Source organism: Takifugu flavidus, chromosome 11 (genome assembly GCF_003711565.1).
Source record: "Takifugu flavidus isolate HTHZ2018 chromosome 11, ASM371156v2, whole genome shotgun sequence".
Taxonomy (NCBI): domain Eukaryota; kingdom Metazoa; phylum Chordata; class Actinopteri; order Tetraodontiformes; family Tetraodontidae; genus Takifugu; species Takifugu flavidus.
The window spans coordinates 4,463,979-4,898,542 of record NC_079530.1 but is presented as its reverse complement, the minus strand read 5'-3'; the positions used below and the strand labels follow the sequence as shown (position 1 = coordinate 4,898,542).

Genomic DNA, 434,564 nt, shown 5'->3' with positions numbered 1-434,564 from the left:
GTAACACTGCAAACTTTATATTAACTTCTGCTCTGAAGCGTGTCAGTTGTTAATTAGGTGATGTTGTTAACGAGTCTGGTTCAAACTTTTAAACAACATGTTTTATCAAGGGCCTCATTCTAAAAGTTAGTGTTTAATTATAAGAATTATCATGGAGAATTCTCATCAGTCATGAAATGAATGTAAAAATAGTTGTGAATAAAGTCCAGGTCCCTCCAGCTCTGTGTTCCTCAGGGTTAAAAAAGAACAAACATGCTCAGATAAGACCTACCGGTACAGCCTATGTCCATGTCCATCATTTATCCTATGATGACAAAAAACGGACTGACAAGACTCCTGATCACATCCTCAGGTAGGTTCCATTTTAATCTTCTATGAAATGTTCCTTGAATTTCCCTCTGGATCAGTCAGACTCTTGCTATGTGGGGAACTCCTATAGGTGGCTCCCAGGAACCATCTCTAGTTCTCTGATAACATCCAGGATTCAGATGTCACTGACATAAATGCATATGTTTAATGCAGACCAACAAGTTTTCTGAGAAAGACTAATTATCAGACACATGAACACATATTGGTGTTTACAACTAACAGGCCTGATTCAGCTGGAACGTTATTGAAACAATGTTTTTCAGCGGCACTATAGAAGCATTAATGACAGAAATGAATGCAAAATGAAGGAGAGGGAGAGAACTCATGAGAACAACTGAGGGGCCATCAGCAGTATTTTCCTCTGGTCAACAGCTTTCAAAGGAAAGCGCACAACCATCCTCTCTGCTGACCTCTAAGCATCACCATGGCAACACTCTTTCCTTATTGCTGGACGTATTTTTGCTCAGTGCTTATTCTGTTTTGTTCTGTCAAAACACAACCTCTAACTAATGAAAGTCTACAGTTTTGATATCAGAACTCTGAGAATCTGAATCCTTAACATCACACAGCTACTTGACATCAGGTAAATTACACCATATTCACCCTAAAAACAGATTTTAAATTGGTCTAGAGATTTAGTTTAAATGTGATGTGGCCGGTTCAGTAAAAGCTGTTTCCTTTCATGCACTTTCAAAAGTTTTGTCATCTGAGGCTTGTTTGATTCTTATAACATGAGAACGGCAGCCGTGTTTGGAGGAGCTAATCTGCAGGTGGTTAACACTTTGTTTGTTATAGAACATTTCAAACAACCCTTTTTTATATGTTTCACTGAACGAAACAAAGACATCGCATGCGTGCTGCATGTGACACCACCCAAGGTTTCCAGGCTGGTCAGTACAGTGGCGTCTTCCTAGGGGCTGTGGACCACTGTTGTTCCTGGTGTGTTGTATTCAGTTTTGCCCATTCAGTCAATAGAAGCGTGCACACAGGTGAATTCAGTGGGAAGGTCGGTGACAAAAAAAAATTGACACATCAGTTCATCAAAGCCACAGGAACTCCGGTAACATTCAGCAGTAAATAAAATACTGTCAGCAACTCAATTACCACACTGCTCTAAAGATGTCTGTGTGCTGTGGTGCACCTGTAGCAAGAGCAGCAGTCTTTTTGCGTGGTTTGCTCCTGTTTGACTCAAAAACAATCCTATTTGAAGAGCAATCAGCTGTCCTTCAGTTAAAACCTTACCGACCTCGCTAACCCATGTTTACTGAAAAATGACCTCTTAAAGCAGGCCCCTTAGCTGCTTCCAGGCTGTTTCTGGGTGCAGGAATAGTCAGCCTAGTCATCAGGCTGTCCTTTCACAAGCTCACGTCATCTTGAATTATGAAGATTCTGTGAAAGAAATGCTGATGAATGAGAACCTGCAGTTTAAATGTGGTGCCCTCAGCGTAGAGGATTTGTAATGAACTGCCAAAAACACCATCTTCTACACTTCAGTCACCTGCTGAAGTTCAGCCTGTCAGACCAGGAGGAGATAGACCTGCCAAACAACATCCATCTCATAATTCCTCTGGATAACTCAGAGAAAAGGTCCATGGAAATGTTTGTTAAAATGGAACAAACATATGCCGGCTGTGTCCCGCAGCCGAAGCAGCATCTCCCACCAACATTTAACTGGACCTCTGGAGATGTGAAGGCACCAGTTTGGGGGTATTTGTAGGCTGTGTTAGCTGAGACCATGTTTGCTCCCCTGGTTAAGCATGTTGTAGCAGCAGCACATTATTTCCAAGTTCTGCCACAGAATTGTCTGTTTTTGGTATCAGTTATTTGTCAGAGTTCGTGTTCTGTGTTCTACTGGCTCCCAAATTATTCCTTTGAAGTGACTGTGAAGCTGTTGCCGTGGCGTCCCTCGGCGCTACCCCTCTCTGTCTTGATCTCTTAATGTCTCTTTGTTTCTCGTCCTCCCTTTTCAGAGATCATTATGTTAGAATTATTGCTCACTAGTGCTCCGTTCACATCTGTCCTCCTGCACCCCCCCCCCCCCCCCCCCCCAAAAAAAAACTGGAAAACACAAGCCAAACACTGCTGCCTGGAAAAGCGTTTCATAATCAACAAGAGCCTCAATAAAACTGGAATCATTTGCAGAACTGTAATTAAAGCAGGAGTCTGATGAATTCCATTAAACATGAAGCTGAAAACAGCAGTTTTGCTGAGAGGAGACGTGTCAGAATCATGCCACAAGCAGCAGCAGCGATGGGGCAACGTGTGTCCCACACCATAGATGCCTTATAGATGACTTCACATACTGTATAACCTCAATCAGCTCGGGTCTCTGTCCACCGGTCTCCTCATTGAATTCTCCACCATGTCCTTGGGTGCTACTACTGCACAGTTTAAATTGCCCCTCTGGGATCAATAAAGTGGTTGAACTGAATTGAATTGATGGAAAATCTCTGTCACATGACCTGTGGAAAATCAGGGTGAAAGCTCGAAAAACCAGTGGAAACCGCAGTGACACCACAAATGCGGGTTCCTCAGAAGACCTTATAGCTGCAATGGCAGATACAAAAATCATGGTCTGAGTCTGGGGAAGGTAGAACCTCTTCCACCTTGAGCTCTTTTTGTCAGGCTGAATTATACAGGAAACGCAAAGTTCAAGACGACGCCTTAAAAATGTTGTTGGTTCAGGAGAGGGCGTTTCATGCACAGGAACATGCTACCTGGTCCCTATGCCCTTGGTGGGGAGGAGAGGGAGGGAGTTGTAGCTCTCCAACCTGTGCTGATGAATATTTCAGGAAGAAAAGTTGTGCCTCGTCTCTCTGCATCAGTTCATGGTGACTGTTATTCTCACACACTTGCACGTACAGCGCAGATGCTAACAGGCTGGAAGATGGGGTGTCGGGGCTGCAGAGGACAGCTAACCTTTTTATGCTGTAACACAGGCTACAGGAGGAAGTTAAAGAGAATAAAATCACCTCTGAAATCAAGGGAGAAACTTCATTTAGAGCCCCACAGTTCTTATTTGATAAATGAAAAGGCTTCTTTGTCATCCGCTGATTATTTTTCATGTTCAAATTTGCATCTTTGGCTTGTGTTTCTGCTTAAATAGAGTAAAGAAGGAAAGAAGATCCCATCTGTTTTTCAGTGCCATCCATCTATGGTAAATCTGCACCACTCCCAAATCAGGCTCAGTGATCCAAGCATGAGTAATCATTTGCGTCGTCATTATTTTCTTTTCTTCTCTGCCATCAAAATTGATATGAAAATGATTTTGTGAGCTACAAAGTCTGTAAAACCTCCAAACACGATCAAACTCCCGCAGGATTACACACACCAGCAGCCTGTCAGCCGACCCCTGACCGCTTTATAGAAAACAAATGTAAAATCTCTAACCAGAGGAACCCTGATGGCTTCTCTGGTGATAACGACTGGCTTCTGCTGATCTGCGAGAGGTGCTTACACAACGGTCCGTGTCAGCAGCATTAACAGCAAACACTGTGCCAGCAGCAACACATCCATTTAATTATCAATAAACTTAATCAGTCAGTAAAACATCCTCGCATCATCATTTTACAGGTAGAGAAGCTCCAAATGTGAGTTTGCAGAACATGCAGAACATCTTCTGTCAGCTGCAGAAGTCTCAAGTAGCAGCAGCCATTTTCTCTGTCTGACGGATTTGTTCAACCTTCTCAACACCTTCATGTCTTTCTAGGAGGATTTCTATATGACGACAATAAAAGTGTTGGCTTTTCTTTTGTTTTTGTTGTTGCTTTGCTTTTTTGTGTTTTTCCACAGTTTCCTTGAAGTTTTTTTTATCAGTTGCAGAGGAAGAATTGCAAACAGAAGAACCCATCAAAACCCTGCATTTCTATATAAAAAAAAATCTGAAATATTCAATTTCTATTAGAGGCTTGCAAATGCAGCTCACCTGTCAGTTGGGTGGGGGCTGAAACACAGGTGCTGAGTCATTCCTGACCTTTCACAGCGAAGGTCACCTCAGCAAGTCACCACGGTCCAGCAACTCTGCTGTCAGTTATCATGTGGACGTGATGGATGGTGAGAGGCCTTACACAGACGCGATGTGGATTTCCTCCTCTTTCTTGTGGAGTTGACACTCATCTACCTCATCCGCGGAGGCACTTACTGCCTGGCGTCACTCTGTATCAGTGAAAACATGTCACAGGTCGACCTTTCCCACGTGTGCGGCATCACTGATGACGTAATAGTGGCCAAAGCAACAGTTTCATTTTAAACCTCCATTTCATTCAAGCAATTTAAGAACAAAGCAAGTTTCCAGGTTTGTGCAGTCAAGCAGTGAGATCTCGTCTTGAACTGGGAAGAGATTTTATCAAGGCTGGAACAACATTTTACTCAGATTCTTTACTCGATCACGCAAAGGTTCATTCGCTCTCTCTGGTCCTCCTGGCGAGTGGTGCTTCATTACCAAAAAGGCCCAGTTTGGCTCATGTTGACAGGTTCTGGCACAGCAGATCCCTGGTCTGATCCTTCACATTAGAGCATGCATTCAGAAGGTCAATGTCTGCAGCACTCAGCTGAGATTGACCTGTCACAAACCCTCTGGATAAATCCAAGGTAGTTTTCTCTGTCAACTGGACTGGGTTTCTCTCTCTTCTCTCAGTTCAGAACTGAAGAAGCCTTCTGGATAGACGGCGAAACGTCTTCAAGAGAAGAAACCCAGTCCAGTTGACAGAGAAAACTACCTTGGATACAATGACCTGGATGATTGAGAATCTACACAGACTCTGGATAAATGAGCTTTTAGCTTCTTCATAGATCTCAGCTGAGGCCAAGTTTTGTTGATGTTTAAGGAAATATCAAATGTGACGGGGTGCTGTAGCATGTCTCCCAGTTTCATGTCCTCTGTCAAACATCCACAGAAGGCAAAGGTGCTCAGCAGTTCTCCCACAGGAGAGGAAGCTCGGTGTGATTGTGTCTGTCCATCAGGCAGCACCTCGTTTCCCACTCGTATAATCAGACTGTTAGTGTTTGTTGACACCACTTTGTGGAGGAACATTGGAAACGTCTTTGCGAACGAATGAAGGTTCATAGCAATTTAAGCAGCAAACAAATTGAACCATTTTCTGTTGACGCCTCCAACCTTCTCTCAAACAGCTGCTGCTGGAAAAAAAAACCTCCACTGGATCTAAACTGGGAGCCACATCCATTATGGATCTCCACCGAGTCCCTGCTGTTGTTGAGGGTTTTTCAGCAGATGCGTTTCTGAACCTGGGATTTGATCAATGTAGGCCAGGTAGGACACCACAGAGGTGATGGAAACACCTGCCAACACCACAAAACCGGCTGATCTGTTACTGACAAACACTCCCTGAAGACGTGGAGCTCCTCCTGATCCCTCCAGCAGAGCTGAGCTGAGGAAACCAGCCAGGAAGGAGCCGTTAATACTGGGGAATCCATCTTAGAGCAGCTCTTTTGGCTCAGTGTGATCTCATCATCTTCACATGTACAGTAAGGATTCTCATTCCTGGGGCTTGATAATCTACAATGTCCTTGGTTTGGTTTAATTCCTTTCTTTACCTAAAAGTATTTTTAAAAGGTCTAATAACAGTAACATCTGTCACATGTGGACACTGGATGTGACACAAATTAAAAAATCAAGTAATTTCACATCATAAGTTATAGCTATTTTGAGAAAAAAATGAAGAAAAATGATTACAGACTGGTAGAACCCAAAAATCAGACTCAACACAAACTTGTGAATGCAGATGGTTCTGATCCACTGAGGTCAGAGTTTTTTAAATCCAGAGGTCAGAAAACACAAACCAGATTCGGCGTCAGTTGCTCTTCTTAAAGGCTAAATGGAGCATCTTTAGTCTTCACTCACATTTCTTTATCTTGACATTAACTCACCTCAAAGTTTTCCGCTGGAGTCTCAAACCCGGCCAGACAGCATAGTGATAAAAATTTATCACCTATTACCAAATGTCAAAACTCGAAGAAACTCAAACGAGCAGAGCCTCAAAAGCAGAGTCGTAAAGAGCAAAAGGCTGTAAAGACACACTGAACGAGCAACGCTCGGTTTTCCCAGCTAATTATTAGGCTCTTAACATTAGAAAACATCTGGCTGGACTCTGCAGTCATAACTAAAGATATCTCATCATCTGATTCAAGGATCAAAAGGAAATGAAATCAGCTCCTCTATGTCTATTATTTAGAAATAACAAACCCAAACAGCACGAGAAAAGAAAAAAAGTGCAGAGGTTTTACATTTAAACTGGAAATGAAACTGGAAATTATATAAAAGGAAATTGATCGATGGGCAAGAAACATGGTTCCACAGACTAAACATGGTTCCACCTTCTCATTTATTTATTTAGACCCCAAATCTTCCAGAACTAACCAATGTATTAAAAGTCTCATGTTTTCCCGTCACACTGTTAAATATTTTAAACAGCAGATTTTGGTAGATGACGAGACATGAGATGTTGCTGGAGGCTTCCGGAGCACCAGCTCCTGATGGTTCTAACCCTGAGCAGCTTCTCAGAATGTCTCCTCAGCAACAACCAACCTTCTTCAGACAAGATCAAGTTCAAGTACGTTTACACTAGAACACCTGAAAGATTATCGGGCTCTAGAGGGAACCTTCCACCTCCAGAGGTGACCTTCCAAAAGGTTTGTAGGTGGAGGGTTTTCAGCTCACGTGAGCAGGCATAGACCACACATAACCGTAGAAGAAGAACTTTGAGAGTGGAAGACCCAGTCCATGCTATCCACTGTATTTTAGTTTTGTAGTTGAAGGTGGCTCCTAGAAGTAACCACCACCACTCACCATCTCGACCCACTATAGAACTTTGGCGTTGTCGCTGTCGTTTTGAAAATGTGCACTGTTGTGATCACGTGCTTCCTTACACGTGTACCATGCCTGGTTCATTACCGCTTACTACTGGTCTGACACGTGTACTACATGACATTTGTTGTGTGTGTGTGTGTAACAGTTTCACAATGAAAATGTGTAAACAGGGCCAAAGTGACCTGCCATTAGCTCTTGTGAACACTTGAAAGATTTGCCAGAGGAGAACGTTTGGCCTTCAAGAGACATATTTCAGTGTCGTGCTACTACAGAAACATGTCACAATATTTTTATCCTAACTCCGCCATGTTGTTGTCATGGTTGCTGTGTGACAGATCAACTGGCAGAAACTTCTGGTGTCTCAAACCTCTCCTGTATGGGCGTCCAAGAGTTCATTCAACACTTCACAACATCCAGCATTTGTTTCTGTGTTTGTTTGCTTCTGCTCCAGGTCATTTTGATGTTACTCTGTGGCTGTTTAGCGTTTCCAGATTTAACTGCCACCAACCTGCAGATCTGAGAGCTGATGGACTCCAGTGCGCTGAGGGAACCAGGAGAACCTGCTGGCCCATCGATGGCTCGCTTACATGACTAACGAAGATGTAAGTATGCATGACCATAATAATTTGCACACACTGCAGGACATTTTCCTCTCTGCTCAAACCCAGAATGGATACGTCAAATGTCAGCGGGATTGTGAAGGAGCAGGATTTGTGGGGAGTTTCAGTCGCCATGGTAGCAGGTATTCAGCTGAACCAGTTCCATTAAATCACAAGTGTTGTCATGCAGCCTGACAACTGGCAGCAAGGTTTGATGGAAAAAAGATTGAGTTCTTAAAACAAAACAACATAAATATGATTATTTTTACTGCAGGAGACTCAAAATAGTCATTTGAGAGTTTTTGATATGTCTGTTGATAAATAAGTAAAATATGAAAGTTTCATGAAATAAGAATTTTTAAAAACTTAATTTACAAAGCCTTTGTTTTAATGGGTTCAAACATTACTTACGAAAGCTGAAGAAACCTGACACAGTGTTGGAGAGCCACTGTTTAAATGTTGGGGATACGCTTCAAAATAATAGTGTTTCAGATTTGGGGCTCCTTATCTCTGCAGAAGCTGCAGAGCTCAACTTAACTTTGTTTTTCTGAAAAACACATTTATTACTTGGTCAAATGGAACTGTTGACAGAAACAAATTTGCTTAAAAGATTTAAAACAAATAAATCAACTGTATTGGTTTGTCAATTGTGATTACAAATGGCTCCAGCACGTCATTAATGTAATTGGCTGCGATGGTTAGTCACCATGAAATCACATGACATGGATATTGGTTCCTTCAGCGTTGCCCAACCAAGCCAAAGCTGCCAGCAGCAGATGCGTTGTGGATAATCCAGCCTCCATGTGCTGCCAAGCAAAATGAATGTATCACAAAGGCCATATCTGCTTCTGCAGCAGCGATTTTTATCTCTTATTAAGCAGCTCCTGTGTGGAAGGATGTGCTGGAGTAGGACCCTAAGAGGTCCAGTTTTAGATTTAAAACACACTTTTAAGATTCCTGTAAATTAATGAAGGTATAAAAAGAAGTGGGTGTATTAATTATCTCCACTGACAGAGGTTTGGTTGGAGTCATGATTTAATGAAGCAGGATGAAAAATATTTAAGAGGTGCATGAAGAGACCAATCAGGCCAACTGTGGCAGCTCTTGGCAAATATTGGAGGCATGAAGGTTCTGGGTTCCAGCTCGAGATAGAATTGATGAGGTGGAACCATCGCTGCCTCTCAGCAGGTCCAAATCTGCATGACCTTGTTAGTACATGAAAAAGAGTGAAACTGGGTGAAATCAAATCCATTTTTAAATCGCTTTCAACCCTTATGATGGACACCTTTTTCAAAAATAAAGCTAATTTTGACCCGAAAATTTTACTGTTTACGACCGATCCTTTGCAGAAGGCAAACTGCAAAATTCCAGTTGCCAGATGAGGTTTGAAGACGAGTTGGCTTTTAAGCTTTCTGCTGATCAGATCAGCCGATATTTCGCATATTAATTCACCAATCCAGTCAATGACGTCATTTTGCAACTTTTCACTTTCAGTCTGAAAAAGGTGGTCTCAATCATCCCCAATTAAAATCTGAATAAAACGCAAGCAGACAGTTTCACAACCATGTTTTATTTTCACAAAAACTCTGCTTTTCTGTTTGGCCAAGAGCAGAAGTTTCTTTCTTAATCTGGATCAATGGGCAGCACTTCCCATCCACCAAGACCAACCTGGGCACCCACAGGGGCACCAGAACAATCTTCTATAGATGACTTCAGACAGGTCAGCTGTGGAGGTTCCTCATCTTCAACCTTCTATTTTATTTCTGCCTGAAAAAGTCTGTTTTGCAAACAAAGAAACTACAAAAGAACACTTTTCAAAACTTAAATTAGAAATAAAATAATTCTGCATGGCTTTTCAGACCATTTCAATGTTCAACCACCATCTAATATCACTGAAAGTGCTTCAGATTAGAAAAGCCTGTTTTTGCCTTTTCATTTGCATAAAATTGTAGTGTCACTTTTTCTCTGCTTCTCACAAATATTGCACAATAGTGAAGTGAGCAGCTGATAAATAGGTTATAATAAACCACGATGCTACATCTGCTAATACAGGGAGACTCAGATGAAATGAGGAGAACCGTGGACCTGAGGTCAATCAAGTATGAAAGTGAAGCTTTTCACTTCAAATCCTTCAACATTAATCATCGAAACATTAATAATAGTGTTTGTTTTCATTCAGGCCTCAATGTGGGCCACAAGAGGCAAAAACAGACTAAAAAGGTGCTAAAATGGCTGAGCAGAGCAGTCCAGTGTGAACAGGATTTTTATCAAAGCAAGCCTGGTATATATGGGGAAACCGAGGACTTGTGCATAGATGTGTAGCAGCTTTACAGGTGAGGTTACATTAACGTCTTTTCATATAGCCTCAGCTCAGACTAGACTGAAGGGAAGCGAACCAACCACAGACGTTTGTTTGACTTGCTGTCAAAAAAGCTTCACTTTTTCTACCTTCCTGCCTAAAAGTCTGTTTTTTGCTAACTAAAGAGAGTCAACAGCGAGTATTAGAATTGATCGATTAGCCCAGTTGTGGTTTTGTTGTGAGCAAGACTGATCAGCTTTCCTGCTCCACCATTGATTAGAGATAAGGAACGCTGCGGGAAAGAACCATAGCACCGCTTTGCTTTCCCTGGCACGGCTTTGCCTTTAGCCTGTGGTCCCACTCACACACACACACAACACACACAACACACACACACACACACACACACACACACACACCACACACACACACACACACACACACACACACACACTCTCTCTCTCTTTGCAGACATACTCTGGCAGCCAGGTTTCTGGAGGGAGACACACACACTCAGTCAGGCCCACAAACACGCGCAGCGTGGGGCAACATTGATTTCCTGTTTGGCATTACTAAGCGGTGAGCGACACAGCTGAGGGGATCAGGGTATTCTCTGGACCTCAGGGCACACAAATAAACAATATTCTTCCTTCCACTCCTCTCTTATGAACACCTTCCCAACGTTCCACAGGCAGACACCCCTGCCAGAAACAGCTTATCTTAATCAGATCAGCCCTGCTCACTCATCTCCACATCTCATATTTCCATATCCTTTCCACTTGATCCAACTTATTATCTTTCTCATCGACCGCCTGCATCTTTCTGTTTCCAATATCACCTAAATAGTTTTTAAATGGGCTTGGTTTCTTGGCCGGTTGATAGGATGTTTTGGCACATTTGAGCAGCCCAGTGGGTGAACCTGTTTATCAATCACAAGCTCTACACGTTCAGGGTGGATCCATCGGTGCTGATTCTGGTACATCAACAGCCTTGTTAAATCTACCAAAGCTACACAAACGCCGTTGAACGGGAAGTGTGAGCCAAAGTATGCATCGCCTCGGAGTTCCACGTCTCTTTGAGTTTGGTCTGTGCTGCTCTGCATGTGAGCTGTCTGTGTCGCTGGTGAGTCCGGATGTGTGTGTGCCGTCTCTGTCACTCTGGCTGTGTAGGCTGCGTTACTGGGAGCAGTAGACCGGACAGTGCCAGAGGCGTACACCAAGCGGTCACGCCGCATGACAGAGAAGAGAGCAGAGTTGCTGTCAGAAGGCCTTTTCAACACACTGCTGCTCTCCAATCGCCTAAAAAAGGCTCAACACAGGAGAGATAAACACAAGTCTCCAAAAACTCCCACAGAAACGCCACTAAACCCCCCCAAAGGCTCTCCAAACCTTAAAAGTACTGCATTTATACCTTTGATGTTCCTGCTTCTCAAAGAGATGTGCAAGAGTGAAGAGAGAAGAGAGCCGAGACGCACGCCAGACAGCCGAGGCACTAATGAAGACCTGCCAGCTGATGTCGCCATGTGTGAGACGCAGAGGGAGACGCATCAAGGCGCGCAGCAACACAATCACCTTTTTGATGTGTCAAACCATTCTGACATCCTATTCTTCATGAAACAGATTCAGTTTCTCACAAACGGAACTTGAATCTGACCCTTTTGCTGACATCGTGTGAAGAGAATGATCTAAACTTCTTTTGCATCAGAGATTTTCTGCCAAATGGATGTTTAGGCCAATATTTCCATTTGAGGTGCCCACGCCTGATCTGGAACACTGCACAGTGAAGCAGAAACCTGTTCCCTTTCCTCACCTGCCCCCCCCACACACACACACACATATAGATTCACACCTTTAAACCATCATGTTATTTTCCTCCAGGTCTCCAAAACACATCTAAGAATTTACTCTCAGTTCTGTTATTTCACTTCTATTTTTACATCCTTTTCATCAGCACCCATCTTTCCCTGGGCCTGCTGTTGCACGGCCAGGGTCACGTTCCTGCCACTGCACCTCTATGTCAGAGTTCACCACTGTGTGAGTATCCATGTACAACATATGACAGTAGCCAGTGGGCATCAGCAAAGAAGAGAAACAAGAGACAACAGACTTTTTGGGTGAATGTTTCTCACAGTGTAGCAGCTCCATCGTGGATAGATGTGGAGAAACATTCACATATAAATTTATGAGCAGTTCTGGAGGAGAACTGTCAGTCAGAAAGTCAGAAACCACAGAGCGCCACAATACCAGTATCAATGACACGTGCAGTCCCTGAACGCTTCATGTGTTTATTAGCTTAGTGAAAGCTGACACTCTGAATATTAATGTCAGAGTGATTTTGACTCCATTTGAGCTCCTGGGCAATCTTCGGCATCCTGGATGACCCTTTGGGCACCTCCTGACAGGGCTAGTCCAGGCTGGAGCTGGTCCCCCTCGTATCCCTGGGAGGTCTGGATGTACTGCGAGGCTTAAGCGGCGAAGTGCCACACAGACTTCTTGGGTGCACCTGAGGTTCAGCGTGAAAGGAGGGGAGGCCTCTAGAAGGAGGGGGCAGCTGTCTGGGCTGGTTAGCCAGAGGCACCAATGAGCTCCCTGACTTGAGAGAAGAAACACCACTGGTGGTGCCTGGCTTGAGTGCAGGCAGAGACACGCGCTTCTGAAGGCGAAGAGGCTGCAGCAGGCGGGGGCAGGTTGAAGCAGCTGGAGTGACAGACTTTTGGAGCATTGCGGTGGGCGCTCTCCACTCACTGTGAGCTCCAGAACCTGGAGTGTCTCTGGTACTCTCCTCCCGTGAGGCTCCTGGGCAGCGCAGACGCGTGTTTATGAGACCACTCAGTTTGTGGGGGTCGACTGGCCCAGTCACGTCCACCAGAAAGTGTCCGTCAGGTGTGTCAACCTCTATATGGGTTTCTCTGCCTGGTCTGCTCTTTCTGAGGTCACTGTGGCCCTCTGTGGGGGGAGTTTTTACTGCTCTTCCCTGGTGGAGGTGCTCGCTGAGGTTGGGGCTGAAAGGCTGTAGTATTTGAGGCTGTAGAGAAGAAGAAAGGGGGATTAGAATTCTGAAACGGCAATGAAGCATCTCAGGAGGGTAAAGTTTACAAGAGAAGAAGTGATTTTCTTTTTGTTTGAATACCTGAATCACAGCTTTTATTGACTTCTTTGTTTACCCTTTAATAGGGAAGCTATTTCAGGACTGAGAGCCGTAGCAAAGTCACAGAGGAGCCCTGAATCAGCATTTACAGTAAAAACAAGCAGAGAATGACCTTGACCGTGTGTGTGCCTGGAATCTCTTGAAGTCCTCCAAACTCATTTTCTGATCGCTGCTGCAGAGACGCTTCAGGACAATCAAACTAAGAGCTATGATGGCGACTGGTGTGGATGCAGAATCATCTAACAGAAGCCCTCAATTCAGCCCCGAGGCAGCTTCTGTTCCAGTGGAGTTCAGCACATTCAAAAGTAACTAAGTAACACAGCTGATAATTGTTCAATAAGTAAACAAGCACAAACCGTCTGCAGACAGAGCTGGTGTGACTTTAACACCTCCACCAGCTGAGATGGTTTTGCTCCACATAAATGAGCATTTCTGCATGAATCACCGCAACAAACTGAGGGAAATCACAGGTATGCTTGGACACACTCAGGTAGAATCCTGATGGCTACAGGTAAAATATATAGATCTGTGATGAACACACACCAGAGGAGTGTTTACGAGTGTTTCTGGAGACCTGTTAGGACTCAAGTGGTTGATGGAATTTCAGGGATCTGTCGACAAAGTCAAAGGATTACTGTCAGAAAGGATATACTGCCCCCCCCCCCACACACACACACACGCACACGCACATACACACACGCTCAGACACACAGATCCAATGATGAACACAGCAGAGGTCAGAACGTTTTGTGTGTTTTTATCACTCATCTCTGCTGAGGGGAGGCAACTGTCCGGGGCCACAGCTCCATCTCCTGGCCCTTTGACCATTACTGCACCCACAGCTCACGCAGACGCTGCCATCACGTCACACAACAGAATGATGTCTTTACGGTTCACGAGTAAAGAGGTGGTTTATTGCAGCGCGGGGCAGGATCAATTGACTCAATGCTTGGTGAAAACATGTGACTCACTGGTTTCAACCTGTTTAAATCCTGTGACTGATGCGGAGAATAGCTGAATGCAGAGAAGATCAAGGCTGTTTCAGCTGCTTTAGTTACTGACAGTTGCAGAACACTGCGTCTGAGGTCACCATGAATGACTGTTTACATCCACAGCTGCCCGGATCATTCTCAGCTCTCTATTTAAAAAAAAATAAAAAAAAAAGGAAATAGCTTGCTAATGATAGCGATGCTTTCAACGGTAAATGAGCATTCTGGCCCAGAAATGCACCCATCTGAGAAACCTGGAGGATGTCAGGCAATCAATCCCCGACCCCCATTTCTGAATCCATCAAAAGAAAGGAGAAAAATATCAAAAACCCGATGGAGGAGGTGAATTTTTCCTCTTCCGTCTGCCAGAGGACGATGAGAGTATATGCCTGGCACTCCACCTCAAAGCTACATTAGATTTCATAGCATCTTTTAATATTGGTGGTTATAAAAATTGATTTAGGCTGTCTTGTGAATTTATTAAGCTCTGAAAGGAGAACAGCATGATTATGTAGATCGCTCCTTTCCTTGTTTAATTGCTTTTGATAGGGGAGTTAGAATGAATGAAAGAATAATTGCACATGGGTATTCCTCAGCACCGTTTCTATTTTAAAACAACCTCGTCACAGAGACAATCATCAGAACATGCACAATGTTTTCTGCAGAGTTCATTTGGAAGAAAACCCAAGGAAAATAAAGAATATGTGGAAAGAATAATGACATTTTAATGTACTCGACAATAAATGAAATATGGGAAATTCATTCCAAATGAAAGCAACACTAAGACAGAAGAAGATCAAACTGAAGGCAGATGACACAAACACACCAAAAACATGCAAATGCAAACAGAGACGAGCATGCTTCTGTCATGCCGTGTCAGCAGGGTCTTGCTGACTGCTTGTTAAAGAGAGAGGTACTGTACCAAGCTGTGTCAAAGAAGTACTGCACTAGCTGCTCCACTCCTTGTCACAAGCACCATGTGCGCAGAGGCAGAGGTGAGAGAGAACATTGGACATTCAATTACAGTCACAGAAGCAGAGGGAAAGTGTTTCAGGGTGGGTCGGGGGGCAGGAAAGCACTGGCTGGGCATAAGAAGATATTTTATATGCAGGACTGAGGTAATGTGTGTAATATATGTTGCCCGTTAGCTACAGAACCATACACTGTTCTGCACAATACTTTAATACACCCTCAATTCTGCCAGAATTTGCCCTCTAAAGACTCCTCTGATTCATTTAGAGTCCACTCTCCCAGCAGGAGCAACCTAATTCAGGGCTTCCTCCAAACTAGCCAAACATCAGAACACGAGGCTGCATGTCGGCTGTAGCTTTAATTCATTTTCATTTTTACGACTACTTCTCCCCTGCTGTTTATCTCCCACATTACAGGCATTCCTTTGATGGACTGTGTTTTTCTTAATTAGACTCAGTCTGTGTTCTCCAGGAGAAAATGGACTACATATATGACACAGGCTATTAATAAAATAAAGTGCAACTGAAATTAAAGTAGCCTCAGACTAACTAAAAAAAGAAATCAGCACTTAGATGGGTGAGGTTGTTAAGCACACACTGATGTTTCAGCATTCCTGCAGTTAAATTCACTCTTACCACCTATAGAAATACCAGGTTGACTAGTCCTACGTTATCTATGTATTTGTCTTTGTCTCATACATGCCATTGCCTCTGTAATATACTTGAAGGTGCAGTCATTGGTGACCTTCACTAAAGGCATGAGCCAAAAATTGTCCCACATTACTCTAAAATGAAGTCTGAGGTTTTTTAGTCTTCTAGTTTTTTCTTCTCTTTTTCAAAATAAAGTGTTTCCAAGCAGGTTACAGTTAGCAGGAAGCGTTATGATCTGAAATGATGAACAGCAGAAGAGGATGTTAGTGACTCACTCTGTCTGCGCTGGAGCATGCCGGCGCAGGTCAAGCCCTGGTGCTGTCCCTGCCATGGGGAAAGCAACTGGGTGGGAAGCAAACCCTACATAGAGGAAAAGACAGAGGACAAAAAGCTCACACAGGCACAGAAAACACACACTCTAGCATGGTGTTATTGCATTATCAGTCAACACAGGCAGTTAAACCATCATGCATGCGTGTTAAAGAAAGACCCGACACATGAGGTGGACAGCGTTGCTGTTCATAACCATCATGGCTCCCAATACAGAAGAGATTCAACTCAGTCCAGCCGCTTCAAAACCCTCTTTGCAAAGCTGTTGGAAAAGAGGAGCAGTGAATTTCTCTGATCGGCCCTCATCCATGTCCTTTCTTGAACGCCAACAACTATTACAGCAGGAGGTCTGAGCACAAGACTCCCACAGAGGCTTCATTTTCAGAGCGAAAAACCTGAGGCACGGAGAACGGGAACCATTCTGAGAGAGCACAGCAGCTTTATTAGACCTTGGCTGCAGGTTAGCCGGTCAATTTCTGCCGTTTTCCTTCATTGTAAATGTCAGGGTTTGACTTGAGCAGAAATAGAAAGTGAGAAAATGAGAATGTTACTCTTATAACAATGCATCATCACATTTATTTTCATTTGGAGAGTCTGTGCTTTTGTAAACAGCTGTAAGCTAGCATACACAGAACAACCTTCATATGGGACTGGCTAAAAAGATGACCGCGCCCACCCAGATCCACAGAATTCCAATCTTTCAGACAATCGGTGTACTTTGTCTGGCTGCTATACAGATTATGCAACTGCTGCTGGGAAGACAACCCAAACCGCCATCTAATTACAGGCTGTACTGCCACTTCTTTAGAGTATTTAAAATGAACCGCAGATCTGCCTCTGCTTCCATCAAGGCCTCTGCTGGAACCCCTAAATCCACTACAGCTTATCTGGTTTTGTTACAGCTAATACACCAGGTTGAGATGCAACATCTAATTTTACTGACTCTGTGACTCTCCAATTAAATCTGTGTGTGTTCGTGTGCATGCACGCGTGTGTTCATGTTTGTGTGATAGCTGTCAGTGATGCAATAGGGTAGATTGGGTGGGTGAATGGGTACTGTTCTTTTCTTCTCAGTCAGTTTCTTCATCCCTTCTATATTCACACTGTCAGTCTCACAATGGAGGAATAAGAGTGAAAAACACAGGTTAAAATTGAGCTTTACAGCAAGAAATGAGAAGAAAATACAACCAAAACGATTAAAAAGACATGAATGCCAGTGATTATAGAAGAAGTGGATGTTTAAATGGCAGGGAGGGAGTAGGAGGATGCTGTAATTATCCTCTGCTGCATGTTGTGTTGCCTCACTACAGTTTCACAACAGTTGTGCACTGCACGTGTGTTTATCTGGCTTATTAAAACAGTCGATTGTTTAGCCACAAAAGACACAAAATGAGACAGAAACACAGACAAAATGTTTTCTATTGTGTTACCTCTGAAAGCAGCACAGTTCTCATCATTCTGTGCTCTACAAAAGCAAATAAGGCAACAGAAATCCTGCTGAGGTGACCTGCTGCAGGTCCTTAAAACCTGTGGAGGTTGTGTCTCCCCTTCCTGGTGGGGGGGGGCAATGTGTAACTCAGCAGCTGTGTGTGTGTAGAGGGAGAAGGTGCTAATGTTGCCAGTGAGCTTCCACAGACGGTGGGAACGTAGTGCCTCTCCAACAGAGGAACTCAAATAGTGCACCTGGAGACGGTGAGGATGAACAACTCACATCAAAACATCAACTGCTGGAAGGAAAAATGGGCATGCACAGTAGCACCTCGCTGAAACTGTCAATCGCCCTGTTCCTGTGTCAAAGGTCATGAGGTTACTCTGATGTTAAACCCTCGAGTTTTCCCTGGAATCCTTCTCTCAGCTGTTGGCAGGTTTAGGCCGGATCTTCGCTCAGACCTTCCAGTATCTGAATGGAAATTTTAACCTTTGGGCTACTGAAAAGGCAACTACACATCTTAACCAAAGCTATAATAAGATATTTTGACATCAGAATTATTCTTGGCTGATTCTTCCAGCTTTGCACTCAAAAACACCAGCAGAAATCAGGAGGCTACACCACAGTTGTGGTTCAGCAGCAGTTTAAATGCCAGAGAAGAAGAAAGTCAACAGGAAGGAGCATTTGAGGGCATCAGAGAAAGAGAAAAAGAATAGACTATGACAGATAGGGGGTACGTTTGTCAGAGCTCATGGTTGTGTACCAGGAAAAGTAATCATAAAGCATACTCCATGAGCATGTTTGTGCCAGAAATTGAGAAGTAAAAAGCTTTGGGGAAGATGGAAAAGAGATGAAAGGGAAACTGAGGAAGGGAATTTCTGAATAAGATCTTTTCAAAAGCACTAACCCTTCAGTCAGAGCAGTGGCGAGCACTCTGACACCGTCTGAAATACACAAACACTGACCCTGGTATTATATTGTCCTCGTTATGTCAATCATGGGATAAAAATCCAGGAACAGGATTTTTGGTGTGACGGGTCATTTCAGTTTCTGAAAAGTGCAAATGCACCGACCATTTTAATGCTACGTGAGAGAGGGCAGAACTGGGTCTGAATATCTGGTGGAGGCACGATGCTAAAGGAACAGCTAGAAACATGAGTAAACAGCACAGGGAGGAGTAGGGGGGGGCTCCTTTCTGGTTGAGTGAACTGAACCAGTCTGAACTGGCCTCGCTCCCCTGCAGTGTGTAATTCTCAAGCATAATGACGCTTGTGTCTTTAGAATCATTTAATTATAAAGTTATAACTGTTTCATTGTAGACCAGTTGCACTCCCGTTCAGACTCTGTGACCCGCTCATCTTCTGTTAACCTTTTCTTTTATTACTGGGGGCACTGTGAGAAGCTGCCACCGTGGCGATAACTCCCATCAAGCCCAGCTGTGCTGGCTTTGATTGTTGCCATAGCAACTGTTAAGCAGGTAGGGACCTTCTTTTCCTAATTGTTTGCGAGGTTGCAAGCTCCATTTTTTCCTCATGACTAAAAAAAATAACGTATGAATGTTTAGACCCGCTCTGTGTATTTCAGATAAACCTGGCACCGATCCTGCCGACTGAAGCTTCCTCCTTTGCTGTTTTCACTTGTCAGTTACTAATATTTTGTGATTTCCAGCATTAGAGAGCAGGTCAGTGTGGGAGTGTTTCCCAGATCCTCGTCTGTGAGTCCTGCTGCGTAGTCAATAATCGGTTGCCTTGAAGCGCGCTATGATGACATGATACTGAACACGTCTTTGTCCACCTTTTACTCCCTCTCTGTGTGCCTCTGTCTCCTTCTTCTCTCACTCCCCTCAGGACATCATCAAACATCATCACTCACCTCATCAGCCAAGCCAAACAGGAAGTGACCCTCCAGACTTTGTGCATATAATTACATGCCTTCAACACATGTTGCACCTGAAGCAGCAAATACACGGACTCACTGTGTGTTTTGTTGACCTCCAGTATGTCTGGGTGGCCTTGTCATAATGATGCTGCTTCCGATTGTCCGTTTGTCTTTCACCCTGGTGTAGAGAGGAGGGCGCCCTCTGGTGGTGGCAGTGGCACCTGATCTGCTGACCTTGAGGAGGCTGAGAAAAAAGAACAGGCCAGAAATAAATATCAGTCACCCTCTGCTCCATATTGGTCTTAAACCCAGCATCACAAATACATTTTATAAATACTGCTTAAGGTTTTATCAGATTGTGGGTAAATATGTGAAAAGATAATCATTGAAGTCGAGCCTGTGCCAACGTCTGACAATTGGTTTTAGCACATTGACTTCAGATCTACTTTTCAAACCTGTATCGACACCTTGTGCATGAGACCATCTTAAATATACTTTGAATCATCTGGAGGTTAACATCTCTGTTCGTGCATACGCAGTATAGAAAGATATACTTGGTTATAAAAGCTGTGCTAAAACCTGACAGGTGTTACTTTTTGTAGCCCGCCTGGAAATCTTCTAACACTGCAGCCCATAATGATGAACTCATGAGCGCTACATAGCAGAAGCACCATCCACTGTCAGGACTGGGAAATCAGTTTTCTATCATAGATGGCTCTACTTTCCTCTCTCTCATTATTTCTTTTTTCTGTTCTTTTCACATTCTCAGCCCAAGACACACACAGATGCAGACAGAATAGTCAGCCACATGCAGCTCCACCAGTGTTTTCTCATTACTTCAGTATATTCAGTTTCACTTTCCGTCTCTCAGCAGTTTCACTCCTCTCTCGACTCTCTGCAGTATTTCCTATAAACCTTATAAGATAAACAGCAGGTACAGCAGAAACAGAAATGATGGATGTTACACCTGCTTATTTCCACAAAGCTGTAATTTTATTTTCCCACCACCACAAATTCAGACTTAATCACAGCATTTAAATGTGGATTTTTTTTGGTTGGAAAAAGAAGTGAGTAAGCCTCCCAGCAGGCTAAACTCTACTTACCACTTATGTTCTAAACTCCTCAGCATGTCGGCTCTTTCAGCCTCTACATAAACTCAGCAATCTAAGCATCCCTGTTTCCTTTGTCTGCCTGTGGAGGATGATGGTGCAGTGATGCTGACCTGCAGAACCTGCTGTGGGAGGGAGTCCACTCTAATTGGAGGTATTGTGTGCAGCAGAGCCGGAGATCGGGCCTCTCTTTGACACGTTGGTATTTCTCGATATGGCTGAGGTTTAAATAACGTTCTCGTGTATGACGTTGTTTGCTAACAAGGGGCTTTGTCAAAAACTAATTAACGTTATAGTAAACAAGGGGTGATCGGTGGGCAGACAGAAGATGAAGATAGGAGCTAAACTCCATGTATGGCGGTGGGATGGATGCAGTCTAAGATATATGTCACTCCATAAATTAGCAATATACCCATTACTGGTGCCAATATCCACCTTTTTACCAATTATAGTATCTGTTTTTTATTTCACTGCTCATGTCGCATAATCATTTGATCAATCACACATGCTCTTTCCTCATGCTCCTCTCCAGCCAGGCCTGAAAGGTCAGACGATATTCTTCCACGCTGAAGTTAAAAACACCAGTTGTAGCTTAGTGCTAACCCCCAGGAGGCAGACTGCACATGATACAGGCGTGCAGTTTCAATACACAGTGACAGCTAATGTGGGATCATCAAACATTGTTGGGGTCGGAACCGCTGGGACGTACTCGTGTGTTCACTTAGCTTATTATTTGTAACCTCATCGTTTCAAGTCTGTGGCGCTGCTAACATGTCAATTCAAAGGATTCACTGGCACTGTGACTGTACAGCGCCACCTGCTGTTGGCAGATTAGACTCAGTTCACATTAAATTTAACTTGATCTGACAACTGTTGAATTAAATGTATGAATGAATTAAATCAATTAAATGAACATATTACATACAACAAACATATTTAGTCTGATTTACAGTTCAAAGTAAATGTGCTGCTGGAATTTAGATGAAGTTTTGTGTTTGTGTTCTGAAACGCCAAAAAAATGTAGATTTTTAAAGCAATTGTACAGCAGATCTCGAGAATAAATACGATTTGTCTTGAATGTACTATTGTTTCCAGGGAGGTTATCTATGCAGGACAGACTTTCCTCCAGCACTTTTGCTTCCTCTGTGTAAGATCTAATAAAGCTGGACTGATGGAGGCAAAAGATAAAGGAGGGCAGCAGCCAGATAGGTGGGACAATCTCAACTTGACAGAGGGTGAAACGTCCAAAGACATCAGACTGAAACTGTGTGTAACCACAGTAATGATTTATCTGGAGGTAATGAATTGTCATCACATCCAAGCTCCGCTCCTCTCTCCTTCCCTCTCCTCCCCCTCCCCAAATATTGTAGCTAATCGTTTTTATGACTTCCTGTTGGTCTTTAATACATTCCCCCCAGCGAAAAGTGCTGGGAACAACAAGGGGAGCTTCTGTTTTATCTTGATCCCGGAGCAGATCTGAGCCAGTTACTGATCCACAGTCTTTATCCATCATCTATGATACTGCAGACCCCCACGCTATCAACAGCTGCTCCAGGAATCTGATGCTTACCTGTGTGACTCTCATTTATTGGAGCCATTATATTTGGTATTCTAGGTTGACCAAAAGCCGCATGCACTGAACTGGTAAACGTTCCTTTGGTTCAACAATGGTTCTGGGGTTGTTGCACCTCAGCTCTGCCTTTGAGACGGTGGATCATGACATTCTATTGGACAGACCCAGGAATCACTTTGGTGTCTCGGGTCAAGTGCTCATGCGGTCAGGAGGTTTACAATGTTTTCTTTCCTGTCAGGAAAGAGTCCCTCAGGGTTCTGTCCTCGGCCCATTGTTATTTTCATTGTATTTGGCACCGCTGGGTCAGATCTCCAGATGTTTCTGACTGTTACAGCTGTTATCCAGGAGAAACTGTTTGGAACTGGTTTTGAGCTAATTTCCCATTTTATCAAATTTATCAAAAACTGAAATGACTTTCATTAGATGAGCTAAACGTAACCAACAGTAGGAGCACCTCGGTCTATCTGTTGATGATTGTTGTATTTACTGTATGTCCAGGACATACTGTATGTTCTTTTGACCTACATGTAAAGGAAAGGTGCTGAGATTCTCATACATGCCTTTGTAACATCCAGGCTGGATTACTGTAATGTCCTTTTATCAGATTTACCAAAGAGAAGGAAGCTTGCAGATGGTTCGGAAGGCACCTGCTCGTATTCTAAACATATCAGACCTGTTCTGGCCTGATTGCACTGGCTCCCATTGCAGGTCAAAGCTGATTTCAAAGTGCTTCTTGCCTACTTATAAATTAGTAAATGGCCACGCAACAAACGTCTATTTGCTAGTTCGCTTCTCACTCTCAGGGGCTGGGACTTTTAAATGTCCCGATGGTAAAGAAGAATTCTCTGCTGAGCAAGTTTTCTCATCCCAATATTGCACCAATGTTGTTGAAGAGTCTTCTAAAAGACATTAGGCTGAAGGGTCTTGTGCTCTTTACATTTTTTTCTGTTTTCTTTGCATTGTTTTTTACCATTGTAAAGCACCAAGATGGAAAGTGCTCAATAAATAAATGTATTATTATTGTTGTTGTTGCTGTTACTATTATTATTACAGGTGTTTTGAACTCACCATTTGTTCCTGTTGTTGTTTAAGCTGATGACACTGCAGAGTGAGCTGAGCGATGGTTCCATCTCGACTCCTCAGCTCAGCTCTGAGCATTTGCACTTCCTTTATCAGCTCCTCAAACTGAAGCATGCACACGTGCGCGCACAGACACACAGACACAGACACACACACACAGACACACACACACACACACATATACACTGTAAGGCTGGGTACAACAGCACAATCACTTAGCTGCAAAATGGGTGGAAAAAATGATACCTGTGATGTGGTGTTGTCTTCAATCTCCACAGGAACATCTGGTGGAGAGTCTGTATCCTCAAGCTGGAAAAACACAGACATGAGCAAGGAGACATGGGCGCGCACACACGCACACACACGCACACACACACACACACACACACACATGCAACACAGTCAGTTGGATCAATGACAGCTGGCCTGAGGCTTGCCTGGAAAGCAAATTTCACTACTCTGGAATAAGTGTGTTACCCACAGCCGACCCTGAACTGGCAGCCACTGATGGCAGATACATGAGGTACCGGTAGATGCCAGAGATGTTTTCAAACATTCTATACATTAAAAACTCACTCGGGTCATAAAAGATCTTCACTAAATGACGCAATCGTGCTTCATCTGCTCAAAATGCTGCCACTGCAGAAAAGTCTCAGTGGCTCCATGTGAAGTTAGACTGTAAAACTGATTATTTATCTCTTTCTGTAGCAGCTTGTTGAATCCAATCTGCAGCTATGTAAGTGAGTGCAGCATCAATCTACGTCTACACCAAACCCAGGTAGCTTCAGATGGCTGCTGTACTTCTGCAGAGTAAAGTGAAGCTGTGTTAGGATGCTGCAGGGCTCATTTCCCTCCCTTCAGCTAAATGTAATATTATAAAACTACACAATTAAAAACAGACTCACTAATGGGCAACACAGACAGACTTTCTCCTGAGGCTACACGTGAAAGACTTGGGACTAATTGCAATGAGCTCAACCACATCTAAAAGGGACATTTTACTCAAATGTAAACATAAATATTGTTTTCCTGTTGTAGGCAAAGTCATTTCTTTTCACCGGTGCATTAGTGAAGCGTCCTCCAGTGTTTGTTTTGGACAAAGGGAGTTTTTTTTTCATCTTTTTTTCTCCACTGAATCTTTTATAATTTGCATTCAACATGTTTTATTCACTATGTTTTCCAATGAACAGGCTTTAATACACCCGAGAATAATCCTCAATATTGTAAAGTGGACCTATAAGAAGGGCTTGTGTTTCAATAATAAATATTTGTTTTTAATGAAGGTCATTGAATAAAAGGCTGGTTGAGGAAACAAACCAGCTATGTGTGTTCTGCTCCTCTACACAGGGTCCCAGTCCTAATGTGTCCCTGCAGTCAGGTGCAGGTGCTGCTTCATACCTGCAGCAGCATTTTCAGCCTGAGCAGCTGGTTCTTCAGTGAGTTGCAGTCCTGGGTCATGTATTCCAGAGTGAGTTCATCCACCACTGGCGTGTAACAAGGCTGCCTGCCATCAGAAAGCCCCATCTGTGGCTGCGCAGAAACCTTGATGCCATCAGAAGCCTGAAGGACCGGGGCCCTGAGACAGTAAAATTACATTTTACAGTGAATGTGAGATTACCATAAACAGGGAGTTTGTCTCAATCATATAAATCTACTCAACCTGCGATCAGGGTGGAGGTGATTTGGTCCGCTCCTGCGCTGGCATTTACGGCGCTGCCCCTGCTGACTGCTCCTCTCCACATGTTCAATATTAGACATCCCGTCAGTACCTAACAAATAATTTGCAGTATGAAGAGCAAGAATGTGTCTCAGAACAAATGGATCTGTGTGACAACACTGAGATGGGGTTAAAAATCTGTCTCAGCTGTTATTTGAAGAGAAAATGACTGTAAGATAGAATTCATGTCTGTTTTTACCTCTGTTTCTCTGGCTGCCATTCAACAACACACACGTACGCATACACACACATATACACACATATACATATACACACACACACGGAGCAGGAGAATGCAATCATCCATATTTTACACTATTTTATACTGTAATGAAATTGTGATCTGAACTCTTCCTTCTCACCACTCTAAGAAAACACATCACATAAAAACAGAGACTTAGCCACAGAGTGACAGGCAGCTTCACTTCCTACCAGGAGAAAGGACACATGAAACCATGCAGCTGGGAAATGATCCATGACCGCAACAAACTGACGATTAATACAGCACAAGACCCTTGAGTTTCTTGTGTATGCTGGATAGTTTGTGAACTTTCAAGGACAAAGAGGAATTAAAAAGAAATGAAGAAATGCTGAGGGACTTAGAAAAAAAAATCCAACAATAGTGTTTTATATACGTTACCCAAATGTCACTAAATAATACAAGAGCGGACAGCCAGTTCCATTCTCAGCAGAAAACTCTGCATTTGTTCCTCCTCCTCTCAGAAAATCCTCCATATAGAACAGATTCAAGGCAAGTGGAACTCAGAGTGGTGTGAAAAGGCTCCTCGTCCTGTCAGCTGGTGAGCAGTTAAAGGGCCAGAGAGAAAAGCAACCCAGCACCCGCCCTGCCTGATTCTGTCGTTGTTGACAGTCTTGTTTTTCTGGGAACTCCCTAGGAACTGGTGCTGGGGGGAGAGTCTGAAGCAACTGGAGCTGAGCTGTGGTCTGGCTGTTTTGTGCTGGATAGAGACCAGCTGAGATGACTGGTTCCTTTCTATAATAAAGCAGACAGACTCCTGTCGGGGACCCTACAACTAGATAAGAATATTATATTGGACAACCCCCGTCCCCATTTTCTCCTCTTCTCTTACCCACTTCCTGTTTGGTTGGAAGGTCAGGGTGTCTTGAGGAGGGAGAAAACAGCCTTTCCTGTCCTATCTTTAAGGCCTGGTCTGGTGGGAGGGGTCTGACTGGACAGTCTGCCCTGCTTATGAGACTCACACTGGTCATGATCTCGCCTGCTATAAATACAGCTGCCATGTGAAGAGGAGTAGGAAGGAATGTCAGCCCACTCCACATTCATGTCACTGGAACAACTGAATACAGCCTAATCCAACACATACAGACCAAAAGCTGCTGAGTTCATACATTCATAATGCTTAAATAGCCGAGTTATATGAACCGAGGCATCTGTGCATCTGGTCATGTGATTAGAGCCACGTCAGAGGAGGTGGAGGTAAAGGAAGAGGTGTTTGAGGTGGTGGTGGTGGAGAAGAATGAGGTGGTGAAGAAGGAGAAGAAGGAGGTGGTGGTGGAGGAAGAGGAGGAGAATGAGGAGGAGAAGGAGGAACTCCAGAGCATTGTAAGACTGGGAGCTCATAATAAGCAGTAAGCTGTATATTCAAATATTTTAATGGATTTGGCAGCAGCAAATCTCCAACAGACGCACATTTATATCACTCAGGTCATTTTCAGACATGTATTATTATCGCTCACAGAAAGATCAGACTTTGGATTTGCATTCATTTACAATTACAATCAGTATCTGTCCTATAATGCAAACACAGTGACCTCCAGCCATCAAAGCTGAAAAATTTATCACACAAAAGAGCAACTCGAAGGTAACGAGTAATTAGTAGAAGAACAGAGCGCCCGTCCTGGGTACTAACCATGGGGTCCATCCTCTGAGAGGTCCACATCCAGCATGAGGTCATCATCATCCAGCTGGGCACTTCCTGGAGAGTCCAGGTTGTTCAAGATATCCTGAGAACCATGAAAATCTACTGTTAGTAATTAATGTAAGATCATTCAGGAGCGTTGAGCTGATTCAATATGCGTCCGAATTCATCAAGCCAACCAGAATGAGCTGAATCATAATCAGCTGTACAATCCATCATATCAGCCTTTAAAATGTTATGATGGCTGCAGATTTGTGTGTCATTAGTGACTCTACTCCAGCGACTTTATCTCTCATCAGCCAATACTTTCTCACGGCATATATCAGAGATCTGTAAAACCCGTAATTATGGGTGATATTTCTGAACAGGCTGACAACACGAACAGCCCCAGAAAAGGCCGTTAAACTGACTGCTGCACTGCCGTCTGGGAAATTATTCAATGGAAAAATACCCAAAAGCAAACGAATGAATTGATATTTCAAAGCTTTGTTTTTCAAGGTAATTTTGTGCTTCATGAAAAAAATGACTGGAAGACATAAGCATAAAAATGTTAATTATTGAAAACCTCATGCGTTGCATAATAAGTGAGTACTCTGCAGTGGTTAGGGCTTAACGGAGGAAACATCAAAGGAATAAATCACAAATGCTGCTTCAGTCAAAGAGAAATTACACAAATGCAGGTGGACATAGAGCCGTCTCATCTGTCCTACTGTCTGGTGTCAGACGGTTGAAGCTGGGCCGTTGTACCACCATTGATCTCCCACCTTCAGCCTACATCCCAACATTTGGATGCTTAGAGTTTATGTAACATTCGTCCCTCAAAGCTGTTCTGCTACAATTGGAGTGGTTTCAGACAGGACTGAAGTGGGACAACTGCAACACAATGGGAGCAGAGACAGGAGATGACTGTACTGATGGGCACCATGGAAACCATGGAAACATGGGAGAGGATCAACCAACTGTACAGGGTTGAGGATTTACGATGCATCAGCTTGAACAATCAGAGTTCCCCTGTAGGACCTTAAATGAGCATGTCCTGTGTCCATCTCAACATCAGTTTGAAGCAGTTTTAATGCTTGTGTTGGAGGAAAGATAATGATTTTAAGGATGGGATGGTTGGTTCTTCTCAAGTTATTGGCTTTTTGAGATGGTCCATCACTCACAGACTCCCACTGGTTTCGTGTGGGAATAATAATCCCGACTGTTGATCTGAACCTTCCAGAGTGCTGAAGTACGGTAACTGCAGCATGTCACAGTTACTTCCTCCACAATCAGTCCTGTCTCTACTGCTCACCTTCGATGTGAGGGTTTGGATTCCAAGACATTCAGACTAATTTCCTCATTTATATCTATTTTTTCTGTCCTTCATCCCAGCATCATTCGCAGCTTAATCCCGTCTCTCACGTTCATCGAGTGCCTCCCAAGGAAATTACATTTCACACTGGCAGCACACAATAGCTCAGAGCAATGGAAAAATCAGGATAATCTCTCAGTTGGGGGGAGGGGATTCCCATTACTGAGAGATCCACTCCAGCAATGGTCTCAGAAAACAATTGTGCCTCACAGCTATCGTAACATAACATTAAAGGTTCAGTGGACGTGATATTAAATTCATTCTGTCACAAAGAATCCAGACTGTGTTGTGTAATAACACCTCCCAAATGGACATGACACCATTAACCTGCTTTCACACATATTCACACACACGCATTGTAATCTGACTTCAAACTGGATTTGACAGCTAACCCACTGGTTTTCATCCATCCAGCAGCCATTACAACCATCCTACCATCTTGTGGCATCCTATCCCATCATAACAACAGATGAATCTTTTAACACACTGCTGGAACATACAGAAACTTTCTAAACTTTGAAAGCTGAGCCTCAATTGTCCAGAGCATCAGTACAGACCTAGAAAAAAGGGGAAGAAACATTACTGCAACTTTAATTTGACCCTTTCTGCTCCGTGAGAGCAACTTTTTGAAGTATTGAGGAGAAACTGGCTGAATGTAAAAGAGCATCATGACACACAATCAGCAGTCAGCTCATTTTCACTTCGGGAAATAAGGTAAAATCAAGAAGTGTCAGGGAGAAGTTTCAGAGAACTGTACTTTTTATTCTTCAGAGTTTACGCGTGAAACTTCTTCTTTCTTTTGCATGTTGTGATGAAGAGCGCAAAGAACTGATTATTAATGACAACATTTTCAAAATATTGATGAAATAAACATTCCAAAAATGCCTTTGAGCTGGCAGCAGCACTGGGGAGAAGAGACATGACAGCGGTTTAAACTGTCAAATCATCACATGAAATAATAAAATGCAAAAAGGGAAAGTTGAATTAAATGCAAAGGAATTCATTACAAAGCCTCTACTGTAAGGAGGGAACAATACAATTTAATGTGATCCTCTGAAAACTGCCACCTTCACTACCTTCGTTACCATCGGCTTGTCTTTCCTATCTGATGTTTCCATTTATATGCAAAGTCCAAAGAGGTTTAGAAGGCAGCATGATAATGTAGTATAATAACCCAGCACTGCTGTTGGAGCCTTAGTGAGTCATTAACAGAGATGATGGAAAGACTGTTGTCATCTGAAGATGCCTCAGTCCTCAGGAATAACAAACACCACCTCAGAGGGCTTCTGCTGTGCTTGTCGATTCCAAATGAAGACAAACAAAACTAGGTGAGTTGAAGTTTTATTAATGTCTGCATACAGGCTGCATTATCTATACATGGCTGGGAAGCCCTAGACAGGAAGCGTAAGTGCTTCACTCATTTACACTCTAATAAACTCGCCTGTCTCAAGCCGAAACCACAGAAGAGCACAAACCAAATAAATCAGTTAAGAGGCAGTGGTAACTCATTTGTAAAGAAACAGAGGGGACTAGCCAATGGATTGTACCCTCTGGTGTTTGGCATGAAAACAGAGGAAACAGAGGAATGGAATGCCAAATGGATTTTTGCAACCGACAAAAGAAACAGAGGTCCAAAAGCAACAGTACACAAGAGTCAAAACTTCAAAGAGAAACTCAACACAAGGCAGTCCTTTAGGTGTTTCACTGCATGTACGTGCAGGACTGTTATTTTAGAGAAAGAAGAAGAAGAAAAGTTTAAAAAACAGAACCCCATACTACATACATAACCCCCATTACAAATTTAGGAACGATGCCTTGACTGTTTTCTGAGGTAATTGCCAGGCTGTTGGCGATTGATACGCTCATTTTGTAATAAAGTGAGAGGCCACCAGACATCATTTCTACGTCTGATGATGCCTGGCTTTGGTGTGGGACAAAATTGTGTCAAAGCCAGAGAAAAATGAGGAGTTACTGTGAGAGGAGGCCTCCATTTCACAATGCCAATTTTGCAAAGCTGCTACTGTACCAAAAGGCATGGCGCATCATGGGAATGCTATTATCAGCTCAGGTAGCCCACTCCATGAATTTGTACAGTGGCATAAGCCTGCAGATAAAACAGAGCTGGGAAAATGCAGGAACACACAAGCCAGGAAAAATGCAAAAGTGCGTGCGTTTCTGCCCTCAGAAGGAGTCACAGTGCCCCCAAGTGGAAAGAGTTCGTCACTGCAGCTGCACGGCCAAAACAAGCCCGAACAGCTAATCTGTCGTTCAGAGCTAGAAAACCTGCTCCATCATTTCATTTCCTTTCTTAACAGAAGAATCTGCTCTGTGTGAAAAGGAAGAATGAGAAGGAGGCATCAACAGATGCAAAAGAAAAATGTGACTCCAATTACATGAAGCAGGCTCATTTCCTCTAATCAGATATATGAGTAACGTGTTTGAAAGGCTGATCTTCACACCAGAAATGGATTCTTCTTCCTTCCCGATAACCCCTATTTTCACTTTACTTCCATTTCCTTTATTCTCCGTGAGGCAAAGCATTTTCACTTCTTATAGTGAGTAATGTCAGTCAATTTGTTCCATCTAACCAGGTGAGATTTTTAAGCTTTTTAAATTATCTTTCTATATTTGTTTCAGCCAGGAAACCAAGAAACCTCAAAAAGGCCTCTGAAGGTGTGAGAACCAGCCAAAATGTCCTCATTTTGCTAATGTATATTCTGGTCCCCATTATGTACAGTAGCATTTACAATAACACGCACTGTAAAACCGTTGAACCGTTACATGTGATGAGGGTCTGTGTCAACAGCAGAGGTATGAACAGAACACGGATACATACACACACAATTGCACAAATGCACAAATCATGTTACATAACTTTAAGTCCAGTAGATTTTAAGCTCTTTAGAAATTCCTGAGATCAGGTGCTCTGCAGAAAAACTTTGTTATTTGCTTCGGTAAGTTAAAAACCAGTAAAAAACAAACAAAAAAAAACACCATTTACTCATCAGAACCCACCATTAATTTGAGTGAGACAACTGGTCCCAGTTTGGACTAAATGCAAAGTCACCAAACTCACCAAGCTGTTCAGCTCTGAGTTATCATAGCTGCCACACTGATGTGTCCCGTTCCCCATGAAGGGCTCCAGACCATCTTCATCCCACATGTATGTCCCCCCTGAGCTGTTGGAAGGGGATAGCTCCACAGATGAAGCTTGAAGAACATCACTCAGATTCGGGGACAATAACAGTGGCCCCTGGGAGTCTTCCATGGGACTTTCTTCTTTATAGCCTGCAGAGAACATGTCAAGACAGGATAAAAGTTTACAAAAATGACATAGAAGTGGGGCTGAGATTCTCACAGATGAAGTTTTTCTTGCCTTCCAAGCCCATATTGTCCCAGTCAAGCGTCCCACTGTGAACACTGTGAAGGCTTTGAGTCGTGTTTTGAGTGTTTCCACTGTCAGGCAGGTCTCCATCACTGAACACATCTTCAGCACTGTAAAAGTCATCTAGGAGCGCTTCATCAGCGTCACCTTTGTCTAGTGATGAGGCCGAAGAGAAGGACATTTCCTCCAGAGTCTCACCTGCTGCCAGTCCACAACTCTGAGAGGGCACGCCACTCTCTCCATCTCTCTTCTCCCCATCTCCACAGCTTCCATCAATGTCACCTTTGAAGTCTCTTTTGTCAGCTTCAACAGTCAGCTCGATGTCTACTGCTGATGGTGTTCCACACTCAGAAACAGCTGATGGTCCTGTTCCTTTGACCTTCCCAAAAAATAAAGGCTTCTGCTCAGGTTTGACCTGCCCTGGTCGAGTCAGCCTGTAGCCAAAAGACCCTGCAGTGTTTCTCAGTGACTTAGTGAGAGAACAGCTGGGCAGCAGGTGCTTCTTCAGAGCAGTGGGAGTACTGGGAGAGGGTGGGATTGAGAGGGTAGGCATAGAGGAAGTACCTGAAGGAATTCGACTGCACTGGAGTGCTCCACCTAAACCTCCAGAACCTCCAAGGGTGCCATTTACAGCTCCAAGGCCTAACCCAATTCTACCATTGCTCAGCTGGGGAGGCCTGAGGAAATTGTTCTTAGGAGGCCTGAGCTGAGTGTTAGCTAGAGGCTTGGCTAGCTCCACTGCTCTGTTGAAGGAGAAAGAACGCGTCATGGGCTGACTGGTGGGTGAAGGAATCTGCTTGAAGTGGGTGAAGCTGTTCGAGCGAACCATGTTGTCCACTGGCAAGAACTTTAAGCTGTCACTAGACTGGGAGAGACTGTCCTGAGAGCTGCTTCTGAGGGAGCTGGACCCCAATTTAGGACGAACGAGGCGAGACTCTGATCCTGTTGGTGCAGGAATATTGGAGCTATTGTGATCTATTTTTGCACCATCCATTGAACTTGGACCCATTTTGCTGCCAACTTTGGGACTCATCTTCAGGGATTGTTTGGGAATGGCTTTTGGACTGGAAGCAGCTAGCATCAAGGAACCTGATCTCTTCATCTTGGGTGTTGCTGGAGACCCATTCTTTGCCTCCTTCACACATGATGAAAGTTTAGCCTTGTCTTCATCCTCAAGCCAGGTGGGGGTAGCAGAGATAGCTGGAGCTCTCCCTTCATCCCTTTTCCATTTTAGGGAGAAAGAGGAAGCAGGGATCGCACTATTTGGACATGTTGCTGGAGGACTGGTCTTACCATCCTGGGCAGGTGTGACCACCTGTGCAGAACCATTAGATAAAGCGCTGCTGCCACCACCCGAGCAGCGTCCACCAAACTTAGGCAATCTGGATACCATGGCAGACCTGAAGGATGCTCTTTCTTCCATGAGATGCCAACAGCAGCATTGAGGAACTGGGAATCACACGCAACTGGGGAAGGATAGAAAACAGTCAATTACGAGGCTTTGTGGGCAAAATTCTCTAATTAAAATAGACCTTTAATTTCACACATATAAAAACATGCTCTGCAACAATAAATTGATAAATAAAAGTGTCTTGGTGCTGTTTACCTGCTGAAGTGGGTACATGTGTGCTTCTAAAGAATGCCATTAGCAACATTAAGGTTTAATCTGAAAAGCTTACTTGCTGCCTTAAAGCTTTTATATGCTCATGTGAGGAACACAAAGACTCCTTTTAACTCTAAGAAGCTCAATTATATGACGGAGTTGATCTCTGCTGTTGTAAAATGATTTATTGAAAGACAAAAACTAAATCCACAACTGTTAGGTTCAAACTGTTCATATACCAATGCTGTAACTACTTATTATCACTCCTGACCAGAACCCTGTGACCTACTTTAGCTGATGTTCTATCACCTCAGGATAGCAGGAGACAACCTGACCATCCATCCCCCATTTTCTCATATGTTCCTTTTGTAAATATCATGCTTGTTTTATCCTGTGACGCTTATGCTTTATCATATGACGCTTACACTTAAGCTTATTGTAATCTTACATGTTCGTGTGCTAGTATAAAAATAAACCTCGCCAGGGCCCACACTTGTAGCTCACACTGCAGACGTGTGGTTGCCCTTGCAGCAAGTAAACTGAAGCTTCCATCTCATTCCGCTGATGGCAACAGCACAGGAAGAAAACTGATCACTTTCTCCCCAACAAAAACTATGACCTAAATTATCTGCAAAGTGTACAGAAATAAAAGGTTTCTATGGAGCCTGAGGCTTTTTTTATCCACGGCCTACAGCTGCCATAGGGATGAATATGAATATGCACAGAAGACTGGACAATTCTTGAGGGACATAAGAAAACCAGTATTGGCAAGATGAGCATTATCTGGATAGTAAGTGGGATGTGCCTGAAAAACCTCACCGGGCTGATTTCATCAGGCATCCCATTCCCAACTACATGCCCAAACCACCTTATCTGGCTCCTGTGGATGAGGAGGAGCAGTTCTACTCCGAGCCCCTCCTTAAAGATCGAGCTTCCCACCCAGACATCCTGCAGGGGAAACTGGTGTCGGCCGCTTGTGTCCGAGGATTCAAAGGAGAGGGTAGCAACATAGATCAGCTGGGAAATCACTCAGAAAAGCTTGGTCTTCTGATTTACCTCCTTCTTTACCACAACATAGTCTATATCAGCGCTGATTCTTCCCTCCCTCATGATTCCCAACATCCTCTACTTGGGCCATGACCCCAACGTCTGACCTGGGGATTTCATTTATTGTAAGTAGACCTTGGGTGGAGTGACTGCTAGCTACATCCATTTGAAGATGATGATTCATGATAGTACTGAGATCAGGAAGAGAGGAGCAGCTCAGCTCCAGAACCCTCACACATGCAGATTGTGTCAGGACTGAGTGCTGATTAAGATTTCTAAAGTGGACTAAATGTGTCTGATGTGTCAATAGCGGAAATCATACATTGACCTCTGCTGCTGCATTTAAAACAGAAGGGTTAGAGCTAATGCTGAACACACTGCTGTCAGAATTTATTAGCAGAATTTATTTAATTAAAAAAGCTTTAGCTCCTGCTCCAGGTGCAGGTAACAGAGACTTGGTCTATTTTCTCTATTAAAACCTTCTGATTTGCACTAAATTCAAAAGTGAATCATTGAAGCTTGTTTTGATGTCTGGCACAAAGGCAGATAGTGGGGCAATAATCCACTGGTGCGCTCAAGAGGTGGGGGAGGGGTGCAGAGTCTCGATGTGCCCCACATTCCCGTGCATAGACACACGTGTCTGCAATCAAACAGGCTGACTAACCACTGCTGCACAAGTGTCTGGCTACGCCACCATCCTAATCTGCTCCATAAACACACATGAAATCAGGTCAGCGTGTGTATTCACTTTAACCAAAGCTCCTCTGCCCTGGGGAGGGGGCGGTCACGGGAGTGAGAGCATGTCTATGTGGGTCTAATCGGTACCGATAAGATCTGCTGTCAAAGTCAGCCTCTCGGAGTTCGATGACCTTAAACTGCTCCAGGCACATACAGTATTTGCTCTCATCCTTTCAAGTAATGGTTCAATATCTCTTACAATATTTACAAAAACAACAAATTACAAGGATAACACGGATACAAAGGTCAGCTCAGGAGGAATCAGAATAACAAAGATCCCATCTCACAGATTCAGTGGTGGAGCGGCAACGCATCTGAGCCATCTGCCCAGCACCCATATGTGAAAGTGTGCCACTCCCTGTGAACAAACATCCCAGAGCCTCAGGAGAGCTAAACCAGCGGCTCCACTGGGCAGCAAAGGAAACTCAGGCTCTGAAATGATGAATTTTGCATTAAGAGAGAAAAAGATGGAAGACAGCCCACGAGTACCACAGCTGGGACTCAAATATTTTCCAGAGAATGAATCAACTAAGCAAGTCAGATGTTGAAACACCTTCAACTCATGGCACGAAGGTTGTAGGCTCCAGTCCTACATGCATGAATAAAACACTAAAAAACTGGTGTCACAAGGAGGTCCAGAAGGTCAACGGGATTCAGTGATCTGATCTAGCAGAATGAGCTCATTCATTATTCTTCTGGCAAAGGTTCCAGGTTCAACTGTGCATAAACTCAGGAGAGATGTCTTCTTCAGTGGGTGCATGCAGATGGAGCAGGACAGCCTCAGGGCTTCGACCTGTCAGGTCACAGAGTCGACACATAAATGGAGATGATGTGCACGGTAAAGGAACGCTCAGCACCGTTTCTAAACGGGAGGGCGTGGTTTGTTTTCTGCCAGCTTGGTCCTGATTCATGATGTGATAAAGAGCCACAAACAGCATAAAACTTCTTCCCGGGACCTGCCAACTGCAGGAGTCAAAGCAGTTGATGTGGATGTTAGAGTCAGAGGATCCATGGTAGGCCTTCCATGCGTGATCACACATGATCAGATTTGGAGGGCTGAGGACAATCCCCCCCCCCTCCCCTCCCCGGGCGTTCTAGTGCAACTGAAGCACAGAGTTGATTCATTTAGTGGCAGGTTTACGTGTTGGTGGAAGAAGATCTGGACTAGTCATCAGACAGGACAGTACTGGGCCACGTCACGATCCCGGAAGAGATTAAAAAGAGAGACATTAATGCAGACTAATAGGATGAGACAAGCATGAAAGCAACACTGATACCTATTGAGTGAAAGCAATACTGGGACAAGCGGTGCTGATGCATGACGACCCAGATTTGCCAAGAGGCTTTGCTAGTGCTGTTTACCAGTCCAGAACTTGAAGATCAAATGACAGGGACCAGTACAGCCACCAACATTAAGGTGCAAAGCAAAATGATGCAAGTATCAACGTGAACTTCCACAAGCACAGATGAATAAACCCACTACAAGTCCAGCTTTCAGGGCTGGTAAGCTCTGGTTCAGATGAAAATGTAGCATGAGGAGTAAATTAGAAGAAATTACCTTATTTAAGAGATTTTAGGATGCCCGATCATTCATCTACATCCCGGAGTCAACCATTACGAGAAGAGCTACATCCTGTCGAATGACTCTGCACTTTGTTGCCTCCCTCTTCTAAACTGAAAGTAAGAGAGTGCACGAACGACGGCAGCGTGCAGCAACAGGAAGACGCTCTCCAGAGGTCGGCCTGTGTGCTGTCTGCCTCTCTCCTCGCACGTCTGTGGCAAAAGCTGTGTGGGTGGAGACAACAGAGACTTTGTGGATGTGTTAAATATTTGATAGAGCATCTTTTTGGAGTCTTGGTCACAAAGCTGAACTGGGATAAGATTTTCAGGGGCCAAATGAGGAGAAGCTGCATAGTTAAAGGTTTGTTTACAATTAACTAAAAGCCAAAAATAAGTGATTCTTTTTTAAGTTTAAACATCTCTGAATATCACACATGACATGGAAATGAATGTTGCCTCTTCATAAATTACAGCAACTGTGTAAATATGTGCTAAAACCAATGTAAGACCCACATCACATTTTCTAGAACACAGGATGATCCACCAGAATTACAGGAAAACTAAATCTTTGATCAATGTGGATTCTCAGAAGAATAAAGGACAGAACAACATACAGACTGTAGCTCTGACCCTCCTCTCTAAGTTTAGACAAGCCTTTAAATGATCATCTCTTAAATACTTCAGTTTCCTTTCTGCCCAACTTGTTTCATTCTATTAAGAGCTTTATTAAAACCTTTCCCTTCATTCTGCAGCAACATTTTAGTCCACCAACTCATTGGAGGCAACAAAACTGCCTCTGCACCTGCCTGCGAGTGCAGATTTCCTCAGGGTTTAGTGCTGAGGTAAACTGATGTAACTGGATGGGACTCTCTACTCAACACACACACACACACACACACACACACGCACACACGCACACACACACACACACAGACGCACACACGCACGCACGCATGTTATTCTGGGTGAAACATTAGCTGAGGAACAGTCATGAAAACAGAGAAAATCAGCATGTGCACTTTTTTGAGAATCTCAAACTCTGTTTTTTGACCTTTAGTTCCTTTAGACCTTTATCTTTAGTTTAAGGACCTTTTCACTAACTTAGAGGTTTCATAATGTTGGATTGTGGTTTTTCATTTTAAACAAATACTGAGACAGCAGCCTGTGTGATCCCAAGGCCACAAAGACTCGATCACGAGACCACACAACTCAGGAGGGATTACTGAATGGGATTTGACAGAGAAGGAGCCTGGTGAAAGTTTAATCCAGTTAGAACACCCGACCTGTACATAAACGTACTGTAAAAACACATATCAGCTGGTAGTTGGATGATTGGGCTTCAGCTTAAATTATAATACTGGTTAATTATGATACTCAAGCAAAGAAACTGCTGAAAGTATCACCATAACTTACATCATCAAGCTAATAAAGTCTAATTCCTCCCAGGCAACATTGTGCTCACGGTGACATCTGTGCAAACACACTAAAGAGCACAAAGAGAAGAACAGCCAACAATCAACACAGGATGCCATGAATGAGCTGCACGTGGGTTTACTGTGCATGTGGACATTTCCTGTGCTGGTTATTTTATTTTAGCAACCTTTGCAGGACAGTGCATTAGTCTGCGTTAGCGTAACTGAGAGCCTACATGCTTTTTGCCCACATGGAGCTATTCCAGGACCTGCAGCATCTGTGTGCATGCTCAGGGACGAGCATGCACTGCACACAGATAACTGATAAGCACGACTAATTATAGCCGTGATGACCGACCACATAGGGAGAGGCAGGCCCAAGGAGGATCAGGGAACAGTCAAAGTCATAGCAGGTCCGTAGCCTCAGAGCTCAACACCAGTCAGTGCACAGGTGACGTCATCAGCATGCAGGTCAAAAGGTCGGCCAAACGTACACAAATGACTTACAGGTGACATCACTGTCAAACAGGACGACATACAAGTAGGAAGAATGTAAATCCCCCCCCCTTAGCCTTTCACCACACGCCTGTGGGACTTGCTGCCATTGTCATATAAGTAATGAATTGTTGTCTCTGTTGTTTTAGGCAGCTTATAGTGTCCCGCAAAGGTGCTGGGGTATGCACAAGTGCTATCTTTCTACATAGATTAAAAACAACTGGCGCTGATGGTCAGAGACACCCTGGAGGGAAACCCCCTTGCTATTAACTGCTGTCTGGGAGGTTGGGGCTGTTGAAAGGCAGACTGGCATAGATGTTCAGCTGTTGTTGGATGGTCAAACTGTAAACACACCCTCAGCCGGGGGAGGGGGGGGGCTCCAAACCTTCTGCAAACAGGTGCTTAAAGGGACACACACAAATTTGCATATCTGAGTTGGCATCGTTGGTGGGAATGCACCTCAGGGAGGGAGGGGGTATATTAAGGGGAGTGCATCACCCATTACCCTGACTTGTACTGGCGCCTGATGTCAGTCTGGGATGGAATCCATGTAAATTTAAACTCCAGCTGTGGAGAAAATGAATCCTCATATCTGAGTCTGACTTGCACAGAATGTATAGAATATTTAGGTTAAATATGAAGCTCCCAGCAGTTTAAGGCTGAGGTCATGAGGACACTTTTTATCATCACATTTCCCATTATGAGGTCCCTCAGCAGAACCTCTGCTAATAAAAACTTATATAATCTTACTTCTCATCTGCCCATTACGTAAACGGTCGTTTTTATTCACGGAAGAGTTAGTTTTCCAGATCATGTTCCCACCGTGGGGTGGGGTGTGTGTGTGTGTGTGTGGGGGGGGGGGGGGGGGGGGGTGATTAGATGTTATAAAACATGGCCTCTGACATGCAGGAATATCTGCATCTTTATTACAACCAAAGGGACAATAAAACACACTGGAGCTAGCACTTACCTGGATTCTGTCGTTAGGAGCCTATTTATGATTATGATGGATCAGCACAAACATGCTGAAAGTAAAGAGCTGAACAATGCAAGAAGCAGCAAAAGGTCCCGTTCCTGTTTAAAATGTCCAAATACACTTTTCTAGCCCATAACTGTGTCAATCTCCTCCGCTTGAAGACCGAAATCCCGAATGCTGTGCACTCGATAAAATCCTGGCGAGAGTCAGGTCAAAATCAGCGAGTTTGAGGAGAATTTCTCCCGGTTCCGAGCGGCGGCTGGTTCCAGTTTAGTGAACAAAACAAACCAGCGGGGCTGCTGGTGCCTTAGCCCGGAGTTGGTGTCACACAGTCGAGAACAGCCGATCAAAGCAATATCCACCTCAAAAAGGACAAAAAAAACCCGAATACAACAGCTAAATGCTGGTAAATCTTTACTTCAGAACAACCAGCATGGGGTAAGTGACCACAACAGGCGGCCCGACGAATAAACTGACCCCGGAGGGGCGGAGCGAGACGGCGGCCCCTGCAGGCCGAGTGGGCCCATAACAGGCCTGCCGTGCATTTGAAAATAAAAGCGCCTAAAATGTTACATTTCCAATTGTTTACATTTTTTAGGCTTCATTGTCCAAGGAAATCAAATGAAAAGGCAGTTAGGAACTAAATGTCATCAAATCTTTTTGTGTTGGATACTCAAGGAAATAAAACTGCTGTTAGCAACTTAATGACAGCAAAAACTCATTATTCGGCAATAAGAAGAGATAAAGTCCACCGTTGAATGTATGAATGCACAAAATTTGCCGATGACTGACAATGACCGCCCCCGCCCATTCTGGAGAGAAAGTAAAATATTTTCTACATCCTTTGGGCACAAACTTTCAAAGACTTAGATGGTTTATGCATACAGAAGCCTACTAGAATAGCATGCTTCCTTAATGAGAGCAACTGGGATAAGGAATTTAGAAATAAGGAAATAAGATTAAAATACATTTAATAGAATTCCTAGAGAAAAACTGCACTGCAGCCACACGGGGCAGCACTTGATGATGCAAACATCAATTAGTTTTAAAGCAGATAACAGACAGTGTGTGAGAGGAACTAATGCGCCGAAATGAGTGACCCCCTTTCTCCTTCTTCACACTCATTTAGTATTTCTCTCAGCCTTTTTGCCCCTTTAATAATAGTCACTTCAGATGCTCCCTTGGGGCTTTTGGCAAGATGAGTAGAGCAGGAGGGGTCAAAAAAGAGAGATTAAGGGGAGAAGAAGCGAGAGAGCCACAAAGAAACCTGAAGGTAAACAGACAGAAGAAGCTACAGAGGTAATGTGGAGGGTTTTTTTTCTGAATTGTGGGTGATTGTATCAAATCTAAATACAATCAATCAATAATTTTAAATTCTCTTTTGCAAATGATTGTGTTCATCATTTGAAGCGGCTTCATGCTTTGGTGATACTTTTTTTTCAAATATATTCTTCCTGCAGGGAAACCATGAATTCATGCTTTTTCTTTACCTTAATTCTTCTGCTTGGGCTTCAAATGAATGTTACTATATAATTCCCTCATATTTGCATATCTTGAATAACAGTAAAGCTGCACACAGAGATGGTGTGGAGGCTCAATATATCCAGTATTTTGGGTCATATGTGCACCTCTTTGCCAGCTGATGTGGGATTTGGGGGCAGATGTGGACCTGGCAGTGATTACAAAGTTCCTGGGAAATATATAATTTAAACAGTATCATATAGAACATATTCCTGACCAGTGTGTGTGTGTGTGTGTGCGTGTAAAAAACCCCGGGGCCAGCATAAACAAACACAGGCTGAAGAGAACCTGAGACCCTACATTGGCAGAGTCGATCCTGGTAAGACTGAAATAAATGTATGTTCTGTCCATGCAGCACAGACTTGTAAATGCAGGAGACATTTAAAAAGATGTTTTCAGAATTTTCACAATCCCACACTCTACAAACACAAGTGCATTTTTGCCTTTTAACCACCTCCAGCGTAGCCTAGAATGTTCACCAATTAGTCATTAAAGCTGAAAACATCGAACCTGGAGACATGAGAAATGTGCCGTCACTTCCTTGTGTGTCAGAAAAGCTGTGAGAGCTGCTGAGATGCCACAGTCCAGTGGGGTCTTGGTGCCAGGTCATTCAGAAAAATAGAGTCCGGATCCCCAAATATGTTTGTCCACAATCATGTCCAAGGTAAGGACCAACATATGCAACTAAAATCAAACATTTTAAGGTTTAATTATCAGATCCAGCAGTTCATCAGAACATTCTGTCCTTACATGCACTGGCCCATGTTCTCAGCCAGGGGACGCCAGTCTGCAGTGTTCTGGGAAACACCTATGCAAATGAATGTGTGCTGCACAGAGAAGCCTGCAGAAAGAGATGTCGGATTGGTCTGGCTCACAGAGGAGCCTGTCTAGGTAGCTACACAGAGCTGATCAACACCACAAATCCCTCCCTCTATGCACTTCTGTGTGGAAAATCAGTCCCATTCTCTCCTGGAGCAGTCCCGAACTGGTTCCTGCTCCTGAGTCGTGTGGGGAAGTCCTACTCACCTGGTGCTTCATCCCAGCGCTGCCTCAGCCACAGACAAAGGACCCAACTAGCTCAGGTATCCATTGTCTGCATGAGTAGGGCCAGTCATGGTGCTGCTGTTGCAGGTGTGTCTGTATCAAAGTGAAAAATAGAGAGGTATATAACATGAGTGATATAATATACTTATTATGACCCAGCTCTACCCACCAACTGAACACCAGACTCCAACTTCATGCTCCAACTTCATACACGATGTGGTCAGTACTTACTAAATCATTCAGAGAGATGATGAGGAAAGGGATGAGCTCATATCTACATTGACCTTTTGCCCTCCAGGAGTATTATGATTAAGAGATTCTAGCATTTTATCAGTACGACAAATGATATCCAGTTGTTTGGATATGTTTTGGGATATTTGTGTTTGAAACATTCAACAACGCAAACAAAGCACAATGATGGTTTATTAGCACTTACATTTTGTGTTTTTCAGGAAAGGTTCACCATGTTGGACAGGAACAAAGATGGAACATTGAGCCGTGTAGACCTGAAGAAGATGACTTATAGGACGATGCCGCTGGAGAGTTGTGCAATGCTCTTCTTTCAGTCAGACCCACCTCCCACCACCCCAGTAACACTGCAGGGTTTAATTCCTGGTTCACATCCTATTAATTCAGTTTTGACACATTTGCCCCTCTGAATATAGAGCAGCATGATAACACGACACCTTCAAACACACTGCTGCTGCTCTGCTGTGTATTTGTCAACGTGTGCGCGACACATTGGCTCTTATAGGAACCTCCATCTTTCTGCAGCTGAGCTAGCTGAAACATGGAGGGTTAAAAATGTCACGTTGGGATGTTTGAGCTCTGCTTTGAGGCACTGATGCACCACCCACCATGCTGTTCTCTCTGCAGGCCCTCCATACATTCAGCCAAGCCAACATCCACTTCCTCTAACCCTTTCTCTCCAGTCACATGACCATTCCCTCTTTCCACCATTTACCCTCCTCTACACTGGAGGGTTTCATCTTCCTCTTGACTGGTTTCCTCCAGTTTCGACTGGACTGTTCTCCACAAACACCACCACAGCACTCACTCAACTCACTTTCACCCGTCTCATGGTGTCCTCCTTTCATTTCATCCTGTGTCTTTTGTATCTGTCCTCCCCCTCTTTTTCTCTGCCAGTCTGCAGTGACTGGTTTTGTGGGAGTAACACTGGCTGCTTCAATGTCAAGCCATTCCCAGCAATGATAATGTTTATTACCTGCTGGGTGTCCCGCTGCTCATGGACGCACACAAATGGAAGCAATACCCTCCAGACTCATATGGGGGAGATGAATGGATGGTTCCGACCTCCCTCAGCCAACTGGGTTGTGTTTACAGATCATGTGACCATAACAGGAACAAGAAGGTGACCCTGCAGCAGTGGACGACCTGTCTGGTGGATCGAACGGAGGCCTGGTTTCACAGTTTTATGTGCTAGTGGAAACTCTTTGTTGTTAAAGCACAAACAGCATCAGATAGTCAGAGGGAGTTTTATTGGGAATCAAGGACTAAATGAAATACAGTCTTTGAATTTAGTGAAATTAGTTTCCGTTTCCTCCCCAGCAGTGAGGATGGGCTCCCAGAAACTGTGTCCTGAAGTCAAGAATACCGCCTCTAAGATGGACTGAAGTCTGGAGCTGCGTGTTCTGAATGGACTGAGTAACGTTACAGCTAATGACTTTGATCACAACTGTCAGAAACATGACAGCACTTGGACATTTTCTACTTAGCAGACTGACAGAAGAGGCTCAGAGACTGATGAGGTCGATGTATGTGATGAGCGTAAAGACAAAGAAAGAGCTAGAGAAGAAGAGGATGTAACCAGAGAAGAGAACCAAAGAGATCATGTGAAGAGGTGAAGGCAGAAGATGCATCATAATATCCCACAAAGAAGGGAGAGGAGAGGACAGTGGACGAGTGAAAGAGGGGAGGGGAGGAGGTAATGCACTGAAAATGAGAGTACAGAGTAATGGAGTGATACATAAAAAATGGATCAGAAATGAGGGAAAGACTGAGAAGGGAGAACGAGGGAGGGAGGGGGGGAGATGGAGAGAGGGGGAGGTGAGAGGGGGGGATGGATGGAAGAGAGAGGGAAGGGGAGAGAGGGAGGGGGAGGGGGAGGGGGGGAGATGGAGGGGGAAGAGAAGGAGTGGAGGGGGAGAGACAGAAGGGAGAGAGGGGGAAGGGGAGAGAGATGGATGGAGGGGAGAGGGAGAATATTTAAGAATATTTTGTACAGGCCAACTTTTAATTGTATGAAAAGTGACTTAAATAGGATGATAATATCACAAGACACTCTTTTCCTCAATTGCATAAACTACAATATAAATTTAAATTGCAACTCTTGTTGTAATATATGAAGCTTGATACAGATAAATAATAAAAAGATATGTTGTTTTAGTCAATTCAGTTTTATTTACAACTGGAGCAAAAATAATCTTATAAAAACCTTTCTACTTTGAAAAAGTGCAGTTTGAAGTCCAAACTGTAATTGAATTTAAGAGGAAATCCGTTGTATTTTTTCTTTTGGTGGCAAATCTGGAACCATCATCCCTCACAATTGTTGCAACAAGCTTTCAAGCAAATTCATCTTCATTAAATATAAACTGTATTTATAGATCATTCATCTTCATAACCACACAATGGGCATAGGCAGGTCCACCCCTGGATGATTCGCCAGTTCATCGCATATAATCATTCGTTGTGGGTTCGGTACCTTGCTCAAGGGTACCTCAGCAGTGCTCTGAAGGTGTTTTGGAACTTTCCCCTTCCTTGATTTGTCTGTACTGGGGCTCGAACCGAGAACCCTCTGCTTCTCAGCCCAGTTTCCAACAGATTTTTTTTTTCTCTTAAAATCAGTACGACGGCTAATTTAGCAGCACAATAACGAGATATGTTGCAGCCTCCATTTAGTGAATCAGAATGCCTGAACTGTCCTCGACTCATTCTTGACTCACTCATCATTTGAACAGAAGAGCAATGGTTCTCTTCTCCTCAATGTGCTGTTTTATGAGGAAATCCAGTCTGGACAACCTGGACACATCCAAGCCCTCCATGGGTTTACCAAAGGTCTTCACAAACTCCAAAGTCTTTGAGTGAAAGAGAAAGAAAAAAAAAATTCAAATTTGAACTGTAATGTACATGTGGTATGTTTGTAGCGAAACAACTGTCTCATAAATCTCATAAATCTCACAATCTCAAGTGTCTACAGGGCCGCTGCATGGTGACATCATACACTTGCAAACTGTAAACTTGCTTTTCTTCCTCTAAAACTTTCTTATTCTGAGCAGTCATAAGCAAATTTATGTAAGTGTACACACATACATACACACACACGCACACCTTCATTCTGGGAACATCTTTGTTCTTTGGCTTCGTGGTTGCTTTGAAGGGTCTCTTTTTGATTTTCTTGTTCTGCTCCTGGACCTTACTGGTGTTGAACTGCTGCTCATTCCCCACCTGAACCAGGTGACCATCAGAGGCTGTGTTTGGAATCTGCTCAGCATCCATTCTCCTCAGGGGCCCCTCTGTGGGAGGCAGCACCTCATATTTTGCTGGGATGGCAGCTGACCTAAAACACATTTATGTCAAACAATTGAGCAAGAAAGATATCGGTGAACTGATTTATTACACCTAGATCACACATAGAAAGCAGCTTCCTGGATGATGATTATGATGATGATGATGATGATGAAGATGTCGATGGTGATGATGGTGATGGTGATATGGTTTGGTTACCTTCCTGTTGGACTGCGCTCCTGGTCTTGGAGGAAAAGTTGATTGTCCTCTTGTTGAGTCAGGTGTCTGCTTATTCTGGTATGGACTAAAGGCTGTGCTGAGGTTGTGGATAGAGATGTCTGAGTGTCTTTGAGCTCAGCTCTCATCTCTGGGACTTGGAGCTGTTTAGGTAAATGATACAGGCTGAAGGACAGGTCCTGCTGGTTCTCTCCTCGGTTGAGCTGAGCGTCCTGTTGGGATACAAGAGCCCTTTAAGATGGAACAGCTACAGTAGCAACACAGTTTAAACCAGGAAGAGGTTGTGAAATGATCACTGTGACTCTGTGACCATCTTTGTCACTAAATACTCTTGTAGTTGAATTAGGAATCCAGGGAACCTATTAACAACTTTATCTGTCAATCACTAACTTGGGAAACAGTCAAATAGATAAGGCAGAATACAACAGACTTGATATTCTGCACACCCGCACACACAGACACACACACAAACGCACACACCTTCATCCTGGGAACTTCTTTCTTGTCTTTCGACTCCTTGGTTGGGACAAAGGCTTTCTCATTTATCTTCTTGTTCTGCTCACAGATCACTTTTGCATTTTCCTTCTGTCGTCTCATCTTCTCAGCCTGACAATGGTGAACGAGTGAAGCAGATTATAATAGATGGTTAAATAAACCCAGCCAGCTCTCCCTTTACAACCTTCTGTTGTGTCTAACTGCTCCACCACCAGATTTCTCATGGCTGGAGAACATTAAGGCTGGTTGGTCCCCGACAGCATGTCAAAGCCTGAACAGGCCAAGATGCATGAATGCTGTTATTCCACCAAGTATTACTACTGTGTTGTTTAAAAAGAAATAACAACTTGCTTTAGTTTATTGTTTAAGGTCTGAAACGCTGGACCTATTTCAGTATTTGGACCATGTATCATTTTCTGCCAATGAATGCCCCTAAATACAAAAGGTTTTAATTGGAATTTGGGAACCATGCTGTCATTAGTTTGTCTGATGAAATGAAAATGGCTGGTTTTACTCAAACATGGAGAGCATCAGATGATTTTGATATCAGGGTCACTTTCTCACGCAGAGCTTCATAAACAAACCTTTATTGCCGATTGAATCAGAGACTGTTGCTTTTTCTTCATCCAAACTAAGTAACCATCAGAGGCTGTGTTTGGATTCTGATCAACATCCGTTACCCTTAGAGGCCCCACTGTGGGTGGCAGCACCTCGTATGTTGCTGGGATGACTGCTGACCTAAAACAAATTAACAAGAAAGACAGCGGTGCGATTTATTACACCTAGATCACACATAGAGAGCAGTTTCCTGGTTGATGATGATGATGATGATGATGATGATGATGATGATGATGATGATGATGATGATGATGATGATGATGATGATGATGATGATGATGATGATGATGATGATGATGATGATGATGATGCATTACCTTCCTGTTGGAATGTGCTCCTGGTCTTGGAGGAAAAGTTGATTGTCCTCTTGTTGAGTCAGGTGTCTGCTAATTCTGGTCTGGACTAAAGGCTGTGCTGAGGTTGTGGACAGAGACGTCTGACTGTCTCTGAGTTCAGCTCTCATCTCTGGGACTTGGAGCTGTTCAGGTAAATGAGACAGGCTGAAGGACAGGTCCTGCTGGTTCTCTCCTCTGTTGAGCTGAGCGACCTGTTGGGATAAAAGCCTCTGAGAATTTAGAAAGAGCTCTAAATTCTCAGAGGCTTTAGGCTTTATAGATGAGTGTTCAACAACTTGAGAAAAATGGAAGTAAAAACCAACAATTGATTTAAAATCACCATCGTCAGGCTTAGAAAATGAGACGGCAGAAGTAATTGATTTAAAATCAATTGTTGACTCATTTGGACAATGCTGATGATGCTGTGTCACATGTCTCCAATGATCGCTGTAACAGACATGCTCAATTGTCCTGCACTCAAAACACTTTTCCAATCAAGACAAACCAGTGAAGAAGTTAACAGTTTCAAACCTCAAGTGATTCATTTGTGAATCAGAAGGTAAAGAAACAGTTAAATTCAGCAGCTTGTCTTGGCTCAGTTGAATTAAAGCTTGAACTCTTTTCAAGGTTCTTTCCAACTTTCCCTGATGGTATTTGGGTTGAACCTCCCACTGCTGGGCAACAACACAGTGGTGATGCTGAAGGCTGGCTGAGCTACAGATTCCTGCTTGATGGTACGTGGTCACATCACACACTTACAGGTGAAAACATTCTTTGCTCTGTCTCAGCAGTATTTCTGTATTTTAGAACACACACACACACACACACACACACACATACACACACCTTCATCCTGCGAACTTCTTTCTCGTTGTCTTTCAGCTCCTTGGTTGGGATGAAAGATTTCTTATTTATTTTCTTATTCTGCTCACAGATCACATTTGCGTACTCCTTCTGTCGTCTCATCTTCTCAGCCTGACGATAGTGGAGTGAGAGAGGAAAGACACAGAAGCAGATTATAAAGGGCTTAGATTAGCCAGGTCAGCTCTCTTTTTGTCGTGGTCAGCTCTCTTTTTGTCGTGTCCCCATAAAATGACCCAACACATTAAGCCATTCGTTGCACATTTACACATATTATTCACTAATAGCTTTTTTGTGGAGATGAACAGAGTTCAGTCTGTTATAAAAACAGGTCAAAGATGATCACTTTATACCACTGTAAAGTTCTTAAAGCATTGATAATCTCTTCATAAATTAAAGGTTATCACCATGACCCAGAGAGACACCAAGATGTGAAGATAATCACATTTGATAAAAAAATATATCTTTTTTAAATCCCACTTGTGTTAACATTTGATGTGCCTGAAAATTTGAAACATCTAAACACTGGACAATTCAAACAGCAACGGTACTTCTGCCCCAGCGTATATATTTTTTCATGAGATATTGCATTTGAGGCACAGGCAGAAAATCTAGATTTGTTGGATCTCACCTTGATGCAGTTTGTATTTCTTTCCATGGTTGCTGACTGAACCTAATATAAGTATTAAAGTGGAGATGCAACACTGCGTAATCTAGAGGTTATATTGTATGTTGCTTAGAACCAAAGCTTAGGCCCCTGAAAAAGTTTCTTTGATCCTTTGTTTGTCAGACATTTGGGCCCATAATATTTGAGCCCAAAATTCTACACAACAAAAGTTCCATGAATACCCAGCGAAATTTTGACAGAAAAATTAAAATGACAAAGTTCAAGAGAAAATGTCCAGCAGTTCATTTGAACGTTGTGTCCTTACATGCATTAGCTGACATATTCCGTCTGGGGGCGACAATGTAAAGCATTTTGCCTTTCGGAGGATAAATACACCGAGGACCTTAACCGGTTTTTATACCGTCTTCTGGACTGGTTTCTGCTCCTCAGTGTGGGGAAGTCCTACTCACCTGGTCCTCCATCCCAGCGCTGCCTCAGTCACATAGGGTCAGTCATGATGCTGCTGCTGCAGCTGTGTCTGTATCAACAAAAATGCATGAATGTTGTTATTCCACCAAGTATTTCTACCATGTTGTGTAAAAAGTAATAACATCTTGTTTTATTTCATTATTTAAAGTCTGAAACACAGGACACTGTTTTGGTATTTGGACCATGTATCATTTTCTGCCAATAAATGCCCCTAAATACAAAAGTCAAAAAATATAGAGATGTATAACATTTGTGATATAATATACTCTAGATTATTATGACCCAGCTCTACCCACCAACTGAACACCAGACTCCAACTTCATGCTGCTATGGTAGTATTTCATTTCAGTTGAGTTAAAATCTATATTAACACAAATCCTTTAGTGGCAAGTTTTAACTTGTGTGGTTACACAGAGAGCCAGACCTCAACAGCCCACACATATAAATAGGATGGGGTCAATACTCACTAAATTATTAAGAGCGATGATGAGGAAAGGGATGAGCTCATATCTACCTTCACCTTTTGCCCTCCAGGAGTATTAAGATTAAGAGACTCGTGCATTTTATCAATATGACAAATGATATCCAGTTGTTTGGAAACTTCTGTTTATCTCTGATACGAGTTATTTAATCTGGATTAATGAGAGCTCCCCTTTCATTCAGACGGGCCCAATCGAAAATGACACTTTTACGAGTTGAAATTTATGAAGCAAAAGCTGCTCTCTACAGCATCAGTACAGTGAGTAACACTGCTGGGTTTAATTCCTGGTTCACATCCTGTTAATGAATTCAGTTTTGACACATTTGCCCCTCTGAATATAGAGCAGCATGATAACATGACACCCTCAAACCCACTGCTACCACTCTGCTGCGTATTTGTGAACATGTGGGCAACACAACGGCTCTTATATGAACCTCCTGCAGCTGAGCTAGCAGAAACATGGAGGGTTAAAATTGTGACATTGGGATGTTTGAGCTCTGCTCTGAGGCCTCGATGCACCACCCACCATGCTGTTCTCTCTGCAGGCCCTCCATACATTCAGCCAAGCCAACATCCACTTCCTCTAACAACTTCTCTCCAGTCACATGACCATTCCCTCTTTCCACCATTTACCCTCCTCTACACTGGAGGGTTTCTTCTTCCTCTTGACTGGTTTCCTCCAGTTTCGACTGGACTGTTCTCCACAAACACCACCACAGCACTCACTCAACTCACTTTCACCCGTCTCATGGTGTCCTCCTTTCATTTCATCCTGTGTCTGATGATCTGTCCTCCCCCTCTTTTTCTCTGCCAGTCTGCAGTGACAGGTTTTGTGGGAGTAACGCTGGCTGCTTCAATGTCAAGCCATTCCCAGCAATGATAATGTTTATTACCTACTGGGTGTCCCGCTGCTCATGGACGCACACAAATGGAAGCAATACCCTCCAGACTCATATGGGGGAGATGAATGGATGGTTCTGACCTCCCTCAGCCAACTGGGCTGTGTTTACAGGTCTTGTGACCATAACAGGAACAAGAAGGTGACCCTGCAGGATTGGATGACCTGTCTGGTGGATCAAACGGAGGCCTGGTTTCACAGTTTTATGTGCTAGTGGAAACTCTTTGTTGTTAAAGCACAAAAGCATCAGATAGTCAGAGGGAGTTTTATTGGGAACCAAAGACTAAATGAAATACAGTCTGTGAATTTAGTGAAATGAGTTTCCGTTTCCTCACCAGCAGTGAGGATGGGCTCCCAGAAACTGTGTCCTGAAGTCAAGAATACCGCCTCTAAGATGGACTGAAGTCTGGAGCTGCGTGTTCTGAATGGACTGAGTAACGTTACTGCTAATGACTTTGATCACAACTGTCAAAAACAAGACAGCACTTGGACATTTTCTACTTAGCAGACTGACAGAAGAAGCTCAGAGGCTGACAAGGCCGATGTATGTGATGAGAGTAGAGACAAAGAAAGAGCTGAAGGAGAAGAGGACGTAACCAGAGAAGAGAACCAAAGAGATCATGAGAAGGGGTGAAGGCAGAAGATGCATCATAATGTCCCACAAAGAAGGGAGAGGAGAGGACAGTGGACGAGTGAAAGAGGGGAGCAGTCTAAAGTGTGTTTAGATATGGGAGGAGGTAATGCACTGAAAATGGGAGTAGAGAGTAATACATAAAAAATGGATCAGAAATGAGGAAAAGACTGAGAAGGTAGAGAGAGGGAGGGAGGGGGAGAGACAGGAGGAGAGAGAGGGAGGGAGTGAAGGAGGGAGAAAGAGAGGGAAGGATGGAGAGAGAGAAAGAGAGAGACAGAGAACAGCTGAAGACATTAAAAAATGCAAGAAAAAGTGTGAATTCTGGTCTTAAAACATGTTCCCCCTCTGTCTCCTTCTGTTTTCTATCTCTGTCCCTCCTCTGGTTTCTGCTTGCTTCTGTTTTTGGATTAACTTGTTCAGGCTGACAGATCAATAGGATTCCAACTCTGTGGCTCTCTGGCTTTTAATTAGCATCAAATTTATTATGCCTGCAGGATGATGGGGTGACAGAGAAGATGAAGGAGGCATTTCTGTGTATGACATACAGATTGAGCGCAGACGGGACTTTGAAGACAGCTGACTGCCCCAGTTCTCAAGAGACTGGACATCATCACAAGTCTTCTGTCCACCAGCAAACATCTGTCCCACAATTCTTCACCTTTTCAGGAAACAAGAACAAAACAAATAACCAAAATTGAGCTGTTGGAGCCACCTGGGTGGTCTGGCACAGCTTAAACACCTCCTCCCTCCTCAACCATCAATCTTTCTTTGTGTGGGATTTCCAGGTTACCTCTGAACAAGGTTTTTTTAACATCTCTCCATTAACCTCTCCCTACCCCAACCCCCCACCCCTAAACAGACAGGGTGGGTGCAGATTCGTCCACCTTTCCCATCTCATTTGAATATTAACCTCACCTCCATTGTCCTCCTGTGGCCCCTGATGGTCTGATCTTAACTCTCTCTCTCTCTCTCTCTCTCTCTCTCTCTCACTCACACACACACACACACACACACACCACACACACACACACAGTGACTGACAGCTCAGGAGCAGATGGTGATGACATGTTAAAAATAAATATTGCCGTTAACTCGTCGTGAGCCAGCACACCCCCCCTACACACCCCATCTCCTCACCATCAATCTCTCTCATTTTCACATCCTCTCTTTTTCTCTCTCTCTCTCTTCTATGCTACTATAGGCTTGCTTCTAATAACAGCCAGACTTGCAGTTTCCTTGTGTGCATTTAAGCCTAAAGAAAATTTTCTGTTACCTTCTGTGCAGAAGGACTTGGTCAAGCAACTGTTGATAAATTATGAAATGCAACACACGAGGAGTGGAGCTGTGGGCTCAAAAGAAATATTGAGGCCAGTCAAGATGGCGGAGAACCAGGGAGCAGTTGAATGTGCAAGCTGTGTGAGCATTTGCCATCCATCATTTCCAGCTGTGACAGATGTCAGACAGATGCTGAAAGTTTGAGACGTTGGTGTGATTCTAAAATCATCTCGTCCCCACAGACAAAAGCATTATAAAATGCTGTAGGATGTACATCTGTGCTAATCTCTGCGAGGTTAATCACTGACCAATCTTCAAAAGGAGCAGGCATATCACCCTCAGCCAGTGCACCGACTTTCACAACTTCTCTGGGACTCTAAAGTGGGCCAAACAGAGAAAGTTTCAAAGAGAGTCCAGCGGCTCTAAAGGCTCTGAAGGCTGCAGAGCTGACACGTTTATTAGGAGTGAAACCTTTTTATTCTTCTTTAAAGTGATCTGGAAAGTGTGTGTGTGTGTGTGTGTGTGTGGTGTGTGTGTGTGTGTGGTGTGTGTGTGTGTGTGTGTGTGTGGTCAGACAATATTCCCTCAGGGAGGAGTAGATTCCATTCAGAGTGACCTCGATAGTCCTGCTCTGAAGTACCTGCTGAATGGGTGAGAAAGGCCTCATGAGTGAACGTGCAGGGGGAGCGTGCACAGAGCAGCTCCCTCATGTTATTGATTAAACAGCCCAGAAGCAACATGAGGCCCACCATTGTGTGGAGATGAGAGACACCCCCCCCCAGACCTGTGAGAATTACACTTGACCTATACGTGGAGGACGTGTGTGAAAACAGAATCACTATTATGAGCTCACTCTTCCTACAGCACAGGTTTGATAAGAACATGAGAGCAGACCAAGCCCGAGACTTGCAACAATATATTTGTTTTCATACTTCATCCTTTGTAAATGACGTTAAAAGGTCTTATATTTACTGTGAATTATTCTAAGGCCAAATAAATGGAAAGCGTGTTTTAGTGTCTGTCGTCATGTAGTAGTGCTATAAAATGGCTGACATCAGTTACTGTCATTGTAATGTGTTCAAAGAACCTGCTAGAATGTATGAAGATGCTCTTCCATTCCAGTCAGCAACCCTACCCCCCCCCCCAAAAAATACAGATGCTTTCACAGCAGCCAGAGAACAGTTAATGTATTTAAGTTTTACATTAGTGCTCTCTCTCTCCCTCTCTCTCCCTCTCTCCCCATCCTCTCTCTCTCTGTCTCTCTCTCTCACCACCCCCATTCAGCGACCTCACTCACCCACTCGCTCCCTCACTCTCAGATTGCACACAAACGCACACAATCACACATGAGCCCATTTGAATTGCAAGTGAGCGAGAGAAGAGAAGAGAAGAGAAGAGAAGAGAAGAGAAGAGAAGAGAAGAGAAGAGAAGAGAAGTCCATGTGGAGTTAGTACTGGGAGAGCTGGGAGACCTAAACAGACACCTGAAGTGAAGGATTGAGCGACAGAACTCTGTGAGGGACGAAGGAGTGAGAGGAGCACCAGGAAAAAAGCTTCTATAGCTTTTCTTCTCCTCATCCCTGGCTGTCATCCCTCTCTCAATTTGATCCCATCCCTCTCTGTGCTGCAGGTAAGAGATTTGCATCCGTGCATGGCTGTGCTTTTCCTTGTAGAGCAGGTGAGTAAATGTGTGCGTGTGGGTTCCGTGTCAACTTTTAAAGATGAGTTCAGCAGGTTTGTCTCAGCAGGCTCACTTTCACCATCATTGCAACACGTTCTTGCATGTTGGCCGATAACACCTGCCTGTATATCGATGAGTCTGTTGACTTGGAAAAGGCTGAGAAGAGCCATATGAAAGAGGAAGGAAGGATTTAAAATGACAGAAGTGAGTCAGGAAAAGATGGCTTGCACACAGCTTTGAGAACAGACGATAAAAGAAAAGGCATTTCATTTAAATGCAAATGTGGCGATCCAGTAAAATCATATCTCCACTTCATGATACCCTGCCATCATGCCATCAAGCCTCCCAGCCAGTCACAGTTTGAGGGGACAACAGATCCTGCAGGGACCACCCCCATGCCATTTAATCTGCCCCTGCCCACAGATAACAGAAGGCAGATGGTCCTGCTAGAGCACAGGCAGATACCAGATAGCCGATACAATGTATCCCTCCCTCTGAAACCTGCATCAACTTCTGAATCAGCGGACCAAATGAAATGAGGAGCTCAAACAAAGACAAGGACACAACGAGAGAATGAGAGCGACAGAGACAGAGAGAGAGAGAGACAGAGAGAGAGAGAGAGAGAGACAGAGAGAGAGACAGAGACAGAGACAGAGAGACAGAGAGAGAGAGAGAGAGAGAGAAAAGGGTTCAAGCACTCTTAATTAAATCCTAAACAGTATCCAGAATAAATAAAGTCCTGGGAGGAACCTCATCAAAAAGAGAAATAAAGCTCTGACCATCAAAGTCCTGAGCTGCTGTGTTTAGAGGGGAGTCAGTATTTATTTATAGAGGCTGGTCGTTAACTTCACCGCGCTCCCTCTCTCCGTAAGACCCAGCCTTTTTTAAGATTTATGAAAATTCTATTGGCTATAATTTGCTGAGGAGCCACATGCATATTTCATCTGGAGACTCATTTTGAAAAGACAAGCTGCCCTTTTTCATGTCTTCATCTTTACAGAGAATGAATGGGGGGTGCGGGGCACGGGGTCGTGCAGCCGTCTGCTAACATCCACCACAACTAATGCGCCGAATCCTCCAATGTTTTCTTTTCCTCCTCTGATTCATCCCCCTGTCGCACTTTCTCCTCTCCCCCCTCTCTGTTTTCTTGCCTGTAATTACTCCACAGCCCTCCCTTCCTCCTACACCCCCCAGCACACAAATTCAATCTGTCTCTTCCCCTGCACGGCTCCCAGTTAGAGCTTTACGCGTCGCTCGTTCTCTCTGCGCAGGAATAATGAGCAGCGCCACTTTGTAGCTGCGTGACAGTTTGTGAATTTGGATCTGGAAGCGCGTCAGGGCCCAAAAGGCTCAGATGTACGCTTGTCTTCATGGTCCCACTGTGGTGTCATCTGATCTTTAGGGCACAGCTCTGCACAGCACACCTTGTTAGAGGGGGGTTGTCTGTAAAAACTGTTTGACTTTGAACAAAGGTGTTTTATCTGAGGACAAAGCACAACACTGAAATCTGTAATCATCCTGTGGACGTTGAATCACAACAGCATCTCCTTATAGAAACATGCACAACCTGAGCCAATGAGCATAGACTAAAGGAAACAATGTGGTTTCCCTCTGTGCATCGCAGTTATGATAATGGCATGATTGTATTTGACAGCTCCATTATTATTTTTTCAGCTAAAGATAATTTTACAGATATTTTGCAGGACAGATCTCAAAGTGCCATACAAGAGGAGTGCAGTCGTGAAGAAGGCGACTTCCGACTGATGTTATCAGGCTCACACTTTGCAAAATGAGTGGTTTGTGAAGCGGCTGTGAAGCTGTGCTACACACGAACAGGCACACACACACCCCAGAGTTACAGGGTGCTGATTTCTTTCCCGACCATGAATAATTCTCTCTGAATACCACAGGACGTTCCATCATATCAGTGAATCAGCAGGGGCTGCAGCTCTTTAGCGTGTGGTTAAATGTGAGTGTGTGGTCTCCAACAGGCTGCCAGCGCCACTCTGACCTACCATCATATGTTTTCAGACGCTGACGTGGTGACCCTGAAAGATCAAAGACTATCAGAAATGGCTCCGGTGCCCATGTCCTGGTGCCTTTTCACACTGGTTTGTGGCTCCTGGTGGCTGCAGGTACACTTGGCCCCGGCGCCTGAGAATGAGGTGCCTCTTCGTCCCACCACATGGGTCCAGGAGGGAAAAATCACCCCCATAACTCTTCCTAAAGGACGCACTCGCAGGTAAGTTGAACCATACAAATGATCCTTGATGAGTTTAATATTATATTTTGTGATAATAGTAAATCTTTATGGAAATCTGCAGTGCCTGGATACACACGATCATCAAAAGTGGATGATCCATTTATATATTTATGTAATTCAATCCACTAAGATCTTGCAGCGACATTAGCTCACCCCATCTCTAATTACTTCATATAGTACTGGAAAATTACTCTAAAACTGACTGATGTTACAGTCAATTTCATGAGTAAGAAAACACATAATATAAAACTGAAGACTTCTAGATTGTTGGTGTTAATATTTAGCCAATCATACAAAAGTGGGGAAAAAAACAACTTCTATATCTTTAAAATAACAAATGACAGCTGGGATAGAAAAGCCCTTCAAATGAGGCAGGCAGTCTGAATGAAGGGCTACTTGAGTCAATCGAGCTGTGGGAGTAAAACAATAAGACAGAAATAGGCTGGGCAACCACTCCAGCAAATAAAGTCTGGGAACAATGAATAATTCACTGGAGGTCTCTGGTCTTCAACAGGCTTGTTGGGTTCAGGCTCATATCCAAATTCTCACATATAAACTGTTTCTCATGGGGAGAAGTTAGGGATAGAAAATGATTCATTGTGAGAAATGTAACCCAACAAAATGTTACAGGTGAGGGTTGAACAGAATCCGAGAGCAGGCCAGGACAGTGGTAAAATGGTCCGAATGAGTTTTACTGTCAGGGGAACACACAAAAAGACAGAGGCAGTCTTCCGGGACTGCAGGGAGCTCAGGAGTCAGCATCTACCCTTCACAGGTCCACCAGTGAGTCCTCAACCAGAAGCAGTCCCCCTGGACTGCAGAGATCTCGGGAGTCCGGCGCGGCACACTCTCCAGCCCAGCAAACAGCATGAAGACCTCAAACGTGCCGGAGAGACACAGAAGACAGAAGCAGTCCTCCTGGACTGAAGGGAGATCGAGAGTCAGCGTCAGCGCTTTACAGGTCCCAAGTGAGTCCTAGAACAGAAGCAGTCCCCCTGTACTGCAGAGAACTCAGGAGACAGGCTCTGCACCACCCAGGTCCAGCAAACAACATGAAGACCTCAAATGTGCAGGGAAGACGGACCAAGGGAAGACGGACCAAGTAAAGCCACACACAACGCAAGCAACACAACACTCCCACCACCAATCTACAAAACACACACAACACTCTGGCGCTGATGGGCAGACCCTCCCTCCTTAAGTAGGCGACCAGATGTTAATTGCCCACAGGTGCGTCTGCCTGCAGTGCCAGCTGCCGCCAATCGAGCTCCTCCACGCCCCCTGGAGGAAAAAACAGACACAACCCTGAACCCCAACACAAAAACCATAACGTCACGACTCATCGCAGGAAAAGATCCTTCAAACTTTTTGCTTTGGGTTTGTTGTTGTATCTGGTAATATTTGCAGCTTATCTTCCATCTGCAGAAACAAACAGACAGCAGAGTTCCCTTAACTGAGCCAAACCAGCAAATATTTCTTTTATTTATTAATTTATTTTATATTTCATAAAACCTCAGGATTGGACCAATTTGCTTTGCTGTAAATCACATAATGTATTTTTCTTTTGGATTGTCTTTACACTACTGTTTTAATTGAAAATTGATAAAAGGTAAATACCCATAATTTGTGGTTGCTCGATCTGAGTAGAAGCGCTGCATGCTACTAAGGTTAGCTAGCTAAGCTAAATATGGGTTGACTCCAATGATTATTTCCAAACATCGGCTGTTCCTTACCATGAAAGTACAAAAGTATTACAAATAAACAACATGAGGGCTGTTTCTTAGCTAGTTAAGACCCAAACTTAAGGTCTTCTCATCACATTCACATTTTCTTTTCACTTCAGTTTTGAGTCAGAACCACAGGCACTGATTCCAGCACCGCAGACAAAAGGAAAGCAGAGACCATTGACGACATTATGGCTTGCGTTCTTCAGCAACACAGTGAATGACCAGAGGAAGGATTTAAATCATTCTGCTAAATAAGCTGTAAAGCACCCATGAGAGTGCCCAGTGTTGCACATCTGTTCGGAAATGAAGGCCATCTGCACAGAATCAAGAATAATGGTGCTCACAAGACACCAGCTCAAATATTTATTACCAAAACCTCATTCAGTCAATGCCCAATTTCCACTGAGGAACTCTCTGCAGACACTCGATGAAGCAGAACACGTTTTCAAAACAGGAAGATTTCTGTTGTTCACATGTTAGACAGAGGGAAACTGACTCATGAGTGACGGAATTTAAACTAGACTGAACCATCATCCTGTCAATGTTAGATATCCTTTAGTATGCAAATCTGTTAAACATCCAATTACATCAGATTTTATGCCGAGCATGCTCCCAACAGGCAGATATCCATCTGAAGCCTGTCATGTGAGCCCCAGGTCACCTCTCCTGATCTGCTATCAAACCTCCAATCAGCCTGCAGGCAAATAGGATTCACAGATGCTTCAAAAAGCTGTGGCATTAAAAACTGTAGAAAGAAAGAAAAGCAGCTCCCAACATCAGCAAATCTTCCATGAGCTAAAAGGATGTTGCATGGAAAGATAAGTTTCTTATCATCCATCGCTCTGCTGCTGAATCAGGCACTGTTATGTTTCTGACCACATCCTTGACTGGGCTACTTCTGACTGGTTATCTTTCCTGTCTCCTCTACAGGCTATACTTCACCCTGAAGAAGAAGGCCTCAGCAATGTCTGTGACCGTCAGCCCCTGTGGCCCCACAATTGAATGGAGCCTGTCTGCCCGCACCCTGAAGGACAAACCCTTCAAGATGCAATGTGAGCCAACTATACCAATCAGAATCTGCACCTCCAGATATCCTCGCCTGCCTGGCGATCATCAATTAATCCGGCTCAGCCTAGAAGATCAATTAGATATTATCGTTGCACATATCAGATACAGATTAAGCAGAGGGCAAAGTTTCCACAAAAAGACATTTGAGTTAAATTAGCAGCAAAACAAGAGTGAGCTCATATAAGATACAAGAGTTATTTATTTATTTATATATATGTACATATATACGTATATCACTTTCTTTTTTCCAAACACACAGTTTTTTTTATTTTATTATTATGGTCATTTTTTTTAATCCATAAAGATGGTCAGGATAAACTTGTAACCAAAGAGATACAAAAAATAAAAATCAGGGTTAGAAGCTAAATGCAAACTCATAAAACTTCCGACCTGAAGTGACCCCAAATATCCTGGGTGAAACAAATGTTCTGGAGTGCTCCACAAATACTTTTCCAACTTAACTAACAAGCTTCTCTAGAGAGTAAAGTAAGACGATAAAGTTATAAAATGACACATTAATCATTCAGAGGCTGAGCTCATGGTCCTCATCACCAGACTAAATTATTCACTTTGATTCTGACACATTTGGTCTCATTTGAGGAGCCATGTCTTTTCCAGATGAACTGGGACAACAACTGGGGTTTCTGCTTGTGTAATGGCCAGTTGTACCAGTATGAGCTCAGTGTATGACAGAGGGGCCATGGGACGTTATAATTCTATCACATCATATGCTGGTGATTTTAACTGAATTAGGGACAAATTCAAATTTAAATGCAATGGTTTCTGCAGCAATTGGGTATCTTGGAATAATTGGCGCTTATGATCAGAAGGCTTCCTCCAACTTGTCTTCACCCAGCATGTTATAGAAAAGCCACATAAACTAAAATAAACCCTCAATGAATAATACATCTGGCCTCTCTTTTCTTTTGCTGTTAAATGTGAACTCATTAGCCTCTCCTGAATGTGCCAACTGTGCAAGAGGATTAGCACAGCATTAGCTTAGCTCAGCCTAGCATAGATACTGAAATCAGAGGAAAGGCTGCGTTGATGGCAAAAACGTTTCCAAATTTAAAATACTGGAGCCTACTAATGGTATTACTTGAACAGATATATTTATTTTGTTTGCTATATTACTGAAGAACTTAATAATATTATTTTAATAAGTTCCTGATGTGATCTGTTAGGGAGCACCAAGAAGAGTAGCCCTGAGGTCTGGTGGCAAGGACCAGGAACTGAGGAGAAAATGCACAGCTTTACAGGCCACACAGATGACGCCTACAGGGGTCCTTCCCACCCCCACGCTTCCATCTACATCATGAGGCTGCGATCCAAACTGCAGAACACCAGAGCCACAGTGTACCTCCATGAAGGTCCGGAGCCATCTGGCACCTTCCCTATGCTGCCAGCAGACCCCCGTGTTCACACCTTAGGTGTTGGGATGACCAGTGTCACTCTCAGCTGGGTGCCCAGTGCTTCCATAACCAGCCACACACACACACAGAAAAGTTATGACTACTGTGTTTTCGTCAACTCTCAGCAAAACTACCCCAATCTCTGTGCTGCACGAGAGAGCAGGAGGAAGGAGAAAGACCAGGGGCAAGGAAAGAAAGCAAAGAAAGGGGAAGAGACTGTTTGGCCCATGTTAAACGAGTGGTGGTGGCAGCAGTGGGACTCCGAAGCACACAGTCCACCTTCTACCTCCTCTGATGATCTCCATTGTGTGTGCCAGGGGACAGAGAATGTCTGCACCATCTCCGAGCTCCTGCCTGACACACAGTATTACTTTGATGTCTTTGTGATTGACAGGACAAACAGGACCAGCGTAGCTTACTGGGGGACATTCGCCCGAACACATGAAGAGGCGCAAGCAGCAATCACCACTCTGAGAGAGGGGGAGCTAAGGTGGGTAAGCTTCAATGATAGAGGCTCCAAGTCAGAACAGTTCTTTACTTTTCGTCCTCGGGGCCTGCAGCAGAGCGGCCTCCTGACCCTGCAAAGTTGTGGCAGAGATGAAAAGATCAAGGTGACCGTGTCAAGTAAAAGTCAGATTTTGACCTCACAGGCTGTGACAGGAGATTTGGTGCACATTTGGCTCAATGGGAGTCCTTCATATCTCATCCATTTGGAGAGAGAAGGAACCACCTCATCCCACATGTCCACTGCTCTGCCTGGAGGTCTCATGGCCTCAGTCAAAATGCAGGTGTCTTCAGCCTACCACCGCAGAGGAGTCCCATCTCTGCCCACCACCCTGCAGATAAAATCATTCAACCGACTGCGTGGTTGCAACAGCGTCACGCTGGCCTGGATGGGCACAGAGGAGAGAAGTCTCTACTGTGTTTACCGCAGAAAAGTTGGATTGCTTGACAAAAAGGCGCCAACAGCACCATGTCTGGGGCCGGAGTCCCGCTCTGATACTGAGAGGGTCCTCTGCAAGTATTTCCAGGAGCTGAATCCTCAAAGGGCAGTTACTACAGCTGTGATTGGAGGCCTGGAGCCAGGGGTGGCCTATGTGTTTGATGTCTACCTAATGAGACGCTGGGGGATCCCTATCAAGTATGCCAGTAAGGTTGTGAAGACCAGAAAGGAATGCTGAGCTGCTGCCCTCTACAGGTGGTTTTCAGACTGTCCCTTTTCAGGGGTTAAAAGCATCAGCCATGGATGTGAAGACTGGCCATGAGAGCAAAGCTATAGCAGTGTTGTGGACGACCGTTACCTGGAACAGGAGATTCCTCTGGAGAAGCGACGGTAACATCCAACCTTCACTTGCAGGGTTTATGCGAGAAGCCACGATAAGGATCTGCACACCAGCAAAATGTGGAAATCATTTTCCATGTTCTTGTCATTTTGTTTTTAATTGTTGAAAGTGATGATGTGCCAGTTGTCCAAGTTCTGATTCTATGTGTTAGTATGAAGGACAAATGGGGTTTGTAATAACAGAAAGTCAACACTAAACAACAGAGACTGTGCCAAATATGCACCAGAGACAGATGGGGCGATCACTGGATAACAACTCAGAGGGCGTTTGCAGGCAATATCAGCAGTGCTGCATATTGTACAGGCTTATAAAAACAGATGGGCTCTATCTACAGACGCTCAGTTCAAAGTCAGTGTGTGTCTTTGTGTTCTGCAGTCGCATGAAGAGTGAAAAAATATATATGTTTCTCATAGTTTTTGATGTGTATTTGTGCTTCAAACACACCAATAAATACTTGGGTATCTGTACATACAAGACTGAATAATTTCTTTATTTTGCATTGAAATTTCAGGGCATGGGCCAGCTGTATGCCCCATCTACTGTATGTTGAACTCGATCAGGGTGCACTTTGTAAGACAATATGTAAAAGATTGGAGCATTTTCTCATATTTGTTTGCCCACCTCTGCAATTCAAATATCTGCAATTCAAATATCAATCAATCTATCAATCAGTCTATCTATCTATCTATCTATCTATCTATCTATCTATCTATCTATCTATCTATCCATCCATCCATCCATCCATCCATCCATCCATCCATCCATCCATCCATCCATCGCCATTTTTTTATAACGTGAGGCACCAACAATGACAACCAATGGGGACGAGCTTCCGATAGACGTAAGCACGCCGGATACGACTAACAGACCAGCGCGCCAAATAGATGTTGCACAACAACAGAAGCAACAAAAAAACGGAGCAGAAACCAGAAGAATTCAGCCTCCCTTCAGTTTACCAACCGTTTATAGGCTCAGAGACAGTTAGTGGGTGTGAGTGATCAATCTGGGACTAACGTTCGCTAGATGGTCAGGATGGGTTTACTTGAGCGGTGCCTGGAGCTTTTTAAGACCTCAAACCTGTACGAGGTCCTGGGCGTCAAGAAGGACGCGGCCGAGGGAGACATTCGCAGGAGCTACTACAAAGTGTCACTGAAAGTGCACCCGGACAGGGCTGCCGATGACCCGCTGGCCACAGAGAAATTTCAGGTCATTACCGGTTGAACGAGCACAAGCTAATGTTTGCTAGTTAGCTAGCTGTTTTGTCTTACATGAGCTGCTATAACTCCTGACCGCTCACCAGGCTATCTTAATTCTGCTTCTTTGCCTAATATTCATCTTCATTTCCGTCAATATGCCAGTTGGATATTATTTTTTTAGCACATACATTAGAGTCAAATCACCCGCTGTAGTGCTATTGAGTCAAATGGTAGCGGTGGTTAACACAGTTGTCTTTTTAAAAATATGCAGTATGGAATATCTCACTCCCAGGCAAATGTTTGCTCTGTAGCCTGCTAGCCAGAGCTCCTCAGAAATGAGTTGTTGTGTTCTAGGTCCTGGGGAAACTCTATACAGTCCTGAGCGATAAGGAGCAGAGAGCTGTTTATGATGACCATGGGCTGGTAGACGAAGACTCTGACATCCTGCGTCAAGATCGCTGCTGGGAGGACTACTGGAGACTGCTTTTCCCCAAGGTACCTCAGGATGCCAGGTCTTTTTTCAATCATTAAGGTGTCACGGGATGCAATGAGCTGTTTGTCTTCCAAAAATGTTAGTTTAGATCAGTTTAATCATTAAACTGATCTAAAATGTTCTTAGAATTAAACTTTAATGCTTTTACTGTCTTCCATCTGTCCCATAGATCACAGTGCAGGACATCCTTGAGTTTGAGAAGACATATAAAGGTTCTGACGAGGAGAAGCAAGATGTTCTTCAGCTGTATTTGCAGCATAAGGGAGACATGGATGCCATTACAGCATCTGCCCTTTGCTGCACCCAGGAGGATGAACCCAGGATCTGCAGCATCATCCAGGCCGCCATTGACGGTGGAGAGGTAAAAGCATTTGCAGCGTTTAGTCGGGAGAGTGAACGGAAGAAAAAGGCTCGAAGGAAAAGGGTAAGCACCTTGTTAATTTTAAAGCTGTATTAGTTAATATCTTTCAGGTTTGACTGATTGCAGTTTTGTGATGGGATCTGATGTTCCAGGCTGACAGAGAACAAGAAGAAGCAGAGGAAATGCAAAAGGAATTGGGGCTGTGTGAGCAGGACAACAGCCTTGTGATGATGCTGCAGGTATCCAATGTGCATACATGTTTATGAAAGGAACAGTCAACTTGATTTTCATCTAATGAATGGAAAATTATGTTTTTCCAGCAACGACAGAAGTCCAGAGAGAATAATTTTAACAGTTTCCTGTCTGACCTGGAAGCCAAGTACTCCAAAACCAGCAGCAAACCAAAGAGAGGAAAAAAGTAACAACTAACAGGCCTCAGTGGTGGTAGATTGAAAATCTTTACAACAGTCAACTTCAGATTTCCAGTTAGAATAAAGTTCATGGCCAAGGAGCTGTTTTCAGTCTCAACCAGAACTTAAATTATAATTTATTTTCCTTGTCAAACTCCTTATGCATTCATATTTATGTACACCCGCTTTTTAAGTCATATATAAAGTATCTGAAAATATTTTCAAGCTTTGTCTAGTTGTTGTATGGCTCTTTCAACCTTCAGAAATGAAATAAATGACCCAGTAAAAACATTATGCGCTCAATAATAGAGAGCAAATGTTAATTCAGTATTTATACACAAACCAATAATTTACATTTTTCTGCTGTAGCACTATAATAGTGATTCTTTTCCAAACCTCATTATTCCATTTTCTGTGCAAGGTTGGAGGAGAAAACAAGTAAAAATCAAAAAGGTGGCATCTCTCCACCTATTGTGCAATTACAGCAATGAGAAGCTCTGGTTTGATTGATGTTGGTTGAATTGTTATAAAAGATACAGTACCAAACTCCCTGATGTCACATAGAGAGAGAGAGAGAGAAAGTGCACATTTCCTGTCCCCCCCCATCTGGGGACACCAGTCATTACCTGCTGTCATGTACTGGAACAACACAGCGGAGGCTAATTTACAGTATGTTCACTGAATAAATGTACCCATTCATTACATCCTCACAACTGGTTAATGGGGTTTTGGCTGTAGCAAAACGTTGAATTGTGACATAGAAAAATCTGCTTTTAGCAAAACGGCAGTCATCAGTAAATAAACCACGTTACTGCAAAAATACAGTGTTGAATGAAAAGATGGATGGCTTATAAAGTGTGAGTAGGGATGGGGATCTACGGGGGATGTCTACTGGTTCGGGATGAGACGCCTCCGCGGTTGTAAGCGCGCGGTGGGACAGACACGGGCACCACAGGAGCTGTGAAGAGAAGAACTTTCACCACAACCAGCCGACATTAAGAGTTCTAGAAGTTTCGTCAGCTGCTGATTTCTCCTGACCTGGCCCAGGAACCTGTGGATCCGGCTCCTCCTCGTCCTGGATGGGCATGTGCCCCAAGGGGTGATGGGAAAACGAGTCCAAAAAGGATGAGCTGGTGATGCCAAGACTGACGCCAGTCACGCCGATGCCGAGGGAGTCTGGCAGAAAGATTCAGGACCAAATCCATATTTGATTCCTGTCAACAGCTTCTGCGTGACTTTTGTTCTTATCATTCAATACTATATTTGACCGATTTGAATCCCTGACCTGTGGCCACAGACGCTCTGCCTGGCCGCCCCTGGTTGATGTTGTCCAGGACTGTAAAGGACCGCCGGTATGGGGTGTCGGACTGGAAAGAAGAGGTAGTCAAGCACACGATGCTTCGTGCATACAGGTTGGAGTGGAGGCTGAGAGCATCTTACCCTGTAAGTGTGAGTAGTGTTTGGACGAGAGAAGATGTCCAGCAGGTGGTGGCGGTCTCTCAGTACCACACCACCAGCCTGGTCGTTCAGAGCACTGTGAGCTCGGCTGCTGGGACCTTTCTGACGCTGGGGCAGCATGAACATGTGATACTCAGGTGGGGTTTAATGTAATGTATGTTATTATGGCAATGTACCATACCTGTGCAGGTTTAGACTGTTGCCCTAACTGAGACGTGTCCAGGTCACCGCTGCTGATGGGGGGAAGGAGCGTATTCCTGCTTAGTGCCAACAAAGGGGATGCGAGTCGGTCACTGACTGTAGGTCTGTGCAAGGAGACATTACAGATGTCTGACAGTCATATTTTGACTCAACCCTCAAGCTTCATTATCCAAACCCATGATCATAAAGTCAACATGCAGGTTTCCAGCAGAATTTTAACATTACGAGCACTGACACAGAACAGTCTCTATTCTCTGTCACTTGCGGCTCATCCCAAGTTCTGCCAGGAAGCTGCTATCACAAAGGAACAGCCAAAAGGCAAAAGCTGATAGAGAATCAGTTTTCAAAGCCTCTCAGTCTGCAAGGAAGAATGCAAACGTGCAAAGAGGAAAAACAGCTGGTGTCGGGTTGACAAGCTTTCCCATGATACCTCACTTACAGTCGTGTCCCACGGATGACCTCATCTATAGACCCTGTAAGACTGGAGCTGGGAACCAGTGGTAGGAGGGTTCGGGGAGGAGGATTTCTGCGTCGCGCAGACTGAGGTGGCCGGGACAGCGAGGAAGAGCTCTGCTCCAGGGATCGCCGTGGTTGAGGTCTGCTGGAGGGAATTGTGTTGGAGCCTGATCTGTGGCCCTGCCGCTCTTCTGTGTCCCTGTATGAAAAACAGAGCTTGTACTGGTGTCTCACCAAAAGGCTGAACGCTGCCAAACAAGGTGTTTACCCCAGGAACAGAAATGTGTTCAGCTAGCGATGGAAACCGGATCTATGAATCATTTTCAGGCCCATTTAAGCAAATAAATGTGTTGTTTTTTTCCAGGTTTGGCCCCTGTGCTTAATGGTTAAAGTAATGTGTCCATACTGGTTTCTGTCCAACAGGCTCAGGTTCCTCTGCTGAAGGGGGATACTGTGGATCACGATGAGATCGTTCAGGTTGTGCTGAGTTGTAGAGGCTCCAGCTGGGACCCTCCCAGCCTGGGGGAGGGTACAGAGACAGATGGATGGTGGAAGGAAAAATAGACAAGATAGAAACAGGATAAGAGAAAAAAGACAGAATAGAAGTTATTAGTTATTAACGGCTACTGCTCACGTGGTCAGGTATTATGATGAATCATTAACAAATGAAAAAATTTCATGTAAAAGAAGCAACTGAACAAAAAGGATACTTAGAACAAAATAAATAACTACCAAATCAAAGCATCCCAACATTCATGTTGTGAAAGAAACATACAGAAAAACAGAGAAGCTCATGTTGAAAATGACTTGGGGTTAACTAAAATGGTAAAACAGATGCTTTCATGTTACTCGGTGGGCACGACCACAAATATTCTAGAACAGAGAATGAGCTGCTATGAACAGCCATCATTCTGCTCCAAAGGGAGGGAGTTACATACACTGGAAGGCCTTTTCTGCTTTTTGGATTTCCGGCTGGATTTGTGCTTTGAGCCACCTGACTTTGTGTTCTTTAAGGGAAAAAAGGCAAAAGGAAAAGAAAGTGTTAGCCACAGAAGGAAGAATGGTGAAGACACTACAGGATGGAAACAGGCATGAAAAGAAGGGGTACATAGAAAGGCACCAGGGACAGGAGGAAGAAAAAAAGAGTGACACAGGTTCATGTACTGGAAGTACCAAAAGTCAGAGCCCAAAAGTCAATAAAGTTTATTAAACTGTGGACAGACAACATTTAAATATAAAAGTTACAGACAAGCTCAATTAGAGAGCAGGGTGAGATTTGAGAATTCACTAGTATCCGTATAAACAATCACATTATATCATATATACAATGTATATGGCAAGTACTTGCGCCAGTATGCGTTGTGTTGAGGTTTGGATAGCAGTGAACTTAAAAAACAACATGAACTAAAGTTCTCGACTGACCCGGGATTTTAACAGTGACAAACACCTATCCGACTAACCTGGAAGTGCTGACCAGCAGTGATCGGGGGCACCCTGCTGTGGCCAACCTTAGGTAACATCGTAGGCATCATGGAGAGCAGCATGAAAGAATTCTGAGAATCCTGTCGCGCGGGGTTCAAGCTCCCAGAAATCTTGTCTTTGGCTGCCGACCACACGTATAATTCAAAAACAGGTTTTAATAAATGCAGATTAGTTAAAACACCTACCTGAGGTGCAGGATTCCCACTGGTGCTGAACCAGCTCCTTCATCCAGCCCACCAGCTGCTGCCACACGTCATCAAACAGCAGATCCAGCACAGCTTGGCGATGACATCGGTACGGTGAGACGGGGGGAAGACAGTGATGCCGGTGAGCTGACTCTAAATTATCCTGCTCACACTCATCATCCCTATAGAAGAAGGTTAATATAAAAAAAACCTGCAGCCAAAGCTGTGAGCACATGTGTGCCATAAGAAGGGGAGATGGGTAGTTCAGTCTCAAGTATGATGTGGATTACTTACAGGTCCCTGCTATCAAAGGCCAGGTATTCCTCCATTAGACCTTCAATTTCAATCACTCTCTGCATATGTTGACTGTGGGAGCCACTAGAGGAGCCGTCAAACTGTGCTGAGGAAGACTGTAGAAACGCCGCTCGCCTGCCCTGCACATTCAAGCTTTTCCCAGAACAGCAGCAAATGAACAGGGGTGAAAAGCAGTTCTGTATATAATGAGACATTGAATAGTTGAATAGTTCACACATTAAATATGCCTCAGATAATCTATAATTTATGAATCATTAGATCAAGTTGATTTTTTTCTTGTGGTGCTGAAATCATTAGCAAAAACCCAACAGCAAATCAGAAGAAATGTCTCAGAATGCTTTTGTCTGGAAAACTTTTTAAAAGAGAAACAATATTTCCCCATCATAAACACAATATGAATGCAGCCACTCATTGCAAAGAATACTGATGGATATAAAGAATGAGCCTGAAAAGATATGGTATATACAGCACTGATGGGTTAAATGTCTTAAACGGCCAGGGCAAGCAGGAGCTAGCTGCAGTTGGCCCAGTTGACACATCAGAGCATCTGGGTAAAAGAAAAACAACAATCCTCCACAACTGATCCATAATTGATGTGTAGCTGTCTTCTGTCAAGAAACGACAGCTACACAGAATACCGCTCTGACCAAGCAAAGACATAAAGGCAGTAAAACATCATTTAGGCTTGTTCAAATCAGTGCACACTGCGACTTACTCTCTAATGCCCTTGTCTTTATGTGGGCTCCACGTACTGCTCCCTTTGGCTGCTGACATGTTCTCCAAGCTGCTCTTGTCTGAAGTAGCGTACCACTGGAAGCCCTCATCACCAGGACACACCACCTGAGTCCCCACAATCCTGACACACACCTACAATAAATACTACAACTAAAAAAAGTCAAAAGATTGGTAGAAAACTGTGGGTAAAATACCGAAGATGAGGGAAGCGAGTGGCCCACTGCTGACACTCATCCTGCAGTCCTTGGAGAATCCCAGCTCCACCGCCTCTCCCCTCATACAGCTCTTTGTCAATCTCTTCAAACATTTGCTGCACCTGCCTTGACGCTGCTTTGTCAAACTCCTTTGGGAAAGACATAAAAATGATCTAGTTATTTTCACATATGCAGATTTTCTGCCTGTCTGTTCATCGGTTCAAACACATGAATGCAACTTCCTTTTTCTCAGCTGTGCATGTGTTGGTCACCTAACCGAATTGCTTAATTACTGTTAAAAAAAACGGAGGACATGCAATGAGTAAATTAGCCTGTTTGATGGTCTTTTTTTCTTTAAGAGAAGCAGCTTCAGGATAACAAACTAAATAAATAATTGAGTACTGTAAACGTTTTGCAGCAACATCAAATGCTGGTAAACACAACATGAAAACTGACTACGGTAATCCCCATCAGAGTCTGAAAATAGACTGACTGCAGAACACAACACAAGTCACATAAGCTGACTATAGGTGGTGCAGACTTACATCGTAACCCCAGGAGAACACAGAACTCCTCTCTGTAGAGATGCCAGTTCCAGTGGAACTGCGAATACCAGACCAGGACTGATTGGAGTCTACTGAGATGATAGTAGGACAATCAGAGTGACCTGAGGCAGCAGACGTCTCTGAGCTATAGTGCACAAAAAGAAGATCAGCTTTACTTACATTTTTGATTTTAATTTATTAGCATTTCACAGAAGTTGAATATTCTCACAAGTGTGTAATTATCTATTATTTGGATTGCATACGGAAGGAGAGAATGCAAGATCTATCAATAAACTGTTTCTGGGCGTTTAGTTTAACATAAGATGGGCCGTCAGCAGTCGACTTAAGATAGTGTAACATTACTGCACATGTACACAAACACTGTGTTTATGCATGTTAGAAGCAGTCTGATCACATCTTCACCCAACTCTGGTGACGTCCTTGTTGACTTGTGTGTAGAGACAGTTGGACCTTGTTACCTGTTGTGAATGGAGCCAGTTTCCTGTAGGTCATGGAGGTAGTGCTGAGAGGTTTGGCTATCATCTGCCTCCTCTGGGAGAGGATGGTTGTCGAGTCTGCTTCGGGATAACCCACGACTGCATTACAAAGACAACTTTAATCAGAAAATGCTCTTGTTGCTCTTTAGAAGGCTGGTTTCATTCTTACTGTAAACAAAATATATAAAAGGCATCAGGTGAAGGATAAAATTCATCAATCGTTATATTTAATGTCTTGTCATAGTGTTTACTTACATTTCAAGTTTGTGAGATACTGGTCGTCTGTTGTATCGAGTAATCATTCTCCCTCGTGTCCGTTTCACAAGCTCAAACTCGCGTCTTTTCGTCCTCCCTTCGGGTCCTTGGCCCATCGGCAATAATTAGGACAGGGATCTGACATTTCCTCTAGTCTGGAAAGAAACGAACTGCGAGGAAGCTGGACGGGCTTTGGGCTACAGATACTAAGAGTTTATCTAGCTGTTGCAGTTAAAGTAAGAGGCGGTGGAAAATAAGCCAACAGTCGTTCACGTTACAGATCAGATGAAAAACAAGGCACGGGCAGTGATGTATCAAAAGAATTCAAAAATAATTATGATTAGATTAACATATGTGGATTCAATTTGTATTGCGTTAGGTCACCAATGAAGTATACATCCACCATAAAACGTATGGATACACCAGGAGAAGTATCGATGGCTATCCACCTTGAGGATATTCTTTGCTAATATTAGCACCACCGACACGAAAGCGGGTGCCATGGATACGCAGCGTCGTGCCCCGTGGCCCCACGGGAAATAGATTTCGGAACCAGTCAAAATGTTAGTTCCTTATTGTCTGTTTCACTACAATTCCCTTTATCCATCACGATCATCCTATTGTGTCGTTGAAGTCTTTCCGCTTAATTACTGGGAACGATGTCTTTACCAAAGAAAGAAGGTAAAAAATCAATAAGTCATTTCTCAGTTGGTTTTCCTGAAATAAAACAGAGATTAAGTTGTTTTCTGTGCCAAAAATATGGGTAAAAAAAGTACCAAGTTTTTCCACTTTTCGAACTGCGACAATTGACCTGGCGGAACCATTACTTGTTAGCTTGTGCTAGTCGAGCTTAATTCAGTGTAGGATCCAAGCAATAAACGACTGATGGCGTTTTAGGAACGACTTATGAAATCTGCTTTCTCCTATCTTCATTTTCGCTCCGGGGACTGGCGACTAACGACCCTACATTTGAAAGCAAGGCAAGGTATGACGCATTGAGATGTTTAGAGATTTCTGGAATACCAACGGTGTTTAATTCTTTTTAGTTAGCAAATACCGTGCTGTGTGAGTTAATACTCACCTGTTATACGAGCCTACTTATACAGTCTTTTCTGCCATTATTTGTCTATTTATATGTCTAATCTGTAACGTGGTGCTTTTTTTTTTTTATAGCCGTTTCTAAACAATTTAAATGGACTTCCTGCAGAGGACAGTGGTTGTGGAGGACATGGTCCAATACAAACTATTTTTGCTTCAACCAGACGGTTCAGACGTGACAGAGGAACGCCTGACACATTTAGCAGAGGAGATTTTAGTCAAGTTTGCGCCACTTTTGGTTCAGTACATCTGGCAGAATCAGCCATTCAACCTTACGTATCATTCTGAAAAAGGTATAAATAGGTCATTAGAGAAACTTCTTTATTAATATTACATTTATCTTGTCAAATTAAACCCGAAAGTTTATATTGGCAGGAGGCGTCCCCGCTCACATTGGAGGAAGCACTCAGTTTGGAGAAAATGTAGAGGATGAATGGTTCATTGTTTACCTGCTACTGCAAATAACAGAAGCGTTCCCTGAGCTGGCAGCAAGGTAGGGTAAAATGTGTTTTACTTTTTCTTCATCTTTTAAATCAATTAAAATTAATGGTTACCAAAATGCAGTGCTTGAACAAGAAATGATTTCTGCTTCTGTGGCCTATCTGTTGGCAAAGAGTTGAAGACAATGATGGGGAATTCCTTTTAATTGAAGCAGCAGATTATCTTCCCAAGTGGCTGAATCCAGACTCCAGTCAAAATAGAGTAAGCTTACTAAATGAAACAAGAATTGTATTTAATATTATTTTATATAGAGTTATATAGTTTTTGTCATTTCTTTTAACAGGTCTTCCTCCACAGAGGTGAGGTACATATTTTGCCTTGTCCGTCCAAATTCAGCACAGTAGGATTTTCAAAAGATGTGGTGCCCAGTCTTTCACAAGCCCTTGCAGAGCTTTGCTCCCATCCACATGTCTGTCAGGCAAGCCCTAAGATTTGTTCTGCCCTCAAGAAGCGATTAAAGGGGTAAAAACCTTTTTTAGGTTCTTATAAAATCTATTTGTATAAACTTAAACACCATTAAGTGATTTCTTATTATGACTATTGATAAAACATTTGTCAAACCACAAGATTTTTTTGCCTGTCCAATTTCATGATAAAATATACAATTGGCATTATATGATTATATGAATGCTTTTACTTTCCATTTAGGTACCCTGAGAAGATTAAAACTGGCCTCCACCAAGCCCACTGCTTCATACCTGCAGGTATTGCCATGGTTTTAGCACAGAGACCACAGCTGGTTGCTCATGCAGTGTCAGCATTCTACCTGCGAGATCCAGTTGATCTGCAAGCCTGTAGAAGCTTCAAGATATTTTCTCCAGAAACAAGAGTCCTCACCTCGGTAAACACACATTGAGTTGAGCTTTAATACATTAAAACAGCTTTGGGGAAGTGGCTTTTATGCATTGTGACCTTATACGTTAATGCCTATGTGCAGGTGACGTTCACGCGTTGTCTGTATGCTCAGCTGCTGCAGCAGCAGTTCACTTCAGATCGTAGGAGTGGATTCACACTGCCTCCTCACTCTCATCCCCAGTACAGAGCCCATGAGCTTGGCATGAAGCTGGTGAGTTACCCTGATTTGTAACACATTTTGTTCAATAATTTGTGATTGGCAGTTGTAGTGATGTCTTTGTGTGTACACTCCACTCCAAGGCCCATGGCTTTGAGATCCTGTGCTCTCGAGTTAGGCTGCCTTCATCGGAGCCTGATGCTCCCATCAGTTGTAACCCTCAGTGGAAACGCTTCCTGGAGAGTCTTAAAAAGAATGACTACTTCCAGGTTTGTCTCTCATTTGGAATGTTAAAGTCACATGAAAGGGAAGCTGTTTACCCAACACCAAAGCACCCAGTGTCGGGCCTCACAATGTTTCTTTTCTTGTTGTCAAATGCAGGGTGAACTGGAAGGCTCAACCCGTTACAGAGAGCTGATGAGATCTGCAGAGCATTTCTTTAAACAGTCTGTTGCCTTTGAATCAAGGTGAGGACTGTGGCTGTGCACATGTATGAGCATGTGACCTTGTCATGTTCGAGGTTGAGCTCTCTGAGTGCATTCTGTTTACACGTGTTCTCAGTGCCTTGTCCCCTGGTGAGGAGATTCTCCTGTTGATGCAGAACGGCCATCCATTGAACCTGGAAGAACTAAAGGAGCGAGAGCAACAGCTCCCCCAAGAGGACGGTGAGTCAATTTGTCCATCCAAATTGAGTGATGTAACTGATTAAACTTCAATGTAATTTTATGACAATCCACGTGCTTCTACCTTTTATGTCCCATCTTGAATGTTTGAAAATTGCATTTCAGCACATTCCCATTGTTGTGTCTATTTGTTCTATATAGTTTGTTTATTTTTAAAAAAATTACCCTCTTAAGAATTCCCGTTATACCCCGTGACATGGCTCCTCCTGATTTTATTTTCCCATAATTCGTTTTGCTCTATGTCCTTTGCCAGATGACAGTTGGCTGGAAATCACAGCTCAGGATTTGGATCACTTGCTGCAGGAGAGGACTGGAGGGAGAGCTGATGCTGCCAGCCAGAACTGTAGTCTTACCCAACCCACCCAGCAACTAGAGGGCACAGAGGAGAGGAAAGGAGAAATGGAGCACATAAAGAATGAGGAGTGTGGCTACAGCCTTATCGCAGTCAGTCAGGGGATGAAGAAGTTCCTCGACACCATGTCATCACATGAGGGTGCTGAAGTGCCATGGTGAGACAGATAGAGAGACAGACACAACTATTGTGGTCAAAAGATGTTTTATCTTTTATCATCTTGTTTTCACTGTCCTGGGAGAAGTACTCAGTTCAGGTTTCTTTCTGTTTCAGGGACAGTTCTCGCCAGTCTTTTAATTTTGACCCAAACTCCATGGCCAGTGCCCTGGAAAGACTGTTAGGTATGCAATATGGAAAATATGACATTCATAATCTTGGTTACATTTCTACCTCATCATGTTGTTCTATTTTCTTTACAGGTAATGAAATGGAAGAGTTAGATTCAGATGATCTAGATGATGATGATGAAAGTGATAAAGAGCGGGAGGAGGAGACTTCCGGTGACACAGAGCAGAATGGGACAGAAACTTTAAATGACCTCAGAAGTTACATGGACCAAATGGATGAGGAGCTGATGAGCACTAAAATAGGACAGAGCTTCACTGTGACGGTAAATGTGTTTTTGATTCTGCGTGACTGCAGCAGCCTGAACTGCTCTTTATTTTGGGTTCTATTTAGTTTCACTAAACTGTCCACATACAAATCTCTGCTCCAACTGATAATAAACATGCAGGACTCATCCATTGTCTTCTATTAAGCTGATATTTGTCTTCTCTCTGCAGAATTCTAAAAAGACAGACTTGGACAATAGTTCCCCTCATCTGCCTGTTAACAGTCCCCCCACACAGGGAGGGTCAGAGCAGAATGAGGAGGAGATCCGGCCGCTTGATTTAGACGTCAATCTGGTCACAAACCTGCTAGAGTCCCTCAGCTGTCAAGCAGGACTGGCTGGACCAGCTTCTAACCTCCTGCAGAGTCTGGGCATCAACCTTCCAGCCAACTCTGACCCGTCATAAAGGACAACTGCTGGGTCATGAAGCTGCAGTTAATGAGGAAAAGCACTTCTTAGATTTAAATCCAGTGGTTTTCTTTGAGGGTTCCTCCATATGCTGCAGTCCCTCTTGACTAAACGATGTCCTGGCCAAATAACAATTTCAATTTCGGTTGTTCTTTTTGCTAATTAAGCATTTATGTTTGTTGAAATAAATATTTTGAATGAAGATTTCATTTCACAATTTTTTTTCACATTACAAATGTCAGTTCCAGTAACTGATCCTTTGTCCTCTAACAGTCATCAGCAGTCAGTATTATTCAAGGATAACCTTCACAGAACTGGGTTTAAAGTTTAACTAGCACGAAAAAAAGACTTCAAGTCCCCAAATTCCCACCCATTTTTTCTTTTAAGGGATAAAATATAAACTTGTCTGTCAGTATTAACTCTACTGAGTTCTGTGGTAATTTTTTACCTCAGTCAGGATGTTCTGATAACATCTAAGTGCTTCTGGGAAAAGCTTAAGGTACCACTGAGAAACCAATGCCCAGGGCAACAACAATGAATATCAAAGAAATACCAACAGGCCATAATTGTCCTAAATGCCCACATGAGCTTGAAAGCTGCATCTCTTTTAGCATTAAGCTAAATAGGCCTTCAGCTAGCATCGCCCTGTTTGTTAACTTGGGTTGTAAAATTAACATTACTTAACCTTTATCGCTACATCCTGACTTTCATTGTTGCTGTGCTTCATGATGTTTACTCAACTGGACCAGCTCTGATTGATGAGGTGCTTTGACCTTCATATTTTTTATTGTTCATAGGTCAGCTACTGTCTTGACTTTTTAAACCTTTTATTAAGGGATTCGTTAGTTTCCGCAGTTGGGCAAGAGCCATAGACAGAGCCACAACATGGTTTGTAAATGTCCAACATTGTGGTAACATTCTGTATTCAAGCTCCACAAAGTGCAGATGTCAGTGGTAGTGGTACAGCCTCCTGTCACAATGCACAGACCCAAAAAGATGCGCTGCTCAACCTGTAGCCAGTAATTGTTAGTGAATTATGGATTTGACTTTCCTGTAAAACTATAGAAAGTGAATGAAGGGCCTCATTATCTGCCTTGCCGAATGGAGCACTGCAGCAGCAAATGGAGAGATGCGCAGAGCTGACACAGCGATGGTGAGGTTCAGCACCATGCTCAGCAGCAGAAGAGCAAGCAGGTAGCCCAGAAAGAGCAGACTGTGCCAACTGCTGAGACTCAACACCCTCCAGGGACCATCTGGGTGCAGCAGCCACAGCAGGCCCAGCACGCAGCCCTGGGTGACCAGCTGGGCATAATAGATGTCAAACATGGAGGCTTGAGAATCAGGAGGCTGCTGGTGTTCTGCCTCCAATATTTTGGCCAGAAAGGTCATAAAAACACTGTGGAGCAGCACAGTAAGAGGCGCATACATGTAGTCCAGAGGGTGGATGCTTGTCAGTTCATGGGAGACTGCAGAGACAGACAGGAGGAGGGGTTATAAAACTTCACTGGAGTTGCAGAACCATCTTAATTTTCCATTTTTACCTGTGAGAACAAAAGATGTCCCACTCAAGATGAAAATCAGAACAGAGGTGTGGACAGAAGGCAGTGAGGGCAGCTTCAGGAAGAAGCTGAATCCAACGGTTGCTAAAGGTAACAGAAGCAGGCTCTGTGTGTAGAGGCCAGAATACAAGCTGCTGGCTTTGGCCCACATGACCAGAACATCGTGAGTGCTGAGACAGATGGCAGGCACCAGCATCTTCTCACCCAATGACCTGGAGTAAGGCTTCAGACTCACCAGATCCAATACATGGAGAAGATTTAGGAATAAGAGAGACACCAAAACCTAGAAAAAATGGTCGGATGAGAGGAGGGGACAAAGGTCCAGATTCAGAGCTGACAGAGCTGAAAAGAAAGAGAAGAAAAACCTGCAGCAACCACAAATTCTAAACTGTCCATCCAACAACTTTCGAAAGCTGAACGAGACCATAAGCAACAAACAATCCTCCACCTTAGTGGCGTATCTGTTTTAGTCAATTCACCAAACTATAATCTGGAATAAAAGAGCATCTTCTGAATTCGCTGTCCTGCCATTTCACTTAGACCCATGAGACTTTGAATGAACTGCACTCTCACCTGACTCCGCATTTGCATGGCTCAAATTATGGTAAACCAGCCCCCTGGTTAAACATCTATCAAGTACCAGCAGCAGCACGTACTGTCCTTTGAGTTTAAGCAGGCACACAAACATCACTGTGGAAGGCGCAGAAGTAAATGCCCCCTCTCAGCTCAGGAAAAGATCAGGATTCCAGGAGGAGATGAATAATTACACACCAACCTGGGCAAAGCTGAGAGCCACCGAGTATGGGTAGTGATACTGAGGGATGAAGATGCCAAAGACGAAGTTCCGCAGTTGATCAAACAGCCCATAGGTCAGCATCGCCACCAAACACAAGGTGGGAACCAGAAACTTTAGGGTGTGTAAGACCGGCTTTGCCTCCATGTTTCTGAGCTGCACACAAAAATGCACATTGAAAGTGAAGAAGCGTTTGCTATAATCTGATCCCGTCTGTGGCTGTAGACAATCAGTTCACCCAGTTCCAAAAAAAAAGGAACACTGAGAAAGTCAGGACTACCTTTTTAATAAAGGACATGCTGTCATTCTGAGCGGAGTTTGCTGCATATTTATTGTCTGAAACATCCCTGAGGAGGGAAGAAAAATAGTATTTTACTTAGTAAATATGTAACCAAATCAAGCTGTTGACAAAGGAACAAAATTGAGCTCCCAGTTTACCAGTGGCTGTTAGAACATGGATATTAGATGCACCCACTCTATAAGCATCGTATTGCATGAACAGATGGCTTTTGACTGGTTCTCACCTGATAAATGAGCTAATATTGTTGTGATGTGATCTTCACTCCTTATTTCCAGAGGTCCTGTCTGCTACGCATATTAAATTCAAAATAACTTTGATCCATTTTTAGAAAGAGAAATGAATTATCTTCCACACTCATTAACACAGTGTACATTTAATGAATACGTGTAGAATTTGCCTGTTGCTGCCGCTGCTGCCTCCGCCGCTGCCACTGCTGCTGCGTGTTGTGCCTGACCACAGATATTCCCCCACCCCTCTGCAAACAGACCCTCAGCACACACCCTCAAGCTTTACTCCCCGCCACTAACTCATATGTTTGTATTTTATTATCAGCTGTACGTTGACCGTTCCAGGGGGCTATTCACCAACACGGGCTTTAATTCTTTATCCATCAACGGACTCATCATTAAACTTCTCCATTTTCAACCCTTTCTCTCTTTATACTGTGCTTCAGAGGTAGAAATAGGTTTTAAATGGATTGAAATGATTTCCATATTGTTTTGTTTAAACCAGCTCTATCATTCTATACCATAATTAGATGATCATAGTTCTAAATACTGTAATAATATTTAGTGGACTTCATTTTAGGCCAGATAGCAATATAAATGAATAAAGTATGATGATAAATGCTACAAGCAGAATCAGGTTGTTTCTATGCTGCTAGAAAAGAGAGACGCCCAGAATCACTCACCATGAGAGAGCTGTCCTCGGGCCTGGGCTTCAGCTCCGCTTCTGTCCCAGTTGGATGTTGTCCAGGAGTTGGTTATAATCTCCACAGTCACTGTGCTGACGGTTCTCTGTGGAGAAGGCTCATCTTCTTCCACCTGGACTTTGACCCCCCTGAGGACTGTTTTACCAGATGTACAGAAGCAGTCGAGCGGAAAGTTATTTGAAGAGAGAATCTGAAACAAGCCCTGCATTGTTTTATTCTTTTTTTTCCTTTTTTTTAACATCTTTGCTACTTTGACATCTGTCGTGGTAACAACAGCTGTATGTTAATATTGTTGTTGTCCACCAGGCAGAGCCAGTTCTTGCTATTGGTGAACTCAAGGACTGCTCAGGGCTTGCAACCCAACAGAGGGCCCCACAGCTGCAATATTAGCTGTGGTTGGTGTTTTTTGGCATTCTGAGGTTACATTCTTTGAACCGCACGGTTGCACAATGAGTGACGTAAGTATGGTGGGAATGATTGACAGCTCATTAATGAGAATATCAAAAAGAAGCTGGAGTGGCCCCTATGATGGATGTCTGACTGACTCCACACCCGTATGTTATACATTATTAGTAGTTTTATTACAGGCCTCTAATTAGAAGTAAAAAGTTTAAATAAATATTTTAAGGGTTTGATTTTAAATGATTTAAATCATTGGGCATCAATCAGTTATCTTAGTTTTGTTTTATTAACTAGTCCAATGTGTAAATTAATGAAGGGAACTCTAATAAAGTAGGGCAGGAAACTCTTAAAATTGACAACTTTTAACTTAAAATGGACACTACATCCATCCCTATGTTTAATATCGAAACAGATTAATTTTTCTTTTCTGTATTACTGCACCATCACCGCTGTTAGACAATAAGAATATGCACTCATAATTTAATTTTCCTGATAACCTAAGAAGAATTGTCGGTGCACCAGCAATTCTAAAACATTTTGAAGGTCCAGATGGTTATCCAGTGGGACACTGGTGATGAATAATGACTTATATTTTAGTGTTGCTTAGATTTCACACACATTAACATAGATGTTGGTCTGTTGTATTTTCTTAATTAAACACTCAAAATCAGTTTTATTTGTTAACGGATTGAGGCTTAGTGGCTGAGCTCAACCTATTTAATTTTAACTGTAGCCTGTTTTGCTCATGGACTGTGTCAGATTTTGGGGGCCAAACAACAGCTTGCTTGAGGCCCCCACAAAGCCAGAAAATGCCCTGCCATCAGGCTTTGGTCTGGTTCTATTTATCTATCGTGGCAAGATCAGCCCCTGTGTGACACATACCACCGTCAGAGTGAGGAAGTGGCTGGAAAAGGCTGAAATCAAAGAAAAGAACAGGCTCTGAGCACAAGGGTGATAGAAGCTGGGATTGATCACACCAGGCAAAATCCAGGGTAGCGGCTGCGCAAAAACTGTGACAAAGTCCAGCACATAGCAGCAGGCTGTAAGATGCTAAGCAGGTAAGGTGCACATGAAACATCACAACCAAGTATCTGCTACAGTGTACAGGAATATTTTTGACAGGAAACTCCAAGGTCAAAGTTGGTCACACCTCCAAAGGTGGTGGAGAACAACTGAACTAAGATCTGGTAATACAGACTGACAAGCAGGTGACGCCAACCAGCCAGACATTGTGGTGGTGTTGGATGTAGAAGTCGGAAGCGGAACCATAAATGATAGAGTCATACCGACTTGGACATTGCCCAGGACAACAAGGTCCACGTCAAGGGTCAGGGAACTACCTGATGTCAAATTGGCTACTGGAATAAGGCATTTGTGGAGCAAGGCAGAGAACATGGTACTGATGGAGTGTTACTACAGGAGTAACCCCAGTGAGTACCTGCAGAGGACGTGGGAGAAATGGTTGCTTCGAAACCCCACGTCCTCACTGACTAAGAAGCGACTCTTAGCTCAGTGTTTGAATATTCGCAATAAGAAGTTGCTATCACAGCTAAAGATTGATGAGGCACAGCTTTGTGCCTCATCCATGGTACAAATATGCTACGGCAAGGGGGAACCAGGATGCCAGGTCAGCTTGGGGGTGGTTTCATCATCACGCCTAAATATCGAGATTGGGTACAAATCCCTAATGACAGATGGACTCAACACAAGGGCAGCTGACCTGAGAGAGAGAATAATGAAGTCCTAACAGGCTAACAAACAAAGTACCAGACCAATCTCTACTGGAGGACACAAACACGGCACTGTCAACCATCCCTACCACTACTATCACTGAGACCAATCAGCTGATGTAACAGTAATCCTATAGATGCTTGGCTATAGGATGAAGAACATGAACAGCCAGAAGGAGCAAATGGCACCATGGAGGAGAAGGCTAGAGGCAAAAATCATGGTGGCACGGAGAGAAGTCAGCCTTCTAACAGAGCTGAGTAGAGGCGTGAATCTAAGGACAGAGCTGCCCAAGAAATATAACAAACTGTCCACAACTTAGGTACTAGAGACTGTTAAGGAAAGGCTCACAGCCCTGTCTACCCAACTGAAGAGGTACACAAGAGAAGTAGAGGCAAGGAGAATAAACAAGGTGTTTCTCATCAATCCAGCAAAGGTCTACTCTCAATGGCAGGACAACAAGATGACAACAGACCCCCCAGAGCTGAGACTGAACAATACTGGAAGAGTATCTGGAAGAAAGAGTCAACACACAATATTGCCCAATGGCTGCATGACCTACAGACAGAGCACAGCCAACTTCCAGAACAAGACCCAGTAGTCATCACCTTAGCTGTCATCCCAACAACAACATCCACGTGTCCAAAAGGAAGAGCTGGATGGCACCAGGGCCCAATAAGATGCACGAGGCTGACTGCACTCCATGGATGCCTGCACAATACCATCCAACTACCGGCCCATAACTTGCCTAAGCCCCACATGGAAGCTCTTATCAGGCGTCATAGCGGCTAAGATCAGCAGGCGCGCGCACACACACACACACACACACACACACACACACCACACACACACACACCACACACACACACACAAACACACACACAAACACACATATACACGCATACATACATACATACATACATACATACATACATACATACATACATACATACATACATACATACATATTGTTATATATTACATACATACATACATACATACATACATACATACATACATACATACATACATACATACATACACATTACACAGTAGTATTGTTCATTTTCTGTATTATTTTATAATACACATTTATCAATTAAACACAAATCTCCAATTTCAATAATGATTTAATTATATATCCAGCTACCTGCTGTGACCTTGAGTGAGGAATGATGAATTAGAAACATCGACACTCTCAGACAAATACAACGCTGGTTTAATTTAGAACTTTTCATTTGTCTAAAGTAAAAAAATGGGTATCATACTGTCAACATCATCAGGAGAGCCACAGGGAGGATCTAAAACTGCAGGTTAGCAGAAAAGTATTTTGGGAAGAGGGGGAAGGATGTGAGCAGTGTACAATTCAGCATGACAGAGTTTAATCTGCATCAATCAAAGATCTGTTTATTAGTAGTTTAAAAAAATGTTTATTGCATTTTGAGGTCAATGCAAACAAATGGATCTTGTGTAATTTTCTAATTACCTTGCGTCTATGAAATTTCCCAAATTTGTCTTTGTGGAAGAAAAAGGAGCGCAACGTGGAGTTAATTTGGGTGAAGTAGGGCTCCTATTCTGCGCTCTCCTCCATCAGCTGTCACAGCCAGCTACCACGTGACCCTTGAGAGTCCTTAACCATTACTGAGTTTCCAAGGCCACCGACTAAATTAGTCTGAGTTTGACGCAGGGTTCACAGCTAGGATAGTACATATTTTGTGTGTTTAGGTGGTACTTTGTTGATTTGAGAAAACGAAGCCTCTTTGCCTCTGGGATTAGCACACTCTTTTAAATGAAGGCCAAGTGTTAAACAGCTAATGCATCTGCCACATTACATATTTGAGATGGGCGTCGTGCTGTCCAGGTAAAAAAAATGTCTATTTTCTTTACATTTTTAAAAGTTTTGGGCTTGAGTTTCATATTTCTTCCTCCTCGTGTCTGTGTGTGTGTGTGTGTGTGTGTGTGTGTGTGGTGTGTGTGTGTGTGTGTGTATTGGAGCAGAGTCAGTAACAGTGGAAGAGCAACCTACAGAGAGCCTGTCGACGTGTCTCAAACAGTGCACAGCAGCATTTGTGACAGGGAGGTGAACGGTACTAACAGTGACTGTTCCTCCGTCTCACCTTCAGGGAACAAAGGTAAAACACTCCTGTATTTAACTCTCTTTCTCACACACTCACACACACACACACACACACATTGCCACACACAGCATCTGTGATTTATGTGCTTGCTGATATTGTGAGACAGAGGAAGTGCTGGTCCCAACTCTTCCAGAAACAGCCTGTGTAGAGCGAGGTTACATCACCCCGCAGCAAACCTACAACCTGCTGAACGCTGAGGAGGGCCAGCCCGCCTTGTTCGACCCACATTATATTCTGATCCTGGACTGTCGCAGCGCAGAACAGTGGGTGCAACAAAGGTCCACCTTTAGAGGCAAATGTGTTCAGGGGGGCAACTGTGTGTTGAATGTGTGTTTGTGTGTGTGTGTTAGGTACAAGGAGAGTCATGTGGTGACAGCGCGGGCGGCTGTGACTGTGATCCACCCGGAGCTGGGCTGTCTGATCGGCTCTTTGGAGCTACAGAAGTTTTCCATCATTCTACTGTATGCTGAGGAGGGATCCAGCCCAGGTCAGCAGAAGACCACACTCAGAAAACCAGTGCTGTTAATTTGTCTTAGACTCCAGTGGCGAGCGGCGGCTGGCTGTAGCCTTTTGCTTTTCTGCCCTCTGACAGTTCCTGTGTCTTTAACAGTGGGCAGTGTGAAGGCCAGGAAGGATTCCCCAGAACTGCAGAGATGTTTCTTCCAGCTCAGTGCTTTAGGAATGGACCCTGTCATCCTCCTGGGGGGATTCTCAGCATTCAGCACCCTCTACCCTTTTCTCTGCACACCACGCATGGTCCTGCTGGAGACAGAGCGCCACACACTAACCATCTACCCCTCAGAGATCCTGGAAGGAGCTCTGTATCAGGGTTCTGTGGCCCAGGCCTCTGACTATCACATTATCAAGAATCTACACATCACACACGTGGTAAATGCCACTGCCAACTATCCCAACGCGTTCCCCAACATGCTATGCTACCTGAGTCTGCACCTGAGTGATGACTCCCAGCAGGACCTCGTGGAGGCCCTGCCGCTGGCATCCAGGTTCATCAACATGGTGCTGAGTGCCGAGCCTGCCGGACGCGTTCTGGTCCACTGTAGTTTGGGCAGGAGCCGTAGCTCAGCTCTGACACTGGCCTTCCTGATGGAGCATCGGCACTGGTCACTGCTTCATGCCCTGCGCTGGCTGAAGGAGAGGAGGGCCTGCACGGCCCCCAACATCAACTTCCTCTGCCAGCTGCTGAGCTATGAGGAGCAGCTTTTTGGGAGCAGACTGACCTCCCTTGAAGACATCCGTCGATGATACATTTAAACCTTAAAAAAAGAAAAAGAAAAAAAAAGCCAGATGTATAATAATGATCCTACAGTTTACATACAGTGAATTGTCTAAAAATCTTAAATCCCATTTGATACTGAAAGAAAGACTTAGAAGATGTGTTTGACATCACTCTTCAGTATTTCTTGCTCTCTGCCTCCTGTGTGGATGCTACAGTCCCTCTTGGTGTAAGTGATAGTTCTGCTTTAAGATTAAGATTAAGATTAAGATGTACTTTATTCATCCCCGTGAGGAAATTGAATTGTAGTAGCAACCTATACAAAGTATAGAAACAGAATAAATAAATACAGATAAGATTAGAACGTTATAAGCATATATACAGCATATATTATAAGCATATATGTATATAATATATACATAATATAATATATACATATTATAAGCATATATACATAAATATAGAATAAAATAGAAATAAAATTACAACATAAACATTACACAATGATTGTTATTGGCTGGGTTAGGATGAGTTATACAGTCTGATGGCGGACGGCAGGAATAACTTCCTGTACCGTTCCTTCGAGCAGCGAGGCTGCAGGAGTCTGCTGCTGAAGCTGCTTCTCAGTTTGTCCACTGTGTTATGGAGGGGGTGGGAGGGATTGTCCATGATTGTCCGCAGTTTCAACACCATCCTGTCCCTCAATCAATTCAATTTATTCGTTATCTCTGGAGCCTTTCAGCAGCAACACTCATGAGGTCAGATGTTTTAAAACCTGCACAGAGAGAGAGAGAGAGAGAGAGAGAGAGAGAGAGAGAGAGAGAGAGAGAGAGAGAGAGAGAGAATCTGCTCTGGTAAACAGCACTGAGGTTAAAATTTGTCGACAAACTGGCAGCAACACGCACACGCAGGCTTACCTCAGCGTGCATGAGCAGAACCCCCCCTTCCAACTTTCTACACAGCTCATAGCCGGGGGGGAGGATTTTGAGGAATGTGGCCAACATGATGACCAAAAGGAGTTTTTCCCGAAAGAAGAACGAGTTTAAACCTCCGAAGGTTGAATCAGAATTGGAAGTTAAAAAAGAAAAGAAAGTCATTAAAAGGACACTAAACAAACGTGGAAGTTTGCTTTTTTTTCCCCTCTCCATCATTTCACTTAAACAAGCCGTCACATCTGCCCTCGCTGCGGGTCACAAGCAGCGGCTCCTCCCATCGTAGTCCCCGGGGTGGAGGAAGAGGAGCCTGGGCGCGTGTGAGCAACTGCACGTAGCGTTCAGATCGGGCGTTCGTCCCAAAAGCAGCAGCATCGCAAATACAGCGAGGAGCCCGAACCCTAGGAATCATCCGACAGGACCCCCACCAGGTAAGCTAGCCCGGCTAAGGAGGCTAAAGCGGGTTAGATCGAGGTTCGTCACGCGTATAAACCGAGATTTAAAAGGTTCATCACCCCAAAACCGGTTTATTTTAACGCTAAATCGACGAAGGGACAAAGTAAATAGACGAGTCGTAAAGCTTAAAGATCCGACCGAGCTGAAATGAAGTGGACTCAAAGCGGTTTTACAGATCATTTGATCTTATTTTTCAACTTTGTGCGTAACATCAGTCACATGTTCTGTTTCTGAGCGAATGTGTGCGAACATATTTGTTTCTTACACTTTAAAAAAAATAAAATAAAAATAAGGATCCAATCATCAGAACTTAGTTGGCTCCATCGAGCCGCTTCTCATTGATTTTTAGGGGCTTTCAGAACCGGGACGAAGTGGAGTCCATCGGAACTGTTGTGAGCAGTTTTCTGCGCGGGGAGGGGCGAAGACGTGGCAGTCCTCGTCCACATCCACGTCCTGCTGCTCTCAGCTTCTGTCCCCGGTGGACCTGCAGAACTGCTGCCGGTTCTGGAAGGTTCCACCGCTTTTATCAAGGGAAAGTCTAAGGAACTGTTTCAAAGGAACTCATGAAGCTTTAAAGTACAATGAATTATGGAGTTAGAAAAAGGTACCAGCCTTTTGTTGTCAACCTGAACGTTGATAGTAAAATGAAAGTTAATCTGGGTTATTCTGGTTCCTTCCTGCTGCTGGGCGGAAGTCTCAAAGTTATGGATTGTTTTTGAGTCAAAGGCAGAACCTGCCTGAGCCTGTTGTCTGTTTCAGTAAAAAACACATTTGCACATGGAATGCACGCCCTGTGTTTGGCACCTAGGTGCACAATAAGTGTTTATTTTAGGAGAAAAATCATCCAATCATTTTTCCACTGAGCTGACTTGAATACCATTAAATAAAGGCATTCCTGAATGAAATGGCTTGCTTGAACATTTAAAAAAAATCTGCAGATAAGTATAAACCCAACAACAGGATGGATTCACTCGTTGGAGCTGTTGTCAGTGTTGCTGCAGCCTTCACCTGCATTCCTGCAGACACCTGGACGTCTGCTGGAGCAGCATATTGACACCACCAGGAGCTGCTGTTTCATCTTGTGCATCATAATGGATGCTCTTCTTTCTTCAGGATGGCTGCGTGGTGTTGGTGTGTGTTGTTGCTCAGTGGTCTGCAGACCCTCTCAGCCCACGTTGACTTCTTCACTTCTATAGGTAACAAGTGTTTCCTCTGGTCTCTCACATGCCTCTGCCACCTGCATGTAGAATTCTCCAGCAGTCTGACTAACGATGCCCTCCGTCATCTGGTTGTCATGACGAACTTGTCTGATTTATTTCATTCAGGCCAGATGACAGACCTCCTGTACACAGAAAAAGACCTCGTCACCTCTCTGAAGGACTATATCAGAGCAGAGGAGAACAAACTGGAGCGTGTTAAACGGTGCGATTGTGTACTTGCATTATATGTGTGCATGTGTGTGGGCGATATGGGAAGAGTTTAAGGTTGCTGATTTTATCACGTCCTTAGAGTCACATCCCATTTGTCCTTTCTGTGATAGGTGGGCTGATAAGTTGGATTCATTGTCAGCCTCAGCCACACAAGACCCCGAGGGCTTCCTGGGACACCCCGTCAATGCTTTCAAACTGATGAAGAGGCTGAACACGGAGTGGGGGGACCTGGAGAACCTCGTGCTCAGTGACACCACTGATGGTAGGAATGAAAAAAAACATCCCAGATTCATCTGTGCTGAGAGCCAAGAAAGTGGACTTTCAGAAGCAGGGATCTCTGTAACTGCCTCGTTGGTCTAATGTATGTCATGTATGATGTGGTCTTTTACAGTATATCACCCTTTCATGCTTTATGTACTTCACAGGAAGGATTTAGTGGGAAATGAGCAGATTACTACATTGTTTAGCATTAAGAAACCATCATAGAGAAAATTGTTTTCTCTGAAGTGTAGCTAGTACAAAATAATATTTTACACTGTGTTTATCATCTCTTTCAGGATTTATTTCCAACCTGACCATTCAGAGACAGCATTTCCCAACAGATGAGGACCAGACAGGAGCGGCTAAAGCTCTTCTTCGGTTACAAGACACCTATAGGCTGGATGCCAACACCATCTCTACAGGAGACCTTCCAGGTAATACTAGTACACATGGCATCTGCATGGAAATATATGTTTGAGGACATTAATAATAGTAAAAATGGTTTCTGTGCAATGCTGGGTGTGAAAGTATTGGTCTTTGACCTGTTCCCTGTCTTTTTCTTCCACATTAGGAGTGAAACACAAGAGCCAAATGACGGTTGAGGACTGTTATGAGCTGGCTAAAATAGCCTATTCAGAAGCTGATTATTACCACACTGAGCTGTGGATGGCCCAGGCCCTGAAACAGCTGGACCAGGGTGAAGTGTCCACTTTAGACAAGGTGACCATCCTTGATTACCTCAGTTACGCCATCTATCAGCAGGGGGAGATACAGCGAGCCCTGGAGCTGACCAAGAAGCTTCTAGAACTGGGTAAGCTTTTAGGAGTTCTTGCTTCAGTCATATTACCTGAATGACACCAGTAGAAATGTTTAGTAATCGGTTTTAGATCATTACAGATTTAGATCTCTGTGGCTTTTCTCTTCCTGTGCACTGACTGAAAAACTTGGAAAAATTCAAATAAAAATAAAGTGTGTTAGGAAGAAAATGCATCTTGCCTCAGTGTTACATTGTGCATTTCTTTGACGTTTAAGCTTTTAAAATGTTCATTTTATTCCTCTTGAATATTAGCTGCATACTGGCAGGTGTCATTTAATTTACATCAACTTGAGAGAAGAAAAAACAACTTTTACCCGTTTAAAAATTGCCACACGAACACAAAGTTCCGCCACTAGGTGGCAGAATAGTCAAGCGCACAAACCTGGACTGAACATAACCTTCACAGGGTTTTGTATTCTGTGAATATTATATTAAGTTTACCCATGTTGCGATGTGGATCAAATTTGTTGTGATCATCCTCTGTTGTTCCCATTGCTCCCACATGTTCACAGATCCAGAACATCAGCGTGCCAAGGGCAATCTGAAGTACTTTGAGTTCCAGTTGGAGAAGCAGCGAAAAGATGCAGAGGAGGAAACTACTAAAGAGAAGGAGGAGCGAGAGGAACCAGACATCACTGAGGAGAAGAAGAAGAAGAAGAAAAAGTCTCAAACCAAGAGCACCTTTCAGTTGATTCCAGAGAGAAAGAAGTATGAGATGCTGTGTCGTGGTGAAGGCATCAAAATGGTGAGGAAGGGAAAGAAGGAAGAAAATCATTTGATCCTCGGAAAATTGGTTGTTCCCACTCTGACTCTGCTGTTTCTCGCTAAATTAGACTCCCCGCAGGCAGAGCCGCCTCTTCTGCCGATACTATGACAACAATCACAACCCCAAGTATGTGCTGTCACCTGTCAAGCAGCAAGACGAGTGGGATCGTCCCTATATTGTACGCTACATTGACATCATCTCCGACAAGGAAATCGAAACAGTCAAAAAACTGGCAAAGCCAAGAGTAAGTCATTTCTCAGTTCTTGTCTTAGTTTGCCGACAGGAATCGTGTAGATGTGTAAGTGAGCATAAGCTGGCTCCTCTCACATCTGGAGGGGTGGGAGGTCAAAGCTGTGAGGCTGGTTGATATGATGCAGACACACATATGCATGTGTGTCTGCGTCCTGATAAATCATGTCCCTGGCTTCACAGCTACGCAGGGCCACCATCTCCAACCCTATCACAGGAGTGCTGGAGACAGCTTCATACCGGATCAGCAAAAGGTAAGACACAGCCGGGGGCCACAACCTTTAGGTCATATTATTTCACCCCCCTTGGTGTCTCGTCGACCTTCTCCTCTGTATTCAAACTTGACTGAGGTCAGTTGCTCATGCTTGCAAAGTTTGGTTCCCAAAATGCAGAAGATCAGTTTAGGTTACTGAAAGATTTTGTCTGTAAAATATATTTAGAAGTGGTCCCTCCCCCCAAAGAACCCCTAAAATAATAATAATAACTAATTCAAAAATGTAAAAATAATTTTTTTTCTAAAGATCTGGTGAGCCAGGTGAGCTGCTTTTACTACTAGATGATTTAACATACCTGCAGGGTTGTATGGGGGCCTGAAGGAGGGAGAGTTGTTGATTAGAGAATTGATTTTTAGGGTTTGAAACAGATTTGAGTTTGAGCATTGAGAAACTCTTAGGCCCTCTTGAGAATAACAATAGTGACCACATGTCTCCCTCTTCCTCCTGTTGCTTTCCACTTGTCCACTTCTGTGTGTCCTCCTTGTTTTCCTCTCTTTGTGCCTCCTTGTCACCCTCTGTCTCCCTCTGCTCGGGGGAAACTGCTGTAGTTAAGGCGAGCCACGGTGCATGACCCTCAAACTGGGAAACTTACCACAGCCCAATACAGAGTCTCCAAGAGGTAAGGGGTCACAAGTTATTACAGTGCCCTTCCCGCAGACTCAGCCCCCTCTGCATCTTTCTCTGTACTCCAGCTGTAGTATTTATTCTATGATATGCTCAATAAAAAGCTCCAACCTGGAGAGATACTGTTAAAGGAGGAGTGAACGTGGTTTAGTGTGTATATGGAGCTACATAGTAGTATATTTATGACCAGGGGCAGCAAATCTTTGCCCAGCCCATGCTCCCTCCCAGGAATTAATTAACAATTAAAGTATTAAATCTCATTATAGGTGCTGCAGTTTTACTATTCTGTCCTTATGAGCCTCACAAAAAAGATTATGAAACAGGAGATTTTTAGAAAAATTCCGCATAATTGGGAATCTGTATGAGCCAGGACCCTGAGCTGATTGGAGAGTCTGCATCATGGGCCGTTTTGCTCGTTGTCCGCCTTAATTCTGTGCATGACTTGATGAGTGTTGTGACGAGATGAACGTGCTCCACATCCTCTTCCTCATGTTGTATTGCAGCGCTTGGCTTACTGGCTATGAACACCCAGTGATTGAAATCATCAACCAGAGAATTGAAGATCTCACAGGCCTGGAAATGGATACAGCTGAAGAGCTGCAGGTAAATAGAGTTAAAACAAATAATAGTCAGGGAGCACTGACACGTGTTCCTTATGTCTATTGCCATCCTGATTAATGCAACTATGACATTTTATCATAATTTTTTCCCTGTAGGTTGCAAATTATGGTGTTGGGGGTCAGTATGAACCTCACTTTGACTTCGGAAGGGTGAGAACTTTAGTGATGCAGAAGTACAGCAGCTGTTTTAATTCAAGAAACTGATGGTGATTCTCTCCTCTCTTTCCCCCTCTGTCTCTCTTTTTCTCTCTGCATCTCCCTCTTTCTGTCACTGTCTTTCTATCTCCATCTCTCCCTCTCTGTCTCTCTCTGTCTGTCTCTCTGTCTCTCCACAGAAAGATGAACCAGATGCCTTCAAAGAGCTTGGCACTGGGAACCGTATTGCAACGTGGCTGTTCTATGTGAGAATATTTTCAGGTTTCAAGACCATAGCAAATTAACAAATGGATAAATTCTGCATACAATCCAGCTAAACCTTGTACAGTTAAAGCTCTATTAACTAAAGAATTCCTTCAGGTTTCAGCAAACTTTAATCAGAATTAGAGCATTTGTCCTGCAATGATTTAAAGGTCTTTTTGAAGGAGGTGAAGGAGGAACTGTAAGTTGTGACAAGAGCCACCCAATCGTAGGTTAAGTGCTTTTATATTAGTTTCAGAAGCACCTTAGCTATAATCATTTAAAATATAATTAATAGCTCTGCTCATCCTGCCCACCCTGTTAGCAGGTTCAATGTTGGACTCGATGTTTGGAATCGGGTATCAAAAGGACATGTGATGAACAGTGGGAAGTCCAAAGAACAATGTTTGATGAGTACTGAATCAAAATCATGATGAAATTACTGGCATGAATTAGACACTGCTCTCTAATCACAGACATACAGCTGGATTCCTCAGTGAGACATCCTTGTGTTACACATCAAGCCTGTGTCTGCTGAGTATGGTTCTTTTGAACCAGCAAACTAACGTCTCATTTAAATAAAGATGTGTTAGCGTATGAAGTCTGAAATATGTATTAAAAACTGGAAATCTGACTTCTGTGGTTTTTTTCACTTTCACTTTTGTGCTGAGAAAGTTTAGTTTGCAGTCTCTCTGTCTCTGTTGTAGATGAGTGATGTGGCAGCAGGGGGCGCTACCGTATTCCCAGATGTTGGTGCAGCGGTATGGCCCCAAAAGGTAACAGCTCACAGTCCTGTTCTTATAGGAAAGTGTGTCTGACTTTAACTGTAACAAACATGTGTTGCTCTGTCGTCTTTCAGGGCTCTGCAGTGTTCTGGTACAACCTGTTTGCCAATGGGGAAGGAGACTACAGCACTCGACATGCAGCATGTCCGGTGTTGGTTGGCAACAAGTGGGGTGAGTTCCAGTTTATAACCATGTAAACATAACCCAGGCCAGGTCTGGTGTTTTGTTTCTGAGGTTAAAGGAGCACTCCCGTTTTCCTTCTGTCTCCAGTATCAAACAAATGGATCCACGAACGAGGACAAGAGTGGCGGCGACCTTGTGGCCTAACTGAGAATGAGTGATGGGAAAAAAAACCTCCCACCCCCAAACATCCTCTTTGCTTCCTTGTGAACCATCAGTGAACAAAAACACTGTTGCACATCAGAGCTGATACCTATGAACACATTAGAGTATTTGGGTTCATGTCAAACCCAGTTCTGAGACACACTTTTGCCTTTTTCTGACGCTGACTCTTCTTTGTGCACATATGAACTCTGTTGTGATGCTGCCAACCTGCTTTCCTCCACTAGTGAAGTCCTCAAAGCGACAGTTTACGTTTTTTGTTACATTTCTGTCAGTTCAGTAATGCTCTGTTATTTAAATTCACAATTTCCAATATGTGGTCACTTGAGTAACAACACAGTTGTTTTGGATGGAAAATCATGCTTCAGTTATGAAGCTAATTTAAATTGATGTGGCTATAAGTACTTGGTTAACTGTTTGTCAAAACGTGGAATTCCAGTTTGTTCCAGACTCAATTTTAACTTTTTGATCGACTCATTGACCTGAAGGATCAACTCTACCAAATGTGTAAAGGGGACAAGTACACTCCATAATGCACACCTTTTAAAATACAACAGTAAAACAGTGATCTTATGATGCAAATGAGGAAGAAAATCATTATTTATGTCACAAGCCAAGTTTTTTTATTCTGAAATGTAAGTCTGAACTTATTTTTTTTTCTATAATAAATCTATTTTATACATCTCACAAGGCCCTTTCAACACGTGTGTTTAAGGGTAAGGGTGTGTGTGGGTGTGTGTGTGTGTGGGGGGGGGGGGGGGCATCACGTGACTCTTCAGTACTAATGACGCCGTCGCGTCTTGATTTGGGACAACCGGGGACTGACATCTGTCGGGTCAGGAGGACAAGGGCGAGTCAGAAGACACCAGCCAGGAAACAGCGAAGCTGTCGGTGAATTGAGAACTTTGAGTCACAATGATGATGATGATGGAGAACACGGTGCATTATGATAATGGCTACGAGGACGAGTACATGTTGCAGGAGGAGGAATGGGACCGGGACATGTTGCTGGACCCTGCCTGGGAACAACAGCAGAGGAAGGCAAGTCTAAGGAATACTTTGCAAAGTTATCCATCACGCATTCTTTACAGAATAGAATTTGACACATATTCTTCTCAAAGTTCAATTTAAGTGATTTTTTTTAAAAAATATAAAAAGACATAGTTGATTCAGTTTATGTACAGAAAGTGGAATTTCCGGCATCATCGTCCAGAGATTGTCGAAAGAGGGGTGCACATCCGGTAATCTGTTTCAAAATAAAGCGCTTAATGGCCAACGTCTTTTATTAACCTAGTAAATACAATAAAACTGTTTCATTCACGGTGCTACTGCCATCATCTTTTTGGCTTTTGGTCGATTTGAGAACACACCTTTTTGTACGGTAGTCGTAGTTCGTGGAACCGGAAGTGTTTCTTCTTTGCAGTGCGAAACAAAATTAAAGTTGACACAGTCGGTGGTCAGCGACCAGGGTTGGGAGGCTTGCTGGGATGCGGTGGTGGGTACCCGCTAACAATAGCTCTGCCTTCCTGCAGCTCTCCGGACTGCTGCCTCTCCACTGATACGCCTGGAATGTGAGCTGTCAACAGATGCTTCTAACACATGATGACGCTCTCGGTATTAGAATGGACGCTGCATCTAATTTTAACCCCAGACCCAAAGGCATTATTGTAGGGTTAATCCAGTGTCCTTGGTTTGGAATTCTTTTGTTTATAGAAAGTATGAAGAACTACTCTCTTCCATCACACCAGCTCAATATAGCCCCTGCCTTCCATACTTGGTTTTAGGGCTTAGAAACAGTTGGGTTATGCCACTACACTAGCCACAAAAGAACGAAACCCACAACCCTGTGTCACCACCAAAGAAATGACAACATTTTGTTTTGTTTGCTCAGTCCAAAAACCCAAGGTCCGTGGTTTGTCCCCACAGCCGTTTCTACTATTTTTGTTTTTAATGATCATAGTTTGGAGTTTATAAGCTGTCCAGAAGCAGCTGCTTAGGACAGCCCAGACTGACAAATGATGATTGCAGTGAGTAACACTGGCATAGGGTTTCTTTCTGGCTCTCTAGGAGCTGATGAGGATACTTTGTCCCTGACCAGGATGTTATATATACCTTATACCCCTGCTTTGCATCCCCACACAGCTTTTGTTTATCCATCAGGGGGAACTTTCAGACGCCAATTTCAAATAATACCCTCAAACTTTTTTCTGTCTCCTGCCACGATGCAATAGTCTATTTCAGTTTTAGCAGGCATGTTAGCCTCCTCACACTGTGGTGGGTTCATGCTGATTGATGACCTCTCTTATACAGGTTTATCAAGAACACTGGTGAAGTCTTTGATGTTGCAGAGGGTGGTAATTCTGTACTGCTGGGCTCCTCTAATCAATAGGCTGTTCCTCTAATCAATAGGCTGTTCCTCTAATCAATAGGCTGCTCCTCTAATCAATAGGCTACTCCTCTAATGAATAGGCTGTTCCTATAATCAATAGATGTCTCATCTAATGAATAGGCTGTTCCTCTAATCAATAGGCTGCTCCAGTAATCAATAATCTGTTCCTCTAAACAATAGGCTGCTTCTCTAATATTGGGAGGGGGGCAGGGGGCCATGTGGTTACACAGAGGGCAGCAGCTCATTGTTACGCACTCTGATTGGGTCTAGTAATATGAAAATATCGAACTGTCAACCAGAAAAGGTCCAGTCCACAAGCAAAGTTGTTAAGCCAGTCTTGTCTGGGGTCAGAGGTCAGACGCCTCAGGATAAGGCCCAGTGTGACCTGCACGTGCACATCTCCTCATTGTTTCATCCATTACTGTTGGCAAAAGGAGCAACACGGGACAGAAGTTGCCACTAAACCTGTGACATTTCCACTCACGTTGATGCCCTGAATAGTTTAGATATTTCTCCTGCAGGTCTGTTATCGTGAGGCTCAGCAGAGCAGTCTAATTTTAACACCTTCTATCAGCTGGAATGTGGTCTGGAGCTTTATCCACACAGCCCTCCGATGCTAACTGTTAAGGAACTTTGTCAAAATAACACAAAGGATCGACAGTTTCTCAAAGTAAATAATGTGGACAGTGTAAGCTAACAAGCTAATTCTGACACAGAGCAGCAAAGGTCAAAGGTCAAAAGTGATCTGTTAAAATCTTGTGTATGTTTTCATATTGTCATTTCATTCTTTGGTAAAGAGGCAGCAAACGTACTGCACATTTAAGCCCTGGATGGTTGAAGATGACATAAAAAGGTTGGTCATGTGAAACTCTTTGTGGTCTTAGACCTTTACGGCCTGGTGCAACTCCCACTTGAGGAAGGCTGGAACTCAGATTGAAAATATTGAGGAAGATTTCAGGAATGGACTCAAACTCATGCTACTTCTGGAGGTGATCTCAGGTGAGACTCCAGCTCTTTACTGATACATCAGCAATGGGACAAACTTCTTATGTTTGTCTTTCTTTATCAGGAGAGAGATTACCCAAGCCAGACAGAGGAAAGATGCGTTTCCATAAAATCGCTAATGTCAACAAAGCTTTAGAGTTTATCTCAAGCAAAGGAGTAAAACTGGTTTCTATTGGAGCTGAAGGTATCAGAATCTCTCCTCGTCCACTAGGAATTTTTGTAAATCCCAGCGCGATCATCACATTGAGCACTGGTTCACAGCTTGTTGACCAAGATGGATGTTTTCCTTTCAGAGATTGTGGATGGAAATGTGAAAATGACTCTGGGAATGATCTGGACAATCATCCTCCGCTTCGCCATTCAGGACATTTCTGTAGAAGGTGAGAGCCTGAGCTTCAGCATCTACCTGATAGAAATGATTTTGGTTGCGTTACAGTTGTATGTTTTCTTCAGAAACGTCGGCCAAGGAGGGCCTACTTCTGTGGTGCCAGAGAAAGACTGCCCCCTACAGGAATGTCAATGTTCAGAACTTCCATGTCAGGTAATGGGACTCATCAGTTAGGTATCTCATTATTTTCTTCATGCCCGTAGCTAACCATAGCTATTCTGGACAAGGGATGATACATATCAGGACACATTCTAACACTGATTTGGGTTGATTTGGTACACCAGACATATTTGCTGAAACTGAACTTCAGCAGCTCTGCCAAGTCGATACGTCTGAACTGACGTGCTGTTCTCTCTACTCATCATCCCGGTAAAGCTGGAAGGATGGCCTGGCCTTCTGCGCCCTGATTCACAGACACAGACCTGACCTTCTCGACTACTCTAAGCTCAACAAGGTGTCATGTGGTGTCACTCCTAACGGGGATGCTGTGTCTCTAAACACTAATGAATGCTTCTTACAAATTAACACCTGTGAACAAACATGAACATATGGGATGTCTCAAAAGAAGCAGTTTGAGTTCTTGAGCTCTTTCATTAGAGGAGTCAGGAGGAGCCTGTTTGCCCGATTAGAGAGTCAAAAGACACACAGCAGCATGTCAAAGTTCCTCATGGTGCCATTAAGTGTCCAGCTCGTGACAAGTCAGCAGGTGATCCCTGTAAGAGTATATACCCCTCAGTGTAAGTGAACAAACAGATGAGGGCCTCAGTGAGCTTTTGTTGCATTTCTGGTGTGACACAATGAAAGAAATAATGTGCATGTTTATGCTTCAGTGGTCACAGGAACACGAGCCAGCTTCTTCATTCACTGGTTGTCCAGAGTGTTTCCCAGTCAGCGGCTGTCTGCTCCTGGCAACCAGGAAAACATATCAGAAATGACTGTTGCAAAAATGACTGTCCTTATGTGTCAGAGAGACAGAGAAAACAACAAAATGTAATGAAACAAACTCCCATCACCTGGTCTCATAAATATTCACACATCCACTCACAGTTTCCAGATCTGCTCTTCCTGCCTGGAGACAGTTTTCAGTAGCAGGCAACTGTTAAGTCTGGCTCCAGGTGAATGTATTTGCTAAGCCTGCAGTTTTATAGCCAGCTGAGATGGCACACACACACACACACACACACACACACACACACACACACACACACACACACACACACACACACACACACACACACACACACACAGGCCTTGGGGCATCCTTCTATCCCTCTACCCTTCCATCAGTTCATTCAGTCATCATTTTAACTCCCCACCCTTCCACTCATCTCTCTGTCCCAGTATCAGTCTGGTAGCAGCTGGTTCTGTCATGTAATGCCAGCTTCAAGTGGGACAGTGAGGGGGACAATAGCTGAAGCATGATAGCATGATCCTTTTATTCCCCCCCCCCCACACACTCATCCACCTCACTGGCTTTTTTTTGTGTGTGTGGGGGGGGGGGGGTGCTATAAGCTGTTGTTTTCTTATGGTCTTAAAAACAGGAAGTCATGGCAGTGGGAAGAAGTTATCCTTAGCTTTACCTTAGCCAAGTTATCCTTAGTGGATACAATGAATTAACAAAAAAAAACAGGATTTTTGCCAATTAATGTCTTTTCTAGGTCTGTGCACAACAGTTAGATCTGTAACACATGCACGTGCAGTAGGTGAGCAGGGAGTGAGACGTGTCCACCATAGCACAGAGGTCAGTGTGGTGGCATTTTAAGTCCAGGATTGTTCTGCAGTGAAATTGTGTTTCCTTATATAGGATGATCCTCTGGGCAACCTAAACCTGGCTTTTGACATAGCAGAAAAACACCTGGACATTCCCAAAATGCTGGATGCAGAAGGTAACTCAGGTTACAGTTAAACCTGTTGTGTGCAAATCTGACCTGACATGTTTTTTGGACAGATATCATTAACACCCCAAAGCCCGATGAACGAGCCATCATGACCTACGTGTCCTGCTTTTACCACGCCTTCGCTGGAGCTGAGCAGGTGACTAATTTCACTTCTGAAATTTGAGTCAGAGAATTTGGACCTGGTATTCTAATTCCCTTACAATATACGCATATATGAGTTTAGGCAGAGACGGCTGCTAACAGGATCTGTAAGGTGCTGGGTGTCAACCAGGAAAACGAGAAAATGATGGAGGAGTACGAGAGACTTGCTAGTGAGGTAAATGATGTCCCTCTACACCAAAAACCTAGTAACTATGACAAGATAAGACACAAACTCATAATCTTTGCTGACATGCTGTTATCTCAACACGGAGGTCTCTCAGTGCTCTTGGTCTTCACTTGTTATGTTACGGTTTGACACTCCAGCTGCTGGAGTGGATCCGCCGCACCACCCCCTGGCTGGAGAACCGAACTCCTGAGAAGACGATGGCAGAGATGCAGAGGAAGCTGGAGGACTTCAGGGATTACAGGCGCCAGCACAAGCCCCCGAAGGTGCAGGAGAAGTGTCAACTGGAAATCAACTTCAACACCCTGCAGACCAAGTTACGCATCAGCAACCGCCCCGCTTTCATGCCCTCCGAGGGCAAGATGGTATCGGTAAGCCAGAGTTTTATTATTCTTGGTCATTTACAACTTGTGTTTACTTTTTTATGTGACACATTTATTTTTCACATCAGATAACTAGAGGATATTGGAAGATTCAGCTTGTTTACTCATTCATTTGTTTAAATTCAGGACATAGCCAGTGCGTGGCAGGGCCTGGAGCAGGCAGAGAAAGGCTACGAGGAGTGGTTGCTCACAGAGATCCGCAGGCTAGAGAGGCTGGATCACCTAGCTGAAAAGTTTCGCCAGAAGGCAACAAATCATGAGAACTGGGCGAGCGGTGAGATATATGACTTCATCTCTGATGTTTTTGAACGTCTCAGAGTTTGCCTTTAGCTGTGGTTTGATTTCCATTTCCTGTCTAATCGCCAGTCCAATTTGTCTCTTTTCATGCATCAATATTCAGGTAAGGAAGTGTTCCTCACCCAGAAAGACTATGAAACAGCCACACTGACAGAAATCAGAGCATTGCTCCGAAAACACGAGGCCTTTGAGAGCGATTTGGCAGCACATCAGGACAGAGTGGAGCAGATTGCTGCCATTGCACAGGAACTTAAGTATGTACTCAATTTAACAGATATCAGCACTCCTGTAGGTAATATATGCATATTGGCTCTGCAAACACACAATGCTACAGAGCCAGAGTGGGTTTGATATTCTAAATGTCCAGGAACACACATTTGGCTGCATTTTACTTGGAAGAAATGTTGGAAGGTAGATTTTGACTGGCGCTACAGGTGATATATGAACCCACCTGTTCTCAGAGAAGTGCTCAGCACTTCAACTCATCCTGAGGCCTGCTGACATTTTCAATCAGCACTCAGTGAAGAACAGCTGCCCATCGTTATCTGTCTGGATCCTTTCTCGTATTTAACTTGTGCTCATTTGGACAAAGACAACATTTCAGCATTTCGGAGAATGGCCATTATGTTTTCTACAAGGTATGTGATGGTATTTTTTCTAAAGTGTACATGTTCTTTCTTTGCTTATATTTTAACATCCCTCCACTGACTCTGGTTCTCTGACAGCCAGGTGCTGCTCCTTTCACTGCTATGCTGGAATGTCCTCTGTTATCCTGTTAAAACAGGTAAATGTGTATCTTCACTGACATCATCATTAATAACTGGAGTAGACCTGTCAGTTTTTAATGATCTCTTAGCACAAATTTCTCTTGTTTAAGGCTGGATCCCACAGGAGTCTAATATGGGTGGTGCTGCTAAAATGGCATTTTCTGCCCCCCATGTTTCATCATGGTTTCCTCCTCCGCCTACTGATCCAGATCATCCTGCCATCTCGTTCCTTCATGATCCAGACCCAACAGGAGTCCTCTCGAATAGCAACTCTAATATCGATAATCCATCTTGGTGGAATCCAGTCCTCAGTTTTGATGTAGTCAGAAATTCTGCAACTCCAGATTCTGCCTCCAAAACTTCTCACTACTCTGTCACAGTTCTACCCCCTCCCCCTCCATACATACCCAGGGAATTTGAGGCCTATGTGGGTAATTTGAAGCATGGTAATTCAGAAATGGAAGCTGAGGAGCAAATGTTTAGTTCTTTTGGTCCATCTCCACAACCTGTCTTCCAAGCTGGAGAGTTGAGTGAGTATGAATCCATTTTGGAGTATGGACATGAAAAGAGGGAAACGGAAGAGGAAGTGTTCATGCCCCATTACTCATTTCCTTCACAAGGCTTTTGGGAGTTGCCAGTAGTTTTTAACTCTGCCAGTCCCATGCACTCATCTTCTCAATGGCTTCAAGCCAACTTAAAATACCCCTTCTCTGGTCCAGTGGCCCCCCGCATGCTGTCTCACTTCCATTCAATGTATGACGGATTCTACTATCCAAAGGATTAACATAAAACATGCAACTGGAAGGCTCTTGGTGACTTACTGAATTCAGATATATGGTGATGTGTTCATGTGTCTTCTGAAACTAATAAAATCCACTCCATATAGATTTCAAGGTCTTGGTCATTCTATATATGGATTTTATCTATTTATTTATTTATTTTTATATATATATATATATATATATATATATATATATATATATATATAAATAAAAAAAAACTGGAGAACCTTTGTACCTTAAGACATAAAAGTGATTATTATGACCTGGGCTTCCAATCCATCATAATCAAAATTAAGTTATGGATAATATGGTTTTGGTTTGAAACAAGTTTCTGAAAGATCTCTAAAATACTTCTTTTGAAAGGTGGTCTAATAAATTTAAGTTACTTTGTAAGCTGTGGAAAAACTGGATAAATGTATTATTTGTATCAATATTGAGTTGTATAATGGTCTGTAGTTGTATAACGTTGGTGCAGTTTGATATAGTAATAATCCCCCCCCCCCTCCAGTGAGCTGGATTATCATGACGTGGCTGCTGTGAACCAACGTTGTCAGAGCATCTGTGACTTGTGGGACAAGCTGGGAACCCTAACCCAGAAAAGAAGAGAGGCACTTGAGGTGAGGCAACAACTGCGGCTGTGAGTTTCACACCAGGAGTGTTTCCATTATTGTATCCTTCCCTCTCATCATGATTGTCTTGTCTTTACAGTTCTTGCATGTAGTCTGTAACTCATTCCACAGGAGTGCTGTTGTATGATGAGCTTCAGTTAACCCTCCCAGGATTTTTAAAGAGGGACTTCTGAGGGTTTCGTGTTCCTTCTTTTAAGAGAGTTTGTTTTCCAGGCGTAGATGTAAACGTGAGATTTCTCAATGTAGTTCAGGGTTATATTTGTTCCATAAACTTTTACAAAGCATCATGTCAGTCTTTCTTCTAGTTTGAATCGCTTTCCTTAATGCAGCATCTCCAGTGTCATTAGCTTCCACAAATTCCTATTGAACCAGGGTTTTTTAGATTTCATCTGAACATTGACATTAAATCTGCCCATCACAGAATAAATTTTGTAAATGAAAGTGTTCCACCCTTTGTTCAGATCATAGGAAACACAACTGAAGTTGCATCCAAGGGCAGTTGAATAAATGGGCAGTGTAAGCATATTTAGACACCTGTCATTGAGATGTGAGCAATGCAGGCCAAGAAGAAAAAATATTTGGATCCCCTCTATATTACCTGACCCTGATAGGATAGTGAATTGGGATGGTGAAGGAGGGGATAAGGTGAAAGAGGTGTTGAAGTCCTGCCAGTAACATCACTGGCTGGAAGCCCACTTAGCCACTTCCTCTGATCCATGTTGCTCATTTCAGACGAGCACATGTTTGAGGCCCTGGGAAAAGGGCCAAGCAGCAGGTCTGAATGACAGGGACAGGTCTGTTTTCTGTCCATCATCCCCTCCACACCATCCCATACTGAGGGTGGGGTTAGTGAAGCCATATCTGTGTAATGCACCCTGAGATTAGGCCTCAGAACAGGTGAGGGCATGTTTGTTTTAGGAACTTTAGTGAGAGATGTGACGATGGCAAATTATTAGGCTGATTAGGGATTCTGGGCTGGGTTGGGGCTTAAAATGACATAATTGATATTTGATACATGTAATCCTCCCAGAGGACAGAAAAACTGCTGGAGACCATTGATCAGTTGTTTCTTGAGTTTGCCAAGAGGTCTGCCCCTTTCAACAACTGGATGGAGGGAGCTATGGAGGACCTGCAGGACATGTTCATAGTGCATACTGTTGAGGAGGTCCAGGTGGGTATCCATTTCACTCAAGTGTAGCTGGATGGTTACAGCAAAAAGCAACATCAACAACCTTTATCATTCCAGAGTCTAATTGCAGCTCATGAGCAGTTCAAAGCTACTCTACCTGAAGCAGATTCAGAAAGACAGGCCATATTGGGAATCCACAACGAGGTGTTGAAAATTTCCCAGAGCTATGGCATCAAGGCCAAGATCGTCAACCCCTACAGCATCATCACAATCGAGGAACTTCTCAACAAGTGGGAAAAGGTAGCTTTAACCCTCACATGCAGACAGCGACAAAACACGCAGCTGACGATGGATGCATCAACCATAAGATGGGAATGTTTATGGGTTGCGTACATCCCCTAGGTGAAGAAGCTAGTTCCTCAAAGAGATAGTGCCCTCCAGGAGGAGATGGCCCGCCAGCATGCTCATGAAAGGCTGAGACGTCAGTTTGCTGCTCAGGCTAATCTCATTGGACCCTGGATACAAACGAGAATGGAGGTCAGACCTGCTGGCATAACACAGAGACACAGTTCAAATTTAATCTCAAAGCAAATGATGTCCAGGACTGAAGGCAGCTTCACGGTTACAGTGGTGTTCTTTTTGCATGTGCTGTCCTCGTAGGAAATTGGCCGATGCTCCTTTGAGATCGGAGGCACTCTGGAGGACCAGATGACCCAGCTGAAACAGTTTGAGCACGTCATCGTAGCTTACAAGCTCAACATCGACAAGTTGGAAGGAGACCATCAGCTCATTCAGGAGTCACTGGTGTTTGATAACAAACACACCAACTACACCATGGAGGTCCAGTATTCTATTATACAGCTGAACATTTGATATCATGTCAAGCTTCGATGTGCTCAGACTTCTACTGCGTCTCCTCATAAACAGCACATCCGTGTGGGATGGGAACTGCTTCTCACAACCATCGCTCGTACCATCAATGAAATCGAGACCCAGATCCTGACCCGTGATGCCAAAGGCATCAGTCAGCAGCAGATGAATGAATTCCGGTCGTCCTTCAACCACTTTGACAGGGTACAGCCCATTTTCAGTTACCTTTTTGAAACATCTGAGCTAATGAAGCGGTAGCAGAGGGAAATATAATGATAACCGTCAGTTCAGAAACTGTCCTGTAAATGTCAACATTATGAAGTTGTTTAGTTGTTTAGTAAAAGTCTCATTAAATTCAACCCTGCTGAAGAATTTAGATGCAGCCACTGTTAAACTGGCTCTATTCTACACTTTCATATTCTCTTCTTTGGTTTCGTACTACAGAAGAAGACTGGAGCTATGGACACTGATGACTTCCGAGCCTGCCTCATCTCTATGGGTTACGACCTGGTACGATACGATAACTGTTTATTACCCTAATTACGACTTGTACAAACTGTCTTGGTATGGTTTTGCGAACTTTGGTATGATGGTATTTGTGACATAATTTTCCTGCACCTTATCTTCAGGGGGAGGTGGAGTTTGCTCGGATAATGATGCTGGTGGATCCAAACGCTACAGGAATCGTCTCTTTCCAGTCTTTCATTGACTTTATGACCAGAGAGACTGCAGATACCGACACTGCCGAGCAGGTCGTGGCATCTTTCCGCATCTTGGCAGCTGACAAGGTATGTGAGGGGGTGTGTGTTATTGTGGCTTAGCGGCATATGAACAGATATTATTAGCAGAGGCTAATCTACTTTGTTCCAGCCGTTATTGGGCTGTGGCATGTTGATTTATGAAGTATAACTTTGCTCATATGCTTAAAATGGCAATGGGAGCTTGTCCATTTTCTTTCTGCAGCCCTACATACTCGTGGAGGAGCTGAGGAGAGAACTCCCCCCAGAACAAGCAGAGTACTGCATTCTGAGGATGCCAGCCTACAGTGGCCCTGGAACACCACCGGGGGCGCTAGACTACACTGCTTTCTCCACTGCCCTCTACGGGGAGAGTGACCTTTAACTGGCGACAAAGCCAAAGATGGATTAAATATGTCAGATGAAATGCAATAGTTTGTTGATTAGTTCTATGGAACTTTTGGATGAAAGTCAGGCTGCAATATAAATAAAAAAAAACAACCTTTCTTGGACATGAAAGCCCTAATATTGGTCATGTACTAATTTTCAAGGAACTGTTTATGTGCCCAAATATGAGCAGTAAACTGCATCACTGAAGGTGTAATGGTCACTTCTAAAAACATGACTACCATATAAAAGCAGAAATTGTCATTGAAATTTCCCATCAGTATCTGTATCTGCTCAAATGAAGTATTGAAATGTTATTTAGGAGTCAACCAAAATGTGCTCAATTTATATTTAATGCCAAAGATAGTTAAGACTATTGTGCTGTTCAGACCTTTAAGAACAAAAGTCAAATGTCTTGTGCTTTTAGTTTAAAAACTCAATGATGTGTTGAGCATCCAAGTTAAGATATAAACAGATTTTTCTGACCAGCTGAACAGTTTACTGGAGCGTATTCACTTTCAGGCTCAGCTGAAAGACACTGATAAATATTTCACTGATATTTTTTCCTAATCTGAGAGCTTTCATTTTTTTTCTCTTGAGGCCTGTGAAAATCATGGCTCAGTTCACAAATTCATTGCGTTAAACTTTGTACTCGAGGCAAATGGTTTCATTGAATAAAATATTTGACAAATTCCAACATATTTGTCTTTGCATATCATTTCCTAAAAACCTAATTTTTATTCATTTGTATTCTCAACAGTACTTCAATTTGAGAGAAGTGTAAAAGGTTTAACATTATTTAACCTCCTTAGACCTTATGTCCTATGGGAACATATGGGCATAAATGTTTTAGGTTTCAGGGTGTTAAATTGGGTTAAATAAAAAAATGACGTTTTAAAAAATATCAAATCTGAAATCTGGTGTGACTTTTAGAATATTACTGTAAACAGTTTCTCTGAATGAAGGAAAAGGTTAGCACTTTTGAGGAACTTTGATGCATCAAATGAACTCTACTATAAGTTTATTATATTGTCCTTTAGTTGTTTGTAGGTCTTTTTTTTTAAAGAAAATACTTTTTAAATCATGCTGTGTGCTACCATCAGGAAAGACGTGACATCAGTTTATCTGTTTGTGTCAAATTAGGCAATAGCTGCACCAAAAGGTTTAGGATTCAAATAATTCAATATTCTTTAATTATTTCTTTAAAATAATTTAAAAAGCATACTTGGACTAATAACTAGTTTGAATAATCTGCAGATTGTGGTATTTGTAAAAGCAAGGAAAGCCACCAAATATAGATTATTTTAATATTGTGTTCTGGGAGAGCCTTTGAGATTGAGGAAAGAGAAATTTAATTTAGACAGAGGTTTGAGTGGGACATGCCAACAACTACAATTTTGACTAAATTATGGAAGTTAGGCGATTTCAGAACTGAAGAAGCCTTCTGGATAGAAGGCGAAACGTCTTCAAGAGAAGAAACCCAGTCCAGTTGACAGAGAAAACTACCTTGGAAGTTAGGCTAATACAATTTCAACGCAATGTGTGTGAATGATTTTCTTATTAATATAAAACCTCTTCATTTAGCCCACAAATGATGAAAAACCCATGCTGACTGTCATCTTTTATAGGATCTCACTAACCACAGACCCCGCCCATACTTCCGCCATGTGGCCACTCCTCCTTAACTTTGGGTTTTTGCGCGCTGCCTCCAAAAGGAGTTCATCTTTTCTATTCTGCGCTGTTTGCTTCAAATAATGTCTCACTCTGGAGAAGCGGACGAGGAATTTCAATTTCTGCGGACAGTAAGTCAGACATTTTCAAAAGTGTTTTGCTTTAATAGTGAATCCTAATAGTGCAAAGTAGCGAAAGTAAATTCACTAAGCTAACTAGCAAACCCAATTAACTGAGTTTATTTCCTTTTTTAAACAGCTTGATTCACTATAAAATTACATAAAGTTAGTTTGTAAACACAATTTTTTTTTACCTTTATCAACTCACTGTGGTATATAAAGATAATATTAGGTTTATATAAGTTTAATTCATTTTCATGTTATCTACTTCAGTCACTCATTTTACCAAAATCAAAAAAGAGCTAGTTCATTATCATACGTTTATGAACAAATAATTTTACATAAACGTAGGCCAACACTATATTGCATTCCTTACTTATTCCTTAAGTTTTCATTCCACGCTTTTGTGTATATCTATATATATATCTATATATAGATATACATATATATACACACACACACACACACACACACACATATATATATTTATAAATTATAAATTATATATATATACAAAATCTAATTTATATAATTTATCACATTGGATTCATACAAATTATTTAAAATTGGTTGGCAGCTACTGATTCCAATTTAAATAGCATCAGTAATCTGTGATTCACAGCTGACTGATGCTGTAGCATCATTAAAATGAAGTCATTTTGTACTGTCAGTTTTAAATTTTTTCATCATTACTTTAAGACACTTGTGTCACACTGTCTTGAAGCCTGTTATCCGTGTCAACTGATAAGTTCAGGACACTGAGAGCGTGTGTGTTGATGGAAGACACGTACACACACACACACACACGCACACACGCTACTCATGTAGAGAGTAAGTGAGCATAGAGCAAACAAAAGGACAAAATAATTTTGTGAGTCAGTCTGAAATCCTGAAGATACATCATTAATACATGAAATGCTTCCTATTGGAAATTGTTCAACTTAAGTGAAAAGTTCTAATTCTTGATGAATCCTGTCATCAGGTTAGTCAGCAAATAACAATAAAAATGTTATGAAATGGATCCTGTCAAAAACTGCTTTTGAGATACAGTATTTGCTATTTTGATGTAAACAATTCCAATTACATTGGGTTAAAGGCCTCCTTTTTATGTTTTTTGAGCAGTAGAAGAATTTTCTACTGGATAAAGGAAAATAATGGGTTGCACAGTTCACAACCAGTGAAGGAGGAACTAACACAAGTATGTTTTAGATTGTGTTTCGTGACTTTAGACCAAATATATACAAGAGGAGCTTGAGGCTGACCCATTCTGCAGTTAATGCCAACAAGTGTCCTAAAGTTGGGGCGTCTGCACGTTGGACTGATTACAGAATGCCGCTGATATGATGAGTGGGATGTCGGGTGAATCTTGGGTCAGACATGCCATATCTTCCTTAAATGGTGGTGGATAGCTGGGGTACAATAGGTGTTGCTGTCCCTGCTGTCATCTCTTGGGCCTTAAATAGATGCAGGATACAGCTTTTATTTAGGACACAGAATTAAGATAACGTTTAGGTCTAAAAAATATTTGTTGAGTAGTAATTTTGGAGTTTGCACTTCTCTCACAGGGGGATGAAGTGGTTCTGCAGAGTACCTTCACTTCACAGGGAGAACATGTAAAGATTTGCCTCGCTGCAGAGGGATTTGGTACCAGGCTCTGCAGACTGGAACCCGTTTCAAACTGCAAGGTAAAAAGCTTGTAGGACATATATTCAAATATACAAAAAGGATCATGTCTCAGGGGGTCAGGTCAAAAACTGAACCTGTAAATTAAAGAATTTGGTAAAGGGTTAAAACTGGAAATCTGATAGATTGCAGACTTGGCTGATCTTATCTTCTTAGACAGATTTCAGTTTCCCTGACCAAAATCCCAATTAAATCTGACAGACAGAAGATATATAACAGGCTGTTACCTGCTATTAAATACCATTAAAATCTATATTTTGGGATATTAATGTTATAAAATTTTATAAACTTTATGCCCAGCTGTTGTAGTTTGATCATAGACTGTACAATGGGACCAATGGGACTGTATATGGATAAAGTGATTTTCAGCGTGGAAGTGACTTTATGTGCAATGCCACCGATATCCGTTGGGGCTCCAGAAAATCTTAAAGTTTGGCTGTTGGTGATCCAACCCATTCTTGTGCATTTGAAGAAATGTTCATTAGTGAAGATAAAAGTTTGACATGAAAATTTTGTACAACATACTTTATTTGTGTTGCTAACCCATGTGTTTTTATTACTATGCAGTGCTGTGAGCAACTGTGGCTGATTAAATGTGCTATAAAACTGGATTTGATTGGATACAAGCAGTTCAGTTTTTTGTCTCGTTCATTTTTGCGTGCAGTTGTATTTCTACTCCATTGTTCATTTGCACTGTTTGTTTCCACGGCTGGTAATTGTCAAATGGATGTGAAGCTACATAAATAACCAAGGTAGTTTTTTCTATGTCAACTGGACTGGGTTTCTTCTCTTGAAGATGTTTCGCCTTCTATCCAGAAGGCTTCTTCAGTTCAGTACATAAATAACACATTTATTGTTTCTTTCTCACAGAATGTTCCACCTGACATGTCTGTGTGTGGCTTCATCCTGGCTAACTGCCTCTCTGTTAGAGCTCTACAGGAGATGCTGTCACATACTGAGCATTTGGCTGCAGAGGTGAGACTGTATTCTCACACAACAGAAAACTGCACGCGATTCACCCTGCTTAGTTCTTTTCTTGTTCTGTGTATTACTGATATAGAAGTATTTTAAATTATTTGTATGAGAGAGATTAGCAGATCCAAAGCTAAATAGGGGCAAAGCAGCAGTTTGCAAAGCAAATGGAAAACAATACTTAAGTGAGAAATACAGGGATCACAAGGAGGATGAAGATAATTGGACTTCATTTGACATGGAGCTGTCACAGGCTGGAAACACTGGAGAGGCGAAGTGGAAATTTGGACAAAATACAAGAGAGAAGCATAACTACTAGATAAAAGAAGAATCCCAGATGGGAAGTGAGACCAGGAAAATCACACGTACAATTCATGACAAACCAAGAAGACTAATACTGTTCCAACGCATGCATTCACTGGTATTGATTACATTTTACCATATGAATTTAAGAATGCATCAAATCTGATTATGTTTCCTGCTGACACAGTTATCAGCTGGAGGAAGCCATCGTACGCTTCTGTATGGCCAGGCAGTGTTGTTCCTGCACTCAGACAGCAGCATGGTCAGTCAATCTGACACAACGCTGAGACAATTTAAGGTTTTCTTTGGTTGGTTTACTGAATGTCTGTGGATCTGCAGTATCTCAGCTGTTTGTCATCTTCTCGGTCCTCAACTGACAAGCTGGCGTTTGATGTTGGTCTGCGAGAAGAAAAAGGAGGTATGAAGATGAATAGAGCTCTTGCTTTTGTGATGGTGACAATATAAATGACGATATAAATCTGCAAATAGAAATACTTGTTAATGATAATCTAAGTTTTGCTCAAGAAGCCTTAAACACTTTAAACTTCCCTAAATGTGCTGTCTTTCCTGTATGTTGCTTAGGTGAGACATGCTGGTGGATAGTCCACCCATCATCCAGACAGAGGTCAGAGGGTGAGAAAGTGCGTGTTGGAGATGACCTCATACTGGTTAACATGTCCTCAGAGAGATATCTGGTGAGTCAGAGCAGCCATGTCCATTTTTAGGTTGCTCCATAAAGAAGCTGCTTGAAATATTCAACTGTTTTATGTTTCAGACTAAGTTCTCTCTTCCCCCCGATTACAGTGAAACCTTGTTTATTTTGACAGCCATCGCTGTCATAGAAAACTCAATATTTGTTAATCATGATTTGTTAATCAATCGATGAGATCTTTGGTGATGTTACCACTCTGTTTGTCTCAGCATCTATCTGCTGGTTCAGGATTTGACAGCAGAAGTGTGATTGACAGCCTGAGCGTTAATGCATCCTTCCAGCAGACCCTCTGGAGCGTCGCTCCCATCTACTGTGGAGGTGGAGTTGCTCAAGGCAGGTTTAACAGCTGCTTGTTGGAGCTAAGTTATGTGGTAGTGTAAGAGGTTTGAGTCATTATCGTGTGGAGATGTTGTAAAACAGATGGGATTCTTGTAGTTCTGTAAAGGAAAAAAAACATTCTTTTTCATGGAAATTACATCTCTGTGTGTTACTGTTCTAGGATACCTGAAAGGTGGAGACACATTTTGGCTCCACCACAGCCACAGTGATGCATGTTTGACCATTCCATCTACAGAGCAGGGAGAAGAGCCACAGAAGTGAGCTTATTAAATCTGTGTTCCCTCACTTCTAAAGGATGCTCTCCTCATGTTGTTGTTTGTTTTTAGGGTAATGCATTATGAAACCGAATCAGTCTCCTGCCATGCCCGCTCCCTTTGGAGGTTAGAGACTCTACACGTTGTGTAAGTGTTGTACAACTGCAATCAACTGATCTTTCCCTTTATCAGTAAGGTGTTAGTGAGCAAAACCCTGTTAAAAGTGTTAAAAACCTCTTAATACTCCTGACATTAATCAGTTGGAGTGGTAGTCACACATACTGGGGACAGCCTTTCCGACTGTGCCATGTGACTACTGGGAGGTACATGGGCCTCACAGAGGAGAAAGGTCTACATTTGGTTGACCGGGACAAGGCTGACGTCAAGACAACCTCCTTCTGCTTCCGATCCTCAAAGGTAAGAAATACATGGAGCTTTCACAAAGATGATGTGTGTCTGGAAACTAAAAGGTCATTCGATTTTTTCAATAGTTCATCAGTTCAGGATCAGTTATTTACTCCAGAATAATATCTAACTCCAAATGTATTCACAGGAGAAACTTGATTCTTGTGTAAAGACTAATATTGATGGAATGGGGAGCCCAGCGATCAAGTACGGCGACTCCGTCTGTTATGTTCAGCATGTGGACTCGGGACTCTGGCTCACTTATCAATCTGTTGATGCTAAGTCCTCACGCATTGGCACAACTCAAAAGAAGGTATTCCTTTAAGATGATCAAAGTGATTGTCCAATAAGCATTGATCCTTATGCAAATCACCACAAATATTTGTCAGCGGGCCATTTTGCACAGTGAAGGTCACATGGATGATGGGCTGAGGCTGTCTCGCTGTCAGAGGGAAGAATCTCACACTGCCAGACTGATCCGAAGTGCTTCTCTTCTCTTTACTCACTTTGTCAGGTACATTTTATCTGAGGGGTAACTTGTAAATATGATTTAGCTTCCTGTCTATGAAAGCAAAACTATGTTTTCAGTTACAGCAATGACATTATGTCTTTATTTCTTTCTTAGGAAACTGGATAATTGTACTCATGGAAATCACACATCTGTCGGTTTAACAAGGGAGCTATTAGGACATAGTCTTCAGGACCTGATCAATTATTTCCAGCCTACAGTGGAGACATTAGATCATGAAGCTACACAGCACACCATGGTGGTACTAAAGAATCGACAGAACATGTTTCAGGAAGAGGTGACTCTCAATGTGAATGAATGGATGAGTGTAATATGTTTCTTACTGTTATAAATGAATCTTCTTTTCAGGGCGTGATAGATTTGGTTCTAGATTGCATTGATCATCTGCACCAACACATCGGTGCCTCTCAGTGGGACTCAGAAGAGGAGGTGGAGACCAGCCTCAATGGCTTTTACAAATTACTTGGTGAGCTCTAATGATTTACTGTAAATAAAGGACCTAAACCTGTCTCTTCAGCACATGCTAGCAACTAACGTGGAAACAAAATGCACTCTTAATTTTCCTTATTGGTTTCTGTTAAGTTCTAATTCAATCCATTGTTTTAAGAGAGTCACTAAGAGAGGTAAATAAGTCCTCATCTTGAGCGTCTTTGTATTTCCCCTCTCAGCCGTGGTGCTCCGGGGGAACCGTGTGAACTGTGCACATTTTTCCACTTCTATAGACTGGCTGATTAGCAGGCTGGACTGGCTGGAGGCCTCGACCGGTCTGTTGAATTTCTTGTGTTTTCTCTATTTTCTCTCAAATTTTCCCATAAGATATTAAACACTTTACAACTACAGCTACGCTGTGTACACTCCAGATAAAAGTTTCTCATATATATTATTTCTGTTATTATTAGTTAGTTGTCTGTTGTCATCCTCAGGAGTATTGGAGGTTCTGCAGTGTGTTCTACTGGAAAGTCCTGAAGCTATCAATGCCATCAAAGAAATCCATATTCACTCTGTTATCTCTTTTCTAGAGAAGCATGGATTCAACCACAAGGTGGCATTTTGAAGCTTTTAGCATAGCTGAAATAACAATCATGAAATATCTTTTAAGTTACTGTCTGAAGAAGTGTCTCAGTATTGATGAATGTTACTAGTGTTTACATATGGTCTCTGAATTTAGAGTCTGAAATCCAATAATCTGTTATTATTGGAATATTATTACTGTAATAAAATGTTTTTCTGGAAATGAACATACCTGGTTTTAATTCTGATGCTGTCTGTAGCATTAATAATTATGGTTGTTGTGTGTTTACTGAGTAGTTGTGTTGAGAAGTACTGACATGTTGTATTGCAGGTGCTGGAGGTGCTGTGCTCTCTGTGTGTGTGCCATGGTGTGGCAGTGCGGTACAATCAGAACCTCATCTGTGACAAACTCTTGCCAGACCGAGACCTGCTGCTCCAAACACGCCTGATAAATCAAGTGACCAGGTGCAATTTCAGTGTATTTCTTTAGTTCTGCTCTGAGCCGTTTCATTTTAATCATGCTTCAAATTTAGTTTATTTCACAAAAATGCATCTGCCGATGTTGCGTTCTCTCCTTTATTTACAGAACCAGTGATAAATTGAGGCTTCTTCTCATACTTTCTCATCTGTTTGGTTAACCAAGTGCTCTTTAGCAAGTGTGATTGCAGCCATTGTTAGTTTGTGTCATTGAGACTTCAGAGTTCTGCACACATTTCTCCGGTTTGGTCTATCTAACTGAATTGTTTCCCCTCATAAATATTTATCTCTCAGTCATTGAAGGTTTCTCACATTGAGATGGTGTTGCTGCATGAGAAGTACACACTTTATACTGCTGTGCTTTTCTGATTAATGTGCCCCCCCCCAAAATGGAACGATGCATTCCATTGTCATAAGTCTGTTTTGGAAGCTGTTTTTATTTATTACATGTTATAATGTTTTATTATATTATGTTTTATTTATGTTTGTTTATTGTGTTTATTACATGTCTTTATTTACATCGGGGCACTCTGGATGATACCACAGCATGAGGCCAAATATCTTCTTATTTCTTGGTGACGACTCGGCCCAGCATCGAAGGTGGTACTATGAAGTGGTTGTGGATGACTTGGATCCCTTTGTCACATCTGAGCCTACGCATCTGCGCGTGGGCTGGGCCTCCACTGAAGGTTATCGCCCCAGACCCTCTGGAGGTGAAGGCTGGGGAGGTAATGGGGTGGGAGATGATCTGTGCTCCTACGGCTTTGATGGCCTTCACCTCTGGTCAGGTAGAGATTCAGGATATTGAGAACAGTTAGATGATCTGCTCAGAAGTTAAAAGATTGATGACTGATGGCGGAAGGCATCTGCTGAATTGCAGGCGGTGTGGGACGCAGAGTGAGCTCTCCCTTCCCTCATTCACTGAAAGATGGTGATGTTGTCAGCTGTTGTCTTGACCTCAGTGCTCCCTGCATCTCCTTCCGAGTCAACGGTCTTCCTGTGCAGGGCATGTTGGAAAACTTTGTTGCTGAAGGTCTTCTCCATCCTGTTGTCAGTTTCTCTGCTGGTGTTAAGTGAGTAGATTCTCTTTATTTAAAAAGTAAACATGCCCCAAAGATAATCCACACTAGAATCTTAATGAAGCACATTTTCATATGCCATGAGTTTCATATGTTGCCTCCAGTCACCCTGGTTCTTCACTCCTTGTCTTTTTTTGGACATCAGAATACGTTTTCTCTTCGGTGGACAGCATGGAGAGTTTCGTTTCTTGCCCCCACCAGGTTTCACTCCGTGCTCTGATGCTCTGCTCCCAAAAGTAAAACTGACAGTAGAAGCATGTCAAACACACATTTTAAATCATGGAGAAGGACAACATGATCTTTTTGGCCCCTTGATTCCTTCCACTCCAGTGGTCTTCATTCCTGCACCAGTAGACATCAGCAAAGTAAAAATTATTGAGATTTTCATTGAAACATAAAAATTGTTTCTAATTGCACATTGATTTAAATACTGCCAATAGTTATTAACCAATTTTAAATTTAGCGCTTACATTAAAATACAACATGTTCTAGTTGAATAACATTTAAATGTTTTACCATCATAGGTGCCATTGCCACCACAGCTTGAAGACATCCGGGAGAAAATGGCTGAAAATATCCATCAACTCTGGGCAATGGATAAAATTGATCTTGGATGGACATTTGGGCCTGTAGGAAAACTATTCTACTGTACAGTTTAAATACTGATTAAAATGAGAATACTGCCAAAATACTGATTAAATTAAGTTAAATAAAACAATTTCCCCACAAGTATGGAAAAGGTTACTATAGACATGGGTGGTCAGAAATATAAGCTGCCATATGAATTACTGCTTTCCAAACACCAATTCAGCTTTGTGCAGTCAGCTGGCTTCCCAACGGCACCTGAACATTATAAAACAGGGACCGGCAACACACTACAGTATTGACAAGGGCTGCAAGTGTTGCTAATGAGGCTTTAACTCCTTAACACAGTGGAAGGTCACAATGAAGAGGAAAGTGTTACAGTTTTTAAAACACCAATATGATGCATCATTCCAAGAACAAGGAAAGAAATTAAGAAGCAAGCTTGAACAAGCTCAACACAGGAAATCATATCAGGGTGCATAGGCATTGTAGAAAGAGTATTTTTAGGGATCATTTGAAGACCTCTGCTCTTAGTCTAGGTTCATGTTATCACTGGGCTTTAGAACAATGGCCAAATGCATTCATCTCAGTCCTATTAAAACTCTGGCAGGTGCTCAGAAAGCATGAAGTTTGGACCAGTGGGAACAATCTGCAATGAGAGAAAGACTAATTTCTAAAGTCAGTTGTGGCTCAGACACTTGACTCTTAACGGCTCCGATCAATTTGATCATCTCAGTTTTGCTTTTTCTTGTTTCACTTCAGTGCCTCGATAAAATATCTTAACTTTCTGGACATTTTGTCTTTGTTATATTAGAAACTGAACTATAAACACTTGTTAATGGTCACTTCCACTTTCAATAGGGGAAACCTTTAATTTTGGTGAACCTGTTAGGATTAAATGTTAATTTAACTTCAACCAGGTGAGAGATGAAGTGAAGAAGAATGATCCTGGTCTGGTGGAGTTCTCCAAGTTGTCAGAACCTGAGAGGAACCAGAACCTTCATATTGCCCAGGATACGCTCCGGTTGGCTCCTCTATTTGTAACATACCATAGAAACAACTTTAATTCCACTAGATGTTTCTTAATTGTGATGCTCAGAAGCTCCATATGTTGTGTAGAAAGGAGCAGGGTCATGTAAATACTAAAGTTTGCATGATTTAAAAAAAAGAAAAAGAAAATTAATCTTTCTCATTTGATTTTTACTTTTTAAAGAACTCTTCTGGCATTTGGTTTCCGCATTGGATTTAATGAAGATCACTCTGAAGACAGAGTCAAATACATATCACTGGCTGCAAAGTATGCACCTGCACCAGCTCACATGTTCACTGTTTTAAATATCAGAAACATTTCAGAGAGTTTAAATGTGTGTGCCACTTTATTCTTTTGTTAGGTATGAGCAGCCCAGTGGCTACAGGCCTGCCCCAGTAGACCTGAGCCAGGTACGTCTTAGCTCAGATCACGAAGAGGTGGTGAGACTGTTGGCAGAGAATGATCACAATATTTGGGCCAGAGAACGTATCAAACAAGGATGGACCTATGGAACCCAACAGGTTTATGTTCTGTGCCATTTTTACTGTTATCCAGGTAGTGCTGAAGAAAAAGTTAAATTTCTTTCTTTCATAGAGTTTCTTCTCTTTCTTTCAGATAGTGTTTTAATAGCATTTGCAGTAAAATAAATGCACATTCCCACAATATGCTAACACATGTTTGATTTTCAAATGAAATCTACTTTTTTCAGGATGTCAAAGCAAAGCGGAGCCCGTGTCTTGTCCCTTACAGCTTTCTCGATCAAAGAACAAGGAAGGTGGGCCGAGACCGTGTCAGAGAAGTGGTTGGTACCTTACTAGCCTTAGGTTACAGCCTGGAGACCCACAATCAGAAACAAGGTTGGGCTCAGATAGAAATGTCATGCCATTATTTTAATTTAATATACTCTTATTAACTACAGCATAAGTGGAATTGCATAGCATTTTAGCATTGGTTTATTACCCACATGTTCTCCAGTTAATGCAACAGTTCAAACCACTTTACAGATAACTATATTTATATTTCTGCTTCCTGATTTCACAGCCTCTTTATCAAATCCATGTCTCTTCTCTGCTGAGAAATGTAGAGTGTTCAGACCAGATAAGTCACACACTGTATCCACGGGAAAGTGGTACTTTGAATTTGAGGCAGTGACAGCGGGGAAAATGAGAGTTGGCTGGACCCGACCAAGCTGCACTCCAGACAGAGAGCTTGGTTCAGATGACCAAGCATTTGTTTTTGATGGATTTGAGGTATGGTGACAGTTTTTACTGCCTCATTGTATTTAGTATCATTGTTAAATGTTATTAAAATTGCAAGACCCCAAAATATGGATAGTTATTTTAGTTTTTAGATAGCTATTTTACAAGCTTGAGAACAGATTTGAGACATTTCTAATTTGAAGGATGAATTGGTGACACTTTTCTCACCTTGTGCTTTTATAGATGTATGACCCTGACTGTGCATGAATAGATGCATTTACATGTTGTTCAGGGGTTCCATTTCAATTTCCTCATACACCAACTAAGTCCATTCTCAGCTCATTGTTTTCTCATTACTTTGTCCCTGCAGGCATGAAAAAGCTTAACTATGTTTTGAATACCACAAATTTTGTGTTTTCTCTGAATGTGATTCTTTACAAAGGGGAGCCAATCCTTATTTATGTGGTTACACAATGGAGACATTTTTTCTCTGTCATGCTAAAATGAGCCTTTCTGTTATTCAAGGTTGTGGTTTCAGAGAACCACTGTTTAAATGTTCCATACCTTTCGTTTTAAAGACACACATAAAAGTAAAAAGTCCAATCAAAACACTACAGTGTCTTTGATATGATGATTAAAACATAATCCTAGAGGTCCATTTAAACGGCCCTTATCTGAGGCTGTAGTGTTCTTTCTTTCTTTCGTGGAAGGAGTGCGAGCGGGAGAGAGAGAGAACGAATGAAATACTGTGCAAAAACGCGTTTCCTATTTCTGTGTGAGTGTGAATGGTAGTGAATATAGTTTTATTTTCTGTGTGCTTTGTATTCATTTATTAGTTTAGCGAGTGTGTGTGTGTGTGTGTGTGAGTTTGTGGGGCGGCCGACCGCGTGCGGCCGTCATGGCGGCGAACGCCAACTTGACCGGGTTGAGCCGGAGACACGGAGTGAAGGTGGGAGCGGGCTCCGTGCTCAGTGTGGAGGAGGTGGCTCTGGCTGTGGGCCAGGAAATCGGTCACGGCTCCGTGAAGTCCGCCGCCCGCATGAACAGGGCGGTGGTGCTGTTCGTAGAGCAGGTGGAACAGGCCAACATGTTGGTGGAGACAGGGATCACCGTAGGGGGGCAGTTCGTCCAGGTGACTCCGCTGACGCAGCCGGCGGCACGGATTACCTTGTCCAACGTGCCGCCGTTCATCAGCGATGAGTTCCTGGCGAAAGAACTGTCCCGACATGGGAAACTGGTGTCTCCAATTAGAAAATTACTATCGGGCTGCAGGTCGTAGTGTCTCACCGTAGACAGGTGCGCGTGATTCTGAACAGCAGGGCGGAGGAGTTTAATTAGCGTTTTGTCGTCCGTGTGGGCGACTTTGATTACGTTTTATTTGCTACCTCCTCTGCCCTTAAATGTTTTAACTGTGGCGAGGAGGGACATCTCGCCAGGGCTTGTCCGAGCCGCGCCGTCCCGGACGCGGTGGCGGCGGAACCCGTTCCGGCAGCGAGGCGTCGGCGGTGCGGTGCGGTGCGGTGCGGAGGGGGCCCCCGCTGCTCCGGACGGCGCGGAGATGGAGTCGAAGGCGGAGGGAAAAGGGAGTGAGTGTGTGCGTGTGACTGAGGTGAGTGGAGAGAATGAAAATGTGGAGATGGTGGTGGAAGTGACTGGCGAGAGTGGTGAGGCGGGGAAGGAAATGGATCCAACTGGGGTGGCATTTGAAGTGTTGGGCGGGCTGGGTGAGACTGGTGATGGAATGAGTGAAATAAGTGAACTGGGTGAGGCAGGAGAGACGGGGGACATGGGTCAAACCGGCAAACAGGGTGTAGCTGTAGGTGACGTGGGGCAGGAGACAGGTGAGCGTGGGGTGCCAGGGAAAATGGCTGGCGAGCTTGGTGAGGGAGGAATGACCACAGGTGAGCAGGGTGAGGTGAGCGTTAGCACAGGTGAGCTGGGTGAGGGAGGTGCAGGTACAAGTGAGGGCAGCGGGGGTGTCTGAATGGTGGCCAGCTCCCGCAAAGCGGCGCAGAAAGCAGAAAAATGGAATGAACGACGGTGGTGACAGAAAAGCTGGACGGCTGGAGGATGCAGCCGCTGCCACAGATACCAGCGACCAAGAGTACACGTCCGATGCCAGTGAGCTGTCGAACACGGTGGCGGACAGCGAGAGGGATGACTTGTACCCCCAGAGCATGATCAAGAACTTTCTCACGAAGACCAAAGGCATGAGGGGCCCTGATTTGGGGATTTACTTCCCCGACAAGCCCCTGTTCATCCAGTCAGCCGGCCATTGGATCAAACACAGAGCAACGTCGGACCTGACTGACCCTGAGATCTTCAGGCTGAAGAAGCACATGGGCAAAGCCAGGAAACAACTGAGAACTGTCCAACAAGAGCACCAGCTTGTAGGCCGACTGGCTGGGAAGGGATGGAGCCCCCCCCTGCTGGAGCCTGCGTGACAGGCCACCGTTGTTTTTTCCCTCTGTAGGATCCTACTATGTCAGACCAGTGCCCATTTCTGTTCCGGGCGAGAGACAATGTTTTTTGTGTGTGTTTGAATGTTGTAAAGGACACTTTTGGATCAATCGGACAGTGGAAAACTCCTTGTGGAGTAACTAGTTTTTGTTGATTCTATTTATTTTGTTGTTAGCACTGTTTTTTTAAAAGTGTGAATTTGTGTAAATAAAGTGTTTGTGTAAAAATCAAAAAATCTTTCTTTCTTTCTTTCTTTCAAAATTCAATGTGATATTTTGCTCTTGACTCCCTCTTTCTGAACTCTTGGTTTTCATCGTGTTCAGGCGCAGTGGTACCATCAGGGCGCCGACCCGCTGGGACGTCCGTGGCAGAAAGGCGATGTTGTGGGTTGTTTGGTGGACATGGATGAATGTACCATGATGATCACACTGAATGGGGAGTTGCTATTTGATGGCAGAGGCTCAGAACTGGCTGCCAAAGACTTTGAGATCAGTGATGGTTCGTTGTTTAAACAATGTAGTAAAATGAAAATGAATCATAAACACAGTTTCTTCTTTCAAAAGAAACAACCCCATACAACCCAGTTATTTTCCTTGGTGTCTTAGGGCTGTTGCCAGTGGTCAGTGTTGGAGTGAACCAGGTGGGGAGGCTAAACTTTGGCCGCTGCGTGGCTTCTCTTCAGTACTTCACTGTCTATGGCCAACAGGAGGGATATCACCCATTTGCTGCCAACATGGCCAGAGACCCAGCTCTGTGGATAAGTTGGCAACAGCCTCAGTTTAGCTCAATAATGCCCGATCATCCCAATGTACAGGTAAGATATTTAGGCTAGAGGCTTTTATTCTAAAACTTTTTTAGTCAATGAAGGCCCACTCTCATAATTGCCTAATTATCTATTTTCATTCATATTTTCATTTCAAATTCCATTTATTTCCCCTGTTCTTATTTTAAATTATTTTTTCCACTTTATTAATTTTTGTTTAGTGTCCTTGAGTGTTCAGAAAGGCACCTTAAATCAAATGTTATTTTATTATTATTTAATAAGGATTGTTTATGTGCTGTTCAACAGACCAAACTAATACTTCTAAATGTTATTCAAGGTCACCAGAGTCAATGGCTCAGTGGAATCTTTATCCAGCCTGAGGGTCTCTCAGCGGTTGTGTGCGCACCACAATGGAGGCAGTGAGATAAGCTTTTTCCGGCTCAGCATGCACATTGAATGTGCTTCTGTCCTCGTTAGCCCTGTGGGGGGTGTCCTTCCGATAGCATCCAACTCTCTGTCTCCAGGTTAAAATGAGATTATATTTGATATCTTATCAAATATGTTTAAATCTCAATATGCTCTGGAACCTCTGAAATATCCTTAGCATTGCTACAGATGTTACAACAGTAATTTTAATATTTATTCAGATTATGGCTGACATTGTAGCAGTGTGACCTTGATGCTTGGTTCTGTTTAATCTCCCATGGGTCCGGCTGTAATTAAATCTTTTGTCCTTCTAGGAAGGAAAGAACTGGAGGAGGTGGACTCTGACTTTGAAGTGCTGAGGAAGTCGGCCCTGACTTTTGCTGGTTCGAGAGATGAGCTCAACCACAAGGATCATAATCAAGAAAAAACATCGAGACTTAAGCATCGGTAGGGCGTAAAGTAAATAAATGTAAACATTAATCAACCATTATTGGGAATGAAGACAAAGACAAACCCATAAAATTTGGATCCAGTCACACAATAATGTACAGTATATGATTACATTTTATATGGATGCAGCTCGTGCAGTAGTAAATATGAGGATAGCACAACAGCCCAGTTAGTCTTCATTAACAACCAATTTGTTTGTATGTTATAAATCATTGTTTTTTCTTCAGGTTCATGCTTAAAAGGAGCAAACCTGGACTTGTAAGCAGCAACTCATCTGCGCGGCTTCTGGAAGATGTTGTAGTTGATAAAGACAACTATGAGCAACTTATCCACAGCTCAAGAGTAAGGCTTCATTTTAGCTTTACAAATAAATTAAAAGTTTAATGGCAGGTCTATTTGTCAGTTTAGATAAAACGAACGACCTTTGTGTTCCAGTATTATTACTCAGTTCGGGTCCTTCCAGGCCAGGAGCCTTTCAATGTGTGGGTAGGTTGGGTGACGTCAAACTTTCACCAACATGAGGCGACTTTTGACCCTGACAATGTTCATACGGTAACTGTGACCCTGGGAGATGAGAGTGGTAAAGTCAGAGAAAGGTTGGTTTCCTGCACCGCTGCAAGTCTGTTTCATTAATGCCTTGTCCTCTCACACCTGACAGCCTGTGTTCTGCTCTTTGACTCCAGTTCGGCATCATGTGGAACATTAATGACCTTTTTCCACAGCGTAAAGCGATCTGTCTGTTACATGGTCTGTGCTGGAGAGGCAACAGGCCTCTCTCAGAGCCGCAGAAGTTCAGGGTTGGAGATTGGTTGTTTAATCGATACAGACACTGGACTGCTCACCTTTACCTCTAACGGAGTGGAGATGTCTACTTTCTTCCAAGTAGGTCTCCCAAGAAACTATTTGATTGGTAACAAATTGTGTCTTTCTTACTCCTCCAAATTTCCCATTTCTCTGTTTCCATTTTCATTTCATAAATATGAATTTTATACTGCTGATCTGGGAAACTAAACTGACAGATGTGTATAAAATTCAAAATTCTTTGAACATCCTTAAGTGTGATCATGTGTTTTGGGTTATTCTTGTGTTAAATTTATCAAATGATAGTAAATATATGAAATAAATGTCAAATCCATAAGCATGCTGAGGCGTACAACAGTTTTTTGTGGTTGTAAGTTTCTAATGTTAAGTTTATTTCAGTCCAATTCATGTCTGTTAACTCCATTTAAAGCTTATAACAAGATATATGTCTCTGTTTAACAATAATGATTGAATTAATCTGGACATGTTTACTGCTCAGGTGGAAGCCTGTACCAAGCTGTTTCCAGCTGTGTTTGTCAGACCCACCACCAACAACATGTTTCAGTTTGAATTTGGGTGCATAAAGGTAAATAATTATTTGCCTTGTCTGCTTGATATGTAATGTATTCTATTTTTTAAAATCGGATTAAATATTCTTTACATTTTGGCTTGTTATAAAAAAATTTCATGATTTATGTTTTAATATTTCATTTGTCAGACTTTGTTTGATTTTGTTTCTTTCTTTATCCAGAACGCGATGCCACTGTCTGCTGGTTTGCTTCGCAGTCAAAGGTGTAACACTGCTCCCCACTGTCCACCAAGGATCCAGGTCCAGCAACTCAAACCAGTTTCATGGACAAGGCTTCCCAGCCAGGCAGTGAAGGTGAACGTGGACCAGCCAGATGTTTACAGAGGATGGAGAATCCAATGCTCTGAGGCCCTGCAAGCCATGAACCTTCAAATTCCGGATGAAAACAGGTGATACATATGAATAATAAGTATAAATCAAATTTATTATTGCAACAGTGAATTATTAAAGCTCACCAATAATCACCACCTGGACCCTCTAGACTTTCCTCTTTGTTATTGATCCACAATAAACCTGTAGATGCTCCTCTCCCGTGCCAAACATTGCTGTTGTGTTGTATTGTTGCCTTTTATTCCTCTTTAGTTTGGAATTTGACACTTTGGAGTTTTAGACTTGATTCCTTCTTTGTAGATCTTAAATATGTGCAAAGTTAACGCCACTTTGAATTAAACCTCAGGAAGCATCTATGCTGAAATCCTCATTTGTTGTGTGTGATAAACTATGTTTAGGTCTTTTGACATTCTGGAGCTGTCAGAACTGGAAGACCTTTTGACCTTTCATCACCACACTCTCCGCCTCTACTGCTCTTTATGCTCCCTTGGAAACACCAGAGTCAGCCATGCCATTTGCAGTTACATGGACCAATCCCAGATCCTTCATGCCATTCAGAACCCTCACCTCCCTGGTTTACTGCGCTCTGTGTTTTACGAGTTACTCATTCAGGTTAGTCTTGCTTTGAGTTTATCGTTTTTCACTGGATCCAATTGAATAATTAATATTCTTGTTCTTTAGGTTCACCTTAGCAGTCACACTACAGCCTACCTAATGATGAACCATGAATACATTGTCCCAATGACTGCAAAGGCTAGAGATATCACCCTTTATCCCAGCTCCTTTACTGGTGATAATGGTGGAACTGGTATTTCTAACTTCAGCCATGGCACATCCCTTAAGCCACAGATGCATTCCTCATCTCCTTCTTTTGTCCAAATTTATGAAGGAAATTATGCAGCTGAAATAGCCCTGGAGGACAGTCCAGAATTTCCCCTGGATGTGCTGAAGAACCTCACTGTACAGATGTTGACAGAGGCAGTAGATGTTCTGCGCCAGAACCTCAGAGATCCAGTAGGAGGCAACATTGAGCTTTTGCTGGTTCCTTTACTTAAACTGGTCTACTCTCTGCTGGTTATGGGAGTGTTGGAGGATGAGGATCTAGGGAAAGTACTAAGACTACTAGATTCAGGAGTCTTTTTTACAAATCTCCAAAGTCCAAAGGATAAAGAAAAAGAAGTTGAATGTGATGATGAAAAAGAATATAGTGATAGTCAGCAGCAAAAGGAATATGACCATAAAGTAGGACTTCTTCAAATGAAGCTTCCAGAACCTGTCAAACTTGAAGTGAGCAAACCAAAATTTCTTCCAGATTGTTTGAATGTTTTAAGCTAACTGATCTTTTCTCAATTTCATTCCCAGCTCTGTCGCCTGCTGTCCTACCTGTGTGATTGTCAGATGCGCCAGAGAGTTGAAGCTGTGGCTGCTTTTTCTGACAGTTTTGTGGTTCAACTACAGGAGAACCAACGCTTCCGCTATAACGAGGTCATGCAAGCTCTCAATATGTCTGCTGCTCTTACTGCTCGCAAGACCAAAGAGTTCCGTTCACCTCCATGGGAACAGGTTATGAGAATATCATTATGATAGTCATATGATATCATATATCATTATGATAGTCAACAGAAGTTGTGAGCCTTTAGTTGTAATGGGGCTGGACATTTTGTGGACTTAATTCTTTAGATCAATATGCTGCTAAGATTCAGAGATGATGGGGTGAGCTGTCCTTGTCCAGTGGAACTCCAAGAACTTCTGCAAGAATTCCATCATCTCCTTAAAACACATTGTGGTAGGAAATATTATTGGGGAGAGATTACCCTTAAACTACCACAATGGAAATGCTATTTCACAGTTTTTTTTGTGTAGGTATTGAATCAGAGAGTGATGGAGAAGGTGAAGAGGTTGCTGAGGCATCAGTGAAAAATTTACTTCTCAGTCAAGTGGCGAAGGTCATTGGATTGAAGCTCAAACCCTTTGAAGTAGCTGAGAGTAAAGCTGTCAATACTAGTAAGTGTGGACCATAGCCTTTTCTTCGCCATTCTGATTTCTAAAGAGGAATCCATCATATTAGGAATGCTTGAAGTACATATTCATATTTATCTATGCATGAAGAACACAGATGATTTTGATTGATTTTATTAGGATGCTGGTACATTTTATTTGTTCACTCATCTTCAGAGACTCTAAAAGATCTGATCTCTAAGACTATGGTTCACTGGTCTCAAGAGGCTAAGATGCAGGATCCAGAGCTGGTTAGAGCTGTCTTCTCACTGCTGCATTGCCAGTATCAAGGTCTTGGGGGCCAAATGGCAGGACCACTCTCCAGGACCTACTCAATCAGCCTGACTTCAGTGGATGACACCATGGCGCTCCTGTCCTCTCTGAGCCAAATCCGCTCCCTTTTATGTGTCTGCATGGGAAAGGAAGAAGAGAAACTTATGATCAGGAAACTGGGGTAGGTGATCGTTTGCTACATAACATGATGCATCCTTTGATGAGACCTGGCAGGGTCATCCTTGTTTTATTGTATTTATTGTGTTATGTACAGGGACATAATAAATAACAAGGTTTTCTACCAACACCCTGATCTAATGAGGACATTGGGAATGCATGAAACAGTAATGGAAGTGATGGTCAATGTTCTCGGAGAAGGAGAATCAAAGGTGGGACACATGTCAAGCTGTTTATAATAACATTGTGACGTAAAATTGTGACATTAACAGTGTTTATTCTCTAAAGGATTTAGTCACAGGAGAGGAATACCAGTAAAGTAAAAAACATTAATTCAACTCCAGTTAATTCTGTGCTGTCTTTCCTTGTGTTTATGTTGTTTTGACAGGAAATTACGTTTCCAAAGATGGTTGCCAGCTGCTGTCGATTCTTGTGTTATTTTTGCCGTATCAGCCGTCACAATCAGGGAGCCCTGTTTGATCACCTCAGCTACCTGTTGGAAAACAGCAGCGTTGGACTTGGTAGTGTTCACAGAGCTAACCAAGCAGAATACACATTGAAGATGGTTTGTGGACAGAATAAATAGGTTCACATGTGATGACCTCTACACATAAACACAGAGAAAATGATTCATTTAGTGAATTTTTAGCTGAATTTTTCAGTTGAGCATTGAGTTATTTCTGCATCACAGTTTTATCTTTGTCTCGTAGCTTCACCGTCCATGCGTGGTGCAACTCCCCTGGACGTTGCAGCAGCGTCTGTTATGGATAACAATGAGCTGGCCTTAGCACTGACTGAGTCTGACCTACAGAAGGTGATTTTACTTAAACCCATCGGTTTCAAAAGCTGACTGAAGCCATTTGGTGTCTCTCTTACATCCTTTTCCTCCACATCCCCCCAATAACAGGACTAATCACTTTGATCTCTGTGCACCTTTTAAACCCCTTCGTTGTCTGTACTATCCTATGTTCAGGTTATCCAATATCTTGCCAGCTGTGGACTGAAAAGCTGCCCAATGCTGTTGGCTAAAGGTTACCCTGATATTGGATGGAATCCTGTGGAAGGGGAGCGTTACCTGGACTTTCTACGCTTTGCTGTCTTTTGTAATGGTAACCTCGTAGTTTGATTAATAAGAAGCTCTGTGATCACTTTTAAACTTGACAACTTTCAAGTATCAAAGCATGTTTCCATAGTTGTGTTAAGATCCACTCGCTCAACCTGAATGCATTTACAAACCTATTTAAAGGATACAGCAAGTTCTTGTGCTCCAAACAAGAATATCTTCAGTGTGCATGATAACCTCTATGGAGTCTCTGGTATTGATTTCTGTTGTTCTGCATCAATGCCCAAGAGTCAGCATTTACCTTCATTCACTGCCCTTGAGAACATTGACTGCCAGCTTTTATTGGCTTTCTATATCATGAGTCAAATAGCTTTTTGAAATGTACTTTTTATACCTATGAAACATGTGTGTGGTACATTTACATTGTATTATTCATCAAGGCCTCCCATTGCACCAGAAATGGGAAAAACCTGTTTCTCTTCTCTCCATTCCTTCATTACAGGTGAGAGCGTAGAGGAGAATGCTTATATGGTGTTGAGGCTACTGATACGTCGACCTGAGTGTTTTGGCCCTGCCTTACAAGGAGATGGAGGAACTGGTCTCCTAGCGGCCATGAGGGAGGCCATCAGAATTTCAGATGACCCATCCATTGACGGATCTTCCTGCCCACACCAGGCCAACAGAACAATGTCAGTAGTCAACATTTGGATGACTTTCATGGTGGAGGAGTTGGCACATTCTGTTCAGTTCTGGGGTCAATTCCAGCTGTCTAATATGGAATTTGTTCTTCCATTACTGTGTGAGCTTTTTTCTGGGCACTACTGGTTTTCTCCTACAGTCAGTTAGGCTTTAAATTGGCCCTTGAGTGATGTAGTGATAATGCGTTGAGGGTGTGTACCTGCCTCTCACCTCCTAGTGTCACAAGGTGAGAGGCGGGTGTGTACACCTTGTGATGTGGCTGTTGTCTGCTTTAAAGTCTTTATTAATGGACACTGAGCAGTCGAGTACCAACTGGAAGATTAGCACAAAGTGTGCACACAGTACTGCAGCTCAGTTATGATTTACTCTCAGATGTCATCAGGTTAATTGTTGTTTATCAGGACAAGCAGGGAATATATTATGCTGGCTAGAATAGAGCATCAAGTTCATTTTTTCACAAGCTTTGACCATTCTGCTGATTCCTCCAACAGAGACGTTGTCCAGGACAGTGGCGATGACCTCATTCATATGGGACATGCGATCCTGACCTTCTACTCAGCCCTTATTGACTTGCTTGGCCGCTGTGCTCCAGAGATGCATGTGAGTGTTTTCTCAATGTCTACAGCCTTTCTACTTAAAAACTTACTAATGCCTGATTCAGTAAAGCCCAGTAGAGAAATACAGCAAATGACATACATTCATTAAAATACATTTATATGTTTAGCTAAATACTCCCAAAACACACATGATGAGTAATCACAACATAAAACATTTCACATGTAAACTTTAAGGGAATGCATTAGAATTAAGTCAAGGTTTTTGTGAAATGCTTAGATTTAAGAAGTGATTGATTGAATCAAGATAGACAGAAAAACCTTTACTCTAATAACAGCTTCATTTTTAATCATAATGAAAAATATGTAACGTTTTTTGTCCATAATTTGACATCTGTAATTCAATTATGTATTGAATGACACATAAAAGAAGATATTTTTATATTTTTCATTAAGTTTGATGATTATGGTTTTTTGCTCTTATCTCAAACATCAATATATGAAATTAATCGAACATTTCATGAGATCAAAGAGGTATCTGACTCGAGCTGGTTTGACTGACTTTGTTTCAGTTGATTCAAGGTGGGAGAGGAGACGCTCTCCGCATCAGAGCCATTCTGAGGTCACTTGTGCCCGTTCACGACCTTGAAGGCGTCATCAGCAGCTCCTTCTGTGTCCCTTCAGTATCTAAAGGCAAATTAAAATGATTGACTACACAGCATTCTAAAATGCTGCTTTTGTCATTGTTACTAGTTAATCTCACCAGGTAAATTGAAGAAAGAGGAGGATACGTTTCTGCTTCACAACTCATCACATTAGATGACACTGATAAGAAGTGATTTATGGTTAAATTCTGCCTGATTTCCTGCCGTTTCCCTAATGGACACCCCCTAAAGGGATCAATAAAGTACCCTGATTCTGATTCTGTTGCTCAGATGTTGATCTAGGGATCATGTAACTTTGTTGTGCTCAAAGTTACTCTACTTTTCATTTTTATTTACAGATGGTTGTGGTATTGTTGAACCCAACCTTTCCACGGTGTTTTGTCCGGATCACAAGGCAGCAATGGTTCTGTTCTTGGATCGGGTTTATGGCATAGAGAAACAGAGCTTCCTTCTCCACCTAATAGAAGTTGGGTTTTTGCCGGATCTTCAGGCAGCTGTCTCTCTTGACACGGTAAGGAAAAAAATATTCCATTTAATTACTCTCTCCACATGCTCGAAGGTCACATTTTAATACTAAGCAACAATTTTTGTCCAGTGGTAAAGCTCTAGAAGGATGAGGGACTTTAGAGGATGTTTGGAATAGCCAGATCATTCAGCTGTGTGGTTTGCTGCTTTCCTGATTTGTAGCATTGTTGATAAAGCAGAGGTTCAGCACAAATCCCATGTTCCTGCTCTGATCAACATCCACAAGGTGTCAGCAAAGAAGTGCTGCATATGTGTAAAGTAAATGTGTGATTGAATTATTCCAGTTTACTGTAACTTTTGTAAATGTTATCCTCCTTTTCCCCACGCTGCAGGCTGAGTTGGCATCGACTGACATGGCTCTTGCCCTCAACAGATACTTGTGTGCCAGCGTGCTTCCACTGCTCACCAAATATTCAGCCCTCTTCTGTCATCTGGAAGATCACATCCTACTGGTGGATTCTCTCATTCAGGCCATTTACAGCCTCTCTAATGCTCTTAGCTTGACAAAGGCTCAGAGAGACACTATTGAAGACTGTTTACTGGCATTGTGCAGGTCAGATTTTAAGTCAATGTTTAATCTATTGTATGAACTAATTGTCTGTAAAGTATGTATTAGCCATTTTCCCCTGTCCAGTTACAGCACATTATCTGTTCCCTGACCTCAAATGGCTGAATTTATGTTGAGAAATGAGGACTAGACAAAAATCCAGCAATCACAGCTGCACAGTCCTTATCTATCAATTCTCTCTTTTCATGACTAAATTCAGTGAGAGTTTAGGTTGGTCAAACCTTTTTATGGCTCTCTACTGAGCCCTATCTTTGTACTGTATTTTTCTGCTCATCTGGTTAACTTTGCTCTCACCGGTATCCTCAGTAAACTGCAGCCATCTTTGATGCAGCCTCTTCTTCGACGGCTTGTTTTTGATGTCCTTCACTTGACAGAATACAACAAATTGCCTCTAAAGGTGATGTAGAAACACATGCTTCAGCTTAAAAAAGTAAAATATGACAGTTAATCATGTTAAAATTACATATTTTGCCTTAATCTACCAGCTTTTGACTAGTCACTACGAGCTGAGATCCCAGTACTACTTGATGGTGGGAGAGCTGAGCCACCACAGTTTGGCCTCTGAAGAGGAGCTCCATTTATCTCAGAAGTTGTACTGGAGTGTGTTCAAAGCCGTGAATAAGAAAGTAAATTATACCAAATATCTTTCTACACACAGATCATCTAAAAATGAGCTGACAGTGTAATCTCACCATGCATTCAAAGCATGTATTTTAATCCCCCTCAAAGTCTGTTGCACCAGGAATGTGTTTGATTTTCTCTTGCTGGTGTTTTTCACCCTGTAGAAAAGGGAAAGATGTAGTGGAAGATGTAACATATCTTAGACATTTTTCCTTGCATGAGTATTTTTCACAATTACTGCGCCCGACTGATTTAGAACATCAAAGATTTCAATTCATCAATCAAATATGCACCAAATTTGTAAGGGGGCAGGGGGTCCTGCCTCCAGACATAACATTCCTGAGTTATGGAACACAACTTTACGCAAGGAGAGTACGGTAACAGCTCTATTCTCAGTTTCCACCATTACACTCTGCTTTGTTTCCAAACCTCAACTGCAGCCGTATGAGCCTCAGCTGTTCAGGCTGTGTGTCCAGTGTCTGGCGGCTGTGGCCAACGCTTTGCCTCCTGATCACAGCGACACTGGTTACCAATCTCAAGCTGAAGGAAAAGCCTCCGCTGACACAGATGGGCAGTTTGACCCCCAGCCTATTGATACCTCCAAGTAAGACCATCTCCATGGATACTGATTGATTTTTAGATCAAAATAAATTCATGATGATCTTCCAGATTATGAACATGAGATTGCATTTTTTGGGCTGGATTTAATTGTGGAGCTGCCATTTTTATTATTAGGTGTCACTGTCTCAATATGCATTTTTTTAAAAAATGTGCTGCATTAACTTGATTTCTTTCTCTGTTTGAGTGTTTCTGTGCCAGAAAGATTAGAGTTTATAGTGAACAAGTATGCAGAGCACACTCATGAGAAGTGGTCACTGGACAAGGTACTGCTGCCAAATTAAATATATACTACAGCCTGTCAGAAGTGTTGGTAAATTTGGATATTGTGAGCAGCGTTTTTGTAATAGTATGTTTTTGTGGTAGTTTGCTAATGGCTGGGTCCATGGTGAGCAGCTATGTGAGAACAGCAAAATCCATCCTCTCCTCAAGCCATACAGAGCTCTCGCTGAGAAGGTACAGAATCAGTAGGCCTGTATGTCAGTCTACACATATCAAAACAGTTCAACCATACTTTCATTCTGTCCTTGTCTTTCTCCTGCAAGGAAAAAGAAGCATATCGCTGCACAATCAAAGAGACAATAAAGAGTATGTTGGCCTTTGGGTGGACCATAGAGAGGACCAAAGAAGGAGAGGCACGTGAGGTGCATACCTGCACACGCAGAGTCTCTCAGTCTGGACAACAGGTATGAGAACTGTACTTTACTGGGCTTCATAGCACTTCTCTAAGTAGAAGTTTTCTAAATTACACCTTTTTTTTGTTTTTGGTTCTAGCTGTCATTTGAAGGAGCATCAACATTCAGTCCTAAAGCCACAGACATGAGCACCATCACCTTATCCTGGGATCAATGTGTAAGCGTTTCTCCTTTGTTTCTTTTTTAAAGAACAGCGAGCATTTAAATATTATAATCTTTATAAATGTATAGACCTGTTCATGTGATCATTATTAAAACTAGTGCTGCAAATGTGCATAAAATAATACTTCTCTGTTTGGTCTATTTCTTTGTGAAAAGACAATGGCTGAACAGTTGGCTGAAAATTACCACAGTTCCTGGGCAAAAAGGAGGAAATTAGACTATGAGACTAGAGGTACTGTGTCATTGTTTCAACTGTTCTGTTATTTGTCCTCTTATTCAACCCTTGGAACCACAGATCAGCTAACAAATATTTATTTGTGTCAGGAGGTGGCGGTCATTCCATGATTGTTCCTTATGATACCCTGACTGCCAAGGAGAAGACCAAATTTAGAGAAAGGGCCCAAGACATCCTCAAGTTCCTTCATCTTAATGGGTACACTGTGTGGAGGCAAGTACAGAATGAGCTCATGGCTGTAGGAGAGCAAGGAGGGTTTGAAAAGTACATGAGTTCACCCGTTTAGGTCAAAAGAGTCTTAAAGTTCATATGTTTCACTTTGACTGACTCTCCCTTTGACAACACAGCCAGTAAACTGTTTTATGAATGTAATAATTTGTAAGTTATTAAACTATTGAAGAATCTGAGATGTTTGTTGAAGCTGTTGCTTTGAAATGTTTGATGTCACTGTTACCACAGGGATCGGAGGACAGTGGAGGTAGACTTTCCAGCTGTGGCCAATTGCTTTGGCTCCACTCTGCTCAAGCAGTTTCTTTCCCACACTGAAAATGCCCAGGAGCACATGCTGGAATTGGGTATGATTATAGTGTGCATGAATGCAGACTGAGAAAATAATCATGGCTAAACAAAAAATGACTTCACGGGACCTTTTTGATCATTTGTGACAATTTGTGACCTCAAAACACAAAATTATTTATAGATTATTTTCAGATCAGCTCCGTGTATACGACTAGCAGAAATAAAGTCATGCTTCCCTTTTTCAGTATATCTCTGTACAGCAACATCTTTTAAAGTGTTACATGCATTGACTTCTTAACTGTTTGTTTCTATTCAGAGGTGATGCAAGCCAGAGGACAGATGTATAAGGGGGAGCGAGCTCCACAACAGCAACCAATACTGTTTTTCTACAAGGTTAATCTCAGATTAACACATCTCTAAACTCCCTAGAAATCACCTTTCTGTTCAGTGTCTTACATTGATTCAATTCTCTTCCAATTTAACTTCTCATTGGCCTTTTTGCTTCATTCCAATTATGTCATTTAATGACTTTTGTTGGATGACTGCCATGGGCAAACCATCTAAAATAAAGCCATCATGGCTGTGTAATATAACCATTTGTCATCGATTGCCTTCATAATATTGATCAATGCATGCAGTTCTGCATCGCAAATGAGGAAACTGGCCTCTTTATAATTCCTGGGAGGCCCAGAGTCAGACCCTTTCAATCAGGACTTTGACCATGTCACCAGCCAAATCTCAGAAGCTCCATAACCTCTCAGCCTTTCATGCTTGAATATTGAGCATGACATATTTAGCCTGTTTCTGCCAAGGTTAGCTACTTTGTCCATCATATAAACTCACTCCAGTTAACTTACAATACAATCGCCTTTGTAATTATAGCAAAAATCATTTTAAACAAGAACTATTCAGATGCCTAATGATAAGCTGTATTTGAAATAAAGCAGCAGTTAATTAACCAGGAAGCTTTTTACGTTTATTTATTAAAAATGTAGTTGATGCTGGACTTCTCTCTGTGTTACAGGTTATCCTACCTCTTTTGGAAGAGTATATGAGAACCCACCGTCTTTATTTTCTGTCCTCCTCTATGAGCTCAAGGGGTATAAGAGGCCATGCGTCCAACAAGGAAAAGGAAATGATTGCTAGGTCTGTAATATCTCTTCAGGGTTACTGACACTGTTGCACATAGTCATTCACAATTTCCCTGCAATATTTGATCTTTTTCTTTGATCCATTTCTTTCTACAAAAGAGAACTAGTTCTGACATCCCTCTGATTTCATGCCCCATATTCAGCCTCTTTTGTAAGATCGCAGAACTCATCAGACACAGGCTGCCACTCTTTGGTAAGGATCATGATTAAAAGGATCTTTTTTCACTAATAATATTTTTCCTAGTTTACTCTTTGTCTGACAGTGAGTGTGTGTTTTTTATCTTTATTGTGTCTTCTGTACTTTCCCAGGGAATGATGCCTCTACGCTTTCAAACTGCCTCTGTGCTTTGGCTCAGGCTCTGGATGCCAGGTAGCTAGTAGGCACTGCTGTCAGTCTGCTTAAATTGCTTTACTTGCTGTCTCTGTGGTCCCATCGGTGTCACATCAGCACATGACAGATAAGATGACTGTTTTAATTGAGCTACTGAGCGCATTGACTCCCGAAGGACCGTTCCTCTGATGCATGACAGTAGGAGTATAATCTTGGATTTGCAGTGATTGCTGTCATTCAAACTTGTCTGTTTAGAGCTTTTAATTGCTTTGATTAAAGATTATAAAAAAGCACTAGAACCAAATAACATTTCATTCATTAAGCATTCATCATCTGAGTCTGTTTGTTAGAAAGCAACATGTATGCTATTATTTGAGAGAAACGCAACATCTAGACCTTATAAAGTGTTCTTTCTTCTCTAGAACCTTGATGAAGTCGGCCCCGGAGTCTGTCCACTCGTCTCTGAATTCATTTTTTGAAACATCTGCAGCTGATCTGGAGATGACTGTGGAAAACCTTTCTATGAACATGGCTTGTCTGCCTCAGATTAGGAACCAACATGCTAGAGGTGCTGCCAGAGTTCTCAGCCACACCAGCTCTGTTCTCCTTCCTATGCTCACTTCACTCTTCCAGCACCTTGGCCTCCAGAACTATGGAGGAGACCTCCTGGGTAATGGCTTCCTTGTTGTGCACCTGGAAATACCAACTTTAACAAGATAAAAAATATGATATTCCATCATTTGGCTTGTTTGCTTTCATCTGTATGTTATGTAATTGGATGAACAGCTGGTTTCCACACCCCTGAAATCACACAGGAGCTTCTCTCCACATTACCCTGCCATATCTTTGAACTGCCTTTCTCATGGTCACAGAGCAACAAGAGCACATTTTCTCCTGACCAGCCAAGTTTCGGTCATTTGCAGAATCTGCAGCTGACCTTCCAATTCAGTGTCCTTGGTGTTTCGTTTTGATCTGAAATTCAAGTTTCTCCTTGTTTTTTCAGTAGGGAGTATCCAGGTTTCATGCTACAGGATCCTCAACAGCCTCTACACGCTTGGAACGACCAGCAGCCTCTACATGGAAGAGTAAAGAATAATCCTTCTTTATTTGCACCGTTACTTTGCTTTTGTTCATTTTTGTACTTGTGATTATCATCGTTTTATGAATTTTTGCAAGGACCCAAATGAACAAAAACAGACAAATCCCTTTCACCAAAGTCTTTTAAAAGCAAAGAATATCTCACAAGCATTAACAGAATTTCTCCTCAGTGAGACAAAGCAAAGGGCCACAAGGTTCCATGACACTGGCCAAAATTTAAACTGCTCCATGAAATGCAGACTATTTAGAACTTGTATAGTAGAAGGGAACACAGTCTACATACACATATGCATACATACACACAGGTATATGCATGCAAGGTTAGATAATTGGGTATAGGTGAGAATGATCAGGGCCTGGAAACATGCAGGAAATCAAAGAGGAAGAAACATGAGAAACTAAACCAAAACAGGAAAATATCTTCAAAACATCAAGACCTGCAAAAATGCGTCACACAGGCTACTGTTGTCTTATTCATCTACTAGGCTTGTATCAAGGTTATTAACGCTAAGCTGTGGAGTTCGGACTTTAGTCATGTTCTTATGTGCTAACGCAACATTTTTGTGCAGGCAGAGGCCAGCAGCAGGTGCTTGTCTCGCAGCACTGACAGGAACTTTTCCTGTATGTTTCCTGGAGCCAGCTCTAAATCAAAATAACCCTTACTCCATCTATAATACCATATGTGCCTTGGAGAGAGAAGGTATCTGTTTTAGCCTTTTGTAGCCCATTGAATCCGATTTCAAAGCAAAATCCTGAAACCCAGTCTGATTCTCTTTTAGAGCTGGGGCTACCTGATCATGTGGAGGACGTGTGTCCTCTCTTGCCTTCTCTGGAACAGGCTTTAAGAGATGTGAAGCAGCTGGCTGGTGCTGGGGCTGGAGCTCGCCATACCCAGTACATTCATGTCACTGAGGTCATTTTACCCATGCTGTGCAGCTATATGTCTTTTTGGTGGTCCTGGGGACCAGAGGGACATCCGGATAGCCCTATGTGTACCTCTGTAACTCCTCACCATGCTAGTGACCTACTTGGACATGTCCTCCGTATTATCCACAACCACGTGGGCACCAGTCAGGGTGACTGGATGAAACAGATGGCAGGTATTATTGGTTATGTAAGATACTGGTGTGGATTTCAGAAATACTTTTAAATTTCTCATCATTACTGTGTCCGTTCCTCTCAGTTCACTGCCTGTCAATCATATGTCATGGTCACTCTGAGCTCCTAAAGACTCACTTCCTGCCACTAATGGGAAAACTGAAAAAGAGGGCAGAAAGTGTGCTGCTGGAGGAGGAGCGGATGAAAACAGAAGGGGGTGATACTTCTGAAGCAGAGCTGGAGATACAGCAGAAGTTCATGGTGCTGGTGGCCGATCTCTATGCTTTTTACCCCCTCCTTATTCCATTTGTGGATTCTAATAGGTAAAGAATCATAAAAATGAGTTTGATTGCTAAGAAAAACAGCTCCAAAACAAGTGTTTCATAAATTTAATATGAACCTGTAATTAAGTTCCAAATAAGGAAAATTTCACTTATCAATGTCTAATTCTGTTTTGATTAATCTCTGAACAATCACTTTAATTGCAGATAAACAACAAATCAACCTAGTACTCATTAAACAGCTAGGCCTGCGCATGTTGGCTGTTGTTTTGAACATCATTCACTGGATGACGTTTTTTCAAGCAGTAAATTGTCTATTTTCAAATTCTTCTTTTTGATCTTTTTGAATCCCTCAACATATTCTTAAGCTGCCACAGTCTTCTTTCCCAGACAGCTCTTTGCATGTCATCATGGTGTCCACTCCTACTTCAACAGCTCTTACGTGCATAAAGACGATAGAAAGATTGTAACCACTATTTGAGCACATGTTTATATTCTGTTCTTTTATATGTTTTATCCTCAGAGTCCACTGGTGGAAGGAGTCAAACCCAGAGGCTGAGCAGCTGTTTCTCATGGTGTCAGAGGTCTTCATATTCTGGGCAAAATCTCATGTAAATATTACAATTTGTATACCTCTTCCTTTTTTATAAATCCACAGTACTTTTCCTGTAAATATTTAAAGTGCCTTTAACTGACAACAGAACTTCAAGTGGGAGGAACAGAACTACGTGGTCCAAAATGAAATCAACAGCTTGCTTTTCTTGGTCAACAGCGACAGTTTGTCCAAGGTCAGTCATTTTCTAATTCAGGGTATAGATGTTGTGTTGTGTTCTCTTCTATCGTCGGTCGTCACTAGTGCTATGCCTGTACACTATAAAAACTATTTGTAATTTTAATAAGTGACATTAAGCAGATTTTTTTTTTTTTTACAAATTAAATACTATTGTTGCTTTTCTTCATGAGATTGTCATTGTGAGACATGAAACCTGATGATAAGCTGTGAAGCCTTCATGGCATTAATGGGTCAAGGCTTTTGTTATCTTTATGGTTATCAATATTTAGCTCAACCATGAAAAAAGGAAGATGAAGAAAAAGGGGGATCGTTATTCCACACACACCTCTCTCATTGTGGCCTCCTTGAAGAGGTTGCTCCCCGTGGGACTCAGGAATTGTCTCCTGAGCGACCAGAGTCTTATAACATTGGCTAAAAATGGCTTCGCCCAGGTCAGTTGCAAATGTGAACACACACCGTTAATGCTCAACTTGAAGACAAAACCTTATAAAATGGTTAGTTGGTTTTTGTGATGGACTGTGATGTTAGGAGATTGTGTTAACAGTGAGTGCCTTTAAATGTCTCTTGAGAATTTAATGATTTGCGCTCTTGATTTGCTCAGAAAAACCCTGAAGATGAAATTCGAAAACGCATTTTTAGCAACTTCACACAACTTCAGAGTCAGGTAAAGACCAGCACTGTGCTTTAATGCCTGTTTTATCAGAATATTACAAATATGTTTGGGAACTAATTTAATTTGTTGTGCATGAAAAACATTAAATTAAAGAAAATAATCATTCTCTTTTGTATCCCACACAAGTGGAAATAAAACACAAGAACCCAAACTGCATAATATCCCCCCTACAGTCTGAAGGCAGAATAATTGGGTGATAAATCAAACCTCTTCAAACCTTTTTCACCCATGTTTAATAATCTGAAGTTAATTTGTTATTGTCTGCCCAAGAGTCAGAAGGTGTAGTTCATATTTTAATAACTCGTTAAACTAGGAAGCAAACATCCAGATTTGTTTGACCAGAAGTGAAATTATTCAAACCACAACATTTGTTCCATGATTTGCTGGTTCTATACAGGAAAGCGAATGAGAGCAACAACATGTTTCTTAAATGCCAACAACTCCCAACCAAACTACCCAGTCCATGTTTTTAAGTTTCAATATAAAGTAGGTCTCAGTAATAAGATGCCATTAAACATAAAGATTGTTGTTTTTATTAGGATCAAAACATTTTGAACGATAAAACACACGATGCAGAATATGGACGACAGCGAGGGACGATCCCTGATGTCCAAACGACTGTAGAGAAGATTTTGAACATGGGTCGAGTTTTGTGTTACCTGGATCAGGTGAACCTTTTCTTTAATTTAAAAAAATACTCATTGATATGGTTTCATTGTTCTGTCAAATCTTCATTAGAACTGTTAACCCGTTGAAAACCTCAGAAGCTTCTTTTCAGCTGTGTCTTTTTGTCCTGTGATTAGGTTGAGCACCCACAGAGAAGCAGGAAACCCACCAGACACAAGATCTTATCTAAACAGAGGAAAAGAGCTGTAGTGGCCTGTCTGAGGATGGCTCCCCTCTACAATTTACCTAGGTACAGACTAGCACACACCAAAAACTCTTTTATTTCATGCAGAGTCAGTGTAACTGGTTTGGTCTTGGCACTCCCCATCACTGTCACAACAGAGGGATTAATATCCTCTGTGAATGATCTGTGGGTCTGAACCTAGGAAAGAAAATCTATGAACGTGAGGAACAAAAGGTATTTTTGGCTGTAAGGATTGTATTTTAAAACTAGTGGCAAGTTTAAAAAAGGAAAATCGTGGTTAAAAAAATAATCAATTTGTAGTATCCCGTGAACTAAAGTGTCTGTGTCGTCCTGTACTGCTGCTCCTTTCTCTGTCCTGTATTGACCTTCACCTGGTGGTAATTGCACAGATGCAAAGATATTAGTTTGCAATTTATTATCCAGGCACAGGGCTGTCAATCTCTTCCTCCAAGGCTACAATAAAACCTGGATATCAACTGAGGATCACAACTTTGAGGAGAAGCTTGTGGAGGATTTAGCCGTAAGTGCAAAAGTAAGTTGCATTTAAATTATTTCAGTAACATTATCTGTCTGTGAGGCTAAATTTGATCATAAAAGATCTCTGGACCTTGATCCCTAAATCCTCGTTGAAAGGACCATTTCCTTCTCTAGGATGATTGAATTCTGTGGTTTCCACCAATTTATTTTGTAAATTAATAGATAGTAAAATGGTCTAATGATGTTCATTATGCATTAACAGGTTTAAAAAGGAGCTCTTTCTTTTTATTTCTAAATGTTTTTGTTCTTTGTTAACTGTTTTAAAACTGAAATGGGCGCCTCTGCTATGGTCTGGAGCAGGAGAAGAGAGCAGCAATGGAGTTGTGTGGAGGTGGGAGAGAAGAGGACGACAGGGGAGACGGTGCCAAAGCCATCGATCCTCTCCTGCAGCTCATTACACTCTTCGGTCAAACTGCACTGATGGACAGACGGTGTGTGTGTGTCTGTGTGTGTGTGTGTGTGTGTGTCTGTGTGTGTGTGTTTCTTGTAGTGTTTCATTGTAAAAAGGTCAGTAGAGTAAAAACCTACTTTCATTTATTGTTGCTCAATCTCATTTTAACTTAATCTTTAAACTTTCCCATTAATTACAAAATAGGCCAGAAACATCATGTCTTTTCAAACACTTTCAACAGTAGTAAAACTCATCATATTTTAATGCTTTCCAGTCATAACTAATAGTTTCAATTACTGTTGAATTTTATAGTTATTTATGACCTTGAGCAATCAGGAATTCTTTAGACCAAATGTTTATTTTCTATATAAACCCAGGATTTATTTAGCAGTAATATCAGAACTGCATAGGTGTTCTTGGTCTTGCTGCCAGAGAGCAACATTAATTTATCCACGTCTCTTATCAATAGAAACACATCAGTATTTCGTGCGTCTTCACTGCAGAGATGTGATAAGTGAGATTCCATTTGTTGTGATCTGCTCAACCTGTTTAGTTTAACTGGGCAGACACAGACTCTGACTGCTGGGACTCATCTACAATGTTGAGGAGCATGTTAAATACAATACATAGATAGTGTAGAACCACTTTCAGTCCCTTGCATTCCCCTTTTTTTATACAATTGCACTAATCCTATCTGTCTTTCCATCCACAGTCAGCTTGAAAATGGTCACCTGTACCAGTCCTATGCTGCTATTATGGCCAAGGTTGTCAAATAAAATATGTTTCAAACTGTTTTATTCATGATGATGTCTAAATTTACAGCTTCATTGATTTTTTTTTTTTAACTCTTTCTCTGTTTTATGTTGACTGTTGCAGAGCTGCCACAGAGAGGACGATGGTGACAGTAAAGAGCAGGAGCTGGAAAGCTTTGAAGTGAATTTCTTTCTTCTTTAAAAATTGCTCTTATTTAATGTAGCTGTACTTTATCATAAGCCTACATGTAAAGTAGACATTCAATCAGTACATTTGAAGTACAATGAGGTTGCACTAAACATTTTTCTTGGGAATTCCAGGAGAAAGAATTGGAGAAGCAAAAGCTGTTGTTCCAGCAGGCCAGGCTTCATCATCGTGGAGCTTCAGAGATGGTCCTGCAGATCATCAGTGCCAGCAGAGGTAGGAAACCTTAAATACCAAATACCCTCCATTTTTGAGATGCAGTTGTGTCGCTGTGATGAAAGTATTCTCAAGAGGTCTGACCCATAGTAGTCAGTCAGCATTACTCTTTACGTCCTCTGATTGGACAAATGTCTCTTGTCCTCAGGGTTCATGGGCTCTGTGATTGCTCCTACGCTCAAGCTCGGAATCGCTCTTCTCAGTGGGGGAAACGCTGCCGTTCAGCAGGTACAGTCCCAGGGATGCAACAGTCTTTATGACATTATCATTTTTAGATTAGTATAGTAATCTATACTAGCGATCTATTAATTTTATATATAATGTTGAATTACTAGCGTCACCTAGGTAGTAAGTTGTGTCAGGTAGATAAGATTCATGACAAATTAGCCACTAAAACATCTTGGAAGAATGTTTACATCTTAGAAAATGTTTTGATGGGCAAAAATGAAATAAATTTTCAGTATTTGCTGTTTGTTACAAGCTGCTCACCTGAGGTAAAACGTGTCCTCAGGTACGATAATCTAATGAGAGTTGTGATTTTTTTTTTTGAAGAAAATGCTGGTTTACCTGATAGAGAGGCGAGACCTTGGCTTCTTTCAGAGCACGGCTGCACTCATGCTGTCATGTAGGTGAGTGACTGCAAAAGAAAAAGGTCTGAAGAGAAGAGAACCCTCAGACCTGTTCTTTTTTTCACGTGTCCGTGCATGCGTGCACTTCTGCTTTCAGCGTTCTGGATCTGAATGCATTTGAGAGGCAGAACAAAGCAGAAGGATTAGGCATGGCCATGGATGAGAGCTCAGGTACTGCATTCATATGGAAATCCAAAAGGAAAATACATTTCTGTAAGGCCAAGTCCTAGGCAGCAGTCAGCTGTGAGATTCCCATCCTTGAATATTCGTACACACTCTGAGTTTGTACCACACATCACCATCCTGCTCTTTGCCTTTCTCAGCCACTGGCCACCTTCACTCCATCTTGACCAGATTTTTTTCCCAGCAGATAAGGTGATGCCTGATAAAGATGTCATCTGTGACCTTTTCCGTTTCCTTCAGCTGCTTTGTGAAGGACACAACTCAGGTTATTTTCCCAACATGCATCACACAGATTTATTTACACTTGACATCACATGAATTAGGCCTTTTCACCTTTGCACACCCACCCTGGTCCAGTTTCTCAATATGAGCTGTAAACACATTTGAGTGTTTTCTGGCCATTTCTGCTGGATTCCTGACACATTTACATTCTCTGCAACCTCATGACTTTAAAATCACTGAATTTGGAGCAAAATCTGAGTCGTAATTGTTCCACACGCATTAGTTCTCTTTAACTTCACATCCACAGATTATTATTCTGCTCTTTATAATGCATTTAATATTCCTATCTCTTTTTTGTGACTCAGATTTCCAGAATTACCTGAGAACACAAACAGGCAACAACACCACAGTCAATATCATCATATCAACTGTGGATTATTTACTGAGATTACAGGTAACGAGTCATGACTGTTTATCTGACTGTCCAGGGAATACTTTTAAAACCACATTGATAGCTATAGTGGTGACTGTGGGAACAAGTTTAAGAGTTTAATGGGGATTCTCTGAAACTTGATTCACTTTCACTTAATTCAGTGGCTGGATCAATCCCTGAGCTGAACCTTTTCTGCAGGAGTCCATCAGTGACTTCTACTGGTACCACTCAGGAAAAGGTGTGATCGATGTTCATGGGCAACACAACTTCTTCAAAGCCATAGGAGTGTCCAAACAGGTCTTCAACACACTCACAGAGTACATACAGGTCAGTCAGTTTTGATGTACCCTGTTTTGTGTCTAATGTGAGCTCTAAAGCATAAAAGTTGTCTGCTGACTGGATCTGACACGAACAGCTCACACCAAGACTGTTTTCTTCCAGGGACCCTGTGCTGGGAATCAAGAAAGTCTGGCTCACAGTCGCCTGTGGGATGCTGTTGTGGGATTCCTTCATGTCTTTGCTCACATGCAGATGAAGCTCCCTCAGGTAGAATTTAACAATGTGCTTTATTTCTTCATACTATTCAGCACTACCAACATCCTTTTTTACAGTGTAATTTGGCAACAATAATAACATACAAATAAAAGAGGACAAACTGAGACCCAGTGACCCAGAAAGTCTTGCTGCTGCCGTGAAACCGGATGTGAGCTGTTGAGCTGCTCATTACTTTTCACAACAGTTTAGAAACAGAGTTTCTGGTACTTAGCCCTTCAAGTCCCTTCATCCCCTAATTCTTGATCCTTTGTCCACTGATCCTAAATTCTAATCGAAGTTCCAGTTTTGTTTTATCCATCTCAGAACAATATCCGGATTAAATCCAGTCCCCTTCCAGTCTAACCTGGATTTAGTCTTCGATGTAGTCATCTTCTCCAGCTAAAGGCTGTTACATGCTTTGCAAGAACATGGACATTTGTTCATTTTCTCAACATGGTGAGAACAAAGCAAATCTCAAGGCCAGGACATTTCTTACTTCAACAGAAACCCAAGTGTAAAATTTCCAGAAAAGTCCTCTTAGACACCTCCCAATGCTGCACACATCATGTGTATTCTTCATATGTACACGCTGGTCAGCCTTCGCAAATCTGATACACAGGAATCGCCATCATTTGTGCGTGTGTCTCTCTTAAGCACAACAAAAGCACTGCCAGGTTCTGATGGTCAAACAATAGTTCTCGGACACCAGGCAAGAAAGCTCGATGAATCTGATGGAACTCCCAGACCAGGGCTGCAAGGACAAAATGAGTGAGAAGTAGTTAGCAGCCTTTAGACTACTGAAGCTTTATTCTGTCTCACCTACAAACTCCAAACCATCTCTAACTCCCCTGTAAGAACAGTCCTTATATAGCACATTTAATATAATGTGTAATCCATTACCGGTAAAATGATACAACAGTTGTGTGCAAATCGTATGTTGTATTTTCTTTTTGTCTGTACAGGATTCAAGACAAATGGACCTTTTGATAGAACTCTTGGACTTACAGAAGGACATGGTGGTATTTTTGCTTTCGATGTTAGAAGGTAAATTTAAGCTTCTGTTATCCTCGTTGCCAGTTGTTAATAAATCTGAGGCTATAATTTAGATAATTGTTATACTCTTTCCTTGCCACTCTCTGTCTTAAAGGGAATGTTGTTAATGGAACTATTGGAAAACAAATGGTGGACATGTTGGTGGAGTCATCAGGCAATGTTCAGATGATCCTTAAGTTCTTTGACATGTTTCTCAAACTGAAGGATTTCACCTCATCAGATGTCTTTAGGGCATATGACCCTGATTTTAAGGGTTGCATCTCCAGAAAGGACTTTGAGAAAGCTATGAAGAGTTGCAAACGTTTCTCTCACACTGAGACTCGCTTCCTTATTTCCTGCATGGAGACTGACGACAGTGAGGCTGTGGATTATGTGGCCTTCGTGAATCGATTCAACGAGCCAGCTCAGGACATCGGCTTCAGCATCGCTGTTCTACTGACAAATCTGTCAGAGCATATGCCCAACGATGCCCGATTAAGGACATTCCTGGAGGTAGCAGAGAGCATACTGACTTATTTCCAGCCTTTTCTAGGACGTATTGAAATTCTTGGAAGTGGGAAGCGAATGGAACGCGTCTACTTTAGAATCAGTGAATCCAGCCGCACCCAGTGGGAGAAGCCACAGGTCAAAGAGTCCAAACGGCAGTTCATTTTTGACGTTGTCAATGAAAGTGGGGACAAAGAGAAAATGGAAATGTTTGTGAATTTTTGTGAAGACACCATCTTTGAGATGCAGCTTGCTGCCCAGTTATCTGGATCTGGAAACGAGGAGAGGCGTGTTGAAACCAGGCCAGAGACGGAAGATGGGCTGGATAGCAAAGGAATATCTGTCATTTATCAGTGGCCGTTACTGATATCTGCACTTTCTGTCAGACACGTCAAAACGCTGATGAAGATGACTCTGAAGGACATTTTTATTTCAGCCATTTTCCTCCTCAGGTTTGTTTTTATGGCTCAGATCAGATGTATTTGCATTGGGATTCGCAGCATCTTGTATGTGCTGTACAGGGCTTTTCTAAGTGGGGAGCTGATAGAGGGAGCTAAAAAGGTGAGGATCTTGGAGATGCTGGGTGGGATCCTTGAACCAACTCTTGATGAGGTCACCGGAGGGCCGAGTGGCGATCAGCTGAGGAAATACTCCTGCAGTCTGACTTTACAGGAGGAGACAAGTGGCATCAGGCAGGCAGAAGGTGTAACCTCCACCAGAGACATGGATGGACTATCCAATGTATTTGGCCTCAAAGTAAAGAAGGAGGGAAGCTGTTACAGACTGATAGCTAAAGACCTTACTGACAGTCTGACAGACCTGTTTACCACAACATCCGGAAGAGTTAAAGCTGCTGAGGTACCTGAGAAGCACCAAGAGACGGTATGCTTGATCTGATCAATGAAAAAACATCATCTTGGTGATAGCATATTCCTCCTGTTCCTGTTCAAATGTTTAGACTACTTTGTACCATCCTTTCCTTCTTTTATGATTCCCTCTTTGAATCCTAGACCCACATTTACAAAGAAGAACAAACAGAAGAGAAAGGGACTGACAGAAAGTATGTTTGCTTTTTTCTTAAATCCTCAATAATCCTAAAAGTGGACTCCAGTAACACATTTAGCTTTGCTGACTTTAAATGCTTCAATTACAAAACAATTTAAGAAAGATAAAAAAATATGTCTTCTTAATATCTATTCTAAATCCCCTGACTCTGTTTGCAGAGGGATTGACATTGAGAAGAAATCTGAAGTCATTATGATGGAGCCAAAATGGAGAGCCAAGAGCCACCCTCAGAAGTCAGAAGAACCTGAAAACCAACAGTCGGCTCTCTGGGGGATCATAAGCACCCACAACAAGAGTATGCTGGTAATTGTCAACAACAGACTCTAAGGAGGAGACAGCAACAGATGGACATGCTTATTTATTTATTCTCTTCATTTGGATCTTCATCTTGCAGAATTACTTTGCAAGGAATTATTATAACATGAGAGTGTTGGCTCTGTTCGTCACCTTCGCAATTAATTTCATACTCCTCTTTTATAAGGTGAGTGCATCAATTTGATTGCAATATTTGTATTATGCTGCATTTGGTATATAATTATCTTCATCGAAATAGTTGTATAGATACTTTGACTCTTTTTCACCTACTAATATTACCCCATATTCTTCCCAGCGGCCTCCTCCGGGGCTAAATGGCAAATGTAGATTTTTCCAGTCTGTTCTGGGTCTGTGTCTGGCCCCCTCCCACCAGGACATACCTGGAACACCTCCATAGAGAGAAGTCCAGGCTGCATCCTAATCAAATAAACCCCTAAACCCCTTTAACTGACTCATCTCAACATATAGGAACAGCAGCTCCACTTTGAGTACTTCTTGAGCTTCTTGAGCTTTGGTCACTGTCCACAGCTCATGACAGGAGGAGGGTCAGAAGAGAGAGACTTACCCTATTCATCCTCTTGTTCTCTTCAGTTCAACAGGTGGTTAAATCATCTGCATCCCTGTAAAAGTTGCACCAGTCTGCCCAGCAATCATCAATATTTGAACCCCTTCAATTCAGACAGCAGCAACTCTCTGACAAGGGGGTGGACAACCCACGGTTTTCTGTCTGAGAACAGCAATCTTGGACTTAGAGCAGTTGATCATCATCCCAGCCACTCACCAACTCCACTGACAGTATTTGAAATGTTTTAGTTAACCTAAAAGCCTGTTTGGATTAAACCCTTCCCTATTTTTGGTGTCTGCTTCCCAGGTGGCCTCCTCGCCCACAGCACACGTAGAGGGAAAGGAGACGACACCTCCTTCCAGGCAGGAATCATATTCTGCTGGTGATGAGGATGAAGAAGATGGCACAGTTTATTTTGTTCTGGAGGAGAGTAGTGGATACATGGAGTCATCCCTCCATTTCCTGGCTGTAGTGCACACGATCATCTCTTTCTTCTGCATTATTGGTTATTACTGCCTCAAGGTACCACGAGCACAGTCACAACTCCTGAAGGTCTTAATGGTGCAGACAGAATGACTAATGTAGAAGAACAAAAATTACAATCAAGCACAGATTAAAGAGGCAAAGTATCATTAGTGCATCACTTGACAGGTTCCACTGGTGATCTTCAAACGTGAGAAAGAAGTAGCACGAAAGCTGGAGTTTGATGGATTGTATGTCACCAAGCAGCCCCCTGAGGAGGACATCAAAGGGCAGTGGGATCGACTGGTGGTTCACACACCGTATGTTCAACAAGTCAGATCAGATGTTAACATTCGCAAATCTGTAATAGTTCATAGCTTATACTTTTTTATTTTTTTAGATCCTTTCCAAGTAATTACTGGGATAAATTTGTGAAGAGGAAGGTAAGAGTTTTTCATTATTACTTCATTGTGCCGTATTTTTTTAAATTAGATTAAGATTAAGATTAACTTTATTCATCCCCGTGGGGAAATTGAATTATAGTAGCAGCGTATGCAGAGTAAAGAGACAGAAAAAAAAAATACAGATAAGATTAGACTGTTATAAGCATATATACAGCATATATTATAAGCATATATATATATAATATATACATAATATAATATATACATATTATAGGCATTATAAGCATATATACATAAATATAGAATAAATTAGAAATAAAATTACAACACGAACATTACACAGTTATTGTTATTGGCTGGGTTTGGATGAGTTATATAGTCTGATGGCGGACGGCAGGAATGACTTCCTGTACCGTTCCTTAGAGCAGCGAGGCTGCAGGAGTCTGCTGCTGAAGCTGCTTCTCAGTTTTTCCACTGTGTTATGGAGGGGGTGGGAGGGATTGTCCATGATTGTCCGCAGTTTCAACACCATCCTGTCCCTCACCACCTCGTCCAATTTATCAAGTCTACAGCCAACAACAGACCCTGCCTTTTTGATGAGTTTGTTGAGTCTGTTAGCATCCTTTGCTTTAATGCCTGTACTGCAGCAAAGAAGATTCTGCTAGCCATGACAGACTGGTAGAACATGTGGAGCATCCTGCTGCAAACACTGAAGGACCTGAGTCTCCTGAGGAAATAGAGTCTGCTCATGGCCTTCTTGTAAACAGCATCGGTGTTTGTGGACCACTCCAGTTTATTGTCCAGCTGGACACCCAGGAACCTGTAAGATGGGACTATTTCCACATCTTTCCCACTAATGCAGACTGGGGAGGGTAGGGACTTGCTTTTTCTGAAGTCCACCACCATCTCCTTCGTCTTGGTCACGTTGAGCTGCAGAAGGTTCTCCCTGCTCCACCTGACAAAACTCTCCACAAGGTCCCTGTATTCATCCTCCTGTCCATTCTCCACACACCCGACTATGACTGTGTCATCCGAGTACTTCTGGAGATGACATGTCTCAGAGTGGTACTGGAAGTCAGCTGTGTAGGTGGTGAACAGGAATGGGGAGAGCACAGTTTCTTGAGGAGCTCCTGTGTTGCTCATCAGGGGGTCGGACACACAGCTCCGCAGTCTCACAAACAAGATTGCCCATGTTAACAGTTTTGCGCCTTTGTGATTAAGTGACAGTAAACTACTGGTACATTAAATTCAACGAACCATTTAAAGACGGTCGTATTCAGTTACCACAGCTGGTTTTATTGTCTCCTGATGTGCATCTCTTTCAAATTCCTTACACAGCTTCCTTCTTTTGTTCTGGCTCTTAGATAAATAACAGTTGGTCTTGGCTGATCACTGATAATAAAAAGGATTCTGATAATGATTGTCACTAAAATTAATATTGTGGTGAGCCCATAATGAATGAAAGATAATATTTCCTCTGATCCAGTGTTAAAAAGGGATTTCAGGTTTAGTTCTGAAGGCAATAGGAGCTGTAAGTTCACTCTGGGGTGGTCACTTCTCCTCACATGATTACTGACATTTAAAGCTCTGCACTGTATTGTACAAGAGCCTGCAGTAAAACAGAGCTTCAGTACTTTTAAACAATTCTAGTAATTGACTTTACACTTTAGAGGGTGGAGATATTACCTGCTGTATGTTTAAATGTATAGAAATGCAGTAAAAGTATGCGTCAGGCTCTAGCTTCATATAATTACCGGTAAACATTTTTGACAAATAAGTTTCCTCAAACATCAGCATCGCAGAGAAGACAAAGTCTGCATCTGTCTTTTGATCAAATACAATTTTACCGCAAATGTAATGAAAAGATAAATATGAATGTTGTTTTTGCTGTCAGGTGATGGACAAATATGGTGAATTATACGGCTGTGAGAAGATCAGTAACCTTTTGGGTCTGGACCAAGCTGCCTTAGACTGCAGCTCAGAGAGAAAAGGCAGGAAGAGGCTCAGAAAGAATACTGCCTGGAGCCATGTGTGAGTAGGACAAATACCCATATACTCCACATACTTACACACATTTAGACAACACAAACACGCTGTCCTTTTCAAATGGACTGAAATTCTGGCAGAGTCAAAGCATAAAAGAGGTCTGTTCTCATGATTGTTTGTGATGGCATGCCTGGAGGAGAGTTTCAACATATCTCTGTGGACCTAAACTGCTAGTAATATGGAAAAATGATCCACATGATGAACCACTGAGACCATACGTGCTCCTTACAGCTGTTTTATAGGTTTATATGTTTTGAATTATGATTGTGCTTTTTAGTGAGCAGGACAGAAACAGACAGAAGACGTCCCAAAAACGTTTTCTACTGACAAGACAGAACATTCAGAGGAGAAGCAGTAGAAGAGGCTCTGTAGCCTCTGGATAGAGGGGTGAACATTTTCCAAGGATCTTCAGTATATGTGCTGATACGTTGAACTGTATTTCAGATTCAGCTCTGTTGACATGAAGTACCAGCTGTGGAAAACAGGAGTTGTGTTCACCGATAATGTAAGTTTGTGATGTTTGGTCAGGCTTGCTTTTTTTCTCCTACAGAGATTAAGATCAAGGTTTCACTTCCTGAAATTTATGTTAACAAACCGTATATGATGAAGAGCTTGAGCACAGTGTGTCAGAGAATTTAGGACTTTTTCCTCATTTGTTCAATCTCCTATTGTGCTTTTTTTTATCCACACAGTTTGACAGTAGCAGTATCCCGAGATTCTGCCTTATCTAAAATACTTTGTTTATCTGTCCTGCTGATGTATACTCTGTGTGTGTGTGTGTGTGTGTGTGTGTGTGTGTGTGCGTGCATGTGTGTGTGTGTGTGTGTATGTCTGCGAATGTATGTATGCATGTGCGCTCCCAGTCCTTCCTGTATCTGGCTTGGTACATGATCTTGTCAGGTCTGGGTCACTATAACAACTTCTTCTTTGCTGCTCACCTTTTGGACATTGCCATGGGGTTCAAGACACTTCGTACCATCCTGTCCTCTGTCACCCACAATGGGAAACAGGTGGGCAGAGTGTGTGTCTGTTTGTGTGTGTGTGTTTTGGTACTATTTTTATATTATTATATTTGTCTTATAACTGGCTACGGTATACTCTTATTTTAAGGCTTTTATTCAGAATCATGAGAAGATATCTCCCACCTTTTTTAATAACATTCTAGTTGGTCCTGACTGTGGGGCTGTTGGCTGTGGTTGTGTACCTCTACACTGTTCTGGCCTTTAACTTCTTCAGAAAGTTTTACAACAAGAGCGAAGACGAGGACACTCAAGACATGAAGTGCAATGACATGTTTACGGTACCTTTTCACAATGAAACACACACACACACACACACACACACATTTAAGGGGAGGGAGTGAGCCGCTGGGCTGTGTTGAGTTCTTCTGCAAACTCTGCCACACACCTTATTTCTACCTGCTTGGATTGAGAGGGGTTCAGACAGATTCTGACAGTGATCCCTATTGTTGGAGTTAGCGTTGCCTCCTAGTTCTCCCCCACTTTTCATTAAAATGATGGACAGCCCCTCAAGCTTTACAATTGTTCTTTGTTTGGATTTTCATGATATTAACACCCCCACCCCCTGCCTGGTTCGAGCAGACTCCGCTCTGACTCCGCCAAGCTCCTGATTGTGAAGCAGCAGCCTTTGAATAAAATGTCACCAGCATAGGAGGCTGTCGGCCCTTCACTTGCACTCTCTATTCAGAAACAATTACGAGCAACCTCTTCTGCAGCGTTAGAGCAAACAGTCTTTCAGGAGAGAATATCTGCCTGTCACACACTCTGATAAGCAGCTTTCGGTAAATTAAGCAAAAGTAATTGTGATTCATTGACACTGACTGACTGAAGAAGCTACTTCGTTCAAAAAAGGCTTTTAAATAACAGGTTTAAAGTCAGCTGTTCCATCACGACAGATACCTGGAAATAATATCTGTGGTGAAGAATGGGGCTCTGGCTGCATAGAGTGCACAGAAAGGTTGTTCGTGTTCATTTTTAAAATTTCCATCTATTGGAGACGGATATAAAAACACATTAAGTTAATAACTTTTCTTCCTGCAGTTTGATATCTTCCAACTGGAAACATCCTCTGAGTGTGAAACTGAAATCCTCTTAGATTCTTCGTGCTTTCTCCATTATCCTGTCACCTTTCTTGAGGACATGAGAGTAGAATACCTCTGCCTGTATGTGCAGTATGAAACATGAAATATCTTTTCTTTTAGTGTTACATGTTCCACATGTACGTTGGAGTTCGTGCAGGCGGGGGAATCGGGGATGAGATCGAGGACCCTGCTGGAGATGAGTTTGAGGTGGAACGCATCGTCTTTGACATCACATTTTTCTTCTTTGTCATTGTAATCCTGCTGGCCATCATCCAGGGTGAGGTTCGCTGTTTATTTCAGGGCTCTGTTTCAGAACCCGTGTAACACATTTTTTCCCAGACACACTCTGCTCACCTTGCTCAACTAAGTTTTGCAGCAGCAGACACTCAGGAGCACCACTGTAATCTCTTTTAGGCCTGATAATCGATGCCTTTGGAGAGCTGCGTGACCAGCAAGAGCAGGTGAAAGAAGATATGGAAGTGAGTCTGGCAGAGACTGACCCTGAGTCTGCTCATCACATGGTTTATCACTATTATAAATTAGCAGAAAATATTTGGTAAAAGCTCCTGTTTCAGCTTATCTCTGACAGGACATCTAACTTTTATTGCTTTGAGTCAATCATTTCATCCTCATGGTTGATATATGTCAATCAAGCCATTTGCGTGCGCGGGTACGTGGCGTGCGGATGCAAGGTTGCACAGCGTTGTGTCAGATTTAGAGGAAAAACAGATAAATGTTAATTCAGCTGGAATTTAGTGTGTGTGAAAAGATTATCCTGTGTGCACAAGATTACCTGGACACATTTGGCTGCATCACCTGAACCTATTGTGCTGACAGACTTAATGAGCAGCGGCTCTGACCTTGTTTTGCTTTTACGCATGAACCCCTCAGCTGTGCAGCTCTGGCAGGTATGAACAGAACTCGTAAGGAGGTGAAACACTTTGCATTAGTCAAAGTCATTGCTTTGTTTCCTGTATGTTAGCTGGCTGCCTCCCAGTATAAATTTTCTGTTGACTTTGCTGGAAAAAACTTAACCGTCACTTTGAGGTATTTATAACATATAAATAGGTCCAATACCAACAATTAAACAGGAAGATTTTGTTTCACTGTTATGTCCAACTTGCAGAAGCTTCATGTATCAACAAAATGAAGTCAACACAATCAACTATGGACCAGATTCTCTTATGTAAAAATCTCTCTGATTATCTGGACTGATAAACCTGTTTGTTTCATCTCTCCTCCTGCAGACCAAATGTTTTATATGTGGAATAGGAAACGAATATTTTGACAAGGTCCCACATGGTTTTGAGACACACACCCTTCAGGAGCACAACTTGGCCAACTACCTGTGAGTATACTCTCCTCATCATAGTTAAACTTCATGGTTATTTCTTGTTTCACACTATCAGGATAACATGATATCCACACCTTTTACACACAGGGCTTCTCCTAACTTTTTAAATAATACCCATACATTGGTCTTGCAACATATTGGGAAATAAGTGTAATAAAACAGGTTTCCAGCAGCTCTGATTGAAAAAGATAAAGTTCTGGCAGCCACATACTGCAGCAGACATGAGGAGATTGAAGCCTTTCATTGTGAGCTCCATCCAAACATATTCCTATAAACATTAAGCAGAATGGAAACTAAAGCAGAAACACAACAGGAGCTGTTTGGTTTTGCATTTGTGATGAAAATCCTCAGTATTTGTAATCTCTTGCCTCTGAGGGAATTTATCCACCATCACCACAGTCACACGTTGGCCCACAAATGATCTCTCTTTACATGGAAACTGCACACATTCGGTAGGTGACATGCGTTCCAATTTTGTATTCTTGCAGATTCTTTTTGATGTACCTGATTAACAAGGATGAGACTGAATACACTGGGCAGGTAGGCTGTTCCATTATCACCCGATTAAGCTCTTTTCCATGTACACCTCCAGTGCGTCTGGTTGACCATTGAATCCCAGAATTAGCTGTGCTGATGACAAAACTCTATTCTAACCTTTTCCAGTTAGACAGAACATGTATTCAGTCCTTCAAAAATCAGATCGGTCCCGACAGACACATTATGATGATAACTGTGCCAGCCAGACCCCTGATTATACTTACCCATTTCACTCAGAAAACATCCCATGTGGATGATTCAGGTTGAAGCAATCAAGTGTTTAAGGCCTTGTCTTTATTTAGTGAAATTTTTTTTACATTTTATCAGAGCGACACCATTTTCCTCCCCCGCGTCTGTAGCCTGCAAAAACAGCTCAAAATACACTTTCATTTTTTTGAAAATGTCTTTTAGAATTTCTCCAATTTCATTTCTACTTTTTTTTTTTAAATCATCGAGGCAAAAGGGATGCAGCCTGAAAAACTAAATGTACTTTATTTAGAACAGGTGTAGCTTCTAGCTTTATTTAATGTTTTGTTAACATTTGTGACATTCTTCTCATCTTTCCCAGGAATCCTATGTTTGGAAAATGTACCAGGAACGTTCCTGGGAGTTCTTTCCAGTGGGAGACTGTTTCCGAAAGCAGTACGAAGATCAGCTGGGATGATGGGAATGCAGAAGATTTAATTACCTTTAATGTGCCACGTCATTGATACCGACCTCACCTTCATGTATTCACACCTTAGAAGCTGATCCAGTTACTCCTGAAAGACGGAGCACTTGTTTTTTTAATACATATATTTGTGTCTTTTGTCCTATAACTCTTCCACATCCTGCTGACTGGATGCTTCTGTTCCAGTAAACAGACTTTCTCACCTTTTTGAGACCCTCTTGCATCTTTGTCGCTGTCCTGCTCATCTTTCTGGTCCTCTTCCTCCTGCCTCTGTAGCCTTCTGTCTCCTGTTACACCATCTGAATATAGATGAAATATTAGGACCCCTGCTGTTGGCAACAGGATGTCTTTGGGGAATTCTCAGGTATAATTCAGTGATGGTAGCGTGGCAGGAAGGTGCTGTGATGGTAGCGTGGCAGGAAGGTACCTGCAGAATGGAAGCAGCCACGTACTGGTGCAAACACAGACCTAAAAGAACTTTGCTGCTGGTATGTTTGCCTCCTGCTTTTTGCTTGTTTTTAGGTATTTAAGCTTCTGGTCAGCTCCCTGATCAATTCCTAAAGATTGCTGTGCATGTGTGTGCACGCTCAACACCCATTCTTAAATTTCCAATTCTTTTGCTCTGCCCAATGCTGTTTCCTGGTGCATTTGTGAGATACTGAGCTTTAAATGTGCAGCTCCAACCTCTTCATTTTCCAAAGTCCTGATTCATATCATGCAGATGGAGATGCAGCACAGACGCTCCGACACTTGTGAACTTCACGTTGGCTTGCTTGTGTCTTTTTAAACCGAAGGAAAAAGCCCAGATGGAGCAGCAACCCAGTGTCTCAGAATACTTTTGGGTTCATGCTATTACTACAGAATAATACTAAGAACATCATAACCATTCATGAGGATCAGAGCTGATATCTCTGGAGCGCTCAGGGTCTGAAGGCCAGTCCAGTAGTTGCCATGTCAACCTTGGCCCAGAGGTTGTACGACAGTGGGTGAAAATCTCATCATTTGCTCTATAAGAATAAATCCTGTGTCAACATCGAGCTCCTCTGCACTTTCATCACAGTAGTACAGTGGATGCTGACCACACTTTCACAGCTCGACCCAAACGTAGAATAGCATCTCTGCTATAGATCTCCTGCGGTTAGCGGCTCTGGAGGGTGTATACATGTTGCAGCATGAATGTTTTTATTTGTATTATTCATTCTGTTTTCTGCTTCTGGAATTTGTTCTGGGTCGTGTCGTACTAACACTGAATAATTTGTACCCACAGGAAGGATTTTCTGTGTCTGTCACTTTCTCTGGTCTGTGCATCTCTTGCGCTACACTGATGTAATATTAAGCTCTAGACTCAGCTTGTGTATTTTGTTGGCTGCATGAAAACACTCACGGTGATGGTGGGATGATAGAAATGTCTGTAGGACATTTGACACATGAACCAAACATATGCATGAATGATGGGCTGGAGTTGTGGGTGATGGTCAATCCATCACTCAGTCCATGTAGCTGTTAGCTTTAGCATCAAGCCAGGAGGCTCTGTTGGGAGGGGCGGGGTTCCTGGGTGGCACAGAGCAGCTGTGTATGTGCCGAAGACGTCATTATTATGGATCATGTGTAAGGTGGCACGCGTGCACATCACACTGAATAGTGCCTCAGACACTTGAAATTGTCGGCAAGATAATATGAGCTGTAAATCAATAAAAGATGACAGGAGAAGAGAGCAGCTGTTGCTTTTCTCTTGAGGCCACAGGTCCTAAATGAAATAGCAGTCCTTTTTTGTACCAGCTCTGGTTCTGCTCAGTTTTTCACTGCAGATTCTTTTTTCTTGCTTTTGTGATTTCAAATAAGTTGGCTGTTGTATTGTTGTAAACCCAAACATCCCACCTGGTTTTATTCTATAAATGATTAATTTCAGCTGCAGTATCTGTTTACAGCCCTTCTCCCCTTTGAGATTGCATTAAGAATAAAGCAAACGGACCACTGTCGTCCTCAGGTGCTCCAAAACTGCTCATTTATTTTTCTCACCTTCTCAGACCTGGACTCAGTCAGGTGCATCTCATCACATTTCAATCTTCTCTGTCTGTCTTAAATTGGTCAGAAATGGGCTAATTGGGTTGTATTGCTGATTCATCATTTCCACTGATGCAGTGCTGGTTCTTTATGCTCCTCTAGTTCATTATTTCTTTCTTATCTCTTTAATTTAATGTCAGGATGGTTCTTATCTTGCTATGCATGTAGGAGGAGGAAGGCTTCATCTATTGGAGCTGCTAACCTCAGGATGAAACTTCATCCCTATAGATGACACCTACACCTACCGTCCATGCATTTTTAATGCATAATGAGTCCAGCGGACCTGGGGAAGAGGCAGGGATACGGAGAGGGGAACACCCTCAGGAAGTGTGCCACTGAGGAGCTGCAGCACTAAAATAGATGCTTTAATTAAGATCCTCTTGTAAGGAGCCAAGTGGCCTTGGGAAACGTGGATTGTGATAGGGTGATTCTCAGTTTTGACATGTGCCATCTCATTACAACTCTAATTTCATGTAGAGCAACTGTTTTCAAATGAACAAGCATCACTGGTGACGAAAATGGGACAGAAGAAATTACCATTTAGATTGGACTGCTCCATGCCAGGAAAAAGCCAATTACTCAATGAGTGTTTGGTTTGTAGGGAAAGGCAACAACCGAGTGTTTCCATTGGAGCACTTTGATTCCTGTGTCACACCGACAACATCATCTTTACCCAAATCTTCACATAAAAGAGCCCCTGGAAGGAGACAGAAGCTGCTTTGATAGCTGACTGTGGTGCTCCAGCTCTCAGTCAGCCTGAGGACATTTCCCAGCCAGGTGGAATTATGTGCATTTAGAGAGATCCAGTCTGAAGGGAAGGTGTTTATGGGGGAATGATTTGGCTTCATATCTGCACCTGGATTTCTTTGTTGCACCGGAAGGGTGAGATTAGCCTGAAGCAAAAAGAGAAAGAACATCAATATTGTTTCATTATTATTGTGTTCACTTTCTGAAGTCTCTAAGCTAGTGTCTCAAGTCTGGCTTACTTTTAAAGGAGACTCATAAAATGTTTGTAGTCACAGCTGTGGAGACCTCTGCCTCTTTAGCTGGTGTGTGTGTGTGTGTGTGTGTGTGTGTGTGTGTGTGTGTGCGTAAACTGCATTTCAGGTTTCTGCTTACACACTAATTAATACTGTATATCGCCATCAGTGTGTATTGAATTTTCCATCATTTTCAAATATGACCCATATTCAAAATCAATGCATTTTGCTGTCAGGCATGTTGATGAACAAGCTCATGTTTCAGCAGTAGTTTCATTATTAAACATTTGTGTTACTTGGTTGGTTTTCTGGTATCTGAAAGGTGGGGAGTTAATCATGGAAAAACACCTCGCTGCTTATATGAACAACTTGTGTTATTGAAGCAGGTGCCATTATTATACCATTATACTGTAAATGGGGGAGCAGTGGTGGGTTCACACACAGCTCGAGCTTGCGTGTATGTATTTTGTACTGATGGTGACCTCTGGTGGGTGTGTGACCTGTCCAGGGTGTGAGCCTGCCGGGGTAGACCCCCTTCACCCTCTGACCCTGACTCTTTGGTTCTAATGTGTCCCTACAGCTCACAGACAGCCCTCCACCTCAGTGTTTTCAATATTTTAGTATGCACGCTCATGATAATTCTTGCCGACAATTTCAAGTGTCTGAGGCACTATTCGGTGTGGTGCAGTGGGCCAGATGTTGGGGCATGCATGGACCAGTGTGGAGCGTCTCAATACTACCTGGATTGACCCCCAAGTGACACAGATAGGACCAAGGTCACATAGCAGGTTTAATTCTCCCTTTCTAGCTGCTCTTATTTTAGGCCTGTTCTTTTTTCTTTTTTTTTAAATAATTATGTAGCTATAAAAGGGTCTTCCAATTTTCAGTTAGTGACTCAGTATCTCGGTAAATCCATGGAATTCTTTCTAAAGAATTTATAGAACTGGGCAGAGTTCCTTATGAGGTTTAGTTTTTATTATTAAGACTTTGGCTGAGGAGACGTCAGAGGTTCTGAAAGGCAACCATGTGGAGACCTGTATGAAGGACGACTAAACTCCTTTTGTTCTGCTGCCACCTCTGGAAGAATAGACTGAGACTGATCTGTAATAAATTCTTGTCTTTTTTTGAGTCTGAGCTCTAATCTGTGATTCAGAGATGTTAGTGTCACAAAGAAGCTGTGACAGCATTGACATCTGACACAAACTGACTTTGTGCTTTCTTCCTGTGTGTTTGGCTTGTTTCCACATGTGTGACATCATCACTTTAACACACTGAACCGGAGTCAGAATTCCAGTCTCTCTCAGCTGTCCTGAAATCAAAAATCTGGATGTTTTCTTCTTTAAACTACAAAAATAAAAGCCGGGATTGAGAGACTGAAAAACACTTATTGATGAAGAGTCACCCAATTTTAAATGTGTTTATAAAATCTTCATTATAAAAGCAGCCATCAGTCCTGTTTGGTGGTATAAATTATTCATAATATTTAATTATTTGGCTTCCAGGAGCATATTTGCTGCACCTCATTTTCTGTTTATGGAGATTATCCATGAATCTGAACTCAACCCTTTTCTGCCCTTTCCTCATCACCTCCTTCCATTAAATGTGCGCACATGTCAGCGCCCACCAACAGGCAAACCTGCCTTCTCTGATTCTTTCTTTTTGTGCAAATGTGACAAAAACCAGTTCAATGTGTGCATCGTCGGCCATGCTTAACTCTGAATCCCCCCTATTTCATTTTCCCCATTTCAGGTGACTGGTTCCAGTCTGCTACTGCATCTGGAACTGAGCTAGAGGGAGAGAGGGATAGCTGACTAACTTACATTTTTTAGCTAAAGCTGTCCTACTGTAACACATATAAGTTTGTAATCTGTTCTGGAGGAATCAGTTGAGGGTGAAACTGAAAAAAAGAAGCTGATTAAATGTTGTTTTCATCCACAAGATTCTTTTCAGGGACATTGTGTCAGAGACATTTAGTAGCTAAGATCAGAATGTTTCCCCTGAAAACTGGAGCTGCTAACTCATCCTGTCAGTTGGTCAGGATCCTCCACCACACTGATGAGGAGTGAAGCCCTGCCTGCAGACAGACAGACAGATAGCTAGATGGGGGGATGTGTGTGTGAGCGCGTGTGTGTGTATGTGTGTTTCAGACAGATAGCCTCGACTCCAGCAGTCAGTGAATACATCAAGTTAAAATGCCGGGACGCCTCTCCCCTTTAATCCCCTGGCTTCATAAATTAGGACAGACATGGAGAAGAGCCAAATGGCAAATTTGTATTCTGCCTGTCTCCTTTTTCTCTCTGCTGAATGTCATCTGATGCTGTATTTGGTGTCAGACATATGCTGGTTTTTCAGTCTACAGCAGAGGACGAATGAAGATGGAGAGGAGACTCCACCAGACTGAGTAAATAAAGTGGTTTCAGCTCATCCTGAGGCCACTAATGTCCATGTGAGACTCAAGGATCCATGTCTCTGTTAGCACTTCATTCAGACCCACACCCCCACTGTTGGTCAACAATTCCCTTTCTTACTCCCAAACTTCACCCCCTCTTGTCTGGATCCTTTTGTTCAGTGTAAATCAGCCTCCCACGGACAGACTGGTCTGCTTATTGGAAAACTTCAATTACCTTGACTGCTGATCGATGGCTCATATCCTATCAGCCATTCTGGATCCCTATTGTTCATGTATCTCCCTCTATTAGCCTTTGCTGAGGGTTCACCCTTTTAGAAGCTGCAGTGTTGTGTGTTGATTACAATTGGGATCAGAAGAAGGCAGCAATGTTTGGATGCATCTGTTCATGTCTGAGTACCAACACAAGCTTCTTTTAACAGTATTTTCTCTTGACTCAGACATGTAGGGGTGCACAGGACCCCAAACTTTCTGATTTTAGCTAATTGAATTGTTAGCCTGTCAGCAGAAATGGCATGATTATGATTGGCATGGAGGAGGATGAGAATTTAACTGCTAGTCGTTGCAGTAATTGTTTCCTCACCCGGCTCAATTAAGATGGAGGGTCGCAGCTCAAGTCTCTGTACGACGATATAATATAATAATAACAAGCACAAACATCCCCAAAGGCTTCAGCAACAACAACAAACACACGCACAGTGTATTCTCACTGAGGTTTTTAAGCCAGGTGTTTACAGATGAGAGGGATGCGTTTCATTATCACGAGGAGCAGATTAATTCTTTCAAATTTTATCCCAACATAAACATTTGCTCTCTTTTTTTAAAGTGCTGCATCGTGAGGACGTCCAGTCACAAGAGCAGACTTGACAGTTGTTAAAGACCAGAATTCATGATAAATGAGCAACAGCTTGGAAACACCTTACTGTTGAAGAGGAAGTTTCTGCTGCTCATTTCTCAGTTTCAACCTTCTCCAGTAGGATTGTTGGCAGTTGACTCAGTTAAACAGTTTGGAAGTTCTTTAGCGTTACATCGCTCCATCCACGATCCCATAATTGGTGTGATCCCAGGTGTGAGAGTCGTGTGTTTGAACACACGTGTGCACGTGGCGTGATGCGCTGTCAGGGTTCCAGAAGGTTTCCTCCACTTCATTGAGACATCAGATGGTCTCATTGATGCTTCCAGCTGCCTGTCAGACCATGTTGAATCATTTTCGAGGCTCTGCCACATTCAGACTGCAGCTCCTGATATGTTCCTCCAGTTTTTTCACTTTATGGGTTGTCTTTTGTCATTTGATCGGTTTGAGCCGATTTGAGGGTCATCAGTTTGGGTGCAGATTTCTCTACTGAGACTAGTTTATATCTTGTGTCTTTGCTAATGAGCTAACTTGAATTTGATTAATTGTTTTTTTAGAATAATTCAGGCTGCTGCCAGAAGCCTTCTCGTCCATGGCCTTAAGAATCACTTACGGGGAAGGAGCCAGAAAAGATGTGGCACCTTCACCTCACACTACAGCCCTCAACTTCAGAGACAGGAAGTGAATACATTGTTCTGTGAGAATATCCCAAAAGTCCTGTGGTTTTCCCTTTTTCACTCAGCCGTCTCTCAGTTTATTAGCAGAGGACGGTGATGAATAGCCCGTCAGTTTTAATACCCTCAGATGGTGATGATGTTATGACTGTGTTCAGTAACTGGAATCGACCCCTCAGCTCAGTTTTGACACGTCGTTCCACATCTGCAGCTCATGGTGCCTTCACGTGGCGTCTGTTGAATTATTTATCAGGGAAATGTGTGTAAAAGTGTCCCCGCTCGTGTTACCCAAGGCTTTTTGTGTTTTATAAATGTATGAATATACAGCTTTGGTGGTCTTGTTGCTTTTATCTTAAAAACAGGATCATCCAGTCGGCTGTTCAGGCCATTAAACCCAAATTCATTTTATGCATTTAGTCTCCCTTGATCAGAGCAAAGCTTTGACCTATGGGGCTCCACGGCTGGTGCCCGCCAACCTCTGCTGGACCCAGAGTCCACGTTTGGCCCCGACCTGAAGTACCGTTAGGACGTTTGCAGGAGGTAAAGACTGATGAAGGGAAGTAACACAGCACTGGCGACTCCCGTGTTTCTTCTCTCATAGCACAACTGTTGATGGGGCCACGTTTCTGTTCCAGGGTGGTTCTGCTCTCTGCTCTCAGAATGCTGGTCTACTTGTGGTTCCCAGAGTCTCTAGGAGTAGAATGGGGGGCCGAGCATCAGGCTAGCTATCAGGCCCCCCTGCTATGGAACCAGCTCCCTGTCCAGGTACGGGAGGCTGACTCCATCTCTACTTTTACGATTAGGCTTTAAACCTACCTCTTTGAAAAAGCTTATTGTTACTAATTCTGTAGTTCCAGTTATTATCATAGACAGACAAATTATAATACTTAGGGGGTCGTCTAATCGTTAGGTTAACATTTTAGTTATGCTGTTATAGGCCAAGGCTGCCGGGGTCCAGAAACATGATCACCTGACAGGCCTCTGTCACCCCACTGGGTCATGGTTTCCTCTCCTCTCCTCTCCTCTCCTCTCCTCTCCTCTCCTCTTCTACCTATTCTATCCTCTACCTGTCCTCCCCCTTCTCCTCTCTCTCTGCCCAGCCGGCCATCAGCAGGAGGGTCTCCCTACATGAGCCTGGTCCTGCTCAAGGTTTCTTCCTGGTAAAGGGGGGTTTTTCCTTGCCACTGTTGCTTGTCTGGGGTTAGGCCCTGGGATTCTGGAAAGTGCCTTGAAACAATTTTGATTGTAAAAGACGCTATATAAATAAAGATTGATTTGATTTTGATTTGATTATGTGTACTTGTGAGCATTGCTTCTATCAAAGACACATTGGTGTTTGTAATTATGATGGAAATCTCCTTGGACACACAGGATGAGTCGTGACTGTAATTACATGTTTGTAATTAATACAGCTGCTCCCAATGAAGAACTTCTTTAATAGCAGGAAAAGTAAATAGAGAAGAAGAGTTTTTTTTATTCATCAGCAATCTTTCCAGTAATAATGGAAGAATAGCAAAGGATGAAGCTGTTCTTGGAGCCACATGGATGAGATGAGAAGGGATCAACTTCAATTTCGACTGTAATTTGAAAACTCTAAATTCATGTAAATGCTTCCAATGTAGATGCTGCAAAACTTTGTTTTTGTCATTATTTTCTGCAGAACGAAAGCTGAAATGGGGATTTCTCCTGGATTCCTCCCAGACTCTCTACTGCAACTTAGACTCTGTGTGTGTGTGTGTGTGTGTGTGTGTGTGTGTGTGTGTGTGTGTGTGTGTGTGCGCGCGCGCCTGAGATGACCTGTTACTGGTTCTCTCAGCATCTCCACAGCCTGATTGACTGAGTGAATACATGAATTCTTTATTGAGTCACTCTTTTAATTCATACTAACAAAGCAAATATAAATGTCTAGAAATTCCCAAAAGCCGTATTTCTGTGTTTTATCGCTTGCTGTAGGTTACAGATTTAGATTTCCAGTCTTCAGGCAGACTGTTCCCACAGGATATATGTGTCTTCTGCTTATTAAATGTTCAATATTCTCAGATAATGTATATTGCCTGATTCTTTAGGCTCCCTTTCGAAACTATAACGTGTTTCTTTTCCTCCGTCATACGTTTGCTTGTTCCCCCTCACATGACCTGAAGAAGAACCTGGTGCAGACACCAGGCTGCAGCCTTAGACACTCCATCATAGGTCTGTCACAAGTCAGAGGGCTGATGTAGAACCGTGAGATGAGGCAGATGAAGAAAGCTTACACAGGGAAAAGCAGAATCTGGCACATCCTTCAGGACAACCACAGCTCCGAAAAACTGTCGGAGCTCAAATTCCCACCGCCTTTGAATCTAGTTCAGGTCGTCATGAGTCACGTGATTCCACAGCTCATTCTGCATCGCATCTCTGTGTTTCCACAAGCTAACCTCTGCTAGAAATCCATTTACAAAGCGCTGACATCACAAAGTCTGTCTCCTCAAGCTAATGGTGCGTGATGCAGCTTTAAGCAGAGCTCTGTCTCCCAGTCCATCACACTGGAATAATGTAGAATTATCCTGACCTGATTAGTCCTGCATGAGGAGCTATATGAGCCCAACATCCAGGACCAGATGTGGGGGTTATTAGCTCCTTAGATCTGATTGTACTGCTTCAGAGAGATGAACAGTCAGTTTAGGAGCTGAAAGGTTTCCTTAATTGCTGCCTTTATTTACATGAACTTTCTTCTGCTACCTGATGTCTATGTCGGAATTTTAGAAGATTCAGGATCCATCAGTAACCTGACCAGAAAAGGAGGAGTGTAGTGCATCTTTTAATTTTCTTCCAGGACATATTTTGGAGGTTTCCAAACCTTGTTACCGTCATCATTTTCTCATTTTTTCTCGTTAGTCCTATCGGTGTTGCCCAGCTGGCCGCAGGAGCTCTGGCGGCCCTGAATATCTTCATAAAAAAAACAAACATTTGGTGTCTTTCATTAAAATCTGGAGATCCTGTTTAGCAAGTCAGTTGTCTGCATGTCATTAGGAAAGGGTGGAATGGTGATAGAGAGGATGCAGGGCAGCATGTGACGAGCTGGTAGATGATCTGCAGCATATTAATACAGAATAAATAAGACCTTTATGGCTAGCTGTGGAAATCGGCCAGTTTTGTGCTCCGAGTCAGAATCCAGCACAGTCTGTCAAAGCTCTTAGCCTTACTGCTGTCTCAGGCGTGGAGAAGCTTCACTTTCTCTCGTGTTTTGGTGAGACAGGAAGTGCCAGCTGGCTGGATTTGGCTGCACAATTCTGTTGTGAAATTTTGCAGAGTATTAACATTTGACTTTCAGCTGTTTTGTGTTAACTATGCAAAGCTTATGGGGGATTTGGTTGCTTTATCTAAGGGGATGTTCCATAACAGCAATGGTGCTAATTAATTAGCTTATGCCCTCAGCATAATTAAAGCTCTTGATAATCTGTTTGAATGGCTGCTGGCAAGTGACATGGAGAGTCTGTATCAGGGGATTTGCTTTAGAACGTGTTAGCAGCTTCTCACTTTGATTTGGGGGTTGTTTCACTTAATGTGACTTGACAAAACCAAGAATCTGCAGGAGGGACGGCGGGCGTCATGGAAGTTCTTCACCTCCAGACTGACGATGAAATAGACTGACGGTCAATAGAAACACAAAATGATTTTGTCCCAAAGGGTCAGGCTGAATTTGTGTCCTGAACGATACCGATGCAAGGAAGTTTCATTAACAAAGATTTTAATATCAGGATCTGAAGCTTCGGCGGCTGTGATGCTCAGGGGAAGACATTTCCCTTAATGCAAATGGAAAGAACTATTAGTGCACGTCAGCAGCTTGTGAAAGTTTCTTCTGTGTGAAGATCAAATATTGATGCTGGAGTTTAATGTCCTGGGAATAAATTGGCTGCAGCTTTGAAAGCCAATTTAAAATAACAAGAATACAACTTTACAAATGAAAAAGAGAAGCCAAACTGCACCAGAGTGTTGAGGAAACAGGAATGGAGGCAGCATTGGAGCACTAGTGCACCCAGACGCAGCAGAAACGTCCATCAGAACAGCCACGAGGCTCTGAAAAAAAGAAACTAATGTATCATCTAACTGTGACCTGTACTTTGTAACAAGAGATGAGCTAAGCGGCATCAAAATTATTTTTTGTTGCCATAAACCTTTTTTAATATCAGAAGGGGGTGGGGCTTCACCTCTATTAAGACCACTCTAATCACAGCTGAGCGGAAATTTGATTGACGGCAGCCATTCGTCAGCATGTGTCGTCTCTCCAGTCTGACAGAAGCACTTTATTTTTTTCAAATTTGATTGCGATTCCTCATTGTGACAACACTGGACGAGCTGTCACCACAGGCTGTTGATCCTTGAGCAATTACCATCTGATTGCTCCCCCGTGGTTTTTCCCCAGAAATAAACCCGACTCAAACCCAGTCCCGGCTTGGAACATTCTGACACGTGGAGCTGGGTGTGTTTCCAGTAATTGCTTGTATCTGACTTTGGAATCATGCACAGAGCAGTAATGAGAAGTGCTGCAGCTTTTATTTTCAGCAGCTTTGATGGTGACGGATTGAGCGGATTCTGTTGAGAGTCCAAATAGTTACTGCAGTGAGATGGTGAGAGGCTGATGGCGTTAGATGAGGAGTGAGACTGGGATCAGGGTCCACGTCTGTCAAGATTCAGAATCTTTTGAACATAATGAGGCTACATTCATTTTACTTTGAGCCAAAGCAGAAGAGACACAGATGACAAAGCAGCAGATAGGAGGAACTCCATGAATAATGCGGCTCATCATTGGTATTCAGACGCAAGGGTTCTAAGGAGGAAGATCATGGACGTCCATACAAAAGCTTCGGGTGTTGGCTGCTAATTATATTTCCTGAGAAGAACGTGCTTCTTAAATTGACCCAAAAAACCTTGTGGTGATCTTCAAGACAGTTTTCTTTTCATATTAAGCAACAGTCTGGGGTCTTTAGATCCTGACCCCCAACAAGCATAAGAGGCAGAAAAAACTCCTTTTAACATGAAGAAACCTTGAGCAGGACCAGGCTGATATGGAGATGCTTCTCCTGATGGACCTTTGGGGGAAGGAGGAGAGGATCACACACATACAACATCCATACATTAGAAAATGTAGTAGAAAATGTAGAAAATTTCCTAATTTGGAGGGGAAAAAGTCCAGATGGTTTGAAAGGTATTTTTACTATAAAGGAAGAGAACTCTTGGATTTATTGTGTCGTGTAGGATAAACGTGTTTTTGTGAGAAGCTGAAGTGACCTGATTGGCTGTGTTTGTTGTTTTGGGCTTCTGCTCTATGTTCAGCCATGATTTCCATCAGCACTTACTCTTACTTTTACCTTGTGGGAAAAACCTCTTTCCTGCTTCGCTTATCGGGATTTTCTGCTTATATCTGAGAGGCCAAAACTCCATTTTTCAGGTTAGTGGAGACTTCTGACAGGAGCTGTGCAGACGAGGACGTGTGAAGTGCAGAGAAGGCTGTGAAGTTGCTGGCTGTGGTGACTCGGTTATCGGGGTGTTGGTGCAGCCCTTGGATCAGACGGTGTGAAATTGCAGGAAGGTGAACGTTGGGGCTCAGCTTAGCAAGTGTGAGTATCAGTCCTCGTAGCAGGTTCACTGAAGGAGAACAGCTTCTGACTGGGTTCCCTTTATATTCTGATACAGAAATAAAATATATATCTTTGCAGCTCCGGGCTGCAGCTGAGAGCCAACGTTCCACGTGTCATCTGCAGTCTTTATCAGCACGGTTAGCTTGTTAGCATGGGTGGTGCAGTCAAGGCAGAATTAAAATAAATGCACTTTAATGTCAATATTAGCCCTAATCCTACCTGCCACATGTTGGTTCATACTGTATATCAAACTGCTATCACATATAAAACTACATAGATTATTTTAATACCCCCAAATGGCCCATGAAGCTATGGGAGAGTATACCCAGCATGGACACCAGAACAGTGAGTAACTCAATCAGCAGCCCCCAGGCCGTCCTCCTCATACATCAACAGACACCAGATTATGTAAGCCTATGTGAATGTATACACCAGCGTCCAGGAGAAAATTGTTTTCCCCCTCACCAACTAGAAACAAGGTGAAGTAGAAACCTTCTGTTGTAAATGTTGGAACGAGGTCTCAAACTTGTATTTATAGAAATCAGACAGGAAATGTTGGGAGATGGTCTCAGAGAGTCTGCAGGAAGCCCCAGGCCTCATTTCACAGGTTCCTGCAGCCAGCAGTAATTTACTTAGACATTTTCCTCCAGCATTAGACTCACTCCTTGTCTGAATTAATTAATTAATTAATAAACATAACGTCACAACGTTCTTCACTGGCCTGAAATTCTTTCAGTAAAATACTGTTATGTCTGACTGTCTGTTATGGTTTGTGCTTGTCTGATCTCAGCCAAGGATCTGAGATGATCTGTTACTGTTCACTTTATTTTTCTAAATTAATTGCGAATTTAGTTACATTGTCAGATAGAAGAAGGGAAACATTAAAAGACAGCAAGTACAATGAGGTTCTTTATTGTGGCATCATTTTAAATGTCAAAGCATTTTTTTTCTGATTATGAATTAGAAAAAGATGCCGCTTTTTCGACATATCTAAATGTCACATTCCTTTATTAAGAGAATGATTGTACACTTTGCGCTCTTCTCCATCGCGCCCCTGAGTGTCTTGAATGAAGGTGGAGGATACTTTCCTGTTACAGGGTGTGCCACCTGCCGGTGCGTCACGGCCGCTCTGGCCAATCCCGACGCGTCGAGCCTCCGTCCGCCCATGGATCCAGCCGAGCTCTTCACGTCACCGTCCAAACTCCAGCTCGGAGAGCAGAAATTAGCGAGCCTCCGCGTCTGTGGACCGTCAGAGCTTCAGATGAGTCCTCACCAGACCGCTGCGTTGCCAAACGCGGACGCGCCACAAGTTCAACGGGAATGCCAGTTTGCACCTTCATCCCTCCGTCGCCCTATGAAGTAAAATAGGTAGGTTGAGAAAAGACAGTCAAATTAAAGTTTGGAATATATCTTGGTCACAGTAAAGTCTTTGTTTAGTGCGCTCCAAAACAGTCCCGAGCTGTTGTCATTGCTGCTGTCGGTTTTCCTTGGGAGAACGCAACGCGGATGGGTCGCAGACAGACGCGCGCGTTTTCCCCTCGAATGCACTTTATTCTAGACATTTTCCCAGTGAAAGTTAGATGTGCTGGTGCATGTATGTTTGGCAAATGCTGCGGTGGAACTGAGCTGCTGCGCTGCCCGGTTCAGCATCATTGCCCACCCTGACCCTCCTGCGCGCACCTCCTCAACACGCAGCCTTCCTCCTTAGATGAAGATTCTCTGGAAAGCAGGGAGGCGGGTCGGCTCACCTTTACTTTTCCAAAAACACTTTTAAAAGGTGTCGGACTGAGGTGTAATCCCTCCAACCCTGGTGGCGCTGTCATCCCCGCTGCGCTGCTGTGGATCGACAGGAAATGAATGGTGTCCTTAGATGGAAAGTGAAACGCTTTCATGAATTGGGGTAACTGTTTATTTGTGATGCCCTTAGAAGGTAACGTGTAGGAATGTTTCCCTCCTAGTGACACTGTGCAGGATAATGAGAAAGAGCAGAGGGAATGGCATCTGTGCCATGGAGCAAATGTTTCCTTTTAGACTGCAGCTGCATTAACTCATCACAGAAGCTGGAGAGTGTGAGTTTGACAATACAGTAGCCGAGCATGAATTACAAACTATTCCAGCGTGGCTGCAGCCATGCATGGTTCAACACTTTAATATGCTGAATAGAGCCACGCGTCCAGCATGTTTCTATGTCATGCAGCTTTCAGGAACAGTGTGGTCAGGTTCGGAGTAAGGACAGTGAAGAAAAGACCTGTTACAACTCTGCTAGAGGTGAGGCAGGAACTTGTTGGATCAGACAAGGAGAACTTAAGCAGCACTGGGAGAGCTTGATGTATAGTTTGACATGCTGTCAACATTGTTGGAGTGGTGTTTCTGCAGTTGTTGGCTCCTGATGGAGGAGTGTTGGATGGGGAACGGATGGAGGATGCTGCGGCATCGATTGCTGTTGTGACTCACAAATGGCCTGTAAGTGGAGGCTGGGGCACAGTGGCCTCACTTACTGCAGGATGTAAATGTCTCTGTGCTGCACCTCCAGCTTCACTTGACCCACATGCTGGCATGATGATCATCTGAAGAATGTGTGTTTTGTTCCATCTTGCGTTGTGCACGTGTGACCACAGCTTTAGTCCAGTCTAACTGCTCCCTGATATGCTTTTGGAAACATTTGTGAGTGGAAGGTGATCTTCTTCCTGCAGAGGAGGTGACATATTTTCCACCAGCGTCATGCTGCCAATTAGAAAAGCTCCACATTGTGTTTCAGTGCTATTTTGATAACAAAGCCAGCTGCACCCATCACTTAACCCAGCTTTTCTGCAAAATTTCAATCATTGCAGCCTCACTACACCACTGCTTCAGTGCTGGTTTTATGCACATCCTGGACCATCCAGCACAGACTACTGTAACATCCCTGCAGCCTCATACCTGTGTGGCTGAGGTCGGTTGCAGAAAGGAACCAAACCAAATCTGCAGTTTGGTGGGACTGGAGCTGCTGTACAAATGAGCTACAACCATCAAACTGACTGGTAGCACGGGGATAATTTTAGCCACAGGAGACAGTGAAGGGTACATTACTGGAGTCAGCTGGCCAAACAGACGGACTAACTCCCTCCATTGGGTTTCATTAGAGCACATCTTGATGTTAAAGCCTGTTTAATCCACTTCCACAGCCGTGCAGACCATGACAGAGTAAAGCAGAACATCTATCTTTAGACTGTTCTCCAGACCAGCCTCATTATTTAAGGTTTGTCTTTCTGGATGCAGAACCGTACTGATCTCTGATGGGAATGGCTGAACTTGAATAAACTGGGTGGCTCCAGGGTGGCCTTCCACTGGCTCACATGCTCTGGGTTAGCCCTTTGCATGTATTGCATGTATACACTGCAAATTGATAGAACCTCCTGAGCTTCACCTTAAAAGCCCACATATTTGAACAGGACATCTCAGAGAAGCTTTGCTTGTAATCATGTGCACTGCATGTGTATTTTTTTGTGTCGTGGTTATATTGCCTGCAATAATGACACCATGTCAACGCCATTGAGGTTTTTATAGTCAACACAGCGCACTTGGAACTGACACTCCGTACTCATTGGCTCACTTGACTAATTGTCCTAAGCTTGGGTGGACCTGCCTGTTATTGGTAGCAATAAGGTGCTGACCACGGGTGCCGTTAGCTACGCCGTAGGCTGTTTACTTTGGGATATTGTGCCTGTTGAGCACACATGCGAGTCCAGATAATGCAAAGTGAGTTATAGCTCCAAGGTCATGCAGTGGGCAGGAGAGGACAGGTGATTTATGGAGGTGAGGCTGAGGTCATCAGTGTTATAGACTTGAGTTGTGGAGGTCTGCTCGGTACACAGACCCTCTGCTGGGCAACTTTGAATCTGTTAGCTGTCAGGCTAAAGGTTACATTCTGAATCCAGTCAGACCAGCATGTCCACACACAGGTTGCAACTGCTCTCTTTGATGAGGTATTCCTCTTTTTTTATTTTATCTCCTCCAGCTTTCTCTTTTCCCACCTGAATCTTATTTCCATTCTTTCTCAAACTGCCTCTGTCGGGTGTTACTGCTCCATTTCCAACTGTCTTGCTGTCTTTATATCTCCCTCTGAAAGCTGACTTTAGGGACAGATGTCAGTAAATGGATCAATAATACATAGACCAAAAGATTATTTCTGTGAAATATCGCCTAAAACACAATCTTCCCTCACAGTTGGGCCCACCACCTGATGTCCTGAATATGTAACTTGATTCTGGAGCAAATATAAGAGTGATGGATGTTTGGATCATCCTCCTTCAAACATTTCTAATATTTCTCTGTTCCCAGTTAATGTTGCTGTCATCAATGGCTTTATTATTATAGTTTATAGTTTATTCTTCCCACTTCTTATTTTTCCAGGCAGTACTGAAAAACAGTAATGATGAAAATGTGAATGAAAATAACTTAAACACTCTGCAAAGGGAGATGGAAATCTGTGCAAAATCAATCACCTGAAGTTTAAAAAAGTTAAAAAGACAAAGTTCTTTTTAATGGATCAACATTTGAGGAAAATGTCAGCTTCCTTGCGAGTCTCCGTATTAACAACTGGCAGTTTGCACATAGCAAAGTGTGCTGTTCTACGTGCGTGTGAGGGCACAAATGATGCTAAACAATCATTCGAACATGAAGAATAAATAAATATTCTGCTAAGCATGTTGTACAGTTGCACACATGATTCTATTTTCTGCCACACGTTCTGGGTGCTGCTGAGTGTGTCTGAGCATCACTGGTGCAAACACACACTCATCTCTTCTGGTCCTGTAGCTGGACACGCTTTAAATCTCGGACCGTGCGGTGCAGCTGGCCTCAGCAGGGACATGGATACAGTCATTTTACAATCTGCCTTTTCTAGGTTTTTGCCAGTCTGATTCCTTTTCCATCCAGCTTCCATAAGCAGGCAGCAGCAAATGTGGGACAAAACTAAAAGCTGGTCACTCACGGCTTCCGTGTTGGATCTCGTTCCTCTTCTCCTGGGGTAGTCCAGCTGTTCTGGTTACTGGGACTTGACTGCCATGCTCATTGAAAAGCTGGACTGTCCACTCTGGGGCAGAGCTTTTATTGCTAATTTATAATGAATGTCTAGATAACATCAGCAATGGAGCTGAAGGAAACAGGGATTTGTAATGTTTTTATCTGTTGTAGTTTGCAGTTTTTAAAAAGCCTTTAATAAGCTGCAGTCCCTGTTGGTGCCACCGGGCTCCACACTGGATTTTTAGAAAGGGTTCTGCATTTAATGTTGATCTATGTTTGTTTCCTGGCTTAAAAGCTTTAAGTACAGCACATTTGGGGGGAGAAATACAGCAGACTTTTAAATGGGAATATTGAAAATGTCACCTGCTGTAAACACTAAAGCAGAATAAGGAGGGGTTTTATTAAATTTACGGTATACATCTCAAGTGTTTCTGATATTCATTTTGCACATGAGAACCCTCACATGTTGGATATCTTTGAACTGAAAGGGGAAATGCGGTACAGATGAGTGATCTCACAGACAAACAGTCTGGCACACACGCTCATTGTTTATAGCAGCCGAGCTCTCAGCTCTGGATAACTGAGAGCGGCGACTGAATTCCTCATATTGACTAGATGCCACAGACGTGTGGGTGCAACTGCCCGTGAAAGTATTAATGATTGGATCAATCTGCTGACATCTGGGCAGGAAAACTGTCATTCCTGTGTTTATGAAATGATGAGCGCTGCTCCCGACGACATTTGTGCAGATTCTAAGTCTTTCCCTGTAACTGCTGGACGCTCCCTCCAACCCACCATCTAATTTCACCTCTCAGACAGCTCAGGCGCATTTGTCTGATTAGCAGGAGGGTTCATTTTTGGTGTTTCAGTGGCTGCTGTATCACATTTTCCTAATGTCACACCAAGAACCCGATAATCTCAAAGTAAACGCAAGTGTGGCCCAATCACAGCAGCTTGCAGCCAGATTCTGCCATGTGATTTTCTTTCCAAAAAACCTCTCAAGCAAAAATCAACTCAAACTAATCATCTTATGCAGGTACTAAAAATCCCACATTTACACATGGTAAGGAGTGCAGCTGAAGTATTTAACATCATTTTTGTTGTTTGGTGGCGATGACTATATGCTCCAAACAGAATATGCTAATGTGTCTGTATCTGAATTACAGGCTGTAGGTTCGCAGCCTGTATTTCTTCCTCTCAGAAGAGGATAAAAGGCTAGGCAAATGAGTAGCTCCTCCCCTAAATACCTGTAAAATTGTAAAGTTACTATACATCTTACTATACATAAGTTTTCTTTTTATTCTGCATATATTACAGGAGCCGAATCCCAGAATATACATGATGCTGGCTGCTAACGAGCACTCACGCAGCTACCAGTGGCAGACTGGTGCTGCAGATTCCTGATTCAACCTTAAATTGGTTCCTTCTGACCCCTACAATATATGTCGGAATTGGTCTCCAGTTTTGGTCCACTTCATGTGACATGGGATTAAAACTGCTGGTGGTGTTTGGGTAACATGTTTCCATCCTGCAAAGGTACCAGTTGTTTTTCAGGCTCTATCTTGATAAATGAGCTGAGGGTTGAGTTCTCTCAAAAGGCATTCATGCAACTAAAATGTTTCTTCGGTTCTGCTAATAAACGGGTCAAGAAAAGGGTAAAAGTTCAATGAGCTGTGCAGAAGCTCCTCTAGTGTGACCACATAAACATGAAGAAAATCAACAAACACTTTAGTTGCAGGTTGTTTTTTTTTAGACAAAGGAGCGACTATTAGAGGGGATTTGGGAGGAGTATTATTCTGCTACAACATGTACGGCGACGTGACGAGAGGACCTGAGGATTTCCTGTAGAAAATGAAAGTGATTCTTAGACGAGTCATGTTGAAGCAACAAGTGATTTCCCTGACCAGCAGATCCATCCAGAGAAAAGCTTGTAATTATCTGAAGGATCTGAGTTTGAAGCTGTATATATATATATATATTTTTTTTTTTTCCCCCCATTTTATTCTGAGCACAATAGTTGGAAGAGTGACGAGCTCACCGTTTACTACCATCAGTTCAACTAGCGCCTGTCTCTGAAACTTCAGGCCCCTTTTCTCTGTTTGACTGACATTTCACAGAGAGAACTTCAGGCATTGGAGAGAGCCCCCTGGCTAAACTCTGCTCAGGAAATCTAATCCAGGCTGACAAGAGCCGCAGCAGCCGGCCCGAAGAGTCAAATCCACAGCTGACATTTACATGAGTCTGGAGCTACAAAGACGTAGATGTGGATGCCAATTTGCTGTCTTGTCACTTGTGTTTCTGAAAACAGTGTTTAATTTTCACCGTTTTAAAGCACACGGACTGGTCCTATTAGACACGTTGAAGGTCAACGGAGAATTAGGCAAGCGGAATACAGATATGCAACCATCCTCGGCGAATTTAAAGTGTTGCATGAAAGTAGAAAGCAAACAGTCTGATTACACGTCAGAGAGTCGAGTCAGTCAATCAAATGGAGCGCTACCACTTTCTCTTTGTCATGTTGAGGTACGGCCTCATAAAACCCTCATTTATTTTTATAACCCTCCTTTTAATTTCACATTTGTTGATGTTGAGTCATTTAACAGACAGGGGCAAACAATGATTATCAATCTGATGGAGGCAAGAGGGCAGATTTCTTTATTTTCTATGTGACAGCGATGCTAGAAAATAAAGCCATAAAAATTCACTGAGTGAAGCTTAAATGACTGTCAGTGGGACTTTTCCTGAGCTCAAACCTTGCTCCTGGTCCACATTAGTGTAATGGGAGCTCATTCGTGTGGAGTTGAAGACACAGAGAGAGACGGATGTGAAGGCAAACGCCGGCAGACTTTGTGTCTAAGACGGATGACTTCTCATAACAGCTTTCAGTTATTCTGAGAGCAGAAGTAAGGGCTACAGATGTGCTGGTGGCACAGAAACCTCCTCACTGATGAAGCTTCTCTTGGCTCCTCTTCATCCGTCACACCAGTCTCTGTCTCCTAACACCAGGGCTGAAATCAAGGCTGTATCAGGTGTCTTTTATCTGCCAACCAGCAGCCTTATAATCACAGTTTTAAACTGGACTGAAAGTTTTGCCTATGAAGTTTTTTGGTCCCTGGAGAAAACTAGACTGAAAAAATTTATATTTTCCATTTGACTCCTTCATGGTTTGTGCAGAGCACCAGGCTCAGATCTAATGGGACAGCTGCTTGAAGGAAAAACTGCTCTCTGGTTTCTTGGGTTTGTTTTCAGTTCAGCCGATTCAGAGGTATTGCACAAATGAAGCGATACGCTAGAGGAACAAATAGCCGGAGTACATTAACTTTAGCAGCGTCTCGGGGATAAAACACAGACCAGAAGCAGGGGGAGATGGATGGAAGAGCATGGCACAACTCCATACAAATGTGTTTTGCTGGGTTACACTGTTAAAAAAAAGAAAAAAGAAAAAGTGTTTATTAGCTTAGTACCCTCTGTGTTATTTTGAAATGTAATCATAACCCAAACTGGGCATATTTATTGCATATACAGGATAGGCGACGTGCTGGAGTTACTGGAGCTTCTTATTTATCAATATTTAGATAGTCAAATATATGACATAAACCTGCAAGAACTATTGTTAAATCAGCCTGAGTGAATGCCTACATTCCTGGAAAACTGCTTCATTTAAATATCTCAGTGATGTCCTTGTTTTTTAAGAAATAGTAAAAGATGATGTCACGCTCCCGCTTTTTTCCTGCAATCAAACCTGTTTGAACCTCAAGCTGCTCGAAGCAGCTTCCTGCTTCTGAGGCAGCCCAGAAGAGACCAACAGGATGGGACAGATTTTGCATGCTAGATGGCGCCAGAACTTTCACCAATCCATGTCCGCTCACAGCATCTTACCGCCTGTTTCTGCTTGGATGATGTTGCATTTTTCCGTGAGTTTAATATTGCTGCAGTGATGAGCTGTCTGGCTGTTGTCGTCATTAAAATATCTTCCCTGTCCCTTCTCATTTTTATACCTCTGAATCCTAACAAGCCTCATTAAAACGCTGCAGCCTATTTGTTCTCCTACAAATCCACGCCTGTATGTCGCAGCTGAGAGGCTAAAACATCAGTAGCATCAAGTCAAACAGATTTGATAGCCTGTAATAAGCTTATTGTTCTGTGAGGTTTCTTTCCCACAGCAGCCATGAGACCATTATCTGGATTGCTGCTCTCAGTTTATATGTATTTGGGCTTTGCTCTGCAATCAGGAGACCTGAGTGTTTATAAATGCTCATATTCAGATTCCTCAGGGTGTGCAGACCATACCACACGCTGTTGACCCCTGACCTCTGCTGATGTGTTTACACATGAAAGCAAATAGGTGAGTGGTTTCTGGGAAGATAATTCCATCATTGAAGGGCCTCAAACAATGTTTTGCTTTTTGTGTTTTATTGTAGGTAGCGGTTCCAGCGTTAGCCATAGTCGACATTTCTGCAGATTTAACCTGCTAGTGGCTGTAATTTAAAACTAAATGTAGAGACGCCACCATGTTTGAGATGGTTCTGTGCATGTTAGCACTCAAGAGATGTTGAAATGGTGTCCTCTTCTTGTGAATACTGTCGCTGTGGCCACACAGGTCAGTGAGCTGAGCCTGTTATCTGCTCACACTCACTGGTTCCCACAATCATATTTCATTAAGCAGGTCAGATTCTGTGGATGACCCTCAGCAAACTCTTGAAGTTTCCTCTTTGTTCCTTTGTCTTTGCCGTCCGTGTTTGTTTAACCACTCTTGCTTTATCCAGATTAGTCTCACTAAGGCTCTTTAAATTAATCTCATTAAAACTCTTTTGGGCTGAAATGTGGAGGGGCAGCGCAAGTTTGTAGTCATTCATTGTGCCTAAGCTGCCATCATTACATCAGTCACATCCTGCCTAATCCCTTACTGCTGAGAACCACCAGGGAGAGGGCTGACCTCCTGACCTCTGTGCTCTTTCTCTATTAGTCATACATATACACTATCACTGTTTGTGTGAGTGTGTGTGTGTGTGTATACAAATATACATAAACACACACCTCAGGATCTGAGAGGCCCTAATAAGCTAAACATCACCAGTAGAACTGGTGAAACCAAACCTCATCCCTTGTTAATGGCTAATTTATTTGTGCTCGGTTTTGGCTGCAGGTTTTTACAGCACTTTGGTGGCCATATATCATAATCAGGATGTGACAGTGGTTATTTACATTGTTCTTAATCCAACATTTTGGTTGATTTTCATTTCCATGTTTGGGTTTCCCTGCACTATTCTTAGTTAATCACTTTATTGCTGAATCTATGTATCCTAATTACTGGTGGCTTGGTAGGGTTGGATTAAGGGTTTAGGATCTTGTCTCAAGTGGTAACAACAATAAGGGCAAAATAGTGAGTTGGGCAATAGCTCTATATGAAATTCCTCTCATATGTTTTGACTCTTTTGTCTGAAGCAGACCCCCCTCTGGTTCCCCCCAGCTGATTATGCGTGAGAGCTTCTGAAGGGTAAAATGAGAAACCTGTCATAGATGCTTAAAACCCAGTTGTATTCTAATCAGGTTATCTCATCAGAAAAGCATCATCAGGTGCATCAGTGGATTAGATCATTTCAGTCTGGCACATTATGCTGATTCAGGCTCTACTGGGCTGTAACCTTCCCTCTTATAGGAACCAGACCAATGCGACAGCACCAGTTCTGCATCATTTCAGAATGGGACGCAGCAGAATGATGCTTTAACAAACTGGGACCTGCTGATTGACCCCCACAGAGAATCAGATAAGGAACTCTATCTGAGTTTTAAAAGTGACTCCTGCTACACAACCAGCTGCACCTCCTGCTCATTCTGGCTCTTTGATTGATCCTTTAAAAAGCAGGCACACTTCTTATTGATTAGCATTTACTGAGCCCCCCACTTCCATGCTGCCATTAGGGGAGCAGTGAATGGCTGGGAATGTATAGTTGTGTTCCTGTTCCCTGAAGCCATCATTCAGGAATGTGACATGACAGGGGCTCGACCTAACACGAGTCTTGTCTAAATAGCGAGGCTGTTCGATCTGCGCTGTGCTCTCATCCATCAGGTTGACACATGCATGCATGCTTCACTGCATCCATGAGACATCCAGTCATCCGTTCTTCGATATTTAACCTGCATGCTCTGAATAATCACATCCATTTTCATCTTAATGCCTCGCAGAATCAAAGACTTAGTATCTCCTCGTGGGGGGGCGGACTTCACTGCTGTTTGGTGACCCTTTCTGGCAGGGTCTTAAACAGGTTGCTGAAATGCTGCTGGCGCGTTTGAACTTTCGGTTCAGCGGTAGGTAAATTCTGAAACAAGCAGGCAGCACATGCACTAAGTGTATTCTGCACTTTTCTCTGCATTAAAACCCCCGAACAAGCAGGAATATTTTTGACACCAAGCATCAAAGTTTCATGATGCCCTCAGCGGCACTCTCACATTTTTATATCTCTCTGAACATATGCAGGAATGTAAGAGCTGGAACGACAGGCCCGAATTAAAAGAAAATGGAAAATTCATTTAGCAGGAAGCTGCAGACTGGGCTGGCAATATTTCACATGTATAATGAATGACTGGGAATGTGGAAATCATGGGTTTTGGATTTCTGCAGACGTTCTTTTTAAAGATGTGTGTATCTGGTTTTTGCTTCAACCTGCTTCCTGTCTCCTCAGAGTTGAAGGCTGAGTTTTGTAACTTGTTGAGTTTTGTTTTTTGGAGAGATGGAACAGTCGACATCACTGAACGCGTGTAAATCCATTTTGCTCCATCACTGACTGTTTGCTTACACTGAGCATAATGAATCATTAATTCGTTGCTGTCACTTGCAGCCCACAGTTAGTCACAGCAGAATTAACTCCTGATCGAGCTGAGCTGAGAAGGAACAAAGGAGAGCAGCAGCGCTGAGCCTCCTGTTTGTTTCAGTCCACATGACAAACCACAGATCCACTGAACGTGTTGACAGGGTAGGTGTGTTTCTTACGGCGTGGTCACGGTGCGCTCTCTGATGCATTTGTTTGGATTGTGTCTTGCATTTTTATACCGGTAATTTAAATGCCGCTCATTATTCCATGGCCCCCATTCATGTGTTGCAGGAGGTACTTTCGGACTTTGAACAGATTAATTTGATTTTTGCAGTGACATAATAAAACCTATGAAGCTAAATATCCACCTGACAGTCAATAACTACTCTTAATTAAGACGTTCCTTTTTCGCCACACTGAAAAAAGTCACCAAGTGAATCCAATTATTGACAATGTTTTATTCAGTACAGATTTTTAGAGCTCAGATGGAAGAAGTTAACTGAACACAATTTTTTATCTCCATCTCCTCACAATTCATGTTGAAAGTCATCTGGGATTGTCCCAAATCTGTAAAGTCTCTTGTTTTCTGCCTCCCACATTTTTAAAGGTGAGGTCGACATTTAACAAGGCAGCAGGTAGGCGGGTTCTCTCCAGCCAGATCTTCGACTTGAGCCTCCATTACCTGCAGGGCTCACTTTCTAAAGCCTCGCTCATCATCCACCTGCTGCTGCTGCTGTTGTTGCTGCCTGGCTTTTTTGTCCCCTGCTGTGATGGAGCCTCAGCTCGTCTAATTGATAATAAGCCTTCAGCTGTCACATCTGCGGTTCTCCACAGCCTTTCGCCATTTTAACCACCTAACATGCTGGATAATGTTTCTGGCTGATCAAAATTTGCTTTAAGGAAGCCCTGAAGACTCTCTGTTGCCTTTAACAAGGCCAAGTGATGAAGGCCACATCCCTCCATGCTTGTTCATTTGTCAGTGCTGCTGCAGTGAAGAGCCCCCAGTTTGTTCCCGCTGTGTGTGACTTGCTGTTTGTGCAGCATTAAAAGGTCAAACTGGACAAATAACTTGTGAAAAGGTAAACAAATAGCCCAAAGATGTTGTTTCCCATGAAATCAGAAGGCGAGCTTTCCCTTTGAGACGATTATCTGGAACTAAAAGACACTTCTCAGCACCATGCGAGTCCACTTGCAGCCTTCACTTATAAAAAAGCACCCTGGGAGTTTCACTTGTGTGAGAAATGTGATCTTTGTCTTGTTTGTTTCTTTAGTAGTGTCCCCAGCTATAGAACGACTTTACTGTGTACAGGAAGTATTTCATGGCTGTCATCTTGCAGATGAAAATGAATATTCATTTGTTGATTCTGGCAGCAAGTTGGTGCAGTTCAATTCTTTAGTGAGGTCTTTTTCTGCTATTGTAATCTGCCCTCAGTTCTCCTCTTGTGTTTCGGCGGCTGCTCAGCTAATCGAAATCAAGGCGTTTGCAGGTCGGTGCTCTCACACTGCTGATGACTGATGGCAGGAGAGAAATGAAAGGACTAATGTAAAGAGTCATGCCCTGCTCTGTCCCCCCACACCTCTACAGCATCTCCCACCTGTAAAAGCTCTCCTCTCCTCTCCTCTCCTCTCCTCTCTCTCCTCTCCTCTCCTCTCCTCTCCTCTCCTCTCCTCTCCTCCTCTCCTCTCCTCTCCTCTCCCCTCCCCTCCCCTCCCCTCCCAGGGGCTGAAAACATCATGCATGGTTTTGGCTGACTGAACATGCAGATGAGCACTTTGAGCTTCTGGGATTCTGACTTCTTTTCAGATGCTTTGTTGTGATGATGATGATGATGATGATGACAATAAAAATTGCAGCAATTGGTGCTATGGAATTTCCCAGTGTGTTGCAAAGATACACACCATTTATCAGGCAAACAGCCACTAATTGTCCATTAAAAACCAATATGAACCACTAACACGAGCAACAATAAAAAGCTTATTTGTACACCAGCTGGGACAGCTTGGAAACAGTCGTTTATTTGCTGCTGATTCATGGAGCAGTTGTAGATTTATCTTTCCTCTGATTAATCCCATGTTGAAGGGAGCATATTCCAGATTAAACAGCTGTTTTTTTAAGTCACATTCCTGCATTGTTGCTTCCCTTTGATGCAAGTTTTACCGTTTGCTCCCGTTCTGCTGTCCATACCTCACGCTTCCTCTACACTCACCATGACTCTAATTGAGGTTTTGGACAGTCGACCTGCTCTCAAATGCTGGGCGGGAGATAAAAGGTGTTTTGCACCACAGCTTCAAAGGGGACTGCTCCATACACACCTTCACTCTGTTCCACTTGCACATTTACCACAACTCTGAGATCAAATGAACATCTGAGGTCAGTGCAGCTCAGGAGGGTTAATGACGTGCAGAACACCAGCTGCATTTTAATTCACACCCTGAACACAAAACTTCCAGTCTCATCCCTCCGCTGGCTACTTTTCAGCGTGCAAACGAGCTGCTCCTGAGGGCAGTTTGGTGAAGCCTCGCTTGGATCTGGTTTCAAAGATCAGTAGGCCACTAATGGTTCCCCTAAATTTACAGTATCATTTCCTCTAGAGCATTTAAAGTTATTCCCTTGTTGTCTAATCACACAAATATTTGTGTGCCCTCTTTGGACAGTGTGATTGTTCGGCTCTGTCACGTCTTCTGGAGTAAAACACATCTCCACATGGCGTGAGTTTTTAGCATGCTGCTTTAAAAGAGATTGATATGAAGCTTTCATATCTGAACATGAGTGTCACAATCCTCAGGCCTCAGCTTGCTCTGATGAGACCAAGATTTGTATCTGCATGACTTTTCAGAGGAGCTCATATCAGTAAGTGTTTTTCTGTAGGCAACCTTTCTGTATTTCTAGTAGGAGCGGCAAACACTAACCAAACCTCCAAAAGCAGACACACACACACACGGGACCTAGTAGATGTGACCAGACTTTACTGAAAATGTGGCAGCAGAATCCCACAAATAACTAAAATTAGAAAAATTCTTCATCAGAGCAGGCTGGGCAGCATGGACAGGCATATGAATGGATGATCACAGAGGGTTGAACAACAAACTGGCAAAGGTGGACATGTGGACCAGTCTTTTACAACAGGAGGCAGGTGTAGATGATTATCTGGAGATGAGTTGCAGGTGTGTAGATCACACGATGGGCGTGAACCAGGAAGCAGCCAGTCAGGAAACAGTCAGACAAGGGAAACACAGACAAGGAACATAAGGGGAGGGGTAGAGGGAAAACATTAAGGAAAACTCCTAACAATTTCAGAGCATCAAGGCCCAGTTTGATCTTCAGCCTCTGAACCTGGCCGTTCACCTGGTGGTGAAAGGACGACTCAATTCTTTTTGCTTTATCTGTGGATGACGGCAGGTTTTTGGAGCATTCAGACTTTATTTCTGCGACTGAGAAAATAGTCTTTGCTATTTGGCACAAAGTCAAGGTCTTTCAGTCTTCCCCCAGTGTCTCATTTGTTGGAAAGCCTGCAGTAGAAATCACAGTGAGCAACAGGACTACACGATACTTCCAAAGGCGGTCACTCAAGATCACATTCAAGCGTTTCTGTTTAAATATTTAACAGAGTGACACTGATTTTGTTCATAGGTTTGAGATGTGGGCATGTTCTTTTGCTGACAGAAATGAAGACTAAATAAGTCCTCAATTGTAGATGGATTAATCTGAGGGCAACTTTTCTTTTTCTGAACTAATCTGTTTTAAAAGGCATTTCACAGCTCATGTTATCTGGTAGTTATTTTAGGATTTCTTCTCATCCTTGCTCCTTATCCCTTTCCTTTATAGCCTCGTGGGCTTTATAGTTGCCGTTTCTCGTCCATCTGTTTCCCAGTCAATTTGGCCTCATTTCCTTCCAGTCGGCCCACCTTCGCCAGTTTATTCAGGTTTATTCATGAAAGCATCACATGTTGAGATCTTCAGCTTCTGGCAAACTCACAAAAGCAACCCTGGACACTCACATCACAGACAGTTTAGCCCCAAAGCCAAAGCATTTGTTTTTACTCCAAGCTGCCATTAATGCAGGCGCTCCAGTATTTATGGCTCCGCAATTTTACTCAAATACTAAACAAGCACATTAACATTCACATTTCTGTTAAAGATAGCATAGATAGATAGTCTGTGTGTGAATGTGTGTGAGTGGGTGTGCGTGCATTTGTGTGAGTGTGCACTAGAGGTTAATGCAGGGTCTTAATATGCATCTGAACAGTACTGTAGTGCAATTCAACAAATCCTAAAGGCTATTTTAATGCCATGATATGCACACAATGCAGAGTTGTGGTGTCTGACAGCTGCACATGAAGGAGCTGCTCTTATCAGCGGGAGCAGATGGAGAGTGTCCGACTGAGAGGCTCTGCCTGACTCCAAGTATGTCACAGCTAAGGATGACCTTGGCTGAATCTCCTCTGCCGTTCAGCCACAGAGAACAAACACTTTGTGTCCTTTTCCATCTCCGTACGTCTCAGGCATCTGTCAGTGCCCTCACTCCTACATTCCTTTGTGCAGTTACAGCTGGAGATGATGTCCGCTCCTCCACAGTATCACAACTCAACAGTAGTAAAACAATTACCACAAGGGTTTCCAAAATGCTACTTTTAAAAGTATTTATTTTAAATGTGATTTGGATTCAGCTTTATTTTGGTTGAGCTTTGACAGAATTTGCGATCTGTATGACAGCAGTATTTGACTACGAGAAATTTCTGAAGACATTAATCATGTTTTTTAGAGTGTGTTGTCGTTGTTCTCACTTTACTCCCATGGGAGGATAAATAATCACTGAAAGGTGACAAGTCAGGGATTTTTTTCCAATAAAGCAGATTTATAGCAGAGTCGAGAGGTTTTATGGGAGAGAAACATGGGAATCTGTGCGAAAGTGCCAGATTAGCAGGATTCAATCTGTGTAATCCAGCCTCATATTATAGTTGCCGCCACTGTGATATATGTGTAGTCCTGCATGGACAATCCCTGAAACATCCTTCTCCAAATATTTTTTCAAGATGGATTATTAGCATTTTGAACAAACATTTCCCCTTTTTAGTCTAAACTGAGATTTGCAGGAGTCTTTCACCATACCAACACACTCAGAACACCCTAAATTTAATGCCTGCTTCTGTTAGCAATACTGCTTTAGGTAACGTCTCTTAAGTCTGTGTTGGTATTTTCTTTTTTTCCACTATTAAAGACACAAATATTAAATCACAAATGTTCTGGCCTGGTTTTTACAGAGGAAACAGGCTGTTGAAAAACAATTGGAACCCCAACATGTAAAGACACTTTTGGAGGGGTCGCCATAGCAACAAACTCAGGCAGTTCTGCTTCTAATGCACATCATTTGCAGCGTTGGGCAATTTGCTGCAGTGATAATGAGCCCGGATGGCGGCGATAACGGGAACTGGAACTGAACTTAAACATTAGTTTCTGTTTGGATCAAATTCTGAGGTTCAGAAAATCCTCTGACAGGGACTAAAAACTGATGCTCTTCTCTGGAGAATGGTTGTGAACATCTCAGGACAAACAGATTTTGTTTATTTGCAGCTGAGCAGAATCTCTGGGAGCCGTTACTGCTCCATAACTCTGCTTATTTTCGGTGGCATGCTCTTTCTTTAGCAGTTGTTTGTTATGAGCTCTCTTAGTTCCTCTCTTAGTTCTGCTTCCTGAGTACGTGGCTACATTCAGATACAGTATGTGCAGCAGGAGTTGCTACTAGACCAGGCCCATATAAGGCCTGAACACTTGTGGAGACATGAAGACATGCCATTCTTTGCTTTGACAGATATTATCCTGTTTGGGGTGGGGGACGCTTCACCACATGTGTGATTAAAACATATCACATGAATTAAGTGTGTAGGATTATTTCTCTGAGGCGAGTGTGGACATGAACTGTACACTTGACTTCAGAGCCACAGCAGACATTTTTCTGAAGAGAAACATGAATCACGATGTCATGTGGTGCTAGACAGTAATCAGTGTGCTATAAGTTCTGCTACCTAATTTGGTAAGATGATCATTACCTGGGTTTTTTGTCCTGCTTTCCCTCTGCCCTTCTGCCCTTTTGTCTGCACCCCAGACACCAGGATCCAGCCAGAGAAGGGTCATCACACAACTTCTCAGTAGAAAACATGGACCCCAAAAGGCACTCTGCAGAAAGGTGACCTCCAGACACTCCACCCCCAAAACATTTGGTGAGTCAAAGATGATATCTTATGAAATGTATTATTGTAGTTATTACTGTTGTTATTACTATTCTGGACATGTGCAACAAGTAAATATACCAAATTTGTAATAGGCCACATTCACCCGTGTGCATGAGGTCACCAGCCTTCCAACATGTTTGTGTTTCACACATTTGGAGGGTGAAGTTCATTCAGTCATCTTAGTGACTGCTTGGTTCTGTGTATGTTGCCCAACAGAAAAAAGGTCAATGGTCCAAATCTGTTTGAGTCTTCTTCTTATCTATCTATACATCTATATATAAATCTATACATCCCTCTGAGTCTTTGTTTAAGACTTAGTTGAATTAAACTTAAACATCTTTATTCTGCAGTTGTGACACTAAATCCAGCTGTGCATAAAAGTAGCTTCTGTGTTCTGCTGATTTAATTCTGGCTGCTCGGTTTTTGTTGAACTGAGGAATAAGACAGATCATGTCACCCTGCTTCTTAGCGGCATTAATCCTATTTATTTATTTATTTATTTATTTATTTATTTATTTATTATTTATTTATTTATTTTTATTTATTTATTTATTTATTTATTCTTGCAGACATTTAAAAATAACTCCAAGGACAGGAGAGAAGAGCTTTTGTCAATGAAATGTCTACAGATCACGTAAAGAGAAATTCACATGTTGGTGAATTACATTCCAGCAGCATGTTTCCAGAAGCAAAGGCTCTCCATGTAGGGCAGAAGTTCTCAGTAATTAGCAATGGAAATAAGTATTAATGAGGATAGTCATAGTCTGAAAACAGCAGCTGTCAACAGAGCAGCTTCTCCTCTGCTCAAAAATCAAGTACCTCTTTCAATCTTCAACTTCAAGACTTTTACTATTATTATCATGAGGTTTAAATTAAATTCTAGCACCAATTCAGTTTTTCTTTTAGACTCTCCTGATGTAAATTGGTGTATATAAAGCCGTCAGCATCCAGCTTGTTGGTCTTTCTTCTTGTTTCTCGGAGTCAGATTTTAAACTCGTGCTCTGTTTTTGGTTTTTCATCCATCAAGGCCAAAGTGATCTTTTAATGGCCTTTAATCTGCTGGTGGTGTCCCCTGTGGACTGTTTAACATTTTAACTGTCCATCTTACTCTGTGTGTGTGTGTGTGTGTGTGTTTGTGTGTGTTTGTGGGTGTGTGTGTGTGTGTGTGGTGTGTGTGTGTGTGTGTGTGTGTGTGTGTGTGTGTGTGTGTGATCCTCTGATTGGTGCATGGCGCGCTTCATCCTGAGTTTCCCTTCTTAAATTTGTAGACGGTGTAAAATTTAATAGTTGTCCAAAATAGTTGTCTTTTTGTCCTCAAGCTGGACATATGTCACATGACTTCAGCACGGACGGAGGTTTTAGGCTCTTTTTGGTTAGCGTGTTTGATGGGCGGCTCCAAAATCTGTTACTGTTTGGGGAGAAAGAGGACAGATGAATCTGACTGTATCTAACATATCTGGAGGGCCAACCAGGAAATGAGGCTTCATGCAGGGTCCTTAATCATAGGTGGGACTTCCTGTCACTGGGGGAAGGTGGGGGGGATTGTTGGGTTTACACACATTAGACATGATGATGTCTGAATGACCAGAAAAGTGCGAGGAGCTGAGTGACACCTGTTTTGGCCTGTTGTAGGACACCTTCAAGGGCAGGCCACAAAGTCAGCATTGGGATTTAACTTTGTGTCATTGGGTCAGCTTGTGAACTGGAGAGTAGGATACATTTCACCACAGCTGTGGACTGCTGCAAGTAAATGTTCTGACTGTAATAATCATTCGAACTTGTAGTTACGATCTATTTATGTGAAATAAAATAGCCACGAGCTAACCCATAGCAAACACAGATTGGTATTTACGGTTCTTACTGGCAGCCATTGTTTTCCAGTAAATTCTTTACTGTTGTTTATACATGGCAGATATTCAGTGGACAGTGTTGAAGTTGACACAAACATGAGAAGTGAGATGGAGAGTTTATTTAGGCGGGAGATGAATCCTCAGCAGACTTGCAGATGTGACGTTGTTGCATTTATGGGTCAGAATTCTGTCTAATCCAAACGTGTCCCTTCTGCTCAGGTTTGCTCAGGATGACGTACAAATGACATGACTCTTATTTCATTTATTTTTGGGGTTTGTGGTAACACTAATTTGGTTCTGCTGCTGTTTGGAACAACCCTCATTCCCATCCTGCCTCATCCTCTTCTTGCTCTCACTTGCTTCTGTCCCTCCGCTGACCCCAGAGCAGCAAACTCTCTTTACCTTTCTTTTCCTGTCATGGTTGAAAACCACAGACTGATTATTAGTAACATTTGCACTCATTTAAAAAAAACTAATTTTAAAAAGAAAAAATGATCAGTAATTCATACACTTCTTCCCTTTATCAGTGAGATTATCTTGTGAGATCATCATCGGGATTTAATCTGTGATCTTCACCTGCTCAGTGATCTCCATCATTTATTGCAACACAGCGCTGCTCTAAATCTTTGTCTAAGACCCATTAATGTTGAAATTCCAGCAACACCAACTGAAACCAGTGACAAGCTTTATTTGTATTCCCTCCCCATTTCGTCCTCCCAACCACAGCTTTCACTTGTTTTATGGTGCCCTCCCCCTGCAGAAGCCCAGTCCCTTCCCTGCTGCAGACAGTAGATGCATCCCTCCCGCTTCTCTCCTCCAGCATTAATACAGTTTGTTGTGTCAGGTATTGTCTCATGCAACTCCTTGCTCATTCAGCAGAGACTTAACTGCAGATGTGGAAGTGGTGAAAGAGTCTCATGTTGGAAACATTTTTCACCATCATCTCTTCACCTAGATGCTCCAGGAATTCTGATTGATCCTCTCATCACTTTTCTGTCGGGAATTGTCTCAAATTATCATTTTTACAGCACTCACCTCAAATGCCAAATCCAGATGTGTTCCAGCTGAAAGATGGTAAACATGCAGTCACCAGGTTTTCTCTATTAGGCAAAAATGTCCCAGAGTGTGTTCACATAGAGCACTCTAAATTGGACAACCATGGGTGTGGTCAGAGTCTGACATTCAAGACGTTTTTTTGTGCTGTTTTCTTGGAAGAGGTCAGATTTCTGATTGATTTATTGTCCTGGGTTTGTATCATTTAGAAGATGCAGCTTTCTGCTTTGCAGATTAATCATCTTGTGCACTAATATATTCTTTGACCACATCTGACAGGTCTGTATCATCTGTTTTATTGACATGTCTTTCAAAGATCAACCCAAACATGGGCGGGGTCTTCTCTTTAACCGATAGTTCTGAGCCGGCTGTATTTTTGGCCCTTCCTGTTTTCTCCGGTGGGACATGCTGCAGTATTTAATTTACTTCACTCTGAGGTCCGTCACACAGTTTCAGCATTTCTTATCTCAAAATTCAGTTCTGTGGTCATTTTGTGTCTGCCATGTTCTGTCTCCTTAACCCTTTCTGTAGCGATCCCCAGCACTCACACTCTAGCTGCTCATCTTCTTCCCTTTTGCCCTCCCCTCATGCTTTTCCTTCATGCTATCCATTATAGGATGGGGTTGTGTAATCTGCTTCTGTGAGGTGTAATTCACACATTCTGTGCATGTGTGATAAGAAATAACTGCCCAGAGAACCAGAACACAGCTGTCCTGAGTTGGGCTGAACCTACAAGAACTATGGGCTGCACATCCACATCGAAAAGAGGGAATTTTGCAAAATCCGACTCTTTCTGACCCGTTTGCTGTGATGGTAACATTTAATCTACATCTTAATCTTACAGCTTAATTTGGAATCAAATTTCTCTTTTAGGAGCTGACTTGTGTGAAGATCTGAGTTGATGATTCTGGCTTTAATTAGTATAGCCTGTTTTAGTGATGTCAGCAATTCTTTACAGGCTATGCTAATCTGTGCCAGAATCAGCAATGCAATTGGGACACACTTGTTTCCTCACCATGAACCTTTAAGGATTTAGATTTGTTTTCCATCTTCTCTTGTGTATTTTAACTCTTGTGTATGATTATGTAACAACCACTAACCATTTTTTATTCATATAGCTGAAAGTTGTGTTGTGTAATTACACTTTTGTGTGTGCTGCATTCAGATGGCCTTTGTAGAAGAAGGCTGCTGGGCAGCAGCACAGTGGGTGTAAATGTCAAAGAGCCTGTCAAAATCTCATCTTTTCTAGTTTCTGACTTCACCTTTTGGTGTTTCAGAGGATAAATCACTGGTGGGGACTGACAGTAGAGCTGTAGCTGCTGTCGTGTTGTTGGCATATTTTCAATTAACCCACCGTGTCAGAGGTGTCAATCCTGTGGAAATTCAATTTAATAACATGCTATCCTTTTAACGGAAGCATTTTCTCTGCAGGTGCTGCTTTGACAAGTGATGATAAATCATGATGCACATTTAATGTGCTTGAATAGCAGATTAATACGATTCCATTTTTCAAAGATCAAAGGTTTCATCATATCAGAATAAAAGTTTTAAATGAAAAGATGGTGATCAGAAAGTTGTGAATGAATGGACATTGATGTGTGTAGCTGCAGCAGTTTTCTGACCTCATTAACATGGTTCCACCTTACATCTACTGCCAGCCATCACAGAATCAATCACACATCCCATTATATTCCCCTAACTGCTGCTAATGAGTATTACATCATTGAAGAATAATTACTATTTTAACATAAATTAGAAAGGGGCACTTTAGTGTGAGAAAGCCTTGCTTTTGTCAGACTTTGCTGCCACGGGGGTAGAACACAGTGATGGTGACACCCAGGTGAGCTGCCTGTGAAACAGCTCTGAGGGGCTGACATTCTCATCTGGCCCCTGATTGGCAGGAGAGCAAATGGCAGCAGCATCTGGAGGCATTTGGATCTGACCCTCATGAAAAACACACAGGGACATGCAGGGGGGCATACACACACGCACGCACGCACACACACACACACACACACACACACACACCACACACACACCACACACACACACACACACACACACTCACCAAGTACGACTGGCCTTGGTCTAACTTGTCAGCCCTTTTGTCAGGCTCTAAGCAGGAATGTGTAGGTTTGGTAAAGGAGGAAAAATACTTTTATTAACGTGATCACTCGCAGTCTTCCTCCAGAACAACATCGGAAGGTTTTCTTCTGCTCACTGTGGTTTGTTCTGTTGATGGTCAACAGCTATTAATTTGCATATTTAAGGTGGCATTCATCCTTTCCTGCAGTATTCACATCCAGTTGTAATCCATCCTACATTCCACTTGATGGAAAAGCAAAGACTGCATCAGCAGCTCCGCACGTCTCTCCAGGATCCATATCAACCTTCACCAAATTAAGTTAATGCTCTCCCTCAGTCTGGCTTTTATTCCAGTCTGTCGTTTCTTCATCATCTCATCAATGGCGAGGTTTTGGATGCTAAAAATGCAGCGCTCAGATTTGTTTGCTTTCTTACTCATATTCTCTTCTGTCTCTGCTACAGATGGAACAGTTTGTAAATGTATGATTAAAGTGATATTAGGCACTTTCCTCCTGAGTGTGTTAGCAGTGGTCAGTAACCCCTTTTAAAGGTGCAGAAAACAGCCCAGCCCGAGCAGCAGTGAGAGACTCTGAACTAAATAAAGTGCAGGGCCTCCTCCGGTCACCTCTGCACTATATTACACTCCAGAACAACAGGATCTTCCATTTAGCAAAGTAATTTGACTCATTACCTCCCTCCAAACTGTATGCATGGAATGTGTTACGCCTGAGCAGCCGTGGGCATTAATCCGCCTTTATTAATGAGCTTCCTGCTCCGTGTTGTTGCCTATAGAGTCGAGTATCCGGGTCTCTTTGTCCAGACATTGTTAAGGTGTTACATAAAGAGTATTTCTATCGTTTACATCATAACCCACAGGGGAAAAAAGCTGGAGCAGGAATTCTGTGTCCACTTGATATCTGCAGTCGGTCCCAGTTTATTAAAGGTCTCTGTTACAACAGATGGAGCTGATTTTAAATACTGGCTCGAGATATGAGTTAAATATTAAATGTATTTATATATTCAGCATTTTGAAAGTCTTCTGTTATAAATGGGCATAATTTCCATTTAATTTTCTTTGTAGTTGTATTTATAACAAGAATTTTCTCTTTAAGGAGACAAGAGGGGAAAGAACAGAAGAACCTTTGACTGTTAATTGATCCATGTGCACATGGACTGGATGATAATAAGTATTGTCCACTTTAGACAGTAAAACTGGAGAGCATGTTCTATATCTTAGTTATTTACCGGTAGTTCAAATCTACAATGCTTATGAGAGATGTTGTTATAATTACTATATAAGTAGCTCTAAGTCCTTTCCTTTACCAGTTATTTCATTGAGAGTTTACCCTCTAAATAACTGCCCCTGTCTGTAAAACAGGGAAGCAGCAGCCTGGGCGGTGAGCAGATGTTTGTCCAGGTTCAGATAATACAACTTTAATGCATTGTTCCATTCTTCTGGCTGCACCGTCTGCCCCGTCCATCATGGGAACCCACTGCCAGTGTGACTGGTGTGCTAAAATAATGCTCACAGGCAGCCATTTCCTCAGTCAATGATTGCAGCTGCTTTTTGATTGGTACTGTTTATGAAAAACTAATTTATTCTTATATTGTACTAATTCTGCATGCCTCTCTGTGCGTTAACACATTATTTGAGCCATCCTCCTCAAGTGGATGGCTCTTCTCTTTTCACTCCACTGGTAGATGTGTGAATATTCATGATCACGTCAGTTTATCGTGGCAATTGGGTGGGAAATAATTTTTACAATTGGGTTTGTCTCATTTAGGAGAAGCCTGATGATTTACACTGAAAGTGGGGATTTAAATAGAAGGGTATGTTATTTCTTCCCAGACTGAAGTCAGCAGGAGCACGCCTTTGACGCATGCCTTTGACACCTCACAATGTCCCTCCATTGTTTCTGTGATGAATGTTCAGTACAAATGTCTTCCTGCACCACTTGCTGTCTTCTTTGTCTTGCTTATAGATGGGTTTGGCAGAGAAATATTGCACTGGTCAGGATCTAACACAGGAGGATTTAACCCAGCAGAAGGCAGATGTAGGGCCCTTTTAAAGTGCGTCACTTGTATTCTAAAGTGACGTCTGGCTTCGTTGGGAAATAAAGAAAGCCTTTTATCCGTATGGAGCTAACTAACTGTCTATGTTGATACTGTGTGTGTGATTCTGGTGTAGTCAAACTGTTTAGAAACGTATCAGCTGTCCACTGAAGGAAACATGCCTGATAAGTTATTAGTGATTATTGGGGAAGTCTGTAACAGAGAGAATAAACCCTGAGGCCATTCTTATGCATCAGAATTGCTCTTACTCATAATCTTTACAGTTTGTCTGATGTTTAGGGGTTTTCTTTTCTGTAGGGAAGTATCTCTGAATTCCTGCCATGAAACATTTGGTGGACTTGAAAAGTCTTTAAACCATTGTTGAGAGCTGAGTGTATTGGCCAGAGAATAAATGTGTCTGCTCTCTGCTGAGATTCTCTGATGCACCATCCTTCTTTATTTGAACATCTTTTCCTTTGTTGCCATACCATGGTGGTATAGCTCACCAGCAAGTCTTGTAAAGTTAAGTTTACCTTTATAACACTGGTAACAGGAACATCTTCCTCCATCTAATCAATGTAATGCTAATGAAACATGGAGGACTAAATGGTTCATTGATTTTTGTCTTGATTTTCTGTCACATCTAGTAGTTTGTTTTTGCAGTTGCCCCCCCCCCCCCCCCCCCCCCCCTTCCCCATTCTTCCTTTTGCTGCAGCCTCCATCTCCACACCAGGAGACCCAATAAAGCCTGAAAATCACTTATGGCCAGCAATGAATAGTGTCTGTCTGAATGAACGGCTGCTGCGGACAGAAAGGAAACGCTCAGAGAATGAATTCTGCTCTGATCCAAATCCCGATGGCGCGTGTGGTCATTGACAGCGAACCCCCTTGCTGACACAGTCTTAATGGCTTCACCAGGACAACATAATGCAAAAGCCAATACCTCCAGGGCAGAAGCTAAACCATGCTGATGAATTTGTCCTTGTGGCTCTGCTGCAGAGGAATGATAACAGATGAGGAGGTGCCGTTGCTGCATAAAGCTGCCTGTTGTTTATCGGAACTACATTTCAGCCGTCTCATCACTGTCAGAGGTATCAGACTGGGTGTGATGGACCAAAGCTCTGCGATCTTAATGTCCAAAGAGAGTAGAATAAGCATCCAGGAAGAGAAGCAGACCTGCTTTTGTTGAAAAAGGCTGGAGCGAAGTAAGAATAACTGCAAAATGTACAACATTTAAAGATGATCTGTGGACGATTTGTCCATCTGTCTTGAAGACTGTGTGAAACAAGTTCAGTCCCAACAAAATTCTGGACCAGTCCACTGATCATCTGTGGTCTGAGCAGAGCTAATCCTCATGGAAGCTTCACTTTCAGAAGACTGACACAGTGATGATCAGCTCCCTTATAAATATGGCTGCAGGGGACATATGTGTTTGGACACGTCTGTAGTCTCCACAGCGAAGAGCACAACACTGTCTTCTGTTTGGGTGGCCAATACCTGGCGTTCCTCCCACATGACTCAGGCCAGTCATGTTTCATAACAAGCTGAGGGGTTCTACTGCCATAAACCAGATCTGTTGTCACACAATAAAGCCATCCCTCGCGAACAGTGTCAGCAGGACTATGATGTAACATATATTTGACCAAGCAGCCAAAAACAACACCTGGTCTGTTTGTTCTACACGTCTATGCTAGCAGATTTGATTCCCAAATGGGGAATTGCAAGAGGATGCTGTAAAGTATATCTGTACTTACGCAGGTCGGAAATCTGACTTCCAAACTGCTCTGTTGATAATTTAAGGTTCACGGCCATAAAAGTCTCAAATGGCCGTATTTTATTTCCTACAAGCAGCACTTGTTTCTATTCCCTCACCTCCCACAGCTGGAATTCTGTTTCATTGCTAACATGAAGCCTTATCTCTGGCTGTCCTTAAGCCCTCTACCACATGTCCATATTTATAATGAATCAGGAGAAGTGGCGCACATACCGGCCAAGGCAGCCTATGACTATAAAGAAGATGTAAACATTACAGCTCTTCTCGACAGTGAAGCCTCCCGGTTCACTTCTGCACAGAATGGCAGAGGTGTCCTAAGGGAAATGCTTGCTTTTTATATGGATCTTCCCTTTTCTTTTAGATCTAGCTCTCATTCCTTAGCCTCGCAAATTTCTGAATCTTCAGTGACACTGTGTTCTCACCACTAAGGAGCCTCTCCTGCCTTTGAGGCTGGCTGCAGATGTTTAGTGCTGGGCTGCTGTTCTGGAAAAATAAATTCCATTTCCTGCCATACGTGTGCATGGATAGAAAGAATGTCTTCGTTAAACTGATGCCTGTTTGCAACTTCATTTCTGGTCTCCATCTCTAACAGACTGATGGTCAGACTGGTTGGTTGGTGTGTGTTCCACATTTAGATTACACACCTGATTCATGTATCTGTTCTTTTAATCAACAATCCAGCCACTGTTTGGAATTGATGATTGAACAAACTTCACAAGAACATTTTCATGTGGAAACCTTTTATGAATCTGCGCTGTGTTGGGGGTAATATACTGGAAAGAAGAGCAGATATCTGTGGGGCCACTGAGAGAACGACAGTTCTTTTGTTGATGGCAGTGACCTTAAACATATTAACTATTTCTCATTAAATAGTGAAAGCACTGACAGATTCTCAGGCAACTGCTAAAATATATGCTGAAATTTGAAGTATATGTTAAGGTTCAGGCTAGTGATGCTGCTGGATAAAACGACATCACCTGATGACATCTAGCAAGTACTTACTAAACCCCATAATCTCTCTGCTGGCGAGGTCACAACCTTTTCTTCAGTCGATCTGGAATTTTTATATTAGCATCAAAATTGGTGTCACTGGGAGTGTGTGCCTGTGTGTGTGTGAGGGGGGGCATCTATGCAGATGCAGGATGCTGAAGGCAACTGAACAGCCTTCTGGTTATTTTTTTTTAACTCAAATAAATTTATTTGGAATAATTAAGATAAATATTAAAGTCCTGCAAAAAAAAGTTCCTGCTTTACTTCATTTTTATTTGGAAAAGTTCAGGGGTTAGATAAGGATTTGTCCTGTGGCCATTAAATATTGGTGTTCTGTAAATATGTTCAGCATAAGTATAAATCCCTCAACATAAAGCTTTTGGTGGATGAATCATGCTCAGCAGATGAGCTGTAGCACTTCCCACGTTTACTATTATTATTTAAGACATGGATAAAAGACAACTGCTGGTGTTTGAAGTTAAAATGCTACTTCTCTGTTTCTGTCACTTGTTTAGGGAGAAAATGTGTGAACTGATGTGAACTCATCTCTTGTTCTTTCTGGCTTTTTTTTTATTGTGGTGAACAAAGACAGAAATTCACTCTGAAAATCAAATTAGTCACCTCCTGTTTTGTTGCCTGCAGCTGCATCCAGTATGTAAATATGAAGAACTAAAGGGGATCCTGGTCCAGGAATCTCCAAGACCTGGTCCAGGAATCTCTGTGTGGCTGTACAGTATTAGTACAGAGGTCAAGTGAGCGGCAGAACCAGGTTGGACCTGCTGGAATTAGACCATGGAAAGAAATGTTGGGCATGAACATCCGGCACGGGTAATTTTTCTCAGTGGAGAAGACACATTCCCTTCCTCTTCTGCCCCATCTCACCCTGTTGTAACGCGTAGTCAAGATTTATCCACAATCCTCTGTGTTTCTAACATATTTTCAGCCTTTTGCAGTTGTGTTGTCATTTATTTATTTGGGCATCAATTGTGTTTATTGTCACAAAGACACACTTCATATAATATATAACCCTCCCCCCCCCAACTCTGCAATCATCATCGTCACCCCAAGCTACATATTTGAAATCACCTCTTCTGGAAAGATGATTTTTCATTATATGGCAGTTTTTAATGAGTGAAGAGCCTCGCAGCGCAGGCCACCGTCTGCATTCAAGCTGTCTGTTTCCACATTTGAACAGCACAACCATCTATCAGACATTCCTTTTTTGTGTAGCTCCAGGCTGCAGGTGATTTATTATTGCCCTGGAAACGACGGCAAGGATGCACAAGTAGAGCACAAGTTACGCAAGATTATTGTAAAAACAAAATTGTTTTTTTCACTTTTGTTTTTACAATAATTTTGTGTAACTTGTGCTCAAAGAGCCTCAACTGATTTGCATATTTGGTCTCGTTCACTAAAACCGCTCAGGCATTCCTCCAAGTTGCATCATGCTGACATTTCATCATGGAATTATCAGCAAACGTCTCCTGCTACTTCCACATTTCTGTGAAGATTCACACAGATGGAAGCTGCTGCTCTGCTGATGCTCTGCTGCTCTGCTGTGTTGTGCTGCTGCTGCTGCTGCTCTGTTGCTACTGTTGTTCTGCTGCTGCTGTGCTGCTGTTGATCTTCTGCTGCTGCTCTGCTCCTCTGTGCACTCTGCAAGAGCAGATGTTGCAGGAAAACAAACTAACAAACAACTATTATTTAATGTGGGTCTTCTGCAGCCATTTAAAGACTGTAGTTCTGACAGTTAATGAGCTCACACTTAACTGTTACCTTGAATCTGCTCAACATCTTTCAGTCTTCTTTTAAATTTGGTGAAAAAAGTTTCTGTCCATTATCATTGAGAATTAGATATGGATGATAGTAATGGTTTTATGTCCAGAGAATCAACCGTGAAATCTTTTTGCTGCAGCAGCCTGAAATGACCTGCGGAGGTCTATTGATTTTTCCTTCCTTTATCTGTGAATGAAGAGGCTCATTGGAAGAGGTGCAGCCGCCCAGAACAAAATAAATAGATAAAACAGTCAAAACACCATTATCTGACCTGTAAATGCAAGCAGAGTAACTAAAACTTACATTTATTTTATATTTTCCGTGTGTCAGTTGAACCTCTGCTCTTTAGTAGAAAGAAACCTAAAAGCTGAATAAACCCTGAAGCAGCTGTAAAAGCACTGCAGCATGCCTGTAGTGATTATTGATTACAATAATAATGATAATAATATAATAATAGTATAAGTTCTAAAATAGGCAAATTACCCAGAGAGAATTCTAAAACTGCTAGAAACTCCAGAATCTAATAATCTAAAGACTCACCAACCTGCTGGAGATCAGGGACAAGTTAAAATCAAACTTGTATCGACAAAATGGTATTTAAAATGTTTCTAGTGAATTTTAGTGTGAAGATTATGTGACTGTCCAAACTGTTCTTAACCATTAAAAGCTGTCCTGTTTTATTTGCTCACGTCTTTTGAACGGTATTTTCATAATGATCTTTTCATCATTTAGAATTAAATCATTTCCTTAATTTTAAACCACTATTACCAGGACAGTATCTGGAGATCCTTCACAAATATTCAAGTAGTTCTTCTGCAGAACGACTCTGTGTTAAATTCATTAGCACTCAGTTCCGTCCTGCTCACTTGTCTCCCCTCTGACTGATGCCCCTGCTTTTACTACCTTTTTTTGGAAGAAAGTCCAAGTTTATTTAACCTTTAAGCCAAACATCTTCAGTTGATGATTCCAGTGTTTTCAACAGTGGAGACGTCTGTTAAATGAGTTTGAATCCTTGTTTTACTCTGCTCTTGAAGGTTTATGCTCAGATGAGTGAGTTGATGTCAGTCAGAAGTTTTCCTGTGTGGTTAACAGCTGCAGGTCTGTAATAAGATGTGTTTTTCCAGTCTAAGGTCAGCAGTCGTCTACAGGATCAGCCTGTTTTCAGTCCCACATGTCTGAGACATCTGTATTGATTAAAAAAGAGGCTCATAAACACTAATCACAGATGTACTCCATCTTCATAAATGCTGGTCACTTATTATTATTATTATTATATTATTATTATTATTATTATTATTATTATTATTATTACATTAGTACATTAATAATGCCTGTTGAAGAAAAGAAGTGAGAAAGTGTAAATAACAGCATCATTTCACACCAGCCTACATTTCACTTGTTCCCAAAGGAAACCTGTTACTGTCGCCTCCGTCCACACAGGCGTCACCAGCTGCTTTGCTGACATTCATCTTTCAGTAATATCTGTAATGTATCAGATCCTCTGCTGAGGTTCCTTAAAGAGCAGTTTTAGATCCTGCTGCGATGGTGGTTCTCACAGGTGAGACTCAGCTGAATCAGGAATGTTTGCACATGTTGTCAGAGTGATTATTTCATTGTGTGTTCAGCTTTAGTTCCTCACAGACTTTACATGCAATTCTCTTGCTCAGTGTAAAGCGCTTCATAAATATTCCTGTTGGGCGTTTAGATTGGCTGCTATGATCAATAATGAGACTTGATTAAAGTGTGAAGGGCGCATTTCTAAACCTTCCAAGCTAAAGGTTGAGAGCAATTGATCTTCACCTTCATTCCTTTCTTCATTTATTCACTGCTGGAGCAGCTCAGGGGGTCAAACGGAGCAGATCTGGTTCTCTGCTCAACGGTGTTGTTAGTCGAGCTTCAACCGCGAGGCCTCGATGACTTTCGCCAAATTAATTGGTTTCAAATTGATTCTGAAAATAAGGAGAAGCTTGTTGAGAGAAGTTGGTGTAGTTGCTGTATTTGGGCCTGTGGGACTGACGGCGCTTGTTCAAAATACAGGCAGCAGATAATCCAGCGCTATTATGAGGGGGATTAATACTCTGTTGACAGAGAGTGTTGCCATCAAAATATGACGCATGAAAGTTTAATCACCTTATATCACTTTAACAAACAGACAGCTGTGCGTGCAAATAAAAATCAGTTAATATGACACATCCAGGATGTTGGGTTTACTTAATACTCCAGGAACAGTAGAGAGTCATTCGGAGTGAAAACTACCTTTGTTGCTTCTTCTAAACTCATTCCTCTTCTCCTTTTTCTTCCAAAATCACACTTTTCTCTTTTGTGTGGGTGTGGAACAGATGAAAGTCTTCAACATCAGGGCTTTTTTGGGAATTATTTCTGCACATGGGGGGAGTTTTGACACTTTAATGTGCTATGTATAAGCTGGAAAGTAAGTACCTCTGGCCATTTCGGGGGAAAAGAAAGAATAAAAAACGATTTAATGAAGCATTTGGAGGTTCAGGCTAAAGGAGGACGCTGTCATGTGCAGCAGGCAGCTGATCATCAGCTGATCAAGCAGACTTCACTTCCATTCCCTGATTCCAACATGGTGTGTGTCTGCTCAGGCTCAGGATCTGATTAACGGCAGTTGATTCACTCCACTGTCTGTACGTCATCAGTTGATCTTTAACATAAGTGTTTAATATTTGCAGAGCTCAGCGAGCTGCAGGTTTCAGGACACTGTTTCCATCACAGTTGACCGCCAACGTATTGAATCTTAGTGTAGTTGTCTGTGAAACTGTCATCATCATTTATTCACGCTCATGTTTCCACCTTTAGGAAATGAGATGACACTGGAACACAAGTGCTGCTGCATATAGGGAGTCTTCAGGCTTGTGCGTGGATGAGGTGTGCACACCTATGCTGAGCTTTATATCCACAACCGTAGCCCTGAAGGAGCTTTCAACCTTTCACAGCTTCTGTTTCTCTGAATTTAATTGTGATTTGTTTCCCTCAGACCATGAGAGAACGTTCAGTCAAAAAATGTGGAGTAAAGAAATGAGCCGTGTTCCAGTGGAGCTTTTTATTCTGATTGGTGGGATTATATATTGAAGACTTTGGGCAACAAAAGAACTGTGCTTTGATCATTGCCTGAACCGCCTGAGCCTCTCGGACGGTTACGGTGTTTATCTTCATTTACCTACTTCAGCACTGAGTAATATAGTCACTTTCAGCTCTGTTTAAATAAGTTTAAGCACCTTAGAATCTCCTTGTTTGGTGTTATTGTCTGAAAAGGGAGACACACCGGAAAGTTCAGGAAGAGGAAAAATGGTCCTGTTGGATAAGCAGGAGGTCAATCAAAGCAAGAAACACACAAAGCTTCAGTTTTTTTCTAGTGTGGGATAAAAGAGATAGATTGGTATTTTCTGGCAGTCGATATAAGGCTGCATTTTCCTCCCAGCTGTTTTTGTCCAGCTGTGAAATACCACTAAATGATTTACTCACCAAATGCTCCAATGGAATTACAGGTTTCATGTGATGGTGATAGATTAAATGACCTCAGTATTGCATAAGGTGTCACTAAAAAGCAGCTTGACAGATAGGACAGTTGTTATTTTACTGTACACTGAGGCTGCAGGCACAGTGGAAGCGACACTACCACACCTGTGGGTTCGACAGCAGCGGAATATTTCTGCCTCACTGTAGACAACCAGTAATCTGGCCCTATGATGCTTTAATAGGCTGAGAATCCTTTTTACGGCTGAGCCACCCACGCAAGACTCCAGTAGCCTGCTGCTCTGCGTTGTCTCCTGCAGAGAGTTCTCCCACTCGTATTAGTGGTGGTGGAGGTGCGGCTGCAGTCGGAGTCTCTCCAGCTCTCCAGGCTCATGAAGAGCTCATCACTCTCCATCCTCATCATGTTTCTGTCAGTGTGCCGGATGGAAACTATTACATGCTACAGATCCGAGATGCCGTGGCCCCATAAATGCTGGCATTTTTATATGCAGCCATTTGGGCGCTTGTGTGCTAACTGTGTGGTGTCTCATTATGCTAATTTCAAATGGCTTATTGTGGTTTGTTACTCAAAAGATGCTAAACGGCACTATTGTCAAAGAGATCCTAGTATATGTTTCATAATGCACTAATATCTCACTGAGCTCCTCTATGTTATGATTTCAAAGAGATGCCTTTAAAAGTGCCACTGTAGACAAACGGCTAATGGTCAGTTGTATTCAAAAGGAATAATGCACATAAACTACATGGAATCATAAAGAACAACCCTAAACAGAGTTATGGCCACAGCTGAGTCCTTTTCTCATCTCCGTTCTGCATTAAATCTTTCCTGACAGACCAATAACAGCAAGCGTCGGTGGCAATTGTCACTGAGAGTGATCCATCACTCGTCTGTCGCCATTAGCATTCAAGCTTCATTAGCCAGCAAGCAACCGGCCTAGGATATTATTGTAGGCTGTAAATTCTTTCAGGGCACCAGCAGCAGCATCTGTTTCAGAAATATAAATATAATTAGAAATATCACAGTTCCAGATGATTAAAATAGCCTAAACTGTAACAATATTGGTGCTAGGTTACTGTTTCTAAAGGCATCAAATGTTTCCTCTCAGCAGATACAGATTTGATTTTAACTCACAGGGGTACTTTTGTAACTCTACTTTTGTAGTGAGTTAGTGTGTTGCTGCTGCTGCATGCTGGCACAAATTAATTTGAAAATCTTTATCACCACCATCATCATCATTCTTCTTTCGACCAACTGGCCTCTAAAAGTGGCTCAACTCCTGAATCTCCTCTGGTCCACTTTGAACTCAGTGAATGAAGTTAAACATACCTTTGCTGTGCAGTCAGAGGAGCAATCAGGTTTAACAGAGGTGCTACAAATGAAAGGATCTGCACATTTGTCTGATGCCAACAATCAATGGGAAAAGATCCAGGAAATGAAGGAAAACCCCAAATTCTACTTTGAACATCATCATGATTTTGTGTGTGTTTAATTCTATATAATGTAAACTAAATGTTGTTAAACAAAAACTGCCTGTCTGATTGGCTGCATCTGCCTCATCTGTAGCTGGTTGTTCAAATGAGAAAGACTTGGTGGGACAGCTACCCTCAACACCCCTCTGAGATTTAGGAAACCAATTTTAAAGCTATTTTAGGATCCACTGCCAGGTACAGTCATGTCACCTGGGCCCATATTATTAGATGAAATAGTATGCACGCTCTGCCAAGTGTGTGTGTGTGTGTGTGTGTGTGTGTGTGTGTGTGTGTGTGTGTGTATGTGTGTGGGGGGGGGGGTGGCATGAAGAGGACTAAGTCAGTATTTGAGTAAATGAGACAGGGGCAGCCGCCAGTGTCAGGTTCTGCTCATGTCATTGTGCACGTGTTCACTTCAAAGGTGCACATGTGTCACACATTGTTGAAATTTGTTGTTTTGGACTCTATTCTAATGTGTTTAATGTCCTTATGTTGAAGCGACTCCTTCAGGAATATTCCAGATCCAGAACCACTGAGCCAGGTGGACTTTCAGGCCTTCACGTGTGATTCTTCTTGTAAATTGGGTGCATAATGGAGACAAGATCACTGTCCCCAGAGCTTTTGCTAATTAGCTTGAATTAGATGGAAATGTTGTGTGTATTCATGAATGATATGAACATTACAGGATGGCCGTGGCTGGTTTTGGTTTTCATCGTTCACTTAAACAAAGTGTCTCCATCCCCAAGTGTTAGTCCCCCTGAGCCACAGCCTCTTTCCACATTGCTAATCATTGTCCTTAACAGGCCCAAATCATTGGCCCCAGTGGAGCCCCTCTGTTGTTGAAGCATGTTTAAACAGGGACGGGGGGTCTCCCCCTCTGGGTCCTCTGAGAGCCTGTTCAATAGACAGAGGGATGAACTTCCTTTTAAGGGCTAGTTACAATAACTCATCTGTGTGTTGATTACACTGGAGTGCAGGTATGAGAGGTCAGATTTGCTGAGGAGGAAAGAAAGACTTCCAGCATTCTCTCTGAATTATCCTGGAGTGGCTACAGCCGTTCGCTCTGACACATTCCTCACTGACAGACTCAGGCCACATCTGTGCCTCTCAAAAAGCACGAAGACCCACCGCAGAGGTGAGGCTGTGTGTGAAATCCCAGGAGCCACTTGCAGACATATGCAGCACAGCAGCCACTCACTTCCTGAGTGTTTTCTATTCATACACACATTCACACACACATGGTGATCCCTGAACCACAGGTAATGCACAGTGGAGGATTCAGCTGCCCACACTGTCCAGACAAAGGTCCTCCTCTCTTCAACAATCAGATATTCTTTTCAGACATTCAACTTTAGTTGTCTAAGCAGTTGAAAACATCTTCATCTAAATCTGTTTATGCAAGCTCGCATATTGATGGAATATCTCAACACTCACCTTCAGTTCTTTACAGAGGTTTCAAATACCTTCCTGGAAATATGTCTTCAGTTTGGCATAAATATTAAAGACATGTAACTGCTGCAATAACAAAAGTACGTTATTGCACTGAGCCTTTTAAGAGACGGCCCAAATCCTGCACCAGTACTTTTACCTTCAGGAGCTCCTGACACTTCAGTGATGTGAGGTATCTGCTAGACGTGGAACAACGTCTGCTGACCTGCACAATCTCACTTATTATTATTTCATTCCCTGCGTTGTTATTTTATCACAAACCACCTGCTGCCTGTTTATGGCCAGCGGTGCCAGTGTAAGCAGGACTTAGCTGCGCTAATCTGGATTGCACCAAAAAGGCACCTCAATAAAAGCAGATCTGCTGACTGATCGCAGTCATAAAGGAATAAACAAGGTTAGCTGCTATCATGGTGCTGAGCTGTTTCCTATCAGACCTTACAGGACGTCCTCCTTAGGACAGACTTCAGGCCTGCTGGTCCTTTTTAAAGCAAACATTCACACATGCTGTTGGTGCCTAAACAGCACTTAGTCTGGAGCCAACCTGCACCTCCAGGACTTGATCTAGGACACCACATTTGTTTCTGAACACATGCAGCATGTAGCAGTTAAATGAATGATGGAATTGCAGCAGCTGAAGAAGAGATCTGAGTTGGGTTCTGATCAATTCTGTTCTGTTGCTCATGTGGCAGTTCACACATGTGAAGCTGATGGTGATTGTCAGGGTTGCTTTTCGTGGAACTATCTGTGAAAACACTGTTCACACATTATTCCACCCTCATCAGTATGTTAAAGACATCCCTGACATCCTTCACGGGAACTGCACCAAGCCACTGGTTCAGATATGTGGATGACACCTGGGTCAAAATTTGAACGCAAGAATTAGAACCGTTCTCAAATCACCTCAACAAAACAGACAAGCATGTAAATTTTACCTGGGAAGATGTAAAAGGAAACAATCTGGCCTTTCTGGACTGTGCAGCCAAGATCAATGAGGACAGAAACCTCACCATTGAAGTCTACAGAAAACCTACACATACCGACCAGTACCTCCGGTTTGACTCTCACCACCCACTGGAACACAAGTTGGGAGTGATCAAAACCCTCCAACACCGGGCCAAAGAAATACCCACCACATCCCAAGGCAGGAAGAAGGAACAGGGCCACATTAAGACAGCTCTCAAAACATGTGGTTACCCAGACTGGGCCTTCACCAAGACCTCAAGAAAATGAGACCCCAGCAAAAAAGAGGAGAGAAACAAACACCACAGCGTTTCGTTCCCCTATCTGTCCGGGGTCTCTGAGAAATTTAGGAGGATCCTCCAAAAACATGACATACTGGTTCAGATTAAACCAAGCAACACTCTCAGACAGAGGCTTGTACACCCGAAGGACAAGACACCAAGACATGTTTATGCTGTACAGTGCCAAGAGGAATGCAAGGAACTGTACATTGGTGAAAACAAACAACCTCTCCACAGAAGAATGGCACAACACAGACGTGCCACCTCTTCAGGGCAGGACTCAGCAGTCCACTTACACTTAAAGGAGCGCGGGCACTCCTTTGAGGACAGCCAAGTACAGGTACTGGCCAGAGACCTCTGGTTTGAGAGGGGTGTCAAGGAAACCATCCATGTCAAATTGGAAAAACCATCCTTAAACAGAGGTGGTGGGCTGAGGCACTTCCTATCACCCACGTTCAATGCAGTCCTCCACTCCTTCCAACAACAAACCAAACATTCACACCATTTCAGGAGACTTGGTGACTCACCACCATGTGAGCCAGCAGACAAAGGGGAGACACCTCAACTGAAACTAGGTGAACAATGACCCTAGGTGAACCAATGACCCTGCCAACGACTCTCAGGTGACCACCCAGATCATTAGCATGCTAATGGTCCTCAAGGGCTATATTTTCAAGCTCGGTCCCCAGCGAGTTCAGAACTGAAGAAGCCTTCTGGATAGAAGGCGAAACGTCTTTACAAATACAGAAAAGAAGAAATACAGTCCAGGTGACAAAGTAAACTACCTTGGATTATATATTGAACTGTTTTCCAGTACAGGGTACCAGTTGGACCTGTTCTCAGCTGCTGCTCCCTGAAGTTCTTTTTGACTGACAATGTCCAGACTAAGCTGGCATCTCTGATTTTGGGTTCTTTTCTTGACTTTTTTTTTTTAAATTAACTTTATCAGCAATCTGTAATAACGCAGACACAAACTGGTTGTTGAGTTCTGTCAGAACCCCCTGAAACCCTCATACACATATACACAGTAAAGCTCATGTTTTATGATTTTGTCCTTGTATGACACTTGACTTTAAAACAGCAGAATATGCTGATGATTGCAAAGACTTGTAAAGCTGGAAGGTTCTTGTACGTCTAATGGCCACATAGGTTGTGTTTACACAGAAGGCCCGGAGGCTCCATCCGACATGTCTGAACCTTGAACAAAGCAGATGTTGATGTTTCTGATCTGTGCTTAAACAAACTCACTTCCTGTCATGTTTGGCCTGAGTGGCTTTATAACTTTTCTAATCAAAGAAAAACATTTTTTTATAATGTGTATACACACACACACACACACACACACACACAGAGAACACTAATCAAACGTCTGATCTGTTTCATGCTATCTGCTTGAAGAAACTCTGGATATTTTCCAGTCACCTGTAATCACCAGTTTGTCCATCTGGGTTAACCAGCAGAATTTGTTGGGGCTCTAAATGATTCCAGAATTGATCTTAGATGAAACTCTTGTTGCATGACTGATGACTAAGTTGAGTGATTGTGGGAACATTTATTCCAGCTGGTCTATGGAACGAGCAGTTTGTGCAAGCTCATGTTTGGGTCTCAGAGTTCCTACTGGACTCTACCTGACATTATTGTAGGCCGGGTCACACTCTGCAGGAAAATTGGTGACATTATGAATGTTCTTGAGAGAAGATTCCTCCATAATGGGCTCATCTGTACAGTTTTGCAGACTTTGCCGTCATTTGCATTTATTCAACTCTATTATGACATCATTGAAACTCAAAGAGAGAATTCTATAAAGAACTTTGCACCTTTCGATCATTTTATCTCCTCAAAATTGTAAGTAATATTTAAATGTAGTGCTTTTACAAAACTGAAGCAGTTTCAAGGGAAGAAAGCCGAAGGAGGTTTTTTTTAACTGTCCATGTGATGGGATGAGCAATATGTTTATTCAATGTCATTAACAAGCGTAATGTTCAAATCTTTTGATTATGACTGAACAAACTACAGTATCCTCTCAGCATACGCATGGTTGTACTTTGATGGAGTTGGAGTTTAGACATGTTTGGATAAAACTTATGAGCCAGAGTTGCTTTATTTTTGCTTTGGTGTGTAAGCTGCTTTGCTCAGGAGATAGAGTTCAATATCCTGACAGTGCATGCTGGGGCAGACAGATCACAACCTCCCCATTCACTATTATCACATATCTTACAGGTCTTCTTGTGTACTGCCACCTAGTTATTTATAAAGAGAATTTTTTAAAGAAATAAAGGAAACTATCCATTCTTGCGGATTCACCACCTGAGCGGCAGCAGCGGTAAATTAACTGAAAGTTTCAACCATGTTGAGAGCAAAGTTTTGCACCTCGTTTCAACAACCTCTTTTCTGCCTGACATCGCCTGGTTAGATCACATTGCTACCACATTAGTTGCTTGGAATAGAAAACCTGAAATCACTGTGCAATAGCAACATGGGGAAAGGTTCATTGGAGCCACCTTGCATTGCACTGTCCAACCCTGCTGGGAGAAATACCTCCAAATGTCAGGGAACACATCGTGTTCCTGCACCATAAAGGAGAATCGATCTGTGCGTGCACCTGAAATCATGACAGTGAAACCAAAGATAAACATGCTGGCGCCGGGTGTTGAGAGAGAGAAAGAGACAGAGAGAGAGAGGTGCTGGAATGGCCTCACTGTAGTCGTAGCTGTATCTCGAGTCTATTTTGGAAAAAAAAAAGGCTGTCGTCATCGAGGATGTGCGGTTCAATTAAAAGAAAAAAGCTCTTTTGTTGCAGCACCAGTGTGCTTCTGTTTTGTCTGCACACATTAATGAACGCTTCTACGGTCAGTCTGTCTCTAAAACTTACTCGGTGAGTGTGTGATGCAGACTGGCTTCGGCCCTGATCGTCTGAGCTATCAAAGGCGGCGTGATGGCGATGTCACCAGGAACGCTAGTCGGCCTTCTCATAATGGTGGAAGCAGCATGTGTTCGGTGTCACGCATGGCTGTCAGTTGCTGTTGGCTTCTGGGGTTCTTGAAGGGCTCTGTGGGACGTCTGAGAGCCTGTCAGGGCTCAGGTGCAAAACGCATCTCCAAATGGCGTGTGTGTGTGTGTGTGTGTGTGTGTGTGTGTGTGTGTGTGTGTGTGTGTGTGTGTGTGTGTGTGTGTGAGTGAGAGAGAGAGAGAGAGAGAGAAACACACACGCATTGCCTCTGTCTGAAGGTCGATCTGTTGTATAAATTCACTTCTGTAATTGATCAGTTATTACTGAAACATGAATATTACTGAAACATGAATAATCAGGCAGCACTGGGAGTTGGTGTCAGGACTTAACTTAGTTCAGGAATTATTTCCAGGGCAGCTTCTGTGATTTCTCACTTTATTTACCATCTGTTTGTCCTCTTTCTCCCCTATAAAAGGCTTCACTGTTGACAGCAGCTGATCCTTGTCCATACCAGCAGAAACCTGTCAGTGGTAATTAAAACTGGTGACTTTACTTTTTTATTTAGAAATGTTTTTCTGCATTCACCTTAATATTTCTGGACATGATTTTGTTTCTTATCTAATGCACATTTTGGCTCTCACTTTCATGGGAAATTCCTACATAAATAAACCTGGTGTCAGAGGACACAACACAAATATGTGGAAAGGATTTCAAATGAACTGTGGAAAGGATATACCATACTATTCACTTGTGATATAATATGAGTACATAAATTATGTCTTTACGGTCTGAACCTTCAAGCCGATGCAATGAATTCTAAGCATATGGGGGGCGTTTTTAATAAAACCAAATGTGTTTGTATATGCATGTATATTTATCTAATTTTAAAAGTTGCTCTTACATTTCTAGCTTAAATTTGAGGTGTTAATTAGTCTAATAAGAATAATGTTTAATAAGAGTCGTGCTGTACAATCGGAACTACCAGCCTAAAATTCTCTCCAAGGCGCGTCGATGGTTCATTTTTGTAAAATGTATTTGTAGCCCCACCTACTGGTTGCTTGTAGGAACGTCACAAAATAACAGACTTTCTCCGTTCTTCTTTCTCTTCTTTCGTCTAGAATATGTCAAAACCTGACAATGAGCTCAAACAGCACAGATCCAGGTCTCTTCCTGACGGCAAACAACTCCATCCCAGCAGCTGGAGCCTACCCACAGTCCAACCCTCTGCACCAGGGAGTAACCGCAGGCGCCCCCTGGTTAGCCTTTCATGTCAATCCCCTGGATGATAATTCCTCCTCCACCGGCAAATACTTGAACCTCACCTCAGAAGCCCAATTTGGGAACAGTACATCAGCTCTTGACCCGTTGGGTGGACACCCCGTGTGGCAGGTTGTGCTGATCGTCTTGTTGACGGGTATGTTGTCACTGGTCACCATCATTGGCAACATCCTGGTGGTTGTGTCCTTCAAGGTTAACCGCCAGCTAAAGACAGTGAATAACTATTTCCTGTTGAGTCTGGCAGTGGCAGACCTCATCATAGGGGTCATCTCCATGAACCTCTACACAGCTTATATTGTGATGGGCTACTGGGCCATGGGAAACTGGGCCTGTGACCTGTGGCTGGCTATAGACTATGTGGCCAGTAATGCTTCAGTTATGAACCTACTGGTTATCAGCTTTGACCGCTATTTTTCAGTCACCAGGCCTTTGACCTATCGGGCAAAACGGACCACAAAGCGAGCTGGGATCATGATTGGCCTTGCCTGGTTCGTTTCTCTTGTTTTGTGGGCCCCACCAATCCTACTGTGGCAGTATTTTGAGGGTAAAAGGACAGTACCCCCAGATCAGTGCATCATTCAGTTCCTTGAACAGCCCATCATAACCTTCTGCACAGCCATTGCAGCCTTCTACCTGCCTGTATCAATAATGAGTGCCCTCTACTGGCGGATTTACAAGGAGACCCAGAACCGATCCAAAGAGCTGGCAGGGCTGCAGGGCTCTGGAGGCCGAGGTGGGATAGAAGGAAGAAGTGGGAACGGTGCAAGCCAGAAGGCCCGTTTTGTCCATCAGACAGGGAGTTCTCGTAGTTGCAGTAGTTACGAGCTGACTAAACTGACGCAGAGAAAGAGCATGTGTCAAGAGTTTGTTGGCCGTTTGCACTGCTGGCCTGGTGTTCGTTCTTGGAGACCCGGCAGTATCCGGCAAGGGGATGGTGATCTAGACCAGAGCAGCAGTGACAGCTGGAACAACAATGATGCTGCAACCTCTCTGGACCAATCTGGATCTTCAGACGATGAAGACTGCGGGAGTCGAGACATGATTTCCCAGAGTCACGCTATCTTCTCTATAGTTCTCAGCCTGCCAGGTATAAAGGCTGCGGTCAACTCTCAGCTCACCTCCTGTGAGGATCTGGATGCAGCCTCAGAGGAGGAGCCACTTCAAGGGGTTGAGTACAACAGAAACAGCCTGTCAACACTGGCTAACAACACTGCTGCCACCATGACCCCTGATGGAGCCAACACTTCTGAAAAGAGTTGTCACCAACGGTTCTGCTCGGACAAGAGTCAGTCAACTCCTACGGTGCAGGTGGCAAGTGGCTGCTCTCCCAGTCAGCCCATAGCAGCCGCTGCCGATGACCGCACCATCACCGGCAGCAGCACAAAGTCCTCCTCCGTCCCAATGTCCTTCAAAGAGGCGGCCATGGCGAAGCGATTTGCATCGCGAGCCCGGACTCAAATCACGAAGAGGAAGCGCATGTCTTTAGTGAAGGAGAAGAAAGCAGCTCAAACACTCAGCGCTATTCTTCTTGCTTTCATCATCACATGGACTCCGTACAACATCATGGTTTTGATAAATGCCTTCTGTAAAGTCTGCATCCCAGAGACCCTGTGGGCGGTGGGCTACTGGCTGTGCTACGTCAACAGCACCGTCAACCCCATGTGTTACGCTCTGTGCAACAAGACTTTCCGCACAACCTTTAAGATGATTTTGCTGTGTCGCTGGGACCAGAAAAAACGAAGGAAACAGCAGTTTCAACAGAGGTCGGTGGTCTTCCACAGCAGGATTCCCAGGGAGTCCACATAAGGGACTCCAGTTTGGGACATCTAATGACAGTGGGGACAGGGAAATGAAGGAAAGGAAGAACCATCTGCATAAAAGTGACCGTTTTGATAGCTTCTAAAGCTAAATGTGAGTCAAAGACTGATCGGTAGTTCTGAAGAGTGTGTTTGTGTCCGTCCAGCAGAGCTCGGAACAGCATGCATAAGTATTTAGCATCAAAGCAGAGTGACAGAGTGATAAATGGAGGAAAAGGGCTTCAAAATGTGTCAGAATTGAAATTATCGAAGTGCTATCAACACGCAGGAGGTCAGGATGATTTTTCACAGACTTTCGATCTCTTTTCTTTCTTTTTGTTGTCTTTCTTGCCATTTCTCTTGGGGTAAATGCATTTGTGCAGAACAGTTTTGTATTTTGAAGACAAGTCTGTATTTGTAGTCCATTAGTGAAAGCCAGGATAAGAAAAACTATTTTGTGTCGATATTTGCCATCAAGCTGTCTTGTGGTTTGATCAATATACATGTCCACATAGATGAAGCAGAGTGGTTGCTTTGTGATAATTATCACTGTTTTTTCAAGCTCTTTTTGACACTTTGAGCGTCTGAAAAAGTTTATTCTGGTAAATTGAATTGTGAGTGTTCCGTCAGTGACAGTGATGACTGTCGTGTTCAATGTGATTGTTGTGGTTTTTTATGGTGGAGACAATAAGAACATTGGTTGTGTTTTACATTCTTGGGCTTGATAATTAGGATTGATTGGTGTATATTTGGTATTTTTGACTACATCATGATTACCAATGCAAAAATTAAATTTCTAAATATGTGTGTTTTTGTTATCATTTTAATTAGAACTACGTAAAGGTCTCATCTTTGGTGTTATAGTGCAGCAGCGACATCTAGTGGACAATAAGTGCTATTGTAAAGAATGTCATTAGAGTTGAAGGTTCCAAATGTCATTTTATATAAATGTCCATATCCCTAAATTACAGAATTTAGGACCTATTCATGACCATATATTTGTTTATCGTTTTATATAATTTATGGGTGAATTTTGTCATTTATACAATGAAGCTTGTGTCTCTCAGACCAAGTTACATTATTTTGTTTGTATTTTGTTCCAGTGTCAGGTAATCATAAAGGCCTTACTAAGATATTTAATTTAGATTTAAAAAAAAAAAAAAAAAGATCGTTCACTACATTATCTTAACATTGTTGCCATTTTCAGATCTTGAATATTCCAGAGGACACTTAAAAGGTCAATATATGATGACAGCCAGCACAGTGATGTACATTTAAACCAGGATTACATACAGCAGTTGGATAAATAGTGTGACCTTTGTGATGTATGTCAAATAAATCCAAAAAGAAAAAAAGATTGTTTACATTGTTCTTAGAAAAGAATGCGGTCAAGTGTCACGATACGTTCTTATCACTTTTCTACTTTGGAATGTAAACTATCAAATGGGAAACAAATATTTTGGTACATTTTACGTATGCCAATCATACTCATATTTTAAATCAATAAAAATGTCAGAAAGGACAGTGTGCCACATGTTGTTGTGTTTAGCGAGTTGTTTTTTCTTCAGGAGCTCATGAAGATATTAATATTTCCATTTGATTTGGCCTGAATGTGACAAAAAATAACACAGCTTGAAAGCAACTCTGGAATATCAGGTAAAATCCTTGAATAAGAGTTCATGAACGAAATGTGCTGCAACATTTTGGCAGCTCAGCTTTTGTTATTGTAATGGTTTTTGCACTTTTTTCTTATGCATTTCAAAGGCACAAGCATTGATTTTCACTGTGAACAGAAACTTGTGTTTTCTTGAGTGACTTGGATGAGTCACATGACTGGTGGGTGAGCGAGGAGGACACACCTGAAAGTGTTGTTCTGATGAGAGGAGTGTGCTCAGAGGTGCAGCAGCCCTAATGGGGAGGGTAGACCTCATGATTGATGCTCTGCTGCCTGTTTCACTCAAACTGCAGCTGACGCTGTATAAAGAGCTTCTGCCCAATCAGGACTGTTCCCAACATGGGGCCTAATGAAGTGACTGGTCTCAGCCTGTCCTAATGGGAGACGACCCAGGACAGCGGACATGTGATGAGGAAGGCATCAGCTTCATGTGACCCATGGCTAAGGAGTGGCTGGCTGCTATACACAAACAGCCATTTGTGTTGTTCTCTTCAGTTGGTGTTCATCCACTCAGAAGAGCCCAGCAGGCAAGTACGCTGATCTTTACCTCACAAATAACCTTTAATTTACTTCATCTTGTTATACTCTTAACATGTTGGTTAGTTTTACATCTTCTGAAAGTTGTGTTTTTAGTCTCTGCAGACTTCCCTCTAAATGTCAACTCTGTGCCTCTCATTTCTGAAGACACAACTGGGTTAGAATTTCTCATCTGTATCTGTTAGTATGTCTATATCTCATTACTCTCAATCCTTTAATCCACTTAATTTTTGCTCTAGAAGAATGAAAATGAGTTTTTATAGTGACTCTAAGATCAAATATGGTTTAATGGGATACTGGTAAAGACTCTTAATGTTATTAAATGTGTCTGAATGTGATCCCCTCTCGACATTTGTCAGTGAATGTTAAGTTAAACTTTACAAACCCTGAAATTTGATAGATTATTGGTTATCATTATTTCCTTTTGAATGAAGTAAAAGGGCAGCAAAGCTTTTCAGTTCCACTCCAAATGGAGTTTAAACTGAGCAGAGAACAGTTCTGCGTGATCGTATGGAAACGCTGGTCATGTGTGTGTTATGTTGACCTTTCACCTCATCACTGCGCTGAGATCAGATTAATTAATAACTTAATAAATCCTGTCATCTGCCTAACCTGTCCCTTATTTTCAGGCTTTCGGCTCTGTCTGCGGCCAGGATGCAGAACATTAAGACAATAGAAACTCAAGTGCCCTTTCTGAAAGAGAGTTTTTTTACTTCCACATTTAAAAGCAGGAGGAAAAGCAGCGTTGGCAACATTCTCCGTAAACAGCAGCACTCGCTCCTCACTCAACACCATCAACAACAATGTATTTTAGAGCATCGCCACAAGCATTCCAAGCAGCCTCTTCTCCTCTCAGCTGACAACAAACAAGGGCAGCGTGGTCGCGCAACCAGCATCCCGTTATGCAAGACAACTGAGTGTGCAGGGGCAGATGGGGCTGGAAAGGAGGGGCAACATGAGGGAACGGCTCAGAGGCTCAGAGAGGCTGCGCAGTGGAGAAAGGGAGAGCACGGCAGCGCGTCCGTGGCTGTCAGTGCCACTTTCATTTTAGCATCGGAAGAGCTGGGGGAGGCAGCGTTATTAACACAGCTGTCTTCAGCAAAGGCCAGGAAACCAAGATCAGGCAGCCCCGAGAGAGCTTTAACCAGCAGAGCAGCAGCATCATCGCAGGAGGACGCCCAGTCAGCCCAGTGTCGACCCCAACAGCATGGCTTGTTAGCCAAAGGTGTTCGCCTGCTCAGGAACATGGGCAACCAGGAAGCAAAGCAGAAGAAAGCAGATGGAAATGATGGCGCAAGTGGAGATGTGACTTGTGATGCATTTACTGATGACCAGGACAAAAAGTCTAAAAAGTCTCACAGTAAAATAGGAAGAGGAGGAGGGGAACATGGAGGGAAGAAGTCCAAGTCCGATTCAAAGGCTTCCGTCTTTTCTGGGCTCAGGAAGAGTTTAGCAAAGGCAAAAGGCCCAAAGGAGGATGTGCTGGAAGATCGACGGGCAGAGCCGAAGCCTGCCGCAGACACAAACCTCTCGGCCGATGAGACAGATCTCGAGGAGCATCTAAGCCTCCTGAGCACAGACCATCACCAATTTGAGGAGGAGACTGACCGGAAGAGAAGCTCGGGATCGGACGCTGACCTTTACAGTTTTCACTCGGCAGCAGCTGAAAATGAAGACCTCCTCTCTGGCATCCAACAGGCCCTAAAAGACCACCGTGGCACCACTAATGGCTCAGCCTCCAAGGTGACAGCGGAGCCCACGACATCTTGGTACCCTCAGGATATGGACCAGGAGGGAGCGCTCCACTGTGTCAATGGTGGATTTATTCCTAACGAAAGTAGAACGCAAGAGAGTGAAATGTGTGTCCTGTCCTCATCCTCATCTGGTCCAGGGTCGCTGGGCGAAAGTGTTCCACCATCTTCGGGCCCGGACACAGAAAGAAGCAGCATCAGTCTTTTCCCAAAGACCAACAGCACGTACAGTTTTCCTGACACAACTGCGACCAGCACCTCCTACGAGAGCACTGAGGAGCCTCAGGATGAACCGAAAAGCCCAGATCTGCAGCCAGAGCAGACTGAAAATACGCCCGCCTCACGTGTTAATCTGGAACAGGTGGTGGGGGGAGCAGGACCGATGGGCTCTCACAAGAGCGTCAGCAGCATGGATCTGTCCATAACAAAAGAGGAAGAGGGGGAAACAGGGAGGCGGGACTTCCTGTCCCTGAAACGGAGGAAGAGTAGTTTATCCATTAGCCAGCTAACAAGTGACACCCAGGTTTTAGGACACAGGCGGACGTCCTCCAGCTCCCCGTCCACTGTTAAAATGTACCCTCCCATTCACCCCACTTATGTGAAGACCACCACCAGACAACTCACCTCCCCAGCTGGCTCCCCCCTGACCAGTCCACATGTGCATAGAAAGACAAATACAGTAGAACTCAGTGGGGGCATTGGGTTTAATAGGCACAAGCAGAGGTCCTCCTCCATCACTGGGCCCATAGATTTGCCTGCAGACTGGTGTTCAGACCATGACACCCCAGGAAACAGTTTCACAGGAGGGACATACTGGACCCTGGGCTCAAAGAGAGCTTATTATGCACGTCGGGCCTCCACCACCACACCCACACCCTACCTGGATGTCTTCTCAGGTGAGTCAGATATTAATGGATCAGTCTAGGCTAGGAGAAAGAAAAAGGTCCATAGATCTGCAGTGATATCAGTGATGCTGTTGGAGGATTTGGAGTCTGATGCACGTCTGTGATGTCTGAGCTTCACAGATATTGGTGCTTGAGGAACCATGTTAATGGAAACTTAAATGTAGCTGCAGCATCGTGGGTGTGAACAGGCTTCCTGTAGGTGTTTCTCAGATGCAGCTGAGACAGAGTTCATTTAACACGGCCTCCCTCTCACTTTGGTCAGGTCGAGCTCTTTTGGACCAGATGTGTTCATATTCTGGAGACTCGTCTTCAGAAGAGGAGGCAAAAGAGTTGTGTCACCAGATGTTGGCCCAGGGACTGTTGCACCCCTTCAGCGATGGGATCCTGGAGCTCCATGCTGGCCGACCGCTCTCAGTCGTCTTTGCTGTAAGATTTTAACTGGTTCACTTTTAAAATGCATTAAATATGGTGAAAATCTCTGAGTTTAAGAGGCAGTGAAGCTCCAGTACACATCATGTATGAGTCCTGCAGACAAAGACAAAACTGCTGTTTCCTCACTCCAATTTGGCAGTAAAATAAGTGAGAATGTCCAGTTACAACCAGACTGTATAAGAGCAATTTGTGGCACCAACACAATGTTTCATCCCATTGGTTCTTCAGTGCAGCTTGTGCTTTGTGGTGTCTTCCTCCAGCATCTCTGAGGAGAACATTTCTAATCACTGCAGCACTACTATTAGGGTAATATTACTTAGTTCATTTATAATATATAGAGTAATATTCATTTATAAATGTACACGATGCCCAAAAGTGATTTCTGTCATTAGCATTTTGACACAGCATTCTGATTAACATGTTGGTTTATCTTGTTTAATATTGTCTGCATGTGTAATTGATATTTGGAGGTTAAATGGACCACTTTGACTTCACTGCCCACCACATAAACATAAACTGTACATTTGTAAACGCCCACAGAATCAGTCTAAAACTGATTATTAGAACAGTGTTGACTAACGTAATGTTTTTGCCAACATGTAAATCTTTTCCAACATCCCAGTGTGTTGCTCCAGTCTTCAGTGTCTCTATGTGCAGCTCACCATACAATAAAATAATAACCCCAGGCCCAGATTTTCCTCACATGGCTGAATTAATGGCTGTGCTGCTCTTTCAGTCGCTTGCTTGCACGCTCCCCCACCCCCACCCCATCTGCTGATTGTATTATGTAAGGGATCAACGTGCCTACTGCTCAGCACGTGAGGGTTGGACAGGATTTGAATCCGTCCCCAGTTTAATTGTTGCTCTCCAGTCTGACTCCATCAGCTCTGCAGTTACTTCAACAACATTTGCTGTTGCCAGTAGGAGCCCAGGTTTTATTGTTGATGCTTCACATTTTAAAGTTAATCTCCTTCTTCCCAAGTCTCACACACAATCTCTGAGCCCCCCCCCTCCTTTCATCATCATCTGTTTTGTTTTCTTTATCCTTTTACAGTCAAATAGTGTTATTCTAGTGAATTGGTATAGTTTCTTTGTTGGTACATCTTCTTCCTTCATTGACCCCTTCATCTAATGAAACTTTGATGCCTAATTATGCTGCCATTACCCTGTATCATCTACAGCCCTGAAGATGTTCTGGAGCAGACACAAATGTGAAACATCTCACAGATTCCAATAAAAAATGCTTTTGCACTCATGTTCTAGAAATTAATGCTGATTCTACTCATTTGATGACTTGGGACCTGTTGTATTCTGACCTGTGCACCTCGTAGAGTCTGCTGATGCTCTTTGCGTTGGCTTGCTCTACACCACTTGCTCTACACCTCCTGCCCAATGACGTGTAAAGATAAAATGGAAAGTGAAGGCTTGTTTTTACCGGCTGCGTGAAAAGAATAATTTTAACCTTTTTAATGATCATAGAGTTGAATCCCTCACCAGTAGCATCATTTAACCTGGTCAAACATTAGCCTCTGGTTTTAATCTGTGCAGGAGGAGCAGCTCTACACTTGGGCATCTGTTGGTCTTCCAGTGTCCTCTCAGCTGTGGGAACTCTATGGAGGACAGACAGACAAAGAGCAGAGCCACAGGTCCACCTTGTGTACATCACTGGCCCAAACTCGGAGAACAAAGAACTTACAGGTTGGTGACGTACACGTATTTTTTTTTAACGATGTTATATAAGACGGAATCTTAGTATTTATTAACAATAGTAGATCAAATTAATGGCTGACTCCGATTATTTTAGTTTCTTTTGTTAAAACAAATCAATCCAAAATTTAAAAAGAATCTGAAAGTATAAACGTTCTGTTTTAAATTTGTAAAGTGTAACTATCTTGGTTGCACTGATGAATGTCCGCCAGAGGTCAGCCTTGTACCAGTTAACGCTGTTTCCTGGAGATCTGAATCTGACAACCTCAAGACGCAACTGTGCGGGTGGAAATGTGCGTTAGCAGACACAGACTCTCCCCATATGAGGCCCTGCAGACTTGCTGTCGCTGGGGTCAAATCTCCCTGGATCCCCTCATCCCTGCTCTAACCAGTCTGGAGCCAGAGATCTGAGGAGTCTAGACATAATGGACCTTTTGACCTGTTTTTAGCTCCTAGCACTGCCACTAAATTCTCCCAGTTGTGGGGTATTTTCCACCCATAAAGCATATATTTATTTATCTCGGTGTCCGTTTTTGTTTGTTCCCCAACAGATAGATCCCAGAAGGCTGAAGTCGGGTCTGACGTCCTCAGAAGATGAAAGCTGTCTTATCCCTCCCATGGAAAGAACCATTAATGAGCTGGAGATGAAGATTGCTCTTCTGCAGAGCCAGCAGGCCTCCTCAGCAAAGGGCAACAAGGACAGTGTTCGATCTTTGGGCACTGACAAGGCTTCCCAGACGGAAGGAGAACTAGGAAAGACCCACCAGGAGATATGGGTCCAGACATCTCCGGTGAAGGAGGAGTTTAGGTTCGATGTGGCTCTGAAGGATCAGTCAGGCAGGACGTTGCCTCCATATTCACCTTCCACCCCCAGATCAGCACAAAGCTTTGTGTGCACGTGTCAGCCCGGGAAACAGAGCAGCACTTATCCAGCACCTTCACCTCCCATCAGTGGAGGTGTGCCACACCTCCACTCTTACCAGGGAGTGTCGCCCAGGTCCCCCCACCACCTCCCCCCCTCCTCCCACTCCTTCTCCACTGACAGGATTGGGATTTTGTCCAATGCCCCCACTGCCTCCTCCACCACCCCCACCACCTCCACCACCAGGCATGGGTCCTCCTCCACCACCTCCAGGCTTTGGCCCCCCTCCTCCTCCTCTCCACCCCCAGGCTTTGGCCCCCCTCCTCCTCCTCCTCCACCCCCAGGCTTTGGCCCCCTTCCTCCACCCCCACCAGGTCTGATGCCATTGATGATGGCCCAGGAAGCTGCCCCGGCCAAGGCTGTGATGGAGCCCCCCAAGCCAATGAAGCCCCTCTACTGGACTCGCATCCAACTGCACGCCAAGAAGTAAGTGAGCATTGACAGGAATCATTGGCAATCAGGTAGGTTCTGAACTGGGGGGGTTGTCCACTGAGATAAAGATCAATATATTAAAATGGAAAATGATGCAGTCCAGCTTGAATGGCTTGAATGTGCATGTCCACAGATGGACTGAAGGTTTTAATGGAAGTAGGAAACTGCACTTAGGTGGGATTTCTTGGTAGTTGAATGGACAGAGTCCATATTTTTCCTGCTGTAACAGAGGAGATTAGTGCCCATAAAACAGAGACAAGAAAAATAAAGCCTGGTTGAAATGTTGTAAATGTTTAATAAGAAGACTCGAATATTTCACTGCAGATCAAAGTTGGCCTGTTTTCACTGAAACAGAGAAGCCTTTAAAGAGTGCCGTCTGCCTTCGTTCAGGCCCGTCGTCTCGTTGGTGTGGGAGAACGTGGTCGAGCCGAGAGTGGATTTTGAAGAATTCGTGGAACTTTTCTCTAAAAGTGCAATGAAGGAGAAAAAGAAGCCAATTTCAGATACAATTAGCAAATCCAAGGCCAAGCAGGTAAGTGTAAGTGTGTGTCCTCCTCGGTCACCAACTATGGCTCATCCTTTCCCCTCACTGTTTCCACCTCCCTTGGTCACCAACTATGGCTCTTCTTTTCCCATCCTTTCCCCTCACTGTTTCCACCCCCCTCCTTGTTTGAGTGATAGGAGAAACTATTACTGCCAGAGAATCATTATGTGGTGTGAGCCCCACCCCCTCCCCCCGACCATCGAGTGGCACCTAGCCAACGTCTCCCCTGTGGTCAGGAAACTTCATGATGGGGATGACTGTTGGCAGATGTGATGAGGAGCTGCAGGGATTCAAGCTACGATGCCTGCAGCTGCTGTTTTCTGATCTACTTGGTCAGAATGGTTATCTCATAATGTGATGCTGATGACATCATCAACCGGGCCGACACGAATGCTGCAGAGTGTCTGTAGTCCTCGTCTATTAGTCATGTGGGGGCTAATGGGGGCTCAGAAGTCCTGTGGGAACCCATGTCAGACCTGGTCAGAGCAACCCTTCAGAAAAACAGCCCAGAAAAGTGCCTGTTCAACACTGCTTTTTTCGTAAAAACGTCTTTCTTCCTCCTTTCAGTGCAAAAAGAGATTGGATCTCAATGTTTAATCTGCCATAAAATAAAAGGCTGAAATGTAGATGCGTAGAAATAAATCCTTTTCTGTCTACTTATCTACAGTTTGGGGCCATTTTGGGGGATGGTTCTGCTGTCTCCATCTCTTTCCAGCAGAAAAGCTGTTCTCGCATTCCCACATGACTTTGTTGGCTGCATGTTTGAATGTGGCATGTGTGAATATGGCAGCGACTAAGGAACCGGAATGGTTCCACATGTCTGATAGGGGTCAGGCTCTGGGTGTCTGTAAAGACATTGTGATTTTAGGGAGCTCAGTCCAGAGCTGTTCTGACAGTGACGAGCATCTTCTACAGATCTGCCACTAGAGAGCAGCTTCAGCATCATTAATAACCTACGTCTCTGTTGCCACTTAACATTGCTGCTGGGACACAGAAAAGCTGTACTGTACTTGTAGAATGTGCTTGTAAAGAATGTTTGCATCTGTTCAGCATTAACGTTTGTTGGTGCCTGAGATCAAATGCTATTTTCTTCTTGATGAAGCTTTATAATTGGGAGATTTACTGTGCACTCAACATTTGATACTGTTAATTATTAGCATTGAAATTGAGACATTTTATTCTGTATATGATGGGAAAATGGTTGAGTCTTTATTTGTGGCTAAATGTCACAAATGTCCACAGTTGTTCTGTGACCCAGCCCTCCATCAGCAGGAGGGTCCCCCTATATGAGTCTGGTCCTGCTCAAGGTTTCTGCCTGTTAAAGGGGAGTTTTTCCTTGCCACTGTTGCTTGTTGGGGGGTCAGGCCCTGGGATCCTGTAAAGCGCCTAGAAACAATTCTGATTGTAACAGATGCTATATAAATAAAGATTGATTGATCCACTGAGCTTGAATATTCAGACCCTCTACAGCAGCATCGTTGGGGCCATTGTTGGAGAGTGTTGAAGCTTCTGTATCGCAGCTTATTTTTGCTATTTTCCTTCCAGAGTCTTATTTGAGATATTTGTGAGAGGTGATAAAGCTGTCCTCTGGAATGCCTGGTGGCTCAGGTTGTAAATCCCTGAACTCTATAGACCAGTTTGTCTGAAACATGACCAATGAGTCCCCACGTCCACCGTTCCAGACTTACGGTGGTGCTATTGGATATCCCTTCCCTGAACCATCTGTCCACAGAGGGACACTCTGGTTGGTGCTCATACTTCCTGCTGGGTTCTGCACCACATTACCCAGCACACACATCTGCTCCACAGCCAAACTGGGTTTCACACTGATGCCTTTGTTGTAGAAACAACAATAATTTAATATTCATACTGACACGTGCAAACCATTAGCATCCAGCTAATGTGGCTTTCAGAGCAAATGTGTTTTTAGGGTTGTTTTGGTTTCACTCAATTAGTCATTGCCTGAGTTGTGCAATATCATTATTTAACATAACCACAGTTATTCTTTGTTTTAATTCATGTCTTCATACTCCAATTGGGAAATTCTTGTTGGTTAGAAGATGAATTGATGTAACTAAGAGTAGATGTCTGTGTAGATTCTCAATCATCCAGGTCATTGTATCCAAGGTAGTTTTCTATGTCAACTGGACTGGACAGTCCAGTTGACATAGAAAACTACCTTGGAAACTAAGAGTAGATGAATTTGGAAACTTGGAGAAGCAGGAACTGGTACCAATACTTCAACTAGACAAAACTTTATTCTGCTGATTGGTTGTGGGTTTCCAAGAAATGAACAGAGGAGAATAGTGATCTCTGATTTGGAGTCCATTACTAAATGCACTGTAGGCATAAGTTTCTGTAATAACAATCCTGTTCTCAACTCTCAGGTGGTGAAGTTGCTGAGCAACAAGCGCTCCCAAGCTGTTGGTATTCTGATGTCAAGCATCCATCTTGACATGAGGGACATCCAGAATGGTGAGGATGGACATTTTCTATCCAAAGTGTGCTGTTTTAAATAAATCTCTAGATCTATAAAAGGCTTCTGCATAACTGCAGCTATCACCATAGCAATCCCAGTCCATCAAACTACCTTAGCTACCACTCTAAATGATTGGAATGCATCAGGTATCCATCTAGTCTTAATTTGGCATCATTTTAGGCTGCTCTGTCCTTTAGCGCGGTCTGTCGCCATCTTGCTACGAACACTTTAAAGTGATTCATTCAGGAGATGCTGATGGACAAAGATGTCTCTCCTGTTTCTGGTTGCTCTCCAGTCTTGGTTCAACAGGCACATCATCTCCCTCATTAGTCCAGCTCTCATTTACATCTCAGCAGCAGCAACCTTTAACTGTCCATCGTCGCTACTTTACACTGTTTTCACTCTCCTCTATTATTTGGCATCGCTGTCCTGAATGTTTGTGCATCCACATCAGGGGGGAGGTGAGTGCGAGGGAAAGTGAGGGCCCCTCTCATTAGTACCCTCATTCATCTGCTGTGTTAGGACAGTTTTCTAGTGCAAGTAATGAGCTCTGATTGGAAACTCCAGTATATCATGTAGAGGAAGAATACGGAAAAGGGATTTCAGTGGCTTGGCATCTGTTATTTCCCAGGACTGTTTGATTCTTCGCTGCTTGCTAAGGTTAAAACACATGCGCGTGTTTTTGTTTAGTCATGGTTTCAATTGAATGAGTATTAGTAACAACAGATTGAGCATGGTTTTGTATTTCAGTAAAAGTCATAAATATGCAGCACATTGTTGTTCTAATTGTTTTCATATTGTCGACAGTCTTGTTCCTTTGGAAGCTTTGGCTGATTTTCTTTTCTTAATCAAAGGATTTGTTTACAAAAGAGAAACTAATTTTCCGTTCCGATGGAGTGAATCATTGTTTCACTTCCTCACCATGGTGTGATGAGGGTGACTCGTCGGCCTCTCATCACTCAGACGCTCATGACCAGAGAAAATCCAACTGCTGAGACATTGCCTTGGAACTGTGCCGCTTTCATGACGACCAAGTTGCTCAGTGTGAAGTTGGTCTATTTTTCCTGCCCTCAAGCCACTCGTCACCCTGCATCTTTCGTTATACGCGTACATGCCGCGTCTGCTTCCTTTGAGGCTTTAGAGCACCAGTATTAGATGGTGGTTGCTGGCATCTGACTGGGGCTGATTGTGGTAGTTTGGGGTAGACCCCAGCAGATGGGTTTGATTTTGGTCATGAATGGTTTGTGTGTGTGTGTGATGATGTGATTTTCTTCCATATCTCATCCAGCCAGACTCTGGGTCAAATAGTAATGACAAGCAAATGGTCTGAAGAGAAGAGGAAGTTGTATCTGCAGCCACTATAGACAAGTGGAGAATGTGAGGCACTCAGAGGCTTATAAAAATGTATTAAAGATTACATAACATTAATACGCCAACAGCCATGTTAGAAATACAGAATTGGATCTGTGGTACTATGAAATGAGGCCTTTTGCTCATTTGTCCTAATCTGATCCTTTTCCCCCTACATTTAATTAGTTGTGGTTCAGCAGAAGTTGGTCATTAACAGGACAGCAGAGACTTTTGAATTTCCACAGGTATTGGCTTCATACTGCCGTCACTCAGGTGTCTGTGTCACACCTTTAATTTTCCAGTCAAACACCAGGCTGAGCAGCTATGTTGGCTTTAAAACAATCAGTCAGAGCAAAAAGTGGCCTATTGCCTTTTCTCCTGCTGTTGTAAATCTGGACCACTGGCAGTTTGATGCACACAGAACATCAATGCTGTGCAGCAGAATCCATCATCCAGCCTGGGACTCGTCCTTCGATGGCGAATTGGCAGATCAAAACGGTGAATAATTTGGACACCCACAGCAAAGAAGTGCATGTAAAGCTTCAGAGGATGATCGTACATACAGCAATACTTCCGCCTCAATGCTGCAGATCCCCAGGCTCTCTTTGTCTTTAAACATTTACTTTCAAAGGATTAATGCTCGTGGGCGCCAGGACCTCGCGCTGAGACAAAAAGGCAACACCAGGAATTCAAACACAGGAGTTCAAACGCACCTCTGCAGCTTTGACAGGTTTCAGAAGGTGTTGATGCATTGATGGTTTAGGTTTTGGCCCCCTCTGTGCCATCTTCTGTGTATGACACTCGCCACTGGAAGCCTGGTCTTCTGTCCCCTCCAGATACAAAACTGTAAGAATTGGACATCAGGAGGTGTCGCTGTCACTTGTGAGATGTTGAGGAGAAGCTGTTGTTTTGTGGTTTGATAACTGACTTGTTGGTGGAGTTCCTCAAAGGCAGCAGAGAAATGTTATGACATGTGTTGGTGTTAATGTTCACATTAACCATGTTGTCCTCTCTGTCTTCCACAGCTGTCCTAAATATGGACAACGCAGTGGTTGATCACGAGACTCTGCAGGCCCTGTATGAAAATGTGAGTATTGACATTCTTCAGTGCTGCTTGGAGCTCCATTGTCTCTTTAATAGTTACAACTGTAACAAATCTTTTCAGACCAGTTTCTGACTGCTGAAGGCAGGATTATTATGTCCACGGTGGTTTTGGTAAAGTCAATATACCACTAACAAGAAAATAGCCCAAACTGAAATACATGTGTGCATTTTCCTGCCAGCGCAGATCCGAGTTGAGCAACAAAGCCAGTGTAATTATACAGAGTAACACCAGCGAGGCTCCAACGGCACCGTCTGCTCTGACAAAACCTCCGTCTCTTTGCTTTTCCTCTGTGGTTTGCAACAGTCACATTTTGGACAGTTTGTTTATGACAAATAAAATGATTGATGGTTACTCATTTCATGCCATATAAAAAACAGAAAATTGAAAAAGGCCAAAGGAATTCTTCATGCTAATGATGTTAGTGATGTTTCCTTTGGAACTGGAACCACCCTGAAGTATCTCAAAACCCCAAAAATGACCATCAAACTGTCTAGAAGGACATTCAGGCTCTGTGTCTGAGTGCAGTCAAAGTGGAACTTTGACTGGCCTGCTGGGTGATGGACAGACAGATGGCGCTTGCTGCATGACACTAATTCACGAGCACAGAGTAACCAATAGTTGTGAAAGCTCAGCAAATGTTTCAAAGAGCTCTGTTTGAGTTATTGTGCTACCATATGCCAAACAGCCACATTACATCATACTGATATTCCATAAAATGAAGGACGACTCGGTCAAGACGCCTTTTCAGTCATCTCTGCTGCTTTAGCGAAGGACTAAAATGCATTTTGCCAACTGTAACGCGACTGTCTCAGGAGCTGATCCAAGGTCAGTCAATAACGCATGAATGCAGGCATCTTTGCCCACATTTCATCGCAATATGGTTTTAAAATGCTATGAAATTCCTGTGAGTTGCATTTTGGCACCACTACAGAGAAGAGACCTTGGGCGTGTTAATAATGCTGATCATGGAATGAGACTGGGGCTTCAGACAAGCTGTAGTTATGAACCAATGTGTCATAACTGGTGATCAGAAGTCTTCTAACCTCTCCACTAGCCCTGGGACCTCAGCCCTCTCCTGCTCCCTCTCCTTCTCCCCCGTATGGCCTGAGGCTCTGTTATTGAGTGGAGGAGCCAAATTGTTTCTCTTTTGTATTGCAAGACTCCATCCTGTCTGTGGGTCTCCAGCCCCCTAAACCACAGTTGGCAGCACAGTCAGCCTGTCTTGAAGAATGTGAGGGGCTTCTAATGGTTCCACCCTCATTCTCTGTGCTAAGAAAATGGTTCTGCTTCACTCTTTTCCACAAACATACTCGCAAACAACTGTTGAGCCACAGAAAGGCGCTGCAGACTGAGAAGGACTGAACACACACAGGTCAGGACAGTCACTCGCTCTGTGAGCAGCAGATTGGTCAGTACTGTTCCTGGATCAATAACGCACCAGCAGCTAATTGTCCCTGATGGTGGGACTTTGCTCCCTTTTAATCTTATGGACGGGAATCCGGGCCCAGATGGGCTGACTGAAGCACTTCCAACTGAATGGGACAGAGGTTGGAGCCACGATCTCGCTGTCTTACTATTATTTCACTAGTCACTTTCTACATGGTTCAGTTTATTTAGACACATTTTCTGACTTGTAATGACAGAAGTGTAAATCTTTATGTCTGCCTGGCTCTGCTTTGCTGTGCACCAACAACCCATCTATGAGAACCACCGCTCTAATTCTGCCATCACTAATATCACCCTGCTTTCTTTTGCATTTGCTATTCCACACGGGACTGTATTTCTCCTAACAACCATGGGAACATGCACGAGCAATTCAGAGATCACACGCTAATGCCTACTTGTCCCCAATTACACCAAACACTGCTGGGCTCCACTGCTTCCCTTTGAAACCAATCTGCTTTGTATTAAATATATTTACACTTGAAAACATCTCAAGAGAAAGCAAAGGAGAGTCTTGCCCTTGTCCACAGAAGGCAGCAGTGTGTAGAATACTAATCGGGTCCTCGGTATGTTTGATGCTAGTGTTTGATGTTTCCAGAGAAAAAGATGGAGAGAACCAAAGAGATACACACTAGGAAAGGATACGAGCAGGCATTTATGGGCAGCTTTATTTTAGCACACCTTGTTTCAAATTGGGTCCAGAGGCTGATGTGAGATAAATCAGGATTGTAAAACAACTAAACACACTTTTTTTACTTGTAAAACATTGTAAGCTGAACTCAAACATCACTGGACAGATGTTCAGGGGCTCTGCCATGATTTAAAGTAAATCTGACCATTGGTTGAGACTTGTGTAGAATAAATTGGAAATGATGCTGTTAAATATGATGCATCTAAATTTTACTGAGTTTATCCTTTACAAGATGTTTTGAGCTTTAGCTTTTCTATGATGCTGCTAATGACGAATCAAAAACTATCTGCATTTAAAAATGGAGCTTTTATTGTGCAGATGTGTTGATTGGACGCATGGTTCACTTCTGAAGGCGCATTGGACAAACTGATATGTACTAGGAAGAACCTGACAGTGACATGTAGCCAACTATTCTCCGTGAAGATGAAAATGCATGTGCATACCTGCATGTCAAGTCCTCTATGCACTTGATCCAACATTTGATCCATTTGGACATGAACATCTCAGCAACAGGTGATGGAACATAAATCTGCCTTTGTACCAGCGCCCATCTTGTCAGTGTCTTTTCCAGAAAGGCTGAGAAATCCCATGTTGATGGATAGACTTTTTTTTAATGTTTAAATGGATTTAAATGCACATGAGTTTTTCCTTTAATCCAGATTGTGAACATTAGGACTCATGTCATTTGACATAGTTCTAGTTCAGAATTAATGTGTTTCATCCAGGAAACATCAGGAAACATTTAAATTGAGCCTTTGACTTCTAAATATGAACACACAATATTCTGCTCTGCTTACTCAGTTTCAGTTTTCATGTGAGTAAAAGGAGAAATGCTTCATGCTCTCAGGCCAATGGAGCCAGATTATGTAGAAAATGTCTGGAGATGTTTGTGAAAATCGCAACAAGAAACCTTTCTGCTATTTTAGTCTATAGATGTGAGTGAAGCATAATGATATTCATATTAAACCAATTTTTCTGTGTATTCTAAAGAGAGCCCAAACTGATGAACTGGAAGGAATCAAGAAGCACATGAAATCGTCCAAAGACAAAGAAGCGTCCAAGCCCCTGGACAAGCCCGAGCAGTAAGAGCTCCTTGTGAACTCGCACAGTCATGAGTAAAAGACATCATCCATCGTCTCTCTTTTTCTGGTTTCATCAGGTTTCTGTTCCAGTTATCTGAGATCCCCAACTTCTCTGAAAGGGTGTTCTGCATCCTGTTTCAGTCAACCTTCCAGGAGTGTATCACCTCAATCCTACGCAAAGTTGAAATCCTTCAGAGTGTCTGCAAGGTGAGTCGCCTGACACTGCGCTGTCTTCTACGGTGCCACAATTAATTCTCGCTCCCCGCCTCATTTTCTTCTGGCACCAGACTTTCCAGAGCAGTCCGAGCGTTTTAAGGGTCCTCGGCCTCGTGCTGGCTTTTGGCAACTTCATGAACGGAGGGAATCGTTCTCGAGGGCAGGCGGACGGCTTCACTTTGGACATCCTGCCAAAGCTGAAGGACGTGAAGAGCAGCGTGAGTCTGTCACCGGACCAAATGCATCATATGGAGTTTGGAGACCTGAGTTTAAATCAAACCCCTTGATCTTAAAATGCATTCTGTTGTTGTTGTCTCAGGGACACACTGCCTGGAAACATTGATTAGTTCTACAATATCCCCCGATTCACTTGTGTTTACTCCTCTCTTTCACTATCATCACGGACTACGTGTGCCCTCGGCACTTCCATATACGGATGCAGTGGTTTGTGTTTTTGTGGGGGACCAAGTAAGGTATCCATAAAGAAGATCAAACTTTCCACCAGTCGGAGTTATGACAGCCAGTCCGGCCCGTTGTTGTTGTATTGCTCCTCATGTCGTGATTTAACGTCTGTAACCGCTGACGCCACTCTTGTTTGCCTTGTGCAAATTAAAACGTCCTGCTTCAAAATGATTAAATTAATAAATAAAGGGAATTTGGTTTATTTATTCTCATTTTTCTGTCTTTCAGGATAACTCCCAGAGTCTTTTGTGCTACATTGTTGCTTACTATCTAAGGCACTTTGATGAGGTATGTTTTGGTTCCTGTTTATTTGAATCATTTTCTGTTTTAGTCTGACTTGCTTAGAAATCCTTCCAGAGCTCTCTTTTCATCTCCTCTCTTGCCAGAGGATACCGTGGCTTATCCTTTATCAAATTATTTATTTTTTCCTTCCTCATTTACGGCTGAAACAAATCTCTACCCTCCTCTGGCTCTGGTGTAACTCTGCCTTTCACTCTTCATCTCTGGCTGTTGCTCTGCTTTGGTCTGCCTTCGTTCAAACCGGCAGTCTGTTAAATTGGCACAGCATCCAAAGGAGCACTAGTGTAAATAATTAGGTTCTCCAGATGAACTGAACTCGGTAAAGAACTTTGTGCCAAAGTCAACCTGCACGAAAAGACTCCCACACTCGTAATGGCCTCATAGTAACTCTGATGGAGAAAATTACAATTCACTTTCTGCACCAGCTCACTGGACCTAGTCTGCTACAGTTTTAGCCATATCTTTCCTGGTTGCAGTGCAGATAAGTATACGTGGGTCTCTGAAGGTTATTTCCATCTCTCTCTGAACGTACGGTATAGTTTGCAGAGGCCCTCTCTCATTTGAGGGGGATTGAATTTGACATCCATATGTGATTTTTGTGCATGAATGTGTTGTGTTTTACCAGGATGCTGGCAAAGAGACATGTGTCTACCCTCTGCCTGAGCCCCAGGATCTTTTTCAAGCCTCACAGATGAAGTTTGAGGACTTTCAAAGAGATATGCGCAGGCTGAGGAAAGACCTCAGTGGTATTGTCATCACCCTCCACTCAAAAATACTTTGTACCCTTTGTTAAAATCAAAATCAGATTCATAAAACTGAAGTAGTTTTATTTTGTGTTTAGCAAATATATTCTGTAATAGTCTAAGACAGCTGTGGTCATGGGTGGACCATAGAAGCAGGTCACCAGAGCATCTGTGTGTCATACAGGCAAGCTAGCAAGGAGCAGATGCAACATGTCGGAGGAAGCTCTCATTGGGCCTCGTGTGCCTTTACTGTCCTAATGAATGAGATTAAAATGTGAAGGAGGCAAGGTTACTCATCCTCCATCTCCTGTGTGCATCAGACACAATGAATCGGCTCACTCTGCAGGACAGCGTATAGGGCACGGTCGGGAGAGTCCAGTCGTGCTATAAAGTCAAAATACTGTAATAAAAAAGCACTTGATGACAGAAGGACTTTATTTGAAGTATTTGATTTATTTCAGAAGTTAAAATAAATAGACGTTATTGTTTAAGAATGTATGTTATGTGTTGTTGCACATTAAGACCTGAGGAAAGCTCTGGAAGTAGGATTATGGCTGACATACCAGCCTGATTGCTTGAGTGAAGAGAGCCTTAATGAATGAGGTAGTTGGGAAATAAGCTCTTTCATTACTCTGTCTCATATCACTCAGCACTTAGACCACTTTCCAAACACTCAAGCAACTGGTGACAGTGTATTTTGCGCACAGTGTGCACACATGTGAGTCGGCACATGAGTATGTGTGCACACTGTTTAATGGGCAATTCCCCGGAATCTCCCGGTTTTATGTCTTTGCTGTTAAACCAATCAGGTCTTTTGCTAAGTATTGTTTTCTCTCTGTCATAATTAGTCATTCGCCAAGATGGAGCTGCTTGCAAGGGAAATGAGTTGGCTTTGCTTCGACTGCAGTGGCACATGCTAATTCTCCATAAATACATCATCACATGCTATACCTGCAGCCCTCTTCCTCACCTTGCATAACCAGCTGAGTGCTCTTGCAGACGTTGGCTTCGATGACAGTTCCCAGAGGGGGATTCTGATAGGTAGGCGGTGCTGAAATAGCCTTGGCTCAGAGGACATCAGCGACACGCTGAATGGAGGTCACTGTCTACCTTTTTGGTTGAGGCACCAGATGGTCTATGCATTGCCATTTGCCCAGCCCTGACCTCCCCGTTCCCTTCCGTGTCTCATGGCCTTTCCACCTGAAGGCCTTGAGCTTTTTGTAACCATTATGGTTGCCAATCAAGCCTGACAGTGAGGTCCTCTGGAGACTGGTGTGTATTATTAGTCATTATGGGTCATTATGTTTTGTTATGCTGACATGGGCTCAGCAGAAATTTTGAAAGAGGCTCAATCATGCTGGATTAAACTCTGCGTGCAAGATAAACATTGAACTAAAATATTTCTATTACGTATCTTGTGGTTTCAGCATGTTCAGCTGAGATGGAGAAAGTTTTCAAGTTGTCCTCTGAAGAGAACCTGCAACCCTTCAAGGACAACATGGACATGTTTCTTAGTCAAGGTGAGATTGTTTTAATGATCTCCACCCAGGATGTGTCTAAGCCAGTCAGGCTATTAAATATGGCCTGGAAGGTCCAAACCTTCCCATTACAGTCCTGCTGCTCCAAAAACTGCATCAGTGTAACCACAACGGTTTCCCAGGTCACATGCTCTGTCCAGGCAGAGGGACCGCCCAGTATTTAGAGCCCATTGGTGAAAATTAGCTTTAGATAAACTATTATCCTCTTAAATTATACCCTATGACTTCAAAAATTAAAGAAAACCTCAGTAAATAAATAGTAGCCATTATCTCTTCTGCTGCATCCACTTTAATTATGAGTGAACTTGTGAAACGCTGCAACAGGGATGCACCATCTGTTTTGTTGGTCTCTAATCGGCTCAGTGGACACTTTTGCACATCACTGGCTGATTTACTGATCGGGTAACCAGGAGCCATAAGTGACAAAGCTAATTACATTAATTACAATTTCCATACTGCTCATGATCTGCTGGAAACACTGTGAAAGGGATTATTTCTATGTTTGTTTTTTTTAATAGGAAGTGGCTCCAGCAGATGCCATTGCTGCCTTTGTCCATGACAAATAGAAGAATATTTGGAGTTTGTAGCCAAGTTCAAATGTGAATGCCTTGCCTTTTGAACATAAGTGAAATGTGCAATTAACTTTGACCCCAGTGTGACCAATCTTTGTGAAGGGCGCAGTACACAACTGCTTTTGTATTCAGATGAGAATATAATATCAAGCACATGTTCTTGCCTGGTAAAGCTCACTGTCTTTTCAGAGGTAAAGATGAAAGCAGTTCTACCATTTCCATCTCTGCCCCTCTCCTCGTTTCTGAGAGAGCTATAGAAGCCTTCTCTTTGATGCAAATGACGAGCATGCTCCTTGGAGCAGCCCATAAGTGCCGTAACAGAAGGCTCAGATGGGGTTCCTCCACTGCAGTGGTGGAAAAATGAATAACAGCCAAATGTCTTATTTTTACTTCTGTGATTTTAACAAAGTCCTGGGGTTAAACTCTTTCTGGCTCCACAGTTCGAACCGCTTGTGTTTGTTTTCTAACCATGAAACTAACCACACAATAACACTGGAAGCAGAATCACTGGAGCTCCACTGTTTGGGCTACTTCGAATTCCCTCTCTTCAAACGTTCTCATGCACGCCGGCCTTTGGAGTCGCTGAGGACAGAGAACAGCTCCACTTTATTAAAGCTCGTACACAGATAAAGGAGAGTGATGACAAAGTAAAAGTGCTGCTCAGGGTGTCACAACATGTTGGCTGATCATCCAGCGGTTGAGAGGCAACTTTAGAAAACAGCACTATGACATGGCAACGTGCACGTGTGTATGTGACATGTCAATACAAGAGAAATGCATTCCAAGTTGCTCAGATTGTTGTGGATACACTTCATATCTTACTAGTGAAAACACATAATATAACTAGATTCTGTCACTGAAGATGTACTTTTATGTATTTACTGTTTTTGAAGGTAGATTTTGGATACAAATAGACATTTATCTCTTGTTGTGATGGTGCCATAAGGGTGCACACCATAAATTGATCAGTTGCTAGGGCCACCCTACCAACACCTTTTAAAATGTGATGTAATAATATGAAAAATTACTTTTTCTTCACAGAGAAAATGTTTTAGAATTAATGTAGTTTATTTGATCTGACCACTGTCCTGTCTTCAGAAGCCTTGATTAGGTCACAATTTTCTGGTCACATATTTCTTTAGATGCTTGTAGAATGATGAGAATGAGTTTCCAGAAGATGTCTCGAGGAGGTTTAAAGACTAACCTTTGCTCATACAGCAGCTAAACAAGAACTCACATGTGGAATAAATGTAACCAATCAGGAAAATGGGCTTGTGGAGCTGGAAATGCTGTTTACCTGCAACCTTTTCTTGGTGTATCACAACTCTCCTCATTTCATTTACAACTTTGCCAAAATTATCCTGACAGACTCGGATTGGTACCAGAACATCTTCCTGATATTGTACAAGTCTTACAGGTTTCAAAAGGACCTGATCTGTCTTCCCTCCCACACAAGTGCCAAGTCATCTGTCTCCATCTGCAGCAATGTTACACAAAGAGGCACTTGTCTGACACGCACTACTTGTGTGTCTGTCATGCAAAAGCAGACAAACTGAGACTTAATAACGTGGTAGCATAACACTGACCTTGAAGATGACTGATTTAAGTAATGATGACATGTGGAATCCACCAAATGTACATCTGGCATTGGGTCAAAGGTGTATTTTGTAATGTGACAGGAAACCCTGTATCGGTCCTAATCCCAGTATAATCCTGTGTTTTCTTTTGACAGCCAAAACCGAACTTGAAATGCAAGAGGAGCAGCTGGCCAATATTCAGAAGCTGTAAGACCCATCTTCGCCTTTGAATGCCATCCTTACTCTACTGCTTATGTGCATTATATTTGGTCTTTTTTCAGCATCCAAACAGCAATCAGCCTTAGGAAATGTACCGGTAACATAATTACCTCCAGTTTGGATGGACGCTTTCAGCAGTTCCTTCACTCGCGTTGTTGGTGCAGACGATGGTGCTAGGCCTTCAGGAGACGGGAGGCCCCTAGTTCCAAGTCTGTGTTGTTTATCTAAGAGGAGCTAGCGTAGACAGTCTTGGCTCCAGGCTTCTGTTTCTACCGGCTAGGAATGTGTTCCTATAACACACTCTAAACAGAGACCCCAACCTGTCCACTGTATTGATCCACTGCAAATGGCCACCGCATTTTAAACGTCATCTCAGCAGTATGAATGCATTCTTCTTGTTGGGAGTTCAGTCCTCTTTTTCCACTCTTGCCTGGGTGTTCAGAAATTAGAAGTTGCTGGAGAACAGGGAGAAGTCTAACAATGCTTTAAAAATATAGAATAATGAATGAATATAGAGGCTTGAATTAGATGTTGGACGCGTTGCATTGTGTTAATTGTTTTCATTAAACCATCACTGGTTTGTGCTTTAAATGAGTGTGTAAAGTGCAGAAAAGGTGCATTCTACCACCAGTAACGTTGGTACTTTCCATATGTGGCCATGTGAACAGGTTTCAGAACCTCTCACATCGTCAACCCTCCATTCTGACGACCTTTTGTTTTTTTTCCTCAGCTTCTTTGAACTGACTGTGTCCTTCTCAGTCAAGCCAAAGTCTGGTGAAAAAGAGGTCTCACTCAACACCTTTTTCTCAGTTTGGCACGAGTTTTCCACCGATTTTAAAGAGCAGTGGAAACGGCAGAATAAGCTGATGCTGCAGGAACGGTGAGATATTTTTCTTTCTTTACAGAATGATGTTAAAAACTGGCACTGGCACAAATGAACATTTAAACATGTCATCCAACCCTGCAGAGGGATTTGTTTTACTCTGGGGGGGGACCTCTGAACCAGCATTTCTATAAACACACCAATGTTCCCAATTTTTCCCAGCTCCTAAACTTTCCTCATTTACAAGACATATTGTGTTCATTGAAGATCCTATCAGATGCATTTAAATCACGTGGAGGAAACGATTTAAATGACCCAAATCTTTTTCTTCACCCCAGTAATGAAAATAATCCTCGCAGCATCCACTTAGCTTCCAGTGGTTTGATGAATGCAAAGATAGAGATGTGTATGTCAACAGACAGCAAATTGGTCCATTATGCCAAATGAAGATTGAATTGTGATACACCATCAGAACAGGAAACGCTTCAAGCTTCGTTCTTTGCTATCGACACTGATCTGCTTTCTCTGAGATTCCCATTTAGCCTCAGTGGATCTAGAGGTATATCTTCATACACCTGGAAAGTGGCTCATCTCATGAGAGGGTCATCTGACAAACCCAGTTTATTATGCCCGAATTTCAACTCCAACACAAAAATGTGAATTTTAAGAGTTTTAAAGTATAACTTTTACTTTCTCAGGGTCAAAAAAGCTGAAGAATGCTTCAAACAAGCCCGAGAGAAAGCATCCTACAGCGTGAAACCCAAACATGCGACTGGAATTGTACGTTCAATCTTCATTGGCACGTCTGCTGCTCACACACGTTGCCGGATGTTAAAGAAATAACACCAGCTCGAGCTGTATTTGCAGAGTACCAGACAGTGCTGCCGCCAGCTGTAAATGACTTCTTTTCTTTTTTGTGCAGAAAGCCAAGCTGGGCCAGAAGATCTGAAGCAGACAGTGGAAAATGGTCATCAGCTAGTCCATTGCACAGCTTGTTTGAACAATCTGAGATTAATTCATCAGTAATTCTGACAAAAGTTGTTTACTCTCAGTTGGGTCTGCTTATTTTTCCTGACTAAATAAGTGGATTTTGTGTGGAATGATAAAATGACATTTTCACACAACCTTCAGATTTCACCGAAACGATGAAACCAAAAGCTTTGATGAGATACATTTCAGCTATCGCCAGATAATTGCTGCAATATGAAATATGTAGCAATTTCTCCAAGATTTGGCAGTCTTTATAAGCCATATGTAGTCGTAATTAGATGTACCAGGAAGTCTTAATCTTCCTTTTGAGGTGTTGAGGTCTGATTTTAATCACTTTTTTAATCCTACCTGCCAGGCAGAAGGTGCCTTATTGATCACTGGAGAGGTCACATGAGTGCCATCTTACAGTGTTCATTTCAGAGACATATCAAGAGAGCGGTTCTTATAACTTTTTAGCTTTTACCTGAATCTGGCTGCCTTCCTCTCAGAAAGGCTCCAATGTCATCAACTAATAACTTCGTTTTAGCTGTGTCACATGTCTGCCTTTCTGTCACATCCCATGTTGATAGGTAAATGCCATCATGTATTATGGTGCAACAATACGTGTTCATTTAATACTGTTGACGACAGAAAATATATATTTATTGAATAAAAGAAATTACATAATTTTTAAAAGTTCTCATGTAGCTTGTTTTTAATTTAGAGGTACAGAACGACATGCTCTCTGAATATTATACGAAATAGATTTAATATCCTTACACAACACACACACACACACACACACACACACACACACACACACACACATATATATATGTATATATAGTGTACATATATTAAATTGCACATCCATTACTCATGCTGCAGTATATTAAATGTTCATTATACAGTCCTGGTGTCCTTTACTATAAGAAAGGAAACTACTAACTGGAGGGGGCCACCATTAGCCAGGTAGGCAGAAATAGCTGAAGAATAACTGAAGTTAAAACCTGTTCAGTGTTTCTGAGCTTCAGCATTGTCTTTACACAGCTGCTTGAATCCATCTTTTCCAACACTGTCAGGTTGGCAACATGATAGTGAGTCTGTCGTGGATCCAGGGCTGCAAGTTTGTTTATTTTTACCTGCTTCCTGTCGGCCCTTCACAGCTTCCCATGGCCGCCCACATCCACGGACATGCAGCGACACTGTTTGACCCTCTGCACCTTACGGTGCTTGAACGGCGGCTGCAGGTCTGGACAGTCGAGCTGAACAGTGAGCTGTGTGATACGATGTGGCCTGCAGAACGAACAAGACTGGAAGGGCTCTTGGGCCTTATTGTGGCTCTTCCTTCTTGAACCCAAAGCTTGACCACGACTCTGGGCCTGTGCTGAGCTGGGGCCCATATGGCGAGGGATGTAGAAAGAGTTACACTGGCCATAACAAAAGCGGTTGACCACAGTGCGGCTGCGGCAGCCTTCCTCGCTGATCGTCTGGCGGAGGGGCTGGGTCTTGCACCAGTCTCTACGAAGGTAGCGACGCTCAGTGACCACCAAGGCCTCACGGCTGGAGGACAGCACCTCTGGCTTCTGCTGCAGTAGCCGGTGATGGCGCTCTGATGACAGGTTCCCTTTGGTCTTGTTTGGTGATGGGATGGATCCCTGTGGTCGGGGCTTTTTGGTCTCTGCAGTGATGAAGAGCACCCCAGCCAGTATGACTGGGACAGTTATTCGCCAGAGCATTCTACAAAGAGAGAGGGAGGCATTACTACTAATTACTATGATTTCCACAGCAACGATGTTGAACGGTGATGGTCGTGCAATTGCTAACACGATGGGTACAGTTCTGCAGTGTTGAGGTGTCGCATTTGTGTTGATCTAATGCTGTAGTCCAGCCTTTCAGGCGTCATTTTGAGCATGAATCCATCACTGGAGCCTTGTCAGCGTCTCTGTGTCATTACATTTATTTGCTTTCCTTTCAGCTACGCAACTCTTCCAAAAATAAACAATGATCCGCCATCAAAGAATACATTTAAACACCCGTAACGAGAAGGGGAAGTTGATTTTATTGGTCCTGTCGCCGGGTAAAATAATTAGGGCTTTGCTTACTTTAGTCATGAACTATGCCACAGATATGTAAACAGGCATTAGAGAGGCCCATCTGCATGTTATTAGGGGAAGAGTTGGGGCCCATAGTCATCTCTGCAGTCCACTCCACTTTTTGGTGATCCAGTGTGGAGCCCACTGAACTGTGAATGACCTGCACTGTCCACATTAACAATAGAGTCTTGTGTATCATGTGGACCCAAGAAAGACTTTCAGCTCTAGAGAAATGATTTCTCAACTCTTCAGGATGGAGGTTCTACCCGTGTGCATGCTGTCAGTATTCGTGCCAGCACATTTTTGACCATCACTCAAACATCTTTTCTGCAGATGTTGCTCTTGACAAACTTTGCATGACATCAAGTCAGAAATGCTGACAGAGACCCAAAGTGCCTCAAGGCCACTGGCTGCTCACAGACTCTTCTTTTCTGTGTAAATTTTATGTCTCTTTCTTCCAAATGTGGGACCTGCAATTCTCTCTGACATGGAACAAATTACTTTATCATAATCCGCTCTGCTTGTTGCCTCCTTTTTTGGCCTTGACCCCGAGGTCCTGGCACCAAGACAGCAGCACTCTGTCTGCTGGAAACGGGCTATGAACTTTAAGCATGTCTAATTTTATATACATGTATGATATGATGCAGTGGCCTAATTTCTTTTCTGTCTTTCTCTTTAACATTAGGACCAAAAAAATGAAACTCAATGCTTTCCTCACTGTAATGCATGTCTCTGTTATTATATTCTATTTCCCCATTTATAGTATTATTATTATTATTATTATTATTATTATTATTATTATTATTATTATTATTATCATTATTATTATCAACATGCAGTAAAATATGGCAACAAGCAAAAGTCCTTCCAGGATTCTTTGTAACTAAAGATTTATGTAGTCGTGGCCAATAACGACTCATTTATTCATTTGTAATGTAATTAATCCAGTAACATAACATAACAATGAACTTCCCAATCCTGTAATGAGGTTTTTGGACCAATGAAGTAGTAACATGCATTATTAATTGTTATTACTTTATTGGCTGGAATAGTATTTCCTTTTACTCATCTTGTGTTCAAATGTCTTTACAATCAATCACCACAAATGTCCTGAGTTATGAAAACAAAGGGGATCAATATGTTTAATATAATGTTCAGCAATGTGACCTCATTTTATGGAAATTCAGGAAATAAGCAAAAAAAAGTCAAAGATTTCTAAAAAAAACTGTAGAGATATTAAAATATATAGTGTATATAGTATATGGTGTCTACAGTAATATTATCCTAATTGATCCAAAATTGTATTTTCAAGAGTTTACATTCATTTGTTGTCTGAACATGAAAAATTTCTGTAAAGTCGGAGCTACTTTTCCAGTCTGAGATTATAAATCTAAGTCCATGAGCAGCTGGAATCTTTTGGCCCATTTGTGATGACAGTCAGTAAGACAGTAAAGGAGCTATCTCTGCCCCGCATGCACCTACAGCTTCACCCCTTTTGTATTAAAGGCTTTTGCCTTTGTAATAACCCCCTAAACGAATGTGACTTAGTATCAGTTCTTCTATGTTTTCCCAGAAAACCTGGATGGAAACTGCATTAATCTCATTTTTGTGCTGGTTGACTTTTTTTCTTTCCAAACTCCAGCCGGAACACACATCCACTCTAGTGTTAAAGAACCAAAACCAAAAAGTCCCACAGGGTCCTTTCGGCACCTACCGCACTGTGGAGTCATGACCCTACTCAATCTTCCACTGATCTGGCCCCAGTCTCATTTGTCTCATTACTGCTGACACTGTTTTTAAATGCATGAAGTCCTGGTGGGACTAACAGACTCTTCTTCTGTGAGGCCTCTTCCTCTCCGCCTTGACCACTAACACAGGCACCCTGTGACTGTAGTAAGGTACAGTCTGCACAGAGTGTGGGCGGATTTGAGCGATGACCTGAGGGATGACCCGTACGCAGAGCTGCTCCTGCAGAACTATCCTCATCAATCTGTTGCAGGACAAATTGCAGCTTCAGGGAAGGGATTCATGGGCTTCACAGGCTCATGTGGAGATGGAAAAAAGGATGGTACGTGGTTGGATATGATAAGAGAATAAGACATGGGGGGAGGGGATGGGTACCTGCAGGCAACCCAAGGCGCCACTGTTTCTTCTCCTCTTCCTGACCGTTGTCTCTGCTGTTCTCACTCCCAGAGGTGGAAGGAGACTGTGGCTTTGAGTGTTAATGCTGAGACACTGCGCGTCCATAAGGACAGCTTTAAGAACTTCAAATTCTTGGAGGAAATGCTTCAGTGACAGGAAGCAGACCTCAGATCTGAAATTCAGGCCTCTAATGAAATCCCAAATACCACAGAGACTGCCGAGGGAGACACAAGCCATTCCCAAAACAACTATTATCATTAGTGGGAACTTGCTATGTTTTGTTTTTCAGAATGGTATTATAATACCAGAGCTTTCTGTCTGCATGAAAAAAGAAACGAGTCTTTTTTCAAACCTCAAAGTGAACTGCAAAACATGCTGTAATTAGCCATTAGCCTCCTGTCTAGTCTGGTGTTTGAGGGCTACAGTTGTTAAAACATCTAAGAAAAAAAAGCAGACAGAAAATGTGTTCAGTCACATTTGTACTTCCACTAAACCATGTGAAACATCTTCCCAGCGGGTCTCCAAACGCAGGTTAAAACAAACAAAACCTGACGCCTCAATTATTGCTGCGTCGGAACGTCTCACACAGACTAAGTGCAGTTAATTACAGTAGAACTGCATTTAATTCACCGTGTAGCTCAGACCTCAGTCACACTCACACCCACCCACACACACAGTATAATGCGGAAGGGCAAATAGAGCTAAATGAAATGTTTTTGCTTGCAGGCAATTACAACCATGTCATTAGAAGCATTTTCTACTTTATGCAGTATTTTGCCCAAACTTTGTGCGGCTGTGGTCTTGTTAAGAGTTGGGATCCAGCAGTGGGGGCCTTTTGGGGCCTTCTCTTTGTGAATGAAATATTGCCAGAAGACTGCTTTGTGCACTTTAAGCTGCCATTTGTCACCACAGTCTATCTGGTTAATGACTAGGAGCCCATCTGTAATTCTTCTGACGTTCGGCTCCTTCATCCACGCTCGGTGCTTCAGTAAAGGATCAAAGGCATTTAGGAACACCATGCTTCACTTGTGTTTCTTTCAGATCATGATGGCATTCTGTGGTGGTTCATGGAGATCTTTTAGTCCCAATAAAACTTGTGCAATAATGGTTAAACTGACCAGGGTGGCTTTCATTAAATATATGAGTCCAGGACTAAATTAAGATTTAAGTTTTTCACTCAACACATGACTTCCTGTCTCTGTTTCTTTAGATACATTTGGTGACTTAATGGATTTAAAATAAAGTTCTGTTGGCTTTATCAAGGTTGAGCAGCACAAATTTACCTTTAAATAACTCTTTAAGCTCCAGGTGCTTAAAAATGCATCTTTAATTTGAACACAGATATTTGACACAACTAGCGAAAGGGCAGCATTAATGTGCCAATAAAATCCACATTCTTTTCCTACCTTAGTCCCCTGTTTCTCTGCTGATCTTAAAGACCAGAAATGGAGACTTTCTGATGCTGAAGAAACGATAATATCTGCTGCTAAATTTGCTTTGACACCAGAGGAGACTGTACAAGGTGGTGCAGTCACCAAAGCTGTAAGAAGGATCAGAGGTAAAACTCCCCACCACACACACACACACACACACACACACACACACACACACACACACACACACACACACACGGTTTTGTGCACGATACATGAAGGAGTGTGGTCTGCAACAGATTAACTGGAGAAACTGGTGTCTGAATCTCACTGTATAAGCAGCTGTCATCACTCGCTGGTTTCCCACCCGCAGCAATAATTCCCTGAAACCTCCTGACACTAATTAAACTAATCTAGTTGACACTATTTCCCCACAAATCCTTGAAAGCAAATGTGTCATTACATTTTGGAAAATGTAAAAGTTTGTTTGTGTTTTTAATATTAGAGGAGCTCCTCCTGAATAGATTTTTCTTAACATGATGCAAGCCACCCATAAAAGCCCCAAATCTGACAGAAGACCCAGCAAATCTACAGTCACAGGTTTAGATGAGAGTACTTGAGAAAGTGCTGATGTGTGTGTGAAGTAGGCTCCAGGTACCTCTCTCCACAATGGACAGCAAAAACAAGGGATCAAGGATGTGGTCAAAGGAGATTGTCCACCTTCGGTGGTCCCTGTGCCCACTTCCAGGGTCTGGTTTCCATGATGACACAATCTGTACAATCCTCAGGCTTTGCGTCTTCTTCACCTCCAGTTCAGCTTTAATGTTGAGATCAGGTTCATCTTCTGGGACGGGTTGTGTTGCTCTTCTTCATCTGTCTGTAGGGTAGAAGGGAGAGGCTCCAGCTTCGCAGACGGGGGGAGTTTGTCTGTTTTCTGTGAGCCTTTGACTCACTGTAAAGTCTGCCTAACTGAATCCCTTCCACCCCCTTCCCCTTCCTCAAGACTGGGAGGGTTTATCCAGTTGGTCCTCATCATTAAGGATTAAATCAGGCTTCATTCCTCTCACTTTTATGTGTCTTGTGTGTCCTTGTGTCTCTTTCTGGCAATTGAAGTGTTACTATTACATCCTTTTTCTCATTCTCAATTTATTTAACAAGAATGTTTCCTTTGTTTGTTTGCGATATACATTCTTTCTCTTTTGGCATCAGTATCTAATCTTAAAAGACAGGAGCTATGTTTAAAAAGATAAAGAGAAATAAAAGGCACCACTCTCAACAATAATTTTCTTTTTCCTCATTACCACCATGGCCTGATTGCTCTCCAACCTAGAATGTTAAAACTGTGTAAACCCAGACACAGAACAGAAACTAAAGTAACTCCAAATGCCCCATTTCCCATTCTTTGATAAAAGATAATAATAATAATAATAATAATAATATAATAATAATAATAATAATAATAATAATAATCTGCCTATTTTTCAGCCCTTGATGGGAGACACTGGTTTTTACTTTAGCCACATTGGGGCAGAAACATCATCACAGTCTGATGAATACAGCCTTCAGCTGTTCAAAGAATCCTGACAGGTTTCCATGACAGAACTTCGTGTTTGCAGTACAGCTACTTCATTTGCTGAGCTGATTTTGACGGAAGATGCGTCTCTGCAGAATGACAATATGTCTCCACCCAGTGGCTGAAAGCAAATGTACAACTTTTGATCACCAGTTTTGTTCCACTACGTGATCGAAAAAGCATCAAGAGCCTGATAAGTTCAACAAGAAACCACACTCGGGTCAGTCATAATTACAGATAGAGGGGGGAACTTTAATAATACAAGTAAAAGTGTCTTTAAATATGGTATAAAAATAAATGCAGGAGAAAAGAATTATGTTCTACATAAGACAGGAGACAGTATTTCTGTCATTTCAATGTGACTTTACAAGTGCAATGAAAACCATAATGTGCTAGTTTAATTGGAATTTAAGTGGAATTAAAGAATGCAAAGCAAAATCAATGCACAAAAAATAGTCATTGTAGTAATATATATATGTGTGTGTGTGTGTATATATATGTGTGTGTGTGTGTGTGTGTATATATATATATATACACACACATTCTGCACATCACTTTCCATAGCATGACAAAGTATGTGTGATCTCAGATCATGTACAGCGATGACACTGCTTATGTTTGTAGTTTTGCGTTGTCACACCTATTTTCTGTATATTTTCCCTCTCTGACATCATTTGTGTGAGCTGGAAGTGAGAGCAGGCGCTCTATTCCCAGCGGTAAGAATAGGAGCACCAAATTTCAGGATTTAGACTGTCAACGTCCTCAAAGGTCCAGCTATGGCTCCTCTGTATTCATGAATAGTGGAAATATAGCAAGTATTGTAAAAGGAGAGAAGTGAGGGAGCAACCTCTCGGTGGACATGCAACATCCGGTGGACAAGAGACAAACAGATGGCCCAGCTCGTCGCCTGGCTAAGCCAATAGCTGATGGATGTACAATGATGACAAAGATGAGAAGGCCTCCGTCTCCATGTCCAAGAGAGGGAGAAATGGGATTGATTTTTAGGGTGATGGCACATCATGGTCAGCTTCTTGGATGCGTGGTTTCCACTGTGCTGAGGACATAAAGGTAGGACAGTAGAAAAGGAGTGATTTAATTAATGAGAGATTTGATTTAATTTCTGCTTTAATAACATTTGCAGTCTTGGACATGAGTAATGAGGTTTGCACAGCATGTGCAAATTAAAACTTTAAACACTTTTTCAGAGGTTATTTTCAGGATTGCTGACAGTACAACAACCATATTACCATTTACATCATGTATTGATTTTTTAATGGACATTACCTGGAAGCAAGAGCCCTCAGAATAAGTTCTTACTTTTCTGTGGGGACAGAACAGAACACATTAAGCAATTTTACTTTGCAGAGGATTTAAGTGGATTTAAAAGGATTTTCTTGTGTGGTCAAAAATATCTCTTCCTGATAACAAAAATAGGCATCATGTCTTCAGATGTGAGTCCAGGTGCAACCACTGGTTCCAGAACAGATGAGTGTGATTTAGCTGCAGACACGGCTGATATCTGAAGAGAGTTTTACCTTCTTTTTGGCCTGTAATAACTCCTGGTAGGCACTGGAGCGTATGAAGCGGCTGTAGGAATCACTCTTCATTAATTTGTAAATGTGTTCCTGTTGTTAAAAAAGTGATTAAAAATAAAGATGAGCTCCTAGATTCTGTGATGTGATGAATTCACTGAGCAGATCAAAGGCAGCATTCCCCTCAGTGGAGGATAAAATGTACATTAATATGCTCAGATGCAGTTTCATGCATTTTTACTGTAAGTGGCACCTGTGCATCCTCAAAAGCATAGCGTCCAGGGTCTTTAACGTTCTGGGTGGTTTTGTCATAGCTCTTTGAGTCCACGTTGATGGCACTGGGTGCTCCAGGGGCCAGAAACTCCTGCCAGATTTCCTGAACTCTTGCTGGAACTTCTCTGATGGGCCGTTTCTTTAAGTCCTGGACAGCGAGCCAGAACCTACGGGCCAAACGTATAAACTAATCGTTTATATCCCTTATATGGTACAGCTAATCCTAAAATAATCTTAATCATTTGTTTATCTAAAAAAGAAATCTCATTCAGAACCATCTGAGGTGAAGATGCCAGCACCTTTGTTTGATTACAATAAATAAGGACTCTTCAAATAAAGCACAACCTAAAAAGGCTTACATCCTCACGCAGATGTTTACTTAACATGGGCCAGGATTTAAAATTCTAACTTCTGCAAAAATTGCATTAGAGCACAACCTAAATTAGCTTTTTATGGAAACAGATGGGCTTCATCACACCTGAGATTCTCTGAGCTGAACTCAGACTCCAAGAACTTGAGGAACTGCTCTCTCCCCACTGGATCTTTTAAGACCTCATCGATGCCAAATGCCCACCTCTTGACTCTCTGTTGGCTCGGCTCCTTACTACTCAACACACAGGAACACAACTTTGATGGGCAGCCAATGCACAGAATATTCAGATCATCGCCACTGAATGTGTCCGTCCATATCATAAATGTAAAGACCTTGTTTCAAGCTCCCAGACTGTGGTGTCATCTGAGATCCACGGGTTGGATGGGTCGGGAGGTGTAAGGAAAGGGTCGTATTCCAGGTACTGCTCCGTGTACCCCAGCAAACTTGTTTTTGCAGAGACACAAGTAAAGACCCCTCAGGGGTGCAAAATACATACAATAATCTAAATATTTGAGTTACTGTGCAGCAATACTTTAAAGAGGAAGGAGACAGGGCTCCTGTATTTGCTATATCTCCTTTCAGAAGAGGACAGCAAGGCTTTTCATTGAGAATCATCTACATTGGCACTGATGCTTAGTAAAAGATCTGTCTGGGCCCAAATACTCCTGAAGGTCATCAAGCTCGTGATTCTACTGGTGTTGGGCTGTTAAAGGCTCACTAAACAGATCAATGGCATAACTGAATACAGACACAAGCAGCATTGCTCACCTCTCCGCCACTTTGGACATTTTCAGTCGATGTCTGTCTAATTGCAACTGCCAGAAGGTGATCTGAAACCACAGCGAAGAACAATCACCCTTCTCCATGACAGAAAGAAGAACATCTGTGGCATCATCATCTGTTGCTTTGCATCTGTTAAACCAGGTGACTTTACGCTCTTGAACGAGCAGAGCTGACCTGCTCCTGCAGCTCTTCTTCTGTGGGCAGTTTGGCTTCTGGGGCAGGAACATGCGTTGGACTGTGCGTACGGATGTCATTCTGCAACCCATAGACAGACTGAGGCAGAAGAAATGTTAGTGTAACACAAACAGCAGGAGCAGAAGAGCTGACAAGCTTGTGCACTACAATGTCCACACTGTACCTTTCTGGTTTTATGAGGGTTTTTCATTCTTGAGGATTTCTTGATGTCGACTTCTGTGGTGTTCACACATCCAGGCTATGAGAACAAAACCAGAATGTTGATTTCAGTAGAATTTGTCAGTTTTGGCCATTTTGGCCTTTGGAATTCTAGCACATTACAGGAGATGCATCTCCAGATGTATGTGAAGTCATTCAGGTTCTATGTGATGGCATGCCAGCTGCTGCTTAATTAAACAAGGAATTTGCAGATACTTGCAAAATAAATTAGTTGGTAAGAAACCGTTGTGGGTGTACAAATTCTCTCTGATTAAACAAGTGGTCCAATCCAGCTAGAGAGCTTCAGGAGAGCAAAACAACCTGAGTATGGAAATCTGAATTAATATTGATTACTTTGCACCAAGGACACAAAAAATTGAACTTGTTTTCCAATTTAGCTTGAGGCAGGGACTTTCAGGGACCCAAGAGGCAAATCTAGAACCTTTGGGGGAAACTAATTGCCAATGTAAAGCAAGTGTGGCTGACCAGGAACAGAGCAGCAGTCACGCTGATGCATTGTGACACTTATTGATGTGACATTTATGTGAAATACACATCCTGGGATTTAGCATCTTTACCAGCCCTGCTTCAGAGAAAACAAATAAAATCCACATCTCATACAAAAGATTCAAAATTGCATCCTGTACCTGTAAAACGTGTCAATATTAATGTAGGTGTTCAACCACAACAGTACTGCCCTCTGTTGGGAGACTGGACTATAACGATGACTGATCATAAACACTTTTTACTAGTTGCATTTTCAACTGGCCTGTTTTACACTGACATTTAAAATTGTCATTTTAGTTAGCTCATTTTGAAATGACCTAATTGTTTATTCAAGCTTCTGTGTGCAAAAACAGGTAAACAACAAATAACAAGTCTCATATCTGTGAGGATTCTCAATCATCCAGGTCATAGTTATCCATATAAGATCTCTGCATCTGGACTTGTTAGGGTTCTTCAGTTCTAAACTTAGTATGGGTACAGGGCCAGAGAAGATTGTTGGTTTGAGGGGGTGCCACAGAAGCCATCCATGTTAAATTGGAAAATCCATCTTTAAACAGAGACATCCACATATAATCCAGTCCTCCACTCTTTCCACCAACAATCCAAGGTTCACATCGTTTCATGAGATCTGGTGTCTCACCACCATGTGACCCGGCAGACAAAGAGGAAGCACCCAAACCAAAACTAAGTGCACGACTCTAACAAAGACCCTGCCAACCACTCCCAGATGACCACCCAGATCATTAGCTGTTAATGGTCCACAACGGCTATATTTTCAAGCTTTGCCCTCAGCGAGTTTAAAACTGAAGAAGCCTTCTGGAGAGAAAGCAAAACGCCTTCAAGGAAAACCCTAACAAGTCCAGTTGATGCTGAGATCTTAGATAACAAGTCCTGTGGTTTGCCTTTGTGCATATTAACGTGTGAGTTCAATGAGAGTGATCTTTGTTGTTGTCTACAGATTTTGACGAAGCTGCAAATGAGATATATCAACTATCTGTGAGCACCAAGAGAAGCCGGCCAGAGTCAGAGGAGCAAGTCAGGAACAAAGGAATCAACTTATGGCACTCCCAAACCGCCGCAGGCTCATGAGATCCACTGGCTTCAGTTAGCTACATTTGCAAAAACATTAAAGAATTTTTATTAGTTTAATCTGAATAAATCAATCTTTATCAATCAATCAATCTTTATTTGTATAGCGTCTTTTACAATCAGAATTGTTTCAAGGCGCTTTCCAGAATCCCAGGGCCTAACCCCCAACAAGCAACAGTGGCAAGGAAAAAAACCCCTTTAACAGGAAGAAACCTTGAGCAGGACCAGGCTCATGTAGGGGGACCCTCCTGCTGATGGCCGGCTGGGTAGAGAGAGAGGAGAAGGGGGAGGACAGGTTGAGGATAGAATAAGTAGGAGAGGATAGGGTTAGGATAGGATAGGGTCGCTGGAGTCGGCTTCACGTAGCGCAAAACAGAGTCGCCAATTACCAGGGTCGGTTTCTCAGCGGGTGTGTCGCCGAGTGGGGAAAAGCGGTTAGCCACGGGAAGCGGTTGGTGGTGCACCGTGGGCCTTTGGTTTGGGCTACGCTTCCTGCGAACCGTCACCCAGCCGCCCTGGCTAGCCGGCTGCTGCTCCGCAGCAGCTAGCTTCCCCTGGCTACCTGACGCAACTCTAGCTAACCAAGCTGCGGAACCGCGTCTTAAGATCGCTAAGTCTCGCCTCCATAACCGTAAATAAACTACACTTTCTGCACCTATTCCCTTCACTAAAGGAGGCAGAGGAGTAACTAAACATTTCACACGCTGAATAGATAAAGACACCGGGTGAAACAGACGATGAGGCCATGCTAATGCTAATAGTCGGCGGAGCCCTGTATTTGGGTTGTTTCGCACTGTTGTTATCAGGTGACTAGAATGTCCCAAGTGTTAAAATTTTAAAGAACGCAGCTTCACCCACCACTGGTCTGTGCACATCCCAGAAAGCTCTCTCTTGACTGTCCAGAATCTTCCGCTCAATTTTGTCTCGTTTCTTGTCCACTCTAAGAGAAAAACAGGAACAGAACTGTTTTAGCAGAGCTGATTCTCATCCAGGTATGAGTGGAACTGGACTTATGCTGGCTGGTTGTGTGCGAGGTTTAGATGGAACCTACTTTGCTTGTGCTTCTGCTTGCATAAAAATGAATTCCCATTTCCTGGCGAAAGCTCGCTGTAGCCTTGCTAAGCTTTCCTGCAAGTAAACAAGTGCAAAAATAGGGGGAAAGGGCCTCTATGTTCAAAAAGAGCTGGCAGATAAGGTAGAGATAACATAATCCAGTCAAAATCTACTGTTTTCCAATTATACTGCTCCTCAAACTGATATCACTCTGTTAAAATGTATTTAGCACATTGGAAATGAACCCAGAATTCAAGTTTTATCATTTTTATATGAACAATATGTGTGATTAAGATCTTACATGAAGGAGTGGATTTCAGGCGAAACAAAAAGACCCGAAAGACATCCTGAAACCACTTGTGTGTGCTGACATTCACTCACCGCCTCGTAGTCCGCCAGCTCCAGACGGGCTTTGTTTTGCATTGTTCGTTTGCAGAGGTAAACAGCTGGGAGTGAGAGGGAGAAGCAATCTGTGTGTCAGAGGCACAACAGGACCTCGATGTGGCTTTAAAAGCCTTAAATGGCCCTTCATTTAGTCATTTAATTCTCTCAGCTGCATGTTTATACAGGCCCACAAATCATAAAGGTCACTGATGGTGCACGGTGTCTGAGCGTCTGTTTGCCAAAGTGCTTCTGGGAGATTTTGAGTTTTCGCTTTTCATCATCATCTTTTCCTGCGTTAACTAACCATTATGTGGAGGCTTTATTGTGCCATTAGTCCAGCATCATTTATGTGAATCGGAGATGCTGTAACTTTGCTGAATGTCCACAGGATTATCTGCACACTGAGCATTAGAACCATCCCTGAGCGACAATGCAGGCTGCTAATGAAAGAGCAGCGAGACTGGCTATTTACAACAGCACTCTGGTGTTAGTGGGACTCTGCTGCTCACCCTTGTGGCAGCAGTTAAATGCTTTTGTCAGATGCACAAAACAGCTGCATGAACACAAATATGCTGTTCGCAAACCAGGAGTGAAACAAGCTCCTACCGTAGTCTGTGTTTTCTGGTTCCCAGCAATTGGATGGCCAAAAGTATGGAGTCTAAGGGGAAAGGGTTCATTACACACAAATCAGAGGGGACCTGAAACTGCTGATGTAGCAAACCCACATGACATGGCATGTTGTTGCATCTGCCACAAATAAAAAACTTGGGTCCCATTTTCTGCTCCTTCAAGCACTGATGGGTGACATCAGTTATCTCATAAAGAATGGAATAATTTTCCAGAGAAACCAGTTAGGAGTAAACCCCACACTTTGATTTATTTTCTTTAATACTGCACAGCACATTAAAGTAAAACTGTCAACTTTATCCAAGGAAATGTGTTTTTTTAATGAAGACTGTAATAAGACACATCAAGTATAAATCACTTAATTATGTCCCCATAAAATGTTTTTGAATAATATCAAGGATAAATAACACATTACATGGCTGTTTGAAAACTTTATTATTTTTTTTTAATTTTCTCTCTATCACCTAAAATAGCAGGTTGTGTGGGGGGCTATTAATGCCCCCTAGCGGGGTGGAGCTCGTAAATATTTCAGCAGTCTCAGCTTTGAGTGTTTTCAAATCACGGTTATGGAAGGATCGAAAATCAGGAATAAGTGACATTACCTGAAATCTGTAGAAAGTGCCGTCGTCTTTGAGAGTAAGGACGTGGTCTGAGATGGGGAAGAAGTAACCATGTGCAGCCATAAGAGTTCCAAGGTGAAGAGCCTCCACTGTTCAGAAAGAACACAGACCCGAAGGTCATTTCATAAAGAGCTTTCAGGCCACCTGAAGCTGTTACTGAGTTCTGTTGTGTTTGGATGTGTCAGTACAGTTGGCCCAGTTCCAGGTGTGTATACAGGGACGACTGTAGATTTAAAAACTGAGATCAAACAGGAAAAGAACAATATTGCAGAAAAGACCCTGATTATCCATGCATGAACCGCATCCACACCCTGGCCTGAAAACCACGCTAAACCTCCACGCTAAGACATTCTGACAGTCCTGACCGAAGGACAGACCGTCTCAGCACCAGCACCGTCCCAGCAGAATGTCTTCTTGATTAGTCAGTTTCAGCTGAGAGGCCTGAAGCCATCAGTTAATTCACCTGCTGTTGCACTGGTGTGGAGAGAAATCTGTCCCAGCACGTGACTGTCCCTGATTTAAGGCCATCAGATAATGAAAACATGTAATCATCATCAGCTGTGCCCTCCTCAGGTGCCAGTCTCCCCCACACCTGCAGCGCTCCTCCTGGATTCCTCATGTATTATTCATGTTTGGAGGAAAACTCAGTTAACGTAGACAGATTTTCCTGTTCATGGTGGAGTCATTTAGATGTTGTTTTATTTACTCCAGTTGGAATGTGTTGAAGGAAAATACCAGATATAGAAGCTAAAAAGGCTGACGGACGTGCTACTAATACAACTGGAAATGGTCACATTGATTGTTCACCACTGAGGCGACAGTTACAGCTTTGAGAGACGCAGGTGTGTGTGTGTGTTTTGTGTGTGTGTGTGTGTGTGTGTAAGAGAGTGACTGGGCTCCATTTATTAATAAGTGATGATTCATAAGTTATTTAAAGGCTGTTTATATATCAACACACTCTTCCCTCCTAATCCCCTGGGTTATGTCTCACTAGCTACATCTTTATGAGCTCTCAGACTCTTAATTTCAAACAGTTTCCCCTCTGTGAAGGTATCAGAGCTCCATGGTCAGTTCATATTATTTACTCCTACAGTAGAGGGCTTCAGGAGGAGTAATAATGCAAGAAGTGATGGCTCCCACACATTTAAAAAGAACAAAATCTGATCTCTGAAGTCTGTATTGCCGCTTTAGAAGCAGAAATGAGAAGACCAATGAGATGGAAGGTCAAATAAAGGTTAGCAACATGGTCTGAATCTCTTCCAATTTTGTCCTTTACACTGAGACATTTGTCTTCTAAGCTTTTATATGTAAATAAACAATAGTAATAATCATTATCATCTTTATTTATATGGCACCTTGGGATGGCACAATGGGATTTGAAGGAGCTTAAACAGCAGCAGGAAGAAACTGAAGAATTGTTAAACAATCACCAGCAAAAACAATGAAAAGACTTGTTGAGAGTGAGATTTGTCCCCAAATTCAAGCGCATAAACAGAAACTATAATAAGACCTGAGACGGAACCAAAAGTAACGAAAAGGATGGATAGGAAACTGTGGGCACCACAAAGTTCTCTCTAGGAGGTAAACCAGTTAGGAGACTGAGGATTTCACACAATGTCTGAAAGATGTGATAAAAAAGTGTGAAACATTAGATAAAAATAGGACTTTGATGTCTGGTGTCAGTAAATTATAGAATAAAACAGTTTCAGTTGATCCAATCAACCAGAGAATTCTGACTGCTTTAGTCCAACAAAGTCTAAAATAGACTGACAGGAAGAATTTAGGGAGGAGAGCAGAAATCAGTGATGGGTCTGTGCAGGCAGAACAGGAGGATTGAGGACTACAGTAAATATAACCGCTGTACCATCAAATATATATACAGACATTTACCCCCACATAACCGACACCTGGGCAGTGGGTGGAGCTGGAGGGACCAAAAACACCTGGTCTTTTCCGCAGCCAGGAAGTAAAAACTAAAAATCCCAAAACCCTAAAGTGAATTTAAAGTAATTTAAAAATTAATTTAATTTTTAAGTTCTTTAAAGCATATTTTAAGTTTTATTAGATTCTTAAAGGATTATTTATTGTATTTCTCAGCAGTGCTCTCATTTACAGTTGAAGTGGTAAAGAACAGTTGAATTAGATGCTACATACAGAGTGGAATAGTCATCTCCACGGTTACCACAGCCTCTGTTCTCTGTCCCGTAGATACAGCAGAGCTGTTGCTCGGCTTTGAATATGAGTGTTCCTCTCATCACACAACAATGATGATGGTAGCTTCATCAGTCCATCCACCTCAGCACCATGATGACCTCTGTGATCTCCGCTGTCACTGCTGTCAGAGTTCAGGGGGGGTTTATCCTGATGTCCTCCAGCAGAACATCAGAAAAGCTCCCTCTGGACAGATGAATAGACGGACAGACTGGCTGGCTGATAGACTGACTGACAGATGGACAGATGTGTTCGATATTTGATGGTGATGTTTAATTTTCCACATGTGAACTAAACACAAGGTTGCATTTTCTCTGATGTCATTAAAGGTGTAGTTATCTGTCCTACAGATAAATGTTTCTGATACACACACGGATCTCACCTTGGATGAAAACACACCTGCTACAAAAGCATCTGCTTAAAGGGTTAAATAGCCTCAATTTATCTACATTTATCTCACAACACACACACACACACACATCCATCATCCACTCATCACACACCACTCACAACTACACCATCATCATTCTTGGAGGTTTCTGGCCAGAAACCAAACCCAGACGCTTCTTCCTGTGATGTGACCATGGTAACCAGTACAAAGTACCAATGAAACCATTAAAAGGGTAAAGGTGTCACTGCTTGCTCTCATGCTGAGGTGGAATATTCCACTTACCCTGCCACCCCCCTCCACCACACCCATCTGATCAGTCTTCATCATTTTCACCTGTTGCTCCCTTTAAGGCCTATTTAAGCCTCTGCTTAAATTCTTCCAGAATTTGGAATACATCAGGTCTGCCAAGAGACTGAACTCCCGTCAAGCCTGCTAGTCTTTTTTACCTCTCCTGCTAGTCCTTTTTTTGTCCTGCTAGTCTTTTTTTTTAACTTCACCCTCTCCAACCGCCCAGGATCCCACAATACCAAACCCGATGTCTAGTCCCGGCAGTTTCAGAATGAGGAAACAAACACTGGGTCCATGTCCATCCTTCCGAAATCGTGCTGCATCACCATGGTTACCTTGGAGATTTAAGAAGGTGAAGAGAGCCACTGAAGGTCAACCAGATCCTAGTGCCTGTCCTCTGAACTGTCTGTTCATTCCGCCCCCCTTACAGTCAGAGGTGTTATAGTGGTTTCACTTCTCTAAACTTACCTGCCATCCCAGAACCCTATGCTACCACTAGGCCATTTGCCAATGCTTCTTGTGGGCCACGTTGAGGGAAGACACCCAGGAGTTTATCAAGGCCTGCCCAGTCTGCAACCGGAGCAATACCTCCTGCCAATCTCCTGCGGTACTACTCCAGCCTTGTCCCACAGGGTTTCAGTCATCTTGACCATTCAAATCAAATCAAATCAAATCAAATCAATCTTTATTTATATATCATCTTATACAATCAAAATAGTTTCAAGGCGCAACCATTGTTGATCGTTTCATTAAGGTGACCCATTTGGTTCCATTCCGCAAGCTCTCCTCGGCCAGGAAGACTGCACAATTGGTGCTGCTCCATGTAGTCCGTCTGCAGTCTCCCCAAGGATGTGGTGTCAGACCGGGGACCCAAGTTCAAATCAACATTCTGTAAGGAGTTATGCAGGCTGTTGGGGGGCCACCACCAGTCTGTCTTCCAGATTTCACCCACAGACTAATGGGCAAACAGAGCGTGTGAACCCTGCCCTTCAAAAGGCGGTCACTTGTCCTTCCGCCTATGCCTTTACTTGTCGCTGTCATCGTACCTCGCACCAAGCACGAGCATCTCTCCTTTGTGCTGCTTACCGTTATTCCACGGCTGCCAATCAACACTGAACCCGAGCTCCAGTCTACCAGGTTGGTCAGAAGGTCTGGCTCTCCACTAGGGATCTGCCCCTATGAGTGGAATCTAGGAAATTGTCCCTTTCCCCATCATGAAGGTCATCAGCCCAGCAGTGGTAAGACTCCAGCTCCCCAGATTCATGTGCATTCACCCTACCTTTCATGTGTCTAGGGTCAAGCCTGTTCGGGTAAGTCCACTGGTTCCCCCCACGCCGCCCCCTCCCCTGCCTCACATGATCAATGGAGGTCCCGTGTATGCTGGGAGGCGGGTTCTCCGCTCGTCGTCGAAGAGGAATACAGTATCTGGTAGACTTGGAGGGATATGGTCCAGAGGAACACTCTTGGGTCCCAGCTTGGTTCATCATGTCCCCACAACTGATAAGGGACTTTCACCGCCTGCATCCAGACCAGCCTACTCGGTTATCCGTCCGGGCCTGGGGAAGACCGCCGGCAGGTGGCTCTTCTGCTCCAGAGATGGACGATGGCTTTGAGGGGGATGCTCTGCCTGATGTGTTCGCTTTGTCTGACCCTGAAGTGGCCTCCTGTGTCTTCGAGGAATTCTAGATTTTTCTTTCTTTCTGTGGCTCTGCTTTTCTCATCCTGGATCTGCTTTTGGGATGTCGGGTCATCCCTGGAAGGGGGGGGTCCTGTCACTGCCTGCTCTTCTGCTCTCGTGCGGAGGTGGAAAATTCCACTCACTCTGCCACACCCCTCCTCCACACCCATCTGATCAGTCTTCCTCATTTTCACCTGTTGCTCCCTCTAAGGCCTATTTAAGCCACTGCTGTACATTCATGCCTTGCCAGATTGTTATCGCTTCATGCCTGACTCTCCAACATTTTGTTTGGTTGGATTTACTGGTTTTGATTCTGCCTGCCTTGGACTTCTCTTCTCTGTCGGTGCCCTGGAAAACCTGACAACCTTCTGTCCCCGTTCAAGAGTTTTTGCCTTGTGTTTATTTGGTTCATGATTCCTTCTGTGCTGTTACTAGCAAGTATTTATTAAAACTGTCAGGAACTGCTGTGTTGCGAGTGGATCCCACCACACCCATATCAATAGGATGTTTGTGATGCTGATTGTTTCTCCTTTAATTCTTCCATATAGACCTGATAATAAAATAAGCATTGGACACTCAGCAGCAAAAGTGAATTATGACTATTAGTGAAAACCAGATTTATATTGTCATAAATGAAATTGCTTTATTATCAGCAGTTCAAGCCTCATTTATAGTCTGTTTAAATGTACCCACAGCTGACAAATGGGCTTCCTTTAGAAATCTGATTCATATTAATCCCATTCTGCCAAAATTGCATCTAAACTTTGGAGAATGCTGTTTTGTTTCAGCTCAAAGGCAGCTGAATGAAAACAGGATTAGAAAACTGGCTGATAATGAGTCCATGGCAAATGTTATATTCAGTCTCATTTAACAGAAGCTTCTGAGATTCAACTCTGACATGATTCACTGGCCTTTACAGACTAAATGCTGCTGTTCTGCTGCGACACATTATGTTTCTCTTTGTTTCATGTCGTCCTGCTAGCAGGTATTTGTTGTTGGGTGCTGAATCTATTTGTGGACAAAGGTTCTTTCATATCTGTAGAAGTTGCTGTCTGGAATTTACATGAAGGCTGAGGAACATGGAGGAATGTTTGGGCCAAACTGAAACGGCAAATGATTTTTAAATTGAAGGAAAATCAGAAACTGAATCCGCTTATTTTGTCATCAAGTCACCAAATGAATCTTTCATGAAACTGTTATTACTCACAAAAGGTGTCACACAAAACTCAGACCTAGAAGAGTGTAATCCACAAATTCAGGCATATCTGAGGCTATGAACAGGCGGAATATCATAAAAATAAAATGGCTGCACAGCCAACACCATCCAGCATCCAAGAAAACACATCCAGGCTGTGTTTCAGACAAATGCAACATTTCTGGCTTGGGCAGAGAAAAAGATTTCAATAAACGAGAAATGCTAAGACATTTGGGTTTCTTCCTTCATGAACCCTCGTGAAAAAAGGCACTTAAATCCAAAACACACAATAGAGTCAGCACACAATAACACAAATGACTCACTGCAGATGTACAAATGCTGTTCCTGTGTTGTGTTTTTTTTCCATCACCCACCCCCCTTCCCCAAAACCTCCCACGGACTGTTTTACCTTGATCTTCGATGTCCAGATTCTTGATCATCCACTGTACAATATCAGACCCTGAAACAACAGGAACGTGTGTTAATCACTCACACGTTGTTGAAACATTCTGCATACAGATGCAAATGAACAGGAGAATGAGGGCCCAGTAACTTCAACCACCTTCCTTCATCATCACACCTATTCACCGTGTGGGCGGATAATCAACCATCCATTACCAAATTTTCTTTTTTGACAGTGTCAGAGCTGCATTGGGTGAGCAGAGAGGTGCATAATAAACCCCCGACTGTGCTCGAAACAAACAGAGGCAGAAGGCAGGAAGCTGCTGCTGCTACTACTACTGCTGCTGCTGCTGCTGCTGCTGCTGCTCTGCAGTTGCTCCTGCTGCTAGTACTACTACTGGTGCTGCTGCTGCTTCAGAGATGGAAGCCAATCCAACATGCAGGAGAACTTCACAGATTATCTGGACAGCAACTTTCCATGAGCACTCTGTGGTTCTTGTTGTCCCATCTCTGTTGTTCATCTCTGAGTGCATCTGAATCATTCTCTCATCAACCCCCGGGGGACTTTTTCACACCACAACATGATTCTGGCACCTTGGCAAAATATATTTTTGGGAGCTGCGGCTGCTGTCATTGCTGCTGACAGGTGGAGGAGCATTCATAGCCAGAGGCATAAAATAGTGTGAAATAGAGATGTGAGGGAATTTATTCAGTAACTCCTGGTGTTAGCCTGCCTGCCTGCCTGCCTGCCTCTGCCAGCCTGTCTGTCTGTCTGCCTGCCTGCCTGCCTGCCGGCCTGCCTGCCTGCTTTCCAGCCTGCCTGCCTGTCTCTCTGTCGGTCTGTTTTTCTTCCATTTCACTTGTGAGTCCCAGATGAGATTTTCCCTGGATTAACGTCATTAGTGATGACATGAGTTAATATCACATTAGTGATATTTAAAGCTACAGCTGTGATCAGGCTCAGTCTGATTACAGACATCCAGGTGAACAACAGATATCCCCTCAATGATGAAGCAACTGATGAGTATGTTTTTAAAAGGTCAGAGAAAGTAAAACAAAATATTTTTCATACCATAATTACAACCTGCTTAAATTTCAATAAATCTCATTTTTAATCCCATTGACCCTTTCTTTTAATCCAATTCGAGCATTAGCATTCATAACATATTTATCACATTTATCATCATCAAAAAAATGTAAAACTGGAAAATTTAAACTGGAACAGCTGATAAATCCCAAATCTTTGTTTGACTGTATTGTCTTTTTTTTTTAGGATAAACAGATGAGGGCAAAAAACTCTGACAGTAGCAGCTTACCTGAAAACACGCTGGGAATCTTGGTTAGAAAACTTTTGACTGTTCGGATTGGGATGCCATTTTTCTCATCCTGCATTCGTGCTATTACTTCCTCCATCTGTGCAAGACAGGAGAGGAAGAGAAAGAGGAGGATGAGGAGGAAGACACCGTGAGTACTTTTTTCATGAACCAGATTAAGTCAGCCAGGGTCGTTGGGGAACAGATGGAATGAGGTAAACAGAGACGGACGGGTTCCTGTGAGGTTCAACCTCGTCTCTGAGGCCGTCAGCCACGAATCAACAGTGCTGCCAGATTCAAACTTCAAAACCTGTAAACAGTGAATTATCATGTCACAATCATTACATTGTCTCTGTGACTGCAAAGAGAGGGGGGGAAAAAGGACCTTTTAGCAACTACAGGAACTCTTGCGGACAAAAGACACACACTCACACATACACACGTGACTGAGACAAAAATGGGAGCAGTCTCAGGGGTCCGGCAGCGCAACACATGGCAACCATGTTTCCAAGAACACACGGAAGGGAGCCGAGCAGAGCACAGCCGTTATGTCAGTTGCACCAGATTTCTCCAACCGCTCTATTAGTGTGGAACACTTCACAACAAACAGCCTACAAAAGGTGGGTTTTCCCCCTCTTGACAGCTCATCACACTAAAAACAAGTCGTTAGTTCAACCTTTTTGGGCTGAACCAAAGCCAGTCGGTTTCTGCCTGAACGAATCCTTGGGAATTTGCATTAACATTGTGTAATTCTACTGATTCAGTGGCTGCAACACTTTAACTGAAGGTTTCTTGATTCAGACAGATGAGTGGTGCAGCTGCCCTTTTACAGCAGCCTAATGACAAAATCAAGAGTCTTAAGGTGCAAATAACGAGTCCTTTGACTATGCTGCTCTTAAGTAAACTAAATTTTTTGAGCTTAATGAACATGTGAAGAGGAAGTTTGAATGAGGAAGAATGCAGAATTTGTCAGAAGAAATCCTGTGTGGGTTTGGGGGGGGGGGGGGGTCCCATCTGCAGACCTGGAAGACACACGTGACTCTGGAGCAGCTTCAGCCTCGGGCCAGCAGCAGAAGTTCTCATTATTGCTGCTGTTCAGCTGGAGGAAGGAGGAATGGGAGAAGTGACGCTTTAGTCTTTGCTGGCTTCATTTGTTTAAACATTTGAGTCGAGAGAGGCCCTAAAGCAGGCGCATAAGTTGGCGAAGCACCCAGCATTTCCAGAGCTGCATCACAACAGTGGGTTCCTATATTTTACCCTTGAGGAAAATGGGGGTAGAATTCCTGACCACATGATGCACAGACTAAACATGGCCCATTTATGTGTGTGGGTCTTTAGTCTGATCGTAATTTTTTTTCAGCTCCCCCCAGTTAATTCAGTGTGCCCACAGTACAGAATTATCCAGCAGTGTGGGCCAGGGCGAACGAGGACAGCAGCAACGCTGATCAATACTTCACACACTCTCCCGACTCTGTAGAGCACAGAACCACCCACGTGGGATAAAATGCCACCAGCGTGAATATTCAGGATCTAAAGCTCTTGAAGTAGGGATGCTCTGTGGCTTCATGTTGTGTTGAAGAGAGCAGTTAAAGTCTCTCTCTCTCTCTCTCTCTGCCCCCCCACCACTCCACCCACAGGGTGCATCTTTGCAGCTCTTATAGATTAGTGTGAGTATTTTGGCTGTGTGAAGTGACTCATTGAATAATGTAGACGAGGACTCAGCACACAGGAAACAAGTAAAAAATTCACACGCTGAGTCTGATCACATGACCAACCACTCAGGGCACTTTTGCCCTTTAGCCACTGCATGATGCCTCTGACAGTTTTCAGCTTGGGGCATTAGAGGCAACAATGATTCTTCAGACACTCCCATCCCCCCCTCACCCCACACATGATATTTTAAATGAAACAAATGTTATATAGGGTTTTTGCACAATAGTACAGCAAATGAGTCAACAGTTGTAATATTAAACTCTCTGTGTTAAAATATGTGTTGTATCAATGTTGGCGCATCTCAATCCCACAGGTACAACATTTGGCACAATGGAACTATAAGATCCATCTTTCTGTCTCACTCTACCTCATCAGAGAGTTTTTAATTACATTTGACTTTTGATGGTTAACAGGGAAGACTGGGTCACAGTGTCCGTTCTGTCCATCAGTAACTATGACTCTGCTGACAGACCACAGAAAATGAAACATTAACCCTCATCTAATTATTAAGACCTGAATACTTTTTCCAACAGGTGATGAATGAACGCTTCAGATGTGATCAAATAATAGAAAGTGGTCAGAAAACGTCCTTGGCCCAATTGATGGATCTGATTGGCATTTATTTGTTAATGAGGGGCAGGAAACATGTTATGAGGGAGTTTTGACTTTATACTCAGTACTCAGACTGGGTCAAAGCAGAAAGTATCCATATATATATTTATCACCCTGGACCAAGTATGAAGAGTAATACGTTTTAAAAGCCCTTAAAAGGTGCTTGTGAACAAGTGGACATCAAGATGCATTTTTGAAGAAGCAATCTGTGTTGACGTGTTGTAAAGAGCTCATTGACTAACCTCAGATCTGTGAAGACCTTAAATTTGGTGATTCATTACATGGTAAATTGCTGCTTGACCTGTGATTCCACTGGAGGCTTCTGGTCTCTGTTTCTGCCAGTGCAGATGTAAAAGCTTCACCCGCTGTACTGAACATTAAAATGGCCTCCTCTTTTCTCCTCTCCTCCCCTTCCCACTTTTGCTCACTTGTTGACTGGTTACCTGCCTGCCTGCTGCTGGCTGATTGTTACTGCAGCACAACGGTAACAGGCTAAACTGAGGACAAGCCTGCCTACATGAGATGCACAGATTTACCTTCCAACACATGCTCACCATAATTACATGACACTGACTCCCACTGCGTGAAAAGCATACACACACTGACGGGCTTTAAATTACACACACGCGCACATGGGGGCATGCACACAAGGATAGCTTTTGCATCCAGAAGTGAAAAGAGAAAAAGCCCAAGATCAAAATAGGTGACTGAGCGCTGCCTGCCTGGGGCCATGTGAGAGAAGTCTGGGTCGGGGCTGCAGCAATAAAGCATGACAACTAGACTAGGGAGGATATGTTTTCACTTCCTCCTCAACTGCCCTACTCCAAAACTCCTGTACAAGGCTTAATGTCACAGTTTTCCATTAAGTTAATCAGCACATTCAAGGGTGATAAACGTTAATAGGAACAATGTGACACCAAAAGAAATAGACTCCAGATTTTATTCTGCTGTTTGAATTCAATCTCAGTGCTATGGCCAGTGCTAGTCCCCATAAGTGATTCCGAGTCAGTTCTCTGCTCAGTAGACATGGTTTTAAATAACGTGCAGCAAGATTCATGGCTTCTCTTAAAGGAAATGCCATCATTTACATTTTTAACACCAAGGGTAAGAAGGATCTTTGTGGTTTCATGAGAAAATGTGATATATAAACTGAATCATACAGCCCTGCCAGGCACTTGTATCTGAAATAGAACAGAAGTTTGAGCTGCCTTATTCAGATTATACATGCAGGGCTAAAATATTAAGGTGATAGTGTTCATCGACCTAGTTTTAGGTGATGATGAGGACGGGTTACACATGACGAACACCCTTTTCACACAGCTCATAATCTCTTACAGATGGCCTGAAAAAGATGAAAATGAGCTCTAGTATGGGGTTAGCTGTCTGTAATTAGCATGTAATACATTGAAGAATAACTGTTCAATTCAAGTATGATCACAGTTTGAGCTTTTTTATCTGCTGTTTTTGTTTATGATCAAAATGATACATGACTAAGCATTTATAGCTATTTAAGGCCCAGTAAACCTGAACACTTACATTTTTAAAATATGTACAGTATTGCGCACATTATAATACTATTTTTTAATTGATATTGAGTCACCAGCACAAAAACTGTTGTATGTAATTACACAACTTTATAGAAAGAGAAATGAGAGCCATTGAATTACACTGTTGGACCCTATGTCAGCTTATTATTGACCTCTAATCATGAAAAAGAAAACACTGTTCTGGATCATTATAGTCAGAAACTTTCGCCTGCAGAGGTGCAGCACTGCACCATTCACATATTCAGAAAAAAGAAAATTACTCTTTGGAGGGCCGTTACTGAGTTCACACTGACAAGGTTGTTGAATAGATGCCATGAATCTTAAGTCTGAGTTACCACAGCAACACCGCCTGTGACCACTATCACAAGGACATCTTTGCCACTGTTCATTCATGAGAGTGAATGAAAGGTTGTTCTGGAGGTAGCTCAGGGGCTGGAGTGGGGGGCTCCACAGGGGCAGAGGACCAACACCATCTAAAGCAACACCTAAACAAAGAGAGAAAGTAGCTGCTTCTTGTTTAGATCTCTTCGTTGTGTATCTTCATTCAGCTCTCGATTTAAACTGACTAATAATCCTCACAACATGAGATGAGTTTAAAAAGACATCCAGCAAAGCTGGGGCAAAACTGCTGGACACAACGGGTATTTTAAAACAAGAAGGTCTTAAGTAAGATAAATAGGCATGATAATGAAAATAATGCAGATTGTGCTTTTTAACTCCTGACTGATATTAACAGGCTTCTGTCCTTCATCAGTATGCTGCTTCATCTTCTTCGGGCTTCAACTACTTAATCCACAATTTTGATTTTAAAAGCTACATGAGTTTTAATGAATGTTGTCCACTCACTGATGGTAATTTATTGATATAACAGTTCAATTTTACCTGAACTGATGACCCTTTCAAGAAACCAACACGATATTTGCATGATTGAGAAAACATGTATTATATCTAAGATTCAAATCCTTTATTGTCCCACACGGGGAAATTTACAGTGCAACAACAGCAAGATCACGCAGAGAAAAATAAGATAAAATCAAATAGAACAGGATTTGGAATATACAAAAAGGATGTGTATTTACAATAATCCAGATAAACGGATACTCGGCCTCTGTGTACCTGTACATAGTACAGAGGGTGAATACAATATACATATCAGAATATATAATATTCAGATTGTGCTAGCGGGTGTTATGTTTATTGTGCAGTCTGACAGCAGCCGGCAGGAAAGATCTGCGATACCTCTCCTTCACACAGCGAGGGTGGAGCAGCCGCTCACTGAAGGAGCTGCCCAGTGCTGTCAGGGTGTCCTGTAGGGGGTGGGACGTGTTGTTCAACATAGATGACAGCTTAGCCATCATCCTCCCGTTTCCCACCACCTCCACCGAGTCCAGGGGACATCCCAGGACAGAGCTGGCCCTTCTCACCAGTCTGTCCATCCTCTTCCTGTCCCTGTCCGTGATGCTACTGGACCAGCAGACTATCCCGTAGAAGATGGCTGATCCCACCACAGAGTCATAGAAAGTCCTCAGGAGGGGTCCCTGCACCCCAAAAGACCTCAGCCTCCTGAGCAGGACATGCTATTGCCCTTCTTGACAAGGGCGTCTGTGTTGTGTGACCAGTCCAGGTTATTGTTTAGGTGAACACCCAGGTACTTGTAGGACTCCACCACGTCAACATCCGTTCCCAGGATGTTCACTGGTCTAGGCGGGGGGTTGTTATGCCTGCGGAAATCCACCACCAGCTCCTTGGTTTTGCCAGCGTTGATCTGGAGGTTGTTCCGCAGGCTCCAGTCCACGAAGCCCTGAATAAGTTCCCTGTACTCCGTATTGTCCCCATCAGTGATGAGGCCAACAGCAGCAGAGTCATCAGAGAACTTCTGGAGGTGACATGAAGATGTGCTGTATGAGAAGTCCGCGGTGTAGAGGGTGAACAGGAAAGGAGCCAGAACTGTTCCCTGCGGGACACCAGTGCTGCAGAGAAGCCGATCTGACTGGGAGCCCTTCACCCTCACAAACTGTGGTCTTTGTGTGAGGTAGTCCAGAAAGATATACAAGATATACAATTGATACTAGATGTCCTGAATAAAAAAGCTAACCCTTTACAAAGTCGTTCATTATTTCTTTAAATCACAACTGAGAGACAGAAAAATTGATGTAGAGGAGAAGAATCCTGTTAGGAGGATAGTAAAACTTCTGTCTTAGTCTGGGTGAATGATGCTCTCTTTGTTTTCTTTACCTTCAGTCTGAAATGATCTTCTGTGCTTCATGATCTGTTTTATTTCTCTGTCCAAGCTCTGCTCTTGGTTTCTTGAGAGGAGAGGAGAGGAGGAGAGGAGAGGAGAGGAGAGGAGAGGAGAGGAGAGGAGAGGAGAGGAGAGGAGAGGAGAGGAGAGGAGAGGAGAGAATCATCCTCCCTAACCTGGACAGGGAGCTGAATCCACAACATCTTAACACTACGGGCATGTTCGCAAATTCGTGACATTACACCTCCTCTCTTAGAGGACCAATAACAGCCCAGGCGGCGTCTGAGACACGGAGCTGGATTGGTCCTCGAAGAGAGGAGGCGAAGAGGAGGAGAGAAGACGCTTTGCATGTGGAGAGGATGCGCTTTGCAGAGCTCTGCCCCTTTTTCTAAACACGGAACTGTGTCTTGTATAAAAGTTGCTTCACAGCAAATTTTATAAATCAGCCGCTTGTGCAATTGTCACATTTTAGTGTTGAGGCATGTGTGTGTTGGTAGGGACTATGATGGACCTCTGCTTTTGCGTGGGTGAGGCTACCTGATTGGCAGCACCACTAAATGTCCATCACTGTGTCGCAGCCAATGAAATAGCGACGCAATGGCGGGATATCATAGCTCCGAATACATCTCGGAGTCGGAACCTCTCTTAAACAAAACGTGAAGTAATTTAAAATAGTTTTTATTAATTCTGCTACATGCTTAGTATATTGAAATATTTATATTACTAAATGTAGATTTTCGCAATGTTAATATAAAATGGTAAATATTGGTAGGGATTATTTTGTAGTCCCCAAACCCCCACCCCTATATAAACCTAAGCCCATGGTGTGTGAGTGTGTCGGCTAAACACTGAAACAGAAACTTCAGTGGCACCAAGTGGAATTATATATACGGTATTACACAGTCCCAAACATGTCTTTTTCAAAGCCTGCAGTGAAGAGAAAGGTAGGTGATGAGCACAGACAATTTCTATTTTTATTATTATTATTAGTGATTGAGTGAATTATTCTCTTATTCATTCTTAAGTTGTTTATTTATTTTTCCATCTTATTTTGTGTTTAAATATAAAGATATTTGAGAACATTGGAATGTTTTGATCAGAGCATTTCTTGTGGAAAACCTGAAGCGGCCCAGCCTCTCCCAGACTCTGCCTACAACAGCCCCGAGGAAAATTGAGTTTGAGACCACTGATTTAGACACTCCTGGTTCATTAAGATACCCCCAGTTCATAAAGATACCCCTGGTTCATGAAGATACCTCTGGTTCATGAAGGTACCCCTGGTTCATTGGTTTTTCAACAGATCCTTGATCCTCTATGTCCAGCTTTAAAGCAGTTTGGTCAACATGTGGAGGTTTTAGGAATACTGGCTCATTCCTGAGCACCTCCCCAGAGGGTCACCGTCCCTGGGGTATGGCTGCAGAGACGCATTGGGTATTTCCCCTGACTCCCAACCAAGAAGCTCCCTGAGGGTTAGGCCTTCAGAGAGGAGCAGTGAATCAGAGAGCATGGGTAGTATTTTGTAAGCCATACTTTATATCCTGACAGCTGCTGCTCATCTATTCTTTCTGCCGACGTGCCTGCATGCGTGAGCATCTCTTTATGCCATAACAATTCTGTCTACTTTTCAACCCATCATCTACATCATCTGTTTAGGTTTTATATTCATCCCACTTTTGCATATGAGAACAGCTTGATGATGAATTCATGGGTGTACAGCTATACTGTTCTATGGAGGTCTAGTCTAGAGTCAACTGGACTGTGCATGAGTAGTGTACTGTACAATGTGTGATCTTTTCATTACCTGAACAAACCCTGAATTCTTTAGGTCCTACTGGAACAGAAGACCAGCATAAATCTGCTCACACGTGCATTTACTGGACAGAATAAATGACTAACATTCACCTGGAGTAGCTAAATAGAGTACTTCCAATCACTAAAGTAATCCCCCTCTACCCCCAACCTTCAGAACCTCAGTAACTGACCTTATGATAAAGAATAAGTCAAAGAATCCATTTGTTGTTGAGTAGAATCCAAAATAAATTCACCAAGAACGACAGCCCAGCCAGAGCTTCACCAACAGAGCAAATTCAAATAAAAAAGGTCAAAATAAACATCAGCGCACAGCTGGAAGACAGAAACATTACTTTATGAGTTCACCTGAACTCAGGTGGAGTGCACATCAAACACTCAGACACCTGCAGCTCTGTTGTCTTGATCCGACAGACAGACAGACAGACAGACAGACAGACAGACAGACAGACAGACAGACAGACAGACAGACAGACAGACAGACAGACAGTGGCATAGTGAGCCTCTTCCCCTCAGTACTCATTCTGATGCCTGCAGACACCAGAGAAACGACAGAGGCAGAGGTCTAGCCACACAAACTATGTCATATTTTCAGTCAGTCATAAGTGATAATGAAATCACATCCAGGCAAGCCCGATGACACAATCTTACTGATACCTAAGTGTGGACTGAACATTCTGATAAGAATCCAGTTGATTAAAATCCATTTATTTAACTATGTTAATCCTATTTGCTTTTATAAATATAAAAGAATAGATTAGAGTAGTTAGTGTCAGCAGCAATAGTAGAATTAGAATTTTAGGTTTTTATAGTGGGCTGCAGTTCTAGCAGAGGTGGCCGACACATCATAACTGTGTTTTTTCCAAGGTTATTCCTATGATTCTGTATTACTTGTTGGGTATGAACTCACGGGACTCATTCTACATGATGCCTTTCTTGTAAAAGTACTCTAATCTGTTGTTATTGGCCGCTGCAGAATAGTGTTCCTGGGGCAGTCTCTCTCTCTCCCTCCCTTTATCTCTCTCTCTCATCTTTTTGGTGGGCGTGCAGTGGGCGCCATGACTAAGCCAACCTTGGCCATGTGTTAGAACATAATCTACTGAAAGCCAATATCCCTCCTGCCCACCTACCATGAATCCATCACTCAGCCAGCATGCTATCACAAATGATTGGATGAAGATAAATAATATTAGACAAATTGAGGAAAATCTTCCCAAACTGCACCCACCCGACCTGCACCGTAGACATAGATCCTGTATTTAATCCTGTCCATCTGTGAGAAGAACTAGCTGTAAATATGAGGATGCTTTTAATTCTGTCTGAGCAGCCTTGAGAATACTGTAGTGTTAAAGTAAACAGCCCCCAGAGTTAATCCTTCATCAAGGCGAGACCGTTTGTAAGGCCCAAACTGTCTGGGATTACACTGAAAAAGTGTTATCAATGGACACCAGAGAGGATGTTTACAGAAAAACACGGAGGAAGAGGAAGGGGATGGGGAGGAAGGTGATACAAGGAAAGATGCTGGGTGTGAAAACAGAGATGCACTGGGATTAGAGAAGAAGGGAGGATGCTGTCTATTTTTAGGTCCACATAACATAAGATGGAGGGGGCTCACACCACTCCTCTGCTCTCCATTCCCTGATTTCCTACATTCCTCCTTGGCACGTACAGCAGACACCGAGGAAGACTCTGTGTGCCCAGAATACCAATAAGAGAGAAACAGCTGGATACTGGCAGGCTGATGTCCTTCTTCCATCTCCAGTCTGCAGCTCAGAGACGATGGAGAACGATGTGACAGGACAGAGTGCTTCAGCCAGGACTGACAACAAACTGATAAGGACACGAGTGACAATGACAGCATGAGGCCATGAAGGTGAAGCTACGGAGGCAAAGTAGAACTCAAACCGACCAAACTGTCAAATGTTGTGTCATCATATGTATCACCATAATCACTTTCATAGAAATACATTTTAATTACAACCATTTCTATGTGTTCTCCCATGGTTTTAACCTCTCTGCTCTGGTCCAGTAGCAGCTCCTCCATTTCCAAACAGAGCCGCTAAAATTACAGGCAAGGCACGCTAATATCTGCAAATCCAATAAGTCTGTTTCAAAGAATACAATGGAGCTTTTCCACCAGATCCCTCTGCAATATAAAAATGTGACCTTGTCTCTTCTCTGCTCAGGCTAAAATAACATATTTTCTGTGCAGCAGAGGCAGGAGAGACAATTCTGCACATCTGTGTCAGCTGGATCTATACTGTGGCTTTATGGACAACTCCGTCAACACTGTCCACTCATTCATTTACAGCCTTTGAGCTGTAACAGAAGAATTGCATAAAATATGCACTCCTTGAAATCAAGTCATATCCTTATTGATAGAGCCCATTTTATGCTGCACAAGAGTTAAAAAAAATCAAATAAAAGAGGACAATGGGAGCAACAATACAAACAATGTTGTACATATTTTATGCACCAATATAATAACAATGACAAGAGCAAATGAAAAACTCAGATGGAAGCAGAGCATCTGGAATGGCTGGCCAAGTCCACTGCATGGCAAAGCTGTCAACTGGGACTCTGACCATCATCATTTTCCCACTTCACTGACCTCTGCATACACTGCTGCCCAGTTCACAGGTCAGTCTGCACTGGTCATTAAAGCCTTAGTGAGTGAAAGTGAAGAGTGAAGTTTATTACACCTAAAATAGCCAAATCAACTTGTAATAATTATTCTCACGGGTCCAATCATAGAAGAGTATATCTGTAATTGTCATTTAAATACTGTCTAGTCAATGGAGTCAAAAAATGCTTTGAATGAACAATTTTCAGCTACTGTAAACAAACGTCGTAAGTGTGAATCACATTTTACATTTGGCTGAATAAAGGAGGATGAAAAAGGAACGTGCATCATCTTCAACAGGACAAACACTTCAAAATGAGAAGTGTGAAATATGAAGGATAACAAGGGAGTGACCTCAACAGGGTGATAGGAGGATGCACAGTGAAGTCTCCAGTGTAGGGTTGACAACTATGCAAGTAACCCAGTTTTAATTTTTTAATCCATAAACTGATGTTGATAAATAATTTTCAATTTTTAAAAACTGTTGAAATGTTAATTATGTCTGACAAGTGATCAAAATGGAGGCAATAATATTAACAAGTTTAATTACAAAGACGCATCTCTAGCTCTCTGAGATGTTTAAGATCAGAAACCTAAATCGCTGCACTTGTTGCTAGCCAGGCTGGAGAGAAGCCCTGATACTCCTGAGTACAATGTCATATTGATTCCAGGTTGCATATTTAGAATTTAGAGACTAGGGATGCTAAACAAGTCTATTGTAGGAATGTTTAAGCTTTATGTGAGGTTTCCTCATAAGCATGTTGGGAATCTTTAGTGTTAGCAGCAAAAATGAGTCCGTCACTGCAGCCACGCCACTCATGTCCAAAAATTTAGGTCATTTGGGTTGGATATTGATGGAGAATGGAGGGACTGACTTGTGACTGTATTTTGTTTTATACAGTCGCAAGTCAGAAAAAGAGCATTGTTAGCAGCAGAGCAGCAGCAGTAGCGGTAGCAGCAGTAGCGGCAGCAGCGGCAGCAGCAGCAACAAGCTGCTAATGTATGAAGCTGCAGCTGGAAGTAGCTCAGCAGAAACACGCAGCCTGACTACTGGCCAGACTGGCCCATTCAGAGGTGAATGGTTATTGGCAGAGGTGTCGCAGCTCAACAAATGAAAATAGGAGTCTCAGGCAGAACATAACTAGGACCGATCGCTGTGTGACTTTTATTACTTCTGCAGTATCGGATTTTTGTTTTGGCACCGACTCAGCCCCGGCTAATCACCAAGACTAAATTGCTTGTTGAGAGAAGCAGTGAGCTGCAGGGGCACACCAAGGCCAGCACTCCCAGTTACAGCTACAATCCACTTGGACAGAAAATGTCGCATCCACTGGAGAGTTGCTCATAAAGCTCTGAGTCAGAAAGTCAGTGAATCATTTCACACAGGAGAAGAGATGACTAGCAGCTCTAAATACACTCCTCTCCTCTCTTCCCCTCAAAGCTGAGTGAAGTGGCCTGAGCTCTGATTACTTCAAAGCGAGGCGAGAGATGTGAGAGGAGGGGGGTACAGACGGGGGTGTCGTGGTGACGAGGGAGGAGGGTGAAGTGCATGTTTGCCACAGTGCTGCAATCGGACGCAGCAGGTTTACCAAAAAGTCAACAAAACAAGTGGGAGGAAGAACTAAAAGACGGAAAAGGAATCAAAAGAGGAGATGACAGCATATGAAAAGTTTGGAGACTGAAGAAAAAACTTTAACAGGAAAGAAAAGTAGATGTTCAGTCTGGCAGAACAGAGAGGAGACATGCAAAGAACTATTAGCTTTGTAAAATACGGTCTGAACTTTGACATTATTGGAAGGCTGCTATAAACTGGAGCAACACCTGAGTCTTTAGTAAGACTCTTTCTATAGAGTATTCTCCGAGAAAATTTGAAGTTGTGCTGCAACTGAAACATCAGGAGCATTAAACAGAGGTTAAGAGGACAAGCTCACTGCAGAAGGGATGTTGTCACAGAGATGTTCTCCATCTGCTGAACAGAAATGGTTCCAGCGAGTTTGCAGCTCCACCATGTTTGCAGCCTAAACTGTACAGGAAACTCTTTACTAACAATATGTGTGTCTTCAATGGAAGGTTACATTTCCAGTCCTGTAGTGTTTTTGCAATGGAAATTTGCTAATATGCTGGGAATATCCTAAATGCACCTGGAGGTCCAGGTCCTGACTGGATCAACAGACACCGGCACCACTTGGACAAGCAGCTGCAGAACAGATGGCATCTGACAGGTTGAGGAGAACTAAGCTGATGCACAGATACGTGCATTAGCAATACACCGATGAAAGTCACATCAAACTGTCTGATTCCTCCTCAGGCTCTGTTGTCTCTCTGGAGACCTCATTAGGGCCGTGTTAGAGATGCCAGAGGGATCATTGACAACCCTGGCAAGGCGTCTTCTATAATCTTCTGCTAAATGTTAAGCTGGAATTAAATGGCCAGACAGACATGAGTCCTCAGTCAGCCTTTATCTTCCTGTAATACACAGGCTTCCTAACATAATGTTAGCAGAAAGGAGTGAGACTCCAGCTGTGGTGGATGGAAGGGCTGTATTAATGCACCCTTTCACCAGGATCACTCACACGCAGACATGAAGCTTATTAGTGCATCCTGAAGGCAAACTGGACACCAGCATCATGCTCTTTCATTAATGGTGTGTCTCCAACTTGCACCTGACACTCATGTGATCAAATGATCATGTGATCACTTCATTAGCCACCAAAAACTAAACAATACACTAAACAAGTAAACACTCTAACGGTAACAGTTGTAGTGCCCGAGACTCCGTTGTTACTTTATTCTGAAAAGGCAGAAAAAGTTTTTTTGGTTTTTGAAACAGTTTATCAATCAACTGAAAAACATAAAATCTCATAATCTCATACTTAATTTTCATTTACAATCATTAAAGCGGGCAGAAAAAAGTGAGGTAGAATAAAATAGTTATAAATGAAATAGCTTTATTACTCAAACCCAGAATATTGGGAAAATTTACAGTCCAAGATTTTTGCCTAATAGAGCTTCAGAGAGTAACATCCTTGAAGCGCAAAGCTTTGACGATCTGACGATTTGATGATCTGGACTATCTTTGTATGACAGAAACATCACAATTGCATTCATCACCACAAGCTTATGTCACTGATTCTGTTAGAAAATCCAGGCAAAAAATGATCAGATTGTTCAGAGCCATAAATGCCAGTTCTCCATCTAACAGTCTGCCAAACTCCCACACGGTCCCTCAAATGTGAGTGCAAAACACAAAAGAACATGCATGTTTTCATACACATAGAGACAAATGGCATCCTGGCAAGCTACCGTACAAAGAGTCCTACTTCACACACAAAGATTCCTCTCTGATCTGGCAATTATAGATCTGCCCGCCTCGTCCCCCTCAGTCTTCCTATATTCTGATTGCAGTTGGAGAGAGACAGGCAGGCCAAGAACCCTTCAATCTGGCTCTTAACAGAGAAAGAGCTGAAAATGTGCTCAGATCCTTCTGCTTTATGATTCATCATAGACGTAGGATGTTGGGGTGCCGTTATTGAGAACAGGGCAGGCCGCAACGGTAGCACTAACACGCAGATTAGATGAAAACACTCAAAAAGGAATATGACCATTGAATTGGAAGTCATTCAAACAATGACCAATTTGATGTTTGTGTTAAAGCTTATGCACACGCCACATTTGTTTCTGCAAAATGATTTCTTGTACACAACCGAATAATCAATGGAGGAATCGATGGGATGGCTGAATTCCTCTGCCCTCTGTTACTTCTGTTTGTTCATCACTTCATGTCATGGCACACTGAGGGAAAATGTGCTTCATCCACATATTTTTCCCACGCGTTGAAATGGAAAGGACAGAACGCTCACATTGCCACAACACACAATATATTGAACACTAACAGCCCATAATTTCACTCTGTTTAAACACTCTCCCAAAAAAGTCCCTCTTGCTCAGATTTGCCTCATTTTCACCCTCAGACGCTTCATTCAGGGATACTTCCTACAGAAAGCTCAGTAGTGGCATCTCAAATCAAATCAAATCAATCTTTATTTATATAGCGTCTTATACAATCAAAATTGTTTCAAGGCGCTTTCCAGAATCCCAGGGCCTAACCGCAGACAAGCAACAGTGGCAAGGAAAGACTCCGAAAGAAACCTTGAGCAGGACCAGGCTCATGAGGAGAGGAGAGGAGAGGAGAGGAGAGGAGAGGAGAGGAGAGGAGAGGAGAGGAGAGGAGAGGAGAGGAGAGGAGAGGAGAGGAGAGGAGACCATGACCCAGTGGGGTGACAGAGGCCTGTCAGGTGATCATGTTTCCGGACCCTGGCAGCCTTGGCCTATAACAGCATAGCTAAGATGTGACCTAACGATTAGCGACGCCCTAAGTATGATAATTTGTCTATCTATGATAGTAGCTGGAACTACAGAATTAGTAACAATAAGCTTTTTCAAAGAGGTAGGTTTTAAGTCTGATCTTAAAAGTAGCAATGGAGTCAGCCTCCCGTACCTGGACAGGGAGCTGGTTCCATAGCAGGGGGGCCTGGTAGCTAAATGCTCGGCCCCCCATTCTACTCCTAGAAACTCTGGGAACCACAAGTAGACCAGCATTCTGAGAGCGGAGCGGTCTATTGGGCTGATAAGGTATCACTAGCTCCTCCAGGTAGGATGGAGCTAGGCCTCTGAGGAACTTGTAGGTCAACAGAAGGGTTTTAAAAATAATTCTCAATTTAACGGGCAGCCAATGAAGCGACGCCATTACAGGAGTTATGTGATCTCTTTTGTCAATACCTGTCAGAACTCTGGCTGCAGCATTTTGGATCAACTGGAGGCTTCTTAAAGAGTTGTTTGGACACCATGATAATAAAGAATTACAATAGTCCAGCCTGGAAGTAACAAAAGCATGAATTAACTTTTCAGCATCATGCCGCGTCAGTTGCTTCCTAATCTTTGTGATGTTCCTCAGGTGAAAAAAGGCACTTCACATCAAATCAAACAATAACTGTGGCTGTAAACTTCACCACAGCTGTTTCAGACTGGCATGAAAAATTCAACTCTCTTAGCAACATTTGACCTACATAGAGCCCACGCACGCACGCATCACATCATTATTCATGTGGCACACATGTAAGTTATGAATGAAAGAAGACATGTATGCACTGTAGAGAGCCTTTGAATCTAAACACTCCGCACATTTAGCATTTACAGTAAGGCTACATGGATGCAGATGCTAACAAAAACTCTCAGACAAGTGCAACAGAAATCCAAATCAGCTCACTGGAAATTTTGCATTTCTCAATAAAATAGATGAGTCTCGTATTATTTGTTAACACCCTCTCTGCATACATCTAGCACAAAATAAAATATACATGCATTATGTGTGTGCTCAGATGACGAGAGCAGAGGGGTGGACGAGCAAGTCTGAGGCCGTGGAAGGTAAGAGACCATTTCTGCTGTACCCATAACATACAGCTCCACTAATGTACTGCAACATACTGTCAGTGTCCTCGTAGATGTAGCCTGTAGCCAAATAGCAATGCTAGTGTTTTGTGGCGGTGACATTGGTGTCCAACATCAAGGCATAAAGGCACCACCTGAGCAGTTATTTCATCCTGGTGTGGATCACTTGGTGAGGGCTGCAACAGCCTTTGAGTCACCTTCAGCCAGACGGTGATTACAGGTTAAGTTAAACCTACTCCAGAAGCACAATTTCATCCTTGTTGCCTTCACTATTTCTGAGCATTCTGAAGTCTTTGTAGGTCAGTCAGTCCCCAGGGCCAAGCTGCAGCCAGAAGTGGTCACAGAGACAGAAGAGACGCACAAGAAGATATCTGAAATCTTCCTGACTGCAGCTGTGTCTACACCACAAACATCAGAAGACAGCAGCGGACACTATTTGCTTAAACATAAAACTACTTTACAACTTCAATGTAAAGGAGAGTTTTTATACATTATCAGGCTGATTCAGCAAAGTTCCGACCTGTCAGGCAGCTCAAGTCTTATTTACCTGGTCATCGTGAAAGAGAATGACGCCATACAGGAGCAGAAACTACAGCCTGAAACACTACAAACTCCTGGATGGTTGCTGACATTATTGAGCTTCATATCCAGGTTGGTGGTAGGTTAACAATTTGGGAATGACACTGCAGTCTTCTGTCTCAATAAGTGTACCTTTAAATGTGAATTCCTTACCAATTCTGACAATTGTGAAAGAATTAGTTAATCCTCCTTTCTGAAGGTAAACACCACACAACTGGGCAAGGAGACAGCAACATGGAGACAAGAAAACACCTTCTTTGCATGTTGGGTTTGTAAATCATGGTGGATCAATAGCAAAAGAAGGAAAAGACGCCACATGTAATTGAATAGCTTAGAAGACCTCAGTTCAATATTTCAGTTCTCACACAGGATACAACTGCTTTTCATGCCTTGGCATAGCTTAATGGTCTTCAATTAAATTTACCAAGAGATGCAATTTCCTTCACTGTCTACACAACAAAGAAAATGGCAAAGCTGTTAATCTGCACCATCCCCAACAATAACAGGTTGTCATGGCTAACCTGAACCCTTTGTTTTATAGTAGCAGGAGTTCTATAACTACTAAAAAATTACTACAATCACTTTGTCAAAACACACATTCACAGGATCCTTTCAGGGATGCTTCAAAGGGGAAAACCAATCATTCTATACCTTTAGATATATTTGGTGTTCCTAACGTATATGGCTAGTATTTGCGAGAAAACATAAGCTGTAACATTCTATTACATGGAATAACGATGCCCGGCTGGCATGATTGAATATGGCACCTATTTATGAGCATGAGAGGGACACAAGGGTTTTACTAATAACCTAACAGGAATACCTGTCTTGATGCAAACACAAGTGGAATGATCAGTAGGTCATAGGAGACACACATACACCGTACACAAATACATCTGTGTATTTTCTATAGTTCTCTAATTGGACCACAAGTGCTGTCGGTAATACATAAATTATATTATATATATTGTTTCTAATTCATCCTTAAACAGGTCAACAACAAAACAGTGCATGTTTGCAGCAGTGTGTGTTTATATGTGTGTAAGAATGTTGGGAATATAAATATGCTGTCTGAGAATATCTTCTTCAAGCATCAGCAGGGATGGTCCATTCTGGTACTGCTCACGGTGAGGTAAACTGATCAAGAGTTTCTCACACGCGTTCTCACACACACACAACGCATGCCGACTAAAAATAGCAGCCTTACCTTTCTGTACACTATCATGTTGGGAGACTCATCCGCTACCCCATTGGTCCCCTGTCCACTGCTGTTGTTCTGTGCCATGATCCAGAAAATGGGCCGCAGGAAATTTCAGCTTCTCCTGTGGACAGAAGGTCCACTGGTTTATCAGAAGAACAATGGTCTGGACATTATGTGGCCCAACCTCGCCAAGAACAGGATAATTTGAATAACCATGTTCATTTTTCCACAAAAAATGTTCAATTATTCATAATTTCTGCACGAAATTGATGTGCACAAATTTTAGAAGGTTTGTGTTTCATCACAAGGTCTTGACAAGGACATTTTTAGAAGAGGCTGATTATTGGATTTGCATGGCAACCAGTGAGATATGATCCCACACCAAAAACTTGCCAAAGAGTGATTATTGGGGCCAAGTCTGACTTTTAATTGTGGTTCACAGATGGAGTCTGATTAAAAACGCTGCAGGGCTCCATCTACACACCCTGAAACTGGGAAACACAAGAGCAGGAAAAGTGAAGCCCAGAGCCCTGACAACAGTAGATGCAGGGAAACATCGCGCAGTCGCTGCCTGGCTCCTCTACAGTGTAGCTCCAAATGCATCCTCTGATTCAGAGCAGCCATCGTCGGAACGCTTGAACGCATCGCATGCACGTTGCCGCTTTATCATTATGTCCTCCTTTACGACACCCACACAATATCACTGGGAGGTTTAGTCTGCAACGCTGAATAACAGCCCCTTGCATGCAAACGGCGGAGTCATGTCACCTGCATGAGCCTGGCTCTACTACACAGTTCTCGGCACACGCCAACGTCCATTTCTGCATCGCTGCCGCAAATAAACCACAATCAAAACGCCCGTTTTGCCTTCACCTTTTCCTAGTCATGCGTTGGGCCGAAATACAGAACAAACACACGTCGACGTCGGTGACCGGAGGAGAAGCCGGGAGGAGGAGGAGCGGCGCATACCTGAAAAACGCTCAGTCCGCTGCAGGACCGCTCCTTGGTCTGGAAGCCTGATTCGTCTGGACTGGACGTGTCAACTGGCAGCCGCAGGAATGCGAAGCTTCTTCATCGGCAGCCTGTAGAGGCAGACATTTGGAGGACACTCGGTGCTCTACAGCTCTCCGTCTTTCTCTCCCTCTCCCTCTTTGTATTTCTCTCCTCTCAAACGATGCTCAGAAGCGCGGGCACGCTACCTTTAACGTCCGCGAACGCGCACCGAGCCATGAACACGTGAAGAATCAATTAGAGCCGTACAGCTGTTTCTGCGGTGCACAGTGCGCTGCCGTGCGTGTCTGTGACGGGCTGCTTCTGAGATTTAATGTTTGAGATCAGCTGCTCCAAATTTAACGTCAGAAAAGTTACACTATATTTATCCAGGAACAGTCTTAGATAGATCCTGTTTTTTGTGTGATTCCACAGACTTCTGCCCCATCTGTGCAGAATAATCTTTACTTGCTTTTAGCTCGAGATATTTAAAGAGCCCAAGCCCTGTGGAACAGTGGACAGAGGCATCTAGATTCTCTTAGTTCAGGACATAATTGAGCTGGTTAAATATGCTGAGAGGGAACCTCCTGTGGTTCCTGTGCTTTAGCCCAATGACAGACTGCAGAGATTTCAAACGGGACAGGTGGTCACGCCTCTCACCAAATTCTATTGGAAGAAGCAAAAATTATGTGACCATAAACTTACAAAAAGGCTTGAGCATTAACAAAGTTCTACTTTTTGTCATCAAGGCCTTCAATAGACCAAGGAGGGGCTACTGCAGGCATCACTCATGTGGCCATATTCTTGGATGATATCCTACCTAGGAAGAGACAGAGCTGAAGCATTTATCAGATTGTTACATTATTTAAACACTTTAGGTTCTCTCCACCCTCCCTGCCCCACAGAACTAAAAGGAAGGGAATTTGTACCTCATACCATAAGAAAAAAAAAGGTTGTGTATTCTGGGGAAGAGAGTAATTTGGCCAGAACTAGGACAAGACTCTGCACCGGTCTGTTGTGGTGAAGAGAGAGCTGAGCCAAAAGGCGAAGCTCTCGATTTACCAGTCAATCTTCGTTCCTACCCTCACCTATGGTCATGAGCTTTGGGTAATGACCAAAAGAACAAGATCACAGGTACAAGCGGCCGAAATGAGCTTCCTCCGTAGGGTGGCTGGGCTCTCCCTTAGAGATAGGGTGAGAAGCTCTCCTCTGGATGGATGGATGGATGGATGGATGGATGGATGGATGGATGGATGGATGGATGGATGGATGGATGGATGGATGGATGGATGGATGGATGATGGATGGATGGATGGATGGATGGATGGATGGATGGATGGGACAAGAAAGTCTTTTGAAGCAGTTTAGTCACAAAGGAGTGTCAAGAATGGAAGCAGTGGCCAGGAGCCATGTACAGTGCACAAAAGAGGACAAGACTGTCCAATGTTTTGTAACGTGTCAAGAGCACTGAACTGTTGCAGCGACAGAGACCTGTGGGAGGGGCCACGGCCCTGTAGCCTCATCAAAGGTTAAAGGATGCACATTCCAAATGGTTGGATCCAGTGAACTCTGCTACTTCAGCCACAACAACTGAGTCCACACTTTGACTGAAACTGGTGACAATTGCCACTGGTTAGAGTTGCGAGGTGTAGGAAGATGGTGTTCCCATTAAAGAACACTCCACACAACTATTATTATTATTATTGTTGTTGTTATTATTGTGGTTATTAATAATGATAATAATAATGATAATAATAATACACATATACATGAACAGACTGACATCTGACCTTTTGCCTTATATCCAATCAGAAGCTTCACAAAGGGGCCACGGCCGCAGCCACAAAGAAATAAAACATAGAAAAATGATCATAGGCCTACAAAAAAAACTTCTAGATGCTTAGCTCTAATATTGCCCCCTAAGTAACCCCCTAATGCTGGGGCTAGCTCTCTAATTAGGGTGGGGAACCTTTTTTGGGGGTCAGCAGCCATATTTATTTTTAAAAAGTCCTCTTAGGCCCAGATTATTGTTATCATGTACCTGGAGAAGCAAAAATGTTAAAAAAAAAAAAAAAAAAAAAAAAGACGTACATACACTGTAGCTGAGTCTGCTGATAGCTTCATTACATACTTCTCAAACTACCCAATTGCAATGGCTGGAAGTGATGATGATAAATGCTGATGAAGAAAATATTTCTTTTTACAGTTTCACCATACTTCTTGGGTAAGTTCTGAAGCCATTTGCAAGAATGACACTTTTTAAAGGATGCACTGCACCACAACTCAAGAGAAAAATGGTTCTTGCCGAAGATGATAAAAGTTAAATACAGGCTAAATTTCCATCCTTCACCCTGGATAAAAAAAAACATTTCAATATTTTAGGTGTTGTTTCTCTGTATTTAACTGCTTATTACCAACATAACATACCCAATAAAGGACTGTAATTTTAACATATTTACAAGGCAAATACTTTCTAGGATGTACTGTCCCTGTATTTACTGTCTTTTACTAGTGTTAATTACACGAAAACAACTGTGTAGAATTTTATCTCGCAGCATTTCAAGCAGACTAAATTTTGTGCGTTGGTACAATAATGGAAAAAGTGGAATTCCCCCCGGAACTCCGTTCGAGTGTGGGTTTCCGGCGGATGAATTAAATCGGCGCACACGACGTTGTCTCACATTCATCGTCCAAACCCTAAAGTTGAAACGGTAAATGTGTGAATATCTCACCTGTGTAAACTCATCAGAGGAACCAACACCTGAAAAAACCTAAAAATATAATTTGTTAAATTGGAAAGGTTTGATAGATTAGAAAGGATTGAAGTTAATAAATTCAGAAAAGCTTATTGATTTAAAAGGTTATCAACACAAAAAATAAACCATTCAAGAAAACGTGAAGGATACTATTATTATTATTATTATTATTAGTATTATTATTATTATTATTATTATTATTATTATTAGTAGTAGTAGTAGTATAGTAGTAGTGAGTAGTGCTTAAAAGGTTTAATTGCTTTCTGTATAAAGTGCCACAATCTTTACTAACACCCCCACCCCCTGTACAGCAGTGAGGCATGTTTGGATATGTCTATGTAGTGTGTGTATGTTTTACTAAAGTTCCCCAGTACACATCCCCAGTGTCTCTAAAACTTGACTAAAGTCTTAGATACACTGGGGATGTGTTATCACACGTTATTTTTTTATTTTTTTTAAAAAAGGAATCTAAATATAATACACAGTAACTACATCTACATCTTAGAATTAAGTTTTACTAAACTAACCAGTTGTTAATTGCTGTAAATAAGAAAATGGCAGCAAAAGACATAAACATTTAAATATGAGTCCAATAAATGAAGTGTACTGACATTTTCAGTTGTGAAAATGACGGAAGAAGTTTGTCAAACTATGTGAATTCCATCATTTTGTCGTTAATCTTTCCTGAGTTCAGATTTTCCTTTTGTGGCCTCATCTCCACCTTCTTCTTCCCAAGTACACCTGAATGCTTTGAATTGGGGGATTTATCACTTCAGTAAACCTCTTGTCCGTGAATATGAAGAGCTCCAGTTTCTGCCTCAGCAGGTGGATCAAAAGAAAAGAGTCAGGCTCATTTCTACTATAACTGCTCACTAAATGGGCTCATCTTCTTCATGTGACTGAAGTACTCTCTGGCTTTCTTCCAATAACTCAACCTATAAAAAAGAAATGTACTAAATTAACATTCAAAAAAGGAGTGTTCTGTAATGAAATTTAACTTGACTCATCAGAATCATCTGAAACTAGCAGGTTTGTCCATGTAAATAAGTTTTAATTTGCTGCTGCAGACACGGTTTGCTTTTTTCTCAGCAGGTTTTCTTTCTTTTTTTCTTCAGCATTTTATGGGAGATGTAAAAAGAACAATCAGTTTTTTAAAATTGCCATGCTTCGAATTTCGTGTACTTCTAAATACTATTTAAAGATATTTAACCCAGTAAACATTCGAGCAGCTTTGCTTTTTTTGAGAGTTTCGAATGGGTGACTTGAGTCTTAGATGGAAATGTGAACATTACGGGAGGAAAATGTACGGTGCCGGTCTTTTTTGGAGATGAAAACTCATTTTCCCATAATGCACCACGCCATTATGTTCCGTCAAACAAAAACACGGAAACAAACGAAGCATTTGTCAAACCTCACAATCTGCGACTACTGTTGAACCCTACAGCTGTCACAGTTAATCGTGTAGCTTTTTTGGCCGCATTCCACATGTCTTTCAAAAGAATAGAGAAGGTAAATTGAATTTTACCTCTATGTATTTTAATAATGTTGAGTTAAGGTGTGAAGCCTGTATGTTTCTACAAACATGCTTATGTCATCATCTAATGTATGGATACAATGGAGCTAAATCTTACACCAGATGCTGCTCTCAGCAGTTATATTGTCCACAGCAGTTGCAGTAACACTAGAAACAAAGTGTCTGAGTTAAATGAACTAACTTAGTCACCAAGTTGGTTCAGAAGGCAACAAAGATGAGTTCGCTGTGAAATTTGTGTCTACATTCTACTGTTTAATTGGTTTCTAAGGCTTTTACATTGGGCACATTTACACACTATACTATCTTATGTCCGAGCTGTGAGTCTTAAAACTCTGTGTTAAATTTCCCAGGAGTTAAGAGACTTTTGGAGGGATCCTCCATCTTCCTGCTCAGCTGGACCACAGGAGAATGACAGTCAGTACAGACATTTCACAGAGAATCACTATTAACTTGACTGTGTCTGATATCTGATCTGTGTTTCCTTCAGTGTTTCACTGGAAGGCTACCATCACTGGACCGGTGAGCCTTTCCTCAAATACTGCTTCTGGATGTCATGAAAGACAAAGGGGTTTTATGGTGGTGTCTTTTTGTGTGAAGGGCACATACTGGTACCCTTCATCCCAATGTTGCTCTTCAGTCTGCTGAAATAACAGGAAAGTGGGAATCCACATTCTCCTATTTTAGACAAAGCAGGGAAAACATTAATTACAACAAGTAGCTTCTCTAATAACTTGTATTCACTGAGCAAACACTGGCATTATGAGTTCAACAAACACTTAGCTCTTTTTCAGATGGACAGTCCTTATCAGGGTGGGATTTTCTCTCTGGGTGTCTATTTTCCTACCGACTATCCTTTCAAACCACCAAAGGTAATACTGTATTATAAAAAGTTGAGACAAGGACATTTTATAAATTTCAAAGTAAAAAAAAAATAAAGAAAATATTGGTTTTGCTAGGTTGCCTTTACAACCAGAATCTACCACCCAAACATCAACAGCAATGGGAATATCTGCCTTGACATCTTGAGGACACAGTGGTCACCTGCTCTCACAATATCCAAAGGTCATTTTGTCTAAATATAGAAACATAACAATGACAATAGGTCACCATCTCATCGGGTCTGTTTTGCAATGAGCCCCCATAATCCTGATCAAAGTGTACGGAAGGAATCACTGTTCCCAGTCTGCTGATTGGTCATGTTATGGACACAGGTGAACCCCACCTGAAGACAGGCCTGCCTTCTGCATTCTGCAGAGCCTCTTTATCTTTAATGCCTCTATAACAGCTTATTTTTGTTTTGGGTTTAAAAAAACAAAAACATCCTACAAATTTCTCTGTATTTTGTGGGGGAAATGCCAAGAAAATAGATTTTAAAAAAATTCTATACAAAATCTTGAAATGGATCATCAGGTTCTGTGTGGCAGCTGGTCTGGTTATTATGAAGACTTTCACACACACACACACGTGTCTCTATTCATGATTAACATCACACACACACACGTGTTAAAATCATGAATAGAGAACTTAAAAATGGGTTTAATTAAGCACAACCTTGTGTGAATAATGGTTGTCCTCTCTGCTCCAGTTTTACTCTCCATATGCTCTTTGCTGTGCGACCCAAATCCAGACGACCCATTAGTCCCAGATATTGCTCACATATACAAGACAGACAGAGAACAGTAAGTATAGAACAAGATATTATGGTGTCATCTCCAAAAACATTTAATTTCTCTTCTCCGTTCAGGTACAACAAAACAGCAAGAGAGTGGACTCAGAAATATGCCATGTAAAGATGTGTCGGCCGTCTGAACACCTCAGAACAAGAGCACACCATTTCACACTGGCTTCACTATTATTATTATTATTGTTGTTGTTGTTGTTGTTGCTGTTGTTGTTGTTGCTGTTGTACCTTCATAGATTTTCTTTGAGTAAAATTTGCCTTATACGGATAATGGTGCATTTAACAGTTACCAAAGTGACTTGTAAATATGATGTTTGACAGAGAAGATAAATAAACAGAAAATGTGATTCATGGTTTTGTCTTTTTCCCTTATGTCGATTTTCTTTGGTTGTCAGTTTAAAAGGCACCGTCTGCTCTGTTAACCTTCGGCCATTAGGTGGCAGCCTTGTACACAGATGTCCTCAGTCCGGTTGGTTCTGATGCTTCTCCTTTGGTTCTGGTCAGGTCATTCATTTGGCTATTGAACTCTACAGTCATGAAATTAAAAAGAGTAAATCTGGCTCTATACACTCAGTAACCATGGAAACCTACAGTCTTCACTGTTTTATTGGACCTAATGAGGATTTAGTATGGAGCTAAATCGAGGGTAAAATGTAAAAGTAAAGAATTAGTCATCCAAGGTAGGTTTCTGTGTCAACTGGACAGTTTTTCTTCTCTTTTGAAGTCGTGTCTTTTGAAGAATTACTCCTTTACAACAGTCAGCAACAGTTTTCACTCAAGTCATCACAAAGCTCTAAATATCCTCGCTTATCGCTCTTCTGGAGAGGCTGTGTAATTATTTAAAGGTGGAGAAAAGAACGGTTTCATGCTGCTTGAACTGGGGCTCATTTTCTCATCCCGCTGGCCAGCAGCACCTTTGTTTGGTTTGCACCTTTGTTTCCTGAATTGCTTCCTTTCAACCATTTCCTAGGATGTGAAGCGTTTCCTCTGTAAACCAGTGAGCTGATGGCTGATGTGCTGCTCTCACCAGAAACCGTCGTCCTGACTGAAAAAGGAGAGATTCAAAGCCTGCACTTTTCTGTTCAAAGTGGCTTTGTTTGGATTATATGCTGGCTTTATGAATGGGTTTTGGCTCACATGAACTGGGTATTTTGCAGACGTTCCGCAGCCCGTGACCGTGAAGCAAAAAACTCCAAACACGCTTATTTTGCACAAATCTCTGCAGAGTTTGGAACCAAAGGGAGGGAGGGGGGTCGCTGGTGTTCCTGGGAGGAGCCGCGCTTTTTTCTGTCGATGACACGTGAAACTTCTCTCGAGGAGTTGCTCCGAGTGTCTGCTGCGAGCTGCGCGCTGCTCCGTGAATAATCTGGCCCCTTGAGAAGCTGTAGCGCAGCGTCATGGCTGCCCAGTGCGACTCTTTATCCGGATACTTGCCGCAGTCGGACCACGGATCCAACAGCGAGTGCAGCGCCGACTCCCCCCTCCCGGGATCCGAGGACGATCTGAGCGGACCACAGCCGCTGCCGGATCCGGAGTGGACTGAGGAGAGGTTTCGGGTGGACCGCAAGAAGCTGGAAATCATGTTGTTAGGTAAAAGTCCAGATGTTTGTCGGGTATCAGGCCACGTTAATCGCCTTCGCCCCACGGTTTGAAGGCATGTACTTAGACTCGTTTTAATGGCTGTTTGAACACTGTTACTGCTAAGTGATAAACCTTTACAACCTTAATACCTTTAGAGTTCTAAAATTCAGTATTTGTGGTACAAAAAGGTATTCGATAGCATGCCCCGCGCGTGATCCAATTAAGGGAGTTAATTAGGCCGTTTTGTGGATTTATTTGGTACAGACACATTCTATACAAACATCTAACATCTAAAAAAATAGTTTTATATGTTACCAAATGTGACCGTTGTTCATAATTGACCTTTTCAACAAAAGTTAGAGCTTTGTGCATGTGGGGCTCCTGCAGTAACCAGTCGCGACCACAAGTGTTCGCTGCGGAGGCTTCGGTTTGTTTTTGAGCTGATTTTGCTTTAACTTCTCAGTCTGTACAAAACAAACGTCTGCGACACAAAAGAAAAGAGCTGTGATTTCTGAGATGTTAGAATATGCTGACGGTGAGGAGCCGACTTTGTGGAAAAATACAATCCCTGGACATCCAGGAGCAGCGAGTATGTGGTTGCTTCCATTTAAGATGAAAGTGTGTTTAGCACATAATTCATTCACTTCCTTCTGGTTTCTAATGATGCAGATGTTGACAAGTTGCAGCATCAAAAAATGAGATGAACAGAGATAAAGACAGCACATTTAAAGCCCAACATTTAGAATAAAAGTTCTGATCACATATTTCAGTCCCATTTTATTGGCAACAAATAATTTAGCGCTTAAAGTAATCTTTTCCCCTGGAGAATGTCCTGGTTACAGCCTCGCTGCTCGGTACATTCCTCAAAGCTCCATGTCATCCCTAACTGTTCCAGGAAAGCCAGAGGCCGGCCCTAAATGTGAGTGTCCCGGACATACCGCAGGCCACAGCCTGCTGCCACCTAAACCTGTCTCTCCGTACCCGTGCATGGTCCATATCGCATGGCGGGACTTCACCGTGTCTCGTTTCTTAATAGCTACATCATGACATCATGGCTGACGGTGTTCATGTTGACGCTGCAGCTGAATTCTGTAGAAGAGGAACAGCCGAGTTCCGCGGCCGCTCTTCTGTGCATCGGTTCTAACGGTGCTCCGCTGCTTTAACCTTTAAACTCTGCCCTTCCAGTGCATGTCCATGCGTGACTGGTTCCCTCGCTCCTACATCTGTTGTGCTTCACACGTTCTGCTCTGATTAAATCTGCTCTACATTTGTTTCTCTGTGGATCAGAGGTCTCAGCTCTTCTTTCTCCAGGCTCTTTCCACGGCCTGATCCAGTTGGATCAGAGATTCGGAGCATCTGGCTGTTTTGATTGGATGAGATGTGTTCTTTAATGTGGGACATCATGTCCTGAGTTTAGCTTGAAATACTTTTACTTTTACTTGCAGTATATTTGTATTTGGTTTATTGTCTGCGACAGGATCCCTGAGTTTTGTTCTGGACCCTCACCTCAAGCCACAGGCTCGTCCTCCAAACACTCTGTGTTAGATGACTGATGACAAATCCAAGGGTGTCATGTCTAAACTAAAAACTGCTGCAACTTTAAAGACCAGGGCCATTAATTATGGAGCTGTAGTAACACAAGTTTTGGAGTAAAAGTCCAGATAAAAAAGATCCGCAGACGATATTCCAGATGAGATAAGAGAAGTTGATGATAAAGCAGCCACATTCTATGAGTGAGTTAACAGCATCATGTAAAATGAGGAGACATAAGAGATTAAATGAAGGCCAACTTTGGGTGTTTAGCAAAACTGTTTGCTGCTTGACTTGATACAGACATGAGCGAAGCAGTTGAAATGAAGCCTGGCCTATAAGTGGCTTGGTTCAGTTTACAGCAGATAGATGTAAATTGTAAGTTCCATCTCAAATAGAAGACATGAGGACATCTGCGTCCTCCAACCTTTTGTTGCTGTTACTCGGTTTAATGTCGACCAGCTGTTGTAGTAAATTCAGACGTCAGCCAGAGAGGTGAGGGAGCAGTACAACAGAAATCAGGATAATTAACTCTGGGATCATGTGTATGTGTGTGTGTTGCCAGGAGGTTTGTGTGAATGTCAGTAGGACATGAGTAGGACATCGGTCAGGCTTCTGAGACTGCAGAATTTGCCTGAGAGTGATAAATGTTTAATAATATGGCCGTGACTCATTGAGAGACACACGCACATATATCTTTAATTTGGATCAGCCCTATTTTACTCTGCTGTTGGCTCATGTTGCTCTTCAGCAAACACACATTGACCATCTCTGCTGCTGGCACAGATTCTGGAACTTGGATCAATAAATAGTGTGAACTGACAACACGGTGTCACCCCAAGACACCCCATTTGGGTTGGTTCGTTATGCTGTTGGCACCCTTAAATAGAACTCCCAGGGTTGAGATGCTGACACGGGTGTGAGTGTGAAGGATGCTTTTACAGCAGCATAGAAGAAATTCACTGCTGCTTTTCTCTGAAGTTTTGGGGCAAGTGTGGGGAAAGAGGCAATATTTCCTTAACCTGAATTGTTCCTCTTCAGCCATCCACAGGGGCAACAAGGTTTTTATACATGTCCCTCAAAGCAAAAGACAGGAGCTGTGATGTGTCCTGAAGGAGCGCTGTGCTACACTGACTCTTCTCTGCAACACTGTTCTGTTTCAGGCTGAAAACACCTATAAAACACCTGAGTGCAAATGGCAGCATCCACCTCTGTCCTCCACCTCTGTCCTCTGTCCCCCACCTCTGTGCACTGCTTTGACCTGTTGTGTCAGTAGTGTGACCATGCTCTGGCTGGAGGTTTCTTCTCTCTCAGCAATGATGAGGAGCTTGCTGAAGCCTCTTATGGTGCCAGCTGTGTGGACATGTCATAAAGGAGCTGCAGCAGCCACAACCTGTTACTAATGGACGGTTTTTGCTCACTGAACTAATTTGTTTTTTTACTGGGGAGCTCTGCCTTCGACACTAAATGGACAAGCTCGGTGTTGGAGACATGTCTCACTTTGTGGGGACAGTGGACAGAGAACAGACCTTTTTACCGCCATTAAGAAGGAAATCCTCTTCCTCCTCACTAACGGCGGTGCTGCAATTTTCTCATCTGCATTAGAGCTGCAGAGGAGTCAGACTCTGGACTCTCATCCTCACTTTAACACTGAACACATTCGGACCTGACCATTGTGTTTCTGTCTCACACTCTTTATACGTAATGGTCTGAACAGATGGTCAAGATGGAGACACTGAGCAACTTTAAGAATTCTCTCTGAAATGATGTAGAGTGGAAAGAAAAGGAGTTAATCTTAGAGGAAAATTCCTCCTTTTGTCTGGATGTTAAAATGATTTTGTTATTTGAAGATGACGGAAAGATTCCAGCTGAATAATAAAACCTGTCCTCTGGATAAATCAACATTTCTCTCCTCCTTTTTCCCTCCTTCCCTTTTCTGAAACACACTGCTACAATTAAACAATTCTCTTCCACTCTGCTTACGTGCTGAATTCCTTCTTCCTGTCCATGATGAAGCTTTTGGGAGCTGCAGCCTAATTCAGCCTCAACCGGTGGAAAAACCTGTAATTCATTACTGGAGAAAATAAAATTGGGGGTCCTGTTTCAGCAGCTCCAGTTTAGCTGCAGCACCAGGAACCATTTCAGCTCCTGAAACCTTCTGAAAGGCTGACATAAATCCACATTTAAAAAAAAAAAAAATCCAGGGTCCCTTCAAGATTCTTTTCTACAATTCTTTTCAAAGTGCAGATTTACATACAGTCTGGTTTGCGGTTGCTATTTTAGAAATGTTTCTGGAGGAGGGCACCCCGGCTCAGCCGATGGGCTCGTGCACTCGCAAAACACACATAAATGCATAAAGAGACGCGCCACCCGGCCTGTAACTACTGCCTTCAAGAACTCTCAGTGTTTATCTTTAGAGGCTTTTGGTTTGGTTCCCTCAGTCAGCAGCACAATGTGCTTCTCCTCAATTTGCCTGATTCTGTCCTGCTGCTCCCGACGCTGAAGATCTCCCCCCTCACTTAGAGAAGCAAAAATTCCATAAAAGTTGTTCAAATGTTAATGTTGTTGAGTCTGTTCTCCTAAATCCATCTCTATGTGAATAATAAGTGACTTCCATCCGTCTCTCTCTGCACTGTGGGGGTCCAGATACCAGGGATAGTGCACTGTTGCTTAATTGGTTGTGCAACATTTGTGTAAGAGGAGATAAAAGAAGAGGTGATAACTTACACTCGTTGCTATCTGGAAGCAACTGGAAGCTGTGGTGTTTCCTGGAGGCTCTCAGCTGCTCTTGTTGAAGCCATCTGTGTGTTGATGCGCAGGAGCAGATCTACAGCATGAAGTAAGATTGAATCATTTGTTTTAAACTGGATTCTCAAATTAAATTGGAATCTATGTGAATGAGTGCCAAAACTTTGAACTATATGAAGGAATTCATTCTGTAATTGTTTTGTAGCACCGCGATCCATCCTCTACCGCTTATCCGGGGTCGGGTCGCGGGGGCAGCAGCCTAAGCAGAGATGCCCAGACTTCCCTCTCCCCCGTTACTTCTTCCAGCTCGTCCGGGGGAATCCCCAGGCGTTCCCAGACCAGTTGAGAGACATAGTCTCTCCAACGTGTCCTGGGTCCTTCCGGGGGCCTCCTACCAGAGGGAAATGCCCTGAACACCTCACCAGTGAGGCGTCCAGGGAACATCCAAACTAGATGCCCAAGCCACCTCATCTGGCTCCTCTCAACGCAGAGGAGCAGCGGCTCTACTCCGAGCTCCTCCCAGATGGCAGAGCTTCTCACCCTATCTCTAAGGGAGAGCCCAGCCACGCTACAGAGGAAGCTAATTTTGTCTGCTTGTACCCGTGATCTTGTTCTTTTGGTCATTACCCAAAGCTCATGACCATAGGTGAGGGTATGAACAAAGATCGAACGGTAAATCGAGAGATTCTCCTTTTGGCTCAGCTCTCTCTTCACCACAACGGACTGGTGCACCAATCTGCCTGTCAATCTCCTGCTGCATTCTTCCCTCACTCTTGAACAAGACCCCGAGTTACTTGAACTCCTCCACTTGGGGCAGGATCTCCCCCTTGACCTGGAGAAGGCACTCCACCTTTTTCCGGTTGAGAACCATGGCCACGGATTTGGAGGTGCTGATTTTAATCCAAGCCGCTTCACATGCGGCGGCGAACCGATCCAGTGATCGTTGGAGGTCACGGGCCGATGACGCCAACAGGACCACATCATCTGCAAAGAGCAGTGACCTGATCCTGAAGTCACCAAACCGGACCCCCTCAACACCATGACTGCACCTAGAAATTCTGTCCATAAAAGTTATGAACAGAATCGGTGACAAAGGGCAGCCCTGGCAGAGACCAACCCTCACCGGAAACGAGTTCGACTTACTGCCAGCAATGCGGACCAAACTCTGACACCGAGCGTACAGGGAGCGGACGGCCCGTATCAGCGGGCCTGACACCCCATACTCTCGGAAGACCCTCCACAGGACCCCCCAAGGGACACGGTCGAATGCCTTCTCCAAGTCCACAAAACCCATGTGGACTGGTTCGGGCAAACTCCCATACACCCTCCAAGACCCAGTTGAGGGTGTAGAGCTGGTCCACCGTTCCACAGCCAGTGCGAAAACCACATTGCTCCTCCTGAATCCGAGGTTCGACTATTCAGTGGACCCTCCTCTCCAGTACCCCTGAATAGACCTTACCAGGGAGGCTGAGGAGTGTGATCCCCCTATAGTTGGAACACACCCTCCGGTCCCCCTTCTTAAAAAGAGGGACTACCAACCCATTCTGCCAATCCAGCGGCACCACCCCCGATGTCCACACGATGTTGCAGCGTTGAGTCAACCACGACAGCCCTACAAGATCTGGAGCCTTAAGGAACTCCGGGCAGATCTCATCCACCCCTTGCCACCGAGGATTTTTTTGACTACCTCGGCAACTTCAGCCCCGGAGATAGGAGAGCCCGTCCCCAGGTCCCCAGGCCCTGCTTCCTCACTGGAAGGCACGTTGGTGGGATTAAGGAGGTCTTTGAAGTATTCCTTCCACCGATCCACAACACCCCGAGTTGAAGTCAGCAGCACACCATCGCCACTATACACAGTGTTGACAGTGCACTGCTTCCCCTTCCTCAGACATCGGATGGTGGTCCAGAACCTTTTCGAAGCCGTCCGCAAGTTGTTCTCCATAGCCTCACCAAACTCTTCCCATGCCCGGGTCTTTGCCTTGCCAACCGCCGTAGCTGTACTCCGCTTGGCCTGCCGGTACCTATCTGCTGCCTCAGGAGTCCCACAGGCCAGTAAGGCCCGATTCGAATCCTTCTTCAGCCCGACAGCATCCTTCACCGCTGGTGTCCATCGGGTTCGGGCATTGCCGCCACAACAGGCACCAACCACCTTGCAGCCACAGCACCAGTCAGCCACCTCAACAATGGAGGCACGGAACATGGTCCACTCGGACTCGATGTACCCCACCTTCCCCGGGACATGGTCAAAGCTCTCCCAGAGGTGTGAGTTGAAGCTCCTGATAGGAGACTCTGCCAGACGTTCCCAGTCTATCCGGCATCTTTCCCCACCATTGGAGCCAACTCACCACCAGGTGGTGATCAGTTGACAGCTCTGTCCCTCTCTTCACCCGGGTGTCCAGAACATGCAGCCGCAAATCTGATGACACGACCACAAAGTCAATCATTGGTCTGCGGCCTAAGGCGTCCTGGTGCCAAGTGCACATATGGACGCCTTTATGCCTGAACAAGGTTGTTTGCTATGGACAATCTGAGACGAGCACAGAAGTCCAATAACAAAACACCACTCAGGTTCAGATCGGGGGGGCGTTCTTCCCAATCACACCTCTCCAGGTCACACTGTCATTGCCAACGTGAGCATTGAAGTCACCCGGGAGGACGAGGGAGCCCCCAGAAGGAGCACTCTCCAGCACTCCCTCTAAGGACTAAAAAGGGTGGATACACTCAACTGCTGTTTGGGCCATAGGCACAAACAACAGTCAGGATCCGTCCCCCCACCCGAATGTGAAGGGAGGCTACCCTCTCATCCACCGGGGTAAACACCAATATACAGGAACTGAGCTGGGGAGCAACGAGAATCGCCATCCCTGCCCGTCGCCTCTCACCATCGGCAACTCCAGAGTGGTCGAGAGTCCAACCCCTCTCGAGACGACTGGTACCAGAGCCCTTGCAAGGTAAGGCCGACTATATCTAGTCGGAACTTCTCATCCTCACGTACCAGCTCAGGCTCCTTTCCCATCAGAGAGGTGACATTCCATGTCCCTAGAGCCAGTTTCTGCAGCCGGGGATCAGACCGCCAAGGTCCCTGCTTTCGACCGCTACCCAACACACAATGCACCCGACCCCCTTGGCCCCTCCTGCAGGTGGTGAGCCCACGGGAAGGGGGTCCCATGTTGCCTCTTCGGGCTGTGCCCAGCCGGACTCCATGGGCAGAGGTCCGGCCACCAGGCGCTCGCCAACATGCCCCGCCCCCAGTCCTGGCTCCAGGAGGGAACCCCGGTGACCCATATCCGGGCAGGGGAAACTTAGAACCAATGTTGGTGCTTGTTATTAGGGGGTCCTGGGCTACGCTTTGTCTGATCCCTCACCTAGGACCTGTTTGCCATGGGTGGCCCTACCAGGGGCATAAAGCCCCAGACAACGGAGCTCCTAGGATCATTGGGACACGCAAACCCCTCCACCACGATAAGGTGGTAGCCCGGGGGGGTTTATTTTTACACCTTTCTCTTGAATTTCAACTGCAGCACCATTGGGTTTGGGTGGGACAGGCTAGGGTTGGAGAGATTTGTGCTTCAACCATGTTAATGAAGCGGTCTTCCTGTGGGGTTCTCAAAGTGTGAGCTCAGGTTAATGTGAGGATGGGAGCAGATGTGGATGCTAAACTCCACATCTTCTTGTGGAGGTTGTCATGTCTGCTGAGCTCCTGCCAGGAAAAACTAAAGCTGTTGAACATTTTCCCTGTGATGATTAGTAGCAGGGTTGTGGATTTCTGCTCTGACGTTTAGAGATTAACTGAGGCCTTAACAAGCCAACGTTTTTTTTCTTTTATATCCATCCATATTGTTGGTCAGGATTTTGACAACGATTCTGACATGGAATAAATATCTTGATAGCTAGATATTCTTCATTCTGTGTTATCAAAGCAATGCTGCTAACATTGGCACCGCTAACATTTAGCATTACATTTAAGAGTTATTTGGGGTTTCAGATCTAATTAGGATTGTTTTTTTACAGACTCATTCTTTCCATCAAATCTGAATTATTTTTTACTAATATCTCATGGTGAAAGAATTCCTCAGGGTTGAGCTGCTTTACCAGATCTTCTGTGTCTGTTGTTTTCTTCAGCGTCCTGTTGAAGCCATAAATGTAGAAATCAACACTGTTTACATTCCTTTCGTGTCAAAACACGGAATCTCCCAGGTCTTTCCACAAAATAATGGATGCCAGACGTCCTTCACTTGTGTCTGCTGCAGACCTTGCTGGCCTACCATCTCAGGTGGTTTACATTAAAATCACCTGTGGAGCAAATATACAGGGGTGCATGTGGGGGGCTACAGCCACGACATGTCCTCAAGAAAGTGGTTCTAGCTCAGGGGGACAATGATGATGATGATGATGATGATGAAGCAGTTTGGGCAGAAGAAAACAGTATTGTTGTAATATTCTTCATCTCTTTGGTTCTCTGTCTCTGTCTCTCTCTCTCTGACTCTGACTCACACTCTTTCTCATTGATGGTGTAATTTGCACCAGGGTTGATTTGCAAGTGAACCAAGAGCCACATTTTATTTGCAGTCAAGTGTTCAGGAGGACCAGAGCTCACTTGTTTGGTCCACACCAGAGTTCAGATGAGCTTTAACACCTGCCCAAACAAAGCGGCCAATCCAAGGAAATGAACGCTGCATCATTTAGAGAGCTGTTTGGTCCACTTTAGCTCCCTAAAAGAAGTGAAGAAGCCACGTCTGAATAGTTTCTGGATCAGATTTCTAGTGTTGCTGCAGCCTTTAATGAAAGAATAAATTTCTTGGCGTATTGGTGATTCAACAAGTTTTCCACTTTTGGAGTTCAGTTTTTTGGTTTGGGAGGGCCGTAACTTTATCCTTGCAGAGCCTGCTGGGAGCAGCCACATAAACACATGACTTATTTTATTTATTTATCATCCTGTTGTATTGCTCGTCAAAGCTGCCAACCTTCATTATCCACAATGCTGTTCAGCCCCAACTGTTTAAGCGAGTTAAGATAATAATGCACTTTTCCCACTAAACGGCAATCGTTGGCATTTCCAATGTTGCTTCACTGCTGGTTTTGTCTGCTTTTACCTCAGGATGATTTCACATTTATCACTTCTTTACTCTCTTAAACATTTGAAGATTTATTTTAGGTATTTTTAATTTCTAAAGATTACTTTATGATCATTTAATGTCCAGGGGCTTCTTTGTGCTGTAGGTTAAGCTATTGTTTTCTCATGTGAGGTTAAGGAGACCATGGCGTCACTCTCAGGGATGCGTCTTTAAGAGTAGCTGCTCTTGGCTTGTGAATGAAAGATAAAGGTTGTGACGCTGCAGACGGAGGGAGAGACGCTTTTCTGTCCACGTGGATCTCCTTCCTGAGGAGGGCCACCTCGTTAGGAATGTTCCTCTTCTTGGTCTGATAGAAATACTGTACATCTCACAGTTTTGGTCCTTTTTGTGAACTTGGAGGACTTGACTTTAAATCCTTCCAGCAGGGTTCAGGTTGTGAAGCTTGTGGTAGTTCTGCATTGTCTCTGGGTTCTCCCCCACAAACGTCCATGCCACACAGCTGGTGACGGGATGTTTTTGCTTCAGACACAACTCGTATTTTCACTCATGCTTCTAGATTGGATTCGCTCCGGGCTGATTGTGCCTGATGGTGTCTTTTGGCTTGAGTCATCTCTGCAGGCTGACTGATCGACTTGTTTAAAGTTCAATGTTTCATCATGGCCAACCACACACTTGAAAAAGCACTTTGCGCGTGCGTGCGTGCATGTGTGCGTGTGTCTCTGAGTGTAGCATTGACGGTTTGATGATCCTCCACTGATGAGGGATCAGTTTTGAACCTCATTTTATCTGTGATAATTTTTTTTTAGATCATCTATGCAGGACAGAATTCTCCCCTTCCCAGAAAAGTCTCTTGAAGCATCCACCATTTTATCCTCTTCACCATCGTGAGGCAGGTCTGACTCCAGCCACAAACATGATAAAATTTTCTTTGATTCATCAAAGCTGATCATGTGATTAAGATGCTGTTTTGATCTTCTGTAGCAGATTAAATAGGCTCCCTTTGGTGTGTTCTGGGAGATGCTCTCAGCTGTGATGAGTTAGCCTGTGAGTTGCCACACTTCATGTGGAACTGACTTGAACCCCTGAGCCAAGGCACAGCATCCACCTCTTCCTAATTGGCTGCCTGGCCTTGTTTACAGGCTGCTGTGTGTCCTTCTAGACCTCACTGATGATCTGTGTTTCTGGCTGAATTCATGTCATCAGGCAGCTTTTATGTTTCAGGTGTATTTCTGACAATGTACCATTGATGAACATCTTCTCTCGTCTGTTCAGGTTCAGTGTGAATATGTTAGGGGGAAGCACTGCTCTCGGCGCAGTGGCCTCCTGCCACCAAGGTTGGGGCTTTGATTGCATTGGTGTGTTCTACTGTTACCTGTGTTTGTTTGAAACCTGTTAACGGACAGCTGAAGGATGGATGGCAGAAAGTTCCTGTGATACCAACAGACGTTTTCGTAACTGACTAAATCTGACTTTAGTTTAAGTGAATTTTTGCCAGCTGTAGTTGAAACGTGACTGTAGTGGACTTGCCTGGTCGACAGGTTGGCAGTCGCCCACCCGTGTGCGCGTGGGTGACTCGTGCACTGATGGGTGAGCAAAGCCACAGACCTGGAAGCCCTGTTACTGTGACGTGATGTGATGGTGGTGACCGCTGCACCGCCGCAGATGAAGTGTCATCACAGCCATATTTGTCTTGGCAACACCAGACCGGCTGAAATGTGTCCTTAAATCTCCAAAATCCCAAATGACGGAAGGGATGGGAGAACTGGCTTTGCATAGATGATATGAGTTTAGCATGGACAGTTGAGGGGATTTACAGATGTGCTGTAACATCTGCATTTTGCACCGGCCCCTCTTTCTGCGCAAGTTCACCGTATCTGCAGAGGGAGTTTCTTGACCTTTTCACCTGCTTCTCTGTGAATGACGGGTTTTTCTCTCTCTGCTGCTGTCTCAGCCCTCATTTCCAGCAAGCCACATTATCACAATGTGGCTCTGTTTAGGGTCATCAATTTTATGCACAAGTGGGGACTAATCTCTGGGATTGCAGAAGATGGCTGAAAATTTTATTCCATACTTCCAGAAAAGTAGATCCCCGCGCCCCAAGGGAAGATCCTATAAGATGTGTGTGATTATGTTGTGTGATGCATGTGTGAAATTGTGTTCTGTGTTTGTGTCTCCCTCCAGCTGCCTCCGAGGGGCGAGTCAACGGCGGGGAGGATTTCTTTCAGAAGGTGAGTGAAGTAAAGTGTTTGCTTTGTCTGTGGGTTGCATTTGAGCCTCGGCGGGTCAGGATTTGTGTCTCAGTAAGGCGGCAGATGTCAGGTGCTCCTCCAGTCACTCATCATTCTAATGAAAGCAAACACAAACCAGCCAACAGACTTGGTGTGCTGGTGTATCCCTGCAGGGGCTCTGATTGGATAACACAGCTGAGCCTTGCATAATGAACTCTAGCTTCGTAGATCAGATCTCCATGGAAGCGCCAGCCTGCTCCAAGCTCGGCCTCTCTCAGCTGCTATTTGAATCTGATTCTCCATCTTAGCTCAGTCATCACAAATTGTTGGCTCTAATGACCTTTTACCCACAATAATTATTTCTTTTATACTATTACACCTCGCACAAGTTGATTCTATAGCAAAGTTTAAGAAAAGGGGAATAAATCCACACTGTACAGTTCGTTTGTTCCACTGGTGATTTACATTTATTGAATGTTTCTGACTCTTTGGTAAAGTTGAACCATTATTACCAGTTATCGTGTGGATCTTAAATGGAAGAATAACAATGCTTAGACACCAACCGCTGACCCAGTTTATGAAGAGGTAATTGTAAGTTGTCATTTTTCAGGCTTGGTTAGATCAATAAATTCTTGTTTTGAGTTCAACAGTTAATGATAAAAATCCCTGTAATGAAATAAATGTCGGTGGTTTGTTTTAACATTCCTCATTTGTCTATTTTTCCCTATTTGGCTTTGGAGGTTAGGGAGCTGTGTTAAATTTTAAAGAAGGAAGCAATTTAGCTGTCCCTGAAACACTTTTCAAAAACCCAGTAATGTGAAACAGGCGCCTCAAGATGGCCTTTGGAATTTTAACAAGGTCTTAAGATTTGCTCTCGTTTGTCTTCATCCCTTGTATTTGAAAGAAACGCTAGTGGTGCACATATCTGCAGAAGGTGTGTCCTCATCTCACGATGCTACTCTGATGGAGGACAGCTGTGTGGGACACTCTGCCAGGCAGGACTAGGACTGTGGCACTTCCCCAAGGTGAAGTTGTCAATTACAAATTAGTATACGCTGGTTTGTCTTGGCATGCTGGCAAAGAGCAATAAAAGGAGTGTGCTAAAGTTGTGTTTTTACTGCTGAATTTCCATTTGGATGTAGAGTTTCCCCCATGAAAGTGGGATCCTGATACAAACCCAAAAATAAACAGAGTGGCTGCGGTTCAGCTTTGTTGAAAAGAAAATGGATGAGTTGTGTGGAATACCTTTTAAATGAGTGCAAATGGAAACTCCAGTACGGCTTCCTGTCTCTCACACACACACGCACGCACACACACACACACACGCTCTCCTCTCTCTCCCTCCTCTTTCTCTCTCCCTCTCCCTCCCATCTCTCTCTCTCATCTCTCCTTTCTTCTCTCTCTCCCATCTCTTCTGTCTCTCTCTCTCTCTTCACCTCCTTCTTTTGGAGTATTGAGCTCTCAGACTTTCTTCAGCAGTCCGTATTGAGAAGTGAGTTGCTGAGAGGCACCTAAAATGTTCACCCCCGCACTTTTTCCCAGGCCCAGTTTTGGTTGATCAGACGCTCTCTTACTCGCGTCTCCTGTACTTCCTCTGTGTCCAGGGCAACAGCAAGTCCATGGATCCTTCTCCTGAAAAATTTGTTCCCATTCCTACTGTGCCAGATTGACATTAACTCACAAGCAAATAGTTTTCTTAGTGATGTGGAATTGCAGCTTTGAACCCAGAAAGTATTGGAGGGTTGGAGCGGTGAGGCTTTGGCGCAGACCACAAAGCTGTTTAGAAATGTGAAGAAATGGAGTTATGGGTCAGAAAACCACCAAGGCGCTTGGCTCCTTGAGCCGATAATCAGGCACTACAGACCAGCTCAGAGTCTCAGTGATGGCTGTAGAGTTGATCCATCTTCCATCTCTCCACCCTGTGAGCTGCGGCTCTCTAAGCAAAGCCAGTTGTGTCTCTGTCGGTCCAGAACTCATCCAACTTGGCTTGTAGTGCTGTAGCAGCTTCTTTCAGATGATGATCTTACTGGTATGAAACAGGTATTAAACCTGTATTCCAGTTACACAGGCTTCAAAGATGACTTTTCAAAATGACGATCACATGACGACTTCCCTCGTAGGACTTCCCTGTTTTAGCCTTGTGAGTGGTTGTCAGTGGTTGTACAAGCAGCACATTTAGCTTATTCTGTTCCCACTTTCCTCTAAACTCGCCCCTCTTTACACCCCTGAACGACCCAGCAGTCACGTGCTTTCGCTCACACCCCAGCTGAATCAACAGTTGCTTCACAACAGTGCAACCCTGGAAACGCGCCACTGTTTTGTTGATTACTGCTGTTATTGTACCGTGTACACACAGACAGGGTTATGTACATGAAATACATGTGACGTCTTTATCACATCCTGTTGACTCCACTTGCATGTCTGTGTACGCCCACTGCAAACCTCAAATTGCCTGTCGTTGCATCGATTTTTGCGCCGTCAATGATCAGAGGTAATCTATTTCTGGTTTCAGGAAAGGCGAGTGGTAGACAAGAAGGGGCATAACACTAACTGTGGAAGATACTTCATTCTTATAAACATTGCCCCATTTGCTCGATTCTTCATAAAAATAAACAGCGCCTGGCCTTAAAGATGTGTGTGGTCTGTCAGAAATCAATCCCATCTGCAGGAGTTTGCCAAGAACAGCAGTGTTGGACAGGAAACAGGTCTCCCCAGACAAGGGCAGGAGTGCAGGGAGGCCTGTTATGTTTATGCTGATAATTGTAGGTCATGAAATTAAATTTACTAATGATGTGAGTTTGACTGTTTTATAATCTGCTGTAATCTAGTTTTCTGATCAATCATTAAACAGGCAGCAATCTTCACCTTAAGGCCTTTGCATACCATCATATTCCAACAGCTGGTGGCAACGCCAACGGGCTCATCACCTGGGATGTCATCGTCCCAACAACGTTGTTATAACGATGACATCCCAGTAAGAATGCATGAGGGTTCCTCTGACCTGCCAGAATGTCTCTGGTTGCGTGGCTGGCGGAACATGTGACTGCTGCTTCCTGGTGTCCTGCAGCAGGTTGTGCAGGGTTCAGATGGGCAAGAAGGTGCCAGTGGCCGTGTTGTTGCCCGGGCTGTGGTGGGAAAAGCCCTGTCTGAGAATTAGAGACAGTCTTGTTTCTTCCATTTGGGCTTCCAATTGAAAAACTCCTTGATATAATCCAGACACAACTGATTTTGTTGCAGGACTTGTTTTGAGAAGAAAAGCCAAGTAATGGGAAGCTTGGAGGCAAAAAGTTAAAGGAATTTCCCCACAGACCAAGCACTGGAAGCAGATGTTGCTGTGATCTATTCAGATGTTGTGAGCTGATGAAGAGTAGATTGACTCTTGCATATTTCTCTTCATACCTTATCTGATGCTTGTTTCAGCTTTATGTTGCCTTCACGCTGCTGGCAGGAATTCAGTTTGGTGAAAATGGGAGGAATGTTTCCAGTAAAAGGACATTATGGGAGGAACTGGACTTGTGCTGGATGCCAAGACCAGAACTGCTTATCCAATATTCTGAAAGGAATTTCTCCATATTTTGATTGCAGAGAATGATAGTAAAATTTGTTTTGGTTCCATGATTCATTGACTAGAAACTGGACATTATCTGGAGGTGGTGAGCCAGAGAGCTCATTATAGCAAGTGGAGGAGTCCTTCTCTGCCTTTACATAATTAGCTTCTCCTACACAACCAAGCAAATTCTTTCATAGGGGAGAATAAAATGGAAACTATGATCTTTTGTTGGAAAAATGTGTTTTTACTTTTTTAACTGGTCTCATATCAGACTTGTGAAGTGTTTAATTGAAATGTTCTGACTTATGGATTACACAGTTCTATATGGTGAGAAGGCGACAAACTGGCAGCTCTTGTTTTATAGATGTTTCCACCTGGAAACGTCAGTAAAAAGTAAAAGTATCAGACCTTGTCTGAACTACAGCTGAGCAGAAGCCTCACAGCAGCATGTGTAACCGGCAGTCAACAAGCCATCAGTGATTGTTGAGAAGGATCTCGAACACACAGGAGAGCATCTGTGCATTGGTTCGCCCAGGAATAAAAGCAGTTGCCGTGTGCCAGGGGGAAAAAAATAAGACTATAATAATTTGAACATGTTGGTAGAACAATGATGGGAGTAATTTTGTCTGTCAGCATTAAAGCTGATTGTTTTAAAACCCGTGACCTCCAACAATCACTGGATTGGTTCGCCGCCGCATGTGAAGCGGCTGGGATGAAAATCAGCACCTCCAAATCCGAGGCCATGGTTCTCAACCGGAAAAAGGTGGAGTGCCTTCTCCAGGTCAAGGAGGAGATCCTGCCCCAAGTGGAGGAGTACCTCGGGGTCTTGTTCACGAGTGAGGGAAGAATGGAGCAGGAGATCGACAGGCGGATCGGTGCGGCGTCCGCAGTAATGCGGACTCTGCACCGGTCCGTTGTGGTGAAGAGCTGGGTTTACCGGTCTATCTTCGTTCCCACCCTCACCAATGGTCATGAGCTTTGGGTAATGACCGAAAGAACAAGATCACGGGTACAAGTGGCCGAAATGAGCTTCCTCCGTAGGGTGGCTGGGCTCTCCCTTAGAGATAGGGTGAGAAGCTCTGCCATCCGGGAGGAGGTCGGAGTAGAGCCGCTGCTCCTCTGCGTTGAGAGGAGCTAGATGAGGTGGCTTGGGCACCTAGTCAGGATGCCCCCTGGGCGTCTCCCTGGTGAGGTGTTCAGGGCATGTCCCTCTGGTAGGAGACCCCCGGGAAGACCCAGGACACGTTGGAGAGACTATGTCTCTCGACTGGTCTGGGAACGCCTGGGGATCCCCCCGGATGAGCTGGAAGAAGTAGCTGGGGAGAGGGAAGTCTGGGCTTCTCTTTTTAGGCTGCTGGCCCCGCAACCCGACCCCGGATAAGCGGTAGAGGATGGATGGATGTTTTAATACACTCTGAGTGGCATCCAATTTACAGCAACTGAAAAGTTTAAACCGTTAAAAGGATTAAAATACAGAAAAAGAAAACAGGATCTTTTTTCCTGCTCATGGAGCCACTTGAAAGATTTTTCCTTTTTCAACATTTGTGTGTGTGTGTGTGTGTGTGTGTGTGTGTGTGTGTGTGTGTGTGTGTGTGTGTGTGTGTGTGTGTGTGTGTGTGTGTGTGTCAATCATTCTATAAGCAAGTGAGGACATGTTTCCTGGCACTCGCAACAAAAGGACTGTTTGAGGGTTCAGACCTGGTTCTGGGTTTTGGTCCAGGTTCATTATGGTTAGGTAGTTATTGCACTTAGATACTGGTCTTTATAATCTCTGGAGGATTATAAACTAGATTATGATTATTTGGCCTCTCCTGAGGTTTAGGAATGTCCATCACGTTTATTTTATTTTTAATCGCACAATCATTTTCCCTGAAGACCTTGGCCCAGTCTGGGGAGCAGCTGAACTTTTTAAGTAAGCTTGTGTGTATCTGAAGTGATGTTGCTTTGATCCAGAATTATTCCATCAACACTCCTCTCTTTTTCAGATCATGGACGAGACCCAAACGCAGATCGCTTGGCCATCCAAACTCAAAATAGGAGCCAAGTCAAAGAAAGGTGACTGCATACTAAAAGGTCAAATGTCAACCAGCATCACATTTTCAGCCTCCTTTCATCCTCTTGTGGTTTGTTAGGCCTCCAAAACCTTTGTCTTTTAGCCTTAAATAAAAAAAATCATGAGAGTTAGGCCCAAACAGGTTCCACCCAACCAAAGTTCTTCACCCCAAATCCAAATGTTTGCTCTGTATTTACTGAAAGCTTCACTCTCGTAGCTTTGACTCATTCTTGAGGAAGGTTCACAAAAAACTTAATGAAGCTGAAAGTTGTTTTAATAGAAGAGGAGGGATATTTTTGAAGCTCCGCTCTGGACTCTCTCAGAAGAATTTCAGATGCACTTGTTTAATGGTGACATTGAAATGAACAGGTTCCTCACATCAGCCAGCACCTTTGTCTGCTCTGAGTGACATGCAGGAGTCCATCCTTTCCACACTCCTGCAGTTCTTGGCAAAGTTCCTCCACCACTCTGGTCCTAATAAAACATCAGGACTATTTAAAGCTCTTCCAGGAAGCACTGAGGCCATGGGGGGGGGCAGTGTAGCAGTGCCCGTGTTGTTGTCCAATGGGAAATTGACGGTATCTTCCATCCAGATGTGAAATCTTAATGACATTATGCAACTTCCTCCCTCACAGAAAAGAATTTGATGGCATTGCATCAGAAGCTTTAAAGCATCAGCAGCCAGTCCAGCCAAACTCTTGCATCCATTCCTGGAGCATTAGTTCATTCATAAAAAATAGTTCGAAATGTACGAGAATAATGCTCTGAGGAGGAGGTTTAAACATCTTTTTTCTCATGTTGTGTAAGAAAGAGGAATGCAGCAGAAGAATTTATTGATATTTATCTTATTGGCGAGAACGTGTGGGAGCAAAGACCTCTAGAGCTGATGGGAGGCAAAGAACAAAAAGGGGGGCTTGGCATGGGTAACAACAATGCTGGAGCACAGTGAATCATAAATCACTGGTTTTAAGTTTTAGTCTGTATTCATAAGCCTGATTGCATCACAGCAGCTAAGTGTCCTGTCATTGTCACCTGGGTGTGTCTCTCACCTGTACAAGTGCAAAGAGGCTAGTTTCCCCCCCGAACACCCCCACCCCCAGGGCTGTGCAGTGTTTTGATTTCTGAACTTGATTTCATGTCCTGAGCTCATAAATGATTTAACGCAGCTCGTGTCTGTTTTCACATTCCCACATTTGCTTTGTATGACCAGCAATTGGATGAATTTGTTTTCAGATGTCGTCATCAATATGAAAAATGGTTCGCCTCGGCCAGCACAGAGCTCCGGGTCACAAGTTCTCCTCTGGAAAATAAACCAAAATTGTTGCAGCTAAACACATCAGCAAAACATTCTGCAGCTGCAGCTTTTGTCCAGTTCAACGCCTGCTTTTATTGGTTCTAGGTGTATTGTTTTGGTTTTTTTCCACTGCTCGTTTTTTATTCCATGGACAATCATCAAAAATGTGCACACAGCACAGTCCACTTCAAGAATGTGGGGGTGTTCTCTACGATGAATGCAACACTCGTTTAGCCTGACTAATGTTTGCCAGATGTGGCTTAAATGCTGGAAGAACATGACGCCCCCGACGGTTACAACATGTATTACACCAGGAAGGGGGCACGTCCTCTGGCTCACAAGAGCTGTTGGATGATGGGAAAAAGCATGCAAAAGATGCTGAAACTCAATTTTTCCTAATCCCTCTGAAAGGATCCTTGTGATCTGGTTTGTGGTCTTTTTTTGGTTGGTTCAGATTGCTGACAAACCTAGTGATAAAGTTGTATTTCTAGTTCCATTTCTAGTAAAACAGTTTAGTTCTTTGTTAAGAATCTGCTCAGATCTGCTGTAATTTAGAAAAAAAAAAAAAAAACAGCTGCGATAAGCCTCTGACTTTGATGGAGCTTTGTCCAGTCTGACGGCCTCCTGCTAATCTGAGACGCTGTCGGGGAGGGCTGTTCCTGGAAGAGCGCTTAGTCAACGTCCTGCCATTTGGTTAACACGGGCTGTGTAGTACACGTGTGCGTGCCTTCGTTTGTTTTCACATTTGCCTTCTCGAGGGCTCAAGTGTGCGTAGATCCAGATGTCGGCTCACCTAAGACGGACGTGCCTGCCTTGAATGCATTTTCCTTTTGGTTATTTAACTGAAGTATTTTGGAGCTGAGGGTAGCTTTGGACGTTCGGGTTGCTGAGTGCCAAAGAGCAGATTCAGCATGATGGTTTCTGTGCTCCAGCATGTCAAAACTGGTTTGTAGGAGAAAATCCCATTGAAAAGGTTGAGGTGAGCATTCGCATTGAGGCTTTAATCCTCCGTCTTTAGCTAACGGATGGAATTAGGATGACATCACATGTCACATGTCTTCTGTCCCCACAGGGGTGGAGTCTTCCTGCAGACCAAAACAGGTTTTGCAGATGTCAAAGCAACATTTGTGATGCTCGTGCAGGCACACACAGCTTCAGTTTTTGTGACACGCTCAAGTTGGACCTCTGCTCTTCTTGTCTGACTCCCAGTAAACTTTTACACTTCCTGTCGCTGCAGATCCTCACATCAAGGTGTGTGGAAAGAGGGAGAATGTGAGGGATGCCAAAAACAGAATAATGTCCGTCCTTGACACAAAGGTAACAACTTTAGCTCCTTGTTGTTAGACTCTGTGTGTTTGTGTAAATCTCTCCTCTTTTTTATCCTCTTAGACTCTTTCTTGTAATGGTTTCAATCATAGCTGCGCCAGTGTGTGTTAAGGCTTCATTGCTATGGCAACATATGACCTGATGTACCTGGGTGAATGTGCTGTAGCGCCACCTGGGGGCAACTGATCTTCTGCGCAGGCTGAGCTTGCAGCAGCAGATGTCTTCCTATTATCTGAGTTTCTCCTCATTCCTTTAAAGAACTGCAGCATTTATAATGTGATTTTTAAAACAAAGCATGAACTCCTTTTTTTTTTGTTAAAGAGAGTCACAAATATCTATATTATGACGTTGCTGCAACAATACCATACAGCATTAGTCTACAATGTACCATGTGTTAGCTCCATTCTTGTTTTCACAATGCTGTAGAATGGTGTATTTCTCCTTTATCCCTCCATGATCCTGCTCTTCTCCTGGTTAGAGCAACAGAGTGACGCTGAAGATGGATGTTTCTCACACGGAGCACTCCCATGTTATTGGCAAAGGTGGGAACAACATAAAACGGGTGATGGAGGAGACAGGCTGCCACATCCATTTCCCAGACTCCAACCGGAATAACCAGGCAGAGAAAAGCAACCAGGTTTGACTGATGCTAGTTTTAAATTTAGGAATGTCATCCTGCTCACTTGCTCGTCTTTGTTTGTTCTGCTGGAAGTTGCAGAGCCTTGAACAGGAATGAACTCTGGGCAGTTGTGTTGAACAAGCAGTGATGTGATTCAGTAAAATAAAGACTTTCTGTAAATTCAGAACAGGTCTTTCAACTCTTGGTTTCCATTATGACTTTGCTACTTTTTTCTTTGAAGACTGAAATTAAATGCAACTTTAACGATGTCTCTGCCACTGTTTGTCCTGGACTGAGGGAGAGCTGATTCATATATCAAATATTTATTGTGCCCAGGTGTCCATCGCGGGGCAGCCAGGAGGGGTGGAGGCAGCGCGAGTGAAAATAAGGGTGAGTTTGGCTGGTCTGCATCAGTATTAAAGGGACTATCCACCAAAATGATAACTCCCTTAAGGCTGATAAATATGAGGTTTTAAGCTTTATGGAGCGCAACAGCCACGGTTGCCTGGCAATGAATCTTCTTACAGTGGAAAATGTTTAGAAGCATAATCTGTTAATTCTCTTGCCAGTTCTACTTTTGTTCCACATATGTTGCATGCTGTGCAGATGGGATTTTTTCTAGGGTCCAAGAAGCCGTATTGTAATTAAAAATAATCAGGTATTTAACAGATTGGGGAAGAACCTCACAAGTGAAGCAATAATTATTTTCTTTCCTCCCATGAGGACATGGATGGACAGTATCAGTACCAGCTGACTAACCCATCCGCGCATCAGTCAGAAATCCTGTTCAATATCGCGCATATGCTTCAACTCATAATTTTCTTGACAATCAAAATATCAGGCTGGCTTGTGATTTAGCTAACAGGACCAGAATCAGAATCAGAAGAATCAGAAGCAGGTTTATTGCCATTGTTCATGTAATACACAGTATTACACAAACTAGGAATGTGTCATGGTGTGACGCTGCGACAATCAACATAAAGAAGACCACACTAGAATAAGTTAAATAAAATAAAATAAGACAAAATAACATAAGACATATATACATTATATACATAAATAGTAGGTGGTAAGAGGTATGTGGTAAGAAATAGTGCAGGTCCAAGCAGGAGTAATGTATTGCTCGTGAGTCCGACTGGCTGCTGTACATGGTGCTTAAGTGATAAGTCACTTGGTGTTCAGCAGCCTGATGGCAGAGGGGAAGAAGCTGTTCGTGTAGCGGGAGGTTTTGGTCCGAATGGACCGTAGTCTCCTGCCTGAGGGGAGGGGGGAAAACAGTCCGTGACCAGGGTGGGAAGGGTCGGCCGTGATCCGACCTGCACACCTCCGGGTCCTGGAGATATACAGGTCCTGGATGGATGGAAGCCTGCAGCCGATCACCTTCTCGGCAGCGCGCACAACGCGCTGCAGCCTCAGTCTGTCCCTGGCGGTGGCACCAGCGAACCACACAGTGATGGAGGAGGTGAGGATGGACTCGATGATGGCCGTATAGAACTGCGCCAACATCCTGGGAGGCAGTTTGAGCTTCCTCAGCTTCCGTAAGAAGAACATCCTTTGCTGGGCCTTCTTGATGAGGGAGCTGATGTTCGGCTCCCACTTAAGGTCCCGGGTGATGGTGGTGCCCAGGAAGCGGAAGGAGTCCGCGATGGTGATGGGGGAGTCCATGAGGGCAAGGGGGGGCAAAGGGGCTGTGACTTTCCTGAAGTCCACAATCATCTCCACTGTCTTCTGAGCGTTCAGCTGCAGGTTGTTGTGTCCGCACCAGGAGAAGGTTCTTGTGTTCCGCACTTCTCTGAGCTGGTTCAGACATCTTGTTCTTAGGGCGTGTCCTCCAAGAACTTTGCTCTCCAGAGAGGTTTCCAGCCTTCTTCTCTGTCCTCTGTAACATTCATACTGGAGGTCTGAAGCTTTTGCAGTGTGAGCACAGTGAATCTGTTAATTCTAAGCTTTTGCGCCATTTCAGCACCTCAACAGTCCGATTCTGGGAACAGCTTTTTTCCAGCATGAGTCGACTCGTGCTAGTAGTCTTGTGCTTGTATGAATAACAAAGTGGGGTGTGTTTGATGGAGAGAAAGAGGAAGGTGAAGGTCACACTGGATTTGTGCATTGGCAAATGTCTGTTTCAGCATATCCGGACGGTTGTTTTCATTATCTGGAGGAACAGCCCCAGATATGGCTGTAAAAAGAGATCACAAATGTAGCACTGTTGTCGGCACAGAGAAGCTGATGGGAACCTCAAAGATTGTCTTGGCCTCTGAAGGATTCAGTCAGCAGATGATGAGGGCGGATCAAGTGAGACTCTCCCTCTAAATTAACTTTTTCACTTATGATTGTTGTTTTACAATCTGTCTCTAGAAGAATAAAATGCTGTCATTGTGTGGAAAAGACCAAATGTGTACCAGGAGAAGCATTTTTGGTTTCTCTAGAGAGACCTCATCAGCCTCGTGATTCTATGTAGAAATAAGAGTTAGCAGATTGGTAATTCAGCCTTCTTGGCTTTACATCAAACATGAAACATGGTCAAAGCCTGGCTAAGCTAAGCTAACCTCTGGTTGTAGCTTCATGTAGACCTGACAGAAGGATCACTGTTTTAATCCATCCCATCATAAAAGACAATGACTGGAGAGTCTTCTGTCAAACAAGGACACAGGAGGGTTTTATTATATTATTTCTTTTGTATTAGATTCTGCTGCAGATGGAGGTTTATTCCATGCTTGACTCCTTGAAGTTGAGGTTAACTGTAAAACAATAGAGCTTGTGTGTGTGGTCCTGTCTGGCACCCCAGCGTCATCTCGTCTTTCTTTATGAACTGCAGCAGCACTCGTGGCTAAACCGAACAGGCCTGTTGGGGCTCTGTTTAGATCTGTAACCAGCTGATGGATTTTCAGAGGTTGGAGTTGACAGTGGGGTGATGAAAGGAGGGGTCTGCTCCTATACTTGTCTCTGTGTCCAGGTGTTGTATGAGGAGACCTCAGGTCCTTTTATACGAGTCGGCCAGGTGTACTTTTGGGGGGAAACTCTGAGGTCAGCTGAAAAAAATAATCAGTCGATCCTTCATTCAGTGTTTTGCCTCCTATTGCTCTGCTGCTCTCTGGTTGTATTTCTTTCAGTTCTGACTTAAATTTCTCAAACCTTTCACAGGCAAACACTGAAATGTGATATCAATGAAAGGCCAAGTGCATATGGGACTGATCAAGCCTGCATTTCTTTGGTCAGAGCCATTCACGCTGCTGCCCTTTGCTGGCAGCAAAAACCATAGTGGCGCTCCGCCCAGGACCCACATTGTGTGTGTGTGTGTGTGTGTGTGTGTGTGTGTGGTGTGTGTGTGTGTGGTGTGTGTGTGTGTGGTGTGTGTGTGTGTGTGTGTGTGTGTGGTGTGTGTGTGTGTGTTGTGTGTGTGTGTGTGTGTGTGTGTGTGTGTGTGTGTGTGTGTGTGTGTGTGTTGTGTGTGTGTGTGTGCGTGTGCGTGCGTGTTCTGGAACTGCTGACTTACTGCTTGTGTTCTGAGTTTTGCCACCTTTAAACATCAACTGTTATGTCAGTTCACACAAATTTATATCACATAGAAGTTCAAAAATGTTCTCTATTTTTGCTTCCTAATCAAGAAAGTGGAAATGCATTCTGGATTATTGAAATCTTCTCTCCTCCTTGTCACAACTGTGGTGTTGACATCCTTCTCGTGGTCCCCTCTGTGTTGCAGGAGCTGCTCCCTCTCGTTCTGTCTTTTGAGCTTCCAGCCATCATGCAGTCTGACCCCAGCTCTCCTACCGTGCAGCACATCTCACAGACCTACAACCTCACAGTCTCCTTCAAGCCCCCAACGCGCCTCTACAGGGCCAGCGGGGTGGTCCGTGGCTCTCAGAATAACACCAACGCAGTCAAGGTGAGACTAACATTGAAGGGCAGTGAAGAAGCAACATGCTGTAAAAATACAATACTGCATTAAGGCCAAAGACTGAGGTTCCACCACTCAACACTCACTTAAACTCCTGCGTGCTCCTCGTCAGTGCAAAAATATTTGTATTCATTATGTTTCAACTTTATCCAGAGCTGCTCTCTGGAGGGAAAAGGGGCAGGAGGGTGCTGAGTGGGGTTTAATTGCTCAAAATGTGCAGCTGCTGGGTCAGCCGTGCCTCTAACAGAGCCAGAAAAGCAGCCTCACTCTCCAGCTTTTAGATGTTGGATTGAAACTAGTTAAAGTGTGATCATATTTAAAAACAATTCATATCTGTGTGGAGGTCAGGTCTGTTTACACGTGTAGTCAGGGGCACATTATAGAATATTCCATATTCCCCCTAAATATGAAGCTGCAGGGCTGGAAGATGCTCTGGAAAACACTATACATTTTACTGGTTCGATGGAAAAAACATTATATTCTGGTTGAGCCAGCTTTGATTAGGCTTGTTTAACCATTTGTTAATTTTTCTGTTGGATTTTCCTGCCAGTTTAGTAACACTGTAGGCCTCTATGACCGAGTCATGAAGCACAGATCCAAAGTTCATCATCACACTGAACTGGTCAAGTTTGGGTGTTTAATCAATAAAAACATAGATATAACATTTGAACACAGCAATATTCAGATTTAATTCATTAGTTATAGTTATTAGTCTTGATTGCCATCCCTGAAGACACGAAAAAACCCGAAAGTCATGAGATTTTAATGAGTTTCACTATTATTGTTGTAATTCTCATGATTTATATGTACTTATATGTACCATAACTGATGTTCTGATGAGTGTGTGTTTGCGGTTTGTGCAGAGGGGCACGGCTCTGCTGTTGGAGCACCTTGTTGGGAGCCTCGCCAGCACAATCTCAGTCAGCACTCACCTGGACATCGCACCCCAGCACCACCTGTTCATGAAAGGCCGCAATGGCAGCAACATCAAGCACATCACCCAGAGAACTGGTGCCCAGATCCACTTCCCTGACCCCAACAGCCCCCAGAAGAAATCCACAGTCTACATTCAAGGCACAATTGAGTCGGTCTGCTTGGCACGGCAATACCTGATGGTGTGTGACTTGTCCATGCTGTATTTGTGTGGAGTCCTTTTTAACCGTATTCTAAAATGGGGTCAGAGCGTGTGGAGGCTATAAGGATATCACAGGCATCTTCATGGTTCGAATGAATGATGATGTGGTTTTTGAGAGGAGGAGAATGCTTGCTTGGTTCTATTTATACTGCTGAAATGTTCTACAATCATCTGTTGCCCACTGAAAGCCAGGCTGCATGATGGGAAGTTTCAGAGCTGCGTACCTGCAAGTGAGGGACAAGCTTTATCTCAATATAACGAGATCTCTTTTCCAAAGCTGATGACTATGTTAATCTGTAACTGAATATATCAGCTGAGGCCACCTGCAGCACATGCGTTGGACATGAGCAGCTTTGGTTGTCTCTCTGGAGCTCATGGTGTGGGCCAGAAATTCTCCCAGTACTCTGTTCTGTCTGTGGTCTTCCCATTTGGCCCCAAAGACATTGAGCAAATGCCAGATTAAGCTTCTGTGATTAAACATGGCGTTCCCTGCTCTAGATTTACACAACTGCCCTATCCTTGTCTGGATCAGAAAACCTGATGATTTATGAGGAAGAGCTGGTGGGTGGAGAGGAGGCTTGGTAAACATGGAGGAGTCACTCTGAAATGTGAGGAGATCTGCTCGCAGTAGTGCACTGTGTGATTCCAGTAGACAGTCTCCAGATTACAGCTACAATCTCAGGCTTTGGCCCTATTCTCTGTTGCTAATTACACCCGTGCACGATGGGAGTGCTCTCCAGACGTTGAACCAAAATATAGATGTCTGTGGCCCTCGTGGTAGCAAACAGATCCCGACTCTGCAGCGTTCCTAAGCCGGCGCCATGAGATGAAGTCTATATGTGTCGGTAGAAAAACATTAGCTCCCATCCTTTACAGGAGGTGTTGCGTATGTTTCCTGTGAAACAGCATCTAATACTGTGACCAAACCACTGAAAGGACTTGAGATGACCAGTATCTTTATATTCTACAGGGCTGCTTGCCACTAGTGTTAATGTTTGACATTAAAGAGGACGTTGAGGTGGAGCCTCGGTGCATCACCGCACTCATGGAGCAGCTTGACATCTTCATCAGCATCAAACCAAAGCCTAAACAGCCCAGCAAGGTATGGCCCGTACACTGCACAGATTGCACACTTTATTCAGTGTCTGTCAGATGCCACCAAAAAACAAATTGGCCATTTTCCCAGTTGAGAGTTTCCATCTGGCTTCAGAGCATGATCTTGTCAAGATCACTGCGTCACTTCCGCCACTGCGTCATGAGATGGTGAAAACAAAAGCTGAAACCTCAAAGAGAATGGAGTCTTGCCATGCCAACCCTGAGAGTTTGGGCTAAAGTCAGTTAATGCCTAGAATCGCATTCTGCTCTTTTTACTCACAACCTGCCAGCACTTTCCACCTGCTGAACACAAACACTTGAACCTGAACTTTCTTTCAACAGAAGACGTCAGCTGCTGACTCCCTCTTAACAAATAAATACTGTAACATGTTTTTCATTCCCATATTTTATTGTAATTTTCTTAATTAAAATCTGCTGCCATACAAATATTTATCATCACATTGCACTACTTGGACGTGTCCTGGCTGTGTTTAGAGGGTTCTAGTGGAGTTTTCCAGGGCCTTTGCAGAGGTGCCAGTGTAAACAGAGACGCAGCCCAGACCCTCTTAAGAACCCTTTGCTTAAATATTTTAATGAGGGGACATCCGTGATCCAAAAGGGCCGCCCAACAGCTTTGCCATCGTCTGCCTGCCTTTGTTGGCAGATGCTGAGTAAAGTGTGTAGATGTGCCAGATACGCTGATTTGAATTATGATATTTTTTCTGAAGAGCCAGGATTTGCTGTGTGCTTCATTTCATTTTGAGTCTCATGTTTATGGAAGAAATTGGGACTGCCAATGTCAGAGATCAAAGTCACTCAAACTCCACCATATTTTGTTTTTTTGAGTTTCCTTTGCGTAGGACTTGTTGCCTCACACCATCATCAGTCTTATCAATAAATGACATGTGTTTTTTGCTTATTAATATAAGCTGCCTCTCCCATGTCTCATTCTCTCTCCCACAATGTTCTCTAATCTATCTATTCTTCCTTCCTCCTCTTTATGTTTATCCTCCCATTCACTCTCCATGTCTGGTGCCAACATTCCCTCCCTGTCTTTTGCTCTGTTCATCTTCTCTCGCTCTTTCTCATCACCTCTCCTCAACCCAGTCGGTGATAGTGAAGAGCGTGGAGAGGAACGCTGTGAACATGTACGAAGCCCGGAAATTCCTCTTAGGTCTGGAGAGCAATGGGGTGTCTTCCTCCTCACCCCCTGTGGTGTTGAATCCCACCCCCAATGGCCCGTCGCCATCTCTCATCTGCCCTGTTGGCCTGGACATCCTGGCCTCAGCTGGTCTGGGGCTAAGCAGTCTTGGTAACGGCTCCAGTCATGGGTTTTATTTGCACCATTATCAAGTACACACACTGAAGGGTTGTTGAGCGAAGAAGGGGTTGTACACTGAAAACATAAGAACACTCAAACATCAGCATGTTATCCTGGTTGATATGACTCTGTTTGTTTCTTGCTGCTGTGGAGATGGACTGCAGGTATGTTAAACACCCAGACTTCATTAGCATTGATAACAATTACAATATTTGCTGTCATTGGAGATTTTTGACCCGTCTGTCTTTGAATTGAGCTTTTATTTAAAATGATTTTGGCTTTAGAGACTGGAGCCTCTTCCAACCCAGAGTAAAATAAATAGTTTGAACGATTTAGTATCAAAATACAAAAGTGTGCCATGACGGGCAAGTACAGTAGAAACAGTCTTTTTGTCGGGAGGCCCAGGGCGAAGCTGTGGATGGCCACATCCCGGCCTTTGGTAATTACTACATGCTTTTCCTGCTCAGATTACAGTCCAGCCTGCCAGAAAAATCAGTGGCCTTATTCCTGGAGCCAAACTAGCCCTTTGTTAAAGCCACAGACCTGCTTCTGTCTGTTTTCTTACATCGTCTTTGGGTGAAGATACCAAAGACCACATTGTTGGTGCTCTCGGTAACATGGTTTTGTTGGTAAAAGGACACACAACTTCTGCATATATGACCTTGTGGAAATTGCAGAAATTCTTCATCTCATTTGCTGACAGTTTTATAGAATTCCAATGAAATTGCAGACATCATTTTCAGAGGGGCTCAATCTAACGTGTGATTATGTTGAAAGATGTTCCTGTTCTCTTTTCTTCTACCTCCGTCTATTCAGGTTTCCTGGGTACAACAACACCTCATACCCTCAATTCTGCTCCTCCAAACGCCGTCCTCAACAGCCTGAACTCTGCCATGAGTCCCCTGCACCCCCCCAGTAACCCAACGCCCCCAGGTTCCCTGTGGCCCAGCGCTCTCGCCAGCACCCAAGGTTGGACCTTAACCACATTTTTGTCTTTTGATTTTTATTTATTTTTCTACTTGAACAAAAAAAAAATTATCTAAATTGTCTGTGGTTTTAGAGGAAGCTGCATCAAATTATTCGAATGATTTAGAGAGAAAAGAAAAAAAACTGGAGGGAAACATTAAACACTGCTTGCCAGCTGTAACGAGATCTAAAATTTCAAAGTGTTTTTGACTTGTTGCTTTGGATAACAGTAAATGTGTTAAACAGCCACAGCCTTACAGTGTTTTTCTGTCAACTTAAAAAGTTGTAAAAGTTTCAGGCTTCGGCATCTTGGAATGTCAGTTGTTAATCCTGTAAAGATGTCAGGATCTTCCGGATGTCACTGCTGCAGCACTTGGCGCTGTCACCTCACTGTATGAAGGCCCCTGAGGGCCAGGGGCTTTTCTGTGTGGAGTGTGCATGTTGTTGCTGTGTCTGTATGGCACTACAATCCAAAGACGTACGTCAAGGGATTGGTTTCTCTAAATTGACCTTAGCCGTGAATAACGGTTGGATGTTAGAAATTGTAATTCTAAAATAAACTTTCAACCCTTTTTTCCAGGCTTCTCATCTCAGCTGTTGCTTCATCCTGCCACTCAGGCCACGCTGAGCAGCATCCTGCTGCCGGGCGTGCAGGGGTACACGCAGAGTGCGCCATCACCTCCGCCTGGCCTTGCTCCCATAGACAAGCAGCCCAGCAGCGTCCCTGACTGCAGCAGCTCCTGCACCCTGAATGGACATGTCACGGTTACCGCCAATGCGTTTTGAAGTCTTGAGTTAGATTATTTTGCTCCATAGACTTTCTCTTGATGTTTACGTGCATGTTTGTCTTCCTGCATGTGTAGCATGCTGGCTCAATCTATAGGAGGAGACCAACCGGGTCTCTTGGGGAAAGTGTTTTGACTCCAACTCCGTGTGACTCCGTCCAGGAGGCCAGTGGACACAATCCATCAGAACCACTTTCCACAAAGTCAAACCCACATGAAGGTATTCATCTTTATATCAGTTCGAGTCTGTTTGAATCTTAAGGTAGCTAAAGTACATACATGTGTTGTAAAATGTCTGGATGATTCCTGTCTATGTTGAGGAAATAAGATGTTCAAGTGTGCCAATCCAACTTTCTGTGCAATTTTTTATTCTTATTTATGTACTTCTCTCAGCTTTAAAGAATAAAAAGCTGCTGAAGGGAATCGTGTTCTTCTCCCCTAAATACTTTGAAATCTGTCCCTGTTGAATGTAGCTTTAGGTGCCCAAATGTGTCCAGCCAGATCTGTAGGTCTGTGTAAGTTGTAGGTGGGACATTTAATTCTGTTTGACATTGTTTTCAGGTTTTAGACAGTATTTGAAGAAGGAAATTGCTTCCAGCTGGAGCACAACTCTCATGTTCGTTATGTTAAGACACACCCAAACTCATATGATTTGTGTATGATTTTTGTGCAGTTGTACCCTTGCGTGACCAAAATGTTTGAGCTGTTAACATTTTCAGCACTGGCAAAATGGCCTTGCAGGGTAACGTAAATGTCGAATTCCATTTTTTCCACTGAAGATTTATGTAATCCTTAAACTCGAAAAGAACACATTTCTCTACAGCGTCCTCCCAGCCTCAGTCTCTTCCTGACAAAGTTTATTTTGTTGGAGCAGAGATGAATTAACTTCTGGACCTATAGTGGTTCAGAAAGGCCCATATACTCTTGGTTTCTTGCACTTGCGGTTTTCCCCTGAAAGCGTTCTCTCTCACGCGTCTCGGTTTTCTCCCAGTGTTTTTCTCCCCCAATGTGGTGCATCCCAGTAAGGTTTCCTCTAGTTCTGTCCCAGAATGTGTTTGTGCTGGCTCACTCAGCCTGATCCAAGTCAAAGTAGGCCATACTTACATTAAACACTAGACCCCAGTGACCTCTCTTAGACCCACTGACATCATATTATTTTACAGGACACCACAAATTCCAGATTTTTTTAATTGGACCAGATCACACATTCTTCCTGCACATCCGCTTCCACAGCGCAGCCTCCTCTCGAAGTAAGAGTGGAGCAGTGAGAAAAGCAGCATAATTAGGGCTGCTGTGATTTTAAATTACGGTATACAGATTTAACACACATGCAGACTGTGTGATGCATATATCCCACAAGGGCCTAAGCAGAGTGACCCAGCCAAAGCTATGTTTGTTCTAGTTAGGCCTGTTTTACATGTGACAACTCAAACTGAAAGAAATGGAAAAACTCTTTAGGTGTGTTCGTTTCAGGCTCGGACACCTTTGTGGAGGTGGGTATGCCCAGGAGCCCCTCGCACTCCGCCAATGGAAGCGAACTGAAGCAGATGCTGGCATCATGCAAGACTTCGTCAGGCAAAAGACAAGCTGTGGAGCTCCTGCAGGGCACCAAGAACTCCCATCTCCAGTACGTGTGACTCTATTCAGACATGGCAGATCTCCCAGTTTAGCTAAAATCACTGACAGCTGTGATTAACTCATCAACCCAGCGTGGATGGAAAGTCATGCGGGACTTCTCCAGTTTGTTATTTTTAAGCATATTTGTGCTGTTATCCACCAGTTCTGACTGTCTCCTCTCGGATGCTGAGTCCAGCTCATCAGACAGTCCTGTGGCCGATAAGAGAGCCCCCGGCAGTGAGCGGGCTGCTGAGAGGGCAGCACAGCAGAACGAGAGGGAGCGGATCAGACTGGGCCCGCAGACCACTTTCGCCAACATCCAGGTCATTATACACAAACCCACAAAATGGGCAGACGAAAGTGGAGGCGTCCAACTCAAACAAGTCAACACTGTTGCTGTCTTTTCAGGCATTTGACTATGAACAGAAGAAGCTGTTGGCAACCAAAGGTGAGGATTAGCGTAAATGCCAGAAGGTTGATCACTGACCTGTTTCATCTTCTGCCACAAAAGAAAACAAAATACAATATTCACAACTTCAGCTATAACAGATTGTGCCAAACTATCACTACAAAAGCAGGTATACTGTATTTTCACGACCATAAGGTGCACTGTATTAAAAGGCGCAGTCTCAGTTATGGGTGCTATTTCTGTATTTAAAACATACATAAGGCACACCGTATTATTAGGCGAATGCTGAAACATACAGTAATGTATGTGACAACGGAAGTAAAACAGTGAGTTTCGACACATTTATTGAACAAAATATTCATTCTTCCGCCACAAAACCATCAAAGTTTTCATCTTCTGTATCTGAATTAAACAGCTGCACTATTTCAATGTCCAACATCCCGAATTCCTCTTCTTAATAATCTGAATCAGACTCACCGACCGGTTCCGGTTCAGCGTTGATTTTGTGAAAGCTCTTACAATACATGAAGACGGTATCATAGCCCATGCGTCTACAATCCACCCGCATATGGTGGCATTACTTGCCCGCCGCTGCCTCATAGTCTTTGTAAAGGAGTGTTCGCCTTCCGTCATCCAGTGTTTTCTCAGTGTTTCTCAAATCTCAGTGTTTTAGGTGCGCCTTATAGTCGTGAAAATACGGTAATAAGAAAGACATGTCAACAGTAGCTAAAACATGTAAGGAGTTTAGAAGATGGTTAGAATTGATGCTTTTTGTTTGTGTCATGATGTTTATGTCATGTTTACATGCAGCCATGCTAAAGAAGCCTGTGGTGACTGAGGTGCGGACCCCGACCAACACATGGAGTGGTCTGGGCTTCTCCAAGTCCATGCCAGCTGAGACCATCAAAGAGCTGCGGAGGGCCAATCATGTCTCATACAAGCCCAGCATGAGCACCACCTATGAGGTCCCAAATAACAAGCCCAAGCAGCGTTGAAGCGTGGATGCTGTAGCACAGTCGGGTTTGTGATCATGTGCATGTTCTTTGCTTTTCTCTCAGGGATCTCCTCTGTCCTTGTCCCGATCCAGCAGCCGCGAAGGCATTGGGAATGGCAGCGACTCTGACAACTGGAGAGACCGGAACGGCGCCGGCAACGGCCTGTCCAGTCACGCCGAGTTCGTCAGCAGTCCAAAAAGGAAACAGAACAAATCTGGTCAGTCCCAGTGCATTATTCATTAAGCTGAAGGAAGCATCCTCATGAGTGGAGGCTTCACTGCTCAGCCTGTGTGTGGTCACCAATGGTTCTATATCTGTTTCTATGGATGGACAGCTGCAGAGCATTACCTCAGCAGCAGCAGCAACTACATGGACTGCATCTCCTCACTAAATGGCAGCAACGGCTGCAGCCTGAACTCTTCTCTGAAAGGCTCAGACCTGCCTGAGCTGTTCAGCAACCTGGGCTTGGGGAAGTACACAGACGTCTTCCAGCAGCAGGAGGTAGAGTAGACTGAGACCATCACTTCTGCATGGTCAGAACGTCAGCTGTCAGAACACTTTAGGCCCTGCAGCAGACGGAGTCATAGCTGAAACTCAGGAGCTTTTAAAACTTTTAGAACATGTAAAACATGAATTAAGCCTTTTCTACTTCCAGATCGACCTCCAGACATTCCTGACTCTGACAGACCAGGATCTGAAGGAACTTGGTATCACCACTTTTGGAGCTCGCAGGAAAATGTTGCTCGCCATCTCAGGTACAAATGGGGCAGAATTATCTGAGGCAGAACCAGCTGAAGCCCTTTAGAAGCATTTGGTTTTGTCATTTTTCCATACTTTGCTGTTATATTCTCTGAACGGAGCAGATTGGTAGATTGATATATGACATATAATCTCTGCTACCAAAACTCTGGTTCTGAGCACGACAGACGGGGCCGGTTGTTGGCAACCGGTAGAAACCATCATCAGAGGCACATTCCTCCAACATGAGCGCAATGTTTTTTCTCCAGTTGTTCCAGCTGCCACAGACTTCCTGCCGATACAGAGGTAGTTCTGGGCTTGGTTCTAATGTGAAAGTTGCTGGTTTCACACTTCATTACTTCATTATACTTTGGGCATCTTCTAATCTGGAGCTGTGAGGCTGCTCAGATGATTCATGGCTTCCTGCCAGGCCTTGTGTAAAGGTTAATAATTGTGAGAGCCTTCATAGGGTTGTTGGTGCAATTTCAGGAAAAGCAGAGGGATTATTGAGGAAGTGGAGTCCTCCAAATCCCGTTGGTTTGGCTTTGGGATTCCAAGCACAGGTCAGCTTTCCTGTCTAGGGCTTCGGCACAAGAACCTGCAAACCACCGTCCACTTTATCGGCTATTTAATGAGACTTCTGTAGTCAGAATAAAACCAGAGTGATGGTGAAGGAAGGGCAGCCTGAACGGATGGAGCATGTCCGCTGCCTCCGGTAGATGAAGGTTTATGCTGACACTGACAGACTACCTCTCATATTATTGACTGAATAATGAATAAGAATTTGTAGAATGTGTTTTTCCTGAAAGCTGCAGAGCAGCTCCAGCCTAGTTGATCCTATGTTGGCTCCTGGCGTCAACTCACAGCAAGAAACTGTGGCAACATCTCCTTTTAAACCTGTCTCCTCTTTGTTCCTGCTCATACTTTCTGGTGTTTTACAGAACTAAACAAGAACCGAAGGAAGCTGTTTGAGCCACCCATCAGGTCCTCCTTCCTGGAAGGGGGAGCGAGCGGCCGCCTCTCTCGTCAGTTTCACACAGACGTGGCAAGCATCAGCGGCCGATGGTAGGCGCCACCCTACCATCCCAGAACCGTCCATCCTGGAGACCAGTATCGTTCCACGTGTCAGGTTTCAGTGCTCGTTTACCTTCTTTCAGCCTCAGCTGAATTAAGCCTGCTCGATAGGCTGTCATTGACGTGACTTATACATATGTGTAAAAGCCATAAATTTACCTGAAGTGCCAACGCAAATGGACGTTTGTTGACGTCAGATGTTTGTTGAGTCCGTTTGGAGCATGAATCCATTTCTGAGCTTACTGTCCAGTATTTCTGTCCACAGGCAGGATGATAAGTACAATCATTTTACACACTGATGCTAACAGCGTTATGCCGTTCTATCAGTGACTTGCACTTTAATTACACTAGAGTTTTGCCTGTGAGAGCTTAACTCCTTAGATTGATTTAATGACTATGCATTTTTATACTGAATAAAAAGCACAAATGTATTTTGTACGAGACCAAATGGAAGCACTTAGCCATAACATGAGGGCGCTGCCAAATGAAGCCAAGAAAACCAACCAAAGGGAAGAGCGAGTGTGACCTTTGTCCTTTAGTTGTGTCTGGTTCACATTCCTCCGAGGTCAGTCTGTCTGAGATTTTATATTTCTAAGCAAATCAGAAAACAATGTTGTACTCATTATGCATTATGATTTTAGTTTTAGTTTTTATTACTATTTTAGGGGAGTGGGGTGGGATGTTTATTGTTAATCAGTTTACATATTTTTGTACGCGTTAATAGAAGTAAATAAATAGGTTTATACAAGTTTTGGTAATTAGATTGACTAGTATGTTCTTGTTTTCGGCTCTTTGGCCCATGGACTGGTGTGGCTGTGCCAGCAGCAGAGATGTGAGTCCAACTTTTTCGGCCTCTCTGTATCAACACTCATCTTTCTCTGTGTCTCCTCCTCAGTTTGTTTATAACGCACTTTCTTTTGTCTCTGGTTGTTAGCGGTGGCCTCTTTTTGGCCTCTTCTCTAGGCCTAAATCTACATGAAGCACTCCTCTGCACTGAGAAAAGGGTATAGTTTTGGCTGTTCCACACCACAATGTCTGATGTGGAAATGTATTGCAGCCATGTCGAAAAAAGGTTTTCCAGCAGGAACTCTTTTGTTAAGAACACTACTATTGGTGTGACTGTATTCGGGGGGGGGGCACATCTGCTGCCAGGTCATTTTCACAGGAGCGCTGGGCTCAGAGATGCACATAAGCAGCCTGAGTTCTGTGATGGGACATGAGCGCACCGATAAAAGTAAATAGAAAAGGGAAATTAGCTGTCTGGCTGAAGTGAGCCTGGTGCCTCAACAGGACGGCTGACAATGTTTTGGTTCTTTTTTTTAAATGATCATAGGGTCTTGAATTTGCTTACAGTGCAATCAAATTCCTCCTTTATTTCTAAGAAATGAGAATGATTAATAAAAGCCGTGACTGAAGGATCTTGATAGAAGTAGGAGTTTAATATACTCTGGAGCTGTGGAGAAGATGCTTCTTAGATCTGCATAATGTGGACATTTATCTTCACAAACTCGACACTCCTTTACTCTCCCACTGTTCTTTCATTCATTGTTTCCCCTCTTCCTCCCATCTGATTTGAGCCATTCTTAACATGGTTGTCAAGGACACCCTAATTCATATTTTGACAAGGTTGCCATGCCAACCAGGTGTTTTGTTTTTTTATGTTTTTTGTTTTCTTTCAAAGGAAGGAAAATGGAGAAGATTCATAATGAAGGCATTGGTTTCTCCTTAGCTGAAACCTGGGGCCAGTTGGCCCCCACTCATTTTGGTACTGCCCTGGTACTGTTGAGCACTGATTCTCCCGGTGCCGTGACTCCTGGTCATTTGTTTGCATCCTCCTCGTTCAGGTGTTTGCTGGGAGGGCAGCAAATCTTCCTGTCTTCTCCAGTGACATGTCTTGTTGCAGTTGAATCTTGGATAAATTAAGGGACTCGAGTCTGGATGTTTACTGCCCTCTTCTCTTTGCCTTTCATAATTTTCATTCTTGTCTTACATTTTATTATATTCTCTGTTATTCCAGAAGGTTTTCATGGAGTCTTTGTACATCAGTTAAATGGTACATTTATAATAAATGTAAACCACTACAGGAAATGTTGTAATCATACAACTGTACAAACTGTACCATAATCAACCATTGTCTTGTGGAATTCTGCACAAATCCTGATGTAAGAAGATCTTTCCAAACCTGTTGCCAAAGCTCTGTTGACCGTAGCGTCTTTTGATGCTCTTGTTGTTTTAACTGTATTACAGTACAGATTACAAAAAAAATTGGAAATGTCTTTTTGGAAGAAAGTGTCAAACAATCCAAAAAATGTTTGTTCCTACATTCAGAAGGTATTATGAAGATAATAAATGTATGCAAAGTCCCACCCTATGGTTCTGTGTTTCTTCTTTTCAGGCCATGTTACTGTGTTTGCTAAATCTCTATCAGGAGAGAAGGAAAATGCCAAGTGTAGATTTAATCCTGCTACTTCCCTCATTTTCCTGTTGCAGATGAACTCTTCTCTAATAAGTGTGTTTTGCATATTTCTACCAAAGACTGTCTGGCTGTCTGAGAGCTGAACCTTAATCTGAACCATAAACATAATCTGCAGATTTAGAAGAGCCAGGTGTTGCACGTCTCTGCCCAGCCTGCCATACAGCCTAATCTGCATCACTAGTGTAATCCAACAAAATGAATGAATGGGTCCAGTTAGTTTGACCAAGGTGCTGCTTTGTTTCTTATTTAACTTGACGGTCAGACCACATAAACGGTGCAGTGTAGCAGAACGGCCTCACGGTGGCAGTATTTGTACTCTAACTCGTCCTTGAGATGATTATGGACACCTTTCATTTCTAAATAAACCACAGACAGCTTTTCCTCAAATGACTGTTGGGAAATAGTGGTTTGAACTCTTAATATCCATGTTGGGCTGTTAAGGCACCACATTCATGCATGACAGCACTGTTGATTGAGGTAAGTGTTGTAATTACATTTTAGAATTAAATGACAATTAAAGCACTTGGAAAGTCCTTTCAGAGGTCTGTTGATAACGCTTTACTGCTCAGATGCTGACACTGTCCTTTACAGAAGCAACGGTGCTGCTGTGATGATCTGTGCTGTGTGTGACTCACTTTCTCTTCCTATCTTATTTTCCCACAGGAGATTTCTGAGTTAAACAGAGGGTCCCTCCATGTTGATACCATAACACTGATTGGATGCATGTAAATACTGGTTTGAGGGGGTGATGGTTAGGACAAATGAAGCCAAAGTATTAATTAGTGTCCACCAACAGTGGCACAAGGAAGCTTCAGCTCTACCTCATTTAATCACTGAAGCAAGTTCAACATTTTATAAGCATTGATTTTGGTGATTCAAATTGAGCTCATGCATTTCTTCCTTCAGCAAACTGGTCTGACAGCACAGTGGCAGCATCACGTGCTCAGGGACAGCTGGCCTCTGCAGGGAAGGTGTAAAGAGAAGAGCTGGGACTTGGTTGCAGTCAGCAGAACTGGCTGGTATCCAGTGGACAATATGCTCCCAATGCCTGATTTGTCTGGCTCATTGTGTCAGTCCATCTGTTTCCCCCTCTCCATGAAGGCAACATGAAGAACACATCATCTTTTGCACATTTGCAGGCCTTTTTTCTACTTGGTAACATGATGGCTGAATGTTTTGTCTCGGGCCATTTGGACATACTATACTAGTACTGTTCAATCACAAACTGTCTGTTTCAAATACTCTAATTCATCTGTCTTGACTCCTAATTTCACTGTCAGTGTGAGCTTGGCCATCATGAGCGTTAACAGCACCCTAACCTCCACCACATCAGGTCTGTGTTGAGCTTTCCTCAGTTTGGTGAGGTTGTTTAAAGTTTTTCCAGGATTCATAACTAACTACTGTTGACCACAGATCAGTGTGTCTGACCAGGAGAGGATCCAGAGGCGAGATCTCTGTGAGTAGCCTGTTAGTGCTGTGACTCTGGAATCCAGAACAGCTCCCAAAGAACTTGACAGGAATTATTTGACTGGAGCGTCCAACCCGAACCCAGGTGAGCGCATGGGTTAGTCGAAGGATTGAACGATTTTACCACCAGGTCACATAGGCGCTTTGCCAGGAAAGTTGAAATCTGAAACAAGTTGTTTTGGATCAGCTTGATCTGTTTTTCCTGATTCCCGTTGCCAGCTGGCCTCTGTCCAGCAGAGTCAGACACTCAGTAGCCTCGGGTCAATGCAGGAGAGGGCATGATCTCCCCAAAGTAACACACATTTCATGCTTATTATTAGTCATGCTACTCTGCTCTAGGAAAGGGATGAATGTGAGGAATGGCGGGTGCTAGGGTGAATTTGTTCCTGTTCCTCCCACAGCTCTGGACATGCTGACGCTAACGGAGAACGACTCTCCCTGGAGGGGGACACGGCTGGGTGGAGACACGGATGGCAAATGGGATAGATGGAGTTCTCATTTGAAGAAAGCCTCCAGAATCGATCAGCCTCGTCACCTCCGCCTTTTCCAACTGAGATGATGAGGGAATGTGGGGGGAGGGGCTGACAATGAGAATTAAATGTAGGATGGCACATACATCAGTGAGGGTCTAGCTTTGAAAATGGGAAGAGTCATGAAGTGAAGGATATCTGAATCTGAATACCTCCGTGATTATAAGCTTGCCAGGGTTTGGTTCTCTGACCTCCAATAACACCCTCTAATCCTCATCAGCGTGAATGCACCACTGACGACTAAATGTAAACGGTAAGCGTGATGGCTGATAAACATATGACTCCCCCCCCCCAAAAAAAAACAAAAAACAAAACCTCAACCCAACGTATTATAATTCATTTGTGTCTCTTTCATTTAGTATTGCATGACTGGGGGATCCCGCTGTCTGCTCTTGGAGAAATAGAGCGACATGGCTTCCCTCTGAGCCGCCGTGGAGGCTGAAGAGGCTGCAGAGCTGCTTGTGTGTGCAGTGGTCCCGAGTTTCCGTGTTTTAGGTTGTGCGTGTGATAAACGGGCGTAGTTGTTTGAGCTAACAGCCCCAAGCCGTGAAACTGGCAGACATGATTCTCCATTACAGCGTAACATGAGCGCCATTAAAATGGAAAAGCAGGGGACGCTCGTCCTGTGTGTGTGTGTGTGTGTGTGTTTTGCCCACGGCTCATTACGGGGTGGTCCTCTCGCACCTGCGCCTCTGTCGGTGGAGGCTACACCCCACCAAACACAGACGGAGACCCTGCTGGAGGAGGCCGGACGCCGGTCTGGTTAGAGCAGAGCATCCCCGCACTAACTAAACTCCATATTCTGCTGCTACACATGCGCACGCCTACTTGTGGCTCAGAGGCGCTGCTTGCATGCACGGAGTAAATAAACGCACTGACGGGTGCGAGTGAAGTTGCTGCATGTGCACGCGTCTCTGCAGAGGCCGCAGTGCCTCAAACTCCAACTGGCGGCTTGTGCTTTCTGCGCCCGTGACGATTCCGCTGACGCGCCACTAGCCGCACCACCCAGGAGACAGGAGATCCGTGCGTGGCGGAGCGGGGTGCCGACTAACTGGACAGCAATCCGCCTTCCTCTCTCATTCCCTGACTGCTGTGATCGGAAAGGTTTTGCGCTTCAACGACATTTAAGGCAGCAGCAGCATCCGGCAGGCTCCTGTGCTCGACATGGAGGTCCCAGGTTTGGCGCACAGCATCAGCAGCCCATTAAGTCCGTGCGAGGGGATGATCAAGGACCTGAGCCTGGACGCCATTCAGCTCTGTGAACGAGACGGTGAGGCTTTTCCTTTTCACACTGCTGCTGATCCTGTTTCTGACTGACTTTTCCCCCATGTTTCACCCTCATTGTGTTGGAAACAAGTGTAGCAGCTCTTGATTAGACGGATGCGGGTGCGTGCGCGGAATAACTGAGCGTCTGTACAGAGGGATGCGTTCTTGCATCAGAGAGGCACCTCATACTGCTCGAAATGCCACAGCTGAAGCATAAAATCGCGGAGACGGTGTAAAGATTTCAGCCCCGCACACAGAGATCATTCTCTTTGTCTCGTCTGGCTCTCTGGTCGCTATCATATATATATATATATATATATATATATATATATATATATATATATATATATATATATATAATTTAAATAATATTTTAAACAGAAATCACCTGTTTTCCTCCTCGTCAACCGACCAAAACTGCTGCTGGCCTCATCTAACAATTTAAAATATAAAAGTTTCATGGTTATTAAAAATAATGTATATTAAAAGTAATGTTGGTGGATCGGCCCAGGCGGCCGCGTCAGCAGCTGTGTTCCCTAGTAGCTACATGGAGGAGGAGACGTCAACTTAATGTGAATTTTAAATGATACTGGAGGCAGGAAAAAAAAGCAAGTCATCTTTAAACTGAGGCTCGAAAATGGCTGCACCCACGTGTGAACAGCCCCATCACAGGTTACCTTTTCAACGAGATTGAGGATTAACTCTGAACCAGAGAGATCACATCTGCTCACCTTCTCGGTGTCCAGAGCGACCACCACTTCACTGGACATCAGCTGGACCAACAGTCCCATCACATAATAACAGTTGTTATTACAGGAGAGGCCCATTACTTTAATTGGCAGCTGTGCTGTTGATCGTGATCTACAGGCAAGCTTGGCTGATTCTGATCAAATGGGTTCGTGTGCTGCAGGTTTGCTAGATAACTCATTTTATTTCTACCAAATTCCTCCAGAACATTCCTGATTGCTTCCCTCTTTGTCCTTGAGGGAGCTGAAGTTCGGTTTCTGGAGTATAACAGACAATACCGACCTTGTGTGCACAACTATTGATAGAAATCATGAAAATTAATGTTTGTGAGCCATTAGTTCTCCTCACTGAGCGTTTTTTTTTTTTTTAAATCAGGTTCTGATGCATTTTCTGCCACACCCGAACATCAATGTTGTTTGTTTGCCTGCAGCATTTCCAGGGAATGCATTTAGTTCAATTCCATACATTCTAAATTTATCTCCAAAATGCAACTCATGCCCCCTTCCAAAAAAACAGTACTTAAGAGCCATAATGAAACAGCCACCTGCTGGGCCGAGCTGGCCTGGTCTGGCCTGGCCTGGCCTGGGCTTGGCCACTCCTGCTGGGCTCACTGAGCATTGCAGCTGCACAATGAATGGCTGTAGTTTTCTGTGTGACAGCAACTGTGTCCTACAGATGAACGTCTACTCTTCATGTCACTAAGCAGCCTCCGCATCTCGTGCAGTGAACAGTTTTACCTTTCAGCTCTTCCTAATCCTGGTGGTAGCTGCAGAGACGATGCTGCTCTCTGGAAGATTAATTTCTGCAGAGTCACGGCTGATGGTGCAGTATGTTTCGGCACATATGAAATCCAGCATCGTCACAGTAAACTGCACCAGGACTCTGATCGAGGAGAGAAGTCCACCCAATTTTCAGACTGATATTCGTATGATTTGTTGGGCAGACATGCAGGACCCTCAACTGTGTTTTGATTGGGAGTAAATCAGGAATCATTTTTGTTTGGTAAGTGTAGAAAGAAGCACCACCCATAGCCCTGATTCTGGCCCACAACTAAACCTTGAAACACTGACTGGCCTTTGGGCAGCCTGAACTCGCCTCTGGACCCTGTGGTCCCTCCTTCAGGCCTCCCTCAGCATCTCCTGCTACACTTCACGCTGCCCTTTGACTACAAACTGAGTAAGAGGGCAAACACAGGATTACAACAGCTCTTTACATTCCGTAATGATGAATTGACCCCCCTCCCCCCAGCTTCGATGACAATCATGACTCAACATGAATGAGCGCTGCGGTGTTGACCTCTGCACGTTATTGCAGACAAGCTAAAATCCTCCTCCTGACAATTAAGAGAGGTTTAGACCTCCCTGTGAGATGGCCGAAGTGCTTTGGTCACTCTCTTCAGGCCTGACTTTCATCCTGCTTGGATGCTCTTCTTTCATCTTTCATTTTCTGCTTCTGGAGTCTCAGAGGGTTCAGCTCCCTCAAATTTACTTGCAGGCGGTAGGAATTGGTTTAGATTTCAGCTTGGAATCCGACTGTTGCTGATTTTATGAGGCTCAATCGAGCTTTAATGAACTGATTCACTTCATTTATAATCATTTTACACCTTAAGCTGCATCTTTTCACCAGTTTTTACCTGGAATTAGCCTGCATCAAAGAGTTACACCAGTATTTTTCCAATTCGTTCAAAAAGACTTTCTACGCTGATTTGATATTTGATGAAGGATATTTGAGACCAGGTCAGCCATTAATACCAGGATCTGTGGAGCCCATCAATGCTGCAGATGATCTTGAGCTCCAGTGAGAAAACCACTGAAACCAGTGCTAAAAATCCTGGAATCCATCCGTAGATCTTTTTTTCAGTAAATGAACTGACCTTTTGATTAAAGTTCCATTAGACTCATTTGCTCTGTTCGGATGAGTTGAAGTATTTTCTTAGCAGGGTTGGGATCTGCTCTGCCTGAGTCAACTGTAACAGCTCAGTAGGACTACACATATAATGAGATGGGCTTACATGGTTCCCATCTGTCTATAGAGCAGGTGCAGTAACCGTAACCGTTGTGTGTCTCTCCCTCCCCTCAAAAAAATCCATGACCCACAGACTTAATGCTACACATTCTGTAAGCATTAATAAACGCGTCTTCTTTCTCGAATACCTGTGGAGTCTCTAAGGGTGTCACAACAGGAGGTCTGTCTCTTTACACTAAGATGATTATTTATAGTAACTCATGAGTAGGACAAGTGTGTGTGATGGCCAAGGGGCTCTGTGTGGTAAAGAACATGTATTTGTCCCCCTGGAGTGAATCAAAGGGCAATTATTTGCTAAAACAAATAAATTAAAGCATCCACTGTAGACAGGAGCGTCGACAAAGCCCAGTTATGGGACAGAGACATGGACCTTCCATCGTCAATCGACTGCTCCCACCATTGTCTCTAATCTATAGACTCCCATTATGTCGTCTACCCGTCCAAAATTCTGCATTCTTGGATTTTACACATGCTGGTGTTTACAGCACAGAGCGTGCACAGAAAACACATTGTTGCTGTGCCAAGTGGGCGTCTCCCTGACCGTGAGGCCATGTCTGGATTCAGCCCAACTACAAAGATCTCATTCACCCATGGTTGGACACTGGGCTGCGTTTTCGCTCTGGGTGGTACGCCTTCACCTCGCGTTGTCACCCGTGGGGATGCATCCTTGCATCAGCCCCACGATCACCTGGGAAATGTAGGAGGACTCCCCCTCTCAGCATGCAGAAATGTTCTTTTAACTACAGGAAACCAGGTCAGCTGCTGTTGTCACGTGTGTTTTACGCGTATTATGTGAACCTGGCTTCATTTCTTCAATCAGCAGCTTCTCAAATATTTAATGCAGCATATGTTCTGAGTAGCTGATGTGTTGCCATGACAACATTCAACATGTGACTGGGAGTTCTTTGTAAAAATAATTTAAAGGCATTCTTCCATCCTATTCAATATTCTATTCCATTTTATATAATGGGGAAATTACTGTAAATATAGAAATATAAATGCAGCTTGTTTGATGTTGTTGTTGAAGTAAAAAGAACAATGTGATTTATCAAAATTCTTTTGTTCTCAACCACACAGGAAGTAAATCCCAGGATGGCGGTGTCTCTGAGATGGAGGAGCTCCCCGTCCCTCAAAACATTAAGATCAGCAACATCACATGTGACTCCTTCAAGATCTGCTGGGACATGGAGCCACGGAACAAAGAACGCATCACTCATTACTTCATCGATCTGAACAAGAAGGAGAACAAAAACTCCAACAAGTTTAAACACAAGGTCAGTTCTTCAGGAACATGATGAAAGTCAACAAACCCCTAATGAATCTTCTTTGTTTTTCAATATTGATTTTGAAAATTGTACAATTTTTATTCTGGAGCATCATTTGTACCAAACATGCAGGAACATTAACCAACTAAAAGGTTGTGTTTTAGGGAAAGGTGATGATTCTCCTGACAGGGCTGATCTAAGATCTGTTTGTGTGTAGTGGCCCTGACACTTCATAAGAGCTAAATACTGTTGAGATCAGCACACAAGCACTGCAATAACCTTCTGGGATGTGTGAAACTCTTATCTCAGTCCTTTCTGCATGTCATTATCTCATATCCAGGACGTCCCCACTAAGTTAGTGGCCAAAGCAGTCCCGCTGCCCATGACTGTTCGTGGCCACTGGTTCCTCAGCCCTCGTACAGAGTACACCGTGGCGGTGCAGACGGCATCAAAACAGGCTGATGGGGACTACGCCATCTCTGAGTGGAGTGAGATTATCGAGTTCTGCACTGCCGGTGAGCAATAGGCAGCCTACATGCACCCTAAACGCTGACACTCCGGCTGCACTTGCCAGCCCAACCAGTCGAGCAATAAAATATCTCAAAGTGAAGGATGGAGGGCAATTTAGAATGGAGGTCAAAATGGAGGATTAAAGGAAGGCTGGAATCTGCATATCTTCTGATGCAGAGGTCAGCTGGTGCAACACTGCTGGCTACAGGCTTAGTGTGGGGGATGGGAGGTGATAGAGATAAGACCAGAGGCTGGCATTCAAAAGAACAGGTTGTGAAAGAAAAGATAGTAGGTAGTAGGAAAGGAGCTGCTTCAGTAAAGGGAAATAGTCACTTGAGTGTAAATGTGGTTGACTGAAACATACCAGTTAGGGTGACTTTAAACGTCTTAAAATGTCCTGCTTAGAAGGGTGTGGCTTGACATGTGCAGGATATTACTGTCTGCCACCAGGAGGCGCTAAAGACGTCAGCTGTACCCTGCACAATAATAATGGATGAAGAACATCATGATTATTGAGATTTATCTAAATTTGTACAAACACAAGTTAAAAATGCTACATAAATGCTTCTGAAGGTGCTGATGTCATTCTAATAGATGAGATGTTCAGGCTTAAGCATCCGATCAGTAGACAAGGCAGCTGTGTGATGAATGGTTGAGAGGAACAGATGGGTGAATGAATCAATCCTTCGTTGTTCAGTCAACACTACAAACTCACAATTAAAAAGATTAATTACTTAGCTTCCAGAAAATCTTTTCTTTTAAGTTTGCTTGGCACTTTCAGTCTGTCCAACTGAATCACTTCTTTATTTCTGTCTTGTTTTGTGACAGAAGTTAAAGTTTATCCAAATGAAACTTGGTGAAAGCTGCTGTTGTGCTCGTGAAAGAGAAAGATAGTGAATTTAAGGTCAAACCTGACAACACATTTGACAAATGGTACAGTGACAGACACTGACAACAAATGAAGCTCAACACAACCTTTGTTCATTTTTCCCGATCATCTGGGGCCCAGACTCATTTCCACGGTGACTGTTTTGCAGATTATTCCATGGTGCATCTAAACCAGTTGCTGGAGAAGGCAGAGGTCATCGCAGGCCGGATGCTGCCTTTCTCAGTCTTCTACAGAAATCAGAATAAAGAGTACTTTGACCACGTCGGGTAGGCAGCATGTTCATCTCCACTTTAGAACTCTGTTTCTGTTTTGTAGAAATTAATAGGACATTTGCGGCTCCTTTGCTGTGTAGGAACAATGACCTTGTGCATTTCTCAATTTAAATAATTAAGACTCAAGTATGAACTTGATGGATTTAATGTGGCAACTTCTGCACAATAACTGACCTCTGTATATACATTAGTTACAACAATATTGCCAGTAATCACTGCTTCCAAGTCTGGCCTTTCTCATAATAAAACATTCACAGTGAAGACTAAAGTGTTCCCTGTCTTATGTCTAATCTCAATAGGTTGCAGTGGTGATTTAATGCATTGCTGTGACAACAACGCTAATAGATATATTATTGATTCACGGATGGGGACAGCGCAGACTAAATGCTTGGAAAACTCATGCGGATCACTGCAAAATCACACCTGCACAGGAAGTTGCAGGTGGTTCTACAGAACCAGGATCCCAGCCATCATAACCTACAGCCCCAATCTGTCGATTCAGTGTAGTTAGAATGAATAATTTATTTCACTCTTCAAGTATGTTTAAATTCCTGCAAGATGATAACAGACAGCCGTGTGAAATAGGGAGAGACAGAGAAGCAAAAAGCTCTGTTGGATTCTGATTTAAACTCTGCCCAGCTTCATTCCTCGGTGTTTCGGGCCATGTTGACGCGCTCGTTAGGACACCATGTTGTCGGGGTCTCACCTTTTCGTACAGAGTTGCTCCTGTTGAGGGTAACGTGACTGCGCCCTCGTGTGGAGAACAACGGTATTGACATGCTCAGAGGACCTGCGGGAATGTTCCACATATTGTTTTTTGTTGATCGGCCATGCATTATTATTTTATTTTTGTATTCAGTTAAATTCTGCTGTCAAACATGATCCAGATTTGTTGGGTATTATTCAGTGACTGTAATTAAGGTTTTCTCTTTTCAAATTTCAGGGAGGTGCAGCAGAATCAAATGCTCCCATCGGTGAAGGACAACAGCGGTAGTCATGGGTCACCTATCAGTGGCAAGCTGGAGGGAATTTTCTTTAGCTGCAATACAGAATTCAACACAGGGAAGCCTGCGCAAGACTCCCCTTATGGCCGTTACCGCTATGAGGTTGGTGCCAACGTGCTCTTCAACCCCAACACTAACCTCTACTTTGGAGACTTCTACTGCATGTATACAGCCTACCATTACGTCATACTCGTCCTGGCACCAAAGGGCTCCAGAGGTGATGACTTCTGCAAGCAGAGGCTTCCTGCACTTGACCTCTCCAACAACCGCTTCCTCACTTGTAAGCAGGATGAAGAGGGTGATGGCAGTCTGGTATTTCACCATGCACAGGATGTCATCCTGGAGGTGATCTACACAGATCCTGTAGACCTGGCTTTGGGAACAGTGGCTGAGATCAGTGGGCACCAGCTGATGAGTCTGTCCACTGTTAATGCCAAGAAGGACCCCAGTTGCAAGATCTGCAACATCAGTGTGGGACGCTAAAGCTGAACGCAGAAGGTGGAGGAAAGGACGGGCAGTGAGAGACGTCCACAATCTGAAGTCCACGTGGGCTGAAGATACAGACCAACACATGCATGAAACAGGTCTACGTCTACAGGACACCGTTTATTTCTCACCAGAGATGATCATTCCCAAAGAGTGAAGAAGACAGAAAGGGAACACATTTATCAAGGCCTCCTTACCTGAGTATATTTACCTTTGATGTAAAGTTTGAGTCATTCCTCCATCCTGCAGAGAAAAACTGACATCTGATCATTCCCTTTAAAATGTACTAACTTCTTGCGTTAAAACATTTCCATGTTTGGTTCTCTGCCTCGTAATTATGATTATATTGTTAAATAATGTCCACTGTGGTGAAAGTGGGCCAACGTTTTGGTTGTTTGTAATTATTTAGCTGTTGTTTTCTAACTTTAGACTCCTTTTTACCTCTGACTCGTGGCGGACAGTAGTGGCGGAGACTGGTACTGCAGCTGCGCATTTGACCAAAGCTGTAAAAACTCCAGACGCGACGTTCCTGCAGATGTCAACAGTACTAATGCAACAGCCCCAAATGTCTGTTACCAAGTCTTAGTCTTTTACTTAACACTTAAAAAAAGCATGATGCAGTTCTGAGCAGCCTGAGAATGAAAGCTGTCAGTACTGTTGCCATAGCAACCTTTTTTGCAAGTCACTATGATTTTATCGTATTAAGTGGAACGAAAAGAAAGTAGAACCTAAACTGTGTTTAGCAAAATAAATGTGAAAAAATATTTATTTTTATTGATACATTCATATATCTAGATAGAATATTCTATAAACCGAAGTGCACAATGTCAGCAGCTCAGAGCTTTGTCAACAAATTAGCATCATACAGGCAAAACACCAACTGGTCAGACGCTACAACTTGCACTACAGCGATGATGTTCACCAACATTTACATTGTTTCTGCATGAAAATGATGCATATCATAGCACAATGTGGGACAGTGAAAATGACATGCACAGATGGTAAAAATCAATATGTTTTACTGCCTTTCAGCAGCATTTAATGCTTTTTTTCCTGCCCACATTAAGGATTGGCAAAGTTGTACTACAACTGACATTTTGGCACGATCAAAGTGCATCAATGTAAAGACGGATGTCTTTCAAAATCAGCAACAACCAAGTTTACCATTCTGGATGTAGCTGTGTGCTACATAACATATACATGCTACATCAGGGTTATAGCAAGATTTACAACAGGAGATGTGTCATTGGGACATTTCCTTACATTTGTCAACTAAATCCAGCAGGTCTCTTTATGTAAAGTGCATCAAATAACCACGAGAGTGAACACCAGATTTAGGGCCTGTTTGTTTAAGCAGCAGTTTTACTTTTAAATTCCCACTGTGAGATTACTCTGCTGCTCTTGGTTGAGTCCTTCGTTTACTCAGCAAGGCCTCCAGCAGACGCAGCTTGGCTTTGAGGTTTTTGTACTGGCAGTATTCGTCTGCCATTGGGCCACGGTCCTCCTTCTGACATGTCCTGTTAATGCATGGAGAGAAAATAAAACGCAATTAAAAACAAACCAACCGGCAGAGAGTTCATATCTGGTTGACGGTCCCTATGTTGCCTTATTCAGACCTGTACAGTGTTGTAGGACAGTATTGTAAGAGAAAATTTACTGTAAAATTGTTTGAAAGACTAACATGTACAGTTCCAAGCAAACATCCATGTCTTTCTCTTTCTTGGGCTCTCTGTACTGTAGTAACGTAACTAAAGTGAGTGTGCATTACACTGTTGTACCATTAGGATGAGATTTCTTTTGTGGATGTTTTTCTTCTTGTAGAAAGCCAGATGTTGCAAACGTATTAAAAGACAAGATGAAATGGATTTGGACATGTGTTACCTTCCAGTCTGCGTGCAGAACTGCTCCTCAAACTCTCTGAGGACTCGGTTAAGCCTGCGCTTCTCTAATCGAGTCGTCCTGAAATGAGCCAACAGTTCTGATCTGAAAATATTAAAAAGGAGTCTGAAAACTTGTGCAACATAAACTGAGTTTAGAATCTTCTCCCAACCAGACCTGGAAGCTTCGTGCAGTTTTGCCACTGTAGCACTATGCAGCTGGAGAGTCTTGTCCTCGTCCAGAGGGGACACCAGAGGGGCCAAAGCCTGCAGGTCAGGTGACTCGCCCGAAAACACACACCTGGGAGACTGGAGCCACGGCTGCTGGGTGGTGCACTCTTCATCAGAGTCCTCTTCTTCCTCCTGTGTCGGCACACATACATTCAGCAGCTCATACGCACGTATGCTGACGATTCTTACCATAATTATAGTCGCAACACGATGCTGTTTGGCTTCTTTGACTCGTGAATAAAATCAATCCCAGCTAGATTTTATTCTTTAGGGTGTACATTTTGTGACACAACTCAAAATAAATCAGAGGACATTGCTTTATCGTTCCCCCAAAAAAAGTTTCTTTATTTGAATTGAATTGAAGAGCCCCTGCGACGCAGGAGAGCGACGTCACAAGGCTGGAAGATACTCCAGCAGTGCTGGTGATAACGCATGGGGCTGCACCGCAAACAGAACGAATCCGTCCATCTTGCGGTAACGTCGTTCCGTATGGGCAATTGAGCCGCCTTTCGGATTTTTCAGTCGCTCTTCGTTTTCTAAATGCGCGGATAACTGCGACTTTACGGTAATAGTGCCGAAACGACAGTAGCGCTGTTTGAATATGTAGAAATAACTAAACTGTAAACTACTGTTTTAACTAGACACATACTAACGACCACTTTCTCTGACTACCTGTAGACTAATTGAGTTTTGATTCTAGTCCTAATCAAATGAAGGTTATTACATGAAAACAGCTTATCTCGAAATAAAGGTTTGTCGTTATAACGTTATATTCCCTTGCGTATCCTCGCTGCATACACGCATACATAAGGCTCATTATGTATTATGTGTGCTCGATGGCGTCTGGAAGAGCCAAAATGTGCCCAACCAACAAGGAAGAACGTGTATTTTCTCGCAATTTTGAGATAAAATCTATTTATTTGTATAGTTATTTTTGCTCCTCCGTAATTAACAAAACGAAACTTTTTACAGACCTATGTAGGTCCTGCTTCTGGCCAGCAGGCGGCACTACAACACTATGGTCGAGTTAAACCTACACAATTGGGCTTCTCATTGCTCTCATGTTTGAGCTTTTGAGTTCACGAGTTACTCACAATGGTCGTGATGACTGTTGCTGCTGAAGAAAGCAGCAGATGTTTGAGCAGGTGGTACCGCTCGTAGAAAGGTTGCACCAGGGTCCACTCCTGTTTGATACTCTGAGGACACACAGATGCTGAAAGCAACTGTTGACCCACTGGAACAAATAGATCCTTTTATCGGGGAGATTCCTACCGGTCGTCCATGCAGACTCTCGAAGTGGAGCAAACACTTCTGCAGGCTGGTTTTCTCCATATTCATCTGGAAATGGGACATGTCCTGCACACACAAGGACAGGACAAATGGCCCTCTCTCCCGTGCAGTCTGTCTGTCAGTGCTTGCCTCCTTGAAACATTTAATCTGATATTATGAATCCTCACATGAATACCAACCTTGACAGCTTCAGGCAGCGCAAACTCCCTCCGTCTTTGCTTTAATCGGTTATTCATGAGGTTGATGGTTTCCTCCATGCTCGGTTTGGTGTTGCCATTGTTCACATGCTGGACTTCTGTTTCTGTCAGTGATGCTTCTCTCTGCTTTGTACTAGTCCTATGCTTTTCACCTGATAAACTCAGTCCCCGCTCAGTTGACTGTGTCAACTTCAGCTCTAAATAAAGACAGAAATAGACACCACGTTAATCCAGCCTTAATTAATGGTTCTCTGATAAACACATTTTATGGAAAACACCAATAAAAAAGTCCAGCTACAACTAAATAAACAGGCAATTATTTAGTCTGTATCAATAATTTAGATAAATATTCTGTAACCAACCTTTGAGCTTCTTCCGACTCTTGATGAGTTCTGTCATCAGTCCAGACACTTCTGGATGTGCCGTCTTGTCATTGTGGGCCGGCTAACAAAACAAAAAACCAAGCAGCTCTTAGACAGAAGTCTCTTTCTGAAGAACTTTCAGTAATATTTGTTCTGTAACATCTTCATGTTCTGTAACATCTTTATGTACCAGCTGTTCTTCCCCTCCTCCAACAGAGGGCGCATTAGACTATCACGATCGTAAGGTTTTAATAAATAAATAAATGCTTGCATCTATACCAAGCACGCATGCTGTTATACCCACAAAATCAGTATAAACTGGGAGTAAACCCATTTGTCTCAATTCAGGACTAAAGCAGGTCCTTTGCTACTCTCACCTTATAGTGCTTTTCCTGTTCAAAATGCTCTTCAAACTGCCTGATCCTCTTCCTCAGGCTGTGAATGTGTCTGTTGAGCACAGAGATGGAGACAGAGCCCTCACCTGGGTCTACGAGGACACTGCTGCGTGCCCTGGACACAAAACCGCAGGTCAACGCTGGGAGATTCTGAAATCCTCCAGTTGCAGATGTTTACGAATGAGGAGACAGCTGTCTTACATGTGGATGTGCTGTGAGCAGGGAGGGGAAGGGGCTGCATCCGGGTCGAGGTTGTAGCGCAGGCTGTGACTGAGGCTGGGGCATCGCGGTGACAGAATAGGGTTGTCCATCATAGTAAATTGAGACAGGAGTGGGGTGGTTGGAGGACCTGGGGGGCTTGGGAGGGTGTCAGTTCCTGAAATTCAAATAAGCAGCAGTGGGGTGGACAGAACAAAATGTTGAGGACATAGAACCTTAATCACACATTTAGAATCAGTTGTTGTCAACTAGGCTTGATCAGAATAGAGAGATGAACTCAAATTACAAATTGTAATTACACTGACAGCAGTGATATCATTGGGCAGCTAAATTACTATAGATCTATAACAAAACAATGCAGAAGTCAATGACCAAAATCATGCTGTGGTACCAGGCTGAGATGGGTCCTTGATGTGCTGATCCTCAGTGTGGGGTGATGGTGGTGGGTGCAGCAGCAAACTCTTCCCTGCAGCAGCCAGGGCTTGGTGTTGGGCAGGTGGGATGTCATGAGATTCAGGGGCTACTGAAGCTTCCTGGGGCCCCAGGTCAGCTTCCAGGGCTTGTAGCTTGAGGGACGGGCTCTGGAAACAGAAGCAGAACATCTCTGCAGGAACACAAGCACAGGATCAGTCAAATCCAGGAAGGTGATGTCCCTGAAGCTGTCTATCATTTATGGAATGTGGCGGCTCAGACAGGAATTTTGTCCTGGAAGTCTTGGTAAAAAGCAACTAAGAGGAGACGAGACATCCACGCTGGACCAGAAGGGGTCAACGAGGTGGACTGATGCAGGTCTGGGTGGGCTGAATAACTTTTTTTTTTAAAACAAAAAAAACCCCCAATCTTTATAAATTCCGAGTCAGTCTCAGCAGTAGGACTCAGCACCAATATCAAATGTGCATATTCCCAGTAAAGTAGAACTCTTTTGTCCAGTTCTGGTTCTGCTAGTGGAAAACCAGCACAGGCAGGTTACAGAAAATGCAAATCCAGCAACGACTCAGATTCTCAACGCACTCAACTGATGAGCTCTGTAATTCCACTAGAGGTGTGCGGAGATTCCCAGCTGGTCAGCTTTCTCAGCGTTTCCATCAAAAATCCCTAAATCCACATGGTTTTTCCCTTTACCGGCATTCCCACATCTGCCGCTTAGCTTCCTTCACATGGATTATTCATCAAGGAGTGGGCGGTGGGAATGCCGCCGCCTCCGCTGCTGCTACGTGTGGTGTGGACGTGAGTGAATGAAGGGGAGGAGAGAAGTATCCTATAAGGCAAGGCGTTTCTATGGCAACCCCAGATCGAACTAAGGAGTAAAGGGCCAGTGGGGAGGGTAGAAGTGTATGAAAATAATATATCGATAGGGCTAAAATATATAACTGGGCTGCGGTAAAATACTGGCTCTTTTCTCTCTGGGCTTTCTGACATCATCATAATCTCTGAGCTTCTTCTCCTCTCTCACCCTCCTCATCTGTTCATTCATGAAAAAAGAGTTGTGCGTCACAGAGGAGGTGGATGTAGAAAAGGGAGGGGAAGTTATTACTGAAAACACCCCCGAGCAAGAAGCTCGTGTCTAACAAAATGTACATACACACGCCGCGCGCACACACACGCGTGCACATACACACACATGTATTAGCATGTTGTCAAACAAGAAGAGAGAGAATGTGTTCATTAGTGAATCTTAAAGGACTTCAGGCCAGGAGGACATGCGTCATGGCCGTCGTTCCTCTGTAATCATCATGTGTGAGGGAGACCCCTCCTCCTCTTCCTCCTCCTTCTCACGATGAACACAGATAAATATTTCAACCACTTTAATGACATAAAGCGATTAAGATGATCTCTGGATATAGTTGACAGTTAATGAGACTCTAGACCGCAGCTCAGACAGTGAGCAACACTCATTTGCTTCAATGCTGCTCTGCTGACTTACTTCATAGGCTGCATCATTCCATCTGCTCTTCCCTCCTCTGGCAGGAGGACCTGAGGCCCAGTCCTGACTGGTTCCGACTTTCTCTGGCTACAACAACAGCGGGAGCACAGAGTCCATTTAGAGGCAGCAGATAAACACCTCATAAATGTGAGGTCACTTTCTCCTCGGTTACATGGTTCTGTGATTCAGGGCAGCACAGCAGGCCAAAGAACATGACGTCACCATAAATAAGAATAAATCAAAGGGGACACTGGAGTCACAGCTAATGGCCTGTCGACTGTGTCTTCATCACACCTGACACTGATCCCATGCAGAACACGCTAATCTGGCCTGGACTCATATTTAAATGACCAAGCAGCCGACCACTCCAATAACCTACTTCTACAGGTGAATCCAGAGGAGTCAGAGAAGCAGAGGAGAAGGTTCCAAAAAGGCTCCTACTCACCATCAAACGCTGCGTCCCGCTTTGATTTTTGTGGAATAAATTTTGCTGGGTGTCATTTGCAGGCAGACGCTGGAAATAAGGTTAGAATCAATCAATCAATCAATCAATCAATCAATCAATCAATCAATCAATCAATCAATCAATCAATCAATCAATCAATCAATCAATCAACCAATCAATCAATCAATCAATCAATCAATCAATCAATCAATCAATCAATCAATATTTATATAGCGTCTGTTACAAACAAAATTGTTCCTAGGCACTCTACAGAATCCCAGGGCCTGACCCCCAACAAGCAACAGTGGCAAGGAAAAACTCCCCTTTAACAGGAAGAAACCTTGAGCAGGACCAGGCTCATGTAGGGGGACCCTCCTGCTGATGGCCGGCTGGGTAGAGAGACAGAAGGGGCAGAGCAGGTAGAAGAGAGACTAGGCAGAGATCATAGAAATACATTAATTATATTAATTATAATAAACTGCGAGTAGAGTTGAGTGGGTCAGCAGGGTCGGAGTTCAATAGGTTAGCATACAACTATGAAGGCAGATGTAGATACCTGTAGATGAATATGGGGGGGCAGAGAAACTACACAAGAAATAATATCACTGATCTACTCGGAGAAGAGGAGAATAGAAGAAAAAAGAGGCAGCCATGACCCAGGACAGTGACAGAGGTCTTTCGGGTAATCATGTCCCGGCAGCCTCGGCCTATAGCAGCATAAATAAGACGTTAACCTAATAATTAGATGACCTTCTAAGTATGATAATTCTTGGCTAATAACTGGAACTACAGAATTAGTGATAATAAGCTTTTTCAAAGAGGAAGGTTTTAAGTCTGATCTTAAAAGTAGAGATGGAGTCAGCCTCCCGTACCTGGACAGGGAGCTGGTTCCACAGCAGGGGGGGCTGGTAGCTAAATGCTCAGCCCCCCATTCTACCTTTAGAGACTCTGAGGACCACAAGTAAACCGGCATTCTGAGAGCAGAGCGGTCTATTGGGATGATAAGGTATCACTAGCTCCTCGAGGTAGGATGGAGCTAGGCCTCTGAGGACCTTGTAAGTCAGTAAAATAATTTTAAGAATTATTCTAAATTTAATGGGCAGCCAATGAAGAGACGCCAGTACAGGAGTAATGTGGTCTCTTTTGTCAATATCTGTAAGAACTCTAGCTACAGCATTTTGGATCACCTGGAGCCTTCTTAAAGAGGTGTTTGGACACCCTGATAATAAAGAATTACAATAGTCCAGCCTGGAAATAACAAATGCATGGACTAACTTTTCAGCATCATGCCGCATCAGTAGTTTGCTGATCTTTGCGATGTTTCTCAGGTGAAAAAAGGCACTTTTAGAGACTATTTTAATGTGTGGGTTAAAGGACAGATTTTGGTCAAAAGTTACTCCAAGATTCCTCACAGAGAGACTAGAGGCTAAGGAGATACCATCTAGAGTGATAATGATATCTAATCTGTCCCTGAGAGGTTCAGGACCAAACACCATGACCTCAGTTTTTCCTGAGTTAAGGAGAAGGAAATTTGAAGACATCCAGGACTTCATGTCTTTAAGACAGGTCTGAAGATTCACTAACTGCTCTGTCTCCTCTGGTTTCATGGATAGATATAGCTTAGTGTCATCAAGTGTCAAAATTTATTACATGCTACTGAATAATGTTTCCTAAGGGAGGCATGTACAAGGTGAAAAGGATTGGTCCAAGTATGGAACCTTGTGGAACTCCATGGTTAACCCTACTGTATGAAGAGGGAATGCCATGGACATGAGAAAACTGGTATCTATCTGATAAATACAATCCAAACCAGTCTAGTGCTGTAATCCCAATCATATGTTCCAGTCTCTGTAACAGAATGCTCTGATCAACTCTATCAAAAGCAGCACTGAGGTCTGGCAGAACCAGCATAGAGACCAGTCCATAATCTGAAGCTATGAGAAGATCATTAGTAACTTTAAGAAGTGCTGTTTCTGTGCTGTGGTGAGCTCTAAAGCCTGACTGAAACATTTCAAACAGGCTGTTTCTCTGCAGGTGCTCTGGTAACTGAGTCACCACCACCTTCTCAAGAATTTTAGAGATAAAAGGAAGGTTGGATATGGGCCGATAATTTGCTTACACATCAGGATCCAGTGATGGTTTTTTAAGCAACAGTTTAATCACTGCCACCTTTTAGGACCGGGGTATATAACCTGTCACTAAAGAACAATTGATCTGGTCCAGGACAGAACTGCCTATCATTGGTAAAACATCCTTCAACAGGTGTGTTGGGATGGGATCTAAAATACACATGGTGGACTTGGATTTCTGAATTAGCGAAGACGCCTCAGAAAAATATATTGATGTGAAGGAGTTTAAGGGCTAGTTGGAGACCCTGTATGTTCCCACAGTCAGCACATCTGGTGATGGTCCAGTTGTTGGGATGGCCTGGTTAGCTTTTTCTCTGATAGCTAGAACTTTATCAGTGAAGAAGGTCATAAAGTCATTCATCACTAAGGGAAGAAGGGTTGGATCTAAAAGACTGTGATTCTTGGTTAATTTGGCCACAGTGCTGAAAAGAAATATGGGGTTATTCTGGTTTTCTTCAATTAAAGAAGAAAAATAAGCTGTTCTAGCCTACCAAGGGCCTTTTTTCAACCTACCAGACGGTCTTATGTTAGGTATCTATTTTACAAGAATACCACTTCCTTTCTAGTCTTTGTACTTTCTGCTTGAGGGTTTAATGTGCCATGAGGAATGAAGGAACATTAAAGAGAACTGAAGCAAAGGAAACAGACAGCTGACTTACTGAGAGAAGAGAAACCAGCTGATTCTGCCTTTTCTCTTTTTAGCCAGAGGAAGGAACAGGTGCCTCCTTATCTCCCCCATATATGTCTGAGGGTGCACTCCTCTCTGGGTAGGTTCTTCCCGCAGACACCGTCTGTCTGACCCCATGTTAAACTAATGTCAGAGCTGACGTCAGAACCTTGTGTCAAGACAGCAGACAGACATGGTCACACGACATGATGTGTTTCACTTGAAGAAATTATTAAATCTGGCAAAATTATAGGCTGATATATAGGCTGATATATATATATATATTATATTATATATATTATATATATATATATATATATATATATATTATATATATATATATATATATGTTTATATATATATATATATGATGTTTATATATATATATAAACAGCCTCACCTGTAGCCATATATATATCATTATAGTTACTTGCGGTTAAATTAAAGCCAGATTTCATTGCCACAAGACAAAATATTAATGTTTGTGTCTATACAGCAAAAAGAGGTTTAGCAGTATGTATAAAGCTGACTGTATCATTTAAGACATTCACCTCAGTTCTCCAGCTCCAGCAAGTAGCTAAGACTGATGCGGCTGCAGAAAAGTGGTATTTGCTGGGGTTCTGGTAAGAATACAGCTACAATTGTCTGGTTTTGTCCACTGCTCCATCTGGCATCTATTTTCATTTAAATTAGCCACCGAAAACTGCATGCTGGTGCCTCACCTGTAGCTAATTCCAGGTAACTCTTCTCCCTTTGGTCGGGAGTGATGACGCAGGGTCACAGGTTCATCGATGAAGCTTTATTTATACAATATTTGACCACGACAGCCATCCGTACTGTGTGAATGTTTTAAACAAAAATGACTATAGAATCCGCTACTTTACAAAAAACTATAGAAGAAATACATTTCCTGCAGGCCTGACATCTTTGAGATCAAACAGATTTTTTTTAATCTTGCTGGCTATATGTTAAAATAAAGCTTTCTGCCTATCTGTGATCAGTTAAGGGTAAAAGAACCACGTCGGGATAAAACACAATCAACGTTTGGCTAAGCAGAGAAAGACGGCTAAAGAGGGGCTGATGGCCAGGACAGTTCATCTCACTGGTCCCTGAATAGAAGAGAGCTAACGGACGCAATGGCCCCGTCTAGTGGACAAAAACTAGAGCAGTTTTACGCTTCTTTTTTACATATGCTATAAATGTTGTGATAAATGATACCAAAGTCCTTTGCCTAACTACAACTGGAGTCAGTTTGAGTTTCTGGTGCTTTTTTGTATGTTTTATTGGAGGTGTTTTTTGTATGTTTTATTGAAGGTGTTATTTGTTATTCACTACAACACCTGCGTTTCCGTGGGATGTGGATCAGGCTGATTAGATATGCTGAAGCGCAATAAAGATTGACTTTGTTATTGCCTTTATATAACAGAAAACAAATGCAATTTATGAACTAGTTAGATCAGTGTGACAGATCAAAACCTGCCATATACAGTGATCCCTCGTTTATCGCGGGAGTTGCGTTCCAAAAATAACACGCGAAAAGTGAAATCCGTGAAGTAGTCAGCTTCATTTTTTTTTTTATTATTTTACAATGCAATACTGAACTATAGAATGAAACCAAAAATCAAAACCTGTTTTAAAGCCCAAAATCTGTTTAAAACAATAATTTTAATAGTAATACAAGGTTGGAAACATTGTCACTCGCGTATTTCAGTCCCAGCTGTGCCTCTTCGTCCTGACTCCGCTCCGCTGTAGCGTCTGTTTCTACTGAAGGCGCAGGAGTCTTTCTCCGAGAGAAGAACATTGTTACGGGTAGTTGTTGGCGCTCTTTCTTTTTCTGAGCAAGATTTTTATAAACGGATATGCCACCTTCGATTATATTTGAGAACTGCAATGAACGACTCGCAAAAAAAAATCCGTGAAGCAGCGAAGCCGTGAAAGATGAAACGCGATATAGCGAGGGATCACTGTAATGTAATAATATACAATTGACTGTTGTGCCAACACATTTCACAGACCTTTGTACTTAAAATAATTAGTTCAAACAACCTTTATTGGCAATTCAAAATAAAACAACATATAAATATAGAGAAATATCGGGCCATGACAATGTGATAGTGGCTACGAGGTGAAAGACAAAACTGATCTCTTTTGGTCACTTTAAAACTGTAATTACTCACAACAACAAGCTAATGCTAAACTCTCCTTCACCCTGAAGGTCAACAGTCAGATACAGGCTTGCAGTGCTAGATTAGATTCAATATTCCATTGATTCTGAAAGTCTATGATTACAATTAAAGATGCAACAATCATGTTTTTTTTATAAATTGCAGATATCTGTGTAGATTCTCAAAGATTTTTTTTTTAATTGCCCCATGCTCGGCTTTGTGCACGTAAAGTTAGCATGTGGGACTCCTCCATTTAATGCTAACGCAAACTTTATCAAACACACTCACAAAACACACATTGTGTGAGCAGGTACATGTACATAAAACATGAGCATAAACAACTCACACAAAAAGAGTCAAAACAGTCAGGATCTTCATGCCAGACAGAACCTGTGGAAAGTTTTAGCAAGAACATTTGACTTATTTAGGTTCGTGTCTGTTTCCAACATTAACATCAAAACATAAAAAAAAAAAAAAAAACACCCTAAAAAGGTGTCAAAGCACTTCAAAAGTCAAAATGATCTAAAAGTCAAAATGAACTAAAGGTCAAGGCTTTTCTATTGTTTCAACAGACGTGATGTGATGACAGAGTGAACATTGTCGACCCTTTGGTCACATCTACACTGGCTTTAAATACAATTGTTATCAAAGGGGGACAAATAGAACCTATATAAAAATAATAAATAACTAACACATTCAAGCCAACCTGGACTTCAGTGACATTTGCTGTGCATTTACAATACAGACAGTTTCAACTGCACCATTTGAGAGCACAAAGGTTCCCCAGATTCTTCTGCAGGAGGCTACAGTGAGCTGTACCAGGATGTGCAGGTCCAGTTCATTAAACACTGTACAGACACTGTAAATAAAGGCTGTGCATTGCTGCAGGTGGGTGCACATACAGCATCTCATTGAGCAAAATAAACTGGCAGTTTCAGGCTCTTCTCATGAACAACAGTATGACAGGGTCATCATCAAACCACTCGAGAGAATTACAGTTTATGCAGAAAAGGTTTTAACCTGAGAAATGTAGGCGAGTATACGAGGAGCTCCTTCCAAAAGAGTTAACTTTAACCTGGAAGTGGAATTCCAAAAACTGCTGAGCCCTTGAGAAGAAGGGCTCTGTAGCTCTAACTGCTTTATCATTCTTTCAGGCCACACAGGCAACTTTGTCACAGTTGCTGGTGTACTGGATGTCTGGCCTCTCGCTGTCACCAGATTTCCTGTTCCAGCAGGGCAGGGTGAGCACAGAGAGGACCAGCGCTCCTAGAAGGACACAGCTTCCACTGAAGAAAAATGCCAGGTCATACGACTGCATCCAGTCAAAGAACCAGCCTGGAGAGGAGAAACAGACCGAGCGGTCAGCAGGGGCAGCAGGCGGAGCAGTCAGGTCAACAAATCCAACCAACTTTGAATAATTATTGCCCATACCTACTACAGGAGGTCCCAGCATGATTCCGAGTCCCCCGAAGAACATGAGGACGCCGTGAGCCTGAGTCAGTCTGTCCAAGCCAACTATTTTAGTGGTGATGTAAGAAGTGAGGGACCAGTTCCCAGAGAAGAAACCCAGGATAACAGAAAGGATCTGCAGGCCCAGATAACTCTTGATAATAGGGATAACCAGCAACGCTGCCCCTCCTGCAAACATGGTGAAGGCGTAAAGATAGATGCCGTTGATCCACCTGATGTCGACCAGGATGCCCAGCACCAGTTTACCCACACAGGTGGCGATGGCTCCTATTGACACCAGCGGAATGACACTAACTTCTTCAATCAGTCCTTGACTCTGAGCCACATCTTCAATAAAGAGCACAGGAGGGAAAGCCCCCAGGCTGAACAGGAAGACAGCAATGCAGTAGGCCACCATGGCCTGGTTCTGCAGTATCTCGTATGTGGACTGTGTGTACTTGGAATAAGCCTGTTGCTTTTTCTTGATGGCTTTCATGACTGGAGCCAGGAGGCTGCCTCTCTTACTCTCCGTCTGAACCAAGTCCGTGACATCTGCTGCAATCAGCAGTTCCTTGGTCTTCTGTGGAGTGGTTGTGTTGGAACCTGTGGAGATCTTCAGGTCTTCCAGTGTGTGCTTCTCAAACAGCTGCTCCTCTGTGCTGCGTTCCAGGGCAGCCTTCTGCTTGAGGTAGTATCCTGGCATGTTCAGGGGCCTCATGAACCCTGCACATGCCATCAAGTTCAGCGCTACAGCTCCTATGATCAGCAGGCATCCGTCCAGCCCGTAAATGACTATCAGCTCATTTTGAGAGGTGGCATAGATGAAGGTTCCAAAACTGGTACCTGGTCGAGCAGAGGATAACACACTTAGTGCATGTGTGAATATATCAGTGTTAATCAGAACAGAAGTTTGGTGCTTCAGTTTCATCTATTTTGCCACTAGAATTTCCCACCATGAAATGGTGAACTGGGCAGACTCTCCCAGTCGAACTCAAATCCGGTTTCCATTTCATATGGTTGCAAACGTCCAAACCCTCATCAACAGAGGGTCAACAAACGTCCTGCTTGTTTGTCAATAGGACTGACACAGCTGCTAGGGTGCAGCACGGCTAACAGATTAGCCGGTAGTTAGCATCACACAAATCGGTAAACAACAAAACCAAAGCTAAATCATCCTTGGACATATTTTTATAAATAATTTTAATAATTAAAAGTAATATCAAATGAATGATAAATAAAGAGGATGGCAGGCAACATCTGATGTCGGGTGGAGGTTTGATTCCATCTCTAGATGGGAGATTTGCTACAGATGTCCAGATATTTCCCAGCAGCTCATACATGAAGACGGTGGGCTGCGCTACCTGTTGTGACAATGCCCAGGGCCAGGCCGCGTCTCTTCTCAAAGTACTGACATGTGATTGTCAAGGTGGCTGCGTAGACCAGACCACAGCCCAGGCCTGAAATTAGACAGAGCAGAGTAGAGAGATTTGCTGTGACAGCTGCCTGCATTTATTTCACTGACAAATCATTCACATGCTCTGAAGTGATGGAAGATGTCCCCAGGACACACTTGTCTTATGTCCCACATCTAGAGAATAGGTGTGACATCAAGTCCAAGGTTCAAAATGTCACTGCTGGTATCAGATATTTGGACTGACACGAACATTTGTTATTCATTATATAAGAGGAGATCATATAAAACTTTCTTATCATGCAGACACAAACACTTGCTGAAACTAAACTTTATCATGTTTGAGAGGCTTAAACTGCAATTTTACTTTCACAAGATTATAAATATTCACATTGATGCTCCAAGTCATGGAGAATTTATGTCCCCATAGACAGTGTCACCACCTTTACCAGTGAAAATTATTTAAAGTCAGAAGATCTCACATTTTCTATTTACATTTTCTATTTAAAGCCTCTGACTCTGCATCCAAGGAAGCCTGAACAAGCTGTATGTGCACGTGTGGCTACAGGCAGTCTAAGTCATTTAAAAATAAACATATGTCTTAAAATATGCATGGCTGCTCCTCTTTGGGAAGGACCAAAGAGGAACACGCACGTGAGATAATGTTGACTGTGAAATAATAAATCATTTTAGAAGTACACAAATTTAGTTACCTGATCATTTTATCTAAGAGCTGAAACACAAAAAGACAAAAGATTTAAAGTGTTATCTTGTTGGATCACCGGAGCAAAGAGGAATGGAGGCACTGGTGCGTAATTTCAAAGGAGAAAATGTATTGAGTGAAGACAAGCGATCGGTAAGTGTACTTTAAGTGTACTTACCGACCACAATCCCATAGGAAAAGATGAGGAATTGTACATTTGGAGCAAAGGCACTGAGCATTAGGCCTCCTGCCACCATCACACCACTAAAAATGGTCACTGGTCGAGCGCCAAAGTTGTCCACACAGGCACTGCAGACAGGACCTGCAGAGACGACAAAGACAAAAGGGTTGATTTTAACTTGGCTTTAAGATAAAAACAGCTGCCCTCACATCCATGGCATCATGCTACTGTGCATGTGGACATGTTTCAGCAAGAGACAGCTGACAGGACACCCCCTCCACCTGCACCCCCACTGGACACGGATGGATTTCATCTCGTCTCTTTATGCAAAGCAAGAAGCCGTCAGTCTTGTTCCACTTCAGGGTTGTTTTACTTTCCTACCTGTTGCCTTTGCACTTTGCACAAAAAACAAACCATGTAAATCACTTTTTAAACAGTTTCAGAAAATATGCAAAATATTCAAGATCCAGTTTCAGCTTTAAAGTTGTTCCTTTATCAGCTGGTATCAGAGCATCATGTTGGGTAATCAGAGATCAACAGGGTAAATGTTGGTTATCCCTCAAAGGGTCAGCAGGCTCAAACATTCCTGGTCTTTTCTAGCTGCAATTTTTGGCGAAGCTCCACCTGGTATCACATTTTCACATCATTGACACTATATATAAATCACTATGTGCAATACTCACTGGCTACGAGTCCCACTCCTGCTACCAGCGAGCCTACCCAGGCGGTCATGCCCTTGCCCTGCCGGAAGGCTTGCAGCCACTCCGGGTACAAGACGCCCACCGACTGGGGCGATCCATAGGCCAGGAGCTGAGCCATAAAAGAAGCTGCGACAATGGCCCACCCCCAGCCTCCATCCAGGACTTTCTGGGATGGCTCCATGGTTCCACGGTCACGGCTGTTCTCTAGGATCTGCCACAAGGGTCAGAGGTTCCTGGAAAAGAGAAACAGGGAAAAAAGTTATGGATTTGGAACAGAACCTTTGTGATGAACGAGACAAGTGACAGTTCTCAGAAGAACTGCGTGAAAACGTACGTGAAGCCTTGCTGAAGGCAGAGTGGGCTCAGCTTTGGGCTCCTGAACACCGACTGATGGCAGCTGACGCTAAACTGTACCTTTTGTTAATGTCTAACCACTCCTCGATGGAGGAGGAGGAGGAGGAACTGCACTGTTAAAGAGTCATCAACCCCCACATCCCTCCTCAGAGTTCAGCTCTGATCCTCTCTGACAAACAAAGGTGCAGCTCAGGGTCCTGCTCTGACCCAAGTTTTTACATCTCTCATGAATAATTTAGAGATCAGCAACTTATCCATCACTGCAGCACAGCTGAACACACTTCTGGACGCAAGTTGAGCAGAAAAACAATAAAAGCTTGACACCAAAACATCCATCGTCCAACGTCTTTGGGGAAATGACATTTCACACCAATACATTCTATCGGTAGCCACAGATCCTTTTATCTATTGAATAAAAAAAAACAGCTCACCTCAGCATCTACCAAACAGATTCAAGGGAGCCCGCAGAGGAACTTCTATCCAGGATTGTCCCTCTCTTGAAATTCATTCTTGCCGAAATGCGACCAAAAGAAAAAGAGAGACTCGGTGTTTCTGTGGCTGGAACGGGAATTCCGCGCTGAAGCTGCAGATAGACCGAACCGGCAGCTCTGTACATTCGTTTATGCCGCTTTGTATCAGACAGAAAAACCGGTTCAAAGCTGTTCCTGCTGGTCCAGCAGCAACAGCAGCAGCAGCGCCGCTTCCTCCTGCGCGCCTCAAGCGCTCAAAATCCACTGCGCAAACAGATGGAAGCACTGCGCCTTTCTGCCCAGCTCACATCTAATGTGAGGGGAAAGTCAACAGCGGGCAACAACATGCACAGACGTGCACGAGTGTGCTTAAACACACAATTTTTTTTAAAAAAAATTACAAAAAGTTGTAAAAGAACAAAGTCACTCCACTTATAGGAAGCAGTAAACCTGAGCGTTTCCAGGAACATAACAAACAATCAGATCAGTCCAGTATGAACCGGCTGACGGCTGCCAACAACTACAGGACACACAAGCGCCAGCAGGGCACGCTGCTCCGCTCTGCAGCTGCGTCTCACCCGATGTGCCACATCTACAGAGGAAGCGTGTGTGGTTCCTGTCATGGGTGGTTGAAAACTTACAGTGGATGATGCTGAAATGTCATCAAGGCTAAAGCGCCATCAGCTGGAACACAGAAACCCCTGCAGGAACACACATATTCAGCAAAATCAGATGATCAACCACAGCATCAATTGGTTGAAAGGTGGTTGAGTTTAAACGACCTTTATCAACGCTTCCAAGTGGGCCTGGGAAGAATAAGAGCATTTCTGAAGGCCAACTGACCTTGACAAATAAGGTCACCGTGATGTCCTCCATGTATAAAAGGGTCTTTTGGTTTGATTTCTACATTACATTTATGATTAAGGATTCTTCTATCCTCAGAACACAGTCTTACTATAGCAGATGTCTTTCAGATAATGCTGTAGCTAAGTTTAAGGAAGCAATCCCTGCGTTGATCTCAGGACCATTGTCATTATAATCTTAGCCCTGCTGAGGTTGACTCTATTGCTGAAGGTGCAGCAACCTCACTGAGAATCCTCTCCTCTCCTCTCCTCTCCTCTCCTCCTCTCCTCTCCTCTCCTCTCCTCTCCTCTCCTCTCCTCTCCTCTCCTCTCCTCTCCTCTCCTCTCCTCTCCTCTCCTCTCCTCTCCTCTCCTCTCCTCTCCTCTCCTCTCCTCTCCTCTCCTCTCCTCTCCTCTCCGTATATTAATAAAATTTGATTTGATTTTTTTTATTCCAAATGTTCATCAGGAGCAGAGTCTTCAGGAGCAGCATGTGACTTCAGGTCCAGTCAGGCTGTGGGCCCAGGGAGGCAAATGCAGTGAGCAGGGAAATTAGAAGAAAGAACAGAGAGAGTGAGATGAAAGGATGTGAAGACAGGTAGATGGGACAGGAATGAAGAGAACAGACAGGGGGCAACCTTAAGTTCTTCAAGAATTATGAGCCCCCCGAACTGAAATCTGCTGGTGGGAAAAAGGGTTTAGACTTCTAATCCCTCACTGCTGGACAGAGGAAATCTTTCCAAAGCTTTTTTGTCTTTACCCACGTAGGATAGACAGGAACAACTGTGCTAAGGGTGTGAGAGCAGAATCATGCACGTGCACCAGCGTGAGCACGACACTGCTGCTGCTGTAGATCCTTCTGAAATATCTATGCAGCAGAAATCTGAGCCTGCTGTAAAGGTCTCAGCATTTCAGCAGGTTCCTAAAGCTTCAGCGTCAGAGCTGAGCAGCATGGCCACCCTGACCTGGCTCCAGATTCCTGCTGGGATTAGTTCAGGTTGCTGGTTTCCAGTGAGAGAGAACACAGCATCATGTTAGAAAAACACAGGCGGAGCTTCAGCAGTATCAGAGCTCCCAGCGAGTCCATAGATGAACCTATTCCCATGTCTTTGTGGTTAAGGGTGTGTCTAGTCTTCAGCCTGTCAGAACTGACCAAGCATGTGTGTGAATGAGCTAAAGTTTCCTGGAGGAGCCAAACTGCAGCTGAGTGTGTTGTGGGTTTTGTTCGCCTCCCAGCTCAGATTATTGTCGGTGTCATAATTGTTTTATTATGATGGAAACTGGTCAGAGAGAACGAGTTTGAACCGGACTGAAAGTGCAGCTTGATGTGCATGTCAGGTATAAGGTTACTTTCAATTTTGCATTTGAGACATTTTCTGTCCTGGATGAAGGTCAAGTGGTCCTTTGCTCTTTAGATGGCGCCTATAAAATGAGCCAGCAGTCACGTTCCAACAGATGGACAGTAGCAGGTTTTTGACAGGTAAGAGACTTGTTGTGGAGGCTTTCTTGCACCCTGAGCGGCTCCTCTTCTCAAGGCTGCTGCTCTCCTGATATCTCCCAGGAACGTTTTTCCAATAGAACACCCTGGAACCTGCCAGCTGCTGTAGCCTTTCGCTTCTGTGGCTTCACAGCAGTGCCGTTACCCAGGTCACACACAGAGAAACGTGCACACCACCACACAAATGGCTGCTGTTGTCTTAAGAGCTTTAATCATACATAGAAATTTAATTAAACAGTACCATTCATTTAGAATGTTGGTTCTTTTCCCAGTATGTATATTTAGTGTAAAGAGCATTTCCTTTTTCTGATGAGGAATATCCACAAGGATGATAAAAGCTTGAGAAACACACCAGAAAAGCAGAGACTGAGTACATGACTATGTCGTAACACCTCAGACTACATTTCAAACAGCTTCAATGGTGCCATGGATCTGTGTTTTATGGACCAGCATCCCTTCTTTTTCCACGTCATCTGAGGAAAACTTTTCAGAAGGTAAAATAACTGGAACTCTCTTTGTTCAGTGCTGTGATGGAGGATTTCCCAGCAGTTCTCTGAAACTGCATGTTGGTGCTCACCGAGGGGTTGAGAGGACCATCGCTGTTCTGGGCATCAATGATCCACCACATCCATCTATTAAGACATCTGTTTCTCTGGCCAAGCATCCGTTCGCTGATCCAAACGTTCAAAAATAAGTACTGTATGTGCTGTTTGTGCTATCGTAGAAGCGCCACAACAATTTCAACCAGCTAAAGTCCAAAGCAAAGAAAAATGTAACATGTACAAGACAAAAGGTGGAACAGATAATTGGCCAACAAATCCCCATTTTTCAGTCCATCTGTTTCTTTTACGAGTAGTAACGTCACATGGTTCTGTCAGGGAGCCACCATTACAGAGGACCGCCTACCAACCTGCTTCTCCCCTTTACATGATTTGAAGCTGTTTCGTTGTGGAGTTGTTAAAAACTGAGAAACCTGTCTTCCAGAGCTGGTAAAGATGGAAGCTGCTGTAGCATTGTAGCATTCGGTGAGCAAAACCTGCACATAAAGACAGAAACTGTGTGTGTGATTAAGGCTGGGAGGGCGGCGGCGCTGCGACGTGCTGCGACATCGCTGCCGGAGACGACACGGACTGGACCATTGGCTGAGCTGGCGGGGGAAGTGGAGGTGGAGCCTGCTGGGCACCTGAGTGTGTGTTTGGTGAAGGTGGGGGTGTTGGACGTTTGAATTTGTCAGGACTAGCACTCCTCCTTGGAGAGGGCCTCTGTTGGAGAGAAAACAGTCTTTAGACAGTTTGTTTTTGAGAGTTCATCACGTTGCCATGGGGTTAAGGATCATCAACTATCATCACACAACAAAAGAGTCAAAAACAAAAGGTGGCAGAGGAGCAACCTGAATAAGTGCTTCTATCTATAACCGTGGCAGCTTTTGGCTGATGTAGAGTGATAATAACACAATAATCCCCCTCATATAAAGTTACTGCTGTCACTGCAGAGATTAATCAGTGGATCACTGGAACATTATCCAACCACAACAACAGTTGCAAAAATTCAGACATTTTCCTGCATCAGCATTTAGATTCTTATCTGGGTAGGAGTATGTTGGACAGAAATTAAAGTGTTCCTGGTGGGTGCGGTCTGTCCCACTTACTGCTACGGCATGTGAGGAGCTTCCGTGGACGTGCAGGGCGGGGGAGTTGTAGTGGGAGATGGCCGCTCTGGACAGGGTTGCCGGAGGGGTAAAGCCAACTGTGTGACTGCCGTATGAGAGACCTGCATAAGACACACAGGATGGTCACACAAGGAAGATGAGGGAGTTCTGATGGATGAATCTAACTAAACACAAATGCCACAGGTAAAGTGGGGACACAAGTCCAACACAGATATTCCAGGCAGGAATACTGCATTATAAAACCGACTGATCATGCTTAAAAAGCTCAACTGTCATTCTTGACCCTCTAATAAATCTGGATTCTATGATTAGTAATAACACACAGGTCATGTGATGTACTTCTCTTTCCCCCCGTTAACACACACACACACTCATTTACAGAAGTTGAAATTGATTGATTAGCATGGATGCTGACTCTAGGCAAAAATATGGTGTCATTATTCATAAATTAGGCCCGGAATGTGTCCAGTAAAACTGGAGTAGGACTGCAGCCATTGACTCATTACTTTCTAAACCTGACAGACAAAAATTTACTTTAGAGACTGTTTTAAACAGGTTATAAACAGCACACCAACCACTGGAAATGAACATACCTGGGGATATGGGTCGGCTGGAGCTGGGTGAGGGGGTGTAAGGGATGGGGCTGGACACAGTTCTTGCTCTTAGACCCTGAGCAGACATCTCGTTGAAGTATCTGAGAGTGTTAAATAGGTCATTGACACACTGAAAAGATTTATCTATTAGAACTGATTCAGAGTCAGTGGCTGATTGGCGAGATTAAACAGGTGTTTCTAGAAGTACCAGTAAATGTTGACAGAAAACCAAGAGTAGATCTTTGTCCAGGTTGTGGTTAAACATTACATTTTTAATCTGACATCACAAAGCCACAGCTGATATTTCCCTCCTGGCTGAGCAGAGCAGATGAAGTTGATGAAGTCACTATGTGAATCATGTCAGCAGCTATCTGATCGTTTGTCTCAGCGTCTGTCCCATTAGCTACCTTTCATCATCCATCTCCAGACTGGATTCACTTTCAGACAGTTGCCTGCACAATGCTTCCCTGCGCTCCATCTCTCTCTGAAGCTTCCTCTGCAGCCGGATGTTCTCCTCCCTCATGTGTCGCTCCTCCTCAATGTACTGTGCACGTTTCTCTGTGTCTGTCAGAATAAACACAAACAGCAGCAGTGAAACTCTGCTGGGCGTCAAAGCGAGCAAAATGCTTAGCAGCTCCCTCTAGCGGTGGAAAGTACAGGGGACGTTGTACAGGTTTACTGGTGTTGGACACCTTCCCTTTCCAAGTCCTTTAGCATATATATCACAGCCGATTGTGCACACACCTACAGGGAACAAAATCAGACCACTAAGCCACTGCAACCAAGAGGGTTATTTTTTTTATTTATTTTTTTTAAAAAGAGGATAAATGGAATACTGTTGTGTGTTGTTGAGGAAGTGTGATCCCTAAACCACAACACTCAAAAGTACAAGGCAGCTTTGTGTGCAGCTGTTATATATCTGCTGAAATTTTGACAAACCCTGATACTCTCCAAATATGATGACTGACACACAGCCCGGTGCTTCTGTTCTACAATAGAACTTGTGCCAAATTACCAGCAGCAGAAAAAAAGGCCTATAAATGTAATTGCTGTAAAAGCCCAAAACCAAACAGCCCCATGAACAGCTCAAGCTGCCTTCTATTAGCAGGACAACCATGTTTTTTACAGTCATTCAATTAACTGACAGGCAGTGATCTTCGGGGCCAACATCAACTAACTATTTTGGATTTGATTAAAGACTGCAGCAGCCACATGTCTAGGGCGCCCCCACCTCTGGCCGAATGCAGCTTGGATGGGCTCCAGCCCCCCACAAGGAAAAAGTTGTAGAAAGTGGATGGATTAGAAATTACTGGTAGCCTTTTAAACACACAAGCATTCATCCCATCTGACATTTGCCGCCACCCTTCTAGTTTGTCAAAAACCACCCATAATGTGCCTCCACTGATTTGGTTCAACGACCTTCGCGCCTCCTCCTCCATAGGTCAAATCCTCCATCTAGCTCTGATGGGATCAGAGGCCACTCACGCTGCAGCTCGGTGGTCCGCAGACTCTTCTTCAGCCTCTCCACCTCATTCTTCAGGAAGCGGATGTGCCGCATCATGTTCTCTGGTGAGTCGATCTCCATGGATACGTCTCTCGGGGAGGGAGGAGCTGACACGGGCTGGTCCAACTTCTCCTGGAGGATTCTAGTTTGAAGAGCATATCACCATATTAATAGAGCACCAATTATCAAACTCCAACTGTTGCTTGGCAGCAGCTCTCTGGACCAAAACTGCACGGTGGTAATAAACACATTAAAGATCCATTTAATGGTGCTGGAAATTAGATTTAATTAAAAGAGATAACTTCCAAAGTTCCTCAAGTAAGAAAACACAGGTAATTTAAAGCTTCATTTTAATGTGTTGGGATGTGATGTATTAAAAGTGGGCTTCAGTTGTGATCAATAGATATGACAGTGAGGTGATGCTGAAAGCTCCAGTCAGATTCCAAACCTCTTCTCTGCCTCCAGTTTGTCCATTCTTTTCCAAAGTCTGTTGACCAATGCTTCTTGTTCTTGCTCTAATGTGTTCTCAAGGTCTATCTTCTCCCGTCTTAACTGGAGGATAAAAAACAGAGATCCAGAGACAGAAAAGCTCTGGTGATGAACCCAGTCTACACTGCTGCAGACTCCACCAACAGCATCTCATTCTGCACCCTGACAGTCATCAAGATGTCACCTGAATGTGACCTTATGTACATTTCAACAGCTGTGAGGTCACACTGGAAACTCTGCAGGAGGCAGACTAGAGGCATAAACTCTCACTCTGGATGCTAAAATCTGTTGGTTGTTAGTATCGGAATACCTGCTCCAAGGTCAGCTGCTTTGCGATGGTTTCATTTTCCATCTTCTTGATCTTTTTCATCAGCTTGTTCACCTGGAACTCCTGCTCCTGCTCCAAGTGCTGCTCCAGCTCTGCTTTCTCATGCTGAAGCTGGATTGGAGGAGGCGGAGGAAATGAGATGCACGAGAGGAAAATCACACAAAAAGTGTTTGATGACTGCAGATTGAAACAGACACTGGCATCGGCCGAGAATGGGTTCAGTGAGAATCAAAGTTAATGTTCAGATCCTACCAGACTGTATTCACTACTTACTGAGAACTAAATAAGAGAACTTTAGCAGCTCAGTCACTTGAGTAAAGGCTACGCCTGAGCATTACAAACATGCACACATCACCAAAGAAGCACTTTCAACGTCGACCTTTATCTGGCTTACGTTTGAAAAGACAGCTGTTCGCAAAGAATTGGAGAGTTTCCACTGTTCAGTTTTAGTGACTATGATAAGGTGCCAGGCAAAATGCAGGCTATTGTAGAAGAAAACTCCACCTTTCTGTGGAGTTTAGCCAAAGAACCTGCTCGTTTTGTTCTAGACTTCATCAGGCACAGAAACTTCAGGGAGTACGAGCTGAACAGACCAACAACTTCTAATTATGTTATTATGGGATCATCGTGTCAAATGTTTTATGAGCTCGTGCTCTTAAAGGAAAACACATAATAAGGCAGAGAAATGATTAGAGCTCTAATCAAAAGGCTGAAAGACTTAATAGTCACCCACATAAACAGTTGGACAGATGTGATTCTGCACAGAAACCTCCTCACTGGTCTCTCAACTAGAACACATTCTCAATTGCACGCACTAATATCACCAGTCAGTCAGCACCAGAGCCACAAACAGAGGTGCTCAGAGAAAAACAGCAGACCATAAAAACCCACCTGTTGCACCAATCAGGACCTGATTATTGTTCTTACAAGGAGCAATCAGGCTACAACAACCCATTGAAACAGCGAGCAATTGTGCACGTGTAACATGCAGCCGGAACCAGACAGACTCAACCAAATAACAGAGTTATTATATAGGAAACACAAACATTATAAGATTAAAGCCCGTCTTAGAGAATTAAAGGTATTAAAATAATCATGTCATAACACAATTCCTGTTACTTACCTGCATGAGTTTCCTTGACAGTTCATTCGTGAGAAATTCCTCCTCCTTCTCATAGTTAACGGCTAAAGTCTCCTTCTCCTTCTGGAGGGCCTGGATTTTCTTAAACAAGGTGTTGCTGATAAACTCTTCCTCCTGTTCTGCCCTCGCTTGCTGCAGAAAATTAAATAAAAGGGACTCAATGACAGTAGCAGAGTGAATTTGGCTCTCTGGTCTGTGCACATTTCTCCTGGTTCAACTGGACTGCAGATCAACCAAAGTGCTGCAGTCACGTCTGGCTGCCAAGGACGAGGCCGAATTTCCTCTCAATGAAATCAGCGGAGGAAGAGGAGGCAGTTGCAACATCAGCGCGATTACTCATCTGTTCCTCTTTCAAATTCTACACTATCTCTTTTCCTTCTCAGCTCAGACTGAAACTCTGTTACCGTCTCCCCAACTAGGGGGATTTTTGAGTTGGTCACGTATGAGGGAAAGCAGAGGGCGAGTTGTGTCCCACGCAGATGGGGAGGACAGTGGACGGCGAGGATGACTGGCCACATGAGCCTGATGTTAAGCTAGTTTGCTATGGTTGGCCTACATACTTCCTACCTGCCACACATATCACGTTCACATTTGTATAAACGTGGCTCTTACCAACAGTGCATGGGCACACATGATACATCACTGTTCGCCACCACCCTGCTGGGCTGTACCGACACCGTGTCCCGGGCGGACTGAACGTGGTGACGACGTCTGCCATAAAGTCACCAGCTGATCAAAGCCCCAGTTCACTAACTCGCAAGGTGAGAAGAGCTCCTCTTTATTTGCACATATTGACTGACGTTAGTTGCTGTGCTATGGGTTCACAGCAGCACATTACAAAACAAAGCAGTAACCTTCTAGCAACGTTAGCTAAACGGCTAAATGAGCAACGTACCCAAAAGCTAATATTGTCAGAGCTAACGTTATCAAAACTCGTGAATATTGTAATTTGACAAGGACAACACTTTTATACAAAACATTATAAGGCTACGATGACTATAGAGCACTAACCAAGCTACATCGGATACGGCTAACTGGTTGGTGAAGTATATTTATAACAAGAGGCGTGGGTATAGCATGTAGCTACTTAGTAAGCTAGCTCCATGTACTCACAATGGTGACGCTAGCTTTGCGGAGGTCCCGATTTTCCTCCTGCAGGGCTTTGCACTTGAGTTTGAACGTTTCCAGCTCAATTTTAAGAACTTTATTCTCTTGTTGCAATGAAGCCAGTCGGTTCGTTAGTTCTTCCAGGCGAAACTGTGAAATAACTATGCTCGGTTTCCCCGTATTTGAAGCGGAAGACGACATCGGGGTGGCCGAGCTGCTCCCCGCTCCGTCAGTGTCACTCTCGCTTGCGCTGTCCGCCATATCTGTGCGACAGTGACGGCGGCTCGAGCGCTTGAGAGGCGCAGACAGCGGAACAGCCAGGCAGGTGACCTTCACACGCTTTCTCACAGCGCTCCCACACGAGTCACTCCGGTATTGCACCAGGCTGTTTCGAGGTATAACGCTGCTCACGCTCAACCAGACTGGTGGTTTTAATACTCTTTGAGTACTACAACTCTATCTGAAACCTAAACAGGAATAAGGTGCAATCATGCAAGTGCGCAGTTAGAGCTCAGGAAGTCCTAAAATTGTTGTTTAATTATCGTGAGAAACCCAAGCTTTGTAGATTAACTAAAGAGTTTGATAACAAGATGGAACAGTCATCGTTTCAAACACATACATTGGGGAGTAACTGCGATACTATGTGCTCAGCTTTGTTCCCAATTTTGCCCGTCGATGTTTTAATAGAGGAAAAGGCTGGGAAATATCCAGGATAAATGTGATTTACTCACATATGCTGCAGAATTATTCACAAGCACTTGTCACCTGCTGGCTTTGAGTTATACAATGAAAACCTAGCCAAGGAGACAAAGAACAGAAACAGTGATATTGCAAAATCAAGGCTTTTTTTTTATTTTTGTGATCATTTTTTTATGATGTGTGAAACATTTGTGGTGGCATCATTGCTGCTATAGTTTCTAAAAGACTTTGAATAACCAAAGTGCTAGAATAGTTACAGTAGTTCAATGGCTTCACTCTTGTTAGTACGGATTGTACATCAGAAAATCTTCTCTAGTGAAAACACATATGAAACAAATTGACAGATCAGTAATATGAAAGGATCATTTATCTGCTGACTGATATAGTAGTAAGAGAAGGGCTGTGTTATACAGTAGCACCCTGCCTGGCTTCTTTGAGGAGCCAAACCCCTCAAAATCACATCATTTTTATTAAACAGCAGACGTTGGCATGAACCGCCATACCAGTAGAACACCACTTCAGCTACAAGGACTCCACTGAAAATCAATAAAAAATATCTTTTCTAACGCTATGTATAATAAAACTTTGCTGATGAGCTAAAGAAAATGTCTATTGGAGCGCCTATTGACATTCAGCCTAAAAACATCACACAGTTTCAGAGGTAAACGCCATTTATTTAATGCTTAAATAATTATCTTGATGATTCAGTGTTTTGTTATACAATGCTATTCCAGACTACAATCAAATAATGTCTTTAAGTGTCCTTAATGTATGATTTAAATTAACAAATTAGAAAAGTCAAACTAAAATGCCCCATTTTCCAGTTAGAAAACCAAACGGACACTTTTCTAAGTGGGAACAAACAGTGAACAGAGACTCCTACGTCTTTACAGCCAACACGTATGACACACTGGTATTTCTACAGAGTTGGCCTACGAGCATTTACATTCACATTATTTTATTCTTGTTGCAGAAACCCCCTCCTCTTACACAAAGACAGACAAGACATCACACCCTCGTTCTCAACAAAGGTGAGAAACGTCTGAGTGGTTTTGTTTGCAGTGGAAGATAGAAAACTGTGTTGAGGTTTTGGGGCCATGCACACACAGATAAAGGGCTTCCTGATCCGAATAATGTTTGTAAACTCGTAAAAGTCCTCTTTAAATAAACTGAACAGCATGCATGAAAAACTCTTTGTATGATTAGTTTTCTTCCCACTTTGGGAATCAATGACATTTCATTTTACAAGAAAGTTTCCTCATTTAAAATCAAACAAGCTTTTTTCATGTACAAACATTATACCTGCTTTAATCATTAATTACACAATAAACTGTGAAATTACACTCAATTCTTAAAAAGTGGACTTATTTCAAAAATCTGTTTGAAATTATGTGAAAAATTACTTTCCTTAGTCCTTTTTTTAACTGCTCACCCCATTTTTACACGATAGAAGTCTATATACAGAAAAAGGTTTTGTGTTAAAGTTTCAAAAAGGAAGAAAAATGTCCCAAAATTTCCGTGCTGGTGATAGCAGGTCTTCGGGAAGAAACTGAAAGCAAATAAGGCGGGTGTTAAAGTTGGGTCGAACGGGTTTTGTCTTGGTTTTTTTGTGCCATCTTCCATCCCAGATTGGACCACTGTGGTCATCAGTGAAAAGTCTTTTTCTTTAGAACTAATCAAAAAGCTCTCAGTGGACCAGTGGCACATTTTATTCTTCCGGATGTAGAAACATTTTCTGTGGCTCAACTGTCAGAAAAAGCTGCAGCACTTTTGACTGACAGCTCGTCACGTTTACATGCTCATGCGAAAGTTGTCACGTCTTTCTCAAACAGGAAGTCTTCGTCCTCCGAAGAGCCTCATTCCCAGGAGTGATTGAGCTTGTAGCCTGAACATCTGAAAGGCAGAAAAGATGACAGAATCCTGCCCTTCCATCAACTTTATCAGTCACATTAAAGCAGATTTGGAGTGTGCATCTACAGATGGTAGCATGGCGTCATGGTGGCCGCCCTCGCCATCCAAACTCAGCTTTTTGCACTGATTGACTGGTTCTGTGCAAAAGCAGCAGAGGTGAATGGCAGCAGGGATTAACGGTCTGGACAGCTGGATAACACACAACAACACCATTGTGCGTCGGGGATTTAGTGAACAAAAAGCAGTAATGACGGCAATAATGCTGAGGTGTTTGTCCCCTCACCGTCAGTAGCAGAGTGCCACAGGGTAACTGGGCTCGGACATACTGGTGAATCTGGGAACATATGATCCCTTGTTTGGAGTTCAGCATCACTTCAATGACTATCATTATCAGAGGTTATGGAAGCAGACACTCCAGCTGTAGAGCAGGTAAAACTGAAAGAAGCAGCATTCTTTTTTAAATCAGAGCAAGAGAGAGCACAATAGGTCCTGTCTGGGTTCAAGGCTGAGCCGCTCTGACCAGCTCGGTCACGTCAGGCTCTCAGCCAAAGGCTGATCAAACAGTCCAGCATGGAGAATAAGTGGGATCGGCTTTTCTGTCAGGCTTCAACTCTGCATTCATTCATGTGTGCCAGTACTACAATATCAGACATGGAACCAAACGCACTAACAAATGTGTCACCAAAGATGGCACTGAAGAAGAGACATGTGTGGAGAACTGCAAAGGCTTTTGCAGGAACAGAACACATAACCTTCTGGCTATGAGGCTGCATTTCAGTATTTTGCAGTATGACAATTAAACTGACAGTTAATGTACCTGATAGACCACAAAATTGTCTATGAGTGGCCTTTTTTATCCCCCAATCGTCTTTCCTCTTTACGTCTGCTGCTCCTCGATCCTTCTCCTTGCTAAAAATAAAGACAGGCACAGAAATATATGTGTGAAAAGAGGATGAAAAACAACATTTAACCCTGAAAAGGAAAACGAATACAAGAGAGATCCACACATCAAAGGAAACAAGCTGAAAGTAGAAATGTAAGTTGTAACAGTCAGAACCAGAGTCACTCCATCCTGGAGGAGGAGAAGGTTGTTATCTTGGACAACAATAGGAACCAGAGAGACAGTTTAGTGCAACTGGTGACTGGTAATCCAGTTCACATTTCAAAAGAACAAACAAAGCACATAAGTCAGCAGCTCTTTTATTTTGGTAGGACAATGAAAACCAAACCAGGTCAAAACACAGCAAAAATGCACCCTGTTAGAGCAGAGTAACAGGGTGGCTCTCTCAGGCCACCAGGTTAGTCAGAAAATAAGCTGACCAAGGACAGAGCTTCCACTACGCAGAGTTCTTTTTGACGTAAAGCTGCAGGAACAGTGCAAACAAAAGGTACCTCTAAATTTTAATGCATCTTTAACCCAGACAATGAGTGTTGTAGTGACATGCTGACGTCACATCAACATACAGAATTAAGGTAACGTCATCGGAGGTTCAGAACACCGCCAGCCACATCACAGGTGTTGCATTGGTCATGAGCTGGGCCCCAGGCACTTATGGAGATGCTGGTGGAAGAGTTTTTTTATCTTTTAAAACCACCTTGTCAGCCTGGGAGTTACTTTCACAGACTGATCCCAATGCAGATTTACGTCAAGTGCTCCAATGTTCACCAAGAATATAGTCAAAAGGTCTGATCATGCCAACCTCGGACCCATCTCCTGGCAGACTGGGACAGAACCAGTACCGTGTGTCACGTCCATGGTTATCGGGTGTGGGAGTAGATACCCGACGAATCACCTTCCTGATTACCTACCAAAGGTCGATTTTTAAAGAGGAAGGGAAAAATCTCAATGTGACTAATAAAAACAAGCAGCCTTCTCCTCATACGATGAGCGTTTCTCAGGAGTTAGGAAGGTTACAAAACTATACTTTACTTTTCTACTGATGAGGTTACCATCATGGTCCATATAATGTTCTTCAGTCATAGATTCGCCGGGGATATTCTTTGCTTCTTCTCCCTGCAAGTGTTTGTTGTCAATATATGAAAGAAAAACATTTTCTCACCCTGGTCACCTCACACACACGCGCGCACACACACCCACACACACGCACACTCTGACAGAGTATAAGAAAAGCTGAAATAGGACAGTTTTCACACAGCCAGAATAAACATCTACATCATAATGTGAGATTCCATGGAAAGTGACAACAGAGAATGAGACAGGAGAGGGGCCCCAACACCAGCAGTAGTTCTGCTGAACACTGCACACCAGCGAACACCTAAGAGCTTAAGCTAAAGATGGCTTGGCTCAGCTTCTACTCCAGGTTTTTATGATACCTTCAGAATGAGACGCCGTCTGAAGATTCTGGTGGTTACAGTCTGTTCTTCTTCGGACCCGGAATCTACACTAACCTGCTGCTAAAAGGGTCAAATAGTTGTGCAAAGACATGGAGAGTCATATAAAGAAATGTCACTTATAGTTCTTTAGGTTGCTTGCATCAAAGGTTTAAGTGTCTTTCATTTCATGTGCAGTAAAAAAAGCCAACTCTGCCTTCAGCAGGAACACAGAGCAAAACCACTTGCTTCAAAAATAAGAGACAGAATCTCAGTTAAACCAAATAAAAAACCTGTGAAGTCTGCCATCCCAGCGCACTTATATTACAAGAGGACAAAGGGTGGTGATGCTGTTGGGTACTAAATGGTGATAGAAAAGTTTCCAATGTTACCTGAACTTTCTTTTCCGATATCAGTGCGTCCTTTTCCTTCCTATCAATGGATAAGTCCGAGGAGCTGTCCTGAGGTGAATGCTTAGAGCCGTTGCCATTGCGTCGAGATTTCCTGGATTCTCCTCTAGAAGATGAAGTAATGGAATCGCTAGAGTTTTCTTGGCTGTTCGGGCAAAAAGAAGCCTGATCAGCATTGCAGTGGTATGAAGATTTAAATACCTGCAGAGCGTTCAAACACGAATGAGCTTAATACATTTTATGTGAGTGTGTAGTTCATCTGATGGCACAAAAGCTTTTACCTCTCTCGCCTGTCCAGCAGATCTGAGCTGACGCTGCGGCCTGGTGTTGGCGGTTCCACGTTTACACTGGAAGAATCACTGTGCCAACCTACAAGTGACAACACTTCCTTTTCTGTCTGTTCAACCTGATTAAAACTCTCTTCAAACCTGACTTCTATCATCCCTTTGAGCTCCTTTTCCCCCTCTGTGCATTGTCCTTTTTCCACAACTTCCAACAGCAATCCTCCTGTGAGTTCTTCATCTCCCTCCTCCTCTTCCTCAGTGGATCCTAATTGACTGTGATGATCGCCCCAGGCCTGGGGGAAGAGCCGAGCTACAATCCAGCCCTCAGCCACAACATCCCCTTCTGATATGAGGCACGCATCACTTTGAGTCTCAGATAACCGTTCTTTATCCTCCAACTGTAGATCTACAGTACCCATTTTTCCACCCTGGCAGACATTTACCTCACTGCCCCCTTCAAATCTTTCACCCTTCAATGTTCTTTCAATGAATTCTGTGACAATCATAGGTTCTATTTTGTTATTTCTGAAATCAGACGCAGCAGGAATGAGCCGTACTCCTGGCCTGCTGTGGACCTCTCTTACCTCCACATGACTACCTCCCCCCTTCATCTCAACCACAAGCTTCTCTTTCTCTCCTTGTTCAAGCAAAGCATTTGCTTCTGCATCTGCCCACTCAGACCTATCTTTTGTTATCATCTCACATTTTCTCTCTACATTTTTGAAGAAGTCCAGCTTTAACCACTTTTTCACATTTCCCTCCAACTCTGTAGTAACCATCCTAGCCACCTTCTCCATTTCCATCTTCACATCCTTTTTATTTTCCTTTGAACCTACAGCTACCTGCTTACCAATTAGAACACACGTTTGTCGTCCACCTGCCATTCCTGGTCTATCAGGTGATGAAGGGGTGATGGATGCGATTGATGTGAGTGAAGGGGAAGACGTGGAGAATGCCATGTCAGTGTCCAACTCGCACACTGCTAGGTGGGGGTGGGACTTGGTCTTACAGCTCATCTCCATTCCTTGATAAAGTCTGTCCTCCTCCTCACTCAAAAGCAGCTGGTCATTCAGAGCGATGTGGGGCTTTCTGACCTCAGGAGGAAGAGGATCAGGGAGTTCAAAAGCTGGAACCGATAGGACAAGCTCACAGGGTCTAGGGGGGTTGACTTGCCCTCTGCTATTGGGCTCAGTCTGGGGGCTCCAGGGTAGGGTCTGGGAGCCAGGCAGCAAAGGGATGTCTGTCTTCACATAAAGGCAGTCTCGGTGGTGCACAGGGAAAAGGTTTGGAGTGACTGGGAGTTCTGGTTCCAGGAACTGGGTGTCAGAATGCAGTGCTACAGGGGACCGCAGCTCCGCTAGAATGTTCTGATAATCTGTTGGTGACACGATGACAAAGGTAGAGGCATACACACTCCAAAGCATGCCACAAAAGAATATAACATACAAACACTGTGACATGGACAATGGCACCTGCACACAATATAAAGCATGTGTTCAGACAACTGTCATGATGGTTGAGTCAAATAGATTGATTTAAATGTCATGTTAAGGGTATAGTGTGTATGGAGGAGCATTTGTCACTCTAAAAGGTGTGCTTACTGTATAAATCTTAATATTTCAGTGCTGCCCTCCTGCTTACATAATGTCAGGATGTAGCCAGAGTCTTTGCTGAAGAACCAAGGAAAGGAAGCCATAGTAATATGAACTATATATACAAGAGCAGGTCCTTAGTCCTAGGGCAGTCTGCCATACAGAAAGCACTTTTCCCGAGGTTTAAAGCCTCCAAACATCAAATATGTTCCTTTATATAGACAACTTTTAATGCTGTCAGGAGCCAGGAGTTAGTTCTTTTGTGCCATTAAATATTTGCCAGATTAGTGACGAGAAACCAATTAAACTGCAAGAATGAAAGTTACAGGTGTTAATGTAAAAGATGAAAGATGAAAGATGTGAGAGAAAAAGAGAAAGAGCAGAAGAAGCTAAATGAGTATTTCCATTGTAGAGGGGTCATTGTGTTTGTGAGCAGGTGCAGGGTTGGAAGGAGCACAGGTACACTGGCACACAGGACAAGGAGACAAGGAAGGAGGCGGAGGGGAGGAAGGACTGGGGCTAGGACAACAGGACGTAGATGGGGACATGGACGGGATTGTGGAGGCAGGACAGGAGCCAAACGCCACCTGACATGTTAAATGCTCGCTGCTCAGAGAGGCTGCGGCCAGAGGTGAGACAGGCAAGGCAATGGGTTCAGAAGAGGTATCAGCAGATGTCAAAGGTAAAGGTGAGGTGATGAGAGGAATTGGGGAGGGTGGATGCGGGGAGAAAGAGAGGGCAGGAATTTGATGTGGGTCAGCAGTAGGAGTAGGGAACTGAGGTTCAAGTAAGCTGGGCTGTAATGGTTCAAACTGCACTGGCGGTGCCAAGTCTCTTAGCAAAATAGATGACTCATAACTTGGAGATCGGCGTGAAGAAAAGGGATGGCAGGGAAGCGCTGCAGTGGCTGAGAGCGGAGTCGGGGGCGGTGTAAGCGTCCGTGATGAAAAGGTGGGATGCAGGAAAAAGGGCCCTGTAGTGGTTTTAGGAGTTAAAGGAATAATTATGCAAACTATGGGAAAAGGAATGAGGGGGGTTTATGGAAAAAAGAAACAAAAATTCAGATGAGAAAAGTGCTTTTGCAACAAGGCGAAGATAAATAAATTAAAGGATGTGCTGGGTTGGCATGGTTTCATACATGACACAAGGAAATATCAACACATGGCTCTTAGTATTCTAAGAGCTGTTATGTGCATGAAGATAACATCAGCCGATAATGCTGCAGCCTTGGTGGTGAACTGGGAGACAGGGAGGAGGAAGAGGAGGCCCTTCACAGGGGAACATTCTCTTATCTTTCCAAGGAAGGCTCAGAGAAGCAGGAGGAGAACTAGATGGACTAAATATATAGACTACAAGATCATAATATCTTTCTGCTCAAACAGATGTCAAAGCATCTAAAAAGTATGTTCTATGCGACATGCGATAAAATGTGACATGCTCAGCTGGATACGTGACTGCTAGAAGGAGTCAAGCACATTTCATTTTCAAAGATCACTGTTACTTTAGAAGAAGTGTAATCAATGGAAATCATTATGTGAAGAGTTAAAGCTGGAAACATCATTGTTTCTACATTGAACTGAACAGATCAAAGTACTGATTAGTGGGCCCATTTACTTCAGATTTATACGACAATCTGTGCTCTAACGCCGTACAAGTTAGAAAAAAGTTAGAGGTTAGTGAGACAAAAAAGGAACTTTACCATCCGCCTGATCCCGAAAAACTGAACTGTCATCGGCAAAACATCTTGTGCCTGAAACGTTACCGTAGTCAAATATTGGGCCCTCTAGTAAAGTAACTATGTCCATCCGATTGACTTTGGCCAACACTGTGGTTAAGGCATCCGCTGTGGAAAACGGCAAAAAGAAAAAGCAACAATGAGAAATAAAAAAGCAACATGATTTACAAGGAGGCAACTGAGAAAGAAAAAAGAGTATTTTTAGTTATACAAAGTCTTACTTGTGGCGTTTTTCCCTTCCCGGCTGACCCATTTCCTGAGCAGCATGAAGCTCTGTGCTGTGAGAGAGTTGGGATTCTCTAGTCTGATCTGGTTAATCTCATCTACTGTGAAGTTCATCTCCCGTGCTAGTTCTGTGGTGAGAAATGGTCACTAATTCAGTCCAACAACTCAAATATTTAACATGTGGTCTGAACATATCACATTATTCATGGAAACACATTTCAGAGCGTAACATAGATGTACTTGTATTTCAGTCATTTACAGGTTGCTTTTGTCCAAAGCGACTTGCGCCGAGACACAATCAAGCCACTACTGTATGCAACTGACACTAATGAGACTGAAAGCTTATAGTCCTAAACTGCCTGGTGCAACTATCAGAGCAGAGCTGTGCAGAGTTAGTAAAGAGGGATATAAAGAGGAGAGAAAGAGAGAGTAGAGATGAGAGAGGAGGAGATAAGAGATATGCCGTTGAGAGCAGGATCTCCCAGATGAGCTGAGTCTTCAAGATCTTTTTGAAAGTAGAGAGGGTCGCTCCTGCTCTGACAGAGCTCTGGAAGTCGTTCCACCATCGGGGAAAAAGAGAAGAGTTTGGATTGTCGTGTCTGAACAAGCAGCTTTGCCAGAAAACCATCATTTGAGGAACACAGCAGAAGAGGGGCAGATGGGCTCCAACAAAGCTGTTCCAGTAAGAAGAGCAGACCCAGCTGATTCTCTGTAGGTCAGCAGAAGGGACTGAACTGAATATGGGCAGCTACAGGTAGCCAGTGGTGCTCCAGCAGCAGTGGGCTGATGCGGGCCCACTTCAGTTGGGTGAAGACCAGAAGCACCACCACATTCTGGACCATCTGAAGCAAGCACATTGGCACTCCCAAAAGAATTGCAGTAATCCATGCGGGAGATCACCATGACTTGTAGCAGCAGCTGAGTGGTGTGTTGGGTTAGGAATGGCCCAATTTTGCTGATGCTGAATAAGACAACGAGACCAGGGGACTGAGGCTGCATGATCAGAAAAAGTCAGTTGATCCTCAACCATGAGATTTTAAACAGCCTTGGTACAAGCAAGAGACAATGTGTTGGTGTTGATGTTAAAATTGTGATGAATGCATTGGCTGGCCTGGAAAACCAGGAGCTCCGTTTTACCAAGGTTAAAGCTGGAGGTGGTGATTCTGCATCCATGCTGACGTGTCCAAGAGACAGTTTAAAATCTAGTCTAAGACTGAAGGTTCATCTGAGGCAAATGACAGGTAGAGCTGGGTGTCATAAGAATAGCAGTGGTATGAAAAAGCGGATTATTGGCCCCAGTGAGGTTGTATATATGATACTGTGTATATGATATAGGGCCCCCGCATTGACCATTGAGGGACCCCAGTGGAGAGCTGGTGAGGAGGCGAAAGCTGACCTTGCCACAACACCCTGAATGAACACAGATTGGTAAGATTCAAGCTAGGAAAGTGCTCTGCCAGTGATGCCCAGGTCAGAGAGAATGGAGAGAAGGAACAGTTGACTGGATCAACTACGGCTGATGAGTCAAGCCTAGCTTGATGCCAGATTAGTTCTAGTCAAAAAGGAGGTTTCTTGACAGGAACTCATTAATTTAATTCAAAACCACTCACTCCTTTATTTATTTAATGTATTTATATTGTTCATTTGTATATTGTGAAGGATTTTTTTCTAAGAAAATTTTATTGTTTGGCATTGTAAGACCTTAACTTATCCTATTTACCTGAAGATGGTAGCAGATAACAGGATTTTAGAAAAACCTTTTAATTACCTGTCCAACTCAGTCCCAGATGATCTGCAACAATAGCCATCCGTAAATCTGTTCGCTCACAAGGACTTTGGGGACCTGATAATGTACAGAACAGTAATTCATTAGTAATAATCTTTTTCTGCTTATGCACAAATTACATTAAAAGAAAACAGATATTTGACCTTTTCTGGACACCTTTCCATCCAAAACAATAATAGCATTAATTATGGACATTTAAAAAATATTTCTATGAGTTAGAAAATAACATGGTTTGAGGTTCAGCTATTTCTCAATAAGGTGACAAGAAAGGGTACTTTGTAACAGAGACATTATGGGAAACTTACAGACCAACTGTTGTTGTGACTGTCTAGTATTTATCATCTAGACACAGTAACTGTCTTCAGAACCACATAAGACATGACTCTTCATGACAGACTCATAGTTATACTAAATTTTGGCCGGAAAGGTCGCATTCTAAAATGTCAACATCTGTAGAAATATGTGTGTTCTTCCAAACATTGGTTAGTTGACAATGACAGTAAAAATTCTACTAATACAAATTACACAATTACTTGGTAGCTGGCCCGCACATATAAACAAAGACCATGAAGTCATCAAGGGGCTGGTTGTGCCAGTGGACCAGTCCCTACTACTGGCATGCTTTACTGGACTACACAGAGTTTCAGTTGCATTCACACCTTGATGGATTGGACAAAGTGTTCCAAAACACAGGGGTGTTTCTATGTTCAACCAGTTCACACATACGTGATCACAAAATCACAATTGGTTCAGTTTTATTTACAGTAAAAAAAAAGGAGAGACGACCCAGATGTGAAGGAGAAACGTGACCTATTCTGGGTCATTGCACACCCCACTAGCTATACAAATCTTAACTTACACATTGCAAAGTGCAAGTATAACAATGGCAAGAAAGACCCTGTGTGTGTGTGTGTTGGTGTACTTTACAATCCAAGGTGTAAAGGTAAAAATACCCACGGCACAAACATAAGCTTATTCAGAATAAATCTGATTTGGAACAAACCAAAAATTTCCAGGTGTGAATGCAGCCAAATGTGTTGGCAGAGGGGACAGAATCTTGCAACGGGAACAAAACAGTACAGAATAAATCAATGACCAAAATAATTTAAATGACAACTACTGTTCTGAAGAGAAGATGTAAACACACCACAGCATTCCAGTCCATCCATTAAAACAATCACAATAATGTCATGCAACTACATGTGAAGTATATAAATCTATAGATGTATTTTAAACATAGTGTGAAAGTTTTACAAACTAGGCTTGATCTCCGCGATGGGAGGCGTTCGAGACCCTGTGAGTCCCTGACTGCCCTCCTTCCCACCAGTCCTCCTACTCCTTCTGCTTCTCTCACTGCCGGAGGCCCTGTCCGTCGTCGCCACCTTTGTCCTTACGGACGCGGCCCCGGCCTCAGCCCTCGAACCTCTACCAGACCTGGATGAGCGGGAGGGCTGGGAAGGCTGGGAGGCGTCCGACAGAGAGGTGCTCCGGGAGGTGCTGTCTTCCTCCGACTGCTCTGTCTGTACTTTTTTCTCCTCGTCTGATAGGCGGTCCACCAACTTTTGCGTTTCCCCACTAATGCCTTTAAAGTATTCAATGGTGCGCTTACAAACTTCACTAGGATTCTCTTGTGTGTGCTGTTTAGCCACTCCCCCAAATGTGACATTGCAAACCTGATTTCTCTCCTTTACTGCTTGCCTCAAGGGTAATTTTATGTCCAGCACGCTTGTTGGCAATGCGCTAACCTGATTTGAAACAAGTGAGCTGCCTGTTGCCCCAGATCCACTCTTTTTGATATCTTTGATAGGTATTCTAGACCGAGGTTCTACTTTGGCTATGGCAGGTTCTCTTCTTTTCCTGATCTCAACTGTAACTGCTTGTTTGGGTTTCTGTTTGCCTACTGCTGTCCCCTGTGTGTGAAATGACCAACCGGATGCCTTTACGGGCAGCCTCGACTTTGGCTGCTTGACTTCACTTTCTTTGACAGTTTCACTTTTTGATTCCGATAATAGAGGTCTGTGCTTTACTTCTGATTTCTCCTCTGTAACATCACAGCATAATGTTTCTATCCTGCTAGCTTTCTGAAGGGTGGGCTCAGAGGAGGACTGTAAATTAAACACCACACTTCCACATTGAATGTAGTTGGCCTGAACACTGGACGACTCAAGGTTATTGTTGTTGTTGCAGTTCTCAGCGGGGTAATCTCTTCCTCCTAACTTAAGGTCAGTGTACTTGCTCGACTGGCTTTCTGAACAATGGCTCTCTATACTGATGTATTCAGGCACTAAGTGACCTTCAGACATGTCAGCTTTACAGCAGGACAGCTCCCCTGTTTCTTTTTTCACAGTTATCGAGGCAGCTATGCCCATCTTAATAGGGGTGCGTAGTTTGGGGTCAACTTTAGAGGCTGTGATTGTGCATGAGGATGCAGTCTCAACTACTGCTTCACAAGTGGGGGCCTCAGTAACAGTATGAGTATCAGTGCCAGACTCTGCCGGGCTGCATGTTGCTGCTGTTGTTGTTGGTGTAGTGCTGTTGTCTATTGTAGTGTCTATTAATTTCAGCATCCCGTCTACAGTGAAACTTTCCTCTGGTTTTGACTGAGAATTTATTCCCAGGCTCTTGCCCCCTTTACCCTTTTCCCCTGTTTTAGGGTCAGAGGAATGCTCACCAATCTGAAAAAACTGAAGCCTCTCTTCAACAAAGTCTCTCTTGCTCATGTCAATTGCACCACTGCGGGTCATCTCAAACATCTTCCCTTCGTGGAAAGGGAAGGGGTTAGGCTCGCTAGTCGGTGTACTCTCATCAGTCGGTGTTCGAGCAGGAGTTGTGTCAGGTGTTGTAGCCTGTGATTTGTCCTCCACTGATAAACCAAAGGTCTTAGGGTCTTCCTCTTTTGTTTTAGACTCAAAAACTCCCTCATTCTCTCCACCTTTAGAAGACCAGGGGTCAAAGTCGAGGCCTTTGGTGGCAACAGTTTTAAACGTTGAATTCAACTCCTTTTCAAGCTGGTAGCCAAAACAGTTTTCTCCAATGCCCTGTCTGTCTGGATGTCTCCCTTCCAAAGTGTAATCTCTTTCATCTCCACTGCTTTTCACTGTAGATGTGGTGGTTTTTGTCTTCCCATTATTCCCCATTTCCTCACATTTCTCCTCCTCAATCACTTCAAGCTTTGACTGACTAAATGTGCGGTCAGATGTTTTTCCATCGTTGGAGAGGCTGGATGTTTTATGGTCCTCACTCAGTCCATCATCCTCATCCTGAAGGTCATACCCATCTAGAGAGTCTATTTCAGTTGCATCTGTGTCATGGGAGAACTCAGCTGTGGTTGCAATAGAGCAGTCAGTGATAGACTGGTCATTGCCATTTTGATCAGAGTCAGCATCATCTCCTTTGACAACACCTTCTATCCCATGGTCCTTATTCCCATTTTTCTCTGTTTTTTTGTGTTTCATGTGCTTTTCCCCCTCCTCTTTCATTTTAAAAGTATACTTTTTGACAGGAATAGGGTGAAAGACAGACTCATCATCAGAAGAATCACTATTATCAGCTCCAGGAGGAAGAGGGGATGGAGGTTGGACTCTGATGATGGGCTCAGCTAAGAGGTGCCTATCATGTTCCTCTTGAAGATTCACTTCCATCATCTCAGTCTCTGCCTCAGAAGAAGTACATGAACACCTTTTCTCAAGATGTGATTGTTCTGACTCTAGTGGAGGTGGTGGTGGAAACTCTATATAAGCCAGTCCTTTCTCCTTTGCCATCTGTCTCTCTGCATCCACAGTTTTTATTATATTCTCAGAGAGAGCTGACTTTATTTTTTCCTTCAAGGCATCCTTATACATACTGCTTTTTCGTTCTTCCTCCTCAGACTCCTCTGGGATGGTGCACGGCATGCCAGGCATGGGGCCTATAACAGAGTCTGGAGTTCTTGAGGTCAAGCTTGGTTCTTCTGAACTGGGGGTCTCGGGGGTAACAGGACTTTTACCGGAGCAATCCATGAAAGTCACTTGCTCTAGAGTGTCATCTTCTGGACTTCCCTGAGGAGATGAAGACTGTTTTTGCTTCATAGTATAAAATGTACCCCTTGACTCATGTACCGTTCTACTCTCATGGCTTACAATCTTCTTATAGGTTCCCAGCTGGCCTGATCCAGTCTCTTTTTCATACTGCTTTCCTACTTGGATGCTAACATATACAGGCAAGGGTTTAATAACTTTGAATCCCTCTGTGATGGCTACGGGATTTCCTTGTTCCAGATACTCTACTTGGTCACCATCAACCCCATTGCACACTATATTTGTACGACTGTTATCTATTGATTTGGGTGTATCGTGGATGGAATTGTTGGAGTCAGAAACACTGTGTAATCGGGTTCTTGTTAACATAGGTATATGAGACCCTGTACTCTGAACAGGATCAACACAGGCATCTAATTTAAAAGGGGCAGACTTTTGATTTTCTGAAAATTCAGATGGCTTTCTTACAGGAATTTGTGATTCCGAGTTTTTTTTTAGACTGTCACTCCGAGTTGAACTTTCTCTGACAACATATTCTGTATATATGATTTTCTTGGTGGTTTCTTGTCTTGGGGAGTTACTACTTTTGCTATTTTTCATAGAGTTGTGAATTTCAGAATGAGACAGTTTGGCAGACTGAGGCTTATAGGTGCCATAATGTTGGCTTTCAGAGTTTTTGAATAAACCTTTTTCTTCTTGACCTTTTCCACTCCCTTGAAATTTGCAGGGGAGATTAACTGACTGATTTTCTGAACATTTCCTGTGACCTATCAGAGTGTCAGGGGCTTTTGGAATGTCTGAACCAGCAAATACCTGATAAGCAGGCAGCTTGGTTTCCTGGAGTTTCCTAACTGGGGGATTTAAATTTTGGCCACCCTGGCTATTCTTGGGCTCATGTCTTTGAGCTTCTTGCTCAAACTTTAATCTTACAGCACTGACTTTGGAAGTTGACATTTGTACTGGTTTAGGGTTGTCTCTGGTGTATTCTTGAGATTTACTATCTCCATGATTTTTTGAAATTGCATCAGTGTACTGCAGTATTACTCTTCTTTCTGGACTGCTGGGTAAACTGGCACATTTTCTCTCACTGGAGGTAAATCTATCTCTGAGTCTTTCCCTGCTCCATTCTTCTCCACTGCCCCCATTCCTATATGATGACCTCTCTGGACTGCTGTGTGTGGAACTGGGCCTTGATCTGGACTCTCTGAAGTCTGATCTGCGAGACTTTTTTTCTGGGGAAGAGAGCTCATCGTTCAGCTGCTCTGTTTTATCACGAAAAAACTGAGATACTTCACTCAGTTTTTCCTCTGCTTCTTTAACAGTCCTGTCAACTCTGTCCTCATATGCAAGCTGCTCTCTGACATTTTGCCCGTCATCTGACACATGCATCCACACTGACTGTTTTGGATTACCTGGCTCAGGAGGATACTGTAACTGTGTAAGTTTGTCAAAGTTGTTATCAACATTGGCCATTCTGCCAGATTTATCAAATACGTTCCTCGACGACCTAAAAACATACTCAGTCCTTGGTCCGACAGATCTGCCCTCACTGTGACTGCTTCTGTCAGGTGACCGAAAGCGAGACCTGTCACTCAGATAGTCTTCTGTGTCAGAATGTGACTGGTCAATTTTTTCTGACAGTAGCATTTTTTCTGCAAAATTATAAGATTCTCCCCTTAGTTCTGATGATTCATCCTCATTGTACTCAACAGATTGCTGACTAAGCATCTTTAGTTTTTTGTAAGAGTCATCCGATACAAGTTGTGCTGAATTTGGTCGACTGTCGTCCTCTTGTGACATTGGTGTGTTCACTCTCGGAGAGTCAAGATACCCTGGGAGTGGTTCTTCAATGTCTTCCTCTTCCAGCCGATTACTCGGGTAATAATACATTTCTTTTTCTCCATGATTTTTTGTCTCTCTGATGATGACCTCCGTTGGTTCAGTTTTATTGCCTTTTTCAATGTGAACTTCAATTATTCTTTCAACCTTAGGTCTGGAATGAATATCTTCAAAGACTCTTTGTGACGTTTCCTCATTGGCAGATTTGTGTTCAAAGAGACCAACCAGTTCTCTGGAGGGGTCCTTGCCTGACTGAAATGCCTTCATTATGTCATGAACAGACATAGTTTCATCACACCTTTCTGAAGTCATGTCTTTGCCAGGCGGGTTATGATAGACCATTCTGGTGGTGGTGGTTATGTGAGTCTCTTCTTTTACCCTCATTCCAGTTCCCTTCGAGTCTTCATCAGGGCTGACTTTTACCGAGAAGCATTTACTCTGTTCAGGAGTTGGTGTAGCTTGATTCTGACACCCTCTAGAATCAGAATTGGTATATCTCACGGATTGTGGACTATCCATGGCTGCTTTTTTGTTGTCTTCTGTAGGCTCATAGCTCCTGATGACATGTACAACCTCAGTCCTTGTTTCAGTAATTACTGGGGGCACAGGGATATCCTGAAAAAGGGCCTTGGGGCCCATACCTTCAGCGCTTTGTGGAGCAGAGGGTGTTCTTTCACTCCTGGTCTCAAAGCCACTATCTGAAAGGGGGCTTTTATCCTGTTCATGTGAGATATCGTCTGGAGATTCTAACACAGTGTCTGCTCCAAAAAGTACATCTGTCCCTTTACTAGGTTCTTTGTCTGAAACCGATGACCTCATGTTAGATGGAGGCATTTTAAGCTTATTCTCCTGAACTGCAATGGTGGGTTTTAAAACACGTTTCTGCTTCTCCTTGCCTTCTACATCTTTCTTGACTTCATCTACTTGATGCTTTGCTTCATGTATTTTGGAGAAAGAGCTGCTACCAACATCGTTGACCAAGTAGTCAACCACTTTGGACAGGTTAAAGTCCTGGTCTGGTATTGTTTTTGATTTAGCTTGATGAACAACGGTCTCATATCTTGGTGGGTAGCTCCAGTTACTTGGAGGTTGTTCAACCTGCATCTTAGAGAAGTGAATGTCATCCAAAGAATCTCTTGCCATGGAAGACTTTCCATCCTTCACAGCTTCTTTCGTCAGGATTTCACTCACTTTTACCAAATCGTGTTTTACTTTTTCAACAATCCTGTATGGCTCCTCATCTTCTATCTTAGCCTCTTTGGGAGAATCAGACTGAAATCCTTTATTAGCTGTGGAATTTGGGTCTGTCTGTAAAATGGCTGACATCCGTATGAGGTCCTCTTTCATATCAGCAACATCTTTCAGAATCTCTTGGCTAGAGGACAAGGGTGATGTGGTACTCGATTTCAGACCAGCTGAAAAGAGCGGGGCTTTGATAGGAGAGAGAGTTCTGGCAAAAGATGACTGTAGTTGAGCATTGACCTCTGGGGCCACAGTCTTCCTGGGGGATAGAAGCGCAGCAGCTGATTTAGACACCTCAGGTAACTTTTTGAACTGTGGCTCTGGCATCACATTAATGACAGAGTACACAGGAACAGTCACTGTGCTGGATGTAACAGCAGTGGTGGCACTGGGAGGGGATCTAAAAGAAGCATAAAGGGAATTAGAAGCTGATGACCTAATTGACTGATAAGACGATGATGCTGAGGAGGACATGGACTTCAAGGTACCATAGCCAGCAGAACAAGAATTAAATGTTTTTTCAACCTCATCAAAGGCGGCACTGACATTTGTAGTTGCCGCATTGGTGGTCGCTTGTATTCTCTCCTGTAGGCTGCTTGTGAGGAGAGATGTAGGGGATGAAGAACGGTACTGTGAAGGTGACACAGTTCCATTTATCAAAGCTGCAGCACTCGGGGATGTGTTGGTTTTCAATGGTGAAGACAGCGAGGAAAAAAAGGTTCTTGCAGGGTTGATGGCATCTAAGGCAAATGAACGTACGGAGGAGAGACCAGGGACAGTTTTGATTGTGGACGATGTGCCACTTGAGCCTGTCATGGCAGTCTTGTATGGCAGAGGTGAACTGAACATTGTCAGCGAAGATTTAGGAGAGGCAGGTGGGGTCATGCCTCGATCAAGGAGAGGACTTGATCCTCCAGATGTAGTTATAGGTGAAGTCCTGGCAGACAACGTGGTCAGTCCTTTGGTAGATAATAAATCAGGCACGTTTTTACCTGGTGAGGCCAGAGGACTGGGAGCAATCTGGACAGGGTACTGGACCTGCTGAACTACAGTTTTTATAGGTGAGGAGATAGTTCTATAAGATCGGATGGGAGAGGCCATGTCACTAATTGATTTAACAGAAGAGGCTGGAGATCCTGGTACATTGGTCTTAATGGGGGAGGCAGAGTTGATGGACCATACAGACTTTAATGGAGAGGCAGACGGTGTGTTGGATGATGAACTTGAAAGGGAGCCAAATCCAGACTTGGCTTGGCCAGGGATGGAGACAGGAACAGGCGTCCACGCCTGATAAGATCTCGTTGAAAAGACAGGTTTGTGAGGGTAGCTAGAAGGCTGTGTTCTTGGTGAGCTTCGATCAGTTGTTTCTTCAGCAATAATTTAAACCAAAAGCAATAAACACAAAATTAAAATAAAAGAATTACAAACAAAACAAAAACCAGAGAGAGAAAATCTTAGTCAGTCAGAAGCATCATTACTCACAGTAGCAGGACAAAATGTAAAATCAAATGTAAAATCAATGAGTCATGGCAAAATACAGCAGACAAAGAATAATGCATGGATGAACAAAATGCTTTACAGACAGGTGGAGAAAAAAACAAGTTAATTGACTTTGATGTGCTTACACAATCAGCCTCCTTGCAATTGCGTCTTTTACTGTACTTTTTTTTATGCTGGTTACATTTCATTCAGTTCTAAAGCCTGAGATCCCACCACAAGAATATAGCATTAACAATAACAGCAAAAACAGAACAAAAATGTACTGGGCCATGGCATAAAATAAAATAAACTGTATGGTTGCACTTTACTGCTTTACTTTATTGATTCTGGTGGTGTTTTCATTTTTTCTTGAACCAACTGGAGGAGGTGTTTCATAGTTTTATATTTTTTCCTTGGTTGGACAAGCCTGGAGCATATCTTACCCTCAAAGTACATCATTTGGAAGAACAAAAAACATGTAATATTGAAGAAAACTTACTTCATCTGACTGTAGAATAAATGAAAATGAATGTAAAGTGCAACCTTTTACCACACTGATATCTACAGCTACACAAACCACAAAACCAGTAATAATTAAATGGCCACTGCAAGAATGGAAACAGTTCAAAATAGTTTTATTCAACATGAACTAATGCTTTTTTGCTTAAATTGTGACATAATCCTCAGAGTTTGGAGTTTTGACAAATGTAAATGAACAGGGATGATATTAAACAACATGAAGTAAGTAAGCAAAGAATAACAGACAGAAAAAAGACATGCAATCTTGTGATAAATGACATGTGTGTAAAGAAAAGGTCTCAAACATATTTTGTTGCATTAAAGTCTTTGTATGTTATGGGTGTATGGGGACGTAATGTATGATGTCTAATAGGAAGACTAAACTGCTTCAAATGACAAAATCGTGTAAGTAAAAATGGTAAACTCACTCGCTGCTGGGTCAGTCAAATAGCTGTAGCGCTTACGCAAAGCTAAGGAGGCAAAGGTATGACGTCGCTCTGGCTTTTCAGTCTGAAACAAAAAAGAACAATGGAGGCTTAAACATAAAATATAGTGAATTTATCTATTCTTTATCATAATTAACAGCAGTAGCCTGTGAGCTCAGACGCTAAAGGTGCATGAATGCCATTACTGCTGAAACACGGAGGAGCTGCAGGGCACCGCACCAGCTAGTCTGGGAAGTAAGGAGACACAGCACTAATTCACTGGTGTGGACAGAACATCTGCTATATATTTCTCATCGACTTAATTGAATTTCATGATAAACTTTACAGTCATTCTGGACTTGATTTACGATCAGATTGCAAAAAATAAGTTGTTTTTTCAACTTTAACCCACTCCATAATTAGACTTCACATCTTGTTCAGGGTTTTTGGAAGCAAACTTTTGAAACAAAGTAAGTTTTTCATTTTCAGCAATACTATCAACATTAAGTCTGGTGGGTGAGTTACTGCTACCTTTAAGGTTAGTGTTCTTGTGAAAATTGTTACTATTGAGTAAAACTGTTTTAGCATGTGCAGATACTTGAAATCAACTCAATGACAAAAACAGAACTAGAAAAAACTAAGCAGACAAATGATAAGAGTTTAAAACACCAGTCTGGTGCATTCATGGCTGAGATGAATAAGAGATGGAGAACAAGCTGCTGAGCAGAGGACAGGAGACCCTGACTGACATTGACGGCACATCATGCACTACACAACGGCAGTAAAAACATGCGGTCATAAGCATCTTTCACACACAGATTTCTTAGCACCTGCAGTCAGGCTAAGAAAAAAAGAGGAAGCTATTGCATGAGTTGATGAAGACTCTGTTTTACCTCATCATCAGGATCAGACTCCATATCCTGTGATATTCCAAGATGCATTGCAGCAGAGGAGAGAGGTGGCACAACAGACAGGGCAGCAAAGTTACAGTGAGCAGCGAGTGGAAACAAAATTTACGTGATGTAAATGAAGCAGCAAAAACAGCTGTAAAAATCAACAGTAAAATAAGGAAAGAAAAAGGAAAATTGTCTCAGTGTCAAAAATCGGTACAATTGTACACACACAATGAGCCAGGCACATGGAACAAGCATGTGTCATGTCTGGCTGCAGACTCCTCGAACTGGCACACTAAATAAAAGACACGGGCAGCAGGCAGTCACTGCTGACAAAATGAAATTCAGTGCCTCTGATGTCTGGACAATATTCTGCTTCATTTCCATGTGGATGATATGGTCCCACTCAAAAACAGAGAATATTCAAACACGGACACATTACCTTCTTGTGGGTTGGCAGTGTGATATTCAAATTGCAGACGGCAGTTGGCGGAACGCCCTTGGTGGTTTTTGGTTCTCTAAGGAAGGAGATGCGGCCGCAGGGCTCCTGACCCATATCTCTAATCTGAAAACAGTAGAGGACAAATAAAGACAATGTTCTGAGTTCAGAGCCACATGAAAAATATCCAGAAGAAGATGTTTGGATAATAACAGTAAATATCTGGATAGTTGCTGCTGGAGAAATGTCTTCTACTTAATGACTGATATTGGGCCAGAAGGTTCTGCACATCTTAGCTTAAGAGAGTTCGACCCTCGGAACTCTCTAAGATTCTCTTTGCTCTAGATGACTGAGAACATTCACCGGTTAGCTTCTGCAAAAACTCGTATCAGCATGCTTTTGTCTATTTTCACATAAGCTAAAGCTCAGAAAATTGTGAGAATTGCAACTGCCAAACTGACTATTGTTGGATAGTAAATAAGTAGATAAAAAAGAAGCAGAACTGTACTTCATACCTTCACATTAAAAGGAAGCCTATTTTCTTTGAAGGAGTAGAAGTTAAAAACCAGCTGCTGCCCGCTTTTGGTGAGAGGCGACAGGTTGCCGTAACAATCCACGTGAATAGGTTTACCCTCAAGGACCTACAGAGTTCCGGTGCAGGAGAAATAAGTGAGTGATAAGCACAATATAACAGCTGTATTAAATGCTTGCTGCATGCATGTTGCACCCAGGATCAGACACTCCCACCTCAATATCTTTGCTCCGAGCCACCTCCTCAAAGTTCTCTTGTTGTTCAAGAGTTTTATCCACCTTGTCGTCCGTCATGCAGAAACAGCGAAGCCGAGCCTCAACGACGTCGTTCATCTTGGCAAACACCACAAACTTGGCCAGATATGGCACGCAGATCAGCTCCCGGTATAACTGAGACGCCAGACTCACCGTCTCAGGAATCTGGTGACAGTCTGCAAGCCAAAACCTTTGGAGTGACAGCGAGAGCAGAAGAGAGACGGGAGGAGGGAAAAGGGAATACTGAGTCAGCGAGGACAACTGCAAAACTCTAGTCACATTTCTATATGACTTCACTGTTTACAGATCAAACAAGATGTTATTTCTGAGGTGAACATAAAACAGTTGTGTAGTAAGCTAATAAGAGAATTTAGAAAGAGGGCTCCCCTAACTATTGGTCAGGTGGTCACCAACACTATTGGTCAGGTGGTCAGAATTGAAAAGGGTTTAATTTGGACAATAAACTTGATCATCAAGCTTAAATGACAAGAGACTTAAAGCTTTTATTGTACATCCTGTTTTACATCATCAATGTGTGGATCTGCAGCATAATCCTTGGTTTCATCCTCGTGCTTTACTTCAGCCATCTACACTGACATCCTTCCACCTCTACCTGTGATTCCAATGTTATTGTGCTAATATTGCATGGAAACACCTACTATACGGATGCACACGGTTCATAATGAGCTGCCTTTTTGGTTGAAGAGGGTCACCTGCACGCAGGATGTGAATGCCTCACCTGGCCGACACGTTTGTGGTGAAGGAGACACATTCAGTTACAAACGACAGCGGCGTGGTGCCCGTGATGTCCTCCCACTGAGCAGGAGATGTCCCTCCTGCATGAGACAGGGAAACAGATCAGCTCTGGCTTTTTAACCTTCAGCCTGTTCTCATGCTGTGATTAGCTTCTGTAATTATAGCTTTAACAGCTCTCTATTATCCGTTTCCTTAAATGGCCACAGAATGTCCATGGATTTCCAGTGGCACAAATGGCAAAAGGACTTGCTGGATTATAAAGCTAGACTGTAAATGAAGACGGTGGTGGGTCTGCAGAAGCTGTGTTGCTGTGCCAGAGTCACGTTCTCACCTGTGATGCTGCAGAGCAGACGCAGACACGGTGCACAGTCGCCCCGTTGGCCGCTAGGATGACCTTCGGCCGATCGAGGAGGCACTGGAATTGTCATAGTGATGGGTTTGTGGAACTTCCTCCTCCTGGGCTCCACCGTGACGATGGGGCTAAAGGTGGCTCTGTTCCCAAGGATGGCTCTTACCAGCTCATCTGGCACAGGCTGAGCCTGAACACAAACACAAGATCACAGAGTAACACACTCAATCTGTATTTGCTGATATAACTCTGACAAATGTTCTACTTTTCCCCAAACTTTTAGCAAAACCATTAAAACATGTGAGGATTAATCAATACTGAGCCAAAAACAGCTCAGCTATGATAAGATAATCTGTCAGCATCCACACCAAATCAAGAAGCTACTGAACATTGTTCTGGTTAGAGGAGCCTGGGGGTACCTGCAAGCCAACACGGATTTTCTTGGTGAGTGCCCCCTGTGGGAATGAAGCCTGGACCATGGGCACGGTGCTGCTGGACAGCATGCCTCCATCAGGGCCCATGTGGTTGGAATCCTGCTTTATCCGTGACACCACAGCGAAATACTGAGGAAAATCTGTCGTGACAATGCGGCAAATGCGCTTCTTCTCCAACTCAACAGGACTGTCCAGCTCTAAGAGGGAAATATTTAGAGCAAAGCTCAACTGTAACATTCGCTCACTCTCTGTGTTGCTCTCTCAAAAAATGAGAACAATCAAGTTCCTCAAGAGACTGAACAAGAGTCTACGCTTCTGTGTAGGCAGGGACATCTCCAACTGTCACTGTTGACCATTTGATTCTGTGATGCATCAGACACGGGACTTTCTTTTACCTTCATCCATTCCAGCGAGCAGCTCGGTGAGGTCTTCCACTCTGATGTCAAACTGGTGCTCTCTCCATGTGTCACCATTGTCACTCCTCAACACTATCAGCTCCCTTTCTTTTCCACGCATTGAACCAAAATGAGGGATCTCCACAATAACGGGACTAAAACACAAAATGTTCCCAGTAAAATGGATCTGGGTGGAAAGTAAAATGGAAGTATTAAGTACAAAAAGGCCTCAGAGTCTTCTTACCCAAGGAACTGAGCCCCAGCAGGTCCGACCTCTATCAGGCGACTGACCAGGCCTTCTCCCTCCACCATGGGTGGGGGGTAAGCTAATTTATGTCTTTTGGCCAAGCGACAGGTGATGCGAGTGGGTGCAGTGCACTTCCTGGGAGGTATGATGATACGCATGCCGGTGTGACGGCTTCCTCTCATGGAACCGCCACGGGCATCCACCATGAAGCTGACCAAGAACCTGCACGGTGTTGGAGAACGGTGTAAGAAAAGAAGAAAATGGCACAACAAAGACAGACAGAAACCACAACACAGACACAAATGAGGAGGACGAGGCCCATGCTGTGATCACCAAATCACCAAACAAAGAGAGGAAGAAAAGAGAAAATAAGGATAAAGAGCAAGACAGATGCTTTCAGATGAGTTCTAAAACGTATCAGTTCTCACCTTCACTTTGGCTCATTTTAGAACATTAAACATGACCAGAAACTGAGCAGGAGACTAATGATGTTGGAGAAGGTTTGCTGGCTGAAGGTGCGACTATTGCCATAGTTTCAGTCTCACTGAAGCAGCAATCACCGATCAAACGTAAACACAGAGGTTTTATGAAGATAAGGTAAACGTGTATGATCTTCCATGTTCTCAGGAATAAGAAAACCTTTTAAACTTGTTATAGACAAACATAAAAATTGAATATTGAGTCTGATGTAGCCATTTGTTCTGTTCGCAGTCTCAGTTAGCTGAGGTACAACGTTCCAACACACTGAGTCTGTGTCTATAGTAGCTGTTGGAATCAGGCTTCTACATGACATGTATGTTGAAAGATGTAGAAAAGTAGGGGTGCGAGTTTTCCCAACACATTGACTGGACACTACTAAGCTCCACTGAGACACTACTAAGCTCCACTGAGATAAAGAAGGCATAAAGACTACTGCAGATCTGAGGAAAAGAGAGGGATAAGATGAGAGGAGAGGAGAGGAGAGGAGAAGCAGGGAGCGACATCACTGAGGCATCATGGGTGAAAGGTGGCAGACTTGATCATCACCTGGAGTCATACTGGGGGAGCGGGGAGGAGAAGCTGCAAAAAAACACACACACACACGGAGACAATGCAGGAGGCAAACCCCCAGAACCTGGTTTTAGTATGTTTGTTATTCATGACTTGGTGTGAAATAAGATTCTAAGCTACAGGTGGAAGACATAAAATGGAAGAGAAATGACACAATATAAATGGTGATGGTCAAAATGATAATAATGCTAATAATTCATTTCAGAACTATAATGATAAAAAGGGACTTTAACTACACCAAATAGAACCATATTTTAACACATTTAGGTAAAAAATGCATCAATTTACCGGTACATTAGCATCATATTTATGATGGGAACAAACCTTACTGAGCTGACCAAGTAAAACACAGTAGTCAAAGGAACATGTGGAGGTGATCATGTGTGTGGATTTAGGACATGCACTGTGGAGGGTGGGCTGTGTAGAGCAGTGCAGCCCTGTGCAGCCATGCTGCAGCCTGGCTGCGTCCCTACTGCTGCACAGCTGCGTCTCTGCTGCAGCCTCGGCTGAACAATAACGTTTTTATGAGAACAACCAGAGATACTGCTCAAGAGCTTTCCTGTACTCTTGCAGGGTTGACCGAAGCAGACAGTACAGACGGAGTGGTTCTTACCCGGAGTGAATGGGGCTGGACATGGTGTTGTGGCTGTGGTCCACGGTGTCTGGAGTCCAGCTATAGCGCCGCATGCACTCAGAGTTGTAGTCTCTGGTCACAGCCAGGTGCTGAAGAAAGTGATCCATTATAGAAAAGATACACGAGTACAGGAGGGTGAAAAAAGAGGAAGATAAAGAAAGACAAAGAAGGATAGAACTGCAACATCAAACAGCAGTAGATGAATTTAAATTAGTGAGCCAAATGATAAAGATGGATGACCAGAAGAGGCAGATACGACCCTCCTGTCTGCTCTAAGACTTCCATTCATGCATGGTTTACAGCACTGGCATCAGCACATTTGTAGCTTTACTTTGTTTAATTAAAATATGAGTTTATACAATTAGGCCATAAACTGACACATGTGCTTCTGTATCTTTGCTGTGGCATCAGATGTCAATGAACAACAATCATGATGATGAACTATGATGAACTTCTATGAGATGAAGTAATATGGACACAAACTGATCAGAAGCAGTAACGGTTCAAGACTTACACCACAGAAATAAAAATCAAATAATATAGGTGAGAAATAAGGTAAATGTCTAAGAACGTCATACTATTCTACCTTGTTGAGGGGGTCAACCAAGTAGGAAATATCTTTACAGACACTCTGAAGCTTAAGACAGAAAAAAAGCCAATTCAAAACCACTTCAATATGTATATATTTTGCAGGGAAGCCCTGACAGTGTAACAAATCTTTTTGGTCATGAACTTATTAATAACACTAATAAAGTGAACATATACAGTTACTCCTGACCTCTCGATGGAGGTTTTTCCCACAGAAAGGCAGAGGAGCCATTTCCCAGACCTCTAAAACCAAAAAAACTCTTCATCCAGGCCCTTCGAGCTCTCAGCACTTTGGATAAAGCAGGAATGGCATCAGCCTGCTTTTATTTCACTTAATCTTTTTTTTTTTTTTTTAAATCGAACCTTCTAAAGAGTAAATTTGTTTTTAGACCAAATATAGAGGCGAGTAGATCCGAGGCTGTGAGGAAAAGGATTTGGCAAATGTGGGACAAAGAAACAGACAAAGCTGAGGATGAGGAGAAAGTCATCTTACCGTGTCTTTTGTGGGGGCCAGAATCTCTTCAATCATCATACTGTCTCGAGCAAAGGAGCTCCGGTTTAGTGTGTTGGACCTATCCGAACTGAAGGAGCGGAGGCTAAATGTTACCAGGCAACCCAGCGCCGTAGGCAACAACAAGTGACGGGCAGAAGAAGGCACAACATAAAACACAAAGCAGTCCATTACTAAATGCAACCTCCAGGGAACTGGTTTCACTGGACTGAGAGTCCAAAAGGAAGCAAAAAATAGAAAATCTGACATTCAGGAAGGTCTTCAGAGATCCAGAGATGGAAATGAGAGGTCAGTGTGTTTCCAATAAGACACAGTTAAGAGATATGACTGGAGGTGGCAGAAGAGAACCCACTCCTTCAAAAGAGTCTGAGGAATTACGACACGTCCCTTTTTCCACATCTCAAATGTAAAGCTCGCGTCAAACTCATGATGGCGTGAATACAAATAGCACAAGTATAGCAGCTGAGGCAGAATATATATAGACTATAATATAAAGACTTTTTGATCTGACACGCTGCAGCCTGATGTGAAGTTGTTTGTCTGCGTTTCAGCCTGGCATACTCGAGATAGTGTGTGCAAGCACAGAGCATTTCAATAAAATGACTGCATCTTTAGAAAGTGAGACCAACATGAGCGGCCGACCAGGCCGTGTCAGTCCTGAGGAGGAGTCAATGGGCTGTGATGCTGGGGCAGAAACTGCAGAGTTCAGCATTTCTGAACGGCCACACTATTCAGGACAGAGGGAGGCCTTTTGTAGTGCAGCTCACCAACCCCACAATCAAAGTTACCAAGCAACTGGCTATGGCCTGAAGTAGCCTCTGCTCAGCCAGGACCCCTTCATCCTTCACAGTTTCACATCCATCTGACACTAACAACATTTTTTTCTGCTGTCCCAGACTCCATCTGCATGGTGGGAGATGGTTTCATAGCTCGACCAAAGATCTTCTCTGAACCATTTTACTCTTGATCAATCAGACTCCTCCTGCTCCTATGCGGACATGGTCGATGCGTGTTCCTGTCATGTCTGTCATTGTGTGTTCCTGTCCTGTGTGTGCGTGTGCTGATGCAATTAGCTGATTTCCATCTCTGTAAGTCAATATGGGTTGAATGTAAATGATCATATAAGGGATCATAATAAACAGAGGAACATGTATGATCCCTGGAAGTTACACTCACTGTCATGTGTCTACACACACACACACACACACACACACACACACACACACACACACACACACACACACAGACAAACAAAGACAATAATTCGATCGACATTTCCACGCAGCTGACACCAAACAAGTGTCCCCAACAAAATCTAAAGGTCATAGTGTGGCTGCCTTCCTCACACCTGCACCAGGTGCACAGGAGGCTACACAGGTTCTAGTGCATCTCTTGCATGTATTTTAGATGAGAAAATAAGGTGACTAAAGTATCTCATAATAAATGAACAAGAGCAAAATACATCACAGCAGCATATCTGCAACCAACACTTGCAGGACGGTAGCAACAGACCATGGATGACTTGTGGTTAGTTATTGGGATAAACAGGGGGTCACAACTGAGGGGACATCAATCACAGGTAAAGGTGGACTCTGCTACTCTTCTTACCTGATTCTAGGGCTAGAATGATGGAAAGGGTGCAGAAAAGCAAGAAAAAAACAGAGTGAATAGCAAAGAATTTTGAGGACATTCCAGCATGATGTGGTTGATTGTATCCTGTGTGGCCCAGTCTAAAGCTCGCGTGTATACTGGTGAGAGTGGAGGCAGCTATTGAACCTGTCTTATTCTTCCCTCTTCACCACAATTATTGATCACATTCACATTAATGATGTTCCAATGTCAGCTCATTACACCCCCAGATGGAAGTCTTTCACTTCGTTTACTCTTTCCCTTCTGGTTGGGGTCAGCTGATATAAGCAGCTTCCTGTCATGGTTACAGTTGCTCTTTGAATCCATCCAACCATCACAGCATGTCTGCTATCTGCCTGTGAGATGACCACACACTCCTGATCTACCGACACACTGTGCTCACCATGCAAATCCATGCTGGAGCTGCAGCTGCTCCGAGGTGACATTAAAGACTTTATCACTGGTGTCATGGACCATGTGAGATCTTTGCAAAACTTTGAACAAGGCCACACAGAATGCTGAGTCATTATGTGGGGTGAATCATTGCATGGCATCGTTCCATCAGCTCTCTCTGGTCTGTTCCACTATTCAGTCACAGTAGCAGCTGGACGATAGGCCACCTGATAAATACTATACAAGGTCCATATGGTTTAATAAATGGATGCAGACCAGACATATAAATAGCGAGGATCAATAACAAGTCTAAAACACATGAAGTAACTACCTCCACTTAGAACTGAGCATACGGTAATTAAGTACTGTGGAGCAAGAGATGACAGCATTGCAGCACAATCCTGTCAGTGCATTCTTAGTTCTCACCTGGCGGAGCGAGCACCGATGCTGAACCCCATGTACCCCTCCTGGGGCAGAGAGTCATCCCCCAGCTCTTTGAGGTCCTGCGGTCGCAGGTATTTGTCAGTGTCCCCCGTCATAGCATCATCTCCTGGAGATGTGTGGAGTCAAATAAAAATAATTATTTTCCATAACTTCAAAAAGCACTGCAAATCAGTACATATGATGCGACAGTACATTATATTATTATGGTAGACGAGGCCTTGGACCACTCTTTCATACCGCCTCGGTGCCGAAGCTCCCTGCAACTTTTGTCGTTGCAACATCTAATTCGACCGCAAAAACACTCACAAATAACAGCGCTGCTGTTGCAGTGGATCAATCAACACTGCTGAGAGAAAAGACATGCAACGACGGCAAACGCAGCTTCTTTTACAGCACCCAAAAGCGCAGTAAAGGATGCTGCAGTAGCAGCCCCCAAGCCAGCAGAGAATCAGCCGATAGTCTAAAACCGCAGCGCACCTCGATCAGCGGACCGGTGAACAATGACATGCCGGTCAATGTAGCCCGCAGAACGGATGCTGTGCTTCCCCTGTTCCCGCATGTCAGACTGTCCTGCCTGAACCACAGTGCTCTTCCACCGCAGACCCCCTCCTGCCTCCAGTACTGCCGCACTCCAATCACACCCATCAAGTCACATGGCTTTAAACACACAGCGCTTCCGGTGTTTTCAAAATAAAAAGACATAGCTGCAAACGTGTACAGTAAAATGCGTCCGGTAGATTTTCGTAGTAGGGTTACGTTAAGCAGTCTGTGGCTACTGTATGATTTTACATATCGTCCTCTAGGAAGAAAAACATCCAGGTAGGACTGTTAGTTTACGTAAACTAGCTAATCAGGAACTCGATTCTCTCTAGTTATACGATGTAAATAAGTATTGGTGCATCGTGCATCATTTAGTCAAATTTTGTAGTCATACAAACAAAAGACAGGTCAATAGGCGAGGTGATCATTTTAGGACAGCTTTGTGCAGAAATGTCTTAATATGGTGGAAATAAAACCAATGCACCAACGAATTTTCTGTTAGCTGTTCAACTTTACCCCTTTTGGCGTATTTCCGTGCCATAGACTCACAAATAACACCACAAACTGTACACACACACACGCTCACACCTGGTTTACATCATATAACCAGAATCGAAAATGTAAAAGCTGTCTTTTAAAAAACGATCTGAAGTCAGTGAATGCTGTGAAATTTTATTCTAACTTACCCTTTTGTAAAGCAGCCATATTAACCAGAGAAGCACCTCTTTTACTAAAAGTTCCACAGAATACGATAGAGAGCGATAGAGAAGTGGACCATTGAGAGCTTCTGCCGATGGAAAAAGTCCCTCTCTCTTCACACGCAGTTAACTCTGACTTGCGCGTTTGGTCGTCCGGTGCGCGATGCGGAATTTATCCCGCTAAAAACATGATTAAAACATGCTTTGTGACACCTAGGCACAAGGGTCTAGGCCTACTCCAAACATTAAATAACTGAGTAGTTCCCCTCTTCAGGTTATCTGATATGGGCGGTCACATCGGGGTTAATGCTCCTCCAAGCAGCTCAAAAAGGAGCTCAACTGATTGGATTTAAAGAGAGAAAGTCCTGGTGCGCCTCTTGCTCGGTGGCATCTAACAGCGAGCTTCGGCAGACAAAGAGTCAACAGCAGGCACCAGAATGAAAAGCGTGAACAGCAGATTGTCACTGGTTTAACTGGGGAAGAAACAAATTAAGCCTCTTTTCTGTCCCACCTTTCCTTCCTGCTATTATAATTAGATATTAAAATAATGAGGACGCAGACACAGTTTTCTCAAGTGTTGAGCAGTATAGTGGCCTGCTCTTTGCATTCTCACACAATGAAACTTGCACAAGCCAGTGAGCTCAGAACAAGAGTCGACAGAAAAGTGTCTCCTCAGGGATTATGGAGATATTCTAGCGGTGCAGCAGAGATCAGCAAGGAGCCTTCTTCCCTTAAGATAGCAGAGCTTAGCATGAGATACATGTGTGAGTGCTGGACACGTACTGTAGATCCAACAAACCAGTGGTCCAGGACTGGTCCCATCCTGCAAGCTCAGCCTCGTGCAAAAGATATATGTAAACTCTTTTTCTCCTCTAACTCATTGAAACACCCAACGATTAACTGAAACCAGTCTAACACAGCCACCAGCAAAATGTCCCAATACAAATACACACAGTAAAAACCAGAGAGGACGTTTAATCAGAGGATTTGTGTGTGTGTGTGTGTGTGTGTGTGTGTGTGCGTGCGTGCGTGCGTGCATGTGTGCGTGCGTGGCTTGCTGTATCATTTGACACAGAAACACCACCTGACTGTCCCCTGAGCAACAACACATGAACAAGCTCATCAATTTTGCAAGCCTGTTGCCTCTGCGGTTCCAAAACAAAATAGAGACTCATGTGGATGGTTGGACACAAAAGACTGGTGGTGTAAACTTGGCAAAGCAGTTTGACTTCCTGCAAACATACGATGCCAGGTGTCAAAGTTAGAGTTCCTTAGGAAGTTTAGAAGAAGTTTAGGAGTTGGGTGCAGACAGACTGTGTTGTAGAAGGAGAATGTCTGAGGCTTCATCTCAAGAGAGCAAATGTGGTTGAAATGTGAAAATGACAGCACTGTCAGATTTCAGCAGTCAAGCCTGACTTTGACAAAATAATCATTTATTAATGGATTTCTTGATCTGGGGAAAAACCCTGTTTAAAGTGTTTAAAAGTACTGCAGGATATAAAACACAAACTTCACACAGTGTGTGTGTTTAATGGTTTTTCAGGTTCTGCTGGTGAGAAGAGTTATTATCATAGCTTCACAGCAGACGGCTGAGATTTTTAAGGTGTTAAAGGAAAAACACAGGAAAGTGGTGGCATCTGATAAAGACTCCTCATGGAGGGTTTCTGGCACACTGATGTCAACTGTTTGATTCAGACACACATTTATTGAAACATGCACCTTAATGGACCTGGCACTGCTTCACGCAACACTGGGAGGATGTTAGGACTAACCCTAGCCCTACCTTCATCATCTGACATGTCCAGGTACTCGTTCATGGTCTCTGGGACGTTGATTTTGTGTTTTTCTGATGTGCTCTGTAAATGAAACAAATGATTATGAATAAAATGCCCACAGGCCTCAACACGTTGCCAGTGTTCACACTCCGGGCACAGTGTGCTTCCAGCTACATTTAAAACAGAAGGACTATGTGGCAGTGACAGAGGGAATCATATTGGTTGGTTTAAGGCTGGTGTCCCCTCAGACTGCAGCGTTTACTAGAGGCCTCTCACCAGTGAGGAGGAATGACCTTCCTCTTAAGTTATTCATTTGTGACTAATTCACTGAACTGCTGATGGTGCAGGATCCTCACTGACCTTCCTGTCCATCTCCCACTCACTCTCACAGCATCCTGCCACCCTTTTGTCCCCACTTTCAGCCCCCCCGCCCCCCCCCCCCCCGCCACCAGTACGGACACGTGTGGATCACATCTCCGTTAGTGAGCTGAGTTATTTAAGGAGAAACCTTAAGCTCCAATTTAAGGCTTCTCTCTCTTTCGCCCTCTTAATCAGGTTAACGTCACACATGTGACACATTTAGACTTACTGACATAGCTGCTGCCTTATTTACAGGTTCTACACACAAACCTCCTTCAGACCTCCTACAGACTTCTGCTGTATTATTGCAGCTGACAGATCCTTTTACATCTTGCTCTGGCAGAAATATTGTTAATATTGTCAGTGTACCCAAATAGAAGGCTGCTGTGATCTCTATGGCACATTCAGTCTCTACTGTGGAAGACTTCTTGTATTTAACCTTCTACACTAAGCCTTATTTATTAGTTTGTAATCTATCAATATTGTGACAGATATGAAACATCAAAAGAGAGCCAGTGTCTCACCATAGCAGCCAGGCTTTCATCTGTCACAACTCTCAGTGTGTCCACCACAGAGATGTAACCAAGGCGACATGCGATGGACAGGGCAGTGTTCCCATTCTGACCAGTAACACAACAAAAAGAAGGCATCAGTAACAGAAAACATCAGGTGATTAATGTTTAGTTTTGGCATGGGTGCACTGACCACAGTGAGCTCGTTGGCTGAGGCACTGTGTTGGAGCAGCAGGTTGACAATATGGGTGTGGCCCTGCTGAGCTGCCTGATGTAGAGGAGTGTAGCCATTCTGGAGACACGCAACTCATCAAAGTAAAGAAAGGGACCAACACATGTGGGACAGCACACAGTGTTTGCCGTCCTACCTTGGTTTTGCCATTGATTCTTGCATGGTTTTGAATCAGGAAGTTTGCCATTTTTGCATTGCCATAGTGACAGGCCACATGTATCGGTGTATAACCCATCTGAGTAGAGGAAGGTAAACAGAGAAAAGGCATGGGGGGGGTGAATATATACAAGAATATTTACTAGCATCTACATTGTGCTGATTGTAGGATTCATTTTGGAAGATTCAATTTCTAACCGACTATAAAGGAAGAAATGATGCTGCTGTGTTACATGACTGTAAAGGCAACGAGTGCCGTGTTGATAGAAAGCACTTGCTGATCAGCTGTGTGCATGTGAGCAGAACAGCAGCATCATCAGCATCATTAGCAGAGCAGTAGCAGCTGAGCAGCAGCAGCCGCCACAGCATAGCAGTGGTGGCAGCAGCAGTATGCTACAGTCTGTACATGTGTGTTTGTATCTGGGACGTCACCTTTGTCTGGGGGTTGACATCAGCCCCGTGGTTGAGAAGGACTTCTGCAACATTGATTTTGTCCTCCTGAGCTGCTAAATGGAGGGGTGTAAGTCCACTCTATGTATGATATAGAAACAAGACAAGCTTTGTTATGGTGAGAGCACATAGTAACAGGTCATGTGATCCAGGAAATAAGCTGCAACAGCAAGCCATGTGAGCATGTACCTTATTGCAGACATTGACATTAGCATTCTTGGCCAACAGCAGTGACACCAGGTCCACACTTCCGTCTTGTGCTGCCAGATGTATGGGGCTGATGCCCTGTCGTGTTACTGCGTTGATGTCAGCTCCGTACTCCAGCAGTGTGGTCCCAATATCCATTTGGTTCTTTTTGGCAGCAATGTGCAATGGCGTGTAACCATTCTGGCACCATCCAGAGAAATAAGAGGTTTAAGAATGAAGAATATAGCTCAGAAGAGCTTCAGATATAGATTACTAAGGATGATTAGCCTTCCTCTAAAAGTAGCCCAGTCCTGGTCCACAGAGTGCAGCAAGTCTCTTAAGTGACTGTCCAGCCTAAAACTACTGTATATTCTGACTACCAAGAGAGCATCCTAACCTCAAGTTGAACCTCAAGTCAACATGACACTAGTGGCTTATTTCTGCTTGAGCCAGATATTCCCCATCTGATGGTTTGATGTAAGAACTATGCAGTATATCAGGTAAACAGGAATTGATTGATTATAGGAAAACAATGTTTATATTCAATTAGACCATCAGGGCAGAAAGGACAAAGCAGGACTCTTGCAGGGTACATTTTCATACATGTCACTGTAGATCACATACAGAAGATTAGAGTGACAGTGCTGAACATATAAGCTGGGTGAGTTTAGTGCAGAATGCTGGCTAAGGTGTGTTTGGGTGGGTACCTTGGCAGCAGAATGGGGGGACGCTCCCTGATCCAGCAGTAGCAGTGCCACCCTCTGATTGTCGTAGTGAGCAGCTACATGCAGGGGGGTTAACCCGCTCTACAGCAGCCACCGCATGCACACACACACACACACACACACACACACACACAGACACACACACACAGGCAGGCAACAGTGAGGTCATACTATGGAGCTAATGTAGACAGCAGTCAACAGTGAAACAAGCTCATCAAAAACAGACCATTATATTTTCCTGTATAATTAACATACTGTATGAGTCTAATCTCATGCCTTTCTAACCCACAACATTAGATTTCTGGGAAGGATTTGTAAAATTCAGCCCAAGATCACACTTAAATTACAGCATTTGAAGCATTTTACAGCTAAGAGAAGATGATCTTAGCAAAGGCAGCAGAGACACACAGGACTTTGTTCTCACCTTTCCAGCTGCATCAGGTGCAGCTCTCTTGTGCAGGAGGAGACTGGCCACCTCCATCTTGCCATACTTTGCTGCCACGTGCAGGGGACTGAATCCTTTCTGTGAGAAGATAAAATAAGATGCACTGTCAACAAACAGTGAAAATTGAGTACAGACCTGTGCAGATGGGACACTTATTCCAGAAGAGATTGCAGTTCATGTCACTGCGATGGACCAGGCTGGAGATGTTTCTGTGATGAATGACCTGAATGAGTCTGTCGCATCTCTACACAGCTTTATGCATAAACATCTCCAAAAACAAAGGGACAGTTTCATACTAGAGCTGGAAGATTATGAGATTACCACCACACCAAACAGGAGCAACATGTACAGAAAGCTGTAAAGGACGTTTGATGACATATTTGGAACAACTTTGGCTGTCCCATTGTGTTAAAGAGAAGATTATTTTAGACATTAGGTAATTTTCCTCAGAATATGGATCTTCCACATAATCCCTTTAAATGAGTTATTTTGAGCAGACCTATCATTTCACACAGTAAAGGATCATTTTATAGTAGACAGCTAAGAGTTAATGTGTTCCTCTGCTGAGGTCATCTTCGACGGCCTCTAACAAAATCCCACATGAAGCTGACAGCTTACAGGCACCGCTTTGGTTTTCTGGTTGTTATATTAGATTTATTCTACAGTTCTCCCTTTTCCCTTCCAGGGGTCACAGAGAGGATGCACAATGGGTGAAGGTAGGGTCCACCCCTGCATGAGCTGCGAGTTCATCACAGGGTACCTTGCTTGAGGGCAAATTCAGAGCACTGCCGAAGTACTACCTCCGACTACTACCAGAACACTTTCTACCATCCTTCTCAGTCCAGTCCCCAACAGACTGAACTACCATTTGACCATTATCATTTTATAAGGATAAGGATAAGGATAAAGGATAAGGATAAAAAACTTTATTGATCCCACATCGGGGAAATTGCACGTTACAGCGGTAGCCCGTGGTGTACAATACAGAAAAGTACTCAAATAAAAAATAAAAAAATAAAGACTCTTATATTATGTACATTGCTATGTACATTGTACAGTATATACAGAAATTAGAATTATGTACAGAAGGAATGTCGGACAGTGTATAGAAAAATGAAGGTGCAAGTAAGATGTGCAAATAAGACATTCCAGAGGTAATAAATTATAAATAAATTATATTCCCGTTTTGGTTTCTATGTCACTTTCTGACAATGATTCATGGATAGTGACATATAAACCAAAGAGTACAATGTCAATTCAAGAAGGATTGCATGTTTGAAGGAGACCACGACATTCATCTACTCTCTGTAGATTCTTCTTCACATTATATCACACAAACAAGACCGTCAAATGGGCTGTTGGCGACTACTAGTGGAGAGGAACGGTACTGCAAAGTTATAATTTGATCCACATCAAAACTAGGCGCAAGTTTTTTTTAAAAAAAACCTTGACTCACCTTAGTTGAGGAGGAAAGTGAAGCTCCATTCTCCAGCAACATAACAGCAACATCTTGGTGTCCTTCCCGGGCAGCCAGGTGAAGTGGGGTGTAACCTGAGGTGGTGGCAGCGTTGGCAGAGGCGCCGCACTGCAGAAGCTGCTGGACGATGTCAACTTTGCCCAGACGACTGGAAATATGCAATGCTGTCTGGTCATCCTTCAATAGAACAGAAAATCATTTTAATGGATCTATTCTCCTCCTAGTCACACGTTGAGGGTAACATAACCCGTGTTCAAACCTTGGACTTGGTTTCCACCTTGGCTCCGTTCTTGAGCAGGTACCGGACTACGTCTGCCTGGCCAGCCCTGGCTGCCATATGGAGAGCTGTCTCACCTCGCTAGGAAAACACAAAGAAACAGCCATCAGTGGAAGAGCTGCATATGCGGTGATTTGGAATTTGTATTCAAATGAAAATAATGATTAATTTATGTGGTCCTTGAAAGCCAGAGTGCATTAGGATCAGCACGCTCACCACATTGGTTGTGTTGGGTGATGCTCCATGATGTGTCAGCGCATGAACTATGTTCTCATGGCCCATGAAAGCTGCCACATGAATGGGAGTGAGGCCAGACTGCACAAAAAGGATTTACATCTGTATAAATGTCTCATATCAAATGTAGACGGAGACAAGTGCCATTAAATCTCATACAAGTGTAGAAGAAGGAGCATCTCAGAAAAGTTCAGATGGGTTAAATTAACAAGGTCAATGTTAGCTGCTACAGTCAAACGTCACAACCTGAAGGAGTACCTCAGTGACAGCCTGGATCGAGGCCCCATGCTTCAGCAGGAGCTCCATCACTTTCACTCTGTTCTTCTTACAGGCAATGTGAAGAGGAGTGAAGCCATTCTGTGCAAAGAGACCTGAGTCAGTGGGCTGCAGTTCAGAAACACAATAATCACTGAAGGAGTTGAGATTGTTGGATTAAAAGGGGAAGTGAATGATTTGCCAAGAAATAAATGGGTGGTGCAGTAAAGTGTTATAAAATGTTATAAAATATTATAATCTTGGTCCTGCAGAGGTTGACTCTATTGCTGAAAGTGCAGCAGCCTCACTGAGAATCACATTTGATTCTGTTGCCCTCCTGAAAAAGAAATTAATAAATCAGAGGAGGTGTGCGCCCTGGTTTAATTCACACATTAGGACCCGCAAGCAGAAAGTGCGAAGACTAGAAAAAAAGTGGTATTCTTGTAAAATAGATACCTATCATGTAGCCTGAAAAGACTGTCTAGTAGTTTACAAAAAGGCCCTCTGAAAAGCTAGAACAGCTTATTTTTCTTCTTAAATTGAAGAAATCAAGAACAACCCCAGGTTTCTTTTTAGCACTGTGGCCAAATTAACCAAGAGTCACAGTGTTTTAGATCCACGTATCCCTTCTTCCCTTAGTGGTGAAGACTTCATGAGCTTCTTCACTGATAAAGTTCTAGCTATCAGAGAAAAAGCTAGTCAGGCCATCCAAACAACTGGACCATCACCAGGTGTACTGACTGTGGGAACATACAGGGTCTCCAACGAGCCCTTAAACTCCTTCTGTCCTATATATTTTTCTGAGGCGTTGTTGAAATCCAAGACCACCACGTGTCTTTTAGATCCCATCCCAACACACCTGTTGAAGGATGTTTTACCAACGATAGGCAGATCTATCCTGGACCAGATCAATTGTTCTTTCGTGACAGGTTATGTACCCCGGTCCTACAAGGTGGTAGTGATTAACCCGTTGCTTAAAAAAACCATCACTAGATCCTGTATTAGCAAATTGCAGGCCAATATCCAACCTTCCTTTTATCTCTAAAATTCTAGAGAAGGTGGTGGTGACTCAGTTACTGGAGCACCTGCGGAGAAACAGCCTGTTTGAGATGTTTCAGTTAGGCTTTAGAGCTCATCACAGTACAGAAACAGCACTTATTTAAGTTACTAATGATCTTCTTATAGCTTCAGATCATGGACCAGTTTCTTTACTGCTTCTGCTGGACCTTAGTGCTGCTTTTGATAAAGTTGATCAGAGCATTCTGATTGGAACATATGATTGGGATTAAAGGGACAGCACTAGAGTGGTTTAGATCATATTTATCTGATAGATACCAGTTTGCTTATGTCCATGGCGTTCCCTCCACATACAGTAGGGTTAGCCATGGAGTTCCACAAGGTTCCGTACTTGAACCAATCCTTTTCACCTTGTACATGCTTCCCTTAGGAAACATTATTGGGCAGCATGGGGTAAATTTTCATTGTTATGCTGACGACACTCAGCTATATCTATCCATGAAACCAGAGGAGACAGAGCAGTTAGCGAAGCTCCAGACTTGTCTTAAAGACATAAAGTCTTGGATGTCTTCAAATTTCCTCCTCCTTAACTCAGGAAAAACTGAGGTCATGGTGTTTGGTCCTGAACCTCGTAGGTATAGATTAGATCACATGATCACTCTAGATGGTATCTCATTAACATCTTGTCTCTCTGTGAGGAATCTAGGAGTAACTTTTGATCAAAATCTCTTCTTCAACTCACACATTAAAATAGTCTCTAGAAATGCCTTTTTTCACCTGAGAAACATCGCAAAGATCAGGAAGCTACTGACGCAGCATGATGCTGAAAAGTTAGTCCATGCATTTGTTACTTCCAGGCTGGACTATTGTAATTCTTTGTTATCAGGGTGTCCAAACACCTCTTTAAGAAGCTTCCAGGTCATCCAAAATGCTGCAGCCAGAGTTCTGACAGGTATTAACAAAAGAGATCACATTACTTCTGTACTGGCGTCTCTTCACTGGCTGCCCGTTAAATTTAGAATAATTTTTAAAATTATTCTTCTGACCTATAAGGTCCTCAGAGGCTTAGCTCCATCCTACCTTGAGGAGCTAGTGACACCTTACCACCCCAATAGACTGTTCCGCTCTCAGAATGCTGGTCTACTTGTGGTCCCCAGAGTCTCTAGTGGTAGAACGGGGGGCCGACCATTTAGCTACCAGCCTCCCCCTGCTGTGGAACCAGCTCCCTGTCCAGGTACGGGAGGCTGACTCCATCTCTACTTTTTACTATCATAGACAGACAAATTATCATACTTAGGGGGTCGTCTAATTATTAGGTTAACATCTTAGTTATGCTGCTATAGGTCAAGGCTGCCGGGGTCCAGAAACATGATCACCTGACAGGCCTCTGTCACCCCACTGGGAAATGGTCTCCTCTCCTCTCCTCTCCTCTCCTCTCCTCTCCTCTCCTCTCCTCTCCTCTCCTCTCCTCTCCTCTCCTCCTCATCACGTAGACTAGTGATGTTATTTCTTGTGTAGTTTTTCTGCCCCCCCTTCTGTATTCATCTACAGGTATCACCGCCTTCAGAGCTGCATACTGACCTCCGACCCCCCTGACCCACTCAACCTGACCCTACCGGCAGCCTACTTTACTAAATATAATGTATTTCTCTATATACTCTGTGGACTATGTGTGCCTATTCTCTCCTCTACCTCTTCCTCTTCCTCTTCCTCTTCCTCTTCCTCTTCCTCTTACTCTTACTCTTACTCTTACTCTTACTCTTACTCTACTCTACCTGTCCTGCCCCCTTCTCCTCTCTCTCTACCCAGCCGGCCATCAGCAGGAGGGTCCCCCTACATGAGCCTGGTCCTGCTCAAGGTTTCTTCCTGTTAAAGGGGAGTTTTTCCTTGCCACTGTTGCTTGTTTGGGGTTAGGCCCTGGGATTCTGTAAAGCGCCTAGAAACAATTTTTATTGTAAAAGACGCTATATAAATAAAGATTGATTGATTGATTGATTGATTGATTGATTGATTGATTGATTGATTGATTGATTGATTGATTGATTGATTGATTGATTGATTGATTGATTGATTGATCATTCTTCTGTTGCTCCTCAGGCTCCATCCTTACCAGTGCCTTCGCATTTGGATTGGCTTTCTTGTCCAGAAGAAGCTTGGCCACTTTGTAATGACCGCAGTGGGCAGCCACATGCAATGCCGTCAGGTAGTCGTTGGTAACGTCATCCACTGGCACGTCGTGGCGGAGCAGGAGCTGGACACAGTTGAGGTGGTCCCCCTGGGTGGCCATGTGGAGCGGAGACAGACCGTTCTACAGTTGGAACACACGGGGAGAGAAGAGAAAACAGAAGGAGAAAGAAAGAGGAGAGAGAAAGACGCAGACAGACACATAGACAGATGAACAGACACATGCAGTCAATTAGGATGCAGAAAGTGCCCAACACAGAAAGACTGTAAAGGAAGGCTACAGAAGCATTGTTATAACGAGGTCATTACAACAATGTCTAGTTTTTTACACTGCTCCTCCTGCGTGGTCATAGTGTAGGGCTACGCAGCGAAGACAGGCTGTTCTGCAGAGGTCACACAGGTCATATGGAGACAATACAACCAAACTACACCAGCAGCAGCAACAACAGGCATGCTATCTAATTGGATAATTCGATAGAAACCTTCAAACAGCTCTGTGTGCTTGTGAAAATGTGAAATTGTGAACTCTTCCAAGGCAAACAGCGCCTCCAGAAGTGACGTCCCAATAGCTACCTTCGTCTTGGACAGGAAGGGAGCGCCTCGGTCCAGCAGGATTTCTACCACCTGCTCGTGTCCACTTCTGGCCCCACAGTGAAGAGGTGTCAGGCCGTCCTGGAGCAACAGAAGCATTAATAAATCACACTTCATATTTCAAATGTCTGAATGGTTTTAAAAGTTGCTTCTCACCTTTGTTTTTGCATCAATTTTGGCCCCTCTGTCCAGTAACAACTTGACCATGTTGCTGTTGCCCCTCTTTGATGCCACATGTAGTGGTGTGATGTCATTCTACAGGAATATAAAAGAGGGTTTAAATCCAGGGTTGTGCAAATGTAATGCTCCAAAGTTGATGGTGACCCGCAGTAAGGATTTTATTATTTTATTTATAAAACCAAAAATACACATCTGCCCAAGTGTATCTGTAACTAAATAAACACACACACACACACACACGCTAATACTATAGTTATAGGCAACTATAGACTTCATAGCATTAAAGTAAAACAAATACATTAGAAACACGTCAAAATGTAATATTTACAGAAAATTTATGTGCATAATACAGAAACATTGACATATTATCCATTTAATTTGTACTAAACTGAGAGCAATATCAGAGTATTTCATGCCACTGTACAGCAGCTTATATCAGATAATATCAGTCTTCTCCCAGTGTCTAGATTTATAAATGCAAAAAAAGCATTATGTTAAAATATATTTTAAAATATTCAGAATTATGAATAATAAACATTAGGGTTCTATGGATGGCATTTACTAATTAGAAAGTATAGACTGATTAATTAAATACTTTATTGGTAATGTTAATCAGTTGTGATGGGAAGTCACCTCCTCTGGCAGATACAGATCCAGATTTTAATGAATCAATCTGGCCTCCTGAATACTCAGCAGAGCTGCTGCTCAACGTGTGTTAGTGTTTGCACTGGCTGCATCACATCAAAATGGCTTACGCCTGAATGTTTTAATGCTGTAGTACCACCCCCAAACAGCAGATGGAAGCCTCAACTCACCCGTGCCATAAAGTCCACAGCAGCTCCTCTGTTCAGCAGAAGCGTGGCCACATTGATATTTCCATAGTGAGCAGCGATGTGGAGGGGGGTGAAACCACTCTGATGGGAGGGAGCACAAGACGCAGAAAAGACAAGCAAATATTCATTATTAACCAGACTATTCAGAGATTAAGGTATTCTTACATAAGACTGTGGTTGACAGACCCCCGCATCCCATCATACACACATTGCTATGACAGAGCAGAATGGGACTTTCCTCACAACAGCAAAGAAAGCATCAAACATGGGGCCAACTTCAGAATTTAGATCCTTTTTTGCTGAGAATTGAAGTGCAATATAAATTAATTAATAATGAGGTGAAAATCTTTTAAAGAACTCCGAGTTTTTTTATGTATTTGTTTAATGTCTAATGTCTGGTTAAAAGTATAAACATCACAAAAACATAAAAAGCAATATTATTTCAGCAATATCTTGCATCTCCCTCAGAATGTTGCTCAAATGCATTTTGCGTTACACAAAATCCAAACTCAAAAGGTAGAATCAGATTAGTCAGTCAGAGTTATTGCTAGCTAATGCCATCTAAGACAGATGCAATAGGCGATCACCCAGGTTTTGTGGGACTGTGGATCTCCGTGAGCAGAGAAGCTCAATCATACAGCATGTTGCTTCGGTCCCATGCAAAATGCTTTGGTTCAAAAAGTTTTACATTTAAAGAAATCTAACTAACAGCAACTCAACTAATAAATCTTTTGGAGACGGTGTTGTGTTCCATTACAGCTGGTTGGGGATCGGGTTGCCATGCAGGTTGCAGACAAAGGCTGTTTTTAAGATGAATGATAACCGTTTGACATGCTAGCTCAGGTTATCACGTTAATCAGTTTCATGGAGGAGCTGTGTGACCACACTTTCACCCACACATTCAGATCAGTTTACAAAACCAGGATTTCAGTTAAAATGCCATGAAACCATTAAAATCAAGGAAAACCTTGATACCCGAGTGTCCATTCTCAGGATTTCCTGGTGAAACATGCGATATTATGACATCTACCCATGGACAGGCTGGCCACATGACTGATGAAGAAGAAGGGGAGTTCCAGTTAAAATGAGACAAATGAGGTGACAAAGGGCTGCAGAAGCATTACTGCCTCTAGTCAGATTCACTGGAATCAATGTTGTTTGCTTTTCAGGTGTGTTCTAGCTGCAATGTAGAGGTTATGTAATGTAGAGAATAGAGGGGTACCTCTGTTGCTCTATTCACCATCATCTACAGCCAGCCAAGAGAGGAAAGAATGGGCAGTTAGTGAAAAACAGAAGAGAAGAGTATTTTTGAGTTATCTTGACGGTTTAAGGGCTTTACATGAGAAGTCAGAGTTTGTGTGTGCTCACTGTTGAAATTAACTGCAGCTAGCCCCGTCTCCAGTCAATGGAGCAGATTCATTTAGGGGAGAGGGTTTCATGTTTGAAGAATACATCAAATAAAAATAGGGCCAACATTGGCATGAAAAATGAAGGTCCTGAAGAGTCTCCTGTCTTTGTCTTCACTCACCTTTGATTCAACGTCTGCATTGTGGTCGTTCTGCAGCAGCAGAGCCGCAGCCTTCGTGTCATCCTTGCGGGCAGCGATGTGCAGAGCAGGCAGCCGAACTTTGCCCTTGGTATCGTTCTCCAGCAGCAGTGAGACAACCTGGTCATGGCCCTGCTGGAGGGCCACTGCCAGAGGAGTGAAGCCATCCTGAATGACACCACAGAGACCTCACTCAGGCTGACTGCTCAGATCCTTATTAGAAATGCTAGAAATTCACGGTCCATAATGACAGATGGACAGGCTCATATCCCTCCAGTCCATCATCTTTAGCTGCACATTGACCCCATGTGCACATGTCATAATGGGAAAAAGCACATTTCAGTTTTATGTATATACTGCGTATATGTATGAACTGATGGGGATTCTTTGCTGGACCATAAAAACCATGCAGTCATTATCATCCTTCCTGGCAAGGCTATTATATTAGCCCCATCAAACAGTTATCTCTGTCTGTGCACGCTGTCACGTGCAGACGTGTGTTGCCTTTAAAGTTTTTGTGTATGTGGACGGCAGCATGTAAATCAAGACAGTGTCATCCATGGAGGTGAGGCAGCAAAGGGAGTCGGGCCCATTTATGACCCACTCAAGGTCAATGCCTCCAACAGCAGCACACAATCAAAGGAGCTCTGCCCCGCCTCTCGGAAGGGAAGGGAAGCCGAGAGAAGAGGGGGAAGGTAGAGGATGAAGCCTGAGGATGTGACGGTTAAAGATGGAAAAAACAGCAGAGCCAAGGAGATTCTGTTATCACGAAAGCTTGTTGAAGACCAAGGCAGCAAAAAATGACCAATAAGATGAAACCCAAATGAACGCTACCTCTGTGGCAATGCTCTGGCTGGCCCCATTCTCCAGGAGAAAGCGTACCACGTCCAGGTGATTCTCCTGGGCTGCCATGTATAACGGAGTGAAGCCATTCTGCACATATAACCAAGGAAAACACGTTTGCACACATTAATCTCAGTTCACCTCTGAAGTCTGATATGGATTCTTTTCCACCTTGAAATGACAGGAATAAATATAGACTGCAAGGACGGTGTCACCCCCCACTCATAAGCTTTTTAAGTGAGTATCTTTAATGTGAGTGACTTCACGATGAGCACTGCTTCAACATACTATTACATGTGTAATATTACAAAATGTGTAATATTGTAATATTACACACATCAGTGTGATAGTGCTGTACACGTTACCTGAGACTGTGCGTTGACGTTGGCTCCATTATTAACCAGCTCTTTGACAACTTCTGATTGACCGGCCAGAGAGGCTATGTGCAGCGCAGTGTTTCCTTTCTAGATCAACCAGATCAGACACAGAAATGTTTGTTAATCCCTCAAACAACTGTGAAACTGCACTGCTGCATATGTGTCCCACTAAATCCCCTCATACACACTGTTGTTCCGCAGCAATGGTAGCTCCCTGCCTGCTCTACCAACAATGTGTCACTTCCGATGCAGAAATGATCTTCCACAGAGACATGTCTATAAATAAACCTGCGGGAGGCGTTGATGCCACAAGCCTGTTTAAATTTTAGTGACGGCAGATTTGACCCATTACCTCTCTGCAGGAAATCGGATAATGAAGCAAATTCCAAAGAAGATGTCAAAACAACAAACACAAACTTGAACGTTCATTGAAAAACAGCTTCTACAGACAGAAACAAAGTCAGCAGTTCAATCTGACCATAAACACAAATTCCAAAACTAAAGAACTATAGAGCTGAAATCAGTTCTCCACCAGACTATAGAGACTATATAAGCCTGACTGACACACAGTGTTGTCGCCATGTGCGACATAAAGTATAAATTTATAGGCATTAGTTCATTAGTTTGGGGACAGCGGTTTCACGGTTCTTAAAGTAATCTCCCAGCATGCTTGAGGTCACAAAGAGGCTTTAATTGGGGAGATTTGCTCTTTCATCTTGAATATTTCGTTATGTCCTGTGTTTAAGCCAGCATTAGGTATGTGGCCTGTGGCACAGAGGCTGAATAAGATGAATAAATAGGAGGAAAGCCTTGTGGGATAAAATCTGGATAATAAATTCACTCCTCTCTGAGTTGCTTCAAAGGAAAACATCCACCCTGGTGTGTAAAACTGTGACCCAATATAACCCTACAGATCTGATGGAGAGTTGCTCAGTGGTATTAAACTAAGATAAATGTGCTTGATTAGTACATTTTCATGCTCATGTCACAGATTCTAGCAGCAGCCCTTAAATGTATGATTAAATATTGATCCATTCACAAACCCTAATTAAAGACACCACATTTTCAGCAGCACATTTTGTGACGCGACTCTTCTTACCTTCGTGGCTGCATCAACGGTGGCTTCAAGTTTGAGCAGCTCAGCAACAACTTCTACATGACCCTCTTTAGAGGCCAGATGGAGAGCATTCAGGCCATTCTGAGCAGAAAGATACATTTCTTAGAAACTCGCTGTTGATACATAAAAGAAAAACTTTCAGAAAAATTACCTGATTGCAAATATTAATTTCAACCCCAGATTTGAGGTAGTCCAGGACCTTTTCGAGGTTTCCTGCCCGGCAGCTCTCAGGTAGCTGGCATTACTGTCAGACTATAGAGGAGGAAAACAAACAGAGAGTGTACGAGAGAGAGCAAGATGCCAGGAAGAAAGAGACAGAGAGAGAAAGAAGGGGAGAGGAGTTATATGAAGTCACACTCTTAGCACATGATGATTACATTTGGCCAATTTACCAGATAAATTTCTGCCATCATTCCACATCCAAACCATCTTAAAAGGTGGGGAAACAAAATTACAATTCAAATAGAGGCAAACTAAAGGGATGAATTCTGAGGTGTCTCAGGTCAAGAGTTGGGTGACGGTGACAGTAAATCCACAGAATATTAAAACAGCAACATCCCCCATCATTCAGTAGCTCCTGTCAGGCTCGTAGTCCAGCTTTTTCTCAGGATCTCTCCTCCCCATAGACAGGAAGTTCCATGAGGGGTTGATCCAAACAGCTTTTCCCTTCCTCAGATCTCTTCTGGTTCCACGAGCTGTATGCCTCTGCACTACAAGAAGTGACACTTTCTCTGGTTCTCCTTTAGAAAACAGCTTTAGGTACTAAAATAAACTGCTGAGACAAGGATGTTTGGTCCCTATAAAATGTGACCAACAAGAGAAGAGGGAGGGGTCGGGGGGGGGGGGGGGGGGTGTCTCATGGAAACACAGTATGACAGGCATCAAACCCTGCAGCAGTATTACAAAGAGCATTTTGTAAAAGTCAGCACTGGACATGTGTGAGCAGGACTGAGAGGAGCTGAAACATGAATTATCAAAAGTCCAGTCTTGCTAAATTTAGCCGAAAATTCACTTGGGATAAACTGGACCAAGCAGCAGTTGTTTAATGTTGCTCTCTCTGCCTCCCCCGTCTTTTCTAAGAATAACTCATCAGCGTCAGATCGTTCCAATAACAGGATGCATCAATGTGAGAATAATGTATTTTTATCTCTGTAAGATCACATACACACAAACAAATCTGGCTCCAGCAGGGTTTAGGAGGGACTGTTTCTGCCTTTTACTGCCCCAGAACTCTATTAATGCACTCTTCTTCTCACCCAATTCAAAAAATTCCAGGTCCAATAAACAAACACTTTCAGTCTGCTACACCATCCAGTGTATCCCCAGTGTGACACAGACCAGTTGAGACTGGCCTGGCTCCACCATCGCCCTGTAAATGTGACCCAAAGATTGGCCTTCTCAAATGTGGTTACTTATAGGATAATGCCTCCCCACTGGAGGCAGAATACAGAATATCTCAGTACACAACCAAAAATGTTAGACCAGCATGTGGCGATGGTAGAGTGGGAAATGTTACCTTTTACCTTTTTCTTTTGCTGCCTTTTCATTAAAATCGAAAATGGCCAAATTGTAAAATATTAACAGAATGTTAATCTGCCTGTACTAATAATATTTAGTCAGTATCAGTTATGCACTTGTGTAACTTGAGGGTTTAACAGACTCAGCAGTACTTTAATAGACAAAAAGGTCAAACTATAGACCTTATGAGACACGTTGTTAGAAGCAGTTGTACCAGGACCCGAAAGCAGGCAGCACACAGTGGAGGGTGGTGTCCGAAAAACTTTTATTGGAGGTAACAGGTCAACGAATAGTCTCACTCACTCACTCATTTTCTACCGCTTGTTCCTCCACTGAGGGTCGCGGGGGGACTGGAGCCTATCCCAGCACAATGGGCGGAGGCAGGGTACACCCTGGACTGGACGCCAGTCAATCGCAGGGCTAACACATATAGACAAACAACCATTCACTCTCACACTCAAACCTATGGGCAATTTAGAGTTTCCAATTAGCCTAATCCCCAATCATGCATGTCTTTGGACTGTGGGAGGAGTACCCGGAGAGAACCCACGCAGGCACAGGGAGAACATGCAAACTCCACACAGAAAGTCCCCAATCAATCCCAACCGGGGATCAAACCCGGGGCCTTCTTGCTGTGAGGCAACAGTGCTAACCACCACACCACCGTGCCGCCCTCAACGAATAGTCAAAATCACAAAATGCAAAATCACAAAGAGTCGGGGTTTCACGGAAGGGACAAAACATTCCAACACTGGCAAACAGGAGTACAGCCTTTAAATAGGGGACTAGATTACTGATAGCCCGCAGGTGCGTCTGCCTGCGGCTCCAGCTGCGGCAGGGTAAAAGCTCCACCACGCCCCCTGCAGGAAGAAAACCGTAACCAAGCTCCCAGAACCCAACATTACCCTCCCCCTCCCAACGGGCGCCTCCGGGCGCCCTTCCAGGCTTGTCTGGGTGGGCGCGGTAGAAGTCGCGGAGGAGACTGTTGTCTAGGATGAACCGCCGGGGTACCCATGACCGCTCCTCCAGACCGCACCCCTCCCAATCGACCAGGTACTGGAAACACCAACCTCGTCGGCGAACATCCAGGATGCTCCGGACTGTATAGGCTGGCCCCCCATCCACAATGCGGGGGGGAGGCGGTGGCACGGATGGTGGAACCAGATCTGACTTCGCGACTGGCTTTACCTTGGAGACATGGAAGGTGGGGTGTATCTTAAATGCCATGAAGCTTCAAACGGACGGCTGCGGGGTTAACTATCCGTTCTACCTCGAAGGGTCCCATGAAGCGAGGAGCCAGCTTCCGGGACTCAACCTGGAATGGGAGGTCCCTGGTGGACAGCCAAACCTTCTGACCTGGCCGAAAGACAGGAGCGGGAGTCCGGTGCCGATTTGCATGTTGCTGTGAGCGGCGAGAAGTCTGCAGGAGTGCAGCGCGGACTTGCCCCCACACCTTCTTGCAACGGCACATGTTGGCCTGCACTGACGGCACTGCTACTTCGTCCTCCTGGACCTCGAATAACGGAGGCTGGTAACCCAGGGAGGCCATGAAGGGGGAGAGACCAGTAGATGCCGAGACCAGAGAATTGTGGGCGTACTCCACCCAAGGCGAGAAACGGTCAACCACGGTGAGGATGACCTGATGACCTTCGGAAGGGGGAAGACCAGTCCACCGCGATGTGTGACCACAGCCGCCGAGGAATTCCCAGGGGCTGGAGGAGTGGCTGTTGGTGGGATGCCTTCCCTCTAGCACACACAGGGCAGGCAGTGATATATTCCTTGGTGTCCCGGGTCATGGAAGGCCACCAGAAATGCTGCTGAAGGAACTGTAGCGAACGGCGGACTCCCGGGTGACAGGTCAGTCTCGAGGCGTGGGCCCAGTGCAGGACCTCCGAACATACTGCCTCCGGGATGAACAGCCGGTTTGGTGGGCCTCCACCTAGGTCCGGAGCTGATTGCAGGGCCTCGCGGACTCTCTCCTCCACCTGCCAGGATGCAGCCCCAAGGATGCAGGAGAGGGGTAATATGGGGTCTGGGTCTGTCCTCACTGGGTCGGGGGCGAACTGGCGGGACAGGGTGTCAGGCTTCTGGTTCCGTGAGCCAGGGCAGTAGGTTAAAGTAAACCGAAATCTCCCAAGGAACAGGGCCCACCGAGCCTGCCGGGAATTGAGCCTCTTGGCATTTCGGAGATATGTGAGGTTCTTATGGTCTGTCCAAATGACAAAAGGTTGAGCAGCGCCCTCCAGCCAGTGTCTCCACTCCTGAAGTACCAGGACCATGGCCAGAAGCTCCTTGTTTCCCATGTCGTAATTCCGCTCCGCGGGAGAGAGCCAGTGGCTGAAGAAGGCGCAGGGATGGAGCTTCTGGTCCTCCCCGCTCCTTTGTGACAGGACGGCCTCGATGTCAGATGCGTCCACCTCTACCACGAACTGCCGACTGGGGTCGGGATGAGCGAGGACGGGTGACGAGGAGATCAGGCCTTTCAGCTTGTTGAAGGTGGCTTCGGCCTCGGGAGTCCATTGGAAGCTTTGTAACGTGGAGGTGAGTCTGGTGAGCGGGGCAGACACTTTGCTATATTCACATTTTAATCGACGGTAGAAGTTGGCGAAGCCCAGGAACTGTTGTAATTGTCTACGGGAGGAGGGAGTTGGCCACTCCATCACCGCCTTCACCTTGGCCGGGTCCGGTGAAAGCTATCTCCGCGCCACCACAAACCCCAGGAAGGAAACGGAGGAGGTGTGGAACTCGCATTTATCCACCTTGACGTAAAGCCGGTTCTCCAGGAACCATTGGAGAACGAGCCGGACATGCTGGACGTGTTCCTCCTCGGACTCAGAAAAAATCAAAATGTCATCTAGGTAGACAAACAGGAACTTATTTAACATGTCCCAGAGGACGTCATTGACCAGAGACTGGAACAGGGCGTGGGCGTTGGTAAGTCTGAAAGGCATAACGAGATATTCAAAATGTCCCAACGGGGTGTTGAAAGCCGTTTTCCACTCATCTCCCTCACGAATCCGCACCAAATGGTACACGTTGCGAAGATTCAGCTTGGAAAAGATCTGGGCCTGGTGAAGAGGGGCAAACGTTGCGTCGAGGAGGGGCAGTGGATACTTGTTTCTAACAGTGATTTCATTCAACACCCGATAATCAGTACAGGGGCACAGCGTACCATCCTTCTTTTGGATGAAGAAGAACCCGGCCCCAACTGGAGAGGAGGAGGGCCGAATCAGTCCTGATGCAAGTGACTCCCCAATAGCTCTCCATCACCTCACGCTCCGCCCGAGAGAGGTTGTACAGGCGGCTTGATGGTAAGGCAGCTCCGGGAAGGAGAACGATGGCGCAGTCGGACGATGGGGCGGAAGGGAAAGTGCACGCTGCTTGCTGAAGACCTTGCCCAGGCAATGATATTCCTTCAGGACCCGGGACAGGTCAGGGGTCTCCTGGGCGGGAAACGGGAGCGCTGAAGAGGGGGTGACCGCAGCATGAAGACAGCTGGTGTGGCAGGCAACACTCCAGTTCACCAGCCTCTCGGCCGACCAATCGATCAGAGGATTGTGTCGAGCTAGCCACGGAGCTCCGAGGACTCCTGGGGAAGAGGAGGAACGGATGATGTAGAACCGGATCTGTTCCCGATGATTTCCAGAAACAACGAGGGTTATCGTCTGGGTTCGGTGTGTTATCCTGGCCAGGACCTCCCCGTCAAGACGTCTCTCGTAAGCGTCTCGATGGGAAGGCGGGCCTGCTGGGCCAGATCCAGACTGATAAAGTTGTCATCAGCGCCCGAGTCCACCAGGAAGGCCGCAGAAACAGACTCCTGACCCCAAAGGAGCGTGCCCGATAGAGTTAGGCGGGCCAGAGATGAACAGGATGAGGATCCACTCGCCAACACTCCTGCCGGTGTTGACGAGCTTAATCTTTTGGCCGCCCCGGGCAGTCAGCGGGGAAATGGCCCGTGTGGCCACAGTAAAGGCACGGACCTGCCGTGCGCCGGTGTTGACGTCCTGACAGGGTTAGACGAGTTCGGCCCAACTGTATCAATTCGCTGGGAGGGACTCAGGGACTGGAACAGGGACAGAAGGTGACGAGTCCACGGGGGCTTCCCTCCTCCTGAAAACGCCCCCTGAGTTTCTCACCGCCCGCTTGCTTGTCCTCTGCAACGCCTCTCCCAGAGTCGATTGTCCAAGCGAGTAGCCAGGCCGATGAGCGCCTCCAAGTTCCCAGACTCCTCCCTCGCGGCTAACTCATCCTTTAGGTCGTCGGAGAGCCCCTGCGTGAAGACTCCCTGAAGCGCCGCGTCATCCCACCCGCTCCTGGCAGCGAGGATACAGAAACGGATGGAGTAGTCTGCGACTGAACTGGCACCCTGGCGCAGGGACAGGATCTGGGAGGCCGCCTCACTGCTTTGGACAGGGTAGTCGAACACCCGTTGTAATTCTGCCATGAAGGCTGGAAAACTGGAGGAAACAGGAGTCTGGTTCCCCAGAATGGCTGTGGCCCACAGCGCCGCTCTCCCAAAGAGAAGATTTATGACAAAGGCTATCTTTGCCCTGTTGCGGGTAGGTGAGAGGTGCAGAAACCCGCCTCACCAGAATACCTCTCCAGGATGGGGACGTGGGGTTCTCGCGGCGTGGCGGCCACCAGCTGCGGAGCGACTCTCTGCGCCTCCGTGGGTGGTGGAGGCGGACCCTGCTCCGACCGTCCAGAGAAAAGCAGGTTCGTCACACTGGCATTTAGGGTCTGAAGCGAGGTCCAGATGTCAGTAAGAAGCTGGTCGTGCTGGCCCAGCAACTTTCCCTGAGCCTCCAACGTACGGCGCACTGCGTCCTGATCCGCCGGGTCCATCCTGGTTGGAATGTAATGTTAGGAGCAGTTGTACCAGGACCCGAAAGCAGGCAGCACACAGTGGAGGGTGGTGTCCGAAAAACTTTTATTGGAAGTAACAGGTCAACGAATGATCCACAAGAGGCGTCGAGACCTCAAAAGAATCCAGCAAACAGTCCACAGGGGAAACTCACCACGGCAGTCCAATCACAATAGCCCAAATCACAAAAGGTGAAATCACAAAGAGTCACATATTGAGTGTGTGTGTGTGTGTGTGTGTGTGTGTGTGTGGTGTGGTGTGTGTGTGTGTGCGTGTGTCTGTGCGTGTGTGTGTGTGTGTAAATCTTTGAGGTATACAATGGGAGGTCATCATCAATAATGTATATTAGAAGAAAACATAGATACATAAAGAAAGTTAAAACTCAATCAAGATTAGCTACAATTAGTAAATCTATGGTTAATACTTGTCACAGCTGCACACAAGTTTTCAGTTAAACATGCGAGTATTTCTGGGTGAAACTCATGTAGGCTTTTGTCTGCTGTGTTTGCCTGCCGCTGTCCCTGTTTATAGATGATCTCGTTAATGAACTTATCATCTGGAGTATAAAGGTTTTCTCTGGTTCAACGGTGCATGCACAGCTGCATGTGAGTCACTTTTCCAAAGCTTCTTTCTTTACATAATTAACCATGACCTTTGACCTTTGTTGATATCGGACCTCTGCAGTAGGGCTGGAATATATATTTTTGGTGCCCATGTTGAGTCAGAGCCAATTACATAAAACTGCATCTTCATAGTAAACAACTTGTTTACTATGAAGATAGGAGGAAAGATTTAACAAACGTGTGTGTGTGTGTGTGTGTGTGTGTGTGTGTGTGTGTGAGTGACTGTATTTTAGTGCTGCTGTATTTTTGCTTGAGTTTTCACCTGAGTCAACATTCTCATTCTTAGTTCATCCTTTAATGCTTGTCATAAAACTGATGATGGACCCTCCCTCCATCAGAATCCTCTACAGTAAGTCCATCTCTTGAAGTCTCTATGAATGCAGCATTACATTGGACAGGGCAAGAGATTAGTAAAAGGAATATTAGCAAGCCTCCACAGATCAGAGGTTCAAAGAAAACAGGGCCATTAAAGTGGTGGTTAAGCCTGAAGACAGACATTAATCTCATGTCAGACTGGAGTGAGGAAGAGGCAGACAATGTGAGACAGACAGAAAGAGAAATCTGAAGTGATACATTTTCAAGTTCAATTCTTTCTAATTACAGTCTATCTGTGTCCGAAAATGCAGCTTATTTCTCCATAATTCCTGTGAAAATGAAAAAAGGACACCAGTGGTCAAGCCTTTAATGGCTGTATCTTCAAGTCATCATCAGACTGATGAATAGACCATCATAACTAATGAGACCAAAGGGAAAGAGCTGCCTGATTCTTCAGTAAGTACAGAACAGATACTAACTGAACCCATCTTCTCACCAGCTGAATCATTTGAAAAATATTCAGTAAAATTAATTTCAAAGTAAAGAAGTGGAGTCCCTATGACTATAAACTCAGAGTGCATGTGCACATGGACATCATTTGTTCTGGATCCTGCTAAGTCTCGTGAGATCAACATTGTGGCAGTCGTGGTAAATCCAGGATGTTTAGACATGGGTGGGCGCTACACCAGCACATCCACAAACACAGAAACAGATAAAGACATTCTGTGCTGAACACACTCAGCAGACACACAAAATATGCAAACACAATAGTCGAAACACGTGTTGATGCTGCTGCAGCCTGGCAACAGAAAGAGCTTAGAGGAGGAGCGCCAGACCAGCAGCCCTGTATTGTTTCACTTTATCCCCCTCTCTCCTGACAGCACAAAACACACACTGCAGGAGCACCAAACCACAAAACTACAGGTTATAAATCTGACTGCAACAACAACCACATCATCCCTCTCCTCTCCTCTCTCTCCTCTCCTCTCCTCTCCTCTCCTCTCCTCTCCTCTCCTCTCCTCTCCTCTCCTCTCCTCTCCTCTCCTCTCCTCTCCTCTCCTCTCCTCTCCTCTCCTCTCCTCTCCTCTCTGTAGACATGAATTAATGAGTGAATGTTTCTCACCACTACAGCTATTTTACGCATCTGCTACAGCTCAATGATATGAAACCTGGAAGAAGCTTCATCAAATTCCTCCCAAATCCTCCCACAAACACTAAAAAGCTGTGGCTGAATGCTAAATAGAGGCTCCACCGTCCACGTGCATGAGAATACAGGATTCAGACCACAGGCTGTAAATGTGCCACAGTAAAGTTTAGCTTCAGAAACATCTGGATGTGTTGAAGAATTTATTTGTCAATGTGCCAAATAGAAAGACCATGTCAACGTCAGAGGTCCTTACTTGTGTGAGGAGGGCTCCTTCTTCCACAGCCATGTTTCCTAACATACCTTCGTTCTGTCCTCGCTGAAGAAGAGTGAAACCTGAGCTGAGAATGGCCACCAGCCAGCCAGCCAGTCATCAATAGCCGGTCATTTCTGCCCTGTTCTTGACCTGACACGTAGCTCCTCCCCATCACCACCACCACCCACCCCACCCCTTTCCTCAGAGGAGACAGGTGCCTTTGGCTCAGGTAAGAGAAGCATCAAAAGAAGCTCAGTGGTGACAGATGAATCACTTCCTGCTGCTGCCCGGTCAATGGGCTGCACATCAGAACACGTGGGAGGGTCCAGTGTGACCCTCCAGTGGTGAGGAAACAAGGCACTGAGCATCTTGCAGCTGCAGGACGGACAAACTCCGCTCTGCTGCTTCCCTCCCTCCCTGTCTGCTCACCACCTCTCTACTGTTGGAAATGTGGGCTAAATCCCTGCCCCAGAAACTGGCTTCCACTGGGGACGGCAACAGGAAGAGAGCGCTGATACTTACTGCAATAAACAAAGCTTCTCTTTCCCTCTCTGACTCCTTCCTTTTCTTTCTCAACTTCATTTATCCTGGGGGGAGGGGAGTATCAGTGTTGTCTCGCTATCGAAGGTCAGGGAAGCACAGAGAGCAAAAAATAGCAGCTGAAATAAATACTTTCGCAAAGATGACACAACTGGGATATGCCCCACCCACCCCAATTTCCCTGTTGTTACCACCCACTCTCTCTCTTTCCCTCCCCCTCATTCTCTCTGGTCCATTCTATGTGCAAACCCCCAAGCCTCTGCTAAAATACTGCTCTTTATTTATCTGCTTATCAGCTCTTTACTGTGCCCCCACCAACAAAGACCAGACAGGGTTGAGGGTAATGGGTTGCTCCCCTACCTGGTTGAGCTCACCTGAGTAATTCTATGTTTAAGAGCTCAATAAAACAGCAATAAAAAAATAACACCAGACACTATTGGGGAGGGGGGTAGATTGATGCGGGGGGCAACTGTCAAAGGGGACAGTTTCACAGAGGATTAGGGGCTTTCCTGTTGGTATTAGGGACACCCTGGTCCTCCCACGTTTCACTCATGGCAGTCAGCCGAGTACAAACTCCCTGGAGGGAGCGCTCTAACAATGCAGCTCTGTACCCTCATCAAAAACCGAGGTCGCTTACTTACAGAATATACAGGCATACGCTACTGCCATCCTCTCTTCTTCCAGCATGTATACACACACACACACACACACACACACACACACACACACACACACACACACACATACACATACACATACACATACACACACACACACACACACACATACCCAGCTTTTACTATTCCACAGAAACAGCACCACAGCATTGTGGGTATTTTCCAAAAGCACTACCAGTTTTCTGAGGAGAGACAAAGACTGTGAAAGAGAGAGAGAGTAGAGTAGAGTAGAGTAGAGTAGAGTAGAGTAGAGTAGAGTAGAGTAGAGTAGAGTAGAGTAGAGTAGAGGAGAGGAGAGGAGAGGAGAGGAGAGGAGAGGAGAGGAGAGGAGAGGAGAGGAGGAGAGGAGAGGAGAGTGACAGATGCTCAGATCCAGAAGAAGAACATGTGACTGGTGGATAACAGGTCCCTCATGCTAACACACCCTCTCTGAAAAAGGCCTAGTTACCATGGTTACTGGGGCAGTTACAAAAGAAGAGGATTGAAGTGGAGCCTTCTTATGGAAAATAATCTGGTTTGACACAGTTTTGCAGCAGAAGCAGAAAATGCAGGCAGAGACATCAACCACGTGTTTTTACCCCCTGAATGTGTTGTTTGCTATGAAAATGAGCACCGTTGTTAAAATAAATGCTATTTAGATCAACATCATCATCATTTATGAATCAAATTCATCCTTGAATCAGACCTGAGTTTGAAATATTTTGATACGAAAAACATTTCTCACATGAATCAAGCCCAGATAATTATGACAACACCGTGCTAACATGTCTCAACACACGCCTGGTGTATTCATGCCGACATGGCTGCTACTGCTGTATGGTGCTTGCTCAAGGGAACTGCTATGCCAACTGGGACAAGAACCCACTGCAAAGGAGCCAGAATAGGATCCGGCCCAGACTAGGACCAGGACAGACCAGGACAGACCAAACATGACCAGACCAGGACCAGTTATGCTGACTGGTGCTGCAGTGGATTTCACACTATTGACCTGTTAGCCCTGTGTACAGTTCTGGATCCACTGGTTTCCATTTAAAATGCCCCCTTTATGGGACTGATCTTCACATAAGATTCTTTAAAATTAAAAATGATTTATTCTTCTTACCCTTCCTCCATCTACCCTGGAGCTGACTGTTGAACAGTCAGACACTGGACTCTTGTGGCCAGGCTCCTGCATGACAACTACAACAGGCAGCAGTGTTCTCAGTCAGACCATCACAACCAGTATTCAGTCTAGTAACAATTCCTCTGTGGTTAAGTACAAATGTTCCGTCAATCTTTCTCATGTTTTTTTGGATCCATTAAATATGTTAGATCTGCCCTACAGATTATTATAATAATCCAGATTTAATGCTTGAACAGGTAGCGAGTAACAAACACAGCTTGAAGAAAGAAGCACACGTGACATATGTATATATTGTTAAAGACGTGTATATTATAAGACCTATGTAATATTAATTATTTAAAAGTGTGGGGAAATGTGACATCTGGGGGCTTTGAGAACAAAAGTGGGCTGATCAGAAGCCTCAGGTCACCAGCAAACCACCCTGTCCAGGACGGTCACCAGTCCAGTACGGTCAGCATTGGACCAAAAAGTCCAGGACAGTCACCAGCGGACCAACCAGTCCAGGATGGTCCCCACCAGAGCTCACAACTACTGAAGATGAGAAATAATTAAAGCCTTTGAGTTTGAGGGATAACACACACACAAACAGAAGCACACACACACACACACACACACACACACTTTTCTGTGTCTTCTCCGAGAGCCAAATGTCAGATATGCAGAGGAAAGCTGCCTCACAGTGTATCAGGTATATTAATGAAATGCGGTTTTCCTGAGCTTTGGCAGTCAGAACCCACCAGATGAGACCAGATCAGGAGCCATCTGTCCCCAAGGACCCCCTTTGTCTCTGCACAGCATCCCCACATGTACATTCAGAAGGACACAGCCGGTCTCACAAGAGCCTGAAAATCGCATATGACGACTCTCAGAACAGACAAATAAACAAAGAAGAATTTCAATAACTAAGATCACAGAGGTCAACAGGGTCAAGCATGTCCTGGCCCCATGTAGCCATGTAACACCTTCCTCCCCCTTATGAATGAATATGACCTGCAGGTCTGGGCTGATCCTGTTGTTCCATGAAGCTCAGTCTAACACCCCCTTGGGAGGACTGAAAGGACACCAGGATTGTCATTTATTCATTAACATGTGTGTTGCTGAAATTGTATCAGTGTCTTAGAGTCTTTGTCACTCTACAGCAGAACTGCGGCGTCAGACAGTTTAAGATGCAGATTGACAGATTCTTTCATATTACCTGTAGGAAATGCATCATAGTGGTGGACGGAGACCTGCGGGGTCTGTATTCCAGTTGTCTCTTCAGGGGTCAGCGGAACCCTGATCCATATTTTCCTGTTACATCACGTCTATCTGTGCTGTGTTTGCAGCCTGTCTATGGTTTAACGTCACTGGTAGCTGTCAGACTGGGTGGACGGCAGAGACCAGTCAAGTAATGCTGGCAGGTGGGACTCTTGTCCTGCACGGTGGACACTTTTTATGTTGAGAAGCAGCACTTTTACCCTGGTCCAGCAGCAGTCCTGTAGTGCCAAAATCTTTGTGTGTGTGCGTGTGTGTGTGTGTGTGTGTGTGTGGTGTGTGTGTGTGTGGTGTGTGTGTGTGTGTGTGTGTGTGTGTGGTCCCCAACATGGAGCATCCTTTTGCCCTCAAAGATCAGATCTTTGTGAGGGTGTTTCTTTTAAACTGTTGTAAAGATGTAGGTGACAGCAACAAAGGTTTAAGATGCGGTTCATTCTCAGTGGGACACCTGAGATCAACAAGATAGCAGACGACACGTGTCCCTGCAGCAGCAACTTCATGAGGCTTCTGCATAAACACGACCTAATGTAATAAACTCTTTAAAACTGAATCACATGTGCAGGGTGTCTCAGATGGATACAGTCACACTATGAGAGTAGCAACTACGGTCTCAGTGCAGCACAGGTGGGTCGGAAACTATTTCATTTGAACGAAAATGATCAGCTTTACAAGCTTCATGTTATTTTCTTCTTCTGAAATGATTCTGTGGTAAAAACAGGATGAAAAAGGCTCTGAGTCAGCTGGAAGAGACTCAAAGTCACTGCACAACTTTTAGTTAAACATGCACTGTAGGTGCTGAGATGGCTGGGACACAACTGACAACATACTAGTCAGCAATGAACAGCTGCACATGGACAGGCAGTGGGCACACACACACACACACACACACACACACACACACACACAGTGATAACAACCAAGTCAGCAGCATGACCAACAACACCCTGACTCATATTGCAGCATCTCAGTACATCAGATCAGACGTTCGTGCTGATGGGCAACAACATGTGACAAAGCCTCACAAAGAAGGTGATGATGAGGATGAGGATGATGATAATGTTTGAGTTTCTCACTGGCGGCTCACTAGAGGTCAGAATGCAGCATCCCAGAACCCCTGCTATAGCCTGTGTCCCACCAATGGTCCCCCCAGCCCCAGTTTACTCTCACACACTCAACACGATCAAAGACATAAACCATTGAAGAATATCTGACCTTCATCAAAGAACACCGATATGTTTGTTCTTCATTGTATTTTCTGGATTTCATCACCTCTATGTAAAATCAGTCAAAATACATCACACATCTATCTCATAATATGCTGTAATCCTGCATGTTTGCTTCGGTGATGCTACACAGGATCTATATGAATATTAATACAAGCGTAATAAATATGAGCTGACACATAATATGCAGAGTAAAGGAAGATCACCCCACCCCACCCCACCCCAGAGCTACCAACAACCTTTCAGCTGACATTTAGTGTCTCTGACCAACAAGCGCATATTCCAGCCAAGACCTGCACACACTAGTAAAACATACTCAATGAGATGAGAAGACCACAGCCTTTTCCACTACGCTGAAAACCAGATATGAGAGTGATGTGAGGGTTAGAGGGGTCAAGGGTAAAGGCCAAAAAACAGTCATGAACAGGAGAAAGGAGAAACAGGAGAAAGGACAGGACATGGATGGATGGATGGATGGATGGATGGATGGATGGATGGATGGATGGATGGATGGATGGATGGATGGATGGATGGATGGATGGATGGATGGATGGATGGATGGATGGATGATGAATGACCCAGTTGGAGCCTCTTCAGACAGGATCCATATACATATACTGGGACTTTGTGGATGAGGTGGGGGTGGGGTGAATATTTCTTTATGAATCTGGGTGTTTTTCTGGTCCCCAGGGAGCTCTGAAGAAATCTGCCCCACCCCCTCCTGCCCCACCCCCTTCTGCTAGTGGTCCTTCCTCTCCCCGCCCCCATGCAGAGGGAGTCAGCTGTGAGAAGGTGTGATTACCATCGATCTGTCCTAACACCGTCCATCTCCTCAGCTCGACAACCTCAGAGTGCCAAAAGGCCAGGGACATTGCTGTCCTTGATGGTGGCTGGTTCTGTGGGAGGACCTCTGTTCAGCTGTGACCTATTCAGAGCAGTTGATTATAAATGCTGATCTTTGATGGCAACGTGATTGTCTTTGTTGTGCGTGATGGTGAACTGGTAGGTGGTTCAGGCGTTGCTATGGTGGGTAGGCGAAAGAAAGTAATTATCAAGCTGTACAGGCGCGAGTCCCAGGGGTCAATGGGTTTGTGTGTGTGTGTGTGTGGGGGGGGGGTGGGACCAGCAGGTTGCTGATTTGAAGGCCACAGTTGGCTTGTGAGTAAGGCCTCTGACCCCCAGCTGCTCCATGGCCCTCAGCTCCTCACAGAACTATGAAGTTCTAGTTTCACTGCAGAGTCCAGCTGATTGATTTTCGCAGTGTGGTGGAAAAACGGGCGATTAAGAGGCCCGTGCCCACCTTCAGGATATGTGACGTTTCAACCCTGTTATTTTACTCTGGGCTCTTCAGCAATAATGGTGTCTTTACAGGAAACAAAATCCATTTTTTCATTTGGATTTTCTACCTGAAGATATTTCCTGAAAATAATCTTTATTTTATTATTCCATTATAATCTTTATCTTTATATCTGCAGAGCTGAATCTGCTTATTTGTATATGTATTAAATGCCTGATCAGATGGATAAAAGCCACATAGAGCATTTTAAAGCTCATGAAAATGATCCGTTCTAATCAGCTCAGGTATAACAAACAGAGTCAGATACTTCCACTGTATGAAGATACTCCTGAATGGATCCTGTTAATCAGAGAGCAAAAGTGATCAAAAGTAGAGGAGGGTCAGGTGGAGGCTGACCTTCAGGTGACCTTTAAGCGTATGGTGGGGTTCTCCTCTGTGTTTATATTACTGAGCTTCTTATCCCCTCCACTCTTCTGCTACCTCCATGGCCATGTGAGAATAAATGTGTGTTGAACTCTAATCACCTGATGTAAAAGCAAAATAAAACATCTGTCAGGCCCACCAGAAACCATGACTGGACGGTATCAATGATCAAAGCAATATTGGCACAAATAGTCCCCATGTTCAGAGAAAGAAATTCCACCATCTCTATCTCCATCTCCATCACTCTATCGCTCTCTCGCTCTCTCCGTGAGGAGCGTGGTGAGTGTGTTGGCTGCAGGAGTGAGTGATAGATATAAGTGTTTTTCTAAACATTTTCTATATTCTAACCTTTATTGTCACACTGAGTGGTGTTTAATCATATTGGGGAGCACTTTTCTGTCATTTTGATCCTTTGTTCACTGTCATTTTTGGAATTGTTTGGCAGCCACGGTCGCCATGGTGGCGGCGCTGGGAGTCTCTGGGTTGGAGAAACTCACCCACAGACATGCCGTTAAACTCTCTCCACCGGCCGGTGTGTCCGTGGAGGAGTGCGTTCTGGTTGTGGGGGAGATTGTGGGTCCCAGAAGCGTGAAATCTGCTTCCAGGATGAACAGGACGGTGGTGGTGTTTATGGACAGCACTGAAAAGGCCGATCAACTGGTGGTGGCTGGGGTGGTCATTAAGGGTGCACTGACGCCTGTGTTTCCCCTGTCAAACCCGGTTAAAAAGGTGGTGGTGTCGAACGTCCCTCCGTTCCTTAAGAACGAGTTATTGCTGTGGGAGCTCAGCCGACACGAACGCGTAGTGTCCCAGATGAGGTTAATTCCTCTCGGCTCCAAGTCCCCGTTGCTGGGACATGTTGTGTCCTTGAGACAACAAGTGTCCATGGTGCTAAATAACAACAAGGAAGAGCTCAACCTGGCTCTCCGTTTCAGAGTTGACGAATTTGATTATACCGTTTATGTTACTACTGATTCTCTTCTTCTGAGTGTTTTGGTTGTGGGGAGGAGGGCCATGTTATCCGGTCGTGCCCGAATGACGCGGAGGCTCATTGCCCAGTCGACCCGCCCGACAGCGCAGCGCTGTGCACGCACGACAAGGACAGTGAGTCCGCACAAAACACGGGGAGCGACACAGGCACAGCCGTGGAGGTGGACGAGCTAGCAAGGCTGCAGGGGAACCACATGAAGGACCACGTGAACCTCGGGAGTGAGCGCTGAGACCATCCTGGACATGGAGGATGTTGTAGTGGAGGAGAACAGTATCAATGTGTCAATCAAAAGGAAGAGTACAGGTACAAAGGTAAAACATTTTAAGGTAAAGAAACTGTCCTCAGAAGAACAAATGTCTCCTGCTTTCGACCCGGCGGTGGACACACATAGCCTGCAGGACAAACAGGACACGGCAAGATCAAGTCACACAACCTCCCCACCACAATGCACACAAGATATACACAACTCACCTCACACACATAGCCCACAGGACACACACAGCTCACAAGACATGCACAGCACCCCATTGGATACACAAAGAACAAAGAGCTCCTTGTTGGACATACAGGAGAGCAACAGTTAAAGGGACATACAGGAAACTTTCACTGATAATGATAACATACAGGTGGAGATGCATAGTGGATACTCTCTCTCCAAGATTAGGTCTTTCCTCAGGACCACAAAGGGGATGAGGTCTGTACAGGTGGAGGGCTACTTTCCAGACCTCCAGCTTTTTCAGGAGTCCACCAAGTACTTTATGAAGACCGGGAGCTTCGGCCAGGCCTCTTTCACTGACCAGGAGCTGTACCGTCTCAAAAAACTGCTGCTAAAGATTCGTTCTCGGCCTAAGAGCGCCGACTAGGCCAATATTGAAGAGTTTAAGAGCACATGGTGCCTAAAAGATGAACTATGTCTGGTGGAGGAGGAGGAGCTGGTCTTTGGAGGCCTCCTCAAATGAATGATGTTCTCTGTTTGGATCATGTTCTTCCTTTTTGTAATGACAAATTAAATTGAGTTTTTGAAAAATCAAATCTATCTATCTATCTATCCATCTATCCATCTATCCATCTATCCATCTATCATCTATCCATCCATCCACCCATCCATCCATCCACCTACCTATCTATCTATCGCCATTTTTTTTATAATCTATCTATCTACCCCCCCCACACACACACACACACACACACACACACACACACACACAAACACACCAACACACAATCCTCCAGCAGCAGCAGTTCTCAGTGAGGACCCTTTAGGTGCCCTCATATGCCCTCATGGGCAGATGATCATGAACACAACGCTACTGTCACTCTGAAGATACTACAGTTGCTCTGAGGTTGCTACAGTCGCTCTGAAAATGCTACCATCGCTCTGAAGATGCTATGGTACAATTGAATACGTGCAGCTCAGATTTGAGTAATGACCCAACACTCATGAGTCATGTAAAATAAAAGGTCAAATCACCTAAGGGCATCATATTATCATATTCTCCCAGAAAGAGCCTCGATGGGGCCAGAAGCTGAAACGGTTGCCTTGTGATCGTCGGCCATCTTGATTGGGAAAACATTTTTTAGTACTGGGAGGAGTTCCCAAAGCCAGTGTAATTAAATAAGACATGCATGGGCTCTGATTTCATTAACCTCCATCTCAACTGTTGGAGGGAGGAGATGAAGCAGCAGGAATGAAGCAGCACATGTCAGCATTGTTTCAACCAAACCAGAAAGACAGAGACTGTAAATGAACTAAAATAAAAGCAAAAACACTACTATAATTTGTGCTAATGTCATTTTCCATCTATTTGACTTCAGCCCGATGAGCCAAGGGTTCCCTTGCCATGAGCTCGCTAAAGGCAGCAAGAAGATTAACTCCAGGTTCAACGGAACCAATTGTCTTGTGTTTCGGAGTGTCAGTTTCTACTACTGTTATCAGGATTCAGACATCATTGGAACAGAAATGATAGAGAACTTGAGGATCAGAGAGCTTTAAAAATGTTACAGAATCAGATTGATCAAATTTGGCTGCCAAAGTTCTCAGCGTTGCTCTTAAGACTAGTAATAAACCCGCAGTATCATGATATTGAACCTCTAAACATAACATCTGACCCATATTTGCAACACAAAAGGTCAACATCGCCACACAGGTGTAATAGTGGGCCACAGCAGCATGAAGCCTCTGCTGTCTGAATGCCTTAATTTCTCTGACTCTGCTCCCTCTCAGAGGAAATCAGATGGGGACTCCAGGCTCTGGATAATGTCCTCAGACCTGAAGCAGTCTGGAGATTTGCTGTAAGACTGTAAAAAGGCTTTTTCATCCATGTGAACAGCTCATGTACTAACATGCTCTAATCCTGAACAATATTCAGTATCCTCTCACAATGCAGCTATCTGAAGTGGAGTTGATTATATATAACTCTAATGTTAAGAGCAAGTTATGGTTATGATTTACCTCATTAGGCTCATTTAGCTGCAGTGTCTCTGAGTCCTGCTGATGTTTTCTGCGTTCATGCTAATATTTGTATCCTCCTACTTTATGACTAATGCAAAACCAAAAGAAACACACAAAAGTGTTGTTGCTGCAAGTGTTTTATAGGTCCAAGCCTGCTCCTGTGCCTAAATACAGTGCAATGACTCAAAGGTTTGTTGCACAATGAGAAATGGCAGTTTAGCAAGAATAGTGTCAACATATTTCAGACAGAATAATGGTAAAAGTGTGCGTCTTTAAACACAGACGTCATTCTATATGATGTGATGGAGGTTTGGGAGTTCAACCATGAAGGTTTCTCAAGAACACAAAGAAATACGCTGGTTTTAGTTGTGCTCATCTAGCCAAAATGTCTGTCAAATAAGTGGAAAACAAGCCAATGTATGAAGGAGGGGAGAAGAACAACTTCATTATCTTCATTCATTTCAGAGCCCAGTCCAATTAACCCAATGCTCCGCTCTTCCTGTGATTCCTATCTCACACGACTCTTCATAAAGATTACAGCAACTCTTTAGATTTTCATACATTAACAGCAGCTCACGTAAATGTGACCATTCATCGTGCCCGTCGTGCTCCTGCAGCTCTGTTCAGGACAGAATGGTGCTGTGACGAGGTCAAATATCAGCAGCAGCAGCATAATCTAAACCTAGCAGCAGCACCACGTGCAATGAACACCGGTCTCACGGTCAAATCATCCCTCCTTCAGCAACAGACAGCTGTTCTTCACCTCTTTGTGAATCTGCAAATGTAAACTTTTGTTCTTCCACTTCTTTAATAGAATTAATCAATGTGTGTGTTTGCATGAAAGTCTGCAGGAGGAGGAGTAGGTGGAGGGGAAGAGTGGGGGGTGGGAAGAGGAGGTGGAGGGAGGAGTGAAGGAGGAGGGGGAGGGGAGGAGAGAAGTGGGGGAGAGGGGGAGGAGGAGGTTAAGGGATTAGTGGGGGAGGAGGAGGGGAGGTGGGAGGAGAAGAAAGTGGAGAGGAGTGGGGGAGGATGAGGGAGAGGAGGGGAGGCGGCAGCCCATGTGCATTTTAGTTCAGCCTCCATCAAATAAAAGGCTTTGTCATCAATAAATCAGTGATTTATGTATTATAAATGGCTGTCTGTGCGCACGCACACACGCACTCACACATATACATATAATTCTTAAAATCATGATTATATAAATAAAACAGGTGAGTTTATTGTTACAGTTTCCTCTTTGGGTTTATTTTAATCTGATCTAGATCTTCCATTCTGAAAGAGAAAATATAAAAAAAAATCTGACTTTCAGCCTCCATCAAATTTGATCTAAACCTCCAGAAAGATATTATAAAACATTAAAATAACACACTCCACATGTACTGTTCAGCTTCAGATGGGCACTTATCTCTCTCTCACACACACACACACACACACACACACACACACACACACCAGACTGTAACACGTCCCTTCTCCACACAAGGTCAAAGAGCTTCTGTAAAGTGAGCATGTCCCACCAGACATGAGCATCAGTGTGCACGTGTGGTGAAGGAATGCACTAGTTCAGTTGTTTTGGTGAGCTGAAGAAGACGAGGAGAGGCTAGCAGAGCATCTGTTACCTTTCTCTTTTGTTCCCGGGAAGCTGCTTTCCTGCTCTTCGTCCGCTTCTCCTTCTCGTCCTCTATTGCATTCACATCCACTTCCCCCCGATTCTTCTTCAGTTGGGAGGCTGCGTGAGCCATGATAGGTGGGAACACAAAAGGTGAAGAGCCTCCACACACTACACACACATGCCTCACCTGAAATCCCAGAGAAGTTCAGGGGCTTCAGTCACAACGCTGGGATCTCAGAGGAAAAAATCGGGGTAGAAAAGGAAAGGGGGGGAAAGGGAAGAAAAATGCCTCCTTGAAAAGGAGAATGGAGAAGAGTAGGTGTCTTCAGAGTGTCTGAGATACAATCCTGTGTTGTTCTGCTCAGATCTCTCTGGGTCCTCTACAAAAGGTGATGGAGGGAGGGGACACAGTTTCTCCTCCTTTCCTTTTCCTATTCCTATTCCTCTGGCAGTGTGAAGAGTCCATCCAGGAGAGGTGAGGACAAACCGGACAGAAAGAACAGAGACACGAGCATCACCACCACAAAGGTGGAGGGAGGAGGGAGGGAGGGAGGGGACAAGGGGAATGGTTACTACAGCAACCACGCTCTGTTTCAGACTGTCTTTTTAAATCTCTCTCTGCTCTGGCTGCTACTGCTACACCTCGCCTGGTGCAAGTAGGAGCGTGTGTGTGTGAGAGAGAGAGAGAGAGCGTGGGTGGGTGGGTGGATGTATCGGTGAGGAGGGGAGGGTGTGTGTGTGTGTGTGTGTGTGTGGTGTGTGATGGGGACAGAAGCTATAATGGGGGGGGGGGGGGGGGGGGGGGGGGGGGGGGGGGTTGGGGGTTGTAAGTGGCTGATTCTGGGATCACACTAAAATCAATCTGTGATCAAGGGTCACTGAATTCACCTGATCCAAAACACCTGACTGATGCTGAGACACCACTGCAAACACTTTCGGTCCCTACACGAAAGTCGCCAGTCTTGGTTCTGGGAACTGAACTGGAATCATGACCCCGTCCAACAGGGTGGGACATGTGACATGTTGGTGGATGAATAAGGACACCCAGAGTACACGGTCAACAAGAATGGACCTAAAATGGCTTCTTCAACAAGGACAATCATCACAGACCATTCAGCCAGAGGTGCTCATACTGACACACACACACACACACACACACACACACAACACACACAAATAAATAAATAAAATCCATTTCTTCATCTTTGATTTCTGTCCTGGTCATCCCAACATCTGGGTTCACTGACATGATAGAAGAGAGAGAGAGAGATGAGAGAGAGATGGAGGAAAGAGAGAGAGAGAGAGATCGGAGGAGATTGAGACGAGAGACGAAGAGAGAGAGAGAGAGAAGAGAGAGAGGAGAGAGAGAGAGAGAGAGAGAGAGGAGAGGGTGAGAGAGGCTGTTTACGAAACCACACACTCGTTCCCTATTCACTACTCACTTCATGGGGGACATGGATTGAGTGAACTAAGTAGCGCACTCAATTTAAAGTTAGTATTCGGGCAACGGCGTCATTTACGGCGCACGTAAAGTGACGTCATGGTGTTGCATAATAATTACGAACCGGTCGCCGGGAAAAGTGGCCAGGTCCATTTAATTATTTTAACCCATCAGAAATACATTCAGCGACCATTTTATGAAAATGCAATATTTTACCCTATTATTTAACTTTATATAATAAAATGAAATATTAATGTCAATAATAATACAATAATAATTACTTATTACCTAAAATAATTAGTGTCCCTTGACATTTTCAAGCCAAGACGTGATGGTACATTCTCAAGTCATATTCCGCTGTAGAGAAAACATTTAATAAAGCAATTTTTCATCAAAAAATCCAGATCCAGAGCTACTTTTCATCTTTGTAAATATTCTTTTACTGAGATTCTGTCGCCTGGTGAGGAACAGATGATTCCAAAGAACAATTTTAAGTTAAGGGCGGGGGATAAGTGAAGATTGATTGATTTTTTTATTTTTTTTTACACATTTATGTTGTAATATTTTAAGATGATCATATTGGACCCCTACTGAAAAAATATTCTTATTTCCAAAAATTTCATCAAACCGCACAGTAGAAATTACGTTAAAAAATGTATCCCATCAGCCTTTATGGTATCAAAAAGGCTGATGGTATACATTTTCCGAGTTAGGGTGCTTGCTTGTACACTACTCTTCGCAGTGCATTGTGGGATACATTGAGTGCACTACATAGGGTAGAGCGATGCTCAATAACAATTCGGACACTATTTCAAAATGGCGTCCACACTATTGAGTGCACTATGTAGGGTATAGGGTGGTTTCGGAAACAGCCAGAGAGAGAAGTGATGTGCTCATTTGTAGAAACTGTGATATTTTTTTTCAAAGGCGTTTTATTTCAGGACGTCCCTCCAGATTTTCAACATCAGCCATGACAGTGTCGAGGCAGGCGGCACTCTCAGCTGCCATCTTTGTCTCTGTCTCTTGAGTCCAGGCTGGAGGCACTCATTAAACCAGGCGGGGTCCTGTCCATTTGCAGGGGTGCCTCCTCATATGCCTGACTATAATCCAGAAAATAGTCCTGCAGGTGGTTAAGGAGGACGCCACTAAATGGAAACAATATGAGAGCAGATGTTCTGTAACAGCTGAGGAGCTCAGCTGGTGGACACCAGTCAGAGGATGACGTGAGCGTTAAAGCCCCTTTTCACTCTCAGTAGCGTTCATCCTCTCACATCATTTTTCTTTCTGCTCAAACAGCAGCCACTATTGGGGATGGAAATGGGGGTGGGGGTGATTTAAAGGGGGTGGGAAATTATGCCTAATTATCATATGGTTGCTAGGTGAGAGTCAATGGGATGGCTTGGAGGGAACAGGGTGGATGATAGTAACGAGAGAAGAAGAGAGACTGGGAAGACAGCAAACAGGGAGCAGGGGCAATAAAGTGCAGAGGGTCAAGTCGTGAGAGCATGTGAGGAACAGATTCTGTTCTTTAGACCCAGAGTTCAGTAAAAGTGGAATCAAAACAAATAAAGGGGAATAAAATAGAAATAAAAGTGTCTTGTTGTCATGGCTGTATTCTCCTGGATTAATGAAACACAACTCAACATGCGCTAATCTAAAGGGAATCTAACAGCTTCCAACACACGCGCGCGCACACGCACGCACACACCGCCGCCTGTAAGTATAAATGCATGAAAGCTGAACGTGTTCTTTTGTTTTGAGGCCGTTTGGTTTGTGTGTGTGCATGTATGTCTATTACCGAGTGTGTGGATCCTCTGTTCTAAGTCCCCCAACAGATGGAACCACGTCATCAGTTCTGTCGGCTCACATGCACATCTGGACGGGTCATTGTAAGGTCATGAAATAAGAGTTAAAATATTACACTGTCGAACTGAAGCGGCACCACGTCTGCGGTCCAGTTTCTGTCCATTATCTATAATCTTCTGCCCTCTTGTGGATAAAACTGTAAATGCTGTTGTTCTGCTCATGTTAGCTATGTTTATTAGCTGTTTCTTATACTCAAAAATCCATCCATCCATCCATCCATCCATCCATCCATCCATCCATCCATCCATCCATCCATCCATCTTCTACAGTTGTTAAAACAAATCCAATTAAGTATTAAAAAGATTTAACAAATGAATGTGAATATACTGTACAGCAGTTTGTCATTTCATTTTTTCTACTATTTTTTTCTTGAATTCAGATTTTGCTTAATTTCACAGATCATAAGGGTTCTCAGACAGGGCTGGAAATGCCTCCAGCAACTAGATGGAGAAGAGGGAAAGGTGAAATGGCAAATGGTTTAGAGAGCTGGGAAATCCACCCACACAGAGAGACCTCCTTCTAGCAGCAACACAGCCTGAGGATAGAGGATTACTGGATTATTACCATTTACATCAACACTCAGATTAAGAATTTCAGATTATTGCATTTAAGGAAGCAGAGGGGCATCGAACAAAGGCCACAGAATTAAACCTTTACTTCAAGCTCATCATAATCTGTCCAGAGTTCTGCTCGGATTATAAAATCACACATACCGTACTTATTTTCATGATAACCCTCTGATGTGATCACAGAACAGAAAATTATGATTCCAGTAAATAAATCACAAGAAAATGATTTTATTTTGCATTTTAAAGTAGCAGATATTGACCCATCAGAAAAGCTGCTTATCTGCACTGATGATGTGTGTGTGTGTGTGTGTGTGTGTGTGTGTGTGTGTGTGTGTGTGTGTGTGTTGTGTGTGTGTGTGTGTGTGCGTGCATGTGTGCGTGCGTGCGTGCGGGAGGACACTACCTCAACAAAGCCTTTTACTACTGGATTGGCAGCGAGGGGCGTGCTTGTGCCCCCCGCAGCAGAATAACCACCCTAGTGTCATGTTTCTCTGCCGTGAAGGATCACAGGAGCTGCATCTGAGTTCACTCACAACACTCACAGTCCCACCAAACACACAAACATCACCTGAGGAGACATGAAGAAGCCACACAAATGTTCACAAACAAACAGCTGCCACAAACACACTGCTGCCACAAACAAACAGCTGCCGCAAATACATCGCTGCCACATCAGCCCTCCACTCTTTCCCTCAGCTGCTGATTTACTCCCCACTAACCCCCCTGCTGTGTAAGCTGGGCTCTGACCCCACATCAGTGGAGTTTGAGGCTGTGATCATCTTTCACTCAACACTCTAACACTCACTCTCGACCCTCTCCCTGCTTTCGGTCCTCCGCCACTGTGAAATGGCTGTCACCTCAGCTCAGAGCAAACTCGCGAGCATGAATGGTAATGCTTCATAGAGCATTGAGACGCCATCCTCACTCCTGCGCTACTGTCATTTACTCACAAACAGAGCTCAATCTGTCACACTAAGGTAGGCGGGGGCAACGATGGAAAGGTGATGGGGCCAAAGAGGACATTGGAACCCCCCTTCCCCCCTTCCGGGCCAAGATCCTACATCAATCTTTGATTTAAAGGACTGAAGTAACAAAAGTTGTCACAGAGCCCTTAAAATCTAGACATTAAAGAAGAAGAAAGACTACTGAAGTTAGCAACAATGTGCAAAACATGCACATTGAGCCTCGACACTGTCCTCATGGACAAAGAAGAGTCATAGGAACTCATCGTCACCAAGTTATTAGTGACTGTAGCTGCACCTGGATTCAGCCTGAGCTGAACTGACCTGTCTGACTGACCCAGCAGGCACCAAGATTACCAGCGCTAGCATTAGCTAGAATTAGCTAGCAAGGGTTACTGTCATTAGCTCTTTATGGAGAAACAAACTCACCCTTTTTAATCTGTACATCTTGGTCTATTCCCTCTCGTCTCTGACACCAGAGCAACAGGTACAAAAGGGGAAAGAACCCAAGAGAGCTGGGAGAGCAAGCCGGGCCTGACCAACCGGCAGACCGAGCCAGGTCAGCAGCAGAGTGCAGCCAGTTAATCAGACGAGCAATAATCTGGTTAGGAGATCAACAAATGATCCTCTCAGGGCTGAAAGGAGGACACAATAAAGACAATAGAGAAGGTCCCCACATTGTGTCTGAGCACAAGAGGAGTCACAGAGAGGAGGATTAGTGTCAACGTTCAGATCAACAGGAGGCTGGAGAGGAAGCTGTTGATGGTGGGAGTGAGAGCTGAAGCGAGCCGATTGACTATGTGCAACACACCTTCTACAGCAGTGGGAGGAACTGGGACTCTCTGAAGGGAGGAGGCTGGCAACACATCTGACGACACCACTGGCCAGAGAAGGGGATTCTCCCCACCTCCAATGGTTTCCATGGAAACAAGTACTGTGCAAGAGCTGTGAATAGATGGTTGAGGTTAGGAGTGTCCTGCTACCTTCTGTAAGACTACTGTGCAGCTAAAGGTCTGGTCAGTGAATGATGGATTAGAGTAGGCCCCCCACACACGCATGCATGCATGCACGCACACACGCACACACACACACACACACACACACACACACACACACACACACACACACACACACAGGCCTGAAGGCTCCAGGCTGAGCTCAGGGAGGAAATATCAGCAGAATAAACAGGAGCCCAGGAGAAATTCAACATTTGGTCTTCAACCTCTTCACCTCTCCCAGACTGCTGTGATCTGATGGTAGGCAGGAAAAATTATGAGATGTGTGTGTGTGTGTGTGTGTGTGGGGGGGGGGGGGGGGGGGGTTAAATAAATGCACAGGGTTGCCAGCAATTTGGTGATTTGGTGATTTAGATTGTGTCGTTGTCTTTGTCACTAATCCTGAAACAGAATTGTGTTTGACAGGAGTAGATGTTGAAAATAAGGAGGTGATGACTGTTCTAAAGAGCTACAATACCTCTTGAAGCTTTTCAGACTGATGAAGTTCTGCTGAAGACTAAATAAGGATACTGGACACTCTTAATACAAGATTTGGAGATTTCACTTAAAGGACCAGCAGAAAAGTAAATTAGCAGCTAAATTTAAGTTCGTTCTCAACCTCATACAGACACAGAGATGATTCTGAAAATGAAATGATCCATGAATGTGACGTTTTTCCTGCTGATCTGGTCCCAGCTGGGCAATGATGGTAGTCCTGTGGTTTATTCATGACAAAAGTGGGTGAAGATTCAGGCCTCCTCTCTGGTTCCTCAACGTCCTGCACTGCTACGTCTGCCTACACACCTCTGCTGTCATACCTTCACGTAAGAATCACTTCACAGGAGCCACACATGCACGTGCTGTTGCATGAACACAGAGTAAATGTATCTGCATGGTGGGCGTGGGATCAGATGACAGAAATTCTGTGATGGCTGAATTCTTGTTCTAATCAGAGAGGCTTTAGAAAAATATTTGGAGCTGCTGGACAGGTGTCCTACCGTCATCCCTCACCTCCAGGACCTGGGCTTCCCGGTTGAACACCACGATTCCTCTAATCTTATCTCTCTCTGTAACAACCAGTTTTCCTCTAAAATAAATTTATTTAATAACTGGAACTAAACAAATCTGTCTGAGCTTTTCACAATCTCCAAAAGTGCTGAACAAATGTGAGCCAATCGTGCTGTTGGGACAATAACAAAACCTTTTGTTAGCTTGCTACATTACATTTAATGGTTGCCATGGAGACACAAAATCAGGACAGGATCTCAAACTCAAGAGAAAAGAGCCTCTGTAAAACCCCCAGTGCTGCAGTGGGTGAGAAACAGGGAGATCCGGAAGATCTGGCGGAGCGGTGGGGGCCGAAAGACTCAGGCAGCAGTGAGCAACTGCCCACAACTGCTTCCCCCCCCACGACAATGACTACACACACACCCACACACACACACACACGCACACCCACACACACAACCACCATCAACATCCCCACAGCTGTTTTTATCTGATGGATGGATGGATGGATGGATGGATGGATGGATGGATGGATGGATGGATGGATGGACCCTCCAGACATAGCCTCCCCACCATCCCTTCCCCAGCTCCACTGTGTCTCACCGCTCCTCCCCCCTCAAGCTGATGGAGCTGTGACCTTTACAACCCCCCCGTCCCCCCGTCCCAAGCCCCCCCATCCCCCAGGGTCTACAGCTGGGGCCACCTCTGAAGCAGGGATACAGCTGCATGCACACACTCAGACACACACACACACGTGCATATAACTAAAGATATGGGGGTAGCATGTGTGCACTTCCTCACACCTCCAGCTCTCATGAGCTGTACTGTTGCAGTACAGTACAGTAGTATGTTTATGTGTATATGTGTGTGTGTGTGTGTGTGTGTGTGTGTGTAGTCATTGTCGTGTTGGCACAGCATCATCTGGGAGTCTCCCCTATAAATGTAAAAATGATAAAACATTTTAAGCTTCCGTCACAACTGTCTGAAATGATCCTCAACTTATCTCGTCTCAACTTCTTAACTGCTTTATCCCTCTCAGGGTCACAGGAAGGCTGCAAAATGGGTGAAGGCAGGTCCACACCTGGATGAGTCACCAGTTCATCAGAGGGCTCTATATGAGCATTGGGGCTCGAAATGAGAACCCTCCTCTTCTCAGCCCAGTTCACAAAAGACAGAGCTACCACCACCCACACACATTAAAGAATATCTCTTCTTCACAAATCTGGACTGTTAATGTTGATGTTAACAGATCATGATCAGATGGTCTCCATCAGCTGATCTGACTAATAAGAGCAGCTCCATCTTCTCTGTTCTCTCTCTCTGAGCGTGGTGAGTGTGTTGGCTGCGGGAGTGAATGATAAATATAAGTGTTTTTTCCAAACATTTTCGGATATCTGACTTGTATTGTCACACTGGGTGGTGTTACTCACATTGGGGAGCACTTTACTGTAATTTTTTTAGTCTATTCACTGTCTTTGGTGGCCACGGTCGCAATGCCGGTCATGGCGGCGGCGTCGGGAGTCTCCGAGTTTGAGAAACTCACCCGCAGACACGGCGTTAAACTCTCTCCACCGGCCGGTATGTCCGTGGAAGAGTGCTCCCTGGCTGTGGGGGAGATTGTGGGTCACGGAAGCGTAAAGTCCGCTTCCAGGATGGTTGGTTTGTTTTTTGTGGACAGCACTGATAAGGCCGATCAGCTTGTGGTGGTCGTAAATGGTGAACATACGGCGGTGTTTCCCCTGTCAAACCCGGCTAAAAAGGTGATTGTATCAAACGTCCCTCTGTTCCTTAAGAACGATATGTTGTTGCGGGAACTCAGCCGACATGCGGTTAATTCCTTTCGGGTCCAAGTCCCCGCTGCTGAGCCATGTTGTGTCCTTCAGACGACAGGTGTCGATGGTCCTTAATAACTTCGCTTCAGAGTGGACGACTTTGATTATACCGTTTTTGTCACCACTGATCCCCTGAAATGTTTTGGGTGTGGGGAGGAGGGCCATGTGATCCGGTCGTGCCCGAATGGCGCGGAGGATCGTCGGCGCGCGCACACGACGGGGACAGCGAGTCCGCGCAAAACACGCGGAGCGAAGCGGGCACAACCGTGGAGGTGGAGGAGCCGGCAGAGCTGCAGGGGGACCACCTGGACCTGCAGACTGAGTCTCTCACCAGAGAGCTGGTGAAGCAGACGACCACAAGAATGACTGAGACCGTCCTAGACATGGAGGATGTTGGAGTGGAGGAGAACAGCCTCAATGTGTCCATCAAAAGGAAGATACAAAAGTCAAAAATGATAAAGTGAAGAAACTGTCCAAAGCAGAACCTCACACACATAGCACATAGGACACACACAGCTCACCTCACACACATATCCCACAGGATGCACATAGCTCGCAGGACATGCACAGCACCCCAATGGACACACAAAGTGCACAAAGCTCTTTGTTGGACACACAGGAGAGGGACAGTTCACAGGACATACAGGAGGCTTATGGTTGATGACATTCATGTTCATTCTCTGTCCAAGATTAAGTCTTTCCTCAGGACCACAAAGGGGATGAGGTCTGTACAGGTGGAGGACTACTTTCCAGACCTCCAGCTCTTTCAGGAGTCCATGGGGACTTCGGCCAGCCCTCTTTCACCCACCAGGAGACGTATGGCCTCAGAAAACTGATGGTCAAGGTTCGGTCTCGGCTTGAGAGCGGCGACTAGGCCACACAAGTTCCCTCTGTCCCTCTGTTTAAGTTTTGCTGAGCAACGAACAATATTGAGGGGTTTAAGAGCACATGGTGCCAACATGATGAACTCTGTCTGGTGGAGGAGGAGCTGGTCTTTGGATTCCTCCTCAACTGAATGTCTGTTTTCTGTTTGTTTTGGATCATGTTTTTTGAAATGACAAATTAAATTGAGTTATGAAAAATCAAAATCTCCAAAAACTCTCTTCAGATCCTCCATCAGAACATTCAGGTGTTCCTGCTGTTATCTGGACGGTGAGAAAGCTGCAATTCAGAGCAGCTAATGTCACCAGTCCTCCAGACATGGCTGGTCTTCTGCCTGAGACCAAGAACAGAGCTGCTGTGCCTGGTTACCTGTTACATGCTCTCATCATCTTTCACTGTTATCAACTCCAGAATAATCTTCTGTTGGAAGTTCACTCAGACAATAAGCTACGGTTGAAATGGTCCATACGTGCACATATATAAGGTGTGTTTATGTCATGCTTACCTGAAGGCTCGTTAATGAGTGGTAATAACATAAAACATTATTGCACTAATGTCAGGTAGAGGGAGCTGATGACTTATTCCTAAATTTATTCCCAGCTGCAGCACAATTGTGTTCTCATCTGTGAGGTCAGTCAGTATGTGGAGAAACATCAAACAGCTGCAGCAATGCTGGTAGACGCGCTGGGATGGATCACAACACTAATGAGCTGCTACAGTATCGGTTCCTGCTGATCGACCAGGTTCTCCAGTCTGGGTCCTTCAGTCCACATGTATGTGAGCGCAGCCTTCCGTTATTACTTTGTCACAGCAACAGCTGCAGGAAAAATAGATCTGAGTTCTGCTACTTAGTTCAGCAGTTCACCATCTTCACTCTCTCTACCCTTCAGCTGGTTGCCATGGCTACAATCATTAACTCATCTGGCACCATCATGAAACAAACACATGCTTCTGCTCCTACATCCTCCGACACTCTATTGACATTAAAGTGCTTGATCTATCAATCGACTGAGATTGATTGATTGATTGATTGATTGATTGATTGATTGATTGATTGATTGATTGATTGATTGATTGATTGATTGATTGATTGATTGATTGATTGATTGATACCTTTCCAATATCCTCAGAGACAAGAGACCAAGACCAAGCTGTTATTGTGCCCTTTGGTAAATCTACTGTACATTCTTCCAGCTACTCATACATTCACCACGTTCTCTCATGTCTTCACGCCTTCTTGCTCAACCCAACAGTCATGTGATACCAGTTGATCTGAAGGTAAAGGTCCATATTTATTAGTTTCTATTGTGGCGTTTTTGTGTGCCAACATTTTAGTGTTCAAGGTCTTGCGTGATGTACCAGGGGAACAGCGTTACCACCCAGTAGGACATTGGACAGCACCTATAGATTACTGTAAATACACTGGCCTCTCCGTAATGGCTCACTCAGAACTCATAATGTCTGTTTCTGTCTCTTCTGGGCTTTGGCC

At 43.5% G+C, this 434,564-nt stretch overlaps 23 protein-coding genes and 2 long non-coding RNA genes across 60 annotated transcripts; 16 read left to right on the top strand and 9 right to left on the bottom strand.

Annotated features, from left to right (window-relative positions):
* Nucleotides 1–9,343: 9,343 nt before the first annotated feature.
* Nucleotides 9,344–39,911, bottom strand: ccser2a (coiled-coil serine-rich protein 2a). Of its 6 annotated transcripts, XM_057047416.1 has the most exons (13): nucleotides 39,430–39,911; nucleotides 36,551–36,777; nucleotides 31,596–33,070; nucleotides 31,296–31,507; nucleotides 26,857–26,950; nucleotides 24,911–25,019; nucleotides 24,649–24,826; nucleotides 23,497–23,559; nucleotides 23,239–23,355; nucleotides 19,586–19,732; nucleotides 16,127–16,211; nucleotides 15,152–15,191; nucleotides 12,769–13,117 (listed from the first exon to the last, which is right to left on the bottom strand). In XM_057047416.1, the coding sequence occupies exons 3-13, from the start codon at nucleotides 33,025–33,027 to the stop codon at nucleotides 13,054–13,056; spliced, it is 2,541 nt and encodes an 846-aa protein (XP_056903396.1). In that variant the 5' UTR covers nucleotides 33,028–33,070; nucleotides 36,551–36,777; nucleotides 39,430–39,911; the 3' UTR covers nucleotides 12,769–13,053. The 6 variants fall into 6 exon arrangements, 2 of the variants coding, with proteins under 2 accessions (XP_056903396.1, XP_056903397.1); XR_008952653.1 differs by lacking the exons at nucleotides 15,152–15,191; nucleotides 16,127–16,211 and adding an exon at nucleotides 9,344–10,453 and having other exon boundaries at nucleotides 10,513–13,117; nucleotides 39,430–39,909; XM_057047417.1 differs by lacking the exon at nucleotides 15,152–15,191 and having other exon boundaries at nucleotides 39,430–39,910.
* Nucleotides 34,063–44,027, top strand: sparcl2 (SPARC-like 2). Its single transcript, XM_057048295.1, is given in 7 exon segments — nucleotides 34,063–34,207; nucleotides 41,177–41,275; nucleotides 41,509–41,620; nucleotides 41,729–42,038; nucleotides 42,453–42,565; nucleotides 43,345–43,439; nucleotides 43,570–44,027. Coding segments are annotated over 7 exon segments (939 nt in total). The 3' UTR covers nucleotides 43,635–44,027.
* A 371-nt stretch (nucleotides 44,028–44,398) lies between these two features.
* LOC130534249 (uncharacterized) lies at nucleotides 44,399–51,763 on the bottom strand. The gene is made up of 8 exons (XM_057048275.1): nucleotides 49,149–51,763; nucleotides 48,057–48,185; nucleotides 47,193–47,422; nucleotides 46,842–46,995; nucleotides 46,243–46,368; nucleotides 45,745–45,974; nucleotides 45,349–45,577; nucleotides 44,399–45,095 (listed from the first exon to the last, which is right to left on the bottom strand). Exons 1-8 carry the CDS (start codon nucleotides 49,158–49,160, stop codon nucleotides 44,967–44,969), a joined length of 1,239 nt encoding a protein of 412 aa, XP_056904255.1. The 5' UTR covers nucleotides 49,161–51,763; the 3' UTR covers nucleotides 44,399–44,966.
* On the top strand, nucleotides 47,636–52,957 carry LOC130534250 (uncharacterized). Its single transcript, XR_008952849.1, has 3 exons — nucleotides 47,636–47,944; nucleotides 51,675–51,981; nucleotides 52,214–52,957. It is a non-coding gene; the product is annotated as an uncharacterized LOC130534250 (long non-coding RNA).
* A 643-nt stretch (nucleotides 52,958–53,600) lies between these two features.
* On the top strand, nucleotides 53,601–62,402 carry ndnfl (neuron-derived neurotrophic factor, like). The gene is made up of 5 exons (XM_057046734.1): nucleotides 53,601–53,995; nucleotides 54,029–54,084; nucleotides 56,167–56,377; nucleotides 59,056–59,177; nucleotides 60,378–62,402. Exons 3-5 carry the CDS (start codon nucleotides 56,208–56,210, stop codon nucleotides 61,784–61,786), a joined length of 1,701 nt encoding a protein of 566 aa, XP_056902714.1. The 5' UTR covers nucleotides 53,601–53,995; nucleotides 54,029–54,084; nucleotides 56,167–56,207; the 3' UTR covers nucleotides 61,787–62,402.
* Nucleotides 62,403–62,802: 400 nt separating this feature from the next.
* On the top strand, nucleotides 62,803–64,626 carry dnajc9 (DnaJ (Hsp40) homolog, subfamily C, member 9). The gene is made up of 5 exons (XM_057046740.1): nucleotides 62,803–63,154; nucleotides 63,499–63,639; nucleotides 63,807–64,061; nucleotides 64,151–64,237; nucleotides 64,319–64,626. Exons 1-5 carry the CDS (start codon nucleotides 62,972–62,974, stop codon nucleotides 64,418–64,420), a joined length of 768 nt encoding a protein of 255 aa, XP_056902720.1. The 5' UTR covers nucleotides 62,803–62,971; the 3' UTR covers nucleotides 64,421–64,626.
* Nucleotides 64,627–64,699: 73 nt separating this feature from the next.
* On the bottom strand, nucleotides 64,700–79,358 carry fam149b1 (family with sequence similarity 149 member B1). 12 transcript variants are annotated; one of them, XM_057046722.1, is made up of 20 exons: nucleotides 78,959–79,358; nucleotides 78,272–78,335; nucleotides 78,028–78,094; nucleotides 77,730–77,903; nucleotides 70,732–70,886; nucleotides 70,459–70,575; nucleotides 69,980–70,124; nucleotides 69,435–69,583; nucleotides 69,221–69,361; nucleotides 68,485–68,637; nucleotides 68,191–68,372; nucleotides 67,984–68,126; nucleotides 67,462–67,530; nucleotides 66,930–67,042; nucleotides 66,507–66,722; nucleotides 66,048–66,171; nucleotides 65,849–65,974; nucleotides 65,694–65,775; nucleotides 65,447–65,584; nucleotides 64,700–65,366 (listed from the first exon to the last, which is right to left on the bottom strand). In XM_057046722.1, exons 5-20 carry the CDS (start codon nucleotides 70,845–70,847, stop codon nucleotides 65,284–65,286), a joined length of 2,097 nt encoding a protein of 698 aa, XP_056902702.1. In that variant the 5' UTR covers nucleotides 70,848–70,886; nucleotides 77,730–77,903; nucleotides 78,028–78,094; nucleotides 78,272–78,335; nucleotides 78,959–79,358; the 3' UTR covers nucleotides 64,700–65,283. The 12 variants fall into 12 exon arrangements, 11 of the variants coding, with proteins under 11 accessions (XP_056902702.1, XP_056902704.1, XP_056902701.1 ...); XM_057046724.1 differs by having other exon boundaries at nucleotides 78,272–78,332; nucleotides 78,959–78,977; XM_057046721.1 differs by lacking the exon at nucleotides 78,959–79,358 and adding an exon at nucleotides 78,420–78,745.
* On the top strand, nucleotides 71,442–75,597 carry ecd (ecdysoneless homolog (Drosophila)). Of its 2 annotated transcripts, none has more exons than XM_057046732.1 (14): nucleotides 71,442–71,716; nucleotides 71,905–72,122; nucleotides 72,205–72,322; nucleotides 72,444–72,531; nucleotides 72,614–72,792; nucleotides 72,979–73,171; nucleotides 73,268–73,396; nucleotides 73,486–73,611; nucleotides 73,724–73,809; nucleotides 73,904–74,007; nucleotides 74,279–74,534; nucleotides 74,651–74,718; nucleotides 74,797–74,987; nucleotides 75,160–75,597. In XM_057046732.1, the coding sequence occupies exons 2-14, from the start codon at nucleotides 71,924–71,926 to the stop codon at nucleotides 75,391–75,393; spliced, it is 1,971 nt and encodes a 656-aa protein (XP_056902712.1). In that variant the 5' UTR covers nucleotides 71,442–71,716; nucleotides 71,905–71,923; the 3' UTR covers nucleotides 75,394–75,597. The 2 variants fall into 2 exon arrangements, with proteins under 2 accessions (XP_056902712.1, XP_056902713.1); XM_057046733.1 differs by having other exon boundaries at nucleotides 71,549–71,711.
* A 3,195-nt stretch (nucleotides 79,359–82,553) lies between the features above and the next one.
* On the top strand, nucleotides 82,554–85,597 carry styxl1 (serine/threonine/tyrosine interacting-like 1). 3 transcript variants are annotated; one of them, XM_057046739.1, is made up of 5 exons: nucleotides 82,554–82,970; nucleotides 83,105–83,241; nucleotides 83,381–83,510; nucleotides 83,598–83,734; nucleotides 83,858–85,597. In XM_057046739.1, exons 1-5 carry the CDS (start codon nucleotides 82,924–82,926, stop codon nucleotides 84,508–84,510), a joined length of 1,104 nt encoding a protein of 367 aa, XP_056902719.1. In that variant the 5' UTR covers nucleotides 82,554–82,923; the 3' UTR covers nucleotides 84,511–85,597. The 3 variants fall into 3 exon arrangements, with proteins under 3 accessions (XP_056902719.1, XP_056902717.1, XP_056902718.1); XM_057046737.1 differs by having other exon boundaries at nucleotides 82,556–82,970; nucleotides 83,354–83,510; XM_057046738.1 differs by having other exon boundaries at nucleotides 82,558–82,970; nucleotides 83,108–83,241; nucleotides 83,354–83,510.
* Nucleotides 85,598–85,704: 107 nt separating this feature from the next.
* p4ha1b (prolyl 4-hydroxylase, alpha polypeptide I b) lies at nucleotides 85,705–93,124 on the top strand. Of its 2 annotated transcripts, none has more exons than XM_057046736.1 (15): nucleotides 85,705–85,844; nucleotides 86,983–87,065; nucleotides 87,195–87,291; nucleotides 87,410–87,561; nucleotides 87,857–87,994; nucleotides 88,132–88,371; nucleotides 88,890–89,122; nucleotides 89,211–89,387; nucleotides 90,216–90,286; nucleotides 90,795–90,894; nucleotides 91,008–91,061; nucleotides 91,247–91,312; nucleotides 92,015–92,083; nucleotides 92,167–92,263; nucleotides 92,363–93,124. In XM_057046736.1, the coding sequence occupies exons 2-15, from the start codon at nucleotides 86,984–86,986 to the stop codon at nucleotides 92,431–92,433; spliced, it is 1,647 nt and encodes a 548-aa protein (XP_056902716.1). In that variant the 5' UTR covers nucleotides 85,705–85,844; nucleotide 86,983; the 3' UTR covers nucleotides 92,434–93,124. The 2 variants fall into 2 exon arrangements, with proteins under 2 accessions (XP_056902716.1, XP_056902715.1); XM_057046735.1 differs by lacking the exon at nucleotides 90,216–90,286 and adding an exon at nucleotides 89,576–89,646.
* Nucleotides 93,125–93,232: 108 nt separating this feature from the next.
* On the top strand, nucleotides 93,233–105,117 carry actn2b (actinin, alpha 2b). Its single transcript, XM_057046717.1, has 21 exons — nucleotides 93,233–93,475; nucleotides 95,708–95,822; nucleotides 95,893–96,012; nucleotides 96,122–96,208; nucleotides 96,282–96,369; nucleotides 96,592–96,670; nucleotides 98,021–98,102; nucleotides 98,165–98,250; nucleotides 98,338–98,430; nucleotides 98,580–98,810; nucleotides 98,949–99,096; nucleotides 99,223–99,373; nucleotides 101,177–101,285; nucleotides 102,328–102,468; nucleotides 102,544–102,726; nucleotides 102,829–102,963; nucleotides 103,087–103,266; nucleotides 103,354–103,500; nucleotides 103,741–103,806; nucleotides 103,926–104,084; nucleotides 104,260–105,117. Exons 1-21 carry the CDS (start codon nucleotides 93,350–93,352, stop codon nucleotides 104,416–104,418), a joined length of 2,685 nt encoding a protein of 894 aa, XP_056902697.1. The 5' UTR covers nucleotides 93,233–93,349; the 3' UTR covers nucleotides 104,419–105,117.
* LOC130533394 (uncharacterized) lies at nucleotides 99,623–100,773 on the top strand. Its single transcript, XM_057046741.1, has 3 exons — nucleotides 99,623–99,757; nucleotides 99,845–99,903; nucleotides 99,997–100,773. The coding sequence occupies exons 1-3, from the start codon at nucleotides 99,735–99,737 to the stop codon at nucleotides 100,668–100,670; spliced, it is 756 nt and encodes a 251-aa protein (XP_056902721.1). The 5' UTR covers nucleotides 99,623–99,734; the 3' UTR covers nucleotides 100,671–100,773.
* A 971-nt stretch (nucleotides 105,118–106,088) lies between the features above and the next one.
* Nucleotides 106,089–158,114, top strand: LOC130534091 (ryanodine receptor 2-like). 5 transcript variants are annotated; one of them, XM_057047982.1, is made up of 106 exons: nucleotides 106,089–106,222; nucleotides 107,776–107,895; nucleotides 108,764–108,868; nucleotides 109,356–109,430; nucleotides 109,508–109,586; nucleotides 109,751–109,863; nucleotides 110,090–110,213; nucleotides 110,380–110,476; nucleotides 110,546–110,620; nucleotides 110,734–110,890; nucleotides 111,027–111,191; nucleotides 111,268–111,392; nucleotides 111,504–111,684; nucleotides 111,756–111,873; nucleotides 112,076–112,171; nucleotides 112,331–112,449; nucleotides 112,750–112,883; nucleotides 113,442–113,683; nucleotides 113,776–113,968; nucleotides 114,120–114,339; nucleotides 114,499–114,603; nucleotides 115,480–115,583; nucleotides 115,773–115,856; nucleotides 115,951–116,110; nucleotides 116,299–116,446; nucleotides 116,631–116,839; nucleotides 119,572–119,746; nucleotides 119,854–120,062; nucleotides 120,349–120,535; nucleotides 120,752–120,884; nucleotides 121,115–121,229; nucleotides 121,323–121,483; nucleotides 121,610–121,769; nucleotides 122,188–122,274; nucleotides 122,440–122,666; nucleotides 123,006–123,219; nucleotides 123,289–123,894; nucleotides 123,970–124,170; nucleotides 124,288–124,393; nucleotides 124,471–124,611; nucleotides 124,783–125,059; nucleotides 125,153–125,267; nucleotides 125,444–125,576; nucleotides 125,766–125,869; nucleotides 126,029–126,164; nucleotides 126,621–126,807; nucleotides 127,309–127,417; nucleotides 127,944–128,064; nucleotides 128,375–128,547; nucleotides 128,894–129,114; nucleotides 129,436–129,526; nucleotides 129,615–129,755; nucleotides 130,191–130,354; nucleotides 130,556–130,634; nucleotides 130,735–130,824; nucleotides 130,914–131,054; nucleotides 131,143–131,220; nucleotides 131,382–131,457; nucleotides 131,550–131,673; nucleotides 131,920–132,035; nucleotides 132,296–132,372; nucleotides 133,004–133,125; nucleotides 133,274–133,323; nucleotides 133,440–133,500; nucleotides 133,884–134,131; nucleotides 134,465–134,546; nucleotides 135,129–135,259; nucleotides 135,339–135,659; nucleotides 135,743–135,980; nucleotides 136,462–136,549; nucleotides 136,640–136,726; nucleotides 137,001–137,162; nucleotides 137,333–137,395; nucleotides 137,944–138,072; nucleotides 138,208–138,320; nucleotides 138,699–138,807; nucleotides 139,110–139,243; nucleotides 139,916–139,967; nucleotides 140,080–140,136; nucleotides 140,277–140,376; nucleotides 140,525–140,604; nucleotides 140,929–141,005; nucleotides 141,103–141,176; nucleotides 141,376–141,453; nucleotides 141,776–141,864; nucleotides 142,042–142,170; nucleotides 142,285–142,389; nucleotides 143,340–143,421; nucleotides 143,525–144,368; nucleotides 144,438–144,798; nucleotides 144,927–144,976; nucleotides 145,140–145,284; nucleotides 145,376–145,462; nucleotides 146,168–146,383; nucleotides 146,513–146,643; nucleotides 146,724–146,766; nucleotides 148,622–148,758; nucleotides 149,218–149,278; nucleotides 149,637–149,783; nucleotides 149,939–150,073; nucleotides 150,995–151,151; nucleotides 151,289–151,353; nucleotides 151,663–151,782; nucleotides 152,122–152,222; nucleotides 152,717–152,768; nucleotides 153,334–158,114. In XM_057047982.1, exons 1-106 carry the CDS (start codon nucleotides 106,175–106,177, stop codon nucleotides 153,427–153,429), a joined length of 14,880 nt encoding a protein of 4,959 aa, XP_056903962.1. In that variant the 5' UTR covers nucleotides 106,089–106,174; the 3' UTR covers nucleotides 153,430–158,114. The 5 variants fall into 5 exon arrangements, with proteins under 5 accessions (XP_056903962.1, XP_056903961.1, XP_056903960.1 ...); XM_057047981.1 differs by having other exon boundaries at nucleotides 134,468–134,546; nucleotides 143,525–144,798; XM_057047980.1 differs by having other exon boundaries at nucleotides 139,113–139,243; nucleotides 143,525–144,798.
* Nucleotides 158,115–161,511: 3,397 nt separating this feature from the next.
* On the top strand, nucleotides 161,512–162,457 carry LOC130534092 (uncharacterized). Its single transcript, XR_008952794.1, has 2 exons — nucleotides 161,512–161,992; nucleotides 162,074–162,457. It is a non-coding gene; the product is annotated as an uncharacterized LOC130534092 (long non-coding RNA).
* A 4,732-nt stretch (nucleotides 162,458–167,189) lies between these two features.
* Nucleotides 167,190–210,874, top strand: chrm3a (cholinergic receptor, muscarinic 3a). 5 transcript variants are annotated; one of them, XM_057046749.1, is made up of 4 exons: nucleotides 167,190–167,399; nucleotides 183,952–184,066; nucleotides 206,742–206,789; nucleotides 207,385–210,874. In XM_057046749.1, exon 4 carries the CDS (start codon nucleotides 207,404–207,406, stop codon nucleotides 209,348–209,350), a length of 1,947 nt encoding a protein of 648 aa, XP_056902729.1. In that variant the 5' UTR covers nucleotides 167,190–167,399; nucleotides 183,952–184,066; nucleotides 206,742–206,789; nucleotides 207,385–207,403; the 3' UTR covers nucleotides 209,351–210,874. The 5 variants fall into 5 exon arrangements, with proteins under 5 accessions (XP_056902729.1, XP_056902727.1, XP_056902730.1 ...); XM_057046747.1 differs by having other exon boundaries at nucleotides 206,742–206,796; XM_057046750.1 differs by lacking the exon at nucleotides 183,952–184,066 and having other exon boundaries at nucleotides 206,742–206,796.
* A 471-nt stretch (nucleotides 210,875–211,345) lies between these two features.
* fmn2a (formin 2a) lies at nucleotides 211,346–234,510 on the top strand. Of its 3 annotated transcripts, none has more exons than XM_057046742.1 (18): nucleotides 211,346–211,542; nucleotides 212,182–214,199; nucleotides 214,471–214,634; nucleotides 216,189–216,338; nucleotides 216,899–217,695; nucleotides 218,092–218,233; nucleotides 220,633–220,720; nucleotides 223,100–223,161; nucleotides 226,304–226,395; nucleotides 226,473–226,602; nucleotides 226,683–226,829; nucleotides 227,302–227,361; nucleotides 227,999–228,119; nucleotides 229,544–229,636; nucleotides 231,959–232,010; nucleotides 232,753–232,902; nucleotides 233,544–233,625; nucleotides 233,768–234,510. In XM_057046742.1, exons 1-18 carry the CDS (start codon nucleotides 211,424–211,426, stop codon nucleotides 233,792–233,794), a joined length of 4,494 nt encoding a protein of 1,497 aa, XP_056902722.1. In that variant the 5' UTR covers nucleotides 211,346–211,423; the 3' UTR covers nucleotides 233,795–234,510. The 3 variants fall into 3 exon arrangements, with proteins under 3 accessions (XP_056902722.1, XP_056902723.1, XP_056902725.1); XM_057046743.1 differs by having other exon boundaries at nucleotides 211,348–211,542; nucleotides 216,986–217,695; XM_057046745.1 differs by having other exon boundaries at nucleotides 211,412–211,546.
* LOC130533398 (gremlin-2-like) lies at nucleotides 234,502–241,102 on the bottom strand. The gene is made up of 2 exons (XM_057046752.1): nucleotides 240,084–241,102; nucleotides 234,502–235,554 (listed from the first exon to the last, which is right to left on the bottom strand). Exon 2 carries the CDS (start codon nucleotides 235,551–235,553, stop codon nucleotides 234,975–234,977), a length of 579 nt encoding a protein of 192 aa, XP_056902732.1. The 5' UTR covers nucleotide 235,554; nucleotides 240,084–241,102; the 3' UTR covers nucleotides 234,502–234,974.
* A 127-nt stretch (nucleotides 241,103–241,229) lies between these two features.
* Nucleotides 241,230–275,160, bottom strand: rgs7a (regulator of G protein signaling 7a). Its single transcript, XM_057046751.1, has 18 exons — nucleotides 274,854–275,160; nucleotides 273,891–274,005; nucleotides 256,114–256,210; nucleotides 254,805–254,855; nucleotides 248,615–248,721; nucleotides 247,992–248,043; nucleotides 247,383–247,447; nucleotides 247,000–247,076; nucleotides 246,807–246,888; nucleotides 244,318–244,392; nucleotides 244,134–244,232; nucleotides 243,945–244,006; nucleotides 243,509–243,619; nucleotides 243,282–243,407; nucleotides 242,784–242,970; nucleotides 242,534–242,623; nucleotides 242,283–242,319; nucleotides 241,230–242,052 (listed from the first exon to the last, which is right to left on the bottom strand). The coding sequence occupies exons 2-17, from the start codon at nucleotides 273,966–273,968 to the stop codon at nucleotides 242,299–242,301; spliced, it is 1,380 nt and encodes a 459-aa protein (XP_056902731.1). The 5' UTR covers nucleotides 273,969–274,005; nucleotides 274,854–275,160; the 3' UTR covers nucleotides 241,230–242,052; nucleotides 242,283–242,298.
* Nucleotides 275,161–278,996: 3,836 nt separating this feature from the next.
* Nucleotides 278,997–281,192, top strand: LOC130533448 (ubiquitin-conjugating enzyme E2 D2-like). The gene is made up of 7 exons (XM_057046847.1): nucleotides 278,997–279,139; nucleotides 279,515–279,578; nucleotides 279,652–279,683; nucleotides 279,956–280,033; nucleotides 280,121–280,226; nucleotides 280,750–280,843; nucleotides 280,909–281,192. The coding sequence occupies exons 1-7, from the start codon at nucleotides 279,116–279,118 to the stop codon at nucleotides 280,952–280,954; spliced, it is 444 nt and encodes a 147-aa protein (XP_056902827.1). The 5' UTR covers nucleotides 278,997–279,115; the 3' UTR covers nucleotides 280,955–281,192.
* Nucleotides 281,193–282,106: 914 nt separating this feature from the next.
* Nucleotides 282,107–319,245, top strand: LOC130533444 (protein bicaudal C homolog 1-like). Of its 3 annotated transcripts, XM_057046838.1 has the most exons (21): nucleotides 282,107–282,435; nucleotides 293,961–294,007; nucleotides 299,543–299,612; nucleotides 302,142–302,221; nucleotides 302,709–302,867; nucleotides 303,186–303,239; nucleotides 306,550–306,732; nucleotides 307,608–307,859; nucleotides 308,850–308,981; nucleotides 310,082–310,286; nucleotides 311,112–311,264; nucleotides 311,842–312,026; nucleotides 312,125–312,266; nucleotides 313,520–313,673; nucleotides 313,827–313,986; nucleotides 314,072–314,111; nucleotides 314,883–315,037; nucleotides 315,131–315,284; nucleotides 315,402–315,568; nucleotides 315,723–315,822; nucleotides 316,747–319,245. In XM_057046838.1, exons 1-21 carry the CDS (start codon nucleotides 282,243–282,245, stop codon nucleotides 316,872–316,874), a joined length of 2,913 nt encoding a protein of 970 aa, XP_056902818.1. In that variant the 5' UTR covers nucleotides 282,107–282,242; the 3' UTR covers nucleotides 316,875–319,245. The 3 variants fall into 3 exon arrangements, with proteins under 3 accessions (XP_056902818.1, XP_056902819.1, XP_056902820.1); XM_057046839.1 differs by lacking the exons at nucleotides 282,107–282,435; nucleotides 299,543–299,612 and having other exon boundaries at nucleotides 293,985–294,007; XM_057046840.1 differs by lacking the exons at nucleotides 282,107–282,435; nucleotides 293,961–294,007; nucleotides 299,543–299,612; ... (1 more) ...; nucleotides 302,709–302,867; nucleotides 303,186–303,239 and adding an exon at nucleotides 305,007–305,141.
* Nucleotides 319,246–322,064: 2,819 nt separating this feature from the next.
* On the top strand, nucleotides 322,065–331,681 carry phyhiplb (phytanoyl-CoA 2-hydroxylase interacting protein-like b). Of its 2 annotated transcripts, none has more exons than XM_057046843.1 (5): nucleotides 322,065–322,622; nucleotides 326,468–326,664; nucleotides 326,996–327,170; nucleotides 328,203–328,320; nucleotides 329,270–331,681. In XM_057046843.1, the coding sequence occupies exons 1-5, from the start codon at nucleotides 322,517–322,519 to the stop codon at nucleotides 329,811–329,813; spliced, it is 1,140 nt and encodes a 379-aa protein (XP_056902823.1). In that variant the 5' UTR covers nucleotides 322,065–322,516; the 3' UTR covers nucleotides 329,814–331,681. The 2 variants fall into 2 exon arrangements, with proteins under 2 accessions (XP_056902823.1, XP_056902824.1); XM_057046844.1 differs by lacking the exon at nucleotides 322,065–322,622 and adding an exon at nucleotides 323,030–326,144.
* fam13c (family with sequence similarity 13 member C) lies at nucleotides 330,555–335,758 on the bottom strand. 2 transcript variants are annotated; one of them, XM_057046842.1, is made up of 11 exons: nucleotides 335,404–335,752; nucleotides 334,779–334,968; nucleotides 334,370–334,544; nucleotides 334,151–334,283; nucleotides 333,774–333,855; nucleotides 333,394–333,608; nucleotides 333,197–333,280; nucleotides 333,019–333,120; nucleotides 331,872–332,056; nucleotides 331,698–331,799; nucleotides 330,555–331,333 (listed from the first exon to the last, which is right to left on the bottom strand). In XM_057046842.1, exons 3-11 carry the CDS (start codon nucleotides 334,480–334,482, stop codon nucleotides 331,204–331,206), a joined length of 1,146 nt encoding a protein of 381 aa, XP_056902822.1. In that variant the 5' UTR covers nucleotides 334,483–334,544; nucleotides 334,779–334,968; nucleotides 335,404–335,752; the 3' UTR covers nucleotides 330,555–331,203. The 2 variants fall into 2 exon arrangements, with proteins under 2 accessions (XP_056902822.1, XP_056902821.1); XM_057046841.1 differs by having other exon boundaries at nucleotides 334,779–335,758.
* A 5,826-nt stretch (nucleotides 335,759–341,584) lies between these two features.
* Nucleotides 341,585–347,564, bottom strand: slc16a9a (solute carrier family 16 member 9a). Of its 2 annotated transcripts, none has more exons than XM_057048225.1 (6): nucleotides 346,948–347,564; nucleotides 346,145–346,395; nucleotides 345,459–345,602; nucleotides 344,528–344,623; nucleotides 343,149–344,009; nucleotides 341,585–343,052 (listed from the first exon to the last, which is right to left on the bottom strand). In XM_057048225.1, the coding sequence occupies exons 2-6, from the start codon at nucleotides 346,341–346,343 to the stop codon at nucleotides 342,868–342,870; spliced, it is 1,485 nt and encodes a 494-aa protein (XP_056904205.1). In that variant the 5' UTR covers nucleotides 346,344–346,395; nucleotides 346,948–347,564; the 3' UTR covers nucleotides 341,585–342,867. The 2 variants fall into 2 exon arrangements, with proteins under 2 accessions (XP_056904205.1, XP_056904207.1); XM_057048227.1 differs by lacking the exon at nucleotides 346,948–347,564 and adding an exon at nucleotides 346,497–346,842.
* Nucleotides 347,565–349,515: 1,951 nt separating this feature from the next.
* Nucleotides 349,516–356,460, bottom strand: LOC130534215 (coiled-coil domain-containing protein 6-like). Its single transcript, XM_057048228.1, has 9 exons — nucleotides 356,164–356,460; nucleotides 355,033–355,182; nucleotides 353,892–354,020; nucleotides 353,541–353,644; nucleotides 353,074–353,234; nucleotides 351,996–352,152; nucleotides 351,589–351,689; nucleotides 350,975–351,096; nucleotides 349,516–350,588 (listed from the first exon to the last, which is right to left on the bottom strand). Exons 1-9 carry the CDS (start codon nucleotides 356,416–356,418, stop codon nucleotides 350,394–350,396), a joined length of 1,374 nt encoding a protein of 457 aa, XP_056904208.1. The 5' UTR covers nucleotides 356,419–356,460; the 3' UTR covers nucleotides 349,516–350,393.
* Nucleotides 356,461–356,983: 523 nt separating this feature from the next.
* On the bottom strand, nucleotides 356,984–387,369 carry LOC130534213 (ankyrin-3-like). Its single transcript, XM_057048224.1, has 26 exons — nucleotides 386,676–387,369; nucleotides 386,181–386,304; nucleotides 383,715–383,802; nucleotides 382,613–382,722; nucleotides 381,976–382,008; nucleotides 380,947–381,272; nucleotides 380,703–380,857; nucleotides 380,293–380,504; nucleotides 379,856–380,063; nucleotides 379,508–379,604; nucleotides 378,730–378,958; nucleotides 378,498–378,623; nucleotides 377,986–378,108; nucleotides 377,544–377,570; nucleotides 376,654–376,735; nucleotides 368,389–375,594; nucleotides 367,113–367,187; nucleotides 365,341–365,472; nucleotides 365,084–365,227; nucleotides 361,790–363,167; nucleotides 361,491–361,653; nucleotides 361,102–361,182; nucleotides 360,698–360,781; nucleotides 360,468–360,572; nucleotides 359,585–359,676; nucleotides 356,984–358,749 (listed from the first exon to the last, which is right to left on the bottom strand). Exons 6-25 carry the CDS (start codon nucleotides 381,153–381,155, stop codon nucleotides 359,605–359,607), a joined length of 10,908 nt encoding a protein of 3,635 aa, XP_056904204.1. The 5' UTR covers nucleotides 381,156–381,272; nucleotides 381,976–382,008; nucleotides 382,613–382,722; nucleotides 383,715–383,802; nucleotides 386,181–386,304; nucleotides 386,676–387,369; the 3' UTR covers nucleotides 356,984–358,749; nucleotides 359,585–359,604.
* Nucleotides 387,370–434,564: the final 47,195 nt, after the last annotated feature.

Excerpts from the sequence above, each read along its gene's own strand:
- LOC130533398 (XM_057046752.1), bottom strand. The coding sequence starts at position 235,553 with ATGCTCTGGCGAATAACTGTCCCAGTCATACTGGCTGGGGTGCTCTTC.
- LOC130533448 (XM_057046847.1), top strand. The coding sequence starts at position 279,116 with ATGTCTTTCAAAAGAATAGAGAAG. Across the intron at positions 280,227-280,749 it reads TGCTCTCACAATATCCAAAG|TTTTACTCTCCATATGCTCT; the intron begins GTCATTTTGTCT and ends TCTCTGCTCCAG. Across the intron at positions 280,844-280,908 it reads TACAAGACAGACAGAGAACA|GTACAACAAAACAGCAAGAG; the intron begins GTAAGTATAGAA and ends TTCTCCGTTCAG.
- dnajc9 (XM_057046740.1), top strand. The coding sequence starts at position 62,972 with ATGGTCAGGATGGGTTTACTTGAGCGGTGCCTGGAGCTTTTTAAGACC. Across the intron at positions 63,155-63,498 it reads TGGCCACAGAGAAATTTCAG|GTCCTGGGGAAACTCTATAC; the intron begins GTCATTACCGGT and ends GTTGTGTTCTAG. Across the intron at positions 64,238-64,318 it reads GCCTTGTGATGATGCTGCAG|CAACGACAGAAGTCCAGAGA; the intron begins GTATCCAATGTG and ends ATGTTTTTCCAG.
- LOC130534215 (XM_057048228.1), bottom strand. The coding sequence starts at position 356,418 with ATGGCGGACAGCGCAAGCGAGAGTGACACTGACGGAGCGGGGAGCAGC. Across the intron at positions 355,183-356,163 it reads GCAAAGCTAGCGTCACCATT|CAAGCGAGGGCAGAACAGGA; the intron begins GTGAGTACATGG and ends AATTTTCTGCAG. Across the intron at positions 353,235-353,540 it reads AAACTGGAGGCAGAGAAGAG|AATCCTCCAGGAGAAGTTGG; the intron begins GTTTGGAATCTG and ends TCTTCAAACTAG.
- LOC130533394 (XM_057046741.1), top strand. The coding sequence starts at position 99,735 with ATGGCCATTATGTTTTCTACAAG. Across the intron at positions 99,758-99,844 it reads GCCATTATGTTTTCTACAAG|CCAGGTGCTGCTCCTTTCAC; the intron begins GTATGTGATGGT and ends GTTCTCTGACAG. Across the intron at positions 99,904-99,996 it reads CTGTTATCCTGTTAAAACAG|GCTGGATCCCACAGGAGTCT; the intron begins GTAAATGTGTAT and ends CTCTTGTTTAAG.
- ecd (XM_057046732.1), top strand. The coding sequence starts at position 71,924 with ATGGACTTCCTGCAGAGGACAGTGGTTGTGGAGGACATGGTCCAATAC. Across the intron at positions 72,532-72,613 it reads CAGACTCCAGTCAAAATAGA|GTCTTCCTCCACAGAGGTGA; the intron begins GTAAGCTTACTA and ends TTCTTTTAACAG. Across the intron at positions 74,008-74,278 it reads ACAGCTCCCCCAAGAGGACG|ATGACAGTTGGCTGGAAATC; the intron begins GTGAGTCAATTT and ends GTCCTTTGCCAG.
- LOC130533444 (XM_057046838.1), top strand. The coding sequence starts at position 282,243 with ATGGCTGCCCAGTGCGACTCTTTATCCGGATACTTGCCGCAGTCGGAC. Across the intron at positions 310,287-311,111 it reads TCTGGGGCTAAGCAGTCTTG|GTTTCCTGGGTACAACAACA; the intron begins GTAACGGCTCCA and ends CCGTCTATTCAG. Across the intron at positions 313,674-313,826 it reads ACCAAGAACTCCCATCTCCA|TTCTGACTGTCTCCTCTCGG; the intron begins GTACGTGTGACT and ends GTTATCCACCAG.
- phyhiplb (XM_057046843.1), top strand. The coding sequence starts at position 322,517 with ATGGAGGTCCCAGGTTTGGCGCACAGCATCAGCAGCCCATTAAGTCCG. Across the intron at positions 326,665-326,995 it reads CCAACAAGTTTAAACACAAG|GACGTCCCCACTAAGTTAGT; the intron begins GTCAGTTCTTCA and ends TCTCATATCCAG. Across the intron at positions 328,321-329,269 it reads GAGTACTTTGACCACGTCGG|GGAGGTGCAGCAGAATCAAA; the intron begins GTAGGCAGCATG and ends TTCAAATTTCAG.
- ccser2a (XM_057047416.1), bottom strand. The coding sequence starts at position 33,027 with ATGGAAGAAAGAGCATCCTTCAGGTCTGCCATGGTATCCAGATTGCCT. Across the intron at positions 31,508-31,595 it reads GGACAATATGGGCTTGGAAG|GCTATAAAGAAGAAAGTCCC; the intron begins GCAAGAAAAACT and ends TGTTCTCTGCAG. Across the intron at positions 23,560-24,648 it reads GGCTGAAAATGCTGCTGCAG|CTTGAGGATACAGACTCTCC; the intron begins GTATGAAGCAGC and ends GTGTTTTTCCAG.
- actn2b (XM_057046717.1), top strand. The coding sequence starts at position 93,350 with ATGATGATGATGATGGAGAACACGGTGCATTATGATAATGGCTACGAG. Across the intron at positions 96,671-98,020 it reads ACTACTCTAAGCTCAACAAG|GATGATCCTCTGGGCAACCT; the intron begins GTGTCATGTGGT and ends TTCCTTATATAG. Across the intron at positions 103,267-103,353 it reads ACACCAACTACACCATGGAG|CACATCCGTGTGGGATGGGA; the intron begins GTCCAGTATTCT and ends CCTCATAAACAG.
- fam149b1 (XM_057046722.1), bottom strand. The coding sequence starts at position 70,847 with ATGGGCCAAGGACCCGAAGGGAGGACGAAAAGACGCGAGTTTGAGCTT. Across the intron at positions 68,373-68,484 it reads GCCTTTGATAGCAGGGACCT|GGATGATGAGTGTGAGCAGG; the intron begins GTAAGTAATCCA and ends CTTCTTCTATAG. Across the intron at positions 66,723-66,929 it reads AGCCTGTTGGACAGAAACCA|GGACACAGAAGAGCGGCAGG; the intron begins GTATGGACACAT and ends TTTTTCATACAG.
- chrm3a (XM_057046748.1), top strand. The coding sequence starts at position 207,404 with ATGAGCTCAAACAGCACAGATCCAGGTCTCTTCCTGACGGCAAACAAC.
- fam13c (XM_057046841.1), bottom strand. The coding sequence starts at position 334,989 with ATGTTCTGCTTCTGTTTCCAGAGCCCGTCCCTCAAGCTACAAGCCCTG. Across the intron at positions 331,800-331,871 it reads AAACTGCACGAAGCTTCCAG|ATCAGAACTGTTGGCTCATT; the intron begins GTCTGGTTGGGA and ends TAATATTTTCAG. Across the intron at positions 331,334-331,697 it reads TTCTGCACGCAGACTGGAAG|GACATGTCAGAAGGAGGACC; the intron begins GTAACACATGTC and ends ATGCATTAACAG.
- LOC130534091 (XM_057047979.1), top strand. The coding sequence starts at position 106,175 with ATGTCTCACTCTGGAGAAGCGGACGAGGAATTTCAATTTCTGCGGACA. Across the intron at positions 113,684-113,775 it reads TGGCCTTCACCTCTGGTCAG|GCGGTGTGGGACGCAGAGTG; the intron begins GTAGAGATTCAG and ends GCTGAATTGCAG. Across the intron at positions 142,171-142,284 it reads CACTCACAGAGTACATACAG|GGACCCTGTGCTGGGAATCA; the intron begins GTCAGTCAGTTT and ends GTTTTCTTCCAG.
- ndnfl (XM_057046734.1), top strand. The coding sequence starts at position 56,208 with ATGGCTCCGGTGCCCATGTCCTGGTGCCTTTTCACACTGGTTTGTGGC. Across the intron at positions 56,378-59,055 it reads CCTAAAGGACGCACTCGCAG|GCTATACTTCACCCTGAAGA; the intron begins GTAAGTTGAACC and ends TCTCCTCTACAG. Across the intron at positions 59,178-60,377 it reads CAAACCCTTCAAGATGCAAT|GGAGCACCAAGAAGAGTAGC; the intron begins GTGAGCCAACTA and ends GTGATCTGTTAG.
- styxl1 (XM_057046737.1), top strand. The coding sequence starts at position 82,924 with ATGCATCTGCCACATTACATATTTGAGATGGGCGTCGTGCTGTCCAG. Across the intron at positions 83,242-83,353 it reads CTCACCTTCAGGGAACAAAG|AGGAAGTGCTGGTCCCAACT; the intron begins GTAAAACACTCC and ends ATTGTGAGACAG. Across the intron at positions 83,735-83,857 it reads TGAGGAGGGATCCAGCCCAG|TGGGCAGTGTGAAGGCCAGG; the intron begins GTCAGCAGAAGA and ends TGTCTTTAACAG.
- rgs7a (XM_057046751.1), bottom strand. The coding sequence starts at position 273,968 with ATGGCACAGAACAACAGCAGTGGACAGGGGACCAATGGGGTAGCGGAT. Across the intron at positions 254,856-256,113 it reads GATTCCCAGCGTGTTTTCAG|GGTCTGATATTGTACAGTGG; the intron begins GTAAGCTGCTAC and ends CTGTTGTTTCAG. Across the intron at positions 242,971-243,281 it reads TTCAGCTCAGAGAATCTCAG|GTTCTGGCTCGCTGTCCAGG; the intron begins GTGTGATGAAGC and ends TTTGGCCCGTAG.
- LOC130534249 (XM_057048275.1), bottom strand. Across the intron at positions 46,996-47,192 it reads GAGCACATTCCAACAGGAAG|GTCAGCAGTCATCCCAGCAA; the intron begins GTAATGCATCAT and ends AATTTGTTTTAG. Across the intron at positions 45,096-45,348 it reads AAGATGTTCCCAGAATGAAG|ACTTTGGAGTTTGTGAAGAC; the intron begins GTGTGCGTGTGT and ends TTTCACTCAAAG.
- p4ha1b (XM_057046736.1), top strand. The coding sequence starts at position 86,984 with ATGGCTGCGTGGTGTTGGTGTGTGTTGTTGCTCAGTGGTCTGCAGACC. Across the intron at positions 87,066-87,194 it reads TGACTTCTTCACTTCTATAG|GCCAGATGACAGACCTCCTG; the intron begins GTAACAAGTGTT and ends TATTTCATTCAG. Across the intron at positions 90,895-91,007 it reads ATACAGCTGAAGAGCTGCAG|GTTGCAAATTATGGTGTTGG; the intron begins GTAAATAGAGTT and ends TTTTCCCTGTAG.
- LOC130534213 (XM_057048224.1), bottom strand. The coding sequence starts at position 381,155 with ATGGTGGATGCCCGTGGCGGTTCCATGAGAGGAAGCCGTCACACCGGC. Across the intron at positions 361,654-361,789 it reads CTGCTGGACAGGCGAGAGAG|CCAAGAAAACTCTAGCGATT; the intron begins GTAAAAGCTTTT and ends TTGCCCGAACAG. Across the intron at positions 361,183-361,490 it reads TATCGGAAAAGAAAGTTCAG|CAGCAGGTTAGTGTAGATTC; the intron begins GTAACATTGGAA and ends TGACCCTTTTAG.
- slc16a9a (XM_057048225.1), bottom strand. The coding sequence starts at position 346,343 with ATGGAGCCATCCCAGAAAGTCCTGGATGGAGGCTGGGGGTGGGCCATT. Across the intron at positions 345,603-346,144 it reads AGGAGTGGGACTCGTAGCCA|GTCCTGTCTGCAGTGCCTGT; the intron begins GTGAGTATTGCA and ends TCGTCTCTGCAG. Across the intron at positions 344,624-345,458 it reads TTCCTATGGGATTGTGGTCG|GCCTGGGCTGTGGTCTGGTC; the intron begins GTAAGTACACTT and ends GTCTAATTTCAG.
- fmn2a (XM_057046742.1), top strand. The coding sequence starts at position 211,424 with ATGAGGAAGGCATCAGCTTCATGTGACCCATGGCTAAGGAGTGGCTGG. Across the intron at positions 218,234-220,632 it reads GCAAATCCAAGGCCAAGCAG|GTGGTGAAGTTGCTGAGCAA; the intron begins GTAAGTGTAAGT and ends CTCAACTCTCAG. Across the intron at positions 232,903-233,543 it reads AAGCTGATGCTGCAGGAACG|GGTCAAAAAAGCTGAAGAAT; the intron begins GTGAGATATTTT and ends TTACTTTCTCAG.